This window comes from Gopherus flavomarginatus, chromosome 5, assembly GCF_025201925.1.
Source record: "Gopherus flavomarginatus isolate rGopFla2 chromosome 5, rGopFla2.mat.asm, whole genome shotgun sequence".
Lineage (NCBI taxonomy): Eukaryota > Metazoa > Chordata > Testudines > Testudinidae > Gopherus > Gopherus flavomarginatus.
This window is the reverse complement of record NC_066621.1, coordinates 5,411,181-5,965,144: the sequence shown is the minus strand read 5'-3', so window position 1 is coordinate 5,965,144 and position 553,964 is coordinate 5,411,181. Positions and strand designations below refer to the sequence as shown.

The 553,964-nt window shown below is 53.2% G+C and overlaps 24 protein-coding genes, 2 long non-coding RNA genes and 5 pseudogenes across 65 annotated transcripts; 13 read left to right on the top strand and 18 right to left on the bottom strand.

Moving 5' to 3' along the window:
• The first annotated feature begins 2,079 nt into the window (after nucleotides 1-2,079).
• Nucleotides 2,080-48,521, top strand: AGBL2 (AGBL carboxypeptidase 2). Of its 11 annotated transcripts, none has more exons than XM_050956719.1 (18): nucleotides 2,104-2,148; nucleotides 5,537-5,596; nucleotides 5,888-5,951; nucleotides 10,800-10,988; nucleotides 14,397-14,504; nucleotides 16,991-17,141; nucleotides 18,502-19,281; nucleotides 20,531-20,690; nucleotides 22,362-22,488; nucleotides 23,283-23,383; nucleotides 25,847-25,977; nucleotides 26,721-26,787; nucleotides 27,522-27,623; nucleotides 28,067-28,162; nucleotides 29,522-29,642; nucleotides 39,242-39,445; nucleotides 40,211-40,262; nucleotides 48,202-48,521. In XM_050956719.1, the coding sequence occupies exons 2-18, from the start codon at nucleotides 5,567-5,569 to the stop codon at nucleotides 48,428-48,430; spliced, it is 2,712 nt and encodes a 903-aa protein (XP_050812676.1). In that variant the 5' UTR covers nucleotides 2,104-2,148; nucleotides 5,537-5,566; the 3' UTR covers nucleotides 48,431-48,521. The 11 variants fall into 11 exon arrangements, with proteins under 11 accessions (XP_050812678.1, XP_050812676.1, XP_050812672.1 ...); XM_050956715.1 differs by lacking the exon at nucleotides 2,104-2,148 and adding an exon at nucleotides 4,967-5,154 and having other exon boundaries at nucleotides 29,522-29,597; XM_050956714.1 differs by lacking the exon at nucleotides 2,104-2,148 and adding an exon at nucleotides 4,967-5,154.
• A 4,622-nt stretch (nucleotides 48,522-53,143) lies between these two features.
• Nucleotides 53,144-57,446, bottom strand: LOC127051395 (collagen alpha-2(I) chain-like). The gene is made up of 2 exons (XM_050953658.1): nucleotides 56,935-57,446; nucleotides 53,144-55,070 (listed from the first exon to the last, which is right to left on the bottom strand). The coding sequence occupies exons 1-2, from the start codon at nucleotides 57,444-57,446 to the stop codon at nucleotides 54,464-54,466; spliced, it is 1,119 nt and encodes a 372-aa protein (XP_050809615.1). The 3' UTR covers nucleotides 53,144-54,463.
• Nucleotides 57,415-117,549, top strand: MTCH2 (mitochondrial carrier 2). 7 transcript variants are annotated; one of them, XM_050956938.1, is made up of 13 exons: nucleotides 57,415-57,531; nucleotides 59,663-59,747; nucleotides 60,586-60,692; nucleotides 61,145-61,171; nucleotides 61,556-61,612; nucleotides 66,202-66,259; nucleotides 66,576-66,627; nucleotides 66,830-66,889; nucleotides 67,521-67,614; nucleotides 67,970-68,021; nucleotides 68,560-68,627; nucleotides 69,658-69,733; nucleotides 117,451-117,549. In XM_050956938.1, exons 1-12 carry the CDS (start codon nucleotides 57,445-57,447, stop codon nucleotides 69,727-69,729), a joined length of 819 nt encoding a protein of 272 aa, XP_050812895.1. In that variant the 5' UTR covers nucleotides 57,415-57,444; the 3' UTR covers nucleotides 69,730-69,733; nucleotides 117,451-117,549. The 7 variants fall into 7 exon arrangements, with proteins under 7 accessions (XP_050812895.1, XP_050812896.1, XP_050812894.1 ...); XM_050956939.1 differs by lacking the exon at nucleotides 117,451-117,549 and adding an exon at nucleotides 86,068-86,146; XM_050956937.1 differs by lacking the exon at nucleotides 117,451-117,549 and adding an exon at nucleotides 70,266-70,472 and having other exon boundaries at nucleotides 67,970-68,017.
• On the bottom strand, nucleotides 58,076-59,656 carry LOC127052878 (phospholipase A2, minor isoenzyme-like). Its single transcript, XM_050957015.1, has one exon. The coding sequence runs from the start codon at nucleotides 58,640-58,642 to the stop codon at nucleotides 58,076-58,078; it is 567 nt and encodes a 188-aa protein (XP_050812972.1). The 5' UTR covers nucleotides 58,643-59,656.
• LOC127051394 (glycine N-acyltransferase-like protein 3) lies at nucleotides 71,902-73,255 on the bottom strand (annotated as a pseudogene).
• LOC127051393 (glycine N-acyltransferase-like protein 3) lies at nucleotides 87,530-94,336 on the bottom strand. Its single transcript, XM_050953656.1, has 5 exons — nucleotides 94,259-94,336; nucleotides 91,437-91,544; nucleotides 90,964-91,090; nucleotides 90,531-90,651; nucleotides 87,530-88,013 (listed from the first exon to the last, which is right to left on the bottom strand). The coding sequence occupies exons 1-5, from the start codon at nucleotides 94,334-94,336 to the stop codon at nucleotides 87,530-87,532; spliced, it is 918 nt and encodes a 305-aa protein (XP_050809613.1).
• On the bottom strand, nucleotides 108,073-114,981 carry LOC127051392 (glycine N-acyltransferase-like protein 3; annotated as a pseudogene).
• A 1,367-nt stretch (nucleotides 117,550-118,916) lies between the features above and the next one.
• LOC127051391 (glycine N-acyltransferase-like protein 3) lies at nucleotides 118,917-132,011 on the bottom strand. Its single transcript, XM_050953655.1, has 5 exons — nucleotides 131,940-132,011; nucleotides 130,823-130,930; nucleotides 130,350-130,476; nucleotides 129,917-130,037; nucleotides 118,917-119,400 (listed from the first exon to the last, which is right to left on the bottom strand). Exons 1-5 carry the CDS (start codon nucleotides 132,009-132,011, stop codon nucleotides 118,917-118,919), a joined length of 912 nt encoding a protein of 303 aa, XP_050809612.1.
• Nucleotides 132,012-139,611: 7,600 nt separating this feature from the next.
• On the bottom strand, nucleotides 139,612-146,473 carry LOC127051390 (glycine N-acyltransferase-like protein 3). The gene is made up of 5 exons (XM_050953654.1): nucleotides 146,396-146,473; nucleotides 142,446-142,553; nucleotides 141,980-142,106; nucleotides 141,488-141,608; nucleotides 139,612-140,095 (listed from the first exon to the last, which is right to left on the bottom strand). The coding sequence occupies exons 1-5, from the start codon at nucleotides 146,471-146,473 to the stop codon at nucleotides 139,612-139,614; spliced, it is 918 nt and encodes a 305-aa protein (XP_050809611.1).
• Nucleotides 146,474-157,625: 11,152 nt separating this feature from the next.
• Nucleotides 157,626-168,227, top strand: AIP (aryl hydrocarbon receptor interacting protein). 2 transcript variants are annotated; one of them, XM_050956927.1, is made up of 6 exons: nucleotides 157,626-158,374; nucleotides 160,100-160,279; nucleotides 161,493-161,681; nucleotides 162,281-162,457; nucleotides 163,225-163,358; nucleotides 164,520-168,227. In XM_050956927.1, the coding sequence occupies exons 1-6, from the start codon at nucleotides 158,120-158,122 to the stop codon at nucleotides 164,686-164,688; spliced, it is 1,104 nt and encodes a 367-aa protein (XP_050812884.1). In that variant the 5' UTR covers nucleotides 157,626-158,119; the 3' UTR covers nucleotides 164,689-168,227. The 2 variants fall into 2 exon arrangements, with proteins under 2 accessions (XP_050812884.1, XP_050812883.1); XM_050956926.1 differs by having other exon boundaries at nucleotides 157,768-158,374; nucleotides 163,225-163,366.
• Nucleotides 168,228-171,644: 3,417 nt separating this feature from the next.
• PITPNM1 (phosphatidylinositol transfer protein membrane associated 1) lies at nucleotides 171,645-196,588 on the bottom strand. 2 transcript variants are annotated; one of them, XM_050956672.1, is made up of 24 exons: nucleotides 196,492-196,588; nucleotides 194,493-194,585; nucleotides 194,125-194,339; nucleotides 193,148-193,269; nucleotides 192,297-192,521; nucleotides 191,198-191,509; nucleotides 190,487-190,582; nucleotides 190,056-190,163; nucleotides 188,782-188,843; nucleotides 188,101-188,345; nucleotides 185,878-186,067; nucleotides 185,455-185,562; nucleotides 184,870-185,030; nucleotides 184,270-184,457; nucleotides 181,518-181,688; nucleotides 181,005-181,154; nucleotides 178,739-178,887; nucleotides 178,433-178,543; nucleotides 177,915-178,031; nucleotides 174,546-174,694; nucleotides 174,119-174,268; nucleotides 173,769-173,952; nucleotides 173,222-173,350; nucleotides 171,645-172,903 (listed from the first exon to the last, which is right to left on the bottom strand). In XM_050956672.1, the coding sequence occupies exons 2-24, from the start codon at nucleotides 194,568-194,570 to the stop codon at nucleotides 172,649-172,651; spliced, it is 3,675 nt and encodes a 1,224-aa protein (XP_050812629.1). In that variant the 5' UTR covers nucleotides 194,571-194,585; nucleotides 196,492-196,588; the 3' UTR covers nucleotides 171,645-172,648. The 2 variants fall into 2 exon arrangements, with proteins under 2 accessions (XP_050812629.1, XP_050812630.1); XM_050956673.1 differs by lacking the exons at nucleotides 171,645-172,903; nucleotides 173,222-173,350; nucleotides 173,769-173,952; ... (10 more) ...; nucleotides 185,878-186,067; nucleotides 188,782-188,843 and having other exon boundaries at nucleotides 188,140-188,345.
• Nucleotides 196,589-199,616: 3,028 nt separating this feature from the next.
• Nucleotides 199,617-208,102, bottom strand: CDK2AP2 (cyclin dependent kinase 2 associated protein 2). 2 transcript variants are annotated; one of them, XM_050957028.1, is made up of 4 exons: nucleotides 207,648-208,102; nucleotides 201,189-201,289; nucleotides 200,971-201,103; nucleotides 199,617-199,994 (listed from the first exon to the last, which is right to left on the bottom strand). In XM_050957028.1, exons 1-4 carry the CDS (start codon nucleotides 207,739-207,741, stop codon nucleotides 199,927-199,929), a joined length of 396 nt encoding a protein of 131 aa, XP_050812985.1. In that variant the 5' UTR covers nucleotides 207,742-208,102; the 3' UTR covers nucleotides 199,617-199,926. The 2 variants fall into 2 exon arrangements, with proteins under 2 accessions (XP_050812985.1, XP_050812986.1); XM_050957029.1 differs by having other exon boundaries at nucleotides 207,899-208,088.
• Nucleotides 208,103-211,570: 3,468 nt separating this feature from the next.
• LOC127052880 (calcium-binding protein 2-like) lies at nucleotides 211,571-218,970 on the bottom strand. 3 transcript variants are annotated; one of them, XM_050957018.1, is made up of 7 exons: nucleotides 218,947-218,970; nucleotides 215,490-215,660; nucleotides 213,569-213,599; nucleotides 213,028-213,162; nucleotides 212,550-212,659; nucleotides 211,844-211,991; nucleotides 211,571-211,596 (listed from the first exon to the last, which is right to left on the bottom strand). In XM_050957018.1, the coding sequence occupies exons 1-7, from the start codon at nucleotides 218,968-218,970 to the stop codon at nucleotides 211,571-211,573; spliced, it is 645 nt and encodes a 214-aa protein (XP_050812975.1). The 3 variants fall into 3 exon arrangements, with proteins under 3 accessions (XP_050812975.1, XP_050812973.1, XP_050812976.1); XM_050957016.1 differs by lacking the exon at nucleotides 218,947-218,970 and adding an exon at nucleotides 217,036-217,077; XM_050957019.1 differs by lacking the exons at nucleotides 215,490-215,660; nucleotides 218,947-218,970 and adding an exon at nucleotides 217,036-217,077.
• Nucleotides 218,971-233,195: 14,225 nt separating this feature from the next.
• GSTP1 (glutathione S-transferase pi 1) lies at nucleotides 233,196-236,418 on the top strand. Its single transcript, XM_050957055.1, has 7 exons — nucleotides 233,196-233,372; nucleotides 233,466-233,504; nucleotides 234,523-234,629; nucleotides 235,146-235,233; nucleotides 235,435-235,538; nucleotides 235,880-235,987; nucleotides 236,171-236,418. Coding segments are annotated over exons 1-7 (636 nt in total). The 5' UTR covers nucleotides 233,196-233,371; the 3' UTR covers nucleotides 236,360-236,418.
• A 13,077-nt stretch (nucleotides 236,419-249,495) lies between these two features.
• Nucleotides 249,496-254,598, top strand: NDUFV1 (NADH:ubiquinone oxidoreductase core subunit V1). Its single transcript, XM_050956877.1, has 10 exons — nucleotides 249,496-249,664; nucleotides 250,362-250,444; nucleotides 251,162-251,332; nucleotides 251,735-251,918; nucleotides 252,132-252,321; nucleotides 252,536-252,748; nucleotides 253,096-253,262; nucleotides 253,375-253,456; nucleotides 253,828-253,973; nucleotides 254,215-254,598. The coding sequence occupies exons 1-10, from the start codon at nucleotides 249,599-249,601 to the stop codon at nucleotides 254,296-254,298; spliced, it is 1,386 nt and encodes a 461-aa protein (XP_050812834.1). The 5' UTR covers nucleotides 249,496-249,598; the 3' UTR covers nucleotides 254,299-254,598.
• An 846-nt stretch (nucleotides 254,599-255,444) lies between these two features.
• On the bottom strand, nucleotides 255,445-268,795 carry NUDT8 (nudix hydrolase 8). Its single transcript, XM_050953653.1, has 6 exons — nucleotides 268,766-268,795; nucleotides 266,638-266,787; nucleotides 262,356-262,624; nucleotides 261,176-261,308; nucleotides 260,057-260,134; nucleotides 255,445-255,995 (listed from the first exon to the last, which is right to left on the bottom strand). Exons 1-6 carry the CDS (start codon nucleotides 268,793-268,795, stop codon nucleotides 255,774-255,776), a joined length of 882 nt encoding a protein of 293 aa, XP_050809610.1. The 3' UTR covers nucleotides 255,445-255,773.
• Nucleotides 268,796-270,822: 2,027 nt separating this feature from the next.
• LOC127052745 (uncharacterized) lies at nucleotides 270,823-345,130 on the bottom strand. Of its 4 annotated transcripts, none has more exons than XM_050956688.1 (7): nucleotides 341,643-345,130; nucleotides 329,247-329,442; nucleotides 326,299-327,462; nucleotides 283,860-285,172; nucleotides 280,662-280,788; nucleotides 274,829-274,942; nucleotides 270,823-273,633 (listed from the first exon to the last, which is right to left on the bottom strand). In XM_050956688.1, exons 4-7 carry the CDS (start codon nucleotides 284,916-284,918, stop codon nucleotides 271,457-271,459), a joined length of 3,477 nt encoding a protein of 1,158 aa, XP_050812645.1. In that variant the 5' UTR covers nucleotides 284,919-285,172; nucleotides 326,299-327,462; nucleotides 329,247-329,442; nucleotides 341,643-345,130; the 3' UTR covers nucleotides 270,823-271,456. The 4 variants fall into 4 exon arrangements, with proteins under 4 accessions (XP_050812645.1, XP_050812648.1, XP_050812647.1 ...); XM_050956691.1 differs by lacking the exon at nucleotides 341,643-345,130 and adding an exon at nucleotides 340,613-341,231; XM_050956690.1 differs by lacking the exon at nucleotides 341,643-345,130 and having other exon boundaries at nucleotides 329,247-330,587.
• Nucleotides 305,760-324,797, top strand: LOC127052751 (paternally-expressed gene 3 protein-like). The gene is made up of 4 exons (XM_050956700.1): nucleotides 305,760-306,730; nucleotides 310,164-310,290; nucleotides 312,838-312,951; nucleotides 317,481-324,797. The coding sequence occupies exons 1-4, from the start codon at nucleotides 305,792-305,794 to the stop codon at nucleotides 319,286-319,288; spliced, it is 2,988 nt and encodes a 995-aa protein (XP_050812657.1). The 5' UTR covers nucleotides 305,760-305,791; the 3' UTR covers nucleotides 319,289-324,797.
• A 795-nt stretch (nucleotides 345,131-345,925) lies between the features above and the next one.
• Nucleotides 345,926-350,073, bottom strand: LOC127052922 (uncharacterized). The gene is made up of 2 exons (XR_007774892.1): nucleotides 348,634-350,073; nucleotides 345,926-347,957 (listed from the first exon to the last, which is right to left on the bottom strand). It is a non-coding gene; the product is annotated as an uncharacterized LOC127052922 (long non-coding RNA).
• Nucleotides 350,070-356,784, top strand: LOC127052913 (E3 ubiquitin-protein ligase TRIM58-like; annotated as a pseudogene).
• A 2,906-nt stretch (nucleotides 356,785-359,690) lies between these two features.
• LOC127052793 (zinc finger and SCAN domain-containing protein 2-like) lies at nucleotides 359,691-364,401 on the bottom strand. Its single transcript, XM_050956866.1, has 3 exons — nucleotides 363,398-364,401; nucleotides 362,844-362,933; nucleotides 359,691-361,644 (listed from the first exon to the last, which is right to left on the bottom strand). The coding sequence occupies exons 1-3, from the start codon at nucleotides 363,648-363,650 to the stop codon at nucleotides 360,503-360,505; spliced, it is 1,485 nt and encodes a 494-aa protein (XP_050812823.1). The 5' UTR covers nucleotides 363,651-364,401; the 3' UTR covers nucleotides 359,691-360,502.
• Nucleotides 364,402-373,001: 8,600 nt separating this feature from the next.
• LOC127052803 (uncharacterized) lies at nucleotides 373,002-381,668 on the bottom strand. Of its 2 annotated transcripts, XM_050956886.1 has the most exons (7): nucleotides 381,314-381,668; nucleotides 379,940-380,011; nucleotides 378,967-379,041; nucleotides 377,913-378,266; nucleotides 376,858-376,883; nucleotides 376,536-376,773; nucleotides 373,002-374,920 (listed from the first exon to the last, which is right to left on the bottom strand). In XM_050956886.1, the coding sequence occupies exons 1-7, from the start codon at nucleotides 381,567-381,569 to the stop codon at nucleotides 374,664-374,666; spliced, it is 1,278 nt and encodes a 425-aa protein (XP_050812843.1). In that variant the 5' UTR covers nucleotides 381,570-381,668; the 3' UTR covers nucleotides 373,002-374,663. The 2 variants fall into 2 exon arrangements, with proteins under 2 accessions (XP_050812843.1, XP_050812842.1); XM_050956885.1 differs by having other exon boundaries at nucleotides 376,536-376,883; nucleotides 381,314-381,667.
• Nucleotides 381,669-389,267: 7,599 nt separating this feature from the next.
• LOC127051388 (zinc finger protein 420-like) lies at nucleotides 389,268-426,107 on the top strand. Its single transcript, XM_050953652.1, has 9 exons — nucleotides 389,268-389,571; nucleotides 389,914-390,026; nucleotides 390,691-390,820; nucleotides 398,876-398,992; nucleotides 401,044-402,161; nucleotides 413,285-413,719; nucleotides 413,924-414,050; nucleotides 415,365-415,481; nucleotides 423,455-426,107. The coding sequence occupies exons 2-9, from the start codon at nucleotides 389,997-389,999 to the stop codon at nucleotides 425,086-425,088; spliced, it is 3,708 nt and encodes a 1,235-aa protein (XP_050809609.1). The 5' UTR covers nucleotides 389,268-389,571; nucleotides 389,914-389,996; the 3' UTR covers nucleotides 425,089-426,107.
• Nucleotides 413,362-443,692, top strand: LOC127052766 (zinc finger protein 883-like). 7 transcript variants are annotated; one of them, XM_050956750.1, is made up of 5 exons: nucleotides 413,362-413,376; nucleotides 437,334-437,371; nucleotides 437,905-438,034; nucleotides 438,822-438,959; nucleotides 440,285-443,692. In XM_050956750.1, the coding sequence occupies exons 2-5, from the start codon at nucleotides 437,348-437,350 to the stop codon at nucleotides 442,066-442,068; spliced, it is 2,076 nt and encodes a 691-aa protein (XP_050812707.1). In that variant the 5' UTR covers nucleotides 413,362-413,376; nucleotides 437,334-437,347; the 3' UTR covers nucleotides 442,069-443,692. The 7 variants fall into 7 exon arrangements, with proteins under 7 accessions (XP_050812707.1, XP_050812710.1, XP_050812705.1 ...); XM_050956753.1 differs by lacking the exon at nucleotides 413,362-413,376 and adding an exon at nucleotides 429,657-429,760 and having other exon boundaries at nucleotides 437,908-438,034; XM_050956748.1 differs by lacking the exon at nucleotides 413,362-413,376 and adding an exon at nucleotides 429,657-429,760.
• LOC127052854 (zinc finger protein 239-like) lies at nucleotides 414,078-436,241 on the top strand (annotated as a pseudogene).
• Nucleotides 443,693-451,102: 7,410 nt separating the features above from the next.
• LOC127051387 (zinc finger protein 93-like) lies at nucleotides 451,103-472,503 on the top strand. Its single transcript, XM_050953650.1, has 10 exons — nucleotides 451,103-451,316; nucleotides 452,158-452,287; nucleotides 452,962-453,078; nucleotides 455,958-457,153; nucleotides 460,814-460,963; nucleotides 465,168-465,452; nucleotides 465,912-466,041; nucleotides 467,162-467,278; nucleotides 468,863-470,836; nucleotides 471,708-472,503. The coding sequence occupies exons 1-9, from the start codon at nucleotides 451,107-451,109 to the stop codon at nucleotides 469,816-469,818; spliced, it is 3,291 nt and encodes a 1,096-aa protein (XP_050809607.1). The 5' UTR covers nucleotides 451,103-451,106; the 3' UTR covers nucleotides 469,819-470,836; nucleotides 471,708-472,503.
• Nucleotides 463,205-465,215, bottom strand: LOC127052926 (uncharacterized). Of its 2 annotated transcripts, none has more exons than XR_007774896.1 (3): nucleotides 464,978-465,215; nucleotides 464,481-464,620; nucleotides 463,205-463,946 (listed from the first exon to the last, which is right to left on the bottom strand). It is a non-coding gene; the product is annotated as an uncharacterized LOC127052926 (long non-coding RNA). The 2 variants fall into 2 exon arrangements; XR_007774897.1 differs by having other exon boundaries at nucleotides 464,994-465,215.
• Nucleotides 472,504-478,144: 5,641 nt separating the features above from the next.
• Nucleotides 478,145-492,813, bottom strand: LOC127052782 (zinc finger protein 135-like). 5 transcript variants are annotated; one of them, XM_050956825.1, is made up of 5 exons: nucleotides 492,742-492,813; nucleotides 491,550-491,679; nucleotides 483,330-483,446; nucleotides 482,790-482,825; nucleotides 478,145-480,317 (listed from the first exon to the last, which is right to left on the bottom strand). In XM_050956825.1, exons 1-5 carry the CDS (start codon nucleotides 492,763-492,765, stop codon nucleotides 478,954-478,956), a joined length of 1,671 nt encoding a protein of 556 aa, XP_050812782.1. In that variant the 5' UTR covers nucleotides 492,766-492,813; the 3' UTR covers nucleotides 478,145-478,953. The 5 variants fall into 5 exon arrangements, with proteins under 5 accessions (XP_050812782.1, XP_050812783.1, XP_050812787.1 ...); XM_050956826.1 differs by having other exon boundaries at nucleotides 491,550-491,676; XM_050956830.1 differs by lacking the exon at nucleotides 492,742-492,813 and adding an exon at nucleotides 492,562-492,636 and having other exon boundaries at nucleotides 491,550-491,676.
• A 3,634-nt stretch (nucleotides 492,814-496,447) lies between these two features.
• On the top strand, nucleotides 496,448-501,928 carry LOC127052776 (zinc finger protein 436-like). Of its 2 annotated transcripts, none has more exons than XM_050956818.1 (5): nucleotides 496,448-496,527; nucleotides 497,026-497,152; nucleotides 497,262-497,378; nucleotides 497,884-497,919; nucleotides 499,582-501,928. In XM_050956818.1, exons 1-5 carry the CDS (start codon nucleotides 496,504-496,506, stop codon nucleotides 501,114-501,116), a joined length of 1,839 nt encoding a protein of 612 aa, XP_050812775.1. In that variant the 5' UTR covers nucleotides 496,448-496,503; the 3' UTR covers nucleotides 501,117-501,928. The 2 variants fall into 2 exon arrangements, with proteins under 2 accessions (XP_050812775.1, XP_050812774.1); XM_050956817.1 differs by having other exon boundaries at nucleotides 496,450-496,527; nucleotides 497,023-497,152.
• Nucleotides 501,929-509,333: 7,405 nt separating this feature from the next.
• On the bottom strand, nucleotides 509,334-537,242 carry LOC127051386 (zinc finger protein 135-like; annotated as a pseudogene).
• A 120-nt stretch (nucleotides 537,243-537,362) lies between these two features.
• On the top strand, nucleotides 537,363-549,699 carry LOC127052829 (translational activator of cytochrome c oxidase 1). 3 transcript variants are annotated; one of them, XM_050956945.1, is made up of 6 exons: nucleotides 537,363-537,479; nucleotides 537,897-538,170; nucleotides 538,908-539,014; nucleotides 543,331-543,464; nucleotides 547,518-547,695; nucleotides 548,660-549,699. In XM_050956945.1, exons 2-6 carry the CDS (start codon nucleotides 537,909-537,911, stop codon nucleotides 548,858-548,860), a joined length of 882 nt encoding a protein of 293 aa, XP_050812902.1. In that variant the 5' UTR covers nucleotides 537,363-537,479; nucleotides 537,897-537,908; the 3' UTR covers nucleotides 548,861-549,699. The 3 variants fall into 3 exon arrangements, with proteins under 3 accessions (XP_050812902.1, XP_050812903.1, XP_050812901.1); XM_050956946.1 differs by lacking the exon at nucleotides 537,363-537,479 and adding an exon at nucleotides 537,486-537,617; XM_050956944.1 differs by lacking the exon at nucleotides 537,363-537,479 and having other exon boundaries at nucleotides 537,486-538,170.
• Nucleotides 549,700-553,964: the final 4,265 nt, after the last annotated feature.

Genomic DNA, 553,964 nt, shown 5'->3' with positions numbered 1-553,964 from the left:
GTCACGAGTGTTTGGGCAGCCCCTGAGCCAGCAGCAGTAGTTTAGGTGTGGGAGGGAGCTCAGGGCCAGGGCAGGGGGTTGGGGTGCAGGGTGGCGTTTACCTCAGGGGAGCTCCCTGGAAGCAGATAGTGTGTCCCTGCAGCTCCTAGGCAGAGGGGCCAGGGGGCTCTGAACACTCCCCCTGCTTGCAGGCACCACCCCCAGAGCTCCCATTGGCTGCCGTTTCCAGCCAACGGGAGCTGCAGAGCTGGAGTTCGTGGTGGGGGCAGTGTGCGGCACCCCCCTGGCCTAGGAGCTGCAGGGACATGCTGTCCACTGCTGGGGAGCTGCGCAGAGCTGGTTAGGGAGTCTGTCAGCCCCACAGAGACAGATGCACCAGCATGGGTCCTGGGCTATGCGCCGCTGCCTGCACCCTCCAGCACCTGTGGTGCCCCCAGACTGCCCCCCCCAGAGCACCTGTGGCCCCCCAGCCCACATTTTAGTTAGGGATATATAGTACAAGTCATGGACAGGTCATGGGCTGTGAATTATTTGCTGCCCATGACCTATGACTTTTACTAAAAATACCAGTGACTAAAATGTAACCTTACCCATAACACACTGGGTGCTGATTATGACAAAAATCCATGTCATGAGATTTTTTTCAGCCTCATCTTGCCTTTGTCCCCTGTTCTGCTAGCCACTTCCTGCTCGTAAGGCCACGTTCTTGTGTGCCCAAAGGTTCTTGTCAGGGCATAAAGATTGTAGGTTTTTACCAAGTCACACCTGTGTAATCCTAGTGCAGGCATTCTCGAGCAGGGGGTGCAGAGGAGTGCCCCCCCTTCCATGCTGATCAGTGGAGAAAAGAGCAGCACCACTGTTCTTTGAATTCTAAAGATGAAATTCTAGGTGGTGGGGATATGGCGTCTAACACCGATTGTATAACGTGGGCTGGGCTGAAGGGAGCTGGAAGTTAATGACCCCTAATTGGTATGTTGGATATTAAGCTTAATTGGTGGACAAAATAATGAAGGAATGGGCTAGTTTACCCATCACTGCATTGTTGGGTCCTTAAAGATTTTGTGGGAAATGAACCAAAAACCCCAATAGAGGCTGCTGGAGTGAGCTTCACCATCATAGCTCCCCCTCGTCCCCAGCAGGGACCTTTGTCATCCTGAGCCACAGAGGTGCCTTGACTAGACCCAGCCAGAGAGAGGAGCCCAGGCAATATCACCATCTGTACTGGCTCCAGCTGAATCTCAAACACCGCCTGGGATGACAGTTTTTACCATCTTTGTTTCCATCTAAGAGACTGTCAAGTGAGGGGGCTTTGCCTTCTGAGGCTGGGCTTTAACAGCAGCCGTGCTCAGGGCTCTAGTCCCTCAGCCAACTTCTTCTCTTTCCCCCAAAAGGACAGGTATGGCTGTCTTTAATACTGTCCAACAGGGCCTTTTCCTTCTGAAAACTCTCAGCAGCTCAAGGGGAAGGAAGGCTGGTGAAAATAAAAGTCTTATTTAACACTGCAGGTTGGAAAGGCTTTAAGTTATTCTCCTTTTTTTGTTTTTAATGAAGTTTAAAGGATTTTTAATACTGTGCATGATGGTGCTAAGCGGCCTGAAGTCTCCGTATCCCAAGCTTTGCATGTTGTTTAACGATGATGATGATGGACTCGATTATGTTAACACCTTTAGCCCTTATATTCCACGTACATTAATACCAGCAGGCCAGTTCCCGCAGAATCATATGTGCAGGTCCCTAGGGTGCCAGGGCAGTATGGACCGGTCTCTACGTGCACACAGATGCCGGGCTATGGGGCAGCAGGACTGAGCCCACACACAAATGTGCAGGTGCCGAGGGCAGTAGGGCCCAGTCTCTACACGCAGCAGGGCCGGTCCATACAGACGCAGACACGGCGCAGGCCCAGCCCAGCGGGTACATGGCGGGGGGGGGCGGGAGGTCTCCGCAGGCCGGGGGGCGGGGCCGGCGCTGAGCGAGCCCGGGAGCGCGGAGGGAGGCTTCGATTTCACCCGGCGCCGCCATTGGCTCTTACCGGGCCACACGGATGGACCAATGAGGAGAGAGCTTTTCCCTGGAGCCACGCCCACTGCCTGTTGCTGGGTTACCGCGTCCCGGCATGAGGAGCGGCCGGGAGCAGGGCGGGAGGCTGCGGTGAGGGGCGCGGCGGGGGGGTCTGGGCTCTAGAGCAGGGGGAGCTCGGGGGGGGTCTGGGCTCTAGAGCAGGGGGAGCTCGGGGGGGGTCTGGGCTCTAGAGCAGCGGGAGCTCGGGGGGGTCTGGGCTCTAGAGCAGCGGGAGCTCGGGGGGGGTCTGGGCTCTAGAGCAGGGGGAGCTCGGGGGGGGGGTCTGGGCTCTAGAGCAGCGGGAGCTCGGGGGGGTCTGGGCTGTAAAGCAGCGGGAGCTCGGGGGGGTCTCGGCTCTAGAGCAGGGGGAGCTCGGGGGGGGTCTGGGCTGTAAAGCAGCGGGAGCTCGGGGGGGTCTCGGCTCTAGAGCAGCGGGAGCTCGGGGGGGGTCTGGGCTCTAGAGCAGCGGGAGCTCGCGGGGGTCTGGGTTCTAGAGCAGCGGGAGCTCGGGGGGGGTCTGGGCTCTAGAGCAGAGGGAGCTCGGGGGGGTCTGGGTTCTAGAGCAGCGGGAGCTCGGGGGGGGTCTGGGCTCTAGAGCAGCGGGAGCTCGGGGAGGTCTGGGCTGTAGAGCAGCAGGAGCTGGGGGGGGTCTGGGCTGTAGAGCAGCGGGAGCTCGGGGGGGTCTGGGCTCTAGAGCAGGGGGAGCTCGGGGGGGTCTGGGCTCTAGAGCAGCAGGAGCTCGGGGGGGGTCTGGGTTCTAGAGCAGCGGGAGCTCGGGGGGGTCTGGGCTCTAGAGCAGCGGGAGCTCGGGGGGTCTGGGCTGTAAAGCAGCGGGAGCTCGGGGGGGGTCTCGACTCTAGAGCAGCGGGAGCTCGCGGGGGTCTGGGCTCTAGAGCAGCGGGAGCTCGGGGGGGTCTGGGCTCTAGAGCAGCGGGAGCTCGCGGGGGTCTGGGTTCTAGAGCAGCGGGAGCTCGGGGGGGTCTGGGCTCTAGAGCAGGGGGAGCTCGGGGGGGTCTGGGTTCTAGAGCAGCGGGAGCTCGGGGGGGGTCTGGGCTCTAGAGCAGCGGGAGCTCGGGGAGGTCTGGGCTGTAGAGCAGCAGGAGCTGGGGGGGGGTCTGGGCTGTAGAGCAGCGGGAGCTCGGGGGGGTCTGGGCTCTAGAGCAGGGGGAGCTCGGGGGGGTCTGGGCTCTAGAGCAGCAGGAGCTCGGGGGGGGTCTGGGTTCTAGAGCAGCGGGAGCTCGGGGGGGTCTGGGCTGTAGAGCAGCGGGAGCTCAGGGGGGGTCTGGGCTCCAGAGCAGCGGGAGCTCGCGGGGGTCTGGGTTCTAGAGCAGCGGGAGCTCGGGGGGGGTCTGGGCTCTAGAGCAGGGGGAGCTCGGGGGGGTCTGGGTTCTAGAGCAGCGGGAGCTCGGGGGGGGGTCTGGGCTCTAGAGCAGCGGGAGCTCGGGGGGTCTGGGCTCTAGAGCAGCGGGAGCTCGGGTGGGGTCTGGGCTGTAGAGCAGGGGGAGCTCGGGGGGGTCTGGGCTCTAGAGCAGGGGGAGCTCGGGGGGGGTCTGGGCTGTAGAGCAGCAGGAGCTCGGGGGGGTCTGGGCTCTAGAGCAGCGGGAGCTCGGGGGGGGTCTGGGCTGTAGAGCAGCAGGAGCTCGGGGGGGTCTGGGCTGTAGAGCAGCGGGAGCTCAGGGGGAGTCTGGGCTGTAGAGCAGCGGGAGCTCGGGGGGGTCTGGGCTCTAGAGCAGGGGGAGCTCGGGGGGGTCTGGGCTCTAGAGCAGCGGGAGCTCGGGGGAGTCTGGGCTCTAGAGCAGGGGGAGCTCGGGGGGGTCTGGGCTCTAGAGCAGGGGGAGCTCAGGGGAAGGTCTGGGCTCTAGAGCAGGGGGAGCTCGGGGGGGGTCTGGGCTGTAGAGCAGCGGGAGCTCGGGGGGGGTCTGGGCTGTAGAGCAGCGGGAGCTCGGGGGGGGTCTGGGCTCTAGAGCAGCAGGAGCTCGGGGGGAGTCTGGGCTGTAGAGCAGCGGGAGCTCGGGGGGGTCTGGGCTGTAGAGCAGCGGGAGCTCGCGGGGGTCTGGGCTCTAGAGCAGCGGGAGCTCGGGGGGGTCTGGGCTGTAGAGCAGCGGGAGCTCGGGGGGGTCTGGGCTCTAGAGCAGGGGGAGCTCGGGGGGGGTCTGGGCTGTAGAGCAGCGGGAGCTCCGGGGGGGTCTGGGCTGTAGAGCAGCGGGAGCTCGGGGGGGGTCTGGGCTGTAGAGCAGCGGGAGCTCGGGGGGGGTCTGGGCTCTAGAGCAGCAGGAGCTCGGGGGGGGTCTGGGCTCTAGAGCAGCGGGAGCTCGGGGGGGGTCTGGGCTCTAGAGCAGCGGGAGCTCGGGGGGGTCTGGGCTCTAGAGCAGCGGGAGCTCGGGGGGGGTCTGGGCTGTAGAGCAGCGGGAGCTCGGGGGCGGGAGGTCTGGGCTCTAGAGCAGCAGGAGCTCGAGGGGGTCTGGGCTCTAGAGCAGGGGGAGCTCAGGGGAAGGTCTGGGCTCTATAGCAGCAGGAGCTTGGGGGAGGTCTGGGCTGTAGAGCAGCGGGAGGTCGGGGGGGGTCTGGGCTGTAGAGCAGCAGGAGCTCGTGGGAGGTCTGGGCTGTAGAGCAGCGGGAGCTCGGGGGGGGGTCTGGGCTCTAGAGCAGCGGGAGCTCAGGGGAAGGTCTGGGCTGTAGAGCAGCGGGAGCTCGGGGGCGGGAGGTCTGGGCTGTAGAGCAGTGGGAGCTCGGGGGCGGGGGGTCTGGGCTGTAGAGCAGCGGGAGCTCGGAGGGGGTCTGGGCTCTAGAGCAGGGGGAGCTCGGGGGCAGTCTGGGGTCTAGAGCAGGGGGAGCTCAAGGGCAGTCTGGGCTCTAGAGCAAGAGGAGCTCGGGGCCAGTCTTGGTTCTAGAGCAGGGGGACCTCGGGGACAGTCTGGGCTGCAGGGCGTGAGGGGGGTGTCCCTACAGCCATTTGTGCTGTTTTCCATATGCCGTCTGACTGCCTCAGGACCCATGGCCTGTGATTCCAGTGCAGCCCTGGCTCCACACCGTCAGCTGCCTGCGGAGCAGCCCCGTACAGAGCGGGCACTGGGTTCACACAGCCCCATAGGGCAGGTGAGGGCTGTGATAAGTGGTGCTGGGGGTGCAGAGCGGAGGTGCTGGAGCCCCTGGAGCACAGAGCCTTGTGGGGCAGGTGTTGGCCGTGATGAGCGGCGTGGGGTGTGTACATCATTGATAACCTGGCAGATACGCCCCATCTCTGGGAACCAGCCCTCCACTCTGAGGATTCTGCCTTGGATCCTGGTTTGGGATGGTTTCTCAGGGTCTAGAGAGCTGGTGAGGGGTGAGGCAGGGGGGAGTGCAGAGCTGGGTTTCACCTCATGGAGTGAGGGAGAGAGGGGTAGAATGAGAGGCCTGCTGCGTGTCTGGTCAGGGACTGGGGGCTTTCTGGTCCCTTCCAGCCCCCTTGATGACTGGTTTCTGTGCTTCCCCTTAGTGTCCCTCAGAGCTGTCACCGCTGCTGGTCATGAGTCCAGCCCAGGAGCCAACCCCTGAGGTTAGTGCAGACCCTGCTGAACTGGGCCTAGGGGGGAGACTGGGATCCTTTCAGCCTATGGGGCCATGCCATTGGGGACTGCAACAAGGAGAGTGGAGCAGTGGGGGCCCCAGGCAAAAGGGGTGGCATCAGAGGTGGACAGGCATAGGTGAAGGGGCAGGCACTGGGGGACTGTGCCTAGAAGGGATTGGCCGAGTGCACTCTGACCTGTTTGTTCATTAAATTCCTGTGTGCTGGTATCTACAGGCCTGCGGGCCTGGCTCTCACTTACCCTTCCCTTTCCTTCCCCAGCTGCTCGCAGACCCCTACGAGAGCTTCATGCATCACCACCTCCAGTACTACGGCTACTTTCGAGGTAAGAGCAGCTGGGGCAGTTTGCTGTTCACTGGCCCAGGACGTTTCACTGGTCAGCAACCAGTGACTCAGAGCCGACTGGAGGCCTCTGGGTTTCACCCCCCTTCGCTCTAGACTGCCATCCTGCACTGGGCACAGCATGCTGGGACAGCTGTGGGAAGGGGACACTGTCAACTGAGGACCTAGGCAGTTTACAGAGGTGCCTTTACAGTGATATTTCCCTGTATTTTCCAATGTTTTCCCTCCCCCGTCGCTGTACGGAGACCCCCACAAAGGAGAACAGGCCACTGGCTGCGTGCCCAGGGCCACAGTGTGTGATACTGGCTGGGCAGAGTGCTGTTAGAAGAGGATCAGTGCAGCGTGGTCCTTTTTGCCTTTAACCTCTCTGGTAGGCTGGTGCTGGTGCTGGAGCAGGCATACCCGTGTGCTAGTGGAGTGGGCTGTGTCCCTACTGTCTCACTTAAAGGCTGGCAGCTCTGGAGCGAAGTCTGCACCCTGGCGGGAGCTGAATCCAGTCCTCTGCTCCTGCGACACGACTGAGTCTCTGATCACCTAGCTCCCTGTGTTGCCAGAATAAGCCTTGGCTAGTATTCAAGCATCCAGTAACTGCAGGCTCTTTCTGGGCCTATAGGGAACCATGGGATCAGGGGCTCGTTTTCAGTGGGGCAGAATGCCTTCTCCGGCTCCCAGCCACTGGCTAGCCTTTTCATGTTAAATGACTGAGATTCCCTGAGAGGATCCTACAGCCACCAGCCCTTCTCTCCCTAGTGTTCAGAAGCAGGGTAGCTGTAGGTTGGAAGACCTGCTGGGTGCAATCTGGCCCATGCCCCAGGAGCAGTGCTGGATCGTTACCTACAGCACGGTGGCCAGGCTAGCTTTAAATGTCCCAAGAAAAGGAGCTTCCCCAGCACTGACAGCAACATGCCTTCCTAGATGAGGAGAAAACTGCAGAAAGCAGCTCCCTCGTGCTTCGAGAGCACAGGCCAAAGAGCTCAGACTCTCTGCTGGAGCAGGAGAGCAGAGGATCCAACCGCGATTCCCTTCAGGATAACAAGAAGAAGCTGATCTGTGAGTGAGCTACTCAGCGTGAGGAGCTGGGTTTCCTTTAGCTATGACAGTCAGTGGCTCATTTCAGCCGCTCTCTGCAACTCAGGGGCTGTGTTAGGTTGGAAAGAGACAGCAGGGGCAGGGTGGAGGGGGACGGGGAGGATTGGGTCCACAGCAAATGGGTGAGCTGTAAACACCCATGTTAGTGGGCTAGCTGGGGAGCCATGGAGCAACCCTCACCCAGAGGTTATCAACATCACTTCATAGAACACACTGCTGGGGATTGCACCTTGGCTAAGTAAAGGAACAGATGACATCAGAGGCCAGGTCCACACTACAGCGTTAAATCGATTTAAACAGCATTAAATCGATTTAACACTGTACCCGTCCACACTACAAGGCACTTAAAATCGATTTTAAGGGGTCTTAAAATCGATTTCTGTACTCCAGCTAAACGAAAGGAGTAACCCTAAAATCGATATTACTAAATCGATTTAGGGTTAGTGTGGACGGAAATCAAAGTTATTGGTCCTATTCTTTTACTGAGCTACCCAGAGTGCACCACTCCGGAAATCGATGGTAGCCTGGGATCATGGACGCACACCACCGAAGTAATGTGCCCTAGTGTGGACGCATAAAATCGATTTTATAAAATCTGTTTTATAAAATCGATTTATTAATTTCGATTTTACTCTGTAGTGTGGACGTGGCCAGAGTGAGCTAGCACTGCTTGAAAGCTTTGCAAGACCATGCATCTGGGGAAGAGCAATTGGTGTCCCCTGAAGAGCTGGGAGAAACCTCCCCACATATGGGATTTATTGTCACACAGAGTCTATCCGAGCTGAGAGGGAATGGCCTGTTAGTGAGCTGCTGGGAGGTGGATGGTTGCCCTAGGAGAGTGGAGAATAAATTGTATAAAATCCAGAGTTGGGGAGGTCCAGATCTCACCCCAGTATTGCACTGTCCCCTTTTCTAGTGCTGGTTTCTTTATAAAGAGGATCTGCAAAGGTGGGGGCAGTGGCAGGGGCCCTTCCTTGGGCAGGTCATAAAGAAGACCCAGTGTTTTCTACCTGTCTTTTCCCTGTAGATTGATCAAGGCTGTGAAATCTTGTCTACCCTATTTAGGAGGTTTGGCAAAGAATGACTACCATATATCCCAGAGCACTTGTGTAGCAGTAATGGGGTTTAATTCAGGTGTAGGTTAGTGACTCTCAGATACCTTTATAGGTTGTTTGGGACTCCCAGCCATTCAGTGAGAGAAAACGAACCAGCTGTCCTTTGTATGAATTTTAGTGAGAACACAAAAAAGAAAACCTAAAGCTAACAAATGTGCTGTACTTCCCTGGAACGCTCACCAATGCAGCAATCGAATGGGGGTTCCAGTGGGGATCTGATGGCTTCATCAAGGAACTACCAATAGCATAAGTGGGAATGAATAACTGTGACATGAAACTAGACTGAGATCAACAATTGATCAAATCCTTGCATGATCACAGTCAGCCACATCATGCAACCAGACAAACACACCCTTATCCACAGACCCTTATCCACAAACTCTCGGACTCTCCCAGATAGAGCAGCCTCCTTCTTAGCCCTAGAAATTCTGCTGCTTCTCTTTGAAGCACTAAGAATGCAATGGTTTGCTCAGCTTTCTCCCCTCCAGTTAATCTCTCCACTTCCTGTCAGTGCAATGGGGCCAGCCCCCAGGTTCCCATCTCAGGCAGAGTGGTTTTCGCTAACACCTGCACAGAGCCAGGGCAACATATTGAGATCTGGGTCAGCTTGCTTAGGAGTTAAGTAAATCCAGGTGTGATGACTTTCTACTATGGACTTAGCTGCACGGTGCGATTACTTCACACACACAGGCACGCAGGAAGGTTAGGTAAAAACAGTTGCAGGCATCCCCACAGTTAGCCTAGAAAAGACTCCAAAAGTAAAAAGAAACCTCTTTGGAAAAAGGCTCTGTTCTGCAGCCAGCTTGGCCTGTGGAGCTTTGCAATCCATCAGGAGCTGCAGTCTGAGCTAGGGTGACCATACAGCAAGTGTGAAAAATCGGGACGGGGATGGGGGGTAATAGGAGTCTATATAAGAAAAAGACCCATAAATCGGGGCTGTCCCTGTAAAATCAGGACCTCTGGTCACCCTAGTCTGAGCAGACAGTCACTGTTTTCTGGTTCTGTAGCTCATGCTAGTGGGTGTCGTCCCCTGCTCAGCTGGCTGCTCTATGCTGTCTGTCTGCCCTTTCTGGGACTGGCCAAGGGAAATGGGGGACTCAGTGGTTTGGTTGTTGTCAGGATGACCCAACCAGGTGCCCACTTCTTCCTCACTCACCTGGCTTGTTCAGGTTGCTATTGGAGCCAGCAATGCCCCACTGTCCCTCCCAGAGACCTTTTTCAGGTAGAAGGATCCAGCTGGGATTTGTACCCCAGCTGCATGGTCCGGTCCTGGGTGAGTGTGACCAGGCTTAGCCTTGGGTTCACTTCTGGGAGCCTCTTTCCAGTGGGCAAGTTTATCACCATCTCTGTGTTAAACTGCAAGTTCATTTGCTCCCACAAAAGCAGCCTCCCTCCAGCCCCACCCTGGGGAAATGGCCAGTGGGTTGCAGCTGGCTCTCTGGCAGGTAAGGCCTCTCCACTTCCCCTGGCATGCCTTGAGCCCATTGCCTCTGGGCGGATAACAGTGTTAGTGTCCCCTGCTCATTCCCACATCTGGTGCTCGCACTCCCTCCCTGTCAGTGAGGGCCTCGCAACACACAGTGGGAACTGGCCGGGCTGTCACCTTGTGACTGGACTGGGGGCAGGGATGGCCCTCTGGCTTAACGCCCCAAAGGCAAAGCTGCTCTGGAGATCCTGTTAATAGAAAGTTTATTAAAAATACAATAGATTAAAGTTGATACTTGGTGGTGACAGTACTAATGTGCCCAGCGCTGGGCTTGGGAGTCGGCCACTGGCCTGCAGTGTGGTATTGTGCCTACACAGCTCTGTGGCACGGGACTGTTCTGCGTCTGCACAGCATCCAGCACACTGGGGTGCTGGGCTGTGCCTGGGCCTCTGGGAGCTACTGGCCCCCAAAGCATAGAGCACAATGGCTTTACGGGGGGCAAACCCTTTGTGAGCCAGTTGAAGAGAATACATTTCTCAATGGACACACACTGTCCAGTGGCAAAGTGCAGCCCTTCACAGCTAGGAGAGACAGAATTAAGGTTTCCTGAGCAAGCCAAACCCTGCCACCTTGAATGTACGCCGGGGCGCTGTGCTGGTGCAGACTCAGGCCAGCTGACTCCCCCAAGCCCTAGGAAGGGAGAAGGGTGTCCCCAGGGCCGGGCAGGCAGAGGGATGCTTCAGCGGGCTTAATCCTCCATTGGGATACACTCCCTGAGAGACCTTCCACGGGTAGCCAAGCTAGAGCTGCCCCCATGCAACTGTAGTGTGTGCTGTGGCCGGGTGGCCCTGAATCACAGAGCCACAGCCAGGCCCTCTCCACTATGTCCACTGAAGAGCAGCTGGTACCAGTTCTCCCAGCCCACTGGTGATGTTGCCCTAGGCAGCGCGTCCCCGGGAGTGCTGGGCGGTGCGTATTCCTATAGCCCGCTGGCCATGGCAGGTACTGTACCTCCACCTGATTGGCAGAGTCTGCTGCTGCTGCTGCTGAGACACCAGGTATGTTTGTGTCCTGCTGCACGAACCTTTTCCTAGCATTGCCAGAGCCGAGGCTCTGCTGTGTGTGTGCACCATGAAATGGGGGCGTCCGGCTATGCACCATTCTGCGGAGTCCCTAGTGCCTGTTCCTGTTCTCTTTGCAGGTTCTCTCATGCTGAAGGCCGCACTTCTCAAGAGCAAACAGCTTCTGTTCAATCACCTTGAGGGCCCTGGGGTTCCACGCCTGCGGGAGCCACGGGGTCTCTTTGCTGTGCCCACCTCGAGAGGCCCCCTGCAGGCCCCACGCTGGCCAGTGGAGTGTGAAGTCATCAAGGAGCAAATCCAGCACATCGGTAACCAGAGCCCTGTGTGTCACTGCCCCTGTCCTGTGTGGAGCTGTCAGGAGCTCCCCAGCCCGTCAGGGCATCAGTAACCGGAGCCCTGTGTGTGTCACTGCCCCTGTCCTGTGTGGAGCTGTCAGGAGCTCCCCAGCCCGTCAGGGCATCAGTAACCGGAGCTCTGTGTGTCACTGCCCCTGTCCCATGTGGGGCTCCTGGGAGCTTCCCAGTCTGTCAGGACATTGGTAACCAGAGCCCCGTGTGTGTCACTGCCCTTGTCCCATGTGGAGCTGCTGGGAGCTCCCCAGCCTGTCAGCACATCGGTAACCAGAGCCCTGTGTGTGTCACTGCCCCTGTCCTGTGTGGGGCTATTGGGAGCTCTCCAGCCCCTCAGGGCTTCAGTAACCAGAGCTCCGTGTGTGTCACTGCCCCTGTCCTGTGTGGGGCTGTCGGGAGCTCCCCAGCCCATCAGGGCATCGGTAACCGGAGTCCTATGTGTGTCACTGCCCCTGTCCTGTGTGGGGCTGCTGCGAGCTCCCCAGCCTGTCAGGGCATCGGTAACCGGAGCCCTGTGTGTGTCACTGCCCCTGTCCCGTGTGTGGCTGCTGGCAGCTCCCCAGCCCGTCAGGGTCTGGCACTAGCAATGTTGCCAGCTCCTGCAATGGATGGTGTCTTTCCTAAAGCTCCAGCTCTTGGAATCACATGCCTGCATGAGAAGCTCAGCATTCATTTTAATAAAGGATGCTCATAGCCCTCATGGTTGCAGAGAAAAGCTTTAGACTGTGACCCCAGACAGTGCTGACACCAGATGTTAGATAACAAGAGCCCCAAGTGGAGGAGGTTGTCAAATGTCATGATTTTTAAGCCAATCTCATGATTTTGAGGGTCTGACTTGGGATGGGCAAGCGAGATTGCAGCTGTCACATAAGCACGTGGATCAGGAGCTCTCAGGGAGGTCTGGGAGCTCCTGGGGCAATTACAGGGTCCCCCACAGGGTGGAGGCTGCAATGAGGCTTCACACTTGAGTGGTGAGCCCAAGGGAGTCTGGTCAATTGCGTTAACGGCAACATTAACATTAACCCATGAAACCCTGCCCAGCGAACTGCACAGACCTGCCAGGCTTCATTCCACAAGGCACCCACATGAGCCTTCACTTCCTTTGGGAAGAATAAAATTCCACTCCCTTGAAAGAGGCTTAGAGCCTCACTGAAGCCCTGTACCTCTTGAGGTGCATTTTGGTCAAGAGATCCATTCGTTTCTCTCTCATCGTTGTGTCTAGTTAGAGTCCCCAGCACCGAGACACCCCCCGTTCTCCTTACAGACTGTTCCATGGCCTAGTGCATCTCGCTGTCATTGCCCCGACATTCAGTCTAGCACGTCCCTTTCTGCCATTTGCCCCATTGCTCCTCACTCTTCCCTGTTCTCCGGAATCCCCCTCTTTCCGGGATGGATCCACCCAGCAGTGGCTTGTGGACAGATCACTCTACTGCCTTTGGATTTGCTTAGCTCCCCTTGCCAGCTGATCTTTTTCTTGCTTCTCTCCTCTGGCTCCACTTTGTTTTTCAGTCCCTGCCAGGGAATGTGGTGCCCAGAGGTCAGAGTGCCGTGTCTGCCTCCGCCAGCCAGCGAGGCCTAGCACAGTAATCGTGGCACTGGAACCCAGACTACTTCTCCCTCTGTGTGATGAATTGTTTCATGTTGGGTTAAGCTGGGCTCTGCGGCACGGGAAGGCTGGTCAGCGCTTGGGAGAGACGTGGCTAAGGCCCAGCATTACCCAGAATTCTCTGCCTCCGCCGCAGTCCAAGCTGTGCTCTCTGCACAGAACTTTCCAGCCAGTATTTGTTGGCCCTTCGGGTCTCTCATTCTTGTGGGGGATTGAAATGGGCGTTTCCTGCTTTTCTCACAGGTGAGTCTGGGAGATGAAACCCAGGAAAGGTGAGAGCAGACAGGGCATTAAAACTCTGTGGAGAACGATTGACTGTCACATCTTCAAAAGGGGACTGGCTGGGTCTGAAACCAGGCTGCTCTGTCACTGCCCAGGTGCTTCCCCTTCAGAGAAGATTTACTATACCAAGTCAGCCTCCTTCCCCACACAGACCCCACCCCCCCGGACTGTTAAAAATCACAGGTCCCCGGCGTGTTGGTGTGGAAGAGAGGACACTAGCTGGCAGGGGCAGCTCCAAACCCCAGCGCACCAAGCTCGTGCCTGGGAGGCGGCCTGCCAGTCGCTGTGAGGGTGGCAGTCAGGCTGCCTTTGGTGACATGCCTGCGGGAGGTCTGCCAGTCCTGCGGTTTCGGCAGCAATTCGGCAGTGGGTACGCTGAAGGCACGGGGCTGGCAGACCTCCTGCAGGCATGCCACTGAATCCGCGTTACCAGCAGACCTCCCGCAGGCATGCCGCTGAATCCGCGTTACCAGCGGACCTCCCGCCGGCATGCCACTGAATCCGCGTTACCAGCGGACCTCCCGCAGGCATGCCGCTGAATCCGCGTTACCAGCGGACCTCTCGCAGGCATGCCGCTGAATCCGCGTTACCAGCGGACCTCCCGCAGGCATGCCGCTGAATCCGCGTTACCAGCGGACCTCCCGTAGGCGTGCCGCTGAATCCGCGTTACCAGCAGACCTCCCGCAGGCGTGCCGCTGAATCCGCGTTACCAGCGGACCTCCCGCAGGCGTGCCGCTGAATCCGCGTTACCAGCGGACCTCCCGCAGGCGTGCCGCTGAATCCGCGTTACCAGCGGACCTCCCGCAGGCGTGCCGCTGAATCCGCGTTACCAGCGGATCTCCCGCAGGCGTGCCGCTGAATCTGCGTTTCCAGCGGACCTCCCGCAGGCGTGCCGCTGAATCTGCGTTACCAGCGGACCTCCCGCAGGCGTGCCGCTGAATCTGCGTTACCAGCGGACCTCCCGCAGGCATGCCGCTGAATCTGCGTTACCAGCGGACCTCCCGCCGGCATGCCGCTGAATCCGCGTTACCAGCGGACCTCCCGCCGGCATGCCGCTGAATCCGCGTTTCCAGCGGATCTCCCGCAGGCATACCACTGAATCTGCGTTACCAGCGGACCTCCCGCAGGCATGCCGCTGAATCTGCGTTACCAGCGGACCTCTCGCAGGCATGCCGCTGAATCTGCGTTACCAGCGGACCTCCTGCAGGCATGCCGCTGAATCTGCGTTACCAGCAGACCTCCCACAGGCTTGCCGCCGAAAGCCGCCTGCGTGCCGTGCTTGGAATGTCAAAATGCATAGAGCCGCCCCTGCTAGCTGGGAATGAGCATGTGGGGAGGGCCATGCCTTTTGCTCTATTACCACATGGCACAGGGACTTCAGAGCTTTTTTCAGGAGAGCACTTTTCTTTACCCTGTGGGGCAGGTTCCCATCTGAAACCCCTACAATAGTAACTGGAACCATTCCTCTGTCTCCTCAGAGTGGGTGCCACCTGAACCAGAGCCGTTCTATCAGCCCACAGGAAACGAGCCGGCCCCACTAATCGTTGGGGAGGAGAAAGGAACCGTGGTCTATCACATAAAGCCAGGTACGTGCTCATGCACTAACAACACTGATAATCTGGGCATGGAATCCAGGAGTCTGTAAAGCCCCTTTCAGGCCGGCTCAGGGGCAGGGCCGAGCCGCGCCTGGCTGGTCTCTGAGAACACTGGCTGCAAGGCGTCGTTTCCTCTCCAGTCCGGACACAGAGTGGGACGAGAGCTCCCTGTTTTCATGTGAAATGCTCGGGGGTTCTGGCCGCACACAGGAAGTCTTGCTCTACACAATTCTCATCTCCAGTGTGTGACGTGAAAATAACCCAGGGCCAGACCCAAAGCCCAATGAAGCCAACTGGGTGTTAACTGGGAAATCATTGGTCAAACCGTACAACTTCAGTGGGCTGGATCTCAGCGGCTGAGGTCTCTATAAATGACTGAACACCAGCTTTTCTAGAGCACACCTCATCCCCAGACCACCCTTAGGGTGGGAAAGACCCAGAGGTCCCAACACAGGAGTGTTCCCTGTGCTGTTTTCTAGCAGCAAATGTCCCTGGCAATGTGGCTCCCTACAGAAGCGATTGCACATCCTGATATGTCTCTGTTGAGGAGTTGAATTCTGCTCAGTTGTCCTGCAGCAGGAGGCAGATTCTGGAGATCTCAGCTCATAAGAATCTGGATCTGTGAGATAGGAAATGGCCACCAGTCACTGCCCAGGAGCCTCCAGTTAGCAGGGCCCAAGTCTCTTACTGGTTTTCTAACCGTCCCCTAGGAGAGAGGCTGAGATTGGGCAGCAGCCAGGTGTCCCCAAGGGCACTCACGATGGCTCCCGTGGCACGCAGGGTGTTCTTTACCGCCTCTGCGGCTCTTGGACACCCAGTCCCAGTGAACTCTCCCTAAGCCTTTTGTGCCTAGCTTAGAGCTGCCCTGTGTGACATGCCCGATCTAACAGTGGGAACTTGGGGTACATCTACACTGGAGCTGGAGGTGTGAGCCGCACTAGCGTGGGTACCGCTCTCCGGGGTGGAATTTACACCTCCAGCTCCACTATGGACATACCCTTTGGCTATGTCTACGCTAGAGCCTATGCCAGCGTAGCTATGCACATGTAGCCCCCTGGCAGAGGTGTAGCCTACCCCGACAGAAGGAGTTTTTCTGTTGGTACAGACAACATTAGCTATGTCAGCAGAAGCCGTCTTCCCTCGACGTTGCTGCTGTTGTCAGCACAGCTATGTCGGGCAGGGCTGTGGTTTTCTCCCGCCGCTGACGGCTGTAGCTACGCCCATGTGACTTTAAAGTGTGGACCAAGCCTAAGTGTGGCCATCATTGGGGGCTGGCCCTTAGGCCTGGCAGCTGCTCAGTGCTGAACCTAGTGCTCCAGTGAGTCGTGGCCACACACAATCCTTCATGGAGCAGTGCTGCCCCATGGGCTTGGGTTTCTTAGCGTACATCTACTCAGCGAGAAGCCGCCCCGCAGCAGTGAATCTCAGAACCTGGGTCTCCTGACTCGGGCTTGTGGGGCTCACGCTTCGGGACTGAAAACAGCGGTGTAGATGTTCACACTTGGGCTGGAGCTGGGCTGTGAAACCTGGCGAGGGGGGAGGGTCTTGGAGCTCGTCTCCAGCCCGAGCGGGAACATCTACACTGCTCCATGGCACAAACCTAAATCACTTGAGCCGGGCTCTGGGACTTGCCGCTGTGGGTATTTTTTGGCTGTGTAGATATATCCCTGGTGCAGACACATCATAACAGGGATGTTTCTAGGTCTGGTACGTAAGTCCCATTTCCTGCCGTCCATGGGGCAGATGCTCAGACCAGGATCGCAATCCTGCCCTGGCTGTGCGCAGGCCAAGCCGTGGAGGTGAGCGTGACAGCAGGCCCACGCTCTGTCTCCATCGCTCTGCGCTCTCTCCAGTCCTGACAGCGGGGGCCAGTGTGTTACTGGCATACCGCCATCCACTCTCATCCCAGCAGCGAGCATGAGCAGGAGAGGCAGTGTCTCCCAGCAGATAGAGCCCTGGGCTGGGACTCAGGAGACCTGGGTTCTGTTCCCTGGCCTGCTGGGTGACCTTGGGCAAGTCACGTCACCTCCCTGTGCCAGTTTCCCATTCCGTGAAATGGGGATAGTGATACTGACATGCTTCATGAGGAGCTCTGAGATCTATAGATGGAAAGCAAGGGGGTCATTATTATTGGCACTCCCTAATCATGGCGTGGGGATTCCAGGCTGCCCCCCACGGAGCCCAGCGACGGCAGTGAGGAGCCTGTCTCATGTAGGGGAAGGATCCCTGAGGGTGAGGGGGCATGAAGCAGGAGAGGTTCAGCTGCAGCGGGGTGTTTGCTCAGTAGTGGGCGGTGCTCTGGGCACTTGCAGCACGGAGGTTCCCTGCCTTGGACTGGGACAGAGCCTGAGTCGCTGTGAGAGCAAATTCCCTGCCCTGCGTCGGAGGGCAGTGGGATTCCAAATGAGCGCCATGCCGCAGGGAGCTGGGTCTAGCGCCGGCTGTAGGTGTGACATGGGCATCTCCTCTCCCGGCAGTGGCCAAAGGCTCCTATTTCACCTGCTCGCGTGTTGGAGGTGCACGGGGGCCCATCACGTCACCCGCCATCAGCTTGGAAGGTCCAGAGGACACCACCTTGCTCTTTGAATCCAGATTTGAGAGCGGGAACCTCCAGAAGGCCGTCCGAGTGTGAGTGAGAGGGCAGGGGGCAGAGGACATGGGACTGTCCACGGCAGGCAGGGGAGAGGGAGCTTTCCAGATAAGCCAGGGTGCCCGGTCCAGGCTCTCCGTGGAGGGCAGGTGAAGGGGGAGCTGGGATGGCCCTGGGGGGCAGCTGTGTTAAGTAGAACAGGGGCATTAGGAGAGGAACTGAAGATGTGCCTCAGTGGGATGATGTCCCTAAAGTGTTTGGATCAGCTCCATCCCAGGGAACAGGGAGTGGGCGTTGTCTGCCCCAGCTTTGGGAGTGCACTGAGCAATATCTGTCCCTTCTCTGCTGCAGCTCCCCCAGTGGTTGCCTGCTGCATCACAGGGGAGGAGATTTGGCTGCCCCATCACCAGCCCCTCTGCCAGCCTAGGGGAACAGGAACTGAGCTTGATGGGTCAGGCCTGAGCCTAGAGGCTCCCCTCCCCCACAGCTCCCATGAGAGGGGAAGGAGGATTCTCTGTCCTGGCCCAGGTTAGAGCAGCCTGAGAGTTGCTCTACTTTGTGCCCACCAGAACAGTCCCGGTACCTCTGCCACCATGTCCTGTGCATGAGGGGCTATGGGAAGGGAAGCTTAGGAGCCATCCTATGCACTGACTGAGATGGGTCATCCTGTGTGGAAAATAGCAGAAGCTCGTGTCTTTACGGGCTGTACCATAATGGGGCAGAGGTCAGATTGCTCTGGCATGTGTGAAGCTGGTATTTCCTAATGATCTAGTGCTGGAATTGCCATTTAAAGAATGTCCTTTTAACTAAGCGTTTTGCGTATCATTGCATGTAATGAATGCTAGGAACAAAGACCTGTTCCTTAGCACAGAGCAGCACGCTGTTGAGGGATGCGGGGAATCTCGGTCTTTGTTCATGGCCTACACAATGAGATGTTGGATAGAAACATCAATCCTCTTGTTGGGTGGTTGCAACGTAACATGACTTTATTACTTACAATCCAGAATGCAAAAGCAGTGAGAGACAAAGCCGGATGCTCCCTAAGGCAGCAAGGTTCCAACTCATCCTCCTTACTCTAGGCTGGATCTCTGCTGACTGACTGCTGAAAGACCAGATTGCACACTTCCATATAGCATCCCCTAGCTTGCAAGCAGGACCAGGAAACTCCCTGAAATTTAGAGTGGTAGCTTATAATTTTAACTCAGTTTTCACAACACCACAGGTGTAACTAGGGAATGCTTTTTGAATCAAAGTATCTAACACCCCTCCAGCAGAGCCCAGTAACCCGGCTGCTGATGTGCACAGAGCAGGTCTGTCTGTGGCCTTTCTTGTCCTTCACACAGGTGCGTGTGCAGGGAGAAGCTGCTCCGGGTGTTACTTTCTCTTTCCTCCTTGCAGAGGCCCATACGAGTACGAGCTGACACTGCGCATGGACCTGTACACCAGCAAGCACACCCAGTGGTTCTACTTCCGGGTCAGGAACACCAGGAAAGGCATCACCTACCGCTTCTCCATTGTCAACCTGATGAAGCCCAAAAGCCTGTACAGCATGGGGATGAAGCCGCTCCTGTACTCTCAGAGGGATGCACAGACCCGTGGCGTGGGCTGGCGGAGAGAGGGGGGCGACATCCGGTACTACCGGTGCAGCTCCGAGGAGGGCCAGGCAATGTATTGTCTCACGTGGACGGTGTGCTTCCCCCATGACCATGACACCTGCTACTTTGCCCACTTTTACCCCTATACCTTCTCGGACCTGCAGCGCTACCTGCTGGCAGTGGCCAGCGACCCGGTTCGCTCGCAGTACTGCAAGCTGCGGGTCCTGTGCAGCAGTCTGGCCGGCAACACCGTCTACCTTCTCACCATCACCAGCCCGTCTCAAAACCCCACTGCCACTGCTGCCAAGAAGGCTGTAGTGCTGAGTGCCAGGGTGCACCCTGGGGAGACCAACGGCTCGTGGGTCATGAGGGGTTTCCTAGACTTCATCCTGAGCGACTCCCCTGATGCCCAGCTTCTCCGTGAGCTCTTCATATTCAAGGTGGTGCCCATGCTCAATCCAGACGGGGTGATCGTGGGGAACTACCGCTGCTCGCTGGCCGGGAGAGATCTCAACCGCAACTATCAGACCGTCTTGAAGGAGTCCTTCCCTTGCATCTGGCACACCCGGCGCATGATCCAGAGGTGAGGAGCAGGGCTCGCTGAGCTCGGTGTAAAGCGCAGAGCCACTGGCCACCATAACATAGCACAGTAAAGAGAATGTCATTAATTAGACTAGGCAGTGTGGCCTAGTGGTAGAGCACTGGACCGGGACTTGAGAGCTGGGCTCTATTTCTGGTTCTGTCACTAGCCTGCTGAATATCCTTGGGCAAAATCATTTCCTCCCTCTGTGCCTCAGTTCCCTCCTCTGTAAAATGGGGAGAATGATCTTGACCTCCCCTTTGTAAAGTGCTTTGAGATTTACAGATGGAAAGTGCAAGGTAAGAATTGAGGGACCATTATAAATACATATACAGAGAGCGCACACAAATAACCCTCCAAGTTAAGAGACGATTAGCTTTTAGCATCTGTCATTTCTGATTTGAAATACATAATTTGGCTAGGATGAAATATACACAAAACTTAACCTGCACTAGAACAGGATTAATGTTTCTTATGCAGTATAAAGTATAGCAGGAGGCCACTACGCCAGATTCATACAATGAGGTAGCTGGGGCAAGTAGTTTGCAACTGTCAATCAATGTGAGTCTCTAATTCAGATTTGTTAGTATGGACTATATAATGTCTGCGCTGCAATTAAACAGCCCCTTAGCCCAAGCCCTGCAAGCCTGAGTGAGCTGGAACAGGCCAGTCACCAGGGCCAGCTCCAAGCACCAGTGTAGGAAGCTGGTGCTTGGGGCGGCCAATTCAAAGGGGTGGCACTCTGTCTGTTTTCGGGCAGCATGTCTGGGTCTTCAGCAGGAATTCAGCAGTGGGTCCCTCATTCCCTCTCTTCCTCTTTGAGCGAATTGCCGCTGAAGAGGAAGAGAGGGAGGACCTGCCGCCGAAGAAGTAGCGTGATGAAGCTGCCATCAAAGTGCTGCCACTCGTTTTTTTTTGCTGCTTGGAGCGGCAGAAAAGCTGGAGCCGGCCCTGCCAGTCACGGGAGTCTAAGTGCAGCCTAGACATACCCTGAATGACTTCTGAAGCAGAACTCTCCCTTCCACACATTTTTGCAGCTCAAAACTGGCTGTGTGCAAACTCTACCAGAATAAACTTTGGAGAGCCCAGGCCTGAGAAGTGTCATCCCAATGGGACAGATTTTATGTAGCTCTGTGCAGCGTTTCCTCCTGAATCAAGCAAGCGTCTGTGATACGGTCTGTGGCCCATGTCTGACTACATACATGCATCCGTACATGTGTGTAAGTGGCTCAGGATTTCTTCCTTTGTGCAGAGTCCTGGAGGAGCGGGAGGTTCTGCTGTATTGTGACTTCCATGGGCACAGCCGCAAGAACAATGTCTTCATGTACGGCTGCAACAACAAGAGCACTCCTGCCCAGCGGCTCCACGAGCGCATCTTCCCACTCATGCTCAGCAAGAATGCCCCTGACCAGGTGGGTGTGGGAGCAGCCCACGGGAGGGGAAGGGGCTCCCCACAGCCCCTCGCTACATAGAATATCAGAGTCAGAAGGGATCTCAGGAGATCATCTAGTCCAACCCCCTGCTCAAAGCAGGACAAATCCCCAGACAGTTTTTTTTTTTAAACTTCCATTCCCTAAATGGCCCCTTCAAGGATTGAACTCACAACTCTGGGTTTATGGGCTGGGTGGGGACCTGGCTGCAAGGCCTGGGCCTCTCCGCATATGAGTCCCAGTTTTGCCTGGAGTCTCTCGGGCCAGGAGAGCCAGCTGCTCATGTGCCAGCTGTTGGAGGGTAGGGGGGAAATCACATCATGGAGCCAGGAAGGCTTTGGTGCTCTGTTCTGGGGCACAGCAGAGCTGCACCTATAGTGCAAAGCGCAGGCTCCCCGAGAGCACAAGAGTGAGGGACCTAGGGCCAGGGCTGCCCAGAGGATCCTGGGGTCTTCGGCAGCGGGAATTGCCACTGAAGACCTGGCACTTCAGCGGTGGGTCCCGGGGTGGAAGGACCCCCCACCGTGGGTCTTCAGGGCACTTTGGTGGTGGGTCCCGGGGTGGAAGGACCCCCCACCGTGGGTCTTCAGGGCACTTTGGCGGTGGGTCCCGGGGTGGAAGGACCCTCCACCGTGGGTCTTCAGGGCACTTTGGCGGTGGGTCCTGGAGTGGAAGGACCACCCGCTGCCAAATTGCTGCCGAAGACCTGGAGCGGAAGAAGCTCCGGGGGCCCGGGCCCTGTGAGAGTTTTCTGGGGACCCCAGAGCGAGTGAAGGACCCCGCTCCAAGGGCCGCGAAAAACATTTGTGGGGGCCCCTGCGGGGCCCGGGGCAAATTGCCCCAGTTAACCCCCCTCTGGGCAGCCCTGCTTAGGGCCAGGGCTCCTGTGGAAAAAGCAGTCTGCAGTCTCCCAGTTACCACTGTGTGTACAGCCAGGGACTGAATCTGCACTGGGGGCGGGGTGAAGGGTGTACTGGCAACCTTCAGTCTGGCACTTCCTACCTTTAGAGTTTTCATCTTTGAGCATGGGATGTGCTGGCCCCATTGATATCGGTGGCAAAGCTCCCCCTGGCTTTGTAGAGCCAGGATCCCCTCCCTAGTGTAGGAAGCGTCTTTGCCTACATACACTAAGTTGAGGTTCCCAAACCCATCCCATTCCAACCCCTGGTTTTCAGCTGGGTATAATTTTTCCAAGTTTTAGCTGCTGGGGATGGAACTTGTCCTGGCAGCTCTCTGTCTTGGGTGGAATTTTTTTGATTGTTTCAGCAAGAATTGTTCAGCAGTTTCCAAGAATGACGCTAGGGATCAGGTTGTGCTAAGAGGCTAGTGCTGGAGGGGTAGTTACAGTAAATCTTAATGCCGGTGTCGCTACCCTAGCCTGCTAGGGTTGGGTGGCCAAAAGGCACAGAAATTAGGAGAAACAGGATGGTGCTATGCAAGGAATGAGTGGGCTGAATATCAGGAAAAGCTTCCTAATGCTGAGGGGGCTGTTGACTGTGGAATAATGTCTCCAAGGGAAATGAGGAAAGCCCTCTGGTTGGGCCGTGGGGAGCGCTGGAAAAGAGGTTGTCAGTCGGGAGCAGTCCTATCTTGGGGTACGGCCAGGATCTCTTTCTGCCCCGTCCCCGCGCTGAGCCACCCGGGGCGCTGTAGTTTTCTTTCCACAGCTGTAAGTTTAAGGTCCAGAAGAGTAAAGAGGGGACGGGCCGGATTGTGATGTGGAGGATGGGAATCCCCAACAGCTACACCATGGAGTCCACCTTCAGCGGCTCAACTCTGGGTAAGGCCAGCACTATGTCAGCATGTAGCTGGGCCAGGAGGGAGCTGGGGTGATGGAGACAAGAGTTTTGCTGGAACAAGGCTGTCCCCTGCCCTTCAGGAGATCCGCCTGATTCACCTCATCAAGCTGGGATGGAGCTCAGTTGGGCTGGCACCAACCACCAGAGCCTCTGAAGTGGTAGCAGCCTGCAGCCCCTCTTGCTCCCTTCACAGCTTGAGGAGATTTACATGGTAGACCCACCCTCTCTTTTTGCTGTTTGGTTTCTTTTTGCTGTCCGGCTGCTAGATTTTGTAGGTGACCGGCCCTACCCAGCAGATAATCTCCTAGGGCCCCTGCCACTGTGGCAGTAGATTTGATTCCACTGAGGCAAGCAGGAGCAGGACCCTCTCGCTGGGTTAGAAGGTTCTCTGTGGGCTCCCTTGTATGTCTGCTCCTGGGCCTTCTGTGCGCTGCATGAATTTTCCCTCGCTAGGGCCCCTTCTCTCTCCAGTTGCAAGACATTGTAGGAGGCCCTGCTACAGGGATGGTACCTGGTCCCCACTCTCCTGCATGAGGTCCAGAAATCCCCACGGCTGCTACAATAGTTCATACAAAACACAGAAAATCCCCACTTTTTCACATGGCTGCATTGAGATCTAAAGTGCCATGGCGCCAAAGGGCCGGATAGCAGGGAGAGCAGCCCGGGGAATGGGGGTTGTACTGCTGTGTATGCCCTCTGCTGGGCAAACCCCGATAATGTGACTGGTGTGCTGTGAATCCAGGGCTCTCAGCCTGTGTTTCTGTCCCTCTTTCAGGTAGGAAGAGCGACTCTCACTTCACTTCAGAGGACCTTAAATCTCTGGGCTATCACATCTGTGACACGCTGCTGGATTTCTGTGACCCTGACCGCTCCAAGGTGAGAGCTGGCTCCACGCAGCCCTGCTGCAGGGGCTGGGGGTGGGACGGGTGGGAGTGAACAGGGGCTGCTCAGTGCTTAATTTGTGTCAGGGCTGAGCCCCATCAACTCTGGGCCTGGCAGTTCACAGACCCAGCCCCTCTGGGCCTGGAAGTTCATAGCCCCACCACCACGGGCGTATGGACGCAGGCAGAGGAGCAGTGTTATACCAGCCGTGGAAACACCAGGGGCATTGGGACGCAGGCAGAGAAGCAGTGATATACCAGCCATGGGCACACCAGGGGCGTAGGGACGCAGGCAGAGGAGCAGTGTTATACCAGCCATGGGCACACCAGGGGCATAAGGACGCAGGCAGAGGAACAGTGTTATACCAGCCGTGGGCACACCAGGGGCGTAGGGACGCAGGCAGAGGAGCAGTGTTATACCAGCTGTGGGCACACAAGAGGCACTGGGACGCAAGCAGAGGAGTAGTGTTATACCAGCCGTGGAAACACCAGGGGCATTGGGACGCAGGCGGAGAAGCAGTGATATACCAGCCATGGGCACACCAGGGGCGTAGGGACGCAGGCAGAGGAGCAGTGTTATACCAGCCGTGGCCACACCAGGGGCATTGGGATGCAGGCAGCGGAGCAGTGTTATACCAGCCGTGGAAACACCAGGGGCGGAGGGACGCAGGCAGAGGAGCAGTGTTATACCAGCCATGGGCACATGAGGGGCATAGGGACGCAGGCAGAGGAGTAGTGTTATACCAGCCGTGGGCACACCAGGGGCATAGGGATGCAGGCAGAGGAGCAGTGTTATACCAGCCGTGGGCACACCAGGGGCATAGGGATGCAGGAAGAGGAGTAGTGTTATACTAGCCATGGGCACACCAGGGGCATTGGGACGCAGGCAGAGGAGTAGTGTTATACTAGCCATGGGCACACCAGGGGCATTGGGACGCAGGCAGAGGAGCAGTGTTATACCAGCCGTGGAAACACCAGGGGCGCTGGGACGCAGGCAGAGGAGCAGTGTTATACCAGCCGTGGGCACACCAGGGGCATAGGGATGCAGGCAGAGAAGCAGTGTTGTACCAGCCGTGGGCACACCAGGGGTGTAGGGACGCAGGCAAAGGAGCAGTGTTATACCAGCCATGGGCACTCCAGGGGCGTAGGGACGCAGGCGGAGGAGCAGTGTTATACCAGCCGCGGGCACACCAGGGGTGTAGGGATGCTGGCAGAGGAGCAGTGTTATACCAGCCGTGGGCACTCCAGGGGCATAGGGACGCAGGCAGAGAAGCAGTGTTATATCAGCCGTGGGCACACCAGGGGTGTAGGGATGCAGGCAGAGGAGCAGTGTTATGCCAGCCGTGGGCACACCAGGGGCGTAGGGACGCAGCGGAGATGGCACCTTAACATATGTGTTTGCAATCACTGTGTTCCTTCGTGCACTGTGGAATTACTGTGTATCCCGCTCGTCCTGCAGTGCCCTGGCCTCTGCCAAGGATCACTGTGTTGTTGACTGTCTGTACTGGACACCCCAGCCATGGGATCTTTGTCAGCTCATGCCAGTGTCTGAGCCCTTGCTGCCATGTTCCAGAGTCACTGTGCCTGGGAGCCAGGTTGCCCCTCTGGCCCAAGCAGTTTGTCAGTACTCAAGGTCTTGCTAGTTTGTTTGCATTAGGAAGAGAAATGGATACCTTGAATCGGGGATATTCTAGGTATAATCCTGTTCAGCTGCAAAGTATCCGAACAGAGTCATGTTCCACTGAGCACAGCCGGAACAAAGAGCAGCAGGCAGTGTTCTTGCTCAGAAATTCCCGAGGCCTGCCCTCCGGGGGAGTGCTCTGTGCCCAAAGAGCTGTGTCTCTGCTTCCTACCAGGGCCACACTCTCGACTGCTTGTCTTGCTGTCTGTAGCTTTTCCTTCTCTTACACACAGCTTGCAATGCCATCTCCTAGCCCATGTGTTTGCAGCCAGCCCCAGGGCCGCCCAGAGGGGCATGGGGAAAGTGGGGCAATTTGCCCCGGGTCCCGCAGGGGCCCCGTGGGCCCTGGCCTGGCGGCAGGCCGGGTCTTCAGCGGCATTTTGGCGGCGGGGGACCCTTCAGTTCTGTTGAAGACGCGGAGCAACTGAAACCCCGCCCGCTGCTGAAATGACGCTGAAGACCCAGACCACCGCCGGGTAAGTACAAGTGCCGCAGCTCCCCCACTTTGCCCCTGACTCCCTGAGTCCTCTGGGTGGCCTGGCCAGCCCTGGGTTGCTGTCAGACCACACAGTTTAACTCTGCCACGTGGCTGAGTGCCTTGGGCAGTGGCTTCTATTGTATTTGTCTCTCTCCATTAAGGGGCTTAATTGCTCCCTCTCTTTAGACTGCGTGCGCTAGAGGGGAGGCATTTGGCTAAGCAGAGACTCGTGGAGTGCTCCCCAAAGTGAAACTCCTTCCAGTGTAGGGGTGCGTGAGCTCTTGCCTCTCTACCCTCAGTTTCTGCAGTGTCTGTCTGAGCTCCAGGAGCTGCTTCAGCAGCAAATCCATCGAAAGCTCAAGGATCTGGGCCGTGGGCAGGACTCAGACGGTGCCTGGAGTGACATCTCCCTGTCAGACATTGAGTCCAGGTACCACCACCCTGTCACTCTCCAAGGAGCCCCCACCTGAGCTCTGCTGCCCCAGGGACACCTCGTCCATGGCTGGCCAGGCCCATCTCCGGAGGCTAGGAGGAAGGTGTGCTGAACCCTTTGCACTCCTGGAGGAGGGTGTGCTGTGCCTGACTGGGTGAAGCCTGGCTGGCCCAATGAAACCCTCTTGGCACCTGGCCCCCCTCCGCTCTGAGCCCCGAGACCTCAGAGCTGCGGGGCTGTGCTCCTGGCTTGCCTCAGGGAACCCCCAAGTGATAGCTGCCCCCAGCTCATTCTGTTCCTAAAGCCCCTGGGCCTCGGCTGCGCCTGGCACTCGGGACCTGCCAGGCAGCGTGAGTTCAGCAGGAGCCTCCTGACTCACGGCAGAGAGGAGATTTCTGCTAGCAGGGGGCTCTGAATGCCGCAGACACAAGCAAAGCGAGATTCAGTGGCTGGGAGCTGAAGTAACAAGTCCAGAGGAAAGAGAAGGGCCCCTGTTCGGCAGGGAGGGGAATGCCCATTGGAACAGCTGGCCTGGGCTGGGGCGAGTCTCCGCTACTTGGCGTCCGTAAATCCAGACTGGCTCGGGGTGGCTGGGGGCTCAGCTTGGGGCGCTGGGCTGGCTGCAGGGCTGGCTGGGGGATGGGGCTGTCTCTTCTGCAGGGTGGTCGGAATGGGCCCTTGTGGCCTCGGCAGCCAGGAATCTATGCAAACAGCTAAGGGGCTCTCTCTGCCTGGCACAGCACCAGCGGCTCCAACAGCTCCCAGTCCGACGGCCTCCCTGCTCATTTACTCAGCGTGGCAGAGAAGGTGAGAGCCACGCGGCTGAGGGAGGGATGTAACTATGGGCAGCGCTCAGGGGGAAATGTGAATGTCTGACCCCAAGTCTGAGGCTCATAGTCCCCTGGCTGATGCCCCATGCCCAGGCCTCGGATGTGAGACCGTTACACTCCACATGGGGTGGCCGTTCTCCTGCCAGCTCCCAGCTCCTCAGCTGCCCACCTGCCATTCCAGGAGGGGGCTGTTTAGGGGCTGGGTGGCAGCTGGAGGCAGATGGGGTGACACTCTCATGGGAGGGGGCCAGGAGCACGTGGGGTGTGAATAATGCTGGAAATGGCAGGGCAGCGCAGTCTGGCCGGGCTCCCTGATTCCCTGGCGACCTGGGCTGCCTGACTCACCCTTCACAGCAAGAGCTTTGGGAGTTAGGAAACCAGCTGCAGCGCCCAGGGCTGAGCTGGTCCCAGCTATTGCCTCCCTGGGAGCAGCACGGGGAGGCTGGGGTCTGCTGCTCTTGGTGAATGCCGGAGGGGGGGATGTTGCTGAAGCACCGTCGGCGAGCTGGGTGCCCCAGGGCCAGGCCTCCTGCAGACGAGGATAGCAGGATGGGCTGGATGGGGGCCAGCTTTGCAGGTGACATGTTACCATCCCTTGGCCTCGGCGTGGGTTTCTTTGGCTCAACTGAGGGCTGCGGGTGGTGGGGAACGGTGTGTTTCCTCGGGAGCAGGGCTGTCCCCTGAGTGCGAGGTCCTTGCTCACCTCACCAGTTCCATCAGAAGAAGAAGCGGCTGCGGACGAGGAAGGAGAGGAACGAGCTGCGTCAGAAGTACGCCTCGAGCCAGGGGGTGACATGCCAAGAGAAGACCCCGGTAAGGAACATGCCAGACGAGGCGCATCATGGAGCTGCCTCCTCCCTGGGACAGCGAGGCAGGGGCCTGCAAAGGGCTCCCAGTGGATGAGTCCTCCGTGGCAGCGGCTGGCACGACAAACTGGCCTTGGCTGGCTCTCTGGCTGGCTGAAAGGTGTTGTGGGAGCATTTCTGCATGTGCCCGTTCAGCTTCCTGCCTGTGGAGAGGGAGGAGCAGCCTGCAGGGAGACCGAGGCCTTGTCCACATACGCATATCGCAGAGCGACTCACGCCCTGGCCATGTTGGTGGGCTCCATGCCCTGGGGCCCTCCCAGAGCATGTGGTTCCTCCCTTGGGGGAGCGCCCTGGCTAGTGCTCGCTATGCCAGCGGCTGGCGGAGGGGCCGCGGGGGGGGAGGGTTGGCTTTGCTTGCTTTTGGAAATGCCCCTCTGGGTCTTCTTGCAGGTGGCAGGGGAGAGAAGGTTGGGGAGCCCCACCTGCCGGACCCACCAGCCTGTCAGTGCCGCGGCTCTGTGCATGGAGGACAGCTGTGGCAAACAGGTGCAATGCAGTTCCCCTTCCCCCAGCCACAGCTCCACTGCTAACAGCATCATCTGCTTGACCCCACTGCATAGCCAGGGCCAGAGGGTGCCACTGGCACTGGGCTCCCGGGGACTGCAATGGGGTCTGCTCCTGTGACACCAAGGAATGGGCACTGGAGAGCGTCTGTCTCCCTGACCCCGGCAGTGGCTGGAGTCTGAAAGGGCTCTGGGTTTGAGACACTGTACCAGTCACACAGAGCAAGGCTTACCCCAGCAGCAGGGACGGACACACACAAGTGGGGCTCTTCCCTGGCAGCAGGGACAGGGTCTCTCTCACACACACACACGCACCCCCCCCCCCCCCCCCGGGCTCATTCCGTCCAGCAGCAGGCAGCAGAAGGCTCATCCATGCCAGCAGGGGGAAGCAGACACAAACACACACACGCTGAAAAAACACTAACACTCTCTTAATTAGTCTCCGCTGCCCACTACCCCATGCACCCAGATCTGGTGCAGGGCAGTTCAATTTTCGCTCCTTACTTCTTTTAACGTCCCTTCGCCAACTGCCTCTGCCCAGCCTGGCTGAGAGCTGGGCATCTGCTGCCATAACCCCAACTCCTCCATGCAAACTGCTTGTTTCTCTCAATCCCCTGTTAGGTCTGCTCTGGGGCCCAAGCTGTCCCGGATCCCATGTTCGTACAGCTCCCAGCACGGTGAGGGCTGAGGCCTCCAGCCGCGGCTGAGGTAGCAAGGTTTGACCCCAATGCCAGAGGTCATGGTGAATGAGGGGGGCGTGGAGGAAGAGCAGCTCCTTCCCAGCTCCTGTTACTGCAGGGTCCCGATTTCCATTCTGACAGGGCGGGCGGAGGGAGGAGTATATGCCCCTCCCCAGCACGACAGGTATCCTGTGCGTAGCTAAAGGGCTGGAGCAGATCTGTGGCACTGCAGATCAGGGCGCTACTGCAGGAGAATCACTAGTATAGAATTGGTGTGTTCCAGCTCACACCGCACAGTAAAGTCCACGGGATCGGGCGGGAGGCCCAGGACAAGGGCCAGCTTACCTGCTAGATTCTCATGATAGATTTGGATTTTACACTTGCCAGAAAGCAGCTGTCAGAGCATCTTGTGCTTGCTAGAAAATGGGGTTGGACTTTCAGAAGAGTTGCACGCTCTGGTGTGTGCCGGCCCTGAGCTCTCTGGAAACCTGACCATCTGCGTCACGTGGGAGAGGCAGAGCCCTTCCAGGTGTGGCCCAAGCGGCTTCACTACAAGCAGTGACGCAGCTGCAATATGCACAGGCCTGTGCCTCGTCTCCCGAGCCGGCGCCATGACAAGAGGCATAGAGACAGGCTGACTGTCTCCATGTTTCCCCACACAGGGCAAGACTCCAGAAGCTGGCCTCATTTCAGATTTGCAGAGGAGAGAACCTAACGCCAGCCAGGAGGAGCAACCAGGTCTGGGTGCAAAGTGGTCTTGGCACACGTTGCATGGTAGAAAGGGTGTGTGTGTACGTGGGTGTGTGTAATTAGGGAGTAACAGGAGCCGGTCCATAATTAAAGCTGCTACCAAGTTTCCATTATAAACTCAGTTTTGTCATCCCACCGAAAACCCACAAACCAAAGGAATTGCAGGCTCAGAATTGGGAGGCTTCTTCTGGGGCAGAGATTGAATTTCTCTGCCACATTGGAAGTGAATTGCCCAACCTGCTCCTTAGCTATAAATGCTCCAAAATAGCATTCTCCACAGCCCCAAATGCTTCAAACACTGCTTTGTCCTCCATAGCAACCAAGCCCTGAGAGCAGGAGGAAGATAAAATGTAGCTCCCTTGCCCGGGCTGAGATGCAGTGCCCAGCCTCAGGGTCATTCCATCTAGTCCCTTGATCCAACTCCCATTGGCTTGGAGGGCACCAGATGCCTGCTGGAGATCTTAAGGGCCCAGGGTATGTCTACACTATGGAGACTATATCGGCATAGCCCCCTTGTGTAGATGCAGCCTACGCCAATGGAAGGGGTTTTCCAGTCGCTGTAGGAACTCCAGTTCTTCTTCGAGTGCTTGCTCATGTCAGTTCCAATCAGGTGTGTGCGCGCCACATGCAGTCATCGGAAAGTTTTCCCTTAGCAGCTCCCATTGGGTTGGCTGTGGGGTCCCCTGGAGTGGTACCTTCATGGCACTCAGTATACGACCCACAAATATATTTGTGGACAAATTGGAGAGAGTCCAGTGGACAGCAACGAAAATAATCAGGGGGCTGGGGCACATGACTTATGGGGAGAGGCTGAGGGAAGCGGGGTTATTTAGTCTGCAGAAGAGAAGAGTGAGGGTTTGATAGCAGCCTTCAACTACTGAAGGGGGGTTCCAAAGAGAATGGAGCTCGGCTGTTCTCAGTGGTGGCAGATGACAGAACAAGGAGCAATGGTCTCAAGTTGCAGTGGGGAAGGTCTAGGTTGGATATTAGGAAACACTATTTCACTAGGAAGGTGGTGAAGCACTGGAATGGGTTACCTAGGGAGGTGGGGGAATCTCCATCCTTAGAGATTTTTAAGGTCAGGCCTGACAAAGCCCTGGCTGGGAGGATTTAGTTGGGGTTGGGCCTGCTTTGAGCAGGGATTGGACTAGATGACCTCCTGAGGTCTCTTTCAACCCTAATCATCTATGATTCTATGACCCTGCCGACCTGGCCCCTCCTCAGTTCGTTCTTATTGCCAGTCATGGTTGTTGGAACAGTAGTTGCTTGGTTAGCAAGTAGGGTGACTAGATGTCCCGATTGTATAGGGACAGTCCCGATTTTTGGGTCTTTTTCTTATATAGGCTCCTATTACTTCCCACCCCCATCCCGATTTTTCACACTTGCTGTCTGGTTACCCTATAAGCAAGTGCTTCTCTTAGCATTCTTTCATATAGTTAGCTTAGCCTTGTTTAGTTGTAGTTAGTCTTAGTTGTTAGTGTATATATTGTATATAGTGAGGTTTGGAAGCGTGGTTTCCTCAGGTTCTGGGGCATACCATGAGCCCACAGCTTTAAACCCTGTGGAACCTGCAGCAAGCCTATGCCGATGGGCGACCCCCTCAACTCGTGTCTGGGGGAGACGGACCAGACAGAAAGGTGCAAGATCTGCGAGGCTTTCCGCCCCAGAACTAAAAAGGAGTGAGATTTCTGACTGAAGCAGTTGCTCATGGACTCCGCCCTTCATCCCCAGTCTGCTGCGGATCACCAGGACCCTGCACCGAGCACATCCATAGGTAGTGCCCCGGCATTGGTACATGACATGGTGCTGAGGAAGGACTCTAGTCTAAGAGACCCTTGGCACTGGCGCTCTCTGGCACCGCAGGATGCACAGACAACCCGGCTCTGAGAGAGGACTGGCACTGACCCTTGGCACTGGACTCTCGGCACTGGTCCCTGGTACCAGATCCATGACACCAGTCCCCGGCACCAGATCCATGACACTAAATTCCTGGTTTCGGTGCCCAGGCTGAGCGTCTCAACACCAGTCCCCTGCATCATCAACTCGGCACAGGTCCCCAGCGCAGTACCATGTGGTGCCACCGTGGTCATCTCAGTCGAGACCCATGTCTTCGGACTCGTACTATTCCCATTGCAGCAGGCACAGATCTGACAAGCGATGGAGGGAGGCATCAATGGCATGGCAACCCCAGTGGCAGCCTCCAGTGCAATGGCCTTTTTGGACCCCCTGGGCTCCTGTTCCGTGGCCTCGGTGCACCGACTACCCAGACAGCCAAGGACCAGTCTACGCCCCGGGAATCTGAGGCAACCTTGGCGCAAGCCCCACAGCCAGCCCAGGTTGCCACTGAGGCAACTCTGAGGCATGACTCATTGCAAGGCCAGGCTACTGTCACCTCAGCTATGACCACCATAGAGGTCCCAGACGCTGAACAGGAGGAGGTGAGGGAGACAGAGGGTCAGGAGGACCCAATCAACCTCTGGCCTCCTCATCTTTGTCCCTGGATGAAGCAGTGGCGGGAACTTCAACCTCGGGCCCTCCCCCAGTTGACCACAGGGCCCACCAGAACCTTCTATGAAGGATTGCCCATAACATGGGGTTACAGGTGGAGGAGGTGGTTGAATCTGAAGACCCCATGGTCAACATCCCTGCTCCAGAGGGACCATCCAGGGTAGCTCTGCCACTAGTAAAAACTATCCAGAGCAATACTAAGACTCTGTGGTAGACCCCTGCCTCAATCCCGCCCACCGCAAAGGGAATAGAGCATAAGTACTTTGTTCCCTCCAAGGGGGTACGAGTACCTGTTCTCTCACCTGCAGCCATGTTCCCTCATAGTATCGGCAGTGAATGAGAAAGAGAGATGAGAGCATCAAGGGCTGGCCCCTAAATCCAAGAAGTCTAAAAGGATGGACCTTTTTGGCAGGAAAATCTATGCAACTTGTGGGCCTCCATGTTGAAGTTTAAGTTACTGATTCCACCAGATTCCAAAGCCAAGTTCTCGACTATCATTGATGAAGGGAAACAGTGGCGTGAACCTCCCTCCAGGCTTCATTGGACTCGGCTGCCCACACCCATTCCTCAGGAGTAGCCACGAGGAGGAGCTCAAGGCTACAGGCATCTGGGTTGCCCCTGGAGCTGCAGCAAACCCTGCAGGACCTACCGTTCGAAGGCGCAGGGTTATTTTTGGAGCAAACAGACTCCAAGCTGCACAGTCTAAAAGACTTCTGGGCGACTGTGAAGTCATTAGGTATGCACACCCTGGCAACCCTGTTGTATGCCCTTCACCCGTCCCTCATGTGCACAAGACACTTCTCAGGATCCGCAGGGACAGAGTGGAGGTAATTCTGGTGGCCCAGGGTGGCCCTGACAACACTGGTACACCACGCTCCTGGAGTTGACAGTGGACACTCCAATCAAGTTACCGCTGCATTCCGATCTTACCACTCAGGACTACGGTTGTCTTCACCACCTAGATCTCCAGTCCCTCCATCTCATGGCCTGGAAGCTTCATGGTTTAACCCCATGGAGCTTCTGTGCTCAGAACCAGTAAGGGAGGTCCTACTTGGCAGTAGGAAACCATCTACTAGGGCCACACATCTAGCTAAGTGGAAAAGGTTCACTTGCTGGTGTGCCCAGCCGTGTACACCTCCACTACTGGCATCTATACACTCATTCTAGAGTACCTTCTGTGCCTGAAACAACAAGCACTGGCAGCATCATCCATCAAAGTACATCTCGCTGCTATCTCAGCCTTCAACCCAGGAGCATCCGGCTGATCCTTATTTGCTAACCCCATGGTAGGCTGTTTCCTCAAGGGTTTGGGACTCCTACATCCTCAGACCAGACAGCCTGTCCCAGTGTGGGACCTCAGTCTTGTCCTCTCCAAATTAATGGGTCCCCCTTTTGAGTCAATAGCGACTTGCTCCTTTCTCTATTGTGAAAGGTGGCCTTCTTGGTGGCCATCACATCAGCTTAGGAGGGTGTCAGAGCTAAAGGCCCTTACCTCCGCTCCACCCTACATGGTCTTCCACAAGGATAAGGTGCAACTCAGGCCTCACCCTGCCTTTCTTCCCAAGGTAATGTCACTCTTTCATACTAGCCAAGACATTTTTCTCCCTGTGTTCTATCCTAAGCCTCATGCCAGTAGTCGAGAGCAGAGGCTACACTCATTGGATGTTCGGCAGGTGCTAGCATTCTACATCGAGCGCACTAAGCCATTCAGGAAGTTAAACCAACGGTTCATGGCGGTAGCAGACCAGATGAAATGACTCCCGGTCTCATCTAAAAGAATATCTTCCTGGATCACGTCCTGCATCTGCATGTGCTACGAGCTGGCCAAGAGCCCAGCCTTGGCTGTTACGGCACACTCCACGAGGGCACAGGCCTCATCAGCGGCGTTCCTGGCCCAGGTCCCAATACAAGAAATGTGCAGGGCAGCAACGTGGTCCTTGGTGCACATGTTTACCTCTCACTATGCTATCACCCAACACACCAGACATGATGCAGCATTTGGCAGAGTGGCGCTCCAGTCAGCGATTCCTTAACTCCGACTCCACCTCTGGGATAGAGCTTGGGAGTCACCTGATTGGAATCAATGTGAACAAGCACTCGAAGAAGAAAAAACAGTTACTCATCTTCTCGTAAATGTTCTTTGAGATGTGTTGTTCACATTCATTCCAATATCCACCCTCCTTCCCCACTGTCTCAGTAGTCGGCAAGAAGGAACTGAGGAGGCACCAGGTCAGCAGGGTCATATATTGAGCGCCCCTCTCCATGGATCACCACCTTGTAGTGGGGGAGAGGCTTGCGTGTCTCAATGACCCCAAGAGCGATGCTGCCTGGAGTCGTACTCCCCTAGGGTCACCCATGGCAGAACGGTCAAGGGCTAGGTTCCAGACCAAGTGTGATCCAAGAAGTCGCTAACAGAAGAGCAGACGGAGGATAACTGCACAATGGAGGTGAAACTGTTGTGTAATGTTACAACGTCTGTGAAGGTGGATGAAGGCTGCAGCAGATAGAGGATCTCCAATTGTCATGGTGTTCATGCCATTGGTTTCAAGTAAAGAAGTCCCACACAGGCATCGTCCAGTTTTTGGGAAAATTACATTTGCACAAGTCTAAAGTCTGGTGGTGATCTGCGATGGGAACAGAACAGTGAAATCCAGAAGTTCCTAGTCACAGACTGACACATAGGTGGTGGGTGTGTGGTACAGTCGTCTTGCTCGAGGATTGAGGCGGGTCGAGCATCTCAGCAGCTGCACCCACAACTGAGCAGTCCTTTTTAGGATCCACTCTGCTCCCCCCACATGGGGAGAAGGTTAGAAAAGGTACCCTAAAAATAGTCTTGCCTCTGTTTTTCCTGGCTGGATAGCCACATCCAGCAGGATCACCACTTCAGCGGTCAAAAATGTAAGAAACTTTTCAACTTTGGAACTTGAAACATACATACCCTGATGGACAACTCAAACAACGACCAACCAGAGCGACGTACAGCCATTATTGCTCGTGAATTGAGTCAGTTTAACATCGATATTGCTGCTTTGTCCAAAACTAGAAGAGCTGATGAAGGATAGGTGAGGGAGGAGAAAGGAGGATACACACCTACTTCTGGAAGGGAAAGTCTATAGATGAACCCCGATTGCATGGAGTGGACTTTGCTATAAATAACAAGCTCGTAAGGTGCCTCTCTGAGGTACCAGTTGGCATCAATGAGCAGTTTATGACACTCCAATTGAGGCTCACCAAAAATCAACACGCAACTATTGTGAGCACCTATGCACCAACACTGGATGCCGATGAGAATGTAAAGGAAGATTTTTATTCTCAGTTGGAAACCATTTTATCGGAGACCCCTACAGAAAACAAGATCATCCTTCTAGGGGATTTCAATGCATGTGTTGGACGAGACTCAGACCTGTGGAAAGGAACAATCGGGAAAGAAGGAGTTGGCAAAAGCAATTCAAAAGGAATTCTGCTCCTGACCAAGTGTGCTGAACATGAAGTTATTATTATGAACACTCTTTTCCGACAAAAGGAAAAGTTCAAAATATCTTTGAGACATCTTTGGTCAAAGCCCTGGCATCTCCTCGACTACATCATAGTTCATGCCCAAGATAATAGTGATGCACTTCTCACAAGAGCAATGACAAGTGCTGATGACTGTTGGATGGATCATCACCTTATTCGATCCACAATGAAAATTAAGATCGCTCCCAAATGGAGGCTGCAAAAGAAGCAGGTCAGGCGCAAGCTGAAGGTTCAAGATTTGAAGGACCCTATTAAGTATGACCACTTCCAAGCAGTCTTAGAAGAAAAGCTTCCATCAAAGTTTCTGGGAGAAACTGAGGAACATTGGAGCCAGTTGAAAGCAGTAATCATCAGTGCCTGTGAGAAAACCATAGGCTACCAAACCAGAAAACATCAGGATTGGTTTGACGAGAATGATGCCGAAATTGAGGAACTCATCAATGAGAAGATAATGGCATTTCGTGCTTGGCAGAATGACATAAATTGTAATATAAAGAGGCCCATGCCAAGGCGAGAGCGGAAGTACAACGTAAAACCAGAGAACTTAAGAACAAATGATGGACTGAGAAAGCGCAAGAACTCCAACATCTCGCAGACATCCACACTACATGTGGTTTCTTTAGTCACCAAGGCTGTTTATGGGCCAATTTGTCATGGCATGAATCCTCTTCACTCTAAGGACGGAACCACACTTTTGAAGGACAACAAAGCCATCAATTTTCACTGGAAAGAACATTTTGAAGATCTCTTTAATCGTAATTCTGTGGTTGCAGATGAAGTCTTTGAGCAAATCCCTTAATGACCATTTAGGGATGAGCTCAGAGACCCCCTCAATTTGTATGAGGTACCACAGTGCCATCAAGCAGATGAAGAACAACAAGGCAGCAGGTCTAGATGGGCTCCCCATTGAAATCTTTAAAAATGGTGGACCAGAGTTAATTCGGCAGCTTTACCTGCTTATCCTTAAAATCTGGATAAAGGAGGATATAGGGGATAAAGTAGATTGTGGAAATTATTGTGGTATCTCCCTCCTAGCCATTGCAGGCAAAATTCTGGCATGGATCCTTACAACCTGCCTTCTGCCACTTTCAGAAAAAATTTTACCAGAGTCACAGAGTGTTTTCTGACCATGCCGTGGAACTGCGGATATGATCTTCACAGCATAGCAGCTGCAAGAAAAGTGTCGGGAGCAAAACCAACGACTGTACATGGCTTTTATTGATCTAACTAAAGCCGTTGATTCAGTGAGTCACTGTGCCCTCTGGACTGTACTTTCTAAGATTGGACATCCTGATAAATACATCAATGTCCTACAATTGCCTCATGATAACATGAAAGCGACTGTTCTGAGCAGCACTGGCTCCCTGTTTCAAAGTACAAACAGAAATCAAACAGGGCTGCATCATCGCTCCACCCACGTTTGTGGTTTTTATTGCTGTCATTCTTTACCCAATTGCTGGGAAGTTTACAGCTGGCATGAAAATCATTTACAGAATGGATGGAAAGCTGCTCAGGCTTAGCAGGCTGAAAGCCAAGAGTAAGATTTTTACATCATCTATTGTGGAACTTCAGTATACTGATGACAACGCAATCTTTGCCCACTCTGAGAAAGATCTTCAAACTATCCTGAATGTGTTTGCTGACACTTCCGCATGTCTTGGTTTCACTCTTAAAATCAATGAGACTAAAGTGCTCTATCAGCCCTCTCCAGATGAGGTATTATATGCCCCATCTATCAAAATCACTGGAGTGGCACCAGAGAATGTCGATCATTTCCTCTACCTTGGAAATCATCTTTAATCTAAGACAGATATTGATGCAGAAATTCAGCATCTCCTGATGTAGCTTTTTCTCATTTACAGCACAGGGTTTTTGAAGATCAGGACATTGGAACAGACCCAAGCTTCCTGTTTATCAAGCCATTATTCTCCCAACACCTTTGCATGGGTCCGAAACTTGGACAACCTATAGACACCACTTGAAAGTCCTTGAGAGGCACCATCAATGCTGCCTTCATAAGATCCTGAAGATCAAATGGGAAGACAGCCGTGCCAATATTAGTGTCCTGGAAGAGGCAAAGACCACTAGTATTGAGGCAATGATCATCCATCAGCAGTTCCACTGGACTGGTCATGTTGTCCAGCTGCCAGACCATCACCTCCCAAAACAGGTCCTGTTCTCTCAGCTGAACGAAGGGCACCATAACGTAGTTGGACAACGGAAGCATTATAAGGACTTGCTGAAGGACAACCTAAAAAAATCTAATATTGACATTGATACTTGGGAGACACTTGATACTTGGGAGTGAAGTCCTATGTGATGGTCCCCTGCATTTTGAACTTGCCGAAGAGGACAAGAGGTGCAGGATGAAGGAGAGACTGGCTCCCAGTCATGGTCAGCAGCCTCCTGCTGAGCCTGAAAACATCTGCCCTCATTGTAACAGAGCTTGTGGTTCAAGGATTGGCCTTATTAGCCACCTGAGGACCCATAACTCCCATGGAAAATGATCATACTTGGTAATGAGTGATTGCCCATCATCATCATCATCATCATATTGAGCACCCTGAAGGTGCCACTCCAGGGGGCTCCACAGCTGACTCGACGGGAGCTGCTAAGGGAAAACTTTCCGACAACTGTGCAGCTGGTGTGCGCACACCTGATTGGAATGGACGTGAACAACACATCTCAAAAAACAACAGTTATGAGAAGGTAACTGTTTTTCCTCCCGAATGACTGCGGCTACGTCCATGGAAGCTGCCTTGCAATAGCTGTGTCTGCGCTGGGGGTTTTGTCAGCAGAGCTACACTGGTCAGGGCTGTGGTTTCTTCACCCCCGTGACCTGTGTCGCTGCATTGATCCAGAGGGTGGGGGTGACGGCATGAATGAACCTGAGATGAAGAGAACACGTTTCCCTTTGACAAGGGTAAGAGCTATGCCTGTCTCCTTGCTAGCAGCCCTCCACACAGCTGCTGGCTGTGAGGCCCTCCCTGCATGAAGGAGCAGGGCCCACCCACGTTTGTCAGATGGCCCTGTCTCAAGAGAGAGCCTATGTACTAAGAGGGGATGTCTGCTAGTGTGGCTTGGCCAGGCCCTGGCTGGAGAACTGAGGAAGAGGGGGACATGCCTCTCTGCTCTGCTGCCTCGGAGTCTCTTGCTAGTTTCAGACCTCCCCTCCCCATTCCTGGGGGTTCTTAGGAGGGCAATGCAGAATGGGAGCCGGGAGGCAGCAGAGGGGGACACTGCGGGGGACGGGACAGGGCACTCTCAGAGACTCTGAGTCCCCTGCAGGACACCCAAGATGGCCCCCATCCTTAGGACACTTGCCCTGTCCCCATCCCACACTGGTGCAAGGCATGTGCCCCTCATTCCCTGACTGCATGGGGTCTACATTCCCTCACGAACCCACCCCTTGGAGCTCCCTGGGGTTGGGCAGATCCCCAGGAAGCTCTCTGTAGGCTAGCTCCCAGTTGTGGCTTGCTAAGGACATGGGTGGGGGGTGAAGGAATGGGTGGATACCCCAGTCAGAGCAGGCCTGCCACAGCTCCCAGGCACTGGGGGCTCTGTCCCTGGGCTCAAACCCTCTGCCCCTGCTGTTTGTCTGCTCCCAGAAGAGCGTCTGTGGGAGCGTAAGTGTCACCAGCACAGTCCTGGGCCTGAGCGCCTGTGGAAGGCCCAGCAGCCCCAGCCCCTGCTTATCACCATGCTGACCCCGCCGCAGCCCCAGAGACCCGCCGACGCCTTGCCCATCAGAGAGCACCTCCTGCCCTTCCATTTCCAGCTGGACGGAGAGCCCCACGGCAGTCAGCATGCAGGTGATTGTGGGGAATGGGCTGGTGCCACCGGGGGGAGTGCCCTTCTGCAGGAGGGCGGCGCACTCAGGGCAAAGGGATAGGCCAGGTACCTGCCATGGTCCACGGTTGCCTCCCTGTCCCCCATCTCAGATCCTGGCAGAACTGGGCTGTTCCTGGGAAATTCCCCCCTCCCCGAGCCCTCAGTGCCTGGCAGAGCTCGGCTGTTCCTGGGAAATTCCTTCCTCCCCTCAGTGCCTGGCAGAGCTGGGGTGTTCTATGGAAATCCCATACCCCCCTACCATGAGGATGGTGGTATATGGGCCCTATTCATAGATGCTGGAACAAGGGGTGCTGGGGGTGTGACCACACCCCTGGCTTGGAGTGGTTTCCATCATACACAGGGTTTACAGTTTGGTTAAATGTTTCTCAACACCCCCACTATACAGATTGTTCCAGCACCGCTGGCCCCATCCCTGCTGCAAGGTAAACATGGTGACCTCACCCCCATGGGATCCACCTGGTTCCCACTAGGGGTAGCCAGTGGGTGCAAAGTGTGCGTGAGGAGTCTCTGTGCCGTCAGGGAGGGAGCTGATGATCTGTGGTGGGGGAAGGGAGAGGAATCTCTCCAGTCATGAATCTCTCCAGGCATGGGGGTCACCTCCCCCCTCCCCTACATCATGGCCCTTCAGGCCCTGCTCCCGTGGAGCCGCACCAAGGGCCAGAGCAGGGGTTGCTGGAGCCTGTTGCTTCTTAGTGCTCTGACCTTTGCCTCTCTTCCGTCCCCAGGCAGCTCAACGTTGGCGCATTCTGCATCCACGGTTGGAACCAGCCCATGCAGGTACCGTGCTGGGGCCCGCGCCCCCTCACCCAGCCAGGGCTCCCTACTCTGGCGGGGTAGGTGTGCAGAATGGAAGGGAGGGGGTACTTGGGACGGAGCCCAGCTGCAGCCCTAAGGGGGTCTGACAGCTCAGCACATGCAGTGGCCCCACTACTACCCCCAGCTTCTGCAGCCCTAGGGAGCACCCCTGCCTGCTTTGCTCTGCAGGGACCCATCTCCAGTGGGGCTTCTTTGGCTCTGCAGCTGAGAAGGCAGGACCAGAGCAGTCAGTGACCAGGGAATGGGACACTCTGAGCCTTCGACTGGCATGGAGGCTCCATAAAGAAACAGCCCAAGGGTCTCTGTGGGCATACATGCCTCTGCGTGCAAAGGCGGGAGGGGGATGTAAATGGCATGGTCGAGGGGTCGGTCCAGCCACAGATCCTTCAGGAACTGGAAATCCAGGCCGAGCAAAGCCAGCGAACCTCAGTCAGTGACATCCAAAGTGGAACTTAGCTCATGGGGGGGAGGTGGGGCTGAGCAGCAGATAGCTCAGGGCAGAAAAGCTCCCAAGAGGCAGTTCTTCTTTGAGTGGTTACAGACATGTTTCCACTCAAGTGCATGAGTGCCCAGCACACCAAAGCCGTACCAGTACCTACTGGGGTGGCACATGCACCCTGTCCTTCCTCAGGGCCCCTCCTGAGGCTATATAAGGGCAGTGCCCACCTCCCACACTCAGTTCCTTCTTGCCACTCACAGCCTGATTCGCAGTTCCTCATGCTTATTGCACTACAGCGAGATCATTCTCTGTGCTTTGTAAATAGTTTTAGCCCTGTTAGCTAGCTAGTTAGGGTTAGTAGTTCCATGAGCGATTGGTTAGTTAGTAAGCCTGGCGCTATGCTTTCACCGAATTTTAAGCACTGTCCTTCACGTGGCTGTCCCACCTAGTGACCACCACATTCAGTGCTCGTTGTGCCTGGGAGAGGGGCATAGGAAAGAAAAGTGTTGGTTGCCGGAGACCTAAGCCTGAAGTAACACCTCAAGGAGCAACTCCAGGAGGATCTGGGAGCTTGCACAGCTCACCTGGCCCCACAAACTACGTCAGAGCTAGCGCCAATTTCTGATAGACAGCCAGACTCAGGTTCTTCTCCACGGGGAAGGGACCATTCTCCTTTCTGTGATCCCCAAGGAAGAGAGTTCACAAAACTAGTCAGAGCCATTCCGGGGCTCAGAGAGACTCTTCCTTCTCTTCTAGGAGGAGTGTGGGGCATTAGTGTCCAAAATAGAGCAGGACGAGGACCGTCTACCCACTCCCCAGTAGTGAGAAGTGAACTGACCAGTACCATACTGTCCATTCTGCAGGACGTCTGTTGAGTCCAGTGCCAGAACATTGGCACTGACAGTATTGATCACAGGTTTTTCAGGCAGCAGCTGATTTACTCTGCCTCTCTGTCCCAGATTCACCTCTGATACAGGAGTCCTCAGCTGAGGGGATGCCCCCTGCAGTCCTGGGCCAGTGTGGGTTGGTTGCTTTGGACTATGGACAGTTACTGGCTTCTCCCTTGTTACCAGTTAAGAAGCCCACCAAGGAAGTGGATCTGGTCCCAGCATCAGCACCAAGACATCTAGCTTGGGTACCGATATTGGTTTTGGCTCCGACGATAGCTCTAGTCCCAGTCTCCACACCTTCAGTAACGAGCCATTCTTTGGCTAGGGTACCGACCTCTGCATAGAACCGACAGCCTTTCTAGTACTGCATTTTAGTGCAGCCTCAACTTCCCAAGCAGTACACATGGCACTTACTACTGTATCATCCTTGGTACTGGTCCAGTCCCCTTACTGGACCTCAAACAGATCAGGGTACTTGGTGGGCTTCTCAGGTTTAGCTCATCTGTTGACTATTTGGGAGGTTCCTTGTAATCAGGCTCAGAATCCTTCTCTCTCTCTTCCATCCCCTTCCCCCAGAAGATCAGCAGCATTACCAAGAGAACATCGTTCCCTCAGCAGGGACACGAGTTCTTGGCCTGGTACATACTGGCTTCCTGTACCACATTAATTTCCTCTCTGGCCTTGGAGTGCCCACTGCTCTTCAAGATCTCAATCATCAGCTCACTCCAGAGCCAGGATGTGGAATCCTTCTGTTCTCTCATTTCCTGGCCCACCGAGACTGGAGACAAACTGATACGGCTCCCACTGAGTCTACTACAGCAGAGTGATCCTTTATCACAGGGACAAGCCTTACCATAGGGGAGTCCATCTGTTCCACTTCCTGTCATCCTCCTCACCAGACGATTCCACCAGAATACTTTAAGTCTCACCAAGACTCCTTAAGGAGGATGACTACAGCCTTGGGCATCCAAGAAAACACCAATAAATTGGTGGATATTCTCCAGCCCCTGCAAGCGCAGCCCTCCCTATAAGTGATGCTGTTTCGGAGCCCGCAAAGTCCTTGTGGCACATGCCAGTTTCCTTACCTCCCACAGCAAAGCACACAGACAAGTGGTATTATGCCCCCAAGCAAGGATTTGAGTGTTTCTACTCTCGTCCAGCCCCAAACTCCTGTGTGGTAACTGCTGCAAATGAGAGATTGTGACGGGGTGTGTGTGTGTATGTGCGTGCAAGTCTTTCATACAAAGAAAAGGGGACCAAGAGAGCTGGTTTAATGGGGAGAAGATTTATTCTACCTCCTCGCTACTCATGCACATTGCTAATGAGCGGATGCTTTTTTCTAAATACGATTTTGCAAACTGGGATGCACTGTCCCAATTTACTGATGAGTTGCTGGAGGATGCCAAGGAGGAGTTTAAGGCATGCCTGGCAGACGGTCGTCTAGTGGCTAAGATGTCACTACAAGCGGCGCTCGATGCAGCAGACGTTTCCTCCAGGATTATGGCTGCAGCTATAAGAATGAGAAGAGCTTCTTGGCTGGAGAACTCTGGGGTAGCTCCCGACATCCAACAGAATATAGAAAACCTCCCCTTGGCAGGGTGGTTCTCTCTTTTCTGAAAAAAACTGATGAAACTACATTCTTGTAAGGACTCTTGAGGTTCAGTGTGTTCACGGGGAGTCAGAGTCTATACCCCAGCCATTAAGAGACGGCATTAGAGGGAATAGCAACAATACCATCAGTACTCCCACTGGGATTCCAGGCAGCAAGACCTTTCCAAGAGGAGGCACAAATCACAGAGGAGAAGGTCCTCTGGTTTTACCTCTAAACAGGTGGCTCATCCCCATCAGCTTAGGGCAAACAGACCATTTGACTCACATCTCTAAGTCAGCATTCCAGCCGTCAGTGATCTTCCAATCATATCTCCCCCCCACCTCCCCTTGGTGACAGGCTGTACTACTTCCACTCTGCTTCGGACGCAATAGCCACAGATAGATGGGTTTTAAAGCACTGTGGGACTGGGATATGGTGTCCAATTCCTAACCATCCCGTCCTCCTGCCCCATCCCTTTTCAGGGACCCATTTCATAGGCACTGCCTCTTCAAGAGCTTTAGACTCTATGTGCTTCAAAGGCCATAGAAGATGTTCCCCTCCAACACTGGGGGAAAGGGGTTCTGCTTGTGTTACTTCCTGATCCCCAAGTCCAAGGGAGGGCTGACACCTATACTCGACCTCCAAGGTCTCAACAAGTGCATCAAATATATGAGATTTGCATAGTCACCCCAGCAACAGTTCTCCCCTCGTTGGATCGTGACAGGTTTGCTGCCCTCCATTTTCAGGACGCTTGTTTCCATGTAAAAGTGTCCCCAAGATAATGGAAGTGCCTCAGATTTGTAGTGGCAGATCAACATTATCAATACGCTATATAGTAGCACCTCTGAATTATGAACACCAGAGTTACAAACTGATCCGTCAACCACACCCCTCATTTGGAACTGGAAGTACACAATTAGGCAGCAGCAGAGACCAAAAAAGAAAAGAAAACCCAATACGGCACAGTACTTTGTTAAACGCAAACTACTAAAAAAAAAAAAAAAAGGAAAGCAGCATTTTTCTTCTGCATAGTAAAGTTTCGAAGCTGTATTAAGAATGTTTAGTTGTAAATTTTTGAAAGAACAACCAGAACGTTTTGTTCAGCATTACGAACAACCTCCATTCCTGAGATGTTAGTTACTCTGAGGTTCTACTGTATTCCTTTTTGGCCTGTCCTCAGTCCCGGCTGTATTCACCCAGTGCATGACTGCAGTGATGTCCCATCTCAGGAGAATGGGGATTTGGGGCTTCCCTTACTGGACAATTCGCTAGTGAGGGGCAAGTCTGAACACCAAGTCCTCCATCACGTCCAATTCAGACTGTGTCTCTTCGATCAACTGGGGCTCATCTTCAACAAAGGAAAGTCTACATTACTTCCAGTCCAAAAAATTGAGTTCATTGGGGCCCTACTAGACTCTACAAGTTCAAGGGCCTTTCTCCCTCATAAGTGGTTTCAAACAATTTGTCACCTATGTCTGTCCCTCAAATCTCACTACTCAACCACAGCTCATGTATGTTTGGGGTTGCTAGGCTACATGGCATCATGTACTTATGTAGTTCAACCTGTGAGAGTGTGCCTGTTGAAACCGGTTTCTCTCACACATTGTCAGTCTAGTCCAACAGCCTAGTCTGAGTGCCTCCAGTGGTCCTGCAGTCGTTAGAGCGGTGGACAGATCAGAACAATGTATGTGAGAGAGTTTTTCACTTGTCCTTTACTGACCAGGACCATAGTTACTGATGCCTCGACGATAGATTGGGGAGTGCATTTGGAGTCTTTGAGGACAGAACAGGAAGCATCATTATATATTAAGGTCCTTGAACTTTGAGTGATTTACAATGTGTGCCGGGTTTTCTCTCTCTCACATCAGGGGCACGTCTGTTTATATAAATCTTGACAATACCACTGCAACGTAGCGTGTGAACAAACCAGTTCAACAAACCACTTCAATCAGTTCTGTTGGGAAGTGATAAAGTTTTGGCACTTTTACATCAAGAAAGACATTACTGCAGCTGTCTACGTTCCAGGTGCACAGAATCAATTGGCCAATCAGCTCAGCAAGAATTTCTCCAAGAATCATGAGTGCTTTGTGAAGAGCAGCATCCTGAGGTCCATCTTCAGGGACTGGAGCTTTCCATCTGTCAACGTATTTGCAACAAAAGACAAGAAGTGCTGTCAGTTTTACTCTAGAGCAGGTCACAGTCCAGGTTCTCTGACCAATGCCCTCAACTGAATTGGGGGATCAGCCTTCCCCCAATTCTGCTTGTCCCTCAGGTCATTCTCAAAATGAAGCTGGATCAGGCCAAACAGATACTCATTGCACCAGCCTGGCCTAGACAATGTTGGTTCTCTGGCCTTCACAGGCAATTGGTCCACTGTCCTGTGCCTCTTCCACTCTTCCTGGACCTACTGTCTCCACACCAAGGCCAGTGTGGCATCCAAGTCTTGGTAGTTTGCATCTCATGGTATGGATGCTGCATGGTCAGATTAGGTGGAAAAGAACTGTTCAGAGGCAGTGCAACAGGTTCTGCTAATAGTACGAAGCTATCTACTAGATCAGCCTCTTTGGCCAAGTAGAAACGCTTTTTGGGTTTGTCACTGACTCGGGGAATTCGATTGGCAGCAGCGTGGATTCAGAACATTTTAGGTTACTGGTTACATCGTAAACCATGGGGCCTGCTCTCAAGCATTGAGGGTCAACTTGGCACAAATCTCAGTGTTTCATCCCCTGATCCACGGGCAGTCGGTATTTTCCAACCCCATGCTTGTTAGATGCCTGCAAAGTGTTGTTTGCCTCTTCCCACCTACAAAGAAACTTAACACTGTGCTTGCTGCCCTTACAGGGCCGCTATTTGACCCTCTAGCAACCCATACTCTGTCCCTCCTTTGCCAAAAGACATCTATCTTATTGCTATAACATCAGTGAGGAGGGCAAGTAAACTCAGGCCCTAATGGCAGGACCTCCAGACACTCAGCTAGTGAAAGATAGAGGAGCTTGAAGGCCACATCCAAAATGTTTGTCTAAAGTGGTTTCAACACATCACCTTAACCAAACTATTCAGTTGCCTGTATTTTTCCTTAACTGCACTCCAATGCAGATGACCATCGCCTTCATATGTTGGATGTAAGATGAACCTGGCTTTCTGTCTGGATGGGAATAAGCCAGTTTGATTATCACCCTGGCGTGCTGTCTCCTGTGCAGACCAGATGGCATTTCTCAGGGTTATTCCCATATTAGATATATGCAGGGCTGCGACTGAGTCTTCCGTGCCCAGCTTTACCAAACTACACGGTCAGGACTGCTTCTAGGGTGGAAGTGAGCTGTGGAAGAGCAGTTCTGCAGTCACTATTTAAATAGACGCCGAGCCAGTATGGCTTGCAAGTCACACTAGCAGACTCCACATCTGCAACCACTGGAAGAAGAAATGGTTACTTACGTTTACAGTAACCGTTGTTCTTTGAGAGGTGGGTGCAGTCGTGTACTCCACGACCTGCCCTTGGTCCCTCTGCATCGGAGTCTCCAGACAAACGAATGCCAGTGCGAAGGAACTGACGGCGGCTGGGGTGGGGTGGGGTGGGGTCCTGAGGGTGCCAGCAGTACCCCAAGGGGCATTGCTACACAGAGTTCTCTGGCTTCGGTGCACTGGGCATGCCCTCCTGAGTGGAATGCGTGTCTGGCCCCACTCCTTGGAGAACAGTGGCCACAGTGCAGATAAGGAACTGTTTTCCCTGTAAGCCAGCAGGAGCTGGGAAGGGGATCGAAGTGCCCTGGATACTGGGCTTCAGTTTTCCGTGGGCGTATGCAAAACCCTAAGAAAATCAGGTCATTTGCGGGAGCTGGATCCTGGGAGCCCCTTAGCCAAATGACCCCAAATTTGCAGCATAAACTCTACCCCGACTCCTAAGTGGGCATGGCAGCTTTCAAGACAATCTGAGCATGTGTGTGGATTGTAGAATAAACAGCCCAGGGCTTTTAACAGCCAGCTGTAACTGTAGGGATCCCAGTGACTCCTAGACCAGGCTGCCATGCCAGTGGGGGTGATCTTGCAGCACCGCCTACTGACCTGTGCTCTAATGGGTGAAATCTGGGGGAGCCCTGCCTGAGGCAGCCCTGGGTTAGGCTAGGGACCCTTCTCCCTGGGGAGCTTTCTGGGAAGGGGGGGCTGAGCCCTCCCACTGTGACTGATGGCTCCGATATGCCTCCTACCTCTGCAGCCCACAGTGGGAATGGGGACCCCCCCGATGCACCAGTGTAAGGGGGGAGTGGAGAGGCAGCGTTCAGTGGTATGAGCACAGAACAGCTCATTACACTTCCCCACGGAGCCACATTGCAGGGGAAGAGGGTCGGCCTAGACTGAGGCACTTCCCCTCTGAGCCTCAGCTTCCTGCTCCAGGGGGTGCTCACTCTCTGCCCCGCTATCTCCAGAGGGATGGGGCTCTCCCCACAGGAGCCCCTTCCCTCCGGCTCAGCAGCATTGCCAGGTAACAGCTGGACAGGGCTGGGAAGGGCCATTGCCCGGCCTGTGACAGTGACACGGACACCACAGGGTCTTCCTGGGAGCGGGGAAGTGTTGGGGAGACACTGGCCCTGGGGGCTGTGGGAAGAGCGAATCTGATGGAGAGATAGCGACCCAGGGTGGAAAGGGAATGGGGCAGGGATGGGCAGAGCCCTGGAGTTGTCTGGGAAATGAGGCAGGGGATGGGGTGGCAAGGGAGCTTGTGGGAGGCCGGAGGAAATGGGGACAGCAGTCCTTGGAGGGAAGGAAGTAGGGGCATGATGGAGCTGGCGAGAGGCTCGGGGTGAGCACCCAGATGGGAGGGGGCACAAGGGACTGGAGAGAGAGCAGCTTACAGGGAAAGGAGAAAGGTAAGAGGTTGATGGGGTGGGCCGGAGGTGGGGAATATGGCAGAGAGGATGGGCTCAGACCCAGCAGCCAGGTAGCCCCAAGGCCTGAGTGAGACCAGCGATGTCTGTCCCTTAGGTCTGTGTGGTGGGGCCCCGAGCAGCCCGCTGTGACTCTACTGCTGAGCAGAAACCTCTTCCCGAGACCCCAGCTCCCTGGCCGGAGAGCGCCCGTTGGACCCCACACGCTGAAGCGGAGTCAATTGCAGCACCTTCTGCCTCCCAGACAAGTGACGTGGAGCCTGCTGGAGTTCCAGCCCCCCTGCGCAGAGCCAGAGAGACGCAAGAGCCCCTCCTGGCCCCAGTAAGGGGCTGCAGGGCTGGGGCTCTCCCTGCCAGAGCCCCCTCCCTCCTGCTTGGCTGCATTGGCAGGCTCATTAAAGGGCTTTGGAACAGTCAGCCGGGCTCCCTCCCTGAAAGGGGCTGTGAAGAGCAGCGGGGGCAGGACCCCTCTGATGACTGGCTCCGAGAGCTGCCGGCGGTGGGCAGGGGAGCCCACAGGCTGCTCACGGCTCCAGTGGATGGGATGGCTGTTCAGAGTGCAGGCCGACTGCGCCACGAGCGTTGCACCCTGGCCTTTCCTTGTGCTGGCACAGAACCCAAGCCAGCTGGCCTGCGGCAAGTAACATGCACACGGCTGTTAACAGCCCACAGGCTGGGAGGGCAGCTGTCAGCCCACGGCCTCAGCACCGACTGGCTGCGTTTGTCACTCGCTGCCCTGGCCCTGTCTTCCGTGGGGTGTTGGCTCCATCTGGCCCAGCCCATCAGCACTATGGCCTTGGTCCCCCCATTCCCTGTTCTGCCACCTCCAGGGCCAGGCCTCTGACTCGCAGTTCTCCCTCTCCACTCCCACCCACCACACTGCACACAGCTACGGGTGACCAGGGGCACGTGGCATGGTGCCATCGGGCAGCCCTGATTACTAAAATATCTCCTGTGCTTTCTCAAAGCGCTGCTGCAGCGAGGCAGCCGGGGCAGCTCGAGTCAAAGCCAAAACGTCCCTGGAGAAACCGGGAGCAGGGTGTTATTTCAGCAGGGCCAGGGCAGGCCTGGTAGCCAGCAGTAACCCGGTCAGGTTCATTCATAAGAGAGGCCGGAGGTCACTGCAGGCTGGTCATTCTTGCAGACGGCCTCAAGCTGGGCTCTTCTCAGGGCTGTGTGGAGAAGGGGCAATTGGCCTTAGGGTGACCAGACGTCCTGATATTATAGGGACAGTCCCGATATTTGGGGCTTTGTCTTATATAGGTGCCTATTACCCCCCACCTCCTGTCCTGATTTTTCATAGCTGCTGTCTGGTCACCCTAACTGGCCTCCAAAGCGCCTCTGACGGTGCACAGATGGGGCCCCCCATCCCCCTGCTGGCTGTGTGGGAGGCATTGCAGGGCTCACAAGGAGCAGGACTGTGCCCCCCTCAGGTGGAGGAAAGGGAAGTGGCCGAGGAAGATGCCCCTTCCCACACACCTAAGGGCCATGAGGGGCTGCCCACCTGCAGCTGCGGTGAATGCCCAGGAACTGGCCTCTCCCCTCCCACAGACCTTGGGGAGCGAGAGCTTCCAAATTCGAGCTCTTGAGAAAGCAAGGAACTGCCTAGACAAAACGGCAGGAGCTGTGGGGGTAGGGATGGGGCGTCACCCGGCAGAGGCACCTCTGACACGGAGCCTCCAGGAACGTGGGTGCTACGAAAATAAACAGCACCTGCCTCACAGCAACCCAGGCCCCTGTGGCTGGGCCTGGCCAAGGCTGAGCTTGGCGGGGTCGCAGGGACCCCCACAGTTACAGCTGGCTGTTAAAAGCCAGGGGCTGTGCCCCCCAAGGAAGGAGAGGGCTTCCAGGCCCTGCCCTGCCCTCCCCTTGGGCAGCTGAGGACACATGGGAGCCAGGAGTCCCATTAGCCCAGGCACGAGGGGCTGGTGGGGGTGCAGCAGGCAACTGAGACACTGAAGTGGAAGCAGCCACCTCAGGGCAGAGCAGCTGGGGGATCCCACCGGGTGTGATGGATCCTCTGTGCCAAGGGAGAAGCTACATGAATCGCAGCAGGGGCTGATGTGCACAAAGCATCAGGGGCAGGGGGACTGGCTGCAGCAAAAGGCAGCCCCTCCCCCACCTATCCAGCCAGGGCTACAGGGGACCCAGGCCCCCACATCACTCTGCCTCCCCCCACACCTAGCCAGGGCTACAGGGGAACCAGCCCCCCCCATGTCATTCTGTCCTCTCCTCCCCAGCCAGGGCTACCGGGGAGCCACCCCCTCCCCCAGTGACTCTGATCCCCGTTAGGTTTGTCAACTTTTTAATTGCACAAAACCAAACACACTTGCCCCCCCCTTTCCCCGAGGTCCTGCCCCTGCTCCACCCTTCTCTGAGGCCCCACCCCCCTCGCTCAATCCCACCCTCACATTCACTGGACTGGGGCAGGCGGGTGGGGTGCAGGAGGGGGTGCGGGCTCCAGCTGGGGGTGCAGACTCTGGAGTGGGGCCAGAAATGAGGGATTCAGGGTGCGGGAGGGGGCTGTGATGGGTTGAGATCACAGAGACCCCTTGGGCACTGCCAACTGATGTGCTGAGACTATCTCTGCCTCTGCTTTCCCTGCCAGCCTGGGACTTCAGAATCCTGCCTGGTTGTGCCAGACACACTAGCCTGCTACAAAGACAGACCCAGGTCTGAACCACGTCCCACAAACTGCAGGCTTAACTGAAAACAGCTTAAGAAGTGCTCCTGTCTCCAACAGTCAGATGCCCAGCTCCCAATGGGGTCCAAATCCCAAATAAATCCATCTTACCCCCGTCTCAGATCCACCCCCCATGGGCACACGGCTTGGTCTCAGACCCCCTCCCCCCCCCATGGGCAGCACACTCCCTGGTCTCAGATCCTCCCCACATGGACATGCAGCCTGGTCTCAGATCTCCCCTGCGGACACCTGGGGCTACAGGAATTGGCCTTGACCATCCCTGCGCCAAACGGCCCATTTCCCACTGCTACTGAGGAATTATAGAGACACTCTCCTTTTCCCCCAGCGGTCCATGTGACTTCACCCTCCCCTCTGGGGCTCTCAGCACAAGATTCCTTCTTGCTGCTAACAAATCCTGGGAGAGCTTCTGCCACATCAAAAAATCATTCCCCAGTAGAAATGGTGCAAAATTGCGTGCCATTGCTGCAACTGTTAGTTTAGCCTGCAAATCACCAGTTAGCTAAAGGTGCAAGGACTTTGTAACCTCCCACTTTTTCTGGTAACAAATCCTTCTCATGGATCAGGTTCCTCCTGACCACAGAAATTTCTGCACCAGTATCCCTCCAACCTTGGAGCATTTTACCATTAAGCTTAATAGCATGCATATGCTCACTGCTTGGTTGTGTAGAAGCAACCTTTACAAATCCTTTGTGGTAAGAGGCAGTAGCCTGGGATACCCCTGTGCCCTGAGAAGCAGTGTGTTCCCACTCAGCCCAGGCCACTTATTCCTCAGATGCTCAGTGGATTTACAATGATAGCACCTTCTGGGCTCCTCTGCTTGTACAGGAGACTTGGGACGAGTAACGAGGGAATGGAGAAGTGAGTGTCCAACCTCCTTTTTCCCCAAAGGTTAAATGGTGATTCTGCTTTCCACCAACCCTGTACCCCTCTACCAGTGGTTTATGTTTAATTGCAGCTTGTGATTGCTCATAAGACTCTGCAAACTCAGCTAATTCACCCACTGCATCCACCTTTTTGTCCCACAAATACTGTTTTACACCATTACTGCCCATATTCAGGAACTGTTCCTGAGTAACCAAATCACACATTTCTTCAAAGCTTGTAATACCTTTTCCCCTCACTCACTTGTCTAACAAATCTCTCATTTCATTTACATAGGCCACATTACATAATCCAGATCCCCTCTTAAAACTCCTGAATTTTACCCTGTAGGATTCAGGTGTAATCTGGAACTGTTTCAAAACCAGTTCCTTAAATTTACCATAGTTTGAAGCATCAGCAATAAACATCTTATTGAATATGTCCAGAGCTCTCCCAGTGAATTCTGCAACCAAAGTAGTAATTTTTTAATCCTCAGGAATTGCATGGAGAGTGCACAGTCTCTCAAAGGTGATGAAATATTCGGCAATATCACTGGATTCATCATATGATGGACATAACCGCGCCCATTCGTGGATTTTTGGGGAAGTGGAGCCAGCTGCTGAAGGGTTTTGTCTCTTCCACTCCATTACAGCCAGTTCATGTTTCTGGATCACAATTTGGGCTTGTCTCTGGGCCTCAATTTCTTTGTCTTTTAACTCCAGGGCTTGCTGCCTCTCTCTTTCCTTCTCCTCCGGAGCAGCTTGCTGTGTTAACCTCTGGGCTTCCATAACCCTTCTGTGTGTGGCCTCCTCCCTGGGTGACTCTTCTTCTGTTTTCTCCAGTTCTTTCAGTTGCAATAATCTCTCCTTTTCTGCAACTTGAAGCCTAAAAAGCTCCAACTTTGCAATCGCTTCACTGCTTTCACTCATTTTCCTGTTCTTATGTTCCTACTTCCCTTTCCCAAAATAAGCAAAACAGAAAATAACCAACCAGTAACCACTTTGTCTGTTCTCCAGCCACCACACTTAAAATCACTGCCAGTGTCTCAAAGCATTGAGCTGTGCACAGAGCCTGCTCCATTATGCCACTGTGACAGGTTTGGTCACAGAGACCCCCCTTGGGACTGTCACCTGATGTGCTGAAATTACCTCTGAGCCGGTTTTCCCTGCCAGCTTGGGACTTCCAGCACCCTGCCTTGTTGAGCCAGACACACAACCCTGCCGCAACACAGACCCAGGGTCTGGGCCACACCCCCAAAGCTGCAGGCTGTAAGTGAAATCATCTCTGCAGGTTACCTAACTCCAGCACCCAGACACCCAGCTCCCAATGGGATCCAAACCCCAAATAAAACCATTTTACTCTGTATAAAGCTTATACAGGGTAAATTCATAAATTGTTCTCCCTCTATATCACTGAGAGAGAGAAATGCACAGCTGTTTGCTCCCCCAGGTATTAATCACTTACTCTGGGTTAATTAATAAACAAAAGTGATTTTATTAAGTATAAAAAGTAGGATTTAAGTGCTTTCAAGTAATAACAGACAGAACAAAGTAAGTCACAAAGCAAAATAAAACAAAAACACACAAGTCTAAGCCTAATACATTAAGAAACTGAATACAGGTAAATCTCACCCTCAGAGATGTTCCAATAAGCTGCTTTCACAGACTAGACTCCTTCCTAGCCTGGCCCAATCCTTTCCCCTGGTACAGCCCTTGTTAGTTCCAGCAGACATCTTAGGTGTTAACTAAGGGTTTTCACATGATTGGCTGCCCTCTCTGTCCTGCTCCATCCACTTTTCTAGCTTTGGCACAAGGCAGGAATCTTTTGTCTCTCTGGGTCCCCACCCCTCCTTCTAAATGGAAAAATACCAGATTTAAGATGGATTCCAGTATCATGTGACATGGTCATATGTCCCTGTGAGACCTCATTCTTCATTACCCATGGGCTGGCCCACACGTACACAGGAAGGCTTGCAGGTAAATAAACCCATTCACAACCAATTGTCCTAATCAATGGGAGCCATCAAGATTCTAAGCCACACTTTGCAAAATTACAATAGGATTCTGAGTTATGCTTCATATTTCTAGCTTCAGATCCAAGGACAATACATGCATACAAATAGGAGGAATATATTCAGTAGGTTATAACCTCTGTGACGATACCTTATAAGAGACCTTTTGCATAAAGCATATTCCAGTTACATCATATTCACACTCATTAGCATATTTCCATAAAACATATTGAGTGCAACATCACACACCCCCATGGACACAAGCCCTGGTCTCAGATATCCCTCATGGGCACATGACCTGGCCTCAGATCTCCCCCGACACAAGCCCTGGTGTCAGATTCCCTCTGTGGGCACACATCCCGGTCTCAGATCCGCTCCCCACCCCTCCGGACTCACGCCCTAGCTGTCTCCAATACTCAGCAGGGAAGAGGACGGTGAGAACAGATGCCATGATGGGGCAGCAAGGGGCCCCTCAGTGCTGCCACTAACACCCCAGTGCCCAGCTCCACCCAGCCCCGAATAAGACATTGAGCCAGGGTCTGCAACTACAGGAAGCCGACGGTACCTTATATCTTCCTGCGTCTCTCACACATTGTCTCTAATCTGCAGATCCCATTTAGCATGGCCAAAGTACGCAGAGGTCCCTGCAACATCCAGAAGACCCTGGGACCGTCAGCCTGGCCAAGTGTCATGCTGTGATGAAGTGGGTTTTTCCCCTTATTATGTTGTACGTGAGTCTATGTGAGTGTTATTGTTTTGCAGGAACACTGTGTGTACCTCAGTTCACCAATACCCAGGTGGTGGGAGTAAGTGTGTGTGACTTTTGCCGAGACGCTCGGGGGCAGGTGAGGCTGCTCCATCTGCCTGCACCTGCACCTGCACGTAAGTGATGGCTGATGCCCTTCCTAACCTGAGATTCAGGAGGGAGATGCAACCAGGTAACACTTTGCTTGGGAAGCAAGACAAACACTGGAGGAAGGAAAACAGACGTGTCGGAGATCCGGCTGCCCACCTCTGCTCAACCTCGCTGATCTCCTGTGGTTTGCACTTCAGTTCCTGGCTCAGCTCTTTGTGATCCGCCAGGCCAAAGGGGTTCCTGCAGATCCCGGTGTGGGGAAAAAGTCCTGCTGGCGGCCAGGAACTCCATAGCCCAGGCGCTGGAGAGGTGCATGACTTGGATATTATGGTCCTGCCGTTGACAGGTTGGCCGGAGGGGTGACGGCTGGCGGGGAGGCCAGAGGGATGGTGATGGCTGGCGGGGTGGCGATTGGCTTGTTCTGGGCTTGGTTGTTGGCAGAGGGCGGTGCCTCTGAAATGGAATTGGCTTGTTCTGGGCTTGGTTGTTGGTGGGGCTGTGCCTCTGAAATGGGATTGGCTTGTTCTGAGCTTGCTGTGAAAGGCAGAGCAGCTTTGTTACGTTTTGAGGCTTGGCAACACCAGGGCACCAGGCCCGGGACTCCCCCAAGATGGACTTGGCTGAAAGTCACTGATTTCCATGCTAACAAGTCCTGTTCTATACTGTGTTCCTGTCAACTAATAAACCTTCTGTTTTACACGTTGGCTGAGAGTCACTGTTGAGTGCAACATGGGGGTGCAGGGCCCTCTGGCTGCCTCAGGGGTCCCGACCAGGTGGACCCGTTGCAGGAAGTGCACGGACAGGGATGCTGAATGCTCCAGGGTCAGACCCAGGAAGGCCATAGCCGAGAAGGTTTCTTGCTCTGGACAGCGTGCCCTGAGGGGAGTCATACAGAGCAATTCCAGGGCATCAGGGTTGTGATTCTGTGCCAACTGGTTGCACCTCCCTCCTGGTTCTCAGGTTAGGAAGGGCATCAGCCATCGCTTTTATGCATGCAGCTGGAGCAGCCTCACCTGCCCCAAGGGTCTCACACCCTTATTCCCACCACCTGGGCATTGGTGACTCACATAGGCTCACATACAACATAACAAGGGGAAAAACCCACTTCATCACACATGCAGCTTGTCCATAGCTCTGTGGGGTGGGGACAGGTCACCGTCAATGTACCCTGCAGCCTTGGGGAAGGTGCACTGGGGTGGGAGCCAGGAGACCACTGGGTCTGCTCTTCAATCTTCAACTTACTGCAATTTCCATACAGATTCCCCCTGAGTTCAAACCCGGCTGGTGACTCATGTAGGTAAAATTAGGATGTGATCATGCAGTTAAAGGATGGTGTCGTAATGCACATGGTCAAGTGCGCAAAGTTAAGGTTGTTCAGGAAACCTTAACTGTGGCAATTGCTGATTCTGGAGGGTTTGACTCTGCAGCCTTCCCTCTCAGTCTGCAAACCTGCCCACGTGTTACACGAACCATGGCACCATGGGAGGAGCGGGACGGCCTTGCACTAAAATGCCTGGTTACAAGGATCTTTTCCTCAGTGTGTGAATTAAATAAGCCAGATTCAAAAGAAGATTGGCGCAAGAGAAATTCCATCCCGTGCCTCCAGTGGGTCACCAGTCAGGATGGAACCAGCGACCTTCTCATGCCCCCACAGGGACCCTGCCCCCAAGCTGAAGGAGACATTGTTAGTGGTTATGTGGCCTGGCCACTGGAGAGGGACATGACACAGGTTTTGTTTATACAACCGTTGGCTAGAGGGCAGTAGAAAGTTGGGGATCAGGAAGTTTTGGCTTTATCCCTAGCTCTGAGAGGGGAGTGGGAGTTAGTGGTTAGAGCAGGGGGCTGGAACCAGGACTCCTGGTGTCATTGGGTAGTGCCTGTCTGTTGCTCAAACGCAGTGAGTAGGATTGCCAACTTCCTACTTGCACAGAACCGAACACCCTTGCCCCACCCCTGGCCCTGCCCCAACCCTTCTCTGAGGGGGTGAGGCTGTAACTGGGGGGTGCTGACTCTGGGGTAGGGCTGGGGATGAGGGGTTTGGGGTGCAGGAGGGGGCTCTGGGCTGGAATGTGGAGGGGTAAGGGCTCCAGCTTGGGCTGCTGGCTCTGGTGTGGGGCTGAGAATGAGGGGGTTGGGGTACAGGAGCAGGATCCAGGCTGGGGCCGAGGGGTTTGGGGTGCAGGAGCAGGAGCAGGATCCAGGCTGGGGCCGAGGGGTTTGGGGTGCAGGAGCAGGATCCAGGCTGGGGCCGAGGGGTTTGGGGTGCAGGAGCAGGAACCAGGCTGGGGCCGAGGGGTTTGGGGTGCAGGAGCAGGAACCAGGCTGGGGCCGAGGGGTTCGGAGGGTGAGAGGGGGATCAGGGCTGGGGGTCGGGGTGCAGGCTCTGGGCAGCACTTACCTCGACCAGCTCCGGGAAGCAGAGGGCACGTCCCCGCCGTAACGTGGAGGTGCAGCCAGGGGGCTCTGGGCACTGCCCCGCCCGCAGGCACCGGCCCTGCAGCTCCCATTGGCCGCGGTCCCTGACCAATGAGAGCTGCGCGTGGCGCGGAGCCCCCTGGCCGCGCCTCTGCCCAGGAGCTGGGGGCGGGGACGTGCCTTGGCCCCGCTGCGCCTCCCACCGGACTTGCAGACCGGAGCCGCCACGCCCCTTTTCCGACCCCGGACACCCGGCAACCGCGCCCCGCCCCCAGGGGAGCCAACCCCCTGCCAGCCCGAGGGCTCCGCCCCGCCTCCCAAAGCCCCAATTGGACCATTTAAGAAAACAGGAAGTGACGATGGCCGACGGGGCGGGGCACCGGAAGTGGAAGGAAAGGTACCCGGAAGTTCCCGGGATGGCAGTCCCGCCCTGTGCCCTTTTCGGTGCCGGTCACGTGGGGGCGGCGCGGTGACGTACCCGGCCCGGCGCAGCATGGCGGACTCGGCCTCGCAGGTGCTGCTGGGCTCCGGCCTCACCGCGCTCTCGCAGCCGCTCATGTACGTCAAGGTGCTGGTGCAGGTGAGAGCGGCCCGGGACCCCGCGTGCCCCCCCCCGCGCTCCGAGCTGCCCCGCCCCGCGGCCCGTGGGTGGCCCCAGAGCGGCGCTGCGGCTCGGGGGGTTCAGAGTCCAAGCGGCGGGGGCGGGGCCTGGCTCTCCGCCCCTCCCCCAGCACAGGCAGGGCCCCGCCCTCTGCGCTCCCGGCCGGCCGGGGTGTCCGTGCAGCGGCCCGGGGCCTTGCGCTGCTGTGGGACCCAGGACTGAGCTCCCCGCAGCTGCCTCCTGTACGGAGCCTGGATCGTGCGAGAACCACCGATCCCCAAGTACCAGGCAGAGGCCATAAGTGCCCCCCCCCGGCACCTTGCCCCCTTTGAACCCACCCTGACTCTGTCCTGCCCCCCCCCCCCCATGTACCCCGGTTTGCTCAGACCACAGAGCGAGCACCCAGCGGTTACTGGAACAATTTACTGAGAGAGGCACAGAAATCCAGGGGCCGGGAGATCTTCGCACCTCCCCATGAAGCAGAATCCGCTCAGTCACAGGGAGGGGTTTCTGTGCCTGGCTCCTAGCGCAGAGCCCTTGCTCGGAGAAGTGGGGAAGGCGTCTTTCTCCGGTGCAGGATTTCGGCCTTGTTGGGGAACGTGACCGGGCAGGAGCCTTTGGGACCAGCACATAGCTCTCGCCTGTTGTAGAAGAAATGCCTCTTCCTGGGCTTTGCTGCCGTGAGACACTCTGCAAACTGCCTGTCGCACTCACAGGCCATCCTGCCGCAGACGCTCTGAGAGCGGCACTCTGTCCCCGACTGGCTACACGCAAACTCATAGGGCTGCCACTTCACTCTCCCCCGGCACTCTAAGGAGACCCTGGCGTGGCGGTAGCAGCAGTCATGGAGGAAGCAACACTGGTCCACTGCATCTAGGGGTGTCCCGGAGCCCCCAGTTCCACAGTAGCACCCGTACAGGTTGAGAGCGAACAGCGGGGTCTGCAGTCTCTGCCGGTAACACCACAGAGTGAGACCCAGCTCCAGAAGGCTGCGTCTCCCTCGCCTGCTGCATTGAGCCTCATGGGCAGACTGTGACAACAAGGTCACCAGCATGAGCCACATAGCAAATTTCATTGGGTCCGTGGGCATCTGCTTTGGGGGAGCCTAAACGATCTGACGCCCAGAGTGGCTGGCTGTCTTTCTGCGGCGCTCTCCTCCAATCCTGTGCTCCGTAGAACTGCCCAGCTCCCTTCTGCTTTACCTGGTGTTGCTGGCTGGCTGTCAGGTCTTAGCCCAGTGTAGGAGCCCACTTGTGGCCATCATTGGCTGGAAAGAGGCCATGTTCCAGGGGCGGGAGAGCATTTAACCCTTGAGCCCCCAGGGCGGTCCCTTGTACTCCCAGACAGTGGCATGATGGAGGCATCTCACTCTAGATCTGCAGGGCATGCAAGTGTCAGTGGTGAAACCCCTTGAAATTGTTGTAAAGCGAAACCCATTTGTAACCAGAAGGAGCAGCTGGGAGATCAGCAGAGCTGCTTGCAAACCAGATTGCTGGGAATGACCTATGCTTGTCAGGATCATGCTGACTGGCTCTGGATCTGTCTGGCAGGCGCCCCACGCTCAACAGCTTTATATCTAATCTGGTGTCTGGAGTGTGTGGATACCAAGGATGATAAGGGAGAGCTCCAGATGTGTGCAGGGCTCTTCACAGATACTGGGTCTTGCCACCTACTCTGGGAAGATGGAATGAACGAGGGTGATGTGCTGTGCACTGGAGGAAGCGGGCCAGGGAGGGGGAGTGTTGGGGAAAGGTATTGTCCAGAGATGGGAGATGATTTAATTCAGGCTTGGTCCTTAATTTTCTTTGGGGGAAAATAATTGAATGTATTTGGGACTCTTCTGTGAAATTCTAAAGAGCAGCCACCCGGGCTCACGCTCTCCCTGTGTCTTGCTGACAAAGGGTTAACCCGCAGGCTGAGCTGGATCCCTCCCACTGGCGAACTGTGGAGGCATTTGGGTCCACCACTAAATATAGCGTCTTTGGCTTCTGAACCCTTCAATTAGCAGCAGGGCACTGACAGTCCCGGGCCAGAAGGAGGCACCAGAAAATCACCAGGCTTTGTTATGGCCCATGGGCAGATTGCTGCAGACTGTTTGTTTGTTTTGAAGGTGGGATATGAGCCGCTTCCGCCGACCCTGGGCAGGAATTTGTTTGGGCGACAGGTTTACCAGCTGCCGGGGCTCTTTGCGTATGGTGAGTCCCTGTCTGTGGCATGCATGTGGATTTGGGGATAGGACAGGAAAGGAAGCCGCAAAGGGCGGGGGTTGTAGTGACTGGTGTGAAGATGGAGGAGCCCTCTGTGCCTGGGGGGTGAGGCCAGACCTCTCTGCTGTTCTGGATTTCCTGGGGGGATTCCACCCTTGGGCTGTGCCACCAAAGCTGGTGTGTTCTGAGAGAAGGAGTCTGACTTCACCTCCAGATACCTTGTCACCCTGGAGAGAGTGCACTGAGCTGGGAACCAGGGGACCAGGAGTTCAAATCTCACTTCTACTCACTGCTGTCTGTATTTCCATGCACTTCACAGCTCTCATCACTAACCACGATCCCGTACCCCATCCCTAGCAGGCGGACAAGCATTAGCCCTCTCTCTAACAAAGGCATTGATCGCAAAGCTGCACAAAGTCATTTCATGAAGAGCTGGGACTAGAGCCCTGGTCTCTCACATTGCAGACCCACTACCTAGCAGAATGAATGTGCCAAACATATGTACCTTGGTTAGCCTATCGCAAAGTCATATGCTGCCTCCTTGATTCCTGATCTCCAGAGTGCTGCTGCTGTGCGCCCAGCTGGCAAAGCGTGTGTCAAGTCCCCTTTGTGGCTGGCTCACAGAGGATGTGACCATGACTCTTGTAGCCCCAGTGCTGGAAGTCTGCCTCTCTGAGGGCTCACGGGGAGGGGAAGGGCCTGGCAGTTATGCGTGAAGGAACAACTCATGTTTCTTTAATCGCACAGCAAGGGAACGTCCTTTAAAACAGGCTTTATAGGCTGGGGTCGTGGGGTAGGCACCCCTCACGTTTGTGGTGTTTCGCAGCTAAGCACATTATGAAGATAGATGGAAGAGCCGGGCTCTTCAAAGGTTTGACTCCCAGACTCTGCTCAGGCGCCATCGGCACCATCGTACACAGTCAGGTGTTACAGGTACGCCGGGCGGGGCTGGAAGGTCGTAGCAAACCCCTCGCGAGCAGCTGTCTGCATGGCCGCAGCTGGCCCACCCTGGAGGGGTTGGGTAATTCACAGGGGGCGGTTGGACTTGTCCAGGTCCAAAGGGGGTCCCTTGTGCTCTTGCTCCACAGAGAGGCGACGTCCAGAGGGCTGAGTTCTGGCCCAACAGGGTGTCGGCTCCTCTCTCAGGGCTCGCTGTGATTTCTAACGGGCCCCGGGGCTGTCTGCCCTGTGGGAGTGTTGGAGGCCACTTGCTGTCAGTCCCCATAGCATTCTGTCCCATCCCGGCCTACCCAGGCAGCTGCAGCCTGAATGTGGGGGCAGCGAAGCCCTGATGCTTGCGTGCCCCTCCCTGGCTGCCTGGGCCCAACGAGGCCTCCATACCCCAGTGGCCTTTGTTGTGCTAACCCTGTCCCCTTGTTCCTTAGCGGTACCAGGAAGCTGACCAGGAGGAGGTATGTCGGAGCTGGTTTCTGGGTCCTTTCCCTTGTAGATACCCCTCCAAGGTCTGCCTTGCCCTAGGGAGAGGGGAGATGGTAGGAACGTGCCTTCTCAGGAGCACAGGGGGTTGGGGAGATGTCCACTCATGCAAAGCCTGGTGAGTTCAGGGAAGAAAGGGGGCGGGGCGGTGGCCTGGGTATATGGGCCCAGCGAGCTGCAGGGTGGGCCTGGCCTGGCTCGCTTTTAGGTGCTACTGCACTGGGAATATGGAATAACAAAGGGGACCAAGGCTGGCCCTGCTGATCTCCATCCTGGCTCTGTAGGAGGGGGCAGTGTCATTCGGGGAGTGGGTAGCGGGGAGCTCTCCTACCTGAACCTCTCTCACTCCCTCTCCCCAGGAGCCTGGGTCCAGCCTCAAGGAGCCCCTGTCCTCGCTGGAGCAGGTCATCAAGGAGGTGAGTGAAGGCCCACGCCCAAGGGAACTTAGTGGCCAGGGCAGCGTGTGGGGCTCGCAGATCCTCCATTGCTGGAGCTGGATCCCTCTGGGGTGAAGTGTGTCATGCTGTCTGGAGGGCTCACGCCTGTGAGTGCCTACCTCAAGGCAGACTGTCAGAAAGGGGGCAGCGACCCCAGGCTGGGAGCGTGTGCTGGAATTAGATTTCATCAATTGTGAGCTGCTGGATCCCTGCAACTGTCTGACCATGGAGTCACAGACAGTCCCTGTACACTCTTCAGCCTGTCTTGCCATGCAGACAAACTGGACTTAGTGATACATGGTCACTTACTCCAAAAATCACATCACATTCAGGTTGCTTTCAGTCCCAAGGGACCAGTCACTTACCCCAGATCACTCAGCACCCTGGGTCTTACACCAAAGACAGGTGTAGCCAGTCCTGTAATAATCTATCTAAAGGTTTATTAACTAGGAAAAAGGAATGAGAGTTTTGTACAGGTTAAAGCAAGCAAACAGACCCACCAATGAGTTACCGTCTGAATCCCAAGAGTAACAGAGTTGTAGTGAGAGACAATTCAAAGTGTCTTTCCAGGCAGACCCAGGAGGCAGCCCCTGGGGATCTCTGGCTTCAGTTTAGAGTCCCTGGCCCTTCAGAGTTCAAACAGCCAAAAAAGGGGGAAATTTGCCTGGGGCTTTCTTATTTCCTTCATTCAGCTCTCAAGCCCACACGACAAGCTTCCTTGCACCTAGCGTTTCCCAGGTGCAATAGGGCCATTAACCAGTCGTGTGTATGGTGGTGCTCTTTGATGGCCCATCTGATTTTGCTAGTCCTTGCGGTTGGGTGGGGGACAATTCCCGGGCCTGAGCTCACAAATTCAGGTCAAACATTTTCAGAGTTCTAAAGCAAAATATACCTATTTCCTTGCGGCCTGGAATACAGACACTGCAAGTGAGATGAACGCAGGCAGCCCAGCCAAGCATTCCATAGAGTCTAAACACTGCATTTGGGAGGACCATGGGCTGTTATAGCAGGGATAAGGGAGAGGCAAGACAGAACTGGGGTGCCGTGGGGTGTCAAATCAGTATCTTAGATGTCTGTATATTAATGCAAGAAGCATGGGGAATAATCAGGAAGAACTCAAAATGCTAGTAAATAAACACAGTTATGACATAGTTGGCATCACAGAGACTTGGTGGGATAATACGCATGATTGGAATATTGGTATAGAAGGGTACAGATTCCTCAGGAAGTACAGGCAGGGGAAAAAAGGGAGGAGGTGTTGCCTTATATATTAAAAATGTAGACACTTGGACTGAGGTTGAGATGGAAATAGGAGACAGACTTCCAGAAAGTTTCTGGGTAAGGATAAAAGGGGTAAAAAACAAGGGTGATGTCATGGTGGAGGGGTCTACTACAGACCACCTAACGAGGAAGAAGAGGTGGATGAGGCTTTTTTTAAACTAACAAAATCATCCAAAGCACAGGACTTGGTGGTGATGGGAAGACATCAACTACTCAGACATCTGTTGGGAAAATGACACATTATCCAACAAGTTCTTGGAATGTTTTGGAGACAATTTTTTATTTTAGAAGGTGGAGAACGCTGCTGGGGGATTTAGATTTGATTTTGACAAATAGGGAGAAAGTGGTTGAGAATTTGAACTTGAGTGAAAGTGATCATGAAATGATAGATCATGATTCTAAGGAATGGTAGGAGGGAGAACAGCACAATAAAGACAATGGATTTCAAGAAGGCGACTTCAGCAAACTCAGGGAGTTGGTAGGTAAGATCCCATGCGAAGCAAGTGTAAGGAGAAAAACCAATTGAAGATAGATGGCAGTTTTTTAAACAGACATTATTAAGGGCACAAGAGCAAACTATCCCACCGTGTAGGAAAGCTAGGAAGTGTGGCAAGAGACCACCCTGGCTTAACCAGGAGATCTTCAATAATCTGAAACTCAAAAAAGAGTCCTACAAAAAGTGGAGACTAGGTTAAATTACAAAGGATGAAAATAAACAAATAACACAAGTGTGTAGGGACAGAATTAGAAAGGCCAAGGCACAACGCGAGATCAAACTAGCTAGAGACATAAAGCGTAACAAGAAAACATTCTACAAATACATTAGAAGCAAGAGGAAGACCAAGGACAGAGTAGGCCCATTACGCAATGAAGGGGGAAAAACATAACAAAAAATGTGGAAATGGCAGAGGTGCTTAATGACTTCTTTGTTTCGGATTTCACGAAGAAGATTGGTGGCGATTGGACGTCTAACATAGTGAATGCCAGTGAAAATGAGGTAGGATCAGAAGCTAAAATAGGGAAAGAACAAGTTAAAAATCACTTAGACAAGGTAGATGTCTTCAAGTCACCAGGGCCTGATGAAATGCATCCTAGAATACTCAAGGAGCTGACTGAGGAGATATCTGAGCCATTAGCAATTATCTTTGGAAAGTCATGGAAGACTGGAAAAGGGCAAACACGGGGCCAATCTATAAAAAGAGAATAAGGAAAACCCAGGGAATTCCAGACCAGTCAGCTTAACTTCTGTACCTGGAAAGATAATGGAGCAAATAATTAAGCAATCAGTTTGCAAACATCTAGATGAAAATAAGGTGATAAGTAACTTCACTGATTTGTCAAGAACAAATCGTGTCAAACCAACCTGATAGGTTTCTTTGACAGGGTAACAAGCCTTGTGGATAGGGGGGAAGTGGCAGATGTGGTATATCTTGATTTTTAGTAAAGCTTCTGATACTGTTTCTCATGACCTTCTCATAAACAAACTAGGGAAATGCAACCTAGATGGAGCTACTTGCTATAAGGTGGGTGCATAACTGGTTGGAAAACTGATCCCAGAGAGTAGTTCACAGTGGTTCACAGTCATGCTGGAAGGGCATAACAAGTGGGGTCCTGCAGGGATCTGTTTTGGGTCTGGTTCTGTTCAGTATCTTCAGTGATTTAGATAATGGCATAGAGAATACACTTATGAAGTTTGCTGACGATACCAAGCTGGAAGGGGTTGAAAATGCTTTGGAGGATCGGATTATAATTCAAAATGATCTGGAGAAGTGGTCTGAAGTAAATAGGTTGAAATTCAATAAGGACAAATGCAAAATACTCCACTTAGAAAGGAACAATCAGTTGCACACATACGAAGTGGGAAATGACTGCCTAGGAAGGAGAACTGCGGAAAGGGATCTGGGGGTCATAGTGGATCACAAGCTAAATATGAGTCAACAGAGTAACACTGTTGCAAAAAAAGCAAACATCGTTCTGGGATGTATTAGCAGGAGTGTTGTTAGCAAGACGAGAGAAGTAATTCTGCTCTACTCCGCGCTGATTAGGCCTCAACTGGAGTATTGTGTCCAATTCTGGGTGCCACATTTCAGGAAAGATGTGGACAAATTGGAGAAAGTCCAGAGAAGAGCAACAAAAATGATGAAAGATCTAGAAAACATGAGCTATCAGGGAAGATTGAAAACATTGGGTTTGTTTAGCCTGGAAAAGAGAAGACGGGGGGACATAAGTTTTCAAGTACATAAAAAGTTGTTACCAGGAGGTTCTTAACCGCTGAGGCCAGAACAAGAAGCAATGGGCTTAAATTGCAGCAAGGGAGGCTTAGGTTGGACATTAGGAAAAACTTCCTAACTGGTTAAGCACTGGAATAAATTGCCTGGTCAGGTTGTGGCAGCTCCATCGTTGGAGATTTTTAAGAGCAGGTTGGCCAAACACCTGTCAGAGATGTTCTAGATAATACTTAGTCCGGCCATGAGTGCAGGGGACTGGACTAGGTGACTTCTCGAGGTCCCTTCCAGTCCTAGACTTCTGCTTAAGCCTTAAAAGGCGAATCCCTATCTTGAGCGCAACTGCCAGACAGGTGACCTGGTCTGGGCTCCAGCTAGGAGATTATCCGTTCTCAGCTAACACCTGCAGCCTGGGCTAGAGCTGGCGTCTGGCCTGCCAGGGTCACTGTGCATCCCCATCTCCCCCTGCTAGAGCCCTCCCTTCTCCTCCCGGCCCAGCGAGTCATCTCCTAGCACTTCCCCCTTGGCAGGGTCCTGGCTGCACCTGCTCCCTGGGGTGTCCATTGCTTTGTACCTCTCTCCACCCCCGCACCATGGCATCACTCCCCTTCCCTCCTTTCCTGCAGGCTCTTGGCACATGCACATGCCCCACACGCCACATTTCATCAGCAGGGCACGGTGTGGCAGCCTGATGTCCTTCAGGCACTGCCTCCTGCTGCACTCCAGGTGCATCTGGCTGTGTGGGACGGAGGCCTGGGCTTGCCCCCAGTGCTAGGCATCCAGTCGCCAGTGGCCCAAGCTGCAGGGCTGTGCTGATTTTGGCCAGCAGCATGGCCAGTGGCAGAGTGGCATGTGAGCTGTGAGGCGCTGGCTCCTGGCACCTTCCATCTCATGCAGCCTGGGAACGCTCAGACTCAGCTGCCCCCTGAGCGGCTCCTCCCAGCATTTCCACCTGCCCCCCACTGCCCCATCTTCTGCCACCTCTCTCCCACCGCCCCCATGCCACGCCTGTCAGCCGCACACGTGCCCAGGCTGAGCCCTAATGGACCGTGTCTGTTCCAGACCTCCCGAGAGATGGTTGCTCGTTCTGCCGCGACACTCGTCACCCATCCCTTCCACGGTAGGTACCCGGCGCTGTGGGGGTGGGGCTCACGCCCAGCCCTGCTCCATGTGATCCACCCACGGAAACCAGAGGTGAGGTAATGGGATGGGTACAATTCAAGGCCCAGCCATTCCTCAGCAGAGCTCTGCCCCGCGGCCAGGAGGCACCTGGCTGAATCAGCCTGTTAATCCTAGGCTGCTGGGGCCTGTGAGCCCATGCTGATGCCCTGAGTTCAGAGGGCAAAGGCTCCGTGTCTGACCCCACAGGAGTGGGGCGGTGGGGGTGCAGCCCGGCTCCCCCACGCTGACCCTGCTGTATCTGGCTCTGCCCACAGTGATCACGCTGAGATGCATGGTGCAGTTCATTGGCAGGGAAACCAAGTACAGGTAAGGGCACGGTGAGAGGGGCCGGGACCGGGTGTCCTGCAGGCGCTGCCGGGGCAGTGGGTATTTGGTGTGGTCTGGGGGGTGGAGGGGAGTTGGCACGTGGGTGGCTGGCAGGGGGCAGTTGAGGACTTGCTAACCCGCAGTCCCTTCCCTCGGGGAGCCACATGTGACAGCGTCCCTCTCCTCTCTTCCGTCGGCCCAGTGGCATCTTCAGCCCCTTCGTCACCATCTACCGGGAAGAGGGCATCCTGGGCTTCTTTGCGTGAGTCCTGTGGCCAGGAGGCAATGGGAGCCCCTGGGAGGCGGGTGTGTGCACCCTGCGGGGGTGGGAACGGGGAGTGGGAGCCCCTGGGAGGCGGGGGTGGGAACGGGGAGTGGGAGCCCCTGGGAGGCAGGGGTGGGAACGGGGAGTGGGAGCCCCTGGGAGGCAGGGGTGGCAATGGAGGTGGGTGCCCTTGAGACATGAGGGCCCATCCAGCTTGTCAGGGAGGGCAGCAGGGACTCTTCTGGCCCAGCTCCACCCTATGACTCGGGAAGGGGCTGTGAATTCTCATCCCAGCTCCACCACTGGCCACTGTGCTGTTTCTGGGCCCTGCATCACATCCCAGAGGTCTCCCAATCTCCCCTCTGCTGGCAAGGAAGTTAGGGTGCTAGCCTGCGACTCAGACACCTGGGTTCACTCTGCCACGGGCTCCCTGTGAGGGAGCAAGTCCCTGAATCTCGCTGTGCCGCAGCCCCCACGTGCTGCACGGGGGAGAGAGCTGCCTTGGATTGTGGGGCGGGGCCCAGCTCATCTCTGCAAGAGAGGGGCTGCCCCTTATGCTGGCGGGGGCTCCTGCCAGCCTGGGCGCGGGGGGCACCCCGTGCTCACTCACCTGCTGTGTTTCTTTCAGGGGGCTCGTTCCCCGGCTGCTGGGTGACGTGCTGTCGCTGTGGCTCTGTAACATGCTGGCCTACCTCATCAATACCTATGCACTGGAGAACGGGGTAGGCCTCTGCAGCATTGTGCTGGTGGCTTCCCAGGGTGTAGGACCTGCAGACAAATGGAGTTCGGGAGGGCTGGGGGGGTGACCTGCTCGGCTTGGGAAGGTCTCATCTCTGCTGGGCCCGACCTGCGCTCCGCTTTGTGTGCTAGTCGCCCAGCGCCTGGCCGGGGAGCCTATCCTAGCAACGGCCACGACCCGCGTAGGGGCAGTTTGGGTTTCAGGCCCTGGTGGAGCCCACTGTGCAGGCTCGGTGTGGGAAATTGGGGCAGAGGCAGCCCCCTGTGTCTGGGGATGGAGGGACCGGGCTGTGGCAGGGTTCGGGTTTCCTTGTTCAATGCGTTTCCCTCCCTCTCCAGGTCTCCACCATCAGCGAGATGAAGAGCTACTCACAGGCTGTCACTGGAGTGCGTGTGTAACCCCTACTCTCCTCTCAGGGGTGTGGGGAGGTAGCCCCACAGAGCTGCCCTGGGGTGGGAGGGGCCAGTTTGAGGGAACCATGAGGTGTTAGGCTGGTGCCCTTACGTGAGTCTAAATCACTAGCTGGTGCTGCATGGTGGGTGAGCGCTCCACCCTCTAGTGCACCTTGGCCTGGCCTCGCCCCAGGTGCTCTGCCCAGCCGGCCCCCTCCCACTGCCCTGCCCCTCCAGCCCATACCTGTCCTGAGCAGGCACTGCTGCCTGGCTCACACCATGTGCTCTCTGGTGACCTGGGCAGGGAAGGACAAAGACCTCCTCGCCCAGGAGTAAGTCAGTGAGTGCCAGGGTCCCAGCACATGGAGAAGACTGCAGCAGTGCCCTGCTGTGCCGGGAGCTGCACAGATGGTCTCTGCCCCACGGAGATGCCCTCCCTCTCCATTCCTTGTGCCCCTTGGAGCTGGGGGGCCTCCGGGCATGGCTGCGGAGCCAACGCCCTGCCCTGCTAACTGGCCCGTCTCTCATGCCTGCAGTTCTTCGCCAGTATGCTGACATACCCCTTTGTGCTCGTTTCCAACCTGATGGCCATCAACAACTGTGGGTGAGTGCCCCGCACGCCGGCCCGAGCCAGCTGCACCCTTTCCCTACGATGCAAGGCTGTCTGCCCCAGCTCTGAGGAGCAGGGGACGCAGTGGGTCCTGTACAGGAGGCAGCGAGAAGCAGCATCTCCTCGCCACATCCTATAGGGTTTGCTCTGGGATGACGATGTTCCGGCCCCTCGGGTGCTGGGGAGAAACCCTTCAGAGGGGGAGTGGAGCTGCTGTCATTGGCTGCTGATGTGGAATGCGAACAGCTGGCACTGGCAGGCAAGAGGGCTCTGCCCAACCTGACATGGAGCTCATCCCGGCTGTGCTTGTAGCTCGCCCCCTTCCCCTCGCGCAGGCTCCTGTGGCTCCCCTCTTCCCCAGACACTTGGCAGCCTCTTGGGCTCCCTGGCCATGGCCCTGCAACGCCTCCCCTCCCGTGTCACGCTTGGCAGGAGCGAAATCACGGGTTGAAGCCTCCCAGAATAGACCCGGGCGTGTTTGGGTGTGACAGCCTGTCCCTGCCGCCCTGCAGTACAGCTGGGACTTGGTAGGATGGTGGGGGGAGATCTGCCCTCCCGAATCAGCCTTGCCCCCGGCCCCCTGGGAATATTGCTGCGGCCCTTGGCCATCTCACTAGACAACACCAGCTCTGTCCCCAGGAGAAAGGCTGCTCTCCTGGTGCCCATCTGCCCTGCTGTAGTGCTGGGGGCAGGGGCAGGAAGCTCTGGCCATGGGGGAATGGACAGGGGGCAGCTGGGGATCCTAGGACCTGGCCTGAGCCAGGCAGCTCTGTCCAGTTAACACTGCATAGCCCAGAAGGGCTCAGACAGGAAGTGGTGCTCGGGAGGCCAGGGAGGGCTCTGGGAAGAGGCTGTGGTGGCCAGCAGGGGGTGACTGGCTGCTGGAGAGGCCTTGGTGGGGCACAGTTTGAGCTGCATTAACAGGCTTGGAGCAGGGCTTGTGGCCCACTCCCCATGCGAGGGAGTGGGGGGCACATGGGACACCGCTCAGTGCTACTTCCTCCCCCCCCCTCCTCTCTTGCAGGCTGGCTGGTGGCCTCCCCCCATATGCACCCAACTACTCCTCCTGGTTAGACTGTTGGAGCCAGCTGCTTAAGGAGGTATGTCCTGGCCTCGCCCCGGCCCCATAGTGCAGTGATGCCGTGTGTGGGGCAGCCGTGCCTGGCACTCATAGACTCTAGGACTGGAAGGGACCTCGAGAGGTCATCGAGTCCAGTCCCCTGCCGTCATGGCAGGACCAAATACTGTCTAGACCATCCCTGAGAGACATTTCTCTAACCTACTCTTAAATATCTCCAGAGATGGAGATTCCACAACCTCCCTAGGCAATTTATTCCAGTGTTTAACCACCCTGACAGTTAGGAACTTCTTCCTAATGTCCAACCTAAACCTCCCTTGCTGCAGTTTAAGCCCATTGCTTTTTGTTCTATCCTTAGAGGCTACAGTGAACAAGTTTTCTCCCTCCTCCTGATGACATCTCAGGGTGGAGGTTATAAAAGGGCTGGGAAGCTCTGGCCCTGCTGTGTGGGTAGAAGGGCTGGTGGGGGGACTTGGCAGACTTGGGCCTGGGTGACAGGCAGAGGGAAGCTGCCCAGGGCAGCCTGACAGCTGTCTCCTTTCCTCTCCGTGCAGGGGAACATGAGCCGAGGCAACAGCCTGTTTTTCCGGAAGGTACCTGCGGGGAAGCTGTACGTGCGGGAGGAGAAGCGGTTCCGCTGAGGCCGGAGCTGGGCGAGGGGCCCAGGGCCGGGCCAGAGGCTGGCCCAGACGCACTGAATGATGGGAGAGTGGTGATTTCTATACAGTTTTTTAAATAATGATTCAATCTTGGGAAATGGAGACTGTGTGCAGGTCTGAGAGTCAAAGTCCTGGGGCAACGCAGGCCGGCTGGGGGTCGGGGCACTGCTCTGGGGGGCCAGCTCCCTGGCTGGGAAGGGAGGGGACAGACGGGATGATGCACTGTGCCCTGGTGGGGCTGCTCCCTGGCTGGGGCCAGGGCTGCCTCTACCCCACGTCTGCCAGCAGATGTGCCTGCCCTTCTCTGCTGCCGGTTCTGGCTGTGACACCCCACACTGGCCTGGTGCCCCCGCCTGGGACCCACAGCGCTGCTCCCTGTTGTGGTTCCCCAGGATCAGTGCTACACCTCAGCTTTTAAACCAGTCCTTGGAGGAACCCTGTGACATGCCAGCCCCCCAAGGGGACTCTCTCTTCCTCCAGGACCAAGCACATGGCTCCGGCCCTCCTGCTTCACCCCACGAGCTCTGCCCGGCACGTCGCACTGAGCCAGACTCCTGGAGAGACCTGGCTGCTCTGTGGGGACCAGTGTCCCCCAGCCAGTGTTTGCAGTGACATCCCAAAGCCTTTTCCACATAGCACACGGTTTATTGTCCCTGGGAACTCGCCCTGGGGGGTCCCTGGGCCTGCAGAGAGAAGTGAAGGTGAAGACACAGGCCAGGGCCCCACCCAGCCGAGCTGCTGAAGAGCCAAAACTGGATCCTGTCTCCGTCTCTTTCAGTCCCAGCTGGGAGCTCCTGAGTCCCACCAAAACCCAACTCTGTTCCTTTGTGGAGCCTCCGTTGTCCTGGTTTTGATCCTGAATGCCCAGGTCCTGCCCCCAGCCATGGGACACCCTCTCCCCTGTCCCTGCTCTGCCCTAGGAGCAGCTTTTTAACCCTTTGGCACCCACTGGGAAGACATGCAACGTACAGAAGGAAACTGAGGCACACCGGCAGCAAAACTATTACAGAAAATTCTCCTTCAGTATGTCTACACTATTGGGGTTCGCTTTATCGCGTGTAGTGTAGATGTGATAAATTGATCCCAGATCGCTCTCATGTCCACTGCTGAACGAAGTAAGGAATTTTAATTCAATCTAAAATGCGTTAACTTCAGCTACGCTAGTCTCAAACTGCCTGGGGAAGGGAGCAGGAGAGACCCCCTGCTGAGCCCTCACCCTGGTCTCTTCAGGTTCGGCACTGACTGCCAGGGGAGAGCGCCCCCTACTGAGCCTCTGCCCTGTTCCAGGGGATAATGGAACATGAGTGTCTCCTTTACCAGGCCCCGGCTTCCCAAGGGCTGACAGCTGAGCTCCCGTGGTGGCTGGTCAATGTGTCCCGTTCTCGGGGATGGCAGGTCCCTGGTTAGGTCTGGTCCATGTCCCTGTCTCCTCCCCTCCCCCAGGGCTACGTGCTGGCAGAGTGTGGCTGTCCCCCAGAGCTGGGTGCAGGGCCCTAGGCTGTGTCCCCTTCACCTCTCCCCTCCCCGTGTGCTATTGGACGCGTGGCTGTTCCCCAGAGCTGGGTGCAGGGTCCTGGGTTGAGTCCAGGGCACTGGCTGGCTGGGACTGGGCGAACCCAGGCCTCACCACCAGCAGGTAGAACACCCCAGGCAGGATGCGGAAGCTGAGATGTTGCAGGTTGTGCAATGAAGCCTCATTGTGGAGCAGCACCCGGGTGTAAACAGGGAAGCCGCGGGCATGCAGTTGTGCTGCCAGTTTCCCCATTGTGCACCCCATGAGGCGCAGGCCCGATGCTGTGGGAGGGTGTAACTGTGTGTCAGGACAGCCAGGGGGTCAGAGAGGCACCAGGAGATGGGGTCCCCTCAGGGTCCAGCAGGCAGGCACTGGGGAAGTGGTGGATTAGGAAACTCAGGTAGTGCAGACTCCAGCTGTTCCCCCCAAATGTCCGGGTGTCATTGAGTAGCATGGCGTTGGCGGGCGACATGGGGGCCAGCCTGAGCCCCTTGTTAGGCCTGCAACACAAGGAAGGGGGGGATGAGATGCTGGGTGGGGTGGGGTAGCAGATAGGGGATTGGCCTGGCAAGGGGAGGGGAGGGGGTCCTCATGGCTGGGGTGGCGGGAATAGAACCAGCATGGGCAGGGGAAGGGGTAAATCTAGGGGAGGGGAGTGACACAACATGGGAGGTGTGAGCACAGGGGGAGATTGACTCAGCTTGAGGGATGGGGTGCAGTGAGCCAGGGGCTGGGGAGTTGGCCTGGTACAAGGGAGTGAGCCTGGGGAGCAGAGATTGAGCTAGTATGACATGGCATAGGAGGGGAGCAGGGTCTGGCAGCGCCATCCTCTTCATGGTTGTGGGGCTGAACTGGGCTGGACAGAAAATGGTGGGGGGCAGGGAGAGTGTCCTGTGGGGGAGGGGTGTGCCACCCAGCTCTGAAGGCAGCGCTGCCGCTAGCAGCAGCCCAGAGCTACGGGGGGCATGGTATGGCATTGCCACCCCTGCTGCTGTGTAACATTTGGCCTTTGCACTGGGAGGGGAGGCTATGGCAAATCCTGGGTGGCTCTAGCCCCCATATTGCTCCCCCCAGTGCCCCCCATGGAGGAGAGGGAAGCTGGAGGGGACTGACCTGGTACAGCGAGAAGGGGGGTGAGGTTGAGGGGCCATAGACCTGGGGTGGGGGAGAAAGGGGAGTCCTGTGGGGAGGGGATGAAGCCAGACCCCAGCACATGGGGAGAAGGGTGAGCCCTGTGGGGGGAGGGGATCGAGCCAGGAGGTGGCACATGGGGGGAAGGTGAACCCCGGGGGGGGAAAGGGGGTCGACACACTCCCACAGCCTCAGCACAGGGGCTGTCTGACAAGGCCCAGTCCAGCCCCAGCAGAGTCATCGCTGCCCATTTGCCTTGGCTAAGCTCAGTTCCCTGACATGAAAGCACCAGGGCTCGGGGCAGCGAACCCCCTGCCCGGGGAGCAGGGGGCTCTGTGCTTGGAGCCCCCTCCCCTCAGAGGGGACAGCTCTGGGGTCAAGGACCTCTGGCTGCCCGTCCCAGGATACCGAAGGGTCACAGGCTGCCCCTCCCCCTGCTCTCCCCATCCTGGGACCAAGGAGATTCCTTGGCCAGGCTGGGCTGCCCCTGCCCCCTGGCGAAGCTCTAGGGCTGACTCAGCCCTGCCCCGGAGCAGGATGGGAAATCCTTGGCAGCATGTGCCCAAGGCCTGGGGCTGTGTGGGGCCGTGGTGATGGCCTCACATCTGCCAGGGAGTGAGGAGGGTCATGACCCCCCACTTCCTTGGCTGAACCCTGGGGTGTCCTGACCCCTAGGCTGGGGTAAGGAGTGACTCCTTGAGCATTTTGGGGGATGGGTGTAGGTGTGTCCCCCGCAAGGCTGGTGTCATAATATCATTCCCAATTCTGGACCTTAGCATCCAAAATATGGGTATTAGCATGAATTCCCCTAAGCTTAATTACCAGCTTAGATCTGTAGCGCTGCCACCAATCAGGAATTCTATTAGGGCCTGATACCCTCTGGTCTCCCCAAAACCTTCCCAGGGGACCTCAAGACCCAGACTCCTTGAGTCTCACAACAAAGGGGAATAAACCATTTCCCTTCCCTCTCCTCCCCTCCAGGTATTTCCTCCCTGGGCTCCTGGAGAATTATACAGATTCAAGCTCTGTGAATCTAAACAAAGGGATTCCACCCTTCTCCCCCTCCTTCTCCTTCCCTGTTAAGTACAGACTCAATTCCCTCGAGCCTCAACAAGGGGGAAAAGAAAATTATACAGGTCTTAAAGTAAAGCTTTTAATAAAAAAAAAAATAAAAGTAAAAGGTTTATCTCTGCACTTTAGATAGTAAACAGTTACAGGGTTTTTCAACTTATAAACAATAGAAAGAAACTTTCTCCAGCAGAAACACAATTTAAGCTACTTCCAGCAAGTACACATATGCAAATGAAAAAGAAAACAAATTAAAAGGCTATGACCGCCTTTTCTACTTACAATTCTGAACAGATAAGAGACTATAGCAGGGAGATTGGCAGAAATCTGGTTACACCTCTTGCCCCATCCAGGACTCAGAGAGAACAAAGCCAAACCCAAAACCCACAAACAAAGGCTTCCCTCCACGAGAATTGAAAGTATCTTGTCTTCTGATTGGTCCTCTGGTCAGGTGTTTGCAGGTCACTGTTTGTTAACCCTTTATAGGTGAAAGAGACATTAACCCTTAACTATCTGTTTATGACACGCCCCCCAAATCGCAGACAGTGGGGAATTTCTTCCTAGAACTCAAAAATAACCAGATTAATACAACACATGCACCTTTACATATACTACTAAGTATATAACTAACAGACTTCTACATTTTAAGAACACTTTTAAACTACTGGATTCTGGGAAACTTTCATGAGAGAGTGCATCAGCTACTTTGTTAGAAGCTCCTGAAATGTGTTGAATTTCAAAATCAAAATCTTGGAGAGCTAAACTCCATCGAAGAAATTTTTTTTTGTTCCCCTTGGCAGTATGAAACCACTTTAGCGCAGCATGGTCGGTCTGTAGCTGGAACTGCCATCCCCAAACGTATGGGCGTAGCTTTTCCAGGGCGTACACAATGGCGTAGCATTCCTTTTCACTGACTGACCAGTGGCTTTCTCTGTCAGACAGTTTCTTGCTGAAAAACATGACAGGATGGAAGTTGTGATCCAGTCCTTCCTGCATGAGAACTGCTCAGATGCATCTGTGGTGACTAGGAATGGTTTGTCAAAGTCTGGGGCCCTTAGCACAGGATCAGACATGAGCGTTGCCTTAAATTGGGTAAAGCCTTTTTGACACTCATCAGTCCACTTAACTGCATTCGGCTGGGTCTTTTTGATCAGGTCGGTCAGTGGGGCAGCAATTTTTCTGTATTGTGGTACAAATCGCCTGTAGTATCCGGCCAAACCTAAGAAGGATTAGACCTGTTTCTTTGACTTTGGGACAGGCCACTTTTGGATAGCATCCACCTTGGCCTGTAGGGGGTTTATGGTTCCTCGACCTACCTGGTGTCCCAGGTAAGTCACTCTGTTTTGGCCTATTTGATACTTTTTGGCCTTAACAGTTAGCCCGGCCTGCCTGATGCGCTTAAAGACCTTTTCCAGGTGTTCAAGGTGTTCGGGCCAGGAGTTTGAAAAGATGGCCACATCATCGAGGTAGGCAACTGCATATTCGCCCAGTCCTGCTAGTAAACCATCTACCAGCCTCTGGAAGGTGGCAGGTGCATTTCGCAGCCCGAAAGGAAGCACATTAAATTCATACACCCCTGCATGGGTGATGAATGCTGACCTCTCTTTGGCAGGTTCATCTAGCGGTACTTGCCAGTACCCCTTGGTTAAGTCTATTGTAGAGATGAACTGGGCACGTCCCAACTTTTCCAATAGCTCATTGGTGCGTGGCATTGGATAGTTGTCTGGACGAGTTACCGCATTTAGCTTATGGTAGTCCACACAAAAGCATATTTCCCCATCTGGTTAGGGTACCAGAACCACTGGAGATGCCCATGCACTGGTAGATGAGCGGATTATACCCATCTGTAGCATGTTGTGGATCTCCTGTTCTGCAGCAGCTTGGGCATGAGGAGACACCCGGTAGGGTGGAGTTCTAATTGGGTGAGCATTACCTGTGTCAATGGAGTGGTATGCCCGTTCAGTCCGTCCTGGGGTGGCTGAGAACAATGGGGCAAAGCTAGTGCACAGCTCCTTGATTTGTTGCCGCTCCGGACGTTCCAGGGTGGTTGAGAGGTTCACCTCTTCCACACCACCGTCTTTTTTCCCTTCGTAGTAGACACTGTCAGGCCACTCAGCATCATCTCCTCCCTGGACTGTAAACTGACAAACCTGTAAGTCTCTGGAATAAAAGGGCTTGAGAGAATTAACATGGTACACTCTGGGCTTTAGGGAGGAATTTGGAAATGCTATGAGGTAGTTAACAGCTCCCAGGCGCTCTTGGACCGTGACTGGCCCTTCCCATGATGCTTCCATTTTATGGGCCTGTTGCGCCTTCAAGACCATACCTGGTCTCCTACCTTGAAGGAACGCTCTCTGGTATGTCTGTCATACCAGGCCTTTTGCTCTTTTTGAGCATCCTTTAGGTTTTCTTTAGCAAGGGCTAAAGAGTGTCGGAGGGTGTTTTTAGGTTGCTTACAAAGTCCAGAATGTTAGTCCCTGGAGAAGGCATAAACCCTTCCCATTGCTGCTTTACCAACTGTAATGGCCCCTTAATCTCGTGGCCATATACAAGTTCAAACGGTGAGAACCCTAAACTGGGATGTGGTGCAGCCCTGTAGGCAAAAAGCAACTGCTGCAACACTAGGTCCCAGTCATTGGAGTGTTCATTGACGAATTTACGTATCATGGCCCCAAAGTTCCATTAAACCTTTCCACCAGACCATTGGTTTGATGGTGGTACGGGGTGGCAACCAAGTGGTTCACCCCATGAGTTTCCCACAGTTGTTTCATGGTCCCTGCCAGGAAATTAGATCCTGAATCTGTAAGGATGTCGGAGGGCCAACCTACCCTGGCAAAAATGTCTGCTAGGGCCAGGCACACAGCTTTAGCCCTGGTGTTGCCTAGAGCTACTGCTTCCGGCCATCGGGTAGCAAAGTCCACGAAAGTCAGTATGTACTGCTTTCCTCTGGGTGTCTTTTTTGGGAAAGGACCCAGAATATCCACAGCTACTCACTGAAATGGGACCTCAATTATGGGGAGTGGCTGGAGAGGGGCCTTGACCTGGTCTTGGGGTTTTCCCACTCTTTGGCACACCTCACAAGACTGGACATACTTGGCAACGTCCTTGCCCATCCCCTCCCAGTGGAAGGACTTCCCCAACTGGTCCTTGGTTCTGTTCACCCCAGCATGGCCACTGGGATGATCATGGGCTAAGCTTAAGAGCTTCCCCCGGTACTTAGTTGGAACCACCAACTGTTTTTTGCGGATGCCAGTCTTCCTGGTGTCCACCAGAGAGAGTCTCCTTGTATAAAAGTCCTTGTTCTACAGCAAACCAGGATCGATTAGAAGAGCTGAGAGGCGTTGGGGTGCTCCGTGCCGCTGCCCAAGCTTTCTGAAGGCTGTCATCTGCTTCCTGCTCAGTCTGGAACTGTTCCCTTGAGGCTGGGGTCACCAGTTCTTCCTTAGACTGTGGACTTGGGCTTGGACCCTCTGGAAGTGATGTAGGTGATGGGGTGGTTTTTGTTGCTTGTGAGCCGCTCTCCACTGGTGCACCAGGGGGTGTTTCAGGCTGTGGCTGAGCCTCTTGGGTGTGGTTGTCTGCGGCTTCTGCCAGTTCAGGCTCGCTGGCGCCCTCTGGCGTTGGGGTTGAAGATGGATTTGCAAGCACCTTCGTCAGTGCTGGCACCGGTTCTGGTGCTGGCTGCTTTTCCAGTTCCTGGTCTGGGACTGGAAGCACTGTGGCTGTTTCCGTTGTTGGCATGGGATCCTGGTCCACTACCTCTGTCTGGGTCTCTTGTAACACAGACGGGGCCTATGTGGACGGCTCAGGAACAGGAATGGGTCTGGAAGCTTGCCTGGTTTGGCTACGTGTAACCATTCCCACTCTCTAGGCCTGCTTCACCTGGTTGGCCAAGTCTTCCCCCAGTAGCATGGGGATGGAATAATTGTCATAGACTGCAAAAGTCCACATTCCTGCCCAGCCTTTGTACTGGACAGGTAGTTCAGCTGTAGGTAAGTCTACAGCTTGTGACATGAAGGGGTAAATTGTCACTTGGGCCTTTGGGTTGATGAATTTGGGGTTGACGAAGGATTGGTGGATAGCTGACACTTGTGCCCCTGTGTCTCTCCACGCATTAACCTTCTTTCCGCCCACTCTCAAAATTTCCCTTCACTCCAAGGGTATTTGAGAGGCATCTCGGCCTGGGGATCTTTGATGTGATGGTGGTGTAATGAACTGCACTCGGTTGGGGTTCTTTGGGCAGTTGGCCTTTATATGTCCCAGTTCATTACACTTGAATCATCTTCCAGCTGACTGGTCACTGGGTCGAGGTAGGTTACTGGAGACTGGTGAGGTGGAAGAATAGGGCGTCTGTGGCTTTCCTTGGGTTGTAGGTGGGGTCTTTGGCTGCCCTCGGTTGTAGGGTTTATTGTCGGTGTGCCCTCTGGGGTATTCGCTCCCCTTGACAGTAGGTTTTTTCTTTTCTGCCACTTCCATCCATTTGGCTCCAATCTCCTCTGCCTCGATTACGGTTTTGGGTTTCCCATCTAGGATGTACCTCTCTATTTCCTCAGGAATACCATCTAAGAACTGCTCCATTTGAATCAGGAGGTGTAGCTCATCCAGATTGTTAACCTTTGTTCCTGATATCCAGGCTTCATCATTCTTTGCAATGTCGTAGGCGTGTCGGGGGAATCACACATCTGGTTTCCATTTTTGGTTTCTGAACCACTGACGGGCATGTTCAGGTGTTATCCCCATTCTGTATCTGGCCTTGGTTTGAAAAAGTTTATAGTCATTCATTTTCTCCTTAGGCATTTCAGCCGCCAGCTCTGCTAAGGGTCCACTGAGCAGTGGCCTCAATTCTACCATGTACTGGTCTTCAGAGATGCTGTACCAAAGGCAGGCTCTTTCAAAATTTTCTAAGAAGGCCTCAGTGTCATCACCTGCCTTGTAGGTGGGAAATTTCTTGTGATGTGGAACAATCATTGGCGAAAGGTTGTTAGGATTGGCTGTGTTCTGTTGCTTAGCCTTTTCTAATTCCAGGACCTGCCGGTGGGCTTCCCTCTGGAGTTCCAGCTGTTTTTGGTGGTCTGCATCTTTGGCTGCTTGCTCTCTTTTGTAGGCTGCCTCTCTTTCTCTTTCTCTCAGCTCCATCTCTTTTTGTTTTATTTCTAGTTCCTGTATTTTTTTTCCATATCTCATTTGTGCTCTGCGTCTTTGATTTGTGCCTCGTCCTCCATTTTTGCCTTAGAAGTCATGGTTCCTGTTTTCTTGTGTTGGGGTGCCCTCTGGTGTTTTGTCTTTTGTCTGAACTGCTGGCTCTCTGTTGTCTCCTGGGGTTGCTTAGCAACAGAGTCCTTTTAACTTAGTAGCCTGTCCCGAAAGAGTTAAAAAGCAAAAGAATCTGTCTTTCATTTACAAATGTGTTCTGGCTGGAGTGTGGCCACTTAAGGCTGCTTTGTTTAACAAACAACCGTCGTTAAACCTAATAGCCCTCCCTATGCACAGCTAGACAGAGCAAAGTAAAAAAAGATTCTCTGGCTGTAGGTTTAAAACAAAACCCTTTCTCTCTCTGTTTACAAGCAGCTAGCAGAGAAAAAAAATTTATAATCTTACTGGCTTTTGGATTCTTATCTTTTCCATTCGCTGCACACCATATCATAATATAATTCCCAATTCTGGACCTTAGCATCCAAAATATGGGTATTAGCATGAATTCCCCTAAGCTTAATTACCAGCTTAGATCTGTAACGCTGCCACCAATCAGGAATTCTTTTAGGGCCTGATACCCTCTGGTCCCCCCAAAACCTTCCCAGGGGACCCCAAGACCCAGACTCCTTGAGTCTCACAACAAAGGGGAATAAACCATTTCCCTTCTCTCTCCTCCCCTCCAGGTATTCCCTCCCTGGGCTCCTGGAGAATTATACAGATTCAAGCTCCATGAATCTAAACAAAGGGATTCCACCCTTCTCCTTCCCTGTTAAGTACAGACTCAATTCCCTCGAACCTCAACAAGGGGGAAAAGAAAATTAAATAGATCTTAAAGTAAAGCTTTTAATAAAAAAAAAGAAAGAAAAAAGTAAAAGGTTTATCTCTGCACTTTAGATGGTAAACCGTTACAGGGTTTTTCAACTTATAAACAATAGAAAGAAACTTTCTCCAGCAGAAACACAATTTAAGCTACTTCCAGCAAGTACACATATGCAAATAAAAAAGAAAACAAATTAAAAGGCTATGACCGCCTTTTCTACTTATAATTCTGAACAGATAAGAGACTATAGCAGGGAGATTGGCAGAAATTTGGTTACACCTCTTGCCCCGTCCAGGACTCAGAGAGAACAAAGCCAAACCCAAGACCCACAAACAAAGGCTTCCCTCCACGAGAATTGAAAGTATCTTGTCTTCTGATTGGTCCTCTGGTCAGGTGTTTGCAGGTCACTGTTAACCCTTTATAGGTGAAAGAGACATTAACCCTTAACTATCTGTTTATGACTGCTGGTCTTAACCCAGTCATGTCTCTGAGGCGCTGGTGTCCCAGGGTCTAGTGATGCAGGGGGCTCCCCTGCACTGGTTGTGTCCCAACCCCAGGGCTGTGTGTATGCCAGGAATCCATTTCCCCTCCTGAGGTTAATCTGTTGCCCTCACCCCAAGCCAGGACCCCCCTGCTGGCAGGCTGCGATTCCAGGTCTTAACCTTGGCCATGCCCTGCCCGTGTCTGCCCATGCTCAGCTGGGGTCTCAGCTCCCACCAGGTTCAGCTCTGACTCTGTTTCCCCGGGGAGAGCAGGCTGTGAGCTGGCTCCCTTGGCCACAGCCTCAGGGAAGTTCTGCAGAGCCCGTGTGACTCACATGTCCCGTGTGAGATTGTGGGGGATGTTCCTCGGCCCCACTCAAATACAGGGGTCTACTTCCAGACAGACTGGTGTCCTGAGCTAAACAGCCTTTCCTTAGTGTTACAGGCATGCGGGGAACCCTGATCCCTGCCAGCCGAGCTATTTGCCTTTTCACTGTCACGTCCAGTCTGAGCCTCTGACTCCTGGGGTTCAAACCCTTGGCTGGGGTAGGATCAGGGACTGGATTTTGTCTGAAAGTGATACAGAAAGTCTCAGGTCAGAGCCGAAGTCCAGGAGAACCATGACTACCGGCCCCGCCGACTCCTGTGTCTGCACTGGGATTGGAGACGGCGGGAGGGCTTCTCCCAGAAGGCACGTTGCTTCCATTTAGGTCAGAGCCTGGATCTCTTGCACACCCCAAAACCCTTTTATATAAGCCTCAGGTGTCAGGTTAAACGTAAGCAGTGGAGCCAATTTGAACAGTTCCTAGCCCCCAGTATTAACGCCGTCCATCTGGCTGTACGGCTCTATGGCTTTGGGTGACCGAGTATGGGAGTGAGACAGCAGATCCAGTCTGCAGAGTCAGCCAGGTTCAAATCACAACCCTTCTCAAAGGCAGTGAGGTTGGTGTCTACAGCCCCTCCTCCTCCTTAAACAGACAATTTGCTATCCAGCTCCCTGCGGAATCCAGCATCCCTGGGGCCTTTGCCCACTTACCCCTTGATGGGTTCTCTCGCCTCCACATCTCCAGATCAAGCTTTTGCTGCATTTCTTCAGGTTTTTTCTACTTCCCAGAGACAGCTGGTTCCCTCTTATGGTCTGCTAGTGCCTTTGCTTCCCACACTAACTCCTACCACTTCAAATCCATTGAAAGGAACCAGGTCGTGAGGACACCCTGCTGCTGCTTCTTGTCACTCTCGGACCCTCATGAAACCCTGCCTGGGTCTGGAACCTGATGTTGAGTCCCATCACCCTTCTCCATCCTGCAATCAGCTGTGTCCTTTTGAACTTTTCCCTTTCTCTTTGCACAGGTTTGTGATGTGCTTCTTAGGGTGCTGGTTATACACCATTTATTGCTGTTTCCTTTGATGGACTGTGCTTTGCTACTGGCACATTCAGTGTCCCACCGCCAGCACTAACTGAAAGCAAACTGCCTGTGTTGCTTACCACTGTGAACAAAATTAATCTGCTTCCACCACTGGTTAGCCAGGGGAAACTGAGGCACACATCGGGTTCATATAAATGCCCATTTTGTCAAGAGTTTAGCTGGGGGGGTGGGGTGGTTGGAGCCATCCCTGGTGAGGACCAGGAGGAAATTCAGAACCGGGGGGTGGGAGGTGGTGGTGGTCAGAGCCATGATTGGCTGGCATCCAGCTGTCCCACACTGTGAATGGCTGTCATGGAGCCGCCCACATGTTCATTATTTTTATGCAAAGCCGGCCCATACTGAGATTGGCTGGCACAGAGCCCGCTTGTGTTCTGATTGAATGGGCAGCTCCTGGCGGCTACGCTGGGTGAGCAGCAGGCATTGCTGCTGGGTTTGGACTTTGGTAGGCAGGGGGCGAATGAGGAGGAGGCCTAGGGGGAGGCCTCCCAGCTACCTCTAACCTGGGGGAGGGGCCTGCTCTCCTGCTACTACCCCTAACCCAGTGTGGGGGGCGTGTGTGAAGAAGTAGAAGCTTTCTGTAGTTTCTGAGTCCTGTGTGCCTCAGTTTCCCTCTGTGTCCTGTACTGCTCTGCGCAGCGTGTGAAGGGAAGGGACAGGTTGTGACTCAATTAACAGCCCAGCTGGAGACCAGCCTCATTAACCAAGGGAATAATGTCTACACACGTGCAAATAGGGTCTGGAGAGACCATGGAAACCCCAATGGCTGGGGTGGACGATCACACCGAGCGAGTGAGATTCCCCACTCACAGCTCTGCAGCTGAGAGGCCCCCAGCTGAAGATCCGTGGCTGCGAGGGGTCAGGATACGGGGATAAGAGCCGGCTTTTGAGGGGTCTCAGCAGCTCTCACCTTGGCCTAAGAACAACGGACAGAGCCAGAGCCAGCCATGGGGCCTGTGACTTCTTGGCTGGCTCATTGGCCAGGCTTGGCCAGGCTGGCTTAACCTTTGATTCCCTGTGGTAACCTGAGGAGTCTGTAGCCAGGGGACTAATGAACCGCTCCTGTGTTTTGCAAAGGCTGCCGGGGTCTCTGCCAACACACACCGCAGGGGCCCGGTCCATGCCTCCCATGGGCGTCTGGCTTGGCTGCATTCGCTGCAGGGAGCCACAGAGAGAGATGGGAGGGCTGGTGTCAGAGGCCCAGTGGTGGAGGTCACAGGCCTGCCCCTGTGAGCTGTGTGCAGCCTCGGGCCCCGGCCCACTACAGGGGTCGCTCCCAGGGGCCTGGTGACAAGCTGGGGTACAGCACATCCCCTGTGGAACTATGAGAGCCTGCCTGGCCCCTGAACTGCTGCCCCCCGACCTGCAGAAAGGGTCTTGCCCCCAAACTGCTACGCCCATCCAGATGGAGGGGCCAGCCCCCCACGTACTCCCAACCCAGGGGATTGCACCCCAGCCCAATATGTACCCCATCTCCCAGGGGACTCCAAGGGACATTCCCCTGCTCTCTGCCCAACCTGAGGGTGGGAGAGTTTGGCCCTGCGGGGACCAGAGAGTCCTGGTCACCGGCAGCATGTCAGGCAGGCCCCACCGTAGCATCCCCTCCAGCAGCTGCAGCTCAGGATGAGCATCGCTGGCTGGGATGGGCCTTCACAGCTTCCAGCAGGACAGTGCGAGGGACACCTGTGGGGCAGGAAACCCATCAGTTCCCTGTGACTGTGTCCTCCCAACCCCAGAGACCAGCTGCCAGCTCCCAGCCCTGCCCAAATAACAAACACTGTGTAGACCCCACAACAGCTCACCAGTCTGTGCGCAGCATCGGTGCTCCCCAGAGACCCTACAATAACTGACCAGTATGTGCACAGTCCCTATGCTCCCCGGAGACCCTACAATAACTCACCAATTTGTTTGCGGCCCCTGTGCTAACCAGAGACCCTACCAGAACTCACCCGTCTGTGTGCAGCCCCTGTGCTCCCCAGATACCCCACAATAAGAAGGCTGCTCTAAGGCCATGTGATGCCAGGGTTGCCTGTACAGGTCTATGGTCCCACTCACCTGTGGTGACTCCGTGCCAGGGTAAGGAGCAGTTCCTGGATGTTTGTGAAGCTGAGAGGTTCCTGCCTCTCCCTCTTTCAGGGGCTGCTCCAGCCTCTTATCCCCGAGTGAATGAACCATTAACAGTCTGCCAGTCCTGGAACCCAGAGGCGGTGACATCCCTGCAGCCACACGGCACAGTTGATTGGGATTTTGGTCTGGGCAGAGGTGATGGGGCCTCCAGAGAAGTGCAAATGCACCCAGAATGCACCAGGACCGGGGGCAGAGTGAGAGCAGGGGCTGCCTGACCCCCTTCTTCACCGGTGCCCCTCAATCCCGACCTGCAGCCCCCTGCTATTCTGGCCTGGTCTTAGTCACTGTGTGTCTGTGCCACACCCACCACAACGGGGTCCCAATGACCCTGACTGTGAGCGCCCCACAGCAGGAAATGCATTTCCTATAACTTACCAGGATTCAGCTTGGGCCTTCTCATCACATTTGAAAGCCCCACCCTTCAGGAAGACAGTGCCATGGTGAATGGAGCAACTTTGGGTCAGATCAGCCGGGGGGGGGGGGGGGAACCAACAAAACCAGGGGATTGGTCCCTGTGACAAAGTGTGAATTTTTGTAGTATTTTATGACCCCTGTATGTGCCTCCGTTTCCCCTATGTGAAAATAGGGGAAAAGCCCCCATGTGGCCACGGTCAGACTGGGGTATTGGCTCATTCACGGCTCTGGGAAGGGAAAGGAGCCGCACCAGGGAGAGACACTGTCCCCCAGGGTAGTTGCAGCCCTGCTGGGGCTGGTGCTGGGAACAAATCACCCCACACCCGCATTGACCACCGGTGGAACACCTCTGGGCCTAGCGAGTGGATGACAGAGTGGGATGGGGGACAGATCATCCCCTCCCTGCTGCAGCTGGCAGAGCCGCGATCCTGGGCTCTGGCCCCATTTGTCCCCACCTCCCAGCCTGACATGGAGCTAGTCCTGGCTCTGCTGACAGCTCGCCCCCTGCCCCTCGCACAGGCTCCTGGGGCTCCCCTCTTCCCCAGATGCTTGGCAGCCTCTTGGCCATCTCACTAGGCAGCATCAGCTCTGTCCCCAGGAGAAAGGCTGCTCTCCTGGTGCTCGTTTGCCCCTCTGTAGGGCTGGGGGCAGGAGCAGGAAGCTCTGGCCACGTGGGAATGGACAGGGGGCAGCTGGGGATCCTGGGACCTGACTGAGCTGTGTGGCTCAGGCCCCGTTAACACTACGTAGCCCAGAAGGGCTCAGACAGGAAGTGGCCCTGGGAAGGCCAAGGAGGGCGCTGGGAAGAGGCTGGCTTGCAGGCCCCCCCTGCAGGCTGGTGGCCTCCCCCCCTACGCACCCAACTACTCCCCCTAGTTAGGCTGCTGGAGCCAGCTGCTCGAGGAGGTATGTCAAGGAGGTACGTCCCGACCTCGCCCTGGCCCCATAGTGCAGCGATGCCCTGTGTGGGGCAGCCGTGCCTGGTACACATCTCAGGCTGGGTTATAAAAGGGCTGGGAAGTGCTCAGAGTAAACTGGTCCAGTACGCCATGCCAGACCGCACCGGCTTCCGGGCAGCCCAGGGCTGTTTGAATCCCAGCTGCGGCTGGGATTTAAGGGCTCAAAGCTTCCCGCAGCTGCGGGCAGCCCAGAGCCCTTTAAATCCCGGCCCCAGCGGCAAAACTTGGGGTCCCCCCCCCGGGGGGCTCCCAGCCACCTCTTCAGCTGGGAGCCCCCGGTTGCTTTAAAGGCCATGGGTCTCCCAGCCACAGCTGGTGCCCCAGGACCTTTAAACCTTAAGAGGCCACGCCTCTTCTGGATGAGGCCACGCCCCCCTCAGGAATCCTGCAGTACCGGTAAATCCCGAAAGTTACCTGCACCCCTGGAAGTGCTGGGCCTGCTGTGTGGGTAGGAGGACTGGTGTGGGGACGGGCTTGGCAGACTGGGGCCTGGGTGACAGGCAGAGGGAAGCTGCCCAGGGCAGGGCAGGGCAGCCTAACAGCCTTCTCCTCTCCCCTCCGTGCAGGGGAACATGAGCCGAGGCAACAGCCTGTTTTTCCGGAAGGTGCCTGCGGGGAAGCTGTACATGTGGGAGGAGAAGCGGTTCCGCTGAGGCCGGAGCTGGGCGAGGGGCCCAGGGCCGGGCCAGAGGCTGGCCCAGACGCACTGAATGATGGGAGAGTGGTGATTTCTATACAGTTTTTTAAATAATGATTCAATCTTGGGAAATGGAGACTGTGTGCAGGTCTGAGAGTCAAAGTCCTGGGGCAACGCAGGCCGGCTGGGGGTCGGGGCACTGCTCTGGGGGGCCAGCTCCCTGGCTGGGAAGGGAGGGGACAGACGGGATGATGCACTGTGCCCTGGTGGGGCTGCTCCCTGGCTGGGGCCAGGGCTGCCTCTACCCCACGTCTGCCAGCAGATGTGCCTACCCTTCTCTGCTGCCGGTTCTGGCTATGACACCCCACACTGGCCTGGTGCCCTAGCCTGGGACCCACAGCGCTGCTCCCTGTTGTGGATCCCCAGGATCAGTGCTACACCCCAGCTTTTAAACCAGCCCTTGGAGGAACCCTGTGATGTGCCAGCCCCCCAAGGGGACTCTCTCTTCCTCCAGGACCAAGCACATGGCTCCGGCCCTCCTGCTTCACCCCACGAGCTCTGCCCGGCACGTCGCACTGAGCCAGACTCCTGGAGAGACCTGGCTCCTCTGTGGGGACCAGTGTCCCCCAGCCAGTGTTTGTAATGACATCCCAAAGCCTTTTCCACACAGCACACGGTTTATTGTCCCTGGGAACTCGCCCTGGGGGGTCCCTGGGCCTGCAGAGAGAAGTGAAGGTGAAGACACAGGCCAGGGCCCCACCCAGCCGAGCTGCTGAAGAGCCAAAATTGGATCCTGTCTCCATCTCTTTCAGTCCCAGCTGGGAGCTCCTGAGACCCTCCAAAACCCAACTCTGCCTCTTTGTGGAGCCTCCGTTGATCTGGTTTTGATCCTGAACGCCCAGGTCCTGCCCCCAGCCATGGGACACTCCCCCACCCACCCCCCCGTCCCTGCTCTGCCCTAGGAGCAGCTTTTTATCCCTTTGGCACCCAGTGGGCAGACATGCAAGAGACCCCCTGCTGAGCCCGCAGCACAGGGCACGGGGGCAGCACTGTGAGCAGAGAGCGCCCCCTGCTGAGCCCTGACTGCCAGGGGAAAGCGCCCCCTACTGATCCTCTGCCCTGCTCCAGGGGATAATGGAGCATGAGAGAGTCTCCTCCACCAGGTCTCGGCTTCCCAAGGGCTGACAGCTGAGCTCCCCTGGTGCCTGGTCAGTGTGTCCCCTTCATGGGGTAGCAGAGCAGTAGGTCCCTGGGCATGGCTGGACTGTGTTCCCATCTCCTCCCCTCCTCCAGGGCTATGTGCTGGCAGAGCGTAGCTGTCCCCCAGAGCTGGGCGCAGGGCCCTAGGCCGTGTCCCCCTCTCTGCCTCTCCCCACCCGCCACGCTATGTGCTATTGGGCGCGTGGCATTTCCCCAGAGCTGGGTGCAGGGTCCTGGGCTGAGTCCAGGGCACTGGCTGGCTGGGACTGGGCGAACCCAGGCCTCACCAGCAGCGCGTAGAACACCCCAGGCAGGATGTGGAAGCCGAGGCGTTGCAGGGTGTGCAGTGAAGGCTCATTGTGGGGCAGCACCCGGGTGTAAACAGGGAAGCCGCGGGCATGCAGCTGTGCTGCCAGCGTCCCCACTATGGCCCTCATGTGGTGCTGGCCACGATGCTCTGGGAGGGTGTAACCGTGTGTCAGGGCACCTAGTTGGTCAATGAGGGACCAGGAAATGGGGTTTCCCTCAGGGTCCAGCAGGCAGGCACTGGGGAAGTGGCGGATCAGGAGGTTCAGGTAGCGCAGGCTCAAGCTGGTCCCATCAAATATCCAGGTGTCATTGAGTAGCGTAGCGTGGGCGGGGGACACGGGGGCCAGCCTGAACCCCTTTTCTGGCCTGCAACACAGGGCAGGGGGATGAGAGACACAGGATGGGGTGGGGTGAGCAGACAGAGGATTGACCTAGGAAGAGGAGGGGGTCAGCGTGGAGGGGGGGGTAGAATCAGCATGGGCAGGGGAAGGGGTAAGTCTAGGGGAGGGGAGCGGGGACTGACCAAACATAAGAACATAAGAACGGCTGTACCGGGTCAGACCAAAAGTCCATCTACCCAGTATCTGTCTACCTACAGTGGCCAATGCCAGGTGCCCCAGAGGGAGTGAACCTAACAGGCAATGATCAAATGATCTCTCTCCTGCCATCCATCTCCATCCTCTGACAAACAGTCTAGTGACACCATGGCTTATCCATCCTGACTAATAGCCATTTATGGACTTAACCTCCATGAATTTATCCAGTTCTCTTTTAAACACTGTTATAGTCCTAGCCTTCACAACATCCTCAGGCAAGGAGTTCCACAAGTTGACTGTGCGCTGTGTGAAGAACTTCCTTTTATTTGTTTTAAACCTGCTGCCCATTAATTTCATTTGGTGACCCCTAGTTCTTGTATTATGGGAATAAGTAAATAACTTTTCCTTATCCACTTTCTCCACATCTCTCATGATTTTATAGGCCTCTATCATATCCCCCCTTAGTCTCCTCTTTTCCAAGCTGAAGAGTCCTAGCCGCCTTAATCTTTCCTCATATGGGACCTGTTCCAAACCCCTTCTCTGAACCTTTTCTAGTGTCAGTATATCTTTTTTGAGGTGAGGAGACCACATCTGTACGCAGTATTCAAGATGTGAATGTACCATGGATTTATATAAGGGCAATAATATATTCTCAGTCTTATTCTCTACCCCCTTTTTAATGATTCCTAACATCCTGTTTGCTTTTTTGACCATCTCTGCACACTGTGTGGACATCTTCAGAGAACTGTCCACGATGATGCGAAGATCTTTTTCCTGACTCGTTGTAGCTAAATTAGCCCCCATCATATTGTATGTATAGTTGGGGTTATTTCTTCCAATGTGCATTACTTTACGTTTATCCACATTAAATTTCATTTGCCATTTCATTGCCCAATCACTTCGTTTTGGGAGATCTTTTTGAAATTCTTCACAGTCTGCTTTGGTCTTAACTATCTTGAGCAGTTTAGTATCAAACATGGGAGGTGTGAGCACAGGGGGAGATTGACCCAGCTTGGGGGGCGGGATGCAGTGCACCAGGGGCTCGAGTGTCAATCTGGTACAAGGGAGTGAGCCCGGAGAGCAAAAATTGAGTGATATGACATGGCATAGCAGAGGAGCAGGGTCCGGCGGCGCCATCCTTTTCCTGGTTGTGGGCTTAGATGGGCTGGACAGAAAATTGGGGGAGAATGGGGGGGTTGCTGAATCTCAAACTGGGGTGGGGGGCATGGAATGTATCCTGTGGGGGATGGGTGTGCCACCCAGCTCTGAAGGCAGTGCTGCCGTCAGCAGCAGCCGAAAGCTACCGAGGGGCATGGTATGGCATTGCCACCCCTGCTGCTGCCACCCCTGCTGCTAGCCTTTGCACTGGGAGGAGAGGCTATGGCAAATTCTGGGGTGGCTCTAGACCCTATAACGCTCCCCCCCAGTGCCCCCATAGAGGGGAAGGAGGCTGGAGGGGACTGATCAGGCACAGAGAGAAGGGGCGTGAGGCTGAGGGGCAATAGACCTGGGGTGGGGGAGAAGGTGGAGTCCTGGGGGGAGGGGATCGAGCCAGAAGGCAGCACATGGGGGGAAGGCGACCCCTGTGCGGGGGAGGGGATCAAGCCAGGCCTCGGCACATGGGAGGAAGGCGGAGCTCTGTGGGGAGGAGATCGAAGCAGGAGGCAGCTCATGGGGGGAAGGTGACCCCCGGGGAGGGGAATGGGATCAACACACTCTCGCGGCCTCAGCACAGGGGCTGTCTGACAAGGCCCAGTCCAGTCCCAGCAGAGTCATCGCTGCCCATGGGCATTGGCTAAGCTCAGCTCCCGGACATGAAGGCACCAGGGCTCAGTGGGCAGCGAACCCCCTGCCCGGGGACCTACCTGCTGACAGGGAAGGAGGGACCAGGGGGCTCTGTGCTTGGAGCCCCTCCCCTCAGAGGGGACGGGTCTGGGGTCAAGAACCTCTGGCTGCCCGTCCCAGGATACCGAAGGGTCACAGGCTGCCCCTCCCCGCTCTCCCCATCCTGGGACCAAGGAGATTCCTTGGCCAGGCTGGGCTGCCCCTGCCCCCGGAGAAGCTCTAGGGCTGACTCAGCCCTGCCCCGGAGCAGGATGGGAAATCCTTGGCAGCATATGCCCAAGCCATGGGGCTGTGTGGGGTCGTGGTGATGACCTCACTCTGCCAGCACCGTTAGCCTGGGGAACTCACCGACACCAGATCTAGGGCACAATGGAGGCCTCTGGCCTGGCACCCCTAGGTCCTTCCCTTCCCCCAGCCCCGCTCCCCCCTCCATCTAGCACAGGCTGGTTGTGTACATTGCCCCATTCGCTCTCACACACCCCATATCTGGGGGGGCACCTACCGGTACTGGGGCATGGCAGGCGGGTCTGGGTGCAGCAGTGGCCGGTACAAATACGTCTTCATCTCAAGCCCCCTGGCCCTGGTGATGTCTCTGATGGTCTCGTATACCCCATCCTGCATCCCTGCAGGGACAGCCATGCGCTGTCAGCGGGGGCCCCCGAAAGTTGCCCATGGACCTGAGGGGCCCAGCCCGGTGGGGGAAAGCAGCAGGGAGGGGCCAAAGGCCACTGTAAGCCGGCATGACCCAACTGGGGGTTCCCAAGCTTGGCTCATTCAGGATCCGGGTCTGGATGAAGAAGGGGCCCAGGTGAGCTCATTGGGTCTATTGGTCTGTGGGATCAAGGCAGGATCCTCGGGGCTATTGGTCCATGGGGTGGCAATGGTCCTCCCCCCGTGTGGCAGGTGCTGGGTAGAGCAGGGCTGGAGGGGCTCACCCTCTATGTGGAAGGCCTGGTCCCAGTTGATGATGTGGCTGTTCCTCAGCAGGGCCCGGCAGGCGCCCTCGTCCCGGTAAAAGGCTGTGTACGAGTTGGTGAAAAAATCACTTGGGTCCCACGCCACCTGAAGGGGGGACAATGCCTGGGGGTGAGCATAGCCTCTGCCCCTCACTCCTCCATGACCCTCAGGGATGGCATCAGGGGAGTGGGGCACAACAAGCCCCAAGTAAGAGATTGAGGAGGGGGGAAGGGGCCCTGTGAACAGAGCCAGGAGGCTTAGGGCAGAATGGGATGGGGGGGTCTGGGCAGCAGGAAGGGGAGACAGGCTGTGGGGAGGTGGGGCAGCCAGGAGGGGGAGAGGTATAAATAACACAAAGCAGGGAAAGGAAGTTGGGGAGGGGAGGGGCAATTATGGTGTCAGGTGGGGGAGGGGAGTGGGGTGGATGGGAGGGGCCCAACAAAGGCCGCACTTCTCTGCGTGGCCGGGTGAGGACCATTTTGAACTCTGGCCATGAATCCACCAGCACCTCCTGGCCAGCCGGGTTCCCACGGTTCACGTACATCACAGTGCCGTAGACCTGCCGAGACACAGGGGTCAGAGTCCAGGGATGTCCTGGTTCCCCTGGATCAGTGCTGGGCCCCAGCTTTTACACTGCCCCTTGGAGAAGCCCTCATAGAATCATAGACTATCAGGGTTGGAAGAGACCTCAGGAGATCATCTAGTCCAACTCCCTGCTCAAAGCAGGACCAATCCCCAACTAAATCTCCAAATGGCCCCCTTAAGAACTGAACTCACAACCCTGGATTTAGCAGGCCAATGCTTAAGCCACTGAGCTATCCCTCTCCCCTCAAAGTGCCAGCCCCCCAGGGGGCCCCACTCTTCCTGCGGGGCAGGCCAGGGCCTCTGAGATGGAGCTTCTGGGCTCCAGCCCTCCTGCTCCATCCTGCGAGGTCTGCCCGGTGCCTCCCACTGAGCCAGATCCATGGAGAGACCTGGCTGCTCTTCGCGGGCTCCCACACCCCAGCCTGGGTTTGCAAAGACACCCGGCAGCATTGTCAAGCCAGGCCAGTTTATGAGTCACGGAGCAGCCTTAGGTCAGCAGAGAGAACTGGGGGTAAAGCAGTGTCCATTGCCGTCAGCCAGGGCCCAGCCAAGCTGGAGTGAAAGCCCCTTTCCAGGCTGTCTCTGTCTCCGTCTGACCTCCTTGGTCAGTTCCAGGTGAAAGCCTCCATCTTTGTACAGCACCCCCCACCTCCCAGTCCTATGCTCTCGAGCTGGAGTCTCTGCTCAGCCTCCCGGCTGAGAGGCAGGGAAATCCAGGAGTCGGCAGCGTTTGCTTTGTCTCTCTCGCCACCTTGGGGGACACGGGTTGATTTCAACAAGTTCCTTAAGGACCCTTTATTCCACCCTTACAGGGAGGTGACACCCACCCCTGTGTCTCTTAGCCTGCCCTGAGAGTAAACTTAATCCTCTCCCTCACGCCTGCAACTGGGTAGCCAAGCAACACATAGGGGGAAACTGAGGCACACATAGTGTTGTAAAAATATTACAGAAAATCCTACTGTATTGAACCACTTCACTTTACCCAGTGACTTTCCCGGTGAAGTTTGAACCCACAAATGCTATCCATAGACGCCACAGCATCTTTCCCATCCCTGTCCTACTAGGCACTGTCAGCATGCTGACCGCTGGCTCTAGTCAACCTCACCCTTTCCACTACACAGCTCAGAGCAGTCTCACATCCATCCACCCTTAGGGTGGGTCTGTTCGCTGACATTAGCAGGGCGCAGTGGGGAATTTTCATGCAGCCTCAGCCCCCTTTTGCCACCCAAAAACCTTTGGGTTTGAAACTGGGATGGGATCCAGCCACTGCATTGCCCCCTCCCCATCTGCCATGGCGAGGACCAGGAGGAAATTCAGAACCGGGCGGTGTGGGGGTGGGAGGTGGTGGTGGTCAGAGCCATGACTGGCAGGCACCCAGCTGTCCTACACTGTGATTGGCTGCCATGGAGCTGCCCACATGTTCATTAGCTTTACGCAAAGCCTGCGCATATTGATATTGGCTGGCACAGAGCCCGCTTGTGTTCTGATTGGACGGGCAGCTCCTGGCGGCTACGCTGGGTGAGCAGCAGGCATTGCTGCTGGGTTTGGACTTTGGGAGGCAGGGGGCAAGTGAGGAGGAGGCCCAGGGGGAGGGCTCCCCCACTACCTCTACCCTGGGGGAGGGGCCTGCCCTCCTGCTACTACCCCTAACCCATGGCAGGGGACCTGTGTGACAAAGTAGAAGCTTTCTGGAGTAGCTTTCTGAGTCCTATGTGTGCCTCAGTTTCCCTCTGCATCCTGCACTGCTCTGCGCAGCATGAGGAGGGAAGGGATGGGTTGTGACTCATGTAACAGCCTTGCTGGAGACCAGCATCATTAACCAAGGGAATAAACTGTACACACATGCAAGGAGAGTCTGGAGAGACCATGGAAATCCCAGTGGCTGGGGTGGACATTCACACCGAGCAAGTGAGATTCCCCCCTCATGGCTCTGCAGTGGAGAGGCCCCCAGCTGAAGAACAGCGGCCGCGCGGGGTCAGGATATGGGGCTAAGAACCGGCTTTTGGGGGGCCTCAGCAGCTGTCACCTTGGCCTAAGAACAACCGGACAGAGCAGAGCCAGCCATGGGGCCAATGACGTCTTGGCTGGCTCATTGCCAGGCTTGGCCAGGCTGGGCTCTGGCTTAAGCTTTGATTCCCTGTGGTAACCTGAGGAGTCTGTAGCCAGGTGACTAATGAACCGCTCCTGTGCTTTGCAAAGGCTGCCAGGGTCTCTGCCAACACACTTCACAGGGGCCCGGTCCAAGCCTCCTGCGGACATCTGGCTTGGTTGCATTTGCTGCAGGGAGCCACGGAGAGAGATGGGAGGGCTGGTGTCAAAGGCCCAGTGGTGGAGGTCACGGGCCTGCCCCTGTGAGCTGTGTGCAGCCTCGGGCCCCGGCCCACTACAGGGGTCACTCCCAAGGGCCTGATTACAATCTGGGGTACAGCACATCCCCTGTGGATCTTTGAGAGCCTGCCTGGCCCCTGAACTGCTGCCTCACGACCTGGAGAAAGGGTCTGCCCCCCAAACTGCTACCCCCTAACAAGGTGGAGGGGCGAACCCTCCATGTATCCCCACCCAGGGGATTGCACCCCAGCCCATTATGTGCCCCATCACCCAGGGGACTCTGAAGGACTTTCCCCTGCTCTCTGCCCAGCCTGAGGGTGGGAGGGTTCGTCCCTGGGGCGACCAGAGAGTCCTGGTCACCGGCAGTGTGTCAGGCAGGCCCCGCTGTAGCATCCCCTCCAGCAGCCGCAGCTTGGAGGAACAGCTCAGGATCTGCATCGCTGGCTGGGATGGGCTTTCACAGCTTCCAGCAGGACAGTGCGAGGGACACCTGCAGGGCAGGAGACCCATTAGTTCCCTGTGACTGTGTCCTCCCAACCCCAGAGACCAGCTGCCAGCTCCCAGCCCTGCCAAAATAGCAAACACTGTGTAGACCCCACAACAGCTCACCAGTCTATGCGCAGCCCCCTGTGTGTTCATCAGAGACTTTATACTACCTAACCGGTTTGTGTACAGTGCCTGTGCTCACCAGACACCCTACAATAACTTATCAGTCTGTGCACGGCCCCAGTGCTCACCAGAGACACTACCATAACTCACCAGTCTGTGCTCAGCCCCTGTGCTCACCAGAGACCCTACAATAACTCACCAGTCTGGGTGCAGCCCCTGTGCTCACCAGATACCCCACAATAAGAAGGTTGCTCTAAGGCCATGTGATGCTAGGACTGCCTGTACAGGGCTACAATCCCACTCACCTGGGGTGACTCCGTGCCAGGAGAAGGAACAGTTCCTGGGTGTCTGTGGAGCTGCCAGATCCCTCCTCTCTCACCTTCAGGGGCTGCTCCAGCCTCTTATCCCCGAGCGAATGAACCATTAACAGAGTCTGCCAGTCCTGGAGCCCAGAGGCGGTGACATCCCTGCAGCCACATGGCACAGTTGATTGGGATTTTGCTCTGGGCGGAGGTGGAGGGGCCTCCGGGGAAAGGAGGCCAGAGCGACAATGCAAGTTCCCATGGTTTATGTATTTCAGGGAAGCTGAGAAAAGTCCCCACCTCATGAACAAATGACTGAAAGGAGGAAGGTAGGGGATTGTGACAGAATGTACCTTTGTGTTCACACCATACCCACTGTTGTAATAATCTTTGTACAACCTTGCAAACTATTATTTGTAAATGTATAATTTGCCAGTCAGTATTGCCCTGATAAAATATGTGTGTGACAACATTGTATGTGAAATGATAATATTCCCCTTTATGGTGTTAACATGTGTCTAACCTGAGGCTTGCAAACAGACCTGTCTGAACAAAGGAATGGGTGCTCTGTTTAATTTACATTTAAGCAACGGAGTCATCAAGCAGGAAGGGAAACAAAAGAAACTCCAACGGGGAGGAAAAAGTACCAGGGAGCATCCTTCCCTACAGACTCTCTCTCCTGAATCTCATCTGCCTATGTTTTCCAAGTGTTTCTGCCTTCTGTGGAGAAAGAAGTGCTTCGGGACTATTCAGAAAAGCTGGACAAGCACTGTGACGATGCGGTTCTGGTGGGACCCAACTGACAGTGCCAATTCAGGACAAATCACTTAAAACAAGACTGGAGTTTTTCCACCTCTAAGGCAAACCAAACCAAACAGAGACAAAGAGGACTTTGGTCTCACACCACTGGCTAACCACAAGTCACACAAGCAATTCCCTTAGATACTCCAGATTCCCAGTATCACCACCAGTGCCACTCGTCCTGGGGATGAATGGTTATGAAAACCAACACTCCAACAAAAGAAAAAGGTTCTCTCGATCCCAAAGAATCAAGCCCCAGACCCAGGTCAATATACACATCAGATCTTACCCACAAATCATGCTGTTGCCAGTCCTTTAGAATCTAAAATCTAAAGGTTTATTCATGAAAGGAAAAGGATATAGATGAGAGCTAGAATTGGTTAAATGGAATCAATTACACACAGCAATGGCAAAGTTCATAGTTCAGCCTTGTAGCAGTGATGGAGTAAACTGCCGGTTCAAATCAAGTCTCTGGAGTACATCCCCTGCTGGGATGGGTCATCAGTCCTTTGTGCAGAGCTTCAGTTTGTAGCAAAGTCCCTCCAGAGGTAAGAAGCAGGACTGAAGACCAGATGGAGATGAGGCATCAGTTTTTTCCAGGTGTAAGAACACGTCTTTGTTCTTACTGTGGAAAATTACAGCAAAATGGAGTCTGGAGTCACCTGAGCAACTTACTGCATACTTTGCTGAGTTACAAGGCGTATCTGCCTTCTCTCAATGGGTCAGTTGTGTAGCTGATGGTCCTTAATGAGCCATCAAGCAGGCTAGGCAGATTTAACATCAACTTGTCTGGGATATCACCCAGAAGCATTGCATAAAATTTGAAGTTCAGACAGTATAGAGCCAATATTTGTACCTTCAACTAAAAAATGATACATTCATACAGACAGCATAATCATAACCAGCAACCCATAACCTGGTCTTAGACACCTTATGTGACCCCCTTTACATAAGATTTGGTGCCACTACAGGACTTTGGTTGCAACCATGTTCTAAATGGTCCCAAATTATATCAATAACGTCACAAGCACAAGTCCATGAGGGTGGATGCACTGCAGATGAGGTTGCTAAATGAGTTGGGAGATGTGATTGCAGAGCCACTGGCCATTATCTTTGAAAACTCATGGCGATTGGGGGAGGTCTCGGACGACTGGAAAGAGGCTAATGTAGTGCCCATCTTTAAAAAAGGGAAGAAGGAGGATTCAGGGAATTACAGGCCATCAGCCTTACCTCAGTACCTGGAAAAAATCATGGAGCAGGTCCTTAAGGAATCAATTTTGAAGCACTTTGACTAACCTAATTACCTTCTATGACGAGATAACCAGCTCTGTGGGTGAGGAGAAAGCAGTGGACAGTCTCCCACAGTATTCTTGCCTTCAAGTTAAAGAAGTATAGGCTGGATGAATGGACTATAAGGTGGATAGAAATCTGATTAGATTATCACGCTCCATGGGTGGTGATCATAGGCTCCATGTCTAGTTAGCAGCCGTTATCAAGAGGAGTGCCCCCAAGGGTTGATCCTTTGGATGGTTTTGTTCAATATCTTCATTAATGATCTGGAGGATGGCGTGGATTGTACTCTCAGCAAGTTTGCAGATGACACTAAAAAGGAAGGAGTGATAGATACACTGCAGGATAGGGATAGGATACAGAGGGACCTAGACAAATTAGAGGATTGGACCAAAAGAAACCTGATGAGGTTCAAAAAGGACACGTGCAGAGTCCTGCACTTAGGATGGAAGAATCCCATGCGTTGCTAAAGACTAGGAACCGAGTGGCTAGGCAGCAGTTCTGCAGAAAAGGATCTAGGGGTTGCAGTGGATGAAAAGCTGGATATGAGTCAACAGTGTGCCCTTGTTGCCAAGAAGGCTAACAGCATTTTGGGCTGTATAAGTAGGAGCATGGCCAGTATATTGGGCAACATGATCATTGCTGTAGGAAGCAAGTGAAGCAGATTTGGTAAACATAGTGTGAAGGGGTTATTCAAGTAATTGGGAGCACTTAACTAACAATGGACTTTGAGAGACGCCAATCCCCATCTGACCTTTCCTGGGAATATTCAAACTAACATGCAAACAATGGCGTGGGCCTCCAAAAAGTGGAATCATTCATAGACAGGTGACTTGCCCAGGTGGCTAGAGACCCCATTCTGTGGCTCTGAGGTGGCACAAGACAAAAACTATGAGCTTGGCTACACTTGAAACTCCAAAGCGCTGCCACGGGAGTGCTGCCGCGGCAGCGCTTTGAAGTGTGAGAGTGGTCGTGGAGCCAGCGCTGGGAGAAAGCTCTCCCAGCACTGCAGGTACTCCACCTCCCCGTGGGGATTAGCTTGCTGCGCTAGGAGCACTGGCACTGTTTACACTGGCGATTTGCAGAGCTGTATCTTGCTGCACTCAAGAGTGTGTTTTTTCACACTCCTGAGCGAGAAAGTTGCAGCTCTGTAAAGCGCCAGTGTAGCCAAGGCCTATATAAGGCCCTGGAAGCCCCTCCATTTTGTCTTCAGCTGGCTGAAGAGGTAGTTTCTCCACCCCAAAGAGATGCCTGAAAGAAACTGGAAAAAACAACTGTAACTATGGGGGTGTGAGTGATTGTTGGACCGAGACTACGAAGGTGTCTAGTCTGTCAAAGTAGCTTATTGGAACATCTCTTAGGGTGAGATTTACCTGCATTTAGTTTCCTACTGCATTAGGCTTAGATCTGTGTGTTTTGTTTTATTTTGCTTGGTAACTTATTTCGTTCTGTCTGTTATTGCTTGGAACCACTTAAATCCCACGTTTTATTTGTAATAAAATCACTTTTTACTTATTAAGCAACCCAGAGCAAGTAATTAATTCCTGGGGGAGCAAACAGCAGTGCATATCTCTCTATCAGTGTTATAGAGGGCAAACAATTTATGAGTTTACGCTGTATAAGCTTTATACAGAGTAAAATGGATTCATTTGGGGTTTGGATCCCATTGGGAACTGGATGTCTGGGTGCTAGAGACAGGAACACTTCTTAAGCTGTTTTCAGTTAAGTCTGCAGCTTTGGGGCACATGGTTCACACCTGGGGGTTTGTGTTGAAGCAGAGTGGCATGTCTGGCTCAACAAGACAGGAGACACAAGCTGGCAGGGAAAACAGGCTCAGAGGTAGTCTCAGCACATCAGGTGGCAGTCCCAAGGGGATTTCTGTGACCGAACCTGTCACAGTTCATCTAGGATTGCCAACCCTGCAGGAATTAAAGATTAATCTGTTTTGTCATGTGATGAAACTTCCAGGAATATGTCCAACCAAACCTGGCAACCCCAGGCACAGCTCTGTAAGAATGTGCAAGTTTCTAGTCCAAGTTTAATGTTAAATGCTTGTTTCAGTGTTGTTTGCGCTCCCAATCTCCATTTTGAATTCCAGGTGGTGCTGTTGGGGACGCACTTGGTATAACCCAGGTAATTCGGGAGAATGGAAGGCCATGAGAGCCGATGAAGTTCTCTTGTTCTGAGCCATAGTGCACCAGCTCCTCCATTTTGAGTTTTACTCCTCCATGTTTGACCTCAGGTTGCCCTTGTTGGGAAGGGCTACTCCTACTCCCTCAGTTGCTGGGTAGATTTAACCTTTGGGCGGGAAACTGAACTGTTACCAGGCAGATTTAGCCTTGGGTGGGGACAGTGTGAGTGACAGATCATGTTATAATGTGTATCAGTTTTGGTTCCAGTATAAATAGTTAGGTAAGCTGTTTGTTTGGCGCTCTTGATCTGAGTCTTGTGTGGCTCCAGGCGTCTTATTTGAGCTCAAATAAAGTTTGGTTACTTCTCCACCCTGGTGTGTTTAATTGGTTGCGAAGCACACCGGGCAACGGACCCAACCGTTGCCACCCTCTGGCACTCTGTGCCGGCGACAGTTTTTGGCACCCAACGTGGGGCTCGAGGCAAAATTGTGCCTTGCCCGGACTCCTCCGACGGCTGATGGACGGCGGTCGCTGCCGATACGCAGCCGGCACCGGTGAGTTTACCGGGGGCCTCGGCAGAGACACGTCAGGCCGACCTCAGAGGACACAACGGTGCAACGCGATCGTACAGTGGAGAAGTAAGAGGGAGTTAGGGTAGATCGGTTCCCCTATGGAAGGTAGACGTCAGTAGATAACCGGTCCCTCCAGATTGCGGGGTGTACAGCGAGATAGAACCGGTCCCCCTTTCTTGGACAAGGTAATACCAGTCTGGTTTATTCCTGATTCTTTTACCTTTTGGTGTCCTAGGCTATCTGGAGTGGTTGCCCGAGGCTGGGGACGCCCAGTCGTTGTAATTCCCATTGGCTTCCCCGGGATTAGAGGCATACAATGGGTCAAGGGCATGGTGTGGGGCGGAAGGTACAGTGTTGTACCCCACTAGAATGCATTCTTAGGTGGTGGAAGATCTTTAAGTCAACTGTGATCATGAAAGAACAATTTAAAAGATTCTGTACAGTTGACTGGCCTCAGTATCAACTCAAGGAACAGGAGAGGTGGCCACCCGGAGGATCCCTTAATTACAACACTATCCTCCAATTGCTGTTGTTTTGTCAGCATGCTGGTAAATGGGAAGAGTGTATGTATGTATTGTTGTTTATGTTGTTAAGGAGTAGGTCTGATTTGTTGTCTACTTGTAATTTGGCTGTAACTGGAGCACTAGTCAGTGTTTCTGTAGTGACTGAAAATCCCCTAAGAGCTGTAATGTCAGAACCGGTGTCCCCTTCAGCCACCACCATGCAGCCATCTTGTTCAGCCACAGCTCCGCTACCTTGTGAGGTAACACATAGTCAGCCATCTTGTGAGCGGTTGCATAGTCAGGATAGGGCGGTCATCTTGGATAGTCAGAACGGGTCAGCCATCTTAGATATGGGCCTATCTCCCCTTGTTACTGAAGCCGCCATTGTTAGGCCAGAAACTGAAGCGCAGCAAGCTACCACCATGCAAGTGTCTACCCGAATACAGTCTGATTCTGTAAGCTTAGAAGGCCTAGCAAATCTTAAACACCTGACTCACAATTGTCAGGTCCTCTTAAAAACTTTAATCTCTGAGATTGAGCAGAATCAAGTTATTCCCAAGGCAAGAGAGGAGGCACAGCGGAGTTATGAAGGGAACCTAGCTAATGTTCCAGACCCCGTAGGAGCGGTCCCCTTAGCAAATCCCCACTGGAACCCCAAGGACCACTGGGATTATACTTATGCCATCAGGAAGGAAGAAAAGAAAAAGAGGCAGGCGGAAACGATGTTTGCTGCAGTGCAAGCGGGCAGAGGAAGCCTACCGCAGGGCTGTGGCCAAGGCCGGGGAATTGAAAACCGTGGGCGAAATCGTCCTGGCCCACGAGAAAGGTGTCTAGGCTGAGATCAGTGTGCCTTATGCCAAAAGGAGGGACACTGGAAAAATGAGTGTCCCAACGGGAGGCCCATCTCTATGATGAAAGTCGAGGATTGGGAAGAAGACTACTCCACCTCCAGAACCCCAAGTAAAAGTGCAGGTGGACAAATTCACAGATGGATTTTGTAGTAACTTCTAAAGCAAGGCAGCAAGTCAAATTGCTTGTGTATGTCCTAGGCTACTAAAATCAGAACTGTGTGAATAAGAGCTGAAGGTTTTAAGCATGTTGCAGAAGGCTTGAGTGAAGAGCAGAGAGTAGTGATAGAGAATGGAAAAGGAAAGTTGTTTGCTTTGTGTGAAAATAAGAAAGACAGTTTTGGAAGTAGGCATAAAGGTATATTGTATGTTGTAAGAAGGACAAAGAATGTGATGTTTAAGAAGGAAATGGAAAGTGCTCTGTAAATATACTGTACAGTGTAAAGTGCCACCCTGCATTTTACTCCTGGATAATAATGCTTCAAACAGTATCAGGGAAATGTCCGTCAGCTTGGAATACTCCCATCTTGTACCTATGGAAGGGTAACGAATGGGTTAAGACTCTGAACTCTCTTGTCCTAAACCCATATATACTGATGACTTCATGATTTCGGTCTGTACTCCATTCAAAAAAATTTTTTTTCTTTAAGAGGGAGGACAAAAGGAGGGTTAAGCTGCTGTGGACCTAACTTCTTGCCTTTAAGCCAAGCTCCTGGAGAACTCGAAGTTACTCTGCAGACCTGTCCTTCCCTTAGCCCAGCCACCCTTCTGCTAGAATACAGAGGGAAAAGAAGAAACTGGAAATATCAGTGAAGACACATTGAAATTCATGATCAGATCTCAAGCAATGCTTCAGGTTAGAAACAGAGATTCAACAAGCCTCAAAAGCATATAAAGACCTGGAAATCCTCCTCTAAGCGGGATGCCCTGAAAAAGGAAGCAGGAAGAAGCAAGGATCTGAGAAAATTTTTTTTTTAAAAACTTAAAGAATTAACCTCTTCTGAAGACAAACTGTGAGTGGTACATCGTTGGCAGCAGCACTGTTGTGAACGGCTAAAGGAGGGCTGCAGGCCTGAAATACTCCATTCTGCTAGCACAGAAGAACGGACAAAGGAGAGCAGGATATGCTGGGGTGATCCAAGTCAACCCCCCCGCAGCACCATTACCTGTGGTTTCTCAACAGCCAGTGAAAGCTCTTGGTAACCATGGACCTGGTTCTGCTGCTGCTGCTTCTCTAGAAGTTACACAGCTGGCACACAGCAGTTTCTCAACAGAACCTCTTGCAGTTTAGAATTCAGGCTCTCCAAACCCTGTCAGCAGTCTTTCTAAACCTTATAGTTCCTGTCTCAGAAGAGATGACCTTTGCTTTTAGCACATTGCTAACTATTTAGGACAATCATTTTTATAGTAGGTTTCCCTCAAAAGGAAGAAGCAACTAGTGGTAACCATTGGTTCTGATGTTGTCACGTCACAATGTTCACAGCCTGGAGTACAACTATATGTACTTCCCAGAAACACAGCAAGAAGATGCTCAAGCTGGGCCCAGAGCAGTGGCGATGGAGGCAGCAACGCAGAACAAGTATGCCTGTGTCCTCAAACCCACATCGCCTATTGAAGACTGTGAAGGCAGCCAGTAGCTCCACACTTGCTAAGCCTGCTCGAGAAGAAAGGCAGTCAAATGGACAACCAATCAGTCCTCAGAATTCTACCTTCAGCTCCTCTCCTTCTGTTAAGGTTAATAACTCCCCACCAGATTCGAGGAAGAAATCATTCCAGAGATCTGACAGACTCCATGCAAGGCAGCTAAAGAGGGCAAAATGCACTAAAATTGATGTGGAAACACCTGACTCCATCTTAGTGAACACAGATCTGCTGGTGCTGATCAACAAGCATGCGTTCTCTGTCCTACCCACAGACTATCAACAGCAGCTGCTACTGCTGCTCCCCGAGGTGGATAGGCAGGTCGGGGCAGACGGTTTGATGAGGATAAGTGACTCAGCACTCAACAATGAGTTCTTCACTTCAGCTGCCCAAGGCTGGAAAGAGAGGTTGTCAAAAGGTGAGTTCATTCCAGAAATGCAACTAAGAATACGGCAAAAGACTAAAAAGGAGAAGAAAGTGAAGCTATGGAAGAAACAATTCTTTAAAAGTAACTATGGTCAAAGTTCTGGAATGAGTCCTGAAAAGTCCAAGAAACTAACAACATACCCCAGCATTCGTGACACACAGGCCAGGAATCCACCAGCTGAACAGATGAAATGCATGCTACTCTCCAAGACATCAGCCAGTAAAGAAAAGAGAACTCCTCTGTCAAAGTCTAAAGTACAGGATGGCCCTAGGTATTGCCACTCTCCCTACTCTGTTTTTGTGCTCTTCTCCAGGATAGGTTAGGGTAGGTTAGGGTTCAAGCCTTTTGAAATTTTGTCGGGACTACCATGGCTTATGAATGGAACTCTGGTACTGGCAAGGGAATAGATATTGGGAATAATTTGTTGCCTCAGTATATGTGCTCGTTGTCTGCTGTTCTCTTTTCTCTTTTCTTTTCACAGGTACATTAAAGACTTGCAGTCTCTTCTGCTGGATTCCCCTGTCCACTCCTTGCAGCCAGGTGACTCGGTCCTCGTTCACACCTGGAAGGACAAATCCCTACAGGAACGGTGGAAGGGACCACCTGCAGTCTTGCCGGTATCCTACACAATAGCCAAGGTCAAGGGACATAAGAACTGGATACACCACTCCCAACTTAAGGCAGTAAGGAGACCTCCATTATCAGGTCAATGGACTGTCCAGTCTATTGGAAACCCAGATGACAAGAACTTTGGACTGAAGTTACTGTTTAAAAGACTTTAAGGTTTAAAAGAAAAACAGGTTACTTATCTTAAGTGTGCTGGGTTATATAAGTCTCTGTTTATTGTGATTTTGGACCTTGAATGTACAATGTTTTGTTCCTTACTCCTCACCTCAGGGAAACATTATAAGTCTCAGTACGCTTTGTTAGCATTTTCTTTTGGTAGAAAACTTTTCATGCTCTTAGTTATGGTTTCCCTAATTAAGGCCCAACTGTATGCTGGTTGAGGTTCCAATCCTCCCGATTTAATGATTAATACATATGAGGTCATGAGGTCCTAAAGATTGCTTTTGCCAGCAAATTTAATCTCCTCAACTGCTGGATATGCTCTCAAATCCCCTATCATACAGCAAAGCTGCCCTAAAGAGTAATTCTTTGAAACTGATCTAATCATTGCCAATGATGATTTGCTATTAAGGGAATATAAGTCTTGTTATGCTACAGGTAATACCTCCCGCTGTCTTTCTGGTTTTACCTACCTTCAACAAAAAGCAACAGCCAATTACATCTGATTTGCTAATGAGAACACCTGCTAGTTCTATGTATCCCCCACTGTCTTTAATACCTTAGGTTAGAACACAGAAAAGGGCTTATGTACTTCTCTGCTAACCATCCTCTCATGAGTTAGAAAGGAGGTAATGGGATGGTGACAATTGACAATTTCTTTTGTATCTGTGGTAAATTTGTTTATAAGTGGCTACCCCACAATTGGTATGGAAACTACTATCTAACATTCCTTGTACCTTCTCTTTGTGTCACAGCCCAATTCCCACCATGTCAAGCCCAGGCAGTGCAGGTATCTGCAAGCCATTTCAGAGCCCATTGGCAAGGAAAATAGACTGAGTATAATCCACCTCCCTTTCTATAGGGCAAAACAGATAACCTAACTCTACTGTAGGCTTTTGGTGTTCCTTACTGAATGTGCCAATAAAACCTTAGTCATTAAAAGAAGCCTCAGCTCTTAGCTCTACCAGCTTTGGCTCAGGGCTCTGCAAATTAAATATACCTTAAACTATATCCTAGCCTCTCAAGGTAAAGTCTGTGTTCTCAGTTGTAATAAATGTTGTACATATGTCTCTAAACAAGCCCTTAACCAGTGGAAAACTCAGGAACAGGTGCCTTCCCTTTTCGACGCTCTTTAGTTGGTTACCTAACCTTGGTGGGATAGGTCCAGAATTAATTTGCTTTTTGGTAGTAGGGGTAGTGTTATGTTTACTTGTTCTACTGTTACTTACCTGTTGTAAGATTATTATGGGGAAAGGTTTGTTCTACAACCTCTGTCACACTTATGCTGATGGCTGGCCACCTTCAGCATTCCCCAGACCCAGATTTAAACCAAGTGCTGTCATGATATTATGAGAAGACTCAAGCAGGAGCTTTTTGAGTATTCTCAAAGGAGGGATTGTTGGGGACGCACTTGGTATAACCCAGGTAATTCGGGAGAATGGAAGGCCATGAGAGCCGATGAAGTCCTCCTGTTCTGAGCCATAGTGCACCAGCTCCTCCATTTTGAGTTTTACTCCTCCATGTTTGACCTCAGGTTGCCCTTGTTGGGAAGGGCTACTCCTACTCCCTCAGTTGCTGGGTAGATTTAACCTTTGGGCGGGAAACTGAACTGTTACTAGGCAGACTTGGCCTTGGGTGGGGACTGTGTGAGTGACCGATCATGTTATAATGTGTATCAGTTTTGGTTCCAGTATAAATAGTTAGGTAAGCTGTTTGTTTGGCGCGCTTGATCTGAGTCTTGTGTGGCTCCAGGCTTCTTATTTGAGCTCAAATAAAGTTTGGTTACTTCTCCACCCTGGTGTGTTTAACTGGTTGCGAAGCACACCGGGCAACGGACCCAACCGTTGCCACCCTCGGGCACTCTGTGCCGGCAACAGTGCCACTTTGTATGTGGCCTCAGCAACTCTGAAACTGGGCCTTCAGCACCAGCGATCCCTGTCTCACCGCAGCGTATCCAGCCAAAGCCAGACTCCTGCAGGAGACTTGTCCTGGGCCCCTTCAGGATGTGATGCTCCCAGTGAGGATCTGCAACTACAGAGACCAGTCTTGCAAACCAAGTATGAGTCTCCTGGCTGCAGGAGGTGAGCATCCTTAGGTCAGTGCAGAGAGACAGGGACTCGGCCAGCATTCAGTGCACCCAGTGTGAGGGGTCTACCCAGCCCAGCTGCTGTCTCCATCTGTCAGCCCCAGGGCAGATCTGCTGTGTCTCTGTGAGCCAAGGTCTTATCACCCCTCCTGTCTCCTCTCGGTCCGCCCTAGCAAAGGATGCTGGGCTCACATGGTCAGCCTGCTGGGGCTTCCGGTACGTCTTGATTGATCAGTTCTTGGGGTTCCCATTGTCCTCTCGGCTCCTCCTTTGAGGTGGGTCGGTTTCCGCCAGTCCAGTAACGCCCATGTGCACCCGCAGGTCCGTGAAGGTGCAAACAATTCGATGTTTATTGGGATGAACTTTTAGCTAGAAATGATTTCAGTTGTTTTTCTCAGTGTCCCCCTTTCCAGCTCTGACACCACAGAGCCTTGCCTGTGTCCCTGTTCCCATTCCCTCCCTTTACTTCCTGATTGACTGCAGACTATATAGTAAAACGTGAGTTCTGCTGAGCCATATAGTAACCAATTATTTTACTGAAATTTAAATATTGAATGTTAACATATTGTAACATGATTATTTAACCAATTATATCCCACCACCTTAATTGGTTTACACCCAACAAAATGAATTACACACCAGACAGAAACAATCACAGAACCAGGCAGAGATTATACAGACAAACAATAGGGAAGTGGGGACTACAGTGACAGAGCAATACAGAAATGAGGATTTCACACTCCAGCTATTGGTGAGTTCTTGCCAGACAGGATGCTATCAAACTAAGTTTTCTTTAAATCTTCTAGGCTCTTCCCTTTCTCTGGAGGTGACAGCTCGGATCACCTTTTGAATAGTCCAAAGCTGCCTTATTTCAGGGTGACTGGTGAGGACATGACCGATTGCTTCCCAGTTTATGGCTGCCTTTGCTGCTTAGCCAAAGACCTTAGGCTAAGAAGAGGGCCTCAGACTAGCACAGCGAGAGAAGGTCTATAAACAGGTAGACTTTGATTTTGATTCTCGTTCTGTACCCCTATAACTAGCTAAGTGATAAGAATACACCTACATTCTTAAAGTCTAGGCCTTTGGCGACGGGCCTAAATCTCTGTATCCTAACTCTCCATCCCTTGTTTAATTGATGTTTCAGACTTCCCATTATAGTGGGCCCGAGAAGGTTGGGTTTGGGTTCTTTGTCCCAGCCGGGGCACCTGTCCTAGCAGTGGCCACGAGCCACTTGGAGGCAGTTTGGGTTTCAGGCCCTAGTGGAGCCCAGCGTGCAGGCTTGGTGTGGAAAATCGGGGCAGAGGCAGCCCCCTGTGTCTGGGGATGGAGGTCTGGGCTGTGGCAGGGCGCGCGGTCTCCTTGTTCAATGCATTTCCCTCTCTCTCTCATGGCACGGAGTCCCCGGGCGATGCTCTGGAACTGCTCCCCACAAAGCCAGTCAAGACTTTGGGGAGCCTCCTCTCCCTTTGAGCAGACTGTCTCCAGGGCAAGAAGCTCACATGGCTTCACCTTCCTGTTTCTGACCTAGGAGCATTCAGCATATGCCCCTCCGTGTGCTTTCCACAATGAGTCCACCCAGGCGGGGTCCTGGGGAAGCCACAGCGTCCTGCAGGCACCTGCACGTCTGATGTGTGGGGGGGGTCCCGTCCCCCCAATCCCACGGCTCACTGGGGCTGCAGCTGGGACCAGCTACATGGGGAGGAGAAGCCTGTGCACTGGGGCTAGCAGGAGGCAGGTCAGTCACACGTCGCCTGCCCAGGGCAAAGGACGTCCATTCTGGGGGAAGAGCGGATGCTCCTCCCTGTGTTCGGGCCCAGTAGGGCTGTACAGTGGGGAAGGGAGCGGGAGCAGGAGAGCGTCCCCTGCTGAGCCCACAGCACAGGGCACGGGGGCAGCACAGTGAGCGGAGAGCGCCTCCTGCTGAGCCCTGACTGCCAGGGGAGAGCGCTCCCTACTGAGCGTCTGCCCTGCTCCAGGGGATAATGGAGTATGAGAGAGTCTCCTCCACCAGGTCTCGGCTTCCCAAGGGCTGACAACTGAGCTCCCCCGGTCAATGTGTCCCCTTCTCGGGGGTGGCAGGTCCCTGGGCATGGCTGGTCCATGTCCCTGTCTCCTCCCCTCCTCCAGGGCTATGTGCTGGCAGAGCGTAGCTGTCCCCCAGAGCTGGGTGCATGGCTCTAGGCCGTGTCCCCTTCTCTGCCTCTCCCCTCCCCCCATGCTACGTGCTTTTGGGCGCGTGCCATTTCCCCAGAGCTGGGCGCAGGGTCCTGGGCTGAGTCCAGGGCATTGGCTGGCTGGGACTGGGCAAACCCAGGCCTCACCACCAACTGGTAGAACACCCCAAGCAGGATGTGGAAGCCAAGGCGTTGCAGGGTGTGCAGCGAAGGCTCGTTGTGGGGCAGCACCCCGGTGTAAACAGGGAAGCCGCGGGCATGCAACTGTGCTGCCAGCATCCCCACTACAGCCTTTGTGTGGTGCTGGCCACGATGCTCTGGGAGGGTGTAACCGTGTGTCAGGAAAGCCAGTGGGGCGGTGAGGGACCAGGAGATGGAGGTCCCCTCAGGGTCCAGCAGGCAGGCACTGGGGAAGGGCAGATCAAGAGGTTCAGGTAGCGCAGGCTCCAGCTGTTCTCCCCAAACTTCCAGGTGTCTCTGAGCAGCATGGCGTGGGTGGGGGACACGGGGGCCAGCCTGAGCCCCTTCTCAGGCCTGCAAGACAGGACAGGGGGGACAAGAGACATGTGGGAGGGGGTAGGAACAGTGGAGATTGACCTGGCAAGGGGGTGAGTGTGGAAGGATGTGGGGGGGAAATAGAAACAGCATGGGCAGGGGAAGGGGTATGTCTAGGGGAGGGGAGCGGGGAGCGACCCAACATGGGAGGTGAGAGCACAGCAGGAGATTGACCCAGCTTTGTGAGGCAGAGTGCAGTGAGCTGGGGGCTCGACCTGGCACAAGTGACTGAGCCCGGGGAGCAGAAATTGAGCTGATTTGACATGGCATAGGAGGGGAGCAGGGTCCAGGGGCACCATCCTATTCCTGGTTGTGGGGCTGAGATGAGCTGGATAGCAAATTTGGGGGGGAGGGTTTGCTGAATCCCAAACTGGGGTGCAGGGGGCATGGAGAGTATCCTGTGGGGGAGGGGTGTGCCACCCAGCTTTGAAGGCAGCACCGCCGCCAGCAGCAGCCGAGAGCTACGGAGGGCATGGTATGGCATTGCCACCCCTGCTGCTGCGTAACATTTGGCCTTTGCACTGGGAGGGGAGGCTATGGCAAATCCTGGGTGGCTCTAGCCCCCATAACATTCCCTCCAGTACCCTCATGGAGGGGAGGGAGGCTGGAGGGGGACTGACCTGGCACAGGGAGAAGGGGGGTGAGGCTGAGGGGCGAGAGATACGGCATGGGGGAGAAGGGGGATCCCTGGGGGGAGGGAATCGAGCCAGGAGGTGGCACATGGGGGGAAGGTGACCCCCTGGGGGGGAAGGGATCAACACACTCCCACAGCCTCAGCACAGGGGCTGTCTGACAGGACCTAGTTCAGCCCCAGCAGAGTCGTCGCTGCCCATGGGCCTTGGCTAAGCTCAGCTCCCTGACATGAAGGCACCAGGGCTCAGTGGGCAGCGAACCCCCTGCCCGGGGACCAAGGGGCTCTGTGCTTGGAGCCCCCTCCCCTCAGAGGGGACGGATCTGGGGTCAAGGACCCCTGGCTGCCCATACCAGGATACTGAAGGGATACAGGCTGCCCCTCCCCCTGCTCTCCCCATCCTGGGGCCAAGGAGGTTCTTTGATCAGGCTGGGCTGCTCCTGCCCCCAGCGAAGCTCTAGGGCTGACTCAGCCCTGCCCTGGAGCAGGAAAGGAAATTCTTGGCAGCATATGCCCAAGCCATGGGGCTGTGTGGGGCTGTGGTGATGGCCTCACTCTGTCAGCACCGTTAGCCTGGGGAACTCAGTGACACCAGATCTGGGGCACAATGGAGACCTCTGGCCTGGCACCCCGGGGTCCTTCCCTTCCCCCAGCCCCGTTCCCCCCTCCATCTAGCACAGGCTGGTTGTGTGCATTTCCCCATTCTCTCAACACATCCCATATCTGGGGGGCACCTACCGGTACTGGGGCATGGCAGGGGGGTCTGGGTGCAGCAGTGGCCGGTGCGGATACATCTCCATATCAAGCCCTCTGGCCCTGGCGGTTTCTCTGATGGTCTCATATACCCTGTCCTGCAGCCCTGTAGGGACAGCCGTGCGCTGTCAGCAGGAGCCCCCAAAAGGTGCCCATGGACATGGGGGGCCCAGCCCAGTGGGGGAGAGCAGCAGGGAGAGGCCAAGGGCCACTGTGAGCTGGCATGACTCAACTGGGGGTTCCCAAGCTTGACGCATTCAGGATCCGGGTCTGGAGGGAGAAGGGGCCCAGGAGAGCTTCTTGGGGCTATTGGCCTGTGGGGGATGGGCAGGGACTCAGGTGGACCCCTTAGGGCTGTGGCCCATGTGGGGAGAGGGGCCTGGGCCAGCTCCTCAGGGCTATTGGCCTGTGGGGTAGGGGAGCGGTCCTGCCCCCCATATGGCAGGTGCTGGACGGAACAGGGCTGGAGGGGCTCACCCAGTATCTGGAAGGCCTGGTCCCAGTTCACAGCGCGGCTGTTCCCCAGCAGGGCCCGGCAGGCACCCTCGTCCCGGTAGAAGGCCGTGTACAAGTTGGTGAAATAATCACTTGGGTCCTGCGCCACCTGCAGGGGGGACACTGCCTGGGGGTGAGCGCAGCCTCTGCCTCCAGCCCCAAGTAAGAGATTGAGGAGGGGGGAAGGGGCCCTCTGTGAACAGAGCCAGGGGGCACAGGACAGAATGGGACCGGGGGTCTGGGTAGCAGGAAGGGGAGACAGGCTGTGGGGAGGTGGGGCAGCCACGAGGGGGAGGGGTAGAGATAACACCAAGCAGGGAAAGGGGCAAGGAAGTCGGGGAGGGGAGTGAGACAGTGATGGTGTCAGGCGGGGGAGGGGAGCGGGTCAGTGATGGTGTCAGACCGGGGAGGGGAGCAAGGCGGATGGGAGGGCCCCAGCAAAGTCCGCACTTCTCTGCGTGGCCGGGTGAGGACCATTTTGAACTCTGGCCATGAATCCACCAGCACCTCCTGGCCAGCCGGGTTCCCGCGGTTCACATGCATCACAGTGCCGTAGACCTGCCAAGACACAGGAGTCAGAGTCCGGAGATGTCCTGGATCCCCAGGATCCGTGCTGGGCCCCAGCTTTTACGCTGCCCCTTGGAGGAGGCCTCAAAGTACCAACCCCCCAGGGGGCCCCACTCTTCCTGCAGGGCAGGCCAGGGCCTCTGAGATGGAGCCTCTGGGCTCCAGCCCTCCTGCTCCACCCTGCGAGGTCTGCCCGGTGCCTCCCACTGAGCCAGATCCATGGAGAGACCTGGCTGCTCTTCGCGGGCTCCCACACCCCAGCCTGGGTTTGCAGCAACACCCGGCAGCATTGTCAAGCCAGGCCAGTTTATGAGTCACGGAGCAGCCTTAGGTCAGCAGAGAGAACTGGGGGTAAAGCAGGGTCCATTGCCGTCAGCCAGGGCCCAGCCAAGCTGGAGTGAAAGCCCCTTTCCAGGCTGTCTCTATCTCTGTCTGACCTCCTTGGTCAGTTCCAGGTGAAAGCCTCCATCTTTGTCCAGCATCCCCCACCTCCCAGTCCTGTGCTCTCGAGATGGAGTCTCTGCTCAGCCTCCCGGCTGAGAGGCAGGAAAATCCAGGAGTCGGCAGCGCTTGCCTTGTCTCTCTGGCCCCCTCGGAGATCTGAGTTGATTTCAACAAGTTCCTTAAGGCCCCTTCATTCCTCCCTCAGAGGGAGGTGACACCCAGCCCTATAAAAACCTCGTTATCTCTAACCTGATTCTTGCTTGTATATTTATACCTGCCTCTGAAATTTCCCTGGGGTGTCCTGACCCCTCAGCTGGGGTAGGAAGTGACCCCTTGAGCATTTGGGGGATCAGTGTAGGTGTGTCCCCCACAAGGCTGGTCTTAGCCCAGTCATGTCTCTGGGGCAGTGGTGTCCCAGGGTCTGGTGATGCAGGGGGCTTCCTTACGCTGGTTGTGTCCCAACCCTAGGGCTGTGTGTATGCCAGGAATCCATTTCCCCTCCTGGGGTTAATCTGTTGCCCTCACCCCAGGCCAGGACCCCTCTGCTGGCAGGCTGCGATTCCAGGTCTTAACCTTGGCCATGCCCTGCCCGTGTCTGCCCATGCTCAGCTGGGATCTCAGCTCCACCAGGTTCAGCTCTGACTCTGTTTCCCCTGGGTTAGCAGGCTTTGAGCTGGCTCCCTTGGCCACAGTCTCAGGGAAGTTCTGCAGAGCCCGTGTGACTCACATGTCCCGTGCGGAGATTGTGGGGGATGTTCCTCAGCCCCACTCAAATACAGGGGTCTACTTCCAGACAGACAGGTGTCCTGAGCTTAACAGCCTTTCCTTAGTGTTACAGGCATGCGGGGAACCCTGCTCCCTGCCGGCCGAGCTATTTGCCTTTTCACTGTCACCTCCAGTCTGAGCCTCTGACTCTTGGGGTTCAAACCCTTGGCTGGGGCAGGATCGGGGACTGGATTTTGTCTGAAAGTGATACAGAAAGTCTCAGGTCAGAGCCGATGTCCAGGAGAACCATGACTACCGGCCCTGCCGACTCCTGTGTCTGCACTGGGATTGGAGATGGCGGGAGGGCTTCTCCCAGAAGGCAGGTGGCTTCCATTTAGGTCAGAGCCTGGATCTCTTGCACACCCCAAAACCCTTTTATATAAGCCTCAGGTGTCAGGTCAAACATAAGCAGTGGAGCCTTTTTGAACAGTTCCCAGCCCCAAATATTAACGCCGTCCCTCTGGCTGTACGGCTCTATGGCTTTGGGGGACCGAGTATGGGAGTGAGACAGCAGATCTGGTCTGCAGAGTCAGCCATGTTCAAATCACAACCCTTCTCAAAGGCAGTGAGGTTGGTGTCTACGGCCCCTCCTCCTCCTTAAACAGACAATTTGCTATCCAGCTCCCTGCGGAATCCAGCATCCCTGGGGCCTTTGCCCACTTACCCCTTGATGGGTTCTCTCGCCTCCATATCTCCAGATCAAGCTTTTGCTGCATTTCTTCAGGTTTTTGCTACTTCCCAGAGACAGCTGGTTCCCTCTTATGGTCTGCTAGTGCCTTTGCTTCCCACACTAACTCCTACCACTTCAAATCCATTGGAAGGGAACCAGGTCGTGAGGACACCCTGCTGCTGCTTCTTGTCACTCTCGGACCCTCATGAAACCCTGCCTGGGTCTGGAACCTGATGTTGAGTCCCATCACCCTTCTCCATCCTGCAATCAGCTGCGTCCTTTTGAACTTTTCCCTTTCTCTTTGCACAGGTTTGTGACGTGCTTCTTAGGGTGATGGTTATACACCATTTCTTGCTGTTTCCTTTGATGGACTGTGCTTTGCTACTGGCACATTCAGTGTCCCACCGCCAGCACTAACTGAAAGCAAACTGCCTGTGTTGCTTACCACTGTGAACAAACTTAATCTGCTTCCACCACTGGTTAGCCAGGGGAAACTGAGGCACACATCGGGTTCATATAAATGCCCATTTTGTCAAGAGTTTAGCTGGGGTGGGTGGGGTTGTTGGAGCCATCCCTGGTGAGGACCAGGAGGAAATTCAGAACTGGGAGGTGGGAGGTGGTGGTGGTCAGAGCCATGATTGGCTGGCATCCAGCTGTCCCACACTGTGAATGGCTGTCATGGAGCCGCCCACATGTTCATTATTTTTATGCAAAGCCTGCCCATACTGAGATTGGCTGGCACAGAGCCCACTTGTGTTCTGATTGGATGGGCAGCTCCTGGCGGCTACGCTGGGTGAGCAGCAGGCATTGCTGCTGGGTTTGGACTTTGGGAGGCAGGGGGCGAATGAGGAGGAGGCCTAGGGGGAGGCCTCCCAGCTACCTCTAACCTGGGGGAGGGGCCTGCTCTCCTGCTACTACCCCTAACCCAGTGTGGGGGGCGTGTGTGAAGAAGTAGAAGCTTTCTGTAGTTTCTTTCTGAGTCCTGTGTGCCTCAGTTTCCCTCTATGACCTGTACTGCTCTGCGCAGCATGTGAAGGGAAGGGACAGGTTGTGACTCAATTAACAGCCCAGCTGTTGACCAGCCTCATTGACCAAGGGAATAAAGTCTACACACGCGCAAATAGGGTCTGGAGAGACCATGGAAACACCAACGGCTGGGGTGGACGATCACACCGAGCGAGTGAGATTCCCCCCTCACAGCTCTGCAGCTGAGAGGCCCCCAGCTGAAGAACAGTGGCTGCGAGGGGTCAGAATACGGGGCTAAAAGCCGGCTTTTGAGGGGTCTCAGCAGCTCTCACCTTGGCCAAAGAACAACGGACAGAGCCAGAGCCAGCCATGGGGCCTGTGACTTCTTGGCTGGCTCATTGGCCAGGCTTGGCCAGGCTGGCTTAACCTTTGATTCCCTGTGGTAACCTGAGGAGTCTGTAGCCAGGTGACTAATGAACCGCTCCTGTGTTTTGCAAAGGCTGCCGGGGTCTCTGCCAACACACCCCGCAGGGGCCCGATCCAAGACTCCCATGGACGTCTGGCTTGGTTGCATTCGCTGCAGGGAGCCACAGAGAGAGATGGGAGGGCTGGCGTCAAAGGCCCAGTGGTGGAGGTCACAGGCCTGCCCCTGTGAGCTGTATGCAGCCTCGGGCCCCGGCCCACTACAGGGGTCGCTCCCAGGGGCCTGGTGACAAGCTGGGGTACAGCACATCCCCTGTGGAACTATGAGAGCCTACCTGGCCCCTGAACTGCTGCCCCCCGACCTGCAGAAAGGGTCTTGCCCCCAAACTGCTACGCCCATCCAGGTGGAGGGGCCAGCCCCCCATGTACTCCCAACCCAGGGGATTGCACCCCAGCCCAATATGTGCCCCATCTCCCAGGGGACTCCAAGGGACATTCCCCTGCTCTCTGCCCAGCCTGAGGGTGGGAGAGTTTGGCCCTGCGGAGACCAGAGAGTCCTGGTCACCGGCAGCATGTCAGGCAGGCCCCACCGTAGCATCCCCTCCAGCAGCCGCAGCTTGGAGGGACAGCTCAGGATCAGCATCGCTGGCTGGGATGGGCCTTCACAGCTTCCAGCAGGACAGTGCGAGGGACACCTGTGGGGCAGGAAACCCATCAGTTCCCTGTGACTGTGTCCTCCCAACCCCAGAGACCAGCTGCCAGCTCCCAGCCCTGCCCAAATAACAAACACTGTGTAGACCCCACAACAGCTCACCAGTCTGTGCACAGCCTCGGTGCTCCCCAGAGACCCTACAATAACTGACCAGTATGTGCGCAGTCCCTATGCTCCCCAGAAACCCTACAATAACTCACCAATTTGTGTGCGGCCCCTGTGCTCACCAGAGACCCTACCAGAACTCACCCGTCTGTGTGCAGCCCCTGTGCTCCCCAGATACCCCACAATAAGAAGGCTGCTCTAAGGCCATGTGATGCCAGGGTTGCCTTGTACAGGTCTATGGTCCCACTCACCTGTGGTGACTCCGTGCCAGGGTAAGGAGCAGTTCCTGGGTGTTTGTGAAGCTGAGAGGTTCCTGCCTCTCCCTCTTTCAGGGGCTGCTCCAGCCTCTTATCCCCGAGTGAATGAACCATTAACAGTCTGCCAGTTCTGGAACCCAGAGGCGGTGACATCCCTGCAGCCACACAGCACAGTTGATTGGGATTTTGGTCTGGGCAGAGGTGATGGGGCCTCCAGAGAAATGCAAATGCACCCAGAATGCACCAGGACCGGGGGCAGAGTGAGAGCAGGGGCTGCCTGACCCCCTTCTTCACCGGTGCCCCTCAATCCCGACCTGCAGCCCCCTGCTATGCTGGCCTGGTCTTAGTCACTGTGTGTCTGTGCCACACCCACCACAACGGGGTCCCAATGACCCTGACTGTGAGCGCCTCACAGCAGGAAATGCATTTCCTATAACTTACCAGGATTCAGCTTGGGCCTTCTCATCACATTTGAAAGCCCCACCCTTCAGGAAGACAGTGCCATGGTGAATGGAGCAACTTTGGGTCAGATCAGCCGGGGGGGGGGGGGGGGAACCAACAAAACCAGGGGATTGGTCCCTGTGACAAAGTGTGAATTTTTGTAGTATTTTATGACCCCTGTATGTGCCTCCGTTTCCCCTATGTGAAAATAGGGGAAAAGCCCCCATGTGGCCACGGTCAGACTGGGGTATTGGTGCATTCACGGGTCTGGGAAGGGAAAGGAGCCGCACCAGGGAGAGGCACTGTCCCCCAGGGTAGTTGCAGCCCTCCTGGGGCTGGTGCTGGGAACAAATCACCCCTCACCCGCATTGACCACCGGTGGAACACCTCTGGGCCTAGCGAGTGGATGACAGAGTGGGATGGGGGACAGATCATCCCCTCCCTGCTGCAGCTGGCAGAGCCGCGATCCTGGGCTCTGGCCCCATTTGTCCCCACCTCCCAGCCTGACATGGAGCTAGTCCTGGCTCTGCTCGCAGCTCGCCTCCTGCCCCTCGCACAGGCTCCTGGGGCTCCCCTCTTCCCCAGATGCTTGGCAGCCTCTTGGCCATCTCACTAGGCAGCATCAGCTCTGTCCCCAGGAGAAAGGCTGCTCTCCTGGTGCTCGTCTGCCCCGCTGTAGGGCTGGGGGCAGGAGCAGGAAGCTCTGGCCACGTGGGAATGGACAGGGGGCAGCTGGGGATCCTGGGACCTGACTGAGCTGTGTGGCTCAGGCCCCGTTAACACTACGTAGCCCAGAAGGGCTCAGACAGGAAGTGGCCCCGGGAAGGCCAGGGAGGGCGCTGTTAAGAGGCTGGCTTGCAGGCCCCCCCTGCAGACTGGTGGCCTCCCCCCCTACGCACCCAACTACTCCCCCCAGTTAGGCTGCTGGAGCCAGCTGCTCGAGGAGGTATGTCAAGGAGGTACGTCCCGACCTCGCCCTGGCACCATAGTGCTGCGACGCCCTGTGTGGGGCAGCCGTGCCTGGCACTCATCTCAGGGTGGCTTATAAAAGGGCTGGGAAGTGCTCAGAGGCGAAAGTAAGCTGATCTGGTCCAGTACGGCATACCGGCAAGAGCCAATACGCCATGCCAGACCGCACTGGCTTCCGGGCAGCCCAGGGCTGTTTGAATCCCAGCCACGGCTGGGATTCAAAGGGCTCAAAGCTTCCCGCGGCTGCGGGCAGCCCAGAGCCCTTTAAATCCCGGCCCTAGCAGCAAAACTCGGGGTCCCCCCCCCGGGGGGCTCCCAGCCACCTCTTCAGCTGAGAGCCCCCGGTTGCTTTAAAGGCCATGGGTCTCCCAGCCACAGCTGGTGCCCCAGGACCTTTAAACCTTAAGAGGCCACGCCTCTTCTGGATGAGGCCACGCCCCACTCAGGACTCCTGCAGTACTGGTAAATCCCGAAAGTTACTTGCACCCCTGGAAGCGCTGAGCCTGCTGTGTGGGTAGGAGGGCTGGTGGGGGGACTTGGCAGACTGGGGCCTGGGTGACAGGCAGAGGGAAGCTGCCCAGGGCAGGGCAGGGCAGCCTAACAGCCTTCTCCTCTCCCCTCCGTGCAGGGGAACATGAGCCGAGGCAACAGCCTGTTTTTCCGGAAGGTGCCTGCGGGGAAGCTGTACGTGTGGGAGGAGAAGCGGTTCTGCTGAGGCCGGAGCTGGGCGAGGGGCCCAGGGCCGGGCCAGAGGCTGGCCCAGACGCACTGAATGATGGGAGAGTGGTGATTTCTATACAGTTTTTTAAATAATGATTCAATCTTGGGAAATGGAGACTGTGTGCAGGTCTGAGAGTCAAAGTCCTGGGGCAACGCAGGCCGGCTGGGGTTCGGGGCACTGCTCTGGGGGGCCAGCTCCCTGGCTGGGAAGGGAGGGGACAGACGGGATGATGCACTGTGCCCTGGTGGGGCTGCTCCCTGGCTGGGGCCAGGGCTGCCTCTACCCCACGTCTGCCAGCAGATGTGCCTACCCTTCTCTGCTGCCGGTTCTGGCTGTGACACCCCACACTGGCCTGGTGCCCTAGCCTGGGACCCACAGCGCTGCTCCCTGTTGTGGATCCCAAGGATCAGTGCTACGCCCCAGCTTTTAAACCAGCCCTTGGAGGAACCCTGTGACGTGCCAGCCCCCCAAGGGGACTCTCTCTTCCTCCAGGACCAAGCACATGGCTCCGGCCCTCCTGCTTCACCCCACGAGCTCTGCCCGGCACGTCGCACTGAGCCAGACTCCTGGAGAGACCTGGCTGCTCTGTGGGGACCAGTGTCCCCCAGCCAGTGTTTGTAATGACATCCCAAAGCCTTTTCCACACAGCACACTGTTTATTGTCCCTGGGAACTCGCCCTGGGGGGTCCCTGGGGCTGCAGAGAGAAGTGAAGGTGAAGACACAGGCCAGGACCCCACCCAGCCGAGCTGCTGAAGAGCCAAAACTGGATCCTGTCTCCATCTCTTTCAGTCCCAGCTGGGAGCTCCTGAGTCCCTCCAAAACCCAACTCTGCCTCTTTGTGGAGCCTCCGTTGATCTGGTTTTGATCCTGAACGCCCAGGTCCTGCCCCCAGCCATGGGACACTCCCCCACCCACCCCCGCCCCCGTCCCTGCTCTGCCCTAGGAGCAGCTTTTTATCCCTTTGGCACCCAGTGGGCAGACATGCAAGAGACCCCCTGCTGAGCCCGCAGCACAGGGCACGGGGGCAGCACTGTGAGCAGAGAGCGCCCCCTGCTGAGCCCTGACTGCCAAGGGAGAGCGTCCCCTACTGATCCTCTGCCCTGCTCCAGGGGATAATGGAGCATGAGAGAGTCTCCTCCACCAGGTCTCGGCTTCCCAAGGACTGACAGCTGAGCTCCCCTGGTGCCTGGTCAGTGTGTCCCCTTCATGGGGTAGCAGAGCAGTAGGTCCCTGGGCATGGCTGGACTGTGTTCCCATCTCCTCCCCTCCTCCAGGGCTATGTGCTGGCAGAGCGTAGCTGTCCCCCAGAGCTGGGTGCAGGACTCTAGGCCGTGTCCCCCTCTCTGCCTCTCCCCACCCACCACGCTATGTGCTATTGGGCGCGTGGCATTTCCCCAGAGCTGGGTGCAGGGTCCTGGGCTGAGTCCAGGGCACTGGCTGGCTGGGACTGGGCGAACCCAGGCCTTACCATCAGCGCGTAGAACACCCCAGGCAGGATGTGGAAGCCGAGGCGTTGCAGGCTGTGCAGTGAAGGCTCATTGTGGGGCAGCACCCGGGTGTAAACAGGGAAGCCGCTGGCATGCAGCTGTGCTGCCAGCGTCCCCACTATGGCCCTCATGTGGTGCTGGCCACGATGCTCTGGGAGGGTGTAACCGTGTGTCAGGGCACCCAGTTGGTCAATGAGGGACCAGGAAATGGGGGTTCCCTCAGGGTCCAGCAGGCAGGCACTGGGGAAGTGGCGGATCAGGAGGTTCAGGTAGCGCAGGCTCAAGCTGGTCCCATCAAATATCCAGGTGTCATTGAGTAGCGTAGCGTGGGCGGGGGACACGGGGGCCAGCCTGAGCCCCTTTTCTGGCCTGCAACACAGGGCAGGGGGATGAGAGACACAGGATGGGGTGGGGTGAGCAGACAGAGGATAGACCTGGGAAGAGGAGGGGGTCAGCGTGGGGGGGGAATAGAATCAGCATGGGCAGGGGAAGGGGTAAGTCTAGGGGAGGGGAGCGGGGACTGACCAAACATAAGAACATAAGAATGGCTGTACCGGGTCAGACCAAAAGTCCATCTAGCCCAGTATCTGTCTACCGACAGTGGCCAATGTCAGGTGCCCCAGAGGGAGTGAACCTAACAGGCAATGATCAAGTGATCTCTCTCCTGCCATCCATCTCCATGCTCTGACAAACAGAGGCTAGGGACACCATTCCTTACCCATCCTGGCTAATAGCCATTTATGGACTTCACCACCATGAATTTATCCAGTTTTCTTTTAAACACTGTTATAGTCCCAGCCTTCACAACCTCCTTAGGCAAGGAGTTCCACAAGTTGACTGTGCGCTGTGTGAAGAAGAACTTCCTTTTATTTGTTTTAAACCTGCTGGCCGTTAATTTCATTTGGTGACCCCTAGTTCTTGTATTATGGGAACAAGTACATAACTTTTCCTTATCCACTTTCTCAACACCACTCATGATTTTATAGGCCTCTATCATATCCCCCCTTAGTCTCCTCTTTTCCAAGCTGAAGAGGCCTAGCCGCCTTAATCTTTCCTCATATGGGACCTGTTCCAAACCCCTAATCATTTTAGTTGCCCTTTTCTGAACCTTTTCTAGTGCCAGTATATCTTTTTTGAGGTGAAGAGACCACATCTGTACGCAGTATTCGAGACATGGCGTACCATGGATTTATATAAGGGCAATAATATAGTCTCAGTCTTATTCTCTATCCCCTTTTTAATGATTCCTAACATCCTGTTTGCTTTTTTGACCGCCTCTGCACACTGTGTGGACATCTTCAGAGAACTGTCCATGATGACGCCAAGATCTTTTTCCTGACTCATTGTAGCTAAATTAGCCCCCATCATATTGTATGTATAGTTGGGGTTATTTCTTCCAATGTGCATTACTTTAAGTTTATCCACATTAAATTTCATTTGCCATTTTGTTGCCCAATCACTTCGTTTTGTGAGATCTTTTTGAAGTTCTTCACAGTCTGCTTTGGTCTTAACTATCTCGAGCAGTTTAGTATCAAACATGGGAGGTGTGAGCACAGGGGGAGATTGACCCAGTTTAGGGGGGGTGGGATGCAGTGAGCCAGGGGCTCGGGTGTCAATCTCGTACAAGGGAATGAGCCCGGGGAGCAAAAATTGAGCAATATGACATGGCATAGGAGAGGAGCAGGGTCCGGCGGCACCATCCTCTTCCCAGTTGTGGGGCTGAGATGGGCTGGACAGAAAATTGGAGGAGAAGCGGGGGATTGCTGAATCTCAAACTGGGGTGGGGGGCATGGGATGTATCCTGTGGGAGAGGGGTGTGCCACCCAGCTCTGAAGGCAGTGCTGCCGTCAGCAGCAGCCGAAAGCTACCGAGGGGCATGGTATGGCATTGCCACCCCTGCTGCTGCCACCCCTGCTCCTAGCCTTTGCACTGGGAGGGGAGGCTATGGCAAATTCTGGGGTGGCTCTAGCCCCTATAACGCTCCCCCCCAGTGCCCCCCATAGAGGGGAGGGAGGCTGGAGGGGGACTGATCAGGCACAGAGAGAAGGGGCGTGAGGCTGAGGGGCGATATACCCGGGGTGGGGGAGAAGGGGGAGCCCTGGGGGGAGGGGATCGAGCCAGAAGGCAGCACATGGGGGGAAGGCGACCCCTCTTGAGGGGAGGGGATCAAGCCAGGCCTCGGCACATGGGGGAAGGCGGAACCCTGTGGGGAGGAGATCGAGCCAGAAGGCGGCACTTGGGGGGAAGGTGACCTCCGGGGGGGGGGAGGGGATCAACACACTCTCAACACACTCTCACGGCCTCAGCACAGGGGCTGTCTGACAAGGCCCAGTCCAGCCCCAGCAGAGTCATCGCTGCCCATGGGCCTTGGCTATGCTCAGCTCCCTGACATGAAAGCACCAGGGCTCAGTGTGTTGGGGATGCACTTGGTATAACCCAGGTAATTCGGGAGAATGGAAGGCCATGAGAGCAGATGAAGTTCTCTTGTTCTGAGCCATAGTGCACCAGCTCCTCCATTTTGAGTTTTACTCCTCCATGTTTGACCTCAGGTTGCCCTTGTTGGGAAGGGCTACTCCTACTCCTCTGTTGCTGGTAGATTTAACCTTTGGGCGAGAAACTGAACTGTTACTAGGCAGACTTGGCCTTGGGTGGGGACAGTGTGAGTGACAGATCATGTTATAATGTGTATCAGTTTTGGTTCCAGTATAAATAGTTAGGTAAGCTGTTTGTTTGGTGTGCTTGATCTGAGTCTTGTGTGGCTCCAGGCGTCTTGTTTGAGCTCAAATAAAGTTTGGTTACTTCTCCACCCTGGTGTGTTCTATTGGTTGCGAAGCACACCGAGCAACGGACCCAACCGTTGCCACCCTCGGGCACTCTGTGCCGGGAACAGTTTTTGGCGCCCAACGTGGGGCTCGAGGCAAAATTGTGCCTTGCCCGGACTCCTCTGGCGGACGGCGGACGGCGGTCGCAGCCGATGCCCAGCGCGCACCGGTGAGTTTACCGGGGGCCTCGACAGAGACGCGTCAGAACGACCTCGGAGGACACAACGGTGCAACGCGATCATACAGTGGAGAAGTAAGAGGGAGTTAGGGTAGATCGGTTCCCCTATGAAAGGTAGACGTCAGTAGAGAACCAGTCCCTCCAGATCGCGGGGTTCTACAACGGTCTTGGTCCGGTCCCCCTTGGACAAGGTAAGACCAGTCTGGTTTATTCCTGATTCTTTTATCTTTTGGTGTCTTAGGCTATCTGGAGTGGTTGCCCGAGGCTGGGGACGCCCAGGCGTTGTAATTCCCATTGGACGGTAGAGCGTCATACAATGGGTCAAGGGCATGGTATGGGGCGGCAGGTACAGTGTACGCCGCTAGAATGCATTCTAAAGTATTGGAAGGTTTTTGGGTCAAATCCACTGAGGAAACAGCAACTAAAAAGGTACTGTACAGTTGACTGGCCTCAATATCGGCTAGAGAATCAGGAAAGGTGGCCACCAGAAGGATCACTTAAGTATAACACGATCCTTCAGTTGCTTTTATTCTGTCAGAAAACTGGTAAATGGATGGAACATATGTATGTACAGCTGTTTATGTCACTGAGAAGCAGGTCGGATATATTGCGTGTTTGTAATTTGTTGCATGATTGTGATTTGGATCCAACTGGATCACTGGCTGAGGTTTCTGCGGTTACTGAAACCCCTCTCAAAACTGTAATGTCAGAACCGGTGTCCCCTTCGGCTACTGCACCCGCACCGTCTTATGAGTTGATGCGTGATAGGAATATGTCTGTTACTGAAGCTGCAGGCTTGTATCCCCTTATTACTGAGACTGTGATTGCCCGTCAGGGAGCTGAGGGGCGACGAGCCACTACCATGCAAGTCTACACCCATGTACCCTTTAACCCTGTGGATTTGGCTGCGTTTAAAGCGCAAGCTGGGGAGTTTTCTACAAACCCCAGTCGTTTTATTTCGGTCTTTGAAGGATGTTTGGCTAGCCATAAGCCGGATTGGGATGACTGTAATATCCTACTGAGAACTTTGTTATCGGAGGTTGAACGCAATCAGGTGGTGTCAAAGGCTAGGGAGGAGGCACAGCGTTGGCATGAGAGGGATCCACAACATGTCCCCAATCCTGAAGAAGCGGTCCCTAGGGGAGACCCTCATTGGAACCATAACAACCCCCCGGATTATACCCGTTTAACTGTCTATAAGGAATTACTCTTATATGGTCTCAGACATTCTGCAGTTAGGCATAACAATTGGGCCAAGCCTTCTGAGGTAATACAGGAACCAAAAGAGAGCCCGGTTGCCTTTCTACAGCGTATTCGGGATACCATCAGGCAAAATACTAGTGCAAATCCTGATGACCAGGCTACCGAGGCAATAATAAAAGGCATTTTCACCAGCCGTGCAGCCCCTGACATTAAAAAGAAGCTGCAGAAAAAGGAGGACCTAATGGGTATGTCTATGGCTCAAATCTTGGAAATTGCGAATAGAGCATATACTCTAAGGGATGAAGAGAAGGAGAAAAGGCAGGCCAAATTGATGGTTGCAGCAGTGCAGGCAAATACTGAGGAAAGGCCACAAGGAGGGAGAAGGGATCAAGGCATGAGGGGCCGTAGGCGAGGGTGTCCAGGCCTACAGGAGAGGCGCTTAGGCCAAAACCAGTGTGCTTTATGTCGCAAGGAGGGACACTGGAAGAGCGAGTGTCCCACCAGGGGACCCATCCCCTTGATGGGAATGGAGGATAAGGACTAGGGGTGTCAGGGGAGATGGACTATTCCACCCCCGGAACCCCGAGTAAAAATGCGGGTGGGAAAGCTGGAGATGGACTTCTTGGTAGATTCAGGAGCAGCAAGGACAGCTGTCAACCAACCCCTCAAGCTGCCTGTTGAAAATTCCTTAACTGTAATAGGCGCCACAGGGAAGGGAACCAAGTGCTCGGTGTATGCCCCTGCTGAATGTGCCTTGGGAGATAGAAATATTTCTCATCGATTGGTCTACCTCCCTGATTGTCCAACCCCTTTACTGGGACGAGATAGGCTTTGCTGGTTGGGAGCCACCATGCACTTCACCCCAGATGAAATAACTCTCACCCTGCCTCCTGAGAATGCCTGGATGATGGCCCTTAAGCTTGAACCTCCAGCTATGCAAGCCCCTGAGTGGAAGCAATGGATAGATCAAGTATACCCACGGGTATGGGCAGTGGGGATCCCGGGGAAGGCTACCAATGTGACTTCTATTACTGTCCAACTCCTACCTGGAAAAAGCCCCGTGCGAATTCGGCAGTACCTGATCAATAGGGAAGCAAAAAGGGGGCTACAGGATATTATAGATAAGTTCTTAAAGTATGGTATACTTAGAGAATGCCAGTCAACCTGGAACACTCCCATTCTGCCAGTAAAGAAGCCCAATGGTACATACCGGTTGGTACAAGATTTGAGAGCCGTCAATGAGCGTGTTAGGACACTGCACCCTCTTGTTCCGAACCCCTATACCTTGTTAGCTTCCATAGGGACACAATATATCCATTTCTCAGTGCTTGATTTAAAAGATGCCTTTTTCACCATTCCTGTTGACACATCTTCCCAAGAAATCTTTTCGTTTGAATGGGAGGGTAGTAACAGAGTAAGGAAGCAGCTTTGCTGGACAGTTTTGCCACAAGGGTTTAAAAATTCACCCACCCTTTTCGGCCAAGCCCTTGCTAATGATCTAAAGGAGTGGAGTAACAAAGAAGAAGTCCTCCTTCTGCAATATGTCGATGATCTGTTAGTTGCTGCCATAGGAGTAACCCAGTGTCTTAAAGCTACTGTGAGCCTTCTAAATTTAGTTGGACTCCGAGGATACCGGGTAGCTCAAAGTAAAGCTCAAATAGCACTTCCAGAGGTTCGATACTTAGGTTTCCATATAAGACAAGGGGAAAGGCAGCTCTCAAATGAAAGAAAAGAAGCCATCTGTCAGATTCCTCCACCGACTAACCGCAAGCAGCTTAGAGCATTCCTTGGTATGGCAGGTTTTTGTAGGATATGGATCCCAGAATTCGGACTGTGGACTAAGCCACTATATGAAGGTCTTAAGGGCACAGAGCAAGATCCATTTCACTGGTCTACAGAGAAGGACAAGGCATTCAAGGTCTTAAAGAGAAAATTAATGGAGGCTCCGGTCTTGGGTCTACCGGATCTCTTAAAGCCTTTTCAGCTTTATATACATGAAAGAAAGGGAGTGGCTTTAGGAGTATTAACTCAACTATTTGGCACCTGGAGGCGTCCTGTGGCTTATTTCTCTAAGCAGCTTGACCAGGTAGCAAAAGGATGGCCAGCATGTCTACGAGCAGTAGCAGCAACAGCCATAGTGCTTGAAGAGGCTGAGAAGTTAACCTTAGGGGGAATGGTGCAGGTATATACCCCTCATATGGTGCAGGCCATTTTAGATACCAAAGGAGGACTCTGGCTTACTCAGGCTAGGGTAGCTCGATACCAAGCCAAGCTCCTGGAAAATCCTGAAGTCACCATACAGACCTGCTCTTCTCTTAACCCAGCCACCCTCCTGCCTGGAACAGAAGAACAGGAACATGATTGTCTTGAAACTATAGATGCCCAGTATTCCAGCCATCCCGACCTTAAAGACCAGCCCATCCTGAATGCGGACTGTGAATGGTATACAGATGGAAGCAGCACAGTTGTTAATGGACAAAGGAGGGCAGGATATGCGGTTGCAACCCTTCATGATACCGTGGAGGCAAATTCATTGCCCACTGGAACATCAGCCCAACTTGCAGAGTTGATAGCTTTAACTCGTGCACTCGAGCTGTCACAAGGAAAACGAATTAACATCTTCACTGATTCCAAGTATGCTTTTGGAGTGTTGCATGCACATGCAGGATTGTGGAAACAGAGGGGGATGCTAACAGCTCAGGGCTCCCAAGTTAAATATGGCCCTCAAATTCTCCGACTTTTGGTTGCAGTACAACTTCCCTCAGAGGTGGCGGTAATGCATTGCAAGGCTCATCAAAAGAAAGACCAGGATGTGGCCAAAGGAAACGCTCGAGCAGATAGAGAAGCCAAACGAGCTGCCACCTTAGAGCCGCCGCAAACTATGGAAGTCTCCATGCAAGCCCTCATCCCAGCAGTAGAAGACCTCCCAACCCCTCAGTATACGCAGGAAGAACATAAACTAGCTAATAATCTGGACTTAAAGCAAAAGGATGGATGGTTTTACACCACTGATAACAAGGCGCTCCTTCCAAAGGCCCTCCCCTGGCAGATGTTAAAAACCTTGCACCAATCCACTCATGCAGGAAGAGAGGCTCTAGTCCAGTTAGCAGAAAAGTATTTCCTGGCCAATGGACTTCGACCTTTGGCATCCCAAATACAAGCAGATTGTCTGGTGTGCCAGAAAAACAACCCTAGATCTGGACGTCAAGAACAGCCAGCCACCTTGCCACCTACTCCAGGTCCAGGCTTGGTGTGGCAAATAGATTTTACTGAACTGCCCCGCACCCAAAGATTCCGGTCCCTGCTTGTCTTAGTGGACCGTTTTTCGGGATGGCCAGAGGCATTTCCATGCCGTAACTGTACTGCCAAGACGGTAGCCCTCAAGTTTGTTAAGGAAGTTATTCCTCGCTTTGGATTACCTCTGTGGATGGAATCAGACAATGGACCCCACTTTGTTTCACAAGTTGTTCAGCATGTGGCTACCACCCTCTGCATCTCCTGGAAACTTCACACCCCATGGCGACCCCAAGCCATTGGAGTTGTGGAACGAACAAACCAAACTCTCAAAAGACATCTTTCAAAAATCTGCCAGGAAGCTAACTTAAAGTGGACTGAGGCATTATCTCTCTCTTTGCTCCGTCTTTGTGCTCTTCCCCGGGGTAGGCTAGGATTAAGTCCCTTTGAGATTTTGTTTGGGAGACCATGGCCAATGAATGGAATACCGGTGCTGGCAGGAGAGTGGGTAATAGGGGATAAAATGTTATCTCAGTATATGTGCTCGTTGTCTGCTGTTATCTTCTCTCTTCACAGGTTCACTAAGGATTCACAACCTATCCTGCTAGACGTGCCTGTTCACTCCCTGCAGCCTGGCGATTCGGTCCTCGTTCGCACCTGGAAGGACGAACCCCTGCAGGAACAGTGGAAGGGACCACATACAGTCCTGCTGACATCCCATACGGCAGCTAAGGTTGAGGGACATAAGAATTGGATACACCATTCCCGGCTCAAGGTAGTGAAGAATTCCCCGTCGTTGGATCAGTGGACTGTCCAGCCTGCTGGTAACTTGGACAATACTGACTTTGGACTTAGATTATTGTTTAAACGACACAAAGGTCAGAAAAAGGACAGTGTACCTATCTGAAGGGTGGTAAATTGTACAAATTTTATTGATTGTAACTTTGAATTCTGAGTTCATAGTGTTTTGTTTCCTACCCTTTACCTCAGGGAAACGTTATGGGTTCAAGCCCTCAGTATGGTGTGGTACCATTTTCCCTTGGTAGGGCATTTTTCATGCTCCTAGTCATGGTCCCTCTAATTAGGGCCCAAATGCATGCGGGTTGGGGTACTAACATTCCTGATTTAGCAACCAACACCTATGAGGCTCTAAAGGTTTCCTTTTCCCGAGAGTTTAATCTATCCAACTGCTGGCTATGCTCTCAAATCCCTTACCATGCAGCAGGATTACCCTGGAGGGCAATCCCTAAGAATTGGTCTGATCATTGCCAATGGTGGTTTGCTTCTGGGGGAAACGAGTCTCGTTACACACATAATGTTCCTGGATTAGAACCCGGTTTGCCCAATCTGTTTAATAATTGCTCCCATGAACAACAGTATGCCTTAAGTAATGATTCTTGGCATCCTTTTGGCAATGCCTCACATTTTCCACAGCCTATCAGGTTGCGTATGGTTCCATCAGGGCTCCTCTGTTATCAGCAGTCTGTAACAGCAAATCATACTTGGTTTGCTGGTAATAATACTTGTCAGTATTATGTGTCCACTGTGGCCAATGTTCCTATCCCTCTCTTCAATGCTTCAGGTCAGGACACTGGAGAAGGGTTCCTATATTTCTCTGCTAATAGTTCTCTTATGATTCAGCAGGGATTTAATGGTATGGTGGCTAATGGCCAATCCTTTTATATCTGTGGTAAATTTGCTTATAAGTGGTTACCACATCATTGGCATGGAAGTTGCTATGAAGGATTCCTTGCTCCTCCCCTTCATGTTTTAGACCAACCTCCACCTGCTCGTCTCAGACAGCGCAAATCTCTGCGGGCTACCCCAGAGCCAATTAGAGAAGGAGATAGGTTAGGTATGATCCTCCTTCCATCCTATGGGGTAGGAGGAATGGCTCAACTCTACTGTAGGCTTTCAGTATTTTTAACCCGGTTTGCTAATGAAACCTTAGCTATAGAGAAAAGCCTCAGTTCTGAACTCTACCAACTTAGACTTTTGGCTCTGCAGAATCGACAGGCTCTAGACTATGTCTTGGCCTCTCAAGGTGGAGTTTGTGCCCTTATTGGGGATGAATGTTGTACCTATGTCCCAGATAACTCTGTGGACATTAATAGGCACATACTATCTGCTGAACAAGCTTTTAGTCAGTGGAAGGCTCAAGAACAAGCTTCTTCCCTTTTTGAATCCCTCTTTAATTGGTTACCTAACCTTGGTGGGGTAGGTTCAGAATTAATCTGCCTTGTAATAATAGGGGTAGTGTTATGTTTACTTGTTCTACTGTTACTTACCTGTTGTAAGGTTATCATGGGAAAGGTTTGTTCTACAACCTCTGTCACACCTATGCTGATGGCTGGCCACCTTCAGCATTCCCCAGACCCAGATTTAAACCAAGTGCTGTCATGATATTATGAGAAGACTCAAGCAGGAGCTTTTTGAGTATTCTCAAAGGAGGGATTGTTGGGGACGCACTTGGTATAACCCAGGTAATTCGGGAGAATGGAAGGCCATGAGAGCCGATGAAGTTCTCTTCTTCTGAGCCATAGTGCACCAGCTCCTCCATTTTGAGTTTTACTCCTCCATGTTTGACCTCAGGTTGCCCTTGTTGGGAGGGGCTACTCCTACTCCCTCAGTTGCTGGGTAGATTTAACCTTTGGGCGAGAAACTGAACTGTTACTAGGCAGACTTGGCCTTGGGTGGGGACAGTGTGAGTGACAGATCATGTTATAATGTGTATCAGTTTTGGTTCCAGTATAAATAGTTAGGTAAGCTGTTTGTTTGGCACGCTTGATCTGAGTCTTGTGTGGCTCCAGGCGTCTTATTTGAGCTCAAATAAAGTTTGGTTACTTCTCCACCCTGGTGTGTTTAATTGGTTGCGAAGCACACCGGGCAACGGACCCAACCGTTGCCACCCTCGGGCACTCTGTGCCGGCAACAAGTGGGCAGTGAACCCCCTGCCTGGGGACTTACCCGCTGACAGGGAAGGGGGGACCAGGGGGCTTTGTGCTTGGAGCCCCCTCCCCTCAGAGGGGACGGCTCAGGGGTCAAGGACCTCTGGCTGCCCATCCCAGAATACCGAAGGGTCACAGGCTGGCCATCCCTGCTCTCCCCATCCTGGGACCAAGGAGGTTCCTTGGCCAGGCTGGGCTGCTCCTGCCCGCGGTGAAGCTCTAGGGCTGACTCAGCTCTGCCCCAGAGCAGGATGGGAAATCCTTGGCAGCATATGCCCCAGCCATGGGGCTGTATGAGGCCATGGTGATGGCCTCACTCTGCCAGCACCGTTAGCCTGGGGAACTCACTGACACTAGATCTGGGGCACAATGGAGACCTCTGGCCTGGCACCCGGGGTCCTTCCCTTCCCTCAGCCCCGCTCCCCCCTACATCTAGCACAGGCTGGTTGTGTACATTGCCCCATTCGCTCTCACACACCCCATATCTGGGGGGCACCTACCAGTACTGGGGCATGGCAGGCGGGTCTGGGTGCATCAGTGGCCGGTACCAATACGTCTCCATCTCAAGCCCCCTGGCCCTGGTGATGTCCCTGATGGTCTCGTATACCCCGTCCTGCAGCCCTGCAGGGACAGCCGTGCGCTGTCAGCGGGGGCCCCCGAAAGGTGCCCATGGACGTGAGGGGCCCAGCCCGGTGGGGGAAAGCAGCAGGGAAGGGCCAAAGGCCACTGTGAGCCGGCATGACCCAACTGGGGGTTCCCAAGCTTGGCTCATTCAGGATCCGGGTCTGGATGAAGAAGGGGCCCAGCTGAGCTCATTGGGGCTATTGGTCTGTGGGATCAAGGCAGGATCCTTGGGGCTATTGGCCCATGGGGTGGCAGTGGTCCTCCCTCCGTGTGGCAGGTGCTGGATGGAGCAGGGCTGGAGGGGCTCACCCTGTATCTGGAAGGCCTGGTCCCAGTTGATGGTGCGGCTGTTCCCCAGCAGGGCCCGGCAGGCGCCCTCGTCCCGGTAAAAGGCTGTGTGCAAGTTGGTGAAAAAATCAGTTGGGTCCCACGCCACCTGCAGGGGAGACAATGCCTGGGGGTGAGCACAGCCTCTGCCCCTCACTCCCCCATGACCCTCAGGGATGGCATCAGGGGAGTGGGGCACAGCAAGCCCCAAGTAAGAGATTGAGGAGGGGGGAAGGGCCCCTGTGAACGGAGCCAGGGGGCTTAGGGCAGAATGGGATGGGGGGGTCTGGGCAGCAGGAAGGGGAGACAGGCTGTGGAGAGGTGGGGCAGCCAGGAGGGGGAGAGGTAGAGATAACACAAAGCAGGGAAAGGAAGTTGGGGAGGGGAGGGGCAATTATGGTGTCAGACGGGGGAGGGGAGTGGGGTGGATGAGAGGGGCACAACAAAGGCCGCACTTCTCTGCGTGGCCGGGTGAGGACCATTCTGAACTCTGGCCATGAATCCACCAGCACCTCCAGGCCAGCCGCGTTCCCGCGGTTCACATACATCACAGTGCCGTAGACCTGCCAAGACACAGGGGTCAGAGTCCAAGGATGTCCTGGTTCCCCTGGATCGGTGCTGGGCCCCAGCTTTTACACTGCCCCTTGGAGAAGCCCTCATAGAATCATAGACTATCAGGGTTGGAAGAGACCTCAGGAGATCATCTAGTCCAACTCCCTGCTCAAAGCAGGACCAATCCCCAACTAAATCTCCAAATGGCCCTCTTAAGAACTGAACTCACAACCCTGGATTTAGCAGGCCAATGCTTAAGCCACTGAGCTATCCCTCCCCCCTCAAAGTGCCAGCCCCCCAGGGGGCCCCACTCTTCCTGCGGGGCAGGCCAGGGCCTCTGAGATGGATCCTCTGGGCTCCAGCCCTCCTGCTCCATCCCGTGAGGTCTGTCCGGTGCCTCCCACTGAGCCAGATCCATGGAGAGACCTGGCTGCTCTTCGAGGGCTCCCACACCCCAGCCTGGGTTTGCAGCGACACCCGGCAGCATTGTCAAGCCAGGCCAGTTTATGAGTCACGGAGCAGCCTTAGGTCAGCAGACAGAACTGGGGGTAAAGCAGGGTCCATTGCCGTCAGCCAGGGCCCAGCCAAGCTGGAGTGAAAGCCCTTTTCCAGGCTGTCTCTGTCTCTGTCTGACCTCCTTGGTCAGTTCCAGGTGAAAGCCTCCATCTTTGTCCAGCACCCCCCACCATCCAGTCCTGTGCTCTCGAGCTGGAGTCTCTGCTCAGCCTCCCGGCTGAGAGGCAGAGAAATCCAGGAGTCGGCAGCGTTTGCTTTGTCTCTCTCGCCACCTTGGGGGACACGGATTGATTTCAACAAGTTCCTTAAAGACCCTTTATTCCACCCTTACAGGGAGGTGACACCCACCCCTGTGTCTCTTAGCCTGCCCTGAGAGTAAACTTAATCCTCTCCCTCACGCCTGCAACTGAGTAGCCAAGCAACACATAGGGGGAAACTGAGGCACACATAGTGTTGTAAAAATATTACAGAAAAATCCTACTGTATTGAACCACTTCACTTTACCCAGAGACTCTCCCGGTGAAGTTTGAACCCAAAAATGCTATCCATAGATGCCACAGCATCTTCCCCATCCATGTCCTACTAGGCACTGTCAGCATGCTGACCGCTGGCTCTAGTCAACCTTACCCTTTCCACTACACAGCTCAGAGCAGTCTCACATCCATCCACCCTTAGGGTGGGTCTGTTCGCTGACATTAGCAGGGCGCAGTGGGGAATTTTCATGCAGCCTCAGCCCCCTTTTGCCACCCCAAAATCTTTGGGTTTGAAACTGGGATGGGATCCAGCCACTGCATTGCCCCCTCCCCATCTGCCATGGCGAGGACCAGGAGGAAATTCAGAACCGGGGGAGTGGGAGGTGGTGGTGGTCAGAGCCATGACTGGCAGGCACCCAGCTGTCCTACACTGTGATTGGCTGCCATGGAGCTGCCCACATGTTCATTAGCTTTACGCAAAGCTTGCCCATACTGAGATTGGCTGGCACAGAGCCCGCTTGTGTTCTGATTGGATGGGCAGCTCCTGGCAGCTACGCTGGGTGAGCAGCAGGCATTGCTGCTGGTTTGGACTTTGGGAGGCAGGGGGCAAGTGAGGAGGAGGCCCAGGGGGAGGGCTCCCCACTACCTCTACCCTGAGGGAGGGGCCTGCCCTCCTGCTACTACCCCTAACCCATGGCAGGGGGCCTGTGTGACAAAGTAGAAGCTTTCTGGAGTAGCTTTCTGAGGTCTATGTGTGCCTCAGTTTCCCTCTGTGTCCTGTACTGCTCTGCGCAGCATGAGAAGGGAAGGGACAGGTTGTGACTCATGTAACAGCTTGACTGGAGACCAGCATCATTAACCAAGGGAATAAACTGTACACAGGAGAGTCTGGAGAGACCATGGAAATCCCAGTGGCTGGGGTGGACATTCACACCGAGCAAGTGAGATTCCCCCCTCACGGCTCTGCAGTGGAGAGGTCCCCAGCTGAAGAACAGAGGCCGCGAGGGGTCAGGATACGGGGCTAAGAGCTGGCTTTTGGGGGGTCTCAGCAAGAAGGCTGTTCTAAGGCCATGTGATGCTAGGACTGCCTGTACTAGGGCTACGATCCCACTCACCTGGGGTGACTCCGTGCCAGGAGAAGCAGTTCCTGGGTGTCTGTGTAGCTGCCAGATCTCTGCTCTCTCACCTTCAGGGGCTGCTCCAGCCTCTTATCCCCGAGCGAATGAACCATTAACAGAGTCTGCCAGTCCTGGAGCCCAGAGGCGGTGACATCCCTGCAGCAGTTGATTGGGATTTTGCTCTGGGCAGAGGTGGAGGGGCCTCCAGGGAAAGGAGGCCAGAGTGACAATGCAAGTTCCCATGGTTTATGTATTTCAGGGAAGCTGAGAAAAGTCCCCACCTCATGAACAAATGACTGAGAGGGGTAAGGTAGGGGATTGTGACAGAATGTACCCTTGTGTTCACACCGTACCCACTGTTGTAATAATCTTTGTACAACCTTGCAAGCTATTATTTGTAAATGTATAATTTGCCGGTCAGTATTGCCCTGATAAAATATGTGTGTGACAACATTGTACGTGAAATGATAATATTCCCCTTTATGGTGTTAACACGTGCTCTAACCTGAGGCTGGCAAACAGGCCTGTCTGAATAAAGGAATGGGTGCTCTGCTTAATTTACATTTAAGCAACAGAGTCATCAAGCAGGAAGGGAAACAAAAGAAACTCCAATAGGGGAGGAAAAAGTACCAGGGAGTATCCTTCAGTACAGACTCTTTCTCCTGAATCTCATCTGCAAATGTTTTCCAAGTGTTTCTGCCTTCTGTGGAGAAAGAAGTGGTTCAGAACTATTCAGAAAAGCTGGACGAGCACTGTGACGATGCAGTTCTGGTGGGACCCAACTGACAGTGCCAATTCAGGACAAATCACTTAAAACAAGGATGGGGTTTTTCCAACTCTAAGGAAAACCAAACCAGCCAGAGACAAAGAGGACTTTGGTCTCACCCCACTGGCTAACCACAAGTCACACAAGCAATTCCCTTAGACGCTCCTGTTTCCCAGTATCACCACCAGTGCCACTCGTCCTGGGGATGAATGGTTATGAAAACCAACACTCCAACAAAGGAAAAAGGTTCTCTCAATCCCAAAGAATCAAGCCCCAGACCCAGGTCAATATACAAATCAGATCTTACCCACAAATCACACTGTTGCCAGTCCTTTAGAATCTAAAAGTTTATTCATAAAAGGAAAAGGATATAGATGAGAGCTAGAATTGGTTAAATGGAATCAATTACACACAGCAATGGCAAAGTTCATAGTTCAGCCTTGTAGCAGTGATGGAGTAAACTGCCTGTTCAAATCAAGTCTCTGGAGTACATCCCCTGCTGGGATGGCTCATCAGTCCTTTGTGCAGAGCTTCAGTTTGTAGCAAAGTCCCTCCAGAGATAAGAAGCAGGACTGAAGACCAGATGGAGATGAGGCATCCGTTTTTTCCAGGTGTAAGAACACTTCTTTGTTCTTACTGTGGAAAATTACAGCAAAATGGAGTCTGGAGTCACCTGAGCAAGTTCCTGCATACTTTGCTGAGTTACAAGGTGTATCTGCCTTCTCTCAGTCGGTCAATTGTGTAGCTGATGGTCCTTAATGAGCCATCAAGCAGGCTAGGCAGAACTAACATCAGCTTGTCTGGGACATCACCCAGAAGCATAGCATAAATTTGAAGTACAGACAGTATAGATAGAGCCAATATTTGAAACTTCAACTAAAAGATGATACATTCATACAGACAGCATAATCATAACCAGCAACCCATAACCTGGTCTTAGACACCTTATGTGACCCCTTTACATAAGATTTGGTGCCACTACAGGACTTTGGTTGCAACCATGTTCTAAATGGTCCCACATTATATCAATAACGTCACAAGCACAAGTCCATGGGGGTGGATGCACTGCAGATGAGGTTGCTAAATGAGTTGGGAGATGTGATTGCAGAGCCACTGGCCATCATCTTTGAAAACTCATGGCGATCGGGGGAGGTCTCGGACGACTGGAAAGAGGCTAATGTAGTGCCCATCTTTAAAAAAGGGAAGAAGGAGGATTCAGGGAATTACAGGCCATCAGCCTTACCTCAGTCCCTGGAAAAAATCATGGAGCAGGTCCTTAAGGAATCAATTTTGAAGCACTTTGACTAACCTAATTACCTTCTATGACGAGATAACCAGCTCTGCGGATGAGGGGAAAGCAGTGGACAGTCTCCCACAGTATTCTTGCCTTCAAGTTAAAGAAGTATAGGCTGGATGAATGGACTATAAGGTGGATAGATATCTGATTAGGTCATCACGCTCAATGGGTAGTGATCATAGGCTCCATATCTAGTTGGCAGCCTTTATCAAGCGGAGTGCCCCAAGGGCTGGTCCTCGGGACAGTTTTGTTCAATATCTTCATTAATGATCTGGAGGATGGCGTGGATTGTACTCTCAGCAAGTTTGCAGATGACACTAAACTGGAAGGATTGGTAGATACACTGGAGGGTAGGGATAGGATACAGAGGGACCCAGACAAATTAGAGGATTGGACCAAAAGAAATCTGATGAGGTTCAACAAGGGCAAGTGCAGAGTCCTGCACTTAGGATGGAAGAATCCCATGCATTGCTACAGACTAGGGACCGAGTGGCTAGGCAGCAGTTCTGCAGAAAAGGACCTACGGGTTACAGTGGATGGGAAGTTGGATATGAGTCTGCAGTGTGTCCTTGTTGCCAAGAAGGCTAACGGCATTTTGGGCTGTATAAGTAGGAGCATTGCCAGTATATTGAGGGACATGATCATTGCTGTAGGAAGCAGGTGAGGCAGATAGTGTGAAGGGGCTATTCAAGTAATTGGGAGCACTTAACTAACAATGGACTTTGAGAGACGCCAATCCCCATCTGTCCTTTCCTGGGAATATTCAAACTAACATGTAAACAATGGCGTGGGCCTCCAAATAGCGGAATCATTCATAGACAGGTGACTTGCCCAGGTGGCTAGAGACCCCATTCTGTGGCTCTGATGTGGCACAAGAGAAAGACTATGGGCTTGGCTACACTCGAAACGCCAAAGCGCTGCCACGGGAGCGCTTTGAAGTGCAAGTGTGGTCGTGGCGCCAGCGCTGGGAGAGAGCTCTCTCTCTCCCAGCGCTGCAGGTACTCCACCTCCCTGTGGGGATTAGCTTGCAGCACTGGGAGCTGCACTCCCAGTGCTGGGGCACTGTTTACACTGGAGATTTGCAGCGCTGTAACTTGCTGTGCTCAGGGATGTGTTTTTTCACACCCCTGAGCGAGAAAGTTGCAGCTCTGTAAAGCCCCAGTGTAGCCAAGGCCAATATAAGGCCCTGGAAGCCCCTCCGTTTTGTCTTCAGCTGGCTGAAGAGGTAGCTTCTCCACCCCAAAGAGATGCCTGAAAGAAACTGGAAAAAACAACTGTAACTATGGGGGTGTGAGTGATTGTTGGACCCAGACTACGAAGGTGTCTGGTCTGTCAAAGTAGCTTATTGGAACATCTCTGAGGGTGAGATTTACCTGCATTTAGTTTCCTACTGCATTAGGCTTAGATCTGTGTGTTTTGTTTTATTTTGCTTGGTAACTTATTTCTTTCTGTCTGTTATTGCTTGGAACCACTTAAATCCCACGTTTTATTTGTACTAAAATCACTTTTTACTTATTAAGTAACCCAGAGCAAGTAATTAATTCCTGGGGGAGCAAACAGCAGTGCATATCTCTCTATCAGTGTTATAGAGGGCGAACAATTTATGAGTTTACGCTGTATAAGCTTTATACAGAGTAAAATGGATTCATTTGGGGTTTGGATCCCATTGGGAACTGGATGTCTGGGTGCTAGAGACAGGAACACTTCTTAAGCTGTTTTCAGTTAAGTCTGCAGCTTTGGGGCACGTGATTCAGACCTGGGGGTTTGTGTTGAAGCAGACTGGCATGTCTGGCTCAACAAGACAGGATACTGGAGACCCAAGCTGGCAGGGAAAACAGGCTCAGAGGTAGTCTCAGCACATCAGGTGGCAGTCCCAAGGGGGTTTCTGTGACCGAACCTGTCACAGTTCATCTAGGATTGCCAACCCTGCAGGAATTAAAGATTAATCTGTTTTGTCATGTGATGAAACTTCCAGGAATATGTCCAACCAAACCTGGCAACCCCAGGCACAGCTCTGTAAGAATGTGCAAGTTTCTAGTCCAAGTTTAATGTTAAATGCTTGTTTCAGCGTTGTTTGTGCTCCCAATCTCCATTTTGAATTCCAGGTGGTGCCACCTTGTATGTGGCCTCAGCAACTCTGAAACTGGGCCTTCGGCACCAGCGATCCCTGTCTCCCTGCAGCAAATCCAGCCAAAGCCAGACTCCTGCAGGAGACTTGTCCTGGGCCCCTTCAGGATGTGATGCTTCCAGTGAGGATCTGCAACTACAAAGACCAGCCTTGCAAACCAAGTATGAGTCACCTGGCTGCAGGAGGTGAGCATCCTTAGGTCAGTGCACCCAGTGTAAGGGATCTACCCAGCCCAGCTGCGGTCTCCATCTGTCAGCCCCAGGGCAGAGCTGCTGTGTCTCTGTGAGCCAAGGTCTTATCACCCCTCCTGTCTCCTCTTGGTCCGTCGTCCTCCCCTAGCAAAGCATGCTGGGCTCACATGGTCAGTCTGCTGGGGCTTCCGGTACATCTTGATTGGTCAGTCCTTGGGGTTCCCATTGTCCTCTCGGCTCCTCCATTGAGGTGGGTCAGTTTCTGCCAGTCCAGTAACGCCCATGTGCACCCACAGGTCCGTCAAGGTGCAAACAATTCGATGTTTATTGGGATGTACTTTTAGCTAGAAATGATTTCAGTTGTTTTTCTCAGTGTCCCCCTTCCCAGCTCTGACATCACAGAGCCTTGCCTGTGTCCCTGTTCCCATTCCCTCCCTTTACTTCCTGATTGACTGCAGACTATATAGTAAAACTTGAGTTCTGCTGAGCCATATAGTAACCAATTATTTTACTGAAATTTAAATATTGAATGTTAACATATTGTAACATGATTATTTAACCAATTATATCCCACCACCTTAATTGGTTTACGCCCAACAAAATGACTTACACACCAGACAGATACAATCACAGAACCAGGCAGAGATTATACAGACAAACAATAGGGAAGTGGGGACTACAGTGACAGAACAACAAAGAAATGAGGATTTCACACCCCAGCTATTGGTGAGTTCTTGCCAGACAGGATGCTATCAAACTAAGATCTCTTTAAATCTTCTAGGCTCTTCCCTTTCTCTGGAGGTGACAGCTCGGATCACCTTTTGAACAGTCCAAAGCTGCCTTATTTCAGGGTGACTGGTGAGGACATGACCTATTGCTTCCCAGCTTATGGCTGCCTTTGCTCCTTAGCCAAAGGCCTTAGGCTAAGAACAGGGCCTCAGACTAGCACAGCGAGAGAAGGTCTATAAACAGGCAGACTGTGATTTTGATTCTCGTTCTGTACCCCTATAACTAGCTAAGTGATAAGAATACACCTACATTCTTAAAGCCTAGGCTTTTGCCTACAGGAATGAAGCTCTGTACCCTAACTCTCCACCCCTTGTTTAATTGGTGTTCCAGACTTCCCATTATAGTGGGCCCGAGAAGGATGGGTTTGGGTTCTTTGTCCCGGCCGGGGTGCCTGTCCTAGCAGTGGCCACGAGCCACTTGGAGGCAGTTTGGGTTTCAGGCCCTGGTGGAGCCCAGTGTGCAGGCTCGGTGTGGAGAATCGGGGCAGAGAATCCCTGGGTCTGGGGATGGAGGTCTGGGCTCTGGCAGGGCGCGCGGTCTCCTTGTTCAATGCATTTCCCTCTCTCTCTCGTGGCACGGAGTCCCCAGGCGATGCTCTGGAACTGCTCCCCACAAAGCCAGTCAGGACTTTGGGGAGCCTCCTCTCCGTTTGAGCAGACTGTCTCCAGGGCAAGAAGCTCACATGGCTTCATCTTCCTGGGTCTGACCTAGGAGCATTCAGCATATGCCCCTCCATGCACTTTCCACAGCGAGTCCACCCAGGCGGGGTCCTGGGGAAGCCACAGCATCCTGCACGCACCTGCATGTCTAATGTGTGTGGGGAGTCCCCTCCCCCCAATCCCACGGTTCACTGGGGCTGCAGCTGGGACCAGCTACATGGGGAGGAGAAGCCTGTGCACTGGGGCTAGCAGGAGGCAGGTCAGTCACACGTCGCCTGCCCAGGGCGAAGGACGTCCATTCTGGGGGAAGGGTGAAGAGCGGATGCTCCTCCCTGTGTTCGGGCCCAGCAGGGCTGTACAGTGGGGAAGGGAGCGGGAGCAGGAGAGCGTCCCCTGCTGAGCCCACAGCACAGGGCACAGGGGCAGCACTGTGAGCGGAGAGCGCCCCCTGCTGAGCCCTGACTGCCGGGGAGAGCGCCCCCTACTGAGCGTCTGCCCTGCTCCAGGGGATAATGGAGTATGAGAGAGTCTCCTCCACCAGGTCTCGGCTTCCCAAGGGCTGACAACTGAGCTCCCCTAGTCAAAGTGTCCCCTTCTCGGGGATGGCAGGTCCCTGGGCATGGCTGGTCCATGTCCCTGTCTCCTCCCTCCCTCCAGGGCTATGTGCTGGCAGAGCGTAGCTGTCCCCCAGAGCTGGGTACATGGCTCTAGGCTGTGTCCCCTTCTCTGCCTCTCCCCTCCCCCCATGCTACGTGCTATTGGGCGCGTGGCATTTCCCCAGAGCTGGGTGCAGGGTTCTGGGCTGATTCCAGGGCACTGGCTGGCTGGGACTGGGCGAACCCAGGCCTCACCACCAACTGGTAGAACACCCCAGGCAGGACGCGGAAGCCGAGGCATCGCAGGGTGTGCAGTGAAGGCTCGTTGTGGGGCAGCACCCCGGTGTAAACAGGGAAGCCGCGGGCATGCAGCTGTGCTGCCAGCATCCCCACTACAGCCCTTGTGTGGTGCTGGCCACGATGCTCTGGGAGGGTGTAACCGTGTGTCAGGAAAGCCAGCGGGGCTGTGAGGGACCAGGAGATGGGGGTCCCCTCAGGGTCCAGCAGGCAGGCACTGGGGAAGTGGCAGATCAGGAGGTTCAGGTAGCGCAGGCTCCAGCTGTTCTCCCCAAACTTCCAGGTGTCTCTGAGCAGCGTGGCGTGGGCGAGGGACACGGGGGCCAGCCTGAGCCCCTTCTCAGGCCTGCAAGACAGGGCAGGGGGGACAAGAGATATGTGGGATGGGGTAGGAACAGTGGAGATTGACCTGGCGAGGGGGTGAGTGTGGAAGGGTGTGGGGGAGGAAGTAGAAACAGCATGGGCAGGGGAAGGGGTAAGTCTAGGGGAGGGGAGCGGGGAGCGACCCAACATGGGAGGTGTGAGCACAGCAGGAGATTGACCCAGCTTTGGGAGGCAGGGTGCAGTGAGCCGGGGGCTCGACCTGGCACAAGGGAGTGAGCCCGGGGAGCAGAAATTGAGCTGATTTGACATGGCATAGGTGGGGAGCAGAGTCCAGGGGCGCCATCCTCTTTCTGGTTGTGAGGCTGAGATGGGCTGGATAGCAAATTTGGTGGGGAGGGTTTGCTGAATCCCAAACTGGGGTGCAGGAGGCATGGAGAGTATTCTGTGGGGGAGGGATGTGCCACCCAGCTCTGAAGGCAGCACCGCTGCCAGCAGCAGCCGAGAGCTACAGGGGGGCGCGGTATGGCATTGCCACCCCTGCTGCTGCGTAACATTTGGCCTTTGCAATGGGAGGGGAGGCTATGGCAAATCCTGGGTGGCTCTAGCCCCCATAACGCTCCCCCCAGTGCCCCCCATGGAGGGGAGGGAGGCTGGAGGGGGACTGACCTGGCACAAGGAGAAAGGGCATGAGGCTGAGGTGCGATAGACCCAGCGTTGGGGAGAAGGGGGATCCCTGAGGGGAGGGGATCGAGCCAGGAGATGGCACATGGGGGGAAGGTGACCCTGGGGAGGGGAGGGGATCGACACACTCCCATAGCCTCAGCACAGGGGCTGTCTGACAGGGCCCAGTCCAGCCCCAGCAGAGTCATCGCTGCTCATTGGCCTTGGCTAAGCTCAGCTCCCTGACATGAAAGCACCAGGGCTCAGCGGGCAGCGAACCCCCTGCCCGGGGACCAGGGGGCTCTGTGCTTGGAACCCCCTCCCCTCAGAGGGGACGGCTCGGGGGTCAAGGACCTCTGGCTGCCCGTCCCAGGATACCGAAGGGTTACAGGCTGCCCCTCCCCCTGCTCTCCCCATCCTGGGACCAAGGAGATTCCTTGGCCAGGCTGGGCTGACCCTGCCCCCGGCGAAGCTCTAGGGCTGACTCAACCCTGCTCTGGAGCAGGATGGGAAATCCTTGGCAGCATATGCCCAAGGCCTGGGGCTGTGTGAGGCTGTGGTGATGGCCTCACTCTGTCAGCACCATAGCCTGGGGAACTCACTGACACCAGATCTGGGGCACAATGGAGGCCTCTGGCCTGGCACCCCGGGGTCCTTCCCTTCCCCCAGCCCCGTTCCCCCCTCCATCTAGCACAGGCTGGTTGTGTGCATTTCCCCATTCTCTCAACACACCCCATATCTGGGGGGCACCTACCGGTACTGGGGCATGGCAGGGGGGTCTGGGTGCAGCAGTGGCCGGTGCGGATACATCTCCATATCAAGCCCTCTGGCCCTGGCGGTTTCTCTGATGGTCTCATATACCCCGTCCTGCAGCCCTGTAGGGACAGCTGTGCGCTGTCAGCAGGAGCCCCCAAAAGGTGCCCATGGACATGGGGGGCCCAGCCCAGTGGGGGAGAGCAGCAGGGAGAGGCCAAGGGCCACTGTGAGCTGGCATGACCCAACTGGGGGTTCCCAAGCTTGACGCATTCAGGATCCAGGTCTGGAGGGAGAAGGGGCCCAGGCGAGCTTCTTGGGGCTATTGGCCTGTGGGGGATGGGCAGGGACTCAGGTGGACCCCTTAGGGCTGTGGCCCATGTGGGGAGAGGGGCCTGGGCCAGCTCCTCAGGGCTATTGGCCTGTGGGGTAGGGGAGCGGTCCTGCCCCCCATATGGCAGGTGCTGGACGGAACAGGGCTGGAGGGGCTCACCCAGTATCTGGAAGGCCTGGTCCCAGTTCACAGCGCGGCTGTTCCCCAGCAGGGCCCGGCAGGCACCCTCGTCCCGGTAGAAGGCCGTGTACAAGTTGGTGAAATAATCACTTGGGTCCTGCGCTACCTGCAGGGGGGACACTGCCTGGGGGTGAGCGCAGCCTCTGCCTCCGGCCCCAAGTAAGAGATTGAGGTGGGAGGAAGGGCCCCTGTGAACAGAGCCAGGGGGCTTAGGACAGAATGGGACCGGGGGTCTGGGTAGCAGGAAGGGGAGACAGGCTGTGGGGAGGTGGGGCAGCCACGAGGAGGAGGGGTAGAGATAACACCAAGCAGGGAAAGGGGCAAGGAAGTCGGGGAGGGGAGTGAGACAGTGATGGTGTCAGGCGGGGGAGGGGAGCGGGTCAGTGATGGTGTCAGACCGGGGAGGGGAGCAAGGCGGATGGGAGGGCCCCAGCAAAGGCCGCACTTCTCTGCGTGGCCGGGTGAGGACCATTTTGAACTCTGGCCATGAATCCACCAGCACCTCCTGGCCAGCCGGGTTCCCGCGGTTCACATGCATCACAGTGCCGTAGACCTGCCAAGACACAGGGTTCAGAGTCCGGGGATGTCCTGATTCCCCTGGATCGGTGCTGGGCCCCAGCTTTTACTCTGCCCCTTGGAGGAGGCCTGAAAATACCAGACCCCCAGGGAGCCCCATTCTTCCTGCAGGGCAGGCCAGAGCCTCTGAGATGGAGCCTCTGGGCTCCAGCCCTCCTGCTCCACTCCGCGATCTTTGCCCGGTGCCTCCCACTGAGCCAGACCCCTGGAGAGACCTGGTCGCTCTTTGGGGGGCTCCCACACCCCAGCCTGGGTTTGCAGCGACACCCGGCAGCATTGTCAAGCCAGGCCAGTTTATGAGTCACGGAGCAGCCTTAGGTCAGCAGAGAGAACTGGGGGTAAAGCAGTGTCCATTGCCGTCAGCCAGGGCCCAGCCAAGCTGGAGCGAAAGCCCCTTTCCAGGTTGTCTCTGTCTGTCTGACCTCCTTGGCCAGCTCCACGTGAAAGCCTCCATCTTTGTCCAGCAGCCCCCACCTCCCAGTCCTGTGCTCTCGAGATGGGGTCTCTGCTCAGCCTCCCGGCTGAGAGGCAGGGAAATCCAGGAGTCGGCAGCGCTTGCCTTGTCTCTCTGGCCTCCTTGGTGATCTGAGTTGATTTCAACAAGTTCCTTAAGGACCCATCATTCCTCCTTCAGAGGGAGGTGACACCCAGCCCTATAAAAACCTCGTTATCTCTAGCCTGATTCTTGCTTGTATATTTATACCTGCCTCTGAAATTTCCCTGGGGTGTCCTGACCCCTCAGCTGGGGTAGGGAGTGACCCCTTGAGCATTTGGGGGATCAGTGTAGGTGTGTCCCCCACAAGGCTGGTCTTAGCCCAGTCATGTCTCTGGGGCAGTGGTGTCCCAGGGTCTGGTGATGCAGGGGGCTTCCTTACGCTGGTTATGTCCCAACCCCAGGGCTGTGTGTACGCCAGGAATCCATTTCCCCCATGGGGTTAATCTGTTGCCCTCACCCCAGGCCAGGACCCCTCTGCTGGCAGGCTGCGATTCCAGGTCTTAACCTTGGCCATGCCCTGCCCGTGTCTGCCCATGCTCAGCTGGGGTCTCAGCTCCCACTAGGTTCAGCTCTGACTCTGTTTCCCCAGGGAGAGCAGGCTTTGAGCTGGCTCCCTTGGCCACAGCCTCAGGGAAGTTCTGCAGAGCCCGTGTGACTCACATGTCCCGTGTGGAGATTGTGGGGGATGTTTCTTGGCCCCACTCAAATACAGGGGTCTACTTCCAGACAGACAGGTGTCCTGAGCTTAACAGCCTTTCCTTAGTGTTACAGGCATGTGGGGAACCCTGCTCCCTGCCGGCCGAGCTATTTGCCTTTTCACTGTCACCTCCAGTCTGAGCCTCAGACTCCTGGGGTTCAAACCCTTGGCTGGGGCAGGATCGGGGACTGGATTTTGTCTGAAAGTGATACAGAAAGTCTCAGGTCAGAGCCCATGTCCAGGAGAACCATGACTACCAGCCCTGCCGAGTCCTGTGTCTGCACTGGGATTGGAGACGGCGGGAGGGCTTCTCCCAGAAGGCAGGTGGCTTCCATTTAGGTCACAGCCTGGATCTCTTGCACGCCCCAAAACCCTTTTATATAAGCCTCAGGTGTCAGGTCAAACATAAGCAGTGGAGCCTTTTTGAACAGCTCCTAGCCCCCAGTATTAACGTCGTCCATCTGGCTGTATGGCTCTATGGCTTTGGGGGACCGAGTATGGGAGTGAGACAGCAGATCTGGTCTGCTGACTCAGCCAGGTTCAAATCACAACCCTTCTCAAAGGCAGTGAGGTTGGTGTCTACAGCCCCTCCTCCTCCTTAAACAGACAATTTGCTATCCAGCTCCCTGCGGAATCCAGCATCCCTGGGGCCTTTGCCCACTTACCCCTTGATGGGTTCTCTAGCCCCTCCACGTCTCCAGATCAAGCTTTTGCTGCATTTCTTCAGGTTTTTGCTGCTTCTCACAGCCAGCTGGTTCCCTCTCACGGTCTGCTAGTTCCTTTGCTTTCCATGCTAACTCCTATCGCTTCAAATCCATTGCAGGGGAACCAGGTCGTGAGGACACCCTGCTGCTGCTTCTGTCACTCTCGGACCCTCATCAAACACCACCTGGGTCTGGAACCTGCTGTTGAGTCCTGTCACCCTTCTCCAGCCTGCAATCAGCTGCACCTTGTTGAACTTCTCAATGCTTCGCCCTTTCTCTTTGCACTGGTTTGTGATGTGCTTCTTAGGGTGGTGGTTATACACCATTTATTGCTGTTTCCTTTGACGGACTGTGCTTTGCTACTAGCACATTGAGTATCCCACCACCAGCACTAACCGAAAGCAAACTGCCTGCGTCAGTTAGCACTGCGAGCAAAATCAATCTCGTTGCCCCACTGGGTAGCCAGGGGAAACTGAGGCACACAAATATCACAAAAATGCCCATTTTATCAAGGGTGTAGCTGGGGGTGGGTGGGTCAGAGCCATGGCAAGGACCAGGAGGAAGTTCAGAACTGGGAGCTGGGAGGTGGTGGTGGGCAGTCATGATTGGCAGGCACCCAGCTGTCCTACACTATGATTGGCTGCCATGGAACCGCCCACATGTTCACTGGCTTATGCAAATCCTGCCCATACTGATATTGGCTGACACAGAGCCCGCTTGTGTTCTGATTGGATGGTCAGGTCCTGGCAGCTACGCAGGCATTGGTGCTGGGTATGGACTTTTGGAGGCAGAGGGCAAGTGAGGAGGAGGCCCAGGGAGAAGACCTTGGGGAGGCCTCATCCAACCATTACCTCTAACCTGAGGGAGGGGCCTGCCCTCCTGCTCTTACCCCTAACCCAGGGTGGGGGTAATTTGTGAAGAAGTAGAAGCTTTCTTTAGTATCTTTCTGAATCCCATGTGTGCCTCAGTTTCCCTCTGCATCCTGTACTGCTCTGCGCAGCGTGTGAAGGGAAGGGACGGGTTGTGACTCATGTAACTGCCTGGCTGGAGACCAGCATCATTAACCAAGGGAATAAACTACACACGGGTCGGGAAAGACCATGTAAACCCCAGTGGCCGGGGTAGACGTTCACACCGAGCGAGCGAGATTCCCCCCTCACGGCTCTGCAGTGGAAAGGCCCCCAGCTGAAGAACAGCGGCCGCGAGGGGTCAGGATACGGGGCTAAGAGCCGGCTTTTGGGGGGTCTCAGCAGCTCTCACCTTGGCCTAAGAACAACGGACAGAGCCAGAGCCAGCCATGGGGCCCGTGACTTCTTGGCTGGTTCATTGCCCAGGCTTGGCCAGGCTGGGCTGTGGCTTAACCTTTGATTCCTTGTGCTAACCTGAGGAGTCTGTAGCCAGGGGACTAATGAACCGCTCCTGTGTTTTGCAAAGGCTACCGGGGTCTCTGCCAACATACACCACAGGGGCCCGGTCCAAGCCTCCTGCTGGCATCTGGCTTGGTTGCATTCGCTGCAGGGAGCCACAGAGAGAGATGGGAGGGCTGGTGTCAAAGGCCCAGTGGTGGAGGTCACGGGCCTGCCCCGTGAGCTGTGTGCAGTCTCAGGCGCCAGCCCACTACAGGGGTCGCTCCCAGGGGCCTGGTTACAAGCTGGGGTACAGCACATCCCCTGTGGATCTATGAGAGCCTGCCTGGCCCCTGAACTGCTGCCCCCCGATCTGGAGAAAGGGTCTGCCCTCCAAACTGCTACCCCCTGACAAGGTGGAGGGGCCAACCCTCCATGTACCCCCACCCAGGGGATTGCACCCCAACCCAATATGTGCCCCATCACCCAGGGGACTCTGAGGGACTTTCCCCTGCTCTCTGCCCAGCCTGAGGGTGGGAGGGTTCAGCCCTGCAGGGGTGGGCGAGTCCAGGTCACCGGCAGCGTGTCAGGCAGGCCTCGCCGTAACATCCCCTCCAGCAGCCGCAGCTTGGAGGGACAGCTCAGGATCAGCATCGCTGGCTGGGATGGGCCTTCACAGCTTCCAGCAGAACAGTGCGAGGGACACCTGCGGGGCAGGAGACCCATTAGTTCCCTGTGACTGTGTCCTCCCAACCCCAGAGACCAGCTGCCAGCTCCCAGCCCTGCCAAAATAGCAAACACTGTGTAGACCCCACAACAGCTCACCAGTCTATGCGCAGCCCCCTGTGTGTTCATCAGAGACCTTATACTACCTAACTGGTCTGTGTACAGTGCCGGTGCTCACCAGACACCCTACAATAACTTACTAGTCTGTGCACGGCCCCCGTGCTCGCCATAGACACTACCATAACTCACCAGTCTGTGCTCAGCCCCTGTGCTCACCAGAGACCCTACAATAACTCACCAGTCTGGGTGAAGCCCCTGTGCTCACCAGATACCCCAAAATAAGAAGGCTGCTCTAAGGCCATGTGATGCTAGGACTGCCTGTACAGGGCTACAATCCCACTCACCTGGGGTGACTCCGTGCCAGGAGAAGGAGCAGTTCCTGGGTGTCTGTGGAGCTGCCAGGTCCCTGCCGCTCTCACCTTCAGGGGCTGTTCCAGCCTTTTATCCCCGAGCGAATGAACCATTAACAGAGTCTGCCAGTCCTGGAGCCCAGAGGCGGTGACATCCCTGCAGCCACACGGCACAGTTGATTGGGATTTTGCTCTGCGCAGCGGTAGAGGGGCCTCCGGGGAAAGGAGGCCAGAGTGACAATGCAAGTTCCCATGGTTTATGTATTTCAGGGAAGCTGAGAAAAGTCCCCCCTCATGAACAAATGACTGAGAGGGAGAAGGTAGGGGATTGTGACAGAATGTACCTTTGTGTTACCCACTGTTCTAATAAACTTTGTACAACCTTGCAAGCTATTATTTGTAAATGTATAATTTGCCGGTCAGTATTGCCCTGATAAAATGTGTGTGACAACATTGTATGTGAAATGATAATATTCCCCTTTATGGTGTTAACACGTGCTCTAACCTGAGGCTGGCAAACAGGCCTGCCTGAACAAAGGAATGGGTGCTCTGCTTAATTTACATTTAAGGAACAGAGTCATCAAGCAGGAAGGGAGACAAAAGAAACTCCAACAGGGGAGGAAAAAGTACCAGGGAGCATCCTTCCCTACAGACTCTCTCCTGAACCTCAGCTGCAAATGTTTTCCAAGTGTTTCTGCCTTCTGTGGAGAAAGAAGTGCTTCAGGACTATTCAGAAAAGCTGGACGAGCACTGTGACGATGCGGTTCTGGTGGGACCCAACTGACAGACCAATTCAGGACAAATCACTTAAAACAAGGCTGGGGTTTTTCCACCTCTAATGCAAACCAAACCAGCCAGAGACAAAGAGGACTTTGGTCTCATCCCACTGGCTAACCACAAGTCACACAAGCAATTCCCTTAGACACTCCAGATTCCCAGTATCACCACCAGCTCCACTCGTCCTGGGGATGAATGGTTATGAAAACCAACACTCCAACAAAGGAAAAAGGTTCTCTCGATCCCAAAGAATCAAGCCCCAGACCCAGGTCAATATACACATCAGATCTTACCCAAAAATCATGCTGTTGCCAGTCCTTTAGAATCTAAAATCTAAAGGTTTATTCATGAAAGGAAAAGGATATAGATTAGAGCTAGAATTGGTTAAATGGAATCAATTACACACAGCAATGGCAAAGTTCATAGTTCAGCCTTGTAGCAGTGATGGAGTAAACTGCCGGTTCAAATCAAGTCTCTGGAGTACATCCCCTGCTGGGATGGGTCATCAGTCCTTTGTGCAGAGCTTCAGTTTGTAGCAAAGTCCCTCCAGAGGTAAGAAGCAGGACTGAAGACCAGATGGAGATGAGGCATCAGTTTTTTCCAGGTGTAAGAACACTTCTTTGTTCTTACTGTGGAAAATTACAGCAAAATGGAGTCTGGAGTCACCTGAGCAACTTCCTGCATACTTTGCTCAGTTACAAGGCGTATCTGCCTTCTCTCAGTGGGTCAGTTGTGTAGCTAATGGTCCTTAATGAGCCATCAAGCAGGCTAGGCAGAGCTAACATCAACATGTCTGGGACATCACCCAGAAGCATAGCATAAATTTGAAGTACAGACAGTATAGAGCCGATATTTGTAACTTCAACTAAAGAATGATACATTCATACAGACAGCATAATCATAAACAGCAAACCATAACCTGGTCTTAAACACCTTATGTGACCCCCTTTACATAAGATTTGGTGCCACTACAGGACTTTGGTTGCAACCATGTTCTATATGGTCCCAGATTATATCAATAAAGTCACAAGCACAAGTCCATGGGGGTGGATGCACTGCAGATGAGGTTGCTAAATGAGTTGGGAGATGTGATTGCAGAGCCACTGGCCATTATCTTTGAAAACTCATGGCGACTGGGGGAGGTCTCAGACGACTGGAAAAAGGCTAATGTAGTGCCTATCTTTAAAAAAAGGGAAGAAGGAGGATTCAGGGAATTACAGGCCATCAGCCTTACCTCAGTCCCTGGAAGAAATCATGGAGCAGGTCCTTAAGGAATCAATTTTGAAGCACTTTGACTAACCTAATTACCTTCTATGACGAGATAACCAGCTCTGCGGATGAGGAGAAAGCAGTGGACAGTCTCCCACAGTATTCTTGCCTTCAAGTTAAAGAAATATAGGCTGGATGAATGGACTACAAGGTGGATAGAAATCTGATTAGGTCATCACGCTCTATGGGTAGTGATCATAGGCTCCATGTCTAGTTGGCAGCCGGTATCAAGCGGAGTGCCCCAAGGGTTGGTGCTCGGGACAGTTTTGTTCAATATCTTCATTAATGATCTGGAAGATGGCGTGGATTGTACTCTCAGCAAGTTTGCAGATGACACTAAAATGGAAGGAGTGATAGATACACTGCAGGATAGGGATAGGATACAGAGGGACCCAGACAAATTAGAGGATTGGACCAAAAGAAATCTGATGAGGTTCAACAAGGGCAAGTGCAGAGTCCTGCACTTAGGATGGAAGAATCCCATGCATTGCTACAGACTAGGGACCGAGTGGCTAGGCAGCAGTTCTGCAGAAAAGGACCTACGGGTTACAGTTGATGGGAAGTTGGATATGAGTCTGCAGTGTGCCCTTGTTGCCAAGAAGGCTAACGGCATTTTGGGCTGCATAAGTAGGAGCATGGCCAGTATATGGAGGGACATGATCATTGCTGTAGGAAGCAGGTGAGGCAGATAGTGTGAAGGGGCTATTCAAGTAATTGGGAGCACTTAACTAACAATGGACTTTGAGAGACGACAATCCCCATCTGACCTTTCCTGGGAATAATCAAACTAACATGTAAACAATGGCGTGGGCCTCCAAAAAGCGGAATCATTCATAGACAGGTGACTTGCCCAGGTGGCTAGAGACCCCATTCTGTGGCTCTGATGTGGCACAAGACAAAGACTATGAGCTTGGCTACACTCGAAATGCCAAAGCGCTGCCACGGGAGCGCTGCCACGGCAGCGCTTTGAAGTGTGAGTGTGGTTGCGGCGCCAGCGCTGGGAGAGAGCTCTCCCAGCGCTGCAGGTACTCCACCTCCCCGTGGGGATTAGCTTGCAGCGCTGGGAGCCGCACTCCCAGCGCTGGGGCACTGTTTACACTGGAGATTTGCAGAGCTGTAACTTGCTGTGCTCAGGGGGGTGTTTTTTCACACTCCTGAGCGAGAAAGTTGCAGCTCTGTAAAGCGCCAGTGTAGCCAAGGCCTATATAAGCCCTGGAAGCCCCTCCATTTTGTCTTCAGCTGGCTGAAGAGGTAGCTTCTCCACCCCAAAGAGATGCCTGAAAGAAACTGGAAAAAATAACTGTAACTATGGGGGTGTAAGTGATTGTTGGACCGAGACTACGAAGGTGTCTGGTCTGTCAAAGTAGCTTATTGGAACATCTCTGAGGGTGAGCTTTACCTGCATTTAATTTCCTACTGCATTAGGCTTAGATCTGTGTGTTTTGTTTTATTTTGCTTGGTAACTTATTTCGTTCTGTCTGTTATTGCTTGGAACCACTTAAATCCCACGTTTTATTTGTAATAAAATCACTTTTTACTTATTAAGTAACCCAGAGCAAGTAATTAATTCCTGGGAGAGCAAACAGCAGTGCATATCTCTCTATCAGTATTATAGAGGGCGAACAATTTATGAGTTTACGCTGTATAAGGTTAATACAGAGTAAAATGGTTTCATTTGGGGTTTGGATCCCATTGGGAACTGGATGTCTGGGTGCTAGAGACAGGAACACTTCTTAAGCTGTTTTCAGTTAAGTCTGCAGCTTTGGGGCACGTGATTCAGACCTGGGGGTTTGTGTTGAAGCAGACTGGCATGTCTGGCTCAACAAGACAGGGTACTGAGGTCCCAAGCTGGCAGGGAAAACAGGCTCAGAGGTAGTCTCAGCACATCAGGTGGAAGTCCCAAGGGGGTTTCTGTGACCGAACCTGTCGCAGTTCATCTAGGATTGCCAACCCTGCAGGAATTAAAGATTAATCTGTTTTGTCATGTGATGAAACTTCCAGGAATATGTCCAACCAAACCTGGCAACCCCAGGCACAGCTCTGTAAGAATGTGCACGTTTCTAGTCCAAGTTTAATGTTAAATGCTTGTTTCAGTGTTGTTTGTGCTCCCAATCTCCATTTTGAATTCCAGGTGGTGCCACCTTGTATGTGGCCTCAGCAACTCTGAAACTGGGCCTTCGGCACCAGCGATCCCTGTCTCCCTGCAGCAAATCCAGCCAAAGACAGACTCCTGCTGGAGACTTGTCCTGGACCCCTTCGGATGTGATGCTCCCAGTGAGGATTTGCAACTACAAAGACCAGCCTTGCAAACCAAGTATGAGGCCCGGTCCACACTACAGCGTTAAATCGATTTAAACAGCGTTAAATCGATTTAATGCTGTACCCGTCCACACTACAAGGCACTTTAAAACTATTTTAAGGGCTCTTAAAATTGATTTCTATACTCCTCCCCAACGAGAGGAGTAAGCCTAAAATCGACATTACTATATCGATTTAGGGTTAGTGTGGACGGAAATCGAAGTTATTGGTCTCATTCTTTTACTGAGCTACCCAGAGTGCACCGCTCCGGAAATCGATGGTAGCCTAGGACCATTAAAACCGGTTTTAATAATTTCAACTCTATGCTGTCGTGTAGACGTGGCCACAGTCACCTGGCTGCAGGAGGTGAGCATCCTTAGGTCAGTGCAGAGAGACAGGGACTCGGCCAGCATTCAGTGCACCCAGTGTGAGGGTCTACCCAGCCCAGCTGCTGTCTCCATCTGTCAGCCCCAGGGCAGAGCTGCTGTGTCTCTGTGAGCCAAGGTCTTACCACCCCTCCTGTCTCCTCTCAGTCCCCCCTAGCAAAGCATGCTGGGCTCACATGGTCAACCTGCTGGGGCTTCCGGTACGTCTTGATTGGTCAATCTTTGGGGTTCCCATTGTCCTCTCGGCTCCTCCATTGAGGTGGGTCAGTTTCTGCCAGTCCAGTAACGCCCATGTGCACCCACAGGTCCGTCAAGGTGCAAACAATTCGATGTTTATTGGGATGTACTTTTAGCTAGAAATGATTTCAATTGTTTTTCTCAGTGTCCCCCTTCCCAGCTCTGACACCACAGAACCTTGCCTGTGTCCTTGTTCCCATTCTCTCCCTTTACTTCCTGATTGACTGCAGACTATATAGTAAAACTTGAGTTCTGCTGAGCCATACCGTAACCAATTATTTTACTGAAATTTAAATATTGAATGTTAACATATTGTAACATCATTATTTAACCAATTATATCCCACCACCTTAATTGGTTTACACCCAACAAAATGAATTACACACCAGACAGAAACAATCACAGAACCAGGCAGAGATTATACAGACAAACAATAGGGAAGTGGGGACTACAGTGATAGAACAACAAAGAAATGAGGATTTCACACCCCAGCTATTGGTGAGTTCTTGCCAGACAGAATGCTACCAAACTAAGTTTTCTTTAAATCTTCTAGGCTCTTCCCTTTCTCTGGAGATGACAGCTCGGATCACCTTTTGAACAGTCCAAAGCTGCCTTATTTCAGGGTGACTGGTGAGGACGTGACTGTTTGCTTCCCAGCTTATGGCTGCCTTTGCTGCTTAGCCAAAGGCCTTAGGCTAAGAACAGGGCCTCAGACTAGCACAGCGAGAGAAGGTCTATAAACAGGCAGACTTTGATTTTGATTCTCGTTCTGTACCCCTATAACTAGCTAAGTGATAAGAATACACCTAAATTCTTAAAGTCTAGGCCTTTGCAAACAGGCCTGAATATCTATATCCTAACTCTCCACTCCTTTGTTTTTCTTTTTCTTTTGGGATCCTGCCCAGGTATCCCTGGAAAAGCATAGGACAACTGGGGACACATTTCCTGACAGGGCCAGTGGGTGAAAAGTGTTGATATTTTATTTGTTTTACTGCCCCCTTGTGTAGTATAGTGCCCTGCACCTTCTCTCATACAGGCGTACCATACCTGTTTGAATTAGGGCTTGTCTACATCACAAAGTTGCAGCGCTGGTGAGGGGGTTACAGCGCTGCAACTTAGGAGGTGTACACATCTGCAGGGCATCACCAGCGCTGCAACTCCCTGTTTGCAGCGCTGGCCGTACTCCCGTTTTGTCTCGGGTGTAGAGGATCCAGCGCCGGTGATCCAGCGCTGGTAATCAAGTGTAGACACTTACCAGCGCTTTTCTTGCCTCCGTGGAATAAGCAGGTATCCCAGCATACCTGAGGAAGCCTCTCTGGTAATCAAGCAGGTCTCCTTCCAAGCGGTTTGCTCCGGTGTTCTCCGAATCCCCCCCCAAGTGGGTCTCCTTCCCAGAGGTTTGCAGGGGGGTTCGGGGAACGCGAGAGCAAACCGCGGGGAAGCAGGTCTCCTTCCCCGGTTTGCTCTAGCGTTCCCCGAACCCCCGTGCAAGCAGGTCTCCTTCCCCGCACCCCCAACCAAGCAGGTCTCCTTCCCCGCCGTTTGCAGGGGGGTTCGGGGAACGCGAGAGCAAACCGCGGGGAAGGAGATCTGCTTGCTCGGGGGTTCGGGGAACGCGAGAGCAAACCGGGAAAGGAGACCAGCTTCCCTGCGGTTTGCTCTCGCGTTCCCCGAACCCCGTGCAAGCAGGTCTCCTTCCCCGCATCCCCGGGCAAGCAGGTCTCCTTCCCCGCCGTTTGCAGGGGGGTTCGGGGAACACTGGAGCAAACTGGGGAAGGAGACCTGCTTTTGCGCGGTTTGCTCTCGCGTTCCCCGAACCCCCCTTGAAGCCGCCCAACAGCACTGCAGTGTGGCCACATCTAACACCACTTGCAGTGCTGGTTGCTGTAAGTGTGGCCACTCTGCAGCGCTGGCCCTATACAGCTGTACTAATACAGCTGTAACAACCAGTGCTGCAAAATTGTAGATGTAGACATACCCTTAGTGTTTCAGGCTTCCCATTATAGTGGGCCCAAGAAGGTTGGGTTCAGGTTGTTTAGTACACTGGCGGGGGTGTGTGTGTGTGGCTACTACATTACTTATAGGTTATCATTAGTGGCTGTTCTCTAGGGGGTGGTGCCCCCCTCCTCGATTGTTTTTATATGCAACATAACACAAGTATACTTAACAATACCCCAGCCACTATGATAATTGACAGCAACACTGAGTGTTTTGCCCACTTCAGTAGGGTTTAACAGCCGAGCCACCACCAAAACAACTGCCTTGCCTCCTTTCACAGGGTTAAGATTTTAATGTGTTCAGTTGCTGGCAGTTGCAACACGCCACCCCTGCAGGTTTTGCATGCTTTTTGTATGTAAGCAGAGTCAGGATGAGCGCTACCCTGACATCTGGTGGTGAATTGTAGGGAATGGGGAAAGAATTCCAAGAATTTCAAAGAATGGGGAAAGATTTGCATTGGCATCCACCCCCCCACTTAGCATAAGCCCACAGCAGACTGGGACGGTTATTTTAACAGCTCTGGGATCCCCAATTTCTTTGTTATTGGGGCAGAAAAAAAAAGTTTGTCACCCTGATTGTGTGAATGGGGAGCTGTGGGACTGCTTTGTGACAGAGATGACTCAACCTCAGTTGGGTGGTACTTGCTAAACATGGGACATGGGTTCCAAAACCCCATGAAGGGAGAGAGGTTGGGGACTGGTGTGTGTACCTGATGGTATGGGCTGCCTTTTGAGGGCCTGGAACGCCAATTGTACATCCTCCTCTCTCCACTGTTAAAGAGTAGATCTAATTTTGATTCTATTAGGAGTCCATCTAAAGACTGCTGAGCTGAATTCACGTTGAGCCAATCGTGCACCAACACCAGGGCTCCCCTCCTAAGAGCTGAAATCACTGAATGAGCTGAGCTGAGATCACTGAGTGCTGTGTTAACCTGTGGGGGAGCCTGAAGATCTATTGTTAAGCAGCTGGCAGAGCGGAGCAGTTTTGCAGCGTGTTGGAGCAGCTGTGGTTGGAGCAGCCCATGGAGCAGCAAGCAGAGTGAAGCGGTTTGCAGGGACAGCTGGAGGAGCGGCACGGCTTGTGTGTGGAGCGGGTCGTGGTGAAGGCTGCAGCAGAACTCCACGGAGAGGTGGAGCAGTTGGCCCTGGCCCATGTAAGGTGCCCCTTAACACCCTGTGTGGACTCTCCCCCCCCCTTTCCACCCAGGCTGGGGGGGTAAAACTCGGCAGATAAACTCTTGAACTCTGGGGTGGCACAGACCAGAGACTTTTGGGTTGTTGGACTTTGGGGTGATTGGACTTAAGACCCTAAAGGGGAAAGGACATTGCCAAATGTACTTGGAGGTGGGTTTTTGCTTATGGTTTGTGTTATAACCCTGTTTGTGGTGTTTCTCCAGTGGGATGCCGCATTGTTTCCTTCCTTTATTAAAAGGATTTTGCTACACTCAGACTCCGTGCTTGCGAGAGGGGAAGTATTGCCTCCTAGAGGCGCCCGGGGGGTGGTATGTGAGTGTCCCAGGTCACTGGGTGGGGGCTCGAGCCGGTTATGCATGGTGTTATTAAAACGGAACCCTGGATACTGAACCTGGCTCTTGTTGCTGCCAACTCAGAGGGGCAGAATTGTTACATGTTTATATTATAAGTTTATTGAATGTCCACAGAAAAATGGGTCACTGTTTAAACCAACTTAATCACTTGGGATGGAACCTGGCCACATGCCCTGGTTTGATTATTTACTGCAATAAGATTTACAGAGCTATTTGTGCACCAAAGTTCAGACAGACGCGTGTAGATGTGTGGAGTTTGGTTAGGGGCTGGTGTGATTATGCCCCCTAGTAATATGTACATTCCCAGCAAAACAAGTTACGCAGTACACCCAATTGTCCACCCCTTGCCATGGGGCATTGGATGTGCTCCTCCCTGGCCATCGGGGGGGCACAGTCAAACACTTCCTCTGGCTTTACACCATTTTACACACCCCTCCATTGATTCCCAGCGAGCTCCTCCCCTTCTCATTATTCCCGTAGGGTTTGTGGGGCCCACCTTAGTTGCCGTTCCATTTCCAGTTGCTATCACACAGGTGCTGGGAACAAGCAGGTGCAGGAGCTACCACAGCCAAACTGCAGCTGCTGCTGGGGTTAAGAGACGGCCGGCTGACTCTTCCCACCAATGAGGCGTGTAGCCACTCAGGCAGCCTGGTCCCAGTCAGCTGTGCTTGTTAGGACACCCAGAAACTGGCTCTGCTGCAGGTCCTGCTTCTTGACAGGAGATCCTCAGATGCAGCCCCTGCCCCTCACATGACTTCTTGTTAAGATTTCAAAAGTCCTCTGTGACACAGGGCCAGAAAGCGTTACACAACTAGCAGGGTCAGTGACCCAGATTCAACCTTTAGAGGCATATTAGTACGGGGTAGGCCACCTATGGCACAGGTGCCGAAGGCGGCACGCAAGCTGATTTTCAGTGGCACTCACACTGCCCGGGTCCTTGCCACTGGTCCGGGGAGGTATGCATTTTAATTTTAAATGAAGCTTCTTAAACATTTAAAAAACTTTATTTACTTTACATACAACAATAGTATAGTTATATATTATAGACTTATAGAAAGAGACTTTCTAAAAAGGTTAAAATGTATTACTGGCCACGCGAAACCTTAAATTAGAGTGAATAAATGAAGACTCGGCGCAGCACTTCTGAAAGGTTGCCGACCCCTGTATTAGTAGATAATGATTGTGGGTTTTGTGTGTTTACATGTATATCGTTAGAGGTTGACAATGTAACCAAACGGCTCCTATCACTGTATTCCGTTAATTCAGAGATCAAAAGGAGATGTTAACATCAGATGAACTGTGAATGTAGTAATATCACTGCCTTCATTTCTCTTCAGGGTATGTAGTAAGCTACCTGAAAGTGGTGGGAAATGGACAGTTGCCTTATGTTAATCCATGTAGCTAATTATTGGTGGTACTAGGAAACAGGTTAGTTCAAAGATACTATTCTTCACCCAAGGAATGCATGCTGTCAGGAGGCTACCAGACAACTATAAAAAGAATGCCTAGAGCCCTGATCCTGTTATCTCAGATCTGCTTAAGGTTCATCAGTAGAATTTGGAGTCACAGGACTGAAGTCTCCAAGCCTATCTAGATCACCCTGATATTGGACATTGGACTGTAATCTATGGACTAATTCTAAAAGAACTTTTTACAACTCTAAAGCTCACCATCTCTACTATGAAACTGACATAAGAACTCTATTCATACCTGTATGTAAAATGAGTTTTTAACCCATTCTCTCGCTCATCTATTTTTTAATAAATCTTAGTTTAGTTAATAAGAATTGATTGTATATGTGTACTTGGGAAAGATCTGGAATATTCGTTGACCTGGTGGGTGATGTGTACAACGCTTTGGGATTGGTAGAATTTTTTATTTGATGAACAAGATTTTCAATAATCCTCATCATATTTGACTTGGGTGTTCAGGTGGGTGCTCAAGCCTGGGTTGCTTTAAGGGAACTGTGTTTTTGGCTTCTGGATAACCAGTAAGGTATTATAGCAGCTGTTTTCTTGCTGGATTGGTGAATCTAATTATTAGAATAACCACCAGTTTTTGGAGCTCATCTGCCACATTCTTTGCAGTTTGGCCTGATTAAGCAATCTCAGCCTGTCCCCCCCTTGAGATCTCAGTCACATCTTCCAATTGTGGTTTGCAGAGAGAGGACAAAGCAGCAGAGTCGCCTCAATGCCAGGGAGCCCGTGGACACCCAGTTTAGAGGTGGCTCTGCAGCGACGTCTGCCATCCTGTACAAAGCTGTCGGCACAAGCTCCCCTCCCACTATGCACACCCTCTCCCTGGGTATGGCTCCAACCCATGGCCCCGCTCCCCAACTACCAGCTCCTCTACCTGGGAGCAGTAGTAGCAAGCTCCCATCTTGCAAAATAGTCCACCTGGGACTCCAAAGCCCACAGACCCATGGTGGGGTGGGGGCAAGACAGTGGGCTTGGTAGGGTGAGACGGATGAGGAGGGCTAGCACAGGCCGCTGGCACAAGGCTGCGTCCCGCCGTCAGTAGGATTCAGAGTGAACAACCCTAAGCACCTCCGCTCTTCCATTCGCCGCAGCGCAGACCGCCCGCCGCCAGGCGCCCGGAGAGCCATTCCGGAAATAACCGAGCACCTGCCAACTGTAGGCGAGCGGTTCCGGAAATGGCCGATCGGGTCCGGCAACAGCCAATCGCTCCCCCCGTAGCCGAGCGGCTCCGAAAATGCCCGAGAGGTTCCGGAAGTAGCCGAGCCCTTCCGGAAAGCCCCGGAGCTGTCCGAGTCGGCGGCGTAGGTAGAAGCCGCTGTGCGGGAGCCATCATGGCGGATCAGGCAGCACAGCTGCTGGCCGACGGCATCGCGAAGCGGCTGGTGCAGGAGGGCCGGGGTCCGATGCCCGACTACTGCGACGGCACCAAGGTAACCAGCCGCCCCTCCCCCTCGGGGCAGAGCGGGGCCAGGCTCTGGCACGCATGCGCGGCGGAGACAGACCGTTAGGCGGGCCTAGTGGCGCCTGCCTGGTAGAGTCCGGCAGCGCTGACACGGGCGGGGCTGGTGACTGCGCATGCGGCAATGAGCCTGTACTATGGTAACGTGCCCCGCCTTCCAGCATCGCGCTTCTATTGGTGCTGTTGTCATTGACTTACAACCGCTCCTGCGTGCTGATAGGCCAGATACTCTAGAGTAGGCGGGGCACTCAGAGATCTTTTTTGCCCGCCCTTCCTCCTCAAGTGGCGGGGCGGGGCTCTTGGGGCAGTGACGCTCTGTCCCAGGGAGGGGGCGTGGCCTGAGCTGCCAGCAGTGACGGGCCCCGCCTTCTATGGTGGGGTGGGGCAGTGACGCGCTGGCCGGGGGGAGGGGTATATTTTGGTAGGGTCGCTTCGTCTTTACGTTCCTGGGGCCTGGCTCTGGGAGGGCGAATGGCAGCCAAAGCCCTGCAGGCAGCATGGGCCTGGTGGGGCCCAGTAGGGGCAGGGCTGGCACAGTGCCTGGGGGGAACAGTGTAGCCCAGGGGAGGGGAGCCCGTTAGAGCTGGCAGAGCTCAGGCTGATGCCCCCGTGTCCTGCCTGGGAGGTCAGGGCCGTGCAGTGCGCCCCAGTCCAGTGGGTGAGCAGGGCTGGGCACGGTGTGTAGCAGGAGCCTGCCAGGAGCACATGGCCCCAAGCTGGGCACACAGCAGCTCCCAGGAGAGGGGTGCTCTGGGTGACCCTGTTCCTGCCAGGGCCCATCTCCTATCTAATGGGCTAGTAGGGGCATGGCCCCATGTCATGGAGTCACCGGGGCGATGCTCTGGAACTACTCCATACAAAGCCAGTCAGGACTCTGGGGGAGCCTCCTCTCTCTGAGCATAGTGCCTCCAGGGCAAGAAGCTCGCACGGCTTCAGCCTTCCTGGGTCTGACCTCAGAGCATTCAGTATCTTCTTCCACACCATGCGCTTCCCGCAGTGAGTCCGCCCGGGTGAGACTCCTGGGGAGGCCAGCGGGCCCTGCACCCCAACTCCACAGTCAGACGTGACTCAGCCAGCCGGTAAAACAGAAGGTTTATTAGGCAACAGTAACACAGCGTAGGGCAGAAATCAGTGACTTTCAGCCAAGACCATCTTGGAGGGAGGGGAGCCCAGAGCCAGGACTCTCAGCCTCCCTCTGTGCCACAAGCCAGCCAAGACCTACTCAATTCCAGCTGCCTGGCCCCTGCCCTGCCTGTTGCTGCTCCTCTGGCCTTTTTTCTCACTTCCCCAGCCAAGAGTCACCTGGTCATATCCCCTCCTGGGTCTCAGGTTACGAAGGGGCGGCTATAGCATTGGTTCAGACAGCTGGAGCAGCCCCTGCAAAAGTCACACCCCCTTATTCCCACCACCTAGACATTAGTGCAATACACAGGGAAACTGAGGCACACACAGTATTTGTGCAAACCGGTATGACTCACATACAACATAATAAGGGAAAATCCCCACTTCATCACACCGTCACTGGGGGTTGTCAGCCAGAGCTGAGAATCCCAGCATTCATGCACACATCTTCTAACGTGAGCCTCCCTGCCTCATCACAGCCAGTGGGTCTTGGTGAGCAGTCACTGGCCCGTGGGGCCCTGTTATGCTGGGTGGGGAGTGGAACAGCCTCATCCACATTTGATCTCCCACGCAGGCCACTTTCCACTACCGCACCATGCTGTCCGACGGGGAGCACCGCGTGCTGGACGACAGCCGTGCCCGCGGGAAGCCCATGGAGCTCATTATTGGCAAGAAATTCAAGCTGCCAGTGTGGGAGACCATCCTGAGCACCATGCGGGACGGGGAGCAGGCTGAGTTCCTGTGTGACACCAAGGTATCCTCCTACTCCTACTCCTGCTGGCCCCACAGCTCCCTGCATTCCCTCTCCAAGCACCATTCCTGGGGGGTGGGATACAGGCCAAGTTCCTGTGTGACACCACGCCCCCCCCCCAGGCATTTCTGTTGTCTGTGCTGTAACCCCAGGCTTGAGGCAGTCTCTCTGGGGAGCAACCTTTGATTTCACCAGGCTCTGAGCAGAGCTGTCCACGAGGGCAGGCCATGCGGCCTCAAGGGTTCTGGGCCTTCAGACTCACCAGGAGCTAGTCCAGCCAAGATCTGTTGGAGGCTTTTAGCACTTGGGGGAGCTGAGCATGCAGCGATTATAGCTGGACCAGCCAGGGCTCTGTACCATAGAGCGCCAGTCTCACCGTGTTGGCAGAGCCGCTAGTCCAGATGAAAGGCAGCAGGAGATCTGCCACCACAGCGACCCGACCTTCCTAAACACCACATGCTCTGCTGGCAGCGGCTCTCTTGTCACAGCTGCGTCTGTGCCGGGGGTTCTGCCAGCGCAGCTCTGCTGGTTGATTTGCTCGCTCTCGTAGCTGGCGGAGCCTTGCAATGCAGCCAGGCCTGCCTCCCCGCAGCCAGGGGCGGCTCTATGGTTTTTGCCACCCCGAGCATGGCAGTCAGGCAGGCTTTGGCAGCTCACGCAGATTTGGCAGCGTTTCTGCGGGTGATCTGCCAGTCCCGCCCCTTGGTACCTGCTGCCAAATTGCCGCGGAAGCCATGGGACCGGCGGACCTCCCGCAGAAACCCCGCCGAAGGCAGCCTGACTGCCGCCCTCATGGCGACTGGCACACCACCCCCCGCGGCTTGCTGCCCCAGGCACTCGCTTGCTGTGCTGGTGCCTGGAGCTGCCCCTGCCCGTAGCCCCAGCTCCTCCTGTCTGTGCCCAGCCCTAGCCAGGTGCCTTCCTGGGCTGGTGGTTAGGAGTTACTGGGCTCCCATGTCTCTGCTGGGTCGCCTCCATTTGTGGGTGTTGAGTCCAGCCCATCATTATTAATGGGTCTGGTTCCAACCCAGCTGGCGCAGTGATGAATCCCTGGCCCTGAGCTCCCGGCCTCAGGGAAGGGAATGATCCCTCCCCCCAAGGAGGCCACGCAGAGTGGGCAGGTGCCCAGGGTCAGTACCACCAATTCCTGCATTTAGCCTGCGCCCCAGGTTCCTGTGTGACACCCCTTTCCCCCGCTGATGCCCTGTCCTTCCAGCACGTGGTGCTGTACCCGCTGGTGGCGAAGAGCCTGCGGAACATCGCGGCAGGGAAGGACCCCCTGGAGGGGCAGCGGCACTGCTGCGGCATCGCCCAGATGCATGAGCACCACTCTCTGGGCTACCCCGACCTGGATGACCTGCAGCAGAACCCCCAGCCCCTGATCTTCGCCATCGACCTGCTGAAGGTGACGAGGGCCTGGGGACCCGGACCTGGGGATGGAGGGGCTCTGAGGGGTGGGAGACCCCAGCTGGAAACGGGGTCCCTGAAGGGTGGGGGAGCTGTGGGGAGGGGGTAGTGGGATTGGGGAGTGATGCCAGGGGCTCAACTGGGCTGGGGCTCTTCCCTTGCCCGGTGTGGTGCCTGGGGATGGGTCCAAGGGATGGAGGTGAGGTGATGGACAAGGTGCCTGGGCTCTCTCTGGATGGATATGGTGCCCTGGGGCTGGGGCAGGGCTAGGCTCTCTCTGGATGAGCATGGTACCCTGGGGCCGGGGCAGGGCTGGGCTCTCTCTGGATGGGCATGGTACCCTGGGGCCGGGGCAGGGCCAGGCTCTCTCTGGATGAGCATGGTACCCTGGGGCAGGGCCAGGCTCTCTCTGGGTGGGCGTGGTGCCCTGGGGCCGGGGCAGGGCTGGGCTCTCTCTGGGTGGGCATGGTGCCCTGGGGCTGGGCTCTCTCTGAGTGGATGTGGTACCCTGGGGCAGGGACAGGCTGTCTCTGGATGGGCGTGGTACCCCGGGGCTGGGGCAGGGCTCGGCTCTACCCCACTAACACAATATTGCAGGTGGAGGCGCCCGGCTCGTACCGGCAGGACCCATGGGCCATGACGGATGAGGAGAAGATGCAGGCAGTTCCACTGATCCACGAGGAGGGCAACGAGCTCTATCGCCAGGGCAAGGTGACCGAGGCGGCTGCCAAGTACTACGATGCCATCGCCTGCCTGAAGAACCTGCAGATGAAGGTGAGCAATGCCCCGCCCGGGCACTACGTCCCCAGATGCTGACCCTGGCCACGGGGGTTGCGAGGAGCTGGCTCGGTGGCTGCTCCAGGCCACTCCCACCCACCTGCCCCTGAGGGACCTGGCGTGCCTCCTTCTACACTCTCTCCTGGGAAAGCCCCTGTTAGCACTGAGCCCTCTGCAGCTTAGGGATGGGGCTTTCTGCTCCAGTCCCGTTTCCCCGTGAGCTCCGGCAGTGAGTCCTGCTGAGATCAGCCTGCTCTGCCTCCAGGGAGTGACGCTCCAGGGCGCACATGCAACCAGGGCCGCGTGGTCACGCCTTGGGGCATCCAGGCCTACGTCACATCCAGATGGGCAGAAACTACAGTCCCTATGTCAAGGGCCCTCCTGGTGTCTGTCGGATGCTCTCTGCCCCATGTCTCTGAGCCTGGTTCCTGGCCCAGCCTCCTGCTGGGTCTGTCCCCTCTCTGGGCCGGCCCTTGGCTGTGCAGTTGGTAATGCAGGGGCTCTGGCTGAGGCCTACCACTGATCACGTTACTCCCAGCCACCCCTGTCCCGGAGGAGGAATTAACCCTTTCACCCCCATTGCAGAGTGGGTGGGGAAACTGAGTCATGCACCTGGTGACAATATTTCCACAATCCCCAACCACAGGCGCCTCTGCCTTAGTGGCAGCACCAAGCCCACTGATTTGCCAGGATCCACCTCCAGGTCTCCCCTGCCTTCCGCCCTGCCCCCTGTGCCTGCTCCTCATTTCCCTCCCCCCTTGCAGGAGCAGCCGGGCTCCCCAGACTGGATCCAGCTGGACTTGAAGATCACCCCCTTGCTGCTGAACTACTGCCAGTGCAAGCTGCTGTGCCATGAATACTACGAGGTGCTGGACCACTGCTCCTCCATCCTCAATAAGTATGAAGGTAAGGAGCTGTGCGGGGCACGGCTGGGACAGTGGGGGCTGCAGATTGGGACTGTGGGGCACCGGTAGGGCTGTGGGGGCAGGAGCCCAAGACTGGGATAGCAGGGGGTTGTGACTCGGGTCTGAGGGGCACCGGCAGGGTTGTGTGGGGGGGATTCCAGAGCTGGGATAGCAGGGGTTGAGAGTTGGGTCTGAGGGGCACCGGCAGGGCTGTGGGGGGTGGGGATTCCAGAGCTGGGACAGCAGAGGGTTGAGAGTCGGGTCTGAGGGGCACTGGCAGGGCTGTGTGGGGAGGAGCCCAGAGCTGGGATAGCAGGGGGTTGTGACTCGGGTCTGAAGGACAGTGGCAGGGCTGTATGTGGGGGGAGCCTAGAGCTGGGATAGCAGGGGGTTGTGAGTCAGGGCTGAGGGGCACGGGCAGGGCTGTGGGGCGGGGGGGCTCAGTGCTATGATAGCAGGGGGTTGTGAGTTGGGGCTGAAGGGCACCAGTGGGGGGCGGAGAGGGAGGAAGAGCCCAGGACTGGAATAGCAGGGGGTTGTGAGTCAGGGCTGAGTGGTACTGGTAGGGCTGTAGGGGGGGAACTCAGTGCTGGGATAGCAGGGGGTTGTGAGTCAGGGCTGAGGGGCAGCGGTAGGTCTGTGGCGGGGAGGAACTCAATGCTGGGCTAGCAGGGGGTTGTGAGTCAGGGCTGAGGGGCACCGGTAGGGCTGTGGGGTGGGGGGGACTCAGTGCTGGGATAGCAGGGGGTTGTGAGTCAGGGCTGAGGGGCACCGGTAGGTCTGTGGGGCGGGGAACTCAGTGCCGGGCTAGCAGGGGGTTGTGAGTCAGGGCTGAGGGGCACTGGCAGGGCTGCGTGGGGGGGAGCCCAGAGCTGGGCTAGCAGGGGGTTGTGAGTTGGGGCTGAGGGGCACCGGTGGGGGGCGGAGAGGGAGGAAGAGCCCAGGACTGGGATAGCAGGGGGTTGTGAGTCAGGTCTGAGGGGCACCGGCAGGGCTGCGTGGGGGGGGAGCCCAGAGCTGGGATAGCAGGGGGTTGTGAGTCGGGTCTGAGGGGCACCGGTGGGGGGCGGAGAGGGAGGAAGAGCCCAGGACTGGGATAGCAGGGGGTTGTGAGTCGGGTCTGAGGGGCACCGCTCTGGGCTCTCTCCCCACAGACAACGTCAAGGCCTATTTCAAGCGGGGGAAGGCGCATGCCGCCGTATGGAATACAGCCGAGGCCCAGGCCGACTTCGCCAAGGTGCTGGCGCTGGACCCGTCGCTGGGCCCCGTGGTGGCCAAGGAGCTGCGCAGCCTGGAGACGCGCCTGCGCCAGAAGGACAGTGAGGACAAGATCCGCTTCAAGGGCATCTTCTCCCAGTAGCGGCTGCGCCAGCCCCGTGGCCTGGGGAGCAGCAGGGTGCGCCAGAGGGGCCTCCGCTGGGTGAGGGGCTGTGCCGACTGCCCCCGGGCCTGGGCTGGGGTGAGCTGCCAGCACCCGTCTGGCCGTCTGTGCTTGGCACCCCCATGCTCCTCATCCTCGCTTCCCATTCTCTGTAGCCAATAAACTGATATTTATCCATGGGCTCTGCCCTTCCCGCCTGAGCCAGGCCAAGGAGCCTGGAGCCGCTGCCATGCCCCCCTCCACCACTTTCCCATTAGTGCTGCCCTGGGCACCCTGCAGCCTCTGTTACATGGGTGTGTGAGCTGGGTTTGGTGCCTTGTAGCTGATTTATCTGCAGGTCACTGCTGGTCCCCCTTGGGGTTACCCCCACTCTCCTAATGCCCAGCTAGCAGTTCTCAGCCTGGCACTGCCCCCAGACTTTGGCTGCAGCGCTGTCGCCCGCCTGGGCACTGGGCCTTGGGAACCCCACCCTCTAATTGTGCTGACTTAGGGGGAGGGGGGTGGCCGAAGCTCTGGCCCCAGGCCACCCTGGCTGGGGACAAGTGACAGGAGAGGTTCCTTCTGCTGCTACCTGTGTGAGGTGGGGGCAGTTCCCCCAGTTGGGCTGCAGAGAGGGAGGGGCAGGGGAAGCGGGGCTGCCTGTTAGCAGCTGATGTGTCCAAGTCTCTAAAAATCCACTTGCAACCTGTGAGCATCTGGAGTTGCTGTGTCGGTGGGGGCAGGAGGAGGCATGGGGAGGGGTGGGGGGAGGCCCTGGCACTGTTCCACCAGGCTGACCTCCCCCAAGGGCCAGTCTGAGCCGGTGGCTGGCATCTGCTGCCCTGCGGGGAGCCGTGCCCTCACCCTCAGCAAGGCTGCTTCACTCTGCTTGGGAGTGCTGGTGCTTCCTTCTGGGGGTGCCCAGCCTGGCCACAAGGGGGCTAGGGGAGCAGGCAAGAGGCCCTGAAGTCAACTGCCAAGGGCTGTGCATTCAAGTCAGTTTCAACTGTGTCAACTCCCAGCCACACCAGTGTCTGCCTTCCCAGCAAACTCCTCAAGACTCTGCCTGTCTTAACCTAGCCTTGCAGGTAACATTCAGTGAGAATTTAACATTTAGTCTGCAGAAGAGAAGAACGAGGGGGGATTTGATAGCTGCTTTCAACTACCTGAAGGGGGGTTCCCAAGAGGACGGATCTAGACTGTTCTCAGTGGTGGCAGATGACAGAACAAGGATAATGGTCTCAAGTTGCAGTGGGGGAGGTTTAGGTTGGATATTAGGGAAAACTTTTTCACTAGGAGGGTGGTGAGGCACTGGAATGGGTTACCTAGGGAGGTGGTGGAATCTCCTTCCTTAGAGGTATTTAAGGTCAGGTTTGACAAAGCCCTGGCTGGGATGATTTAGTTGGGGTTGGTCCTGCTTTGAGCAGGGGATTGGACTAGATACCTCCTGAGGTCCCTTCCAACCCTGATATTCTATGATTCTAAGTCCTCCCTGGGGCTAGTCAGGCCCAGTTTGTTCAGGGACAGGGAACTCAGCAAGGGCCGAAGCTCCCCCAGTGATGGCTAAATGGACCTTTCTGACTAAGGGCTGATTCTCCAAAGTGCCATCAAATCCCTTTGTGCAGCGAGCTGGGCTGCCAAAGTGCTGCCCCCCCCAGCAGGGACCAGGCAGATGCTGAGATGTGAATCCAGCCCTCCCCACTGAGCTGCTTTTATCCTGGTCCGATGACTCTGAGACTTTAAGGCCAGAAGGGACCATCGTGATCATCTTGTCTGACCTGTCGCAGGCCACAGAACCTCTCTTGCTTCTCCTGTAATAGGCCCAGGACCTCTGGCTGAGTTACCAAAGTCCTCCAATCATGTGACAGGGAATCCACCATTGACTGGCTAGTTCAAACCAGCAAGTGACCTGTGCCCCAGTGTGGCAGAGAAAGACAAAAAAAACCCAAGGTCTCAGCCAATTTGACCCGGGGGAGAATTCCTTCCCGACCCCAAATATGCCCATCAGTTAGATCCTGAGCATGTGAGTAAGGCCCACCTGCCAGCCACTTGGGAAAAGATTCTCTGTATTAGCTCAGAGCCCTCCCCATCTAGTGTCCCATCTCCGGCCATTGGAGATATTTGCTGCTGGCAGTCATTGATTGGCTACATGCCATTGCAGGCAGTCTCATACCATTCCCTCCATCAACCACTTAGGCTATTGCTACACTAGAGAGCTTACAGCCGTGCAGCTCTAGCCACTCGAAGCCAACCGGGGAGAGCTCCTGTCAGTTTGATTAATACACTCCCAATGAGCAGTGGTAACTGCATTGGCAGAAGAACCTCTCCTGCCAAGACGGCACTGTCCACACCAGTGTTTATGTCGGTGTAAATTATTTTGCTTAGGGAGGTGGCTTATTCACACCTGTGAGCAACATACGTTATACTGATAGAAGTAGTAGTGTAGACAGCTGTAGACGGGTTCGGCTTGGGCTCATTACTCCCCGGTGTGGCAGGGACCCACACTGCCCCACTATGTCCGTTCAGTTGGGTCGAGGAAGCAGTCTGGCCACGGGGTTTCACGCCACGGCAGCGATAGAGGCACAACAAACGGTTACATCCGGTTGGCGGGCAGTAGCAAGTCCCATGCTCCGGTCCTCAGACAGGAGCTGAGCAGCTTTATCTAATGAGCAGGCCTAGGCCCTGGGTCAGGGCCGGGCAGCAAAGAGTCAGTGTCTCAGACAGGAGCTGAGCAAACAGTTAAGCAATAGGCCCTGGCCCTGGTTCCAAAGGGCCTGGGAGAGGGAGGGACAGCCACCCACACATTGGGTGGCAGGGGGGAACGCAGGCCCACCCACTCCACTACGTCCCAGCCAGGGGCCCTAGCAGCAGCCGAAGACCCTCTGCTGCATCAGTGGGATCCTGGCCGCAACACACTGACATGGGCTCTGACAGTGCTGCAGCCAGACTAGGGTCGGCTGCCCCCGGGCTACTTCCTAACTCCCCCTCTAGAGGTACCTGCATCTGGACAGTGTCTTTCAAGGGGTCGAGCACTGTGGGTTCCTCAGGGTAACTGGCGAGCGATAGGCTTGGCAGCTCCTCTGGGTAACTTGTGCGGGGCAGGCTGGACTGCTTCTCCGGGCTCGGGTCGGCATCAGGCATTGGCTGGTCTGGCCAGTCTTCTGGTCAGACACCGATTGCTGGGGTCTCCCAACTGGGAGCTAGGCCACAAGCATCTGGCGTCTCCAGCGGCCATGTCTCTAGTGAGCTCTGGGGTTGGGCTTTTATACTTCCTGTTCTGTGCCTTGACCTCTGGGAGGGGCAGGTGCAGGGTTCACTTGTGCTGCCCACTTTGGTGTCTGGAGAGGCTCGTCCCTCCCAGGGCGGCAGGGAACCACACTGCCTCGCTACAACGACCATAGGTTTTTTGCTACTATTCTGCTGGGGAGGCTGCTCCAGAACTTCACTGCTCAGATAGTTCGAAACCGTCATCTAATTTCATGCTTAAATTTCTTGATGGCCAGTTGATATCCATTGGTTCTTGTGTCTACACTGAAGCTTAACTTAAATAACTCCTCTCCCTCCCTGGTGGTTACCTCTCTGATGTATTTCTAGAGAGCAGGCATATCTCCTCTCAGCATTGGTTTGGTGAGGCTGAATGAGCCAAGCTCCTTAAGTCTCCCCTTGTAAGGTAGAGTCTCCATTCCTCTGCCTGGTGGCCCTTCTCTGCACCTATTCCAGTTTGAATTCAGCTTTTTTAAACATGGAAGACCAGAATTGCACACTGTATTGGTGATGAGGTCTCACCAGTGCCTTATATAAGAGTACTAACACCTCCTTATCTCTACTGGAAATACCTCTCCTGATGCATCCTAGGACAGCATTAGCCTTTTTCACGGCTGCATCACATTGGTGGCTCACAGCCATCCTGTGATCAATCAAAACACCCAGGTCTCTCTCCTCCTCTGTTGCTTCCAACTGATAAGTTCCCGGCTTATAGCAACAATTCTTCTTGTTAGTCCCTAAGGCATAACCTTGCACTTTGCACTCTTAAATTTCATCCCATTTCTATAACTCCAGTTTTCAAGGTCCTCCAGATCTTCTTGTATGGGAAATGACTGCCTAGGAAGTACTCCGGAAGGGGATCCGGGGGTCATAGTGGACCACAAGCTAAATATGAGTCAACAGAGTAAGACTGTTGCAAAAAAAGTGAATATCATTCTGGGATGTATTAGCAGGAGTGTTGTTAGCAAGACATGAGAAGTAAGGGTATGGCTACGCTTGAAACTTCAAAGCGCTGCCGTAGGAGCGCTTTGAAGTGTGAATGTGGTCGCAGCACCAGCGCTGGGAGAGAGCGCTCCCAGCGCTGCACGTACTCCACCTCCTCATGGGGTTTAGCTTGCCGCGCTCCCAGCGCTATGGCACTGTTTACCCTGGTGCTTTACAGCGCTGTATCTTGCAGCACTCAGAGGGGTGTTTTTTTCACACCCGAGCGAGAAAGTTGCAGCGCTGTAAAACGCCAGTGTAGCCATGGCCTAATTCTGCTCTACTCCATGCTGATTAAGCCTCAGCTGGAGTATTGTGTCCAGTTCTGGGCACCACATTTCAGGAAAGATGTGGGCATACTGGAGAAAGTCCAGAGAAGAGCAACAAAAATGATGAAAGGTCTAGAAACCATGACCTACGAGGGAAAATTGAAAAAAAATGGTTTGCTTAGTTTGGAGAAGAGAAGACTGAGAGGGGACATGAAACCAGCTTTCAAGTACATAAAAGGTTGTTACAAGGAGGAGGGAGAAAAATTGTTCTTACCCTCTGAGGATAGGACAAGAAGCAATGTGCTTAACTTGCAGCAAGGGAGGTGTAGGTTGGAACTTAAGAAGAACTTCCTAACTGTCAAGGTAGTTAAGCACTGGAATAAATTGCCTCGTGAGATTGTGAGAAACGTGTCAGAGATGTTGTAGATAATACTTAGTCCGGCCATGAGGGCAGGGCACTGGACTAGATGACCTCTCGAGGTCCCTTCCAGTCCTATGATTCTATGATATTCTGGTCCTCCTCCATATTGCCAACACCTCTTAGCTTTGCGTCATCCACACATTTGATTAGCACACTCCCACTTTTTGTGGCAAGATCATGTTAAATAAGATTGAATCCAAGACCGATCTCTGAGGAGCTGTACTGGTAACCTCCCTCCAGCCTGACAGTTCACCTTTCACTGTGATCCGTTGTGGTCTCCCCTTTAACCTGTTCCTTGTCCACCTTTCAATTCTCATATTAATCACCATCTTTGCCAATTTAACTAATTGTCTATGTAGAGAAGAGAACTGATTTTTCAGACGAAGGAAATATCATAGATCTATTTTACCTGGATTTCAGTCAGGTAAATCCAGGTAAATTAGATCTACATTTCCTTCGTCTAAAAAGTCAGTTCTTTTCTCTATGGCAGGCGGCGAGGCCAGAAGGGGCTATTGTGATCATCTAGCCTAACCTCTGTACCGCAGGCCAGAGAACTTCTCTAAAATAATCCCTAGAGCAGAGCTTTTCATCCAGTCATGACTTAAAAAGTGTCAGCGATGGAGAACCCGCTAAAATCCTGGGTAAATTGGTCCAATGGCTAATTACTCTCACTGTTAAAACGTTTACACCTTACTTCCAGTCTGAATTTGTCTAGCTTCAACTTCCAGCTGTTGGATCCTCTTAGACCTGTCTCTCCTAGACTGAAGACCCCATTATTAACTATTTATGCCCCATGTAGGTATTTATAGGCTGTGACCAAGTCACCCCTTAACCTCTTTGTTAAACTATTCTTGTACCTTTTCTTTGGTGCCAGGTGTGGGACAGTCTGGGGCTCTGTCCCCAAGCCTGCCGTGAGCTTGGCTATTCAGTGGCACCAAGGGCCAGCTCGATTTACTTGTGGCTGGTTGGCGTCTCTGCCAGCGATTGCTCCTCAGCAGCTGTGTGTGAGCCGTGTGCTCCCGCTCTGGTTAATGGATCGAGTGTTGTACCAGCAGCCCATGGCCTGTGCGTTGCAGCCCTCTCCTGAATGCTGGGTGTGACAGGACACTGCCAGCCTTTGTGCCCAGCGTCTAGTCCACAGCCGGGCTCTTGGGGCGGGGGTGTGCTTTTGAGAAGTTCTGGCCCCCGACACATACTCTTCTGTCAGGGCCGTGACGCCTGGTGGGGCTGGGATGGGTTGTGGGTCCTGGCTGATGCATGGAGAATGGCACCAGTGATACCAGTGCAAGAGATGCAGCCAGGACCAGTCAGTCTCTGCTGAGCTCTCGCTGAGCACTGCTAGGAATGATGGGCCGAGTCTGAGCCTGGCACTGGGGATGGGCAGGCCCAGTGCATGGCCCAGGCACACAGGGCTGGGATCGGGGAAAGAAGGCTCAGTGCAGGGCCCAGGCACACAACACTGGAATGGGGGTAGGGTGAGCAGGTGTCTGTTTTTCAACCGGAACACCCGCTCGTAAAGGGATCCTGGTGGTTCTCTGCTACCCTCTGCGCCATGCAGCTCCCAGGAAGCAGCATCATATCTCCCCTCTGGCTCCTACACGTAGGGGCAGCCAGGGGGCTCTGCACACTGTCCCTGCCCTAAGCATCACCCTCGCAGCTCCCATTGGCCAGAAACCACAGTCAGTGGGAGCTGTGGGGGCGGTGCCTGCAGATGGGGCAGCGTGCCAAGCCGCCTGGTTGCGCCTCCGCGTAGGAGCCGGCGGGGAGATATGACACTGCTTCGTCTACAGGCGGGTGTTCCGGTTGATAGACAGACAGTAGCCATGAGCAGTCGAGATCATTTTCTTCTGAGTTATCAACTAATCCCAGCTTTGAAAAGGCCCTGCCCCCCTCTCGCTCTTGGCTACATAGGTTATCACCAGTGATTTTAACACTCCTGTCAAATAAATCCCCCCCCTCCCGCCGCCGCCTGGTATTCCCCTCTCTCGCCCCCAGGAACCGGCTCTTCTTGTTTGTACCATTCTGTTTATTTTTACATTTTTATTCCACATTTACACAATTTTAAAAAAAAACCCAAAGTCATGAATCCTTCCAGCCCCTCCCCCACCAGGCCCCACCTCCTCTGGGCCTGGCCCCTCCCTGCCTCACTCATTAACTCTGACACCAACAAAAATAAATAACGAGCCCCCCCCCCCCCCCCCCCGCCGCTAGGTGGGGGTGTAACAGGCCCAGCAGGGTGGGCGTGGGCTAAACTCGCGCCCAGGCCGTCTGGTCCTGCTTCTGGGATCCAGCATCACACAGGACACAGCCGGGGCTGGGTGCTTGGGTGGGGTCTCTGGGCAGGGGGACTGGGTCATGCAGGCCACGGGGTACAGGGGCTGCCCAGAGACAGGGGCAACTGGCACCGCCTCCCAGTCGCTGTGATGCGGACAGCAGGGCCCAGGGGCAAATGTGCCAGATCTAGGCCTTGCATGGGGGGGCAGGGTGGAGAGGCCCAACCCCCTAATTCCCAGCAGTGATTCACCCTTCCCCTGGGAAACCCAGCCACAGACTCCCAGACAGAGCCGGATGGGCAACAAGGGGGTCTCAGGGCTGGGCTGGCAGAGGTGTGTGGGTCAGGATTGAGGGGCACCAGCAGAGCTGGTGCGGGCGGGGGTTGGGCCCAGGGCTGGAGGAGCGGGGGGGGGGGGGGGGGGCTCTGGGTGGGGGAGGGGACCCCTGGGCTGGGGGAGCAGGGAGCTGGGGGTGGCAGGCAGGCCATTGCCAAGAGAGTAGTGGGCTGTGGGTGGGGGAGGGGAGCCCAGGGGGGTGCGGGGCAGGCCATGCCTGGTGCTGGGGGGCTCCTCAGGCCCCCACGCACAGTTCTCACCCCGCGCCGGGGCTGCAGTGCAGCGTGTGGTCCCGTCAGGAGCTCCCTCTCCGTGCCGGGTGCCCTCGTCTCCTCATGCGGGCTCGGCGCTCGCTCCAGGCCGGGAAGCCGCGGGGGGCTCACTCCTCGCTCTCCAGCTTGAGGCTGATGCTGCGGGCCTTGGCACGGGGCGCTGCCGGGGGCCCCCCCTCGCGCTCCGCCTGGCTCTGCCCCCGCGAGCGCAGCAGCTGGCTCTGCTTGCGCAGGAAGTCGACGGGGGCGGGGCAGCCGTAGGTGCCTTTGCCCAGCGTGGGCCGCGGTGCCCCCTTGGGCGAATGTGCCAGCGATGCTGTCTCCAGCTGGGCCAGGTGCGCCACGTAGCCCTCGGACAAGAACTGCAGACAGACGCACGGACTGAGCGTGGGGACAGATGGACGGGGGAGCGCTGGGGCCCAGCCCCCACTGTCCCCATGCCAGACCCCCCATGGCCATGGGCACCACTGCCTCCCACCCTTCTGGCCCAAGGGCACTGTGCCCTCTGGAAGGGAAGGCTCCCGTGTCCCGTTCCCCACCCCCCGGGCCAGCCAGGCTCCTGCCCTGGGGCCAGACCAGAGCCAGGGCCCGCTAGAGGGGAAAGGCCCCATGTCCCAGTCCCTGAGCCAGCCAGTCCCTTCTCCGGGGATTGCAGCTCATACCCCCTGGTGCCCGCGTACCTGGCACTGGTTCTGGAACTTCTTGACCGTGCGCCCGACAATGTAGATCTGGGTGGGCGAGAGCCCCAGGGAGCTGTAGACCGAGATGTCCTTCGTGGAGCCATAGCCAGCCACAATGGTGACCTCTGCCTGCAGCACATGGGTACTCAGCCTGGCACCCCGCCTCCTCATACCACCCGAGCCCCTCCCGCTCCTGCTGCCCGAGCCCCGCCCCCTAGCACCACCTGAACCATGCCCCCTACCACCTGAGCCCCACCTCATACTCCAAGCCCCACCTCCTTGTGCCAAGTCCTGCCCCCTCGCACCACCTGAGCCCCACCCCATACTCCAAGCCCCACCTCCTTGTGCCATCCCAAGTCCTGTCCCCTCGCACCACCTGAGCCCCACCCCCTCGCACCTCCCAAGCTCCACCCCTCACACCACCCAAACCCTGCCCCCTTGCACCACCCTGCTCCTGACACTGACTGAGCCCCAGCCTGGCCTGCTCCCTGCCACTCCCAAACCCTGGCTATGCCCTGTCCTATGCGGCGCTGGGTGCAGGCCCCACCTCAGTGCGCAGGTTTTGCAGGAAGGCAGCTTTCTGGCGCAGGGGGTCGTGGGTGAGGCCGTCGCAGAAGGAGACGACGCCGTGCGGGAAGTTGTGTTGTGACAGCCAGGCCACCACACGGTGCTTCTGCATGTCAGGCCGCCCCGTCACGTAGATGATCATGTACCCTGAGTCCTGCCAGTGCCTGGGGCGACATGACATGGGCATCACAGGGGGCCGTGGGGAGCTGGGGTGGGGCAGGAGCTGAGAGGACAGCAGCGGGAAGGGGGTTAGCAGGGTGGTAGAGGGTGGCTAGGCGTAGGCACAGGAGTGGGAGGAATACCCGAGGGGGGGTCACTGGGGGCACCTACCGCACAACGTCGACGGCGCCTGCCCGCACCTTGGGGTCGCTGCCCATGATGGAGACGCTGGCCGTGAAGGAGCCGTCGATGCTGAAGACAACCGCCTCGGTGCTGCGTGCCACCACCGTCAGGAAGGCCTCGGCGTAGCTGTGATCCCCTCTGCACGGGAGCAGGAGGCATCAGGGACTGAGCGGAACAGGGGAGCCCAAAGACACCCCCCCACCGCACACAGATCTCCCCCTCCTCCTCACACACACTGCGGGGGAGGAGGGTGTCCCACAAGCCTTGCCCAGAGGGGGCCCTGGCTCCAACAGCCTCCCCTCACCCATTCCCAAGGGCCCTCCCTGCCAGGCTCCTGGCACAGCCCCACTCCCAGTACATCCACTTCCCAGGATCACGTGCACCCGGGCAGGGCAGGGCAGGGCGGGGGTCTCACCTGACCACCATGCGCACGGGGTACATTCCGATGCCCAGCGCCTTGTCGGGTGGGATGAGGAAGGCCAGGCGCCCGCTGCTGCTGGTCACCTCGGTGCCGTAGTGCAGCCACTTCCCTGACAGTGGCTGCGTCATGATGTAGACGTCCACCTGCAGGGAGCCGCACAGACGGTAACGTTGGCTCTTAACAGCCACCACTCTCGCAGCTCCTCGGTCTGGCCAGGAGCCGAGATCACCCTGTGCAGGCGCAGCCCCCGAACGTCCAGCTTCCCCTTGGAGTGGCCGAGACCTCTCGTCTGGAGAGCCCGGCTGCATCTCGGAGTGTAGAATTAAGCTAAAGCTAAATGACACCATTCCCTGACAAGGCGAGTGATACCTGCGTAGGGATTGCCCCGCTGCTGTCAGACCCTCACCCCAAAGACTGCCCTACTTCACTCACTCCCAGGTGTGAGCCAAGGGCCAGGGGAGAAGAGGTAAGTTTAAAGCAGCTTGGAACGGCTTGCTGGGTGACCCAACAAAGTTCCTGAGAGCCCAAGAAGTCTCAACTGGCCAGCCCTTCCTGAGGCTGGTGTACAGCCGTCTGCCTTGGGAGACAGAGCCACCTCTCTCCTCACCAACCCTCCCTCGGGTTCCTCCCTGGGATGTCTCAGACCCTGGGAGAAGCCTGAAAGGTGCGGCAGCAAAGGTATCAGGGATCATCTGGGGCAGGGGGATTGGGGTCACCAGACTGCAAGGATCTGCCTGGGTTTGGTGTGTGCACTTTGGAAGTGACGGGAGCTCTCTAGAAGTGACAGGAATTCATAGAATCAGGGGCCTCAGGAGGTCATCTAGTCCAAACCCCCGCTCAAAGCAGGACCAACACCAACTAAATCCCCAAATCATCCCCTAGAGGATTGAGCTCACAATCCTGGGTTTAGCAGGCCAATGCTCAAACCAGAGCTATCCCTCCAGCACAGCACGGCATAGCACATGGAGGGTGGCTGAGAGGCCCCCTCACCAGGGCCGGACTCCAGAACATTAAGAGAAATTGCTCAAGAGGGGGGATCCCAGGCTGGGCTAATTATGAACCAGGCCTGGCCACGAATCAAAGCAACACACCTCTCTCTCTGCAATGTGTCAGACACCACCGCCAACTCCTGGACAGCAGAGGAACTGAGAGCTGGAAAGCTCAGAGAAATTTGGAAGGTGGCATATAAAACCGAGGTCACCCTGGGGGACCCCAGAGCTAGCTGAACCCTCATGGGCAGCCCCTCCCCTCGGCCACGGTCCCAGCACCAAGAGATGAACGACTCGCCCCCAGCCCAGGGTTCGCAGGAGAAGGAGAAGTGGTGAGATTTCATTTCCCCTCTGTTCTGCTCTTCTTTGTAGGCCCGAGGATCGAACTCTGACGTGAAGCAGGTCTGTTGCTGTCTAAGCTGCTTGCTCTGGGACCAATCCATTCCCATAGCAGGGAGCACAGCATAACGGGCTCTAAAGCCAAGTGCTTCCTTCCTCCTGGGCGAAATACTGGGCAGGGGTGTCCACACGTTCGAGGCGGCAGAACTGCTGAGTGATGATTATAAGGAAACCTGGGTGCTCTGAATTGCTCCTGGGTCTCAGCACTCGTCCTCAACCCTATGGTACCGCTCGCAAGGCTGTGCGGGCTAGACCTGAAACGCTGGTTGTAGCTACGCACAGGCAGTGCACTGCTTCTTGTATGCTAAGGCGGCTCTGCCCAGTTACTAAACGGGTTGGTTGGGAACAAGCGAGTGTCCTGCTGTGAGAACTGCTGTCCGAGGTGAGCGCTGACCTGAGAAGAGGCCAGTGTTCATCAGTAGCTAAGGCTCCCTGGGCTCAGTAAGACGGGTTTTCCTCTCAGCTTCCACTGGCATATCGGCTACAGCACCCACCAAAGAGGCAAACCCAGTTCGTTAGATGTCAGTTTTAAAATCAAACCAGCACCATGGCAAATTCACAACATTCACTGCTCCATTCATGCTTACATGGGGGCAGCTCCTGCTGGGGCACCCAGACCCCCCCACACCCTGCATCTGCTGGGGCACCCGGACAGACCCCCCCTCACACCCCTGCACCTGCTGGGGCACCCATACAGACCCCCCACACACACCCCGCACCTGATGGGGCTCCCAGACAGACCCCCCCACACCCCCTGCTCCTGCTGGGGCCCCCAGACAGACCCCTCACATACACACCCTGCACCTGCTGGGGCCCCCAGACAGACCCCTCACATACACACCCTGCACCTGCTGGGGCCCCCAGACAGACCCCCCACACACACACCCTGCACCTGCTGGGGCTCCCACACAGACCCCCCACACACAGTCTGCACCTGCTGCGGCTCCCAGACAGACCCCCCTACACACCCCTGCACCTGCTGGGGCACCCAGACAGACCCCCCTACACACCCCTGCACCTGCTGGGGCTCCCAGACAGACCCCTCCACACCCCCTGCACCTGCTGGGGCACCCAGACCTCACACACACACCTCGCACCTGCTGGGGCTCCCAGACAGACCCCCCCACACACACACACCTGCTGGGGCTCCCAGACAAACCCGCACACACACACCCCGCACCTGCTGGGGCACCCAGACAGACCCCCCACACACACAAACCCCGCACCTGCTGGGGCACCCAGACAGATCCCCCACACACACTCTGCACCTGCTGGGGCTCCGAAACAGACCCCACATACACACACCCCACATCTGCTGGGGCACCCGGACAGATGCCCCCCCCACACACACACCCTGCACCTGCTGGGACTCCCAGACAGACCCCGCAAACACACCCTGCTCCTGCTGGGGCTCCCAGACAGACCCCCCCCACACACACACCCTGCACCTGCCGGGGCTCCCAGACAGACTCCCCCACACACCTCGCACCTGCTGGGGCACCCAGACAGACCCCCCACACACACACCCTGCACGTGCTGGGGCTCCCAGATGGACACCTGATCCTCCTCCTCCCCCAGGACAAAGTGAGAGTTTTCTAATGTTTTTATGAATCTGAAGTGTTTCCTCCTGTACTTTGCATTGCTGGCCAATGGGAGCAAAAGGGTTAAATCTGCTGGGAGGCCGGAGCAGGAGACTGTTTGTGTCACACGTGGATGGGGGAGGGAGGAATGGGTCATTGGAGGCCTGGGCGAAACCGACCCAGACCAGCGGAGAATGCAAATAGCGAACCCCAATGGAGAGCGAACAGCAGGGAATGCCAGCTGGCGAGACCCGGGGCTCTGGCCTTGGACTGGCAGACAGAGAGAGGAAGCCAGGAACGGAGTCCACAGCTGCATGGCACCCCAGGGCACTAGTGCCAGGTTCACCCCCCCAGCCCCCCTGGGGGATCCCGCCTCTCCCCCACAGCGCCGGTACCTTCTCCCCGGTCAGCGTCACCACATCCAGGGGGCCGTACATGAAGCGCCCGCTCAGCACCTGGGGCCGCCCCTCGCACACGATGACATCGCTGGCTCGGTGGTTGGACGTCACGTTCTGTGGGGCAGGGCAGGGGGGTCAGTGGCGGTGGCTCCTCCCCCCACCCCCAAAGGGCTGCTGGGGTCTCTGCCCCCCATCCCGGGGGGCCTGCCTGAGCTTAGGCAGCACAGCTGGGGCTGAGTCCAGCCTCCCATCCAGAGCCCTGAGCCGCAGGAGCCTGGCCCAGCTGGGGGGCCAGTGGTGTACTGCTGACTCTGCATCACCCCAATGACATAACCCACCTCCCTGCTCACTCCCCCCAGACCCCTGCCCCCTCCATTCTGCCTGGGCCCCCACTATCCTCTGCCCACTCACCCCAGCAGCACCATCTCCTGCCCAGGCCCCCGCCACCCCCCAGCCAGCCCCCTGCTCGGGCACAGGCCAGCCGCCCCGGCCTCAGGCGGGTGGAGGCCGCGTACCCGGATCTTCACTTGTGTGCGCTTGCGCTGCCACTTCTCGCGGGGGATGGCGGGGCTGTAGACGGAGCTCTCCTCGCACTCCGCCAGCTGGGGGCGCTCCTTCTCGATCACCTGCAATAGCAGCATGGCCTCAGCGCCCCCAGCCACGGCCACTGCCCACGCCCCTGCCCGTCGCTAGGCACCAGCCCCCCGGCCACAGGGCACCGGCCACTGCTCGCTCCCCACCATGCTCATGACACCCTTGTGCCACAGACCCTGCCCCCAGGCCTTCTGGCCCCTCCCTTCCCAGACACCCCCCCAGCACACCTGGCGCAGGATGAAGGCTACCACGTCGGAGGACTCCCAGTAGCTGGCGTGGAAGAGGTGCGGCAGGGTGATGGTGGGGAAGGCGGTCAGCGCGTCGGGGCAGTACAGGGAGTAGTCAATGCGCTTCGGGCCCCACCACCGCTCCAGGACTGCGGGGACAGCGGTGTCAGGAGAACTCATACCCCGGCCCGGTCCTTCCAGCCGGTCCCCACACTCCAGACTAGACCAGTACCCTCTCCAGAGACTGGACTGGTACCCCACTTCCTCCACCCAGTACCCCCTCCCCAGACTGACATGTACCCTACTTCTTCCACCTGGTACCCCCTCCCCAGCTTCCTCTGCCCTGTACCCCCTCCCCAGACTGGACCGGTACCCCGCTTCCTCTGCCCAGTACCCCCTCCCCAGACTGGACCGGCACCCCGCTTCCTCTGTCCGGTACCCCCTCCCCAGACTGGACCGGCACCCCGCTTCCTCTGCCAGGTACCCCCTCCCCAGACTGGACCGGCACCCCGCTTCCTCTGCCCGGTACCCCCTCCCCAGACTGGACCGGTACCCCGCTTCCTCTGCCCGGTACCCCCTCCCCAGACTGGACTGGTACCCCGCTTCCTCTGTCCGGTACCCCCTCCCCAGACTGGACCGGTACCCCACTTCCTCTGCCCGGTACCCCCTCCCCAGACTGGACTGGTACCCCGCTTCCTCTGTCCGGTACCCTCTCCCCAGACTGACATGTACCCTACTTCTTCCACCTGGTACCCCCTCCCCAGCTTCCTCTGCCCTGTACCCCCGCCCCAGACTGGACCGGCACCCCGCTTCCTCTGTCCGGTACCCCCTCCCCAGACTGGACCGGCACCCCGCTTCCTCTGTCCGGTACCCCCTCCCCAGACTGGACCAGCACCCCGCTTCCTCTGCCAGGTACTCCCTCCCCAGACTGGACCGGCACCCCGCTTCCTCTGCCAGGTACCCCCTCCCCAGACTGGACCGGTACCCCCGCTTCCTCTGCCCGGTACCCCCTCCCCAGACTGGACCGGTACCCCGCTTCCTCTGTCCGGTACCCCCTCCCCAGACTGGACCGGTACCCCGCTTCCTCTGCCCGGTACCCCCTCCCCAGACTGGACTGGTACCCCGCTTCCTCTGTCCGGTACCCCCTCCCCAGACTGACATGTACCCTACTTCTTCCACCTGGTACCCCCTCCCCAGCTTCCTCTGCCCTGTACTCCCTCCCCAGACTGGACCGGTACCCCGCTTCCTCTGCCCGGTACCCCCTCCCCAGACTGGACCGGTATCCCGCTTCCTCTGCCAGGTATCCCCTCCCCAGACTGGACCGGTACCCCGCTCCTTCTGCCTGGTACCCCCTCCCCAGACCAGCCCTGCATCCTGCTTCCTCCGCTCCGTACCCGCACCGCAGACCAGCCTGTACCCCGCTCCTTCCACCTGGTACCCCCACCCCAGATCGGCCTGTACCCCACTTCCTCTGCCCAGTACCTCCTCCCCAGACCGGCCTGTACCCCACTTCCTCTGCCCAGTACCCCCACCCCAGACTGGCCTGTACCCCACTTCCTCTGCCCAGTACCCCCACCCCAGACCGGCCCTGTACCCCACTTCCTCTGCCCAGTACCCCCACCCCAGACCAGCCCTGTACCCCACTTCCTCTGCCCAGTACCTCCTCCCCAGATTGGCCCTGTACCCCGCTCCTTCTGTTGGGTACCCACTCCCCAGACCAGCCCTGTACCTCACTTCTTCCACCCAGTACCGCCACCCCAGAGCGGCCTTGTACCCCACTCCCTTCACCCGGTACTCCCACCCCAGGCCTGCCCTCTACCCCCTCACCTTCTACACCGCTCCCCGCTACCCAAGACCTGCCCCATACTCTGCCCCTTCCACCCTGTGCCCCTCACCTCATACCTGCCCCTACCCCTCATCCCCTGGCCTACACCACCCACCCTTGAGATGCCTCCTGCTCTGCAGCCCCCCTACGTTCCCATCTCTGCCCTGCAGCCCCCCACCCCAGACCTGCCCTGTACTCTGCCCCTTCCACCCTGCATCCCTCACCCAACCTGTCCCTACCCCTCACCCCCTGCCCTAATAAACTTCTCACCACGGAACTGCCCATACCCCTCACCCCAGCACCCCAGACCTACCCCATATCCCACAGCCTCCTGTATTGTATCCCCTTCAATGCTCCATCCCCCCGACTCCCCCACATCACTCTTGCTGGCGGGGGGGGGTAGGCAAGGAGCTAGGTGGATGGGGGAGGGGTCACACTCACTCTTGACGACCTCGCTGGTGCTGGAGGGAGCAGGGGGCTCTCCTGTCTCGTTGCCTCTCCAGAAGCCCCCAAAGCAGCTGGTAGGGGTGGTGGGCGCCGTCAGCTCCAAGTCGCCCAGGAAGAGGGTGGAATGAGTCTGCAAGGCCTCAGCTGAGCCAGGGAGAGAGAGCAGGGTGAGCACAGCAACCCCAGGGACCCTGCCCCCCACAGACCCCTGAGGGGCAACCCAGAGGGCATCCCCAAACCCCACTGGTCCAGCCCATTGTCCCCTATTTCCCCCCAAAGGGACATCCCAGAGGGTCCTCCTTAACCCTCACTGGCCCTGAGGGACTCCCTAACCTCCATTGTCACATCCCCCACTTGCCCACCTCAAGGGGACATCCCAGAGGGAACACCCAAACCCCTACTGTCCCCCATTACCCCACAAGATTACCCCCAGGCCCTGGGGACCCCATGCTCCCAATAAGACTGCCCCAAAGGGATCATGCCCTCCCCTCCCACTCCCAGCCCTACCCAGCAGTGCAGAGGTGCCATCGCCCAGTGGGTATTTCTGGTAGCGAGGCACGCCGAGGGGGGGCACGGCATGGAAGGCCTTGGCCAGCAGGGGCTCCAGGCGTGAGGCGCAGGGGTCGGCTGCGTGGAACAGGTTGTAGATCTGCTCGCAGGCCGGGTGCATCTGGGCCACTGCAGGGACAGGAGGGTTAAATGCCTGCACCGGAGGTGGTGGGGGATGTGGTTAGTGAGCTATGCAGGGGAGGGGTCAGCTCCTGCACCTTGGTTCGGGGGGAAGTGGGAGGTGAGCAAGCAATGCGGGAAGGGTTACCCACTGAGTGAGCAGTGCAGGGGATGGGAGCAGTGATTCAGGGGGGCAAGCAATGGGGAGCCACAGCCCCTGTGCCTAGGGGGGATGTGAGCAATCCAGGGGGAGTGAGCAAAACAGGGGAGAGAGGCCCCTGCACTGGGTGGGGGGGCGCAGTGGGGGAACAAATGTTTCAGGGGGTAGGATCAGCACCTAGGGGAATGAGGGGGCCCCCTCTCACCACGGGGAGAAGCTGGGGTACTAGAGACCCTGGAAATCTGTGCCAGCTTGGTGGCAGCAGTGGGTGTTGTACGCAGCAGTCATTTCCCACAACAAGTGGCCCTGGCAACAGAAACCAGCTTAGAACAATTTGCTGAGGGCTGCGGTGAGTTCTCCACTGTTTAAATCAAGATGGGACGTTTGTTGTTAAAGATCTGCTCTCGGAGCTATTTTGGGGCCAGTCTCCAGCCTGTACTAGACAGGTCAGACTAGCTGATCACAATGGGCTTTTCTGGCCTGGGAATTTAGGAGTCTTTGAAAAAAGAAACGGCAGAAGTGACATCTCAATGACTCCCCACGAGGTAGATGGCAAAGCAGTGCAGATGCTGGGGGGCCTGCTCCAGGACCATCTGGCAAAGAACCCTGGTTCCATCCCAAGCGAGGTTCTGAGTGGTCCAATCCACCAGCCGCCAGGAATGGAGACCCAGACGCCCCAGAGGAGGCGAGAACCCAAGGGTGACAGCCGCAGTGGCCCCAGCCTAGGAACTAGAGCAGGGCCGGCATCTGGGGCTGCAGTGGCAGGAGCTGGCTAAGCTAGGGTGACCAGACAGCAAGTGACAAAAATCGGGACAGGGGGTGGGGGGTAATAGGAGCCTATATAAGAAAAAGACCCAAAAATCGGGACTGTCTCTATAAAATCGGGACATCTGGTCACCCAGACTTAGCGGGCAAGCAGCTAAAGAGCAGCAGGGGAAGCAGGCCCTGGCAATGGAGGCCTGAGGAGCACGAGGCTGTGTGGCAGAAATCTACTGGGACAGAGATGCTGGATCGGTGACCCTGTTCAAGGTGCATCCTTTCCCTCCGAGGCAGCCTGTGAACTGGATCCCTCTGCAGGCGGGCTGCGTAGCCTCACTCTCTTCCTGGGCCACGTGGCCAACTGGGAGAGGCTGATGCGGGGGACTATGAACAGTCCCAAAAGGAACCTTTTCGGAAGGTGGCTGCCGGCATGGGGCCCACAGCACAGCCCCCCCGCCCAGGGAAGAAATAGATTCTGGTGGTGGCGTATGTCACCACTCACTACCCTGGGCAGTGGGTTAACCCAGCAAGGCAGTTACCAGCCAAGGGGCTAACTGCATGTCAACCTTTCTCTGGTGTTTGTGGGTCATGAGAACGACCACACTGGGTAAGACCAATCATCCATCTAGCCCAGTATCCCGTCTTCCAACAGTGACTGGTGTCAGATGCTTCAGAGGGAATGAACAGAACTGGGCAACTCTCAAGTGATCCATCCCCCGTCATCCAGTTCCAGATTCTGGTGGTCAGTTTAGTTGCGTCTGTGATTACCTTGGCTAATAGCCAGGGATGGACCTACTCTCCATGATCTTATCTCAGGGCAGCTCGGCTGGGGTGGAGGGGCGATGGCTGGGCCTGCTGGACAGTGTCTTCACCTGTCTTTCTATCTCTGGCCCTAAGGGCGGTGAGGCTGCATGGCTGGCCCTGGAGGAAGGGAGGGATCCCTGGAGGGCTGGTGCACTCAAGGGTTCCTCTGAGGGACGGCTGACAAGCTGGGGGGCAGCACAGACCCTGGGAAGCTGTGATAGCTTCCAAGAGAGGGTGCGGAAGCCCCGTCCCTGCAGGTGGGACAAGCCCCGGCTGTCAGGGATGGTATACGTTCACTTGGTCCTGTTTCAGTGTGAGGGGACAGACTTGACCTCTCGAGGCCCCTTCCAGCCCGACACTGCAATGATCAGAGCAGGGCCGCCCAGGGCACTGGCAGGGAATGGGACTGTGACTAAGTCTGGCTTCCTCCTGCGGCCCCAAGTGGCCTCCAGGGGCCTGCCAAATGCTGACTGTGGGAGAGGGCACGCGCTCTCCCTGCAGATCCATGTGGGGCCCATTGCTCTGCCAGGGGCCTGAGCTCACTGGGACCCGCTGGGGAGCCCCGAGGAGAAGCAGGGCCCAGTCTCAGGGGCTGAAGCCACAGGCCTCACCCTTGGAAAAGGCTGAGCCGAGGGCCTGGCGCACTAAGGGTACGTCGACACAGGCATGGGCGCGGGCTTAGTTACCCTCATGCTGGGTAACAGCTGGGGTATTGAACCCCCTGGAAATCTGTGCTGGGGGCAGTGCCTGTGCCGGGGCAGCATGGGGGGTCAGTGCTGGAGGAAGAGAGGAGGCCCGGTGTTGGCCCTGGGGGAGCTCTGTAGGGGTACAGGGGCCAGGGCAGGCTGGCGCAGGGGGGGCCCTCACCATCCAAGGCTGGCATGACCGTCTTGCGCAGCGCTAGCACCAGCCCCAGCGGTGAGCCGAACAGGAAGAAGCCGGACACCTTGAAGTCGAGGCGGGTGGCTGTGCCCTCGCCCCCGTCCAGCGCTGAGCCCGAGGAGTAGCTGCTGCGCCGCAGCTCCACCTCCCCCTGGGGGACGCTGGCCTGCAGGCTGGAGAGGACAGAAGAGCAGGCTCCAGTGGCCACCAGGATGGGACACGGGGCATTTCCCCTCCACGAGGCGCTGGCTCTGATCCAGCCCAAGGGCAGGGGGACTGGCAGGCTCGCGGAGTGGGGAATGGGACACAGGGTCTTTGCCCTCCATGGGACACCGGCTCCTATCCGGCCCCAGGGCAGGGGTCTGGTTCTGTGCATGTCCACATGGTGCTGCTCCCATGGGGTTGGGGTGCAGCTGTCAGTCTCCTGCCCCCAACTGGGGTGAGCCGTGCCATGGGGCCCAGAGTCATTGCTCCAATCCTGCCAGTGGCATCCTGTGGAGGGGTCACCCCTCCCCCTTCCCTCCCCCCCATGCCTTCCCCCTGCACCCACTGAGGGCAGCCCTCCCCCACCCTGGGTGCTCTCACCTGCACAGGAAATTGTGCTGCTGGTGCACAGAGTCCACGTCGCTCTGCTCCTGGGGGGGCGGGAGCAACCTGGGCTCAGGGCTGGTCCGTCCCGTCCCCCCTGCCCCCTCGGCCAGCGGGTCCTTTCTGCTGCCCAGCTCCGGGGAGATCGGCTCCATGGTCTGGGAAGTGAGTGAGCAGTGAGAGAGCAGCACCCTCATGGGGCCAGTGCCACCCACCCCATCACAGCCATCCCACCCCTCACTGGGCCAGTGCTACCCACCCCATTGCGGGAATCCCAACCCACCCATCACAGGAGCAGTGCCACCCCGTACCCATTGTGGGCACCATCCCCACCTCAGGGGGCCCTCCATGCCCTGGACCCGTCACCCCTCAGAGGCCCGTCCCCATCCCAGACCAGGTCTCCCTGAGCTGCTGGACCCTCCCCAGCATGTAAAGGGTCGGGGTCACGCACAGCCCAGCAAGCTCCAGTGCTCTGGGGGGTGGGTATGGGGCAGTGTAGAGTGATGTGAAAATGGGGGATCCTACAGAGGGGCTGCCAGAGCCCCCCGAGCTCCCTTGGCAAAGAGGGGCCCAGGCACTCACCAGGCTGCCCCGGCGGCTGCTGCTCCGGCTCCCCGCAGTGCCTGCCCGGCTCTGGCACAGGGCATCGAAACCCAGGATGCCCCCCACGCAGTCACCGATCAGCACCACCTACTGGAGGGAGGGACCGTCAGATCCGGGAGGGACCCCACACCCCATAGTCCATAGCCCACCCGGCCCTGCTCCACCCCCACAGCCGATGCCTCCTTCCCAACAGCCCCCCATCCCACAATGTCCCCCAGAGCCACCAACCTCCATTCCTTACAGTGCCCCCCCACAGCCAGTGCTCCCTTCTCCAGTCCCACAGCCAGAGACCCCCATCCTCACAACTCCCCCATCCCACTCCCCACAGCCAACCCCCACCCTGATCCCCACTCTCCTCCCAACTGTGCTCCCCCTCGCCTTCCCCAGCGCCGCCCCCCCGACCTGGCCACAGAAGCCGGAGCCCTCAGGGGAGTGCAGGAAGGTGCTGTGGGCCTGGTTGGCACGGGCAATGGTGGTGGCCACGGCGTGCTGGTAGCTCCCGGAGGACGTGGCCAGCAGAGGCAGGGCGGCCAGTGGGATGTGGTCCTGGCTGCTGGACAGGCTGTCCCTATCATGGCTGTAGGGGCTGAGGCTGGGGATGAGGGGTTAGTGGTGAGAGAGGTGGCTGCTGCCCGGAGACCCCCACAGCCCTGCACCATTACCGGAAGGCAGCCCGTCCCATGTCAGCTGAGGGATGGCCCAGGCAGCTGGGCAGGGCCCTGCACCCTGGACCACCACCCATGGTAGCCCATGGAGTCTTTGATTTAGCTCAGCAGTAACACAAGGAACCCACAGGCCTGTGTCCTGTAAGACAATGGCCTAAGCAAGTTAGCATGAGTAAAGTAGGCCTATGGCCCTCAGCATAGAGGAAATGGCCCGACCGTTACCCGATGTTTGGGGAGCTGGGAATAGCTTGCTCGAGAGAGAGCTGGGACACAACGGTACCAGGTGACCGCAGGAGCTGGGGTATTTTGGGACAGAATCGCTGGCAGATGTCTAAACACTAACTTGCCTGAGCAACAGGTAGGGCCCTACCAAATTCACAGCCATGAAAAATGTGTCACAGACCTTGAAATCTGGTCTTTCCCCGTGAAATCTGGATTTTGTGTGCTTTTACCCTGTCCTATACAGGTTTCATGGGGGAGACCAGCATTTCTCAAACGGGGGTTCCTGACCCAAAAGGGATTTGGGGGGGGGGTCACAAGGTTATTTTAGAGGGAGTCACAGTATTGCCACTCTCACTTCTGCGCTGCCCTCAGAGCTGGGTGGCCAGAGAGTGGCGGCTGTGGGCCGGGCGCCCAGCTCTGAAGGTGGCACCTCATGAGGAGCAGCGCAGAAGTAAGGGTGACAATACCATACCATGCCACTCCTATTTCTACGCTGCTCCCTTCAGAGCTGGGCAGCTGGAGGGCGGTGGTTGCTGACTGAGGGCCCAGCACTGCAGGCAGCAGTGCAGAAGTAGGCATGGCAATACCATCCCATGCCATCCTTCTGCGCTGCTGCTGGTGGCGGCTCTGCCTTCAGAGCTGGGTTCCCGGCCAGCAGCCGCCGCTCTCCTGCTGCCCAGCTCTGAAGGCAGCGCGGCTGCCAGCAGCAGTGCAGCAGCTAAGAGTAGCAATACCGCAACCCTCTCCACCCTTACAATAACCTTATGACCCCCCCCAAGACTCCTTTTTGGGTCAGGACCCCTACAATTACAGCACCGTGAAATTTCAGATTGAAATAGCTGAAATCATGAAATTTATTATTTTTAAAATCCTACGATTATAAAATTGACCAAAACAGACCGTGAATTTGGTAGGGCCCTAGGAATAGGTGACCTATATGACATGAGCTTAAGGGAACGGATGTGTTAACCAACAGGATAAGGGCACCCCAGTATTACAAGGGTGAGGAAGATAGATTTGGACACGGGAGGCTGGGCATCAGAACGAATGTTTGTGATATTGCCCAGGCTCTGTAACAGGCCACGCCACCACACAGCGGGGGCCTAGCTTTCCATCCGTGACCCTTCAGCTCTCCACTGCTATCTCCCACTGACCTTTGGGCATCCGAGGTCTGGACCATCGGACTCCCTGAGCAGCCCAGGGACATGATGGCTCCTTTCTGTCTCCCCACCAGCTCCCCAAGGAAGGGTGAGAGTAGATGAGCACACGCAGGGAATGGCACCAAATGTCCTGCTATCTGTGTGGGGTTTGGAGCTTTGCTGTCTGTGGATTGCATGACTAGAAATCGCCATGGCTTTGCTTTGCCCTCAGCAGGAGAGGCTTTGCCATTCACCCGCAGCTCCCTACGAGCTACTGAAATGTCAGTTTTAATTCTGTGGAGCCTGGTTCTGGGACGAGACGCCTAGTACCCCCCACTGATTACATTAGTACCGACTGGCAATCCATGCAATTATTATTCACCCTGACAAAGGACTGGGCAACACCACACCCAGCAGGCACCTCTTCTGCTGATATGGGAGTTCAGCACCCCTTAGCACCATGCTAAGCCAGCACTGAGGGAGAGCGCCCCAATGGAGTCCCCACCCTATTCCCTGCAGCAGAGCTCCCCTAGCACCCCACTGGGGCACAGGGCCAGCCCTGACTGCAGGCAGCACCTCCTGCAGGAGGGAGGACATACTTGGAGACCAGGGCATAGGCGGCGGCGCAGATGGGCGGGCAGGGCACCAGGCGCAGCGCCACGTGGCCCAGCGCCTCGGGGAAGTGCACGCGGGCGACGGCGTCAAAGGTGGCGGCCAACGTCTGCACGTCAGCCTGCTTGGAGCTCGGCTCGCCTGCACTCTGGTCCAGGATGTTCCCGCTGTGCAGGATCAGGAACAGCGCATGGATTCGGCAGGCCTGCACCATGCTCTCCGCAGAGCCACCCTGCGGGGAGACATGCTGTCAGTGGGGCAGGCAGGGACAGATGCCCATGGCAGGGGGAAGTGGGGGGGGAGGGGTGGGCTGGGGAGATAATGGTGCCCCTTGGTGGAGCTTGGGAAGTACCTCCCTGAACGCCAGGTTAGCCAAGTTATGCAGCTCTGGGCTGGGGACAGAGAGCCCCCACTTGGCCCCACGGAGCTGCCCTAGGCACACGGGACTGTGAGCAGCCAGCATTGCCACCTGCTGGGGTCGGGGGTGGCCATGGTTGGTGATTCCTAGTGGCATCTGGGTTGCAAGGAGAGGGCCAGACCAGATGGGGTGGGGCAGGGGCTGGGGCAGGTGAGACAAGACAGGTGGCAGAGCTGAAGCCAGCGCCAGGTGGGTCGCAGGTGGGGTGGGGTGGGGGGCAGGGCCGGGGCCAGGGCAGGGGGCCACACACCTCAGCAAAGCTGGCCCCGGTCAGTCCATTGCCACTGGGCTTGGCCACACCGGTCCTGTCCCCTGCACAGACAAAGCCCAGGTGAGCGTGCTGGCATGGGAGGTGCCCCAGGGCCAGGCCCAGCTGCTGGATCCCAACCCTGCTACCCTGGGGTGCTGAGGTGGACCATGGGGACCCCAGCATTCGCCCTGCTGTGCTCTGACCCACTTCCCTGCCTCCCACCCTCTCCCCATGCCACCTTCACGCCACCCTGTTCCTCAACACCAGGGGTCAGCAACCTATGGCATGTGAGCTGATTTAATGTGGCACACTGCTGCCAGCCTGGGGTCCCCGCCGCTGGCCCTGCTCAGCCCACTGCTAGCCTGGATGGACGGAACCCCGGGACGGCAGCGGGCTGAGCGGGGATGGCAGCCGAGACCCCGGCAGCCAAGGGCCGGCAGCCGGAACCCCAAACTGCCAGCAGGCTGAGCCACTCAGCCCGCAACCGGCCTGGGGTCCCAGCCGCCGGTCTGCTCAGCCTGCTGCCAGTCTGGGGTCCCAGCCGCCGGTCCGCTCAGCCTGCTGCCAGTCTGGGGTCCCAGTCGATGGCCCCTGTAAATGTAAAATGTATTACTGCCACGCAAAACCTTAAATTACCGTGAATAAATGAAAACTTGGCACACCACTTCTGACAGGTTGCCGACCCCTGCGCTACACTATCCCAACCCCCACCTTCCTGCCTCCCTGCCCACCTGAAGCCCTACTTCCCTCACCACCACTATCCTCCTGCTGTCCTGTCCCCCAACCCTATCCTGCCCCGCATCCTCCCACTTCCCTGTCCTTTAGGAAGTATTATTTACTCCTTCCTTTAACACTAGAACTAGGGGTCACCCAATGAAATTAACAGGCAGCAGGTTTAAAACAAATCTAAGGCAGTATTTCTTCACCCAACACACAGTCAACCTGTGGAACACCTTGCCAGAGGATGTTGTGAAGGACAACACTATAACAGGATTCCAATAAGAACTAGATAAGTTCATGAAAGATAGGTCCATCAATGGCTATTAGCCGGGATGGGCAGGGATGGTGTCCACAGCCTCTGATGCCAGAAGCTGGAAATGAGCGACAGGGGATGGATCACTTGATAATTCCCTGTCCTGTTCATTCCCTCTGGGGCATCTGACACTGGCCACTGTCAGCAGACAGGATACTGGGCGAGATGGACCTTTGGTATGACCCAGTATGGCCATTCTTGTGTTTACCCTGCCCTGCCCCTCCCCCTGCCCCATGCTTACCCAGCCCCTCGTCCAGCTCGCCTGGCCGGTCCAGCGTGTCCAGCAAGTCATTGGAGTTCCACTTGGTCATCTCCTTGGCAAAGACGTCGTCACTGTCAGACAGATCCTCTGCAGGGGAGGGTGTGTCATGAGATTGAGACACTCCTCAAAGAGACACCCCCCAAGAATGAGGGACCCTCGGGAGAGACACGCGTGGGAATTGGAGACTCTGCTTGCACCTGCCCCTGGGAATGGGGGACCCCCCTGCACGCACCCCTGGGAATGTGGGACCTCCCAGCAGAGATATCCCCCAGGAATGCAAGACTCCACTTGCACACCTGCCAGTAGGAACAGAGGACGCCCGCAGCAGATATACTTTCTGAGAAATGGGGGACCCCCTCTAGGTGCACCAACCGCCAGGAATGGGGACCACTCCCCTCCACCCTCTGTACCATGCGCATCGAAGAATTCCTCCTCTGAGCTGTTCTCCGAGTCCCGTGCGATGTTCTGCATACGCCACTCTGAGAGACTCTGGGGAGATACCCCCCCTGGGGGGATGGGACAAGGGTCAGATATCGGAGACTGGGGAGCCCTCCCCACAGCTCTCCCACCAGCATCCCACCCCAGCTCCCCTGCCAGCACCCCACCCCTCCCCCTGAATGCCCGATCCCCCAGCCAGCACCCCACCCCTCTGCCGGAGCACCACTGTCCCCCAGCACCCCTGTCAGCACCCCCATCCCTCCCCCTGAATGCCTCAGCCCCCAGCCCCCCTGCCAGCGCCCCACCCCTCCCCCTAAGCACTCTGTCCACCAGTGGGCTTGCCAGCAACCCCCCACACCCGAGTGCCACTGTCTGCCAGCGCCCCTGCCAGCACCCCCACTCTTCCCCCTGAGTACCTGTCCTCCAGCACTTCTGCCTGCACCACCCAGTCCCCCTGAACACCCCAGCACCTCTGCAGACCCCACCCCTCTGCCCCCAGTGCCTCTGCCAGCAGCCCCCCCCGTTCCTTGCAGCACGCCTTGCAACCCTCCAGCCAGTGCTCCCACCCCACTCCATGCCAACGCCTCCACCCCCACTTCCTGCCAGACCCCCATCCTGCTCCTGCCCCAGTCAGTTCACTCCCCACAAGCCCCCAGCACCCACCCCCGCCCTGGCCCCCTCACCTCCATGCTGGGAGGAATAGGAGGAGCGGGAGGACGTGGACCACTGCTTGGCGAAGGCGTCGTCAGGGGAGGCGTCGGGCGGCCCCTGCCCCTCAGCTCGATCCTGCCCATTGGTGCTCCCCAGCTCGGCCTGGCCCTCGGCGCTGGGGGCAGCCGCCGCCTCCTCGGCCTCGATGCACTTGGCCATCTTCTGAGCCAGCATGCGGGCCGTCTCCTCCTCCAGCTGCCGGATGTCCTCCATGGTCAGCTCCGTCCACTCATCCTGCCAGCACCAGGCCTGGCGGTGTGCCCGTAGCATCACCTTGCGCAGCCCTGTGGGGTGAGGGGCAGGGGAGTGCGGCGCAGCCAGAGCACTCCTCCCCCGGTGGCTCCCCCCAGCTGAAGCCAGAGCACCCCTCCCCCACCAGCCCCCCCACCAGAGCACCCCTCCCCCACGAACACGCCCAGCCAGAGCCAGAGCACCCTCCCGGCAGAGCACACCTCCCCCACCACCCCCCCGGCCAGAGCATCGCTCCTCTACCCCCACCTCAGCCTGAGCCAGAGCACCCCTCCCCTGCTGCCCCCACGCCAGAGCACCCCTCCCCCATGAACACCCCAAGTCCAAGCCAGAGCACCCCTCCGCGACCACCTCCCCCAGCCAGAGCACCCATCCCCCAGCCTGAGCCAGAGTGGCCTAATGTACATGCCAGGGCTCGTGCAGCCTCCATGGGGGGATCAAGGAATTGGGGTCCCCTGCCAGGGCTCTGCTACATCAGTGTGACCCGGCAGGCTGTGGGAACAGCTCCGCTTCCTCTGGTTGAGCCCCCAAGGAAGCTGGGGAGTCACTGGGAGCAGCATCAGGGGGTCATCCCAGGTAGGGCTGGATGGCAAAGCCAAGGGGTCAGGAGTGGTGCCCGAGGTGCAGTGGTAGGAGGGCCAATGCCAGGGGGCTGGGGGGGGCAGCACCAAGGAAAGGGCAGTGCTGGAAGGGGCAGCCACGATGCTAAGGGGCAGTGCTGGGTATGGGAGGCAGTGTCATTGGGCTGGAGGGGGCGGGGGCTGCACCAGGGCAGCGCTAAGAGGCACGGAAGCCATGGGGGGGACTGAGGCCAGCACTCACCTACGTCGTGGATGAACTGCTCGATCTTGGACTGCATGCCCCAGTAGCGGAACTCCACCTTGCATAGCTTGTAGGCACACATGAGGGGCCCGGCAGCCATGGCCCCCTCCAGCCAGTCATCGCCCAGCGGCCCCCGGCCTGTCTTCGCTGAGTGATACAGCTTGGGGTCCTCCTCCACCTTGTACTCGTTGGGCGAGATGGGGTCCCGCACAATGTCAATGGTGTCTGGGGGCAGCAGGGAGTCAGCACCCACACACGGCACCTGCCTGCCTCAGTGCCAGGGGTCACACCCGCAACACCCCCCAGGGACAGGGAAAATACCTGCCTCATTCCCGACAATGCTCTGGGGGCCCTTTCCCCACAATGCTCTGGGGCCCCATTTCTCAAGGTTTTTGTTGCAGAGCAATAGAACAGGGGGGTTGCAGCAGTGTGTGTGGGGGGGTGGGGTGCACAGAAGGGAGGGAGATTAGTGGGTGGAGGAGTGGGAAGAACTCCCGCCCTCCCAGCACTCTGCCCTCCCTGCCCCACGGCACTCTGGGACAGAGCACATGGGAGCAGCAGGGCTCAAGACAATGGGAGCTCTCCAGGCTCCAGCCCCTGGGCCCCACCCACCAGACCTGCCTCAGCACTGAGCTCCCCTACAACTAAGGCACTTATGTGGCAGGTCTGTGCCCCACGTCCCAGCACGGAGCACAGCCTGGGAAGGTCACGGGCTCCCTCCCCTGGGGGCCGGCTCTGCTCCTCACAGTCTTGGTGGAGCAGCACTGGGGCTGTGCCTAAGCCAGGTGTCCCGAGCACGAAGGCGCAGACTGGCACACTCAGTATCCGGTGTCCCCATGAGCAGTGCTTACCCAGAATCCGCTGCCTCTTCTCAGCCGCCGTGAGGTTGAAGACATTGGTCTGTTTGCCGGAGTCGGGCCGGTAATAGGTCTCGATCTCGATGGAGAACTTCTCCACAAAGGGGCAGGTGTATCTGGGAGATGGGAGAGACGGGATGAAAATGGGCAGCTTCTGCCCTGCCCCAGCTCTGACCAGCCCCTGCCCTACCTGCACCCATCTCCCCCTCTGCCTCACTCTCCTCACACTCCACTCCAGGCCTGCACCAGCCACACCCCACACAGCTTCTCCCCTGGTCTTGCCCCAGCCCACATCCCACCGCCTGGGACCATCAGTGCAGCATGAGGTGGGGTCCCATAGCGATGCAGGCTGTCCCCTGCTCTGCGCCAGTCCCCTGGCCCTGCAAGGGACTTTGGGATGGTCCCAGAACGAGTGCTCCCGACAGACCCATGCAGCAGGGGCAAGGGGGTAGGCCCCTGAACAGGGCCGGCTTTAGGAAGTACGGGGCCCAATTCGAACAGTTTCGACGGGGCCCCAACAGGGATGACTAAAAAAAAAAAAAAAACTAAACCAAAACAACAACAAAACACACCTGTAAAAAAACATGTGGGGCTTGTATTCACCGGGCGCTGCTCTGAGTCTTCGGCGGCACTTCGGTGGTGGGTCCTTCACTCGCTCCAGGTCTTTGGCGGCACTGAAGGACTCACCACCGAAGTGCCGCCGAAGACCCAGAGCAAGTGAAGGACTCGCTGCTGAAGTGCCGCTGGAGACCCGAAGCGCCGCCAGGTGAGTAAAAATTTAAAAGGCACCTCTAGCCAGGGAAGGGATTCTCCCTGGGTGCGGGGCCCGATTCGGGGGAATTGGTGGAACTGGCCTAAAGCCGGCCCTGCCCCTGAACACTACTACCCATGTTCCTCAGCTTCCTGCCCTCCACCCTGCATGCCCCTCAACTGGCCTGACATCCCCTGTCCCTCCCCCCGCCATGCTGCACCTGGTGCGCGTGTAGGGATAGGCGTTCCACGACTCCTCCTCCACTTGCAGAGCAGCCTTGGGCAGCAGGGCACGGAACCAGCTGGGGATGTGGGAGCCCACGTGGTAGATCTTGTGGGTGTACTGGCCGCTGCCTCCTGGGCCGTCGCTGTAGGGCCGGTTGGCCAAGATCTCGACCCCGCTGCCCTCCCCGCTGGATTCCTCCCGGCTCTTCTTCTGGAGGGGAGACGCTGACCCATTGGTTCCAACCTGGGCCCTGGCGCCAGTCCCACTCCAACCGCCCCCTGGTGCCGACCTGCCCAGACAGACAGACCCAGTCCCTGCTCTGCACCCAGAGCCCACCCTGCACCCACAGACCCCTCCCCTCACCTGGATCATATAGAGCTGGGCCACCTGGTACTCCTCGAGGCTCATGGGCAGCAGGATGTGATATTCCTTGATGAGCATGGTGACTGGTGGGGCCTGCGGACAGGAGCGAGGAGTTAGAGCCCCACTGCCCCTCCCCCCCGCAGACCCCCGCCCCGGGGGGCCATCCCTACTCCTCTCCTGCCCCAATCCTCCTCCTTCCCTTCTGGCTGCTTGGCCCACAGGATGGGGGATGGGGAATAAGAAGCAAATCCTCATGTGACCTGATTAAAACTCCATCCTGCCTGATGCGTTTCCATGGTGATGCTCAGGGAATGGGGGGGGGCAAGAGGATGGGGGGGCATTCCCCCCACTGCCCCTCCACACACACACACCCTGTCAGGTCCTCTTGCATTCACCCTGCCCTGCATCATCAAGGGACAGGACTTCTGGGTCGCTGTCCAGCTCCAACCCCAAAACTAGCTGGATGCTACCGGCAGCCCAACGCTGGTGGGGGCGCTGCTCCCGGATCCAAGGGAACATAGCAGTGTGGGCACCGCAGCCCCATGGCCTGGGCCACTAAACCTGCCCCACACAACTGCTGCCTGGGCCTGGGGCACCAAACCTCCCCCCACACAGCCCACTTCAGCCTGGGCCTAGGGCACTAAACCTCCCACACCAGATTCCCCCCACCTGGGCCTGGGGCACCAAACCTCCCCAACCAGCCCCATGGCCTTAGCCACCAAACTTGCCCTACACAATTCCTGCCTGGGCCACCAAACTTTCCCACGCAGACCCTGCTACAGCCTGAGGCACCAAACCTCCTCCCCACAGAGCCCACCTCCACCTGGGCCTGGGGCACCAAACCTCCCAACCCACATTCCCCCTACTCAGGCCTAGGGCACCAAACCTCCCCCCTCAACATCCCCCCCAACCTGGGCTGGGGGCACCAAACCTCCCCCCCATAGACCCTGCCTGGGCCCAGGGCACCAACCCTGTACAATCCCTGCCTGGGGCACCAACCCCACCCCCACCCCCCAAAAAAACCCCACCCCTGCCTGAGGTACCAAACCATCTCCCACCACACACACAACCCTCACCTGGGTCCCCAAACCTCCCCCACAACTCCTGTCTGGGGCACCAACCTCCTCCCCCCATCCCGGGTCAGGTTGCAGCCAGTGCCCCTAGAGGGGAAAGGTCCCTACCCCATCACCCGTCAGGTTGCAGCCAGTGCCCCCAGAGGGGAAAGGTCCCTACCCCATCGCCCGTCAGGTTGCAGCCAGTGCCCCTAGAGGGGAAAGGTCCCTGCCTCATCGCCCCACTGTGAGATTGCACCCAGTGCCCCCAGAGGGGAAAGGTCCCTGCCCCATCGCCCCCCTGTGAGATTGCACCCAGTGCCCCTAGAGGGGAAAGGTCCCTGCCTCATCGCCCCACTGTGAGATTGCACCCAGTGCCCCCTAGAGGGGAAAGGTCCCTACTCCATCACCCGTCACGTTGCAGGCAGTGCCCCCTAGAGGGGAAAGGTCCCTGCCCCATTCCCACACCCCTGGGTCAGGTTGCAGCTACTGCCCCCTAGAGGGGAAAGGTCTCTGCCCCATTGCCCCCTTGTGAGATTGCACCCAGTGCCCCCAGAGGGGAAAGGTCCCTGCCCCATCGCCCCCCTGTGAGATTGCAACCAGTGCCCCCTAGAGGGGAAAGGTCCCTGCCCCATCGCCCCCCTGTGAGATTGCACCCAGTGCCCCCACAGGGGAAAGGTCCCTACCCCATCACCCATCAGGCTGCAACCAGTGCCTCCTAGAGGGGAAAGGTCCCTGCCCCATCGCCCCCCTGTGAGATTGCAAACAGTGCCCCCTAGAGGGGAAAGGTCCCTGCCCCATCACCCCCACGTGAGATTGCACCCAGTGCCCCCAGAGGGGGAAAGGCCCCTCCCCCCATGCCACCCCTCTCCGACCATGTCGCAGTCGGCGCCCCCTAGAGGCCAAGGCCCCGCGCTCCGTTCCCGCCCGGGTCTCCCCGGTCCCACCTGCTGGCGGCGCGGGCTGCTCTCACTGCACCAGCCGGGCCCTCCCCGTCCCGCGGCCGCTGCAGCGCGGCCCCCTTCGCGCCGCACCGTGGAGCATCTCGCGGGGCTCGGCTGCTGCAGCCCGGCCGCTGCGCTCGGCTCGGCTCGGCTCGGCTCGCTGCCTGCCCGCGTCACCGCCGCGCCCCCCAACTCTCCGGCGGCCGGCTTGGTGCAGGGGGAGCGAGGGGAGCCCGAGGGGAAAGCGCGGCGGGGAGAACCGAGGGGAGGAAGCTGGGGGGGGGGCAGAAGAGGCCAGCTCAGGGCGGGAGCCGAGGGGGGCGGGGACCGAGGGGAGGGGGCTGGGGGGTGCAGGGGAAGGAAGCTACGGGGGGGAACCGAGGGACGGAAGCAGAAGGAACTGCGGGGGGACAGGGGCGGTCGGGGAGGAAGCTGCGGGGGGTAGGGCGGGAACCGTGGGGCGGAAGCGGAGGGCAAGGCTGGAGCGGGGCAGAGGACGGAGCCGCGGGGGGGGCTGTTCCGGGCTAAGATGCTGGTGATGGAGCTGTCGCTACTTCCCTCGCTGCCGGATTGGGCTGGATTCTGATTCTCCCTGTGAAGGGGAGACTCCCTCAGGGCAGGGACAGCGCCCAGGGCCCCAGAACTAGGGGGTGGACCCCCCCCTCCAAGCAACCGACACGTGGGGCCCTTTAAGAAATTAGCTCGCCATCCTCTCTGCCTGTGACATCACAGCTAGTTGCCATAGAAACAGCTGTGACATCAGAGGTAAATGACATCAAGCCCAGAAAGGGAAAAAACAGCTGGTGGGGTGGGGGAGAGAAGAGGGACGAGTGTGACTCACAAACTGTCAGCCGCCATCCTTCCCTCTGCAGCCAGGGACTGGCCCCCCTCTCTCAGCTCTGCCCCCTTCAGTACCCTTCAGTCCTGACCCACAGCCCCTGCCATCCCAACCCTGGGCTCGCCCGCCATAGCTCTGCTAGTGCCAGGGCCAGCTTTAGGAAGTGCAGGGCCCTGGCAGGGATGACTAAAGTAAAAAAAAAAAGGGGGGGGTGGGGGGCTGGCTGTGGGCAGGGCAGGTGGTGTGGGCAGGGAGTGTAGCAGGGGCTGACTGTAGGCAGGGGGTGTGGGTACAGTCCACCCTGTACAGTAAGTGCCCCCTCCTCCTCCCTCCCTCACCAGGGTAGCAGCAGCAGCCCCGGGGCTATTTAAAGGGCCCTGGGCTCCCCTGCTTCTACCACCCCAGCCCTTTAAATAGCCATGGGAGCCCTGGGGAAGCGGTGGGGCTCCCTTGGCTATTTAAAGGACTGGGGCAGCAGAGGCAGCTGGAGTCCCAGCCCCTTAAATAGCCCCCATAGCCCCCCACTATCTCAGGGCTCTGGGGGCTATTTAAAGGGCCCAGGGCTCCCCTGCTTCTACCACCCCTGCTGAGGAGAAATCGCTGGCAGAGACACCAACCAGCCACAAGTAAATCAACCTAAGCTCATGTAGCTCAGCAGTTTCTGAGCTGGCCCTTGGTGCCAATGAATAGCCAAGCTCACAGCAGGCTGGGGGACAGAGCCCCAGACTGTCCCACACCTAGCACCAAAGAATAATCTGTAAGACTCTGGAAACGACACAAGCAGCTATTTGGGGGAGGGCTGGATCTCAAGACCTCTTGACTGAAGGACCTCAGAAAGTCTACCCCAGTCCCTGCTATGTTGCAGCAGTTTTCAAGAATCTCCCTCTGTATAGGGATTTTAAGCACTTTGATTATTAAAGTCAGCTCCTTATTGGGGTAAGGAGTAAATAAAGTATTATAATTTACTCCTCATAGCACAAGAACTAGGGTCACCAAATGAAATTAATAGGGAGCAGGTTTAAAACAAACAAAAGGAAGTATTTCTTCACACAATGCACTGTCAACCTGTGGAACTCTGCCAGAGGCTATTGTGAAGGCCAACACTATAACAGGGTTAAAAAAATAACCAGATAAATTCATGGAGGACAGGTCCATCAATGACTATTAGCCAGGATAGGCAGGAACAGTGTCACTAGCCTGTTAGCCAGAAGGTGGGAACAGGTGACAGGAGATGTCACACTCTGGGGCACCTGGCATTGGAAGACAGGATACTGGGCTAGATGGACCTTTGGTCTGACCCAGTATGGTTGTTCTTATGAGGGGAGGCAATAGCTGAGAAACCCCTTTGAACAGATGATGGTAGCCGGCACCTCGAACTACCATTGACCTGAACATGGAAGCGGACGCTGTGTGCAAAACAGTTCATCTACCCATTTTTGCATCAAAACGGCACCCACTTTGGGAGGACCTTGTCAGAGTCTTAGAGGAAGGAACCACCAGGCAGATTATCTGGTCTAACATGGACATCACAGGTCACCAGCATCGCCCAGCCTTGCTCAAACCACCCCAAATTTGGACCAATACCCAACCCCACGCTTCCATGGGGCACAGCAAGATTCAAGCAAATCCAGGTAAGAACATGGATTTTAGAGCACTTACAAGTATGGGCTGTTAACCAGTGAGTGAGCCTAACCCTTAGCTACCCCACCCTAACCCCCTCTAGTAACAGCTGGGTATTCCCCCCTCTGCTCCACTGGAACGTGCCCTTGATCTGGGATTCTAACCCAGCAGGGCTCCAAGGCTGAGACCAGGCTTGAGTGCTGGACCCATTCACACTGCCAGCCGGCTGGTCATGCTGAGTCATCAGGATGTTTGGCTAAGACAGTGGGGAGGCAGTGACATGTCACTGTGCAGGCAGAACATACGCTCAGAATGCAGGAGGTCGAGCAGTGCAGGTGCGACTAGAGTAGGGCTAGCACAGCCCCTCCCAGGTGAAATCCCAGCACCACCATGCTGCTTTCCCATCAGCCTCAGACACACTCCCAAACACCAGCTGGGGAGTGTAGCAGGTGGCATAGCTCCGTGTGATGCAGTTCCAGGCTCCAGGTGCTGTGGGCTTTCTTCAGATAGCCCAGGGCATACAGCATCCTGCCCCCGGTGCAAGGCAGCCTCCCTCCTATGAGCTGCTGCTGCTTCCAAGGCCCTGGGAGGCCCCAGGAACGTGCCATGGGAGGGGCCAGCTCCTTCCTCGTCACCGGGAGCAGCACAAACCACAAGGGCCAGAGGGAGGTCAGAATCCCAATGCTTTCTTTTATTGAGTTATAAAAACAAACACGTTATAAAGATGCGAGAAAAGCCACTGGCTCCTCTCCCTGGAGATCCCTGCAGCATGGCCCAAGCACCAGCTTCCCCAGCGCTGACTGCCGGCGACAGCTGCACTCCAGCAGGACCCGCTCCAGAGCCTCAGCTGCCGAATGCTGAAAGGTCTGTGTGGGGGTATCGCAGAGCCGGGTCTCGGGTGGGAAGGTCCGTGGGAGGGCAGATCTCCAGGTTCTCAGATGCTCATTGGTGGGAAGGTCCATGGGGCAGGGCAGCAGCTGTTACGTACGGGCATTGCGCTCTGTTTCTGCCAGACACTCTCTCACCAGAGCCCGGGCGTGGATAATGCCTGCAAGGGGAAAACCCAAGGGAGCCTCAGACCTGCCGAATGGCCTCTGAACCCAACCCAGCAGGGCACAGTGCCAGCGCCACACCTAGGCCACCGCAGGCACCAGCTCCCAGCCAGGAGCAGAATGCCCACAGGCAGGGCTGAAAGGGTAGCATCAGCCTTGTGGGAGAGGCGCCAGCCAGCCCCCCGACCCCTGCGTCCCCAGCACAGGAAGGACAGAGTGGATCTCGACTCCTCAGGCTTTATCTCCACTCTCATGGCACTGAGCCATCAGCACTGCAGGCACTGGTGGGGAGCTACAGCTTTAAGTGGCTGCATGGGGGCATTCACGGCTTTAACCTGTGGGGGATGTCTCTCCTCTCTGCTTCCTTGTTGCGCAGGGATGGAGGGGACCTACACTGGGCAGAGGGGTGAACTCCTCCTTCCCACCGGGGAACTAGCTGCCCCACAGCCCCTCACCCCAGTATCTGACATTGCATCCAACAGCGATGGATACACTCTCACAGGCAGAAAACAACGCTGACAGCGCAACTGTCCTCATGGAGTTTGCCAAAGAAGTGCCACTGAGATGCTTGGGGCAGCCCATGCCCCCCTCCTCGTGATGGGCTCAGGCTCGCTGCAGATTCAGGCAGCGTCGGCCACACCCAGGGCAGTTCCCCACCCCCAGCACCAGCAATAGGCTCTGACTCAGGCAGCTTTGCTGTGCGAGTCATGCCCGAGGCAGCTTCCTCACCCTGCACGACCCAGCAATGGGCTCAGGCTCTCAGCAGCCTCAGTCAGCATCACTGCACTGATCACACCTGGGGCAGCTCCTCCCCTCTTCCCCAGCAATGGGCTCAGGCTCTCTGAAGACTCAGGCCGCATCAGTCACCCCCAGAGGTAGCTCAGGCTCTCAGCAGATGCCTCAGCCTCTGTGCACATTCAGGCTGGGTCACTGAGTCAGTCACACCCAGACCAACCCCCTAGTGCCTCATACCTCGTTTCAGCCGCTCCATGGCACTCTTGCTACCTGCATAGGTGGGTCGAATCTCTTTGCCCATCTCCTCAATGACTGAGAGTAGGTCAGTGTACGTGCTCTGGGAGCCCTGGGAACCTGGTGGCTTCATGGCCTGCAAGGGGCAGAGAGAGCTTGAGGGAGCCAGCCCTCCCCAGGCCATGCTGAGCCAGGCAGCAGAGGTGGGGGCAGCGGCTCACCTGCACGTAGCCCATGGACGGAGGGCCAAAGTCGTTGAAGAGGGGCCGGAAGGGGGCAGAGGCTCCAGGGACAGATCCGGATGGCGATGGGACACTCGTGGCTGAAAGAGTGGGAAAGGAAAGGGGAGGTCACCCGGGAAATAACGTCCCTGTACCCGACCCAGTGTCCTGTGGCCAGCACCATGCAGCACACAGGCCCCTCCCAACCCTGCTGTGGGCTGCAGTGATGCTAGAGAGGCCACAATATCCCGCTCATGGCACATAGTGTTCCTTCCCCCTGCTGTGTGGGGTGGGTGGGGGAGTGGATTGGATCTGCTGGGCTTCAGTTGGGGCAGGGCTCTAACCCTGGTGCCGTTCAGTGATATCTGGCCTGTGCCATTTGCTGTCACCACAAACCAGGAGAGAAGAATCCGCTGCTTCCTCCCTTTGCCCCAATGTCCCTTGTAATCCCCCCGATCTACCGACCCCCTGCCTATGTAATAGCACCCAGGCTGTGCCTCACTGCTAGATCTACAGCACACGCCCTGCCAACCCCTCCAAGCTTGTCTAGCTGGGCTCCTACACTGTCACGATCACTGTGGTATCAGGGCTTCTGCAGGGATTGCCTTGCCTCTGACAACATCCAGGGACCAGGACAGGTCCATGGCCTGAGGAGCACCACCTCCACGCAGCTTTCCCCCTTCCTTTGGGCTCAATGCAGCCTTTGACACTATGGCCCTTGCCTATAGTGTTCCCACTCCATGGAGGGCTCAGTTCCATTCTCAGCCCTTGCCACCTTCCTGGGGCGGAGAGGTTGGGCGCAGGGCTGGGAGGAGACCAGGGCTCTTGCCCTCTCCCTGTGCAACCCTACTTGCAGCTGTGCAATGGGCAGAGTGCCAGTGACCGAGTTCTGCCAGGTGCTGGGAGCATTATCTCCCAGCAGCACCACAGGCTCCTCTCCCCACACACCCTGCTGGCTGTGACCACAGGAGCTGAGGGGTTTAGCTCAGCTTCCTGCAGCCAAGTGTTGCAAAGGAACAAAAGCCTATTTTGGGCAAGAGCTGCCTCCGGCCCACAACCCCATCTCCACTGCCCCTCCTCCTACTCCCAGCCTGCACTTGCTCCACTGCTCATAACCTGTGCATCGTCCGTGACGCTTAATTCTCTCCTCCTCCTGCCTTGGGTCTGCAGATCGGCCCACCACCCCAACCCCCTGCTCTAGCATGCTGCAGCTGCCTTCCTCTGGGCACAAAGCAGCATGGGTACCTCCATACATGCAGCTCACTCACCTTCCCTCCAGATCCTAATAAGTCACCCTGCTCTCTAGCCTTCTCAACACTACTCCAGCCTCCCTCACTGGCCTACTGTCTCACTCAGACCATTCATGTCTGGCCTCCTGTATAGCACAGGCCAGGGAACCCACCCAGCCCGGTTATCTCCTGCCTCCCCTGCTTCCTCCACTTGTCTGGCACCTGCTCCTCACAAAAGGGTCAATATCAGAGCTTTCCCCACATCCTCCATTGTCTGCGTCACCACTTCTCTCTCACGTCAAGTCTCAGCTACAAGCATCTCTCCATTTGCCTCAAGCCAGCTGCAGTATCAATCCTGGCCTAGATAACTCCTTGTTGGATCAGAGAAGTGAGAGACCCCTGGGTCCCTCATGCAATGGTTTGACTGTTATGGCTTCACAAAATATCTTCTCTCCCAGCTGTATGCCAGGCATTGGCATGAGACAAAATCCTGATATTTATACCTGCTGACTAAGGCCTTGTCTACACAGGGTGGTATTCCAGAATTTTATTCCAGAACAAGGCACTCTTGTTCTGGAATAAAAGCATTCACACATGCAGTTAATCAGGAATAGTTAATCCACTTTTGATTCACATGCCAGCTTCTTCCAGGTTGACTTTCATGTGTAGACACGCTCTGAGCTTCCCTTCCAAGCCCCACAGCTGAGGATTCACTTTTTTGGTGAGGTCACAAGCCTTTGGACTGTCCCAGGGGCCACAGAGTCTTACAGGAGAAAAATGGAAGACGAGATCTGAATATCTAACATGAGTCACACAAGCAGATCAAACCACCACCACAGTACAGCTTTCTTTACACATCATACAGCAGCAAAAGCCAATACTCCTCCATCCCCACAACTGTGACTTTTCCTGATTTTTGCATGCTTAAAATATACAGCATCTACTTTAAAGGAAGGTGCAAGATACTCTGCAGCAGTAGTTATGGGAAAGCCTGGCCCATGGCAGATAGAATAGTAAATATTAAATAATAAGAACTGGTTCTGGCTGGATGAAAGGAATCTCCTGTTAGATATTTGATCTTTTTCTGTATCCAGCTAAGGTCTTGGCCTCAGTGATGTCCTAGGACAGTGATTTCCTCAAGCTAATTGTGTATTTCCCTTTACCAGAGATTCCTGGAGTTAAAAGCAGGAAGCCTGATGTGCCACATTCCAATGTCATTGAATGTCCTTGTTCCTTGCATTACTACAAGGGAAATACACAGTCCTGCTCCACAATCTCTAGAAGCCCATTCAATGTTTTGTGTCCTTTTGTCAAATCCCCTCTCTGCCAAGCTGAGCTATCGCAACCTCCTTCCAGGGCTGAGAGTTTCTTGTCACTCATCTCCGAAGCCCTCCAATTCTGCAGTGTCCCTTCTGTAATGGGTTGACTAGTATTGCACATCATCTCCAAGGGAGGGCACCCCACTGATTTACGGAAGGGCATGCCGAGGATTTCAGTAGTGTTCCCCGGCCCATTCCTCAGGCAAACACAGCAGTGCTGTTGTGGCGATGATACACAGTGGTACACAGCAGTGGTACACAGCAGTGCCGTGAGTGAGTGGTGATGGTTAATACACAGCCCAGTAAAGTGGACGGTGAGTTCAGATTAGTCCCTCCAATGTGCATTACTTAGCATCTGTGCCCCAGGAATCCTATCTACCATGGTTCTGCCTTTTTCCCCTACCGTGGTTAGGTCCCTCAGAAGTGCCCTATCAGCATGAGCTCCCACTCCAGGAACAGAATTGACACTTCCAATGGAAGCAACAAGGAGTCCGGTGGCACCTTAAAGACTAACAGATTTATCTGGGCATAAGCTTTCATGGGTAAACTTCTAATGGAGTCTATCACCAGCTACAAATGCAGCTTTTCTTCATTCAGCCTCCTAATTCCTTAGGAGGGAGTGTACAAGATTACAGTTAACTGCTCTGAAGTGAGAAATGCCCAAGACCCAGCTGCAAGCACTATCCTGTCACCTGTAGGCAGCATTACGATAACAAGTCTGACTTCACAATCCGAGGTTACTTCTCAAACAACAAGCTGCTCTTCCAGCTCAGAGGCTACAAAAGCGTGTCGCATCTGCTACAGACAAGCAGGCTCTCTAAGTCACTGAATGGAAGAAGACACAGCAAGCAGCTGAACGACCCACACAGCCAAGAAGAGTGAGTAGGGACAGGCCAGCTCATTTCACAGCCAAGGGATGGCCCCTTCCTCTGAGCGGCACTCCAGGAAGGCCATCTTGCAGTTTGAAAAGCTAATGCCTGGCCTGGTGCATAGCTCACATGAGAGGCTGGTCCAGGGGAAAAAAGCACTGAAGTGGGTGTCAGAAGACTTTAGTTCCGCTCCTTGCTATGCCACAGACCTTGGAGAAGCAAACTCCCCCTCCCCCCACCCCCAATTCCTCATCTGTAAGATAGGGGCACCTGTACTTTACTTTCTTAATAAAGTGCTCTGAGGCCTCAGAATTAGAAATGCTACCTAGGAGCTGAGCTGACACATCACAATGAGAGGAGAATACACAGTGTCAAAGTTCGAAGGCAGCAGAGACAGACCTGCCAGGGACCACATTAGACCACGCACAGTGCCCATGTGGCTACCCAAGGGGAAGCGGAAAAAGTCCCCAACCAGTGACAGGGAGGTATAGTTCAGTGGTCTGAGCATTGGCCTGCTAAACCCAGGGTTGTGAGTTCAATCCTTGAGGGGGCCATATAGGGAACTGGGGTAAAAATCTGTCTGGGGATTGGTCCTGCTCTGAGCAGGGGGCTGGACTAGATAACCTCCTGAGGTCCCTTCCAACCCTGATATTCTATGATTCTATACCCAAAGGGAAGTGGAAAAAGTCCCTAACCAGTGTAATACTGAAGAAACAGTGTGAGCCACAAGCAGCCTGTGCCAATGGTGCAGGGCAGGGGAAGGGAAGGCCTGCGGGCAACAAAGCTGTGGCACTGTCTGGCTGGGGGGATTCAGGATGTTGACATGAACCAGTTACTGTGAAGGGGTCCTGGCTGCGGGGGCTCCCCAGCAGGTGGTACCCTGGGCCCTTGTATGTTTGGTTCAGGGGCTTGGTAGGGCGGGTCAGTTGGGGAGCTGGGCTCCTGGGGGAAGGGGGACTATCTACAATAAAGTTACTCGGGGCTGGACCCAAGGAGGTTCCTTAGCAAGGGGAGGGCTGTTCCCTGCAGGGGTTGGTCTCTCACTGGTGAAGGGAAACAAGGCCAGACACAAGGAGAGTGGACTTCCAGGTTGGGGGGGGGGTCAGTGGGGTTGTTGGTTTTTCACTATGAGTGGGGAAAATCACTGGCTCCTGCGAGGGAGCAGGGAAGGTCCCCACCCCCAGAAGAGGTGCTGTTCTGGGGAGGTCACACCCAGGGGAGTGGCAGTTCTGGGGAGAAGTAACTTGGGGGGGGGGGGAGAAGATGGGATTGCTCCCACAGGAAGGGCTGTTCTGTGGAAGACTCACAAGGGGGAGGGGAAGCCATTCCCAGGGGAAGAACTGTTCCAGAGGAAAGGACTGGGGGGAGGGTCACTCCTAGGGCAGGAGCTCTTTGGGGGTGGGGATCTCTCCAGGAGGGGGAACTGCTCCTGGGGGAGCAGCTGTTCTGGGGGGTGTTACTCAGGGAGGGTGGGGGTTGCTCCCAGGTAGGGGCTGTTCTAGAGGGTGGTCATTCCCAGGGCAGGGGTTGTTCAGAGGGTGGGGGGTCCGCTTCTGGGGCAGGGGGTGTTCTGGGGGAGTCACTCACAGAAGGGTGTCCCTATCTTGCTCGCTGGCAGCCAGGGAACTGGGGGTCGCTACCAGGGGAGGGTCTGTTCTTAGGGGATTTACTCAGGCAGGGTGGGGTCGCTCCAGGGCAGGGACTGTTCCAGAGGGAGTCACCTGGAGCGGGGGGGGGGGGGGGGGGGGGGGGGAAATCGCTGCTGGGGGAGGTGCTTCCTTCCTCTCTCTGTCACCGGCGGGTGGGCACTGGGGGTAGGGGTCGGTGCTGGGGGAGGGGCTGTGCTGGGGGGAGGCGCTTGGGGTGGGGAGAGATCGCTCCCACGGGGAGGCGCTCAGGGTGGAGGAGTTGTTCTGTGGGAGGTCGCTCAGGAGGATCACTCCCAGGGGAGGCACTGTTCTGGGATGGGGGTCGCTGTTCCGGGGGAGGGGCTGTTCCGAGGGGAAGCCGCTCGGGGGGGGGCACACCTGGGGGCGAGTGGGGGGGGGTCGCTGTTCTAGGGCGGGCTGTTCCGAGGGGGAGTCGCTCCCGGAGGAGGGGCTGTTCCGGGGGGGAGTCGCTCGGGGCGGGGGGGTGTCGCTCCCGGGGAGAGGCTGTTCCGGGGGGGAGTCGCTCGGGGCGGGGGGGTGTCGCTCCCGGGGGAGGGACTGTTCCGAGGGGGAGGCGCTCGGGGCAGGTGGGGATGTCGCTGTTCCGGGGGGGGGGTGTTCCGAGCGGGAGTCACTCCCGGAGGAGGGGCTGTTCCGGAGGGGGGGAGTCGCTCGGGGGGGTCACTCCCGGGGAGAGGCTGTTCCGGGGGGGAGTCGCTCGGGGCGGGGGGGTGTCGCTCCCGGGGGAGGGGCTGTTCCGGGGGGGAGGCGCTCGGGGCGGGGGGGTGTCGCTACCGGAGGAGGGGCTGTTCCGAAGGGGAGGCGCTCGGGGCGGGGGGGGTATCGCTGTTCCGCGGGGGGGCTGTTCCGGGGGGAGTCGCTCGGGGCGGGGGGGTGTCGCTACTGGGGGAGGCGCTCCGGGCGGGGAGGGGGGTGTCGCTCCCGGGGGAGGGACTGTTCCGAGGGGGAGACGCTCGGGGCGGGGGGGTGTCGCTGTTCGGCGGGGGGCTGTTCCGGGGGGGAGACGCTCGGGGGGGTCACTCCCGGAGGAGGGGCTGTTCCGGGGGGGAGTCGCTCGGGGGGGTCACTCCCGGAGGAGGGGCTGTTCCGGGGGGGAGTCGCTCGGGGCGGGGGGGTCACTCCCGAAGGAGGGGCTGTTCCGGGGGGCAGTCGCTCGGGGCGGGGGGGTCACTCCCGGAGGAGGGGCTGTTCCGGGGGGCAGTCGCTCGGGGCGGGGGGGTCACTCCCGGAGGAGGGGCTGTTCCGGCTGGGAGTCGCTGTTCCGGGGGGGTCGCTCGGGGCGGGGAGGTCACTCCCGGAAGAGGGGCTGTTCCGGGGGGGGGTCGCTCGGGGGGGGGGGGTCGCTGTTACGGGGGGTCCCTCTCTTGCTCACCGGCGGGCGGGGCCCCGGGGGCGGGGCTGGCGCTGCTGCTGGCGGCGGCTGCTCCGGAGCTGGCGGGGGCGGGCGCGATGGGCTTGTAGGACATCCCCGAGTCCCCTCCCTGACGCGGCGCGCGACTCCTGGGCGCTGATTGGCTGCGGCGCCGGGCGCCTCGACTCCTGGGCTAGTAGGAGGATCCCGCACGCTGCCGCTGATTGGCCGGCGGGCGAGGTTCCTCGCGCCGATTGGCCGGCCCCGCTCACCCCTCGCAGTTGATTGGCCGCAGCCTCAAAGTCCCGCGGGGTCCCGACGCCGCTCTCGGCACTGTCCTCACGCTGGGTGGGCGCGCGGCCCCTTCCCGGCCCCTCAAGCGCGCGCGTTCCGGCGCTCACCCCTCCTGCTCGCGCCCCGTCCCCACAGGCCTGGGCCCGCCAGGCCCGGCGCGCGCCGCTGCCGCCCGGCTCGCTCCGCTCTGACCCCGCGGCGCCCGCTCGCGATGACGCTTTTCCCGCCCGCGCCTGCGTCCTCCGCCCCCCTCTGTGACGTATGCCTCGTACGTAATGGCGCCCGCGCGCTCCCTCCCGTCTCCATGGAGAGCAGCGAGACGCTCGGCTGCGGCCTAGGCGCCCTCGGCCCCTCCGGTGCCTGCCGCCGGGCCGCTGCGCCACGTGGCTGGGGCGGTTCCAGCCTGGGCCCCGGGCGGGGCGGGCTCCCAGACGGGGCTCGAGGGGGGACCCGCCCGCCGGGCTGGGGCCGACCCCCCCGCGCCGCTCGGCGGCTGGATCTGCCCGCGAGCCGCTGGGCACCCGCCTGATCCGAGTTTGCTCAGGCTGGGACCAGCCTCGCCCGGGGGGGGGGGGGCAGGAGAAAGGCGCCATCGCCGGGATCCGCGCAGCCCCGGGCCGCAGCTGGTGAGCAGGGAGCGGAGCGTTGCTGGCTGCACGGGGCGCTCAGGGCATCTCCTCTTTGCCTCCCTGTTGGGCAGGGATGGGGGGGGGGGCGTTTGCTGAGTGCAGGGCTGAATTCCTCCTTCCCGCCCTGGAACTAGCTGCCCCTCCCCCAGTAACTGGCTCTGCCAACTCCACTGGCAGGAAACGACCCTGCCAGCAATTCTCCTCATAGGATGTGGCAGGAGCTACCCGCTGAACCCTATGATGGTGATGCCTGAGGTGGTTTCCCCAGGCACAGCAATGGGCTCAGGCTCTCGGCAGACCCAGGCAGCATCCCTGGGCTGAGCAGACGATGGGTCAGGCTCTCTGGAGACAGGCAGCATTGCGGCGTAAGTCACACCCAAGGTACACGAGAACGGCTAGAACAGGGGTTCTCAAACTGGGGGTCGGGACCCTGCAGGAGGTCACAAGCTGGCAGCCTCCTCCCCAAACCCCGCTTTGCCTCCAGCATTTATAATGGTGTTCAATATATAAAAAAGTGTTTTGAATGTACCGGGGGGGGGGTCGCACTCAAAGGCTTGCTGTGTGAAAGGGGTCACCAGTACAAAAGTGAGAACCCCTGAGCTAGAAGGTGAATGTTATGAAGCCAAGGGCACCACCATGCAGCAACTACTGTCTGAGTGAAGCCCCCAGGCCCCAGAGGGCCCTTCAAGCACTAGCCTGGCCTTGAAATCTGATGTCCCAGTGATCCCAGTGTCGAACATTAGCACAGACTATCCATAGCTGCAACACAGCCGAACCCAGTGGTTGCTGGGAACCCACCAGAGCAAGCCCAAAGAGGGGGCAGCTGGGACATACAGCTCTCTCCCAGCACCCTGGAGGAGTGGCTGCAGCCTATAGCCCCCATAGACCCCTAACCAGCACTTCCAGCAGAACCCAGTCCTGTGACAAAGTGGGAATATTTGTAATAGTTTTGTGAATCCTGTGTGTGCCTCATTTCCCCTATATGTGGCATGGCTATCCAGTGTCGAGGAGGACAGATCAAGTTTACTCTCAGGGCAGACTCAGAGACATAGGAGTGGGTGTCACCGTCCTGTCTGGGTGGAACAAAGAGTCATTAACGCAACGGGGCCAGAGAGAAAGCGCAAGCTCCATCAGTTGCACATTGACACTCAACAGCAGGATGCTCTGGCCAGGAGGGCTGTGACCTCAGCGTGGCCCTGCCTGGAGAGCGAAGGACGGATGGGTCCAGCAGGGAACACATATGGGCTCTGGAAGAAGCTGGGGGCTCTCATCTGGGAACTGATGATGGAAGGAAATCAGAGAGATCCAGAGCCTGAACATGGAGTTTGGGTTAGGTGGGGGGCAGGTTCAGGAGGTGGAGGATGGCTTTATGGGCAAGGTCAGGCTTGGCTGGTAAATTGTGGCTCAACCAGAATGGTTGATTCTTGAACCCTCAGTTCTCTCCGCTGACCTACGGCCTCCCTGGGCTGTGTAAAAGGCAACTAATAAACCCGACCGTTTTGAAAATGCCGGCTGGGGTGTCAGAGCCCCGAAGAGTGGCCAGGTCTCTCCAGGGGTCTGGCTCAGTGGGACGTGCCGGGCAGAGCTCGCGGGGTGGAGCAGGAGGGCTGGAGCCCAGGGGCTCCATCTTGGAGGCAGTGAGGCCACAGGGCCAGCTTTGGAGGAAGAGTGGGACCCTTGCGGGGCTGGCACACTGAGGGACTCCTCCAGTGGACTGTTTAAAAGTTGGGGCCTAGAACTGATCCTGCCCCCGCAATCTCTAACCCTCCCAAAACCTAGTTCCCACCCCATGTCTGACCTTAACTGCTCCCCCCTCCAACACACATAGCCCAGACCCCACTCGCACCAGAGTTGGCAGCAGCACCTAGGGGGCTGGTGATGGTGAGAGCTTGGGAAGGGCTGCCCTCCTCCCTCCCCCCCTGCGTGCCTCCTCTGCACTCTCCCTACTCAGGTGTGAAGAAGAACAACACTTTATTAGATCATCTATTGGGCTCACAAGCAGAACACCTGGGGGGGGGGACAAGCAAGGGGCACACGCTGGGTGGGCTCAGGGAGACACACACTCTAAAACTACTTGGAACCTGTCTGGAGAATTGGACAGGTGCAGGGGGCAGCATTTGGGTTGGAGAGTGGAGCCAGGGTGTGGAAGGCAGCATTGGGGTTGGAGTGCAAGGGGCAGCATTAGGGGCAGGAGGCACGGTCAGCATGCGGGGGTCCACATTACTGGTAAGGGTCAAGGTGCAAGGGAGGGTGTTGGGTGCAGGGGTCAGCATTAGGGGCGGGGCAAGGTCAGGATGCAGAGGGCAGCGTTAGGATTGGAGTGCAGGGGTCTGTGTTGGAGTGCCAGGTCAAGGTTGGAGTGTGGGGGGCACTGTATGGGGCAAAATCGGGGCAGCATTGGGGTGCATGCAGTTTTCTGGGGTGACATGCCGGGGACAGCCCTAGGTCGGGGGCAGGTTTGGGGTGTTGGGAACAGTGTTAGGAGCTGGGCTGGGTTGCAGTGTTTGAGGGGATGGCTTGGTGTGGGAGGGGCAGCATCGGGCAAGGTCAGGATGGTGGGGCAGCGTAAAGGGTGGGATCAGGAGCAGGGATCAGGTGAGAGGGGCAGCACTTTGCTACAGGGTATATGTCTGGCTGAGTCTGTGTTCCAGGCAGTGGCCTGCTCCAGGGCTTGGAGGTGCAGGCCAATCTCAGCAGCAAGGGATGGCGTGGGCTGAGGTGCAGGCGGAGCCATCTGGGGGTGTGAGCAGAGTGGACCAGGGGCCAGTGTGGGGTTGGGGTGCAGGATGAGCAGGCTAGGATGCAGGCAGAACTCAGCAGTGGGGCCGCCGTGGGGGGTCGGGGGGCGCTGTGTCGGGGCCAGCACTGGAGAGTTGAGGTCCTTGCTCAGTGCTTGCGCGTTGTGCTGCTCTGGTGTCCAGACCCTCCAAGCTGCCACCGGAGCCAGCTCTCTGCAGCCCTCTCCTCTCCATAAGGCACAGCAGGGCTCTTGTCCCGCACCCTGCACTGGCACTTGTTGCCTCAGCGTGACATCATTCGCACAAACTCTGCCAGAGTAACCCAAGGACACCGTTAGGGTAGTGAAGGCAAAGAACCCAGAAGTCCCTCAACCCATTAGGCCCCCTTCCCTTCCCAGAGCTGGGGATGGAATCCAGGAGTCCTGGCTCCCAGCCTCCACTGCTCTAACCCACCAGACCTCATTCCCTTCCCAGAGCTAGGGATGGAACCCAGGAGTCCTGGTTCCCAGCCCCCTAGCTCTAACCATTAGATCCCACTGCCTTGCCCACACAGTACCTTCAAAATCCACCAGGCCGTCTCCGTTGAGATCTACGTCCTTGAGGATTTCGTCCACCTCGCGGTAGTTGAGTTGGTGGCCCAACAGCTTGCGCATGGCCTCGTGCAGCTCAGCTGTGCTGATCCGCCCGTCCCCATTGGTATCGAACTGTGGGGAGAGCGCTAGCCAGATAGCTGGGCTGGGTGCACAGTCCCCTTGTCCCTAGACTGCCCGAGGGCACCTCTGCCCACACCTGGGCCTGGCCCGCACCTAACCCCCAGGCCAAACCCCCACCACCTGCTGCACACTCAGGATAGCCCTGGCCACATCTGGCCCTGCTTGTCCCTGGCACTGCCCTGCCCACCCACCTCTAATACCTCCCCCACATCCATAGGCCTGTCCTGCCCTCTCACATGAGCCATCCCCCACACCGCCCTCCTGGGCCCACTGCCCCCCTACTCCCTGTCACACCCCTAGACCTGCCCCCTGCCCCAACCGCCTAACCCCATTACCTCAGCCACCTACCCCTTGCCCCGGCTCCCTTCCTCATGCCTGGCCCAATTGCCCAACTCCCTCCCTTTGCTGGAAGCCAGTTCAGCTGCCTTGTGTCTGTCCCCTGCTCTGCCCTATAGGCTGTGGCATCAATAGGGCGGTGCCATTGGGGTACACCACTGGGCTTTGCCACACAGAGTGCATGGGGTGCATTGGCCCATGCCGGGCTCTCACCTCCCGGAAGGCGTCCCGTAGCTCCTTCACCCCAATCATGTCGGCCGTCTCTGCCAGCATCTTGGGGCCCATCAGCTCCACAAAGTCATCGAAATCCACCTTCCCCCCAGCTGTGAGACAGGGACACTGTTACATGGGATGGGGAGGGATGGGAACTGGGCCTAGTGTGGGGTCCTGGCGGGGGACTCTACCCCACAGGAGGTGGGGGTGACGATGGACCACGTCCTGGAGGAGAAGTGCCTGATGGAATCTGTACCCCATGGGAGGGGAGGCCTGTGGGGTCTCTGTCCTGGGGCAACTGATGGGGTGTGTGTGAGGGTGCGACCTCACGAGGTCTGTGACCTACAGGAAGGGGGCCTGACGGGGTTTGTGCCAGGGGTGAGGGGTCTGCAGCTCTGCAGTGGCTGGGCCATGCCCAGCAGGGAGCTCCCTGGTGGGGGCGCTGTGCCTCCCCCTGTGGGTGGGCATGGGCACCTACTGATCTGCTGCGACAGCTCGATGAGCTCCATCTCGGTGGGCATGTAGCCCATGGTGCGCATGCACTCGCCCAGGTCCTTGTAGCTGATGTACCCATCACGGTCCTTGTCGAATTCCCGGAAGGCTTCCTTCAACTCTGGGCAGGGGAGACACCATGACAGTGTGTGGGGTGCTGGGCACCACAGGGCACCCCGACACCACAGCCTGCCCCTCAGTGAGGGCACACCATGCACCAACCATTGACAGGGACATGGGTCCACATGGGTTGAGACCCACCAAACTCGGTACATATCCCACAGTGCTCCATGGTTGCAGGATAGTTGAAGGAGACCCCTAGAGGGGAAAGGCCCCGTGCCCCAGTCCCCATCCCCCCTGAGCAAGCCAGTTGCCCCGCCCAGGGCTGGATCGGAGCCAGCACCGCCTAGACGGGCACAGCCCCTTGTCCCTGGGCATGGTGGTTGGGTGCAGCACTCACAGGTGGCTGGCGGTGGATCCCTAGCAGGGCAGGCTGGCCCTGTCCCATGGTCCCGCTCCCTCTTTACCTTCAATCTCCTCCGGCCGCAGCTCTCGGTCCTGGGGAGGAAGGAGAATTGGGAGCGGTCAGAGGGTAGCGGCTGCTGCGGATCCTTCCCCCAGCCAGGTCCTGGCCCAGCCTGCCCAAGGGCTACCCTGAGCTCAGCATCTGCTAGACCCTGGGTCTATGTCACAGGTGCTCTGGGTGGCCTCTCCGTGGCTGCATGACACAGGCACTGGCAGCTCTGTGGGGAGGGCTGGCAAGGGGCGCTGCACGGCAAGTGCTGGATGGAGAGTGGGGACATGGGTTGTAGCTGCCGGTGGAGGGGGGCATAGGAAGGAGGGCATGGGGGAGGAACCGGCGAGGGTGGGCGTACGTACCTTTGAGCTGGGCGACAGGGAGGAGGCATGGGAGCAGGGCACGGTGCAGAGGGGAGGCTGGGGCAGGTACAAGCTGTGAGGAACGTGGGATAAACTTCCGTAGGACTCTGTCCCTGCCCCTTGGCATCACTTGTTCACTCCCTGGCCTCGGGACCTCAGGCCAGGGATTTGCGACAGTCACTGGGACTGTCTGGGGGAACGGCAGACCCCGTAGAGACCAGGGGATTCCCTGTGGCAGGGAGAAGGGGCCAGGCTGGCTTCTCCAGCAGCATGGCTCAAGAACCCCCTGGCATTGGCCAGGCTGAACCCTGGCTTCACCTTTGGTTCCCTGTGCCAACCTAAGGCCTCTCAGCCAGGTGGCGAATACTTCATTCTGCCAAGGCTTCTGGGAGTTGCTGCACCCTGCAGGGCACTGCTTGGTTGCATTCCCTGCAGGTGCTATGGAGAGCGACAGAGTGGCTGGGACCTGCAGGCCCAGAGTCAGAGTTAAGCCATGGGAGATGGGCACAAGGCAGTGACTGTGGGGAGGTGGGCGCGGAGCAGTGGGCGTGGGGAGGAGGGTGTGTGGAGGTGGGTGCAAATGGTGGGTGTGGGGAGGAGGCCATGTGGAGGTGGGCACGGGGAGGTGGGCAGAGGGAGGTGGGTGCAGGGCAGTATCCACGTAGAAGTGGGTGAGGGGGTGTGGAAGGGGGCGCAGGGTGGTGGTGTGGGAGGGGGCACGGGGTACATACAAGCTGGGTGATGGTGATGCTGTGGCACAGAAAGATGGAGGTGTGGGAGGAGGGTGCTGTGGTGGGGTGGGCGTGGGAGGTGGGGGCAGGGTGACTGTGTGGAAGTGGGTGCCAGGCGGTGGCCATGTGGAGATGGGCATGGAGCGGTGGGCAGAAGGAATTGGGCATGGGGCAGTGTCCGTGTAGAAGCGGGCACCAGGTGGTGGCCATGTGGAGGTGGGCACAGGGAGGGAGCTGTGTGAAGGTGGGCTTGGGGCAGTGGGCGAGGTGCGGGTACATATGAGCTGGGTGATGGCGATGCTCTGGCGCAGGAAGATGGAGGTGTGGGAGGAGGATGCTGTGGTAGGGTGGGCGCGGGACAGTGTCTGCATAGAAGTGGGTGCCGGGCGGTGGCTGTGGGGAGGTGGCCATGTGGAGGTGGGTGCAGGTGGTGGGTGTGGGAGGTGGGCACAAGGAGGGAGCCATGTGGAGGTGGGCGTGGGGCAGTGGGCGGGGTGCGGGTACATACGAGCTGGGTGAGGGCGATGCTCTGGCGCAGGAAGATGGAGGTGTGGGAGGAGGATGCTGTGGTAGGGTGGGCGCGGGACAGTGTCTGCGTAGAAGTGGGTGCCGGGCGGTGGCTGTGGGGAGGTGGCCATGTGGAGGTGGGTGCAGGTGGTGGGTGTGGGAGGTGGGCACAAGGAGGGGGCCATGTGGAGGTGAGCGTGGGGCAGTGGGCGGGGTCCGGGTACATACGAGCTGGGTGATGGCGATGCTCTGGCACAGGAAGATGGAGGTGTGGGAGGAGGATGCTGTGGTAGGGTGAGCGTGGGGCAGTGGGCGGGGTCCGGGTACATACGAGCTGGGTGATGGCGATGCTCTGGCGCAGGAAGATGCAGGCCGGCCCCACCAGCCCTTGCAGCACCGAGTAGCTCTGCAGCGGCGGGGTCTGCTCGCCGGCATCCGGGTCGTCGGGGTCGTGCCTGCCGGAGGCCGGGGAGCCCGGGGCGCCTGAGTGCTGCTTGCCGTCCTACGGCAGAGTGGGCAGTTAGCAGCGAGCGGGGCCCGCGCCTCCCCAGCCCGGCAGGCGTTTGGGATCCAGATTGGGGGTGGGCTGTATTGACAAGTTACACACAGGGGAGAGACAGACGAACAGAGTAACATGAATGAGTCCAAGCGAGGCTCCCATATGCCTTAGCCACCAAGGCCCCGCTCACTGCACTGGCACACCCACATGGCACCAACACACCTGTCTGGCAGCCACACACCTGCATGGCACTGACTCATTCGCCTGGCAACCACACACTCGCATGGTATCCACATCCGTGAGCCCCGCTGACACCCCCATACGTCCCCTTACTCCCCATAGGCCAGCACTGACAGCACATACCCACAGCGCAGTCCCTGCTGCCCCCCACTGCCACTCTCACATCCCCTGCCCCCACATGCACGACACAAACCCACTGACACTGCAGCCCCCGATCATACAGGTGGTAACACAAACGCAGAGACCCACGATCCCATCCTCAGCTCCTGAGACCGCAGAGCTTTTGTGTGTGTGTGTGTATGTGTGTATGGGGTCCCGTGAAGAGTGGTGCTGGGGGGGAGGCAGCATGCACAGGCGGTCTTGGGGAGATGGGCCTGTGGGCGGGATGTCAGGGGCCTATCAGCAGGCAGGCATGAGGCAGGGCCTGGAGGTGGGAGTGAGGTGGGGCCTTGTGGGCACAAGTGGGGCAAGAGCCCATCGTAAAATGTGGGGGCATAGTGGGCACGGAACAGGGACCTGGCAGCAGGAGTGTGGGGTGTTTTAGGGACTGGGCCCCAGGGGCAGCTTTAAGAGGGCATGGGGAGACCATCGTCTTTGGGCAGGTGTGGGGCAGAGGCCCACAGGTTGGCATAGAGTCTGGCTTGTCCCTGCCCCATTCCTACTGGGATCGCTCACTGCCCCTAAGCAAATCACTCAGGGCAGCCCCAGGCTGTGCATCCCCCAGGGCCAGGCCCCCATTCCCATCACACCCAGCTGGCACCAACAGGCCCCACTGACGGGTCAATGGACATCAGGGACCCAGGACCCCCTCCCCCGCTCAGTCCCTGCAGCAAAGATCCAGTCAGGGCCCAACACACAGGAGGAGCTGACTGGCACAAGGGAGTGGGGCAGGACAGGAGCCCTTCGTAGATGCTGCCATCTGGTGCCCTTGGCCCTGGGGTGGAGGTGTCTCTGGCATCAGTAGGGTGGGCCATGTGGATGCCCACAAGGACGAGAAACCTGGGCGTGGGGGGGAGGGGGTGAACGGCAGGGCAGGCAGGGGTGAGCCACAGGCTTCGGGTGCCGACACAGACATGGGAACAGAGAGAGGGATCAGTGCCCGTGTGCCCCTGCCTGCCCCACTCCACCCTGGTCTTACCTTGGAGACCTTCCTCTCAGGGGTCTTGGTGCAGTTGCCCATGGCTTGCAGGCCCCCCCGTGCCAGAGAGCATGTCTGTGCGGGCCTGGCGCTGGCCCCGGCCCTGGCGCTGTGCCTGGCGCTCTGGCCGGGGTGGAGTTTTTTATAGTAACAGGGGCCGGTGGCTGCGTGGGGATTTGAGGTTTTTATTGAATATCTCTGGATATGCAGGGCGCGGGGGGGCTGTCTCCTGCACATACATAATCCCGGGATTACTCCCCTCTCAGTCACGCCGCTCTGGGCACAGGGACAGCCCCAGCTGGTCCCCACATGGCCCCGCTCCCCACCACCCTGCACCTGCGGGGCTCATGGCCCCTCTTGCTCCCCCAAGGCCAGCTGGCCGGCCTGCTGCCACTTGGGCACCTGCCAAAGGGGCACTGCTCCCACAGCTGGCATGCAGCCCTAATCTCCAATGACAATCACCAGGGATTTACAAATATCTCCCAGCGGCGGGTGGTGCTGCCCCGAGCCCTGTACACCATCCCTTGTGATTGCACGGGGGAGGGGGAGGGAGAGACAGCAGAGGCGACATGTGGGGGGGGGCACACGGAGTCACGCCCCCTCTTCCAATTTCTGCCTTCCATTTAGCAACAGCTAAATATTCTGAGGGGACTCATCCAGCGGGGACACTGCAGACTCTGCCCCACAGGGCACTAGGGGTGGGCAAGGCTTCCAGCTGCCTCTTGGGGATGCCCAGAGGGAAGAGGCAGCAGCTCCGCCTGGTGGCACTCACCATGTGTCCCTGCAACATGGGGAGGGAGGGAGCAGCAGGGCGCTGGGCTGCGGGCTGAGCACCCCTATACATGGGGCTGCTTCTCCTTCCCTGCTGCTGAAGTCCCAGCGCTTCCCGCTGCCTGCTTTGCAGGCTGCTCTGGGGCAAACGTCAAAGGCAGGGCAGGGGTCACTCTCCCGCTCCTGTAGCAGGGGCTCTGCCCAGGGGAAACTGCTCCCCTCGGGCTGCGGTGGGGCTGTCCCTGCCTTGCGTTTAGCAACAGCTTCTATCTGAGGCTGCCGGTGTCTCTGCAAATGCTCACTGGGGGCATCGCGCCAGCAGGGACCTGGTCCAAGCAAGCCTCTGGCAGGCATCTGGCTTGGCTGCATTCGCTGCAGGGAGCCACGGAGAGAGACGGGGTGGCTGGTACCTGCACAGGCCCAGTGGAGGCCATGGGCCTGCCCCTGTGGAGCTGTGTCACAGCCCAGAGCCCACTGATCCATGACAGTCCTGGTGGTTCTCACCATACTGCCCAGCTGCCAGCCTGCTGCTGCTCCAGCCTGTGGCGTGGCCCGGCTCCTGTGCAGCTGCTGCACTGAGGGGAAGTCAGGGCTAAGCCTGGGGCATTGCAAGGCACCTGTGCAGGTGCTGGGGCCCAGAGTCCCCCAAGATGGCACCATAGGGATTGGCGGAGAGACAATCTCCAACTCTGAGAGCCCAACCCCGCCCGTCCCGGCTCTCCCCACTGGCAGGGCCAGGGAGCATCGCCCAGCCTTGGCCTACCCAACTGCCCAGTCCAGCCCGCCTCTCCAGCAGGCTCTCAGACCTTCCCCCTGCAGCGCCGCAGCCTGACCATGCTGCCTGCAGGAAGCCCCACGGGGGAGCCTGACCCTACCTGGCTGGCTCAGGGTAACTCCACCAGGGCGGGGCCTGGCCTGGGCAACTGGCTGGGGGCATTTCTGGGATATCATGTCAGGGACCACCACCCCTGTCCCAGGCAGCCCCTCCCCTGGTGTCTCTCACCCTGATCCCGCCATCCCTCACCCATTGCCCCAGCTCCGTCCTCGCCACCCCATCTTTCCCACTGCCCCCCAATCCCACCCCATCCCCACTGCCACCCTGCTCCCCAATCTTGCCCCGCCCCCTCCCTGCCCAGTCACCTGCCCAAAGATGGAACTGAGCATGGGCACCAGGTCCTCGGCACCCTGAGGCCCCTCCGCAGGGGCCAAGCTGGCCTTGCCCGATGCCTCCTCCTCCTTCGGGCTGCAGGCTCTTTGCGGGTCCCAGGCGAGCATGGCCCCTCTCCCTCTGTGCCCTGCGGGAACAGGGGGCTCGTCCCTCTGCCGGCTGTGACTACCCCTCCTGCTCAAGCCCGGCCTGCTGGCTGGACGCTGGCGGGAGCTGCTCCGGGGGACTGGGCGGGGGATCTGGGGCTCAGGCATCCTGCCGCTTAGGCGCTGCGACTCACGGAGGAAAAGGAACATGCCAGGGATGCTGAGCTCCCTAATCCTGCTTTCTTCCTCCCGTCTCTTCCTCCTCTTCCCACTGTGCTCTCTCCTTTTCTCCTCTTTCTGCTCCCCCTTCCACTGCCACGCTCCCTCCTCTTCCTTCTCTTCCTACCACTGCCACACTCCCTCCTTCCCTCCTCTTCCTCCCACCACTGCCACGCTCCCTCCTTCCCTCTTCTTCCTCCCACCACTGCCACGCTTCCTCCTTCCCTCCTCTTCCTCCTTCCTTCTCCCACCACTGGGCTTCCTTCTCCTAACACAGGCCTTCCCACCCTCCCTCCTAGGCTTCCTCCCGTCTCCCCCTGCCACACTCCTTTGCTCCTTCCGTCCAACACACACTCTCCCACCCTGGCACCCTCCTTCTGGCTGTGCTGGGCAGCTCCTGGCTCCCTTCCCTCTGTGACTCCAGTGCAGACTCCCAGAAGGGCAGGCTCCAGCTGGCAGCTCTATCCACCCCCACCCCCTTGCCCTGGTCCCCTTCCTGCCGCCACTCCGAATCAGGTTCTCTCATTGCTGGGAGTAAGATTGCAGGGGGGTGGAGGGGGAAATCGGATCTGAGGGGTCAGACATGCGACCCGGCCCCTTCTCCGCCAGGTAAAACTACCCGTGCGGCCGAAACCGGAGAGTGCCTGGGGCTGCCAAGGAGATGGTGAGAGTGGGGCATCCTGGCTACAGCACCTGGCCTCTTCCAGCAGGGGGCGCTGTAAGGACAGGAGCAGGGATGCTGGCTGCTGGGGGAGCTCCCAGCTACTCCAGCCTCTCCCAGCAGGGGCTGTTGTGGGAGTGGGGCAGGAGTGCTGGCTGGGGGAAGAGCAGCAAAGAGGGTAGGGTGAGAGGCTGGCTGTGTGGGCTGGGGAGGTGGGAGGGCTGTTTATTGAGAGATGGTTGGGGTGGAGCCTTTCTTGTGGTAGTGGCTGTGAGGCTGCTGGCTGCAGGAAGGCGGGGACCCCAGCTTTGGATGAGGTTGTGATACCCGTGCAGTCCAGCCAGCTTCCTTGTGCATCCGTAACTGGATGCCACCTGCCCAACACTGTGAAATTGGAGACAGTGGGCACCGGCCCAGCTCCCCCCGCCAGCCCCCCAGCCACTCCCTGCCCACACCCCGCTCCCTTCACAGCCGCTCCCTGCCCACATTCCACTGTCCCCACAGCCACTTCCTGCCTACAACCCCCCACAGCCGCTCCCTGCCCACACTCTGCTCCCCCCACAGCAACTCCCTGCCCACACCTGCTCCCCCCACAGCCTCTCCCTGCCCACATTCCACTGCCCCCACAGCCACTTCCTGCCCACACCCTGCTCCCCCCCACAGCAACTCCCTGCCCACACCTGCTCCCCCCACAGCCACTCCCTGCCCACATTCCAGTGCCCCCGCAGCCACTCCCTGCCTACAACCCCCCACAGCCACTCCCTGCCCACACCCTGCTCCCCCCACAGCAACTCCCTGCCCACACCTGCTCCCCCCACAGCCACTCCCTGCCCACATTCCAGTGCCCCAGCAGCCACTCCCTGCCTACAACCCCCCACAGCCACTCCCTGCCCACACCCTGCTCCCCCCACAGCAACTCCCTGCCCACACCTGCTCCCCCCACAGCCTCTCCCTGCCCACATTCCAGTGCCCCCGCAGCCACTCCCTGCCTACAACCCCCCACAGCCACTCCCTGCCCACACTCTGCTCCCCCCACAGCAACTCCCTGACCACACCTGCTGCCCCCAGAGCCACTCCCTGCCTACAGCCCCCCGCAGCTGCTCCCTGTCCACAGCCCGCTCCCATGCTCCCCCATAGCTCTCCCAGACAGTTTAGCTCTGCCCCTAGCCTGCACCTCCCACACCTCTATTCCCAAATCCTCCTATAGCCCCCCCCACAACTCTCCTCCCACAGGTCTCCACAGCCTGCTCCTCCCTCAGCTCCTACCAGTGCCCCCCCAATACAGACCCCTTGAGCTCCCACCAGATCTTCCATCCCCCTAGTACAACCTTGTGTCCCCCCTAGTCCTTGGACCAGCTCCCCCACACAACTCCTCATCCCACCATCCCCACAGAGCCCCCCCACTCCCTTTCCTGTGGCCTGCATACCCTCCCTCGGCCCTCCTCCAACCCCCTGCCAGCCACCATGCTCTCACCCAAACCCCCCACAGCTTTCCCCAACTACTTCCAGCTCACCTCACCTGCCCCCCTACAGGCCTCATCCAACCCCTTCCATCCCCCCAGCCTTTACATAACCTTCACCCAGGCCCCCCACAGGCCTCCCAACCCATTCCATCTCACCCAACCACCTGCCCCCCAACCTCTACCTGCCCCCCCAGCCCTCCCCCTCCCCCATCAGATGCGCCCTGGCTGTGAAGCGTGGGGGGAGGCTCCTGGGGGAAAGTGGTCGCTGTCTGTGCAGCACAGAGCTCTCTCTAGCCCTGTGGGGCTGCGTGTGGGGGATAGGGTTTGTGTCAGACACGCCATCTGTTTGCTTTGGGAGCAGAAGGGGTGATTCAGACACCTACCCCCCCAGTAGCCCTGCCTGCATTAGCCGCAATGCATGTGGGGTGGCTGCCAGGGAGGGGCATGGACCCCTCCCTCCCCCTAGTATCTGCAGGAAACCAGGTCACCTCCCCGTGGTGTGGAAACGAATACCAGGGAGGCAGCCAGGGGAATGACCAAGGTAATTACAGGCAGGAAGGAGGGGGACCCCCCCTCACTGCCTGATGGGCTATGAAGACCCCCCCACACACACACACACATAAGCTGGGTGGGGGAGGGGAGCCCCTGGACTCAGTATGTGGGAACAAAAGGCTGCCCCAGGGGGCTGGGGGATCAGTTCTCCTCCTCCAGAGAAGCTGAGGTGAAGCCACAGGAGTCCCAGCCCCCTTTGTGCCCCCACCCCCGCCCCCAGAGGGGTCCTGCCCGTCTCCTCAGCCCCTGACACCTTTTCCCCTGTTGTTCCCCAGCTTGGTTCCCACCTCCCAGCGGGCCTTGGTATGGATTTCTCAGGCCTTGGGGCCTCTGGCTGGCTGGCCCCTCTGTGAATTTGGGTCAGGTTCAGCTGTTCTTTAATGGCCCAGACAGGGAGATGACATCTGTCCACCTGAGAGCACATCAACCCCCCTCTTCCACACACACACACACATACTGGGTAGCCATGCAGGGCATAGGAGGAAACTGAGGCACACATCGGCATCATAAGAATATTACAGAACCATTCCTCTTCGTGACCAATTGGCACTGGCAGAGGGCTGGTTCTGTGAATGGGTGAAGTATGAAATTATGCAAGATAATGGCAGAAATGCCATCCAAGGACTAAACCGGTCCAGGAAACAAATCAAATGTACCTTGCCCCTCCCCGCACCCAGAGAAGGGGGAGTGGCCAGGGGCACAGAGCCTAATGTGACGCAGAGAAGGGTGAGTGATGGGGCTGAGGTGGGGGGGGGCGGCAGAGAAACAAGACAGTGAGCGGGGCATCACCTGATGCGGGGAGGAGGCAGCGAGTCTAGCATCAATTGATGGGGGAGGGATGGGGCAGTGGCCACAGAGCCCAGCGTGACCCAGTTGTGGGGGCAAGGACGGGTGGGAGCCCTGAGCCCAGTCTGACCCAGTTGTGGGGCACTGAACCCAGCCTGAGCCAGTGGAGGCAGAAGGGCCGGGGGGTGCAGTGCAATCCATGTCGCGGGGTGAGGAAGATGCAGGTCACAGACCCAAGGATCAGACAGGCCACCGGGCAAGGTCCTGGCAGGGGCTGTAAAATAGAAACTGCTACCTGCACAATGCGCTACCAGCAGCTATGACTGACACCTAGCAGCTCTTAGAAAAGAACAGGAGAACTTGTTAGAGACTAACAAATTTATTGAGCATAAGCTTTTGTGGGCTACAGCTCTTTGAGATGCCCTCACCATCTGCTACCTCTCCCCTTTCCCCATTTCCTGGTCCAGGGGTGGCCTGTTGTGATGGTTGGGGGCACTGCTGCCTCCTTTGCTACTGTGGTGAAATCTCCCGTTTAAATGTGGACACTGACAGAGACCAGTATTTCTGTAAGCTGGAGAACCAGTGTGCACAGCTGCTCTATGTAAAACCCTGACTGAAGGGGTTTGTCCCCTAGTTGTCCCTCTCCACTGTAGATTAGTGTTTTGTTTCCTGCCGGCTGTGCAGTTTCTAACGTACGCCAGACACTGTCACTAGCGGGAAGTGTTGGAAACAGTATTTGAAATACTTATGAATAACTTTTCAACACAAGCAGTTAGGCAGGAAAACCCACTGTTGCTCTTTATGCCAACCCTGCCTTGCCCCATTGACACGGTTACAAACATTGATCCAGTTTTCAAAACCAAATTTACACTTATCTCCTTTGGCACACACACATATGGGTGTGTTTGTCCTCTCCCACGCCCAGCCCAGCCCAGCTCACCATCTTATTCCAGAGACAGTATCTCAGGTCTTTTCCTCACTGCTAAAACCAAAGTGCCTTGTCCTCATTGTGGTTTTAGCTCAGAACAGCTCCCCCGAGTTAAACAGAACAAAGATCACCTTTTGTAGCAGTGAGGAGGAGGCCTAAGGGACTTAGGCACTGAACGTTCAGCCTCACTAGCTTTTAGGCACCAAAATAGCCACAGTGCCACCCTGAAAAGCACAGATCCTGAGCGAGGTGCTGGGTGGGGAGCTGCCTAAACCAGCCAATAGCAGATGCTGACCAGAGGGACCCCTCCCCCAAGTTCAGAACCTAAGTCCCCACTGCAGGTTGGATCCTAGTTCTGCCTGGCAATCTGCAAATAGGAACCCATCTCTTGGAGTCAGGGGGTTTAGGTGCCGCTTAGCTGTTTTAAATAGGTGTGACAACATTGTATAGGAAATTATAAGATTTTCCTGTACAGTGGTTTTGAGAGATGTTCCAACACCCCGTCCCCCCAGCCCTACCCAAAGAAAAGTCAGCAAACAGGTCTGTCCTAAACAAAGGAATGTATGCTTGCCTTTGTTTGCATTTAAGCCATAACAGAGTCATGAAGCAGGAAGGGAAACAAAGGAAACTCAAACAGATGGAAAAAAAACCCCTCTTTGACTCCTGGTTCTTAGCTGGAAATGTTTTTCAACAGTGGGACTGGAACTATAACAAGACAGGGCAAACACTCCAAGACACCCTCCCTCTCTGCCCACCTCATTCGCTGCACCTAAGAAGACAATTGAAATAGCCATTGGACACTAGGGGTCAGGTCCTGACCTGAAAGTTTTATCAGTAATCTGCTGCAGAATGTGGTGAGAAAATTTGCTTTGCAACTGAGGTAGTTTCTTAAGCAGATGCTAGGTAAGTGTTTTATCTCTATTTTTCTTGTAACCATTTCTGACTTTTATGCCTCATTACCTTAGGCAGCGAGTTTCTAATCTGCTGGGGGGAGGGGTGCTCCCCTCTGGCTCCACCCAGGCCCTGCCCCCTCCCCTGAGCACATTATACCTTCCCTCCTTCCCCACCAGTGCCTCCTGATGCCACAAAACAGCTGATTTGTGGGAGGTGCTGATCAGTGCAGCCCCCCAGCAGGAAGGAGGCACTGGGGGGAAGGAGAGGTGTTGATGGGGGTGCTGTCGGTGGGTGCTCAGCACCCACCATTTTTTTTCCATGTGAGTGCTCCAGCCCCAGAGCACCCATGGACCCAGTGACTATGCTCATTACTTGTACTCACTTAAAATCTCTCTCTCTGTGTACTTATTAAATTTGTTTTACTGTTTTATCTAATCCAGTGTGTTTAAATTGAAGTCTCTGGGTAACTGTTTAAGGTAAGAGCAGCAAAGAGTCCTGTGGCACCTTATAGACTAACAGACGTATTGGAGCATGAGCTTTCGTGGGTGAATACCTACTTCGTCGTATGCAAAGTGGAGAGGAATATGTCACAGCTTTTGCCCCTTGAGCCAAGATTCTCATACACTTCACTCCAACTCACTGGTTTAGATAAAGCAAAAAACAAGTTTATTAACTACAGAAGATAGATTTTAAGTGATTATAAGGGACAGCAAACAGATCAAAGCAGATTACCTAGCAAATGAACACAAATAACACAAACTAAGCTTAGTTTACTAAATAGAGTGGATCTGAATAGCAGATTCTCACACTAACTGATGGCACAAGCAGGCTGCAGATTCTTAAGGCACAAGCTGCCCTTTCTTTACAGCTTGGAAGCCCCAGGTCTTTCATGCACAGGCTAGAAATCCCTCCCCCCAGTTCAGTCTTTGTTCCTCAGGTATTTCTTAGGTAAGGAAGGGAGAACTACAGATGATGTCACTCCCTTCCTTATATAGCTTTAGCATATGATGGGAACCCTGTGTCCCAAACTCAGTTTGTGGAAAAAGACTGACATCCCAAAGTGGAGTCTGGAATCATGAGACCTGGCCACAGGCCCTTGCATACCTTGCTGAGTCATAGCAGCCATTACTCATCAGTTGTCCTCAGAAAGGCTCAGGTGGTGGATAAACATCTCCTAAGACCAATTGTTCTCCCTAATGGCCCTTTACCAGGAATGGTCCTTTCCCATCCACCTATCTAGACTGAAAGCATCTTGTCTAGTGGCCCCTACCAGGTGTAACTACATCTGAAATACAGATACATAGTCACTATCCATAACTTCAGATACAAAGTTGATACATGCACACAAATGGGATAATCATATCTGGCAAATCATAACTTTTCCAATGACACCTCACATGACTTATCTTATACAAAATGCATCATAATTACGCCACAATCATATCATAATATCACTGTGAAGAATATGGGGCACAGTGCCACACCTTACCCTTTAGATCACTGCCAGAGGGTTAGTCACTGACTAATCTGGAGGCAGTATGCCTAATGCCCTCTTTAGGTTTTGGCTCTACAACTCCGAAGTGTTTTGGCTTTTTTTTGATGGGAGTGAGGTCAAAGGGTCAAACTGTCACCCAGTTTCTTTTCTGTGTTTCTTTTCCCAAGTTGCCTGAAAATGTTCTTGTGTGTAGCATTGTTAACACAATGCAGATATCAATATATTTTAGAGCGAAGGTGTCTTGGCATTTAGCCACCAATGCCCTGAGATAGTGTGCTTCAGTTTCCCCTTCCACACAGCAGACTGGGTTTTTTATGCTTTTTCTGCTGTGCCAAGCTCTAATCCTGTTTACAGGTATTAGTTGAGAAGCAGTATCTTATAGGACTTCCCTGGTACCACTCCGAGCATGTTCAAAAGTTCTTCCCAACAATGTTACACCTTTTCAAAGGATTTACCTTCAATATAACCTACAAACTGTTGTGAAAGTAGAATGAATTATATTGTAAAAATAAGAATGGATTAAAGAAATGTTGTATGTACCTTTAAGCAGAAATAAGAACTGTTGAAATACAGGTGCCAGGAAAAGAAACATTAGGCATAAATAAGGGTGCTAATGGTGAAACATTAACAGAAGATCGGTAATAGTTAGTAAGGAAATAAGATATGCATGCCTAGCCCAGGTAAACTTATCAGATTCTGCTTCCTTTGTTATCTTGTTAAGTGCTTTCCCTTTTATCTGTATAAATAAGGTAGTTTGTGTCTTGCATGATGCTCACATTATCTGGGTGTTATTAGCAGAGCGCTGTGCTAATAAAACAGAGTAGTCTGACAAACTGTGAGTCCTGAGTCTAACTTTGACATAATAATGAGACTTAACAGTACCAGCAAATTCATGACAGGGAGGTGTTTCCAAGTACCACACCTTCTGTTTAGACAGTCTGGTTTGTTTAATACCCATTGTTTTTTTCCCAGCTCCTCCCTGAACCATAGCAAGTGTTCAGATAGTGGTCTTTCTTTCTGGTTAGTGTTTTTTTTCCAGTGTCCCCTTCAGTAAGGGTGTGATGTGATCCTTGGGGTGCAGCCTGGGACTGTGAGACCACTGTGCCCCCTTAAACTCTCTCCAGCCTGGGCTGTCTCTTACAATGCCTTGCTAGTGACCAGCAGCAAACCCCTCCAGGTACTGTTATCACTCAGCACAACAGCAAGTAGAGCCCCACACCCAGCTAGATTGCATGAATGTTCCAAGAACCACTCATGAATCACACAGAGAAAGGCACTAGCTGAATCCTTCCAGCTCCCAGCACTGTATCTCAGGCATATACAGTCTTGCACTGCTCAAGATGGGCAGTGCAAATTCATTAATTGGTTCACCACTTCATCAATGGGAAGTGGACATACACCAGCCTTTGCAAAACCGGAGCAGATTTGCCACACGCTTCCTACAAACTCACTGGTAAAGACAAACAGTAAAAACAAATTTATTGATTACAAAAGAGAGATTTTAAGTGATAGGCAAAACCTCAGAGTTACCAAAAGAAATAAAATATAACCACACAGTCTGAACTCTCAACCCTATTAGACTGGGCAACAACTAGATTCAGCAGTTTTTCTCGCCCCACTGGATATTGCAGTTCATAGTACACAGATTTCATCCTTGAAATCTGGGCCAGTCCCCTCAGCTGGAGTCTTCAGAGTGTCTTTCTTGCTTGCAATGTAAGTGGGGGCGGGAGAAAGGCCAACCATGGGTCCCCTGAGTCCTATGCGTTTGGGGAGCACAAGTCCAGCAGCATCTGGGGGGCATTGCTGAGTCCCCAGGCAATGTTGAGCAATTCTCCTGATGGGGTTTCATGCAGGTGAGTTGTTGAATTGTAGCTCCCTTGCTGGACAATGGTTGTTGATGGGTTGTTTAACACCCCGCAAGGATGTTGGTTACTTTCCTTGCTGTTGCCTCTGGGAAGCTAATATCTGCCTGATTCCCCAACTTACAGCATGTTTTAGTGACCACCATACAAACAATTCTCATAACATCATACACATTAATGATATCATATATGGATAGAGAAATGACTTTCAGCAGGTCATAACCTTTCCCCTGGTACCTTACAAGGCATGTTTTATATGTAAGATCATGATTATATAAAAATGAGGAATATGGGGGTTCCAGGATGCTCCCCCAAGGTATAGAATGTCACAAAGGGTTCTCAGTTTATGTATGTCTTTGGGGTTTTGGTGAGGCAAGGATGTGAGGGGACCTTGCGTTGGGGTCTGGCTCTCTGTGGGGCGGCATTTAATCTCCAGGGTTATGCCCATACACAAAAAGCCACACCCCCACTCCTAGGATTTCCTTGTGATTTACCCTCCCAGCACTGGGACTTTCCCCGCCCTCTTTTTCTAGAGGGCTGTGCTCCTCCAGCAGCTTTTCCTTAACTGATTTCCTGGGTGGGTAAGATACAGCAATTTTCCTCCTCCCATTGCTCAGGTCAGCCATTAGCATTTTCACTGACACTCACGTCTTTAGTAGGATTCTCATCTGGTCTTAAAGAGACAGAGTTAGTTTCCACAAGTGCATCAGGAAGAGCATTTTGCAAAAGTGGGACCTGGACTGGGGTATCCCCAAGAGGTCAGTTGTGTGACTGAGAGATCAGTCTGAGAGATCAGTTACACAGTTCCCTCTTAAAACCTAAGCCACAGGCTGAGTGCCTGCCTGCTCAGAAACTGACCCAGCTTTTCTGTCCTGGGCAAAGCCCTTCCCCCGTGTGATCAGTGAGGAGACATCCCCGTACTCCCACTAATTCCTTTTCAGTTTCCGCCTCTGACCCTCCCTCCCCAAGACACACACCTCTGCGCTCTCTAGAGTGGGATCTATCCCCTTTCCAGCTGTGATGAGCTCGCAGTTAACAGCCTGAACTGTTCTTTCTCTGGCAGGGACTACACCCTCCTCCTCTCGGAGTTGGGTTTGCCTCCAGCTACAGAGTCAATGGAACCCTCACCCACCTCAGTGGTCTCTACAATTCCATCACCCTCCGCTGGGCTTCCCTCTAGGACACATCTCCCTATGCAGGTGAGGTCTGTCCCTTGCTTATCTGCAGCCAGCAACCTGGATAGTTTTCTCACTGGCAGGCAACACCACTACCCCTCCCCTCGACCTCCTTTCTAGGGGAAATGCTGCCTTCAGCTACCGTGCGAGAGCTGATCTCAAGCACACTCGCTCGCCCAGGGAGTATACAGTTTCCCATTGTTGCAGAGGACTTAAAGACACGCTCTCCTTTACTCCAGCAGTACCTGAGACTTTATCTTTTTCCTCTGGGGTTTCAGCTTAATACTCAACATGATTACTTTTTTTTTAAAGTACAATCCCTTTTTCAATAAATCTTTCATGTGGTTCTGCTTCTTTCACAAGTTTAGTTGGTGCTTTTTTTCTCTCTCTCTCCACTCTCCATGGCTAATTTCTGGACCTTAATATCTTTGTCTTCCTCTGTCTGTTTCAGTTCCAAAACACTCTGGTGTGCAGCTTCTTGCCTTGCATTCTCTGCTTTCCTGACTTGCTGCTGGGCTTCAATTACTTCTTTCTGTAATTCTTTTATTTCCAACAGTCTTTGGGGTTCTCCCTCTTTTTCTTCTGCCTGCACTCTGCACAGCTCCAAATTCACGATGGTTTCACTATTTTCACTCATCTTGCTGCTTTTCTGTCCCTAACTCCCTTTCCAGAAAATAACAACCAGTAACCTCTTTGAGTAACCTCAAGCCACTACACTTAAAATCACTCCCAGTGTATGAAGTGCAAATCTGACTCAGAGCAACAAGCTGTGCATATAACCTTGCTTGACCATGTCACTGTGACAGGTTTCCACAGGGGTGCACCTGGAACTGAAGTACCACTGAGCCCCCTGACCTACCAGCCTGGGCTCCCTCTCTCACTATGCTGCTGGGACAAGCTGCAAAGCCCTCCAGCCTGGACTTTCACTAGCATACGCACAGGTAGGGACACACCCAGATGCAGTACATGCAGGCTTTCTCTCTCGCCCCTGCAATCAACTTACAACAGAAAGGCTACAACAGGGGTCAGCAACCTTTCAAAAGTGCTGTGCTGAGTCTTCATTTATTTACTCTAATTTAAGGTTCCGCGTGCCAGTAATACATAATACTATAATATATAACTGAATTATTGTTGTATGGAAAGTAAATAAGGCTTTTAAAATGTTTCAGAAGCTTCATTTAAAATTAAATTAAAATACAGAGCTCCCCAGACCAGTGGCCAGGACCTGGGCAGCGTGAGTGCAGATGAAAATCAGCTCATGTGCCGCCTTCGGCACCCGTGCCATAGGTTGCCTACTCTTGGGATACAGCTAAGGCAACTCGCAGCTCCCCAGACACCCCCGCCCATGGTAGTATAAACCCAAAGTAATACCGTCACGTGCTGCACAGGGAACTATACAGTGTAAGCTCATAAAGTTTGCCCCTTCCCCAAAGTGGAGAGGAATATGTCACAGTCTTTGCCCCTTGAGCTAAGATTCTCATACACTTCACTCCAACTCGCTGGTTTAGACAAAGCAAAAACAAGTTTATTAACTACAAAAGATAGATTGTAAGTGATTGTAAGGGATAGCAAACAGATCAAAGCAGATTACCCAGCAAATAAAGGACAAATACAAACTAAGCTTAGTTTACTAAATAGATTGGATCTGAATAGCAGATTCTCACACTAACTGATGGTACAAGCAGGCTGCCCTTTCTTTACAGCTTGGAAGCCCCAGGTCTTTCTTGCACAAGCTACAAACCCTTTGAGCCTGGGTCCAGCACTTCCTCCAGTTCGGTCTTTGTTCCTCGGATATTTCCAGGAGTCTTCTTATGGTGGGGAAGGCAGAACCACAGATGATGCCACTCCCTGCCTAATATAGTTTTAGCATATGGTGGGAACCCTTTGTCCCAAACTCAGTTTGTGGAAAAACACTGATATCCCAAAGTGGAGTCTGGAATCACGTGACCTGGTCACAGGCTCTTGCATACCTTGCTGAGTTATAGCAGCCATTACTCACAGGTTGTCTGGAGCACCAGGTGGTGGATAAACATCTCCTAAGACCAATTGTTTTCCCTAATGGCCCATTACCAGAAACAGGCCCTTCTCATCCAGCTATCTGGACTGAAAACATCTTGTCTAGTGGCCGTTACCTAGGTGTAACTATATCTGAAATCCAGATGCATAGTCACTATTCACAACTTCAGATACAAAACTGATACATGCACACAAATAGGATAATCATATTTGGCAAATCATAACTTTTCCAATGACACCTCACATGACTTATCTTATACAAAATGCATCATAATTATGCCACAAACATATCATAATATCACTGTGAAGAATACGGGGGGCAGTGTCACAGTCAGCACTTATGCCCGCTGCCCAATCAATGCAAAGGAGGAACAGGATAATTAATTTTTTTTAATCCTTGATTTTGGCAGTACGAAACAGTGAACTTGTCAGAATGAAGAACATCATGTATCACGTTCAAATGTATCATAATAAAACATGTAGCATACAAAAAAAAAAGGCTATGAAAATATGCAATTAGAAGTAGGAACAATTCTGTAGAAAATCCACATCTAGGTATGCAACAAATGAAGTCACAGAAGAGTGAAGTCTGCACTTCAGCATCTGCAAGATGGGGATTACCTACACAAAGAGAATTTTTAATAAGTTTTCAATTACAAAGTGTGTGGGGAGGAGGAATCACATGTTACTGGAAGTCCAAAACATTACAGGATGTTACAGGAATCTGCAACTGTTTTAGGGATATGGATCCTTGGGGAGAGGTAACTGATAAAAGTACCAATCCAGTGCACCCTAAAGGCTCATAAAAAAATGAAAATGAAAAGAACCCAGAATGAATTTATTTAAATCTCATGTCTTTGGGGTGTATAATTGGTTATTTTTGAATGTTTGTGGCTGTCAGTCTATGTTGGAGTTGTATACCTAAAATTACAGTAGAAATTTGCCTTTGAAAAGGATTTCATACAAGATAGCACAGTGCTTAAATAAAGGCACCTAGTGGGATTTTCAAAGTATCGAAGTGCTTTCAACCTTTACACATCTGGCCTGTGTTGAATATTTGGGAACCAACTTCTACACACAAGCGGTGAGGTGAAAAAGCTGGAGGGTGCTGGATAGGGAGACAACCGCTGACAAATGCAATTCCCATTGGTGGATCAACGGAAACTGGAAAAGTTTGAAGAACGAGGAGTCCTTGTGGCACCTTAGAGAGTAACAAATTTATATGGGCATAAGCTTTCATGGGCTAAAACCCACTTCATTGGATGCATGCAGTGGAAAATACAGTAGGAAGATATATAAACAGAGGGCATGAAAAAATGGATGTTGCCATACCAACTACAACAGGACTAATCAATTAAGGTGGGTGATTATTACTACAAAAGTTTTTTTTTTCTCCTGCTGGTAATAGCACACCAACACCCATTTTTTCATGTTGTGTGGTGTGTGTGTGTGTGTGTGTATATATATATATCTATATATATCTTCCTTCTGTATTTTCCTCAGCATGCATCCCACAAAAGCTTATGCCCAAATAAGTATGTTTGTATCTAAGGTGCCACAAGTACTCCTGTTCTTTTTGCTGATACAGACTAACAGGGCTGCTACTCTGAAACCTGAAAAAGTCTGGCCACCAAGCCAGGAAATCACTCCGCCTGGATGTCATGTGATCCCAAAGAATAACCCTGGGTATTAAAAAAATAAAATACAGTAAAGGAAGAACAAAAATGTAGAACGAAAAACGCCTGTTGCAACACAAGCAGGAAGTGCGATCGCTGCCTGGAGCTGGGAGCAAAGTAGAAACATCTTCAGCCATTACTCGGTATCCCCAATATGCCCGGGGACCTCCAGCTGCACAAGGGGAACGGGGGTCCAGGACGATGTGCGAAGAGTCACATTCTCTAAAGTGAACAGTACCAAGGCGTGAAGCGGCGGGGACAGACCCGGAAACCGAGGGGGGAGTTTTAAATGTCCGACTAGTGTATTTTTCCTCCTGCAGCAGCTCCCTGCGGTGCGGGCTGGCGCCGGCCAGCCTGGGGCTTTAGGACCAGAGCCCTGGGAAGCGGATTAGGCGCTGCACGCTCCCAGCCCCGCAGCAAATTCCGCCCCGCTGGCTGCGGGGGGAAGGGGGTGGGAGGGGGCGGTGCCTGTGCCTTTGCCTTTGCTCTTAAGGCACCGGGAGGCAAGTGACTCAGCACTTTCCTGGCTCCCTTTGGTCCGGATCAGGCTCTGTCTGGCTCCGCAGCTGCAGAGAGAGACCAAGAGTGAGTCCGAGGAGCCCTGGGGCCCCCCATCGCACCCCCCGCGCCGCGTCCCAGACCCCACTAACTCCGCTCCCTTCTCTGTTCTCTCCGCAGTGCCTGGACCCTTCACCATCACCTATTTCCCCGTGCGCGGTGAGTGATGGGGGGGGGGGGGGGCACGGCCAGCGAGGGGACCTCGATACTGATCTGCAGCCCCTGCTCCACCCCCAGCCCTGCTGATGCCCCTCACTCCCGACCCGCAGCCCCTGCTATCCCAGCCCTGGGCCCCCCCCCCGCAGTTCCACCACTGTCCCTCACTCCCAACCCGCAGCCCCTGCCAGCCCAGCCCTGCCCCCCCCCGCCCCCAGCTCCACCACTGTCCCTCACTCCCAACCCGCAGCCCCTGCCAGCCCAGCCCTGGGCTCCCCCCGCCCCCAGCTCAACCACTGTCCCACACTCCCAACCCGCAGCCCCTGCCAGCCCAGCCCTGGGCTCCCCCCAAGCCCTGTCGGTGCCCCTCACTCCCGACCCGCAGCCTCTGCCAGCCCAGCCCTGGGCTCCCCCCGCCCCCAGCTCAACCACTGTCCCTCACTCCCAACCCGCAGCCCCTGCCAGCCCAGCCCTGGGCTCCCCCCCCCAGCCCTGTCTGTGCCCCTCACTCCCGACCCGCAGCCTCTGCCAGCCCAGCCCTGGGCCAGCCCAGCCCTGGGCTCCCCCCGCCCCCAGCTCCACCAGTGCCCCTCACTCCCAACCCGCAGCCTCTGCCAGCCCAGCCCTGGGCTCCCCCCGCCCCCAGCTCCACCAGTGCCTCTCACTCCCGACCCGCAGCCCCTGCCAGCACAACCCTGGGCTCCCCCAACAACCCCCGTCCCCTCTAGCTCTACTGGTGCCCTGGGTGCAGAGAGCAGCATTGGCCAGGGGTGTCTGTTCTGCCCGATCTGTGCCCTGTTGGGGCCGGGCAGCGAGGGGGGCGTGGGGCAGCGGTGTCAATGACTCCGGGGGCTGGGTGGTGAGAAGGATGGGGATGGGGATGCCTGTGCCCTGGGGAGCTGCAGGAGGGGGATGGGACTGGAGGGGGTCTGTCTGTGCCTGAGGGAGCGGCTGGGGGCACCGGAGGGGTCTATCTGTGCCCGGGGGTAGCCAGTGAGGATCTGTCCGTCCCATGGCGCAGGGCGCTGTGAGGCGGTGCGAATGCTGCTGGCCGACCAGGGGCAGGAGTGGCAGGAGGATGTAGTGACCGTGGATCGGTGGCAGAAGGGAGAGCTCAAGAAATCCTGTGTGAGTGAAACCCCTGGGGGTGGCCGACACTGAGTGTTGGGGGTGGGGTCCCTGAGCAGAGTGGGGGAGGTGGGGGGAGTGACCCTGTGGGGATGGGGGAATCCCAGGGGAGGTGGGGGGCATGACACCATGAGGGGTGGGGGCATCTCTGGGGAGATTGTGGATGTGACCCTGTGGGGGTGGGGAGGAGGTACTGGGGGAGGTGGCAAGTGTGGGGGAACCCCTTGGTGGGAGGCATGATCCCGTGGTGGGGTGGGGGGATCCTCAGGGGAGATGGAGGCATGACCCTCTGGAGGGGTGAGGAGGGGGATCCCAGCAGAGGTTGAAGCACTGGTTCAGAGTCCCCTCCCCCAATGGCTTTCTGGCCCATCTTGATTTTGGCCCACTGAGGTGGCTGCTCTGTGGTGTGCGTGCATCTGTCTGTCAGTCCGTCCGTCCGTCCGTCCATCCATCCCGTGGCCTCACCCTGTCAGCCCAATCTGGGGCTTATGACTCCTCACCTTGTGCTCCCTGCAGCTGTTTGGGCAGCTGCCCAAGTTTCAGGATGGAGACTTGACCCTGTACCAGTCCAACGCCTTCCTGCGGCACCTGGCCAGGACCTATGGTACGGCTGGGGGAGGGAGGGACTGGGCAGCCGAGGGGAGCTGGGTGTAGCGGGGCTCCCTGTGCTGGCCACAGCTCTCCTCTGGCAGTGCTGTATGGGAAGGAGCTTGAGGGGGGCAGGGCTGGGTGTAGGGAGCAGGTGTGGGCAGGGGAATGGGAGGGGGAGGTCTCCCCAGTCTGATAGCAGCTCTCGCTCTGGCAGGGCTGTACGGAAAGGACCAGCAGGAGGCGGCGTTGCTGGACATGGTGAATGATGGGGTGGAAGATCTGCGTCTCAAATACATCCAACTCATCTACCAGAACTACGTGAGCCAAGGCTAGAGTCTGTGTTGGGGGAGGGGTGGGGGCAGGAGGGCGCAGCTCCAGCACTGGGGCATAGGCCTGGCTGGGGTGTTGGGAGTGGGCCCCATTTCAGTAAGGGCAGGGTTGACTTTGGTACTGGGATGGGGAGTGAGGCTGTGGGTCCAGCACTGGGGACGGGTCCTGTTGTGGTGGGGGTGGTTCCAGCGCTAGGACAGGTCTGGGTGGGGGTAGGTCTGGGTGGGGGTGGGCCTGGTCGTTTTGGGGGTGGGTCCAGCACTAGGATGGGTTGCGTTGGGGGTGGGTTCCTGGGGGAGCAGCAGGGCCCTGACCCCTGTCTCCTGCAGGAGAACGGTAAAGCGGCCTATGTGGAGGCACTGCCAGCGCAGCTGTGCCCCTTTGAGACCCTGCTGTCCCAGAACCGTGCCGGCCAGGCCTTCATCATCGGAGATCAGGTGAGTGTGTTTGGGAGGGGGCTGTCTCCCCACTCCTGCCCCCTACAGTGGCTGGGGTATCTGTCCATCAGTCTCCTCCTCGCCAGGTGACCAGGCTCTCACTGTTCCTGGCCCCGAAACAGATGAGTCTCATCAGCGGCCTGGGGGCATGGCCATGGGTTGACTCTGCCCCCCTCTCCCCAGATCTCTTTTGCAGACTATAACCTGGTGGAGCTGGTGCGGAACCACCTGGTGCTGGCACCTGGCTGCCTGGCCTCCTGCCCTCTGCTGGCCGCTTACGTGGAGCGGGTGACTTCCCGGCCCCGCCTGCGCACCTACCTGGAGTCGGCCACCCACCGTGACCGGCCCATCAATGGCAATGGCAAGCAGTGACCCCCATGCATGGAGGGAGGGGGCACTCTCGTGGCACAATAAACAGCTACCAGACCAGGCCCCTGTGTGTTGTTGGGGGGGCATAGTGGCCAGGGGGGAGTTGGTGCTTAAAAACCCATTTCCACTCCTGGAAGCAGCCCCATACACGGTTCCAGCAGGTGCCTGCTGCCCAGAGCTCAAGGACCGTGCTGGGAGCTGGGTCCCGTGGGGTTGCTATTGTGTGCAGCTGGGGGGCAGCAGTGGGGCAGTGATACCCAGGCACATGGGCTACCTCCTCCCAGGGCCTCAGTGCTACTCTGCTTGGTGGCTGCACCCGAGATGGGGCATTGCCAAGTGGGATGATCAGGAGCCCCTGGGGGCAGTGCCCTGACCCAGAGCGGTACCCACACCGTGCCCTGCATTTATCCTGCCCTGTTCCACCAGGCCAGACTCTGCCGGGGGCAGGCTGTGTTGCCAGGTGCATGCCCACAAGCACAGAAACACCAGCCCTGAGGACTCAGGGTGGGGCATGGCAAACTCCCCTCCAAAGGGATCCTTGGTGGGGGGAGGCAGGGAGAAGCAGGTCACCCTGTGCAGGGGCTGGGGCTGCTCCAGCAGGTCCTCAGCCCATAAAATCCAATTCTCTTCCAGTCTAACTGAAAAGGCTGTTCATCTGCCTCTCCTCAGCCCCTGGTTCTAGCAGGGCTATCCACATTGTACTGGGGAGGGGTGGAAACCAGGTGTCCGGGGGCCTGGCCCCCTGCTGTTCCTACTAGGCCCCACCCACCCTTTGAGGGCTGAGGATAGAATCCAGGCATCCCCAGAGTGGGTGTGTGATTCCTCCATGGGACCCACCCTTGGCCTGGCCTGGCCCCTTGGGCAGTTGGCAGCCCCTGTGTCACAGATCCCCAAGATCGGGGCTAGGCTGCAGCGTTTACACTGTCCTGTGGAGGAGCCCTTCAGTGCCCCAGCCCCCCAGGGGCCTCACTCTTCCTCCAGGGCTGGTCACGTGGCCTCCGCACCAGAACCTCTGGGCTCTGCCGTCCTTCACCCCTTGAGCGCTGCCTAGCATGTCCCACTGAGCCAGACCCATGAAGAGACCTGGGTGCTCTTTGGGGGGCTCTGACACCCCAGCCCCTGTTTGCAGTGACACTCGGCAGCATTGTCAAACCTGCTCCATGGCCCAGCGAGGCCCTAGGTCAGCAGGAAGAACTGAGGGTTAAAGCATCATTCATTCTGGTCGAGCCACTATTCACCAGGCAAGCCCGACCCTGCCCCTAAAGCCATCCCCCACCTCCCAAACCTGCCCCTGACCTAGCCCAAACTCCATGTTCAGAATGTGTCTCTGACTTCCTTCTTTCCTCAGTTCCCAGACGGGAGCCCCCAGCTTCCTCCAGCAGCCACCCTTTCTCTCCCACCTCCCAGCGCCGTCCTCCCTTCCACCTCCCTGCTGAGAAGTGGCAAAATCCTCCTTCTGGGACACGGGTTGTTAGGTGTCCGTGTCCTGGTGACTGGATTTCCCATTGTCGCCTTGCGTTTTCTGCCGATAAGGCTCGGCCTCACTGGTCCTTCTTTAATGATCCCTACTCAGACAGCTAGGGGACCTTTCCCCCACGTCTCTTAGCCTGCCCTGAGAGCAAACTTCATCCTGTTTCCCCCAGTGGGTAGCCACATGCAAACTATGAGGGAAACTGAGGCACACTGAGGCTTCATCAGGGCCGGCTCCAGGCACCAGCCGGCCAAGCATGTGCTTGGGGCCGCACCTTGGGCCAGGGCGGCGCTCTGGGGTTTGTTTTTTTGGGTTTTTTTGGTTCATCAGCACAGCGCTGGAGGGTTTTTTTTGTTTTGGCGGCATGGGGCTTTGGGCGGGGTGGCACTTGAGCGGTGCAGCGCTCAGGGGACGGAGCTTCGGGTGGGGCGGCATTCGGGGGGTGGGGCTTTAGGCAGCAAGAGGGGCTCAAGGGGGCGGGGGCTTGGCACAGTGCTGGGGGGGCATAGAGCAGCACGGCGCTTGGGGGGATGGGGGCTGAGAGCAGCGCTGCACTCGGGCGGGGGCAGGGCTTCGGGAGATGCAGCCCTCTTCTTTCTTGCTTGGGGTGGCAAAAAAGTTAGAGCCGGCCCTGGGCTTCATAAAAAAACTATTACAAAGAATTCCACCTTTGTCACAGCTTGTCTCCCTGCTTTCACCCACTGCTGCCCCTGGACATGTCTGATCCAGCCTGGTTACCAAGGAGAGGGGGTGGGTGGGAGCCGGGATTGCTGGTGAAGCATAGACAGACCTTAGCACATCGGACCGGGCCTCCCGCTGGGACAGGCTCCCCTGGCACACGGTCAGTACTGCTGTGTGAGCAGGTCTGATTTGGAGGTGGGAGGGCAATTTCCATAGCAGGACTGGCACCTCCCAGACAGGGGTCCCATCAGCCCTGCTGCGCCCTGTCGCCCGGTGTGGTGAGAGAATTGTCATTGTGGGTGTGCCATGGGCCTGGGATCCCCCTCCCTGGGCATCTGTTCCCACTGCTCTGTCTCACTGCTCAGGGCACAGACCCCTCCCCTTCCCTGAGGGGGGTGGGTCCTTGGACACAGCCAGCCCAGAAGGATCTGAGAGGCATGGTGTCCTTCTCTCTCCAACAGCCACATGGAAGGGGGTTGCCATGGCCATGGAACAGCTGCAGGAGCCTGCCATGGGGGGAGGGGATGCAGCCACCCAGGAGACTCCCCAGGGCGACCCCAAGGCCAGGGGATCTTCACTCCAATAGGAAAAGGTGGAAGGAGGAGCTGCTGCAGGAGAGGCCCAGGGACCATGCCGGTCTCAGGAAGGATGCTAGGGGGCTGAGAAATGGGGAGGCCAGATGGGCCCATTGACTCACCCCGTCTGACCTCCCGTAGGGCACAGGACGGGGACTCTTACTCGCTTCCCCTGTACTGAGCCCTGTCCCTGGTGTTTGACCAAAGCAGTGTCCCGAAAGGCTCCAGTCTGGCTCTGAAGACAGCAGCGATGGAGCTTCCTCTCCAGCCCTCATGAGTTTGCTATGGGGGTTCCTCACCTGCACCATTAGACATTTGTTTCCCAGCCGCTGGGTCTTGCCCCATCTCGCTCTGCTAGATCAAAGAGACCTTTTGTACCTGTCCTTCTCCCTCCCTGAAGGTACTTCGACCCTGTTATCCAGTCACCTCTCAGGCACGGCTTTGAGAAGCTAGACAGATTGAGCTCTGTCAGTCTCTCCCTGTCAGGCACTTTTTCCAGCCCTCGAATCATTTTGGTGGCTCTTCTCTGCACCCTCTCCAATTTTTTTCAACATCCATTGTAAACCTGGCCCCCAGAACTGGACGCCAACATCCCAGTGTGGGTCTCCTCAAGGCGGGACGCAGAGGTAAATCCAACGTCCTGCTCCTGCTCACCACTCCCCTGTTTATATAGCCCAGGGTTGCACCAGCCCTTTTTGCCACAGCATCGCACCGGGAGCGGATGACAAGATATTTGGCCCTGTGATGATTTTGAGGCCTCATCTGGACAGGTGATGGTAGGAAGCTGTTGCTATGGAAAGCACAAATACCCTCCTGTCTGTGCCCCACTGGCTAGCAGAACTGCGTCCCAACCCAGGACAATGGAGAATGCTCAGATCATAACAGGAATGGCTAAGGGGGCTGCTGGACAAAGCACATCCCCCCTCCCTGGCTGTGCTGCCCTGGGAGCAGTGGGAAATTACCAAAAAGACTCAAGCATTGGTGGGGGAATACATTAAACAGACCCCCGGGGAGCTGGGGCAAGATGTAGGAAGCTTGGGCAGGATGGAGGGTGCAGAGCAGACAGCCACGTGAGGGGAGCTGAGCTGGGGTAGAATGTGCCAAATGGCAGCAGACAAACTCTGTTCTGCAGCACAAGGGCCTGGCTGGCCCAGAGGACTTTGATGCCAGCCCAGGAATGTGCACGAGTAGGGAGGATGCTGAGGCAGGGAAATGCTTGGCAAGGTTGTTGCTTTGCATGGGTCTGACTATTGTGCTGTTAAAGGGCAGCCATGGGGTAGACTCAAAAGGGCTGCGTGTGTCTCTGTTTCACATACCGCAGGGCTCTGGGAACCCAGCCAGCTCACCCCTTCAGTGGAGTGCTGGGAGAGTAGGGTTGCCAGGCCTCCGGTTTTTGACCCGAACGCCCAGTTGAAAAGGGACCCTGGCAGCTCCAGTCGGCACTGCTGATTGGGCTGTAAAAAGTCTGGTGAGTGGCGCAGCAGGGCTAAGGCAGGCTCCCTGCCTGCCCCGGCTCGAGCGCAGCTCCGGGAAGCTGACAGCACATCTGGTCCCTAGGCCCAAGGGTGATGAGGGAAGCTTCACGTGCTGCCCCCACCCTGAGAGCCACCCCCACAGCTCCCATTGGCCAATGGGAGCTGCAGGGGCGATGCCTGCAGACATGGGCAGTGCGCACCGTGCAGAGCCACCTGGCAGCACCTCCACAGAGGGGCCCGAGCTCGACAAGCCGGCCGCTTGTGGGAGCAGCACGGAGCCAGGGCAGGCAGGGTGGTGCTGCCGAACGAGAGCTGCCAGGCCAGAGCCCAAACCCCAAACTCCCTGCCCCAGATTGGAACCTCCTCCCACACCCTAACTCCCTCCCAGACCCTGTACCCCCACCCCAGCCCCCTGCCCCAAGTCGGAACTCCTTCACATGTCCAAACTTCCTCCTGGGGCCCACACCCCAAACCCCTCATCCCCAGCACCACCCCAGAGCAAACACCCCCAGCTGGAGCCTGCGCCCCTTCCTGCACCCCAACCCCCTGCCCCAGCCTTGAGCCCACTCCCACACGCCAAATCCTTTGGTCCCAGCCTGGAGCCCCCTCCCGCACATTGAACTCCTCACCTCCAATGGGAGTGTCACCCCCTCCTGCACCCCAACCCCCTGCCTCAGCCCAGTGAGGGTGGGGGACAGTGAGCAACAGAGGGAGGGGGGCTGGAGTGAGTGGGGGCAGGGCTTCAGAGAAGGGGTGAGGGAATGAACAGGTCCTTGGGAAAGGGGCAGGGCAGGGAGTGGGGCAAGGGTGTTCGGTTTTATGCCATTAGAAACTTGGCAACCCTATAGGAGAGAGGGATTTAAGCTACGGGGTGGCGGGGGAAGGTTCAGTTCTGAGCCCAGGGGCTGGGCGCCTGGACAGGAGGGGGTGCTAGCCAGAGGGTCTTCACCCTGAGAGTCGGCCTGGGGACCCTCAGACTGAGACAGAGGCTTAAAACACCTGGAAACCCAGCAACAGGATCCCACCCCACCCCCAGCAGTCTAGTGAGTGGTGGAGAGAGGGCGCTTGTCTGAGACTCATGCTACCCCTAAATCCTCTGCAGACTCCCTGCTCTCCAGGACCAGCTCCCCGGTCTGGAGGTGAGGGCTGCAGGCCTTACCTTTGCATGGGTGACTTTGCAGCTGGCTGTGTTAAAACGCATTTTGTTGGAATGTGCCCAGCGTACCAAGAGCTCCGGATGGCGTTGTCTGACTGCCCCAACCGCCTCACTCTTTCCCACACCCCAGTGGTGCCAGCTGCCCAGCTCCTCAGCTGAGGTTTAATATTTGCTGCCGGATCGATGGAAATGTTAAGTAGGGTGAGGCCTAGCGCTGATCCCGGCATAAGTGCCTGTTGGACGGTGATTCCCCATCGACCACTCCTTTGATCTCCCTCCATTAGCCACTTTTTAATCCATTTAACGGGGGTTAGCACAGCCAGATAGTTAGTTAATCTGGAGCCAAGGAAGCAAGGCTTTGGAGGAGAGCAGCAGAAGAGATGGGGAGGATTAGGGGGGACGGTAGAAGATTAACATGGCGGGCAGAGGGAGATGGAAGGGGATTAGCACAGCCTGGCCAGGAGGTGGGGAGGGATATCTCATCAGGATATGTTCCCAGAGCCCTGGATTGTTATCTGCCGCAGCACCAGGCTGACCCTGTACCTGCCAATGCCCACCCCAGTCTCCCTCACCATGCAGAGGCAGCCCATGAAACAGGAGCTGCAATCAGCACTCCCAGCCCCAGCCAATTCCACAGGTGCCGTCCCGCTCCATCGCCCAGCACTCTCCAGCTGTGGCCAAGCAGTGCCGGGTTAACACATAAACTAACTAAGCTACAGTTTGGGCCCCACAATATGAGGGCCCTCTACAAAAGAAAATACTGACTCCATTTCAGATTTTATCGAAATCGCTTGATAAATAAAGGAGAAATGGGAAAAAGAAGATTCTCTCTAAATATACATCCACCAATGTAATATACGCCATCATATGCCAGCAATGCCCCTCAGCTATGTACATTGGCCAAACTGGACAGTTGCTACAGAAAAGGATAAATGGACACAAATCAGATATTAGGAATGGCAATATACAAAAATCTGTAGGAGAACACTTCAACCTCCCTGGCCACACTATAGCAGACCTTAAGGTCGCCATCCTGCAGCAAAAAAACTTCAGGACCAGACTTCAAAGAGAAACTGCTGAGCTTCAGTTCATCTGCAAATTTGACACCATCAGCTCAGGATTAAACAAAGACTGTGAATGGCTTGCCAATTACAGAACCAGTTTCTCCTCCCTTGGTTTTCACACCTCAACTGCTAGAACAGGGCCTCATCCTCCCTGATTGAAGTACCTCATTATCTCTAGCTTGCCTGCATATATATACCTGCCCCTGGAGATTTCCACTACATGCATCTGACGAAGTGGGTATTCACCCACGAAAGCTCATGCTCCAAAACGTCTGTTAGTCTAGAAGGTGCCACAGGACTCTTTGCTGCTTTCTCTAAATATAGACATTTTCATTCAAATATGACAAAAATATACACATCTGGCTACACACCTACCCTCCCCCTTCGCTAATTGTTCATTATTGACAGGTGGGAGCCAGGGCTGAGAAAAGAACGATAATTGCACTTGTAAAATTACTATTTCTGTGGGTACATCTGCTAAGGCAGCTCTCTGCTGGTGATCTGCTATTGGTAAAATTCTGACCGTGCCTTCATCACTTATATAAATAAATAAATGCCTCTGTCCTGGAGGCAATGGCAACAGGTTAGACCCAAAAGGCAAAATGGGTTCCTGGCATACACACAGCTCTGGGATTGGGACACAGCGCTGTTGTAAATTGTCAAAGGCTGGAATGTTGTTGCCTTAGGATTGCTGTTCAGGCTGCCCTGTGCATCTTGCCTTGGAGCTCCCACGTTATAGTACGAGCAGCAGATCAGGCAGCCTGCTCGTTTAGCAGATCTCAGTGTTACTGTCAAGGTTCTTTCCTCACTCTGAACTTTAGGGTACAGAAGTGGGGACCTGCATGGACACTTCTAAGCTTAATTACTAGCTTAGATCTGGTACACAGCCACCATCCAGAATTCCAGTGTCTGGAGCACTCTCTGTCCCCCCAAAACTTTCTCCTCTCTGAGTTGCCTTAAGAGACTTCACCAATTCCCTGGTGAACACAGATCCAAATCCCTTGGATCTTAAAACAAGGAGAAATTAAACATCGCCCCTCCTTTCCCCCTACCAATCCCTGGTGAGTCCAGATCCAATCCCCTTGGATCTTAAAACGAGGAAAAATCAATCAGGTGCTTAAAAAGAAAGCTTTTAATTAAAGAAAGAAAGAAAAGTAAAAATCACCTCTGTAAAATCAAGATGGAAAATACTTTACAGGGTAATCAGATTCATATAGCCCAGAGGAACCCCCTCTAGCCTTAGGTTCAAAGTTACAGCGAACAGAGGTAAAATCCTCTCAGCAAAAAAGGAACATTTACAAGTTGAGAAAACAAAAATAAGACTAACACGCCTTGAATGGCTGTTACTTACAAGTTTGAAACATGAGAGACTGATTCAGAAAGATTTGGAGAGCCTGGATTAACGTCTGGTCCCTCTTAGTCCCAAGAGCGAACAACCCCCAAAATAAAGAGCACAAACAAAGACTTCTCTCCACCAAGATTTGAAAGTATCTTGTCCCCCTATTGGTCCTCTGGTCAGGTGTCAGCCAGGTTTACTGAGCTTCTTAACCCTTTACAGGTAAAAGAGACATTAACCCTTAACTATCTGTTTATGACAGTTACTCATGAAGAAAGACCACCAGCAGGGTTCAGTGACAAAGGCACCCAACAGGTTTATTGCCCTCAAGACACAGTTTTAGTGGCCTGGCTCCATGGTTACAGGTACATTAACACATGAGTGCCCAGTGGCAAGGAGTAGCTCAGTCATCAGCGGGAATCTCTGCTGTCTCCATGACAACACAAAAGGTTATGGTCAGGGACCCCAACAATTACAGACTGAGATAAACAACTGGGATAAACACCTTACGTACCACCTTACATGTTTGTTACCTCCCCTTGCTCCTCATATCTCGGACAGAACACCCTTATTCGTTATTTTGTCACACCATCTTATCTTGTACTAGATTGGGATGTATCTGTACTAGCTGGAATATATTTACCTAAATATCTAGTGCCTAGTACACCAGCAACAAGTTTGCCAAGTTCATGTACTGGACAGTGAACTTGTGAGCATCTGCGTTAATATGTGGCCTGACTTTGGCTCACAGCCTCTGGTTCAGGCCTCGGATTTGGCACCAGGCCCACTGCTCTAGGCTCTCTCTCTCCACTACAAACTCCAGAGGGGGGCTGCCAGCCTGGGGGAGCCCCCTGCCTCACCAGACACTGGGACACCAAAGCCCCAGAGCCATGGGTCAGCTAAGACCAGCTTTGCAAGGGAACAAACCTACACTGATCCCCCAAATGCCCAAGGGGTTGCTCCATATCCCAGCCTAGGGGTCAAGACACCCCAGGCTGCAGCCAAGATGACCAACATATGGAGGAACCTGGGGTCATGGCCCTCCTCACTCCTTGGCAGATGATGGGGTGAGGATGGAGTGGCAGGATCCTATCTCAGTTTCAAACCCAAAGTTTTTGGGGTGGCAGAAGAGCACAGAGCTGCATGAAAATTCCCCACTGCCCCCTGCCAGTGTCATCGAACAGACCTGCACTAAGGGAGGGGATGTAAGATTGCTCTGAGCTGTGTATTGGAAACTGTAAGTTTTCATTGATTAGAAACTGCTGGGAGAATCTAAAAAGAGCCTGGTAGGACAGCTGCGAGGGGGATGGGAAATGTGTAGTAGCAGCTATGGATAACAGATCACTGGTTAAAGTGACCCTGCTCACTTCAGTCTCAAAGGGGGAAGAGATGTGACAATGTGGAAATTTCCTGAAATATTTTTATAAATCCTACGCAAGCCTCAGTTTCCCTCCCTACTTTGCACAGCTACCCAGTGGAGGCAAAAGGGAGCAGGAGACACGAGGTATGTGTGTCGTGAGGTGTCTGGGCCCCAATCATAGAATATCAGGGTTGGAAGGGACCTCAGGAGGTCATCTAGTCCAATCCCCTGCTCAAAGCAGGACCAACCCCAACTAAATCATCCCAGCCAGGGCTTTGTCAAGCCTGACCTTAAAAACCTCTAAGGATGGAGATTCCACCACCTCCCTAGGTAACCCAGTCCAGTGCTTCACCACCCTCCTAGTGAAAATTTTTCTCCTAATATCCAGCCTAAACCTCCTCCACTGCAACTTGAGATCATTGCACCTTGTTCTGTCATCTGCTACCACTGAGAACAGTCTAGATCCATCCTCTTTGAAACCTCCCTTCAGATAGTTGAAAGCAGCTATCAAATCCCCCCTCATTCTTCTCTTCTGCAGACTAAACAATCCCAGTTCCCTCAGCCTCTCCTCATAAGTCACGTGCTCCAGCCCCCTAATCATTTTTGTTGCCCTCTGCTGGACTCTTTCCAATTTTTCCACATCTTTCTTGTAGTGTGGGGCCCAAAACTGGACACAGTACTCCAAATGAGGCCTCACCTATGTCGAATAGAGGGGAATGATCATGTCCCTTGATTTGCTGGCAATGCTCCTACTTATACAGCCCAAAATGCCATTAGCCTTCTTGGCAACAAGGGCACACTGGTGACTCATATCCAGCTTCTCGTACACGGTAACCGCTAGGTCCTTTTCTGCAGAACTGCTGCCTAGCCACTCGGTCCCTAGTCTGTAGCAGTGCATGGGATTCATCCATCCTAAGTGCAGGACTCTGCACTTGTCCTTGCTGAACCTCATCAGATTTCTTTTGAATAGGGTCATTAAGGAACTGGCTGAAGCCAACTCATATTAAAGAAGAATCTGAAGGAGACAATGGGAAGCCCCAGTGACCAGAACATTGACACACTGAGCAGAGACCAGCTGGAGAACAAAGGACAGAGGGCCAGTCTATACTAGAAGAGCAACATCGGCACAGCTGTACCAATGCAGCTCCCCTGGTGTAGTGCCTCTGGTGAAGATAATCTGTGCCAATGGGAGAGAGTTCTCCCATCGGCATAACAACTCCGGCTCCGTGAGGGTGGTAGTTCTGGCGGCGGGAGAAGCTCTCCCAGGACATAGCGCTGTGCACATGGGCACTTAGGTCAGTGTGCCTTACGTTGCTTGGGAGGGTGGCTTACTCACACCCCGAGAGACATAAGTTATACCGACATAAGTGGTAGTGTGTACAAGCCCTGAGAGGTGACAAGCATGGGCTTTGGGGAGAGGCTGGCCTGCTCCTAACTGGGACTAACAAAGGGGCAGAGACCATGACAGAGCTTGAGTTGGGGAGTCCATTTCAGCTTGGCTGGGTGAAGCCATGGCCTGGCCAGATGAGCTGTATCCACCTTCACTTCTCTCTGCTGCCATAAGGATTTCAAACACTGCCAGGAAACACTGCAAACATTGGCTGGGATGTCGGAGCCTCTGAAGAGTGGCCAGGTGTCTCTCTGGAGTATGGCTCAGTGGGAAACGCTGAGCAGAGCTCATGGGTTGAAGCAGGATGGCTGGAGTCCAAAGGCTCTATCTCGAAGGTGGGGAGGCCACGTGGCTGGCCCTGCAGTAATAGCGGGTAGGGGCACCACTTCAGATTTTGGTGTGCATGGGGTAACTTTAACCATGATTCCAGGGGCTACTTAGACACCTGAAAACTCTAGGTTTTTGGCAGATAATAGGGGGAACACAGCCACAAATTATAACTCAAAGGGGGACTTAGCTCAAAAAGTTTAAAAACCACTCAGGGTGCAGGGAAGGGGTAGCTAGGGGCTGTGTGGCAGGAGTGGGGTGACCCAGGGGGCAGGGAGGTGTGTGTCCAAGGGGGTGTGGCTACAGGGTGAGGTGCTCAGTCCATAGATGGCACAGTGGGAGCCACTCTGCTCCATGTCGTTATGTACACACCAGTCCGGGCCACGCCATCCTATGTGGTCACCTTGGCCACCAGTCCCAGTGGTTCATGGACACTGAGAACTACGCCTACCTGAGCCTGTAAAACACAGCGGCTGTTAACCAGCCCACGTGGGGAAACTGACTGGGGCAAACAGAGGCGCCTGGCATCACTGCACCCCTTGCACCCAACATTTCTCTGCGCCATCCCGAACCCTCTAGCAGGGCACAGGGCCGCCCTGCACGGCTTGGGGAGGGAGCAGGGCCAAATGGAAGGCAGAAATCTGGATGTCATCCTTCTACCCCCCATGCATCACCTCTGCAATGTATCCAGTTGGGGGGGACCCCAATCTCTGTCCATGCAGGGGGGGCAGGTGCCCTCCTTAAATGGCACTCCTGAGAGTGGGACCAGTTGAGGGGCTGGTACATTGAAGAGACTTCTCCAAGGGACCATTTAAAAGCTGGGGCGTAGCACCGACCCTGACACCAACCAATACTAGGGTAGCACAAGGATCATCTTTATCCTGGCTGCAGATGCTCTGTCTCAGAGGCAAAAATGCCCTTGCTAGCGGTGTTGCCAATTTAGCAAACTTGTCACTAGACTTAATGACTTTTTGGTTTCCTTAGCGAGAAAATAAGTGTCAAAGTGACCAGTGACAAATCTAGCAGCTTCCACTGCCAATTACAGTGATAGTCAGAGAAAGAAGTCTCCAATATCTATAGTGACAAAATCATTCACAAGCAGCTCAATAGTGTTAATAAAATCCATTCCACATTGACTTGGTGTGCAACAGAATGTCATTACATCTCAATTGAGGACATCCTCGGAAAGAATCACATTCCAGGGCTTCTTGGGCTGAGATCACTATAATCTGTAAGTGAGGAAAGCAAGTTTGTGGAGACTAATTAAATACTTTGCTAAAGCCAGGCGTACTTTGGAGTGAGCAGCACATTAGCCAGGGCTTGTTTTTACCCAAATGTGTTCTTTCTTGCTGCTCCATAGTAGGTAGCACACCCTGTGATTCAGGGAAAGATGGCTAATGAAGTGGGCAGGGTTGGCGAGGCAGTTTAGCCAGCAAGGAGAGCGGGACAGATGGAAGGTGGGGTGGGATGTGACAGGGCCATGTGCCTCAATGGGATGTGGGGTACCGTGCCTCCAGGAATGAAGCCCTTACTACAGGATGGATCAAAGGTTGAACTAGCTTGATTTCAGGTCCCCTTTACTCCTTCCCCTGGCTTGGCCAGTGGTTAGCTACCCAGCTGTTTTCAGAAATCAAACCCTGGAAGTGGGGGGTGGGGGGAAGGGGGTCTGGCTGACGGATTTTTCTTTTTAAATCTACTTTCTTCGCTCCCTGCAGTGCCGAGCTCAGGTCAGGTGAACATAGGGTGACCAGATGTCCTGATTTTATAGGGACAGTGCCGATTTTGGGGTCTTTTTCTTAGATGAGCTCCTATTACCCTCCCCCTCCTGATTTTTCACACTTGCTGTCTGGCCACCCTAGGTGAACACCCTCTTCCCCCGCAGGGCTCAGCATCGTGTCCGTGCACGGACACAAGTGTCAGTGGTGAAAAACTGTCAGGTCCGTGATGAGTTTTCACAAACTGGACGAGGGTCTAGCTGACATAAACCCCCCCCAGGGCGGTCAGTTTGTCAAGTGGCCCAGGCACCACGTGGCCGTGCGACCCTGGGCCCCGGGCGCTGGGCGGAAACTAAGCAACCCCAGCGCGCCTGGCTGCAAGAGGCAGAGCGCCCTGGCCAATGAGCGACCACAGGAGAGGCGAGAGCGCGCGGCCGCCGCGTGTCAATGTTCTGGGAGCGGCTTATTGGGCTCACCCAGCCCCGCCCCCGGACTACGTCTCCCAGCAGGCTCCACGCTGGGGCGCCTCTCTTCAGGGGACGTGACGTCAAGTCCGACGCGCCGGAAGTGGGTCCCGGCGACGTGACGTTATTTGCGCGCGACGCCACCTCCCCCCCGTCACCCCGGGCTGGGTGAAGGTGACGGGTCGGAGCGCGCGGCCCGGACAGACCCGATCCCGGGCGCTGCCCGCCATGGCCACGCGGCAGCTGCTGAGCCCCCGCTTCCTGCGCCGCTTCTCCGCCGCCGCCGCCGGCTCGGTGAGTTGGGGGGGGAGGGGCCTTCCTCTCCCCGCCCCCCCCGGGCGATGACTCTGGAGCCGAGTGACGCCGGCCCCGCCCCTGCACCCGCGGGCCCCATCCCGAGCCTGCCCCCCACCAGCAGTGGCAGAGTCTGGACTAGAACCCACGTCTCCCAAGTCCCAGCCAGTGCTCTAGCCACTAGGCCACACTGTCGCTCATTACAAAAATTATAGAACATCAGGGTGGGAAGGGACCTCAGGAGGTATCTAGTCCAACCCCCTGCTCAGAGCAGGGCCGGTCCCCAGATAGATTTTTGCCCCAGTTCCCTAAATGGCCCCTCAAGGATTTAACTCCCAGCCCTGGGTTTAGCAAGCCAATGCTCAAACCACTGAGCTATCCCCCACTACATTGTCCCTCCTGTGCCACCACTGGGTGCCAGGGCTGCTCTGGGTAGGATTGGGGTAGGGTGACCAGACAGCAAGTGTGAAAAATCGGGACAGGGATTGGGGGGGGGGTAATAGGAGCCTATATTAAAAAAAAAGACTCAAAAATTTGGGACTGGCCCTATAAAATCGGGGCATCTGGTCATCCTCGATTGGGGTAGTGCTGGGGAGTGTGTGTGGGGGGTATAGTCCCGGGTTAATGTCTGCACATGGAGCGGTGCTGTTTGCTGTGGGGCTGGTACCAACTCACCTTGGCAATGTGTCTTCTGCAGACAGCGCCTAAGAAAACCCAGTTTGGCTCTTTGAAGGACGAGGACCGGATCTTCACAAATCTCTACGGACGCCATGACTGGAGGTGAGATCCAAGCTGCACAGCCTATGTGACTCCTCACTCCTGGACCATTTGATACTGCCCTGTACTTCTACCCTGGTTGCATCTGAAGTGTGGACCAGTGGGTACTGGCATCCCGGGGATGGGTTCGGGAGATCCCATGTTCCAGTCCCACCCTCCCACCTCCGCAGCCCTGGGGCTGGATGGGTGCTGGCACCCTCTGGAGAGGAAAAGCCCCATGTCCAATTCCTTGCCTCCCCAAGGAAGGGAGCTGAATCAGAGGCAGTGCCCCCCAAAGATGAAAGGTCCCATTCCCCATCCCGCTGAACCTGCTGGGCCCCCTTCTCCTGCCTGGGGCTGGATTGGAGCTGGCACCTCCTAGAGGTGAAAAACCCTGCACATTCCCCACCCACTGAGCCAACCAGTTCCCCCACCCTAGAATCAGATTGGAGTCAGTGCCCCCTGGATGGGAAAGGTCCTGCATTCCATTCCCCAACCCTGAGTCTACCAGTCCCCCTTCCCTATCTTGGGGCTGGGCCGGAGCTGGTGCCCCGTGGAGGTAAAAGAGCCTGTATCTGACGAAGTGGGTATTCACCCACGACATTTATGCTCCAATACGTCTGTTAGTCTATAAGGTGCCACAGGACTCTTTGTTCCTTGTATCTGCTTGGTTTGTGCTCTAGGCTTGGTACCGCTGATGCCCATAATGTAACCAGCTGTTTTGCCTTCTCTCTTGTCCAGGCTGAAGGGGGCTCTGAGCCGGGGTGACTGGTACAAAACCAAGGAGATCCTGCTGAAGGGGGTCGACTGGATCTTGAACGAGATCAAGACCTCGGGCCTGCGAGGTCGGGGTGGGGCTGGCTTCCCCACAGGTCTCAAATGGAGCTTCATGAACAAGCCTTCAGATGGCAGGTGAGGGGGGCAGGGCTACTACTGTTGGGCCCTTTACAGCATGGGGTGGACAATGGCTCAGGGCGATACAGCTCCTTCTCTGAGTCTGACACATCCCTGTTGGGTAGGGCTTGGGGGTTGGGCAGTGCTGATGCCCGTCTAGAACCCAGACATCCTGGCTGCAAGCCCCCTCTGTACTAACAAGCATTCCCAGAATACCTCCACTCTGGGGGCAGTCCCATTGCAAGCCATAGGGCTGCTGAGCTGCAGTGTGTCTGGGCCCCACTGGCTCCCTGGGGTGGTGACTGCTGGCCAGACGGGGTTTCCTCGCTGGCAGCAAGGGGGTGGAGCTGGGTCTGCCATGGGCTGGTAGCTCACACGGGGAGGGCTGCTGTGGTCGGTCCAATGGGGTCTGTGTTCCAGGCCCAAGTACCTGGTGGTGAACGCGGATGAAGGGGAGCCAGGCACCTGTAAGGACCGTGAGATCATGCGCCATGACCCACACAAGCTGGTGGAGGGCTGCCTGGTGGCAGGGCGCTCCATGGGGGCCCGGGCTGCCTACATCTACATCCGTGGGGAATTCTACAATGAAGCCTCCAACCTTCAGGTAAGCAGGAGCTATAGGGGTTGAAGGTGCACTGACCCACAGAGCCTGGGGAGTGGGGGCAGCAGCTGCCATTTCCCCATGTGGCACAGAGGGCAGGGCAGCTGCTCTGACCGGTCTCTCTGCAGGGCACAGAGGGCAGGGCAGTGAGCCAGGCCAGGCAGGTGTGGAGCGGCAGGGCCAGGGGAGCAGCTGTGCTGACCTGTCTCCCTGCAGGTGGCGATCCGTGAGGCCTATGAGGCCGGTCTGCTGGGCAAAGACGCCTGCAGCTCAGGCTATGACTTCGACGTGTTTGTGGTGAGGGGCGCCGGGGCCTACATCTGTGGGGAGGAGACAGCGCTGATCGAATCCATCGAGGGCAAGCAGGGCAAGCCACGCCTCAAACCGCCCTTCCCGGCTGACGTTGGTATGACCCACTGGGGAACTGTGCTGTTGTGGGGCAGATGGGGGATGCCTTAGTGGGGGTTCGCTTGCCCTCTTTAGGGGACTGAGGGATTGTGGAGTGTTCTAGCTGGGTACCCCTGCCCTGCTGCTTGTGCGGCTGGGGGGTTCACACTATTTTGGGGGCACCATGACCCCCAGCCTGCTCTGTGTCCACATCACTGCCCTCTCCTTCCCAGGCGTGTTCGGCTGTCCCACTACCGTAGCCAATGTGGAGACGGTGGCTGTGGCGCCCACCATCTGCCGGCGCGGGGGAGCCTGGTTTGCCAGCTTCGGGCGTGAACGCAACTCGGGCACCAAGCTCTTCAACATCTCCGGGCACGTGAACACACCCTGCACCGTGGAGGAGGAGATGTCGGTGCCGCTCAAGGAGCTGATCGAGAAGCATGCGGGTGAGATGCTAAACCCTGTCCCTCCCCTGACTGCTGGGTGAGCAACAGGGCTGGATGCCCCCCTCCTCCCCCACTTCGTCTCAGGGCTGCCCCACAGGTCTAGGTCCAGCAGTTGCGGCTGGGGGTGGCTCACCCTACAAAAGTAAGGCTGAGGGGACAGGTGGTGGCCTGCTAACCCTGCTTGTGGCCTGTGCAGAGGGGCTGATCCATCGCTTCCACCCAGAGTCTGGAGTAGCAGGTCGCACTAGGGGGAGGCTTATGGGGATGGGGACAGCACTGGGCATCATGGATCTGGTTTGCCATGGGGAGGGGGAGTGCCTAGGCCTAACCCTGCGCCCTCCGTGCAGGAGGTGTGCGCGGGGGCTGGGACAACCTCTTGGCGGTGATCCCAGGAGGCTCTTCCACCCCCCTCATCCCCAAGTCAGTGTGTGAGACGGTGCCCATGGACTTCGATGGGCTGGTGCAGGCGCAGACCGGGCTCGGCACAGCTGCTGTCATCGTCATGGACAAATCGGTAAGGCCCCTGGCCTGCCCGGACCCTGTGGCACCCCCCCCCCGCACCCCCACCCCCCCGTCAGCCGGCCTAGCTCCTGCAGCATGGCACTCACCCTCTCCTCCTCCCTCAGACAGACATTGTCCGAGCCATCGCCCGCCTCATCGAGTTCTACAAGCACGAAAGCTGTGGGCAGTGCACCCCCTGCAGGGAGGGTGAGTGCTGGGAGCTGGGCTGCTGCTGATCTGGGTACGGCTGGGGGAGATATGCCAGACTGCCCATTGGTGGGGGAGGAGGATGCCGGGTGGGCAGGCTAGCTGGGGTCACTGGGGGTGGCGGGGAGGATGCTGGGCGGGCTGGGGTCGCTGGGGGTAGGGTGGAGGAGGGAGGACGTCCAACTAGCTGGGACCATGGGTGGAATTGGGGGTGAGGATGCTGGATTGGCAGGCTCCATGGTGTGGGGATGATGCCCAGCAGTCAGGGCCTGTGAGTGGGATCAGGGGAAGGTGGCTCTGTGGATGCAGCCTCTCTCCCCGGTGTGCGGGCTGTGATTGGCTGTGGCACCTGCCCTCCCTACCCCCCCCAGGTGTGGATTGGATGAACAAGGTGATGTGGCGGTTTGTGCAAGGCAACGCGCAGGCAGCCGAGATCGATGCGCTCTGGGAGATCAGCAAGCAGATTGAGGGTCATACCATCTGTGCCCTGGGCGATGGGGCCGCGTGGCCTGTGCAGGTAGCGGGTGGCTGGGCACCAAAGTGGGAGGTGTCCTGGCAGAGGGGAGGGATGTGTGGGTAGATGGTGGGTGTGCTCATAAACTAGCCTGGCAAAAGGGTAGTGTTGGGGGTGGGGGAGCTCCTACAGATGGCGGTACATCTCAGGGGCTGCTCTGTGTGTGATGAGGGGTGGGTGGCAGATGCAGGATGGGGGTGCGGCACTACCTTGCCAGCCTTGCGCACTCATTCTTTGCTTGCAGGGGTTGATCCGTCACTTCCGCCCAGAGCTGGAGGAGCGGATGCGGCGTCACGAGGAGACCCAGGCTCGGCAAGCGTCCGTGTGAGGGCTGGGTGATGGAAGGGGCCGGATCCCACCTCTCCATGTGTGGTCAGTGCCCCTCCCCCACGACGATGTGTGGGAGGGGCTGAGCACTTGACACAGTAGCTGGGATCTGATGAGGGCAGCCCTTGGTGACTCTGGGTGTTGATGGGTTTCTCAGGCTGCGGGGTGGGTGACTTACCTGTGTGTATATTGGGGTTTCCTCTTGCATGAGGGGGAGACCCCCCTGGCTGTGCTGTCTCCTCACCCTCCCCCGCTGGGTGAGCTCCCCAATAAATGTGCTGTGGTGGCAGCTGGTATCTCCTTCCTGGGTGAACACTCATTTGTGTAACGCCACGGAGCAGCTGGGTGCCGAGCCACAAGCTGCTGTCCCTTGCACGGCCGCCCCCTCCCTGCCAGGGGAACGGCGGGCTGGGTTCCCTTACAGCCGTAGCGCTCTGGCTGTTCTTGGGGGTGATCCAGTACCAGTTGAGCTCTGCTTGGGTCTCATTTGAAAGCCCAACCCGACACTTCCCCAAGCCTGAGCCAGCGCTGCTGCTGCCTCCTTGTCCTGGGGGCTTCCTGTCCCCAGACCCTCTGTATGTGATCTGTCAACGCTGCCTCCTTTCTAGGAGCTCGGGGTGGCAGCAGCCGTGTCCCGTTCCTGTCTGGGTGTGCAGCGGCGAGGTGCGGCTTCTGCTGTGCCAATCCCAAGGGCAGCAGGTGGTGGTCAGGCCCGACCGGAGCCCACGGGATTGGGCTGTTTTCTGACCTCACTTCATCCAAACCGAACCCTAGTGAACAGGTTGCAGTGTGGGGGGAGGGCAGGGTGTGTGGTTGGGGAGTGGCACTGAAAGCGTGTGTGTTGGGGGGGAGAGTGAGGGCAGTGGGTGTGGGGGCAGTGGGTGTGGGCGGGTCGTCCACAGTGTCTGGTGGGAGAAGTGAGGACTGGCCCCAGAGGGCCTGGCTGGGGCCCACATGTGGGTGGGAGGGGGCCAGGCTGGGGCACCAGGGGTTCCCCTACTCTTTGCTGGCTCCAGCCCCCATTGCTGGCAGGGGTGGGGTGAAGGGGATGTTCATGAGTTCCTGTTGGTGGCTCCTGAGGCCCAGCAGGGGGCAGCACCTGGCCCTGGGTGCCCCCCCGGCCCCAGCACTGAGATGCACACTGAACTCAGGGAGATTTGTTTATGCTTGGGCCCCACATGAAATACAGCAGGCGCCAGCATCACGGCTCACGCAGGTCTCAGCAGCATCCCCCCTCCCGCCACCATGGAACTCCCCCCAGTGTTATCACGGGTTGGGGATTCCCTCCTGGGGTCACCCCCTCAGTTCTGTCCCATGCCTCTGGGAGGGGCACGCCCAGCATGCCCCCCTTCTTCTTCCTGCCCGTGAGGAGGGGGGACACTCGCCCACGCTGTCCCACTGACTCTCTCTGCCTTCAGGGAGACCTTGGCCAGTTGGCAGGGCCAGGGCAGGCCATAGCGCAGGTGGGCTGGGGACTCAGCGGGGGCTGGGTGGGCGTGTTCTCCGGCGGTAGGCGCTGGGTGCCAGCAGCTCCAACGTGAGGTCCGTGATGATGGCTGTCAGCCCCCACACCCGGTAGCGGCCGTTGAGGAAGACGGGCAGCGTGTAGCTGTAGCGGCCCTGGTTGCAGAAGTGGGTGTAACCGTGGTTCTGGGCCTGCAGCAGGTGAGACAGGGGGATGGTGAAAACATCCTCCACCTGGGGGCGAAGAGAGAAAGAAACAGCATGTTGGTGTTGCCCTGCCCGGCAGGGTCCCCTTACCCCAGCACCTAGCCCTCGGCCCACTGCTGGGCTGGCCTGGGCTAGGAAAGCAGCACACCTGAGTGCCCTGCGCCCCCTGCACGCGGTACCCTCCTTGACAAGCCTCTCTAGCCCCATGTCCACCCCCTCTCCACTAGAGGAGGGTGTTCTCGAGCAGGACAGCATCTTGTCAACTGGTTTCTCCCCCCCCCCCCCCAAAGGAGCGGCTGGCTGGACTTGGCTCATCCTGTCCCCCTGGGAGCTCCCCACTGGGCCATTCCCCTCTGTTGTGCTGCTGCTGCAGCACCCTGAGCTGTGCTCCATGCTCCAGACAAGGGTGATGGCGGGAGCAGGGCACCACAGCACTCAGCAAAGGATTAAAGATCGGCCAGCTCAGCAGTGACTTGTCAAGGGGGAGCTGATGGAGGCCTCTACAGGGTGGCCCTCTGGGAGCGGAGCTGAGCTGAGCTGAGCTCAGCCCCCTGGTGTTCAGCAGCTTTATGAGGGATGGCTGCTGGCAAAAGGCAGCACAGAGGAGACCTCTACACTCTTAAAACCTCGTGGTAGTGAGCCTCAGAGCCTGGGTCCAGACTTGGGCTCGCCCTACAGTGCTAAGAGCCGTGTAGATGTTGTGGCTTGGGCTGGAGCTTCAGAGCCATCCCCCTGCCCCGGCTTCAGGCCTCGAACCTGCACGCTGACACAGCTGTTTTCAGAGCTACAGCACAAGCTCAGGGTTGCAGAGCTGGGCTCACTATCTGCTGCACGTTTTAAAACACAGTGTAGACATCCCCAAAGGTGGCAGGGACACATAAGACCAGGATCCTGGTCCCTTCCATCTTGCTCAGTGCCAGCTCCTGTGGCTGGGAATGGAGCCTGTAGGTCATGCTGAAGGGTAGGCTTGTCCTTGGCAAACTGGGACCCTGACTAGCCCCCAGGAGTCCTGGTGGCTGAGGGGTGAGTGCAGTCCTTGGTGTACAAGTGGAGATAGCGAGTAAGAGCAGCTGTGTTCATGTGGGTAGGGGAGAGACCACCACTGGTTACTGCATCGTGCTGGATTGGCCCAGCACAGCCAACACCATCTCATGGCTCTGTCCAGGAGAAGGTGTCAGATCCATGGGATGGGTGCTGCACCCTACCTTTGAGATTCCCTTATAGGAGCCCTTCAGTGTGCCTGCCCTCCACGGGGTCCCACTCTTCCTCCTAGGCAGGCCATGCAGCCTCACTGCCTCGGAGAGGGAGCCACTGGGCTCCATCCCCCCTGCTCTACTAGCACATCCCTCTGAGCCAGATCCCTGCTCAGAGACTTTCACACTCTTCAGGGACTAATGCACCCCGGCCCGTGTGTGCAGTGACACAAGGCAGCCTTTTTCCACATAGAGCAGGGTTTATTAATCACCTTGAACCAGTCTGGGGAGGTTCTTAGGGCAGCTGAGAGAAATAAAGGTTAAGACACTGTCCATCTGGCCAAGCCAGTGCCATCAACCAGCCAAGCTGGCCTCCATTTCAGGCTCTGTCTGTCCTGTTCCCAGTCTCAAGTGAGCACATGGTGTCTCTCAAAAACCCCCTCCTATCCCTTCCTGGCCTCTCTGTCCTTGGGTCTTGAGCTGGCCTTGGCTCTGCATCCCTGCCGTGAGGTGGGGGAAACCTCCTTCCACATGTCTGTTGGTGCTGCGTGTGCATGTTCTCCTCACTAGGGCTTCCTATTATCTTTTTGGGCTTAGGCATCGATGTGGCTCAGTTTCGGCAGGTTCTAGCCAGTGCCTTGCGCCCCACACAGCAAAATGCCACCCACACTTCACGTCTCCTGTGCTGCCCCACACACAAACTCAACTCTTCTTTCATAGATTCCAAGGCCAGAAAGGCCCATTGCCGTCATCTCATGTGACCTCCTGTCTAACCCAGGCCAGGGAACTGCCGCAAACCAATCCCTAGAGCAGAGCTTTTAGCAAAACATCCAGTCTTGACTTAAACTGTCAGTGACAGAGAATCCACCATGACCTTTGGTAAATTGTTCCATTGCTTAATTACACTCCCTGTTAAACATTTACACCTTATTTCCAGTCTGAATTTGTCTAACTTCAACTTCCAGCTTTTGGATCCTGTTAAGAGACCTTCTCTGCTAGACTGAAGAGTTCATTGTTAAATATTTGTTTCCCGTGTACATAGCTATGGACTCCGAGTGAGTTGCCCCTTAATCTTCTCTTTAAGATAGACTCAAGTTGCTTGATCTATTTATCACTATAGGGCAGGTAATCATTTTCATCAATCTTCCCTGAACCTTCTCCAACTTATCCAAATATTACTTGAACTGTGGGCTTCAGGACTGGACCCAGCAATGGTCACACCAGTGGCAACCAGAGAGATAAAATAACCTCCTTTGTCCTACTCAAGATTAGGCAGGATCACATTAGCTCTTTTGGCCACAGCATCACACAGAGAGCTCATGTTCAGCTCCAAAATATTTTTCAGAGTCACTGTTGAGGATACAGTCCCCCATCCTGTAAACACAACCTACTTTTTTTGTCCCCATGGCGCCCGCGGGGGCATCTAAATTGGGCCGCGTTTTGGCCAGTGGTCGAGCATCCACTGAAATGCCGCTGACAAGTGACATCGAGAGGCATTGCCACCGAATTTCGGCAGATGCTCGACCGCTGCCACGGTCCTTCATCTGGCGCCTACCAGATGACAAGGTTGGGGACTGCTGCCCTGGATGTATACATTTACCTGTAATTAAAACATATTGTTTGCTTGCACCCAGTTTCCCAAGGGTTCCAGCTCACTCGGTATCTGTGATCTTGTCCTCTTCATTATTTACCACTCCCTGATTTTTGTGTCATCTTCAAACTTTATCAGTGATGATTCTGTTTTTTCTTCCAGGTCATTGACAAAAATGTTAAATCGCATAGGGCCAAGGACCAATTCCCGTGGGACGTAGTGGAAACGCACCTTCTCAATATAATTTCCCATTTAACACCTTCCACCGCAGGGTAGCACTGCAAAGTACAGGGGCGAGGAACTGAGGCACGCATAGCATTCATAAACATATTACAAAAATTTCCCACAGTCACAGAAGATGAAGAGGCGACTTGCTCTGGTCTAGAAGGATCTCCAAGGGAGAGCATTTCTGATTCAGACACAGGCAAAGTGAGGCCCCAGAGCTGGGGTCAGACTGGAAATGAGGCACAAGTGGCTAACAGGGAGGGAAAATAATGCTTGGTACAAGGTGCCCAGGGCAGGGCGGATTCCCCACCATTCTTCAATGAACTTTCAGGCCATTTCTACGCTAAGGGTGCTAACAGCTAGGGTGGTGCAGGTACGCTGCTGCAGTGGAGACACTTCCTACAAGGATGGAAGGGATTTTTCCATCGCTGCAGGAACTGCACCTCTCTGAGCAGCAGCAGCTAGGTCCTCTGAAGCGTTCTTCTGTTGACCTAGCCCTGTCCACTCCAGGGGCTAGGCTGGTGCAGCTGTAGCACTCAGGCAGGAGGGGAATTCTTCACACCCCAGAGAGCTGTAGCTGGCTCACCCTAACATTTAAGTGCAGACCAGCAGGCCTCAGGGTCTCTTTACAGGAGATGGGCTCTCCCCCAGCCAGGACACCTCTGCCCGAGTGGGTTGCTAGGTAGGGGGCTCCAGTTGCTGCAGGACGGGAGCTGCTGGGCAGGGGTCCCCAAGCAAGGGGCACTGGGCTGGTCTCAGGTTGCTGGAGCGGGGCTCTCTGGGCTAGCCAGGGGAGGAACTCAGCCAGGGTGATTGGGAAGGTCCACTCTGGCCAGATAATGAGTCACTCCGCAATGGGGAAGCCTGATGCAGGCAGCCAGGTGCACGGTGACACTGGCCCCAGCTGCCCATGGGCCAGGGGCTCTGCTGATCCCCCTCCCTGCAGGAGGCCAGCATGCTAACCAGGCTGGGGCACCGCCCTCCGGCCAGGGACCTGAAGGATGGTGAGGGCCCTGCACGTGCTAAGGGCAGCCGCAAGCGGCACAGCCATGGCAGGGAGGGGTCTGCGTGGGGCTCACCTCCTGTGGGTTGGGGCTCAGACACACACACTCCAAGGGGCCCAGATGTGCCAGGACCGGAGCAACAGTCAGTCCCCTCTGGAAGGAAACCAGAGTGAGACCCCCACTGACACTGGCTTCCCTAGGAAACCCCCCCCCCCATCTGGGACCCACCTTTGCCCACGAGATCCACCTCCACCTTCCAGCACCACCCCCCGGAATCCTCCCTAAGAGACCCCTCAGCCTCACGACACTACCCCAACAGAACCCACTCCTACTTGGAGAGCCCCCCATGGACCCTCCGCCTCACAGCACTGCCCCCCCACCCCAGAATCTCCCCCTCCTCAGAAAGCCCCCCATGGACCCTCTGCCTCACAGCTCTCCCCCCTGCCTCCGAATCTCCCCTCCTCAGAGAGGCCTCCCCATGGACCTTCCTCCTGACAGCACTCCCCACACCCCCAAATCTCCCCTCCTCAGAGAGACCCCCTCATAGACCCTCCGCCTCACAGCACTGCCCCCCACAGAATCTCCCCTTCCTCAGAGAGGGCCCCCTCCGATAGCCTCCTTGCCTCACCATCCCCACACCACAGGACTCAGCCTGCCTCAGAGACATCCACCCCCGCCCCCCCAAGGCCTTCAACCTCAGCATCTCCCCCTTCTCAGAGACACCCCTTCATCTCACAGTAGCCTCTCTCCTCTGAGACCTGCCTATGGCCCTCTACCTCGCACCGTCCCCCCCCAGGAAACACCCCACCTCAGCAACACTGCCAATGGGACATTCCCACCTTACAGTGCACCCCCCCATAGGACCCTTCCCTGTCGTGCAAGACACCCCCCCCCCGCCCAACAGGACCCTCCTGCCTCATAGCACCTCCCCTCACATTGCCATGCCCAGTGGACCCCAGTCACAAAGGGACCCCAAATCACACGGCTGCCCCCCATGGGGCCCTGCTCCAGAGCAACACCCCACCCTTTATGCTGCTCCTCCCACATGATCCCACCCCAGAGAAACCCACCCTGCCCCAAAGTGATCCCCCCCTCCCCTCACAGGATCCTGCCCCAGAGACACCCCACCCCTTCCCTCACACTGCCCTGCCCCAGTGATTCCCTAACACTGCTAGGGGAGCAGAGTTGTGTTACCCCGGTGGGTAGGGGTCTCATGACCCCCCAAACGCTCTCAGCCCCCAGGTGCAGGCCCAGCTCTTCCTGCGTCTCCCTCAGCGCTGTGGCGATCACATCCTGGTCGGCGCTGTCGCGCTTGCCGCCTGGGAAACTGCAACAAGAAAGCCGGAGTCTCATTAGAGGAAGGGAGGATCCATTGCCCTAGGCGGGCAGGAGGGGCATCTTCCACCCTGGCACTGGATGCTCAGGGATGGCGAAAGGGGCTGCAGAAAAGAGCTTCCGTTAAACTACTGAAACAACGGGGGCACCGGGCTGGATTAGTAGGGGACAGTGAGGTGGGTTTGAGCGGCACCAGTAGGGCTGGGGGATGGGGAGCCCTGGGCTGAGATAATGGGGCTGTGGGTCAGGACTGAGGGGCACTGGCAGAGCTGGGAGGAGTATCTCTGGGCTGAGATAACGGGGATGTGGGTTGGGATTCAGGGGCACTGGTTGGGTTGCAGAGGGGGGTGGGAGGGAGCCCAAGACTGGGATAGCAGGGGCTGTGGGTTGGGATTGAGGGGTACCAGCAGAGCTCTGGGGGGAGCCCAGGGCTGGGACAGCAGCGGCTGTGGGTTGGGATTGAAGGGCACCGGCAGAGCTCTGGGCAGAGCCCAGAGCTGGGATAGCAGGGATGCAGGCTGGAATTGAGGGGCACTGGCAGAGCTGTGGGAGGGGTGGGGATAGCCCAGGGCTGGGCTAGCAGGGGCTGTGGGTCAGGATTGAGGGGCACCGGCAGAGCTCGAGTGGGGGGGCAGGGCTGGGATAGCTGGGGGGGCAGGCTGGAATTGAGGGGCACTGGCAAAGCTGTGGGAGGGGTGGAGATAGCCCAGGGCTGGGCTAGCAGGGGCTGTGGGTCAGGATTGAGGGGCACCGGCAGAGCTCGAGTGGGGAGGCAGGGCTGGGATAGCAGGGGGGGGCAGGCTGGAATTGAGGGGCACTGGCAGAGCTGTGGGAGAGGTGGGGATAGCCCAGGGCTGGGCTAGCAGGGGCTGTGGGTCAGGATTGAGGGGCACCGGCAGAGCTCGAGTGGGGGGGCAGGGCTGGGATAGCAGGGGGGGCAGGCTGGAATTGAGGGGCACTGGCAGAGCTGTGCATGCAGTGGAGGTAGGGCATGGGGAGCAGGGCTGCAGGGCACTCGGTGAGTCGAGGGCCGGGGTACCTGACATCTCCCTTGTGCTGGCCCGTCAGCGTGCTGGAGCGCAGTGTGTAGAGCAGCGCAGGATACCCGCCCACAGAACACAGTGTCACCAGCACAGCCGCTGCCAGCGCCTCCTGCCGGTAACGTCTGGTGGAGGCTTCCAGCAGCCCTCGGCACCGCTGCTCGTTCTCCTGGGACAGGTACCCCCGTGCAGAGCCAGCTGCCCTCGTGGCACCGGGTGTGGGGCAGGCGCCCAGGCGGAGATGGTACAGGGCAGGGAACATCACACCCTGCAGAGAGAGCGAGAGGACAGCACAACTGAGGCCCTCTGCCCTTCACCGAACCATGGGCATGTCAGCTCGCAGGGCAGAGCTCACTGGGTGGAGCAAGGGGGCTGGAGGCCAGAGGCTGCATCTCGGAGGCAATGAGGCCGGGTGGCCTGCCCTGAAGGAAGAGTGGGATCCCTTGGGGGTCGGGTGCACTGAAGGGTTCCAAGCACTGTTTAAAAACTGGGGCCTAGCCCCAATCCTGTGGATCTGTGGCAGATGAGTTCAAGTACTGGAGAGCCTAGAGGGGGTAGGTGGCTGGACAGTGGGTTCCAGCACTTACAGGGGGGTGCCAGATAGCAGGTCTGCTCTGAGTGTGCCTGGGGACCCTGAGACTGGGGCAGTAGCTAGACTCTGTTCAGGCTCCGGGTGTTTGAAATACCCCAGGGATCCCGAGCACAAAGGCTTGGTTTCCCCTCACAGCAGCCCTAGCAGAACCCATCTACTACCATGCCCGCTCACCCATCCCCTCTACCACCATGCACCTCCACCCACATCCCCCCATGCCTCTACTCACCCACTGCCATGCCACCCCCCACTGCTACAACCACAATCCCCACCCATCCCACCACACTATGCCACCCTCAAGAACAGCCACCCCTCCTATCCCTCCCCCCATTCAACCCCATGCACTCTCACTCACACAATCCCCACCCCTCCCACAGCTCTGCCAGTGCCCCTCAATTCCAGCCTGCACCCCTGCTATCCCATCTCTCCACCCCCTCCCCCCCATCATTGCTATGTACACTCACCCATCCCTTCCTCCACCCCCATGCACACCAGGGATAGCATGGTATTTATCAGAGGTGGGTTTTTTTACCAGGTAAAATCGTGGTTTTTATCTCCCTGAGAAAAACTAATTAGTCCCAATTTAAGGCATTTTAAACACCGTTTCAGTAATGCATACCACTTTATACTTGGTTTATTTACATATTCAAATTATGGTTCCATAAGGCAATAGATTCAGTGATTAATTTAGGGTTGTACAAATAAAAAGTAAAACTGCACAGGGCATAATACAAATGTATGTAATTAGGAATGTCAGAATGCCTGTGTCCGATTTGGTTTGGTGTTTTCTTCAAGGAAATCATACAGGTCATGACTCATTTCGGTTTTGAATATTATACAAATAATTAAAAACACTTGATGATATGAAAGCGACAGTAATGCAGAGGTGCTAGCTTGACACATTATGCAATCAGAAGCATGCAGAGTTACAGGCTGCCGGTCTGGGTCCATTTGGCCATGCAGCATTCTGCAGCAGGAGACCAACTTTGACGCAGCGGATAGACCGAGCCTATTCCTCAGTTATGAATGGATGTATCCAAAGTTTCAAATTCATTCTATGCTTCCTGCACTTTCTGGGCACTGATGCAATTGCACCACCAGTTCTATGAAGTTAGATGGACTATCAGCAGCCTTCAGATTTTTCCATCCTTTTTCTTCATAGCAGATGAAAAACGCAGATTTTTGAATCAAGAGATTCTTCTGCTTTAAAGGCAAGTAAATATGGCACAACATCTGAATTTTTGCCAAGCACTCACTGCCTTGCAATATATTCTTGTTCAGCTGACGATTTTTTTTCCTGCGTATGGTTGATCAACATGTGTACAGGAGTAATTGCCTCATGACCTCTCTTTTGTACTTTTGCTTTATGTGGTGCAAGATCTTCATTTATCTGCAGATCCAACCATACTTCATCTGTAACAGCAACTGTTGATGTGTGTCCTTTTGGAGCGAGTCAAGTGCCACAGCAACTGGTTTCAACTGAGTGATCAAGTTCTTTGCTTCTTGGAAAATTCCTTGAGTATTAATTATACTGATTGCTCTATCTTCAAATTCTGCCTCACAATTTCTCACAATCCTAGAATCATAGAATACCAGGGTTGGAAGGGACCTCAGGAGGTCATCTAGTCCAACCCCCTGCTCAAAGCAGGACCAATCCCCAACTAAATCATCCTGACATAATATGGCCGACTTTAACATACATTTCCAGGCATGTTATCTGATTGTTCCATCGTGTCACTGGGGATTTGGCATTCTTTTAGCCAAGTTCCAGGCTGCACACAATTGCCAAAAGTATTTTGGCAATCTACAACATTTCATCAAAGCACTTAGTTTACGTTCTTGTCCAAGTAGATTGAGTCAATATGATGCACATCCATACATTACCCAAGTGCCGTCATCTTTTTCCAAATCACTCGTCAGACTTTGCATCTTTCTCTTGTTTTCTGTCATGTAGCTCTTCACAATGCAACCGTACAGTTCATTTGCTAATGCCTTGGCTTCTCTTGCCAGGGTAGCATAGTACTGTCCTGTCCAGTCCTGTCTTCTCATTCCATCCAGTATCAACCACTGATGCACGAAGCACAGTCTTCCCTGTTTGCATACAGTTAGCAATCACTGGTTGTGCACATTACGCCAGCCATAACGTAAGTGCTTTTCCATGTAATGTGTTGCATGCTTCCACCCCTCAAGCCATCAGTAACTTCATTTCACTGTTTACCTGCTACCTGCTTTTGACTGGGTCTTGATTGCCTGGCCATAGGCCGCTGCTCATTGCTTGAAAAGTTGGATGTTCAATAACAGAAAAGGGAATATTACAGCTTTAAAAAAAATTAGCAATTTTCCAGTCTCTCTTTTGTTTAAGTTCTGGAGTTGTTTTTGTTACAAAACCATTTATGATTGAAAACAACATAATACTTCCTGCTCTTTGTCTTTGGCTGACCTGGATCCAGCTTCCTTCTGATGTACTTGGCAATGCAGCAATATCAGTACCTTCATCCTCAGAATCTGAGTCTAACACTCACAGATGTTTAGCCAAAGTCAGTCCGTTCTGGGCCTCTCCTTCTTCTTTCCACTGCACTCAGCAAAAAGGCTCCCCGCCTGAGATCTCGGTTGGCCCACTCGCTTGTTCTTTGCAATTTCTGCAGCTCTGTCTCAATTCGCCACATTCGCAAACTTTCTCACAATAGCCATGAATTGGGCCGAGTGGTTTTTCCACCTTTCGCTCGTGCTGAAATATTTGAACTTGGAGTCACCATGCGCACTGAGTCCAGGTGCAGCGGCCACGCTCCAGCCACCCAGCCAAGGAACAAAGGCCCAGGCTAGGCAGCTCCCCACCAACAGGCTTCTGTGGCTGGGAGTCCCGGGATGGGTTTGCAGAAGGCACATAGGGAATTTCCCACACCCTGCAGGGTAGGGGCAGGCCCAGGCTCTGACCTTTCCCCTTCTGTTGGAGGGAGCCAAGGAAACAGTGTATACAGCCCATGCATCCCCCCACCTGCATCCCCACCCCCTGCATCTGACCCCCTGCACCCTCCCAATCCATGCACCCCCTCCACCTGCATCCCACCCCCTGCACCCCCCGACATTTGTATCCCCCACCCCTGCACTCCCCATCCCCTGCACCCTCCCAATCCATGCACCCCCCCACCTGCATCCCCACCCGCTGCATCTGACCCCCTGCACCCTCCCAATCCATGCACCCCCTCCACCTGCATCCCACCCCCTTCACCCCCCGACATTTGTATCCCCCACCCCTGCACTCCCCATCCCCTGCACCCTCCCAATCCATGCACCCCCCCACCTGCATCCCCACCCGCTGCATCTGACCCCCTGCACCCTCCCAATCCATGCACCCCCTCCACCTGCATCCCACCTCCTTCACCCCCCATTTGTATCCCCCACCCCTACACTCCCCATCCCCTGCACCCTCCCAATCCATGCACCCCCTCCACCTGCATCCCACCCCCTGCACCCCCCGACATTTATGCACCCCCCTCCCCTGCACGCCCCCACCATATTTGTATCAGCCCCCGCACCCTCCAACCCTCTGCACCCCCCGTACCGCCACCCCGGCCCCCACTCGCAGGGGCTCGCGCGGCAGCGTCCGGCCCCACGTGCTCTGGGGCGCCCCTGGCCCCGCTCGGCCCGGCACCAGGCCCCCCCGCAGGTACCGCAGGGCCGAGTCTCACCGGGCAGCTCCTCGGACACAGCGGGGTCAAACCGCCCGCCTTGCCCTCAACAAAGATGGCCCCTGCGCCAGCCTCTCCGCCCATTAACGGACCGCCCCCGGCGCCTTCCGCCCCGGAACAACATGGCGGAATAAGCCCCGCCTCCCGACCCTAACAGCCAATGAGCTCACGGGAGGGCGAGGTGAGGTGCAGACGCGCCCCTTGCTGGACCCTCCCTCTCCGCTGTTGGGCTGGGCTTGGAGCCTGCTGCCTCCTGGTGGGCACGTGGGGAGGGAGCTTGGGCAGAGGGTCTGGGGCAGTGATCCAGGCCTGACACACCTGACCATTCAGAGCCCTCCCCTTTCCAGAGACCCCGCCCAGCCTTGCTGCCTGGCCTCTGGGAATCCTGCCCCCTCCCCACAACCCCCCCAGTGCCCCCTCACTTCCCCCCCAGCCCTGCTGCCTGGCCTCTGGGAATCACACCCCCTCCCCACAACCCCACCAGTGTCCCCTCACTTCCCCCAGCCTTGCTGCCTGGCCTCTGGGAATTCCACCCCCTCCCCACAACCCCCCCAGTGCCCCCTCACTTCCCCCAGCACTGCTGCCTGGCCTCTGGGAATCCTGCCCCCTCCCCACAACCCCCCCAGTGCCCCCTCACTCCCTCCCAGCCCTGCTGCCTGGCCTCTGGGAATCCCGCCCCCTCCCCACAACCCCCCCAGAGCCCCCTCACTTTCCCCAGTCCTGCTGCCTGGCCTCTGGGAATCCTGCCCCCTCCCCACAACCCCCTCAGAGCCCCCTCACTTCCCCCCCAGCCTTGCTGCCTGGCCTCTGGGAATCCCAGCCCCTCCTCACAGCCCCCCCAGTGCCCCCTCACTTCCCCCAGCACTGCTGCCTGGCCTCCGGGAATTCCACCCCCTCCCCACAACCCCCCCCCCAGTGCCCTCTCACTTCCTCCCCAGCCCTGCTGCTGGCCTCTGGGAATCCTGCCCCCTCCCCACAACCCCCCCAGTGCCCGCTCACTCCCTCCCAGCCTTGCTGCCTGGCCTCTGGGAATTCCACCCCCTCCCCACAACCCCACCAGTGCCCCCTCACTTTCCCCCTAGCCTTGCTGCCTGGCCTCTGGGAATCCCAGCCCCTCCTTACAGCCCCCCCCCAGTGCCCTCTCACTTCCCCCCAACCCTGCTGCTGGCCTCTGGGAATCCCACCGCCTACCCACAACACCCCCCCCCAGTGCCCTCTCACTTCCTCCCCAGCCCTGCTGCTGGCCTCTGGGAATCCCGCCCCCTCCCCACAACCCTCCCAGTGCCCTCACTTCCGCTCCAGCCCTGCTGCCTGGCCTCTGGGAATCCCACCCCCTCCCCACAACCCCACCAATGCCTCCTCACTTCCCCCTAGCCCTGCTGCTGGCATCTGGGAATCCCACCCCCTCCCCACAACCCCTCCAGTGCCCTCTCACTTCCCCCCAGCCCTGCTGCCTGGCCTCTGGGAATCCCACCCTCTACCCACAACCCCCCCACCCCAGTGCCCTCTCACTTTCCCCCCAGCCCTGCTGCTGGCCTTTGGGAATCCCACCCTCTCCCCACAACCCCCCAGTGCCCTCTCACTTCCCCCCAGCCCTGCTGCTGGCCTCTGGGAATCCCACCCTTTCCCCACAACCCACCAGTGCCCTCTCACTTCCCCCCAGCCCTGGTGCTGGCCTCTGGGAATCCTATCCCCCAGCCCACAAACCCCACCTCTGGGAGCCCCTTCACCTCTCCCCAGCCCTGCTGCCAGCCTCTGGGAATCTCACCCCTTTCCCCACAACCCAACCCCTGGGAACCGCCTCACCTCCCCACAGAACCCTGCTGCCTGGCCTCTGGGAATCACATCCTGGGAGTCCCCTGAGCCCCCCTCTCCCCGAGAACTGTTCTTGCAGAAACCCCACCCGTTCCTGCTCAGGCCCTGCAGCTCTCAAGCCCCTGCCACCCATGGCAAGGCTCAGCATGGAAACTGTGGCTGATCCCCCGCAGACAGGGCCTGCTCCCACTGATTCAGCAGATGCTGCTGACTAGCCATAGATCCTCTGGGCATATGGCATCCTGCTCCTGCCAAATTGCTCCTCTGAGCAGCTGCTGCTGGGCTGAGCAGAACCCTGAGATCAAGTTCCTGCCTTCTGGACTGGCTCCTGCTCGTTGTCCATGCTTCCTCACTCTAACTCCAGTTACTGACTGGCCGGGACCCTTGGTGTGATTCCTGACTGTGACTATGACTCTACTCTGGGCTCCAGCTCCTAGGTCAGACTGCTGACATTATGCACCCTGACACCCCCAGGAACTCTGTCCCTGGGAACCTACCTGCTTCCCCTGAGAAGTCCTCCTCCCCTCTGGGAATTGTGTCTCTGCCTCCCAGGAACCCTGCTGTGGCAGTTCTTGTGGAATCCAGGAGTCTGAGTCATCCTGTTACCCACACACACACACCCCTAGTGAGAGGGAGTCTTGCCTGTGGTGGGTGGGTGTCAGCCCCCTAACACCACCAGCCTTTCAGGCACCCAAACCCTCTCCTCTGGGCTATGCCAGCTGCCCTTTTGGTGGAGAAGCACATGGTGATCGCTGTGTGGAAGCTGGCAACTCCAGACTGCTGGACTCCAGACTCCCTGAAGTCAACCACTGGGGCTGCACTAACACAAGTGTGCAGGCCATTAATTGCATCCTGCTACGAAGGACTGTGACTCTTGGCAATGTGCTTGAAATATTAGATGGCTTTGCAGAAGGTCTAGATAATACTTAGTCCTGCCAGGGGTACAGGGGACTGGACTAGATCGCCTCTCGAGTTCCCTTCCAGTCCTATGATTCTATGATTTATGAAATGGGATTCCCTAACTATGGCAGGGTGAAAGATGGCACACATATTCAGTTTTGTCCCACAGACCATCTTGCGATGGAGTATATCAGTAGAAAGGGATACTTCTCTATGGTATTGCAGGCACTTGTAGTTCACTATGAGCATTTCACTGACATCAACACAGGGTGGTTCGGGAAGGTGCATGATGCACACATCTTCAGGAACACTGGCCTGTACAGATAGCTCCAAGCAGGGCCTTTCTTTCCAGATTAGAAGACTCCAGTGGGGAATATTGAAATGCCCATAGTGATCCTGGGAGACCCAGGGTACCCCTTGGTCCTGTGGCTCATGAAGCCTTACACAGGAAACCCGGACAGAAGCAAGTAGAGCTTCAACAATAAGTTGAACAGGTGCAGACTGACCATAGAATTGACAGATTAAAAGCGTGCTGGTGCTGCCTTTATGACTGGTTAGACCTAAATGAAGAAAATATTCTTGTGGTCATAGCTGCCTGCTGCACACTCCATAATATTTGCAAAGTGGACTGAGGGATATAAACAGCAGCTAAAAGAGCTAATCTGAACAGCTAGATTCATTGGTGTCAGTTCAGGGAAGTGTGGCTACTGGGCTACAGGGTCGGTCAGTTTATGCCTCATTGCATGTGGTGGCTCAGTGTATTATTGAAATCGCCTCTCCAGAATAATCACATGCTCCAAGGTAAACACAACCCAACATGGATTATTTTTTCAAGCTCATGGGGGGGGGGGTGTAGGACAGGCACAGGATTTTTGAATGTTGGTGTGCGTGTGTGAGATGCTGGCTGTGTATCCCTGATTTGGGGGGAAGTTGCCAAGCGCAGATCCCAGAGCAGTTTCAATTTCTCCCAAAAGGGCTCTGGAAAAGACATGCGGGACAAGCCACTGAAGAAACTCCCCAGAGGGCAGAGGAAGGGATGTTTCTGAGTTTCCCTGCAAATATTTCTCTGCGAGCCAGTTCGTGCCATTCCTGAAACACACCGTTACACTGTTCTGACCTAAAAACCTACAAAAGGGGCACTGTCCATTTAAAAATTAGGCGATTTTTAAAAAAACGTCTTCCAATGGATTGTGGCCACAACAAATTGTCAAGAAAAATCCCAACAGCGTTCTGCAGGTGTAAGACTTCACAATGCATTTACCCCTTGAGAATGGGGCTGCCACATCTCATCCATTTCTCCATTAGGGCTCACCTGGGATGCAGCATATGGGTTGCAATGGACCCTGGAGGATACATTCACAGGGCTTCTAAAATTGCCTCCTGTGGCTTTATCAGTCCCTCCTCCCCTAAAAGCCCCAAGCCTTCAAAGAAATGTGGTCTCAGACCCAAAATATCACAAACCAGTTTTAAAAAATCATGAGATTTAATAAAATAAAATAAATTAACATGGAGTGATTTGCCCTCTGGCATTGTAGCCAATAGGGTCTGAGTTTCCTTGATTTTTCTCCCCAGTCATTGGGCTATACACAGATTTTCTATTTATATATAAAAGCAGAGCTGGGGCTTTAAGAGACAGACCACAGATCACAAGAGTTGGTCACACCAGAACCTTTCTTCTCAGTTTAGTTCCACAAAGAGGGAGATTTCTAGGGCTTCTTTTACACTCCCTCAGCTCAGGGTCCAATTCGAGAGTTTAAAGTTCATCAAACTCTCCCTTCCTGTTGCCTGCCAAGATTTCAGCCTCCTCCTGCCCCTGCCCCTAGAGAGAGATGTCTGGGTTTGCATTTTACGTGCCAGCCACTTGCTCTGCCAGCTCCAGTCCCCCGGGGGGTGGAGGGCCCACTCTCTGCGGTGCCAGAAGTGCCTTTGTGCTGCCTTTCCTCTCTGAGCTGTTAGTGCATCCCATGCCAGGCCAGCTTCTCCACTGCTGCCTAAGTGTGAGCCTATGGCATTGGCATTACTGCCCACCTGCACATTGATGAGGTTTCACACCCAGTCAGTGAAAAATCAGCTGAATGCATGTCCAAAGGAGCCAGCCCGGACCCTACCGTGCAGTGACAGGGCTCCTCACAGCCTGTTCCCCCCGTGAGCTACCTCTGCCCCTATCACGCAGTGACATGAGAGGGTTCCCCTGCTGTCTGCGCTCCCGTGTGCCTGGTATGTGATTGGGGCCAGTTTGCCCCTTCCCCATGGCCAGTGCGTGTTCGTGGCCGGCCCTCCCCAGGGCATGTTTGGAGGCATTTCCCTCTTTCCCCATGGCAAGTGCGTATTTGCGGCCAGCTCTCCCCTTCCCCATGGCCAGTGTGTGTTTGGGGCCAGCTCTTCCCTTCCCTTTGGCAAGTGCATATTTAGGGCTGGCTTCCCCTTTCCCCATGGCCAGTGTGTTTTTGGGGCTGGCTCCCCACTTCCCCATGGTAAGTGCGTATTTGGGGCCAGTTCTCCCCGGCCCCATGGCCAGTGCATGTTCAGGGCCGGCTATCCCTTTCCCCGTGGCAAGTGCATGTTCAGGGACGGCTCTCCCTTTCCCCGTGGCCAGCGTGTGTTTGGGGCCAGCTACCCCCTTCTCCGTGGCCAGTGTGTGTTTGGGGCCAGCTCTTCCCTGCCTCATGGCCAGCACGAGTTTGGGGGCGGTTCTCCCCTTCTCCACAGCTGATGTGTGATTTATTGCTGCTTTGTCCTTCCCTGCCCTCAGTGCATCTTTCAGGGAGTCTCTCTCCTCATGCACAGCTGGTGCATCGGGAGTCGGTGCTCTCTTTCCCCCCATGGCTGGCACAGCTTTTGGAGTGGCTCTGTCCTCTCCTGTGCCCAGCCTGTTCATGGGGGCAGCTCTCAACTCACCCAGCCCAGGTGTGGGGGTCCCCCTTTCCTTCCCTGGGGCCAGCGTGTCCTTTGTTGCTGCCCTCTCCATCCCCATAGCCAGCGAGTGTTTGGGGGTGGCTATCTCCTTTGTGGCCAAAGCAACTTTCTGAGCTGCTTTGTCCTTCTCCCGCTCTGAACCTACTTCCTGGGTGGCTCTATCCTTCCCCACGGTGGGTGTATCTTTCAGGGCTGCTCCTTCCTCCCCTATAGCTGCTCCATTTTGGGGCGTGGCAATCCTCTCACTCAGCCCATGAGTGGGGGTAGCTCTCTCCTCCCCAGTGGCTGCCCCATTTATGGGGCTGTTTCTCTCTACTGCTGTGACTGGTGCTTTTCTGGGGGCAGCTCTATTCTTGGTGCAGGGGCTTGCGTGGGTGCGTCGATGTTTGATCAGGTGTGAGGCCTGGCTGAAGCACTTCCCACACTCAGAGCAGGTGTAGGGGCGCTCGCCTGTGTGGAGGCGCTGGTGCTGCACCAGGGTGGAGCGGTCGCTGAAGCGCTTGGCGCAGACGCTGCACTCGTAGGGCCGCTCGCCAGTGTGGGTGCGCTGGTGGATGATGAGGTTGGAGCTGTGGTGGAAGCTCTTGCCACACTCAAAGCAGGCATAGGGCTTCTGGCCCAGGTGGATCTTGCTGTGGGTCAGGAGGTTGGAGCTCTGCGAGAAGGCACGGCCACACTCCCCGCACTGGTAGGGCCGCTCCCCGGTGTGGGTGCGCTGGTGCACGACCAGGTTGGACTGCAGCCGGAAGCTCTTCTCGCACACCAGGCAGTGGAAAGGCTTCTCTCCCGTGTGGATGCGCCGGTGCCGCTGCAGGTCTGAGCTCTGCCTGAAGTTCTGACTACACAAGGGACACTGGTAGCACCTCTTAGACTGGGGCAGGCTACTGCTAGGAGGGGAATCTTGTTCTGCTGGCTTCTTGCTGCAGGACTTAGACAGGGATGGCAAGTGAGGCAGTTTGGTAGGGGGTGGCTGTTCTCTGCTCAGGGGAGGGGGCGGCTGTTCCCTGGTGAGGGGAGGAGGTGGCTGTTCCCTGCCAGGAGTGGAGGGCAGCTGTTCCCTGTGCACAACAGGCAGTGGCTGTTTCCTGCATACAGGAAGGAAAGGCTTTTGCATGCGCACAGAAGGAAGCGGCTGTTGCATGTACGTGGGACAGGTGGGGAGCTGCTGTTTCCCACCCTCAGAGGGGGCTGCTGGCTCTTCTCCATCCAGAGAGGGTTTCTTTCTCTTCCGGCCAGGGCTCTGGGGCGCTTTCCTCTTGGGCCGCCTTGGTGAGGCCTTTGGCATTGGAGCTGCTTTGACAGGTGCCTGTGCCTCCCCGTGGTGCTGCACAGCCAGCTCCTCAGCGCCCAGCCCCCTGCCGGTGCCTGTGGGGACCAAGAGAGAAGTGGTGCGTCAGCCGGGCCCCAGGCGCAGGGGGAAGCCAGCAGAGGGATCTAAACTAACACTGGCTGGAAAGTGGAATTCAAAGTTCACAAAAAATATTCGAGTTTTTGGAAAAAAATTTGTCCCAAATTGGGACAAAAAACCAAAAACTGGAAATGTTCCCCACAAGTTGAACCCCACAATACTTGGTTTGGGACACACCGAGCTGTAGGAATGTGGGTGTGAAATGAAATGTGCTCCCTGGGATCCCCGGCTGCCCATCTAGGCAGGTGCCGTGCAGTCAGGAGCGCCTAGGAGCCCTGGCTCCGGGGCAGCCACCCGTCCAGCTGCTGATGGCCCTGGGAGCTTGGGAGCCGGATATCCCAGTGCTTCCAGGCTCCTGGTGCCTCTGTAGTTCAGAAACCCCAGGCTAGGGGCAGCTGCTGAAGCACTGGGGAGGGACGAGCTGGCGAGACACCAGGCAGGTTTTTGTCAGTCCCCAGCCTGCTTTCTGCCCAAATTCTGTCAGAACTGAGATGTTTCCATGGAACGTTTCAAATTCGGCAAATCGTCATTTTGTGATGGAAAAAATCTACAGCTAGCTCCAAAGTAACCCTGTTATCGAAACCAGGGCAAACTGCCACCTGGAGGTGCCTACTTCAGTTTACCCTTAACCTGTTTCCACTTGCATGGATCTGAACCAAACCAAGCTTGGTTAAAACCAGAACAAGGCAGTCCACACGGCCCAGTGCAGCTCTAACAGACATGGGTTATATTATAGTGTCTGTCTATCTCTGGTATTGACGGGCCCCAGCACCATAGTATGCAGGCACCTCACAATCCTTAATGTGTTTATCCACATGCATGCCTGGGAGGCAGGGCAGGGCTGTTATCCCCAGTGTACAGATGGGAACTGACACACACAGGGACTAAGTGGCTTGCCCAAGGTCACACAGGGAGTCTGTGGCAGAACACAAATTGGACAGAGTGCAGCTTGCGGAACCAGGAATTTGTGGTTCTGACTCCGCCATGGCTCAGTGGATCTGACCCTGGGGAGGAGCTGTGGGAGCTCCTGGCTGTGTGGCTGAGCTCTGCCTACCCCATGGCTCTGCAGACTCAGCCCGGAGGCACTGCCATGGGAGCTCATGGCTGGGATCCCAGGATTTTACTTTTTAAGCTGGCTGATTCATCCCTCACCTGTTGGGACATCCCTCCGGGTCTCCTGGTCCTCAGGGGCTGGGGGATGTAGGATGCACGGCTCCTCCCCTCGCTCCAGCTGAGAGATCAGGATGGGTTTGCGAACCGGAAAACCTGCCGATGGGGAAGAGAAGAGAAGCCATCAAGGTGCAGTCAGTGAGCCCGAGGGCTTGGTACAAAGGCCCCTGTCTGCTGGAAAGAGGGCAGTGGGAAAGTCGTATGACTAGTGTGGGGAGGGGCAGGCACAACCCAGTGCTGACAACTCTGAACCCACAGAGACAGACCAGAGCACTCTCCGCTGGAGCAGGACCCCCAGCTCAAACACACAGGGAATACAAGCAGTGCATGCGCCTGTACTCGGACAAGGACTAGCCCCTTTTAGGTACCGTGGGGTGGAGTCACAGGTTCAAAGGCCAGCAGGGCCCACTCTGACCAGACAGTTTGGCCTCCTGCACCGAGTCGGTTGGGAAAAATTTTACAAAGAAAAGTTTCCTTTGGAAAATGCCCTTTCAACTTAAGTCATTTTCAAAATGAAAACCTTTTGGAAAATGTAGTTTAGGAAAATTCAAAACAGAAATTTATTTTATTTTCATTTTAAATTCTTTTCACATTATTTCATGACAGGTTACTTGGAGCAGCACCTCATAGGACATAGATCAGAGTCTCTTCAGTTGTGTTTCATGCATATAAACTATTAACTTTACAGCTAAAACAATTGTTAAAGAAAAAAATTTACAATTAAAAATAGGAATAACTTAAATAAAACAAACCAAGCATGGTCTGAAATTGTGGACGGTAGCAGCTCATATAAGATATTCATTGTATCAAGAGGGATAAAAGTTGGCTGGAAAAAATGGATTATTGTCCATCGTATTCCTACTCTGTGTACCACTGTATTAATCATTGCTGGATACTGTCATGTAATATGGATGTGACAGCCTGTCAAGGAGGGGAATGTAGCCAGTGATTTTAGTTTATTATCCGTTTATAGTGTGATGTTATGATTAATATGTTATATTACAGATATTCACTGTTGTTAATTAGAGTTAATTTGTAGGATTATAAAAGTATAAGACTGATCAGTATTTAGAGGAACCAAGTATTAGACGTAAGTACGACAAGCTGAAACGCAAGAACCTAGGTTGAGGCCTGCAAGACTTTAGCTTAGCGATTTTGGGCCTTGGAGACGAGAAATGATGACTCAAGCCAATGACCAAGAAATAACCTAATGCCCTAAGATTATGGGAAAAGAGATACCAAGTGGTATAATTGTGCAAAATTACCCAGAAGATTAATATTAGATCAGAAAAATACTGTAAAGGCGCATCAGTCTCAGACATGTGCCTTACCCATGAGATACAGGTTGTACCAATGCTAATGAGAACAAAGGGAACTTACCCAGCCTATAGAAAATTGGGGTCCCTTAAGTTTCCAGGGGACACAGATCAATAAGAGAAAAGAGGGTTGACACTTTTATGGACATGTGCAGAACGTAGGTATAGACAGAATCACATTATAAAAAGGGGATGCCGAGAATGGGAAAATTAAGCTCCCTGTAGTGATCCAGTGTGGCTCCCCTCCAGGCCAGAGGAGGAAGAGCCCAGCCGGAGGCCAGAGTGGGCGGAGCTACGGAGCTCTGAGCCCGCCCCTCAAAGGGTCAGGCGGCAACCCAGAACTATAAAAGCCGGCATTCCGAGCTCAGTCAGGGCCCAGCAGCCGGAGTGAGCAGACGTCCCTCAGGGGGCTCGAGACTGGGAACCCCCTGTGACCCAGGGCAGCCGCCCAGGCTGGCCTGAGCTCCACCGTCCCCGCTACCCGGAGAAGCCACCAGAACTCCCCCGCCCCCGCTACCCGGAGGAGCCGCCGGAGCTTCCCTGCGCTTGCTACCCGGAGGAACCACTGGAGATACCCTGGGCCGACTATCCGGAGGAGTTGCTGGACCTGCCACCCAACCCCCCCAGCAATGAGCCCATGCTCCTGGACCCTGCTGAGGCCGACGTCAGGACCCAGGTTAGGGCCTGGGGGGAGTACGGAAGTGGCCCGGGGGCAGCTGACCCCAGTCTGGCTGCAGCATTACCGGAGCCTATGTCAGTGTGTTGTGGCCAGGATCCCCACTGACTCCAGCGGATCTTCAGTCACTGCTAGGGCCCCGGGCTGGGAAGCAGTGGAGTGGGAGGGCCTGCGTCCCCCCTGCCACCCAACTCCTGGGTGGCAGACTCCCCCTCTTCCTGGCCTGAGGAGGCCAAAGCCTATCACTACTGCTCAGCCCTGCCCAGTGTTTGTTGCCCTGCCCTGACCAAGGGCCAGGGCCTTACCCGCTATGGTTGCTCAGCCCTGCCCCAGGGCCTGAGCGCCCTTGTCCCGCAGAGCAGGCAATTGCCACGAGGACCGCCGGACTATTTCCCTGGACCTGCCGGTGTGTAGTGAGCTGGTGTGGCTCCCCTCCTCGCCTGGGGAGGGTCGAGCCCTGGCGGCACTCATTTACACTCCCTCTAGGAGACTCCAGCAGGAACCATCCCTCTACTGATGACTAAGCCATGAGAGATCCATCAGACCCCAACGTTATTGTTAAGGATGCGAGTATAACTATATTTGTAACTTGTGCCTAGGTCTGTACAGAATTTCTATGCCCTTGAGTAATCATAACCTGAATTGTAACTTTAATAAAACCTGTAAAATAGACTAGACTGTGTACTGGTGAATGTATGTGTGGTCACCACCCTTGGTCTTTATTTGTTCCTAGAGACTAATTCTGAAGTAAGTAGCAGAGGCAACTTTCACTCTGTTAAGCTTGAAACTAGCCACCAGAATCGAACCTATGGTTGTGTAACACCACATTACAAAATTCACTTTAAATAAAATAAAAGGCTACATTGGGCTGCATTAGTAGGAGCATTGCCAGCAGATCGAGGGACGTGATCATTCCCCTCTAGTCAGCACTGGTGAAGCCACATCTGGAATATTGCATCCAGTTTGGGCCCCCCACTACAGAAAGGATGGTGACAAATTGGACAGAGTCCAGCGGAGGGCAACGAAAATGATCAGGGGACTGAGGCACATGACTTACGAGCAGAGGCTGAGGGAACTGGGCTTGTTTAGTCTGCAGAAGAGAAGAGTGAGGGGGGATTTGATAGTTGCTTTCAACTACCTGAAAGGGGGTTCCAAAGAGGATGGAGCTCGGCTGTTCTCAGTGGTGGCAGATGACAGAACAAGGAGTAATGGTCTCAAGTTGCAGTGGGGGAGGTTTAGGCTGGATATTAGGAAACACTGTTTCACTAGGAGGGTGGCGAAGCACTGGAATGGGTTCCCTAGGGAGGTGGTGGAATCTCCATCCTTAGAGATTTTTAAGGTCAGACTTGATAAAGCCCTGGCTGGGATGATTTAGTTGGTGTTGGTCCTGCTTTGAGCAGGGGGTTGGACTAGATGACCTCCTGAGGTCCCTTCCAACCCTAATCTTCTATGATTCACGTCATGTTAGTTCCATAGGTGTTAAATGTTTTCACAACAACATAAACAGGAGACACTTTGATCTAGAAAATAAGATGTTTCAATCTGTACTAAGCAGCCACTGTCCTTAATATTTTTAAAAATAAAATAAAAATATTTTGAATATGATGTCATAATATGCCATATTATGATATGACTTGACATGAGAGGACATGTTGTATGCAACTGTGCTGTAACCTTCAGACCTGAAGAAGAGCGCCGTGTAAGCTCAAAACTTGTCTCTCTCCAACAGGAGTTGTTCCAATAAAAGAAATTACCTCACCCACCTTGTGTCTCACAAGAGGACATGCCGTAGTGTGCACTACATGTCATGAAATAAGGTAAAAATAATGCAAATAGTATAACATTGACAAGAAAAAAGAAATAAAATAAATGCCTAAATATTTGTTTTCAAAATTTGTGTTTCATTTCAAGAACATTTGGTTTTGTAATGAAAACAAATTTTGAAGTGTCGAGTGAAACGGAAATTCAGCGTTTTGACTGGACCTGCTCCTGCTCCTGCATAACCCAGGCCAGAGAGTCTCACTCAATGATTCCTGCATCCAGCCCACCACAGACCTGCTCAGGACATAGGCACTGACTCTGTGGGAGCTCCCGTGCTGGGGTGGCACTCAGGGAACAGCTCAGTGCACTGAGGGGGAAGAGGGCCAGGCTATGGCCAAGGTAGCTGGATTCACTAGCTGGGGCTTGCTGACCCGATGCTGGTTCTTCCCAGCCTGGGCTGTGCCCCCATCCCCAGGCACAAAGCTCTCCACATGTCCAAACCCCACACGCTGGGCCTGGGGCAGTTTTGACTGGCAAAGTTCCTGGGTCAAGCTGGGATTTTGGTGGGTGTCCCAGCCACTAACTTCCAAACCACCCTGCTGGAGAACTGACCCTGACCCTCCGAGCTGCCACCAGCACCTGGCAGAAGGGTCACAATTTCCGAGGGGTGAATTACACCAGCACAGCAGCAATTGCAAGGGCTGCTCCCCCTGCAGCTGAAACCTCTGAGTTATTTGCTGGGAGAACCAAGAGGCCCTGGGTGGGGGAGGAGAAGGAGCGGGGGTGGGGTGCACTTGGGGGAGGGGGTGGAAGAGGTGGGGCCTTGGTGGAAGAAGTGGAGTTGGGGCAGGGCCTGGGGCAGAGTGGGGGGTCGAGTACCCCCAGGAAAATCAGAAAGTCAGCACCTGTGCCTCAGGAAAATTATTTTCTTTCCCCATTGAAATTTTTTTTAAGGGGGAGGATTTTTTTAGATCTTTTTCAGGTTTTTGTTGAAACACACACATCTGAGGGTTTTCAATGAATGAAATCCAAAAATATTTGGTGCAAAAGGCTTTGTGAAAATATCAGTTTTATTTAGAAAAAAAAATCCTATTTCCAGCCAGAAATGTTTATAAAATTCCATTTCAGTTCTTTCATAAAGAGAATTTTCCAAACATTTTGGTTCTATGGGAAATTTCTAATTTCTGACTTTTGTTCACATTTCAGTAACATGACATTTCTCACAGACAAAAAATTCTGGTTGATCACTAACCTTCCTGCAGCCTGCCAGATTTGGGGGTAGCAGAGACTTCACCATGAGAGTTGCTCAAAAATTATCCGTCCAGACTCCTTCAGTGACAGAAAATTTGGGGTTTGATTGAACAAAAATTTTAGCAGACAGCGTGTGCTTTCGTCAATTTTTTTTTTTTTAATTTTGAACATCAAAGTCCCCAAAATTTTAAATTTTCAGCCAAAACCCAGATTTTGGCTATTTTAATTCTATTGATTTTTAATTTTTTTTGGCAGTTTTTGAACCAAAAATGTTGGGGTTATATTGAAAAACATAAATTTTCCACTGAAAACTTCAACAAAAAGTAAAACAAATATTAGTTTCCACTGAAATTTTCTATTGAAAAAATTCTCCGTTTTCTGCCCAGCTCTGCTCAAAGCCAGCCAGAGGTGGTCAACATTTTTTGTTCTGCAACATCTTTGGATGAAAAACAGGCTTTACTCGCAAGTGAAAATTTTTCAACAAAAGAAGTTTCCAGTTTTTGTTTTTTATCTTCACTTTTTCCTTTTTTCCCCAGTAGCAAAATAGTAAATGGGGGAAAGAGGGAGCAGGAGGAGAGAGGAAAGGATGGGAAAAAGCAGAGCGAGGAGGAGGGAGAAGAGAAGACAAAGATTCAGATGTTCAGTGTGGGTTTTGTTGAACAATTAGGAATATTTTGGGGGGAATTTTTTTTTTTAATATTTTCAGTTTCTTTAAAAAATAAAATTCAGTGGAAAAGATTTATGATTTTCTGGACAGCTCTGCCCAGAGCTTCCACAGTGGGCAAGAAGTTTGGATAATAATGCAACTCACCCAGTGAGCTGATGCTCTGGTAATTCTCGTACATGATGTCCCTGTAGAGCTGCTGCTTCTCCTCATCCAACAACAACCACTCTGCCTCACTCAGAGTCACAGCCACGTCCTCAAACTGCACTGGCACCTGCAACCACAAACACATCCTCCTCAGCACAGGCCACTCCAAGGCTATCCCCTGCTCACCAATGCTTGTGCCAGGGATCTGCCCTTCCCTCCCAACCTCTGCCAGTCCTCCTCCATCCCACTTTGCACCAGCTTTTCCAGGGCCAACCCCTGAAATCAGGGGACCAGGCACAGAAGCAGATCAGGGCCAAGTGGCGAGCAAACAGGACCCACAGAATTTGGGCGTGCATGGTGGGAGTTAGAATCCTGACAAGGTACTGGTCCATTACTAGATGGAAATGGTAGAATTATCAATAATAATGTAGAAAAGAGAGAAGTGTTCAATGAACATTTCTGTGCTGTATTGGGAAAAGAAAAACAGATGATTTAGTCTCATCATATGATGACAAGTATCAGAGAGGTAGCCGTGTTAGTCTGGATCTGTAAAAGCAGCAAAGAGTCCTGTGGCACCTTACAGACTAACAGACGTTTTGGACCATGAACTTTCGTGGATGAATACCCACTTCGTCAGATGCATCTAACTACATGCATCTGACGAAGTGGGTATTCACCCACGGAAGCTCATGCTCCAAAACGTCTGTTAGTCTATAAGGTGCCACAGGACTCTTTGCTGATTATATGATGAGGATAACACTCTTTCCATTAGTATCTCTGGAGGATGTTAAACAGAAGCTATTTGTAAGACATCTGTAAATCAGCAGGCCCAGATAATTTGTGTCTAAGAGTTTTAAAAGAAGCGGCTGAGGAGCTTGCTGGATCGTTAGTGTTGATATTCCGTAAGTCTTGGAGCACTGGGGAGGTTCCAGAAGACTGGAAGACAGCTAATGTGCCAATTCATAGAACACATAAATAGGACGACCTAAATAATTACAGGTATGTCAGCCTGACATCAGTCCTGGGCAAGATAATAGAGGGGCTGATACAGGACTCAATTAATAAATAATTAAAACAGGGTAATGTAATGAATGCCAATCAACATGGGTTTATGGAAAATAGGTCCAGTCAAATTACCTTGTTTTTTGTTTTATGAGAGTTCAGGTTAGGTTGAAAAAGGTAATAGTGTTGACATAATATACTTAGACTTCTGTAAGGCATTTGACTTGGTACCACACAACATTTTGATTAAAGAACTAGAAAGATATAAAATTTACATTATATTAAATGAACTAAAAACTGGATAACTGTTAGGTCTCAAAATGTAACTGTAAATGGAGAATCATCATTGAGCGGGTGTGTTTTCAGTGGGGCCCACAAGGATCGGATCCTGGCACTACATTATTTAACATTTTTACCAATGACCTGGAAGAAAACAAAAAAAAATCATCACTAAGAAAGTTTGCAGATGACACAAAAATTGGGGGAGTGGTAAACAATGAAGAGACAGGTCACTGATACAGAGTGATCTAGATGACTTGGTAAAATACATATTGTTTGCCTGAACCCAGTTTAATACAGATAAATGTAAATATATACAACTAGGAACAAAAAATGGAGGCCATCCTTATAGGAGGGGAGACTCTTATCCTCAGAAACAGTGACTCTGAAAAAGATTATGGAGTCGTGATGGGTATTCAGCTGAACATGAGCTCCCAGTGTCACGCTGTGGCCAAAAGAGCTAATGCAATCCTGGGATGCATAAACAAGAATCTCAAGTAGGAATAGAGAGGTTATTGTACCTCTGTATTTGGCACTGGTGTGACCACTGCTGCACTACTCTGTTCAGTTCTGGTGCCCACAAAGTCAGGAAGGATGTAAATAATTAGAGAGGATTCAGAGAAGATCCATGAACATGACTGAAGGATAAGAAAACCCTCCTTATAGTGATAGATTGAGCTCCTTAAGTCTATTTCGCTTAACAAAGAGAAGGGGTGACTTGATCACCGTCTGTAAGTATTGACATAGGGAAGAAATATTTAATAATGGACTTGTCAGTCTAACAGAGAAAGGACTAACATGATCCAATGGCTGGAAGTTGAAGCTAGACAAATTCAGATTGGAAATACAGTGTAAATTTTTAACAGCAAGGGTATTTAACCATTGGAATAATTTACCAAGAGTGAGGAGTGGATTCTCCATCACTGACAATTTTTAAATCAAGACTGGATGTTTTCCTAAAAGTTCTGCTCTAAGAATTATTTCAGGGACGTTCTCTGGCCTCTGTTAGACAGAAAGTCAGACTAGATGATCACAATGGTCCCTTCTGGTCTTGTAATTTATGAATCTTAGTGTGGGGAGATGGTATTCGTAGCCACATCAAGCAATTACCGTGTTGTTTTCTGAGCCCTACAAAGTAACTCTGGTGAGGAGGTGACTTGCACATTAGCTTGAGGCCCTCCAATTTGGAGAGCACATCCTCTGGGAGACAGCCATCCTTAGATACTGCCTTTAAGGAGCAGGCTGGCTTGTTTCCAGGAGGTGCACAATTGTGTAGAACACATTTGCTACAAGATGGCCGCTCTTACAGAATGAATCACAAACTTTCATAGAAAATCATCACCGGGTGGGGTTTAACTCAAACCAGCCATGGCACTGCAGGAGAGAGCCCTGAGACGACATATTCTAAAGGAGACTTTAAATGAGAGCAGACTGTCTCCAGTGCTCCCTCGGGGCATCTTAGCACAGGTGTGTCTGGGATGCCATGTGTGGTGAATTCACTCCTTCAGAATCACCTGATTAGCAGCAAGGGCAGCTCTCGCTAGCCAAGGTGACCCCCCTTGATGCTTCTAAACTGTCGAGGCCACATGAGTCCCCAAGCACTCAGATGCCCATGAGTGCCCTCTAACTTGGGGCACTACAGTTTTTAGTTGTCCAGCTGGGAGACGGGTGGGGCCTGGTTTTCAGGGGGGGATGTGCTAAGGATAACACAGCTGTATCTGCGCAGCATTTGAACCATCAGGGAGGCCCTTGTTGACTCAGGTTGGGCACCCAAACTCTGAAGCACCCATACTCCATGGAGATTCTTGAGCAAAGTTTACAGGGACAAATACAGGAACCCTAGCTCCCCTGTGGCCACAGTCTGTCTCCCCTTCCCACCCCAGTCCCTCACCGAGATAACAAGAGTTGAACTCTCACCTGTAGCCCTGGCCATTCGGCATCTGGCTGCCCCAGCTGGAACCCCTCAGCCAGGGCCACTGCTTGGGCGCCGGTTTCAGGACCACGTTCCCAGACCCAGCTCTGCATTTCCTCTGGCAGGATGGTCAGGAACTGCTCCAGGATCAGCAGCTCCAGGATCTGCTCCTTGGTGCGGCTCTGTGGCTCCAGCCAGCGATGGCAGAGCTCCCGGAGGTGGCTGTAAGCCTCCCGGGGCCCCTCGGCCTCTTGGTAGCAGAATCCCCTGAAGCGCCTGCGGTGTGTCTCTGAGCTGATGCCATAGCGACCTAGGATGGTGGCCTTCACCTTCCCATAGTCACTTGTCTCTGTGATGTCTAGGCTGCCATAGGCCAGCTGGGCTTTCCCAGTGAGGTACAGCTCCAGTCGGGTTGTCCATTCCCCTCTCGGCCACTGGCAGGCGTCAGCCACCTGCTCAAAGGTGGCCAAATAGGCCTCGATATCGTCCTCTGGGGCCAGCTGTGGCAGCTCCAGGGTTCTCCATGCAGGTGCTGGAGTTGGCTTAATCTTGGCAGGGGTCTGCGTGGCTGACAGCTGCTCCTCTCGACATGGTGCCGTCTCCTCCTGCGGCTCGATTCCAGCCTGCTCCAGACCCCTGGGTGACTCTCTGGCCCCCTGGGAAGCGGGGTTTTCACACCCACGTGCACAAGTCGGTGCTGGCACAACTCCGGGAGGAGGCGGCAGTTCTGATTCTCCAGGCCTGAGGGCGCACGCCGGAGCCGGCCTCACCTCTGGGAGGATGCGCAGGGCCTGCAGCACCTCCTGCCAGACATCCTCCCAGTGCTGCAGCATCTCCTTCTGCGACGCATACCGGGCCTGCTGCGGTGCCACCCATCTCAGCAGCTCCCCAATGGTGCCAGACTGCACCACAATAGGCAGCCTGCCAGACCGCTCCAATCCCACATCTGGCTCAGGCCCAGCTGAGGCCTGCTGCTCCGTCAGCCCAGTGGGGCACACTGACTGCTCCACATGGATCTGAAACTGCAGGTCTAGGGCCCCGTCTGCCCCCTGCTCTGCAGCCATGGATGCTCCCCAGGGGTGTCCTTATCCCAGCAGGGGATGAGCCCAGACCCCAGGCCTTTCGGTCTCATTCATGCCCCTGGCAGGAAGCATCCAGCTTCTAGCTTCCTACCTCGGTGTCCCGTTTTTGACACCACGTGAGCCGGCTGGGGGATCAGGTCCGAGGGCCCAGAAGCACAAACTGTCTCACAAAACCAGAGCAACCTCCTGGAGCCGGCAATGTTGCTGTCTGGAAAGAGGGGCTTCTCCCACAGCTCCTGAGAGGGCAAGGGAAACACAGACAGTGAGGGGGCAATTCCGTGGTACTGAGGCATTTGAGTGCTTAGCTCACCCTGCTAACTCCTGGTAAAAACGACAACGGCCGAGTTGTCCCTGGGACTGTGCGTCATGTTCACTAACACTCCTGTCCTCCTAGTGTGGACACACCCTTCCCTGCCAGAAAAGTTGTGTGTTCTTACAGCCAGCTAGTGACCACCTGTCCTTGTTAGAGAATCATCCCAGCGGCGGGATGGGGCAATGAGGGGCATGAACCAGGGACCTGGGAAAGCTGAGTTCAGTTCCCTGCTGTCAGACTCTATGTGTGAGCCTGGGACAGTCACTCTAGCCTTGTCTACATGAGGTGGGGTTTGTGGTATGATTACATCAGCATAGCTGCACCGCCAGTACCCTGTAGTGGGGATGCTGTTATGCCGGTATAAAACATATAGCACTGATATAGATTATGCTGGTTTGGTGTCTGGTATGAGCTCTGTCACTGTAACTGCATCTAGGGCATTTACTGGTATAGCTATGTCAGTAACAGTATCACACTCTCCATCCCCCTCCCAAGCTGTGCCTGTAAAGCTTTGAAGGGTAGACCAGACCTTAGTCTCTCCGTGCCTCAGTTTCCCCACCTGTACTACAGGGACAGTAGCACTGCCTTGGCTAACAGTGGTGTGTGAGGATAAATGCATGAAGGCCTGTGGGATGCTCACATACTGTTAACAGGGAACGCTCCTCCTCACTTAGGGTACGCCTATACTACCCGCCGCATTGGCGGGTAGTAATTGATCTATCGGGGATCGATTTATTGCATCTCATCTAGACACGATAAATCGATCCGCAAATCAACACCTGTACTCCACCTCGGCAGGAGGAGTAAATTGCGTCGATATGGGAGCCGTGGCAGTCGACTCGCAGCTGTGAGGATGGCCAGGTAAGTCAAACTAAGATACTTTGACTTCAGCTACGAGAATAGCGTAGCTGAAGTTGCGTATCTTAGATCCATTCCTCCCCCTAGTGTAGACCCGCCCTTACCTTTGAACAAGGGAGTGGGTGAAAGTTCCCAGTGCCGACAGGATTTGCATGGTTCATACCACATATGCAGAGCTTCCAGAGAAAAAGTAATAACTGAAAGACTACTGCACATCTCCCCAACTCATACCCCCAGCTCTCTGCCCTCATCCGGCACAGACAGACACCCCCCAATCCCTCAGCTCCCTGCCCCACCCAACACAGACAGGTTCCTCCATGCCCGGTGCTGGGTGACATGGGGTTATGTCTAGGTTATTAGGGTCTGTTTACACGGGGAAATTGGCTGGTGGGAATGACAATCCCCCCTCCTTGTACAAGGACCCGGGGGAGGGATATGCACCGGCTCTGACAGCATTCAACTGATCTCAACCCACAGGCGAGGAGAATGGGATTGCACCATACGTGTCCCCCTGCCACACACACATTTCCCCACTGCACTCACACACACGTCCCCTCATGAGCCTTTGCCTCCTCACATATGAGCACGCCTCCCTCTGTATCCCTCTTGACACACACACACACACACACACACACACACACGTCCTCTCAGCCACGTGGCCACCCCCACCCAAACATGCTTCTCACATGCACTTTATTTTAGCGTCATCCCCATGTGTTCTTAGCCTTCACCTCTCTTGCATGTCCTCCACACATGCTCCTCCCTTTATAGACCTTCTCCCCACTAAAATATTGCCTTTGTAGTCACACGCTCTCTTCCCATTTCTCCCTCTCTCTCTCTTACATACACACTCTGCCTATCTCGCACTAGGGTAACCAGATAGCAAGTGTGAAAAATTGAGACAGAGGGTGGGGAGTAATAGGGGCCCATATAAGACAAAGCCCCAAATATTGGGACTGTCCCTATAAAATTGGGACATCTGGTCACCCTGTCTCTCTCTCTCTCTCTCTCTCTCTCTCTCACACACACACACACACACATATACACACACACAGTTGGAACAATTGGGGCCTAGCAATTATCGTGAGCCTATGAAAAGGTAAACAAAAGTTAACAAATGTATTACAATCACCTCTAACAATATATGATGGGAAAAGGTGAAAAAGGGAGACAGAAAGCCTGAATTAATCTAAAAAAGGCCTACTGATATAATTCAAAACTGTGTTACAGTCATGCCTGGGACCAGAAGTCAATTAACCAAAATCAGTGTGTCAGATATTGGGCCTATTAGTCGACAAAATAATGAGGGAATGGGCTATCCCACGCATCACTCCCCTTTTGGGAGCTGTGACAGGGTGTGCATACCCTGCACTAGGCAAGAAAGGGTTAACCCCACACTGTGGGCGGAGGAAGTCCCACCCCTCAGACCATTCTGGGCATACTCCCCAGCGCGTACTTCAGGAGGTGAAGGCCGCTTTACTGCCCGCTGCTCGGGCTTACCTCGACCGGGTCCTGCGAGAGGGCACGCCCCGCCCACCCTCCACCCCAGGCCCCGTGGACATTTTTATCGGGCCCCTGCCCCGTGGACCCAATCGGCCCCCTCACCCTTTCACTGCCAGCCGGCTGCATGATCTGCAGCCGGTTTTGTTCCAGACCGCGCCACGGAAACATCTGTACTCGCTCGTGCTCCATACCCTTCACTACCTCACCCTCGCGTCCCGCCCCGATACCAAATGGCGGGACCTCCTGCCGCCTCTCGAGGGTGAGGAGCCCCGGTGGGCCAGCTTGTACTCTGCCCTGGTCCCGAGGCCCGCCGGGGATATCAGTTGGCGGCTCCTTCACGGAGCCGTGAGCACGGGCGTGTACTTGGCGCGGTTCACATCTGTCCCTAGCACCTGCCCTTTCTGTGGTGAGAAGGAGACCTTGGCGCACGTTTATTTGGAGTGCGCCAGGTTGCAGCCCTGTTCCGGCTCCTCCTGAATATTTTCCTGCGTTTTTGGTTGCACTTTTCCCCTCACCTTTTTATCTACACGCTCCCCATCCGTGGCCCCACGAAGTCGCGGGATCTCCTTCTCAACCTCCTCTTGGCCCTGGCCAAACTGACCATCTACAACACCAGGGAGAGGAGGTTGGCCGACGGGATTTCCTGCGACTGTGGGGCCTATTTCCGTTCCTCCGTCTGCTCTCGCATCTGGGCAGAGTTCCTCTGGGCGGCGTCCACTGGCTCCCTTGACGCCTTCGAGGAGCAGTGGGCGCTGTCCGGGGTTCTCTGCTCGGTGTCCCCATCGGGTTCCCTTCGTTTAGCCCTATGACCTCACTCCCGATCCTGTTTTTTTTCATTAGTTGTCCCCCGTAATTATTTGGTGTCCCAGACCTGTGGGTCCTCCCCTTAGGCTGGGGGGAGGCCCTTTAGAAGTGGGCGGGCTTCGCCCACCCACCCCCGCTGGATGCCAATAGGACCATTCTGGGCATGCTCCAACTGCTGCTTTAGTATAAAAGGGAGCAGCCCAGCTCATTCTAGGCTGACCACTGAGTGGGAAGGATGCTTGGTGAAGGTTCCTGTCCAGAAGCTGCTTCAGCACCTGACTGTGGGATCCTGAGGACTAGACCAGAGACCTGTTGTTGATGGTGGGCTGACTGGAGTCAGAATCCCAGGGAGTGACCTGTGCCAGGAGCCTGGAGACCCTGATCATGTACATATCCCGGTTTCAGGAGACACAGTAGGAAGTGGCCCAGGGAGGCGCGGTGAATGGTATCTCCCACCTGAGGAAGGTCAGCATGTTGCAGTAGGATCCCTGCTGACTGGGTGATGACCACACTCAGAGCTGACAGGGACCTGGGCTGGGACCTGGTGGAGCAGGGAGGGACTGGTCCCCCTACCCCGGCTGTCAACCTCCCCTTCCCCGAGTGGCCCCTGACTCCGGCCATTGGGCTGTACAGCCTTGCACCCAAGGGCAGCCTTGTTGACTCTAACCTGTGTGCTGTGCTGTCTTAAGCACAAGGACAGTCTGGTGGACTGTAACCGCAGTGACCCCTCACCCAAGATCCACCCCAAAAGGGAGACGGAGTGTGCAGACACTGCAATGAGGTTCTTAAAAAAAAAAAAAAAAGACTTTAGGAGGAAAAGTGGCAAAGGGGGATGCAGGCAGACTGAAAGAGAGAAGATCAGGAAGGAACCAGCTTTATCAGCGTGACTGCCTGACCACATTGTCTCCTGGATGACCAGCATCCACCATGACACTGTTGGGTCTTTGTTGTCCTGATCCTAAGAGATTTTCTGACCAGACTCAGGCAAAAAAAGGGACCCAGATGACATCACCACCTCCCCTGGCTCTGACTGAATCCTAAACGCCCCCTGGGCTGTAAGACTTTGTCCTTCCACCCCATGTTGTGTTTTCCTTCCCCATTTTCTCTTTCCTATCCCTCTTCTTTGCCTTCTGTTTAATAAGAATCTGGCTTAGCCAGCCAAGGCTGTATAATCTGCAATGCAGCTAAAAGCAATGCCCTACACAGCCCAATACTGGCACAAGTTTGCCAACTCTTAGTGCGACTGATCAGATGGGCGTGATGGGCAACACGTGTTTTTCCAACAGTGAAACTGCAAGTAAAAGTCAACGATGACACAGACAGGAACTGCACGTTCTCCCTCTGCTGTTCTCTTCTGTCCCCTGAGGTGTGCACGTCTTGCTTTGCCTTTCAAATAACAAAAAATCAAACTTCACTAACAATAACAGCTCTGGCCCATTTCTCTTAACTCTTTGACAGTTATTACTATCTTTAATACCATCTAAATGTCTGTCAAATGATGGGGGGAGGGAGCATTCCTTTTAGAAACACACTGCAGCTTAACAACAACAAAAAAGTTGTTAAAAGACTTATTTGGTACTTTACACATCAAACATTAACGGTTGTCTCTTTCTTTTTTGTATCTTTATTAAAGGATTAAAAGACTCTTTAATGGGGTGTTTACCAGGGTACCAAGTACTATGACTACCAAACCCTGAACCTTGTTTAATAGTGGACACCTGTGACCCTTTAAGTCCATATATTTCAATAAATTAATGTAACACACAAACTCTCTGCTGTTTGTCTCTCTCTAACACACACATACACACTCTGCCTGGCACACACATATTCTCTCCTGTCATATGTGATGCACGCACACACATGTTCTCTCTGCCCATCACACAAACACACACAAGTTGCCTGGCATGCACACATGTGCTCTATCACATGTGCATACATATGCTCTCTGCACATCACACAACCACACACTGCCTGACACACACACATGCTCTCTGCCTGTCACACAAACACACATGCACACCAACACTCTCTGCCCATGACACACACACACGTTCACTCCCTGTTACATGTGTGCATACACACATACTTTCTGCCTGTCACACAAACACACATTTGGCCCCTCAGACCCACACACGCACACTCTCCCTGTCACATGAGCACATGCTCTCTGTGTGCATGTGTGTGTGACAGGAACTTTCTGCCCCCCCCCTCTCTCTCTCACACACACACACACACACACACACACACACACACACGCTCTCTCCTGGTCACATGAGCACATGCTCTCTGCCTGTTACGCACACACTTTCTGCCCCTCTCTCTCTCTTTCACACACATGCTCTCTCCCTGTCACAAGAGCACATGCTCTGTGCCTGTCACACACACATGCACACACTTTCTGCCCCCCTCTCTCTCTTTCACACACATGCTCTCTCCCTGTCACAAGAGCACATGCTCTGTCCTTTTAACACACACACACACACGCATACACTTTCTGCCCAACTCTCTCTCTCTCTCTCTGTCACAGGCGCCTGGTCTCTTTCACAGGTGGGGGCTCTACCATCTCTTCTACTGTCCCTGTGCCACCAGGAATATTTTGGGCCCCCATTTCCTCCTCCCCACGCCCTAAAAATCCGATTTGCTTTATTTCCACAGACAAAAACAAAACCCAAATCTCCCAACCGGCTCGCACGGAGCCCTTGGGAACGAGTCTGCTGCTGCCTGCAGCCAGCGCTGCTCACACCCTACGTGCGCCCCTATCCCGTCCGCATTCACCCAGCCCGGCCGGGCTCCCCCTGGCTCCCCGCTTCCCTCCCCGGAGCGCTGCCTCGGTGGGTCCCGGGCTGTGAACCCCCCCTGGGGCGGGGGCAGGAACCAGAGGTGGCTTTCAGCTCCCAGACAAAGGCAGAGCCAGACCCACTGGCTGAGAGAGGCTGGGAGACCCATCCAGGCTGGGAATAAGGGGATCGTGGTTACCTGGGCTGGGGATTCACGCTGGGAACCCGGGCGGCTGCTCCGTCGCGTGTGTGTGTGTGTGTGGGGGGGGGGGTCTGTCTGTCCGTCTCTTGCTCCAGCTCAGCCAGAAGTTATTAGACAGGATGCGGGGGGGGGGGGTGTCGAGACTTTTTCCCATCATGCAACTGCAGGGTGCTGCTGCTCCTCCCCTGCTCGCTCGCTCACCCCCAGCTTGCTCTCGGATCCTGCTGCCCAGAGACGTCCCTTGCTCAGCACCGAAATGAGGCCGCTTCTGAGGTGGGGTCAACATGGAGGCTGTTTATGCAGGGAGCCCTGGCCGGGTGCTGAGATGCAGCTGACTCCAGTGGCTCTTTATACCGGTTTTCAGTCCATCCTGAAATAAAGGTACCTCTGGGGTGTGGAGCAGGGGCTATTTATGCAGGGATCCCTTGCCCAGTTTTGTGATGCAGCTGATTCTGGGGTGCTGGGGGGGCCTTTATTCAGGGATCCCTTGCCAGGCATTGAGATGCAGCTGATTCTGGGGCAGGGCACCAGAGATGTTTATACAGGGTCCCTTGTCCCATAATGATATGCAGCTGCCTCCAGGGTGAGCTGCAGGGGCTGTTTATACAGAGATCCTTTGTCCTCTGTTCAGTTGCGGCCATCTCTGGGGTGGGGCATGCCAGCTGTTTATACCTTGCATGGTGCAGAGATGCAGCTGATTCTGGGGTGGGGGTGTGGAGGCTGTTTAAGCAGAGATTCTTCAGCCTGGGGTTAAGATGCAGCCACTCGGGGATGCTAGGGGCAACCCCAGGCACTGTTGCACTGACTCCAGCACTTGTGTTTGTATTGGCAGTATATGGCCAGAAGACATCTCCACTCCTCCCCCAGGTCTCCCTGGGGACTAAGGGCTGGAGTGGTGCCAACTGCTCCCAGCCACTGTGATTAGGAATAAAACCATCCCTACAATTAATAGCAGCTGGACAGTGCTGCGACTGAGCCATCCCAGCCTCAGGGACTGGCACAGACTAGGCTGGGGGGTCAGGGCATCATGAGTGCAGGGGCTGCCTCTGACGCCCTACCTCTCCCCCACTGGCTGATTGCAGACCCAGGGCAGCACCGGGTGCCCAGTTCAGATCCCTGGCTCCCCAGCACCATGGCTCAGTGGCTGTCGCTAGCTCTGGAGCTCTCCTCACATTGATGGGGTCTCTCCATTGTCGCAGAGGGGGGCTACTGGGAGGCTAAATGATCTGCCCTCATGCCCCCTCCTCTATGCAGACATTGATAGGGTTTCTGCCCCCACAGGCTGGCTCTGCCCTACAGCCAGCACATTAGTGGGGTCTCTCCCCAGCGCAGGGGGCTGTTACAAGATAGGATGCTCATATAGGGTAATGTTTAAGAATGCAGAGAACTGTACGGTCAGTAATTGCTTAATGAGAGAGGACTGTAGATGAGGTGGAAGGAATAAAACCAGACTGTCGTGCTACCTTAGCTCTTTCTCTTATGCTCTTATCTTGGTGTCAGGAGCTAGCTCCTGCAGGTACCTGAGATTCAAAACTAAGAATATTGCAGAAAAACAAAACTCAAAGAGGAAACAATAATTAGACTTGTCAGGACTGAATTTTCTTTTTTCTAATTTCACTGGATAATATCCGCTTATTTTAAAGCTTCTTTTTATATATGTATATATTTTTTTTTGTCGATTTATGTTTCCACATTTGCCCAAATGTGTGGGTTTTAAACATTTTTTTTCTATTTTTATCAGTGTACATTTCTGCAATTTCAGGAAATTGCATGTGTGTGTCAGATAATACTTAGTTAATGACAGATGTTGAAATTCAAAAAAATTAAAGTTTTGTAACTATTAAAACACAAATTGGCAATGTCACATGTCAAAATATACCATGTAAATATTCTTACATTGAATTCTAAGTATCAGAGGGTAGCCGTGTTAGTCTGGATCTGTAAAAGCAGCAAAGAATCCTGTGGCACCTTATAGACTAACAGACGTTTTGGAGCATGAGCTTTCGTGCATGCATCTGAGGAAGTGGGTATTCACCCACGAAAGCTCATGCTCCAAAACGTCTGTTAGTCTATAAGGTGCCACAGGATTCTTTGCTGCTTTTATTGAATTCTAAGTAATTCTCCAGCAGCATTTTTTCTTATTTTGCTTATCTGTAAATTTCAGTTATAACTGGTGGCAATCATTTTCCATCCCTTTGTGTGTGTTGGGAGAAATTGACGTTTACTGACATTTACCAATAAAACTCTCATCCTCCCAAGCCTAACAAAAATCCTGGTCACCTGCCAGATCCCTGTCCCTGAACAAGCAGACACACAAGGAGATGTGTTCAGCCACTGGACATTCTTTAGATCACAACGGGAAAACTACAAAATTACAACGGGGCTGGATAAAAAGGAAAACAAAATAAAAAGCAGCCACACTTTTAGCTATAATGATCAAGGGCTGCCACATGCTCCAACAGCATCCGGATTATGTCAGCAGCAGACCAGGTTGACCCATGTAAAATCCTACAAGCACTCCAAACGCACTTCTAACCTAGAAGAACAATGTCACACACCAAAGATATCTTTTCAACAAGAGTAATCAAGATTTCAATGGCAAAAGAACTACATTCAGGCTGAGTTAAGCCAGCTTGGTTGTATGCCCTTTCAGAATGCTGAGTTGAGCAAAATTCAGACTTCTGAAAACAAGTAAATGAAGAGTTAAGGTTGCCAGTATAACCTTAATTCTGCCCTTTTCCAGCTGGGCAACTTTATTTTTTCCTTTTTGTCCTTTAATAGTGTCATATAGAATCCTGTGAATGTGTGGTAAAAGGAGCTTTTACATTTCAGCAATTATGGGGTTGGCCAAGTAAAAAGGTATACCTGTAACATGGTATATTAGGGCATTGCTAAAAGAATGCAGAGCTGGTTAGACTGTCTGCTGACTATTCTACTGTGTTCACAGTAACCCTCCCCATAAAATAAAAATTCTAACAGAGACAACTTGAGTTGTTAAATCTTTATTGCACAGGTTTACAAAGGTTGGGACTACAATAATTAGTGCCAGGTGTTCACCAGAGGCATGACATCAGCACAAATTGCATTTCCTTGTTTTCAGAAGTTTGAGTTTTGCTCAATTCAGCATTCTGCAAGGGTCCGACATACCACCAAGCAAGCATGACTCTGCGTTAATGTTTTTTTCTGTCATTGAATTTCCTACTTTTTTGAACAGGAGAAGATATTGTTTCGGTAGGAGTTAGTAGTCATTTAGGCAGTTGTACATATTGTGTCCTGCAATTTGCATACCCAGCCAGCCAGCCAGCCCCTCAGTACACATCAGCTAGGCCCCTCTCTAGCACTTCTTTGGCACACCTCCCCAGCTATATCCCTGGCCCACGGTTTTCCCCACTCCAACCTAGCTTCCTCCACACTACTGTTTCCAGGCTCCCCTCCCTGCCCAGCCCACAGCAAGGAGGGAATGTATCTCCCTGGACTCCTCACTCCCTGATATACAATGTTTCTATTGCCATTACTTATCCCCTCTGATAACCCAACTGACATGCAGTGCCTGGAATGAAGGACAGCTCTGTTACAGTGCAGGGGTGTTCCTGGTTGTGCTTCAGAATGGTTGAAAGGTGGAGTTTGTAGCCGGGTCGGTGAGAGAAATCACAGACAGGGTTTCTGTTCCAAAATATTGACAGTTTTATGGTTGAGAGAGAGATTCTCTGTTCCCTGCCCAATAGATGGACTCCATCTCTGACAAACACTGTAGGGTCAGAGCTCATAACGTTTCTGTGACAAACCCTACAGCTTGTCCAGTCAGCCATGAACCCTCTCATTTCCCTGTTAATGTTCTTCCAACACTTAGTAATGGCTGCTATATTGTGACTGTCAGAATTATGCAGACAATCAGGGCTTGTCTACACTTGCAGTGCTGCAGTGGCCCAGCTGCATTGCCGCAACTGTAGCACTTACTGAGGATGCTACCTATGCCAACAGGAAAGCTTCTCCTATCAGTGTAGGTTCTCCGCGTTGCCGAGAAGCATTAGCTATATCAACAGGAGAAATGCTTTCTACACTGCGGGTTAGGTTTCCATACTGCTGAGTGATGTAGTAATACCAACATAAATTGGTAGTGTAGACGAAGCCTTAGCCAAACTATCAGAGGTCCTGGATGCAAATCTCCAAGGCAGACCAAATCTGCTTTCATCCATTGAATGAGGATAAGGCCCAGATCATTTCTACCTGAGTGAATCAGCACAATGTCTGGTAGATCACAATCTTTTAAGTCATTAATTAGACTTTGTCTACGCTACAAAGTTTTGTCAGCAAAAGCTGCTTTTTGCTGACAAAACAGGGAAGGTGCACATGCTGCAAAGCTACTTTTGGTGGCAAAACTCTGCTGTTTTGCCAACAAAATAAAACCACCTCAACGAGAGCATAAAACTTTATGTTTAAGTTAAAGTGACAAAGCCTCCGTGTAGACACTGCTGTTTGTTTTGTCAACAGAACTGGCTTCCGGAATTGGCCTGTATCCCACAATGCCTGCAGGCACCGCTCTGCTCTCTGTTTTGATCTCTGCTGCCTGGCAGGCATCATGTGCCCCTCCCCTTTCATAGCTCCTGGAAGTAGCTGACAGCTGAGTGTGCTGCTCCCTTTAGGGGACAAAGAGCAAATCATTCATGTGGAATGCCTGTTCTGCCTGCACTAGTTAGGAAGGGGCAGGCAGACTGTGGCTGCGAGGATTGGGGGAGGGAGACTGCTATGCTGCTTTGCCATGGAGAGCTCACAGAGCTGCCCAGGATGCCGCTCCCAGCAGCTGACGAGGCTGTGTGGGAGAACTCAGAGGGAATCACAGAACTGCAGGCAGAGTGGACTCAGCCGGGGGCTGATGTGGGGGGTTATCCCCCTCCCTCTGCCTCAGGATAGGTCAGTCAGCCTGCTGTCTCCCCTGCCCCAGACACACCACTCTCCTGTCTCCCCCCACTTTCATTGAAAAAGCGACTGACAGAATCATGCATCATGTACCTGCCCCATGAGGCATTGCGAGCAACAAACCCTTCCCAAAGTACCCTGCGCCAGTTGTGTAGTGGGATAGCTACCCACAGTACACTGCTCTCTGTGTCGATGCAAGAGCTGTTAGTGTGGATGCGCTCTGCCGACACAAGGAGCTAGTGTGGACACGCAATGGTGGTTTTAATGAAAACGCTTTAATTAAGGTGGCATAACTTTTACCGACAAAACTTTGTAGTGTAGTCAAGGCCTTAGATGCTGCAGAGTGGGCAAAAGAGGATGGGAACGCAGGCCACCTCTGTCCACCCAAATCTGCCTGTAGTCAGCAACCCTTGTGTCACAGTGCACTCCTTGCTCTCCCAAAAACTTCTGCAACTTCCTGGGCCAGGGATCGCCCAGTATTCACATGTTGGCAACCCTGGCAGCACACACATTTCTGTTCCACCCGATATAACAAAAAATTTGATTAGACCGCCTGCTAACTATTCTGCTGCGTTCACAGTAAACCTCCCCATAAAATAAAAGCATGTTATATTATAACAGAGACAACTTGAATTATTAGGTCTTTACCGCACAGTTGTATAAATCTTGGTTTATTGAAAACCTATGAAGGGACAGAACTCCCTCCTGGAGAGAGAGAGAGACGTAGCTGGAATTGAATCTTTGATAGGGGATGAACAAGAAGGAACATGATCAAAGTCTATAAAACATTGACTAGTCTAGAAAAGAGATCTGGGAGAAAGGTGGTTCTGTTCTCCCTGTCCTATAATGCAAGAGTGAAGGGAAACACTATGAAAATAAAAGTTGGGAAATTCAAAACAGATCAAAGTAAATACTTTTCCACACAGCACATAATTATCCTGTGGAATTCACTGCCACAGGATTCCACTGAGAGCAAGAACTTAGCAAGATTCAAAGAGTGACTGGGCATTTCTATGGATGACAAGAATATCCAGAGCTAGAGTAATTAATGCAAAAAATGCCTGGCAACCTCTCCTGCTTAAGTGCTCAGGGGAGCAGATTATCCCCCATCTGCTACTGCTGGGTTCTTATATCTTCCTCTGCAGCGTCTGGTATTGGAGATGGGATACTGGACTGGATGGAACTTGGCTCTGACCCAGTCTGACTATGCCTATATTACTGTGACTCTGCCTGTTGCTACCTGCACCAGGAAGTCAAAGTGCCATCCTAGGGGGGAAATACTGGGTGCTAAAAGGCTCTTTAATCTAGCGGAGAAAAGCAGAACAAGAACCGATGGCTGGGAGCTGAAGCCAGGCAAAGTTAAATGAGAGACTAGGCACATGTTTGTCACCGTGAGGGTCATTAACCACTGGAACAAACTCCCAAGGGAAGTGATGGATTCTTCATCTCCTGATGTTTTCAGATCCTGACTGGGGGCTTTCCTGGGTCACGCTTTAACTGAACACAAGTTACTGGGCTCGATACAGTGGGAACTGGATGGAATTTAGTGGTCTGTGCTATACAGAGGTGCGCTGCACACCATGTCATAATATAATTCCCAATTCTGGACCTTAGCGTCCAAAATATGGGTATTAGCATGAATTCCCCTAAGCTTAATTACCAGCTTAGATCTGATAGGCTGCCACCAATCAGGACTTAGAGTAGAGCGCCTAATCGACTCTAGTCTCCCCCAAAAACCTTCCCTGGGGGTCCCAAGACCCAAATTCCCTGAGTCTCACAACAAAGGGGAATAAACCATTTCCTTCCCCCTACCTCCTTCCTTCCCAGTTCCTTCCCGCCCTGGAAACACTAGGAGATCACCTGATTCAACTCCGTGAATCTAACACAAAGAGGAACTTTACCATTCCCTCCTTCAGGCAATACAGACTCAAGCTTCTTTGAGCCTTAACTAGGAGAAAACACTCAAATAGGTCTTAAAGCAAAGCTTTTAATAAAAAAAGAAAGAAAAAAGTAACAGGTTTATCTCTGCACTTTAGATGATAAAAAGTTACAGAGTCTTTCAACTTATAAACAATAGAAAGAAACTTTCTCCAGCAGAAACACAATTTAAGCTACTTCCAGCAAGTACACATACGCAAATGAAAAAGAAAACAAATTAAAAGACTATGACCGCCTTTTCTACTTACAATTCTGAACAGATAAGAGACTATAGCAGGGAGATTGGCAGAAATCTGGTTACACCTCTTGCCCCGTCCAGGACTCAGAGAGAACAAAGCCAAACCCAAAACCCACAAACAAAGGCTTCCCTCCCACGAGATTTTAAACTATCTTGTCTCCTGATTGGTCCTCTGGTCAGGTGTTTGGGGTCCCTGTTTGTTAACCCTTTACAGGTAAGACAGACATTAACCCTTAACTATCTGTTTATGACAAGAGGGTCAGACCAATGATCTAATGGTCCCTCCCGGCTTTAATTCTACAAGTCTATGAATACTCAGTCACCGGAGACAGCTGATTCAATTGTCCATGGGACAGGGTTATATTCAGGTCTCTGTGTGACCCTTGCTCCACAGCAGTCAGTGGGGAGTTCCCACTGAGACACTCTCACCAACCCAAAGTGATCACCAACCAGGAGTCTGACTAAAAAAAGAAAAGGAGAGTAAACTAAAAATACACTTTGGGTTCTTTGTATTAGTTTTCTGGTTACTGAGCCAGTGTCTCTGCATTGGTCCTACCCAGAACAACTCCCTCTCAGAGCAATTGTCTCAGGCTCCCTGCAGATGCAGGCAGGTGTTGCTGCATTAGTTACGCTAGGGGCTGTTTGCCCCAGAGATCAGCCCATAGCACACACCTAAGAGCCCCTCTCTCTCATGTGGAGCAGAGAACCCGTCAGTCCCTGGAGCATGGGGGCCATTTTTCTCTCAGCTCAATCCTTGGCTGCCACCCACTAGAGACCCTCTGCTCACGCTGGGAAGTGACCCTGCTCATGTGCTGGTTGTGGGACAGAGCCAGCCTGTGGGGGAAGAGACCCCATCAATGTCCCACTAGTGGGGCAGTTCATTCAGTCCCCAATAGCCCCCCTTTGTGGTGGTGGAGAGACCCCATCAATGTGGGAAGAGCTCCAGAGCCAGCAATGGCTGTTGAGTTTTGGCACCAGGGAGCCAAGAATCTGCACTGGGAACCTAGCATTATCCTGGCCCTGCAGGAAGTTGATGGGGAAGATGGGGTGTCAGGGGCAGCCCCTGCATCTATGAGGACCTGACCCTCTAGTCCCATCTAAGTCAGGCCCTGCATCTGAGATGGCTCAGTCCCAGCTTTGCCCAGCTGCTGTTGATTGTCGGGGTGGTTTTATTCCTAAACATAATGATTGGGGGAAGCCAGCAGCTCTCCAGAGTCCACTTCCCAGGGATCCCTGGTCCCCAACCACATCTCACCTGCTGGGGGCAGTTGGGTGCTGGCTATTCACCGTGGCAGGTGGGTGGAGATGCCTCCTAGTCAGACACGCCCAATGTGGACACAAGCTGTGGGTGCTGGACTCAATGCAACAGTGACGCCCAGCCTGGGGGATCCCAGCAGAGAGGGCGCGTGCCCCCAGGCCTGGCCCCAAAGTCAGCTGTAGATCATTGCCAGGTGAAGAACACCTGTATAAACAGGCTTCACGCCCCACTTCAGAGTCAGCTGCATCTCAGCCCCGGGAAAGGACCAGCGCTGGGCAGGGGAGCAGCGCCTTGTGCTGAATGATGGGAACAATTCTTCTCAAACACTGCCTGCCCTCTGTTCTGGATGGAGCCCCCACTTACCCCCCAGGGGAGTAAGTATGTACCATCGGCAGGCCCCAGTCATCAGCAGGCAGGATCAAACCTGAGACGGCTGGAGCTAAATATGTGAGTCTCTACCACATGAGCTAAAAGCCACATGGCTCTTAGCTAAGGCTGTAGCAGCCACTTTAATCCCTAAGTGGTCTCTGTGCCACTAACGGGGACAGAGCACTATACCTAGGTGGGGGGTTACAGGTGCACATGCAGCATAGTCGGGCCTTGATGGAGGGAGCAGGACCCAGTCTAGGAGCAGAGCAGGGGCCAGGCCCTATGGTGGGCGGTGAGTTGAGGGTGGCTTCTGGAGGTGAGAGGGAAACAGATAGGCATGTACCTCTCCACTCCCCCTAGCTCTGGGCCCTGTCACCACCAAAGTGAAGCAGGAGGGACCCCAACACTCTGACTGGGGCATGAGTGGGGAGTGATCCCCCAGCCCTAGAGCCAGACTTTTGTGGGGCTGGGGTGCACAGAGGGACTGCGAGCTTTTGCCACAGTGGGATCTGTGGTGCAGGAGGGATGCCCTGGCTCTGGATCAGATGGGGGTATCTAAGGGAGAGTCCATCTGTTTGAGACAGACATGGGGGCGTGGGAGTGACAAGTGCAGAGCTGTCAGGGGCAGGTGTCCTAGTGCCTCAGCTTTTTGAGGGTAAGTTCTGCTTTCCCTTCTATAATGTGGGTGGTGGGGTGAGCAGTGTTGTGAACAGCAGTGTGAGTCTGGGGGGCTCATGAGGGGCACTGCTGCTGCTGTTGTCTCTACGGAGCCTGCCTTGTGAGTGGGCGATATGGGTGATCAGTAGGGCCTTACCAAATTCGCGGCCAGGAAAAATGCATCAAGGTCCATGAAATCTGGTCTTTTGTGTACCTTTACCCTGTACTATACAGATTTCACAGAGGAAACCAGCTTTTCTCAAACTGGGGGTCCCAGCCTGGCCAGCAGCTGCCGCTGTCCAGCTGTCCAGCTCTGAAGGCAGTGCAGAAGGATGTGTGGCAATACCACAATCCCTTACAATAACCTTGCCTTCCCCCATCACTCCCCAGCCATAGGGGGAGGGGCCACTGTACATGGAGCTGCCCCCTTCCGTCCATTCCCCCCTGCCCACACACACACCATATCCAGATTCAAAGGAAAGGCACCAAAAGCTTCCTCAGGATGCTATTTTACCGAAGGCCAGCCCTGTGTCTCTAGCCAGCTCGGGAAAGCACCTGTCCACAAACATCAACCCCTCAGCCAGACTCCAGGAGCCTTAAATTGCGATTGGCAAACGTCCATCCAGATCTCAATGTGCTTCTGCCCATCGGCAACAGGATTTGGGCTCTGGGCAGTGGGAGAGCGATTTCTTCTCTCACAATCCAAATAGAGAAGGCATCCTTGGTTGTGTAGTCTCTGTACCAAGCAGCACCCAACGCTGAGGGTAGTCCTGCCCTTAGCACAAAGTACAAGACACAGATGAGTTGATGGATGGGGAAGCAAATTATTCCTCCCTCTTTTAAAATATATTCCATTTTTGTCTTAATATTTTGGTTTTCCTTGAAAAACTGAAAGTTCTTTACTTTTCTGAAACCCAAACGGTTTTGTTTTTAAAGCTGAAACTCTGTTGGGCTTTGATTACTGAAAACTGAACATTTATTGGGTTTCGGAATTTGGATTTTTTTCCAGTGAAAATCAAGGAATTTGACAAAAAAAATGTAATACATATTTGCAAAAATGTCCATTTTGATGAAAAACTGTTTCCTTTCAAAACCTCACCCACATTTTGATGAAAGATGAAAATTCACCAGCTCCGCCTCAATCTAAATATTTTCCAGTCTCACTACAGGCAGCACATGAAATTGTCTCATCTGAGTTCATTCCACTCCAGCATCAGTAATTCAGATCTACATCTCCTCTTCTGATCTAGTAAAAACTCTGTGCTGGGTGACAGATTCCTATATCATCAGCCCCTGCTGCCTCCAACCCCAGAGGTGGCTCAGATCAACAGAAGACATTAAAACAAGATGATGTCTGTCTATTTAATCAGAAAGGAAACTCCATCCCGCTCCACTGAAAAAAAACAACAAATGGTAAACAGGGACATTCAATAGCATATAGCTCGTCTGGTTATAAACTGAACTGGGAAACAAGCACTCTGGAAGAGTATCTACATGGAGCGTTTAATAATTATACTGCTATTATTATGCCTGTACATTTCCTGCATGACAATCCCTAGAGGTCTCTCTAGGGGCTTATCAGTCCCTTGCTCCATTGTGTGCGAGCCCTAGTGCAATGGGGCCCTGGTCTGTAAGATTCCAGGCCTCGTGATTGGGGGGAAAAAGCTGCTAAACGTGGCGCCTAATGGCCCACACACCAGCAGGCGAGTAAACAGGCTCCAAAATTGTTTTTTTAAATAGTGAAGTGACAAGGTATTTAAGCTAATCTCAAGATTTTGGGGACCTGGCTCCTGAGCATCAGGGTTTGGCAATATTTCAGAGATGAATGGATTTTATCCTGACATGGCTCTGTGAGGTAGGAGAGCGTTATCTCCATTTTATAGATAGGGAAAACTGAGGCTCCCAGCGATTCAGTCACTTGCCCAAGGTCATGCAGGGAATCCCTGGCAGAGCTGGGCCTTGAACCCATGTCTGCCTGTGCTGGTCTCTTTTGACAAGTTGGGAGTTCCTCAGGGAACAAAAGGTAACTAGGATGACTTTGAAGGAGGTCCATCACCGGTACTTAGCTATATGAATTAACATAAGGCAATTTGCTTGTTCCTCCACCATTCACAGTACATTACAATTAATTTAAATGATATCAGAATACAGCATAGAGTGTGTTGATTACATTGTGGACCTCACTCATACATATGTAAATACACAAAAACACAAACATTATCTCCCCACATGTCTTTTGAGGGTTATTTATTTTGCAGGATGTTTAACCCTTTCTAGCCAGGCATTACACTAACCCATCCAAGACAGCTGGTTATCCAGCCTCCTTTTGAAAACCTCCAGTGACCTCGACCTCCCTAGGCAGGTCTGTGCCATTGTCTTACTCTTCTTACAGTTAGGAAGTTTTTCCTGAGATTTAATCTTAGGCTTTGTCTACACTACACAGCTTTTAGCGACTTGGCCTCGTCAACACAGCTGTGTCGCTAAAAGTCGGGCAGTGTAGCCACTGTTTGTCGGCACTCTTGCCAGCAAAATACTTGCATCTCCCATGAACAGCGTTCACATTGTCGACAGGAGAGCGCTCCTGCTGACAACACACTGTTCACAATGACACTTGCCGCAGCAAAACTTTTGTTTTGGGAGAGAGTGGTTTGCCCCTCTGAACGACAAAAGTTTTGTCGCTCAATTGCCACTATAGACATAAATCTTCTGTGCTATAGTTTGAACCCATTGCCTCTTGCCTCTTTTCTCCATCTTTTTTATGGCAGCCTTTCAAGTATTTGAAGACCACTATCACGTCTCTCTTTAATCACCTCTTTTCCAAACTAAACCTATCCAGTTCCTTCAGCCTTTGCTCACATGACTTGCATTCCATTCCTGTGACCATCTTTGTCGTTCACTTCTGGGTCCTTTCCAGTTTCTCTCTACATCCTTTCTGTACATTGGTGACCAAAATTGGACACAACTCCAGCTGAGGCCTAACCAGCACCGAGTAGAGCGGTACTATCACCTCCCATGACTTGCCTGCTGTGCCTCTGTCAAAGCAACTGAAAACTGCATTTGCTTTTTTCCAACAGCATCGCATTGCTGGCTTATGTTGTGGTTGTGATCCACCACAACTCGCAGATCCTTCTCAGCAGTGCTGCTGCCAGGACAGTTTTCCCCCATTCTGTGTTTGTGCATTTGGTTTTTCTTCCCTAAGTGCAGCACTCTACATTTCTCTTTGCTGAATTTCATTTTATTGTCTGTAACCCAGTTCTTCAATTTATCAAGATCCCTCTGAATTTTAGCTCTATCCTCCAAAGTGTCGGTAATCCCCCACCCAGCTTTGTGTCATCTGCAAACTAGTCAGTGGGAAATTCTGCCTGTAAAACATTTCCCCCGTTTCCGAGAGGCTTCTGTCCAAGTGGCAGGAGGGTGGAGGAGTTCTCTGTCCAAATGCAGTGGAAGCGCTAAGCACAGTGGAAACGGAGCAGGCTAAGGAGGGGTTAAAATGCAGGGCACAAGTAGGGAGGAGTTACACACTACAAGGAAGCTCAGCCCAAAGGCAGAACTGGAGAGAACAACGGCGGGTTTAACCACGCTGCAGCTTTCTCCCTGCGCACAGACGGGGGGGGGGGGGGGGGGCTTGCCGGCCCGGCTGAACAAAACCCCAGCGGTTGCGGGTGGGGAGGATGCGCGTGGGGGCAAAGGGCAGGAGGAGTGTGATGCTAACAGAATGAGTTGGGGGGTGTTTGTGTGAGAGGAGGCGAAGGATTACGAAGTGTGTGAACTTGGGGGTGGGGGGAGGCAACAGACCCATCCAGCATCCCATGTGCTCCCAGAGGGGACAGATAGCTCAGTGGTTTGAGCATTGGCCTGCTAAACCCACAGTTGTGAGTTCAGTCCTTGAGGGGGCCATTTAGGGAACTGGGGCAAAAACCTGTCTGAGGATTGGCCCCGCTTTGAGCAGGGGGTTGGATGAGATGACCTCCTGAGGTCCCTTCCAACCCTGATATCCTATGCTTCCTCTGGGGATCAGGCCAGATGGACATTTGTGTGAGCCTCATGTTGGGTGGGGGGCAGATTCAGGCCAACTAACCTATGGTTATTGCACTGTTGCTATGCCAGCCAAATTCCCAATGTAGACAAACCTTAATGAACACAGCTGCAACCCCATATCACCTTCCACAGGGCAAGGAGGGGGCTGGCTGTGCTGACAAGGGGCAGGGCCCTAGGGGTACATGTGGAGGGATGGACAGGGAGGGTCATAAAGGGACCTGTTGGGGCAGGGAAGTGGGAGAGGTGGGCAGGGGCCTTTCTGTTACAGGTTTTTCTCTGGAAGCTCTGCATGCGTGCGTGACTGTCCCAGGCTCACATACAGAGTCTAGCAGGGAACTGAACTCGGCTTTCCCAGGTCCCTGGTTTGTGCCCCTCATTGCCCCATCCCCCCGCTGGGATGATTCTCTAACAAGGAGAGGTGGTCACTAGCTGGCTATAAGAACACACAACTTTTCTGGCAAGGAAGGGTGCATCCACACTGGGAGGACAGGAGTGTTAGTGAACATGACGCACAGTCCCAGGGATAACTCGGCCGTTGTCGTTTTTACCAGGAGTTAGCAGGGTGAGCTAAGCACTCAAATCCCTCAGTACCACAGAATTGCCCCCTCACTGTCTGTGTTTCTCTTGCCCTCTCAGGAGCTGTGGGAGAAGCCCCTCTTTCCAGACCGCAGCATTGCCGGCTCCAGGAGGTTGCTCTGGTTTTGCGAGACAGTTTGTGCTTCTGGGCCCTCGGACCTGATCCCCCAGCCGGCTCACGTGGTGTCAAAAACGGGACACTGAGGTTGGAAGCCAGAGGCTGGATGCTTCCTGCCAGGGGCATGAATGAGACCGAAAGGCCTGGGGTCTGGGCTCATCCCCTGCTGGGATAAGGACACCCCCGGGGAGCATCCATGGCTGCAGAGCAGGGGGCAGACGGGGCCCTAGACCTGCAGTTTCAGATCCATGTGGCGGAGCAGCAGGCCTCAGCTGGGCCCGAGCCAGATATGGGATTGGAGCGGTCGGGCAGGCTGCCTATTGTGGTGCAGTCCGGCACCATTGGGGAACTGCTGAGATGGGTGGCGCCGCAGCAGGCCCGGTATGCGTCGCAGAAGGAGATGCTGCAGCACTGGGAGGATGTCTGGCAGGAGGTGCTGCAGGCCCTGCGCATCCTCCCAGAGGTGAGGCCGGCTCCGGCGTGCGCCCTCAGGCCTGGAGAACCAGAAGTGCCGCCTCCTCCCGGAGTTGTGCCAGCACCGACTTGTGCACGTGGGTGTGAAAACCCCGCCTCCCAGGGGGCCAGAGAGTCACCCAGGGGTCTGGAGCAGGCTGGAATCGAGCCGCAGGAGGAGACGGCACCATGTCAAGAGGAGCAGCTGTCAGCCACGCAGACCCCTGCCGAGGTTAAGCCAACTCCAGCACCTGCGTGGAGAACCCTGGAGCCGCCACAGCTGGCCCCAGAGGACGATATCGAGGCCTATCTGGCCACCTTTGAGCAGGTGGCTGACGCCTGCCAGTGGCCGAGAGGGGAGTGGACAACCCGACTGGAGCCGTACCTCACTGGGAAAGCCCAGCTGGCCTATGGCAGCCTGGACATCACAGAGACAAGTGACTATGGGAAGGTGAAGGCCACCATCCTGCGTCGCTATGGCATCAGCCCAGAGACACAGCGCAGGCGCTTCAGGGGATTCCGCTACCAAGAGGCCGAGGGGCCCCAGGAGGCTTACAGCCACCTCCGGGAGCTCTGCCATCGCTGGCTGGAGCCGCAGAGCCACACCAAGGAGCAGATCCTGGAGCTGCTGATCCTGGAGCAGTTCCTGACCATCCTGCCAGAGGAAATTCAGGGCTGGGTCTGGGAACATGGTCCCGAGACCAGCACCCAAGCGGTGGCTCTGGCTGAGGGGTTCCAGCTGGGGCAGCCAGAGGCCCAGTGGCCGGGACTACAGGTGAGAGTGATCACATTCTCAATGAGGGACTGGGGTGGGAAGGGGAGACAGACTGTGGCCACAGGGGAGCCAGGGTTCCTGTATTTGTCCCTCAAAAGCCTTGCTCAAGAATCTCCATGGAGTGTGGGTGCTTCAGAGTTTGGGTGCCCAACATGAGTCAACTTGGGCCTGATGATTCAGATGCTGCGCAGATACAACTGTATTATCCTTAGCACATCCGCCCTGTAAACCAGACCGCACCCGTCTCCCAGCTGGACAACTAAAAACTGTAGTGCCCCAAGTTAGCAGCCACTAGTGGGCATCTGAGTACTTGGGGATTCATGTGGCCCCGACAACTTAGAAGGGTCAACAGGAGAGACCTCAGCTAGCGAGAGCTGCCCGTGCTACTAATCAGAGGATTTTGAGGGAGTGAATTTGCCACACATGGCATCTCAAACACACCTGTGCTAAGATGTTCCGAGAGGCCGGAAAATATACTACTGGAGAGAGCAGAAGACGGTCTGCTCTCATTTAAAATCTCCCTTATAACAGTGACATCTGAGTGCTCTCTCCTGCAATGTTGTGAGTTCCCAAGTACGCAGCCTAGCTTTGGATCTGAACAGGTTTGATTTGAGGTGAAAAGGCCCAGTGTTGGGTCTCCATGAGAGTCTGTGATTCACTCTATGAGGGCAGCCATTTTGAAGGGAACGTGTTTCCCAAAATGGAGGAGGTCCTCATGCTGTCGTGCCAGCCTGGTCATATTCGCTGTGTGAGGGTATCTGTCTTGCAGGGAATGTGCTCCCCAAATTGAAGCACTTCACGCTGACAGGCGGGCCACCTCCTCACCAGAGATACTGTCCAGGGCACGGTGTGGTTATTGTTTGATGTGGCTGAGAACACCATTCCCCACACTAATCCCCACAGTGCACACCCCATTTGTGTGTGTCCTGTTTCCTTCGACACTGGCTTGGTGTCATGGAGTCACCGGGGAGATGCTCTGGAACTACTTCATATGAAGCCAGTCAGGATTGTGGGGGAGCCTCCTCTCTCTGAGCATACTGTTGTCCGGGCAAGAAGCTCACACAGCTTCGACTTTCCTGGGTCTGAGAAGGTAACAGAGTTTTTAGACAAAGGAAACACAGTGGATCTCATTTACCTCGATTTCAGTAAGGCATTTGATGCAGTTCCACATGGGGAATTATTAGCTAAATTAGAAAAGATGGGGATCAATATGAAAACTGAAAGGTGGATAAGGAACTGGTTAAAGGGGAGACTACAATGAGTTGTACTAAAACGTGAATTGTCAGGCTGGAGGGAGTTATTTGTGGAGTTCCTCAGGGATCTGTTTTGGGACCAATCTTATTTAATCTTTTTATTAGTGACCTTGGCACAAAAAGTGTGCTAATGTGCTAATAAAGTTTGCAGACACAAAACTGGGAGGTATTGCCAATACAGAGAAGGACCAGGATATCATACAGGAAGATCTAGATGACCTCGTAAACCGGAGTAATAGTAATAGGATGAAATTTAATAGTGAAAAGCGCAAGGTCATGCATTTAGGGATTAATAACAAGAACTATTGTTATAAGCTGGGGAGGCATCAGTTGGAAGTAACAGAGGAGGAGAAGGACCTTGGAGTATTGGTTGATCACAGGATGACTATGAACCGCCAATGTGATATAGCCGTGAGAAAAGCTAATGCAGTCTAGGGATGCATCAGGCGAGGTATTTCCAGTAGAGATAAGGAGGTGTTAGTACCGTTATACAAGGCACTGGTGAGACCTCATCTGGAATACTGTGTGCAGTTCTGGTCTCCCATTTTTAAGAAGGATGAATTCAAACTGGAACAGGTACAGAGAAGGGCTACTAGGATGATCCGAGGAATGGAAAACCTGTCATATGAAAGGAGACTCAAAGAGCTTGGCTTGTTTAGCCTAACCAAAAGAAGGCTGAGGGGAGATATGATCGCTCTCTATAAATGTATCAGAGGAATAAATACCAAAGAGGGAGAGGAATTATTTAAGCTCAGTACCAATATGGACACAAGAATAAATGGTTATAAACTGGCTATCAGCAAGTCTAGATTTGAAATTAGGCAAAGGTTTCTAACCATTAGAGGAGTGAAGTTCTGGAACAGCCTTCTAAGGGGAGTAGTGGGGGCAAAAGACATATCTGGCTTCAAAACTAAGCTTGATAAATTTATGGAGGGGATGGTAGAATGAGATTATTAATTACCAAAATTAAGCTCATCTTTGACTACTAGCGGTAAATATGCCCAATGGTTTGTGATGGGATATTAGATTGGGTTAGGATCTGAGTTACTACAGAGAATTCTTTCCTGGATGTCTGGCTGGTGAGTCTTGCCCACATGCTCAGGGTTTAGCTGATCACCATATTTGGGGTCAGGAAGGAATTTTCCTTGAGGGCAGATTGGCAGAAGCCCTTGAGGTTTTTCACCTTCTTCTGCAGCATGGGGCACAGGTCACTTGCTGGAAGGTTCTCTGCACCTTGAAGTCTTCAAACCATGATTTGAAGACTTCAATGGCTCAGACACAGGTTTGATACAGGAGTGGGTGGGTGAGATTCTGTGGCCTGCATTGTGCAGGAGGTCAGACTAGATGATCATAGTGGTCCCTTCTGACCTTAAAGTTTCTGATTCTATGACCTTGGAGCATTCAGCATCCCCTTCCACACCGTGCACTTCCCGCAGCGAGTCTGCCTGGGCGGGGCTCCTGGGGAAGCTAGAGGGCCCTGCACTCCAACTCCTCAGTCAGACATGTATCAGAGGGGTAGCCTTGTTAGTCTGGATCTGTAAAAGCAGCAAAGAATCCTGTGGCACCTTATAGACTAACAGACATTTTGGAGCATGAGCTTTCGTGGGTGAATACCCACTTCGTCAGATGCATGCAGTCAGACATGACTCTCAGCCGGCCGATAAAACAGAAAGTTTATTAGTCGACAGGAACACAGCGTAAGGCAGAACTTGTTAGCACAGAAATCAGTGACTTTCAGCCAAGTCTATCTTGTGGGGAGGGGAGCCCAGAGTCAGGACTCGGGTCCTCCCCCCCTGTGCCCCAAGCCAGCCAAGGCTGACTTGCTTCCAGCTGGAGCAGTCCCCTCAAAAGTCACACACCCTTATTCCCACCACCTAGACATTGGTGCAATACACAGGGAAGCTGAGGCACACACAGCATTCATGCAAAACAGTAAGACTCACATAGGCTCACATACAACATAACAAGGGAAATTCCCCACTACGTCACACCCTGCCCTGCTTCTGTGCATGTTCTCCTAATTCCAGGGATAGGCCCCAGAGCAGCTGGCACTGAGCAGGGCAGGGAGGACTGGCACACAGCGTTGTGCGGGGGAGGATTTGTCCCTGGCACAGCTAGTGCTCAGCAGGGAATTATCCCAGGAGTGGTCAGTGCTAAGCAGGATGTCTTTGTGGTTGCAGATGCCGGTGCAGTTCAAGGATGTGGCTGTGACTCTGACTGAGGCAGAGTGGTTGCTGTTGGATGAGGAGCAGAGGCAGCTGTATGGGACTGTCATGCAGGAGAATTACCGGAGCATTAGCTCACTGGGTTAGTTGGGTGATTATCCAAACTTCCTGCCTCGTGGAAGCTCTGGGCAAAGCTGTCTGGAAAATCATAAATCTTTTCTGCCAAAAAATTGTTTTGAAAGTAACTAAAAATATTTTTTCACAAGTATTTCAAGTTTTTCAACAAGAACCAAATTGTCTGTCTCTGTTTTTTCCCCCATTCTTTCCTTTCTCTCCCCTGTGACTTTTACTGTTTTAGTACTGGGGGAATAAAGGAAAAACGAGAGAGAAAAAACAAAAACTGTAAACTCTTTTGTTGAAAAATAGAATTTTTTTACATGGAAATAAAGTCTGTTTTTCATCTGAAAATTTTGTTGAACAAAAAAATGTTGATCAGCACTGGCTGTGAGTAGAGCTGGACAGAAAATGGAGATTTTTTTTTCATGGAAAATTTCAGTGGAAACTAATTTTTGGTTTGGGTTTTTTATAAATTTTCAGTGAAAAAAAACAAAAAATGTTGAGCAAATCAGAACATTTCTGCTAATTTTTATGTTCAATGTCCCAATTTTAGTTGAAAATAAAGTTTGGATGGCTAGTCTTTGAGCAGTTCTCTCGGTGAGTTCTCTGCTATGCCCAGATCTGGCGGGCTCCTGGTAGCACAATGAGGAACCAGAAATTTTGGCTTGTGAGAAATTTCGCATTTCTAAAATTCAGAAAACAAAGTCAGAAATTAGAAATTTCCCACGGAAATGAAATATTTGAAAAATTCTGTGTCAGAAGAGCCAAAATGAAATTTCTAAACATCTCTCAGGGAGCCAGCTAATCTTGCAGCTTCATGGTTTCCACGGAAACTGTTGTGTTGGAAACTTTTTTTCCCATGTTTAGTTGCAGGCTATTCCCTGGTGTCTTGGGTTCCTGGTGGGAGGTGGCATTGGAATCCCAGACTAATCTTTGCACCCCTTGTTTTCAAGGAGCTTGAGAAACACAATACATGCACATGAAGCATACAACTGCTTCAAACTTTCCCATCAAAATTATTTTCTATGGAAATTGATTTTTCAACAGAACTGACATTTTCACAAAAACTTTCCAGCAAATATGTTGAGTGTCAGCTGCTGAAAAATCCCAAATGTGTGTGTTTTCATCAAAATCCCGAAAAGGTTAAAAAAAAGAACATCCCTTTCCCCACCGCTTTTAATCAACATTTTTTTGAAAAGTAATTTCCTAAGCACCTCTGCGATGGGCTGGAAGCAAGAATCTCCGGGTAAGACTCTCTGGCCTGGGTTATGCAGGAGCAAGTCTGGTCAAAACTCCAAATTTCTGTTTCGTTTCGACATTTCAAAATTTGTTTTCACCCCGAATCAGAACAAAACCAAATATCCTTGTAATTTCCCGTGAAGCAGACAGTCTGAAAACTATTGTTTTAAAATGTGTTTTATTTTCATTTTTATATTATTTTTACATTATTTCATTATATACAGTGCACACGAGAACATGTACTCTCATGTTATGGTTTGTAATCTTATGACATAATAGTCAAAATATTTATTTATTTATTAAATACACTAAGGGCCATGGCTGCTTAGTACAGATTGAAACATCTTGACTTATTTTCTAGATCAAAGTGTCTCCTGTTTATGTTGCAGTGAAACAGCTTGATACCTGTGGAACTAACGTGACGTAAATCTTGGAACTGTCATGACATTGTTCTCTCTCTTCTACCCCTTCCCCCACCCTATGTTTTGTCTATTTAGAAAATGGGAGTTCTTGTGGCACCTTAGAGACTAACAAATTTATTTGAGCATAAGCTTTCATGGCCTACAACCCATTTCTTCGGATGCCACAAGTACTACTGTTCTTTTTGCGGATACAGACTAACACGGCTGCTGCTCTGAAACCTGTTTAGATAATGTTACTGTTGTGTCTTTGTCGTGGTAACAGTTACATCGTTTTTTCCTTGTATTCCTCCATCTGTCTGTATAGATCTGTTGTCTCTTGTTATGTACTAGACTGTGAGCTTTTTTGGGTACAAACTGTCTATTTGTTGTGTGTTTGTACAGCACCTGGTGCAATAGGGTCCTGCTCCAGGACTGGGGCTCTATGGCTTGACCATAACACAAACAATAAATAAATAAGAAACTGCAGCACAAACAGGAGACACTTCGTACTATGTCCTGCGATGCCCTGCCCATAATGTAAACAATGTAATTTAGAAAATATTCAAAACAACATTTATTCTGCAGTATTTTCATTTTTATATTTTCCAAAGAATTTTCATTTTGAAAATTATTTGCTTGTGTGAAAAAATTTCCTTAAGTTGAAATGGCACTGTCCAAAGGAAACATATTTTTTTGTAGAATTTTATGTACCTGGCTCGATGCAGGAAGCCAAACTGTCTGGATAGAATGGGCCCTGCTGGCCTTTGAACCTGTGATGCTATCCTAGGGTTCCCTATCTGAGTACACGCATACACGCACGCCCCCACACACAAGCTGCCTGTATTCCCTGCCTGCCTGAGCTGACCTTTGTACCAAGCCCTGGGGCTCACTGACCACACCCTTATTGCGTCTTTTCTCTTCCCCATGGGCAGGTTTTCCGGTTCGCAAACCAGCCCTGATCTCTCAGCTGGAGCGACGGGAGGAGCCGTGCATCCTAGATCCCGCAGCCCCTGAGGAGCAGGAGACCCAGAGGGATGTCCCAGCAGGTGAGGGATGAATCAACCAGCTCAGAAAGTAAAATCCTGGGATCTCAGCCACAGGTTCCCGTGGCAGTGCCTCCTGACTGCGTCTGCTGAGCCATGGAGAAGGCAGAGCTTAGTCACACAGCCAGGAGCTCCTGCAGCCCTGCCCCACGGCTGGATCCACTGAGCCATGGGGGAGGCAGAATCAAGACATGTTCCGCCTTTTCTTTCCACCCTTACCGTGGTGAATCCAGATGTGAGACTCTCACGGTCACCACTTCCAAGCTCCTGTTACTCTGACATCCACCAGGCTTGGCGCTGCACAGCGATGCAGTAGTGCAGATAACTGCATGATCGGGAAGTGTGGCCTGGTGCTTACTCACTGGCCTTGGATGCTGAAGACCTGGCTTCTGTTTGACCTCTGACACAGACTCCCTGTGTGATCCTGGGCAAGTCATTTAGTCCCTGTGTGTGTCAGTTCCCATCCCAGGGGATAACAGCCCTGCCCTGCCTCCCAGGCGTGCATGTGGATAAACACATTAAGGATTGTGAGGTGCCTGCATACTATGGTGCTGAGGTCTGTCAATATGAGAGATAGACAGACACTTTAGAATCATAGACTCTCAGGGTTGGAAGGGATCTCAGGAGTCATCTAGTCCAACCCCCTGCTCAAAGCACAGGCTTTCCACCCACCGACAGTTCCCCGCCCTGCCCCCCTGCCGCAGCTCACCTCCGCCTCCTCCCCTGAGCGCGCCTTCCCTGCTTCTCCTCCCAGCACTTGCTGCCACGAAACAGCTGTTTTGTGACATAAACAAGCTGTGGGAGGGAGGGGGAGAAGCGGGACCATGGCACGCTCAGGGGAGGAGGCGGAGAAGAGGCGAGACCGGGGCGGGGATATGGGAAATGAGTTCAATAGGGGCAGGGAGGGAGCGGAGTTGAGGTGGGGACTTTGGGGAAGGGGTTGGAATGGGGGCGGGGCAGGGGTGAATTTGGGGCAGGGCCAGGGGTCGCGTGCACCTCCGGCACCAGGAGAAGTTGGCACCTATGGCTCAAAGCAGGACTAATCCCCAATTAAATCATCCCAGCCAGGGCTTTGTCAAGTCTGACCTTAAAAACCTCTAAGGAAGGAGATTCCACCACCTCCCTAGATAACCCATTCCAGTGCTTCACCACTCTCCTAGTGAAACAGTGTTTCCTAATATCCAACCTAAACCTCCCCCACTGCAACTTGAGACCATTACTCCTTGGTCTGTCATCTGCCACCACTGAGAACAGTCTAGATCCACCCTCTTTGGAACCCCCTTTCAGGTAGTTGAAAGCAGCTATAAAATCCCCCTCATTCTTCTCCTCTGCAGACTAAATAATCTCAGTCCCCTTAGCCTCCCCTCATAAGTCTTGTGCTCCAGCCCGCTAATCATTTTTGTTGCCCTCCGCTGGACTCTTTCCAATTTTTCCACATCCTTCTTGTAGTCTGGGGCCCAAAATTGGACACAGTACTCCAGATGAGGCCTCACCAATGTCAAATAGAAGGGAACGATAATGTCCCTCGATCTGCTGACAATTCCCCTACTTATACAGCCCAAAATGCCATTAGCCTTCTTGGCAACAAGGGCACACTGTTGACTCATATCCAGCTTCTCGTCTACAGTAACCCCTAGGTCCTTTTCTGCAGAACTGCTGCCTAGCCAATCGGTCCCTAGTCTGTAGCAGTGCATGGGATTCTTCCATTCTAAGTGCAGGACTCTGCACTTGTCCTTGTTGAACCTCATCAGATTTCTTTTGGCCCAATCCTCTAATTTGTCTAGGTCCCTCTGTATCCTATCCCTACCCTCCAGTGTATCTACCAATCCTCCCAGTTTAGTGTCATCTGCAAACTTGCTGAGAGTGCAGTCCACGCCATCCTCCAGATCATTAATGAAGATATTGAACAAAACCGGCCCCAGGACCAACTCTTGGGACACTCCACTTGATACCGGCTGCCAACTAGACATGGAGCCATTGATCACTACTTGTTGAACCCAATGATCTAGCCAGCTTCCTATCCACCTTATAGTCCATTCATCCAGTCCATACATCTCTAACTTGCTGGCAAGAATATCATGAGAGACCGTATCAAAAGCTTTGCTAAAGTCAAGGAATAAGATGTCCACTGCTTTTTCCTCATCCACAGACCCAGTTATCTCCTCATAGAAGGCAGTTAGGTTAGTCAGGCATGACTAGCCCTTAATGAATCCATGCTGACTGTTCCTGATCAATTTCTTCTTCTTTAAGTGCTTCAAAATTGATTTCTTGAGGACCTGCTTCCTGATTTTTCCAGGGACTGAGGTGAGGCTGACTGGCCTGTAGTTCCTCTGATCCTCCTCCTTCCCTTTTTTTAAAGATGGGCACTACAGTAGCCTTTTTCCAGTCATCCGGGACCTGCCCCGTTCGCCATGAGTTTTCAAAGATAATGGCCAATGGCTCTGCAATCACATCCGCCAACTCCTTTAGCAACCTCGGATGCAGGGCATCCGGCCCCATGGACTTGTGCTCGTCCAGCTTTTCTAAACAGTCCTGAACCACTTCTTTCTCCACCGAGGGCTGGTCACCTCCTCCCCATACTGTGCTGCCCAGTGCAGCAGTCTGGGAGCTGCCCTTGTTTGTGAAGTCAGAGGCAAAAAAAGTATTGAGTCCATCAGCTTTTTCCACATCCTCTGTCACTAGGTTGCCTCCCTCATTCAGTAAGGGGCCCACACTTTCATTGACCTTTTTCTTGTTGCTAACATACCTGTAGAAACCCTTCTTGTTACTTTAATATTCCTTGCTAGCTGCAACTCCAAGTGTGATTTGGCCTTCCTGATTTCACTCCTGCGTGCCTGAGTAATATTTTTATACTCCTCCCTGGTCATTTGTTCAATCTTCCACTTCTTGTAAGCTTCTTTTCGTGTTTAAGATCAGCAAGGATTTCACTGTTAAGCCAAGCTGGTCGCCTGCCATATTTACTATTCTTGCTACACATTGGAATGCTTAGTTCCTGCAACCTCAATAAGGATTCTTTAAAATACAGCCAGCTCTCCTGGACTCCTTTCTCCTTCATGTTATTCTCCCAGGTGATCCTGCCCACCAGTTCCCTTAGAGAGTCAAAGTCTGCTTTTCTGAAGTGCAGGGTCTGTATTCTGCTGGTCTCCTTTCTTCCTTGTGTCAGGATCCTGAACTCGACCATCTCAGGTTCCCATCCACTTTTGCTTCCCTTACTAATTCTTCCCTGTTTGTGAGCAGCAGGTCAAGAAGAGCTCTACCCCTAGTTGGTTCCTCCAGCACATGCACCAGGAAATTGTCCCCTACACTTACAAAAAACTTCCTAGATTGTCTGTGCACCGCTGTATTGCTCTCCCAGCAGATATCAGGGTGATTAAAGTCTCCCATGAGAACCAGGGCCTGTGATCTAGTAACTTCTGTTAGTTGCCTGAAGAAAGTCTAGTCCACCTCATCCCCCTGGTCTGGTGGTCTATAGTAGACTCCCATCACGACATCACCCTTGTTGCTCACACTTCTAAACTTAATCCAGAGACTCTCAGGTTTTTCTGAAGTTTCATACTGGAGCTCTGAGCAGTCATACTGCTCTCTTACATACAGTGCAACTCCCCCACCTTTTCTGCCTGCCTGTCTTTCCTGAACAGTTTATATCCATCCATGACAGTACTCCAGTCATGTGAGTTATCCCACCAGGTCTCTGTTATTCCAATCACATAATATTTCCTTGACTGTGCCAGGACTTCCAGTTCTCCCTGCTTGTTTCCCAGGCTTTTTGCATTTGTGTATACTATAATACACAATAAAACACAGTTAAAAAGCTGCACTGGGCCTTGTGGATGTCCTTGTTCTGGTTTTAACCAAGTTTGTTTTGATTCAGTTCCATGCAAGTGGAAACAGTTTGCCCTGGTTTAGATAATGGGGTTACTTTGGATATGGCTGGAGATTTTTTCCATCACAAAATGATGATTTGCCAAATTTGAAGCATTCCATGGAAACATCTCAGTTCTGAAAGAATTTGGGCAGAAAGCAGGCTGGGGACTGACAAAAACCTGCCTGGTGTCTCGCCAGCTCGTCCCTCCCCAACGCTTCAGCAGCTCACCAGGAGGGCTGCCCCCTAGCCTGGGGTTTCTGAACTACAGAGACGCCAGGAGCCTGGAAGCACTGGGATACCCGGCTCCCAGGGCCATCAGCAACTGGCCTGGTGGCTGCCCCGGAGCTGGGGCTCCCAGGCGCTCCTGACTGCACGGCACCTGCCTAGACGGGCAGCCGGGGATCCCAGGGAGCACATTTCATTTCACACCCACGTTCCTGCAGCTCGGTGTGTCCCAAACAAAGTATTGTGGGGTTCAACTTGTGGGGAACATTTCCAGTTTTTGGTTTTTTGTCCCAATTTGGAACAAACTTTTTTCCAAAAATTCGAATATTTTTTGTGAACTTTGAATTCCACTTTCCAGCCAGTGTTAGTTTAGATCCCTCTGCTGGCTTCCCCCTGCGCCTGGGGCCCGGCTCACGCCCCACTTCTCTCTTGGTCCCCACAGGCACCGGCAGGGGGCTGGGCGCTGAGGAGCTGGCTGTGCAGCACCACGGGGAGGCGCAGGCACCTGTCAAAGCAGCTCCAAGGCCAAAGGCCTCACCAAGGCGGCCCAAGAGGAAAGCGCCCCAGAGCCCTGGCCGGAAGAGAAAGAAACCCTCTCTGGGTGGAGAAGAGCCAGCAGCCCCCTCTGAGGGTGGGAAACAACAGCTCCCCACCTGTCCCACCTACATGCAACAGCCGCTTCCTTCTGTGTGCATGCAAAAGCCTTTCCTTCCTGTATGCAGGAAACAGCCACCGCCTGTTGTGCACAGGGAACAGCCTGTCCCTCCTGTGTGCCGGGAACAGCCGCCTCCTCCCCTAAGCAGGGAACAGCCGCCCCCTCCTGTGTGCCGGGAACAGCCGCCCCCTCCCCTGAGCAGGGAACAGCCGCCCCCTCCTGTGTGCCAGGAACAGCCACTCCCTGCTCCTGACAGGGAACAGCTGCCCCCTCCCCTGAGCAGGGAACAGCCGCCCCCTCCCCTGAGCAGGGAACAGCCACCCCCTCCTATGTGCCAGGAACAGCCACCCCCCACTCCTGACAGGGAACAGCCGCCCCCTCCCCTGAGCAGGGAACAGCCGCCCCCTCCTGTGTGCCAGGAACAACCAGCCCCCACTCCTGACAGGGAACAGCCGCCCCCTCCCCTGAGCAGGGAACAGCCGCCCCCTCCTGTGTGCCAGGAACAGCCACCCCCCGCTCCTGACAGGGAACAGCTGCCCCCTCCTGTGTGCTGGGAACAGCTGCCCCCGCCCCTGCGCAGGGAACAGCCGCCCTCCACTCCTGGCAGGGAACATACATCCCCCCCTATGCACAAGGAACAGCCACTCTCTCCTCGGTGCACTGAACAGCTGCTTCCTGCCCTGCACAGGACACAGCCACACCCCACTCTCAGCCAGGCACAGCAGCCCCCTCTGTCATCGCCTGTTAATTCCTGCTGCAAGAACGTGATCATGGGAGGATCCCCCACTAGCAATAGCCTGCCCCAATCTAAGAGGTGCTACCAGTGCCCTGAGTGTGGCCGGGCCTTCAGGCAGAGCTCAGACCTGCAGCGGCACCGCCGCATCCACACGGGAGAGAAGCCTTTCCACTGCCCGGCATGCGAGAAGAGCTTCCGGCTGCAGTCCAGCCTGATCGTGCACCACCGCACCCACACCGGGGAGCGGCCCTACCAGTGTGGGGAGTGCGGCCGTGCCTTCTCGCAGAGCTCCAGCCTCCGGACTCACAGTAAGATCCACTTGGACCAGAAACCCTATGTTTGCTCTGTGTGCGGCAAGAGCTTCCACCACAACTCAAATCTCGTCCTCCACCAGCGCACCCACACCGGTGAGCGGCCCTACGAGTGCAGCGTCTGCGCCAAGCGCTTCAGTGACCGCTCCAGCCTGGCTCAGCACCGACGTGTCCACACGGGGGAGCGCCCCTACCCCTGCTCCGAGTGCGGGAAGTGCTTCAGCCAGGCCTCACACCTGGTCAAACATCGACGCACCCACGCGGGCCCCTGCACCATGCTGGCTAGGGACACAGCTGTCTCCCAAAATAGGCCTGGCACAAGGGAGAAGAGAGACACTCCTAGACGCAGACCAGACTGTGGGGTAGAAAGAGCTGCCCCCAGAGACAGGCCAACCAAGGACAGAGCTCCTCCCAGCCATGGACCGGGAATGGGGGCTGAGAGAGCCACTCCCCAGAATGGCCCTGGTACAAGAGAAGAGAGAGACACCCCCAGACATGGGCTGGGCACAGGAGAGGAAAGACAGCATGGAAAGATGTGCTGTCTCTGAAAGATGTTTTGGCAGGGAGAAGGAGAGAGAGGCCTCAAAAGACACCAGCCACGAGGAAGGACGCAGCTACCACCAATCACATGCCGGGCATAGGTATGGAGAAAGTGGCAACAAAAACCACGTTGGCTGCAGGGAAGGAAAGGTTGACCCCAAAATCTGGGGCCGATGAGAGGAGAGCTGCCCCTCAAAGTGGGCTGGGCATGGGGGAGGACAGCGCCTCCCCAGACCATGCCTCAAAGAATGCCAAACAAAAGGTGCACCAGCTGTGGATGAGGAGAGGGCAGCCCTGAAAGATGCACTGAGGGCGGCGAAGGACAAAGCAGCAACAAAAGATGCATCAGTAGAGGGGAAGGGAGAGTCACCCAGAAACTTGCTTCAGATGGGGAGGAAAGAGAGGCCTCAAGAGACACTCTGACCATGGGGAAGGGGAGAGCTGCCAGTGGTTGAGCATTAGCCTGCTAAACCCAGGGTTGTGAGTTCAATCCTTGAGGGGTGCATTTGGGGATTGGTCCTGCTTTGAGCAGGGGGTTGGACTAGATGATCTTGTGAGGTCCCTTCCAACCCTAATAATCTGTGATTCTGTGAAACCCGCACTGGCCACGGGGAAGGGGAGAGCTGCCCCCAAACCCACACTGGCCATGGGGAAGGGGAGAGCTGCCCCCAAACCCGCAGTGGCTATGGGGAAGGGGAGAGCCGCCTTGAAACGTGCTCCAGGTACACAAGGCATACAGTTCAGGGGAGCCCTCTCATGTCATTGCATGGTACGGACAGGGATGACTCATGGGGGGTAGAGCCTGTGGGGAGCCCTGTCACTGAGCAGTAGGTTTGGGGATAGCTCATAAGAACATGCATTAAGCTGAGGGGTCACAGACCAGGTGTGAAACCCCATCAGTGTGCAGGCGGGCAGTAATGCCAGTTCCATAGGCTCACGCTTAGGCAGCAATGGAGAAGCTGGCCTGGCGGGGGATGCAGTTACAGCTCAGAGGGGACGGGCAGCACGAAGGCACTTCTGGCACCGCAAAGGCTCCGCTGGACCCGGAGCTGGTGAAGCGAATGGCTGGCACTTAACATGTAACCACAGACATCTCTGTAGGGGGACTAAAACCTGCTAAAAACAGAAATATGTTCAGGTTTTTGCCAGAAATGGTCTGTTATCCGGTGTTTGGTTTTCCAACAGAAAGTAGCTCTGTAGAGCATAATTGTAGAGGTGTCTGGGATAAGACTATATGGAGATATACCTATCTCACAGAGCTAGAGGGGACCCGGAAAGGTCATTGAGTCCAGCCCTCTGCCTTTACTAGCAGCACTAAGTACTGATTTTGCACCAGATCCCTAAATGGTCCCCTCAAGGACTGAGCTCACACCCCTAGGTTTAGCAGGCCAATGCTCAAACCACTGAGCTATCCCTCCTGAGGAGTAGGGGATGATGTTACAGAGGTGGCAAAAGGGACTGTCACGGGGGTTACTCACCGCACTGGCACAAACCTCCTGCTGGGCATTTTGGGAATTAGCTCAGTCCCAGCAGGTGCACCCGCAGGTGATGGTGGGACTCCCATCCTTGCCTCTGCTTGCAGGCCCGATGTGGCTCATTTCTGCTTGGCATCTACTTCATGGCACAGCCCCCTGGCTGTGTCACCGTTTGGTTCCCCCCCCTTCCAAGGAACTCCTCTAACAAGAGTCCAGCCACTCCTCGCAGTGGCTTGGCAGTCGACAGCCAGGCTGCTCTTTCAGCAGCTAGTGGGGGAGAGGGGCAGGCCAGCTCACTACTCCAGGCCCCAGCCCAGGGGGCAAACAATGGCTTCTTGCTGCTGCTTCCTTCCAGCCCACTGTCTCTATTCCCTGAGCCACTTTCCCACAGCCTCAGTTCCTTTTGCGCCTGCCTCTGGCTCCAGCTCCTTTGCCCTCTTCCCAGAGCCTTGAGCCTGTAAGTCCTGGCAGCCCGTCAGGAACTCTCCCTAGCTCCCCTGGTCCCTGCTAGCACCGGCCCTTCCCCAGGTGCTGGTCTCTCTGAAGCTAGTGTGCCCTGTCACAGTGACATACAGAGGATATACCATCCTTCTCCTGCTATTAAGCAGAGGGGACCACTGGGCCCTCTAAGATACCTCACAGGCATCCACATCGCCAGCATCAGCCAAGCTTCCCAGTTACAAGAGCAAGCCAACCATTTGCGTTCTAAATAAATTCATAGCCTAGGCTCCACAATAACCTTAACTCTGACCCCAACCCAACTCATGAGACTATGACACCACGTGTCATGACATACTAGTGGCTTATGAGGCTTCAGGGAGTAAGTAGGGTTGTTCTCATGCTGCTTCTACATTTGCCTGAATTGAGAGGTGAGTTGTTTGGGTTTGTTGCTGTCGCTGAGACTGAAGTGGATGCAGGGTCTATGCAAAAGCCGGTGGGTTGTTGCTTCGATCTACAACACAGTTGTTGATGGAATTTCCAGTGTGAGACGCCAAATCCTTCAGTTCAGAGCTAAGATTGTTTTGAGGATCCTTAATTATGTATTTCTTGACTTTGAAAACTTTGGGTTGCTGGATTTTTTTATGTTATCTTTGGATTTCCAGCATTTTATAGAAAAATATAGTTTGTTGTAATATGGTTGTCTCATCTTAATTGTTAACTATTTACAGTCAAGTGTGTATCTTAACACAGTTCTTTGGGAATTTCCTGTGTTTGGTTTTTTGTTGGGTTTTGAAAAAGAATTGTAAGACATGTGACAATTTACTGTAGATGATTATATCTCCCCAATAGTGAGATTATGGGATGGAGCCAGCTTCTGGAAACCCTGACTCTGATGACTAGATCCCACCCAGAGGGCTTGATCCAAAACCTTTTGAAGGTCAATGGAAAGACTTAACTGGGCTTTGGACAGGTCCATGTAGGACTGGAAGGGACCTTGAGAAGTCATCAAGTCCAGCCCTCTGCCCTGAGACAGGACTAAGTAAACCTAGGCCATCCTTGACAGGTGTTTGTCCAACCTGTTCTTAGAAACCTCCAGTGATGGGGACTCCACAACCTTCCTTGGAAGCCTGTTCCAAAGCTTAACTCTCCTTATAGTTAAAATTTTTTCCCTAATATCTCAATCTCCTTTGCTGCAGATTAAGCCCTTTACTTCTTGTCCCAGCCTGAGTGTACGTGTGCATGAGTTACATAAGATTTACTGATTTACCAAGATAAGCGCTGCCCTGACAGTTGAGAAGCGAGTGGCGATAGCCTCTTGGAAGCTTACAACACCTGACTGCTACCGGTCAGTCGGGAATCAATTTGGAGTGGGCAAATCTACTCTGGGGACTGCCGTGATCAAGTAGCCAATGTGGTCATTGACGTTCTGCTATCAAGGGTGGTGACTCTGGGAAATGTGCAGGTCATAGCGGATGGCTTTGCTGCAATGGATAAACAGATGGTTACGGGTTAATGTCTCTTTTACCTATAAAGGGTTAACTAGCAGTAAACCTGGAATACCTGACCAGAGGACCAATCAGGAGACAAGATTCTTTCAAATCTCGGTGGAGGGAAGCCTTTGTTTGTGTTTTTTGGGTTTTGCTCTGTTCTCTCTGGGTTCTGAGAGGGGCCAGACATGTAAGCAGATATCTTAAAATTTCTGAAACAGCCTCTTCTGTTCAATTTAATAAGTACCAATTAGGAAAGGTGGTTTAGTCTTTTTATTTGTTTTCTTTATTTGCAAATGTGTATTTTGCTGTAAGGATTGTATTTGTGCTGGGGGGAGGATTTTCTCTGGTGTCTATAAGCTGAAAGACCCTGTAACATTTGCCATCTTAAATTTTACAGAGACAACTTTTACTTTTTTCTTTCTTTTATCAAAAGCTTTTCTTTTTTAGAACCTGACTGATTTTTTTAGTTATCTTGTGTAAGACCCCAGGGGAGGGAGTCTGCACTCACCAGGGAATTGGTGGGAGGAAGGAGAGAAGGGGGGAGGAAAAGCCTGATTTCTCTCTATGTTAAGATTACTGTCTCTCTTTCAGGGAGAATCTGGGAGGGGAAGAGAAGAGGAGGGGAAGGTGAATTCCTCTTTGTTTTAAGATTCAAGGAGTTTGAATCACAGTGATCTTCCAGGGTAACCCAGGGAGGGGAAGCCTGGGAGAGGCAACGGTGGGGGAAAGGATTTACTTTCCTTGTGTTAAGATCCAGGGGCTCAGGGTCTTGGGGTCCCCGGGAAGGTTTGGTGGGGGACCAGAGTGTACCAGGCACTGCAAGTCCTGGTTGGTGGCAGCACTACAAGTTCTAAGCTGGTAATTAAGCTTAGGGGAAATTCATGCTGGTACCCCATCTCTTGGACGCTAAGGTTCAGAGTGGAGACTCATACTATGACAGAGGACTGCCGTGATCAAGTAGCCAATGCAATCACTGACGTTGTGCTATCAAGGGTAGTGACTCTGGGAAATGTGCGGGTCATAGCGGATGGCTTTGCTGCAATGGGATTCCCTAACAGTGGTGGGGCGATAGACAGAATGTATATCCCTAACTTGGCACCGGACCACCTTGCCAACCAGTACATAAACCACAAGGGATACTTCTCAATGGTGCTGCAAGCAGCAGTGGATCACAAGGATCTTTCACTGACATCAATGTGGGATGGCCGGGAAAGGTGCATGACGCTCGCCTCTTTAGGAACTCTTTGAGCAGCTGCAAGAAGGGACTTACTTCCTGGACCATAAAGTTACTGTTGGGGATGTTGAAATGCCAATAGTTATTCCTGGAGACCCAGCCTACCCCTTGCTCCCATGGCTCATGAAGCCATACACAGGCAGCCTGGAGTAGTAGTAAGGAGCAGTTCTACTATAGGCTGAGCAAGTGCAGAATGGTGGTAGAATGTGCCTTTGGACGTTTAAAAGCTCGCTGACGCTGTTTGCTGACTAGGTTAGATCTCAACACAACCAATATTCCCATTGTTATTACTGATTGCTGTGTGCTCCATAATATCTGTGAGAATAAAGGAGAGATGTTTATGGTGGGGTGGGAGATTGAGGCAAATCACCTGGCTGCCAATTTTCAACACCGAGATACTAGGGCGATTAGAAAAGCACAGGTAGGCGTGCTGTGCATCAGAGAGGCTTTGAAAACCAGTTTCATGACTGGCCAGGCTACGGTGTGACAGTTGTGTGTGTTTATCCTAGATGCAAACCTGCCCCCTTTGTTGTTTTTAATTCCCTGTAAGCCAACCACCAGGGCCAGCACTTCCACTTAGGCAGCCTAGGCAATCGCCTAGGGCACCAGGATTATTGGGAGGCGGCATTTTGCCAGGGGGGGGGGCGGCAGGCAGCTCTGGTGGACCTGCCACAGTCGTGCCTGCCGAGGTTTCCCTGGTCCCACGGCTCCAGTGGACCTCCCGCAGGCACAGCTGCGGCAGCTCCACCGGAGCTGCAGGACCAGCGCGCGGGGCGGCGAAATTGCTGTGCGCCTAGGGCGCTAAAAACACTAGCGCCCGTCCTGCCAACCACCCTCCCCCCTTCGATCACAGCTGGCAACGGAAATAAAGTCACTATTGTTTTGAAACCATGCATTCTTTCTTTATTAATTAAAAAAAAAGGGAGATAACTGACAAGGTATCCTGGGTGGGATAGGGGAGGAGGGAAGGACAAGGCCACATTGCTTATTGTAGCCACACTACAAATCAAAACTGTTTGAATGACAGCCTTCTGTTGCTTGGGTCATCCTCTGGAGTGGAGTGGCTGGGTGCCTGGAGCCTCCCCCCGCATTCTTGGGCATCTGGGTGAGGAGGATATGGAACTTGGGGAGGAGGGCAGGCGGTTGGACAGTGGATGCAGGGAGGGTCTGTGCTCTTGATGGCTTTTCTGCAGCTCCACCAGATGCCTGAGCCTGTCCGTTTGCTCCCTTATTTGCCTCAGCATTGCATCCTGCCTCTTCTCATCACGCTCACTTAATGCTTTCCTGTACTCTACCACTGAATGCCTCCATGCATTCAGCTGTGCCCTATCAGTGTGGGAGGACTGCATGAGCTCAGAAAACACGTCATCACGAGTGTGGTTTTTATCACCTAATCTGCGATAATCGCTGGGACAGAGAGTATGGGGGAGCATAGAGACATTTGCGCCTGCGGGGGGATAAAAAGGAAGAGTAAAGCTAAGGTGATACATTTCTGAGAACAAAAGGGAGACTCTTTCACAGTGAATCAAGCAATTCACAGCAGACAGCACATGTACCTTTAGGTACAAGGTTGCATTTTGCCCTTTATATTGAGTGCCTGCTGGTATGGTGACACATCACACATGGCTGGGCAACAGAATTCAGTTTCCAGACAGCCATGGTAAGCCAAAGAGTACGCAGGTTTGGCTTTTAACGCCTTCATAACATGTGGGAATGTTTTCAAACTGCAGGACCCTACTTTCCCATAGGAAGCAATGCCGAATGGGTTTGCCATTTAAAAGGAGGGGCTGTGGTTTTCGGGTGGATGTGCAGCACATACCTTCCTCCACCCCTCCGCATGGCTATTTGGGATGACCCCTTCACCACTCTCCCCACCGTATGACTATTCTCAGGGATTATCCTTTTTAGCCAAGTGCAAACAGCCCAGCATGAACGGGCTCCTTTTACTGTTCTCTTACAAAAATCCCCCTATTTCAACCAGGTGACCATGAATGATATCACTCTCCTGAGGCTTACACAGAAAGATAAAGACCAAATGTTGCTTGAATGCGACCAAAACCCAGGACCATTCGCTGCCATGCTTTGTGCTGCAATGATTTCAGACCACTTGCTACTGGCTTGGTGTGGTAAAGTGTCCTACCGTGGAGGACAAAATAAGGCAGCCCTCCCCAGAAATCTTCTGCAAAGACTTTCAGAGTACCTCCAGGACAGCTTCATGGAGATGTCCCTGGAGGATTCCCGCTCCATTCCCAGACACGTTAACAGACTTTTCCAGTAGCTGTACTGGCTGCAAATGCATCCCAAGTCTTCAGGGCAAATCAAACATTAAACACTATTGCTTTTAAACCCCTGTAGTGTAGTTACAAATGTGCACTCACCAGAGGTGCCTTCTCTGCCTTCAGGGTCGGGAATCCCACCTTGGGAGGGTATTGACTCCAGGGTGATGAAAAGGTCCTGGCTGCTGGGGAGAACGGATTCTCCACTTGCCTGCTGTGCATTCTCCTTCTCCTTCTCCATAAAATCCTCCTCCATGTTGTATGAGACTCCCCCCTTGCAAGTGTCCATGGACAGTGGTAGGATCCCCCCTAGAATCTCATGCAGCTGATCATAGAAGCGGCATGTATGGGGCTCTGACCCAGAGAGACCGTTTGCTTCCTTTGTCTTTTGGTAGGCTTGCCTGAGCTCCTTGACTTTTACACAGTACTGCTGTGTGCCCCTCTTGCAGCCTCTTTCCACCATATCCTGTGCGAGTTTGGCATAGATATCAGCATTTCTTCTTTTTGATCGGAGTTCGGCCTGCACAGATTCTTTTCCCCATACAGCAGTCAGATCCAGTGTCTCCCATTTGCTTCATGCTGGAACTCGTTTGCGATTCTGGGGGGACTGCATGGACACCTGTGCTGCTGAATGCTGCTGAGCTCGCCACGCTGGCCAGATAGGAAATGAAATTCAAAAGTTCCCAGGCCTTTTTTTGTGTACCTGGCTAGTGCATCGGAGTTGAAAGTGCTGTCCAGAGTGGTCACATTGGAGCACTCTGGGATAGCTCCCGGAGGCCAATAACATCAATTTGCATCTGCACTATCCCAAATTCAACGCAAGTCAATTTTATGCTACTCCCCTCGCCGGGGAGGAGTACAGCAGTCGATTTTAAGAGCACTTTATGTCGATGGAACGTAGTTGCTTGTGTAGACACATTCATTATAAAATCGACCTAACGTGGCTAAATTTGACCTAACCCTGTAGTGTAGACCAGGGCTAAGTGTGCAGTGTTGTTGGAAGCGCTGGGCGCACTGGTGGGGCCAGTCTCAGGGGCAGGCCCTGTGGGGGGCCATGTTGTCCTTCAGTTCCCCTGTTGCCGCGGCACCTGTGGCACCTTCACCCCGGCCTACTCCAGTGAGGAACTCTCCAGCCAGTGCTAGCATTCAAAGCTGTTTGTCCTGGTGGAAGTCTGCAATGAGCCCTCTCTGCAATTCCTTGAGAATGACCCATGCAGGCCCATGGATGCTGCCTCCTTGTTCTTATCCAGGAGACTTTGATACCTGCTAGGATAAAGAGGGGAGCTGTTCAAATAATCCACTCTAGCTCAGCCATAGGGCCAGATGCAGGAATTGCTGGGTGAGATTCTTTGACCAGGTTATGCCAGAGGCCAGACTGGATGATGAGAATGGGCCTTTGTGGCCTTCACATCTATGGGACATGAGATATTTGGGGCAGATACTGTATCTCACTGCATATCTATGCAGTGCCCAACACAACAGGGCCCTGATCTTGGTCACTGTGTGTCTGTGAAGTGCCTGGCCCACAGGGCCCGGAGTTAATTTGGGGCCTGTAGGCGCCACCATAACATAAACAATAGACTGAATAAGGCCAGGAAAATGTGTGCAGAATGCACTGTAGCAAGGTCACCTTTGGCTAAAAACCATATGGCAGAGCCCAACAAAAAATGACAAGTTAGTTTTGGAAAAAATGCTGGAGTTGTTTTCAGTTCACAGGTTTCCAAACAGACTCATTTATTGTTTTTCCTAAATTCTTGGTGGAACATTTTTATACGAAATATTATAAAATATGTTAGTGAGATTTTTCATTTACAAAACACTCAACTTTTGCTAAATAAAATTTTTCCATTTACCTTAAGCAGTTTAAATGACCCTTTTTATGACATTTACAATAATGTTTTGATTAAAAAAATGAAAATTTTGAGAAATAAAAAAAAGTTTTTCAATGGAAAAAAAACTTTTCTTTTGAAAAATTGTCATCAGCTCTCCTCCCTCAAGGACTTGGGGAGCAATGCAGAGAGATGTGGAGTCTTAGATGTGTTCGGAGCTGAGGCCCTGGCAAGTTGGTGGCCTCGGAAACCAGTTAAAAATTAGCCCAGTGACACATTTCCACAGGTTGAAGGACTCTGCACTAAGCTTTGACTCTCTGTTGCCATGACTAGGGCCTTGTTAACTTCCCCTCCATTCCAGATTGGGCCTAGTGTCACACCAATCCCAATTACAAGATGTCCAGCAACAATGGAAACCTAAGAGTTTGATTTACACTGACCATGGCTACTGTTGTGGCTACTTTTCCAACGTGTACATAATTTCTCTCATCTACCTGAGGCCCTCACTGAACCCAACCAACACTCAGAATGACCCCCTGTCATAGTATAATTCCCAAATCTGGACCTTAGCGTCCAGGATATGGGTACTAGCATAAAGTCCTCTAAGCTTAATTATTAGCTTAGATTCTGTAGCGCTGCCACCAATCAGGAATTTTTAGGGCCTGATACCCTCTGGTCCCCCCAAAACCTTCCCAGGGGACCCCAAGACCCAGATTCCTTGAGTCTCACAACAAAGGGAAATAAACCATTCCCTCCCACCTCTTTACCTCCTCCCAGATCTTTCCTGCCTGGGTACACTAGGAGATACCGTGAATCAATTTCTTGAAACACAACACAGAGAGATCAAGTTTCTTTCTCCCCCTCACCCAGAGGCAATACAGATTCAAGCTGCCTGAATCTAACACAAAGAGGAAATTTACCTTTCCCTCCTTGCTTCCCACCGATTCCCTGGTATATACAGACTCAATTTCTTTGAGCCTTAATTAGGAGAGAAAAATCAACAGGTCTTACAAGCAAAACTTTTAATTAAAAAAAAAAGAAAAAAAGTAAAAGGTTTATCTCTGCACTTTAGATGGTAAACAGTTACAGTGTCTTTCAACTTATAAACAATAAAAAGAAACTTTCTCCAGCAGAAACACAATTTAAGCTACTTCCAGCAAGTACACATATGCAAATGGAAAAAAACAAATTAAAAGACTATGACCGCCTTTTCTTACTTACAATTCTGAATAGAGAAGAGACTGTAGCAGGGAGATTGGCAGAAACCTGGTTGCACCTCTAGCCCCATCCAGGACCCAGAGAGAACAAAGCCAAACCCAAAACCCACAAACAAAGACTTCCTTCCACGAGATTTGAAAGTATCTTGTCTCCTGATTGGTCCTCTGGTCAGGTGTTTGCAGATCACTGTTTGTTAACCCTTTATAGGTGAAAGAGACATTAACCATTAGCTGTCTGTTTATGACACCCCCTACTCCGGAGCCCATTACAACCTCCTCCCAGCCCATTCATCTACCACCACAGCACACCCAGAGAGACGCACACCAAACCATACACACCTAGACACAGAGACATGCATCACACCGCTGAGAATAATTTCTGGATTCACACACTGCACCATCCGGAATGGCTCTTCCCCGCGGCCTCAGTGGGATGGACGCATTCGCTGCCCAGGCCTCCCATCCCCACCTCAGGCACAGCCTCTGAAGTGGTGCAAAGGCCATTTCCCAAAGACAATCTTATGTGCTCTGCAGGGTGGTTGGGCCACTCCACCCACCCTGTGGATCACATGATGTGCCCCCAGCTGGGACCCTCCCCACCCCTGGCACTACCATACAGTCAATCCCCACGTGGCTGAGGGAGTATGCTGTGGGAAGTTTTCCTGGCAGGGTCTCCTTATTACTCTGTGGTCTCAATTGCTGTCTCCCCTTTGGACTATCCTGAGAACCTCCTATGTGGTTCCCCATCCTGCTCCAGAGTCCCTCTCCCCCATCCACCCTTGCACGGGGCCCTTGTCCCCTGCTGACATGGAAAGAATCCAGATGTAGGCCAGTCCATGAGCTGTGGGGACTGGATTTACTTTTTTAAAAGATATGTTTTAATTCAAAAAGAATTATTCTGGGAGCGTTTTGTGGCCCATGTTATGTAGGCAGTCAGATTATATGATCACAATGGTCCCTTCTGGCCTTGGAATCTATGAAGCTATTAAAAAAATTGGAAATGGTGCAGAGAAGAACCAGAAAAATTATTTGAGAGTTGGAGAAACTGCCTTACAATGAGAGAATTAAAGAACTCAGTTTGTTAACTTGATTGCAGTATACCTTCACAGAAGACCATACTGGATAGTAAAGGACTGTTTAATCTAGTGGAGAAAGGCAGAACAAGAAGCCATGACTGGAAGCTGAAGCCAGACACATTTGAATTTGAAATAAGTCCCCACTTTAACAGTGAAAAGGATTAGCCATTGGGATAAACTCCCAAGGGAAAAGATGGATTCTGCATGGATTTTTCATGCCTTCAAATCCAGACTGGGTACCTTTCCGGCTGTGTTAGCCAAACACAGGTAACTGGCTCAACATAGGGGTAATTAAGTGGAATTCTATGGCCTGTGACATACAGGAGGTCAGACTGGATGATCTAATGGTCTCTTCTGGTATTAACGTCTATGATAATCCATTTCAAGAGAGGATGGATCCTAAATCAGAGCCTGCACAGAGACTTACTTCACAGCCAGGACATTGATGGAGTCTTTCCCTCTGTGGGGAAGCTCTGAAGGCTGATGGAGCCTGAGCTCTAACTAATGCTCACCCCTCAGCCAGGATGTTGATGGGGTCTTTCCCTCCCTGGGGGATTCTCTGCTTACTGATTTATCAATTTATCCAATTTATCAACATCCTTCTTGAATTGTGGGCACCAGAACCGGACACAGCATTTCAGCAGCAGTCGCACCAGGGCCAAGTCATTTTCCAAGTTTCAATGATTTCTATGTTTAGTGTTCACGGAAACCATTGCTGAAAACCCAGGCTCACAGAAATAAAGCAAATGAGTGCAACACTTTCACAGCTTTATCATTGGGTTCTTCATACTCTCCTTTAATTGAAATCCTGGTTTGGTAGCATGTGATCACTTGACAATTTAAGAGATTTTCTTGAGCTGAGACACGTAAAGTTGGAATGGAGTCAGCTGTTCCTGAGAACCAGTGTAGAATCCATTTGTTATCTGGAGATTCATGTTCAACTCCAGGAATATGTTAATCAAAATGGAAATACAATCCATACATATGAGTTAATATTTGGTCTTCAATAGCATTTTGATCACTTTCACTCTGTTTCTTTATAAAGCTGGACTGGAAACAATGGAACTGTTTAGGTAATTTCCTTTTCAATGTGGCGTCTCCATGGATAAAGCTTCTTCCTGAGTCCCCTGACTTGCTCTGTCATATCGAGTATATCTGTATTCCCATCCTGAAGTGTTAGGTTCAGTGCACTCAATTTGCCAAATACTTCCACCAGGTAAATGATCATAGTCAAGACATCCACAGTACACAGGCAATCTGCAAGATCTGTTTTCCCAAGGAGGAAAATTCTGATTTCATTACACAATGCAAAGCTGTGGCGGGGAGCCCAAAGGAGCCCTTTAAATCCCACCCGCAGCTTTGGCAGCTGAACTGGGGCCGGCATTTAAAGGGCCTGGAGCTCCACGGTGGCTGGAGCCTTGGGCCCTTTAGTTCGCCCCAGGGGCTACCAGCCACCTCTGCAGCTGGGAGCCCCCTGAGTGATTTAAAGGCCCTGGGACTCCCAGCCACAGCTGGTACCCCGGGGCCTATAAATCTTGAGGCCATGCCTCTTCTGGATGAGGCCCATCTCCCCGCCCCATGACTGTGGCCGTAACGGTAAGTCCTGTGAGTTACTTTCACCCCTGTTAATTCTACACATCTATTGCTTCTGGGAGTACAAGGGTCTCGCCAATGGTGTGTGCTTGTTTGTATTTTGCAATTCGCATGCCCACAACATAAGAATCTTCTAAGTCTCTTTGAAAGGTGGTTGCTTCTTTAGGCATCCCCACCACTACACCCTCTTCCCGCTTTAATTCTTCTTATTTCTGAAGGGGAAAATAAATCACAACTCTTGTTTACAAATTCTGGGTGTTTGGTTTCTAAATGTCTCTGTAGTAGACCTGGCCTCATACTTTCATTTGCTAACAATTGAAAACAAATGCCATATTATGGTATGGCCTTTCCACAGTAATATGGAGACACAAAAATCCAAACATAATGTAACTATTATCGTATTGTCTGCTTTCCTTCCTTGTCTGTTCATTATCATCTTCAGTCAAATGTTTGCTATGTGTAGGCTTAGCACTTGGTAAAAATCATTCCTTTGTAAAGAGTCACAGATTCCAAGGCCAGAAAGGATCATTATGATAATCTAGTCTGACCTCCTGTGTAACACAGGCCACGGAACTTCCCCAAAATAGTTTCTAGAGAATATCTTGTAGAAAACATCCAATCTTGATTTTAAAAATTGTCAGTGATGGGGAATCCACCACGACCCTTGGTAAATTGGTTAATTGTCCTCACTTAAAAAAAAATTACTCCTTACTTCCAGTCTGAATTTGTCTAGCTTCAGCATCTAGCCATTGGGTCATGTTAGACCTTTCTCTGCTAGATTGAAGAGCCCATTGTTAAATATTTGTTCTCCAGATAGATACTTATAGACTGTGTGATGGGATATGCATACCCCGCACTAGGCAAGAAAGGGTTAATCCCACACTATGGGCAGAGGAAGTCCCACCCCTCAGACCATGCTGGGCATGCTTCAACTGCTATGCTGGTATACAGGACAGCAGCCCAGCTCACTCTGGGCTGGTCACCAAGGAGGAAGGATGCTTGGTGGAGGCTCCAGCCCAAGAACCACTACAGCCCTTGCCTGCGGGAGCTGGAGCTCCTGAGACCCAGAACAGAGACCTGTTGCCTACAACTGACCATCTGGAGGCAGTGTCCCAGGGAGTTACCTGCGCCAAGGAGCCTGGAGACCCTGATGTCACATGGTGGGAGGTGGCCCAGGGAGGTGGAGTGAGTGGTATCTCTCACCCGTATAAGGTCAGCATGTTGCAGTAGGATCCCCACTGAATGGGTGTTGAATGCACTCACTGCTGACAGGGTCCTGTCAGTGGAGTCAGGCGGGCCCACTACCTCACTACCCTGGGACTCTCTACCCCAGCCGCCACCCCCATTGGGTGGTGGTCCCTGGATCTGGCCACTAGGCCACGCAGCCCTGTACTTGAGGGCTGCTAGATTGACTCCAGTCACTAGGCTACATAGCCCTGAACCCAAGGGCAGCCACTTTGACTCTGACCATTGAGCCGCACTGCCTTGAGTCCCAGGGCCCTAGTCTGGCAGACTGTAACCACGGTGCCACCACATCCACAGTCCACCCTAAAGGGGGACAGAGTATGCATACACTGCCACAGACTGTAATCAAGTCACCCCTTTACCTCCTCTTTGTTAGACTCAAGGAGCGCAATCTATTTAGCTTATCACTCTAAGGCCTGGTCAAAAGTAGAAAATTAGGTCAACATAACTATGTTTTTCAGGGGTGTGAAAAACACACATTCCGAGCTGCACAGTTGAGCTAACCTAAGTCCCTATGTAGACAGTGCTAGGTTGATGGCAGAGTTCTTCCATCAACCTGGCTACTGCCTTTCAGAGAAGTGGATGACCTACACCGATGAGAGAACCCCTTCCGTTGGTGTAGATAGTGTCTACACTGAAGTGCTACAGTGGCACAGCTGCAGCACTGCAGTTGTACGGATGTTGACTTTCAAGGGTATACAACCCCTAAGGTAGGTTTTCTAATCCCTTAAGCATTCTTGTGGCTCTTCGCTGAAACCTCTCCAATTTATCCACATCCTTGAACTGTGGACACCAGAACTGGACATGCTATTCCATCAGCACTCGCCAACATGCATGATTCTCTTCCCTCAGCCCCTTTCCCCCATCTGCTCGTGCTTCTGCTTCTGCTAATGATGACAGCACTGGAACCCTCTCTTTGCTCTCTGCTCCTGCAGGGGGCTTTCAGCCAAGGGACTTCCTGCTGAATGTTTCCACCCGCATGGAATCTCTCTGCTGAAAGCCCCCTGCAGGCACAGAGGACACAGAGAGGTTCCCACCCAGCCCTTGCACCAGCATAAGTTGCAAACGCAAAGACAGGGCCAGATTAACTTTTTGTGGGCCCCCATGTAGTCATTGTGGGCTCCGAGTGTGGGCCTGGTGTGGCAGTGCCATTGGTGCCATAGTATACCTGGTACTGAATCTCAGAGACATTTTTCATTTTGATCACACACCTCAACATGACTATATGCATTGCCATAAACAGCTCCCTCAGCCCCCAGTTTTTCCCATTGAGCTGTACACCCATGTGGGTTTACCAGTGTTGACAGTGAGCAGAATTTTCACAGTGGTCAGGGAAACCCCACCGATTTATCTCCTTCCTCATTCAGACCTTCTATAGCCATGTCTCCAGTACCCGCCTATGTCACCAGTCACTGTATGTGGTCCTAGTCTCAGCTCAAAATTCTAAAGCAGATACCTGATCAGTTCTGACAAATCCCTCCCTCAGCACCCGTCCTGCCATGTGAGCAAGCCACTAGCAAAAACCATTTCCCAAAAGTGAGGACTTAGCCCTTGGGAATCTGAAAACACCAGCCTTTCTCCCTCTGCTCCCATTTACATGCTAGTCTGCTACCTGCTCACCACTACCTCTCCTCATACTTATTTCCCTTCTACTTTGGACATGCTCCCCAGCCAGCTGGAAGCTTTCATTGCAAGCCTGACCTGCTTCCTCTTTCCCTGCTCCTCTTGACGTTCCTTTCCTACTGATGACCTCTGTTCCTTCAGGTTAACTCCACTTTCTTTATCTGCTCCTAGCTTCATGGCCCCCAGTAGTCACAGAGCCACCTGCAGCTTCTCTGGCTATAGCCATGGGGCCAATTGACAGAGGTCAGCCTCAGCTAGCTGCAGGGAGGAGGAATAGCTCAGTGGTTTGAGCATTGGCCTGCTAAACCCAGGGTTGTAAATTCAATCCTTGAGGGGGCCATTTGGGGAAAAAATCTGTCTGGGGATTGGTCCTGCTTTGAGCAGGGGGTTGAACTAGATGATCTCCTGAGGTCCCTTCTAACTCTGATATTCTATGATAGCTGCAGCTGCTAGCAAGGGAGCGGTGGCAATTCCAAAGCTGAGCATGCTCGAACCTTGCAACAGAAGCACTAGGGACTCTAAATCCTCAGCACTGCCCCTAGGCAGCTACAGACTCTGCAGTTAGGCACTTCCTTCCTCTAGGCCATGGCTTTAAGTACCTGAGATGCCCATCACCTGCAGCAGAGGCCACCAGTTCCCACACACTCCTCAGCCAGCACATAGTTGTGCAGCCTGAATCATTTTGGAGGCTGGGGTGCCAGGAGGTTCCCATCCCTGAGCGGCAGCTCTGCAACAAGCTCACATGCTCCCCTCCGCTGTGGAACCAGGACCCTGTGATGACAGAGGGTTACCCTGTGTATAACCAGTTCTGTTCAAAGCCTCTTGAAGTGAGTGAGAGTCTTTTCATTGTCTTTAATATGCTGCGTATAGAAGCAAAGGCCCCCATTCTAGACTCTAGGAGCAAAGTGCATTCTATACGGCACTGGTTTACTATTGTAACAGGACCGTCTCACATTACCTAGTGAATAAGGAACACCTCCTACATCACCTAACTTTTTCTGAGAGGTTTCCCACCCAATTACTTAATGTGAACCTGCTTCACTTACAAGGGCTGAATACATCAGGTAGGACGGTCACAAAAGCAAGGCACTTCTGAATGCAGTAAGAATTTTTGATGTGCACAGAACACAGACAGGACTGGTTCCTGCATGGTTACAGAACTGAAGTACAGTAGAACCATTTTCAGCTTGTGTGATTGGAGGATATTTGCATCCACATTATAAGACTTTCCTCCATAAATGAAGAAAAGCTGAGGTGCAAATTTGCCAGTGCAATATCACTGTCTTCCTTTTAAACAAACGAAACTAAAAAAAAAATGGCAATGGCTGTTGAAAATAGCAATTCCAGTCCTAGTTAGCACTGGGAAGACCCCAGCATTTGTTGCTCAATTTTATCCTACTACTTCTACAGCAAATTACAGTGGATCAGTATATTCGATTTGGGAGAAATGAATAACAGCTGCCCAAACTGAGTTTGAGCCCTCCTGAATTTTGAGGGTGTTCAAATCTGGAAGGCACGAGATAGATTTCCTTTCTGAATATTGGATAAATCTGGAAAGGAAAAGTCAATTTCTGCTTCCATGGCTCAGATGTGGAAATCCTCCTGCGTGCCTGGTACTGTACCTAAAGCTGCCCAGGTCCAGTAGACCCTCCCCTCCCTTACTTTTCATTTTAACTTCTCCTAATGGGGTCCACATACCTCCCTTGCTAGGCTTCAGACAGCGGGGTGCACTATCCATTCATTTCACCCAGTTCCTTCGTTGGGGGTGCCAGGCGAGGTCACACCAGCATCCCTAACCCAGTCTGGGGAAGTCTTCTGAGGGTGATATCTTCTACTCCTTGGGCACACTTGTTCCCCATTCTCACTGCCACCCCCTTCTAGCAGCCAGCTCTCCATTCACAATAAGCTGCAATGAATGGGGTCTCAGCTTCTCCCCTCCCTCCCCCTCCCTTTCCTGTTGATAGTGGCCAAGGGAATGCTGGGAAACGTAGTTCCTGCTCTGCTCCAGGGCAGGCTCTTTAGGCAGGGAGCTGGCCAAGGAACTACAGCTCCCATGCTGGATCCTGTTGCTTGGAGGCTTTGCTTGTGCAGTGCTGTGAGAGGGGAGGAAACGAGTGTTATGGGCTCCCTTCTGAGCTTGGACTCGATGCCGTTGTAAATCTGGTACTTCCCAAAGATAAGATGCAGGTAATTTTTAAGCCTTGTTTAATAATGTCATAATAATAATAATAGTAATTAATAATTAATAATAAAAAAGGCTATCAAAAATTTTCCTGCAAACATTTGTGGCTGGCTCTCCCATGAACTGGCTCCCCAAGGAAGCCCGTGGCTCACAGTTCGGGACACATTCAAGGATGGTGATTTCAATCTCTGCTTACATAACAACAACTACACATCCTTGTTGCATGCCCAACCCCCTGAGCATGATGGGAATAATAGGCCAAAATGTTATTCACTTGCCTCTTCCCTAGTCAACGTCACTTACAGGGTCTCCGTCATGCATGGATTTTCTGATGGCTAATGCAGGCTCAGAACTGACTGAAGCTTTCCCCCCCACTCAGGACATTTGTAGGGTCTTTCTCCAGTGCGCAAACCAACCAAAGATATTCCCACGCTCAGGACATTGGCAGGATCACTCTCCTGTGTGGATTCTTTGGTGTTCAGTAAGGGGTGCCCGCTGGTGGATGCTCTTCCCACATTCAGGGCACATAGAATATCAGGGTTGGAATGGACCTCAGGAGATCATCTAGTCCAACCCCCTTCTCAAAGCAGGACCAATCCCCAGACAGATTTTTTCCCCAGATCCCTAAGTGGCCCCCTCAAGGACTGAACTCATAACCCTGAGTTTAGCAGGCCAGTGCTCACACTCTGGGCAGTTATAGGGTCTCTCTCTTGTGTGGATTCTCTCATGTCTGAGAATGCATGAGCTGCCACAGATGCTTTTCCCACATTGGGGGAACTGGTGGGGTCTTTCTCTTTTACATGGCTTCACCAGTGCTCAATAAGGTGTGCATGGTGTAGCTTTTCCCACAGTCACTGCATGTGTTGGGTCTCCCTCCAGTGGGGATTCTCTGAGGAGTAGTTCCTTTCATTTTCTTGGCCACTCTGCTCCTGTGAGTGGATTTATTCCCTCTCTTTCCTGGCTGGTTTCCCTGTGTGCCTCTCTACCCTGTGCTGACTCTCCTGGGCTTCTCTCTGCTTAGGACGGTGGGAAATGTTCCCCTTTGCTCTTCCTGATATCATCCCATGCCATTCCACTTGCTCAGTGCCTTCCTACTGAGGAGACTTCTCCTTGTTTTCACTCACTGTCCAACCTGGTGCTGGGACAGAGAGAGAGAATCCAGACAAGGGAAAGGGAACCTCAGAAAAGGGAATGGGAAAGACAGGATCTGTGACACAGGGACGCACTGGTGCCAGCTGGCAAAAAAAAAAAAAAAGGTTTTGTCAGGGATCTTCTTGGTTGGATATGTGCATAATAGTTCACCGAAAGGTGGCATGTTGAGTTCTCTACCAAGAGCCAGTAGCCCACTGGTTTTCATAAACATTGCAAAATGTATATATGGATAATATTTAAGGAGTTATGTATCTATACTGAGAATTATGGTGTTAAGGTCTTGGAGTTCAGATAGGTCGCCAGGAGATGACATACTTCGGAGATGTTCCTTTCAGGCAGGAGGTGACCTGACACTTATCTCCCTGTTTGGCCATTTGTGTATTGTATATTGTATATGCATACTGAGCATGACTTACTAGGAGAGGCTGAGGGAACTAGGATCATTTAGTTTGCAGAAGAGAAGAATGAGGGGGGATTTGATAGCAACCTTCAACTACCTGAAGGGGGGTTCCAAAGAGGATGGAGCTCGGCTGTTCTCAGTGGTGGCAGATGACAGAACAATGAGTAATGGTCTCAAGTTGCAGTGGGGGAGGTTTAGGTTGGATACTAGAAAACACTATTTCACTAGGAGGGTGGTAAAGCACTGGAATGGGTTACCTACGGAGGTGGTGGAATCTCCTTCCTTAGAGGATTTAGTTGGTGTTGGTCCTGCTTTGAGCAGGGGATTGCACTAGATGACCTCCTGGGGTCCCTTCCAACCCCCTTCTAAGAGCCAGGTGAGAACTGAGTGACTGTGAAATCTACAAGAGAAGAAATCTACAGGAAGAAACAACTGTGAGGAGGGGAGGGGTGTCCTGTTCTTGAGTATAGAAAAAGGGTTGGTCTGGTATACCCTGGAGTTCCAAAAAGACACATTGAAACCATCACCTAGGGGGCAAACCGACAGTATGATTGTCTCACGAAAGGAGGGCCACAGATTGGACTAGATGACCTCCTGAGGTCCCTTCCAACCCTGATATTCTATGACTCTATGTAAGCACTGCAGGGATTTTGGGTGAACAATAAATTTATGAGACATGAGAATATCTTGTTAATTAGATTTAGGTTCTAGATTGTGAGTTACGATTTTATTTTATATGTACCCATTTGTTCCCAACACTTCTACTTGCTACTACTTGGATCTCTGTGCTTTGTTAAATAAACGTATGCTTGAGTTCACTATAAACAAATCTAAGTGCTATGATTTAAGCAGAGCAGTGACCTGAGGTGAAACTGGTAAGCTGGAGTATACTGCTCCTTTGGAAGCCGCAGATCAGTGACTACTGTGTGTGTCCAGTGGACTCTGGGAGGACATCGGTGAGGGGGTGCTGTCTGCCTATTGCTAACCTGCAGAGTGACGGGGGCCTGTGAAGCCAAGAGGGGAGTGCTTGTGTTACCTGTGGCTGATAGCACTGTGGAGCTGGCCCCCGGCAGGCACAGACAAAGCTTCCTCACACTAAGGGCGGGTGGTAGCGAGCTGCCTCACAACCCAGGGTGACCCAGGAAGTGTCAAAGCATCAGACCCAAATGACTGCTGGGGAAATTGAGCTATCAGGCACTGAACCCCAAAGTCCCTTTCCAATCAGAGATGGAGCCAGGGATCAATTCTGCTGCCATGTCCCACCTGAATATAGATGAAGGGAGGGGCTATAGCAGGGGCGGCCAAACTTACCGACCCTTCGAGCCACATACGACAATCTTCAGAAGTTCAAGAGCCGGGGCACAGCTGCTAGAGTTCAGCCCCGCTCCTGCTGAAGCCCCAAGCTCTAGCAGGTGTGTCCTGTGGGGATGGAGCCCTGAGACCCTCTTCCTTACTGGGCAGAAGCCCCTAGCCCTGCCACCTCGCTGCAAGGCAGAGGTCCTGACATCCCCCCCCGCCCCAGTCTGGTAGGTGGAGAATGGAAGCTGGCATGGGGGCTCCGCAAGCTGCACTTTACCTGTCAAAGAACTAGATGTGACTTGCAAGCCACGGTTTTGGCCACCCCTGGACCACTGCCAGTGAGTGAATCTTTCCCTGCTAGAGCCTCTCCTCACCATGCCCTCCCAGCCCTGGACGGGCAGTGCATGCCTCCGCCAGCATCCCCAAGCACAGGGCAGGCCACCCCAGCGCCTCCAGCCTTCCCCCGCCCCCCGAGCACCAGGCAGCTCGACCCCGGAACCCAGGGTTCCCCAGCCACCCCAAGTCCCGGCCACCCTAGCCCAAGCCCCAGCACACTGCTTATGTGAAGAGGAGCAGCCTGCCTGGGCTGGGACCAAGGGGAAGGGCAAGCAGGGCTTTGGGGAGGAGCATGGGCGGGGCCATGCCGGGCTGTTTAAGGAGGCACAGCCTTCCCCACCCTATGCAATGCACCACCCATGCCCTGGACTATAGGGTCAGAAAGGACAGGTGAAAACCCACGAGTGATGTTCACCATTAAGATACAAAAATTGGTTTCTGAGTCAGTTCAGCCAACACCTCACCTGTGTGGGTGTCCTTTGGGATCTCCCTTTCCTTGTAGCCCTGGAGAGTATGTCAGGTTTGAAAATCAGAAAGCCTGCCTGGGCAGCAAGGAAACAAGTGTGGATCATGTGGGTTAAGGACAGTGTTATTCCAGACCCAGCAGCTGAATGGCCCAACCAGAGAGGCTCCTTCTTTGCCCCCACCCTACAAGAACTGGGCTACAAGTGGTATAATACCCCATGATGCACTCATCTGGAGCAAGGCTACTGAATGTTTCCTCCCACAAGGAATCTCTCTGCTGAAGGAGTGGAGAGGCTTTCAGCAGCAGAAAAGTAAGACGCAGACTCATAGATAAAATGTAGATTATTTTTAAGCCTAGTTTGATAGCCTTTTAGGAGGTTAAAATTAGGGGCATACCTATTAAACAATTTTCCCAAATACGCGTGGCTGGCTCCCCCAGGAACCTTTCATGGCTGCCAGTTTGCCATGGCTCACACGGCTTTACATGGTCCAGGATGGTGATTTCATTCTCTGCTTACATAACTACTGCATGCCCTGTTATGTGGCTACTCCAACCTTGCCCAACCCTGTGAGCCGGGCCATCCCTAGGGGAGTGCGTGGCCCAATACATTAGAAACTCAATGCCTATCTTCCAGGGGGTGCTCCCCTCTGGCTCCATCCAGGCCCTGCCCCCACTCCACCTCTTCCCTCAAAGCCCTACCCCTGCCCTGCTTCTTTCTGCCACACCTCTTCCCCACCCCTTCCCTGCCCAGATATGCCCCTTCCCCAAGCGTGCTGCACCTTTGCTCCTTCCCCCTCCCTCCCAGCGCCTTCTGATGCTGCAAAACATCTGCGGTGGAAGGGGGAAGTGCTGATCAGCGGGGTCTCCCAGCAAGGAGAGGAGGTTCTGGTATGGAGGCTCCTCCTCAGCCCACCTGCCCACCTGCCGCTTGCCTCTTGTTCACCTCCTCACCTCGCTTGTCCGCCCGCTTCTTGCCTCATCTCCCCACCCACAGGGGCCCCACAAGGCACAGGGCCCAAGGCACTCACCCCGATTTGCCATACCCAAGGGATGGCTCTGCCTGTGAGTTTGGTGCAAATCACCCATGGTGCTGTTCACTTGGCCCGTTGCTAGTCTGGTCACTTGTGGGGTCTGTGCACTGGGTGGATTTTCTGATGCCTAATACAAACTAAGAAGTAACTGAGGCGTTTGCCATACTCCAGGAGATTTGTAGGGTCTCTCCCGTGTGTGGATTCTCTGGTGTTCAGTAAGGTGTGACTTCTTGTGGCCGCTTTCCCCAAGAACTGGACAATTATAGGGTCTCTTTCTCTTGTAGATTCTCTCATATCTGAGAATGTATGAGCAGCTGCCGCTTGCCTCACTTTCGAGGTACTTGTGGGGTCTCTCTTCCATGTGGATTCCCTGGTGCTCAGTACGGTGTGCATGGTCATTGTAGCTTTCCCTGCACTCACTGCATTTGTAGGAGTTCCCTCCCATGTGAATCCTCTGAAGTCTGAGCTGAGACTGAAGCTTCTCTCTCACTCATTGCATTTGTGAGGTCTCTTCGCCATGTGGATTCCCTGGTGTGACACGTGGCCAGAAAGAGTTAAGCAGCTCACAGGCTAAATGACCCAGATTCAACCTTTAGCGACATGTTAGAAAAGTATGTAAATGGTAATTAGGTCGTTCCATGTTAGCTAGGCTAGAGCGTTGAAATGCAAACCTGTAGTGTTAGAAAATTAGAGGAAATACTAATTGTACGTTTACATCTATATTGTTAGATGTTAGCCAGGTGAACAGACAATTCCTGTCTATTACTATAGCTATTGATTCAGAGATCAAAAGGGACGGTTAACAGTTAGATGAACTGAAAGTGTGATAATGTTATTCTCTATATGTCTCTTTAAAGTTTGTGATGAACTGCTTAATGGATAAATCACCTTATGTTAATCCATGTAGTTAATTACCGGTATTGTTCGGGAAACCAAAAGTTACATCAAAAGCTTATTGTTCATTCAAGAACTCTGTGCTGTTCAGGAACTGTATAAACAATTCTTGGGACCTGATTCTGTCATCTCAGATTTGCTTCTGCTTTATCTGGGGAAGTATTGAGCTGCAAGATTGAGATCCCCAGTCCCATCTGGAATACCCTGGTATGGAACATTGGACTAAAATGATGGACTATTTCTAAGAACTCCTTGCAACTCGAAAGCTCACCAGGTCTACTATACTACTGTTTCTCTCCCTCTCCGGGGCCACCTCTGGCTGCAACACTCTGTGTCTCCCCTGTGCCTTGTGTCCCCACTCACTGCCCACCCAGGGAGATCCCCCGGGGCTGCAGACAGGAACTCACCCTGCTCACACATGGGCCAGAGCCAGGCTTAGGACCCAGATGTCCTGGGCTGGAATTGGAAGACCCCTCCCTTAGCCCAGCCCTACAGGACTTGCAGGGTTTGGAGACTGGGAACATGCTGGGTCCATTTCCGATCCCCAGAGCCAGGTGTTCCACTCCTTGCCCAGGGCTGCACCACATGGGGATGGGGCACTTGGGATGAATGGGAGGGGGACCCCTATAGTGTCGCCACTTATCCCTCCACCCACTCTGCTCCTCATATCTCCCACAGCCTCCATCCTCTTCTGCTGCCAGTGCTCCCATAGTGCCCATAACCCCACACTGCATGGTGACTCCCTGTGCCATCTCTAACTCCCCTGCCCCTCACAATGTCCCATGGTGTTTCCCCAGATCCATATGGTGTCACCTGCTCCCCCTCTCTGCACACGGCCCCTTTGCTCACCAAACTCCTGCTCTCCCATACCCTCCTGTGTCTCCTCAACTGGCACAATGCCCCCGCCCCCCATGGTATCTCCCCAACCTCACACAGTGCTGCAGTGCCCCTTGCTGCTTCCACAGTGCTCCTGCCCCTCCATGCCACCTTGCTGCCCTCTGCCCCCCCAGTGCTCCCCAACCCTGCTCCTCTGGTGCCACCCAACCCCCTAGTGTCCCCCACTTTATCCTAGCCCCTATTCTCCCCCACACAGTGCCACTCCACTCCTCCCTGCCTCCCCCATTCTCGTCCTGCCCCCCATGGTGCCCCTCCACTTCAAATTCCCCATCTTCCTGCTCTGCACAATGTGCCCCTGCCCCACTGCCCAGCATAGTGTCCCTGGCACCCCCTTCCCCTGACTCTGCTTTGTGCTTCCTACCCCACATGGAGCCCCCTCCTCGCCCCACAGTGTCCCCAGTGGTGACCCTCCTACCCTGCACAATGCCCCCACTGCTTCCACAGTGCCCCTGTCCCCCACCCACTCTGCCAACCTTACCCCACATGGTGCCCTGCTACCCCTTATCCCCTGCTGCCTACTACTCCCACTATATCCCCCCTGCAGTGCCCCCTCCCCACACACTCATCCCTGTCTCCCATGGTATCTCCCCACTTCTGTCCACACTTGTGCTTCTGTTGGTGAAACTTAATGTCAGTCAGGGGTGTGTTTTTTCACACCCCTGACCAACAAAAGTTTTACTGACAAAAGTGCTAGTGTAGATATAGTCTTAGAATCACTAAATCTGGATAGGGTCCAGAGGGATCTAGACAAATTGGAGGACTGGGCCAAAAGAAATCTGATGGATAAGTGCAGAGTCCTGCACTGAGGAAGGAAGAATCCCATGCACTGCTACAGACTTCAGACTGACTAGCTAAGCAGCAGTTCTGCAGAAAAGGACCTGGAGATTACAGTGGATGAGAAGCTGGATATGAGCCAGCAGTGTGCCCTTGTTGCCGAGAAGGCCAACAGCATATTGAGCTGTATAAGTAGGAGCATTGCCAGCAGATCGAGGGAAGTGATTATTCCCCTCTATTCAGCACTGGTGAGGCCACATCTGGAGTATTGTGTCCAGTTTTGGTCCCCCCCACTACAATAAGGATGTGGACAAATTGGAGAAAGTCCAGCGGAGGGCAATGCAAATGATCAAGGGGCTGGGGCACATGACTTATGAGCAGAGGCTGAAGGAACTGGGGTTATTTAGTCTGCAGAAGATAAGAGTGAGGGGGGATTCAATACCTGCCTTCAACTACCTGAAGGGGGGTTCCAAAGAGGATGGATCTAGACTGTTCTCAGTGGTAGCAGATGACAGAACAAGGCGTAATGGTCTCAAGTTGCAGTGGGGGAGGTCTAGGTTAGATATTAGGAAACACTATTTCACTAGGAGGGTGGTGAAGCACTGGAATGGGTTACCTAGGGAGGTGGTGGAATCTCCATTCTTAGAGGTTTTTAAGGCCTGGCTTGACAAAGCCCTGGCTGCAGGGCCAGTGCAACCCATTAGGTGACCTAGGCAGTCGCCTAGGGTGCTAGCATTTGGGGGGTGGCATTCGGGTCCTTCGGCAGCAGCCATGGCGGCCAGATCTTTGGCCGTCCCGGTCGTTGTTGGCATTTAGGCGGAGGGACCTGGGGCAGGGAGGCGCGGGGAGAGCCGTCTGCAGCAAGTAAGGGGGGGCGCGGCACACAGGGGAACCGCTCCCTGCCCCAGCTCACCTCTGCTCCACCTCCTCCCCTGAGCACGCCACCTCGCTCTGCTTCTCTCCCGCCCAGGCTTGCGGCGCCAAACAGCTGATTGGTGCCGCAAGCCTGGGAGGCAGGAGGAGTGGAGCGGCAACAGCATGCTTGGGAAGGAGGCAGAACAGAGGTGAGCGGATGTGGGGAGCTGCCGCACGGCTCCCTGGGCCAGGGGGAGCAGCCACGGGGGAGGGTGGGCTCAGGGCAGGGGGGTGGAGAGCTGCCACAGGGCTCAGGGTGGGGCACAAGGTGGAAGTTTCACCTAGGGCACGAAATATCCTTGCACCATCCTGCCTGGCTGGGATGATTTAGTTGGTGTTGGTCCTATTCTGAGCAGGGTATTGGACTAGATGACCTCCTGAGGTCTCTTCCAACCCTAATATTCTATGATTCTATTATTCTAACTGAACATAGACCCTGGATTTATGGCTTATTACAACAATCAGTAACCCACTAGGTCCCTCTTTGTCCTATGACTGCAGACGCTGCAGTGCAGACGTGTTAATAGGCTACCCTACCTTGAATTGTCCCTTGGAATCTGTGCTAACTAGTAATGCTGAACAATCTGTTCTACCTTGCATTTAACTGTGATGCTCCGAGTACCTTTCCCAGACCTGAAGAAGTGGTTTATGTGGCTCAAAAATGCGTCTCTCTCACCAACAGAGATTGGTTGGTCCAGTAAAAGATATTACCTCACCTACCTTGTCTCTAAGTGGGTCAATCAGACCTGTTCTCTGCATCTCAGGCAGACTAATTTAAATCAACAAGCAGGAAACCTTAATTTAAATAATCAGTTTTAATCTTTTGTACTCTTTAGTTATTTCCCTCCCAAAAAAGGGTTGATTCTCCTTGCTTGGTAACCGTTATAACATGTTCATTTGCAATTAAATATAGCCTTTACAGTAATTTTTTTGCTAATCAGGATACACTATATATATGCACATTTATTTAAACAGTTATATAGCTTAACAATTCAAAATTTTAATTTTTAGATTTTGTTATGTGAAAATTTTGAATGATACTTTTCTTATTTACTAGATGGTTAGTTATTCACATATGATTTGTGTCAAGCTGCATTTGGATGGCAATTGGAATTCAAATAAAATGGACAAAAATAGCATTTTAAAATTGTTTTTCATTAGTTAAACAAAATCTTAAATGTGCTGGATACATAAAATAAAGGGAGGCTATTTTAACCTGCTTTGCATTGAAAATTAAGTGAATTATTTAACAAGTGCAGTATTGTCTGTAGTTAGTGAATTGAATTGTTTGTTTCTGGTAACCATGTGCTTCAAATTGTTAGAACTAATAGATCTCACCATCTCACACCTCATTTTTATTCATAGATTGGAAGAGGAAGACAAGTTTTCCTGCTTTTTCAACTCCCAATCAATTTCTTAACACTGAATGAAATTATCACGTAACTGAACTAACAGCTGTACCACACTAACCAACCCATCTAGTTAACATGATACAAGTTGCAGAGTCTTGTGCCATCTTATAGACTAACAGACGTATTGGAGCATGAGCTTTCGTGGGTGAATACCCACTTCGTCAGATGCATGGTATTCATCCACAAAAGCTCATGCTCCAATACGTCTGTTAGTCTATAAGGTGCCACAGGATTCTTTGCTGCTTTAACAGATCCAGACTAACACAGCTACCCCTCTGATACATGGTACAGGTTATGCATGTTGACAAGGCTTTAGGGGCTAAAGATAGATCCACAAAAGGACTTAGAAGACCCCTAACTGCCATTTTAAGGGCCCAAAGCCGACATGTAGGCGCCAATGAGATCCTCCACCCCCACCCGGTGCAGTAGCTGCCTGTAGGCACCCGAAGTCTCACTGTTAAAGTCCCTGAGGCATCTACATTTCTGCCACTGAGTACATGCCTATCTCATACCTAAGCTCCCTGGGACCCTCCAACCAGGTGTTCCCTCCCCTATCTTACCTGAGAGGCCTCGGCTGGTAGCTGTGCTCAGTACAAGCAAATTTCAATTTATTTATTTTTAAAAAGGGAGTTTTCTAGCCCTCATGGTTGGAAAGAAGGGTTGGAATCTGTGACTCCTAACATCTCAAAACTCAGAAAGCGAGTACAAAAGAAATCTAACAGGTCTGCACTAGCTCACTCACGAGATAAGGGCTGGATGCAGGAATCACAGCGGGACGTTCTCTTCCCTGAGTTACAGATTAATAGATGTTAAGGCCAAAAGGGCCATTAGGGCTGTCCAATCTGACCTGCATAATGTAGGCTGGAGAATCCCACCATGGACTATCACTTGGGATCAGGTCTTGGTGGTGTCTCTTCCCAGCAACAGAGCAGAACCACCCCACGTTGCTACACCTTAGCCCTTCCTCCCTCCCAGAACTGCAGCTACTCCCTGAGCTACTCAGCGTCTGATGTCTGTGAGCAGTGAGTGCCATCCCATGCCGGCCACCCTGCACCGCCTGGGCCATCAGGGCACGTGAACTTTCCTGTGCTGGGCAAAGCGAGAGTTCTCATGGTACATGAAGCACTCATGGTATGTGACAGGGCACTCGCCCGTGTTCATGCACTGATGCCAGATGAGCTTGGAGAGACGGATGAAGCTTTTCCCACACTGGGGGCACTTGTTGGGCCTCACTCCTCTGTGGCTGAGGCAGTGCACCAGCCGGTTGGACCTGGAGATGAAGCTCTTCCCATATTGGTGGCAAAGATGCAGCCGGTTGACTGCGCAGGCCCCATGCTCAAGAACACTGGAGCCTCCGGTGACGCTCTTGGCGGTTTCGATGTAAGGCGTGGGCCATGCAGTGGTGCATGATGGAGTTACTCTGGAAGAGAAACTGACTGCAGTCAGGGCACTGGTAGGGCCGCTCCCCCATGTGCAGGGCCTGGCGCTCGATCAGATTGTAACCCAGCTGAACTGCAGCGCACAGGCCCTGCACTGGAATGGCTTCTCCCCAGAATGGTTCCTCCGATGCATCTACAGGGCCGAGGTGGTGAGGAAGCTTTTACCGCATTTGGGACAGGGGTGGCACTGCTCCCACGTGCTCAGCGGCTGTGGGGAGGGGACATGGGGCAGCGCCACCCTCTTGGGAGCTTTCTGCTGTCGCCACCTCAGCTCCTTGCCACCTCTCGTGGCCCTGACGCTGGCTGGAACACAGGAAAGCCAGTCGTGAGGGGTTGTCTATCTCGGCCCCATCCTGGGAACCTTCCACTATTATACTGGCCATCTTTGTAGTCTTGCCTGTGGCAAGGCATTCTGGGAAGCTTCATCCACCACGGCAGCCATTTTACCAGTCCTACCTGTGACAAGGCATGCTGGGAAATACAATCCACCATGACGGCCATCTAAACAGCCTTGTCTGTGGAAAAGCATGCTGGGAGAGAGGGCTGGGGGAATATAGTATAAAAAGCAATCCCCTTTTGGCTGCCTATGAAGAAGTTGGAACTTAAGTGCCTAGAGTGGAAATCATAGTTTTTGGCGTGAAATCAGCCATTTCATACCCAGCTGTCGGAGCAGGGGCAGGACTCAGCAGGGAAGGGAAGCACAACTTGGACCTTCTCAGTAGGCCAGAGAAACCTGCTCCTGTTCCTTATTTGACCTTCCATTCTACTTGGGTCAATCACACATAAACCCCTGAGCCCTCTGGACTCAGCCAAACAGCCTGGACTGCCCTAAACCAATGGAAAAAAACACAGAATGAGGCAATCAGGAATTACAGCTGCTAGACCAATATATTTGATGCCATTCCAATCCCTCCCCATTTCTGTAGCAGTATTTGTAGACTGCAGTTCTTAGGGCAGTGCTTTGCCTTCTGGTCCAGTATCTGTGCAATGTCTGGAGCGACAGGCCCTGCAATGACACTGCATGCAAAATATAACAATAATAAGCAAATTAGCTCCAGCACAAGTTACTTTCTTTTAATGCACTGAGTGAGCCAGGGCAGTAACTCTCTCTCTGAGGCTCAGTTCCCCACCTACAAAAGAACAAAAATAATCCTTCCTTCTGTATTGTCTATTTAGAGGGTAAACTCTCTGTGGCAGGGACTGTCTCTCACTTTCTGTCTGATCTCAGGCACTGTATGTCTGTGCAGCAGCTGGGCACAATGGGGCCCTGATCTCAGTTAACCATAGTATAATAACTTGAAGGGGACGTGGCACGCCATTCTCAGACAGCCTCAGAGCACTAATACGTCCTGTCTCTAGCTGTGAACAATCCCTGATGCTTCAGAGAAAGGGGGACATAGAGGAAATGAAGAATACATCTGGCCAAACTGTGCATGGAGACAAATATTCCTTCCTGGCCTCCTCAGTGGCCGTAACCCTGAAGCATGATATTTGATTATAGCCATTGTCTTAGTGCACAGCTGCATGTGTTGTGAGCATGTTGAAGGCAGTGCAGGCAATCCTGTTCTCCCCATGGCCTATGAAGGAAGGGGATTAATACAGGGACTCATAAAGATTGTGAGGCAGCTGACACTGTGGTGATGAGGTCCATAGAGCTAAAGTGGCTGGGCTGTAATAGACTCATGTCTTGCTCTGACTGGTCGGTTACACATGCAGGATAACTCACCTTCAGAGGAAGTTTCCTCTCCCTAGGTAGAATTTGGGTATCCATAAAGCAAGGGTGGTTGGATCCCTAAAAATGCTCTTGGGTTTGTGTGGTGTATTGAGGACTGTGTTTGCATTGCAAGCTATCACTTTAAGAATGTTTTTTTCCTGATCCTGTTTGCAGACTAAGGGGCTCTAGAGGGGAGTGTGTGATCAGTCAGCCTAGAGCAAGGTGGGTATATTGGGCCTCACTGCCTTAGGGAGCATCCTGCTTTGTCTCTCTCTGTTTTTGGATTCTTGAGGAGTGTTATTCTGAATTCTAGAAATTAAAGTAGCATCACGTTGCAACCTTCCAGCAAGAGAGTTTTATGTTTTTATCTCATTTCTGTGCATGTGCCATGAACGCAGCACTCTGTTTTACAGGGCATTGCCATATAGTGGCATGATGGCCTCAGTAAACCCTGTGGAGAGACTGCAGGATGAGGCCATGTGCAACATCTGCCTGGAGTTTTTCACTGATCCGGTGAGCATTGACTGTGGGCATAACTTCTGCCGTGTCTGCATCGGTCAGTACTGTGAGACGTGTGAGGTGGAAAGCCCTGTTCACCCTGCCCAGTGCCCCGTCTGCAAAAGGAAATTCAAGAAGGACAACTTCCGGCCCAACTGGCCGCTAGCCAACATGGTAGAGAACATCCTGAAACTGACGGCTGTGAGGGGAGAGGACCGAGCGGGGCCATTCTGCCAGCATCACCAAGAGCAGCTCAAGTTGTTCTGCGAGGAGGACAGGAAGGCCATCTGCGTGGTGTGCCGGGAGTCCCAAGAGCACCGGGACACAGGGTGGCACTCGTGGAGGAGGCTGCCCAAAAATACAGGATGAGAGTCTGCTGGGTGCAGGGGCTCCTGGGTGCTACTCTGCTGGGGAGCTGGGTGCTAATCACAAGCACTGCTGGGGTCTCCTCTCCACTGCTGAAACTTTGTTTGAAAGGGGCTATAAGTCTTTTCTTGTGTTTGAGAAAACGCTTTTCTCTCAGCAAGCTGGGCTGCTTATCCGTGCCAGGGGCAGGCCCTCAGGCTACCTGGTTCAGTTCCCAGCTGTGACACAAATAGACCAAACAATGGCTTTAGGGTTTCTCCATTGCAACCAAGGGAACTTCCATGTTGAAAAAAAAAAAACATTTTTTCTTTGGGGGGAGAGGAACTTCTAAGCAAATCTTTGGACAGGCTTTATTTACAGGGTAGCCTGTGTGTGGCTAATGGCTCACTTTTACTGGCACACAAGGACACCTCAGCAACTGATCCCAGGCAGGAGCAGTGGAAGTGCCCTAAAAGTGAGAGGCCCCACAGGCTCCTGAACTGTGGCCCCACCCCCCATGCCACCCATTCCCCAAAGCCCCACCCCTACGCCGCCCATTCCCCTGTGGCCCCATCCTCACCCCACCTCTTCCTCCAAGGCTCTGCTCCTGCACCACCTCTTCCCTCAAGACTCCACCCACCGCACACTCCTCTCTGCCCCTTCCCCATCACTCGTTATTATGGCCGATAAAAATTGGTGGCGCCATGACTCCCTGACCCCGCCCCCCGTTCCAGCACCCCTGATCCCAGGCCTCTGGATCTTCAACCACACGCCACTCCTGTTTGAGCTTACAAGCCAGGGGGCATTAGCTGAGATGCAGTAGCAGCCTTACAATGCCCTCTATGTGGTCAGGTCACAGGTCTGGTGGAAGCCAGAAGTGGTCAGCACCTCAGTGGCAGATGCATGGCCCTCCAGGATGCCCTCCTGACCAGTGCTGCTCTTCCCCCTCAGACCAAAGTCCAGCAAACCCTGACTCAGCTCAGGAAGGAGATGGAAGCTGCCAAGCGGTTGGAGACCAAGGAGAACAGGAAGATTAAGGAATGGCAGGTGCGTGTCTCCCTGGTGGAAAGGTAGATCCACTCCAGTTCAACCACAACCTATTGAGGCCTCGCTCTTGGTCACCTTATGTCAGTGCAGCACCCAGTGTGACAGGGCCCTAGCTCCTGGATACTAAACTGACGACTTCTTTTGTATTTAGTGATGAGCCTGGCTCAGGGATCTGTGGGGACTGAACCCAGGACACCAAAGCATCCACCTCTAAAAGATGAAGTTTATTAGTGCAATGACTGTAGATGTCCAAGCCAAGACAGACTCCCAGGGATGGAGCAGACACATACATGTGCTGTAGCTGCTGTGGGGGTCTGGGAGCACGTTAGCACAGAAGTAGGGGAGCACGGCTCAGGGATGCTGCTCCTCTGTCGCCCTGTGCTCTCTGAGGGCATCCTGCTCTGGCTTGAGTGTCCATCTCTCTGGGGTGGAATCCTGAGATTCTGCCACTTTCAGACCGGGTCCTGCCCTGCAGCCCCCTGTGTATCATGCACATGTGGGCTGTCCCTCGGGGACCCCCAACCCAGGGTCCATTCGGTAGTCAGACTTCTTATAGCAATAGCAGTGTGTCTGTAACAAAGTACTTCAGAGAGAAGGACCTTGACTCATCAAAAGGTCTCCACGCACATCCGTCTTACCTGGAATCCTGCCAACTCCCAGGGGGTCTAACTTTCCTCAGTCTAGTTCTCCTTAGCTCTCAAAAACCTTTCCCTCTGCCTTGAGGGTGTGAGCCTCTTTGAGCCCCTCACCCCAAAGAGACCCAGCCTCCCCGGGCAAATTTCTCTGGCAAGGGCCGAGCCAGGGCATCAAAGCAAATGCACTTTCATTGTACAGTAAGTGTTTCTGAGAAGCATATACCTGGATCCATCTGGCCCTTCTTGCGTGCCACTCCTGCCACCCCTGCTATCAAGCTGGATAGATCTATTAAGACAGTGAAATTCCCAGTAACTTGGTCAAGATATAGTCTGTCTAGACCATTATGGACTGTGCCAAATCTGTAACATCCATTCTAGCAATTTTAACGTCCTCTACTCCAGACTGTAAGTTAGGCCTGTATATACATAATTTTCCCCATGACAGAGCTTCATTCCTGATTTTTTACGGGAAAGTTCAGAATGAAATGAAGATTTTCTTTACTTTCTGAGCCAATGTGAAATTTCCCCTTTGGTTCAAATTATTCAATGGGAGACTCAAAGAGCTCAATTTCTTTAGCTTCTCAAGAAAAAGAGTGAGATGTGACTTGATGGCAGTGTAGAAGTTGTGACAAGGTGGGGTCTTATTCATCTTGTTATGCTGCATGTGAGTCTTACTGTCCTATACTAATATTGTGGGTACCTCGGTTTCCTAGTGTATTGCATTAATATTTCGATGGTGGGAATTGGGTGTGTGATTTTTGCTAAGGCCCTCGGGGCAGGTCAGGCTGCCCAGCTGTCTGAACCTATGTAACCTGAGACCCAGGAGGGCAGGGTGCGGCCAGGTAATACCTTTGGCCCAGATAAGTGAGGCAAAGAGAGGGACGAGGAGCAACAGGGGTGTCTGATGTTGGGTTGCTGGAAGCTGGCAGTCTGCTTGGGGGTACTAGAAGAGGGGGAGGCCAGGGCTTCTGGCCCAGGACTCCCAAGATGGACTTGGCTGAAAGTCACTGATTTCTGTGATAGCAAGCTCTCTTCTACGCTGTGTTCCTGTCGACCAATAACCCTTCCATTTTACGCTGGCTGAATGTCATGTCTGAGGAGTTGGGGTGCAGGGCCCTCCGGTTTCCCCAGGAGCCCCACCCGGGCAGACTCGCTGCGGGAAGCGCATGGTGTGGAAGGGGATGCTGAATGCTCCGAGGTCAAACCCAGGAAGGTCAAAGCTGTGTAAGCTTCTTGCCTTGGAGGCATTACGCTCAGGGAGAGGAGGCTCCCCCAGAGTCCTGACTGGCTTCGTATGGAGTAGTTCCAGAGCATCGCCCCGGTGACACCCTGAGAAGTACCTCCACAGGAGAAAATACTGGTTACTAAAAGACTCTTTGATCTAGCAGAGAATGGCAGAAAAAGAGCCAATGGCTGAGAGCGGCGGCCAGACAAATTCAAAGTAGATATAAGGCACAGATTATTAACACAAAGGGTCATTAACCACTGGAGCAAACTCCTAAGGGAAGTGGTGGATGCTCCATCTCTTGGTGGCTTTGAATCTAGATGGGACGTCTTTCTGGAAAATGCTTTTGTCAATCACAAGTTATTGGGCTCAGAACAGGGGTAACTGGGTGAAATTCAATGACTGGGCTATGCAGGAGGTGAGACTAGAATCTAACAGTCCATTATGGCCTTGGAATCTATATATTTATTAAATAAAAAATGTTGGTTTTGTTTCACTTTTCAAAACCTGGATAGTGGGGGGACATCAAACAATTTGGAGGAAATGGGGGGGAAGCTACCCCCTTCTCCCCACTTTCTCTGTTATTAAAACCATGTTCGATGAGAAAAGTGTAGGGGAAGGTTGGTGGGCTGGCTGGTGTGTAAGTAGCACATAGTTTATCCTCAGTCCTGTTGGTGTTATTTACTTCTCCCGGCAGGAGAAAGTGCAGGTTCAGCGTGAGATCATCATGTCAGAGTTCGAGAAGATCTGCCAGTTCCTGACTGAGGAGGAGAAGCTGCTGCCAGAGAAGCTGGCGACGGAAGAGAAGGACTTCGTGCAGAGAGTACGGACTAACCTAGATGACCTCTCGGAGCAGAGCTCTGCCCTGGGTAAACTCATTGTAGAGCTGGAGGAGAAGTGCTGGAAATCATCTGTGGAGCTGCTGGAGGTGAGAGTGTGTGGGGTGTTTCAGAAGGTGACTGGGTGGCCAAGAGGGTAAGGTACAGGGCAGTGATGTGGGAGGCCTGAGATTTAATCCCAGCCTGTCTCTGTGTGACTTTTCCTTCTGTGGACATCAGTTTCCCCAGCTGTTAAATGGGGCTAACTGGTAGAATTGGTTGGGAAATGACTTGGGATTTTTCCCTCTGCTGAAAAAGATTTTGTTTTCCTCAAATATTTAGGCTGCGGGGGAGGGAGGTTGGAAAAAAACCCAACTGGAAAATGTTAGGATTCACCAAACAAGCCTTTTTCACAGCAGACACTGATTCTCCTCCGTTTCTTCTCTGCAGGGTGTGAAATGTTCACTGAGCAGGTAGGTGACCATGGTCCATCTCTGTTCCATTTCTGCTACGGATGGGTGCCCTGGGAACTGAGATAATGACGCATTTCTCCCTGTAGTGCTGAAACTATCGAACTGCGGGAGCCAGAAGCCACACCCATTGAAGTGAAGAATAGATACAAATTCCCTGAGCGTTGCCTGGATATGAAGAAAATGCTACAGAGATTCAAGAGTGAGTAACACCACACGGAATGGAATTTGCTGGGGATCCCAGGGAGAACAGAAGAATATACACCCCGTGTGTGTTTAGGTAGGGGGTGCGAGGAGTAATTTGATACCTGGATGCATACACAGGGGACTCTCCAGTAGGAGTAGAGAGGTTAGTCACCTCTGTGTTTATCACTGGTGCAACTGCTGCTGAAATCCTGTGTCCACAATTCCAGAAGGATGTTGATAATTTGCAACGGGTTCAGGGAAGAGCCATGAGAATTGTTGAAGGATTAGAAAACCTGCCTTCTAGTGAGAGACTCAAGGACATCAGTCTATTTAGCTTAACAAAGAGAAAGTTCAGGGGTGACTTGATCACAGTCTATAAGTACTTCCATAGGGAACAAATATTTAATAATAGAGGCCTCTTCAAGCTAGCAGATGAAGGTCTAACAAGATCCAGTGGCTGCTAGTTGAAGTTAGACAAACTCAGACTGTAAATACAGCATGACTTCTTAACAGCGAGGTTGAGTAGCTACTGGAACAACTTACCAACGACTGTGGTGGAATCTCCATCACTGGCCATTTTTAATTCAAGTTTGGATGTTGTTGTTTTTTCCCCCTAAAAGATCTGCTCTAGTTCAAACAGAAATTAATTCGGAGACGTCTTGTGCTGCTGTGTTACACAGGCGGTCAGGCTAGAGTCTCACAGTTATCCCTTCTGGCCTGTGAATCTCTGTGCAGGTAGAGAGGGTGTGGTTTGTACATGAGGGGAGGTAGGCCCACAGTGCTGAAGTGGGGAGCCAGACGCGTGGGCACAGGGCCACAGTGAGGGGTAGAAGTCACAACATGGGATGAGGCTACATTCTGGGAGCCATGTTGCAGGGGTAACACTGACAGGCTCCGTTTGTTGGCAGGATTGAACCTACAACCTCTGGAGCTAAATACATGAGTCTCTACTGCCGAGCTAAAAGCCACATCGCTCTTAGCTAAGGCTGTAGCAGACTCATTAATCTCCAAATGTTCTGGGTGCCACTAGCTGGGGCAGAGCACCACACCCAGGAGGTGTGTGGGTTACAAAGGGACGTGACCTTGATACAGAGGATGGAGCTCTGTTTTGGGGGTGGGACCATGGTGTGGTGTGGGGCTATATTCTGGGGGCATGGCCACAGGGCAGAGGTGCAGCCAGGGCCTGTGGGTGGGGTCATGTGGTCCCTGGACCTTGGAGTGCTGGTCTGACTTTCCCATCTCTCCATATAGTGGACGTGACGCTGGACCCCGAGACAGCCCACGTGTGCCTGGAGCTGTCCAAGGACTGTCATGGCATGCAGCTGGGGGAGCCGCAGCTGGCCATCCCATCCCATGCCAAGCGTTTCGACAAGTACCGCTGTGTGCTGGGCGCGGAGGGGCTGCGTACAGGACGGCACTACTGGGAGGTGGAGGTGGAGACAGGCAACAAGGCCTACTGGACGCTGGGCATAGTGCGGGCTTGCTGCTCAGGAAGGGCTGGTTCAGCATGGAGCAGGAAGAGGGCATCGGGGCTGTGCGCCTCATCAGGGGCCAATACCATGCCCACACCTGCCCTGAGACCAGACTGTCCCCGAGCCGCAGCCCCCAGCTCCTGGGCATCTTCCTGGACTATGACGGTGGGAGCATCACCTTCTATGAGGCCGAGGGCATGGAGCCCATCTTCTCCTTTGCCAGCGGCGCCCCCTTCCCCAAGCCGCTTTACCCCTTCTTCTGGCTCATGTGCCCTGGCACCAGCCTCAGGGTTCACCCCATGGTGTGAGTGGGGGGAAGCAGGCCTGATGGACTGGGGAATAGCACGAGAGTGGGCAGTGTCCCTGACAGGGCCTCTGGGTGGGACAGCGGCTCCTGCCGCATCACACCAACACCCCACCCAATCGTCCAGTAGCTGGGGACCGCTCAGGGCTGTTGGAGTTGGGGGGCTCCCTCACCCTAGCAGCAGCGGTGGCAGGGGGCAGGGAGACGAGGTATGCCAGCCAGCTCCCCTTCCGCAGCTCTCAGGGCCAAGGGGGGCTGCCTCGGTAAGTGTGTGTATACACACTCCCATAGAACGCCTGTCCAGCCCTGTGCACCACCCTCGCCTACCACACACCCCGGCGCTGAGACGAAGCAGGGCAGACATGGCAGGGCCAGGCCTGGTTGTGCAGTGGGATGGGCTCACCCACACTGGTTGGGCCTCAGTCTCTGCCCCCTGGTGGGATGTCCTTGCACCCCCTCCCCCAGAGAACCCTCGCTCTGCTGGGTTGGTTTGGTGAGGACCATTTTTTTTTAGAATAAACTGAATGTAAAGATGTGGCAGGTTGTGAGTTACTGACCTCTCCGCCCCACCCCCGCCAGGTGTGTACCTCATGCCTACAGCAGCCCCGTGGGGCAGCACCATCTTGTGCTTCAAACCCTTGGGAGCTAAAACGGGAGTTATTCAGAACCCAGAGCTCATCGTCCTCCTAACTAAGGACAGTCTGGGGAGAAACCCAACCTAAAGCGTCTGCACTGCTGGGTGCTGCACTCCGGGCCTGGACTCCAAAACTAGACTGGGAGGCCATCCAGGCAGGGACAATGGCTGCGATCACAGGAGGGATCCATCAAGAGCCCATTATTCTTACTGTGAATTCAACCAGAATGGGGGTCCTGTTGTGCAGGGCACTGCACAGACGCTGGCCCTGCCTGAGTCTGGCGAGAGCCTGAGACAGTTGCTCTGAGGTGATGGGTTTCATGCACTGTGCCCAGGAGGCTGAATCCTGCTGCTCAAAGGCTCTGATAAACAGGGGTCAAATCTACGTGGCTCAGAGTCCTCTGGGAATGAGAGACCCCTAGAAAATTGATTTTTGATGACAATTTTTCAGTTTTTAAAAACCAAGCCCCTAGATTTTACATTTGGAGTCTTGGGGTTTACTTTGTTCCAGGTTTCCCTCTTAAGGTTTGTTTGCACTTACAGTGCTTGACCCTCATTGCATGTTTGCCTTGTGGGGAGCTAGCATGGGCCACCTTTGCACCCCTCTGCCTCCTCCACCCTTTAGCTTCCCCCCCCCCCCACAGCTCCACTGGCCTCCACCCCACATCCCTCTGCTCCACGCTCCTGTGCCCCATCCCCCTTCATCCTCCTGCACCCTCCTCTGCCTCCTGATTCTTCTTGCCTCTACCTCCCTCCCAGCACCCCAACTCTGTCCTATAGCCCCTTTCTACCTGCACCCTATGTCCCTCTGCCCATCCCCACACAGCAATTACTGGGGAATAAGCCCCCCCACCCCCTGGCAGGATTCCCAGAACAGAGTTGCTCCTGGGTGCATTAGGCACTGTGGGAAAACCTGCCACATCCTCCTGGGGCATGATGGGAGGCAAGGGCTGAACTCCCACAATTCACTCCTGCCATGAGTATGGCTTACAGCAGGGGTCCCCAATGCGGTTCCCGTGGGAGCCATGGTGCCTGCAGGGGCATCTAAATGCGCCTGCGTACTGGCCGGTGGTGGAGCATCCGCCGAAATGCCGCCAAATTTTGGCGGCATTTCAGCGGCGACGCCTCTCGATGACGCCGCTTGCTGCTGATAAGCAGCGTCATCGAGAGGCGTCGCCCCCAAATTTCTGCGGCATTTCGGCGGCGATGCCTCTCGATGATGCCGCTTGCCACCAACAAGTGACGTCATCGAGAGGCGTCGCTGCTGAAATGCCGCAGAAATTCGGCAGTATTTCGGCGGGTGCTCCACCACCGCCATGGTCCTTCATCTGGTGCCCACCAGACGAAAAAGTTGGGGACCACTGGCATAGGGGTTTAGTGTGCGGGTGGGTTTGCAGCACCCCCTGTTGGGCCCTTGTTCCTAGCAGCACTGGGTGTGTGTGTGCATGTGCTCGCGCGCAATTGGCCATAGGGTTTTAGGCAAGACAGAAGCACAAGTCTGACTGCGCAGACAGACAGTGTGAGGGCTGTATGTTTGGGGCAGCCACTGTGTCTGAATAAACTGGATTCTGCAGCCACAAAAACTGGTCTCAGTCCAGTGAGTGGAGGAAGCACCAGGGGAAAGGCCCCATATCACATTCCCTGCCCCCAAGACAGACAGACAGCTCCTCCCAAACTCTACCATCCCCAATAGCTGCAGCGCTTCATTCAGTGCCCCCGCCCCCCCTCACCACTGCTGGCTGAGTTGTTATTGTTTATTTGAGTTGTGGTGGGGCCTATAGGCCAGGCGCCCATTGTGCTGGGCGCCAGATGAACACAGACCAAAGAGAAAGGGCCTGCTTCCAAGAGCTCATGATCTGTGGGGGCAACATGAACCCTGGCTCAGCTCAGGGGCCCCTCTAGCCAGTATTCCAGCTCTGACAGTGCCCAGAAGCAGTCCGTTCAGAGGGAGGGGCGTGAGGCCTGCAGGGGGCAGTTGTAGGAGGTGCTGGTTTGCTCCCAGTCTGAGTGAGGCGGGGCCAGGAGTGATTAGTGACTGTGAATGTTCTCGCCTCCCACCTGGATGCCGAAGCGCAGCTCCTCTGCAGGTGTGACGCGTTCTCTTTCCATCTGCCCCCAGTCCCTTCACTGAGACATGTTCGGTTCTTGGACTTGGAAAGATCATGTGGCAATGAGTTCCACAGGGCATGGCAAAAGGCATTTCCTTTCACTGGAAATGGGTTGTCTTTGGAAGTGTGGCCCCCAGGATTGGACACAGGATCCAGGAATCGTCTCCCCAGTGCTGCATACAGCGGTAACACGCCTTCTCCACTCTGACTCGGTATTTCCCTGCTCACACAGCCCAGAAGAAAGTTACCCTCTTAACCACAGCGCTGCAGAGTGGAATTGCCTACATCCTTCTCAGGGCCTCTGCCTTCTAGGGTACAGTCCGCATTCTGCTGGTCTGACCTGCATTCCTTTGTCCTAGAACGACGACCTTGCATTTGGCTGTATTAAAAAGCACCTTGTTTGAATTATCTCAACTGACCCCGATTCCTCATAGACTTTAAGGCCACAAGGGACCATCACGATCATCTAGTCTGACCTCCTCCATGTTGCAGGCCACAGAATGTCCCCCATCCACACCTATAACAGGCCCGTAACCGCTGGCTGAGTTACTGAAGTTCTCAAATTATGATTTAAAGACTTCACGAGACAGAGAATCCACCGTTTACTCTAGTTCAAACCTACAAGTGACCCGTGACCCATGCTGTAGAGGAAGGAGAAAAACACCCAGGATCTCTGCCAATCTGACCCAAGGGGGAATTCCCTCCTGAACCCAAATATGGCGAAAAGTTAGACCCAGAGCATAGGGGTGAGATCCATGAGCCAGCTCTGCCCCCATTGTTATTCCCCACCCAGGAACTTTTGTGCCACTAGCAAGCTTTGCCCTGACGTGTGTGATACTCTCCAAGGATAACAAGCAGACTCCACACTTTATTTCACTTAACGCTCCTGCCCCCGCACCCAGCTCCTTACCGTCCCAGTCCCCAACCCCAAACTCTCCATCTAGATGCTAGGTCCCTCCCCTAGAGCTCATCCCCAGCTTCCCAGCGGCCACCCCAATCTGACCCCTGTCCTCTGCTCCTCTTGATCTCCAAGCCGGCTCCGGCCCCCCAAGGGTTAGCTGTGGCCGGCCCTAGCCCGTGTGAGTCCTCTGATGTCTGATCAGGGCCGAACTCTGGCGGAAGTCCTTCCCGCACTGGGTGCATTTGAAAGGCTTCTCCCCAGTGTGGGTTCTCAGGTGGGCGCTGAGGGACGAACTGTGCAGGAAGTTTTTCCCACACTGGCAGCAGCTGTGCGATCTCTGCTGGCTGTGAGTCCTCTGGTGCCTGCCAAGGGCAGCGCGGCACCGGAAGGCTTTCCCGCAAGCTGCGCACCGGTGTGGCATCTTCTCCCCATGGGCGCTACTCTGGTGGTTCAGGAGTTCGGCGCTGGCACCGAAGCCAGCTCCGCAGTCAGGGCACTTGTGGGCCGCAACCCCAGCGTCATGGCCCCTCTGGTGGGCGAGGAGATCGGAGCTGACGCTGAAGGCCTTGCCGCACTGTCCGCACTTGTAGGGCTTGTCTCCAGCGTGCAGCCACTGGTGGATGAGGAAGCCCGCGTTCTGGGTGAAGCCTTTGCCGCACTGGTGGCAGCGGTAGGGTTTCTCACCAGTGTGGGTGCGCCAGTGCACCGTCAGGGTGGAGCTCATGCCAAAGCGCTTGCCGCACACAGTGCACTGGTAGGGGCGCTCCCCGGTGTGGGTGCGGCGGTGGGCCACCAGGTCGGAGCGCTGGGCGAAGGCCTTGCCACAGTCGGGACAGGGGAAGGGGCGCTCGCCGGTGTGGGTGCGCCTGTGCGTGGCAATGTGGGAGCGCCGGGCGAAGCCTTTCCCGCACTGGGGGCAGCGGTGGGGCTTGTGGCCGGCATGGCCACGTAGGTGAGCGGCCAGGTTGGAGGAGTCGGTGAAACCGCGGCCGCAGTCTGGGCAGCGGTAGGGGCGTTCGCCGGTGTGGGTGCCCTGGTGCTTCACTAGGTTGGAGCTGCGGCTGAAGCTCTTGCCGCACTCACCACACTGGAACGGCCGCTCCCCGGTGTGCATGCGCCGGTGCTGCACAAGGTGCGAGCTCCAGACAAACCTCTTCCCGCACTCAGGGCACGTCTTCCGCTCCGCGGTCCCTGCATCCTGTGCTTCATCCAGCTGAACCTCGGCCCCGGGCTGGCCCTCAGACGCCTCGCCCGACAATGCTTCATCCTGCCACGGACTCCCCTCCTTGTCCCTGTGCAGCATCTCAGCACCTATGGGAAGGAAACGGGAGACAATGAACAGCTGGGAGAGGAAAATGCTGGGAGAGAGAGAGAGATCAGTGACTGAGATCAGGACCCTGTCACTCTGGGTGTTGCACAGACAAACAGCGATTGAGATCAGGGGCCCCGTCGCGCAGGGCACTGCACAGACACACAACGACTGAGATGAGGGACCTGTCGCGTCAGGCGCTGCACAACTGTAAGAGGTTGGGATCTTTAAAATACAAAGGCAGAGCACGATCCACTGGCTGGGAGCAGAAGGGAGACAAATTGAGACTGGGAATTAGGGGCTAGTGTTTATCTGGGAGGGAATGAACCATTGGGAGAGCTCCCCTAGGGAGGAGGTGGATTGTCCGTGGAGATGAGGCATCTCTAGCTCAGCCAGGAGTTACTAGACTGGAGGCACAGTGATTCCTGGCCTGGGTTAGGCAGGAGGCTGGGTTGGATGGGCATGATGGGCTCTGCTGTCTCTGACATCTATGAAATTCTAAGACATTATGACATAGAAGGGGCCAGATTCTGTCCTCATTACCAACTTCCTGCCACCAGAGCTGCAAGTGAGATTAAACAGAGCAGGAGTGAAATCTCTCCTCCTGTGTAATCTTTGCTCTCTGCTCTTTGCAGAAGGATGGGAGGCAAAGGGTCAGAGCTGCTGTCAGAAATGAGTCAAGGTCAGTGCAATCCATGCATGCCATGGCCAGGAGGGCGTAATGTGGCTATTACAATGAAAAACTAGTTCCACTACAAAAATGTTCCTTTCGCGGCTTCCAGCCTGAAGCATTTTTCATCGCTTCAAAATTCTTGGACCCAGATTTCCATCACAGTCAGTAGCTACTTCTTTCATCCACTGAAAACCTGGGTGTTTCAAACACACAAAATTCTCTGGGGCCTGACAACCCGCTTCCCAGACAATTTTGCCTGTGGGCAGTGGACTTTTTGAAAGAGGACATTGCCTGATACTTCGTAAAAACCAATGCATTTCAAGAGCCTTGCTGATCCCCACCCCCACCCCCGCCCCACACACAAACCATTAAGAAGCTAGGAGAAAACCTGTCATCTGGAAACCAAGATCTATGGCACAATATTGAATTAACCACGATGGGACAGAACGGGGGCTGTGGCAGGGGGAGCTCACCCCAGCCCCACTGGGATATTTACATGGCTCAGAGAAGCTCTCTGAGTTCTCTCACCTCTATGGACGCCTTGTGACCCATCCGTGTCCTCAGAGCCCTGGAGATCCGGGACACTGGGTGCTTCCATGGGAATCAGGAATCCTGCCCCTGTGCAGAAGAGCAGGGCAAGCGGGAGATTTTCTCCAGGAGCTGAAATTGGTCAACTACTTAAAGTTCTGAGAAAAAAACTCATCTTGAATTATTTTGCCAACAGGGAAGGAGGGGGGAGACACACACAAAAACGATTTCTTTTCTTTCCAAAATTTCCATGAAAAACAGCCCCCTAAATTGCAGCCAGCTCTAGTGACTAGGCTGCAAACAGAAAAGGCTCCTCCCAGCTTCAGGGATGACCTGTTGTTTAGGGCTCCAGGTCACACGTACAGCAAGGAGTGGGGTCTGCACAGGCTCCTGGGAACTAGTCCACACACCAGATGAGCATCTTTCTCACAGTCACTGAGCACCCCAGAGGGTGACTAGATAAACCTCAGTAGAGCAGAGAGAGGCACAACCACTATGAGGTGCTGCCCAAGGCAAGCACTGACCCCCAGCTGCTACCCCCAACTCTAACCTACCAGACCCCGCTCCTCTGCCAGAGCCAGAACCCAGGAGTCCTGCTTCTCTGCAGGCTGATGCGCTCTCCCCAGCACCAGGGGATGCTAGACCGGGCTCCCGGGCCCCCATAGCCCCTTGGTGCAGTGCCGTGTGGAGGGAGAAGGGGAGGCACAATGGGGACTGGGGACTAGGACAGGAGCTGCACAACCAGGAAATGCTGAACAGATTGAGAGAGAGAGAAACACGAGCTTTGCCTCCCAGAGCCAGAGCCATCTAGTGGCTCCGGCTCCAGAACAGACAGGGGCGCGCAGCCCCAGACAGACACAGGCTGAATAAGATGGAGACAGTCAGAGACCTAGCTACTGCTCTGGGATCTCGGGATCAATGCAGGCCCTGGACTTTGGGGCTAAGAAGATTAGCAGCAAAATTTTACCCACAGTGTTTAAATTGGCACCATTAGATTTCACAGTCAACAGACCCCCGCCCCCCCTGAGATGAACAGACACTTTTCAGCCCTCGCGCAGTGATGGTCTCAGACTCTCTGCAGACGCAGGCAGCTGTCACTGCCGTGGCTACGCCACAGTTTATATTCCAAGTGTTTCATTCAGAACCCTAACTGCTAGGGACTGAGTTTCCTCGTTAAAGGAAGCTGAGCTGCTGGATCAAAGAAGGGGGCCTTCTGCTGCAAATACTGAGCCAGGCCATCACAGAATACAATGAGATGTGCTGCAGAATAGAAGCCAGGAGTCCAGACTCCCAGCCCCTCCCTCTGTGCTAACCCACTACCCTCCACCCCCTTCCCAGCTTGCAGAGCTCAGGAGCCCCTTTGCTGCTCTAACCTTCCCTTGTGTGTGAGGTTGCGTGTGTGTGTGTGCACATCTCACCTGGCTTTCCCAGCTTTTGCTGGATATCTCCTCAGGGGATCCGGAGCTGTGGATTGGGTCCCATCCTCCTCCATGTGAGCTGGAATTGGATGGGTCAGACAGAGTGGGGCTGAGCTAAGGAGAGAGCAGGGGCCCGAGCTGAGCAGGGGAGCAGATCCGTGCCAGATCCAGAGGGGCCAGAGGAGCAGCCCAGGAAGCAGGTCAGTGCTGGGAGCAGAGTCGCAGAAGCAGCCCACAGAGCCAAAGACATGGCTCAGGGAGGGCAGATCCTGTGCTGGGAGCAGGGCTGCAGCCACAGAGCCAGAGAAGCAGCCCAGGGGGCTGGAGGCAGAGCATCAGCATCAGTGCTGAGGCCGAGGGGAGCTGGAGCTGGGGCTGGAGCAGTCTGGAGCCCAGTGCAGTGAGCACCTGGGGCCAGCCAAGGGGGTGACCCTGGGCAAAGGGCCCAGCGCAAAAAGACACCCCCAGCCAAGGGTCCTTGCAGGCCAGACTGGGAGGGGGCTCTTAACGCGACGGGTGGCTGATGCTGGGAAGAAGGGTCCCACCATCCAAAGCCCGGAGGTGTATGGCCACCACCAGAGCAAGTGTCCAACCCACAGCTTCCCTGCAGCACAGCCAGGGCCTGAGACGGAGGCCTGGGACCAACAAGGAACAGACTGAAAAGTGCCTTGCTGTCCAGAGACACTGTTTGTAATGTTCCCTGCCACGGAGCAGGGTTATGTGTTTTCCTGTAACCTTTCCCATTTTTCCTTATTCTTTTTTAAATTAATTGTTGATTAAATAAATTGTATTTGCTTTAAACTGTATGTAATGATCAGTGGTCAGGGAGGTGCCCAGTGCAGAGAGAGCACCCTGGAGTGGGGACACCCTAACCCCTGTCCTAGGTGACCACAGCAGGGTTGGGGGTTGAGCCCCCCAGGAATCCTGGGCCCAGCCTTGTTGGGGTTACAAGGACTCTGCCACACAAGAGAATGGAAGGGGATCCCTCAAGGGCAGGGAGGCGTCTGGATAAAGGAAGTGGGAGCAAGGACTCAGATCCTTTCGCTAGCCCATTTCATCCGGGTAGTGCAGAAGCCAGAAAGTTCCCCACAATAGCAGGACCATTCCCCCGCTTACACACATATACCAAGTCAGTCTGTGTGGGTGCAAGGGGAAAAACAAAACCGCTTGCAAGAGGCCACTTCAGACTAACATTTGCGAGTGAGTGTGCGAACTATCACCCTAAATGTGAGCGTGCTTCCCGCTCAGTGAGGATGAATGTGACATTAAGGCACTGAACAAACTCTAAATGCACAATCAGCCTTTATAGAACAGGACCCTGACTGCATCAGTAACTACACTGTGGGGCAGGGTGGCCTATGGTGCGAAGTGCAGAGTGCACCAAAGTGTTGTGCTGTAACTGCCCTGTGTGGACACTGCTGGAGCAAGCTAGAACTACATTCAAACAGGACTAGTTACATTTAGTTTGCACCAGCAGTGTCCACATGGAGTGGGCGCGGGGAGGCAATTGGAGCACAAATCTTTGGTGCACTCTGCAATTCACTCCCCTTAGTCCAGCATAGACAAGCCCTTAGTTAACAACATGTGAGCAGCACAAAGTCACTCAATTATAATTCCAGTGTCATCATGTCTATTTCACGGCATATTAACTTTGGTGGTTGGTTTTGGTTCCACTTTTTCGTGCTGAATCGCAGCTTCCTTCCTTGTCAGTGGAGTTGAGAGCAAACCATCACATCGGCCTTAGACCATCCTGAGGGCACAGCCAGCCTCTGTACTGTTGCGCACAGCAAGGCCCCACTGCGCTGGATACCGTACTAACAGTGAACAATGGGCACTGCCCCAAGAGCTCAAGCTAATGGAGAAGATAAAGTGTTAGCTAGTAAGTGACTAATTAGCAAATGAGAAGACGCAAGCCACCAGCAATTGTACTGGTTACACTGAAGGGAGGAACTCTACCTGAGAGTGTGTTATAAGTAAGGCTACGTTTTAGACATGGGTATTTTTAGTAAAAGTCATGGACAGGTCATAGGCAGTAAACAAAAATTCACTGCCCGAGACCTGTCCATGACTTTTACTATATATCCCTAACTAAAACTTGGGCCATGGGGCCACAGGTGCTCCGATAGGGGGAGCAGTCCAGGGCTGCTGTGGGTGTTTGGGGGGTGGCCCAGGACCCCCATTGGTGCTGGGGGGAGGCTTGAAGGCTCCCTACCTGGCTCCATGTCCCTTCAGCTCCTAGGGAGAGGGGCAGCTGGGGGGGATTCACGCTTTGCTCCCACCACCGGGAATGGGGAAATGCAGCCAATGGGAACTTTGGGGGAGGTATCCACAGGGAAGGGCAACGCGCGGAGCCCTCTGCCCCCTATCCCTCAGGGGCCACAGGGACATGGTGCCAGCCACTTCCTGGAGTGGCGCAGGGCCAGGGCAGGCAGGCAGGGAACCTGCCCTGGCCCTGCTGCACGCTGCTGGCACCCAGAAGCCACTCCAGGTAAGCAGCGTCAGGCCAGAGCCCACACCTTCAACCCCTCCTGCACCCCAACCCCCTGCCCTGAGCTCCATGCTGCACCCCAATCCCCTGCCACACCCCACACTCCTTCCTGCACCCCAACCCCCACCCTGAGCCCCCTGCCACACCCTGCACCCCAACCCCCTGCCCTGAGCCCTTTCCTGCACACCACACCCCCTTCCACACCCTGCACTCCCTCCCACACCCCAACCCCCTGTCCCAGCCCTACATTCATGGCCCTGCATGCAATTTCCTTACCCTGATGTGGCCTTCAGGCCAAAAAGTTTGCCCTCCCCTGATGTACAGTATTAAAAATGGACCACCAAAGGGAAGTGTTATCAGCCCAACCTCCTTTAATACTATGATACTGTAAACAATCTCCCAAAATAAATAAGTGCTGGGGCACGTGTCATTCTATTCACAGTTGATTGTGCTCTGTGCGTTAGGAACACAAATACTGAGGTGGCAGAAGAGAGAATCAATGTGTTAGGAGAGACCTCTGACTGGGGAAATACGTGGGGCTTCATGTTCTCCATTGCTAACACCAAAGAACTGGTCTTTCCAGAAAGAAACGTTGCAAAGGAATGTAAACGGTATCTGTATGTAGAACAAACAGATATAGTTACAAGGTTCAAATTCTTAGTGTTAATATTTATACTAAATTACTTTAGAAAGGTCATAAAATCTATGTTAAAGATCAATGTGCAGGGAGGATTAACCTGCTTTAAAGTCTTGCTGGAGAGCAGATAAGAAAACACTGCTTGTGGCCTACAGGGCTTTAATCAGACCAGTTACTGACTTGGCTGCCAAACTTTTGGGTTAGCATCAAAATCAGAACTTAAAGAATTGTATTTAATACAAGCCCAGGCACTACAAATCGTGAGCAGTGCATTTATTACACCACCTGTGTGCACTACAGATAGCTTCTAGTGAAATGCCAGCTACGCTACAAACTACTGGCCCTAACTTTCTGGGCCAAAGTTAATAGGAACTGCAACGATGAAAGTGCCAAGCGAAATATGAGGCTTGTTGGGAATCTGATAGGTGAACTATATAGCACTCTGGTGGGGTGGTTGCCCCACACAGGGAGAAGAAGGGGTTAAAAGCAGCACCAGGGAGGCTGTGCAGAAACCACTAACCAGGAAAAGGCTTATTGAGCCCACCAATAGGGGGAAGGTTTGCCAGAGCAGCCAATCAGGGCTGGTGAGGGCCATATATAAAGGACTGTTCAGCAGAACAGAGGGCAAACTCTCTCTGGAAGGCAAGTGTGGAGGACTGGGTGCCTGAAGAAGTGCCATAGATAGAGAAGTGCTGGGCAGGGGCAGCAGAGTGTGAGGGTGAGCTGCTGGCTAAACTGCCAGGCTGGGGCCTTGCTACCAGGGCTGAGAGGGTGCTAGGGCTATGGGGGAAGAGACCCAGGGAAAATAGGCAGTAGGTTGGAGAGGGCAATAGGTGGCTGCTGGCTATAGGGTCCCAGGGTTGGGACCCAGAGTAGTGGGCAGGCCTGGATGGTCCCCCACACTTGCACCCCACTTGCCAATGAGGAGAATGGCCTGTATCCAGACTGCAGTTTGCACCTGAGGTGAGGGGCTGAACCTTGGACTGCAGCTGGCCATTGAGGCAAGTGGTGGGACTAAGGACTGCTGGTCCCACAGAAGAAGGGAGATACTGGGGTGGGGGCACAGCTGGAGGACCATACCTAGAAGAGAATGGTGCTGTTTGGGGAGCAATGTGGGTCTAAAGAGTGGAGACAGCAGTGATGACAGGTGTGACACCACTAGCTGAAGGTGGACTGGAAGGGCTGAGAGCTAATTCCCAGGATGGCCAGCAGGAGGCACCATGGTGGTGAATCGTGCCCCATTACAAACACACGATGTTAGAACTCCACATGCAGGAGTTGAAAGACAAGGAAAACCTGAATGAAGTCAAAACTTTTAGTCATGGGAAAATTAGTTAGGGATGGAAAGCTGCATGCCCAAATGTGGATTTAGATTTATTTTATAAATTTGAGGGTAAAAAAGAGAGAGCAGGTATTGAAAATGAAGTGTACCGGTCTATAGATGAGGAGTGGAGTCAGTTTTGTCAAATGTATTGTAACCATTCTGCCAGGTGGAGCCAGCAACAACCAGGGCCAGGTTCAACATCTAGGGGTTCTTTTCTGTTGATACAACTTAGAACTGGCTTGAGCTCCCACCCAGTAACCTAGGAAAATTATACACCACCCCTGGGTGCCTCTGAGAGGCAATACTTCCCCCCTCACAAGCACAGAGTCTAAGTGTAGAAAATAAACTTTTAATAAAAAGAGAGGAGTGACTTGGTGTTAATTTGGGAAGACACTGCAAACAGGGTTCATAAACTTAAACCGTGAGTAAAAGACCCATCCCCAAATAAGCTGGACAGTGCCCTTTCCCCCTCAGGTTCTTAAGTCCAGCAACCCAAAAGTCCCTTTAATGTGCCCGTGCCTTCTCTGCACCCCACTCACAGTTGCTGCCCTTGTCAGCACAGATCTAGAGTTCAGAAGTGCATCTGTAGAGTTCACCTCCTGCCCTGGGTGGAGGGGGGGATAAGGAGGCACCTTACTTGCTCTGCTGCTTGGACACTAGCTTGCTGCCCCTCTCTCTAGGGCCCTGCTGGCTGCATCTCTCTGTGCCCTGCTGGCCACTCACTGTGCCACCTGGCTGCCCTGCCAGCTGCTGCTCCTTGCACTTGACTGCCCTGCCAGGTCTGGTTCCTCTCCAGTGCCCATCCCACCAGCCACGGTTCCTTGCTGCATCACCAGCTGATTTGTCAGTCACCTTCTGCTGCTACCAGCCTCTCTGCTGTGACCTCTGCGCATGAGTCTCTTAGTAATTTTTAGCTCTTAAGAGGCTGGGCAGAAACACAATCCTACCACAACTGATTTCAGCTCTGATTGAGCATTTAAAATAACAGAGAGGCTCCTAATAAACCCTATTTAGCTCTTTCTTTGAAGAGTGGAGGGAAACAAGTTAAACCAGTCCAGGACGTTTGGAGGAAGTTCCACATCTCCTAGCTAGGACACCTATCCCCACCACTCTTACGTCTATGAGGCTCTGGTATTTGAGCCCCTGGCTTGATGAGGTCCTTTCAGCTGAGGGTGATGCCCCTCATTTGGGACACGTTAAGTACAGTTCTGCTCCCCTTTATTCACAATAATGCCAACATTGGTAACAACATTTCACTACCCCTCTATTACTACTGAGATGAGTTGTAACCCAACACCAGCCAAAGTTGATCACTTTGAGCAACACACTGCTCTGTCTGCTGGCTGTCTAAGCAGAGTAGGTGTGCTCATGTAAATACAGTTTGCTCTTGCAGTCTCTCCCTCTCCCAGGTAGCTGCCAGGGAAGAATTCAGCAGACCCTGCTTACATATATACAGGTGGGTCCAAAAAAGAAAAAAACAGGAAGATTAGGGATGACGTATTGTACACCAACATTGGGAATTAGTGCATCCAAAAGAATATCTGATTATGTAGCTGTCGTGACAGCTGAACCAGTAGCAATAATGCTAGCATTCAGCTGGATCTGGGATGGACGCCCAGCAGCAGCATCATTTTTTGATTCAATCTCAGGCGTTATGGGGATAAAAAAGGGTGTCTCAATATGTAGAAGTGATTTAAGCAACAAAATTATATTTCTAACAACAGAGTAACTACAAATGGGGATACAGGCAGCATTAGCTTGGATCCCAGTGCTTATTGGGATAACAGGGAACAAAATGGCTAACAAAGCAGCTAAAAACGCTGTGAGAAATGGAAGGATTAACACAGAAATGCCCTTGAGTAAGTAGGAATTCAAAAGCCTAGTACAGAAAAATGTAAAGGGAAAACGGCAAAAAAAAAATTGCACTAATGGAAAAAAAGGAAGCTGATTATCTGAACTGAGCCCCAGAGCGGAGGATTACGACATACTTCAGGACTGGACAGGATGCACGCAGGAAGTGCTTTTGTTTAGAGTATTAACATTGTGGCTCAAACTAAAATCTTTTTCAGATGAAGAGACACAAAGACGGACTCTGTGTGCCCTGTAAGGCAGAAGAAACATGCAATCACCTTTTATGGGTATGTCAGAGCTCTGAGAAAGGGAAAAGCTTTGTGAGGTGCCTCTGCCCCACCCCATTCTTACTCCTATAATCCTTGCCCCCTTCCCACTGTGCTACTATCCTCCCCCACATCGGTGCCTATACACCCTCCAGAACCTAACCCTCCCCCAGCTCATCTTCCCTTCCCCCCTCTGCTGACCCCCCAGCAGTTCCTATGTCGTCCCCCACCCACTCTCTGGCTCCTGCAACTCTGTCTCCCAGGTGTTCCCCCCATTCCTCCAGCCTCTGCATCCCAAGTCAGGTTGCTTCATGCTACTCATGCCTGTCTTATATAGCACTTTTCATCAGGAGATCTCAAAGCACTGCCCACCCAATATTTAGTGTATTTATCCTCACAGCCCAGTGCCGTTATCCTCATTGTGCCAATGGGAACTGAGGCAGAGACAGGTTAAGTGATTTGGCCAAGTTATACAGGAAGTGCATAGCAGAGCAGGCATGTGAACCTGGGTTTCCTATGGCCTAAGCCAGTGCCCGAGGCCCTGTGGTGGGGCACCAGCAGCAGGGGTATGTCCCTTCGGTGTTCCCCAATCACTCTGCTCTCAGTTCTGGGGCCCAAGGAGGCAACAGCCCAGAGCAGTAATTGCAGAGGAAGTCTGGCTCAGCCCCTGCAGCCCTAGCCTGGAGCACAGAATCATAGAAATGTAGGGCTGGAAGGGACCTTGATAGATCAAAGTCCATCCCCTGCACTCAGGCAGGGTTAAGACCTAGACCATCTCTGTCTAACATGTCCTTAAAAACCTCCATTTACAGGGATTCCACAACCTCCCGAGGGAACCTGTTCCAGTGCCTAATTATCCATAGAATTAGGAAGTTTTTCCTGAATCCCCCTTGCTGCAAACCAAGCCGATCCCTTCCTGTCCTACTCTGAGTGGGCATGGAGAACGGTTGACCCCTGTCCTCGTTATCATAACCTTTGATATATTTGAAGGCTGTTATCTTATCCACTCTCAGCTTTCTATACTCTAGACCAAACAAGTCCTGTTCTTTCAACCTCCCCTCACAGGCCAGGTTTTCTAAACCTCTGATCATTTTTGTTGCTCTCCTCTGGACTCTCAACAATGTGGTCCACATATTTCCTAATGTGTGGTGCCAAGAACCGGACACAGTGCTCCAGCTGAGGCCTCACCAGTGCTGAGAAGAGAAGAACAATTACCTCCCATCTTACATACAACACTGCTGTTAATACGCCCCAAAATGACATGCCTTTTCCGCAATAGCATCGCACTGTTGACCTGTAGTCAACTCGTGATCCGCTGTAACCTCTAGATCAGAGGTCGGCAACCTTTCAGAAGTGGTGTGCCAAGTCTTAATTCATTCTAATTTAAGGTTTCGCGTTCCATGCATCTAGGAGCGAGACTCCCCACCCAGCTCCACAGACTTGCGCTAGAGTGGTCACGGTAGCTATCGTGCTACAAAATACCGTGTAGACACATTGCTTGGATGTTGCTGCTCAGGCTGGAGCTCAGGCTCCCAAGCCGATACCCCTCCTCCCATCTCCCCCCACACCCCCCTGAATGCCAGCACAAGCTGCAGTGGCTACACAGGCAGGTTTAGCAGACTAGCACGAGCCCTCCTAACAGGGCTGCTGGAACGGGGGAGATCTATTTTACCAGATCATGGCCCACCCACTTTTACTGGCCAAGCGACGGGTGGGAGGGGATGGAGAGGAGCAAGTGGGGGGCAGGGTCTTAGGGGAAGGGGCAGAGCAGGGGCATGGCCTCAAGGGAAGGGGCAGGGCAGATCCTCTAGGAGTAGGGGTGCTACAGGGGGCGGGGTGCTACAGGGAGTTCAGGTGCCCGTGGTCCCCCCGCTTTGAGTTTCTGCTGCTCCTGCCTGCTAGCACAAGGCCATGGACCCAGGCACACTCCCAGCTGCACTAATCACACCCCCAAGGGTTTACACAGGGAATACCTAGTCCTGACTCTGCCCCACCCACGTCCCCTTCCCACTCAGCTGGGGCTGGGAAAGTTTGGCTCAGGTTCCGCTCCTACTTATCACAGTCCAAGCATCCTCTCCTTCCCTCCCACCCAGCAGCTGCTGCTTCCTCCCTTGCATCCGCCTCCACCTCCCACCACAAAATCCTCCTTGCCACCAACAGCACGACTGCCCCACTCTCAGCCAGGTACCACCTTCTTTTTAATTTAAATACAAAAGGTACAAAAGTTGCTTTATATTAAACTAATCACAAGAACCAGCCCCTATTGGTTAATGTGAGAATTACAGTGATTTCCCCTTTCAGCTGGCTGGGAGATAGGCAGCCCCCTCTCCCGACAGGGCCCTGAGAGGTTGGTGCTGGTGGACTTAGATGGACAGCAAAGACCCAGAGCAGCTGCAGGGTTCTGGCTTGGGGAATGTCTGAGAAGCAGAGCAGAGCCTTGTCCTGGCAGCGGTGGAATCGCCTTGCCCGAAGCCCTGATACAAAGGACGAATGGGTCTGTAATGGAAGTGAGGGCGTGGGGGAAGGGCACAGTATACTGCCGTGTTCGAGGCTCTGCAATCTGCTGGCGAAAAACAGAACGAGAACCTGGAGCTGGAGAGCTGAAGCCAGACAAATTCACATCAGAAATCAGGCCCCGATTTTTCTCACTCAGCGTGGAACAAACGCCCAAAGGAAGTGGTGAATCCTCCATTTCTTGGTGTCTTCAAAACCTGACCGGCTGCCATTGTGGAAGAGGCTTTAGTCAAACGCAGGTCACTGGGCTCAGTGCAGGGGTAACTGTGTGAAATGTAAGGGCCTGGGCTAAAAAGATCAGACTGAAGGATCTAATGGTCCCTTCTGGCTTTAAACTCTAGGAGGGCATCGCTGGACTTTTTGTATCCAAAGGGAGGGATGCGGTGGCCAAGTGTTGGCCCTGCAGGGGACGGAATGTAGCTGTGGAGATTCAGGGCTCACGGCCTTTATCTTCCCAGAGACTAGGATAAAATGGTGATGCCCCCCCTAGATTTGCGGTCCTCACCAGCGCAGTCCAGCAGCTGTTCAGTTCAGCCTCCAGCCCTTCACGCTCAGTTGCCAACAGCATGTAGCAGTCAGGGGCTGAGGTGGCTGGGAGAGCCAGGTGAGGAGAAGGAGCTGCAGTTTGGATTGGGGCTCTGCCGTTGGCAAATGAAGCATTTTTCCACTGATGTTTTAAACAAAACCCCCAAACAAAAACAGATAAATAGATTTCATTCTTGTCCAGATTTTTCACTGAAAAGTTCAACATTTCAGCAAAAAAACAAAAAAACCCAAACACTAAACTAAACCAAAATATTTTGATTTGGAAATGCTGTCGCAGTTCCAAATGGGTGTTGAAATTTTGGTGCCTCGTGATCGCATTCTCCACTGTAGTCTGGGCTCCAGCATGCACCATGGTCTCTCCTTTTGGTGAGGAGGCAGTTGCATCATGGGAATCCCTGGCCATGGTGTATCATGGGAAATGTAGTTCAGCTGAGGGCCCTGGTCCATAGATGAGAATGGGGATGAGGCAAGTGAACTACAACTCCCATAAGTTATACCCACATTGAAATATTTTCTGGTTTTGGCTGAAATAGATTTGGTTTTTCAACAATAATTTTTTTTCCTCAGAAAGTAGATATTTTATCTTGTTAAAAACCTGATTTTCCATTGAAAAATAATTTCAAGGGGAAGTTTTCATGAAGCCCTCGTCTTAACCAGTTGTGACATCTTTGGAAACATGGGGAAGAGCCAGAAATGGGTTTTCTTCCCTGCAACAGACACTGGAAGTAAAGGGAGAGAGAGAGAGGGAGACAGAGAGTGAGTGAGAGTGTGTGTGTTCATTCCCCTTCCAGATCTGCAACAAGGAACTTGCACTTGTCCTTCAGCGCCTCGTAGAGCTGGTCCTTGCAATACTTGTTCCAGCTCACCATGAACTCGTATAGCTTCCGCATTTTCATTGGGTTGGTTCTCTCGGCTGTAATGGTCAGATATTGCTCAGTGTCCAACACGTCACCCAGCAGCTTATCTAGGACGCCCTCGACCAGAGTTACTCGCTGGATGAGCTGTTCTCGGTGCCGGTCCACAAAGTGTGTCTCTGAGGGGAAAAAGAGGAGCACAAGAGAGTAAAGAAATGGTCTGCATCATGCTCTCTGCTGCACTTTGATTAGCAACACTGTCTATTAGCGACTCTGTTATCGATGCATTCTATTTGATTATGTGCATGATCTATCAGCTACTCCAGATATAAGAATCCATATAGTCTATTAGCTACTTCATTATCCACATAGTCTGCTCACTATTCTGTTATCCACAGGATCTATTTAATTATCCACACAATCACCTGCCCATCTTGATTAACTGCTCAAATGCCTGTATTGCTATTTCCCCTTTTACTGGCTCAGTCCCTAGCTATTGACCTCCACGGGGCCCTCTGTACTCAAGCAGATTTTCTCTGCTCTGTAACCTCCCTCCCATGCATAATTAATCTGCTTTGCCCTGTCATTCAAAACCAATCCCCAACCCCTCCTGCTAAGCCCTGTCTCCCCTTCACCTCCAACTCCATTCAATGCACCACCAACAACCACACCTCCAGCTCCACCTCCGTTCCCCCACTCTGATCCAGCTTCCACCATCACCAAATCCTTCTTCTGGGCCCAGTGTCAGCATTTGAACCCCATCCTCATCCTTGATTTCTCCACTGCTTCAGACACCATCCATCATACCCCTCCTGCTTGGTACTTTGTCCTACCTTAGGCTCCAAGACTCCCTCCTCTGCCGACTGTCCTCCTACCTCTCTGGTTGCTCCAGTGACGCATCCAGCGGATCTCCTCCCTGTTGCTCCCACTTCTCTCTGAGAGGATCCCTCCTTTTCTCCCTGTTCTGAACTGTTCCCATGGCTCTAGCTGCTATCTTCATGCCTGTGACTCTCAAATCTCTGCTCTTGTTCCCACTCCAACCCAATCGCTCCTCTCAGTCCTGTCTCTCTGAAGCCTCCTCCTGGATATCTTGCTGTCAGCTCATATTGGCCAACCAGATCTCCCCTGCGAGGCCCTCCGTTCTCTGCCTCTTGACAGCACTACCATCCTCCTTGCCACTCCAGCCCATGACCTGGCTGCATCTTTGACCTGGTCCTTCTCTCGACACCCCCATATCCAGGCAGTGCCCAAATCTTGCCGCGACTTCCTCCTCAGTGTCTCTGAGATCTGTCCCTTCGTCTGTCCACAAAAGCTTTCTCCAGGTCTTTATCCCCTTCAGCCTCCTTCACATCCACATCAATCCCTCTCCGCTCCATTCCAAACCAAGGTGATATGGGATTTGAGAGGCCACTATCTTGGTGCCCAAGGGTTCAGTTTTGGCTCACAACAATGGTGTTTCTAAAAGTTGGGTCCAAAGGGAAACTTAAACCCTCAGCTCCTTTGAGTTCAAATCCACAGCCAAGATTTGAGTCAGATCCAAAACTGAGAGGAGCCTGTTTTCATCACTGGGTTTAGATCTGGCCCAAGATGCGGGTAGGAAATCAAAGGAGAGCCACTGGCAAAACTCTGGCACTGTGAAACCTGACTTCACCCTGATTTGGCCTTTGACCCTGAGCTGCAGCCTAACCCTGAGCTGGACACGCACTTCTGGGCCCATCTACCTCTTGCCCCACTCTCCATTCAGCTCTCTTCAATGTCATATAAAGACTGTGCCCATCAAAGCTTGCCTCTCACCTTTTCTACCAGCTGTGCTTCCTCTGTCTTCCCTGGAAATGGGCTTAAATTCTCTGGAGTCAGGCGTAACTTCTTTGGAAACAGCAGTAACTTCCCTGGAGTAGCGGGAAACTTCTTCAAAAACAGGAGTAACTTCCCTGGAGTTGGGGGCAACTTTTTTGAAAATAGGAGTAACTTTCCTGGAGTTGGGGGCAACCTCCTTGGAAACAGAAGTCACTTCCCTGGCGTCGGGGGCAACCTCCTTGGAAACAGAAGTCACTTCCCTGGCGTCGGGGGCAACCTCCTTGGAAACAGAAGTCACTTCCCTGGCGTCGGGGGCAACCTCCTTGGCGTCGGGGGTAGCTACACCTGTTCAGAGACCCCAGGAAATAGAGTTAGAGACCAGAAGAAGACATTACACAAGCTATTTCACCAGGGAAGGTGAGAGTAACTGTCCTTTCTGCTTGTATTGGATTCCGAGTCAGGTATAGAGGTGAAAGGCTCAGCAAAATCATGTGTGTGGTGTTTCTTGCCCTGACACCCTGGCTAAACTGGCCATCACATTTCTTTGGGAAAAAGATCATCCTTCCTGTATTCTTAACATTAAAAATGTCAGGTTCTTGCTTCCCAATATGTTTTTCTGGAAGGACTTTTCTGGTCTGGACTTTTGTACTCACCTCAGCTAAGCAGCACTTTAGAAGGTCCCAGGAAGTCAGGACCTGAGATTATTGTTAATTACTTTGCTCAGGAACACCACTCCTGGACCAAGACTCTTTGCCCCAGGCATTGTACACTCACGGAACAAGAAGATGACTCCTGCCCCAAAGAGCATGGACCCATAGGTCTGATCCAGGACAGCAGGGAGAAGTGGGATACTGGGCTAGATGGACCCATGGGTCTGATTCAGGGCAGCATGGGGAAGGCGAGATACCAAGCTAGATGGGCCTATTGGCTGGATCTGGAGCAGCAGTTCCTCTGTCCCATCACTTTGTTCCAGGAGAGCTTGAGGGCTCTCTAGACCCCATTATGGATGTATCCCAGTTCAAGCTAGAGTGGGTGGAAACCACAGATATGGGGCCTCATCCTGTGAAACCTCACTGGGGTATCACCCAGCGCAGCACTTGCTGTTGGGAGAAGCCTCAGTAAAGGGACTGGGATTGCTCACAGATGCCAGCAATAGGAGCTCAGCAGTGAGTGACTTATTTCCAGGGTCAGGTACTAAAACTACCAAGTGCTGCAGTGACTGACACCTGAAATATAATCCAGACCAGCAAACTGAGGTCCAGGAGACAGACTGGCTGGCTGGGGCAACAAACCAGAGTATTAGGATCTAGGGCTCGAGACAGATACACAAACAACCCACGGGCAATAGCACTCCACCTTTAAACTCAGACTGACCTTTGACCTCCAGCATCCCGGTGCTCCTCTCAATGAGGGTCTGCAGGGCCACATGTCCCACCTGGCAGATGAACTCTGCCCCGTGGTCTCTCTGTGCCAACGGGGTGAAGGACAGCATCACCATCTGCTGGTAGGTCTCTTTGTCTTTGGCACGGGTCTCCTTGTGGATGATGGCATAATCAGCAGAGTCCTTGATGGGCATGGCCACACTGGCTCCACTCTCCCTCCTGAGCCAGGTCACAGTTAGCTCCTGGGGGAAGTATCCTGCGATGAAGCAGCTGAAGGCCACGTGGCTGCCCTCCACCAGTGGCTGAGACTGGAATATTTCTGATACCTCTGGGCTCCGCAGGACAACTGAAAAGTAAAATGGATAGAGAGAGAGGAAAAGAGAAGTCAAATGGATAGTGTGAGAGGGAAGGAGAAGTGAGGCTTCCATCTGTAGCGTCTGCTAATGGCCACTATTGGAGTTGGACTATTGGACTAGATGGGTCCATTGATCTGATTTGAGATTGTAGGGAGGGGGCAGGATACAGTCCAGACTGGCCCAATGATTTGATCCAGAGTGGCATGGAGGGGGCAGGATACCAGGCTAGATGGGCTCATCGGGGCAGTTCCTATGTCCCATCATTACATTCCAGGAGGGCTTGATGTCTCTGGACTCCAGCATGGATATCTGTTGGGACAGAGAAGGGGACCAAGCCCTCTGTTCTCAGCCCCACGTGGTACCAGCTGAATCCACAAAGGCAGGGCTTAAATTCAGCTGTTCGGAGCAGAGCTCCAGTAAATATTTCCCCTTGACTCCAGCCTGATGCTGTTGGCGCTCAACCTGGGATCCTAGTCCTCTGGGGGGCCATGAGCTGGTTTCAAGGGGTCCATGGTGCCCCGCAGCTGAAGCCCAGAGCCACAAGCCCAGGCACCTCTTGCGGAACTGAAACCCCAAGCCCGACCCCAGGGGGCTCGTCTGGGGCTGAAGCCCTGAGCCCCGAATGGGAAGGGGGGATGGGCCTGGAGGACTCCAGGAGAATGTAAGCACTGCAACAAGGGAACTACTGACCTGTGTGTCCCTCTGCATTGTCCAAAGGGAGAATTTCCAGCTGCTCAGAGTCAGGAATCACTGTGGGGGAGGACTCTGGAGCAAACGAGACAGAGAGGAAGCGTCAGTGCTATAGAGCGAGTCGCAGCTCAGAGCTGGAAGGGGCAGAGACCACTCATGGGAAGCCTTATCCCCCCAACACTCGCCATGGTGCTACCAGGCACAGAGCTCCCTGCCTGAAGGCACTTACAGTACATCTCAGTAACAGAACATTCACTAGACAGGGAAAAGAATCTTCATCTGGCCTCTTTCTACAGGAGCCAGAGAAGGGCATAAATGGGGAGGTAGGAGGAGGGCACTCTGCCGTTTGCCACTAGTCCATGACAGGAGGAAATGGGGCTGATGATCCCCTCGGAAATCTAGGGGGCTGGGGAAGAGCCCTGAGCCAAAGCTGTCCCAGGCATAGGTGCCATCTCCATGGGTGCTCCAGGGCTGGAGCACCCACGGGGAAAAAATTGGTGGGTGCTCTACATCGACCAGCAGCTCCCCACCCCCCCGCCCCAACTCACCTCCACCTCCGCTCTGCCTCTGCCGCCTCCACCTCCTCCCTTGGGCGCACCGCTGCGTCCTGCTTCTCCCCCTACCCCAGGGTTTGCGCCGCGAAACAGCTGATTCGCACAGCAAGCGCTGGAGGGGGGAGGGTGAACACAGCACGCTCGGGGAAGAGGTGGGGCTGGGGCAGGAATTTGGGGAAGGGGTCCAATAGGGGCAGGGAGGGGGCAGAGTTGGGTCAGAGACTTTGGGGCAGGGGTTGGAATGAGGGAGAGGCCTGAGGGTGAGCATGAGCACCCACCGGCGCTGGGGAAAGTTGGCTCCCATGGCCCCAGGTGTCTCCAAGCCTGGGATTTGGAAGGGAATGATCTGTCCCGGGCTGGGGGAAAGGAATCCTCCTTTCAGAGCCTTTCACGTGCCTCTTGATCTTCACCCCACTCACCTGCTGCTACGGCTGTAGCACCCACAGGAAGGGGCTCACTCTGCACAGTAGTGGCTGCAGATTCAGGGGGCACTGAAGAAAAAAGGGAGAAAATCAGTCTCGGACCCGTGGTCAGCTCACAGCACAGCCCACCCTCTCCCCACACATACACACAGAGGACAAACTTAGTTCTCAGAGGCCAGAACAGGAGTGCGAGTGAGATAGCAGAGCAGGGGAGAGTCAGGGGCAAAGGGAGAAGGATCCATAATTGCAGAGAAACAGGGGTTCAGAGAGCTAAAGCAGATGCTTCTGCCCCTCAGCTAGATTTGTTCATTGACCCTGTTCTAACTATCACATTTTCTTTCAAGTGAATGCTGCACAGACCTACTACAAATGGGGCTGGGGGGATCTGGTCCAGGGAATGGGATGGAAGGAGGACAGATATGGCAGTGTAAAGGAGTCCACTGGGAAGGAATAGGGTTCATTCTTGTGCAGTCTGCAAGGCCTGTGTTGGACACCTGTCATGGGGAAGATGGAGCGATTCATAATTAATAATAAAAAAAAAAAGCTAAAGAAATTCCCCATTTAAAAACAAACAATTTTGTTAACCTGCAGTTTGGGTGGAGAGATTCTCTCACTTACTTTACCTAAAACACCCCACAGAGCACTCTCAGCCCCACGAAGAAGGGCTCTCCAGGAGTCCCCCCCGGGAGCTGAAAGCAGGAGCCCTGCCACTTGAGCTGAAAACAGAATTCTATAGCGAGATCATGAGCGAGGCTCAATTTTACCTAGAAATCACATCTCTCGAGATGCATTCGTGAGCGTTGGCATGTCTGCACTGGGGCGGCCCAGCCACGGACTGGGCCCCCATTGCGACAGGTACTGTACAAAACCCAGAACAAAACGAGCGTCCCTGCCTCCAGTGAGTGAACAATCCACGTAAGCTGGTGAGTGTTCAGCTGGTTTGGGGGGTGCTGCTGGTCCAAGGGCCTGAGTTAGGGTGTGTGTGTGTGTTGGGGGGGGCAGCAGGAATTTTTGCCAATGGATCAACAACCCTCTCTTACTTTTTACACATGAGGTGGGGGGTGGGGAGCAGATTCTCCCTAGGTGTAAATGGTCCCTAATGCCACACCAGCTCAGGATGTGGCCGGAAAGGAGCAGGGGAGCTGCCAGGCAGAGAGGGGAGGGGGCTGGTATGAGAAGAGAATGAAAGTGAAAGCGGGGGGGGGGGGGGGGAGAAATCCCAGCCTGGAAAAGAGGGGAAAGAAAGGCAGATTGGGGATTGTTTCCAGCTCCCAGAATCCCTCGCGAGGGGGGGATTATAGTCGTGCCCAGAAACAAGGGGGCCGGCTGGGGGTGAGGAGGGGCAGTGGGGGTTCCCCCATCTCTCTGTACCGTCTGTGCCGAGTGCCTCTGCCAGGTTTCTGATGCGGTCCAGATCTGTCAGCAGCTCCAGCCCGCAGTGCTCGGCGCTGTCCCTGAGGCCGTTAATATCCGGGGCCGGCTCCGCCCCTCCCTCCGGCGTGTCCGCGGCGAAGAGCTTCTCCCCCTCCCTCCTCAGACACTTCTCCAGCCTCTTGCCGAAGCGCTGCAGCTCCCGCTCGCCTTTCTTCTCCAGGGGGCCCAGCAGCTGCTTCACCAGCTGCTCCATGGCGGCCCTGCCCGAAGCGAGCTCGGCGCTGCTGCCCGCCCCTTCTGGGAAGCGAGTTCCCCATCGGCCTCCCGGGATCCCTTCGCCCCACCCCCGTGGGCATTTCTCGCGCTCGTCACTCTCCGACAGCGACCGAGGGCGGGGAAGTGCTGGGCTGGCGGGAGTGGGGGCAGGGCTTCAAATCCAGGCTCAGCACCGGGGGGGCTAGATAGGGTGATGATATTTCTCAAAGGGAAAATGGGACACCCCGGGTGGGACTAGCCCGAGCCCTCCCTCCCCCCCGCCCCATACTTGAGCGGCCAGAGCCGATCGCCCAAGCCCCCCCTAGGGTGACTAAACAGCAAATGTGAAAAATTGGGACAGTGGGTGGGGAGTAATAGGAGCCTATATAAGAAAAAGACCCCCCCCAAAAAAGGACTGTCCGTATAAAATCGGGACAGCTGGTCACTAGCCCCCACTCCCACCTGGGGCTGACCCGAGACCCCCCTGCTCGCCCGAGCCCACCCCACTCCCCACATGGGGCTGGCCTCGCTGCTTGCCTGAGCCCTGCCTGCCCCCCCTGTGTCCAGCTACTCCCCCCCCCGTGTGGGGCTGGCATCACCACTCCCCCACACACTCATTCCTCTGCGCCCCACCTTTTTGACAAAAGTGGGCATTTGTCCCATTTGCTCTTGCCAATTGATCAACTTTTGCCAAAAAAGCTGGGTCGGCCAGGACAGGGCTTAAAAACCGGACTGTCCCAGCCAAAATAGGACGTATAGCCACCTGTGGCGGGGTGAACTCACCCAGCACTGGACAGGGAAGGGTTAACTCCTCAATGTGGGCAGAGGAAGCCACGCCCCCACATTCCTACTGCTCAACCCCCCCGTCCTGCCCCTTCCCCCAAGTCCCCGCCCCTGCCCCGCCTCTTTACCGCCTCCTCCCTGGAGCGCACTGCATCCCCACTCCTCCTTCCCTGCCCGAAAGTCCTATGTGCCACCAAACTGCTGTTAGGTGGCAGGCGGGAATCGCTGTGAGGGGGAGGAGCAGGAATGCGGCACGCTTGGGGGAGGAGGAGGTGAAGAGGAGGTGGGGGCGCGGGGAGTTTGACTGATGGTGGGTGCAGAGCACCCACTAATTTTTCCCCGTGGGTGCTCCAGCCTCGCAGCACCGATGGACCTGGAGCCTGTGAGCACCAGTTTAAGAGGAATCAGCTCACCACTGGAGAGGAAGGATGTTCCTTGCTGGCTCCAGCCCAGGAACCACAGGAACCCTGGACTGCAGAAGTCAGAGGCGCGGAGAGCCTAGCAGATGCCCAGTTACCTGTGTATGCCCCAGGGAGGTCTGAGCTACAGGGAGTTGCACCAGCTGAGGAACCTGGAGACCCTGAAGACATGCAGACCGCCACTAGGAGTAACATGGCAGGAAATAGCCTGGGGTGTGGGGGACTAGCCATTGTCCAGATGATGGTCAGCATGTTGCAGATGGATCCCTGCTGACCAAGGGGCGGACACACTCAACACTAAGGGCAGGTCTACACTACAGGGTTAAGTCAACCTAAGTTACGCAACTCCAGCTACATGAATAATGTAGCTGGAATCGACTTACCTTACACTTCTCATTCTGGTGGAGTACCAAAGTTGACAGGAGAGCAGTCTGCAGTCGATTTAGCAGGTAGACCATCTAAATCGACCCCTGGTGGCTCGATCGCCACAGCGTCCATCCACAGTAAGTGTAGACATACCCTGACAGGGCCCTAGGCTGGGACCTGATGGAGCAGGGAGGGCCCAGGTCCCCCTACCTGGCTGCCACCACCCCCTAGGTGACGGCCCACGCACTCCAACTGGCCACTACGCCCAGAGCCAGCTCCAGCATTTTTGCCACCCCAAGTGGAGGGAAAAAAAAAAGCTGCAATCGGCGGCACTTCGGTAGCAGCTTTACTGCCGTCGCTTCATTCTTAGGCGGCAGTTCGGCAGCAGGTCATTCCCTCCAAGAGGGACTGAGGGACCTGCTGCCGAATTGCCACCAAAGAGCTTGACGTGCCGCCCCTTCCCCTTGGCCGCCCCAGGCACCTGCTTGCTGCACGGGTGCCTGGAGTCAGCCTTGACTAGGCCATACAGCCCTACCCTGGAGGGCAACTCTATTGACTCCAGCTGCTAGACCTTACTGTCTTGCAAACCCAGGGTATCTCTATGGACTCTAGCTGCTAGGCCTCACTTCTCTGCAGAGAAAGGCTCCCCCCACTCCCTGACATAGGTCATGTGACTCTACTGCCTTGTGGATCAGGGTGATTACATAGACTCCAGCCATTGGGCCTTAGAACCCCGTGGATCATGGCAACTCTATGGACTTCATCCCTTAGGTCTCACAGCCTAGAGACAGAAGGGAGCTTGAAGGATGAGGTCCCCCCATCCCATCACACTAGCTTATAACTAGATGAGATTGTCTGACTTGTATTATGCAGGTTAGACTATGGCCTAATGGTCCCTTCTGGACTTAAAATCTATGAAAGTAGAAACCCAGTGCTTAATTTGTGCTGGGGATTGCCAGGGCTGAGGCCTGGCACTTCCAGGCTTGGCAGTTCATAGCCCCGGCACCTCCAGCCTCTCCTCATAAAGTAAAAAAAAAATTGCTCAAGCCCCGGCCTCTCTTTCATCACAAATTAAACACTGTAGAAACCCCAAAGTCACAGTGTCAAATGTACTGTATTGCCAAATTCACTGTGCCACCAATTCCAAATTCACAGCCACCAAATGCCACACAGTGTCACCACTCCCAAAATTCAATATCTCCAAATTCACGCTGCCACCAAATTCTTGTATTGTCAGCCCCAAATTCAACAAACAAAAATCATGTGTCAAGCCCCCAAGAGAACATGAGATTGGCTTAAAAAGACCATGAGATTTAAAGAAATACAATACATCAAATACAATTTGAAACTCTCTTCACTTAAGTCCCTGGTTTGAGCCTTTGCAGAGGATTACATTTTCTGACTCTTCTTCCCAACCCTGAGGGCTAGGGATGGACTTTGTTTTTTAAATGACAGCTAAAATTCTCACATAATCCCCTGACTCTGGGAGCTGGGGCTTTAAGGAAAAAAAACACCAAACTTCATGAAACTCACAAACAAATTGTGAGAGTCTGTGACACTGCCAATCTAAGCCCAGCTGGATGCTCAGAAAGCGGGAGACTGTGCACAAGTGACTTAATGCTTCAATTTGCATATTTGAATATACACAGCTTTATTTGCATGGAGGAGAGGTCAGTAGAGCTTAAGCCTGATGAGGATGCAGCATATGCAAACGCTGGGGGAGCCAGGAGAACCGCCTAGATGATCATAACAGTCCCTTCTGGCCTTAGAGTCAGCTCTGGATCTTGGCGCTGCTCCCAGCTGGCTCTGACCTCCCCTGAGGCTGATGTCTGGGGATGTTTCGTGGGTTCTTGAGGCTCTGCCCCTGTGTTCCTTGTCCTGGGCTGGGTGGAGGAGAGCTGTGGCCGGGTTGTTGGGCCCAGTCCTGGCTGTTGCTTGCTAAAGGCTAGGAGGGGGTTAATGGCTGCTTCTTGCCATCAGCTGGGGGGATGCTCTGGCTGGGCTGCTGCCAGCTCTGGCTGCTCCTGGGGGGTGGGTCAGGCTGGCTGTGGCTAGGAGCAGGGGTTGAGCTCTCAGGCCCAGTGTCGCTCTTGCCACTTAGGGGCATTTCAGCTCCTAGGAGCTATTCAGGCAAGAGCTAAAACTGCCAGTGACTGAAACAGGTTCCCTCCATCTCCCTCTAACCCACCACCACCATCACGCTGCCAAGGAGTAGGAACCAGAGCCCTCGGGCCTGTGACAGGAAGGTACAATATAGGGCTGCACATTTGGGGTTTGATCCCTGCAGGGGTCCATGTGTCATAGCCCCCACTCTGCTCTTCCACGGTGGGTGGGGAGAAGTCTGCCCAGGTCTAGTGTGGAGGATGGGGGGACAGCTCCTCAGGCAGCCATGTATCTCCTCCACACATCAGCCCGGAGGTGTTACTGCTGGCCAGCTGTAAACAAGAGGGACACATCCTAGGTAGAATGGTGCCTAGTTAAAGTTGCCTGGTGCATTCACTTTAAGACCCTGGCTTCAGTTACTTATGGCTTTTTCAGACTTGAGCCATTCGGGCTGAAATGCTTCATGCCGGATGCCTGCCTCAGGCTGAATGTTCTGGAAAGTTTCAGCGGAAATCATAGAAATGCAGGGCTTGAAGGGACTATGTACTTCCAGCCCAGACAGGCTGTTTCATTGTTGATAAACTCACAGGAAGGAACCTTATACACTGGGGCAAAACAGGTACTCCTGGAGCTGGTCTGTGTCTCTCAGGAGGGTGGTGTTGGGCAGGTTTGATCTCTGTCCGAACTTCCCCCACAGCCAGTTCAGAAACAATTCTGCAATTTGCCTTTTAGCCAGGTTCACCTTGACAAGATGTCTGTGTAAATCTACACCTTCCCTCTCAGAGAAACTGGGGCATCATGCAATCTGCACTGTAGTCTGCCATAGCCCTGACCTAGTCTTCAGTTTTAAAGTGTTAATGAGGAATGAGGAAAATACGCTTTGTCCCAGGCCGAGCCCAGGGCCTGCATTAGCTGGCTGAGCTTCATAGGTAAGAGTAGGAAGAATCAATAAAACAAATGTCCAAGGCCTTCACCTTCACAACCAGGACTTTGCCTTATTGCGCGACCTGATTTACATCCATCTTCTCCTTCAAGAGCTGTCTCAGGATAATGTGCCTGTCATCCCCTTTGCAGCAGGGAGCTAGGAAGATGCGGTTCCAAAAGAGCTTAGCCAGAAAGGTCCTGGCAAAGGCTGCAACGCATTCCACACCCGTAAACTGCCAGCAGATCTTGCTTTGCAAAAATGTAACTAGGGATCTGGTCAGGGGTCCCTTGCACACAACATACACAATTTACTTTTCTGATGCCTTGGTTGCACTGATGTTGAGTTGTTGACCATGAAACATAGATGTCTGTCTAGATCAGTGGTACTGTTTATCATTGTGGGCCACAGGTTGAGAACCACAATGCCCCCCCAGCCTAAAACCACTCACAGTCCCTTATGCCCAGCACCCCTGCTCAGAGTGGGGCCAGGAGGGGAGCTGCACAGCAGCGGGAACCCAGACCCTGCCACACGGGGCCGGGCAGCAGCTGGGACTCCTGCGCCAGCCAGGAGCATAGCACCTGGTGGGGCTGGCAGCCAGGACCCAAGAAGGGGGTCAGGAGTGAAGGCCCACCTAAAACCTGGGGCAAACGCCTAATTGCCAGAGCCCTCCCCCCAAAAAACTTACCCACGGACCCACTCTCCTGCCCTCTACCCCACTGCAGCACTCACCAGTCCCCTGCTGGCAGAAGTGCTGGTGCAGGCTGCAAGACACTGTCTCCCCCTCAGCCAGCCCTGCCCCCTGCCAGACCAGAGCAGCAAATTTTGAATTTTTTTTAGCACACACTTGGGCCACAGCTGTGTGCTAATTGGACCACATGCGGCCCACGTGTTGAGAACCACTGGTTTAGATCATCACAGTCTTCAACATCACCAGGGATCCTAGTTTTCCGTGAAAAAAGAACCACAATATTTCTCATAAAAAACATAAAAATCCACATTTTTCGGTGATTAAAATGAAACCCTGAACTTTAGTTTCCCTAGCCATAATATATAGAGAGTATCACTTGAACACAATGTTTTATTGATATATTTACAGTTTTAAGCAAGTTTGAAGCCTCTTGTTTTAAAAATGGGTGTTGCCATCAGCGGTGGCTCTAGCTTTTTAGCTGCCCCAAGCATGGCAGGCAGGCTGCCTTCAGTGGCACGCCTGCCAGAGGTCTCCGGTCCTTCGGCTTTGGCATACCTGCCGCTGAATTGCCGCCGAATCCGCGGGACTGGCAGACCTCCCGTAGGCATGCCGCTAAAGGCTGCCTGACTGCCGCCCTGGCAGGGATCGGCAGGGCGCCCGCGCGGCTTGCCACCCCAGGCAGGCACTTGGAGCGCTGGTGCCTGGAGCCGCCGCTGGTTGCCATGCCCACTATAACAAGAGTGATCAGTTAAGGTGAGCTATTATCAGCAGGAGAAAAAAAAACCTTTTGTAGTGATAATCAGGATGGCCTATTTCCAACAGTTGACAAGGTGTGAGTAACAGTAGGGGGAGGAAATAAACATGGGAAAATAGTTTTACTTTGTGAATGACAGTCTCTACGTAAAAGAGTAAATGGACACAAATCAGATATCAAGAATTATAACATTCAAAAACCAGTTGGAGAACACTTCAGTCTCCCTGGTCGCTCGATTATAGACCTAAAAGTCACAATATTACAACAAAAAAAACTTCAAAAACAGACTCCAACAAGAAACTGCTGAATTGGAATTAATTTGCAAACTTGACGCCATTAAATTAGGCTTGAATAAAGACTGGGAGTGGATGGGTCATAACACAAAGTAAAACTATTTCCCCATGTTTATTTTTCCCTCTACTGTTACACACACCTTCTTGTCAACTGTTGGAAATGGGCCATCCTGATTATCACCACAAAAGGTTTTGTTTTTGTTTTTCTCCTGCTGATAATGGCTCACCTTAACTGATCATTCTCCTTATAGTGGGTATGGCAACACCCATTTTTTCATGTTCTCTGTGTATACATATATCTTCCTACTGTATTTTCCACTGCATGAACCTAATCCTGAGTTGCCAGCAGGAAAAGTTCGTCTGCCTTATTGGGAGTGGTGAGCATTGTATGCTGAGCGTGAGCATTTTGGTTTTGGTGATTATTAATAAATAGAGGATAAGGATATTACTGTGTAAGTCTCTTCACTGGTAAAAGATCCCGCAAACCCGTAGAGTGTAAGGTTACGTCTGAGCCCTAGGAACAGGTAAGGGTGGGTGCCCCCAGAGTGTGTGAGTAACAGAGAATTTGGGGCGGGTAACATACTGCAGCTCTGGTGGCAAACCTGGCTATTGTTAGGGTTATAGGTCATGTAGCAACGGTCACAGAAATATCTTACCCCATACATATTCTTCACATTCCAAGACCCCAAAGTAATGATCATCACACAAGAGGATAAATGCTGTTTTAGAGTATACTGGACCCTGGATTTTAAACTGCCCCAACCCCCCTTCTCCTTGTACATCACCATGCTAACGATGACCCCTGCACCCCACATCACTGAGCATGAGCTTTTTCTGATGGGAAAAGCCTGATTTCTCATGGACCTTTCTCACCCCTATCTAACATCTCTGCATTGGTGAGCTTCTTATCAGATAGCACTGCCACCAGGCTGCCTGGCCTCTAGGGTGACCAGCCAGCAAATGTGAAAAATCGGGACGGGGGTAGGGGGGTAATAGGAGCCTATATAAGAAAAAGACCCAAAATCAGGACTGTCCCTATAAAATCAAGACATCTGGTCACCCTACTGGCGTGGCTGCTTACCTGGGTGCAGAGTCCCATTTTCAGTTTAGGGAAATACGGTCACGCTACATAATACTGGTTAAATTCCAGAGAAATTAGAAGAGCTTTCTGAATATTATATTTTGGGTTTAATGTGGAATAGAGAAAGAGAAGTAATTCGTATCACTGTAATTCTGCTTAGAATTGTTTTGGCCAAGGCCCTGGCCCTGCACAAGTGGGAGAGGGTGGCTGCCCGGACCCCCTCCAGCCTCCGCTCGCTTCCGGCCTGGCTCGGGGCGGGGATTGTACCTGACCCACGTGTCCCAGCGCCCGGACGCCTGGGTTCCCAGGCCCACTGTTGCCCCGCATGGCCCCGTTTCCAGCCCCAGGGAGCCCCCGCCCGGCCCCTGCCTCTTGGAGAAGGGGGCGGGGCAGCTCCCGCCTCCAGCCCAGCCGGGACTCTCCGGCCCGCACAGGTCTGCGCGGCGCGGGAAGGGTTAAAGGCCGGGGCGCTAAGTCCGCCCTGGAGCAGGCGGGGCCCAGGAGCCTTCCCGTGCCAGGCCGGACACCCGGGGCCCCAGCCCGGCCCGTGCACAGGGCAGGTCCCGGCTGCAGCCCGGGGATCGGTCGGTGAGCGGGGCGCAGGAGAGGGAGGGATACAGCCGCGGAGGCAGGAAATCGCTGCCCGGAGAAAGCGGCCGCTGGGGGGGTCGGAGTCGAGCGGGGCTGGAGAGACCCTCTCCCCGCAGCCAGCGCCAATGCAGCAGCGGCTCTGCGGCTGAGCTAACCCGGGGCTTTATTTCCACCCCCGTAGTAGGGCAGTGACAGCGGGCGGGGGGGGGTGTAATCCCAGCCCCCTCCTCGGGATGTTACTGGGAATGTCACACCTGCCCCAGGCCCAGAATAACGGGGTCCCGCTCTCCTCGGGGGATTCCCTGGGCATTGACTAGGCCCCTTCTCTCCTCTCTCCAGGTTGTGTGAAGGGACACGCCCGGTCTGTCCTGTCCCTGCTGCCGAGGACCCCGCCTTGCCCCAGACCCCAATAGCCCCAGACCATGGTGATGGCTGCAGCGGGGCCGGCACAGGTAGGATGCTGGCCGGGAGCTTGCTGGGGGCAGTGACTCCCCTGGGCACTGGCTGATCCTGGCTGGGGGCCGAGGGGGGCCGGGACCTGGATCCTTCCTGCTCTAGTGACCCCAGGGCCGGGGGTTGCAGCAGTTCCTGGGGATAGCGCTGCCCTTGGGCAGGGAGCTGCGCGGCCAGGCAGGACCCGGGGTCCCACTTTGCACCAGCGCAGCCGGGGAAAGCCAGGAGCATCCCTGGGGACTAGGAAGGGGAGAGCCCTGGCCAGGCAGACATGCTGAGCCGGGCGCGACCTCTTTACCCTGAGGGTCCTGGCCTGACAAAGGAGCCTGAGGCGCCTGAATAGGGGCGGGAGCAGGGCTGAGCACAGGCCTGGGGCGGAGGTGGGTACTCTGGCCGGGGATGGGGGAGGAGCCTGTTCCCTGCCCTGGGATTCGGGCCCTTCCCAGAGCCCCGCGGGGAGCCGAGGGCGACTCCTGTCCCCGGCCAGCAGGGCCCCGGGTCCCTGGGGGAGCTGTGCGGCGGGGGGGGGGGGAGTCTCCCTGGGTCACAGGTGCTGGGCGGGGGGTTCCCTGGGAGTCGCTCCCCTAGAAACTGCGCCCCCTGCTGAGACTCCGGGCTGGGGGCTGGAGCGGAAGGTGCTGAGTGTGTAACGCTTGTTGCCAGCAGCTCCAGGTGGCGTTTGAGGACGTCGCTCTGTATTTCACCCGGGAGGAGTGGGAGCTCCTATCCCAGCCAGAGAAGCAGCTGTACCAGGACCAGATGCTGAGGAATTACCAGGCGCTCGTTTCCCTGGGTAAGGACCAATTTCCCCTCTTTTATTCGCAGCTATGCATGTCTAGGTTCCCTTGAAGCCTTGGCTGCCATGTGCCACCGAGTGGCCAAGTGGTGGCAAATGTCAGGACTAGGGCTGTCAAGCGATTAAAAAAATTTATCACAGTCACACTTTTAATAATAGAATTACCATTTAAATATTTGTGGATGTTTTCTACATTTTCAAATATATTGATTTCAATTACAACAGAGAATACAAAATGGACAGTGCTACTTTATATTTATTTTTTATTACAAATATTTGCCGAGTAGAAAAACAAAAGAAATAGTATTTTTCAATTCACCCCATACAAGTCTTGTAGTGCAATCTTTATTGTGAAAGTGCAACTTACAAATGTAGATTGTTGTTGTTGTTGTTACATAACTGCACTCAAAAACAAAATAATGTTAGAGCGTAAAAGTCCACTCAGTCCTACTTCTTGTTCAACCAACCGCTAAGACAAGCAAATTTGTTTACATTTACGGGAGATAATGCTGCCCGCTTCTTATTTACAATGTCATCTGAAAGTGAGAACAGATGTTCACATGGCACTTTTGTAGCTGGCATTGCAAGGTATTTATGTGCCAGATATGCTACATTTGTAAGTTGCGCTTTCACAATAAAGATTGTACTACAGTACTTGTATGAATTGAATTGAATTGAATTGAAAAATACTATTTCTTTTATCATTTTTACACTGCAAATATTTGTAATAAAAATAACAATTTGCTTTCTGTGTTGTAATCGAAGTCAATATATTTTTAAATGTAGAAAAACATCCAAAAATATTTAATAAATTTCAATTGGGATTCTATTGTTTAACAGTGCATTTAATTGCAATTTTTTAATTTAAATTAATTTTTTGAGTTAATTGTATAAGTTAACTGAGATTAATGGACAACCCTCATCAGCGCCTTTCAGGTCGGCTTCCTGTTGGAGAACTCAGGTCTATGGAGCCTGTGGGTAATTTTAGTTTAACTTGTTTATTTTCATTATGTTCCTCAGTCCTGGCACAGCAGTGGTAGCAAACACCGATGGCAACAACTCTGCCTCAAGGCATGGAGAAAATGTTATCCACACACTCTAGGGCACCTATCCTTACCCAGTTCCTAGAGCTCAGGGTGTAACTTTACACTCTGCATGTTTGTGGTTGGGTTTTGGGTTTTTTTGGGTTTTTTTTAAACTAGTGAAAGAACCTTACACAGTAATATCCTTAACCTCTATTTATTAACAATCACCAAAATGGAATGCTCACACTCAGCATACAAACCTCACCACTCCCAATAAGGCAGACAAACTTTTCCTGCTGGCCACTCAGGATCAGGTTGTCCGGGGACTCCAGCTTCTGGGGGTGTTGAGGTCTGGCAGCTCTGATCTTGGGACTGTGTTCTGGATTTGGTTCCAAGGAACTTTCTTTTGGACCCTAGTTTATATAGTGAAACGTGAGTCCTGCTTAGCTGTACCTTTTTACAAATCATTTTAAAGTAAAATACTACAAAATAAGTCTTTGGCCAATCTTATCATATTGGGAAACAATTCTATACCCAATCATACCTGAGTTGATTTAAATGTAAAATTAATTATGCAACAGACAGAAACAATCAAAGAACCAGACAGAAATCATACAGATAAACAATAGCGAAGCAGGGACCGTAAAGGTAAAACAAAGATGAGATTTCACACCACAACTGTTGATAAGTGATTCCTTACCAGACAGAATGCTATCAAACAAAGTTTTCTTTAACCATCGTAAGATCTGTTTCTTTAGCTGGTGATGGTGAGTGCTAGTCAGACAGGAGTCTTCTTAACAGCCTGATATTACATTGTTTTAACGTAATTTAGATGGAATGTGCAGATGTGACTTCCTGCTTCTTGGCTCATGGCTGCTGCTCTCCTAATATGGCTGCAGAAAAAGCCCTCACACCTTACAAAAACTCTCCTGCTGCTTGCACAGCCTCTCCCTTCCACCCGCCCCCCAGCCCACTCCTCTGAAAAAGAAGGTACACCATAAATTTAACAATCGTGCAGTTGAACAGTGCTTGCCCCCTAAGCAAAAAAACATGCAGGTCTACGTAGTAGTGTCATCTAACAATACCTGCATAACACACTATGGCCAGTCTCTTAATGACATGCTGCAAAGAGCTGTTGAAAACAATAATAAGATGGCAAAGAAGCAAACGCTTCCAAAAACTTTTTTCCTGAAATTTTTTTCAGGAGACAATTGGGTTCATGGAAATAATGGCCAGGAGAGAGAAGGTAGTGAGGGACTTTCTGTTCACTCTGTCTCCTAATCTGAGGAAAAAGGGATGTTCAATGATATTTCAATGGATAAAAGGAAATCTGTGTCACACAGGTGTCCTGTGGAACACACTGGCGCTAGATAGCACTGAGACAAAGACGGAATATTTCTCTGGAACATTCAGAGTTACCCTAATGAAGATCTTAAAAATAAGCAACTCTTGCAAGTTGAGAAGGATTATAGACCTTGCTGCTTCAGAGTATGAACTAAACTCAGCAGGAGGGGTATGGGATGAAATCTCCCCTAAGGAAGATTTGTTCCATTATTGTCCTGCTTGGGATCTTTTTCACTTTCTTCTAAAGCAGTGACCGAGATTAGGGCCCCGTCATGCCACTCGCTGCACACACAGTGCCAGAGATCAGGTCCCTGTTGTGCCAGGTGCTTCACAGACATATTATAAATGTAGCTTTCTGCCCCCAAAAGCTTAGGCCTTGTCTAGACTACAGTATTATAACAACAAAAGTTATGTCGACGACCAAAAAGTGCTATAACGGGTCGGCAACCTTTCAGAAGTGGTGTGCCGAGTCTTCATTTATTCGCTCTAATTTAAGGTCTCATATGCCAGTAATACAATTTAATGTTTTTCAAAGTTCTCTTTCTTTAAGTCTATAATGTATAACTAAACTATTGTTGTATGTAAAGTAAATAAGGTTTCAAAATGTTTAAGAAGCTTCATTTAAATTAAATTAAAATGCAGAGCCTCCCAGACCGGTGGCCAGGACCCTGGCCGTGTGAGTGCCACTGAAAATCAGCTCGTGTACCGCCTTCGGCACCCGTGCCATAGGTTGCCTACCCCTGTGCTATAATATCACTATTGCATATTCACACTGCACTCCCTCTGTCAGCAGAACGCATCCACACTTGGTGCTCTAGCATTCACAGTAAGAGCAGTGCACTGTGGGTAGCTATCCCACAGTGCTACTCACCACCTTATGCTCTTACGACTTGTGGGTTGGCCAAGTTGAGTCCACACCCATGATGCGCTGAAATCTATGTCCCATGATGCATTGTTTTCTGTCCCAGCATTCTGTGCTCTTCTGAGTGTGTTTCGTTGTATTTTATAACAGCGCTTGTTTACTGTGCGCCCGCCATCTCTGTGTGAAAGGATGGATCCCACACAGCTCTGTTACCTGTCATTAGCCCATCGCAGATTGCATTGCACTTCATCATGAGGTTCCTATCTGAACATGAGTCAGAGCTGCCTGACCTGCTGTGGGCCATGGATAGAAACAATGCCAGATACTTTTGGCATTCATGGTGCAGCTACACATGGTGAACCATCTCTTTTGGGCTAAAGAAACAAGCACTGAGTGATGCAATTGCATCGTTATGCCGGTCTGGGATGAAGAGCAGCAGCTGCAGAACTTTCAGATGCGGAAAGCCACCTTCCTGGAACTTTGTGCAGCGCTCGCCCCAGCACTGCAACGCAAGGACATCAAAATGAGAGCTTCACTCTTGGTAGAGAAGCACGTGGCGATTGCATTTAGGAAGCTGGCGACTCCTGACTGCTACCAGTTGGTCATGAATCAGTTTGGAGTCAGGCAGTTGACCACTGGGGCTGTGTTAGCACAAGTGTGCAGGGCCATTAATCGCATCCTGCTACGAAGGACCATGACTCTTGGCAATGTGCGTGAAATAGTGGGTGGCTTTGTGGAAATGGGTTTCCCTAAATGTAAAGGGACGATAGATAGCACGCATACCCAATTTTGGCACTGGACCACATTGCTGCAGAGTATGTCAATAGAAAGGGCTAATTCTTCATGGTTTTGTGGGCGTTTCATTGACATTAGCGAGGGGTGGTCCAGGAAAGTGAATGATGCATGCATCTTCAGGAACACTGGCCTGTACAGAAAGCTGCAAGCAGGGACTTTCTTTCCAGACCAGAAGAGTCCACTGGGGGATGTTGAAATGCCCATAGTGATCCTGGAAGACCCAGCATACCCGTTACTCCCATGTCTCATAAATCCTTACACAGAAAACCTGGACAGCAGCCAGAAGTGCCTCAACAATAGGCTGAGCGTGTGCAGACTGATCATGGTGTGTGTGTTTGGCAGATTAAAGGTGCATTGGTGTTGCCTTTATGGGAGGTTAGACCTCACTCAGGAAAATATTCCCGTGGTCATAGCCGCCTGCTGTACATTGCATAATAGCTGTGAACCTAAGAGTGAAAGGTTTGCTCAGGGCTGGAGCACAGAGGCAGATTGCCTGGCTGCTGATTTTTGGGCAGCTTGATGCCAGGGCTATTAGAGAGGCACAATTTGAGAGAACACAATCTGAATCAGGGAGGCTTTGAGGCAACATTTTGAGAATGAGAACCAGTGGTGTATATTTCTATGTAGCAATCTGCTGTGCTTAATTAAGTCAAGTTTAGTTACGAAACACTTGCAATGGTTCGTAGACTGGGTTTTCAGGAAGAAAATGACTAAACTGCCTGTATACGTTTTACTGCTAGCTGCTATCACAATTTGTAGTACACAAATAAAGATTAGTTATCTTTCAGATATTTTGTTTTTATTAAACACCAATTAACACACACACACAAAGGCTTGGTGGGAAGGGAGGTACAGTGAAAGGCAGACTGTCATAGCGGTGCATAAATCCAGTATCATTTTGGAAGCTGTCCAAAGGGCTGGAGTGAACCGAGAAGTCCCAGAAAGTTGAAAGGAATGAGTGGGAAGAGTTTGGGGAGGGTACGGAAAACCATTCTGAAGTGGCTGCAGGGGGAGGCGAGCATGCATCTGTTCAGAATGGAGCATGTTTAGGGACTTCAGCATCTCTCTTTGCTCCTCCATTACTTTTATCATCCACTCAGTGGCCTTTTGAACAATCTCCTGATTTTCTTTTCTGTCCCACCTTTCCATTTCTATCTACTCCCTGCACTCCCTTTTTTCTGTGTCAGAGAACTATAGCATCTCCTGGAACATGTCCTCTGTGCTCCGCCTTGGATGCTTTTGTAACGTTTCACTCCATAGTCTTTATGAAAATATACTTCTGATATGAATATGACATAACTGAGCTGTACTTTATGCAATATGGGTCTTGTAAGATATCAGTGGAAAGGCTATAATTTACTGAATGCAATTATCCAATTAGTATGCCTGTATCATTTCTGTATCTGAAGGTGGGAATATTGACTATGTATCTGTATTTCAACTATGCTATTTTGGGTGACGCCCACTGCGAACACTTCAGGTACAACAGTGGAAAAGCCAGGCAAGGCTGATGACCCCTCAGCCAAGACAATGGACTGTGAAAAGGCTTCCTGCGGATGCTCCATACTGCCACTGACTCATGGACGCCGTGATACTACGGAGTCAGGTGGTCTTGTCACCTGATACTAAATGTTGCCTGTAACTTTCCACTGGAAGGGAAGGGTGAGGGGTCAAGTTTGGGAAACAAAGGATTCTCACCTTATGTAAATCCTATTTAAGGGTGGGGAGGAAGGCAAATAGGAGGACTCCTCTCCATGGCCTGTCTTGCCAAGAAGAAAGACTGCAAAAGCCACCTGAAGGGAAAGCAAGGGGGAAGTCCAGATTGAGACACAGGTTCAGTCTGAAAAGGAATAGAACTGGAACTCTGAACCGCAGAAACTTTGCAACCTGCCTAAAATAATATTTAGGGTGAGAATTTACATTTTGTAACCTGTTTCTTAAGTATATTGAGCTTAGCTTGCGTATTTTGCTTTATTTGGTCAGTAAGCTGCTTTGTACTGTCTTTAATCTCTTATACTTACTTGAAAGTGACCTTTTGTAGCTGTTAAACTTATTTCTTGTTTATAATATAAGCTAGTTTATTTAATTTCTAACGGGGGGGGGGGCGCAAGAGGTTGTGCATCTCTCCCTCCACATTGAGGGAGAGGGCAAATTTCATAAAACCTTTTGAGTCTGCACCCCCTTAAAGGGAGTGGGCACCACAGCGTTGGGGCAAGCCCTGACGGCTGAATCTTTCCAGAGCGGATCTGTGTCTCTCTCTGTGCAGCTGGGTGTGGCCCTGCCTGTGTGCTTGGCTGGACGAGGCTTGTGAGCCTTACCCAGCAAGTCCAGGTAAAGGGGACCCAGGCTGACTCAGTCGCATCCCAGCACATTAAGTGACACCCCAAAGGGCCCAAACCCGTCACAGCTTTCTTATGTGGGAGAGGCGCCTGCTGGTGTGCAAGGGTTCCCCTGAAGGCCACATCTGCAGAAGCACAAGAAACAATACACAGAATCATGATTGTTAGTTCACAAACCCCATTGAATCATTAAAGTAAAATGCACCGCTTGTAACATCACAAGCAGTTTCTCACAGACCCTCGGCAGGCAGACATCTTTGCGAACACTCTGAGCATGATGAGTTCGGCCCAATGTGTGTGTGTGTGTGTGTTAGGGGCGGGGGTGTTCCAGCTTGGAAAAAGAGCAGTGGTGGTGATTCAAGGGTTGCGGTGCAGGTGACTAGGGACAATATTGTAAACTCTCCCACCCTTTTCCACCAGCGAGGGTCATTAAAACTGATATCTGATTCCTGAGTGTAAGAAAGGATGCAAGGATGCATCTCCTGCATGCTTGTGGGTTCAGACCTGGTCCCTATGCTGCTCATATCTCTGCCACTTTGGTCCCTGAACAAGGGATGGCTGAGTAGCACAGGAAAGTTTCCTACAAAGTCTCCTAGAGATCTCTCTGGAAGATTCCCATGAAATCTCAGTATGTATCAACACACTGTTCTGCTGCAGTGCTTAGCTGCACAGGGAAATGTGCAGTGCGCAGAAACACAGCTACTAGATTTCTAACCCTTCACCCACTTCCGCACTACGCAAAGCGAAGGGAAGCTGGACATCATATAAATGAACAGCGTCAACTCAAGAAAGTCACTTACCAGGGGTCTCCTCTCCTGCTTCCTGCTCAGCAGAGAGGGACTGGGTAGACTCCTTCAGAGTGGAGAAGAGGTCCTGACTCACCACCCCACCTGGAGACTGCAATCGCCACCTCCTCGTCCATTATCTCATCCTCTGGGTTAGGTTCACTTTCCACTGCCTCCAGCCCTGCTGAAGTATCCACGGGGCAGTGGAAGTGAGGTCACCAGCAAGGATGGCATCCCGCTCCTTATAGAAGCGGCAGGGTTTTGGTACAGCACCAGAGTGACGGTTGGCATCCCTTGCCTTCTGGTACGCCTGCCTCAGCTGCTGTATCTTCGCTCTGCACTGCAGCATGTCTCTATCATAGCCCTGTTCACAGATGCCATGAGAAATGTGCCTGTAGGTATCGAACTTCCTACAGCTGGGACTGCACAGCCTCCTCTCCTCATATACCGAGCAGATCCAACAGATCCACAGTGGTCCAAGCAGGAGCGCATTTGCCATGAGGAGCCACCATGATCAGCTGGGAAGATGCAATGTGAGCTCTCCTGGCCGACCAAACAGGAAGTGGAATTTCAAAAATTTACAGGGCTTTAATGGGGAGGGGTGGATGCCTGTGTACCTGGCCGCAGGGCAGCGAAGTTCAAACTGTTGACCAGAGCGGTCAGGATGGGCATTGTGGGGCACCTCCTGGAGGACACTTACAGCGACATAATCAAGCACAGTGTCTACACTGACACTTTGTCTCTAAAACTTTGCCTCAAAAAGCTCTATGCCTCTCATTGAGGTGGTTTTATTTGTCACCAAAAGTTTCATTGTAGTGTGTACACCTCCACTGTTTTGTCAACAAAACTGTGTTGTGTAGACAAGACATTAGTAATAAAACTGATTCTTTCCCCCCAAACAGGCTATTCAGGTTCCACACCGGACTTAATCCACCGGATTGAGGCAGGGGAGGCAGAGCTCTGGATCCAGGATGCTGAGAACTCCAGGGAAAGCTCAGGGCCTGAGAGCCCCTCCCGAGGTAAGTCATCATAACCCAACCCCTTACCGGGGGGAGTGAGGGGAAGAGAGAATTCACCACTGGAACAGCTCCCCTAGGGACGGGATGGATTCTCCGTCACTGGGAGTCTGTCCGTGGAGATGGGGCGTCTCTCTCTCAAAGCCCTGCTCTAGTTCAGCCAGGAGTTATTGGGCCAGAGGCAGGAATCGCTGGGGAGATTCTCTAGCTCAGTTAGGCAGGAGGCTGGGCTGGATGGCCTCAGTGGGTTTCTCTGGGCTTGATATCTATGACCCAGGATGGGACCTAAGAGAGATGGGGCCTCAAAGCAGTGAAAGAGACATGAACTGGAGATGGGGAGGTGATGAGATGGGATGTGGGGGGTAGTGGTATGGGACAGTGTAGTGGGGGATTTGAGGGGTGCTGAGGGAAAGAGAGAGCGCTCATGAGGGAAGGACATGGGGGGCTATGTTTACACAGAGGTAGAACATTGGAGTGGATTCGTAAGTTCTGGATTCAGTTCCTAAACCGCATCACTACAGCACTCCCTGTGCATCAGTTCACCCTCTGTGTAATGGGGAGGGCTGTGAGGCCGTGAGGATAACTTCCATCTGTGTGTCAAGTGATCAGACTCTGCAGAGCTGGGGGGTGAGACAGGCCTGCTGGTCCACAGTCCACAAAGCTCTCTTCTAGGCTGCCTTGCGGATAGGATTCTTGCCCTAGAATGAGTTCTGAGCCATTTCCCCCTGTCATTTAACCAGGACTCCTGGCAATATGGGAAGGGCACTGAGGCATTGGATCTACATGAGGGAGCGCAGTGGGACAGCCTCTCTCTCATCCCCGTCTCTTCCCGCTCCCTCAGTAGCACAAACCCTTTGTCACTTCAAACTAACATTGCTTCAGTGCTATTGCTTAGCTCGCCCATCAGCCTAAATGAGGTCCGTGCTTGTCTGTAGATCACAGGCCCGCTGTGTAGGAGCCATGAACACCTTCCCGCTTAACAATATCCATTGATTGGCTTGTAAAACAATACAAAAGTGGTTTCAGGCTACATCACTTAAATCCTGAGTAATTTGTCCCTTCCCCCTACACCTGCGAGAAAAAAACAAACGTCCAGTTTAAGTTTTGCACAAGGAATGAAACATCAGGCCCAGGGGGAATGACATCTCGAAAAGGACTCACTCCCCCATTGGAATAAGCCGTGTTGTTCTAAGCACCTTTATACTGGTCTAACTGTGTCCACATTAGAAGGCTGTAGCCCTTTAACTAAACTGGTTTCAAAGTGGCATAGTTAAAACAGTACCAAAACGGGGGAGCAGGCTTCATGCGACAAAATGGGGAGAAAGTGAAGAACCAGCAACATAAAATCCTCTGATTGAAATAAAAACTAAATCAGTTTGAAAAGAAAAACCGGACCCTGTTTGTACTGCATTCGCATGGAGGGGTCCTGGTCCTGGACAGGGCCGTGTTGTACCAGTTGCTGCCCGTTTCCTAGGCACTCTACAATTTAAGCATAAAATGAGACACGAGGTGCATGCTCGTGTGGGAGCAGGCGCTAGGTGCTGCACAAACAAGTTAGGTAGAACCACCATAAGTTAGGCTGCAGATTTGTCACAGCATGTTTTATCAAATGGGCACCAAGCATTCACAGCAGCACCCTCCACCCAGCACCATGTCCTGGTGTGGAGAGGCTGGGGGATATGGGGGGAGACTCGAGTGAGCCTGCCCCATGCTCACTCCACAGTGTTCGTCCCTGGAGCTCCTGGCTATAGGGCTTGTCCTGGTTCACTGCCCTCACCCCTCAGCAAGAGCTCCTGTCCCGTGGGGCTCAGGTTTGACCTGTCATGGGTGGGACAGAGGGGCAAATGTGAGTGGCACTTTGGCCCTGGATGCCAGGTTACACTGCCTGGTGCAGGGCTTTGGGCCCAGCCCCGTGGGTCAGAAGTCACTATTGCGGGATGAGTCATGGACAAGTCACGGACAAATGGGACAGTCGAGCTATCAATGAGATTTTTCTCACTTTGACAAACCTAACCGTGAGCCAACACTAGGATTCCCTCTGCTCTCTCCAACAGGGCACGGGATCCGGGGAGGAACGAGGAGACGGTCTGAATGTGGGGAGAGTGTGGGAGGAAAGCAGGATCTCACGGCCCCTGGGGAGAACCATGGACAGGATGAAGTCAATCCCCATGCCAAGTGTGGGGATGGACTCAGCCAGAGACCAGACCTGGCTTCACACCAGAGCCTTGCTGTGGGGCAGCAATCCCACGGCTGCGTTGACTGCGGCAAGAGGTTCAGCAACGCCTCCGCACTGACCCAGCACCGGCGAACGCACAGCGGCGAGCGGCCGTACCGCTGCGCCGACTGCGGCAAGGGCTTCATCAGAGCCTCTGCACTGAACCAGCACTGGCGCACACACACCGGGGAGCGGCCCTACCGCTGCGCCGACTGCGGCAAGGACTTTGCTCAGCTCTCACACCTGTCAGCACATCAGCGCACACACACTGGGGAGCAGCTGTACCGCTGTGATGACTGCGGCCAGAGCTTCTGCTGGGCCAAGTCACTGCACCGGCATCGGCGCACGCACACCCAGGCGTGGCCGTACCACTGTGCCGACTGCTGCAAGGACTTCTGTGATGCCGCCTCGCTGAGCCGGCACCGGCGCACGCACACCGGGGAGCGGCCCTACCTCTGTGCCGACTGCGGCAAGAGCTTCGGCAACGCCTGGACACTGACTCAGCACCGGCGCACGCACACCGGGGAGCGGCCACACCGCTGCACTGACTGCGGCAAGGGCTTCAGCAACGCCAGCACGCTGACTCAGCACCGGCGCATGCACACCGGGGAGCGGCCCTTCCGATGCACTGACTGCGGCAAGTGCTTCGGCAACGCCAGCACCCTGACCCAGCATTGGCGCACACACACCGGGGAGCGTCCGTACCGCTGCGTCGACTGTGGCAAGGGCTTCAGCAACGCCAGCACGCTGACCAAGCACCAGCGCACGCACACTGGGGCACAGCCGTACTGCTGCACCACATGTGGCAAGGGCTTCAGCCAACAGGCAAACCTTACCAGGCACCTAGCCACACATGCTAATGCCTCTCTACCACCACCAGGACCTGAGGGGCTTCTGGGGGCTGGTGGGCTTGGCACAGCTCCAGCAGATGGAGACCAGGCTGTGGTCCTGTCTCCTTGATGCCCAGCAGAGAGTCCATATGGGGGCAAGGAAGGTAATTTGGCTGAGCACTGTGGGGAAAGGGCGGGCAGATGGATTGTGGAGATGCCCATAAGCTTATTGTGCCTTCAGAGCAATTGGTCACGGCCTACTCCATTAGTGTGACTCACGTAGCTGGGATCCAACCAGGACACTCCCTGCCCTGCCGTCTAGCCAGGATCCATCTCTCTCTCTCTCACACACACACACACCCCTCTCTCTAGCTGGGACCCAGCCAGGAACTTCCCCCCACAACCATCAGTTCCAGACAGGACACTCCAGAGGTGGGATTAGCAGTCCCACCTCAGCATGGATTGGTCTGAGGGATGGGATGGGACAGCCTGTCTGTGTGATTGAAAGAAGACTCAGGAATTGCTCATGCTGTCTATTTTAAATAGAAACGTGATCAATAAGAAATATATAATGAATCTTTAACAAAGGTCTAACTATATTTGATATTAAAGAAGCTGATCCATTCTGTTGGCATGAGGAGAAATGTTCTCTAAGGCCTAATTGATTATGAGGCCTGATGAACTTTGACTGGCAGGTGCCCAGAGAGAGGGTCACACGTGAAGTGATCCTACTGACCTTGTCACTGAGGTGTAGAAACAAGTCCTGGTATGAAGGTGCATAGAGCTGTCTTGTGTTATTTCACTAACTGTTCTCTGCTGTTGCTGGTGGACCAAGCAGTGAATCAAATGACTGTATATGGCTGCGTTATGAACTACTACCCAAGGACAGAGCCATCCAGGAGGGGGAAGAGACTTTCCATAGAGACTTTATTCTAACTTCCAGAACATTGCTGGACATTGCTGCAGACAGCTAAAATGGAAAGAGCATGGAGTCAGACACAGTGGACCAAAGGAGCATACCACAGGGGGCCCACGGAAAGTAACTTGCAGAAATAGTTGCTGACTGGAGCTGAGCCAGCAGACGTTCAGTGCATGGCCCAGTGTGTCTGACCTAAGTGGTGATGGCACAAAGTGTTTTACATAAAGACACTGGAGTTTTCTGAATTTGCAAGAGGCCTTGTTTTCTCATTGGATGATAAGAAAGGACATAACTCATATCCTGGCTGGACTTTCCAAATTTTTGCTGTAAGTCTGGATCACTTCCTGATTGGGCCACATTAGCTTTGCCCATCAGAAAAGGTATAAAATGTCACGCTTCCTGAAATAGAAACATCTGCATGACAGTGCTTGTGAGTGGGAGCATACTTGCCTGGCCAGGTTGAGCGCCTCGTACAGGGTAACAACTGAAATCTGGTTGCCAACAAGCACCACTGAGAAATTCTCACAGAGGACAGGAATACGGCTGTCACAGCACCTTGAATGAATCACCTGATTGAACTCCCTCACTGAATCTAGAGCCAGCCATCGCAGTGGTGAAGCTGAGCTGGAGAAATCACCTCCATGCCACCTCCAACTGATATATGTAGCAAAATGACATTTATCATAGAAACATAGACTATCAGGGTTGGAAGGGACCTCAGGAGGTCATCTAGTCCAATCTCCTGCTCAAAGCAGGACCAATCCCCAACTAAATCATCCCAGCCAGGGCTTTGTCAAGGCTGACCTTAAAAACCTCTAAGGAAGGAGATTCCACCACCTCCCTAGGTAACCCATTCCAGTGCTTCACCACCCTCCTAGTGAAATATCCGTGTATTGTTTACCCAATTGATGGCGTGGTTGTGTTTAAAATGCTTCATACCAGGGTTAAAACCCTCTTGTCGACTAAAATCTGTTATGTGTATTTGTATTTCACTGGTTATGAGTTGTCTAGAAGTTACACTGAATCACTAACAGGCTAGTTTACACTCTGGAGCCTATGTTGATGGGGCTATAATAGCATAGTTAGCTAGTATAGATGGAGTGTATGCTGACAGAAGATGTTTTTCTGCCGGGGTAGGAACACCAACTCCTCAAATTTTGAGCGTATGCAGGCTGAAGCAGCACATCTGTGGCTATGCAGTTATAGCACCATAGTGTAGATTTTTGCTAAATAGATGAAAGGGCTTATTCGATCAGTTTGAGCTTTAATAGGGCTGTCAAGTGATTAAAAAAATTAATCACAATTAATCATGCGGTTAAAAAAATTAATCGTGATTAATTGTGCAGTTAATCTTGTTGTTAAACAATAATTGAACACCATTTCTTTAAATATTTTTGGATGTTTTCTACATTTTCACATATATTGATTTTCGTTACAACCCAGAATACAGAATGTACTTCGGATTTATTTTTGATTACAAATATTTGCACTGTAAAAAAAACCAAAAGAAATAGGATTTTTCAATTCCCCCATTACAAGCACTGTAATGCAATCTCTTTATCATGAAAGTTGAACTTACAAATGTAGAATTATGTATAAAAAACCCTGCATTCAAAAATAAAACAATGTAAAATTGTAGATCCTGCAAGTCCACTCAGTCCTACTTCTTGTTCAGCCAATTGCTCAGAGAAGCAAGTTTGTTTACATTTGTAAGCGATAATGCTGCTCGCTTCTTGTTTACAATATCACCTCAAAGTGAGAACAAGGCATTCGCATGGCCCTGTTGTAGCTGGCATAGCAAGATATTTACATGCCAGATGTCCCTTTATGCTTCAACCACCATTCCAGAGGACATGCATCCATGCTGATGATGGGTTCTGCTCGATAACGATCCAAAGGAGTGCGGACCGACATATTTTCATTTTCATCATCTGAGTCAAATGCCCCAGAAGAAGGTTGATTTTCCTTTTTGATGGTTCAGGTTCTGTAGTTTCCGCATTGGAGTGTTGCTCTTGTAAGACTTCTGAAAGCATGCTCCACACCCTGTCCCTCTGCGATTTTGGAAGGCATTTCAGATTCTTAAACCTTGGGTCGAGTGCTGTAGCTATCTTTCGAAATCTCAGATTGGTACCTTTTTTGTGTTTTAACAAATCTGCAGTGAAACTGTTCTTAAAACGAACAACATCCTGGGTCATCATCTGAGACTTCTATAACATGAAATACATGGCAGAATGTGGGTAAAACAGCAGGAAGCATACAATTCTCCCCCCAAGGAGTTCAGTCACACATTAAATTAATGCATTATGTTTTTTAATGAGCATCATCAGCATGGAAGCATGTCCTCTGGAATGGTAGCCGAAGCATGAAGGGGCATACGAATGTTTAGCATATCTGGCACATAAATACCTTGCAATGCCAGCTACAAAAGTGCCATGTGAACGTCTGTTCTCACTTTCAGGTGACATTGTAAATAAGAAGCGGGCAGCATTATCTCCTGTAAATGTAAACAAACTTGCTTGTCTTAGCGGTTAGTTGAACAAGAAGTAGGACTGATTGGACTTTTACGCTCTAACATTTTGTTTTTGAGTGCAGTTATGTAACAATAAAAATCTACATTTGTAGTTGCACTTTCACAATAAAGATTGCACTACAATACTTGTATGAGGTGAAATTGAAAAATACTGTTTCTTTTGTTTATCATTTTTACAGTGCAAGTATTTGTAATAAAAATAATATAAAGTGAGCACTGTACACTTTGTATTCTGTGTTGTAATTGAAGTCAATATATTTTAAAAATGTAGAAAAACATCCAAAAATATTTAATAAATTTCAGTTGGGATTCTATTGTTTAACAGTGCAATTAATTGTGATCTTTTTTAATCGTGATTAATTTTTTTGAGTTAATCGTGTGAGTTAACTGCGATTAATCGACAGCCCTAATTTTTAAGTGTAGACTTCTCTGATGTTAGCTATGCTGACAAAAATACTCTTCCATGGAGGTAGCTGTGTCTATACTGGGATTTTGTCGGAATAGCTGTGTTGGTCAGGGATGTGTTTGGTTTTTTTTCCATACTCCTGACCGATGTAGCTATGCCAACGTAACTTTCAAATGGTAACCAAGCCTCAGTTGAGATCCCTGAGGCTGGAGAAAACCATTACACTAACTAGAGTGCTTCTGTCAATGTAGCTAATGTCATTGAGGGAGGTACCTTTCCTTCTGTCTTTGTCTGCTATGCTGACAGAGGCTATGTTCTATTTAGAACAGGAAACAGCTTCCCTGTAGCAAAAGTTACTGCAAGAAACCCTGAGGGCATGTCTATGCTACAAGTGCTACTGTAGCACAGAAAGCATTGTACTCACCGCAATGAGGGAAGGGGTTTTCCTGTCTCTGTAGTAACTCCACCCCCTTGAGAGGCGGTAGCAGGGTAGATGGAAGAATTCTTCCCTTGACTTAGCTGCATTTACAGTGGGAGTAAGAGAGAGATAAAAACTGTGCAACTTAGTTAGGTCAAAGTTTTAGGTGTTGACCATGCCTGACTGTTTCAAAGAGTTCATCTTAGAAAGCCTACAGATTTTTGTGGTCAAGAAAATTGACAGCTTTGTAGACAGAGGGGAAGGAGCTTTGAATTAACTTGTGAGGTAAAGATTTTTATCACTATTTAAATGTATGGTTATAGTAGCATAAGAACTGGTTAAATTCTAGAGAAAGTAGAATAGCTTCAAAATCATTCCCTGGATGTTAGGTTTTGGTTTTAACATGGAGTAGTCTTGTGCCTGTACAAGCTGGGCTCTGAGTATCCCCGGGCATTGTTCTCCTGAAATGAATTGACATTTCTTGATAATGAAGTAATTTGACTAAATGTCTAAATTCTACTGAGAATTGGTGTCAGGTCAACTAAACAAGCAGTCCTGTGACTCCATTAGCAGATAAGCTTGAGTGGAAGAAGAATCTATATTGAAGGATCCATAGTCTCTTTCTGGTAACAAAATCACCCACCCAGACTAGGATAGAACTAAAGTTTGTCTTTGTAAGAAGAGTGTGATAAAAAACCTTGCATAATGGAGTGGCACATTGCAGGCATTGAACCTCACCCACCCACTCCTGCATTAGCCCATAACCTTTGGACTGGCCACAATGGGCTTTCCTGGCAGGATCATTTTTACCTTGTCAGAGCCTCTTTTCACACTACTTCACTTGGTTTTGGTGTTTTGCGCTAGCCTGCGCTAGCAGCCATAATCTCACTGAAACCACTTACACATCTGCAGTAGTAATTAGCCAAGCCTATAAAAAACGGACTTGCTTTTTAGGTTGAAGTATAGGCCAGTTCACAGGGGATTCCACCTTCAAGGGATGTGGATAGATGTGGCCTCCTCCTGCCCAGTGTCCCAGATAAGAGAGTCTGGCTGCTCCTATTTTGTACTAGGACACTGTGACACTAAGCATAAGCACCCTTCTGTTCACACCCTACACACCAGTGTAATAGTCTTTGCACAAAATAGGCCTTGTGAGGTATCATTTGATAATGAATAACTACCTGATCATTAGTGTTCTCGCATGAGGTATGGACGCAGTGGGTATTCAGAGTTTTGGAATTATGACTGAAGTGTGAGTAAGCCAGGGGAGTTGTTTCCCAGGTCTGTCCTAAAGCAAGGAATGCGTGTTTACCTCAGTTTACATCTAAACTGTAAACAGGGCCATCAAGGCAGCAGGGGGAAGAGATGGCAGGAAACATAACAGTTTGCATTTCATTAAGTACAAGTGAGGGAAGAAAGAGCATGGAGCTTCCTTCCCCACCAAACTCCACGTTGCTTTCCTCGTAGCTTGAATAAACTTTACTTTGAGGGGTGACCCTCAGCAGAACCCATTTAAAAGATTTACAGGAGTATAAAGATGTGGGCTCAACCTCAAGTGATGAGTAATTGAATCAACTGAAATCCTACTGTATTATAAAAGTGTACAGAGTGAGGTCTTTTTTGAAAGCTAATGACACCCTGGTGATTAACATCATTATGAAATGCCTGTATTAACACTGTATGAGGAAATATGGGTACATAACAATACCGTGTTCTCAAATCTGTGGCCAAACAGGGAGAAACCGGTTCCCTCCCAGATAGTGTCTCCTGTGTAAATTAAACATGGTGGAAAGAAAACAATGGAAGCTCTATTTGCATACAGAGGGATGGGATGCTCACAGGAACAAAAGAACAGCATGAGGTCATCCTGCTTCTTGAAACAAGTTCATTGAGCTTTGAAAGATATAAGCAAGGACAGAAGCCACCTTTTGGCATTCGTTACTAGACGAACTCAAGAGGGCAGAGCTTTTGCAAGCTGAGAAGGATGGGTCCTTCAACAAAAGGAGGGTTGAAGTCTCTGGAACTGAACATAGGTGAGAAGTCTGCTTAGGCAAAGAACTTTCACTTTTGTGGAAGCTCCTAATGTGACGGGCTGGATCACAGAAACCCCCTTGGGGCTGCCAGCTGATGTGCCAAGATTACTTCTGCCTCTGCTTTCCCTTCCAGCTTGGGTCTCCAGCACCCTGTCTTGTTGAGCCAGACCTGCCAGTCTGTTCCAACGCAGACCCAGGGTCTGAACCACATGCCCCAAAGTGGCAGACTTAACTGAAAGCAGTTTAAGAAGTGTTCCTGTATTTTAACACTCAGATGCCCAACTCCCAATGGGATCCAAACCCCAAATAAATCCGTTTTACCCTGTATAAAGCATATACAGGGTAAACTCATACATTGTTTGTCCTCTATAACACTGATAGAGAGAGATGCACAGCTGTTTGGGCACCCCCCCATATTAATACATACCCTGGGTTAATTAATAAGTAAAAAGTGATTTTATTAAAAACAGAAAGTTGGATTTAAGTGGTTCCAAGTAGTAACAGACAGAACAAAGTGAATTACCAAGCAAAATAAAATAGAACACACAAATCTATGTCTAATAGAGTAAGAAAACTGAATACAGATAAAAACCTCACCCTTAGAGGAATTCCAGTAAGCTTCCTTTTACAGACTAGTCTCCTTCTAGTCTGGGTCCAGCAATCATTCATAACCCCTGTAGTTACTGTTCTTTGTTCCAGTTTCTTTCCGGTATCCTTGAGGGTGGAGAGGCTCTCTCTTGAGCCAACTGAAGACGAAATAGAGGGGTCTCCCACGGGCTTAAATAAACTTTCTCTTGTGGGTGGAGACCCCCTCCTCTCTCCTAGCAAAGTCCAGCTCTAAGATGGAGTTTTGGAGTCACATGGGCAAGTCACATATCCATGCATGACTCAGTTTTTACAGGCAGCAGCCATTACTTACCTGCTACCTTGAACGTCCTCATGTAGATTTCTTATGTGGATTGGAGCCTTCCAAGATCCATTGTCCTTTAAGTGCATCTTGATTGGGCACTTAATTTGCACATTCTTTTCTCAAAAAACTGACCAAATGCTTTAAAAAGGCTCCTTAAAAATCAAGCCAGTACACAGCCAATATTCATAACTTCAAATATAAAAATGATACATGCATATAAATAGGATTAATAGGTTCAGTAGATCATAATCTTTACAGAGATCTGTTACATGGCATATGTAACATAAAACATATGCTAATTATGTCATATATACATTCATAAGCATATTTCCATAAAGCCTTATGGCGGGCACTGTCACCTGACTAAAGGAAAATCAGCCATGGCTGGGAAGAAGGATGACTGGTGAGAGAAACCATCTTGAACAAAGCCGGCTAGATCAAGTTTTAGACTGTTCAAAGCATGTTCTGTTTGGTTTTACTTGTAACTCTTTCTGTCTTCATTCCTTATCCTTGAGCTCATTTAACCTTGTATATTTTGTTAATAAATTTGTTTAAAGTTCACTATAAATGAAGTCAGTGCTGTGTTTTAAAGGGAGGGGTGCATTTCCCCAGCTAAGTTATGATGTGCTTTTGGGGCTTTAGAGGAACAAGCAAACATTATTAGTTCTCAGAACTGTCCAAGGGAGAGCTGGACATTACAGAGCGCACAGTATAGGGAAAATTCAGGGCTAGGAGGGTGTTGGGGGCATTTCAGTGTTTGTAAACAAGGCTGGGGAAAGCCAGCATGGGGCTGTAAACAAGTGGTTGGTGTAAGGGAAGATTTTAACAGCCCAGCAAAGTGCTTAGGCCACTGCCACTAACTGGAATATTGATTATTATGCGTATTGCCAAAAGCAGCTGCAAAGGCCTTTGCAGGAGCCTTAGCATAACTAGGCAGGAGGGGAGGGGGAGTGACCATGAGACTTTAGCATGATCCAGCACCATCCTGTCTTCTGAAGCATAGGGTTTTGAAAGACAGGGTGTCTATCTATATCTGACATCTGGTGTTTGTCTGGATCTACAGTACTACAGTCTTTGCAACAACACATCTGTATAAATAACGGCTTGAAACTTGTTTAACAAACTGCTTGCTTGGCGGTTATTGGTGATTGACAAGCTATGTGATACTTACAAGCATAAAAAGGCTAAAAGGTCTCAGTTGGGTGGACTCTGTGGGGAACCCATCTTAAAGTCAGTATAGTGGGGCAGCTGCCCCACTCGGGGGAGAGAAGGGTTAAAGCAAGCCAGAGAGGCTGCGCAGATGGGCAGCCAATCAGGGCCAGGCTGGGCCCTATAAAAGGGCTGATGATCAGACAAGAGATCAGTCTCCCCTTGACCAGCAAGGGAGGAGGACTGGCTCTTGGTAGAAGGTGCAGTACCCTGGACACAGCGGAGTAGCAGGGTGGTGGTAGCAGTAGCTCTGGCTGACCCCAGCCAGATTGCAGGTCTAGATACAAGGGCTGAGTGGGTGTAAGGGTGCTGGGGAAGTGGCCCAGGGAATGAAGGCAGGGAGTGGCTGCTGCTTGAGGGTCCCTAGGCCAGGGCCCAGAGTAGTGGGTGGGCCTGGTCCTCCTCCTTTTCCCCCCCCCACCACTCTTTGCCCCACTGGTTGCTAGAAGAAGTGGCCAACTAGAAGGATGGCAGCTTGCCCCTGTGAGATGGGCTAGACTAAATGGCCACAGTTCATCATGGTGGCATGGGGTGGAACTGAGGATGGCCGATTTTCCCCCAGAAGGGGGAAGAACTGAATTGGGACACGGCCGGAGGGCTGTGCTCTGAAGAGGGTGCTGCAAGCTGGGGAGCAACACAGGTCCCTGATGGTGGAGAAGGCAACAGCAGGCGAGTCACCACCCACAAAGGGTGCTCCAGGGCTGGAGTTGAGCTAATTCCCAGGAGCAACTAGCAGGAGGTGCCATGCCAGTGAGTCTTGACTTGCTACAGGCAGCAGCAGCAGATGGTAGGCAGGCCACTGGAAGGCTGTTGTTAACCACTCCAGATGTTTGAGGTGCTCTATAATCTTGTGTTTCTATGTGTTTGAAACTAAATAAAGTAGAAGTTTGAAGTGAAAGCATGCTTGTGTCATATGGCTTGTGCCAACCATCTCTACCCAGCAATGCTCCATCTCTTATCTCGTGCTAAAAGCCCCATCTGGTTGTGGGCATACAACACACAGTGTCTTCGTCCTTACATATTAGTAAGGATACATGAGTATCAAAAATCAAACTGAAACTTCTATCTCAGGCTAACAAACAAGCCTATAGACAAACACTGGGCACTTTAGAAAACTTGCCCTGGAACAACTACTGGTAGCCAGGAGCTGGGAGTCCTGATGCCCTGGGTGAAGGACATGGAGCACACACTCATTACTCCAACAGCCAGAACCATGCTGGAGAGGACTCTGATGGATGCTATCCGCTGCCGGTATTGTATATATGAGCATACACTGGAAGGATACTTGGCTTCTCTCTCAAGGAGGGTTGAGTGTGTTTGGGGAAGGTATCAGAAATACTGAAAAGCCTGTCCCTCATTGCCTACCTTTCCCACAGGGTATAAAAGAGGTGGTACCAAAGCCCCTAGGCCCAAGACCCTCCAAAATGGAACATGACCATAAATTGAAAGGGGTGGAACCAGAGGCGTGCACTGCAGGTATATTTGGGCCTGCTAAGGAGGAGGAGTGGGAACAGGAACCCTGGGGAAACGGCCCTGTGTTGTCAGAGCTATGGATATGCTTGCCTAATTAACCCCAATAAACATTACATTGCTTGCACTTTGGACTTCTGGTCTTCTGCTTTCTGTCTGTGTGACAAGAACCAGGTGAAGGGAAAGCCCTTAACACTAATTCCCATTTTCAAAAGTGACAAATTCCTGAGGTGCCTAAGTCTCCTTGAAAGCCAGTGGGATTTAGGACCCTATATAATTTTTGAAAATTTCACTACTGCTCTGGCAGTTTCTGTAATCTGACAATGAGCTCAGCTGTAGAACCACCACAAGATACTGGGCCCTAGGCAGGAATTGCTGGGAATTATCTGACCTGGGTTACAAAGGAAGCCAGAGGGGATGGGCAAAATAGCCCCTTCCAGCCTCAAAATCTTTGAAAATATTGTATTTGCCTTTAAAAATCAACCTGTAAACTAAAACAAAAGCAAAGTAAATGAGTCCTTCCATAAACAGGAACTAGCACAGCATTGCCCACTGCACGACCAAAAATAGTGAGCCAAGCCTCAAAAAATCAAGTCAGTTTAAAAACCATGAGCCCTTACAAAATAGGTTTTGTTTATTTGCCTTTTTTTCATAGCCATTAGGGGCTGCATTTCCAAGATTTTTTCTCAAGCCTCAGGGCTTATCCTTTTTTAAAAAGACAGTGAAGATTTTGGCATAAACACAATTCCAGGAACTGGGGATTTCAGGAATATCACCCAAATATCACAAGACTCATGCCACCTCCCCTGCCTTCCACTTTAGGGATGGCTCTGGAGTGAGGACACGGGCTGTCTGTGGCTGTCACAGTGACTGACCAAGCATGTCTTGGGTCACCACAGGCTGTTCGCCTGTTCTCTAGCACCTGGCCACGCCACTTCTTGCCCCAGCTTTATTCTTGTGCAATACCTCCCAGCAGCTCCAAGCCTGGGCAAGCTAAGCAGCTGCTTAGGGCAGTAGATTCGAGCACTGCGATGTGATCCACCCTCAACTAGCTTGCTGGGCGCAGGCTGTCGAGCCGCAACCTGATGCACATTCACTGTTCCTTGAAGCATGTTGATCGTGTCCCCTTTGAAATGGAACTAGACCAAGGCGCGTTTATAAACGGTTTATGTGCATCTGCAGGGTCCACCCGGCGTGCACATTAACACAACGACCCCTATCCGAACCGCAGGGCGGATAGCGCCTCCTCGGGGTGAAATGGGAAAGGCCCCGGGCCCAACTGCTGGAGCCGGCGGCGCAGGCGCGGGGCGGAGCGGGGCCAGCCCGGCCCGTGCGCAGGCGGGTCCCGGCTGCAGCCCCAGGGCGGGGAGCGGGCGAGAGGCGGCCCCGGGGAGGCAGCAGCAGCCGCGGGGTGGGAAGTCGCTGCCCGGGCGGAGGAAGCGGCCGGGGCCGGAGCCGAGCCCGGCGATGGCTGCAGCGGGGCCGGCGCAGGTAGGACGCGGGGCGGGGACTCCCCGGCCGGGCACTGGCTGGTCCCGGCTGGGGGCCGAGCCGAGGGGGCCGGGATCCGGGTCCCTCCCGCGCTAGTGACCGCGGGGCCGGGGCTGCAGCAGCCGGAGCGCGGGGGCCGGGGAGCGGCGCGGGGGGGCCCTGGCCGGGCGGACACGCGGAGCCGGGCGCGGCCCCTTCCACCCAGCGCGGCCCCGGCCGGGCAGAGGAGCCTGAGCTGGGGCGGGAGCGGGGGCGGAGCCTGTTCCCTGCCCTGGGATTCGGGCCCCGCCCAGAGCCCCGTGGGGAGCCGAGGGCGACTCCTGTCCCGGCCAGCAGGGCCCCGGGTCCCCGGGGGACCGGGGGGGGAGGGAGTCTCCCTGGATCACAGGTGCTGGGCGGGGGGTTCCCTGGGAGTCGCTCCCCTAGAAGCCGCGTCCCCTGCTGAGACTCCGGGCTGGGGGCTGGAGCGGAAGGTGCTGAGTGTGTAACGCTTGTGCCAGCAGCTCCAGGTGGCGTTTGAGGACGTCGCTCTGTATTTCACCCGGGAGGAGTGGGAGCTCCTATCCCAGCCAGAGCAGCAGCTGTATCGGGAGCAGATGCTGAGGAATTACTGGACCCTCCTTTCCCTGGGTCAGGACTGATTTCCCTTCATTTATTCACATGTATAAAATATTTGGGTTCTCTCGAGGCTTTGGCTGCCATGTGGCACCCTATTAGTGAGTGGTGGCAAATGCCAGCTCCTTTCAGGTCAGCTCCCTGTTGGAGGCGAACTCAGGGCTACAGAGCCTGAGGTTAATCTTAGGGCTGGTCTACAGTGGCAACGCTAAAGCACGCAGCTCTAAAAAAACAGTCTGAAAAATCCCTCTCCACTAGGCGTAGCTACCAGTGCTGGTGCACTGTTTACACTGGTGGTTTACAGCGCTGAAATTTGCTGCGCTCAGCGTGGTATTTTTTCACACCCTCGAGCGGGAAGGATGCAGTTCTTTAAATTGCCAGTGTAGACCAGCCCTTAGTGTAACTTGTTTATTTGCGTTTCCTACGTCAGTCATGGCACATTAGTAGTGTTAGCAAACAGTCTGGGAGCAACAGTCTCTTCCAGGAATCCCAGCAGGAGGTTGAGGGCAGCAACTCTGCCTCAGGAAATGACTCTAGTTAGACAAATAAGGCAGGGAAAAAATGCTGCTGCAATAGCTCCCCACCTCCCCGCAAAGATTGAACATAGTAAATTTAACAACTGTACAGTTGAACAACACAAATGAACTGGAATGTCTGTGTACCGGCGCCACCTGGTGACATCTGCCATGACACGTTGTGGCCAATGTGCCTTAATGACATGCCCAAAACTTTTCAACAGCTGTAAGATGGCAAGGGAGCAATGTTCCCTTCTTCCGAAGTCTTCCCTGTGATAAATGTTTCAGGAGACATTTGGGTAAGTGAAATAATGACCAGAAAGGTGGTGGTTGTGGATTTTCTATTCACCCTGTCTCTTAATCTGAGACTAATGGGTGTTCACTGGTGTTTCTGTGGGTTAAAGGAAATTCATGTCACACACTTATCCTATGGAACGTGGTGCCACAAGTTAGCATAGAGGCCAAGGTGTTAGCAGAATGGGATATTTTTATGGAACATCTAGGGCAAGGCTTTAAACTCTGCCCCCACTGCAAAGTGAGAAGGGGTGTAGATGTTGCCGGTTCAGAGTACAAACTGTACTTGCCTGATGAGAGATGGGAAGAAATCTCGTCTAAGGAAGGTTTATTTCTTTATTCTCCTGCTTGAGATCTCTTGCGCTTTCCTCTGAAACAGTGACTGACAGCAGTGTCCCGTCATGCTAGGTGCATGCAAAAACATGACCGAGGTCAGGGCCCTGTTGTGCTGGGCTGCACCAACATATAAATGAGTCCCTGCCCCCCAAACTTTAGTAATAAAACATTCCCCTCCAAACAGGCTCTTCAGGTTCCAAACCGGACTTAATCCATCAGATCGAGATAGGGGAGGCAGAGCTCTGGATCCGGGATGCCGAGGGCCCCAGGGTGAACTCTGGATCTGAGAGCCCCCTCTCAGGTGAGTCATCATAATCTGATCCCTTCTGATTTACACACTTGCTAGCGGAGCGCTCCTTGATGTGGAAGGCAAAGGCAGAGTGAGTTCCATTGGCTAGGAGCTGAAGAGAGACAAATTGAAGCTGGGATTTAGGGGCCAGTGTTTATCTGGGAGGGGAATGAACCACTAGGAGAGCTCCCCTCAGGATGCAATGGATTCTCCCTCAGTGGGAGTCTGTCGGTGGAGATGGGACGACTCTCTCTCAAGGCCCCACTCTAACTGAGCCAGGAGTTCTTGGGCCAGAGGAAGGAATCGCTGGGGAGTTTCTCTGGCTGGGATAGGCAGGAAGCCAGACTCAATGGGCACAATGAGCCTGTCTGGCCTTGATATCTTTGAATCCTAGAAATCATAGGCACTTGGGACTAGAAGAGACCAAGGTAGGTCATCTAGTCTAGTCCCCTGCACTGAGACAGGACTAAGTATTACCAAGTCCATCCTTGACAGGTGTCTGTTTAACCTGTTCTTAGAAACCTCCAATGGTGGAGATTCCACACTCTCCCAGGAAATTTTGTTCCAGTGCTTAACTACCCTCGGAGTTTGGAAGTTTTTCCTAATCTGTAACCTAAATCTCCCTTGCTGCAATTGAATCCCATTAAATTTTCTGCTGTTCTCAGTGGATAAGGAGAACAATTTATCACCCTCCACTTTGTAACAATCTTTTATGTGTGGGAGGACTGTTGTCAAGGGTTCTTCCCTCCCCTCCTTCTCTAGATTAAACAAACCCCGTGTTTTCACTTTCTTCATAGGTCTTGTTTTCTAGACATTTAATCAGTATTGTTGCTCTCCTCTGAGTCTCCCCTTGGTCTACATCCTTCCTGAAGTGTGGGGCCCAGAACTGGACACAGTACTCCAGCTGAGGCCTTATGAGCGCTGAATAGTGTGGGAAGAATTACCGTATATACTCGTTCATAAGCTGAATATTTTTGGTAAAAAAGTGACGCATCAAAGGGCAGAGGTCGGCTTATAAATGGGTCTACACCAAAATTTGATGATTCTAAACTTTATGGAATTATTGAACTGAATATATAATACATTGCATTTTGTTCACCTGGAGCATCTGCAGGCATGGAGCCCCTCAGCTGCCTCTGACCACAGTTCACCGTTCCCAGCCCATGGGAGTTGTGCCACTTCCTGCATCTCCCCTTGGCTGGGAACGGCAAACCGTGGCCACAGGGAGCTGAGGGGCTCCATGCCTGCAGACGCTCCCAAGTAAACAAAACGTCCCGCCAGTGGCTTACCCTGACAGGCCGGGAGCCCAAGTTTGCCAACCCATTTAGTGATGTCAATACTGCAGCCTTTTAAAGTTGCAAAGGCTTTGTTCAGTGGACTAGATTGGCTTGAAAGGAATACTAAAAGAGCAGTGCTGCAGATCTGCATGACATTTGACCCAGTATTTCACAAAATGCAACACCTTACAAGCCAATCAGAAAAATACAGTGAATAATAGTACTAGAGCACTGGTATCAGTCCACTACTGTGTAATTTGATCTCTTCATGCATTTCTACCAATGGACCTCATAATTCTCAAGCCAATATGAAAATATAACGTGCAGAATTGCTGGAATCTCTAATAAAATTGAAATTTCCATGTCTGTGGCGATAACAGGCTATCTACAGGGCTCCTTTGAAATAGACAAAGAATAATAATAATTTGATAAAGCAGGTGATATTCCTATATAAAGTTCTACAAAATCTATAACTATAATAATAATAATCTATTTTCATACTAGTATTTAAAATGAACAACGGTGAAATCAAAAGAAAAAGGTCTGCTTATCACGCAGCGTTCAAACTTAAAGTTGTTGAATATGCAGAAGCAAACAACAATTGCGCCGCTGCTCGTGAATTCTGTATCAATGAGAAGCAAGTAAGAGAATGGCGAAAAAATAAAACAACACTAAAAGACATGCCAAGAAGCAAGAAAAAATGTCCAACAAGGTGTGCTTCATTTCCTGAGCTAGAGAAAGATCTCAATAACTGGATTGTTGAATGCCAACAAAATGGGTACGTTGTCACTAGAACTGGAATTCGTCTGCGTGCTTTGCAAATGTCGAAAGACGACAAATACAAGTCAGTAAAGCCATCAATGTTTGTCGCATCAGCGGGTTGGTGTACTCGCTTCATGAACCGTCATGGTCTCTGTCTTTGTCAGCGAACTAAGATAGCGCAAAAGCTGCCGAGAGATCTGGAAGATAAAATCGAATCTTTCCAAAGGTTTATTATAAAATATCGAAAGGAATGTGCATTTGAACTATCACAAATAGGAAATATGGATGAAACACCAATGACATTCGATCTCCCGAGCAACAGAACGGTAACCGGTGTTGGTGAAAAAACAGTTTTAATTAAAACCACTGGCCATGAAAAAATCTATTTTACGGTGGTTTTATCATGTTTGGCAAATGGATCAAAGCTCCCTCCTGTTGTTATTTTTAAAAGAAAAACTTTGCCTAAAAACATGAAATTTCCTGCTGGTGTCATTGTACGTGCACACAAAAAGGGATGGATGGATGAAAGTGGGACTATTGAATGGCTGGAAAAAGTGTGGAATAAGAGACCAGGAGCACTTTGCAAGAAACCTGCTATGCTCGTCTGGGACATGTTCAGGGCACACAAGACGGATGAGGTGAAAAATGTGGCCAAAAATATGAAAACTACTTTGGCTATAATACCGGGAGGCTTAACGTCAGTTCTACAACCGCTTGATGTCTGCCTGAACAAACCCTTTAAAAACAGGCTACGTAAAATGTGGTCTGAATGGATGTGCTCAGGCATGGCGAAGTTGACAAAAGGCGGCAATCTTATGAAGCCCGAAATCAATCTGGTTGCCCAGTGGATCAAGGACGCGTGGGTGTCCATTCCCTCGGAGATGGTAGAAAAATCATTTAGGAAATGCTGTATCAGCAATGCACTCGACGAGTCAGAAGATGATGCCATATTTGATGACGACACAAGAGAGGCTGCTGATGAGAAGGAATCTGAGTCTGAAGACGACACTGCCAACATCTATGATGACAACAATGCAGGTGCAGCTGTGACTGAAGCTGAGTTTAATGAACTGCTTGGTGAATCAGAGACTAATTCAGACTTCGAAGGATTTTAAGACTTTTTAAAGTCTCATATTGTTTGAAGTTACTTGTTTTAAATATCCATTTACTGATTTTTAATAGTGACTGTAATTTTGAAGGTGAATACGTATTAGTTCAGTTATAACAACAGGGTTTTCATTAGATTACATTAAAATAATTCTAGCAAAACTTTTGAGTGTTTCTTGTGATGACAGCTTTTAAAATACAGCAGGGGTCAGCAAACTTTGGCTCCCGGCCGGTCAGGGCACCGCTTCCCACAGCTCCCATTGGCTGGGAACGGCAAACTGCAGACATCGGGAGCTGAGGGGCTCTGTGCCTGCAGACGCTCCAAGTAAACAAAACGTCCCGACCCGCTAGCGGCTTACCTTGACGGACTGGGAGCCAAAGTTTGCCAATCCCTGAAATATAGGGTCGGCTTATGAAAGGGTCATACAGTTTTTGCTATTTTTACCTAACCATCTTGAGGGGTCGGCTTATAAACGAACGGGCTTATGAACAAGTATATACGGTACTTCTCGCATCTTGCTTAAAACATTCCTGCTAATACATCCCAGAACGATATTTGCTTTTTCCCCCAACTATATTCCACTGTTCAACTCATAGTTAATTTGTGATCCACTATAAGTGCTTGATCCTTTTCTGCAGCACTCCTTCCTAGGCAGTCACTTCTCATTCTGTATTTGTGTGATTGATTATTCCTACCTAAATGTAGTACTTTGAATAGGATCTTCTAGAGTTTCTTCCTTTTCTATTCATGCTATTTCTCCAGTTTGTCAAGATCCTTTTGAATTTTAATCCTGTTTTTAAAGCACTTGCAACCAGGCCTCTCTTAGAATCATTTGTAAACACTGAGTGTATTCTCTGTGCTGCTGTCCAAATCATTTATGAAGATACTGACTAGAACCAGACCCAGGACAGATCCCTGCACGATCCCTCGATGCGCCCTTTCATCTTGTTTGTGAACCATAATACTCTGAGTTGTGCAACCACCTTTAGTCGCCTTGCCTAGCCTATATTGCTCTACTTTGTTAGTGAGATGGTCATGTAAGACAGTATCAAAAACTTTAATAAAGTCAAGATATGTGACATCAACTGCTTCTCCCCTATCCACTAGGCTTGTTACCTGTCAAAGAAGGATATTAGGTTGGTTTCACAAAATTTGTTCTTGACAAATCCATATTGACTCTTACTTATTACTTTATTTCATTCTAGGTGCTTACAAATAGAGCATTAGATTACTTCCTCTATTATCTTTCCAGGCACTGAAGTTAAGCTGACTGGGCTGTAATTCCCTTGGTCCTCCTTTTTCCCCTGTCTATAGCTGCGTACTATACTTACCCTTTTCCCGTCCATGGGTCCCTCTACTATCCAGGGCCGGTGCAAGGATGTTTCGTGCCCTCGGCGAAACTTCCGCCTTGCGCCCTCCCCCGTCCCTGAGCCTCCGCCCTGAGCTGCCCCCCCCCACCGCAGCAGCTCCCTGCCTCCGCCCTGAAGCGCACCGCCCCCCCGCGGCAGCTCCCCACCTCCGCTCTTAGGTGCCCCCACCCTCCGCTTAGGCACCAATCAGCTTAGGCGCTGCAAGCCTGGGAGATGGGAGAAGTGAAGCAGCCATGGCATGCTCTGGGAGGAGGTGGGGCAGGGGTGTGCTGGGGCGAGGAGTTCCCCTGTGTGCTTGCCCCCCCCCTTACTTGATGCAGGCAGCCTTCCCCCTGCTCCCCTGCCCCAGCTCCCTCCACCTAAATGCTGGCAGCGACCAGGGTGGCCGAAGATCCAGCCGCGCAGTCGCTGCCAAAGAAAATGTCGCCCCCCAAATCCTGGCAACCGCCTAGGCTGCCTAAATGGTTGCACCGGCCCTGCTACTATCCTCCACGACTTCTGAGATAATCACTAATGGCTCAGAGATTTCTTCATCCAGTTACTTAACTATTCTAAGATGTATTTCATCAGGCCCTGCCAACTTGAAAACATCTATTTTGTCTAAGTAATTCATAACTATTTCTTTTTCTATTTCAGCCTGAGATCCTACCCCATTGACACCGATGTTCACTTTGTTAGTTGACCAATCACTGCTAACTTTTTGGCAGAAACTGAAACAAAAGACGCATTTATCAGTTCAGCCATTGCTGTATTTCCTCTTATTGTCTTTTTCTCCTCATTTAGTAATAGACCTACCCTGTGCTTGTTTTCCTCTGTCTTCCCATGTATTTGAAAAATGCTTTGTTTGTTTTTTCCCTTTATATCCCTAATTTAGTTCTGTTTTTCGTCTTGGCCTTTCTATTTCTTGTATGACTCTTTTTTGAATTTCAGGTCATTGAAAATCTTCTAGGTAAACCAGAGGGGCTCTTACAATACTTCCTATTTCTTCTGTACATTGGTAATCTCTGACCTAGAATGAGACCTACATATGATGGGGCCTCCAAACCACGACAAAGAAATGGATCGGAAATGGGGCTGTGATGAAATGGGCAGGGGGGTGGAATGTGATATGGGACAGTGGTGGGAGATTTGAGGGTTGCTGAGGGAATGAGAGAGATCTCCATGGTGGGGGAAAAAATTTTTGGGCCGTATTTATCTAGTGGGTAGGACAGTGCAGTAGGATTCAGAAGATCTCACTTCAGTTCTAGAAGTGAGTCACTACATGCCTCAGCTTCCCCAGCTGTTTAATAGAAAGGGCACTGGGGCTTTGAGCAATGTTCCCTCTCATTTTTTCCATCCACCTGCAGAATAAATTTTGTTATGTGCGAGGTATGTCCCTAGATAATATATATATATTAAAAGTTACCATAGGGATAATTACTCCAGCCAGGAGAGGTTAGGTATTTTAGCACTCACTAATTAAATTTCAGTGCAAGAGAAATAAAAATCATGAAATGCATAAACCAGTCAAAACCCTAAAGTAACACACTTCGGAAGAGTAAAATTGCAGAGAATATATGTGCATTATAGGAAGTACCAAGAAGTAACAATAATACAAGTGTGTGTTCGGAGGTGAGTGTGAAAGAGCCAGGACACTGTGTGTGGGTGGGTGGGTGGGTGGGTGTGTGAGAGAGAGAGAGAAACACACACACACACACACACACAGAGAGAGAGAGAGTCTGTGTTCTAGCTGCTGGGGAAGTTTCAGAGACGCTGTGTGCTGTCTCTAAGACGTTCACTGAGAGCTCTCCTGAGCCCCATATCCCCATCCCTCACTCTGAGGAGACAGATTACCTGGACTGCTGGTGAGGAGGAGCAGAGAGAGAGAGAGACTGTGTGAGCTGGCTGCTGGGGGGCAAACAAGTACCTAGGTAGAAAGACAAGCCTGTCCGGCCATAGACCACAACACCTGCTAGGTTTCCCACACCTCAGAAAATCATACCAAGGTAAGGGGCGCCCTAGAGACTTTTCAGATGGCTTTTCATGCCTCTGCCCCCTGCAAGAGCATCCCCGAGTCACTGGCCCTTGGCAGAGAAGGCGCTGTCCTCTCCAGGTTCCCACCTCACCCCCTCTCTGCCACTTCCCTTCACACATGGCCTCTCAGACTTGAGAAGCCTGTCCCCAGTGAGCAAGGAAAAAGCTGGAAATGACCCAGGGCAGGACAGTCACATACGACTAGTGTAAGGTGATGCCATACAGAGTACGCCACTGGGTAGAGCAGATCTCTAGCACTTGCAGAGTTTCACTGTAATGCTCTAAAACTGCCCCGCGTGCCAGGCAGCTGCTGTGGGGAGAGTGGATGCATTTGGGGGCCAGATTAAATCGTCCTGCGGGCCATGACTTCGAGTACCCTGGTGTTAGGGGCTGGGTGTGATAGGGTGGTGGGATGGCCTTTGTCACATTCCTTCTCCTCCTGCTCTTTGTGGCATGAAACCTTTGTCACTTACATTGCTTCAGTGTCAATGCTTAGCACACCGCTCAGCCCTAACATGTCTGTGACTGTCTGTAGACTAAAGGCTGGGTGGCACCATTCACCCCTTCCAGCTCAGCAGTACCAAGGATCGGGTTATGACACAATACAGATGTGTTTTCCAGGTTACATCACACAAACCCTGAGTGACTGGTCATCCCCCCAAATCCTTCACACTAACTCCAAAACCCTCACCTTCTTGAGGATTTTAGTTTAGTTTTACACAAAGACTGAAACCTCAGGCCGAGAGTAAATGATTTCTTCAAAAGGAATTCCTAGAAAAGGATTCACTCCTCCACAGGAATAAGCTACATTGTTCTAAGCAGCTTTAAACTGGTCTCACTGCATCCACATGAAGGGATTGTAGCCCCTTAACTGAACTAGTTTCAAATCATTATAATTATAACAGGAAAAAAAAATGGGGAACAGACCTCATGCTGTAAAACAGGAGAAAGTGAAGAACCAGCACCATGTAAATAAACCCTTCTGATTGAAATAAACACAAAATCAGTTTGAAAACAAAACCAGATAAAGCAAAGAGAACAGCTGCTAAGGATTTTTATAGCTAGCTGAGTGTACTTCCCCCTTTACAGCACCTGCCCTCCTCCTCGCCCTGCCCAGGGGGAACTTGCTACCCAAAGAAGCACCCTTCTCCCAGCACTGCAGCCCTAACCCCGGCCTGGTGCAGAGGGATTGGAGTAGAGGTGATCTGGGGGGCAAAGCCATTCATGGAAATTTGACCTGCCGCCCCCACCATCATGACTTGGGGTGGGGGCAAATCTAAGTGGTACTGTAACCCCGCAGGCCAGGTCTCAGTGCCCAGAGCGAGGCATTGGATCCCGCCCTGTGGGACAGGAGCTGCCACTGCAGGGTAGGCACCCATCCAAAAAACAATCATCCATGACAAACTTGCAGCCCTAACCGTGAGCTAACACTAGGATTGCCTCTGCTCTCTCCAGCAGGGCTCAGGATCCTGGGGGGAATGAGGACACAGTCTGAATGTGGGGAGAGCGCAGCAGGAACGCAGGATCCCATGGCCAACAGAGGGATCCATGTAGTCGCAGTCCATCCCTGGGGTAAACTCAACCAGAGACTCCCCATGGACCTGTGTCCCCACCACTGCATTGACTGCAGCAAGAATTTCAGCAACCCCTCCGCGCTGACCCAGCACCGGCGCACGCACACCGGGGAGCGGCTGTACTGCTGCACTGACTGTGGCAAGGGCTTTGCAAAGAGCTCAGCTCTGAGAACACACCAGCGCACGCACACCGGGGAGCGGCCGTATCGCTGCACTGACTGCGGAAAGGGCTTTGCAGAGAGGTCAACCCTGAGAACACACCAGCGCGCGCACACCGGGGAGCGGCCGCACCGCTGTGCTTACTGTGGCAAGGGCTTTGCACAGTTTGCACACCTGAAAAGACACCAGCGCACGCACACTGGGGAACTGCCATACTGCTGCACCGACTGCGGCAAGGGCTTTGCGCAGAGCTCAAGCCTGAGAATACATCAGCGCACGCACACCGGGGAGCGGCCGCACTGCTGCACTGACTGCGGCAAGAGCTTTGCAGAGAGCTCAGCGCTTAGAATACACCAGCGCACCCACACCGGGGAGCGGCCATATCTCTGCACCGACTGTGGCAAGAGCTTTTCAACGAGCTCAATACTGAGAAGACACTGGCGCACACACACCGGGGAGCAGCCGTACCACTGCAATTACTGTGGCAAGAGCTTTGCACAGAGCTCAATACTGAGAATACACCAACGCACACACACTGGGGAGCGGCCGTACCTCTGTGCTCACTGTGGAAAGGGCTTTGCACGGCGCACTTACCTGAGAATGCACCAGCTCTCACACACTGGGAAGCGGCTGCACCATTGCACTGATTGCGAAGAGTGTTTTGCACAGAGCTCATCCCTGAGAAAACACCAGCGCGCGCACAGCGAGGAGCAGCCATACCGCTGCAATGAATGTGGCAAGAGCTTTGCAGGGAGCTCAAAGCTGAGAATACACCAGCGCACGCACACCGGGGAGCGGCCGCACCGCTGCACCGACTGTGGCAAGAGCTTTGCAGAGAGCTCAAAGCTGAGAATACACCAGTGCGCACACACCGGGGAGCGGCCGCACCACTGCACCGACTGTGGCAAGAGCTTTGCAGTGAGCTCAAGCCTGAGAGCACATCAGCGTACGCACACCAGGGAGCGGCCGCACCGCTGCACCGACTGTGGCAAGAGCTTTGCAGAGAGATCAAAGCTGAGAATACACCAGCGCACGCACACCGGGGAGCGACCGTATCACTGCAACGACTGTGGCAAGGGCTTTGCCCAGAGCTCCACCCTGAGACTGCACCAGCGCACACACACCGGAGAGCGGCCGCACTGCTGCACCGACTGTGGCAAGGCCTTTGCCCAGAGCTCAACCCTGAGGATACACCAGCGCACGCACACCGGGGAGCGGCCGTACCACTGTGATGATTGCAAGAAAAGCTTCAGCAATGCCAGTACGCTGACCAGACATCAGCGCACACACACACCGGGGAGCAGCTGTACAGCTATGACAACTGTGGTAACAGGTTCAGCAATGCCAACAAGCTGACCCAGCTCCAGCACATGCCCACTGGGGAGTGGCCAGACTCCTCGCTGACTGCGGCAAGGGCTTTGCACACAGCTCAAACCTCTGAATACATCAGCATGCACACACCAGGGAACGGCCATTCCAATGCACTGTCTACAGAAAAAGCTTTGCACAGAGCTAATACCTGAGAACACCAGCGCATTCACAGCAGGGAGCGGCTGTGCTGACTGTGGCAAATGCTTTGCTCACTTGGGCAACCTCACTTGGCACCAGTTGACTCACTAACACCCCTGTGCCAGGGCCTGAGGGGCTTCTGGCAGCGGGTGGGCCTGGCACAGTGCCAGCGATGCAGATAAGGGAGCGGTCCTGTCCCCATGATGCCCGGCAGAGACTGTGTGGGGCAGGGAATGGGACTTGGCTGAGCAGTGTGGGGGGATTTTAGAGTAGATGGTCACAGCCTACTCCATTAGGGTCCCCCTGCATCAAGCTGGGATCCAGCCAGTTCTCTCTGTCAAACTCTCCCCAACACATATAGCTGTGAGGCAGCTGGGACAATCCCTCTCCACCCCCCATCCAGATGGGACTGAGGCAGGAACGTCCCTCCACACCTTCCTCGGTTTCAGCCAGGGGGTGACTCTTAGGTGACATTGAGATAGGATTTGCAGTCCTCTCAGCATGGATTGGGTTGAGGGGTGGGGCAGGACAGCCCAGTATGTTTGATTGAAAGACGACTCAGGAACTGCTCATATCGTCTATTTTAAATAGAAATGTGATGAAGAAAAATTATGTACCTAATGTGTAACAAAGGTCTGTCTAACCAGGTGTTTCTTTGCTGTTAAAGAAGCTGATGCATTTGGATGGTGTGTGGAGAAGCCAATATGAAGTGTCAATCTTTTAAAATAAATCAGCCCAAATGTACTAAGGCCTAACTGACCATGAGGCCTGATGAACTGTGTGACTGGCAGGTGCTCACAGAGAGTTTTGCATTACTCCTTGGGGAAGTCTATGCCCCCCAAAAATTAAAAATTCTACACACCATATTTTAAAATTCTGCATATTTAATTTGTCAATATAATCACACTCGTTTCAATTATTTTGATGGTTTATTTCAAACTACCGATCAGCAACTATGTTTGTAAGAATACAAACAAAAAAAAATTCCGGAAATGATTTTTCACAAATAGATTCCTTACGAGACATTTTAACACAGAACTTTGAGTAATAATTCATTTAAACTACAATATCGAAATGTATTTCCCGCACCCCTCAGAAGCAGTGCAGAGGCTTAGGGGAGCCAGGGGGCAATGGAGGAGCTGAGGAAGAGGGGAGTTATTGCTGGGAGGGAGCCTGGAGTGAACATTGAGAGTTGTTGGGTGTGGGTGGGAGAAGTATGGAACAGGCGGTTTTCGAGGGAGAGGGGAAGAGGGATTGTTAGTGATTTGGAGAGCCTCCCCTATTGAACCCTGGCTCACCCTTGGCCTCTCCAATTGAGTCAGGCACATCTGCCCTCTGTCCCCATGTGTCCCTGCCCCCCCCTCCACCCGTATGTGTCCCTGCATCCCCACTTGCATTCTGCCTCGGATCATTGTTACCTCATTAGCTCCTATGAGCCCCCAAGATCCCTGTGTGCCCCATTCTGTCCATCTCCCCCATATTCCTTACCTCCACACCTGACCCACTAGGTCACCCCAGCACACTCAGATTTTCCCTCAGATATGTATGTTCTGTCATGTCCAACCCTCTCCCAGGCAGTCGAGAAATGCTAAATTCGTTATTCCTTTAAAGGGAATAATATACACCAATTCATTTCCATAAACAAAGTTACTCCGACACTTTACTTAAACACACTGGGTTAGATGAAACTATGAATCAAGTTTATTAATTGCAAAGAGAGATTTTTAAGTGGGTACAAGCAATGAGGCATAACAGTCAGAAATGGTTACAAGAATAATGAAAATAAAACGCTGTCTAGTGCCTAGTTGAAGTATATTAGATTAGATCACTGACCAAACAAATTAAGCCTCCGCTCTGATCCAGTCTGGCTATTCCCTATGACTTAAGTCAGTGGCTCTCAACCTACTGTACCCCTTTCAGCAGTCTGATTTCTCTTGCGTATGCCCAAGTTTCACCTCACTTAAAAACCACTTGCTTAAAAAATCAGACAAAAAAATACAAAAGTGCCCCAGCCCACTAGTACTGAAAAAATGCTGATTTCCTCATTTTTACATTATAAAATAAATAAATTGCAATAAAAATATGGTACTTATATTTCAGTGTATAGTATATAGAGTGGGATAAACAAGTCATTTTCAGTATGAAAGTTTAGTTTGTACTGACTTTGAGAGTGCTTTTTATATAGCCTGTTGTAAAACTAGGCCACTCTCCAGATGAGATGGTGCACTCCCTGGAAGACCTCGGCATACCCCCCAGGGTATGTGTACCCCTGGTTGAGAACCACTGACCTGCTTTTGCCCAAAGTCAGAGAGGGACCAAGTGGCAGAACTAGGAATAGAAACCACGAGTCCTGTAGTCCAGCCCAGCACCATAACTTCAAGCCCAGCCTCGCTCCTTCATTCAACTGCGCTGACTCCCAGTCCCCCGTTTTAACCCACCACGATCCACTCCCCTCCCAGAGCCAGGGATAGAATCAAGGTGTCCTCACTCTGAGTCCCCCTGCTATAACCCACTATCCCCCTTGCACAGCTGGCAATGGGACCCAGGAGTCCTGAGGCCCCTGGTGACCCACTTCCTGCCCCAAACTACCTGTTCCAGGGCCCTTCCCCTCTTCAGCCACCATGAGCTGTTACCTTAGGCTGCTTGAACCACAGAGACTGGGCTGCCTCCCTTATGCGAAACAGCTGTGAGAGATGGGCAGAGACTTTGGGGAGGTGCTGTGAAGCAGAGGAAAGGTCCAGTGGAGAAACGATGAGAAGGGGAAATGCTACCCCACAGAGCAGCATCCTCTGCTCCAGCAGCCAGGGAGGATTCTGGCCTTGGGTTAACAGAGGTTAGGGGGTGCTGGGGTTAGGGGCAACAGGGTCAGTGCTAGTGGTCAAGGCTGGGCTGGCAGGGCTCTGTAGACACAACCTCTGCCTGGGCCCCATCAGGTACCGGGGAGGTGGGGGGCTAGGAAAACTCTCTAGTGCCCCCTCACTGTGGCAGAGCTTGTGGGGCACCGGGAAGCTGGCAGGGCTCTGTAGCGCTCCCTCTGGCTGGGGCTGTGTCACACACAGGATCCACACCTTCCTCCCCTGCCCCCCATACCTTTCCCAGCGAAGCGCAGCAGCATGGTGAGATTCTGGAAGAGCTGGCTGCGCTTAGCGTCCCACAGGCTCCTGATATGCTTGACTTTGGACCATTTGTTGTGGCCAGAGGGGGTGGCACCTGAGGTGTGCAGGGCCCAGCATGATGAGTGGGGGGCAGGGACAGCTGCTTCAGTGCCAGCACCGAGGCCAGAACACGGCATCTGTATGGGGCGCCTGTCCTCCTCATGGCGCTGGGCAGGGATATGGGTGTGAGCTCCTGAAACACCCACACACACACACTAACTACAGCCATGTGTGAGCTTCTGTCAGAGACTCGAACCCAGACGGCAAAGTTCGTTGTCTGACCGCGAGAGAGACAGGCAACACCAGCAATGTCCGATCAAAAGCTCTTTATTGAAGAGAGCACACGACAACAGAGAGCAGCCCGTCTCCAGAGAGAACCAGTTTACTCTTTACAACTAACATAAGTTTATATAGACAGTTCCGTCGCATCATTGATTATTCATTTATGCAATTTCCCACCCTTTTCTAACAACTAAACCCTAGAATTATTTTGTATACCTACGTGTGTACCTATAGCAACATTAGGTGATTAATAACATGATGACATTTACACAATTTCTTATTAGCACATTGACGAGTACCAGAAGTTAGGAACAGGGAGTGAAGAACAGATACAGAACAGAATCTAAAATGAGATAGGGAGAGGGGAATGCGAGTCTCCTTATCTGTTCTCTAAACAAACTAGCCATTCTCGAGGCAGCACATTGCACACAAGAATGCAGCCCTGTCTTATCTCACTTTTCCCAGCTCCTTGTGAGACACACTGCTTCTCAGCATTTTTCCACTCAAAGATTACCCAGAAACCTTTGTTAGCCTAGCTTCAGTCAAGTTGGCATACCTGTATTGTCTGCTATGTCTTTATTTGGGCCTAACACTTCTGAAACACACACACAGCCCTCCTCTAACACACAGACAGTTCTCCTGTAACACACATATTACAGGGGATCACACCCCACGCTGTGATCCCTTGTAACAAACGCACCAACATCACACAGCCCGAGCCGTCTCTTACTGTGACACACACGCTGCACAGCCTTGCCGGGGTCCTCTTATACCCACTAGTCCCCGCTCCCCTCCCACAGCCGGGAGAGAACCCAGGAGTCCGGGCTCCTGGCCCGCCCCCACGACACAGCGGGGCCCCAGGTGCCCAGAGCAGGCGCTGGGCCGGAAGGTCCCTGCGTTGGGGCCTCCCGCGGCTGCTGGAGCCGGCGGCGCAGGCGCGGGGCGGAGCGGGGCCAGCCCAGCCCCCGCGCAGGCGGGTCCCGGCTGCAGCCCCAGGGCGCGGAGCGGGCGAGAGGCGGCCCCGGGGAGGCAGCAGCAGCCGCGGGGCGGGAAGTCGCTGCCCGGGCGGAGGAAGCGGCCGGGGCCGGAGCCGAGCCCGGCGATGGCTGCAGCGGGGCCGGCGCAGGTAGGACGCGGGGCGGGGACTCCCCGGCCGGGCACTGGCTGGTCCCGGCTGGGGGCCGAGCCGAGGGGGCCGGGACCCGGGTCCCTCCCGCGCTAGTGACCCCGGGGCCGGGGGCTGCAGCAGCCGGAGCGCTGGGGTCGGGGAGCGGCGCTGGGGCCCCGGGACACCACCCGCAAACCCGGGAGCGTCCCTGGGGCCAGGGAGGGGAGGACGTTGGCTGGGCGGAGATGGGCGCGATCCCCTTCCCTCGGGTCCCTGCGGGAGCAGGGGGGGAGTCTCCCTGGGTCACAGGTGCTGGACGGGGGGTTCCCTGGGAGTCGCTCCCCTAGAAGCCGCGTCCCCTGCTGAGACTCCGGGCTGGGGGCTGGAGCGGAAGGTGCTGAGTGTGTAACGCTTGTTGCCAGCAGCTCCAGGTGGTGTTTGAGGACGTCGCTCTGTATTTCACCCGGGAGGAGTGGGAGCTCCTATCCCAGCCAGAGCAGCAGCTGTACCGGGACCAGATGCTGAGGAATTACTGGACCCTCCTTTCCCTGGGTCAGGACTGATTTCCCTTCATTTACTCACATCTGTAAAACATTTGGGTTCCCTCCAGGCTTTGACTGCCATGTGCCACACTATCATTGAGTGGTGGCAAATGCCAGCTCCTTTCAGGTCAGCTCCCTGTTGGAGGAGAACTCAGGGCTACAGAGCCTGGAGATAATCTTAGTGTGACTTGTTGATTTGCATGACCTACCTCAGTCAAGGCGCAGAGGTGGTGGTCGCAAACAGCCCATGAGCAACAATCTCTTCCAGGAATCCCAGCCAGACATTGAGGGCAGCAATTCTGCCTCAGAAACTGACTCTAGTTAGACAAATAAGGCAGGAAAAAAAAACACATGCAACAGCTCCTTACTTCCCCAGAAAGAATGAACATAGTAAATTTAACAACTGTACAGTTGAACAATGCAAAAGAACTAGAATGTCTTTGTATTGGCACCACCTGGTGACACCTGCTATGACAGGTTGTGGCCGATATGCCTTAATGACATGCCCAAAATGTTTCAACAGCTGTAAGATGGCAAAGGAGCAATGTTCCCTTCTTCCAAAGTCTTCCCTGTGATAAATGTTTCAGGAGACATTTGGGTAAGTGAAATAATGACCAGAAAGAAGATGGTTGCGGATTTTCTGTTCACCCTGTCTCTTAATCTGAGACTAATGGGTGTTCACTGGTGTTTCTGTGGGTTAAAGGAAATCCATATCACACACTTATCCTATGGAATGTAGCACCACAAGATAGCATAGAGGCCAAGGTGTTAGCAGAATGGGATATTTCTATGGAACATCTAGAGTTACCCCAGCAAGGTTTTAAACTCAGTCCCCACTGCAAAATGAGAAGGGTTGTAGACATTGCTGATTCAGAGTACGAGTGAGAGATGGGAAGAAATCTTCTCTAAGGAAGGTTTATTTCATTACTCTCCTACTTGGGCTCTCTTGTGCTTTCCTCTAAAGCAGCCTGCGAGATTGGTGTCTTGTCATGCCAGGTGCTGCACAAACATATAAACTTTCATAATAAAACTTTCCCTCCAAACAGGCTCTTCAGGTTCCAAACCGGACTTAATCCACCGGATCGAGCTAGGGAACGCAGAGCTCTGGATCCAGGATGCCAAGGGCTCCAGGGTAAACTCTGGGCCAGAGAGCCCCTCCTCAGGTGAGTGATAATAATCCTGTCCCTTCTGATTTACACACCTGCTAGCGGAGAACTCCTTTATGTAGACAGTAAAGGCGGAGCGAGATTTACTGGCTGGGAGCTCAAGAGAGACAGATTGAAGCTGGGAATTAGGGGCCAGTGTTTAGTGGGAGGGGGAATATACCACTGGGAGAGCTCCCCTAAGGACATGATGGATTCTCCCTCACTGGGAGTCTGTCAGTGGAGATGGGGTGTCTCTCTCTCAAAGCTTCGCTCTTCTGGGCTGGAGTCAGGAATGACTGGGGGAGATACTCTGGCTCAGATAGGCAGGAAGCCAGGCTGGATGGGCACAATGAATCTTAGAAATCATCTCTGCACTGAGACAGGACCAAGTATGAATTAGTCCATCCTTGACAGGTGTCTGTCTAACCTGTTCTTAAAAACCTCCAATGATGGAGATTCCACAACCTGCGTAGATAATTTTGTTCCCGTGCTTAAGTACCCCCAGAGGTTGGAAGTTTTTCCTAATCTCTAACCTCCATTTCCCTTGCTGCAATTGAAGCCCATAAAATCTTGTCCTGTTCTGAGTGAATAAGGTGAACAATTTACATTGTAACAACCTTTTATGTTCATGAGGAGTATTATCAGGAGTTCTCGCCCCACCTTCTCTTCTCCAGACTAAACAAACCCAGTTTTTTCACTTACTTCATAAGTCATGTTTTCTAGACATTTAATCAGTATTGTTGCTCTCCTCTGACCCTCCCCAATTTGTCCACATACTTCCTGAAATGTGGGGCCCAGAACTGGACATACTAATGGGCGTTGTCTATCTTTGTTTTCCTCTGCTTTCCCATGGATTTGCAAAATGCTTTGTTTTTTCCCTTTATATGGATAGTTACAGTTTGTTTTTTGCCTTGGCCTTTCTAATTTTCTCTGTACATGCTTGTGTAAGGTGATGCCATGCAGAGGATGCCATTGTATAGAGCAGATCTCTAGCACTTGCAGCGTTTCAGTGTAATGATCTAAAACTGCCCCACGTGCCAGGCAGCTGCTGTGGGGAGAGTGGACACATTTGGCGGCCAGATTAAATCGTCCTGTGGGCCATGACTTCGAGTACCCTGGTGTAGGGGCTGGGTGTGAGAGAGAGGGTGGTGGGATGGCCTTTGTCACATCCCTTTTCCTGCTGCTCTTTCTGGCATAAAACCTGTGTCACTTACATTGTTTCAGTGTCAATGCTTAGCACAGCCCTCAGCCCTAACATGTCTGTGACTGTCTGTAGACTAAAGGCTGGGTGGCACCATTCACCCCTTCCAGCTCAGCAGTACCAGGGATCGGGTTGTGACACAATACAGATGTGTTTTCCAGGTTACACCACACAAACCCCGAGTGACTGCTCATCCCCCCAAATCCTTCACACACACACACCTCCCCCCAAACCCTCACCTTCTTGAGGATTTTAGTTTAGATTTAGTTTTACACAAAGACTGAAAGCTCAGGCTGAGAGTGAACGATTTCTTCAAAAGGAATTCCTAGAAAAAGATTCACACCCCCACAGGAATAAGCCACAAAGAAGCAAATTTTATGGAAGAAAAAAAGCAAGAAAAAACATCTGGAAACTTAGGCTGCTGTTAGGTATTTAAAAAAAAAAAAACACTGCAAGGATTAAACACCAGGAGTGGCTTTCTGGGGTCTAGCCTAAAAGTTACAAAAAGAAAACAATAGCACATGTTAGCACAGAGGCATCCACAAGCCCCCCAAAAAGAGATAAACCTGATCGCGTTTAACTAAACATTCCTCTTCCACTTACATAGCTGTAGTTCCAAATGAGAAGGTCTAAGTATGGATATTGATGATTTTCATACCTTGCTCCAAGCTTCTTACAGCACAGCTGCTGTCCTGTCTCTCCAACCAAGAGAACAACAACAGAGAGACAAAAGGGACGTTTTTACTCAAGTGTAAAAATTTCTAGCCTTCCCATTGGCTCTTTTGGTCAGGTGCCCACTCACTTCCTCTTACCTAAGCATAGCAGTGAGACTTCTTAACCCTTTACAGGTGAAGCAAAGGGAACAGCTACTAAGGATTTTTATAGCTGACTGACTGACTGGCTGGGTGTACTACCCGCCCCCCCCCCCCCCCACACACACCTTACAACACCTGCCCTTCTCCTCGCCCTGCCCAGGAGGAACTTGCTGCCCAAAGAAGTACGCTTCTCATAGCACTGCAACCCTAACCCCAGCCTGCTGCAGAGGGGTTGGTGTGAGGTAGAGCAGTGGTTCTCAACCAGGGGTTTGGGGGCCTTGAGCAGGTTTCAGGGGAGCCTCCAAGCAGGGCAGGCATTAGACTTGCTGGGGCCCAGGGCAGAAAGCTGAAGCCCCACCGCATAGGGCTGAAGCCCAGTCCCCGAGCCCTCCCACTCAGGGCTGAAGCTGAAGCCTGAGCAGTGTAGCTTCATGGGGGTCCCTGTAGCATGGGGGCCCAGGCAATTGCCCTGCTTGCTGCCCCCTAACACCGTCCGCAGCTTTTATATGCAGAAAACCAATTATTGTGGCACAGGTGGGCCATGGCGTTTTTATAGCATGTTGAGAGGGTCCTCGGAAAGAAAAAGGTGGAGAACCCCTGGGGTAGAGGTGATCTGGGAGGCACAGCCATGCACTAAAATTTGACCCGCCTCCCCCACCATCATGACCATGGGCGGGGGCAAATCTGAGTGGCACTGTAACCCCGCAGGCCAGGTCTCAGTGCCCGGAGGGAGGGGTTGGGTCCTGCCCTGTCGGACAGTAGCCGCCATTGCAGGGTGAGGCACCAATCCAAAAACCAGTCATAGACAACTGGGGAATCGCTCCATCTGTGACATTTTCCATCCTTGAGAGCTCACGGTTAGGGCTGCTGGTTTAACACTGGGATTGCCTCTGCTCTCTCCAGCAGGGCATGGGATCCCGAGAGGAACGAGGGCACAGTCTGAATGTGGAGAGAGCACGGCAGGAACACAGAATCCCACATCCCACAGAGGGAGCCATGCACAGAGCACAGTCCATCCCCGGGGTAAACTCAGCCAGAGACCAAACCTGACTCCACACCAGAGGCTCCCCATGGGCCAGCGTCCTCATCTCTGCATCGACTGCGACAGGAGGTTCAGGAACCCCTTCGCACTGACCCAGCACCGGCGCATGCACACCGGGGAGCGGCCATTCTGCTGCACTGACTGTGGCAAGAGCTTTGCAAACAACTCGGCCCTGAGAACACATCAGCGCACGCACACCGGGGAGCGGCCGTATCGCTGCGCTGACTGCGGGAAGGGCTTTGCAGAGAGATCAAATCTGAGAACACACCAGCGCACGCACACTGGGGAGCGGCCGCACCACTGTGCTTACTGTGGCAAGGGCTTTGTACAGTTTTCACACCTGAAAAGACAACAGCGCACGCACACCGGGGAACAGCCATACTGTTGCACCGACTGTGGCAAGAGCTTTGCAGAGAACTCAACGCTGAGAACACACCAGCGCACGCACACCGGGGAGCGGCCGTATCTCTGCACTGACTGTGGCAAGGGCTTTGCCCAGAGCTCGGGCCTGAGAATACATCAGCGCACACACACCGGGGAGCGGCCGCACCGCTGCAGTGACTGTGGGAAGAGCTTTGCCCAGAGCTCGCAGCTGAGTAGACATCAGCGCACACACACACAGGGGAGCAGCTGTACTGCTGTGCCAACTGTGGTAACAGCAATGCCAACAAGCTGACCCAGCTCCAGCACATGCACACCGGGGAACGACCATTCCAATGAACTGTCTGCAGAAAAAGCTTTGCACAGAGCTAATACCTGAGAACACACCAGCGCATTCACAGCAGGGAGCGGCTGTACAGCTGTGCTGACAGTGGCAAATGCTTTGCTCACTTGGGCAACATCACCTGGCACCAGTTGACTCACCAGTTTACTCACTCTTCTGCCACCACCAGGGCCTGAGGGGCTTCTGGCAGCGGGTGGGCCTGGCAGTGCCAGCAATGCAGATAAGGGAGTGGTCCTGTCCCCATGATGACCAGCAGAGACTGTGAGGGGCAGGGAATGGGACTTGGCTGAGCAGTGTGGGGAAGAGCAGACAGCTGGGGGGATTTTAGAGTAGATGGTCACAGCCTACTGCATTAGGGACCCCCTGCATCAAGCTGGAATCCAGCCAGGTCTCTCTGTCAACCTCTCCCCCCTCCCCCCCCGGAAACACAAATAGCTGTGAGGCAGCCGGGACAATCCCTCTCCACCTCCCCACCCAGATGGGACTGAGTTAAGAACTTCCCTCCACACCTACCTTGGTTTCAGCCAGGGGGTGACTCTTAGGTGACAGCGGAGATGGGATTTGCAGTCCTGTCTCAGTGTGGATTGGTCTGAGGGGCTGGGTGGGACAGCCCAGTGCGTGTGATTGAAAGAAGACTCAGGAACTGCTCATATCGTCTATTTTAAATAGAAATGTGATGAAGAACAAATGTGTAACAAAGGTCTGTCTAACCAGGTGTTTCTTTGCTGTTAAAGAAGCTGATGCATTCGGATGGTGTGTGGAGAAGCCAATGTGGAGTGTCAATCTTTAAAATAAATCAGCCCAAATGTACTAAGGCCTAACTGACCATGAGGCCTGATGAACTGTGTGACTGGCAGGTGCTCAAACAGAGTTTTGCATTACTCCTTGGGAAAGTCTATGCCCCCCAAAAAAATTAAAATTCTGCACATGGTATTTTAAAATTCTGCATATTTTATTTGTCAAAATAACACACTATAGTCACACTAGTTTCAATTATTTTGGTAGTTTATTTAAAGTTACCTATCAGCAACTATGTTTGTAGCAATACAGACAACAACAAAATAGATTCCTTACTAGATCTATTAACACAGAACTTTGAGTAATAATTCATATAAACTACAACATCAAAACATATTTCCCACACCTCTCAGAAGCAGTGCAAAGGCTTGGGGGAGCTAGGGGGTAATGGAGAAGCTGAGGGAGAGGGAAATAATTGCTGGGAAGGATCCTGGAGTGAACTTTGAGTTGTTGGGTGTGGGTGGGAGAAGTATGAAAGAGGGTTTTTTTTTTGAGGGGGAGGGAAGTGATTATTCGGCTTGGGGAGCCTCCCATATGACACCCTGGTTCGCCCTTGGCCTCTCCCATTGAGTCAGGCACTTCTGCCCCTGTGTCCCTGCATCACCCCCCCAGCCCTGTGTGTCCCTGCCCCTGCCCCCCTTTCACCACCACGTGTCCCTGCATCCCCACTTGCATTCTGCACCTGGCTCAATATTAACTCACTAGCTCCTGTGACACCCCAGGCTCCCCTGCCCCCCCATTCTGTCCCTCTCCCCCATGTTCCTTGCCGCCACACCTGACCCCATGGAAGGAGCACTGTGAAGTATCCTCTGACCCCCTCCCCCTCTGGCTGCCGGCGCCTGCCTAACCCAGCTGCCCTGTCTTCTGGTGCCACAGCAGCCCCTAGAGGGCGAAAAGTGTAATTGCAGCGCGTCGCCATCAAAACCTCCTGTACCCACGTGTCCCCGCTCCTCTCCCACAGTCGGGAGCGAACCCAGGAGTCCGGGCTCCAGCGCCCCCCCCCCCGGCACAGCGCGGACCGGGCTGCTCCGTTACAGGCGGCAGGTGCCGTGAGCGAACCCTGGCCCGGAAGGTCCCCGCCCTGGGGCCTCCCCCGGCCGCTGGAGCCGGCAGCGCAGGCGCGGGGCGGAGCGGGCCCGTGCGCAGGCGGGTCCCGGCTGCAGCCCCAGGCCGTGGAGCGGGTGAGAGGCGGCCCCGGGGAGGCAGCAGCAGCAGCAGCAGCAGCCGCCGCCGCCGGGGGGGGGAGTCGCTGCTCGGGCGGAGGAAGCGGCCGGGGCCGGAGCCGAGCCCGGCGATGGCTGCAGCGGGGCCGGCGCAGGTAGGACGCGGGGCGGGGACTCCCCGGCCGGGCACTGCCTGGTCCCGGCTGGGGGCCGAGCCGAGGGGGCCGGGACCCGGGACCCTCCCGCGCTAGTGACCCCGGGGCCGGGGGCTGCAGCAGCCGGGGAGCGGCGCGGGGGGGGGCCCTGGCCGGGTGGAAACGCGGAGCCGAGCGCGGCCCCCTCCCCCGCAGCGCGGCCCCCGCCGGGCAGAGGAGCCTGAGCCGGGGCGGGTTCGGGGCTGAGCACAGGCCTGGGGCGGAGGCGGGGGGCGGAGCCTGTTCCCTGCCCTGGGATTCGGGCCCTTCCCAGCGCCCCGCCCAGAGCCCCGTGGGGAGCCGAGGGCGACTCCTGTCCCGGCCAGCAAGGCCCCGGGTCCCTGGGGGACCAGGGGGGTGGGGAGTCTCCCTGGGTCACAGGTGCTGGGCGGGGGGTTCCCTGGGAGTCGCTCCCCTAGAAACCGTGTCCCCTGCTGAGACTCCGGGCTGGGGGCTGGAGCGGAAGGTGCTGAGTGTGTAACGCTTGTTGCCAGCAGCTCCAGGTGGCGTTTGAGGACGTCGCTCTGTATTTCACCCGGGAGGAGTGGGAGCTCCTATCCCAGCCAGAGAAGCAGCTGTATCAGGACCAGATGCTGAGGAATTACCAGGCCCTTGTTTACTTGGGTAAGGACCAATTTCCCTTCTTTTACTCACAGCTGTGAATTCTGGCACGTTTCCTTGATGCCTCAGCTGCCATATGGTGGCAAATATCAGCCTTTTTCAGGCAGGTTTCCTGTTAAAGGAGAAATCAGGGCTAGAGAGCCTGGATCTAATCTTAGTCTAACATTATGTATCTCAGTCCTGCAACAGAGGTGGTTGCAAACAGCACATGAGCAACAACCGCTTCCAGGAATCCTAGCCCAGACATGGAGAGCAGCAGCTCTGCCTCAAGAACTGACTCTAGACAAATAAGGCAGGAAGAAAACTCTCCTGCTGCTTGTAACAGCTTCACACCTCCCCCAAAAGAACGAACATCATAAATTTAACAACCGTAGAGTTGAGCAATGCTGCATCCTAAGCAAAAGAACTGATAGGTCTGTGTAATGGAGCCACCTTGTGCCACATGACTCAGCCCCCAAAGCAAATTGAGAAGGTTCCATAGCTTCAGAGTATGAACCAAACTTGCCTGGTGGGAGATGGGAAGAAATCTCCTGTAAGGAAGGTTTATATCATTATTCTTCTACTTTGGATCTCTTGGGCTTTCCTCTGAAGCAGTGACTGAGAACAGTGTCCCACTGTGCCAGGTGCTGTGTGAACAGACCTGGCCGAGGTCAGGGCCTCGTCGCATCCAGTGCTGCACAGACACACCTTGACTGAGATCCAGGCCCTGTTGTGCTGGGCTGCACCAACATGTAAATGAATCTCTGCTCCCAAAACTTTAGTGAAAAACTGATTCTTTCCCCCAAAACAGGCTGTTCAGATTCCACACCAGACTTAATCCACCGGATCGAGCTAGGGGAGGCAGAGCTCTGGATCTGGGATGCCGAGGACTCCAGGGAAAGCTCAGGGCCTGAGAGCCCCTGCTCAAGGCCTGAGAGCCCCTCCTCAGGTAAATCATAATAATCCAATCCCTTCTGATTTACACAGCTGCTAGAAGAGGGCTCCTTAACGTAGAAGTGTAACAAGGGGTGCTCTTGGGTGGCACAGCTGAGAGTATCAATTCAAGATGACCTGCTTAGAGCAGGGCAGTCACAGCCCAAGGCTGGGGGTCCTTCACTACTAAGGCACATCAAACCAGCCAAACAGAGAGGATTTCGGTTTCACTCCCCCAGGTAACCAGAAGTCATACAAGCAATTCCCTCAGATAGCCCAATTCCTTTGTATTACCACCAGTATCACTCCTTGTAGGAACAAATGGTTATGAAAACCAGTGTCCCTAGTTAAAGAAAAAGGTTGTCCCGATCCCATAGGACCAAGCCCCAGACCCAGGTCAACATACAATTCGGATGTCACCCACAAATCAGACTCTTTCCAATCCTTTAAAATCTAAAGGTTTATTCATAACAAAAAGAAATATAAATGAGAATTAAAACTGGTTAAATGGAATCAAATACATACAACAATTGCAAAGTTCTTGCTTCAGGCTTGTTTCAGGCTTGGTGGAATTACATCCAGTGCATGGCTGGGTCGTTCAGTCCTTTGTTCTAAACTTCACTTGTAGAGAGGTTACTCCAGAGATACGAATTGGAAGCAGCAATGAAGACAACATGGAGGGGTTTCCAGGGCCTTTTATACCCTCTGCCATGTGGAAGGGCCCCTTTGTCCTTACTGTGGACAATCACAGCAGCAAGATGGAGTTTGGAGTCGCAATGAGCTTGTCTGGCCTTGATATCTATGAATCATAAAATTGTAGGCCTAGAAAGAACCTTGGTAGATCATCTAGCCCAGTCCCTTGAAGTGAGGCAGGGCTAAGTATTATCTTTCTAGATATTCTTTAACAGGTGTCCATCTCACCCAGAGGTGGGCAAACTTTTTGGCCCAAGGGCCACATCTGGGTGGGGAAATTGCATGCAGGACCATGAATGTAGGACTGGAGCAGAGGGTTGGGGTGTGGGAGGGAGTGTGGGGTGTACGAGGGGGCTCAGGGCAGGGGGTTGGGGTGCAGGAGGGGTGTAGAGTGTGGCCAGGGACACGGCAGGGGGTTTGGGTATGGGAGGGGTGTGGGGTGCAGCATGGGACTCAGGGCAAGGGGTTGGGGGGTGGGGTGCAGAGGAGGTTTGGGGTGCGGGTTCCGGCTCAGCACTGCTTACCTGAAGTGGCTCCGGGGTGGCAGCAGCGTACACTGGGGCCAGAGCGGGCTCCCACTTGCCCTGTCCCAAGCCTGGCGCTGCTCTAGAAAGTGGCTAACACCAGGATTGCCACTGATCTCTCCAGCCAGGCTCGGGATCCTGGGAGGAACGCAGGCACAGTCTGAGTGTGGGGAGAGCGCGGCAGGAAAGCAGGATCCCACGGCCCGCAGGGGGATCCATGCACAGGACGCAGTCCATCTCCAGGATAAACTCAGCCAGAGACCAGATGTGGCTACACAACAGAGACTCCCCAGGGGCCGGCGCCTCCACCATTGCATCAACTGCAGCAAGAGGTTCAGCAACCCCTCCGCACTGAACCAGCATCGGTGCATGCACCCCAGGGAGCAACGGTATCGCTGTGCTGACTGCGGCAAGGGCTTTGCACACAGCTCAAGCCTGATAATACACCGGCGCACACACACTGGGGAGCGGCCGCACCACTGTGCTGAGTGTGGCAAGGGCTTTGCACAGTTTGCACACCTGAAAACACACCAGCGCACACACACTAAGGAGCGGCCATACTGCTGTGCTGACTGTGGCAAAGGCTTTGCACACAGCACAAGCCTGAGAGTACATCAACGCACACACACCGGGGAGCGGCCATACTGCTGCACCGACTGCGGCAAGAGCTTTGTACAGTTCGCACACCTGACAGCACACCAGCGCACACACACTGGGGAGCGACCGCACTGCTGTGCTGACTGTGGCAAGGGCTTTGCACAGATCTCAGTGCTGAGAATGCATGAGCGCACTCACTCAGGGGAGCGACCGCACCACTGTGCTGACTGCGGCAAGGGCTTCGCACAGATCTCAGTGCTGAGAATGCATGAGCGCACTCACTCAGGGGAGCGACCGCACCGCTGTGCTGACTGCGGCAAGGGCTTTGCACAGATCTCACAGCTGAGAAGTCACCAGCGCACGCACACCGGGGAGCGGCCACACCACTGCACCATCTGTGGCAAGAGCTTTGCAGACAGCTCAAAACTGAGAATACATCAGCGCACCCACACCGGGGAGCGGCCGCACCGCTGTGCTGAGTGTGGCAAGGGCTTTGCACAGATTGCGCACCTGAGAACACACCAGCGCACACACACTAAGGAGCGGCCATACTGCTGTGCTGACTGTGGCAAAGGCTTTGCACACAGCACAAGCCTGAGAAGTCACCAGCGCACACACACCGGGGAGCGGCCGTACCGCTGCACCGACTGCGGCAAAAGCTTCGTACAGTTCCCACACCTGACAGCACACCAGCGCACACACACTGGGGAGCGGCCGTACAGCTGTGATGTGTGTGGCAAGAGTTTCATCCGTGCCAGCGTGCTGACCAAACACCAGCGCACACACACAGGGGAGCGGCCGCACTGCTGTGGCAGCTGTGGTAAGAAGTTCAGCAGTACCGACAGGCTGTCTCAGCACCTGCGCACCCACACCGGGGAGCGGCCGCATCGCTGTGCTGACTGCGGGAAGGGCTTTGACTATATCTCAAACCTGAGAGCACACCAGCGCACGCACACCGGGGAGCGGCCGTACAGCTGTCCCAATTGTGGCAAGAGCTTCAGCAGTTCCCAAGCAGTGACCAAACATCAGACTGTGCACACCGGGAAGCGGCCATTTGAATGCACTGCCTGTGGCAAAAGCTTTGCACAACGCTCATGCCTAAAAATACACCAGCGCATTCATACCGGGGAGCAGCCTTACAGCTGTGCTTATTGTGACAAATGCTTTTCTCATTTGGGCAACCTCACCCGGCACCAGGCCACTCACACCAACACCCTTGTGTCACTGCCAGGGCCTGAGGGGCTTCTGGCAGCCGATGGGCATGGCACAGTGCCGGCAGATGCAGACCAGAAAGTGGTCCTCTCCCCATGATACCCAGCAGAGAGACTGTGTGGAGCAGGGAAGAGGACTTGGCTGAGTAGTGTGGGGAAGAGCAGACAGGTGGGTAGCTATCCCATGGAGCATCTCTTCCTCTTCTGCCGCTAAGCGTTTTGAGAAGTGAAGAGGAGCTCGACATTGATCTCACCACCCATAGTGGCTACGACACAAGATTGCTTGTGGCATTCACAGAGGTGCTTACCACAGTGGAACACTGCTTTTGGGCTTGGGAAACAAGCACTGAATGGTGGGATCACATCGTCATGCATGTATGGGATAAGCAGTGGCTGCGGAACTTTCAGATGAGGAAAGCCACTTTCGTGGGTCTGTGTGATGAGCTCGCCCCAGCCCTGCAGTGCAAGGACACGAGAATGAGAGCTGCCCTGCCCATAGAGAAACACATAGCGATTGCACTGTGGAATCTGGCTACTCCAGACAGCTACCGATCAGTCGCTAACCAGTTCGGATGGTAAAGTTGACCGTTAGACTTGTGTTGATGGAAGTGTGCACGGCCGTTAATCGCATCCTGCTCAGAAGAACCATGGCTCTGGGCAACATGTGTGACATTGTGGATGGCTTTGCACAAATGGGTTTCCCTAACAGTGGAGGGGTGATAGATGGCACACACATTCCAATTCTGGCACGAGACCATCTAGCCTCCGAGTACATTAATCGCAAAGAATATTTCTCAATGATTCTCCAGGTGCTTGTGAATCACCGTGGGCATTTCACAGACATTAATGCAGGCTGATCTAGAAAGGTTCATGACATGCATCTTTCAGAACACTGGACTGTTCAGGAAGCTGGGACTTTCTTCTTGGACTAGAAGATCACTGAAGGGGAAGTCGAAATATCCATTGGGATCCTAGGAGACCCTGCCTGCACCTTAATGCCATGGCTTATGAAGCCATACGCAGGGAGCCTTGACAGCAGCAAGGAGTGGTTCAGCAACAGGCTGAGCAAATGCAGAATGATGGTTGAGTGTGATTTTGGTAATTTAAAGGCCTGCTAGTGCTGTCTGTATGGGAAGCTGGACCTGGCCGATGACAACATTCCTGTGCTTATAGCCGCTTGTTGTAACCTCCATAATATTTGTGACGGTGTTAGGCCTGAATAAAGATATAGCAGACAAAACCAGGTATGCCAGCCTGACCAAAGTCAGACTGACAGAGGTTTCTGGGAAATCCTTGAGTAGAAAAAATACTGAGAAGCAGCATGTCTCTCAGAGAGCTGGGAAAAAGTGAGATAAGGGAGGGGCTGCATTCCTGGCATAGTACCAGCTGTGCTGTGTTAGGAACAGTTCCTTTGAAGAACTGATAAGAAACCCCAGCTTTCACTTCCTGCTTCTGTTCTCTGTCTGTTTTTAACTCCCCTACATTTCTAACCTTTGGTGCTTGTTAAGATATTAATCACCTAATGCTGTAAAACATGTATACTAAAGATGTCTAGTTTCTAGTTGTTAGAAGAAGGAGGTGGGTTGCTCAAATGAATAATCTATGACGCGATGGAACTGTCTATATAGGCTTATACTAAGATGTAAAGAGCTGGCTGGTTCTCTCTGGAGACAGGCTGCTATTTATTGTCGTGTGCACTCTTCAATAAAGAGCTTTTGATCGGACCTTGCTGGTGTTGCCTGTCTCTCTCACGGTCAGACAACGAACCTCACTGTCTGGGTTCGAGTCCCTGACAACGGGAAGGGTGAAAGGTTCACTCAGGGATGGACCATTGAGGCTCAGCGCCTGGAAGCTGAATTTGAATAGCCAGAGACCAGGGCTATTAGAGGGGCGCAGCACTGAGCCATAAAGAGCAGCTGAAAGCCAGTAATATTTGTTGCTATGCTGTGTAGTGCAGCGCTTGTAATGCGAGTAGGTGACTGCGATTCTTCCATACTATACACTGAGATACACTGCTTTGCATGGCTGTGTTTGCTTTCATTTAATGCAATAACGATTGCTTTCAAACCAAACAAATTCATTTATTAACAACATGCAGAGGAGAGAGACAAATGGTAAAACACATCTTCACTGTGTGGGGTGGGGGAAGGGAGATGTAATGGGTTGGGTCACAGAGATCCGCTTGGGACTGTCACCTGATGTGCTGAAATTACCTCTGAGCCAGTTTTCCCTGCCAGCTTGGGATTTCCAGAACCCTGCCTTGTTGAGCCAGACATGCTAGCCTGCCGCAACACAGATCCAGGGTCTGGGCTATGCCCCCAAAGCTGCAGACTTACTAAAAACAGCTCAGCAAGTTACCTATGTCATGCATGCCAAAGGCGGTACACGAGCTGATTTTCAGTGGGACTCACACTGCCTGGGTCCTGGGAGGCTCTGCATTTTAATTTAATTTTAAAGGAAGCTTCTTAAACATTTTAAAAAGCTTATTTACTTTACATACAACAATAGTTTAGTTATATATTATAGACTTATAGAAAGAGACCTAAAAAGGTTAAAATGTATTAGTGGCACACGAAACCTTAAATTAGAGTGAATAAATGAAGACTCAGCACCCTGCTTCTGAAAGGTTGCTGACCCCTGCTCTAGCCCTAGACACCCAGTTCCCAAAGGGATCCAAACCCCCTTCCCCCCCCCACCAATAAATCTGTTTTACTCTGTATAAAGCTTATACAGGGTAAATTCGTAAATTGTCTGCCCTCTGTAACAGTGATACATATGCACAGCTGTTTGCTTCCCCAGGTATTAATCACTTACTCTGAGTTTATTAATAAATGTGATTTTATTAAGTATAAAAAGTAGGATTTAAGTGGTTTCAATTAATAACAGAACAAAGTAGGACACAAAGCAAAATAAAACAAACTCGCAAATCTAAGCCTAATACATTAAGAAACTGATTACAGGTATCAAGTATCAGAGGGGTAGCCGTGTTAGTCTGGATCTGTTAAAGCAGCAAAGAGTCCTGTGGCACCTTATAGACTAACAGACGTATTGGAACATGAGCTTTCGTGGGTGAATACCCACTTTGTCAGATGCATGGAGTGGAAATTTCCAGGGGCAGGTATATTTATGCAAGCAAGAAGTGGGCTAGAGATAACGAGGTTAGTTTAATCAGGGAAGATGAGGCCCTCTTCTAGCAGTTGAGATGTGAAAGCCAAGGGAGGAAAAACCGCTTTTGTAGTTGGCAAGCCGTTCACAGTCTTTTTGTTTAATCCTGAGCTGATGGTGTCAAATTTGCAGATGAACTGAAGCTCAGCAGTTTCTCTTTGAAGTCTGGTCCTGAAGTTTTTTTTGCTGCAGGATGGCTACATTTAAATCTGCTATTGTGTGCCCAGGGAAATTGAAGTGTTCTCCTACAGGTTTTTGTATATTGCCATTCCTAGTATCTAATTTGTGTCCATTTATCCTTTTCCGTAGGGACTGTCCAGTTTGGCTGATGTACTTAGCAGCAATGCCCCTCTGCTTACAGTAGATGAGAGGCTGGATATGAGTCACCAGTGTGCCCTTGTTGCCAAGAAGGCTAATGGCATTTTGGGCTGTATAAGTAGGAGCATTGCCAGCAGATTGAGGGATGTGATCATTCCCCTCTATTCTGCATAGGTGAGGCCTCATCTGGAGTACTGTGTCCAGTTTTGGGCCCCACACTACAAGAAGGATGTGGAAAAATTGGAAAGAGTCCAGCGGAGGGCAAAAAAAAATGATTAGGGGGCTGGAGCACAAGATTTACGAGAGGAGGCTGAGTGGACTGGGATTATTTAGTCTGCAGAAGAGAAGAATGAGGTGGGATTTGATAGCTGCTTTCAACTACCTGAAAGGGGGTTCCAAAGAGGGTGGATCTAGACTGTTCTCAGTGGTAGCAGATGACAGACCAAGGAGTAATTGTCTCAAGTTACAGTGGGGGAGGTTTAGGTTGGATATTAGGAAAAACTTTCGCTAGGAGGGTAGTGAAGCACTGGAATGAGTTACCTAGGGAAACAACCACAAAAGTTCATGCTCCAATATGTCTGTTAGTCTATAAGGTGCCACAGGACTCTTTGCTGCTTTTACAGATCCAGACTAATATGGCTTGTTTCTGATACTTATTTCCTTCCTTAGAGGTTTTTAAGATCATGCTTGACAAAGCCCTGGCTGAGATGATTTAGTTGGGGTTGGTCCTGCTTTGAGCAGGGGGTTGGACTAGATACCTCCTGAGGTCCCTTCCAACCCTGATATTATATGATTCCACGAAACTTGTCCTGCTGCTGGTAGGACTTGGCCATCTAGAGAGAACAGGAGGATTCAGTCAGCAGGGACTGCCGACCTGCCCCATTCACCAGGGCTGCCATCCTGTGGCTTCAGCATTAGTCCCTGGGGTGACTTGGGGAACAGTCTCAACCTCTCCCCACCCCACTTCACTGCTGGCAGACTCCCTCCTGCCCCTCTAATGGAGCCCCCTCCCTGCATGGGGATGGAGCAGAGGGCTCTGAGAACTTGAGCTGTGTGCCCTCAACATCTGGCTGGGATTCCTGGACGAGATTGTTGCTCACGGGCTGTTTGCAAACGCCACTAATGTGCCAGGACTGAGGTAGGTCATGCAAATAAACAAGTTACACTAAGATTAGCCCCAGACTCTAGCCCTGAGTTCGCCTCCAACAGGGAGCTGACCTGAAAGGGGCTGGCATTTGCCACCACTCAGTGATAGGGTGGCACATGGGTAACCCAACTGTTTCACAGCTGTGAATAAATGAAGGGAAATCAGTCCTTACCCAGGGAAACAAGGACCTGGTAATTCCTCAGCATCTGGTCCTGGCACAGCCTGGACTCCTGCGTTCCCTCCCAGCTCTGGGAGGGGAGTGGGGACTTGTGGGTACAAGAGGGTCCCGGCCAGTTTGTGCTACCTGTGAGGGTCATGGTAAGACATGGGTAGGGCTGTGTAGTGTGTGTCTGTTGTTAGGCTGTGTGATGTTATGTTACAGGAAATCATCCCCCCACCCCGCGGCTGTGTGTGGTGTGTGTGTGTCAGAGCAGCGCTCGCTCTGTGTCTATGCGCATTACAAGCAAGGTGTAGGTCTAGAGCCCTTTGTATAGTGGGGGTGCTGAAAGCCACTGAACCAAACCGTAACCCCTGTATATATTGGAAGCCACTTCAACTGAGGGGGTGTTGTAGCACCCCTGATTCTAGCCCCTGTGGTTCCAGGAGCTCTCACATGGGCAGGATGTTTTTTTTTGTTTGTTTGTTTTTTGTTTTTTTTTACAGGAGCTCTCACCCAGCTGTGTAACATGTGTTTCAGGAGCTCACACACGTCCCTGCCCATCGCCAGGGGGAGGATTGCTGCCCCATACAGATGCTCACGCCCCAGCTGGCTACCCCTGGCCCCTGCCCATTGGGCCAGGCACTGCACACCACAGATGCCACCTACACCAGCCTCAACAAATGGTCCAAGGTTAAACACATCAAGGGCCTGCGGGATGCCCACCGCAGCCGGCTCTTCCAGAAGTTTGCCCTGCTGTGCTTTGCTGTGAAAGCTACGGTGGAGAAAGGGATGGACTCTGGGTGTGACACAGCCCCAGCCAGAGGGGGTGCTAAAGAGCCCAGCTTTGACCACTACCACTGACCCTGTTGCCCCGAACCCCAGTACCCCCTAACCTCTGTTAGCCCAAGGCCAGCACCCTCCCTGGCTGCGGGAGCAGACGATGCTGGTCTGTGGGGTAGTGTCTCTCCTACTCTTATCCTTCCTCCACTGGACCTTTCCTCTGTCCCACAGCACCTCCCCTAAGGTGGCTGGGTCTCTGTCCCCCTCTAGGAACTGCTTCACATAAGAGGGGGGAAGTGCAGTCCCTGTGGTTCATGTGGTCAGAGGTAACAGCTAAGGATAGCTGGAGAGGGGCAGGTGGTTTAGGGCAGGGAGGGTCGCCAGGGGCCTCAGGATGCCTGGGTTCTATCCCTCTCTCTGGGAGGGGAGGGGCAGCTGGTGGGTTATAGTAATGGGGGCTGGGAACTGGGACTGCCCTGGAATAGGAACCCAGCTGTGTCTCCCCCCTCTCTGCTATTTCAAAGGAGGGACCCAACCCTAATCTGAACACCAACCAGGCCAGCATCATCAAGCAGTGCCAAAGCAAGAGCGTGTCCAAAGCATCCACTGTGGTGGCCATCAAGGGAGGGGTACATATCTGAGTCGTGCCAGCCCAGCTCATGGGGCACATGGAGGAATTCTGTGCTATTGCGCACGTGCAGAATTCATGTGCCCCATGTTTTTTTTTTCCATTGCAGAATAATTTATTTTGATGGGGAAGATGAAAACACTGGTCTTCACTCACCCCTTCATACAGCATGAAAGAGTAACAGCCCCTTCCCCACCACAACTTCCCGCATGTCACCGCCAAACTGGGCAAGGGGAGATCTGACCACCTAGGATCGCCCCAGCTTTTAATGAGCTGAAAGGAGGGGCCTGTTCCACAGTATGTACTATTGTATGACTAGTAGGGTTGCCACCTGTCCAGGTTTTGGCTTTTGTGTCCAGGTGCCATTTAGGGTTTCTGGGTGTCTGGTTTTTGGGTTCTGGCAACTCTAAATGGTGCCCAAATCAAAAGTCTGTTTACAAGGCAGGAGGAGGCAGCAGAGCTGAGCAAAGATAAAGGAGCTCAGGCAGGCGTACCAGCAGGCAAGGGAGGCAAACCCTCACTCTGGTCCTGCGCTGAGGACCTACGATTTCTGTAAGGAGCTGGATGCCACCCTTGGTGGCGACTTCACATCCACTGCCAAGAGCCCTGTGGATACTTTGGTGGGGCTGCAGGCGGTGGACAGGTGCACCTGACACGGGAGAGGAGAACCATAGTAAATGTTCATTTTGGTGTTCATGCTGCTCAGTTATATCACGTAGAACTGTTCTTTCCTATGTATACTGTGGAAGTGGGTGAAGGGTTAGAGAAATTAAAAAAGAAAAAGAAAAAAAAGAAAACCCCAAAGCACGTACACACAGCCCCAGTCCCAAACCCCTCCCAGCCCTACGTCCCAAAACAAATAAGCATTCATTCGAGCCAACTTATAAACCACCATAAACATACATTTTGGGGAAGCCGCAGAAGGCCGTCCTGGACTGGAATACCGAGCAAAGGTCTCTGCAAGGGATGCCCCCAAGAGACCCCAGGACATAAAAACCCTCCCAAGAGCAGAAGTAAGTTGGAGATTTGGCAGCAGACCTCTGGGCACCCTTTGCACAGGATAACCTCCTGTCCATCCCCCCGTCCTCTTCTGATGGTACCCCCAGACCTGGCCAGCCTGGGATTGCTTGGCTGTATGAAAGTGGGTCAGGGTTTGAGCACTAACGCTTTTTCCTTACTTTGAGTGACGTGGAAGCAGTTCCTGCACTCACTGCTGATTTTTTAATTATTTTATTAATAAAGCTTTAAAAATTCGTCACATGGTGTGTTCCTGCATCTCATATCTGAACGGTCTTGTGGTCACACACTGATCACCTGAGATCCTAGGGAGATTGGTAACAGAAATCTGTCACAATGCCAAGCAGCTGTTGGGGGGGGGGGGGGGAAGATACCCAGCCACCTTACAGGAGGTGCTGTGGGACAGAGGAAAGGTCCAGCGGAGGAAGGATGAGAATGGGAGACACTACCCCAGGGGCCGTCAACCTATGGCCCGTGGGCCACATCTGGCTCATGGGACCGTCTTTTCTGAGCTCCCAGCTAGGGAGGCGAGCCTGGGCCCCTCCCCTGCTCCCTCTTCCCTGACCACCCTCCCCCCGAGTCTCCGCCCCTCCAACGTACCCTGATCCCTGACTGCCCCCCACGACCCCTGCCCCTTATCCAATCCCACCCCTGCTGCTCACCAGAGCCAGTCACGGCGCTGTAACGCTCCCTGGCAGGAGCAGTGGACTGGAGCGCTAGCAGCATGGCTGCAGGGAAGGGGAGACAGTAGGGGAGGGGCCAGGGCTCGACTCCCTGGCCTGGAGCTCAGGCAAGCCGGACAGGACATGGACAAACTACAGCCCACAGGCCACATCCAGCCTGCGGGACCGTCCTGTCCAATCCCCTGCCCCCTCCCCATTCCCTCCCCTCCCCCACAGCCATGCTGCTAGCGCTCCAGTGTTACAGCAATGTGACTGGCTGTGGCGGGGGTGGGATTGGATAAAGGGTAGGGGGTCACGGGGGCAGTCAGGGAGCAGGGGGCACTGGATGGGGCGGAGACTTGGGGGAGTGTGGTCAGTGGAGGGGAAGCAAGGGAGTGGGGTTCTAGGGGTTGTTGAGGTGGGAATGTGGATTCTGGTCTGGGGGGTTGGGTAGGGAGTGGGGTCCCAGAGGCAATTAGGGTGGGGGGCTCACTAGAGGGGGCAGTCAAGGGACAAGGAGCAGGGGGGCTTAGATGGGGGGGTGGGGTCCCAGGGGGTGATTACAGGTGGGAGGTCTCTGGAGGGGGGCAGTTAGGGGATAAGGAGCTAGGGGAGTTGGATGTGTCGGGGATTCTGAGGGGGACAGTCGGGGCGGGAAGTGGAATGAGGTGGATGGGGTGGGGTCCATGCTATTTGGGGAGCATAGTCTCTACCAGGCCCTATGTACCCTTTTACAACCCCATGGGGCCCTCAGGCCAAAATGTTTGCCTACCCTGCACTACCCCACAGACCAGCATCCTCAGCAACCAGAGGGGGTGCTGGCCTTGGGCTAACAGAGGTTAGGGGGTGCTGCGATTAGGGGCAACAGGGTCCTGTAACACATGCACACTACACCATACCCAGCCTGGGGTGTGATCTCCAGTAACACACGCACCAACACCACACAGCGAGCAACAAACACAGCCCGACCCATCCCTCACTGTGACACACACGCTGCACAGCCTGGCCTGGGTCCTCCTATACCCACTAGTCCCCGCCCCCCTCCCAGAGCCGGGAGAGAACCCAGGAGTCCGGGCTCCCAGCCAGCTCCCCAAGGCGTAGCGGTGACCCACTCCCAGCCCAGGACGCGACGTGCAGCGAGCGCCCCCCGGCGGCCGGAGTCGGGACCCAGGCGTCCGGGTGGGGCTGGGCCGGAAGGTCCCTTAACTGGGGCTGGCGGCGCAGGCGCGGGGCCGTTGAGTAGCAGGGCTGGAGCCGGCGCATGTCGCAGCCCGCAGCGAGCGGAGCCTTCCTGGGTCCCAGCCCGGCCCGTGCGCAGGCGGGTCCCGGCTGCAGCCCCAGGGCGGGGAGCGGGCGAGAGGCGGCCCCGGGGAGGCAGCAGCAGCCGCGGGGCGGGAAGTCGCTGCCCGGGCGGAGGAAGCGGCCGGGGCCGGAGCCGAGCCCGGCGATGGCTGCAGCGGGGCCGGCGCAGGTAGGACGCGGGGCGGGGACTCCCCGGCCGGGCACTGGCTGGTCCCGGCTGGGGGCCGAGCCGAGGGGGCGGGACCCGGGTCCCTCCCGCGCTAGTGACCCCGGGGCCGGGGGCTGCAGCAGCCGGAGCGCGGGGGCCGGGGAGCGGCGCGGGGGGGGGCCCTGGCCGGGCGGAAACGCGGAGCCGGGCGCGGCCCCTTCCCCCCAGCGCGGCCCGGCCTGGCCTGGCCGGGCAGAGGAGCCTGGGGCGCGGGAGCGGGGCTGAGCACAGGCCTGGGGCGGAGGCGGGGGGAGGAGCCTGTTCCCCCCCCTGGGATTCATAGAATCACTGAATATCAGGGTTGGAAGGGACCTCAGCAGGTATCTAGTCCAACCCCCTGCTCAGAGCAGGGCCAACCCCACCTAAATCATCCCAGCCAGGCCTTTGTCAAGCCTGAGCTGAAAAACCTGTAAGAGATTCCACCACCTCCCTAGGTAACCCAGTCCAGTGCTTCACCCTCCTAGTGAAATAGTGTTTCCTAATATCCAACCTAAACCTCCCCCACTGCAACTTGAGACCATTGTTCCTTGTTCTGTCATCTGCCACCACTGAGAACAGTCTAGATTCAGACCCTTCCTAGCGCCCCGCCCAGAGCCCCATGAAGAGTCAAGGGCGACTCCTGTCCCTGGTCAACAGGACCCCGGGTCCCTGCGGGAGCTGTGCGGGGGGGGAGTCTCCCTGGGTCACAGGTGCTGGGCGGGGGGTTCCCTGGGAGTCGCTCCCCTAGAAACCGCGTCCCCTGCTGAGACTCCGGGCTGGGGGCTGGAGCGGAAGGTGCTGAGTGTGTAACGCTTGTTGCCAGCAGCTCCAGGTGGCGTTTGAGGACGTTGCTCTGTATTTCACTCGGGAGGAGTGGGAACTCCTATCCCAGCCAGAGCAGCAGCTGTACCGGGACCAGATGCTGAGGAATTACTGGACCCTTGTTTCCTTGGGTAAGGACCTATTTATCTTAACTCACAGAACCGTGAAATATCTGGGTTCCCTCGTTGCCTCACCTGCCATGTGCCACCATGTGCCTGAGTAGTTGCAAATGTCAGCCTCGTTCAGTTCGGCTTCCTGTTAAAGATGAAATCAGGGCTACAGAGCCTGGGGCTAATCTTAGTGTAACTTGTTTACCTACCTCAGTCCTGGCACAGGGCTGGTTGCAAACAGTACATGAGCACATAAGACTAATAATGCAGGAAGAAAACAGCTCCCCACTGCCCCCCCCCCCCCATGAACATCATAGTCTTAACTGTGCATTTGAACAATTCTTGCACCCTAAACAAAAAATGATAGGTCTGTATAACAGTGATACCTGCCACGACACAACCCCAAAGTAAATTGAGAAGAGTCATAGACGTTGCTGTTTCAGAGTACAAACTGAACTTGCCTGGCAGGAGATGGGACGAAATCTCCTCTAAGGACGATTTATTTCATTATTCTCCTGCTTGGGATCTCCTACGCTTTCATCTCTAGTGTCCGAGATTGGGGCCTCATTGCACCCAGTGCTGCGCAGACAAACACTGACCGAGATTGGGGCCTATTGTGCTGGGTTCCACCAATATATAAATGAGTCCCAACCCCCAAAACTTTAGTAATAAAACTGATTAATTCCCCCAAACAGGCTATTCAGGTTCCACACCGGACTTAATCCACCGGCTCGAGGCAGGGGAGGCAGAGCTCTGGATCCAAGATGCTGAGGACTCCAGGGAAACCTCAGGGCCTGAGAGCCCCTCCTCAGGTGAGTCATAATAATCCAATCCCTTCTGATTTACGCACCTGCTAGTGGAGGGCTCCTTAATGTAGAAGGCAAAGGCACAGCGCGATCCACTGGCTGGGAACCGAAGGGGACAAATGGAGGCTGGGAATTAGAGGCTAGTATTTATTTTGGAGGGGAAGGAGTTAGTGGGCTGGAGGCAGGAATCATTGGGGAGTGTCTTTGGCTGGGATAGGCAGAAAGCCAGGCTGGATGGGCACGATGAGCCTGTCTGGCCTTGATATCTATGAATCCTAGAAATCATAGACATGTAGGACTGGAAGGGACCTCAGTAGGTCCTCTAGTCCAGTCCCCTGCACTGAGACAGGACTAAGTATTACCTAGTTCATTCCTGACAGGTGTTTGTCTAACCAGTTTTTAGAAACCTCCCATGATGGAGATTCCACAACCATCACAGGTAATTTGTTCCAGGGCTTAACTACACTTCAGAGTTTTCCCTAATCTCTAACCTAAATCTCCTTTGCTGCAATTTAAGCCCATTACTACTTGTCCTGGCCTCAGTGGATAAGGAGAACAATTTATCACCCTTTACTTTGTAACAACCTTTTACGTACTTGAAGACTGTTATCAAGCCCACCGTAGCCTTTCCTTCGCCAGACTAAAGATCGAGAGAACATGACCTACGAGGAATGATTGGATTTGTTTAATCATTCTCGTTGCTCCCCTCTGACCGTGTTCAGTTTGTCTACATCCTTTCTGGAGTGTGGGTGGGATCCCAAAACTGTGAAAGAGAAATGGATTGGAGGTGGGGAGGTGATGAAATTGGAAGAAGGGTGGGATAGTGATATGGGACAATGTGGGGAGGCGGAAGATTTGAGAGATGCTGAGGGAAAGAGAGAGGTCTCTGTGGGGGGGGGGGGGAGAATATGCGGGCTGCATTTTCCTAGGGGGTGAGACATTGCAGTAGGATTCAAAAGATCTTGGCTCAGTTCTAGAAGCGAGTCACTACAGCTCCACCATGCCTCAGTTACCCCACCCATGTAATGGAGAGGGCACTGAGGCTGTGAGGATAAAATCTGTGTGTTTGGCACTGGGGAGTGACAAGCACCTGGCTAGAAAGACACGCCTGCTAGTACATAGACCACAACACCACCTAGGCTTCCCACATCTCAGAAAATCATACCAAGGCAGGGGTGCCCTAGAGATTTTTTTCAAATGGGCTTCGTGCCGCTGACCCTCTTGACTCAAGCTGTCTGTGCTGGTGCCCTGTGGCCCTTGGCACCCAGATCCAGAAATAGTTCACATAGGGACAAAAACCTGTTTGCAGCGTGGGAGACTATCCCCGAGTCACTGGCCCTTGGCAGAGAAAGCGCTGTCCTCTCCAGGTTCCCACCCAGCCTGCTCTCTGCCACTTCACTTTGCATGTGACATCTCAGACAGGAGAAACCTGCTCCAGCGAACAAGGAGAAAGCTGGGGATGACTCAGGGCAGGGCAGGGTCAGTCACGTATGATAAGTATAAGTGATGAGTGCGAGGTTACACCACGTGGAGGACACTATTTTGTAGAGCAAGTCTCTGGCACTTCCAGCGCGCCACTTTGGGAGCGGACATGTTTGGGAGCCAGACAAAATCGTCCTTCGGGCCACATCTTGGAGTACCCTGGTGTACGGGCTGGGTGTGAGGGAGAGGGAGTGGAATGGCCTTTGTCACATCCCCCCTCTCCTCCTCTCTCAGTGGCACAAAATTATTGTCACTTACATTGCTTCAGTGTCAATGCTTAGCACAGCCCTCAGCCTTAACACGGTCTGTGACTGTCTGCAGATCAAAGGCCTGCCGGGTAGCAGCCATTCACCCCTTCCAGCTCCGCAGTATCACTGATTGGGTTGTAAAACAAAAGACATGGTTTTCAGATTACATCTCACAAACCCTGAGTGACTTGTCATCCCCTCTATCCCCTTCACCCACCCCCAAAAAAACCCTACCCTCTTGTGGATTTTAGTTTAGTTTTATTGAAAAGGACTCACTCCCCCACAGGAATAAACTGCGTAGTTCTAAGCAGCTTGATACCGGTCTCACTGCATCTACGTGAGCTAGTTTCGAACCAATATGGTTAAAATAGCGCAGACACTGTGGAACAGGCCTCATGGTATAAAACAGGAGAATGTGAAGAACCAGCCACATGTAAATAAAAACCTCTGATTGAAATGAAGCCAAAATCAATTTGAAACAAACCACGGTCCCTATTTGTTAGCACTTTGAGGCCCTAGTTCTGGATGAGGGCCCTATTGTGCCAGGCGCTGCCTGTGTCCTGGGCAAGCTACAGTTTAATCATCAAAGAAAACCCAAGAGGTGCATGGTGCACTTGGGAGCAGGCCCTATGCGCTGCACAAACAACATAGGGTAGAAGCACCAAGTCAGGCTGCAGATTTGTTATGGTATTTGGTATCATAAATTACAGAAAATGTAGTAAAAGGCACAGGTCACTAAACTTCCTGTGACTGCTCCCTCATTTTTAACAAAACCTGCCCTCCTCCTTGCCATGCCTATGGGGCACCAACTGCCCAGCACTTCCCCCAGTGCTGCAATCCTGACCGCAGCCTGGTGCAGAGGGGTTGGTGCGAGCTAGAGAGGAACTGGGTGGCAAGGCCATTCACTGAAGTTTGGCTTCCTTCCCCCACCATTATCACTGGGGGTGGTGGCAAATCCGAGTGGCGCTGTAACCCCGCAGACCAGGTCTCAGTACCCAGAGAGAAGTGTTGGGTCCAACCCTGTGAGACAGGACCCGCCATTGCAAAGCGAGGCTTCCGTCCAAAGAACAGTCACAGACGATTGGTGAAATTGCTTCATCTGTGACATTTTCCATCCTTGACAAACCTGTAGCCTTAACCATGAGCTCTCTCCAGCAGGGCTCGGGATCCTGGGGGGAATGCGGACACAGAGTGAATGTGGGGAAAGTGCGGCGGGGAAGCAGGATTCTACGTTCCACATAGGGATTCATGCACAGGACGCAGTCCATCCCCAGGCTAAACTCAGCCAGAGACTAGACCTTGCTACACACCAGAGACTCCCCATGGGCCAGCGTCCCCACCGCTGCATCGACTGCGGCAAGAGCTTCATGAGTCCCTCCGCGCTGAGCCAGCACAAGTACACGCACGCTCGGGCGTGGCTGCACCGCTGCTCTGACTGTGGCAAGGCCTTTGCACGGAGCGCACACCTGAGAAGACACCAGAGCGTGCACACCGGGGAGCGGCCACATCGCTGTCCTGAGTGCGGCAAGGGCTTTGCAGAGAGCTCAGGCCTGAGAGTACACCTGCGCATGCACACCGGGGAGCGGCCGTACCAGTGTGCTCACTGTGGTAAGGGATTCTGCAGTTCGTCCTCACTGACCCAGCACCAGCTCACGCACACCGGGGAGCGGCCGCATCACTGTGCTGACTGCGGCAAGGGCTTTGCATGGCGCTCACACCTGAAAAGACACCAGCTTATGCACACTGGGGAGCGGCCGCATCACTGTGCTGACTGTGGCAAGAGCTTTACAGAGAGCTCAACGCTGAGAATACATCAGCGCACACACACTGGGGAGCGGCCGCACCACTGTGCCCACTGCAATAAGGGTTTTGCAGAGAGCTCAAGCCTAAGGAAACACCAGTGCACGCACACTGGGGAGTGGCCACACCGTTGTGCCCACTGTGGTAAGGGATTCCGCTGTGCCTCCACACTGACACTGCACCAGCGTGCACACACTGGGGAGCAGCCACACCGTTGTGCCCACTGTGGTAAGGGATTCCGCTGTGCCTCCACACTGACACGGCACCAGCGCGCACACACTGGGGAGCAACCGTACTGCTGTGCTGACTGCGGGAAAGGCTTTGCAGGGCGCTCACGGCTGAGAATTCACCAGCGCATGCACACTGGGGAGCGGCCATATCGCTGTGCTTACTGTGGCAAGGGCTTTGTAGAGAGATCAAACCTGAGATCACACCAACGCACGCACACTGGGGAGCGACCGTATCACTGTACTGACTGCGGCAAGGGCTTTGCACAGTCCTCAACCCTGAAAAAACACCAGCGCACGCACCGGGGAGCAGCCGCAGCACTGTGATGATTCTGGTAAGAATGTCAAAAAAACCAGTCCACCCACCAAGCACCAATGCACGCACACTAGGGGAGGACATTCCGATGTGCTGGCTGCAACAAGAGCTTTGCACAGGCCTCCTCCTTGATACCACATTGGTTCATTCACAGCTGAGAGCAGCAGTACAGCTGTGCTGACTGGGGCAAGCTCTTTGCTAGATTGGCCAACCTCATCCAGCATCTGGTCACGCGCACGAATGCCCCTCTGCCACCGCCAGGGCCTGAGGGGCTTCTGGGAGCTAGTGCAGACCAGGGAGTGGTCCTGTCCCAGTGATGCCCAGCAGAGAGACACTGGGGGACATGGAAGGGGACTTGGCTGACCAAGTGTGGGAAAGATCAGACAGGTGGAGGGAATTTAGAGCAGATGGTCACAGCCTACTGCATTAGGGAGCTTTCCCCCTCATATAGGTGTTTCCAACCAGGTCTCTTTCTGTCCCCAGGTCAGTCACTCACTCATCTCACTGGGATGCAGCCAGGATAACCCCCCTTCCACCCCTCGTCTTGATGGGACCTAGCCAGGAACTTCCCCCCACACCTTGCTCTGTTCCAGCCAGCAGGTGACTCTTGGGTGACATCTGGAGGTGGGATTTGCAGTCCCCTCAGCATGGATTGGGTTGAGGGGTGGGGCATGACAGCCCAGTGTGTGTGATTGAAAGACAACTGAGGAATTGCTCATGCAGTCTACTTTAAATAGAAATGTGATGAAGAACTAAGTACCTAATGTGGAACAAAGATCTATCTAAACACTTGTTTCTTTGCTATTGAAAAAGCTGATGCATTCACACAGCAGGTGGAGAAGACGATGTGAAGTGCAACCAATGAAAGTGTTCTAAGGCCTAGCTGACCATGAGGTCTGATGAACTGTATGACAGACAGGCACATAGGGAGAGTTTCCCATTACTCTTGGGGGAATTCTGAACCTAAAAATTCTATGAACAATATTTTAAAATTCTGCACATTTTATTTGTCAGAATAACACAATATAATCATGCTAGTTTGTTGTTTTGGTAATTTTTCAAAATACTTGTCGGCAAGTATGCCTGTAACAATGCAGACAACAAAAAAGATTCAGAAAGTGTATTTTGACAAATAGATTCTTTACTAGGCTATTAATATGGAAATTTGAGTAAGAATCTATGTAAACTACAATACAGAAACGTATTTCCTGCACCCCTCAGCAGAAGTACAAAGGCTTGGGGGAATCAGGAGTAACAGAGGAGCTGAGGGAGTGGGAAGTAATTGCTGGAAGTAGCCTGGGAGTGAAGCAGGAGGGTTGTTGGGTGTGGGTGGGAAAAGTATGTAACAGATTTGGGGGGGTGGGGGGCGGGGGATTGTTAGAGTTGGGGAGTCTCCCTCATGCGTCCCTGGCTGATCTGCTAGCCTCTGCCATTCGGTTAGGCACATCTGCCCTGTCTTGTGTCCCCCTGCACTCTCCTCGCCCCATCCCTGTGTGGTCCTGCACACCCACTCCCACTTAGACCCCATCTGTAACGTTCATGGGAGGCTACGGGCCTACCCTGAGTGCTCTGCAAGAATGAGGCCCACACGCACCGTGAGTTATTGGCTTTAATGAAGGTAAAGTGACACAGCCGCAACGGGGACTCCAGGCGTTGCTGTCACGGAGGCGGGGAACCCAGCACCGAAGCTCATCTCGGCCTGGGTCAGAGTCCAAAGGCGGGACCGGAAGCATACAGCTATATATACACAATACAAAACAACTCATACATATGCAAGAAGGGACTTCCCACAGGCTATGTCTGCCCTTTGGCCTAAGGCCATACAAACTGGTTTCAACCAGTTAAAAGCAAGTTATAACTGGCATGCTATGTCCTACAATGACCGGCCACTTAGCAAGTAGGGGCTTTTCACAAGGCCACCGAGAAAGCAGAGATACCCTAGCTAGGCCGTGACACAGTCTTTCGCAGTCCCCTACACCATCCCAGTCTTCCTCTCCTCCAGCACTTCTGAATCCCAGCCTATGTGATCCACGCAGGAGCCCTATGTGCCCTGCTCTGTCTGTCCCCGCCCTCATATTGTGTGTTTCCTCACCTGGGCCCATGGGCAGGTTGCTGTGAGGAATGCCACTTCTGCTATGGCTCTGAGCTGGCTGCCCTCTGTTCTGGTGCCACAACAGCTGCTGGTGGGAAGAAGGTGTAACTGCAGTGCCTCACTGGCAAAACATATTTTCTGCTAGGAGGGGGAAAAAAAAGTCTGTGGGGGACATGGATTCTGCGCCTGTGCAGTGGTGCACAATTTCATCAGACCTATGCAGGAGAGCACATTCAGCCTGAGCTCCTGTACAACACAGGTCAAAGAATTTCCCTGAGTAAATGCCTGTTTGAACTAGAGCAGAGCTTTTGTGTTTTTTTTTTAATCCAATCTTGATTCTTGATTTTAAAATTGCTAGAGATGAAGAATCCACCAAGATGCTTTGGAAGTTCTAATTTGTACATGCATGGTTAGAAGTAGGGAAGGACGTTTGTTTTTATTTTACCATGTGCCTGTGAAGAAGAGCTTTAAGTTGCCATCTTCCCCTCCCCTTCCCCCCCTCCCCCGACAGCTCACTGCAATGAAGCGATGAATTCTCTGTTGCAAAAACAGCTTATTAACACAGGGAAATGGTTATGAACGTTCTCAGGGGAGAGTCAAACAGCACAATGCCTCTTGCAGGGGAACAGCCATTGCACCAGATGTTTTCTGTGCAAAGATAGGCTGAAGGCAGCAGTAGCCGGCTACGCAGCGTGGGCTTCATCCCCCTAGGGCAGTGGCTGCTTTTTCCCCTTCCATGAAAGTCTGTCTGATGCTTTGATTGCCCCACCCCTTACACAACAGCTCCTTGACTGGACTGATACAGCCCATCCTGATCTGTGTTTTGGGGTTGGAGAAGGAAAAAATGCCTCAACACTTGGGGTAGGCGAGTTGTTTGATTTGGTTGTACTTGAAATGTATTATTCTACTGAAATACTTAAAGATGGGGGCCAGCTGTACATCTCAAAGTGCTTTACAAACCCACTTAGTGCCTCAATTCCCATTTTACAGATGGGGAAACTAAGGCACAGAGAGCCTCACCCAAGGTCAGTCAACAGGCCAGTGGCAGAGCTGGGAATGGAACTCTGGTCTTCTAGATCCCAGCCCATAGCTCAGCCCACTGAACCACACTGCCTTTTAAAACAGCTCTTAAGTGTGTAGTGTCTTGCCGTGCCTTTAAATAAAAACACTGGGTTTCACACACCTCTTCGTACAGCGTGAAAGAGTAACGTCCCCTACAACCCTCCAAATGTCACCACCAAAGTGGGCAAGGGGAGATTTGACTACCCAGGAATGCCCCAGCTTTTAATGAGCTGAATGGAGGGGCCTGTTCCACAGTATGTACTATTGTATGACTGGTAGGGTTGCCACCTGTCCAGGTTTTGGCTTTTGTGTCCAGGTGCCATTTAGGGTTTCTGGGTGTCTGGTTTTTGGGATCTGGCAACTCTAAATGGTGCCCAAATCAAAAGTCTGTTTACAAGGCAGGAGGAGGCAGCAGAGCTGAGCAAAGATAAAGGAGCTCAGGCAGGCATACCAGCAGGCAAGGGAGGCAAACCCTCACTCTGGTCCTGCGCTGAGGACCTACGATTTCTGTAAGGAGCTGGATGCCACCCTTGGTGGCGACTTCACATCCACTGCCAAGAGCCCTGTGGATACTTTGGTGGGGCTGCAGGCGGTGGACAGGGGGCTCAAGCCCGAGAACGAAGTCGTGGGCAAAGAGGTCAAGTTGGAGAACGTGCAGTCCGCAGTAGGGTCATCTGGTGGCACGGCGAGTCAGGAGTTCTCCTCTCCAGAGGGGTCTAGTCGGTCTCAGCAGTCTGTTTGTGGCCCACATGACACGGGAGAGGAGAACCATAATAAATGTTCATTTTGGCGTTCATGCTGCTCAGTTATATCAGGTAGAACTGTTCTTTCCTATGTATACTGTGGAAGTGGGTGAAGGGATAGAGAAATTAAAAAAGAAAGAAAACCCCAAAACATGCACACACAGCCCCAGTCCCAAACCCCTCCCAGCCCTACTTCCCAAAACAAATAAGCATTCATTCGAGCCAACTTATAAACCACCATAAGCATACATTCAGACTAGCTTTATAGACGTCACCCACTCACATACACATTCATACTTGTTTTTCAGCATTATTTCATACAGAATACGCACGCAGCCTATCTTAAAAGAAATCTAACAGTGTTCAATTGTTCAGCACACCCCATGTAAACAAAATGTAGGGATAGTTTAAACTATTTTGTGTTAGAGTTGATTGCACTTTTTACCAGAGCTATAAATGTTGTTTATTTATACGTACATACAGACACATAACACTTTAACATCCACCCTTCCCTCCTCTTTCTCAAAACAGTTAAGCATACACTCAAGCCAAACTGCATATTATTGTATAGATAAGCTACTTTAAGCATACATTCAAGTTAGTTTTATTGACAGTTAAGTCTCACAGAACATCATACTTGTTTTCAGCAGTATTTTATATAAAACACACACACACAGTCTAATATCAGGTAAATCTAACAATGTAAAGTTGGACAATACGCCCATGTATGAGACAAAATGCAGACTTGGTTATTGACTTATTTGGCACATTTAGCAAAATACTAAAAAAGAAATAAGAAATCATGATACACTTAGGCCTGGCAGAAGCTATAAAAAGCCCTAGAAGCATCTGCATTTTGCCTCTTTCCTGCACTGATCTCTGGACTGTGGACTTATAATAAAAGGAGCTTTCTAATCAATGGACTCAGGACCTTCCATTCTTTTGGATGCCATCGGAGACTTAACAAGCCAGCAGTTTATTCCATCACTGCTTCAAACCAGCCACAAGAACTTTGCAATGTGTGTATGTGTTTGATTCCTTTAACTGTTTTAACCCTCACTTCCTTCTTTTCGCTTATACCTAAACCTTTAGATACTAGATACCAAAGGATTGGCAACCACAATTATTGGGCAAGATCTGAGCTATATATTAACCTGGGAAGGGGGTGGGTCTCTTGGGATCAGAAGAACTCTTTGATGAAATTGGTTGTAAACAACCACTCATCATTAAATCTAGTGTCTGGGTGGTGAAACAAGGACTGGGATACCTAAGGAGGCTCCAGTTCTGACTGTTAGCCACTGTGGTGAGACAAATGTTTACTGGTTTGGTATATCTTGTGGAGGAATAACCACCAGGTTTGGCATGTCTGCACCTACCTATTTCTCAGCAGTTTGTCCTGAATGTAGTATTCTTGGTGTGACCCTCTGAAGCACAGTGACACTAGCGCAGGGTGATTATCCCCACATCCACGACTGTGGGATTCTTACACGTGCCTCTGCTGCTGGAAACAGGACACTGGAGTGGACACACCTCTGCTCTGATTCCCTGTGACCTAAGTGATTTGCCCAATGTCACAGAGGCAGCAAGTGCCAGAGCTAAGAATAGACACCAGGACTCCTGTAGCCCAGCCCAGCCCAGCCCCATAGCCACAAGCCCAGCCTCGCTCCCTCATTCAAGGCTCCCAGTGCCCCTCAGCATGGCCCAGAGAATGCAGCAAGGCTGCAGCTCATGAGTCCCTCTGGCCCGTGAGCTGGGGCTGCTGGGACCGGGCTCTGTACCCCTCCCTTGATGGCCGCCTCAATGGATGCTTTGGGCATGCTCCTGCTCCCTCGCCAGGTTGGTGTTGAGATTAGGGTTGGGTCTGCAGGAAGAGTCACAAGGAAGACATGGCTGGGATCCCATTCCAAGGCAGGCTCCCAGCCCCCACTCCTTTACCCCACCAGCCTCCACTCCTCTCCAGGAGCCAGGGATAGAACCCAGGTGTCCTGAATCTGACTATCCCTCCCTGCCCCACACCACCTGTCCCAACACCCTTCCCCTTTTCAGCCAGGGTTAGCTCTTAACTTAGGCCGTCTAAACCACAGGCACTGGGCTTCCCCCCTCTTATGCAAAGCAGCTGCTAGAGGCGGGCAGAGACCCAGGCACCTTATGGGAGGTGCTGTGATAGAGGAAAGGTCCAGTGGAGAAAGGATGAGGAGGGGAGACTCTAACCCACTGTCATAAACAGATAGCTAAGGGTTAATGTTATTTTACCTGTAAAGGGGTAACACCAGTAGCCTGAAACATCTAACCAGAGGACCAATCAGGAAACAAGACTTTTTCAAATCTGGGTGGAGGGAAGTTTGTGTGTGAGCTTTTTGTTCTTTGTCTTGTGTCTGACCCTCTCGGCTATGAGAGTGATTTTTCTATCTCCAGCTTTCTAATCTTCTGTTTCCAAGTTGTAAGTACAAAGATAGGAAGACCATAGGTTTATATTGTTTTCTTTTGTATTTACATGTGTATAGTTGCTGGAATGTGTTAAATTGTATTCTTTGTGGATAAGGCTGTTTATTCATATTTCTTTTAAGCAATTGACCCTGTATTTGTCACCTTAATACAGAGAGACCATTTTTATGTATTTTTTCTTTCTTTTTATATAAAGCTTTCTTTTTAAGACCTGTTGGAGTTTTCTTTAGTGGGGGCTCCAGGGAATTGGTGGGAGGAAGAAGTCAGGGGGAAAAATCTCTGTGTTAGATTTACGAGCCTGACTTTGCATTCCCTCTGGGTGAAGGAGGGGGTGGAAGAGAGATTAGCTATCTCGGTGCTTGTGTTTCCAGGACTGGAAACAGGGAGGGTGGCGTCCCTCTGTTTAGATTCACGGAGCTTGCTTCTGTGTATCTCTCCAGGAACCCAGGGAGGGAACACCTGGAAGGGAGAAGGAGGGGGAAGGGAAATGGTTTATTCCACTTTGTGTGAGACTCAAGGAATTTGGGTCTTGGGGTCCCCAGGGAAGGTTTTTGGGGGAACCAGAGTGCCCCAAAACACTCTATTTTTTTGGGTGGTGGCAGCTTTACCAAGTCCAAGCTGGTAACTAAGCTTGGAGGTTTTCATGCTAACACCCATATTTTGGACACTAAGGTCCAGATCTGGGAAAAATGTTATGACACCCACAGACCAGCATCCTCTCCTCCAGCAGCCAGAGGGGATGCTGGCCTTGGGCTAAGAGAGGTTAGGGGGTGCTGGGCTTAGGGACACCAGAGTCAGTGCTACTGGTCAATGCTGGGCTGGCAGGGCTCTGTAGCCACAACCTTGGCTGAAGCTGGGTCACATGCAGGATCCGTCCCTTCCTTCCCCCCCCCCCCCATGCCTTTCATGGCAAGCGCAGGGCATGGCGAGCTTCTGGTCGACGTCCCATGGGCCCTTGATGAGTTTGACTTTGACCATTTGTTGTGTCTGTACGTGTGGTGTGCAGGGCGGTGGGTGGGGGCAGCCAGCCTGGGCGCCTGCTCCTTCAGCGCCAGCACTGAGGCCAGAACACAGCATCCGTATGAGGCAGCTGTTCTCCCCATGATGCTGGGAAGGGACATGGGTGTAAGCTTCTGAAACACACACAAGTTACACAGATGAGTGAGAGATCCTGTAAGGTACACATAACACATACGTTGTGCAGCCTTCCTGAAACACACATGTAGCACACACTATAGCCAGGTGTGACTGAGCTCCTGTAACACACACACACACACAACCTCCTGAAACACATGCACATTCCAGCCAGGGGTTAACTCCTGTAACACACGCACACTACACAGCCAGGGTGTGATCTGTAAAGCACTCACATCACACAGCCTTCCTGCAACACTCTTACCTGCACACCATACACAGCCTGGGGTGTGATCCCTAGCAACACACACACGCCAACATCACAGCCTAGCAACAAACACACCACACAGTCTTACTGTGACAGTGACATACACCACAGGCTGGCCCGAGCCCTCTTGTACCCACGCGTCCCCGCTCCCCTCCCAGAGCCGGGAGAGAACCCAGGAGTCCGGGCTCCCAGCTCCTCACGGTACAGCAGGGACCGGGCTGCCCCCTTACGGGCTCCTGCCGCCGCGAGAGCCCTTGGCGGCCGGACTCGGGCCCCAGGGGTCCGGGGGGGGGGCTGAGCCGGAAGGTCCCTGCGCTGGGGCCTCCCCCGGCTGCTGGAGCCGGCGGCGCAGGCGCGGGGCGGAGCGGGGCCAGCCCGGCCCCCTGGGTCCCAGCTCGGCCCGTGCGCAGGCGGGTCCCGGTTGCAGCCCCAGGGCGGGGAGCGGGCGAGAGGCGGCCCCGGGGAGGCAGCAGCAGCCGCGGGGCGGGAAGTCGCTGCCCGGGCGGAGGAAGCGGCCGGGGCCGGAGCCGAGCCCGGCGATGGCTGCAGCGGGGCCGGCGCAGGTAGGACGCGGGGCGGGGACTCCCCGGCCGGGCACTGGCTGGTCCCTGCTGGGGGCCGGGCCCCGGGTCCCTCCCGCGCTAGTGACCGCGGGGCCGGGGGCTGCAGCAGCCGGAGCGCGGGGGCCGGGGAGCGGCGCGGGGGGGCCCTGGCCGGGCGGAAACGCGGAGCCGGGCGCAGCCCCCGCCGGGCAGAGGAGCCTGAGCTGGGGCGGGGGAGGAGCCTGTTCCCTGCCCTGGGATTCGGGCCCCGCCCAGAGCCCCGTGGGGAGCCGAGGGCGACTCCTGTCCCGGCCAGCAGGGCCCCGGGTCCCTGGGGGACCCGGAGGGGGGTGTCCCTGGATCACTGGTGCTAGGCGGGGGGTTCCCTGGGAGTCGCTCCCCTAGAAGCCGCGTCCCCTGCTGAGACTCCGGGCTGGGGGCTGGAGCGGAAGGTGCTGAGTGTGTAACGCTTGTTGCCAGCAGCTCCAGGTGGCGTTTGAGGACGTCGCTCTGTATTTCACCCGGGAGGAGTGGGAGCTCCTATCCCAGCCAGAGCAGCAGCTGTACCGGGACCAGATGCTGAGGAATTACTGGTCCCTAATTTCCCTGGGTAAGGACTGATTTCCCTTCATTTATTCACTGCAGTGGGCTTGATGTCTCAGCTGCCATGTGCCACCGAGTGATGGCAAATGTCAGGTCAGCTTCCTGTTAAAGGAGAAATCAGGGCTACAGCGCCTTAGGGTCACGTTAATGTAACTGGTTTACTAGCATTATACCTCAGTCCTGGCACAGATTTGGTTGTAACCATCTCTTACAGGAATCCCAGCCCAGACACCAGGGCAAGAACTCCTTCTCAAGAACTGACTCTAGTTAGACAAATAAGGCAGAGAGAAAAGTCTCCAGCTGCTTGGAACAGCTCCCCACCAATGTTCCCTCTGTTTTTACATGCATGTGCAGAATAAATTGTGCTCTGTGCACCAATATGGAGGTGATGTGTGGCAGTGGTGAGGCTTAGAGGTTTGGAGTGTGGGAGGTGGCTCAGGGCTGGGGCCAAGAGTTGGGGTCAGCGGAATTAGGGCTCTGGCTGCGGGTGAGGGCTCTACGGTAGGGCTGGGGATGAGGGTTTGGGGTGCAGGCTGCCCCAGGGCTGTGGCGGAGAGAGAGGACTCCCCCAGCCCTCTTGCTGCAGTGGGCTGGGGAAGAGGCGCCTCTCCCTGGCCGCAGCAGCTCCAGGGCTGGGTCAGGTGGAGAAGCGTCTTTCCCCAGGAGCGGCGCCTCCCCAGTCCAGACCCCATGGCTATGGCCCTGTGCAGACCCACTAGTTTCCCACCTCCCCAAAAAGAATCATACATCATAAATTTAACAATTGCATAGTTGAACAATGCTGCAGCCTAAGCAAAAGAATTGGTAGGTGTGTGTAATGGTGCCACCTGCCATGACTCAGCCCTCAAAGCAAATTGAGAGTGGTCATAGACATAGCTGCTTCAGAGTATGAACTGAACTTGCCTGGTGGGAGATGGGAAGAAATCTTCTCTAAGGACGGTTTATTTAATTATTCTCCTGTTGGGATCTCTTGCACTTTCCTCTCAAACAGCGTCTGAGATTGGGGCCTCGTCGTGCCAGTTGCTGCACAGACAAAAACTGATGGAGATCAGGGTCCTGTTGCACTGGGCTGCACAAACATATAAATGAGTCCCTGCCCCCAGAACTGATTCTTTCTCCCCAAACAGGCTATTCAGATTCAACACCGGACTTAATTCAACGGATCGAGTTAGGGGAGGCAGAGCTATGGATCAGGGAGGCTGAGGACTCCAGGGAAAACTCAGGACCTGAGAGCCCCTCCTCAGGTGAGTCATCATAATCCGATCCCTTCTGATTTACACACCTGCTAGCGGAGTGCTCCTTAATGTAGAAGGCAAAGACAGAGCGAGATCCATTGGCTGGGAGCTGAAGAGAGACAAATTTGGGGCCAGTGTTTATCTGGGAGGGGAATGAACCACTGGGAGAGCTCCCCTCAGGATGCAATGGATTCTTCCTCAGTGAGAGTCTGTTGGTGGAGGTAGAGCAGCTCTCCCTCAAAGCCAAGGCTCTAACTCAGCCAGCAGTTACTGGGCTGGAGGCAGGAATTGCTGGGGAGATTCTCTGGTTCGGATAGGCAGGAAGGCAGGCTGGATGGGTACAATGAGTCTGTCTGGCCTTGATATCTATGAATCATAGAAATCATAGACATGTGGGACTAGACGGGACCTCCATAGGTCATCTCGTCTGGTCTCCTGCACTAAGACAGAGCTAAGTATTGTCTAGACCAGTGCTTCTCAAAGCCAGTATGCCGCTTGTTCAGGGAAAGCCCCTGGCAGGCTGGGCCGGTTTGCTTACCTGCCGCGTCTTGAGGATTTTAGTTTAGTTTTAGTTTTGCACAAAGAATGAAACATGAGACTGAGGGTGAATGACGTCTTTCGAAGGAATTTGTTGAAAGGGACAGACTCCTCCTTAGGAATGAGCTACATTGTGCTAAACAGCTTTAAACCAGTCTAACTCTGTACACATGAGGGGATTGTAGCACCTCAACTAGTTTCAAACCAATATTGTTTAAACGGCACAAACACTGGGGAACAGGCGTTGTGCTGTAAATCAGAGGACAGTGCAGAACCAGAAACATGTAAGTAAATAACCTCTGATTGAAATAAAACCAAAATCAGTGGATCAGGGCCTCGTTGTGCCAGGCACTGGGTGTATCCTGGGCAAGCTACCATTTAAGCATCAAACAAGACCCAAGGGGACATGGCGCAGGCGCTAGGTGCTGCATAAACAACATAGGATAGAACCACCCTGAGTCAGACTGCAGATTTCTCACGGCATTTCATATAAAAATTACGGAGCAGTTACAGTAAATTTATGCATCCAACGAAGTGGGTATTCACCCATGAAAGCTCATGCTCCAATATGTGTGTTAGTCTATAAAGTGCCACAGGACTCTTTGCTGCTTTTAGTAAATTTACTAAAAGTCACAGGTCACTAAACTTACTGTGGTGGCTCCGTGATGTTTCACAAAAGGGGCACCAACTGCCCAAAGCAGCACTTCCCCTCAGCACTGCAATCCTAACCCCAGCCTGATGCAGAGGGGCTGGTGCAGGCTAGAGAGGATATGGGTGGCAATGCCATTCACTGAAGTTTGGCCCACCTCCCCCACCATCATGACTGGGTGGCGGCAAATCTGAGGGGTGCTGTAACCCTGCAGGCCAGGTCTCAATGCCCAGAGCAATGGTGTTCGGTCCAGCCCTGTCAGATAAGAGCTGCCATTGCAGGATGAGGCGCGCATCCAAAAAACACAGAGAAATTGGGAAATCGTCCCAAGTTGACATTTTCCCATCCTTGACAAACTTATATCCTTAACCATGAGCTAACACCGGCATTGCCTCTGCTCTCTCCAGCAGGGCTTGGGATCCTGGGAGGAACGAGCACATGGTCTGGCTGTGGCAGGAGCTTCCGCCAGTCCTCAGTCCTGAAAATACACCCACGTACACACAATGGAGAGCAGCTATACTGCTGTGCTGACTACAGGAAGGGCTTTGCATGGAGCTCAAATGTGAGAACACACCAGCGCGCACACACTGGTGAGCGTCCGCACCGCTGTGCTGACTGCACCAAGGGCTTTGCAGAGAGGTCACACCTGAGAATACACCAACGCACACACACGGGAGAGCGCCCGTACCACTGTGCTGACTGCGACAAAGGCTTTGCAGAGAGCTCAAGCCTAAAAAGACACCAGCGCACACACACCGGTGAGCGGCCGTACCACTGTGCTGACTGCGGAAAGTGCTTTGCACAGAGCTCAATCCTGAGAAGACACCGGCGCACACATACCGGGGAGCGGCCGTACCACTGTGCTGACTGTGGCAAGGGCTTTGCACAGAGTTCAAGCCTGAGAAGACACCAGCGCACACACACCGGGGAGCGGCCGTACAGCTGTGCTGACTGTGGCAAGAGTTTTGCAGAGAGCTCAAACTTGAGAACACACCAACACACACACAGCGGGCAGCCGCCGCACCGCTGTGATGTTTGTAGCAAGAACTTCAGCAGCACCAATGCACTAGCCAAACACCAGCGCACACACAGCGGGGAGAGGCCTTTCCAATGCACTGACTGCAGCAAGAGCTTTGCAGAGAGCTCAAGCCTGAGACGACACCAGCGCGCACACACCGGGGAGCGGCCATACAGCTGTGCTGAGTGTGGCAAGCGGTTTGGTAGATTGGCCAACCTCATCCGGCACCAGGTCACTCACACCAACGCCCCTCTGCCATCGCCAGGGCTTGGGGGGCTTCTGGCAGCCAGTGGGCCTGACATAGCACCAGCAGATGTAGACCAGCGAGTGGTCTTGTCCCCCTGATGACCAGCAGAGACTGTGTGGGGCGGGGAAGGGAACTTGGTTGAGCACTGTGGGGAAGAGCAGACCGGTCCAGGTAGTAATTTAGAGATTGTCACAGCCTACTTCATTAGGGAGCTCCCCCCTTGCCCCCCATGTAGGTGGGATCCAACTATGTCTGTCCCACACACACTCATGCATCTAGCAGGGATGCAGCCAAAACAACCCCCTCCATCTAGATGGGACCCAGCCAGGAACTTCTCCCCATGCCTACCTTGTTTCCAGCCAGCAGGTGACTCTTGGGTGACATCTAGAGGTGGGACTTGCAGTCCTGTTGGGCTGGGCAGGACAGGACTGCCTGGTCCATGTAATTGAAAGAAGACTCAGGAACTGCTCATACCGTCTATTTTAAATAGAAATGTGATGAAGAAGAACTACATACCTAATGTGTAACACAGGTCTGTCTAGCCAGGTGTTTCTTTGCTATTAAAGAAGCAGATGGTTCACATGGCATGTGGAGAAGCCTGTGTGAAGTGTAAATCTTTAAGGTGAACCAGTGAAAATGTTCTAAGCCCTAACTGTCTGTAAGGCGGTCGCGGCTTCCTCCCTGTCCATCAGGAGGCTGTGCAGTCCCAGCTGTGCTTGAGCCTTAGGAACTGGGATACCTACAGGCAGATTTCTCGAGGCCTGTGATCGGGACATGCTGCAGTGCAGAGCGGAGATAGAGGAGATAAGGCAGGCGCACCATAACGCGAGGGAGGTGAACTCCCATTCAGGTGCTTCACCTAAGACTTGCTGGTTCTATAAGGAGCAACCCCTCCTCCATTAGCAAGAGTCCCATGGACACTTCAGAGGGCCTGGGGTGGCAGAAAGAGGACCTAAGCCAGAGGATGAAGTTATTGATGAAGAGTGGAGTTAGATGAGGATGTGCAGCTCCTGGCAGGGTCGCCCAGTGGGGCAGGAAACCCCTCCACTCCAGAGGTGTCTAGCTAGACTCAGCAGTGGCTCTCTCAGAAGCAAGAAGCAGGAGATGAGATGCCTGGTAAGTGGCTGTGGCTTGTGTAGTGTGGAGGTGGTGCTCAGGGTATAGAAATGTGGGAGGCTGGTTGTGTTTCTGTGAGCTGGACAATTCCCTGTGTAGCTAATCCAGAGGGGACGGGGGATAGCTTAGTGGTTTGAGTATTGGCCTGCTAAACCCAGGGTTGTAAATTCAATCCTTGAGGGGGGCATTTAGGGATCTGGGGCAAAAATCTGTCTGGGGATTGGTCCTGCTTTGAGCAGGAGTTGGACTAGATGACCTCCTGAGGTCCTTTCCCACCCTGATATTCTATGAACTCTATGATAATCAGTACAATGCAACAGGGTGTTGATGCGTATCGAGATCTCACAGGAATCCTCCAGGGAGATCTCCAGGAAAGTTTCCTGGAGGTACTTGCCAATTCTCTGCTAAAGGTTCTGTGGTAGAGCAGCTTTGTTCCTTCCGCCAGTGTAGGAAACTTTTCCATGCCACTCAGTAATCACTTGTGCAAGGACCAAAGCGGCACACAGGCGAGCAGCATAGGGAGCAGGGCAGAAACCACAAGCATAGAGTAGATGTACCCTCATTTCCCTGCTTACCCTTAGCAGTGAGATGTCTGCTAGAATGACCCTTACCTGTGGAAAAGTGTGGTTGAATTTTAGAATTTGTCCCCTAGAATGCTGCACCGTGGCCCTTGCAAAGTGTGTGTGCTCTTTTCCCAGCATGGAGTCTCCCTCACTCTCCCCTACCACCACCACCACCACCACTTACAATGCTTTGAGTGTTCGCAGAGATTTGTGCCTGATTGTAAAAGGTGTATTTAACTGAAATGTTTCAATGAGGAGTGTGAATTTAACAATCCCGCTTCTGTGCCTTGTCCCTTGTGCTTCACCAGATGTGGCCTTCAGGGACACCCCACGCATGCTGGCCGAGCGTCTCTGCCAGATAAGAAAGCACCCAAGACACAGCAAAAAAGACGTGTTCCGGGAGGTCTGGCAGCGCTCCAATGCAGAAAAAAGGGAACACAAGGAGTGCTGGGAAGCCAAATGGCAGGACAGAAAAGAGAATCACACCTTTATTAAGGACGCAATTGAGCAACTGATTAAAGTAATGGAGGAGCAAATACAGATGCTGAAGTCCTTAATAATGCTGCAGACTGAGGCCTTGCGTACACTCAGGGGAAATTCGATCTAAGCTACGCAATTTGAGTTAGGTGAATAGTGTAACTCAAATCGACATAGCTTAGATCTACTTACCAAGGGGTCTACACTACGTGATTTCGACGGGAGACATTCTCCTGTCGACTCCCCATATTCCTCTCGATCCAGTGGAGTACAGGAGTTGATGGGAGAGCGATCTGCGGTCAGTTTAGTGGGTCTTTACTAGAGCCACTAAATTGACCAATGATGCATCCCTGTAAGTGTAGACAAGCCCTGAGCAAATCAGTGTTGGACCTCCACTGCAGCACATTCAGAACCCTTTCTCATGCCCCCCACAAATTTCTTTCTGCTTTCCAGCACTTCTGTGTGTCCCATTCACTCCACCCCCTCAGACAACTTTCACAAGGCTAGCTGGACCTACACACAGTTGTGAAAGTCTGCCCTTCCCTGGTTCCTCCTTTCCTGCCAAGCATCTGTGTGTTTGTGTGTGCTGTTTCTTATGCAATAAAAGCAGAGTTTTATAATGGTAAATCATCTTTTTTTTTTTTCTACAAGGTGAGATTGCAGGCACTACCAATACATGCACAGGCATTTTAATCACTTTCTTACTGGACTATAAGGCCCCAAATGTCACCATTACCTTCTAGGAAAACCACATGTAATGTAACATAGAAGCACCTCTGACAGAGATATGTTACTGATGCTTATTGTCCAAGTGCTGTCTCAAAGCCTCCCTGATTAAAATAGCCCCCTCTGGGCTCCTCTAACAGCCCTAGTATCTGGCTGCTCAAAATCAGCCGCCAACCAGTCTGCCTCAGCACTCCACCCCTGAGCAAACCTTTCACCCTTAGTTTCACAGAGATTATGCAATGTACAGCATGTGGCTATGACCATGAGAATATTATCCTCAGTGAGGTCTAACCTGCTATAAAGGCATCGCCAATGCACCTTTATTTTGCCAAAGGCACATTCAACCGTCATCTGGCACCTACGGAACCTGTTGTTGAACTGCCCTTACTGCTGTCCAGGTGTCCCATGTAAGGTTTCATAAACCAAGGCTGTAAGGGGTATGCAGGGTCCCCCAGGATCACTATGGGCATTTTAACATCCTCCACTGTGATCTGGTTAGGAAAAAAAAAGTCTTTGCCTGCAGCTTTCTGTATAGGCAGGTGTTCCTGAAGATGCTTGTGTCATACACCTCCCTGGACCACCCCGTGTTGATGTCAGTGATCCACAAGAGTCTGCAACACCATGGGGAAGTACCCCTTCCTAGTGATGTGGTCTGGTGCCAAAATGAATGTGTGCAGAGCTGTCCACTATTTCATGCACATTTCCCAGAGTCAGGGTCCTTCGTAGCAGGATGCGAGTTATTGCCCTGCACCCTTGCATTAATGCCGCCCCAACAGTTGACTTCCCCACTCCAAATTGATTCACGACTGACTGGGTAGCAGTCTGGAGTCATTAGCTTCCACACACAGATTGCCACATGCTTCTCTATTGAGAGGGCAGTTCTCATTCTGGTGTCCTTGTGCTGCAGGGCTGGGGTGAGCTCCGCGCACAGTTCCAGGGAGGTGGCTTTCTGCATCCGAAAGTTCTGTACCCACTGGTTGTCGTCCCACACCTGCATGACGATACGGTCTCACCAGTGCTTGTTTCCTGAGCCCAAAAGTGACGGTCTACCCTATGTACCTGCTCTATGAATGCCAAAAGCAATCTAAAGTTGCTCCTATCCCTGTCACGCAGAATGTTGGATGCCTGCAAGTCTTCCTCAGTTAGGAACTTCACTGCTGTCCGCAATGTCTTCATGACAGATAACGGAGCAAGTGTGAACATGCAGTTGCGACTTTTATGATGTCAATTTTTGGGTGTTGACATCACTTTTGTCAGCACAAATTGGTAGTGTGGACAGAGCCTTAATGACAGGCCAGCTTTCAGACCTAGCAGCAGAGGCTTATAGGCCCAGTGCCCTCAATCAAGGCAGGACAGAAAACAGTTCATGGCCCTGGTCTGCGCTAAGGCAGAGCAACACAACAGTGTAGGGGGAATCAGCTTCCTGGCAGAACAGTCAGCAAAACCATCTGTTGTCCTAGTTCAAGCAGGCGATAGACCAGTGCAGGCTTTTGGCCTGAAGGTGGGGAGGCTGCCAGGGATGGAGTGGCAGGGGGACGCAGACCCACCCACTCCACTGTGTCCCAGCCCAGGGCCCTAGCAGTGGCGGAGTGGTCCTATTCGGCTTTCCAGGGCTCCTTTCTACTCTCCCAGTCAGGGGGCAGTGAGGTTCTGGGGTTGTCATTCATCTCGCTGGGGTAAACGGCAAGTGGCAGCCCCAACAGCTCCTCAATGTCCCCAGCGTCTGGCAGCTCCGGCAGTCCCTCCAGGCTCTGGCACTGTAGCAGCCTTCATCAGGTCCAGGCTCCAGCAGTGCGGGGCAGACGTCCTGCTCCTCTAGCAGATCTCCCCCAACTGAGCTGGAGGCCTGCCATTTCCGGTCACTGTCCCGGCCCCCTGCTTCCAACGGGGCGCCCGCGCATGTCCCAGCTCTGCCCATCGGGGGCGGTCGTGGTCTCTCCCTGTCCATCAGGGTTGGAGACCACACACCCTCTCACTACAACCCTCCCTCAAGTCCAGCCCCCACCCACTCTCCAGGGTTGGTATGGTCCCCCTTCCCCAGCCGGGAGAGACCATCAGCATTTGCATTCTCCTTACCTGCCCTATGTTGCAAGGTAAATGCCAACTGTCAAAGGGGGAGGTACCACCTTATTAGCCTCCCGTTAGTGCCTTTCATGGTCTGGAGCCACTTCGTTGTTGTCACGGATCATACCCCTCCACACAGAGTCCCCCAGGAGGTAATATGAAAGGGCCTCCCCAGCCCATTTAACTGCCAGGGCCGCCTCCTCGATGATCGAATAGTTGCATTCCCAGGAGAAGAGCTTTCAGCCAATGTACAAGACGGGATGGTCTTCTCTGTCGAGGGTCTGAGAGAGGATGGCCCCAAGTCCCACTGCCACGGCATCTGTCTGGACTGTCAACCTATGAGGAAAAGCGGGGCTACAAAGCATTGGTTCATGGCAGAGATGGTCCTTTAGCGTCTGGAATGCTTTGGCACACTTGGGGGACCAGTGGCTGCACTGCAGCTGGTTCTTTGCTAGGAGTTTCTAATTCTATAGTATGGGACAATATATTCTTTTAATGTTTAAGAAAAGTTTTGTAAATGAGTTCCAATAGTTCATGGATTAGGGACCCAATCTTATGGAGTTCCAGGCAGTGGTGAGCTGGAGCTGGTTCATAGCGGTTCCCACGAACCGGCTGTTAAATTTAGAAGCCAGTTGAGAAGCAGTTGTTAAAGGGGTGGGCAAACTCCAGCCTGCAGAATTATCCTGTCTGGCCTGCCTAAGCTCCTGGCTGGGGAAGTCCCCCTGGCCTTCCCCCCTCTCACAGAGCCCAGCGGCATGGTAAGGGGATGGGGCTGCGAGCTCCAGTGGGCCACATGGCATCCATACACGGTGCCCCGAGCAGCATGGTAAGGGGGCTGGGCTGGGGCTGGGAGGAGGGATTGGATAAGGGTCAGGGAGTGGTGGGAGGGAGCAGAGGTTCTGGGAGGGCGGTCAGGGGATGCAGAATGGGGGGTCTGTTGGGGTGGTGGTGGATGGGGTCAGAGCAGTCAGGGACATGGAACAGAGTGAATTGGGTAGGGGATGGGGTCCTGGGGGGCAGTTAGGGCTGGGGGGGGTTCAGGAGGGGGTGGTCAGGGGTCAAGGAGAAGGGAAGGTTGATGGATTGTGAGGGGGCAGTACGTGCGTGGGGGTCAGGGACAAGTTGTTTTGGGAGGCACATGGAGCTTGTACTCACCAGGCGGTTCCCCACCCAGTCTTCGGCAGCACTTCAGCAGCGGGTCCTTCACTCGCTCCAGGTCTTCGGCAGCACTAAAGGACCCAAAAAACCTGAGCGAGTGAAGACCCCTCCGCTACTGAAGTACCGAGGACCTGGTAGGGAACTGGTTCTTAGGATTTTCGCAGCTCATCTCTGGTTCCAAGGGCTTCTGTATAGATTATTTAGGTTAATCTTTGTATCTAAACAATGGGGCTCAGTCTAGAAGATACCAGTTCTCAAAACTGTGGATTTGTGTCTCCAGGGATAACATGCTTGTTAATAGCAAAAATGTTTTTAAACAAACAATATATAGATGTGAGAAATAACAGACCTCAACCCTAATGTCCCTCTGCAAATTTGTGTACAGAGTCAATCCTGTACCTCTCTCTAAAGGTACAAAGTTTCAAAAAGTTCAATGAATAGAAGATTGTTGGAGATGAGACTAGATCTGGACAAGGAGAAGTCATCCAGAGATAAATGTGAGAAGGGAGGCATGATGTTGCACTCCATATGTTTATGAATGTGAATATGATGTAACTGGAATGTTTTACGCAAAAGGTCTCTCGTAAGGTATCATTACAAAGCTTATAATCTACTGAGTGTTTTCATACTATTTATATCTATGTATCATTCTTATATCTAAAATTAGAAATATGGAGTTAACGCTGAGGTCCTATTGTAATTATGCAAAGTGTGGGCTAGTAATGATGGTTTAGATGGCTCCCATTGACTAAGACAATTGGCTGTAAGTGGCTCTATTTACCTGCAAGCCTTCCATTACATGACATGGGTAATGAAGAAGGTGGTGTCACAGGACATGTGACCTGGTCACAATACTGGAATCTATCTTAAACCTGGTGCTTTTCCATTTAGAAGGAGAGGCAGGAACCCAGAGAGACAAAAGGATTCCCATCTTGTGCCAAAGATATAAAAAGACGTGGAACAGAACAAAAGGGGTCCCACTCATGGAATCCCCGCTTTCCACCTAAGATGTCTGCTGGAACTAACAAGGTCTGTACCAGGGGAAAGGATTGGGCCCAGACTAGGAAGGAGTCTAGTCTGTGAAAGAAGCTTATTGGAACATCTCTGAGGGTGAGATTTACCTGTATTCAGTTCCTTAATATATTAGGCTTAGACTTGCGTGTTTTGTTTTACTTTGCTTGGTAACATACTTTGTTCTGTCTGTTATTACTTGGAATCACTTAAATCCTACTGTTTATACTTAATAAAAATCACTTATTTATTAATTAACCCAGAGTAAGTGATTAATACCTTGGGGAACAAACAGCTATGCATCTCTCTCTATCAGTGTTATAGAGGGTAGACAATTTATGAGTTTACCCTGTATAAGCTTTATACACAGTAAAACAGATTTATTTGGGGTTTGGATCCCACTGGGAGCTGGGTGTCTGGATGCTGGAAATTGGTTACCTGCTGAGTGGTTTTCAGTTAAGGCCTGCAGTTTTGGAGGTGTGGTTCAGATCCTGGGTCTGTGTTGCAGCAGGCTTGTGTGTCTGGCTCAACAAGACAGGGTTCTGGAGTCCCAAGCCATCAGGGAAAACAGGCTCAGAGGTAGTTTCTGCACATCAGGTGACAGTTCCAAGGGGGTCTGTGACCAAGCCCATCACAGGAGGGACAGACAGCAGAAACAAAAGTGAAACTGTTTGAGCAGCATATTCCAGAAGTCTTGAGGTCCTTCTGAGTGTAGCCTTCATTGATTTAAGATCTACTATACCATTCTCTCATTAGAAGGGAAAACCTATAATGGCAGCAGGTCATAAGAGACCCAGTTTGGGAATAAGAACCATACAAGAAATATATGTTTGCTGATGATGTTTTAAAGAAAGTCACATTGGTGGAACTGGCAGAAGTCACTTAAGCACTTGGATTCAGAGACTGCTGAAGTGATAATCTCACTTTTAAGAGGAGTAGCTTCTTCTGCCAGAGTAGAAAGAATATTTTCTTCTTTTGGAATAATTCGTTCGAAACTGAGAAATCGTTTGGGACCTGAAAAAGCAGGAAAGCTCGTTTTTCTTTTCCAGATTATGAACAAACAGGAAAACAAAAGGTGAAGATGACTGAGTTAGCTGCAGAAGCCAATATTTTAAGTTTCTCATGTTGACCTGGCTGATACAGTCGATTTAAATTTTTTTTTTAAATATTTCATTTAACTGTTTTAGTTAAACAATTTTAACAAAAAAAAACCTGATTTTAAAAAACTTGAATGTTTCAATTAAAAAAATTCATGCTTGTTTTGTAAAAATATTATATGTTTGCTGTTAAAGAAAAAAAATCCAGAATACATGACGTCGTTGCTTTAGTTAAATAAAACAATTTAAATGTCTGTCTGGTGATGTTCTCCTCCTAATACAGCATGGCAAGAAAATCCTCCAAATATTAATGATTAACCTGTTGAATTGGAGATAGTTCACCTCCCAGTGATTTCATAAATATCTGCTTCAATTACCTTTGGTAAATGAAATAAACAATCATTCATTTTCTGATATAGCTGTAAAACTAATCTGAAAAGTTTTCAAAATAAATTACTTAAAAATGTGTAGTGTGTAACCTTCTAAAAATGAAATCTACATCTATCCGACTAGTGATTTAATCATGATTTAAATCAAATTGATTTAAATCAAATCCACCCTGGTTAGACAGACCTTTGTAACACATTAAGTACATAATTCTTCTTAAATCACATTTGTATTTAAAAATATGGCAGAAGCGGTTCCTGCATCATCTTTCAATCACATGCACCAGGCTGTCCTGCTCTCAGCCCAATCCATGCTGAGACAGGACTGCAAATCCCACCTCTAGATGTTACCAAGGAGTCACCCACTGGCTGGAACTGAGGTAGGTATGTGGGGAAGTTCCTGGTTGGGTCCCACCTAGAGCGGGGTGGGGGGTGTCCTGGCTGCATCCCAGCCAGATGCGTGAGTGTGCGACAGAAAGAGAAAGGCCTGGCTGGATCTCACCTACAAGGAGTGGGGGTGCTCCCAAATGGAGTAGGCTGTGACCATCTGCTCTAAATTCCCACAGCTGTTTGCTCTTCCCCACATTACTCAGCCAAGTCCCCTTCCCTGCCCCACACAGTCTCTCTGTCAGGCATCATGGGAACAGGAACACTCCCTGGTCCACATGTGCTGGCGCTGTGCCAGGCCCACTGGCTGCCAGAAGCCCCTTTGGCCCTGGCGTTGGCAGAGGGGCACTGGTGTGCGTGATTTGGTGCTGGATGAGGTTGGCCAACCTAGTAAAGCACTTGCCACAGTCAGCACAACGGTGTGGCCCCTCCACGGTGTGCGTACGCTGATGGACTCTCAGGTGTGAAAGCTGTATAAAGCACTTGCCGCAGTCAGCACAGCGATGTGGCCGCTCCCCGGTGTGTGTGCGCTGATGGACTCTCAGGTGTGCGATCTGTCCAAAGCTCTTGCCGCAGTCAGCACAGAGGTGTGGCCGCTCCCCGGTGTGCGTGCGCTGGTGTCTTCTCAGGATTGAGCTCTGTATAAAGCACTTGCCACAATCAGCACAGTGGTACGGCCGCTCCCCGGTGTGTGTGAGCTGGTGTCTTCTCAGGATCGAGCTGTGTGCAAAGCTCTTGCCGCAGTCAGCACAGTGATGCGGCTGCTCCCCGGTGTGTGTGCGCTGGTGTTTTCTCAGGCTTGAGCTCTGTGCAAAGCTCTTGCCACAGTCAGCACAGCGGTGCGGACGCTCCCCGGTGTGTGTGAGCTGGTGTCTTCTCAGGACTGAGCTCTGTCCAAAGCTCTTGCCACAGTTAGGACAGCGGTGTGGCCTCTCCCCGGTGTGTGTGCGCTGATGGACACTCAGGTGTGCGAGCTGTGCAAAGCTCTTGCCACAGTCAGCACAGCAGTGCGGCCGCTCCCCGGTGTGTGCGCGCTGGTGACTTCTCAGGCTTGAGCTGTGTGCAAAGCGCTTGCCACAGTCAGGACAGCGATGCGGCCGCTCCCCGGTGTGTGTGCGCTGGTGGATTTTCATGTGTGAAATCTGTGTAAAGCCCTTGCCACAGTCAGCACAGCAGTGCGGCCGCTCCCCGGTGTGCGTGCGCTGGTGTCTGCTGAGGCTTGAGCTCTGTGCAAAGCTCTTGCCACAGTCAGAGCAGTGGTGTGGCCGCTCCCTGGTGTGCATAAGCTGGTGTATTCTCAGGACTGAGGACTGTCTGAAGCTCCTGCCACAGGCAGCACAGCGGTATGGCCTCTCCCCAATATGCATGTGTCGGTGTTGGATCAGCGCAGAGGGGTTGCTGAACCTCTTGCCGCAGTCGATGCAGCTGTGGAGACGCCGGCCCACAGGGAGTCTCTGGTGTGTGGCCAGATCCGGTCTCTGGCTGAGTTTACCCTGGGGATGGACTGAGTCCTGTGCATGGATCCCTCTGTGGGATGTGGGAAACGGCTTTCCTGCCACGCTCTCCCCACATTCAGCCCGTGCCCTTGTTCCTCCCAGGTTCCTGTGCCCTGCTGGAGAGAATCCTGGTGTTAGCGCACAGTGAAGGCTACAGGTTTGTCAAGGATGGGAAAATGTCACGGATGGAGCAATTTCCCCATTTCTCAGTGACTGTTTTTTGGATGGGTGCCTCACCCTGCAATGGCAGCTCCTGTCCCACAGGGCTGGACCCAACGCTTCGCTCCAGGCACTGAGACTTGGGCTGCCGGGTTCCAGCGCCACTCAGAATTGCCCCAACCCACAGTCATAATGGTGGGGGAAGCAGGCCAAACTTCAGTGAATGGCCTTGCTCCCCAGATCTTCTCTAGCCGGCCCCAACCCCTCTGCACCAGGCTGGGGTTAGGGTTGCAGCACTGGGGGAAGGTGCTTCTTTGGGTGGGTAGTGTCCTCTGGGCATGGCGAGGAGGAGGGCAGGTTTTGTTAAAAATTATGGGAGCAGTCACAGGAAGTTCAGTGACCTGTGACTTTAATAAATTCACTGTAACTGCTCTGTAATTTCTGATACAAAATGCCATGACAAATCTGCAGCCTGACTCAGGGTGGTTCTAACTTACGGTGTTTGTGCAACGGCCACCGCCTGCTCCCATGTGCGCCATGCACCTTGGGTCTCGTTTTATGCTTAAATTGTAGCTTGCCCAGGATACAGGCAGCGCCTGCACAACAGGGCCCTCATCCAGAACTAGGACCTCAAAGTGTTAAACAGGATCTGGGTTTTGTTTTCACACTAATTTTGGTTTTATTTCAATCGGAGGTTTTTATTTACAATTGGGGTTCTGCACTGTCTCCTGTTTTATAGTACAAGGCCTTTCCCCAGTGTTTGTGCTGTTTAAACTATATTGGTTTGAAACCAGCTGAGGGGCTACAATCCCCAGTGAGACCGGTATAAAGCTGCTTAGAACAACGTAGCTCATTCCTGCGGGGGAGTGAGTCCTTTTCAAGGAATCCCTTCTAAAGAGGTCATTTACCCTTGGCCTGATGTTTCTCTCTTTGTGCAAAGCTAAAACTAAATTAAAATCCTGAAGAGGGTGGGGGTTTGAGGGGTGGATGGGAAGGGGGTTGAGGGGATGACAAGTCACTCAGGGTTTGTGTGATGTAACCTGAAAAACATATTTTGTTTTACAACCTAATCAGTGACACTGCTAAACTGGAAGGGGTGAATGGCTGCTACTTTGATCTACAGACAGTCACAGACCGTGTTAAGGCTGAGAGCTGTGCTAAGCATTGACACTGAAGCAATGTAAGTGGCAACGATTTTGTGCCACTGAGAGAGCAGGAGAAGGGGATGTGACAAAGGCCATTCCCCCCCCCCTCCCTCACACCCAGCTCATACACCAGGGCACTCCAAGTCGTGCCCTGCGGGTTCTCTCCCCCAGCCACAACTGCCTGGAACGCGGGGTAGTTTTAGAGGATTACAGTGAAACGCTGCAAGTGCCAGAGACCTGCTCTACAAAATGGCGTTCTCCGCATGGCGTGACCTGCACTCTTCATACATGACTGATCCTGCCCTGCCCTGAGTCATTCCCAGCTTTCTCCTTGTTCGCCGGGGACAGGTTTCTCCAGTCTGAGAGGTCAGGTGCAAAGTGAAGGGGCAGAAAGCGGGTGGGAACCTTGAGAGGACAGCGCCAGGGGTCAGTGGCTCAGGGATGCTCTCCCAGGCTGTGAGCAGGTTTTTGCCCCTGTCTGAGCTACGTCTGGATCCAGATGCCCAGGGCCACAGGACACCAGCACACACAACTTGAGTCAGGACGGGCAGAGGCATGAAACCCATCTGAAACATTTCAAGGGCACCCCTGGCTTGGTATAATTTTCTGAGGTGTGGGAAGCCTAGAAGAGGTGATGTGGTCTATAGAATAACAGGCGTGTCTTTCCAGCCAGGTGCTCATCTGCCCCCCAGTGCCAGACCCACTGACACACACAAAGATGGATTTTATTCTCACAGTCCCAATGCCCTCTCCATTACACAGCTGGGGTAACTGAGGCATGGGTTATAGTGGATCACAAACTAAATATGAGTCAACAGTGGAATACTGTTGAAAAAAAATATTCTAGGATGTACTAGCAGGAGTGCTGAAACAAGCAAGATGCGAGAAGTAATTCTACTTTACTCAGCACTGGTAAGGCCTCAACTGGAGTAGGGTGTCCAGTTCTGGGCCCCACACTTCAGAAAGGATGTGGACAAATTGGAGAGGGTCAGACGAGAGCAACAAGAATGATTAAAGGTCTAGAAAACATGACCTGTGAGGAAAGAGTGAAAAAATTGCATTTGTTTAGTCTGGAGAAGAAAAGACTAGGGGCAGAGGAACACCAGATAACAGTCTTCAAGTACCTAAAAGGTTGTTAGAAAGAGGAGGGTGACAATTTTTTCTCCTTATCCACTGAGGCCAGGACAAGAAGTAATGGGATTAAATTGCAGCAAGGGAGATTTAGGTTAGAGATTAGGAAAAACTTCCAAACTGTTAGGGTAATTAAGAACCAGAAAAAATTACCTGGGAAGGTTGTGGAATCTCCATCATTGGAGGTTTCTAAGAACAGGTTAGACAAACACCTGTCAGGGATGTTCTAGATAATACTTAGTCCTGCTCAGTGCAGGGGACTGAACTAGATGATCTACCAAGACCCCATCTAGTCCCACATTACTATGATATCTATGATTCATTGATATCGAGGCCAGACAGGCTCATTGTGCCCATCCAGCATGACTTCCTGCCTATCCCAGCCAGAGAATCTCCCCAAGTCACTCCTGACTCCATCCCAGTAACTCTTGGCTGAGTTAGAGCAGGGCTTGGAGAAAGAGATGCCCCATCTCCACTGACAGACTCACAGTAGTGGAGAATCCACCTTGTCCATAGGGGAGCTCTCCCAACGGATCATTCCTCTCCCAGATAAACACTGGCCCCTAATTCCCAGCATCAATGTCTTGCTTCTGCTCCCAGCCACTGGATCTCTTTCTGCCTTTGCCTTTTACATTAAGGAGCCCTCCATTAGCAGGTGGGTAAATCAGAAGGGATAGGATTATTATGACTCACCTGAAGGGGTGCTCTCAGGCCCAGAGTTTACCCTGGAGGCCTCGGCATCCTGGATCCAGAGCTCTGCCTCCCCTAGCTCGATCCGGTGGATTAAGTCCGGTGTGGAACCTGAATAGCCTGTTTGGGGAGAAAGAATCAGTTCTGGGGGCAGGGACTAATTTATATGTTTGTGCAGCCCAGCACAACTGGGCCCCGACCTCGGTCAGTGTTTGCACAGCACCTGGAATGACAAGGCCCCAAAATTGGATGCAAGAGATCCCAAGCAGGAGAATAATGAAATTAACCTTCCTTAGACAAGATTTCTTCCCATCTCCCACCAGGCAAGTTCAGTTCACACTCTGAAGCAGCAACGTCTATGACCCTTGTTAGGATAGAGATATTCAGGCCTATCTGCAAAGGCCTATGCTTACTTAGCTAGTTATAGATGTATAAAAGAAAGAATAAAAATCATTGTCTGTCTGCGTAAGGGCCTTCTCTTACTGTGACAGTCTGGGGCCCTGTTCTTAATGTAAGCCTTTGGCTAAGCAGCAGAGGCAGCCATAAGCTGGGAAGTGCATGGTCACATCCTTACATTCCAAACTAGTCACACTGAAATAAAATGCTATTGGGCTATTAGGAATACAATCCTGTCCTGATATTCCTATCACCTCCAGAGAAAGGGAAGAGCCTTGAAGATGTAAAAGAAAACTTAGTTTGATGGCATCCTGTCTGGCAAGAACTCACTTATCAATAGCTGGGGTGTGAAATCCTCATTTCTCTGTTGTTCTATCACTGTACTCTCCCCTTCCCTATTGTTTGTCTGTATAATTTCTGCCTGGTTCTGTGATTGTTTCTGTCTGCTGTGTAATTCATTTTGTTGGGTGTAAACCAATTAAGGTGATGGGATATAATTGGTTAAATAATCATGTTACAATGTGTTAGGACTGGTTAGTTAAATTTCAGTAAAATGATTGGTTAACGTATGGCTAAGCAGAACTCAAGTTTTACTATATAGTCGCAGTCAATCAGGCAGTAAAGCGGGGGATGGGAACAGGGAATGGGGGTGGGGGAATTGGAATCATGTTTTGCTAAGGCGGGGGCAATGGGAACAGGGACATAGGCAAGGCTCTGTGGCATCAGAGTTGGGAAGGGGGACACTGAGGAGGGAAACTGGAATCATTGCATGCTGGAAGTTCACCCCAATAAACATCAAATTGTTTGCACCTTCACGCTTCGGGGATTGTTGCTCTCTGTTCATGAGAGAAGGGCCAGGTGTGAAAGTAGAAAGAATTATATTGTAAAAATAAGACTGGATTAAAGAAGTGCTGTATGTACCTTTAAGCAGAAATAAATGTTGAAATACAGGTGTCAGGAAAAGAAACATTAAGGCATAAACAATGAGCCCACTTAAGCTACTGGTGAAACATTAACCGGAGATTGGTAAAAGTTAGTAAGGAAATTAACTATGCATGTCTAAACCTGGTAAACTTATCAGATTCTGCTTCCTTTGTTATCTTGTTAAGTTCACGCCCTTTTATCTGTATAAATAAGATAGTTTGTGTTTTGCATGGTGCTCACATTATCTGGGTGTTATTAGCAGAGCGCTGTGCTAATAAAACAGAGTGGTCTGACAAAATGCGAGTCCTGAGTCTGATTTTGACAATTTGGAGGTCCCACCGAGATGGCAACTGTCTTCACTGGGGCCGAGTGATTCCTGACCGTTTTTTGTAGGATGACCGTGGCAGCTGACACCTGGGCATTTGGCCCAAGAGGTCATCCACCAGAATGGCAGGGTGCACTACCACAGTGAAGTCTATGCCATCAAACCTGTTGGTTCCCACTCTGTTCTGGTAGGGATCCCGGGATCTGACATCAGGAATCTGGTCAGGTAATTATTTCTGTGTTTTGTCCGGACTGAGGACTGTCCTGTCTCTGTGTCTATCTGTCCTCCCTGTGGAGTGTTTGAGTCTGGATGCCGTCTCCTTCCGGGGATCAGCCGACCAAGGGGTTCCTGTCCCCACGGTCTGAGTGGAATCTGCACAATCGTAGCCGCACCGCACCTTGGGTAAAACCCTTAGTGTGAAAGCAAGGGCGATTGAGGCAGTAGCCTGTGGGCTCCTTTTGTGTGTTGCACAGGGCATCGCTCTGATGAACCTGAATTTCCTTCTTGTGCGATTGGTGTGTGAAGCCATCCTGTACGGGTAACCAGACGTCTAAGTCGGGACAGTTCCCTAAAGAAACGCCAGCTCATTTTATGTATTCTAGAAGGGTCTGGACTCCTGTAAATTTCTGGAAAAATGGTCTAGGCTAACTCAGTGGCCACTGTTAAAATCTTGGAACAAAGACCGAGTGGACGTCTTAAAAGACAAACTCGGCCAACCTAAAACTAAATTGGCTAAAGGAGAGGTTAATTGTTTCATGCAGTGGTGGGAAAAGGCAAACTGTAGGTGAATAAAATCAAAACTCGCCTCTCTTAATAAGTTAAAAGCTTTATTAAAAGCCTCCTCTCCCACCACCAGACCGAGCGCTCCCCTTTACCCTGTTCTCAAAAAAAAAACAAACCTGGATCGATCCCAACCCCCTTCATACTCCGATCTAATTAAAAACAAGAAAAAAACCACAAACAAAAGAAAAAAAACCCTTGTTCTGTTCCCCTTTGTTGTCTGCCTCAGAAACTGATTCTTTAGTGTTCCACTACCAATTCAGCAAGGAGGGTGGGCTCCTCAACTAGCCCCCACCCTGCCTGGTCCCTTTGCTTAAACATTTCTTTCAAAATTGTGAAATGACCACAGTATCACTCACAAAAATGGTTCATTGGAAAAAGCAGGATCGGGGCCCAGACAAGCAGGCAAGCAACAGATAAAGAAACTGAAAAACAGGTTGGAAGCCCTAAGGGCATGGTGTCAGGAAGAAGAAAAGCCATAAGTGCAGGCATGAACCCCGGAACAATACTTACAATGGTGAAATCTGAGTTGATAAAGGTGTCATTCTGGGAGATAAACAAGTGATTTAAGGAAAGAGTGTGAAAAGTTAACTCTACAGAGGCTGAAAAGAATTCTTGGTTTCTTTGCAGCCATTCTGAAGGGAAAATGGGCCCTTTTCCAAAAGAATGTCTGTAAATAATCCAAATAAAAAGACTATCTGATTGAAATAATTTGACTACGGTCAATTTAGTCAAATTTGCTAAGAACATGGGGGGGGGGGGGGCGGGGTTCTACTGGAACTTAACTGACCCAAATGTATAAAGGGAATACAATCTATATAAAACTATGTAAAAACAGAGCAGTGTAGAAGGAATGTTAAGGAAAAGAAAATGTGTATGTATCTGTCTGTGGAAATATGTGAGGGTCTAAGAACCTACACCAACACACCTGGTTTGTAAAACTCCTGTTTTGTAGGTTTAAGATAAATTAGTTTTGTTTTTAATAATGCCACTAAAAATCCATTTGACTCTTTAACTCAAAGTTGCAAAACTGACAAGACCTTTTTGCCAGACACAGGTAATCAGTGTTGTTTGGCTTTGGGATTTGGCATTTAACCCTTAAGGGGTAACTTGATTCTTTTACAAAATTTAAAATGTTTTTAAATAAAGACCAAGTCATGGCTCCAGCAGGGCAGTCAAAATCAGAAGAATAGGGAGAGATTCTGGATTCTTGTTTGTTTTTGTAACAAAATAGCAGATGAGAGCTGTAGTAAAAGAATTAAAAAGACAGTGCCCCTCTGAAGCAACAGCAGGGGTGAGGTGCACAAAACAAAAAGAAGCAATGTTAGAAACACTGAGCCTTGGGATGTCTCTGTGTAATCAGACTGTCACTTTGATAAGGGTACATGATTGATATGTATAGAAGTTAAACTATAGAAGGAATGTGCATTTTCCCCAGGGCATGTGCAGTGTATGTTATAGAAGGGGTGAAAGAAATGCAAGCGAAACATGCTACTTAATTAAAATCCTATCAGGGCTCCAATGGAGCCACAATAGATTGTGTTTTCTTTTTCAGATCTCTGTATGTTTTGGAAGCAAGAGTTAAAAGTAATCAAAACTCTGGTAAAAGTTAATTGTGTCTGCTGATGGCTTTGAATCCAAAAGCCAAGACTGTGTTGATGCAAATTACCTAACTGATTGATGAAGGAAAAAAAACCTGGTCAGCAAACAAATTGTCTAAATAAAAGGCATAGTATAGCAAGATACCTTTAATTAAAATAAATTTAATGTTAATAAGTATCCCTGTAACAATGTACAGTGTGTATATGTGAATATAGTGTGGTAATAATACTTCTCAGCTATTACTTGTAAATAAACTTTAAGCTTAACACAGCAGAAAAAAAAATTACAAACTTGGTCTGCTATATAAAAAGAAAAACTGAGGTACACATGGATTTAATGACTGAACGGTGAAATAATTTCCCCATAACCCTTAAAAGATAGAAGCCATTGAAACCTGGCCTGCCTATATAACAAAAACACAGGAAAATATAGAGGTAATTCCCCTGGTTTTGCCTGCAATCAGCAAGGGTATTTGTAAAAGAAAGGAGTATTTTAACCAATAATAAATGCCACCCCAACAGGGGTAGAAAAATGTTATTTTTTTCTTTCAGAAAAAGCTGATACCAGCTACAGGACAACCTAATACAGAAACAAATACAAGTGGAAAAAAAAAAAGTCTCAGCTTACTGTAAGCACTGATTTAGCTGAGTTCTCTATCAATCTTGGCATTGAATGGCAAACAGTTACCAATCATCTGTTTAAAGGTAAAAAGTAACATAGTTCCTAGAAAAAAAAACAAAAAGGCAATGTGGGAAACGGAACAATTCGTATCACACTCGCAAATGGGGACAAGTTAAGAATTGCCACTGCAGAAAGACATAACAGCTTACCACTGGTGGAACATATTTTCTGGATGGTCTCCCACAACTCCTGGCATACTAATGTTACTACCCCTAATTGTTTCTGGTTTTAAATTCTATGTGTTTAATTAAAATGTTTGAAATGTGCTGTTGAATAAAACAAATGTGTGCAAAGCTAGAGCCATAGGCCCAAATCACCTCCCAGTATTTTCTATTACGTGGACTAAATAAGAAGTGACACCGGTGATTAATAATCTTAGTGTCCAAAGGGGGATATGTAGGAGCAGGATTTTATAATGTCCCATAAGAATTAATGTATGATCTGATTTCATCCTGCTAGCCACCCTTTTTGAATAGCAGAAAGAAATGACCCTCTGGGACTATGAGATTCTGTTTTCCCATATGCATTACAAATTGGGCCCTCTCTTAACTCTTTGTTTTAAGATTTAGCTAGTAAGAGACAGGAGTCTCTATTGTGTCTATGTTAAGTAGATTAGAGAAACATTGAAGGCCTGGGTCTCAATGTAATTGTCTTGGTTATAGATTGTAAAACTTGGCAAGGTTTAATTTGCAATGCCTTTTTGCTTGATATAAAATACTGCTGTCTGTATTCTTAATCTGTTTGTGTAAATGAAAAATGTATGTATCAGGAAAAGATAAGGTGCGAAGGCCATTGTTATAGCCAGAGTCAAGGAAAGAAGCAAAGAGATGTAAAGAACATCAAAGAATCACCAGGCACTGCTTACTAGCCAGACAGCTGTTAAACTGTCTAGCATGGCAGAGTGGATACATGCTTTGCAGTGTAAGAAGGCACCACCCCCAGCGAACCAACCACCACCTCAGGATCGCGCAGAGTCAGAAGATGACGTAGAGGAACAGCCTGCAATACCTTACAATCTACGCTTTCGTAAGAGTTGCCAGAAGCACACGACGACCTAAAGCAAGGCCCAAAAAAGAAGCAGTAGCGAGCCTAGCTCCTGCTGTCTGGTGGACGTAAAACCATGACTGCAGCTCCCTCCGTTGAGGCTGTCAGAACCAGAAGTGCCCTGCCTCCAACATGCACCTCTGGTGTGCCTGTTCCTCTGCTGCTGGTGTCTTAAGGTCTGGGGAGCCCACAATGGCAATTCTTTTATCCAGCAGCAAGTGTGGATAGCTCAGACCCTTAATATTTCTAAATGCTGGGTCTGCAGCCACATCCCAGCCCACTCTCAAGCTGGTGTTCCTGTCCTGGCTATCCCACTCAATTCCCCAGACCTCACTGGAGGACCTCGTCCATTTAACAAAACATGGAACAGCAATGACACTTGGGAAGCAGTGGGAATAAATGTATCTAAATGGATGAGTGTGCTGGAGGGAAAAGGTCACTGGTGCTAGGTGTGTAACAGGACAGGGCTGGACCTGGGGAAAAGCAGTTGCCTTCAGCACATTGTGGCCAATGGTGTATGGGATTATTCGAATAAAAGTAAAAAGCGGCAGGACGGGTATGAGGATATGAAATTTTTCTCGACCTGGGATCAAACAGAAAAATCACTCTCATGTGCCCCCTACAGTAACCTTAGTAAAAACAATACAATCTTTCAGTGCCATGCAAATAACACCACTCCTCATAAGGAGGTTTACCCTGTGCCCTTTGGGGAATATTACTCCTACTTTGCAGACATCTATATGACAAATGGGTGCAACTGACCTTTCCCAGCCTTAATAGGCCATCATTGGGTTTGTGGGACCAAAGCTTATACCGTGTTACCAGCTAACTGGTCAGGTATCTGTTATCCCGCCTGACACTTCCCACAATTCCAAGTGCTAGGATCCTTCCCACGAAAACGCCTCCGTAATGTCAGGTGGAAAAGAAGGGACTTACCAGATGCCCAATGGTATGTAAATAACATAAGCCCCTTAACCTGGGAAGAGGCTATGGCAGTTCCTTTATCCCACTTGGGGGAGTAATACACCAGGCAAAAAGGCTCCTGAAGTTACAAGCAGTAGTTAAAATACTGGCAAATAAAACTGGAGAAAGTTTAAGAGCCCTGACTAAAGAAACAGGGGCGATCCAACAGATGGCCCTCCAAAACTGTCAGGCATTGGACATAGTGCTGGCAGCCAAAGGAGGAACCTGTGCTCTCACTGGAAAAAAAATAAAATAAAAATGTTGTGTGTACACACCTGACACCACCAATGAGGTAATAGATCGCGCTAGCCACTTAGAACAAATCGCATATCTTCCCCATAAAGAGCCAAGTTCTTTATGGAAGTGGCTAAGTAACTTGTTCAATTTCTCTGGCATAGGAAAATGGTTGTTTCAGGAAACCCTGACTATCCAGTTTGGAATCAATGATTTGTGTATGTCTTCAGTTAATCTCCTGTTGCACCCAAAATGGTTTAAGACATGCCACACAGATAGCTGCCCCAAACCAGACTGCTAATATGATGATTTTAAATATCACTGATGAACAAAGAAACAAAGAACAATTGATTTATGGAACCCAGTAATTGTCGGTCATTGCGCAAGCTTGACCAAAAGGAGGGATTGTGAAAGTAGAATGAATTATATTGTAAAAATAAGACTGGATTAAAGAAGTGCTGTATGTACCTTTAAGCAGAAATAAATGTTGAAGTACAGGGGTCAGGAAAAGAAACATTAAGGAATAAACAATGAGCCCACTTAAGCTACTGGTGAAACATTAACCTGAGATTGGTAAAAGTTAGTAAGGAAATTAACTATGCATGTCTAAACCTGGTAAACTTATCAGATTCTGCTTCCTTTGTTACCTTGTTAAGTTCGTGCCCTTTTATCTGTATAAATAAGATAGTTTGTGTCTTGCATGGTGCTCACATTATCTGGGTGTTATTAGCAGAGCGCTGTGCTAATAAAACAGAGTGGTCTGACAAAATGCGAGTCCTGAGTCTGACTTTGACACAAGGAAGTGAGCGGGTGAAGGAATAAGCAAGCCCTCTAACAACCCTTCTCAATTTGCTGTAGGGGCTGAGTCATGGCAGGTGTCACATTTACACAGACCTACCAGTTATTTTGCATAGGGTGCAAGATTTGTTCAGCTGTGCAGTTGTTAAACTTATGATGTTAATTCTTTTTTGGAGAGGGGAGAGCTGCTGCAGGAGGATTTTCTCCCTGCCTTATTTGTCTAATTAGAGTCAGTTCTTGAGGCAGAGCTGCTGCCATTGGTGTCTGGGCTGGGATTCCTGGAAGAGGTTGTTGCTCATGGGCTGTTTCCAACCACCTTTGTGCCAGGAATGAGGTACATAACACAAGTCAACAGGTTACATTAACATTAGCCTGAGGCTCTGAAAGTTGCTGACATTTGCCACCACTTGGCTGCTGGGTGCATCAAGGGCACCCAGACATTTCACAGCTGTGAGTAAAGATAAATTGGTCCTTACCCAGGGAAACAAGGGCCTGGTAATTCCTCAGCATCTGGTCCCGGTACAGCTGCTGCTCTGGCTGGGATAGTAGCTCCCACTCCTCCCGGGTGAAATACAGAGCGACGTCCTCAAACGCCACCTGGAGCTGCTGGCAACAAGCGTTACACACTCAGCACCTTCCGTTCCAGCCCCCAGCCCGGAGTCTCAGCAGGGGACGCGGTTTCTAGGGGAGCTCCCAGGGATAACACCCAGCCCAGCAGCTGTGACCCAGGGAGACTCTCCCCAACCCCCCAGTTCCCCCAGGAAGGGGACAGAGAGCAGGTGACACCTTTGCCCAGGAAGCTGAACAAAGGCGGGGGGGAGGAGACGCTGAGGAGTGACAAAGTTTCAGGAGCTGGCTGGTGAATGGAAGAGAACCCAGACGGAGCTCTGACCCCCCAATGGGGCTGTGGTGCCCCTGAGGCCCCAAGATGGACCTAACTGGGGAAGATCCTGTTGTCCGTGCCTGCAAGACCAGTCTTGGACTGTGTTCCTGTTGTCTAAATAAACCTTCTGCTTTAGTGGCTGGCTGAGAATCATAGTGAATGGCAGGAAGCCAGGGGTGTGGGGCCTTGTGTCCCCCCACACTCTGTGACACTTGGTTTGCCAGACTGATCAGCTAAGCCAATACTGACAACCTATATGAAAAGGCTGCAAAACACCATTATGCATCAACATGCAGAACACTTTATAAACCCCTCACTCTCAAAGCCAACTTTAGAAGAACCGAATGAGGCTGTTAAGGATGCTGGAGACAAGTCAGCTCATGTGAACCAGCCCGGCTGTGGCATCGTACTTGCCATTTAAACAAGAGACACCACACACTACAAACTGGAGGCCAACGTTAAGTGCATTGTCACTTGTTAATCCCGAAGTTGGACACTGGTTTGGAACACGACTAGCAAACACTCACTAGCTTTCTGAAAAGAACTCGGCTGACTCTCTAGAAGCATGTGGTGCAACAGTGAAAGAATCAGGAGAATTATCTCACCTAGCGCCCGGGCTGCGCTGGTGCAAAGCGGGATCCCCGGGCCCTGCCTGGCCGAGCCGAGCCGCTGCCGGCCCCGTGGTCACTAGCGCGGGAGGGACCCGGGTCCCAGCCCCCCCCCGGCTCGGCCCCCAGCCGGGACCAGCCAGTGCCCGGCCGAGGAGTCCCCGCCCCGCGTCCTACCTGCGCCGGCCCCGCTGCAGCCATCGCCGGGCTCGGCTCCCGCCCCGGCCGCTTCCTCCGCCCGGGCAGCGACTTCCCGCCCCGCGGCTGCTGCTGCTGCTGCTGCCTCCCTGGGGTCGCCTCTCGCCCGCTCCCCGCCCTGGGGCTGCAGCCGGGACCCGCCTGCGCACGGGCCGGGCTGGCCCCGCTCCGCCCCGCGCCTGCTGCCTCCCTGGGGTCGCTTCCAGCCGGCCTGGCCCGAGAAGGCCCCGCCCCGCTCGCTGGACGCTGCCGAACCGGCTCAAGCCCCGCCCCGCCCTCCAAGGGCCCAGCGGCTGCGCCGCCGGCTCCAGCAGCTGGGGGAGGCCTCAGCGCAGGGCCCTTCCGGCCCAGCCCCCTGAGGCCCGGCTGGGAGCATCTGCCGCAGGCGGGGGAACGGGGGCAGGGACTGGCCGGAGGCTGCGCCAGACAATCCGCTGCCCGTGCCCAGCGCACGGGACAGGCTCCTCGGCGGGGGATTATTTACAAAACTGGATACAAAGTAACGGGCAGCAATTTCTCTCGCCTCCATCGAGCTGTTCGCTCCCGAGCGCCTCTGTGACGGCTGCTCGGAGGAGGTGAGGGCTGCAGCAGGGGAGAAATCCCCAGTAGCCCCAGCTGCCGAAGCAGTTCACTGGTACCTCCCGGTGCCCCCCTTCCTGGAGTGCGGGGCCCCCAGGGAAGGGCAGGAGCCTGGAGTCAAAGGGGATCCTCGGTTTGTTCCTGGGAAGAAGGAGGGGGCGGAGGGGACTGGCCCCCCCAGAAGTGTTACTTATGTGACAAAGCGATGCCCATTGTCTGGGGGGATCCAGATACCCTCCCCGAGCTGGCCAGGTTAAAGCAGCTCCTCTCCAGTCAGACACTTCAGTGGGGGCAGCTGCCGCATGCTCAGAACCTCCGCCTGTTCACATACCTCCGCACTCTCGAGAGAAGCGCTGCTACCGCATTCAGCCATCAATCAGTGAGAGAGGCAGCGTGAGGCTCCTCCTCTGCACAGCATGGCATGTGTACAATGGCTTCTCCATTGTCATCGGCTTTTAACCTGCTTAACAGCAGCGCGGAGCAACCTTGATGCGGGACCTTCGTGCCTGCTAACACCAGTAACCCTTTCCACAACCTATCCGCCTGGGTTCTGCATTTTGTACCTTTCTACACGGAGCAGGGCCAGCTCCAGGCACCTTGCAGCAAGCAGGTGTCTGGGGCGGCCAGTGAAGACGGGCGGCACGTTCAGCTATTCAGCATCAAGTCCCTCTCGGAAGGAGGGACCTGCCGCCGAAGAATGAAGCTGCACGGTGGAGCTGTCACCAAAGTGCTGCCGACCATGATTGCGGCTTTTTTTTTTTTTCCCCACTGCTTGGGGTGGCAAAAACTCTGGAGCCGGCCTTGACAGGGAGTAACACCAGCTCGAAGCCCCCTGCGTCAAGTGATCGTTCACACACATTGCGATCACAGCGGGCTATCTGAGCAGCTTGGCTCTTTGTGAGGATTTCCTGAACTATTCCCATCATAGTCTTTAAAGCTTCCCCAAACCAGGGCCGGCTTTAGGAAGTGCAGAGCCGGATTCAAATAGTTTAGATGGGGCCTCCGTAGGGATGACTCACCCAGTGGCGCTCCGGGTCTTTGGCGTCAGGTCCTTCACTCACTGCAGGTCTTCGGTGGCACTGAAGGACCCACCGCCAAAGTGCCACCGAAGACTCTGAGTGAGTGAAGGACCTGCCGCCGGAGCGCCACCGGGTGAGTAAAAATGAAAAAGGTGCCTAAGTTAGGCGCTCTTCTTTAGGGTGCGGAGCCCGATTCAGGGGAATTGGCCTAAAGCTGGCCCTGCCCCAAACTTTTGCACAAGTTCAGTCATAAGCTCCTCCTCTGCCTCAGAGCCACCCTACAGGGACTCTCCAGTGAGATCCAGGGGCCCTCTGACTTTTCTTCCACTCAGGAGATGAAATGGGGCACTCCAGGGTAAGCAAATAGACAAGGGAACATTACATCCCAGTCACTCAGCCTCTTGACTGCATAAGTTCCTGTTGAACTTAGATTTTAGAGTCCTGCTGAACCTTTCAATGAAACTGATCTCTGGATGGTATGGGGCAAATTTCAATTTACCCTGCACATAGAATCAGAAGATTAGGGTTGGAAAAGACCTCAGGAGGTCATCTAGTCCAGTGGTCTCCAACATGGGCTGCGCACACCCTAGGGGATGCGCAAGAGGATTGTTGGAGGTGCACAGTAGGAGGACCACTTTTTCTTCTTTTTTTTTTTTTTTGGTTCAGCAGTTTGGGTGGGAGTCAGAGCGTTTTTTCGGGGGGGTTTTTTTGCTTCGGCGCGGCAGAGGGTGTGTGCTCAAAATTTTTTTATTGATGGGTGTGCGATCAAAAAAGTTTGGAGACCACTGATCTAGTCCAACTCTAGGTAACCCATTTCAGTGCTCCACCACCCTACTAGTGAAATAGTGCTTCCTAATATCCAACCTAGATCTCTCCCACTGCAACCTGAGACCATTGCTTCTTGTTCCATTGTCTGCCACCACTGAGAACAGCCGAGCTCCATCCTCTTTGGAACCCCCTTTCAGGTAGTTGGAATCCCCAGTTATTAAATCCCTCCTCACTCTTCTCTTCTGCCCAGTACCCTCAGCTTCTCCTCCTAAGTCATGTGCCCTAGCCGCCAAATAATTTTTGTTACCTTCTGCTGGACTCTCACAAAATAGCTGCCCCTCTTCTCAGAGTTTGCCGCTGGGAATTCAAAGACATATTCCCTTTTGATACAGGTCACAATATTAATAGGGTTGGATGATGATGTTATCTTATTTCCCACCAACACATGAGCGGAGAAATTCTTAAGAAATCCCACATTGAAAATACCCCTTAAACCTTCCCACTCTCATTCAATGTCACCTAAAGGCTCCACGGTTTTCAACTTCCCCAAGACCAGGAGTTTTACATCCGCCCCTAGAATATCACCCTCTTTAATCCCATCTTTCCTGACTAGAGACATCTGTGCTCCAGTGTCTCCCTAGCCCTGGCACACGCTACCATTTACCCTGGCCTTTGTAACAAACTCTTGGTCTGGCTCCAGGTCAGAGCTGCCAAAATTAACTAGAACTCTGGCTGCCCCCACTGAAGTCTCTGACGAGAGGAGCTGCTTTAACCTGGCCAGCTCGGGGAGGGTATTTGGATCCCCCCAGACAATGGGCATCACTTTGTCACATAAGTAACACTTCTGGGGGGCCAGTCCCCTCCGCCCCCTCCTTCTTCCCAGGAACAAACCGAGGATCCCCTTTGACTCCAGGCTCCTGCCCTTCCCTGGGGGCCCCGCACTCCAGGAAGGGGGGCACCGGGAGGTACCAGTGAACTGCTTCGGCAGCTGCTGCTACTGGGGATTTCTCCCCTGCTGCAGCCCTCACCTCCTCCGAGCAGCCGTCACAGAAGCGCTCGGGAGCGAACAGCTCGATGGAGGCGAGAGAAATTGCTGCCCGTTACTTTGTATCCAGTTTTGTAAATAATCCCCCGCCGAGGAGCCTATCCGGTGCGCTGGGCACGGGCAGCGGATTGTCTGGCGCAGCCTCCGGCCAGTCCCTGCCCCCGTTCCCCCGCCTGCGGCAGATGCTCCCAGCCGGGCCTCGGGGGGGCTGGGCCGGAAGGTCCCTGCGCTTGGGGCCTCCCCCAGCTGCTGGAGCCGGCGGCGCAGGCGCGGGGCGGGAAGTCGCTGCCCGGGCGGAGGAAGCGGCCGGGGCCGGAGCCGAGCCCGGCGATGGCTGCAGCGGGGCCGGCGCAGGTAGGACGCGGGGCGGGGACTCCCCGGCCGGGCACTGGCTGGTCCCGGCTGGGGGCCGGGAACCGGGTCCCTCCCGCGCTAGTGACCGCGGGGCCGGGGGCTGCAGCAGCCGGAGCGCGGGGGCCGGGGAGCGGCGCGGGGGAGCCCTGGCCGGGTGGACACGCGGAGCCGGGCGCAGCCCCCGCCGGGCAGAGGAGCCTGAGCTGGGGCGGAGCGGGGCTGAGCACAGGCCTGGGGCGGAGCCTGTTCCCTGACCTGGGATTCGGGCCCTTCCCAGCGCCCCGCCCAGAGCCCCGTGGGGAGCCGAGGGCGACTCCTGTCCCGGCCAGCAGGGCCCCGGGTCCCTGGGGGAGCTGAGGGGGGGGGTCTCCCTGGATCACAGGTGCTGGGCGGGGGGTTCCCTGGGAGTCGCTCCCCTAGAAGCCGCGTCCCCTGCTGAGACTCCGGGCTGGGGGCTGGAGCGGAAGGTGCTGAGTGTGTAACGCTTGTTGCCAGCAGCTCCAGGTGGCGTTTGAGGACGTCGCTCTGTATTTCACCCGGGAGGAGTGGGAGCTCCTATCCCAGCCAGAGCAGCAGCTGTACCGGGACCAGATGCTGAGGAATTACCAGGTCCTTGTTTCCCTGGGTAAGGATGAGATCGGCGCCCTATTGTGCTGGGTTGCACCAACATTTAAAAAAATGAGTCCCTGCTCCCAAAACTTTAGTAATAAAACTGATTAATTCCCCCCAAACAGGCTATTCAGGTTCCACTCCGGACTTAATCCACCGGATCGAATTAGGGGAGGCAGAGGTCTGGATCTGGGATGCCGAGAAATCCAGGCAAAGCTCTGGGCCTGAGAGCCCCTCCTCAGGTGAGTCATAATAATCCAGCCCCTTCTGATTTACTCACCTGATAGTGGAGGGCTCCTTAATGTAGAAGGCAAAGGCAGAGTGAGATCCATTGGCTAGGAACTGAAGGGGACGAAGGGAGGCTGGGAATTAGGGGCCAGGGTTTACCTGGGAGGGGAATGAACCATTGGGAGAGCTCCCCTAGGGACAGGTTGGATTCTCCATCACTGTCAGTCTGTCAGTGGAGACACGGCATCTGTTTCTAAAGCCCTGCTCTAACTCAGCCAGCAGTTACCGGGCCTGAGGCAGGAATGACTGGGGGAGATTCTCTGGCTGGGATAGGCAGGAAGCCAGGCTAGATGGGCACAATGAGCCTGTCTGGCCTTTATATCTATGAATCCTAGAAATCATAGACATGTAGAACTGGAAGGGACCTTGGTAGATCATCTAGTCCAGTCCCCTGCACCGAGGCAGGGCTAAGTATTATCTAGTCCATCCCTGACAGGTGTCTGTCTAAACTGTTCTTAGAAACCTCTGATGATGGAGATTCCACAACCTCCCCAGGTAATTTTTTTCCACTTCTTAACTACCCTCAGAGTTTGGAAGTTTTTCTTAAATCTCCCTTGCTGCAATATAATCCCATTACTTCTTGTCCTGGCCTCAGTGGATAAGGAGAACAATTTATCACCTTCCTGTTGTTAACAGTATTTTACGGTCTCGAAAACTGTTATCAGGTCACCACCCCATTCTTCTCTTCTCCAAACTAAACAAACTCAATTTTTTCAATCTTTCCTCATGGGTCATGTTTTTTAGATCTTTAATCATTCTTGTTGCTCTCCACTGATCCTCTCCAGTTTGTCCATATCCTTTCTGAAGTGTGGGGTCCAGAACTGGACACAGTAATCCAGCTGAGGCTTTACCAGTTCCGACTAGAGTGGAAGAATTACTTCTCTCATCTTGCTTGCAACACTCCTCCTAATACCATCCCAGAATAATATTTGCCTTTTTTCCTTCAAAAAACTATTCCACTGTTGACTCATATTTAGTTTGTGATCCACTATAACCCCAGATGGTTCTCTGCTGTATTCCTTTCTAGGCAGTCATTTCCCATTTTGTCTTTATGTAATTGATTATTCCTACCCAAGTGTAGTACTTGGCATATGGGCTTATAGAATTTCATCCTATTTAATTCCAACCATTTCCCCATTTTGTCAAGATCATTTTGAATTCTAATCCTCTGCTCTAATGTGCTTGCAATTCCTCTGAGCTTTAAATTGTCCGTAAACTTTGAATGTGTTCTCTATGCCATTACCAAATCATATATGAAGCTGTTGAATAGAACTGGACCCAGGACCGATCTCTGCGGGCTCTCTCTCGATATACCCTTGCAGCTCATTTGTGAACCATAACAAGTACTCGGAGTGTGGGTTTTCCAACCAGTTGTGCACCAACCTTATAATAGGCTTGCCTAAGCTATGTTTCTCTAGTTTGTTTATGACAAGGTCATGTAAGACAGTTTCAAAAGGCTTACTAAAGTCAAGATGTGACATCTGCTGCTTCTGTCTTATCTACAAGGCTTGTTCCCTGTCAAAAAAGGATGTTAAGTTCGTTTGACATAATTTGTTCCTGACAAATCCATGCTGTTACTTATAATACTTTTACTCCTGGGGAGATTCTGCGTGACTTTTGCCCGCAGAAAACGGCTCCCCCGCAGGATTCCTCTGCCTCCCTGCAGAAAACACCAGGGAAGCAACGGTGTGGGGGTGAGGAACATGACCAAGTTGCAGTTTTTTAGGGGGGATTGCTCCCTCCAATAGAGGTGAGGCATGAGGGTTTGGGGGGGTGGATTGGAGGGGGTTGAAGGGATGACAAGTCACTCAGGGGTTGTGTGATGTAAGCTGAAAAACATGTTTGTAATTTTTTGCAACCCAATCACTGACACTGCTAAGCTGGAAGGGGTGAATGGCCTGCTTTCCTCACCATCATGACAGGGAGTGGGGGCAAATCTGAGTGGCCCTGGAACCCCTCAGGCCAGGTCTCAATACCCGGAGTGAGGTGTTGGGTCCAGCCCTGTCGGACAGGCGCCACCATTGCAGGGTGAGGCACCAATCCAAGAAATAGTCACGGACAAATGGGGAAATCGCTCATCCATGACATTTTTCCATGCCTGACAAGCCTGTAGCCTTAACCATGAGCTAACACTAGGATTGCCTCTGCTCTCTCCAGCAGGGCACGAGATCCTGGGAGGAACAAGGACATGGTCTGAATGTGGGGAGAGTGCAGCAGGAATTCAGAATCCCACATCCCACAGAGGGATCCATGCACAGGACGCAGTCCATCCCCGGGATAGACTCCACCAGAAACTGGACCTATCTACACACCAGACACTCCCCATGGGCCAGCGCCCCCACCGCTGCGTCAATTGCGGCAAGAGATTCAGCAATCCCTCTGCACTGACCCAGCACCAGTGCATGCATACCGGGGAGATGCTGCATCGCTGTGCTGACTGTGGCAGGAGCTTCAGACAGTCCTCAATCCTGAGAATACACCGGCGTACACACATCAGGGAGAGGCCGTACTGCTGCACTGACTGTGGCAAGGGCTTTGCACGGAGCTCAAATCTAAGAATACACCAGCGCACACACACCGGGGAGCGGCCGCATCACTGTGCTGACTGCGGCAAGAGCTTTGCAGACAGTTCAACCTTGAGAAGACACCAGCGCATGCACACCGGGGAGCGGCCGCATCGCTGTGCTGACTGCGGCAAGACCTTTGCACGGAACTCAAGCCTGAGAACACACCAGCGCCTGCACACCAGGGAACAGCCGTACTGCTGCGCTGACTGTGGCAAGGGCTTTGCACGGCACTCAAGCCTGAGAACACATCAGCGCACACACACTGGGGAGCGGTCGTACCACTGTGCTGACTGTGGTAAGGTGTTCAGCAGTGGCAAGACGCTGACCCGTCACCAGCCCACGGACGCTGGGGAGCGGCCTCATCGCTGTGCTGACTGCGGCAAGGGCTTTGCACGGAGCACACACCTGAGAACACACCAGCGCACACACACAGGAGAGCGGCCGCATCGCTGTGCTGACTGTGGCAAGGGCTTTGCACAGATTGCACACCTGAGAGTCCATCAGCGCACACACACCGGGGAGCGGCCACATCTCTGTGCTGACTGCGGCAAGGGCTTTGCACAGATTGCACACCTGAGAGCACACCACCGCATGCACACCGGGGAGCGGCTGCAGCACTGTGCTGACTGCAGCAAGGGCTTTGCAGAGAGCTCAAAGGCGAGAAGACAACAGCGCGCACACATTGGGGAGCGGCCATACCACTGCGCTGACTGTGGCAAGGGCTTTGCAGAGAGCTCACATCTGAGAAGACACCAGCGCACACACACTGGGGAGCGGCCACACCACTGTGCTGACTGTGGCAAGGGCTTTGCACAGATTGCACACCTGAGAGCACACCAGCGCACACACACTGGAGAGCGGCCGCACCGCTGTGCTAACTGCGGAAAGGGCTTTGTACAGATTTCACACCTGAGAGTACATCAACGCACACACACCGGGGAGCGGCCTCACTGTTGTGCTGACTGTGGCAAGGGCTTTGTCCAGATTTCACACCTGAGAGTACATCGGTTCACGCACACTGGGGAGCGGCCCCATCACTGTGCTGACTGTGGCAAGGGCTTTGCACAGATTTCACACCTGAGAAGACACCAGTGCACACACCAGGTAGTGGCTGCACCACTGTGACAGTTCTGGGAAGAACTTCAGCAGAACCAGTGCACTGACCAAGCAGAGGTGCACGCACACTGGGGAGAGGCCATTCTGATGCCCTGACTACAGCAAGAGCTTTGCATGGGCCTCTTTGATATCACGTTGGTGCATTCACAGCTGAGAGTGGCAGTGCAGCTGTGCTGACTGGAGCAAGTACTTTGCTAGATTGGCCAACGTCACCTAGCACCAAGTCACTCACACCAATGCCCTTCTGCCAATGCCAGGGCCTGAGGGGCTTCTGGCAGCCAGGTGGACCTGGCACAGCACCAGCAGATGGAGATCAGGGAGTGGTCCTGTCCCTGTAGTGCCCAGCAGAGACTGTGTGGGGCAAGGAAGGAGACTTGGTTCAGCACTATGGGAAAGAGCAGATAGGTGGAGGGAATTTGGAGCAGATGGTCACAGCCTACTGCATTAGGGAGCTCTACCCTGCCATGTAGGTGGGATCCAGCTAGGGCGTTCGCTTTCTCTCTGTCCAAACTCACTCATGCATCACACACAACCCCTCCCATCTAGATGGGATTGAGTCGGGAACTTCCCCCCACACCTTCCTCGGTTCCAAGCAGCGGGTGACTCTTGGGTAACATCTAGAGGTAGGATTTGCAGTCCTGTCTCAGCATGGATTGGGAGTGGGGCAGGACAGCCCAGTGTGTGTGATTGAAAGGAGACTCAGGAACTGCTCATGCCGTCTACTTTAAATAGAAATATGATGAAGAAGAACTACGTACCTAATGTGTAACACAGGTCTGTCTAGCCAGGTGTTTCTTTGCTATTAAAGAAGCTGATGCGTTCACACAGCATTTGGAGAAGCCAGTGTAAAGTGTAAATTTTTAAGGTGAACCAATTAAAGTGTTCCAAGGCCTAACTGACCATGAGGCTGGATGAACGGTGTGACTGTCAGGTGCTCAGAGAGAGTTTTCCATTACTCCTGGGGGAATTCTGCACGTAAAAATACTGTGAACAATGTTTTAAAATTCTGCATAATTTATTTGTCAAAATAACACTATAATCACACTAGTTTCAATTATTTTGCTAATTTATTTCAAAAAATCCCTGTCAGCAAGTATGTCTGTAACAATACAGACGGCAAAAAAGATTCACGAGGTGTTTTTGACAAATGGATTCCTTACTAGGCATGTTAATACAAAACTTTGAGTAACAATTCATGTAAAATACAATATAGAGATGTATTTCCCACACCCCTCAGAAGCAGTGCAAAGGCTTGCGGGAGTCAGGTAACAGAGGAGTGAGGGAGAGGGAAATAATTGCTGGGAGGATCCTGGGAGTGAACCAGGAGAGTTCTTGGGTGTGGGTGGCAGAAGTATAGAGAAGATTTGAGGGGGTGGGAGATTCCTAGAGCAGATCATTTAACAAAACATCCCATCTTGAGAATCCACCAAGACCTTTGTAAATTGTTCCAAAATGGTTAATTACGTTCAGTGCCAGAAATGGGTGCCCTAGTTCCAATCTGAATGTGTCCTGCTTCAACTTCCAGCCACTGGATCATGTTATACCTTTGTCAGCAAGATTGATGAGCCCATTATGAAATATTTGTTTCCTATGTGATACTTACAGACTGTAAGCAAGTCACCCCGTGGCTTTTCTTTGTTAAAGGAAACGGGGAGTTCTGAGAGTTCATGGGATCCCACAGAACATGGCCGTGCCCTGGGCCTCGTGCGTAACTTTCCCAGGGCAGACCCCAAGAATTCTGGTTCTAGGGCTTCTGGGAGGCACCCCGGAAAGTAGGGAACTCACAGGGGTCAGGTCAGCTAGGAGCAGTCACTAGGCTGCTCCCCGACTAGCTTTGCTGCCTGGCAACTAGTAGGCCCAGCTGCCTGATTGATTGCAGGGTCTGACTGGCCGCCGGGCCAGCAGCCTGGTTGATAAGTCCAGCAACAACAGCAGAGCACCAACTGCTCAACGTGTTCCTTGTCTACAGCTGCGCTGGGTCCTGTCCCTGCTGTGCTGTGTCTAGCTCTGCTCCTGCTCCAGCCCCAGCCTGCACCTATGCCTGCCCCAGGCCCAGTCCCAGCTCCATGCTGGCTTTGGACTCCCAACTCCGACCCTTGGCTGTGCCTCCTGACTGTGACTCGTTACCCTTCGGCTTAGACTTTGGCTTCTATCTCCCAGCTCCGACCCTTGGCTCTGCCTCAGGACCCATCTCTTCTGAGTTCAGACTCTTGCTCCGCCCATTAGGCCAGAGCACCCACGACTTGGCCAGTGACAGAAAGGACAGGGGATTGGGACCGTTGGGTGGAGGGCCGGGGGGACAGGGCACAGCGAGATTGGAAAGGGTGAGACAGGGACTGGCTGGACAAGGAAACGGGCTAGGAACCAGTAGTGGGAGAGGGAGATACAGATCAGATGAGGAGCTGTGGGGAACTGGGACTGGCTGGGCAAGGAGAACCTGGGACTGGCTGGAAAGATGAGTGGGACTGGACTGAGGAGCCACAGGTGGGGAAGAGGCAGGACTGGGAGAGGTTGGAGGGAACAGGGCAGAAGGGGACAAGCTTCGGGGAATTGAGCTGCTGATTCCTGATGGCAAGAGCTGGATTTATCCCTGGCTGGGCTGTGTATGGAAATAAGAGGGCAGGTCAGGGTGTGTAATATGGGTTCCCCATGAGGGGCTCTGATCTCTCCTGAGCTCATTCTGTACTGTCTCTGTGGTCGATGTCTGTTAGCACCTTCACGGCCACTTCCACTCCACAGCGCTCGGCACAGAACCTGATCAGCACATTGTTAATAGCTGTGGCAGACCCTATGTCCAGCTTCTCACAGGGAATGTGCCTCACTCCTCTGTCCAGCAGGGCCACTTGCAGCCTGCCCTCATATCTCCTCAGCTCTTGGTCCCCCTGCTCTTCCAGGGTCTGCCACAGCAGCTTTTCCCATGTCTTCTGTATACCAGCTCTGCCCAAAGGGAGTCAGGACGCTGCTGTCAGTCTGTGCCGGAAGAGAAGTGGAAGTGATTTCAGAATCTGTCTCCTGTCCTGTCTGAGGTCCCTTCGCCCCACCCCTTGGGCATTTCCTGCTCTGGTCAATTTCTGCTCTCAGATTTCGTTCTGATCTCAGTGTCACCAAGGGAAGTGAGTTCTCCATCTCCTGGTGTCTTCAAATCAAGACTGGACACCTTTCTGGACCATGCTTCAGACAAATACATTATTGGGCTCAGTACAGGGGTAACTGGGTGAGATTCTCTGGCCTGTATTACACAGGAGGGCAAAGTAGATGATGTAATGGTCCCTTCTGGACTTAAAATCTATGAATGTAGCGTCACCGCACCTAAAGTGGGTCACAACTGAGAATACCATATTCAGGATGAACTATGAAACGGCAGATAGAATAACCACCAGTTTGCAGTGTATCATTAGAGTTTACCAAGCCAGTAACAAAATGAGCTTCTGTCTCACCACACTGGTTCACTAGTAGCCAAAAAATACAGTCTCCTTAGGAAATCCAGCCCTTGGTTCACCACCCAGACATCTGGTCTTTAAGGTGAGAGCTCACTGAAAGACAGATTCATCATGTAGTTCTCTGTCCATTTTGGGAAGTTTCACGGTCATCACATTTTAAAAATCTTGATTTTCACAGTTACAGATCTTTTAATCTTAAATTTCATGGTGGTGTCAAATCATGAATATGTATTTAAAAATATAAACATGTAAAGCCTTCAAGTCAACATTTTTCAAACAGGGGATCCCAACCCAAAAGGGGGTTGCAAAGCTATTGTGGGGCAGATGGGGGTGCTGTGGTATTACCACTCTTACTTCTGCTCTGCCTTCAGAGCCAGGCGATGAGAGAGCAGTGGCTGCTGGCCAGGAGCCCAATCTTGAAGGCAGAGCCACCACCACCAGCAGCAGCGCAGAAGTAAGTGTGGCATGGTATAGTATTGCCACCCTTCTCCACTGCTGCTGGAGGCAGTGCAGAAGGGCAGCAATAACATACCGTGCCACCCTCACATCTGCGCTGCTGATGGCAGCAGCTCTGCCTTCAGAGCTGGGCTCTCAGCCAGCAGCCACTGCTCTCCCGCTGCCCAGCTCTGAAGGCAGTGCAAAAGTAGCGGTGGCAATACCGCAAACCCCTTACAATAGCCAGATTTAATGGGAGAGACCAGGTTTCATGTCTGTGAATTTGGTCGGGGGCCTTAGTCATCATAAAGTCCTTCCAATCGCAAGGGACCAGCCTCTTAACCAGGTCAATATGTAACTCAGATCTTACCCAAAAACCAGGCTGGTAGCCAATCCTCTAGTATCTAATAACTAAAGATTCTTCGAGTGATGTCCGTGTGGGGGCTCCACTTCAGGTGATCGTGCGCCCCTGCACCTCTAGTCTAGCTGTGCTGGTGTGGTCGCATGTGTGCTCTCCCTGTCTCACGCCAGCAGGGGCCATTCACAAGCACTGTCCGACCAACCCTCCCCTCAGTCTTTCTCAACCACCCTTAGTCTGAGTCAGAGCTCCAGCAATGCCTCTGCACGACTTACCTTTTGCTATAGGATTAGCAGCGTAGTTTGGGAAATACATTCGTTAGATAGGAAAATCTCTCTTTGCCTTTCCAATTACAAAATGATTCTTACAAGGTGTCTGGAATCTCTGTCCTGAACTCAGAGTCCTAACACCACCATAGGATCTTAACCAAGTACTTTGTTCTCTTACCAGACCTCTGTTTGAACCCTTGGCTACATGTCTGCTCCTACATCTGTCAGTGAAAGTGGTCCTCCTTGTTGCCATCACATCTGCAAAATGCGTAGGAGAACTTAGCTAGTTATAGAGGTATAAAAGGAAGAATCAAAAATCACTGTCTGTCTGTGTAATGACCTTCTTTTACTGTGACAGTCTGAGGCCTGGTTCTTTGGCTAAGCAGCAAAGGCAGCCATAAACTGGGAAGTGTATGGTCACATTGTCACATTCCAAACTAGTCACATTGAAATAAGGTGCTATTGGGCTATTAGGAATATAATCCTGTCCTATCACCTCCAGAGAAAGGGAAGAGCCTAGAAAATGTAAAAGGAAACTTAGTTTGATAGCATCCTGTCTGGCAAGAACTCATTTATCAATAGACACAGCTGGAAAACCCTTATGTCTGTATAGATGTAGTTGTGAAATCCTCACTTCTGTATTGTTTTGTATGTTTATTTGCATGGTCTCTGTCTGGTTCTATAATTGTTTCTGTCTGCTGTATAATTAATTTTGTTGGGTGTAAACCAATGAAGGTGGTGGAATATAATTGGTTAAATAACCGTGTTACAATATGTTAGGATTGGTTAGTTAAATTTCAGTATAATGATTGGTTAAGGCAGTGGTCCCCAACGTGGTGCCCATGGGTGCATCTTAATGCGCCCGCGTCCTGGCCCCCGGGAGAGCACCCGCCAGCATTTCAGCGGGGACGTCTCTCGCTGATGCTGCTTGCCGTCGACAAGTGACATCATCGAGAGGCGTCGCTCCCGAATTTCGGCGGGGATCTCTCTCAATGATGTCTCTTGTTGATGGCAAGCGGCGTCATTGAGAGGCGTCGCTGCCAAAATGCTGCCGAAATTCGGTGGCATTTTGGCAGGTGCTCCACCACCACAGTGGTGGTTCTTCGGCTGGCGCCCGCCAGCCAAAAAAGTTGGAGACCACTGGGTTAAGGTCTAGCTAAGCAAAACTCAGGTTTTACTATATAGTCTGCAGTCAATCAGGAAGTAAAGGAGGGAGGGAAATGGGAACAGGGACTGGGGATGGGGGAATTAAAATCATGTTTTGCTAAAGGGGAAAATGGGAACAGGGACACAGACAAGGCTCTGACACTACAGAGCCTTGCCTGAGGCTATGTCTACATGTGCAATTGAACAACAAAACTTTTGTAGTTCAGAGGTGTTAACTTCCCCCTCCCCTCAAAAGAGAAAAGTTTTGTCGCAGCAAGTGCCATTGTGAGTGGCGTATTGTTGGCAGAAGCACTCTCCTGCCGATAATGTGAACTCTGCTCTTTGGGAGTGGAAGTATTCTGTCAGCAAAGGAGCTGACAAACAGTGACTATCCTGCCCAACTTTTAGCGACATGGCAGTGTCGCCAAAACCTGTGTAGTGTACACGTGGCCTTAGACGTTTTAGTGTTTTGTTTGATTTTGCTTGGTAATCTGCTTTGTTCTGTTTGCTATCCCTTATGATCACTTAAAGCTTGCCTTTCATAGTTAATAAACTTTTTTTCCACACTAAATCCAGTCTGCAATTCATAATGAGGGGGGGAAAGGGAGGGAAATTGTGCACATCTTCCTCCACATTGAGGGAGGGGGCAAATTTATGAGCTTATGTTGTACAGATTTCTCTACAGCGCAATACAATATTATTTAGGGTGTATTTTCCAGAGGGGAGCTGCACTTGAGGGCCGGGTGATTTCCTAGCTGAGTCTTCTCATAGCTGTTTGCAGACTGTATGATTCTACAGTTGTGTGCTGCCAGAGGCTGCAGAGCCTAATTCAGCAAAACAGGGAGAGGGAACCTAGGCTAGTGGAGTAGGCAGGCTCAGTGAAATCCCAGTACACCAGGTGGCATCCCAGAAGGGGGGGGGGTACAACCTGTCACATCTGCTGGCTCATATCCGGTCAGTAATCTACCTTCACGTTACTTTCCATGGGCTCTCTGCCATGCGCTCGTTTGTCCAACTTTGCATGACTCCACGGTTTTTCTATCAGCACCCATAGCTGTCTGCAGAAATGTCCATCTGGATGTTAGAACAGCTTCTCTATAGAAAGTCTCTTCCCACACCTGGACTGCTCGGTCCTTGGATAGTAATTCATCAGTCATATACAGTGATTTGAAACAATTGCGTGGTCCTTGGCTAGGATTGCCAAGTGTCCTTTTTTTTTTTTTTTTTTTTTAACCAGAAAGTCCAGTCAAAGGGGATCTGCAGCTTCTTTTCAGATCTACTGACTGCACACCAAAAGTCTGGTTACCAGGGGTTGGGGCAGGTGGGAGAGTGTCATCAACCCCTCCAGCCTTTGCACACTCAGGGACACCTCCTATCTGTATCTTGTGGGCAGATAGTCTCCATGTCGGGGCTGCAGCTCCCATCCCATCCCATCCCTGGCATAGAGAGAGCTCTGATGGGGAAGAGTGAAGATTGAGTGACGAGAAATGCGGTGGGACGGGAGAGGGGAAAGTGGGGGGAAGGGTCAGGGCATCAATGAAAGAGGCAGAACAGGGGCTAGAGCCTTTGGGGGACAAGGTGGGGCAGGAGAAACTTCCAGCACTCTTGCTGTAGGGTCCTGTTTTCAGAAATGAAAGTTGGCAACCACATGGCCAACAGGAGAGTATAGTTAATGAAAGAACCCTAACAGCTCTAGTCACCTCTGTACCAGGGCTTGATTTTTCCCTACATCTCACTGATAACACCAGTAGTGTCACTGCAGAATTGATTTTGATGGGGAAGCACTGTAATTACAGCTTTTGCCTACTAGAGGCTGCTGTGGCACCAAAAGAGAGGGCAGCTGGCTCACGGCTGGAGAAAAGGGAGGGGGTTAGAGGTTCTTTTTTCACAGCACTCTGTCCATGGGACCAGGTGTGGAGGCAAGCGATATAGGGGGGATGGATACAATGGGGCACATGGGGCTGCTGGGTGGTGGTGGTCACAGGAGTCAGTGGGGTGACATTGAGCAAGGGGCTGAATGCAAGTGGGGATGCAGAGACCTATGGGGAGAGGATCAGAGGTGTCTGATTGAATGGGTGAGATAAGGGGAGGATGGATAGCTCAGTGGTTTGAGCATTGGCCTACTAAACCCAGGGTTATGAGCTCAGTCCTTGAGGGGGTCATTTAGGGAACTGGGATAAAAATCTATCTGGGGATTAGTCCTGCTTTGAGTAGGGGATTGGACTAAATGACCTGAGGTCCCTTCCAACCCTCATATTCTGAGGTTCTCCAACTCTCTATCACCCTCCCCTCCAAACAAAACAAAACCCCACCATTCCATACTTCTCCCAACAATTCTCAAAGTTCACTCCAGGCTACTTCCCTCTCCCTGGCTCCCCCAAGCCTTTGCACTGTGTCTGAGGGCACAGGAAATACATTTCTACATTGTAGTTGATATGACTTATTGCTCAAAGTTCTGTGTTAATAGGTCTAGTAAGGAATCTATTTGTGAAAAATCACTCCCTGAATCTTTTTTAGTTGTTTGTACTGTTATAGACATAGTTGCCAACAGATATTTTGAAATAAATTACCAAACTAATTGAAATTAGCATAATTATATTGTATTATTTTGACAAATAAAATATGCAGAATTTTAAAATATGGTGTGCAAAATTTTTAGTTTTTTTGGCATAAAATGGGAAACTCTCTTTTTGCACCTGCCAGTCACATGGTTCACAAGCCCTCGTGTTCAGTTAGGCCTTAGAACATTTCAGCTGGCTCATCTTAAAGCTTGACACTTCACACAGGCTTTTCCCCATGACATCTGAAAGCATCAGATTGTTTAATAAAAAAGAAACACCTGGTTCGACAGACCTGTGTTACACATTAGGTACATAGTTCTTCATCGCATTTCTGTTTAAAATAGATTGCTGTTCCTGAGTCTTCTTTCAATCACATGCACTGGGCTGTCCTGTCCCGCCCCTCAACCCAATCCATGCTGAGAGAGGACTGCAAATCCCACCTCTAGATGTCACCTAAGAGTCACCCCCAGCTGGAACCAGGGTAGGTGTGGTGGAAAGATCCTTGCTGGGTCCTATCTAGATGAGGAGGTGGGTATGTGTCTTGGCTGCATCCTACATAGATTGGGGGGGAGGGGTTGGGGGGGCAGAAAGAGAGAGAGTTGGCTGGATCCCAGCTAGATGAGGGGAGGGGATATCCTAGGTGGATCCCAGCTTGATGCAGGGGGTCCCTAATGGAGGAGGCAGTGACCATCTGCTCTAAAATCCCCCCACCTGTCTGCTCTTCCCCACACTGCTCAGCAAAGTCCTCTTCCCTGCCCCACAGTCTCTCTCTGCTGGGCATCATGGGAGAGGACCATTCCCTGGTCTGCATCTGCCGGCACTGTGCCAGGCCCTGGCAGTGACACAAGGGTGTTGGTGAGAGTGACCTGGTGCCAGGTGAGGTTGCCCAAATAAGAAAAGCATTTGCCATAATCAGCACAGCTGTAAGGCTGCTCCCCGGTATGAATGTGCTGGTGTATTTTTAGGTGCGAGTTGTGTGCAAAGCTTTTGCCGCAGACAGTGCATTGGAATGGCCGCTCCCCAGTGTGCATGCTCTGATTTGGTCACTGCATGGGCGCTGCCAAAGTTCTTGCTGCAATTGTGACAGCTGTTTGGCTGCTCCCTGGTGTGTGTGCGCTGGTGTCTTCTCAGGTTTGAGCTCTCTGCAAAGCTCTTGCCCCACTCAGTACAGCAGTGTGGTCATTCTCCAGTGTGCGTGCCCTGGTGTATTCTCAGGTGTCCGATCTGTGAAAAGCCCTTGCCGCAGTCAGTGCAGCGGTGTGGCCGCTCCCCGGTGTGTGCGTGCTGGTGACTTCTCAGGCTTGAATTGTGTGCAAAGCTCTTGCCACAGTTGGTACACTAATGCGGCCGCTCTCCAGTGTGTGTGCGCTCGTGTATTCTCAGATGTCTGATCTGTGAAAAGCCCTTGCCGCAGTCGGTGCAGCGGTGTGGCCTCTCCCCGGTGTGTGCGCGCTGGTGTACTCTCAGGCTTGACTTGTGTGCAAAGCTCTTGCCACAGTTGGTGCACTGATACGGCCGCTCCCCGGTGTGCGTGCGCTGGTGTCTACTCAGCTTTGAGCTCTCTGCAAAGCTCTTGCCACAGTCAGCACAGCAGTGCGGACGCTCCCTGGTGTGCGTGCGCTGGTGTTTTCTCAGTGCTGAGATCTGTGCAAAGCCCTTGCCACAGTCAATGCAATGGTGCGGCCGCTCCCCTGTATGTGTGTGCTTGTGTTTGGTCAGCGCAGTGGCACTGATGAAACTCTTGCCACACTCATCACAGCTGTACGGCCGCTCCCCGGTGTGCGTGTGGTGGTGTATTCTCAGGTGTCCGATCTGTGAAAAGCCCTTGCCGCAGTCGGTGCAGGTGTGTGGCCGCTCCCCGGTGTGTGCGCGCTGGTGTACTCTCAGGCTTGAATTGTGTGCAAAGCTCTTGCCACAGTTGGTGCACTGATGCAGCTGCTCCCCAGTGTGCGTGCACTCGTGTATTCTCAGATGTCCGATCTGTGAAAAGCCCTTGCCGCAGTTGATGCAGTGGTGTGGCTGCTCCCCGGTGTGTGTGCGCTGATGTATTGTCAGGCTTGACTTGTGTGCAAAGCTCTTGCCACAGTTGGTGCACTGATATGGCCGCTCCCTGGTGTGCGTGCGCTGATGTCTACTCAGCTTTGAGCTCTCTACAAAGCTCTTGCCACAGTCAGCGCAGCAGTGCGGCTGCTCCACGGTGTGCATGCGCTGGTGCTGGGTCAGCGCAGACGGGTTGCTGAACCTCTTGTCCCCATCACTGCATTGACCGTGGCCCCAGCCTATGGGGAATCTCTGGTGTGTAGCCAGGTCTGGTCTCTGGCTGAGTTTACCCCAGGGATGGACTGCGTCCTGTGCATGGATCCCTCTGTGGGCGGTTGGCTCCTGCGTTCCTGCTGTGCTCTCCCCACACTCAGACTGTGTCCGTGTTCCCGCCAGGATCCCGTGCCCTGCTGAGGAGAGCAGAGATATCTACTGTAAATTTAATACATCACACACACAGAACAGTAAAAATAAATAATAAAGTGACACAAACAGCAAAACAAAAGCACAAACAAGTGACAACACTGAAAATACACCTCTACCCCAATATAGTATGACCTGATATAACACAAATTTGTATATACAGCAGTGCTCCGGGGAAGGTGGGACTGCGCACTCCAGCAGATCAAAGCAAATTTGATATAATGCGGTTTCACCTACAACATGGTAAGATTTTTTGGCTCCCGAGGACTGTGTTCTATCGGGGTAGAGGTGTACAAAAGGAAGTAAAATATTAAGGGGCTGGTTATGGGTATTTTAAATAAGCGTTTAGGACCCACGCTGTCAGGGGCAGCTCTAGCCATTTCGCCACCCCAGGCACGGCGGCACGCCACGGAGGGCACTCTGCTCGCCAGTCCCACGGCTCCGGTGGACCTCCCGCAGACGTGCCTGCGGAGGGTCTGCTTGTCCCGCGGCTCCGGTGGACCTCCCACAGATGTGCCTGCGGATGCTCCACCGAAGCCGTGGAACCAGCGGAACCTCTGCAGCCATGCCTGCGGGAGGTCCACCGGAGCTGCCTGCTGCTCCCCGTGGCATGCCGCCCCAAGCACACGCTTGGCATGCTGGGGCCTGGAGCTGCCCCTGCACGCTGTGCAAATGCACCAGAGCCCTGTAGAAACAGGCACCGTTCTCCTGGTTCCACGCTGTGTTGTGTGTATGACCAACTCAAAACTCACAGAGCACTCACTGAGTTTTTATAGGCTCTGGGGCACATTAACACATGGCTTGGAGTTTGCACACAGATTTCTGCCTCAAGAACTTGCAAATAAGGTCTTTATCATACAAAACACCAAGCAGTAACCCCACCAAACCTAGTGCTGCTTGCTACTTAGAAGTCAATGAGACTACTGTCAGGCTTAAAGGGAACTATCCACAGACCACCTGAATGGAGCCTGCAGACCAATGGGAGCTTTGGGGGAGGTACCCACAGGCCAGAGCAGCACATGGAGCCCTCTGCCCCTCCCTCCCTCAGGGGCCATAGGGACGTGGTGCCATACACTTCCTGGAGTGGCGCGGGGCCAGGGACAGGGCAGTCAGGGAGCAAAGGACTGAATGACCCAGCCATGCATTGGATGTAATTCCATCAAGCCTGAAACAAGCCTGAAGCAAGAACTTTGCAATTGTTGTATGTATTTGATTCCATTTAACCAGTTTTAATTCTCATTTATATTTCTTTCTTTTTATGAATAAACCTTTAGATTTTAAAGGATTGGAAACAGTCTGATTTGTGGGTGAAATCTGAATTGTATATTGACCTGGGTCTGGGGCTTGGTCCTTTGGGATCGAGACAACCTTTTTCTTTAACTGGGGACACTGGTTTTCATAACCATTTGTTCCTATAAGGAGTGCTGCTGCTGGTGATACAAGGGAACTGAGCTATCTGAGGGAACTGCTTGTATGACTTCTGGTTAGCCAGGGGGGTGAAACCAAAATCCTCTCTGTTTGGCTGGTTTGATGTGCCTTAGTAGTGAAGGACACCCAGCCTTGGGCTGTGACTGCCCTGCTCTAAGCAGGTCATCCTGAATTGATACTCTCAGTTGTCTTACCCAAGAGCACCCCTTGTTACACTTCTATGTTAAGGAGCCCTCTGCTAGCAGCTGTATAAATCAGAAGGGACTGGATTGTTATGATTTACCTGAGGAGGGGCTCTCAGGCCCTGAGCTTTCCTTGGAGTCCTCAGCATCCCAGATCCAGAGCTCTGCCTCCCCTAGCTCGATCCGGTGGATTAAGTCTGGTGTAGAATCTGAACAGCCTGTTTTGGGCGAAAGAATCAGTTTTTCACTAAAGTTTTGGGGGCAGGGATTCATTTATATGTTGGTGCAGCCCAGCACAACAGGGCCCGGATCTCAGTCAAGGTGTTTCTGTGCAGCACTGGATGCGATGAGGCCCTGACCTCAGCCAGGTGTGTTCACACAGCACCTGGCACAGCGGGACACTGTTCTCAGTCGCTGCTTCAGAGGAAAGCCCAAGAGATTCCAAGTAGAAGAATAATGATATAAACCTTCCTTACAGGAGATTTCTTCCCATCTCCCACCAGGCAAGTTTGGTTCATACTCTGAAGCTATGGAACCTTCTCAATTTGCTTTGGGGGCTGAGTCATGTGGCACAAGCTGGCTCCATTACACAGACCTATCAGTTCTTTTGCTTAGGATGCAGCATTGCTCAACTCTACGGTTGTTAAATTTATGATGTTTCTTCTTTTGGGGGAGGTGTGAAGCTGTTACAAGCAGCAGGAGAGTTTTCTTCCTGTCTTATTTGTCTAGAGTCAGTTCTTGAGGCAGAGCTGCTGCTCTCCATGTCTGGGCTAGGATTCCTGGAAGCGGTTGTTGCTCATGTGCTGTTTGCAACCACTTCTGTTGCAGGACTGAGATACATAATGTTAGACTAAGATTAGATCCAGGCTCTCTAGCCCTGATTTCTCCTTTAACAGGAAATCTGCCTAAAAAGGGCTGACAAGGAATCAAGGAAACGTGCCAGAACTCACAGCTGTGAGTAAAAGAAGGGCAATTGGTCCTCACCCAGGGAAAGGAGGGTCCAGTAATTCCTCAGCATCTGGTCCCGGTACAGCTGCTGCTCTGGCTGGGATAGGAGCTCCCACTCCTCCCGGGTGAAATACAGAGCGACGTCCTCAAACGCCACCTGGAGCTGCTGGCAACAAGCGTTACACACTCAGCACCTTCCGCTCCAGCCCCCAGCCCGGAGTCTCAGCAGGGGACGCGGCTTCTAGGGGAGCGACTCCCAGGGAACCCCCCGCCCAGCACCTGTGACCCAGGGAGACTCCCCCCCCCGCACAGCTCCCCCAGGGACCCGGGGCCCTGCTGGCCCCGCTGCAGCCATCGCCGGGCTCGGCTCCGGCCCCGGCCGCTTCCTCCGCCCGGGCAGCGACTTCCCGCCCCGCGGCTGCTGCCTCCCCGGGGCCGCCTCTCGCCCGCTCCCCGCCCTGGGGCTGCAACCGGGACCTGCCCCGCTCCAGCCCTGCTGCGCTCCCGCCGGCCCCGGCTCCAAGAGTCCCGCGCCTGCCCCGTCAGCCGGGGGAGGCGCCAGCGCAGGGACCTTCTGGCCCAGCCCCCCGGGCCCCTGGGTCCCGAGTCCGGCCGCCGGAGGCGCTCGCGGCACCTGGAGCCCGTAAGGGAGCAGCCCGGTCCCCGCCTCTGGGCTGTGAGTGACGCTCAGTGGGTACAAGAGGGCTCAGGCCAGGCGGTGCAGCGTGTCAGTGTCTCAGGGATGGTGTGTCTGTTTTGTCTTTCACAGGTACTTAAAAAGCCCGCAAAGAAAGACAAAAGTTTTCCCGACACAAGTGGCCGTGTGGATGTAGCTTTGTCAGCAGGAGCACTCTCCTGCCGACAAAGCTGATGCTTCTTGCTGGGCTGGAAGGATTTTGTCAGCGAAAGCTTGTTGACCCCCTCAAAGAAGGGGAAAGGATAGCTCAGTGGTTTGAGCATTGGCCTGCTAAACCCAGGGTTGTGAGGCCAATCCTTGTAGGGGCCATTTAGGGATCTGGGGCAAAATCAGTACTTGATCCTGCCTAGTGAAGGCAGGGGACTGGACTGGACTCAATGACCTTTCAAGGTCCTAGGAGATGGGTATATCTCCAATTATAGTATATAGTTAGTAGATTTCTACTATCTAGGAGTACAGATAGTAGGTGAGGCATGTTTTCCCTTAATAAAACCATGTTGATTCTTCCTCAACACATTATGTTCATCTATATGCCTGACAATATTGTTCTTTATTATAGTTTCAACCAGTTTGCCCGGTACTGAACTCCGGCTTACAGGCCTGTAATTGCTGGGATCACTTCTGGAACACTTTTTAAAAATTGGTGTCACATTTGCTATCCTCCAGTCTTTTGGTACAGAAGCTGATTTAAATGATAGGTTACAGACTACAGTCAGTAGTTCTGCAATTTCACATTTGAGTTTCTTCAGAACTCTGGTAAATGCCATCTGGTCCTAATGACTTATTGCTGTTTAATTTTATCAATGTGTTCCCAAACCTCCTCTAATGATACCACAATTTGGGACAGTTTCTCAGATCTGTCACCTAAAAAGAATGGCTCAGGTTTGGGAATCTCCCTCACATCCTCAGCCGTGAAGACTGATGCCAAGAATTCATTTAGTTTCTCCTCAGTGGCCCTTATCATCCTTGAGTGCAGCTTTAGCATCTCAATCATCCAGGGGCCCCACTGGTGGTTTAGCTGGCTTCCCGCTTCTGATGTACTTGAAAAAAAATTGCCATTACTTTTTGCGTCTTTGGCTAGCTGTTCCTCACATTCTTTTTTGGCTTTCCTTTCCTGTGTGTCTTTCAGGAGGGCTGCACCATGTGTGTTACAGGAGCTCAGACCCGAGTCCCTGCCCAGCGCCATGGGGAGGGCAGCTGCCCCATACAGATGCCCTTTTTTGGCCTTGGTGCTGGTGCCCTGGCTGTGTGCCCCTGTCCTCCTGCCCATTGCATGCAGCAGGCGTGCACGCGCACCCACCCACCCACCCACCCACACACACACACACACACACACGCACACACTCTCTCTCTCTCTCTCTAACATTTGCTGAAGCCACTGCCCTTATTAGCCATAAGATTCTGCGGACTGCTCTTTATGGGGGTTAAAAAGGGGCAAAGGGGCAAATTGGAGGAGGGGAGAGGCCAGGGTCTGAGTAGGGGGTGAACATTAAAATAAAAAAGCCCCTCTGCTCCCCCCATCCTATTTTTTGCCAAACACTGGTGTCTCAGTCCACGAGGGTAACTGTTACCCCCCCTGCCCCTGCCTGTGCCAGGGTTTTGTCCTCTGTCACCACCTCACTCCTGGGCTTAACTTGTCTCCTCCCCCCACATGCCCGATTTTGCCTTCAGCCCCCTACCCTAACCCTGCCTCCAGTTGCTTGACCCCCCTGTACCTTGTGTCCGGGCAGCAGGAGCCCATTAGAGGGCAGCCAGCTCCCCGCCCCTGGGCTGTGGGGCCCCGCTGCGTCTTGAGGAGCTGGCTAGGGCGGCAGGGGGGCTGGGAGCCTGGACTCTTGGGTTCTTTCCCAGCTCTGGGAGGGGAGCGGGGACTAGTGGGTACAAGAGGGCCACGGCCAGGCTGTGCAGCGTGTGTGTCACAGTGAGACGGGTCGGGCTGTGTGGTGTGTTTGTTGCTCAGCTGTGTGACGTTGGGGTGTGCGTTATAGGAGATCACACCCCAGCTGTGTAATGTGTGTGTGTTAGAGGAGCTCCCAGCCACCTGGGTACCGTGTGTGTGTGTGTGTGTATATATGTGTTTGTTTCAGGAGCTCAAACCCAGTGCCCATGGCAGTGCCCAGATCCTTGCAGAGGGCGGGTGCCCCATACAGATGCCATGTTCTGTCCTCGGTGCTGGTGCCCTAGCTTGTTGCCCTGCCCCATATCCAACTGCCCCTTTCCCCAGCCACTGGGCCAGGCCCTGCACACCACGGGAGCCACCCTCTTGGGCCACAACAAACAGTCAAGGTCAAAGACATGTTGTACAGACAAAACTACACAGGATCTTTTAAGGGGGCAAGACAAAGATACCACATTTATTATGATAATTTGATTTATGACTAATAACTAATATCTTAATTCTTATACACACACATTATACCTAATACCTATACACACACACACATTCACACGCACACACACACACACATCCATCAGATGTTCTGCAGCTGCTGCATAGTTACCAGTCCTGAAGATAGCTTAAGTTCATAGCTTGATTTTGTAGCTTGGGTTCGTAGCTTGTGGCGGCTAACTGGCCAGGAAAGCCGGGCACAAGGACAAGCTGGATCTCTGTTGGGCAGGCACTGATGTCCTTCCATGTTGGCAGGAGAGTGTTACCCCGAGTCTCTCATCTCACCCTTCTTTTTTATATGATCTTCAAATTGATATAATACATCAATGCTATCCAGAGCTGCTTCATGTGTAGCTCTCTTTTAGAAGTCCCTATCTGTTATGACAGTGACACTACGCCCCATAATCTTCATAGAAATATTATTACATAATTATAGCATAACCGAGATGTATTTTATGCCAGAGGGGTTATGTGAGGTATCATTGGAAAGGTTATGATTTATGGATATGATTTTCCTATTTGTACATATGTCTCGTTTTGGTATCTGAAGTTAGGAATATTGACTGAGGGTATGTCTACATCTACAATTTTGCAGCGCTGGTTGTTACAGCTGTACTAATACAGCTGTATAGGGCCAGCGCTGCAGAGTGGCCACACTTACAGCAACCAGCGCTGCAAGTGGTGTTAGATGTGGCCACACTGCAGCGCTGTTGGGCGGCTTCAAGGAGGGTTCGGGGAACGCGAGAGCAAACCGGGGAAGGAGACCAGCTTCGCCGCGGTTTGCTCTCGCGTTCCCCGAACCACCCAGCAAACTGCAGGGAAGGAGACCTGCTTGCTCGGGGTTCGGGGAACGCGAGAGCAAACTGGGGAAGGAGACCAGCTTCGCCGCGGTTTGCTCTCGTGTTCCCCGAACCACCCAGCAAACCGCAAGGAAGGAGACCTGCTTGCTCGGGGTTCGGGGAACGTGAGAGCAAACCGGGGAAGGAGACCAGCTTCGCCGCAGTTTGCTATCGCGTTCCCGGAACCACCCAGCAAACCGCAGGGAAGGAGACCTGCTTGCTCGGGGTTCGGGGAACGCGAGAGCAAACCGGGGAAGGAGACCAGCTTGATTATCAGAGGCTTCCTCAGGTATGCTGGGATACCTGCTTATTCCACGGAGGTAAAGAAAAGCGCTGGTAAGTGTCTACACTTGATTACCAGCGCTGGATCACCAGCGCTGGATCCTCTACACCCAAGACAAAACGGGAGTACGGCCAGCGCTGCAAACAGGGAGTTGCAGCGCTGGTGATGCCCTGCAGATGTGTACACCTCCTAAGTTGCAGCGCTGTAACCCCCTCACCAGCGCTGCAACTTTGTGATGTAGACAAGCCCTATGTATCAATTACAAGTGGGTTTTCACCTCGAGAACGCCCACCAGAGGAATGCAATCGGTCTGGATGGGCCATTAGGAAAAACACTATGTCTTTGAAGATGCTAATGTCCCACCTTCCTGGAAAACCTTCCTGTGGACCCAGCAAACAGACTCTGAGTTGTGGCTGCGGAGTCATGTGATCATGTCACTTGATATGGGACTCCATGATAAAATTGGTACTTTTCCACTGACCGGAGGTGGGTGTGGGGCTCACACTGGAAAACAAAGGATTCTGGCCATATGTAAAACCTATTTAAGGCAGGAGAGTGATATAATCAGTGTTTGTTCTTCACTGAATCCCCACCCAAGATGACTGCTGTGTGAAATAAAGACTGGTGGGAGGGGAGGGAGAAGAGCTGAAGCCATGCTGGAAAGCGGTCCAGCCTGTGAAAGAAACATCTGAAGTTTTAAGCTGCAAGCAAGAGCAGTTTGCCTTCAAGAACCTCTGCAATCTGCCCAAAAGAACATTTAGGGTGAGAAATAGATGCTTATAACCAGTTTCTTTAGCATATTGAGCTTAGCTTGCGTGTTTGTTTTATTTGTCAGGTAATCTGCTTTGATCTCTGCGCTATCCCTTATAACAACTCAAAATTGAGCTTTTGTAGTTAATAAACTCTGTTTTCTCTAAAACCAGTTTGTGAAATTCATAACGGGGGGGGCAAAAGCCATGCATATCTCCCTCCACAACGAGGGAGAAGGTGAATTTCATGAGCTTTGTGCCATATAGTGCTCTCTGCCAAGATGATGTAATTTTGGGTTTACACTCCAGAGGGGTTGTGCACTTGAATGCTGGGCAATTCCTTAATTGAAGCCTTCGGAGGCAGAGGTGATTTCACTGTCTGTGTCTTTCTGCAGCTGGCTGTGGCCTTACCTGTCTGTGGGCAGAAGGAATGGGTAAGGGAGCCCAGACGAGTGTAACAGGTGGACTCAGTGGTACCCCAGTACATCAAGTGGCACCCTTAAGGGGGGGGCAACCCAACACAATGACATCAAAAGTAGGTCTAGAAATCAAAACTCCTTTGTCTCGAATACCAGCCCTGAACCCTGCAGCACACCACCAGAACCTTTACATTGTGCCCTCCCCCCGTATCAGCTGTTACCAGTCACCTCTGCGCATCATCTGTTTTAGTCACCCAGAAGGTGTTAACTCAGATATGAAGCAGTTAGCTTACACCACCACGTTGTCAATTCACTATGTAAATATGGTTCATTAACCAATCTGTAAATATGCAAAATGACTTTTTTCTACATATCCATTAGCGCTGGCATGGAGGTGACTTCTCTAGCTCAGCTTCTCTGTTGCAGTGACTGGTTCTAGAGACAGAGAGGGAGTTCATTCAGGTGATTCACTTAAGGTGCTGTGATCACCCAGAGAACGGGCAGATGGCTGATTTCTCAGCTGTTGCCCAACACCTGACTTTAAAAGATGGAGGTAGTAGGGTGTTTTTCAGCAACCAGAGTTCAGTTGTTACCTAGCAGGGGGTGCTCTCCCTGGCCAGGCCATGATGGTCCCACTCACAACCTTTTTCATGCAGATGTATTGACTTCAGGAAATTACACATTGAACAACGTGGGACATTTTAAACTATTTTTGCTGGATGGTGCAGTCTGGTCACTGCTGGGCAAAACTGGCCTGGGCCAATCAGTAAATGACCTGTACTCAGTGGTGAGCTGGAGCCGGTTCCCAAGAACCGGTTGCTAAAATTAGACCTTCGTGGAGAACCGGTTGTTAAAGGGCCAGGGAGTGGGCAAAGAACTCCGGTCTGCGGGCTGGACCATCCTATTGCTCCCAGGATTCTCAGCTGGGGAGGCTCTCCCGGCCCTTCCCCCGCTTCCCCCCAGCTGCAGCATGGCCAGCCGCCGGCATCAGCTGGGCAGCTCAGCTGAGCTCTGGGGTCATCCTGCTGCCACTTTTTGAGAGTCCCGGCAAGGTGTGCGTGGGGGGTCCTGCTGCAAGCTCCAGGGCTGGCCGGAGGGGAGGGGAGGGGAGAGGGCAAGTGGGGCAATTGGCCTGGGCCCTGCAGGGGCCCCTGGCCCCATGAGGATGTCTCCCCCTAGCCACCTCCCACAGAGCTGCAGCATGGCCAGCAGCTGGGCAGCTCAGCTGAGCTCCTGAGTCATCCTGCTGCTTTGAGCTGCCAGCAAGGTAAGGGGGGTGCAAATTCTAGGGTTGTCGGGGGGCAAGTGGGGCAATTTGCCCCAGGCCCTGCAGGGGTCCCCAGCCTCACAGGTATGTCTTTCCTGGCCCCTCCCCCACTCCCCCCCCTTAAATCAGAACGTTTTATAGGGAACCAGTTATTCAGTTTTTGGCAGCTCATCACTGCCTGTACTCATGGCAAAAGCTTGGAACATCCAACCAGGATATGAGTTGTGTCCATTCTCATTGTCTAAGGATCCAGGATGTAATCCAGACATGGGGTAGGGGGGGGAAGAGGGTAGTGTCACTGCCTGCCCTGTAACCTGGCGTGCCCAGTAATGCTTTGCTGCTGTAGCTCCCCACGTGGCTCACTCACAAATAGCTTCCAGCATTCCAGATGTGATGAAGTGGGGCTGTTCTTAATGTTTCCTCTGAATACTGTGTGTGTGCCTCAGTTTCTGGCTGACACACTATCTCCGTGGCAACTAATGGCCCAGGCCCTTCCCCCTTGCAAGGGGATAGCTAAAGGTGTGTGAGAACAAAGAGATCAGGTGACCTCCTGGCCCAGGAAAGAGACAAAGGCCAGAAAGGAGGGGCTGGAGGGGGTTTCAGTTTGGAGCTGGCTGGGGAGCGGGAAGTGAGGGCAGACGGGGTTGTCTGGCTCACTGGGCCCCAGAATGAATCTGGCTGAGGGATCCAGTTCTCTGAACTACAAGCTCTGTTTTAGACCACGTTCCTGTCATCTAATACACTTCTGTTTTACTGGCTGGCTAAAAGTCATGTCTGACTGTGAAGTGGGGGTGCAGGACCCTCTGGCTTCCCCAAGACCCCGCCTGGGCGGACTCGCTGTGGGTAGTGCACAGAGGGGCAGAGGATGCTCAATGCTCCAAGGAGAGACCCAGGAAGGTGAAGCCATGTGAGCTTCTTGCCCTGAAGACAGTCTGCTCCGAGGGAGAGGAGGCTCCCCAAAGTCCTGACTGGTTTTGTGGGGAGCAGTTCCAAAGCATCGCCCAGGGACTCCGTGACACCGGTGTAGGGGTGTGCTGTTGGAGTCGCCCCTGTCTGGGGTGGCTGGGAGCCAGGCCACCTCACTACACAAGTCCGGTGAGTTGACAAGGTTGCCTGGTGGGGCAGAAAACAGTCAATGGCTCAGGCCCCCTCTCCCCGCCCGGCAGGGGCTAAGCAAAAATAGTTCAGTGCTTGGCCCGGCCCTGGGTCAGGGCAGGGCAGGACAGGACAGCAAACAAGCAGTTCAGGGGTCAGACCCTCAGGCAGGGGTGGAGCAGAGAGTTTTGTAATAAGCCCAGGCCCTAGGTCAGGGTGGGGCAGCGAACAAACAGTTCAAGGGCAAAGCCCAGGCTCCTGGTCCTGAGTGTCGGGCGAGGGGGAGACTGCCACCCGTGAGTGGGGTGGCAGGGGGGACGCAGACCCGCCCACTCCTCTGCATCCCAGCCCGGGGCCCTGACAGCCTGCTACTGTGTCAATGGGATCCTGGCCGCAACACACTGACATCAGCTCTGGGTGTGTTGCAGCCAGACTAGGGTCGGCTGCCCCCAGGCTACTTCTGACCTCCCGCTCTATCAGTACCTGCATCTGGTCGGCGTCCTCTATGGCATCGAGCACCATGGGCTCCTCGGGGTACTCTGCGAGCGGTAAGCTGGGGAGCAACTCTGGGTCCCTTCTTTCTGGTAGGCTTACTGGCTTCCCCATCGTCTGGCCTCAATGGGTATGGCCAGTCCTCGGGGCGGTCACAGGCACCAGGAGTCTCCCCAGCGGGAGCTAGGGCACCAGAGTCCGGCCTCTCCGGTGGCCAGGCAGCTTCTGAGTCCTGGGGTTGGGCTTTTATACTTCCGGTCCTGCGCCTTGACCTCTGGGGTGTGAGCACAGGCTCCAGTGACTCCGCCCACTTTGGTATCCGGAGGGGCTCATCTATCTCCGGGGTGGCTGGGAGGCAGGCTGCCTCACTACAACCGGTCTTACCCTGAGTGTCTGTGTATAGCAGCTGCCTGCCAGCCATACTCAGCTCACACTCTGGCTTTCACAGCCTTGGTTATTACAACAGGGTGACCCCAACAGACACACCGTCCCAGATTTCCCCCCAAAAATCTGCAGCCTGTGTTGTCCAGCCTTTTCCTGGACAATCCTGATATAATAGGTCCATTGCCCCTCCAAGGGGATCAAGATATAACAGTTTCCCACCCCAAACAGAGATACCCACACAGGTCACAATACTGGATTCATTTCAATTAAAGAAGAAAACGAATTTATTTAATCACAAAGGTAGATTTCAAGTGAGTACAAGTGATGAGTCATCAAAGTCAGAAATGGTTGCAAAAAAAAAAAAAGATAAAAACACTTCATAGTACTAAACTGAACAAACTAGACTTGAGGCGAAGTGAAGTCCCTTAGCACAGGTTTCCAGTAGCATTGCTGACCAAGTTTTCAGGTCAGGCTCAGTTCCTGAGGTCCAAGAGCTGCTTTTCTTTTCTTCTTTTTGTCCAAGAGATGAACAGGGAGAAATAATGAGGTGTTTTTGCCCCTCTCTTTTATAGTTCAATCTCCCTTTGAAATGCTTTTTTTTAAGTGACCCCTAGACAAAGTTCTCAGCTGAGTGAGGAGACGTGAACTTTGGTGGCAAAGAGGTTTCATGCTGTTGTTTTCTAAATGCAGGTCTGTTTGTTCCTGATTGCCTCCCTTTCCAAAGAATGGCTACCTGATAGGTGATGGCCCCTCAGCTTTGAGGACACCTGGGCCGGAAGTGTTAACTTCTTTGTTTTTGAGAAACACTTTTATCCACTCCCCAGACGTGTCTGGTAAACAGTTGTGATTTCAGCTTAGACATAGTAGCTGACAGGTATTTTGAAATAACCAAAACAATGGAAGCTAGCGTGATTATAGTGTGTTATATTGACAAATAAAATATGCAGAATTTTTAAATAGGGTTTGCAGAATGTTTAATTTTTTAGCACGGCTTTCCCCAAGGAGTAATGCAAAAGTCTCTGTGTGCACTTGCCAGTCACAGTTCATCAGGCCTCATGGTCAGTTAGACGTTAGAACATTTTGGTTGGTTGGTTTATCTGAGAGATTTACACTTCACGTTGGCTTTTCCCTATGCCACCTGAATGTATCAGCTCCTTTAATAGCAAAGAAACACCTGCTTAGACAGACTTTTGTTACAGATTAAGTACGTAGTAGTTCTTCATCACATTCGAATTTAAAGTAGACAGCATGAGCAGTTCCTGAGCTGTCTTTAGATCTCACACACCAGGCTGTCCTACCCCGCCCCTCAGACCAATCCATGCTGAGACAGGAATGCAAATCCCAGCTCCAGATGGCCCCTGAGAGTCAGCCCCTGCTTGGAACCAAGGTAGCAGTGGGGCGAAGTTCCTGACATGGTCCCATCTAGATGGGGGGGTTGTCCTGGCTGCCTCATAGCTAGATGTGTGTGTGAGAGGGAGAAGAAGGGAATAGACACCTGCGTGGATGGCAGCTAGGGGTCCCTAATGCAGTAGGCTGTGACCATCTGCTCTAAAATCCCCCCACCTGTCTGCTCTTCCCCACACTGCTCAGCAAAGTCTCATTCCCTGCCCCACACACTCTCTGCTGGGCATCACGGGCACAGGACCACTCCCTGGTCTCCTCCTGCTGGCACTGTGCCAGGCCCGCCAGCTGCCAGAAGCCTGTCAAGCCCTAGCAGTGGCAGAGGGGCATTGGTGAGTCAACTGGTGCCAGGTGAGGTTGCCCAATTAAGCAAAGCGTTTGCCAATCAGCATAGCTGTATGGCTGCTCCCTGCTGTGAACACGCTAGTGTGTTCTCAGGTATGAGCTCTGTGCAGGCTCTTGCCGCAGTCAGTGCACTGGAATGGCTGGCTGTGATGTGCGTGTACTGATGCCTCATTGATGCATTGGTGCCGCTGAAGCTCTTGCCGCAATCCTGACAGCTGTATGGCCGCTCCCTGGTGTGTGCGCGCTGGTGTGCGCTCAGGTAGGAGATTATGCACTGGTGCTGGGTCAGCTTGGCGGCATTGCTGAACCTCTTACCATAGTATACACAGCGGTGCGGCCGCTCCCTGGTGCGCTTATGTGTTGGTGGTTTGTCAGCGTATTGGCTTTGCTGAAGCTCTTGCTGCAATCGTCACAGTGATGATGCCGCTCCTATGTGCATGCGCTGGTGTTTTCTCAGGTGTCCAATCTGTGAAAAGTCCTTTCCACAGTCAGCACAGTGGTACGGCCGCTCCCCGGTGTGCGTGCGCTGGTGTATTCTCAGGCTTGAGCTCTCTGCAAAGCCCTTGCCACAGTCGGTGCAGCAATACGGCCGCTCCCCAGTGTGCGTGCGCTGGTGTATTCTCAGCTTTGAGTTCTCTGCAAAGCTCTTCCCACACCTGATGCAGCAGTATGGCCGCTCCCCACTGTGTGTGCGTTGATGTATTCTCAGGTGTGCGATCTGTGCAAAGCCCTTGTTGCAGTCGGCACAGCAATATGGCCGCTCCCCAGTGTGGGTGCGCTGGTGTATTCTCAGATATGCAATCTCCGCAAAATCCTTGCCGCAGTCAGCACAGTGGTGTGGCAGCTCTCCCGTGTGTGTGCGTTGATGTCTTCTCAGGTGTGCGATCTGTGCAAAGCTCTTGTCACAGTCAGCACAGCGGTGCGGCCGCTCCCCATTGTGCGTGCGCTGGTGTATTCTCAGGTGTGCAATCTCTGCAAAGTCCTTGCCGCAGTCAGCGCAGTGGTATGGCCGCTCCCTTGTGTGCGTGCGCTGGTGTGTTCTCAGGCTTGAGCTGTGTGCAAATCTCTTGCCACAGTTGGGGCAGCAGCGCGGCCGCTCTCCGGTGTGCATGCGCTGGTGTATTCTCAGGTATGCAATCTGTGCAAAACCCTTGTCGCAGTCAGAGCAACGGTACGGCCGCTCCCCGGTGTGTGTGCGTTGATGTATTCTCAGCTTTGAGCTCTCTGCAAAACCCTTGTTGCAGTCAGAGCAACGATACGGCTGCTCCCTGGCGTGCGTGTGCTGGTGCTGGGTCAGCGCGGAGGCGTTGCTGAACCTCTTGCCGCAGTCAATGCAGTGATGATGACCCTGGCCCATGGGGAGTCTCTGGTGTGTAGCCACATCTGGTCTCTGGCTGAGTTTACCCTGGGGATGGACTGCGTCCTGTGCATGGCTCCCTCTGTGAGCCGTGGGATCCTGCTTTCCTGCCACGGTTTCCCCACATTCAGCCTGTGCCCTCTTTCCTCCCGGGATCCTGTGCCCTGCTGGAGAGAGCAGAGGCAATCCCGATGTTAGCTCAGGGTTAAAACTACTCCTTCAACAGAGATGGAAAAATGTCACAGATGGGGCGATTTCCCCATCTCTTTGTGATTGTTTTTTGGATGGGTGCCTCACCCTGCAATGGCAGCTCCTATCCCACAGGGCTGGACCCAACACCTTGCTCTGGACATTGGCACTGGAACCCGGCCGGCCAGGTCTCACTCAGATATGCCCCCGCAACCAGTCATGATGGTGGGGGAGGTGGGCCAAACTTCAGTGGATGGCATTGCCATCCAGATCCACTGAGGCCCACCCCGACCCTTCTGCACCAGGCTGGGGTTAGGGTTGCAGCGCTGGGGGAAGGTGCTTCTTTGGGCGGCTAGTGCCTCTTGGGGAGGGCGAGGAAGGCAGATTTTATTAAAAATCATGGAGCTATCACAGTAAATTAAAGGACCTGTGACCTTTACTAAACTTATATAACTGCTCTGTAATTTCTGATACAAAATGCCGCAACAAATCTGCAGCTTGACTAAGGGTGGTTCTACCCAATGTTGTTTGTGCAGCGCCTAGCACCTGCTCCCATGGGTATCGTTTTATGCGTAAATTGTAGCCTGCCCAGGATACAGGCAGTGCCTGCACAACTGGGCCCTGGTTTTGTTTTCAAACAGATTTTGTTTTTATTTCAATCAGTGGGGTTTATTTACAGTTTTCACCAAAAAGGTAGCAGTGATCGGTTGACTAACATAGTGAAGATCAGTGTCAATGGGGTAGGATCCGAGCCTAAAATAGGAAAAGAAATAGTTATGAATTACTTAGACAAGTTAGATGTCTTCAAGTCAGCAGGGCCTGATGAAATACACCCTAGAATACTTAAGGAACTGGATGAAGAGATCTCTGACCATTAGTGATGATCTCTGAGAACTTGTGGAGGATGGTAGAGAGACCCAAAGGATTGGAAATATAGTACCTAGCTATAGGCAAGAGAATAAGGACAACTCAGGGAATTATAGACCAGATAGCTTAACTTCAGTACCTGGAAAGATAATAGACCAAGTAATCAAACATTCTATTTGTGAGCACCTAGAAGGAAATAAAGTAAGAGCTAACAGTCAGCATGGATTTGCCGATAACAAATTATGTCAAACCAACCTAACATCCTTCTTTGGCAGGTAACAAGCCTTGTGGATAGGGGAGACGCAATAAATGTCACATATCTTGACTTTAGTAAAGCTTTTGATACTGTCTTACATGACCTTCTCATAAACAAACTAGAGAAATATAGGCTAGGCAAAGCTACTATTGTTGGGAGCAGAGTGTGTGTGTGTTGGGAGCAGACTGTGTGTGTGTGTCTCTCTCTCTCTCTATAAAAAATACATACACACACACCCATCCATGTAATATGTTACAGGCTTGACACGAAGTGGGGATTTCCCCTTGTTATGTTGTATGTGAGTCTTACTGTTGAGCCTATGGGAGTTTTACCATTTTGCATGAACAATGTGTGCCTTGGTTTCCCTGTGTGCTGCACCAATATCTCAGTGGTGGGAACAGGGGTGTGTGACTTTGGCTAAGACCTCTGGGGCAGGTGAGGCTGCTCCAGCTGTCTGCATGTATGCTATAACCGGTGCCCTTTGTAACCTGAGACCTAGGAGGGGGATGCAACCAGGTGATGATCAAGTGACACTGCCCAGGAAGTGAGACAAAGACAAGGAGAAGACGCAAGGTGGGGGGTCGGAGGTCCCGTTGCTAGGAGTCTGCTTTGGGGGACTGGAAGAGGGGGAGTCCAGGGCTTCTGGCCCAGGACTCCCCAAGATGGATGTGGCTGAAAGTCACTGATTTCTGTGCTAACAAGTTATGTCCTACGCTATGTTCCTGTCGACTAATAAACCTTTTGTTTTACTGGCTGGCTGAGAGTCACATCTGACTGCAGACCTGGGGTGCAGGGCCCTCTGGCTTCCCCAGGAACCCTGCCCAGGCGGACTCGCTGTGGGAAGCACACAGTGTGGAAGGGGATTGCTGAATGCTCCGAGGTCAGACCAGGAAGGTTGAAGCTGTGTAAGCACTGGCCCGGTGACTCCGTGACAACTAGTGGTAGCAGTGGGATAAACTGCACCCCGTGGACAGAGTATCCTGTAGTGAATGACTGGGGAGCAGTAGAATGAAGAGGGATTAGCGAGAGACGGGCATGCTGAAGGCTCTGAGAGGTGCGGTTCTAGGAGGCGGAGGAGCCTATGGCTTAACCCCGGGAGAGAGTGGACCTCTGAGAAGGTCTGTCGCACTGAAGGGGTTCCTCCCTGGGATCGTGAGGAGCTGAGAGAGCACAGGCCTGTGAATCCGTGACCAAAGAAGGGTGCAGTGGAGCCCAGTGTAATGACTGATATCTTAGAAAACATGTTTGAGAAATATGTACAGCTGTACAAGCATAATGCCAGTAAAAAGCAAACGGCCGTAGTGTGGCTGTTGTGGGAAGCTGTAAAAAAGTCAATAGCATGTAAGGGGGAAATCTGTGCGGAGTTACAAATATTACAAGATTATTCTAAAACCTGCCAGGGAAATTTGGAGTGGGAAGTGAGGCAAGCACAGATTATGCAAACTCAGTTAGAACAAATGAGGAAACAAAACAGGGAATTGGAAAAGAGAATGGTGGATTGGGAAAAGATTAAGGCAGACAAAGATAAATTAGACCATCAAGTGGTAGGGATGAAAGAGTTAATTCGAGCCCCAGAAAGGAGTAGATATGATTCGGAATATTGCTTGGAGGTATTTGAAACTGAGGGGGGAAGATATGGCTAAGTGGAATGGGAGATGCACAGATGAATTGATCAAAGAAATGAAAAGGATGGAAGAAGAAATATCTAAGGAGCAGAGAAGAGTTGCAGCTGTTCAAGCTGAGGGTTCAGAGAAACCGCTCTATAGTGAGGCCCTGACGACAAGTAGCTTCCATTGGAAATGGGTCCCCAGAAGTGGGAGATGGTAACTAGATTAAGACGGGAGGCCTAGGATAATGGTCTAATGTAAATAGAAGTTGTGATTTGACTCGATGCGTGTCAGAGATTCCAGCAGCCTCCTTTACTGGGGAACGAGTGACAGGAAAAATGTATCATACAGTAGAAAGCTATACCCAGACAGAGGGGGATATTTGTTGTAAAGAACAAATGCTTCAGATAGATCGGGCAGCTAAGCCAGTAATACTGGGGACTCCTTTTCTGAAGAGGAATCGGTTCGTTTTGGATTTAACCAATGCAGTTCTGTGGCATGTGCCCGGCTGGACAGAAAGCGTCCTGACAGCAGGGTACATTCCAAGAATCTGTGCTGCAGAAGCAGTGGAGGAGATTATACTGGATCAACAGGATGTGGGTAAAGGAGTTTCCTGATGTATGGATTAGGAATAAAGCCAAATATTGTAAAAATCAAAGCATGTGTTAAAATCCTGGGGGACAACGTGCCACCGCAGAGACAATATAAATATCCTGTGCAAGCAGAGGCAGGAATTCAGAAAATAATTGAATCATTAGAACAACAGGGAGTGATTGAAAAGGGAGAATTCTGCATACAATGGCCCAATTTGGCCCGTATTAAAAGCCTCAAGAGACTGGAGATTGACAGTGGATTTTAATAAAGCTACACCCCCCATGGCACCAATAGTAACAGATCTACTTCAAGTGATGGAAAGAATACAAGGATTCTCTGTCATAGACTTGGCAAATTGTTTTCTCACCATTGCATCCCGATTCTTGGGCCTGCTTTGCATTGACTGTTAAGGGATAACAGGACTTATTTAAAAATTCCCCAGGGCTGACACTGCGCTCTGGCTATTGCGCACCAATGCTGGATCAATTATCCAAAGAGGATCGGGAGAACGTCACCTCGTAGATGACATATTTGGTGGGGGAGAGGGGGAAGGGGAGGACACTGGAGAGGAGGTGACTGAGTGGACCAAAATAGTGTTGAAACTCATCCAGGAAACGGGTTTCAAGGCTAATAAAGAGAAAGCCCAACTAGTGCAGAGGAGAGTGAATTATTTGTGGGTGACCCTAGGGGAACAAGGAATTCAGGTAGATCAATAAAAGGTGAAATCATTAATGAATTTACCAAGGCCAGAGGAGTCTCATGCCTTGAGGGTGATGTTAGGAGGATTTAATTATTTAAGGAAACACATCTGGAATTTTGCCGCTATCACGGGACCCTTGTGGCATTTACTAAAAAAGAAAGGAGCATGGGAGCAGGGCCCTGAACAAAAAGACACTTTTTGTCATTAACACAAGCTTGATGCAAGCTTCAGCATTGAAATTCCCAGAGATAAACAAGCTGTTTGTGATTAAGTTGGCAGCAACCCAACAAAGTCTAGCATGGGTACTAATGCAAGAAATTTACGAGAAGTTAATACCGGTAGCGTACGCGTCTAGGAGATTAACCCTTATGGGGCAGCAGTTTGGGATCTGTGAAAGAGACTGTTTAGCTGCTGTATGGGCCAGTGAAGCTTTTGCTTTGACTACTGGCACAGCCCCTGTTATAATACAAACAGCTCACCTCTCCCCTGAAATATATTTGATCAGGGAAACTGCAGGAAAAAGGAGTATTGAATGCCAGGATGGGCCAGTGACCCTTGATGTTAACTAACAGAGATGTTACTTGTGAGAACAACAAGCAAGCCGTGATGTTACCCTATGCCCTCCTGACGGAAGGAGAGGAGCATGAATGCCCATTTCCAGAAACCGAACCAAAGTTAGCTGAAGAAGCACCCCCTGGTAGATGAAGTGTTAAGCCTCAGAGAAAAAGAGTTTTGTTTACAGAAGGTAGTTCATACCATGAGAACTCCAAGAAATATATGGGATATGCGGCTGTACAAATTGATGGGGAAACTATTTCTGGTTCTAGAAGTCTGACTTCTGCTCAGAGCTTTGAGTGATCTGCTTAAACAGAAAAATAATGTTGCAGAGTGTCCTTATGTCTATATGGATTCAGACTTTGTGATATAAGGACTGATATAATGGATTGGGATTTGGACAAAGAATCATTGGGAAACAGCTGAGGGGGAAAATTTGGTCCAAAAGAAGGATTGGAAATCTATGATTGGTTGAAAAAAATACCCAGGAAAATTAAAAGTAAGACATATTATAGGTCACGAAAAGCGAGAAGGAAATGAAATTTAAAAAAAAAAAAATTAGCAGTAAAGGAACCTTTGAGAGTTATGGTAGTTACTAGAGCTCAAGTCATAAAACAGGAGGTTAAATCTGAGGAAAAATGGGGAAACTGAAATATACAAGGTGGCCATGCGGTGAATAAAAAAAACGGGAGAGGAAAAGTGGGTACCTGACAAACTTCAAAGAGAAGAGATTATTAGCCTGTGTCACTCTATAGTGCATCAAGGAATAGAGAATACTCTCTTTAAGGTAAAACAAATTGGAATACGGCCTCAGGTGCAAAAGGACATAGAAAATTTTGTTAAAAACTGCATAAGCTGTGCAGCAGACAGGAATACACCACTGAATTCAAGACCCGTATTGCACCAAAGAATTGTGGGGCCATGGAGTAGAATACAGGCTGATTATATTGATAAAGTGCTTAAGATCTAAAGAGGGAAATCAGTATTTATTAGTGATAGTAGATTCCTTTTCTGGGTGGGTGGAGGCGATTCACACCAGAAATCATACTGCAGAGACTACTGCCAAAAAGTTGTGGGAAGTAGTGTTTAGTAGATATGGAAAATTATGTGGGGGAGGTCTAGGTTGGATATTAGGAAACACTATTTCACTAGGAGGGTGGTGAAGAAGTGGAATGTATTACCTAGGGAGGTGGTGGAGTCTCCATCCTTGGAGGTTTTTAAGGCCCAGCTTGACAAAGCTCTGGCTGGAATAATTTAGTTGGTGGTGGTCCTGCTTTGAGCAGGGGATTGAACTAAATAACCTCCTGAGGTCTCTTCCAATCCTGATATTCTATGATTCTATTAACTCCAAAAGTAATTGATTCAGATAATGGGCCCTACATTTTGTAGGAGGAGTAATTAAAAGTTTATTAAAAGCTTTAGGAATAAACCAACAACTACATATCCCCTATCATCCTCAATCGTCAGGGACAGTAGAAACGATGAATCAAACTATTAAACAAGCTCTATGCAAAGTAGTGCAAGAAACTGGCAAAGATTGGAATGATAAATTGTGAATGGTGTTGGCAGCCATCCGAAGTAGTGATCTATTGGGTACTGACTACCACGCTTAACAAATGCTCTTTGGAAAGTCTATGAGATTGTGAAGCTCTTTATTGTACCCAGAAGAAGAAGAGGCGATATCAGTTACCCAGTGGGTAAGGGCGTTACCAACAGAACTTAAGAAAACGGAATTTAAACTGACGCTATTGAAAAAGCAAGAGACTATGTGGATTCTCGTGTGGCTCAGGACAGTAAATTATGGAAAATGTATTTGAAATTAGCATAGAAAAATCATGTCCTGGAGTCTAGATGGGTTGGACCATTTTCCATCATGAACAAAATGTCATCTACTATAGTGCAGATTAACAAAGGGGAAAAGGGAAAGTGAGTCCACACATCACAATTAAATTTATGGCCTAAAGATTAAATAATGTTCCTTTCTTTTAGTTTATCTTACAGAGGGAAAGGAATGCCCAATTGCATGGAGATTATCCTGTAAGGACCTTGGATTTGGAGCGTGGATACAGTCCTACAATTTGTATATCTGGTTTATTGCTTATGCTCGCTCAGCATTTTGTGCTTAGTAGAAGAATTGTGTTGTGTGTGTTATATTTTAGGGAGGAAAAAAATAATACCAGAGCTCGACTGAAGATAGAAGAGGTCAGCGTAAGTATTTAGAATAATACAGCCAGAAGCACTGGATATTATTCCTATGGAATAATGGCCATGACTTCAATATTGAGGATCCTCATAATTCAAAAAGGGTGAAAATAAGGTTTTTGGCTTTTAAGTTTTTTGAGTATTTGGAGAAATTGAGGGGTACATGGATATACACATGGGAGCACCTCTAGGATGGAGGTATGGATCAAAGGGAAAAATACATTATTCGTGGGACAGAATGGGAAAAACAGGACCAAACAAAACCAGATGTAAAGAAAAACCCTTTTCAGGTAAAATTTGAAATATGGTGGGAAGATGGCAAAAATGGGACATAAGAATATCTAAGGCCAAAAGATTTGATATTTGATATTGAGATGTTGCAAGGGAAAATGTCAGCTTTGGGTAAGATTTTGGGGGCTATACAGACACACGTGACACAAAATTTTGGCAAATTATCGGAACAAGGAATAAGAAGTGTGGAGCTCCAATTGAAAGAAGCACAACCCTTGAAAACATCTTTAAATGTAAATCTATTTGGTGTGTCTGAGTATGACAATAAAACGATGTGTCCAGATGCAAACTTATGGGATACAATACACAGAGAGAATGGTTAGTCTGTTAAGTAATGGACCACGGCCTTTTGAATGGCCCAAAGATCCTCATATATGGAATCAACGAATTGCAGGATGGAAGAAATATATGGAGTTTAATTGGGATCAAGCCACTCGGAGAGTGGAGTGGAAAGGCAGAATGCTGTTACACAACACAGGGAAGCAAAAAAAGCAGCAATGGCCTGGGTGTTGCCAAAAATTATTAATGAAGAGTTATAGCAAATAGAAATAAGTGGGACACACTTAATTCAAGAAGAGGAGGATTATAAATTAGTAGAATTAATGAAACATTGTGAAGAGTGAGGATGACGTAAATGGGTGTGCCCACAACTAACTTGGTCCCTAGAGCAATGTCATTTGAACCGTTCAAGCAGACAACATACCATGCAATATTTAGCCTCTCATGGCACAAGAGTGTTTGTTTTAGGCAATGGGTGTGTTTGTGTGGTAGCCACTGAAAAACATGTATTTTGGGGAAGTATGACAGAAAAAGGCCCAACTGAGTCATGAAAAGGTAATGTAACAGAGGTCATTATTAATTGAATTATTTACCGAGGTCCTCTATTTTTAAAAAAGGAAATTGTTTGGGAACCAAAAGATGTGGACTGGTTCTTTGATCTGGGGATACATTGGGAACAATGGGAAAAAAATATTGATGAAAGTGAAAAAAACAGGCAATATGCAAAAGATAATATCTAAGTCTGCTCAACTGGGAAAAATAAACATTTTGATCTACAATGGTCAAATATTAAAATTGAGGAAAGAAGGAGAAGAATTGGCAATTTCTCATTGGTATGATATTTTCAAAGGATGGTCTCCCAGTGTCACAACTCTTCTAAATTAAACGCTACATCCTATTGTGATTTTATTTGCATTAATTATTATGTTAACCTTTATTAGGCTATGTTTATACTGCCGAATAAGAAAGCAACAAGAAGGTTTGGAGCAAGTGATATATAAAATTGCATTGCTTGCGACATTATGAATTGATACAATAATTAATGGCATTAATCATGTATCAAGAGAGGGGGATGTCGGGATATATATACACACACATACATACATATACACACACACACATTGTAATTCATCTATAACATATTACATGGATATGTCATTGAGGCCTGGTATGAATGACGCACGCTTGACATGAATACGTGCGTTGCAACTTGGCAACCGAAGCAAGAACATACAGTCAAGGACTATTAGAACTATCTGTGCAAAAACAATCTTGTTTTGTTCAGAGAAAAACACGGAAAATGAACAGAAAAGGAAACACCACCAGCTGGACTGATATAAAATTGTACAAGAATTGAAGGAAATGGCCCGCCTTGGATCATGGCAGCTCGCCCAGGATTGTCTCTTTGGAATTGTGTGGGTAGAAGGCCTAGTAAACAAAGGCAAAGAACTGAGGACGTGACAGAATGGACTATAAATAGTTGCATATAACTTCTGCAGATTGGAGTTGTTTATTGATCCAGATCCCCATGTGGATACAGATGTGGTTTCCCCAGCTCCCCGCATCTTATGATCGGAAGGAATCTCAACTGGCCATCAGGACCATTCCGACCTCTGGACTCTGGGATAGTATGTTTGGGGTCTGAACGTGGAGTGAGTAAAGTTTGTTTTGTAATCACTAAAGAGCATTTAGAGTATTATATACCAACGCCGTGTCCGGTAGCTGTCTGCTCCCATCCTGTAGGGAGACCTCGACTGAGGGTCTAACACTCCTAGTGATGGAGAATCCACTGTGTCCTGAGGGGAGCTCTCCCAGTGGTTCATTCCCACCAAGATAAACATTGGCCTCTAATTCCCAGCCTCAATTAATCTCCCTTCTCATAGACTCTAAGGTCAGAAGGGACCATTATGATCATCCAGTCCGACCTCCTGCAAAACTCAGGCCACAGAATGTCACTCATCCACTCCTGTAACAAACCCCTAACCTATGTCTGAGTTATTGAAGTCCTCAAATTGTGGTTTAAAGACCTCAAGGTGCAGAGAATCCTTCTGCTCCCAGCCAGTGGATCTCGCTCTGCCATTGCCTTCTACATCTAGGAGCCCTTCACTAGCAGGTGTGTAAATCAGAAGGGACTTGATTATTATGACTCACCCAAGGAGGGGCTCTCAGGCCCAGAGCTTTCCCTGCAGTCCTCGGCATCCTGGATCCAGAGCTCTGCCTCCCCTACCTCGATCCGGTGGATTAAGTCCGGTTTGGAATCTGAATAGCCTGTTTGGGGGCAAAGTTGTATTACTAAAGTTTTGGCTGCAGGGGCTCAATTATATGTTGGTGCAGCCCAGCACAATAGGCCCCCGACCTCGGTCAGGGTGTGTCTGTACAGCACCTGGCACGACAGGACACTGATCTTCATTGTTGCTTCAGAAGAAAGTGCAAGAGATCCCAAGCAGGAGAATAATGAAATAAACCTTCCTTAGAGGAGATTTCTTCTTGTCTCCCACCAGGCAGGTTCAGTTCATACTCTGAAGCAGCAGTGTCTATGACCCGTCTCAATTTGCAGTGGGGGTTGAGTTTTAAATCCTTACTAGGGGAACTCTAGAATGGATGTTCCATAGAAATATCCCATTCTGCTAACATCTTGGCCTCTATGCTACCTTGTGGTGCTACATTTCATAAGACAACTGTGAGACACCGATTTTCTTTAACGAGTTGAAACACCACTGAACACCCATTACTCTCAGACTAAGAGATAGGGTGAGTAGAAAGTCCTCAACCACCTTCTCTCTCGTCATTCACTTACCCAACTCTTCCCTGAAAAATGTACCATGGGGGAAGATTTTGGAAGAAGGGAACTTTGCTCCTTTGCCATCTTACAGCTGTTGAAAACAGTTTCCAGTATGTCATTAAGGCATCGGTCACATGTCATGGCAGGTATCACCAGGTGGCGTCATTCAGAGTTACCAGTTCTTTCACAGAGGGTGCAAGCGTTGTTCAGCTGTACACTTGCTAAATGTGCTGTGTTCATTCTTTTGGGGGAGGGAGGGATCTGTTGCAGCAGCAGCACCATTATTTCCCTGCCAGATGCTGAGGTATGGAGGGAACCCAGACATTTCACAGCTGTTAAAAAGAAGCGCAATTGGTCCTTACCCAAGGAAACAAGGGCCCAGTAATTCCTCAGCATCTGGTCCCGGTACAGCTGCTGCTCTGGCTGGGATAGGAGCTCCCACTCCTCCCGGGTGAAATACAGAGCGACGTCCTCAAACGCCACCTGGAGCTGCTGGCAACAAGCGTTACACACTCAGCACCTTCCGCTCCAGCCCCCAGCCCGGAGTCTCAGCAGGGGACGCGGCTTCTAGGGGAGCGACTCCCAGGGAACCCCCCGCCCAGCACCTGTGACCCAGGGAGACTCCCCCCCCCCGGGGCCCCGGGGCCCGGCCCCCGCGCTCCAGCTGCTGCAGCCCCCGGCCCCGGGGTCACTAGCGCGGGAGGGACCCGGGTCCCGGCCCCCAGCCGGGACCAGCCAGTGCCCGGCCGGGGAGTCCCCGCCCCGCGTCCTACCTGCGCCGGCCCCGCTGCAGCCATCGCCGGGCTCGGCTCCGGCCCCGGCCGCTTCCTCCGCCCGGGCAGCGACTTCCCGCCCCGCGGCTGCTGCCCCCCTGGGCCGCCTCTCGCCCGCTCCCCGCCCTGGGGCTGCAGCCGGGACCCGTCTGCGCACGGGCGGGGCTGGGACCCAGGGGGCCGGGCTGGCCCCGCTCCGCCCCGCGCCTGCGCCGCCGGCTCCAGCCGCCGTGGGAGGCCCCAGCACAGGGAGCTTGCGGCCCAGCTGACCCGGACGCCTGGGTCCCGAGTCCGGCCGCTAGAGCGCTCGTGGCACCTGCGGCCTGGGCGGTAGGAGCCCGTAAGGGGGCAGCCCGGTCCCCACTGTGCCGTGGGGTGCCGGGATCCCGGACGCCTGGGTTCTCTCCCGGCTCTGGGAGGGGAGCGGGGACTAGTGGGTACAAGAAGGCCCCGGCCAGGCTGTGCAGCGTGTGTGTCACACTAAGAGATGGCTCGGGCTGTATTTGTTGCTTGGCTGTGTGTGTGTGTGTGTGTGTGTGTGTGTGTGTGTGTGTGTTAGTGTTACAGGGGATCACACCCCGGCTGCTCTGTAATGTGTGTGTTAGAGGAGAACTGTGTGTGTATGAGGGGTACTGGAGCTCACACTTGGCTGTAGTGTGTATGTGTGTTGGGGGGGCTGAGCAGTATGTGTGTTATGTGTGTGTTACAGGCGCTCCCTCCCAGCTGTGTAACCTGTGTGTGTTTCAGGAGCTCACCCCCATGTCCCTGCCCAGTGCCATGGGGAGGGCAGCTGCCCCATACAGGTGCCGTGTTCTGACCTCGGTACTGGCGCTGAAGGAGCTGGTGCCCAGGCTGGCTGCCCCTTCCTCCTCCTCATCATGCCGGGCCCTGCACACCTCAGGTGCCACCCCCGCCGGCCACAACAAATGGTCCAAGGTCAAGCACATCAAGGGCCCTCGGGATGCCGAGCGCAGCCGGCTCTTCCAGAAGCTCACCATGCTGCTGCGCTTTGCTGTGAAAGGTACCGGATGGGAGAGGTGGCTCCTGTGTGTGACACAGCCCCAGCCAGAGGGAGCGCTGCAGAGCCCTGCCAGCTTCCCGGTGCCTCACCGGCCCTGCCACAGCCAGAGGGAGCGCTACAGAGCCCTGTCAGCCTCCCAGTACCAGATGGGGCCCATCCTTAGCCAGAAGCTGTGGCTACAGAGCCCTGCCAGCCCAGCCTTGACCACTAACACTGATCCTGCTGCCCCTAACCCCAGCACCCCCTAACCTCTGTTATCCTCCCTAGTTGCTGGAGCAGAGGATACTGGTCTGTGGGGTAGTGTCTCTTTCCTTCTCATCTTCCTCCACTGGACCTTTCCTTTGTCCCACAGCACCTCCTGTAAGGTGGCTGGGTCTGTGCTTCACTCTAGCAGCTGTTTCGCATAAGAGGGGGGCAGCCCAGTTCCTGGGGTTCAGGCAGCCTGAGGTAACAGCTTATGGTGGCTGAAGGGAGGAATGGCCCTGAGACAGGTGGTTTGGAGCAGGGAGGGTCACCAGGGACATCAGGACTCCTGGGTTCTATCCCTGGCTCTTGGAGGGGGATAGTTGGTTAGAGCAGGGGGTTCTCAGAGTCAGGACACCTGGGTTCTATCCCCAGTTTTGAGAGGGGAAGGGAGGCTGGTGGGTTATAGCAATGGGGGCTGGGAGTCAGGATTGCTCTGGAATGGGATCCCAGCCATGTCTCCCTTGTGACACCCCCTTTCTGTCCTATTGCAGAGGGGGGACCCAACCCTGATGTCAACGCCAGCCTGGCCAACATCATCGAGCAGTGCCGGAGCAAGAGCATGCCCAAAGCATCCATTGAGGCTGCCATCAAGGGAGGGGTATGTAGCCAGATGGTGCCAGCGCAGCTTGGGGGGGCAGAGGGGCTCATGGTCTGCAGCCTTGCTGCTGGGCTGGGCCAGGCTATGCAGAGGGGTGTTGGGAGTCTTGAACGAGGCTGGACTTGTGGCTTCGGTGCTGGGCTGGGCTACAGGACTTATGGTTTCTATTCCTAGCTCTGCCACTTGCTCTCTCTGTGACCTTGGGCAAATCACTTAGGTCATAGGGAATTGCCAGACTGGACACACCTCTGCTCTGATCCACTCCAGTGTCCTGTTTCCTGTACCAGAGGCTGCAGAGGCTGGTGTAAGAATCCCTCAGTAGCAGATGTGGGGATAATCATCCTGCGTTAGGTCTCAGCTTGGTTGTAATAGTTACAGTCAGTTCAAGCCCTGAAGCAGGAGGTTTAATATCCCTGCCAGAAGTTGTTTGCATTAATTATTCCAGCTCTGGATGTTCTTGTGGTCTGTAGAAATATCCAGTCCCTCTTTGAATCTTGCTAAATTCTTGCCCCCTCATCTCCACCCCAGAGCCCATACCGCCAGCTGGAGTCCTCACCCCCTGTACCCAACCCCCTGCCCCACCCCGGAGCCCCTCATCCTCATCCCCAGCCCCACCCCGGAGCCCACACTGCCAGTGAGAGCCCTCACACCCCCGCACACTAACACTCTGCCCCAGCTCTGAGCCCCCTTCCACAAGAACCCCTTGGCCCCATGCACGCCACATGAATTTTGTTATGTGCACCAATGTGAAGATGATGTGTCTCACATCACCTCCATATTGGTGCATGTAACAAAATTCATTCCGCACGTGGGTGGGAAAAATTAGAGGGAACACTGCCATAGGTATGTCTACACAGCAATTAAATATCTGTGGCTGCCCTGGGTCACCTGGCTTGACCAGATGAGAGGGAGGAAATATCGGGACACGTGGGGTGGGGGGTCCTCTGGCAGAGCAAAAAAAAAAAGGACGAGTGCTGCCAGTGGAGCAGCGGGGTGGGGGTAGGGGAGTGGGAAGGCAAATGCTGCTGGTGGGACAAACACCTAAATATTGGGACGGTCCCGATTTTATCAGGACGTCTGGTCACCCTGGGCTCGAGCTCATGGGGCTTGGGCTGCAAGGCTATGAAATTGCCACGTAGATGTTTGAGCTTGGACTGAAGTTTAGGCTCTGGGTGCTGTCAGTGATAGGAGACTGGACTAGATGGACCTCGATCGTCGGGTCCAAGGGGTAGTGATCAATGACTCGATGTCTAGCCGGCAGCCGGTTTCAAACGGAGTGCCTCAGGAGGTCTGTCCTGGGGCCAGTTTTGTACCACATCTTCATTAATGATCTGGATGATGGGATGGATTGCACCTTCAGCAAGTTCACGGATGACACTAAACTAGGGGGAGAGGTAGATATGCTGGAGGATAGGGAGGGGTCCAGAGTGACCTAGACAAATTGGAGGATTGGGCTAAAAGAAATATGATGATGATCAACAAGGACAAGTGCAGAGGAAGGAAGAATCCCATGCACCACTACAGGCTGGGGACCAACTAACTAAGCAGCAGTTTGGCAGAAAAGGACATAGGGGTTACAGTGGATGAGAAGCTGGATATGAGTCAGCAGTGTGCCCTTGTTGCCAAGAAGGCTAATGGCATATTGGGCTCCATTAGTAGGGCATTACCAGCAAATCAAGGGAAGTAATTATTCCCCTCTGTTTGGCACTGGTGAGGCCACATCTGGAGTATTGTGTCCAGTTTTGGGCCCTCCACTACAGAAAGGATGTGGACAAATTGGAGGGAGTCCAGCATAGGGCAATGAAAATGATGAGGGGGCTGGGGCACATGATTTATGGGGAGAGACAGGGAACTGGGCTTGTCTAGTCTGCAGAAGAGAAGAGTGAGGGGGGATTTGATAGCAGCCTTCAACTACCCGAAGGAGGCTTCCAAAGAGGATGGATCTAGACTGTTTTCAGTGGTGGCAGATGACAGAACAGAGAGGAATGGTCTTAAGTTGCAGTGGGGGTGGTCTAGGTTGGATATTAGGAACCACTATTTCACTAGGAGGGTGGTGAAGCACTGGACTGGGTACCTGGGGAGGTGGTGGAATCTCCATCCTTAGAGGTTTTTAAGGCCTGGTTTGACAAAGCCCTGGCTGGGATGATTTAGTTAATGTTGGTCCTGCTTTGAGCTGGGGGTTGACTAGATGACCTCCTGAGGTCTCTTCCAACCCTAATCTTCTAGGGCTTTGGTGTTGATCCCGTATGGCAAAGCCTACAATCTTTTGCTCCAGAGGCCCCGCTCCTTTGCCCCAGTTTCCAGGTCTAACCGGTGCTCCACTCCATACCATACAAATTCAGAGTGTTTCTATGGCTCCAGGTTGCTGTTGGGGCCCTTCACAGAATCACAGATTATTAGGGTTGGAAGGGACCTCAGGAGATCATCTAGCCCAACCCTCTGCTCAAAGCAGGACCAATCCCCACTTCCCTAAATGGCCCCCTCAAGGATTGAACTCACAACCCTGGATTTAGCAGGCCAATGCTCACCCCACTGAGCTATCCGTCCCCCCCCCTTGTGCCTGTGTATCCAGAGAGGAAGCAGGAGCCATTCCTGGGTAGTACAGGAGCCACCAGTAATGTATATCTGAGGCCTGGTGATGGATGGAGACTTGGCCTTTACTGTTACCCTCAGGCCCTTCTGTCGTATATTGGCCTGTTTGTTAGCCTGGGGCAGAATTTTGGGCTGGACTTCTGATGCTCTTCTCCTTACTAACTCTTTCGATCCTTACTAATATCTGTGAGCAAAGACACTGTGTGTTACTTCTACCCAGCCAGATGGGCTTGTTAGTACAATGAGAAGAGAGAGAAAGTTAAGTGTTACTGGGTATGGTGGGGAGTATAATATCTGAGCATACGCTGGAAGGCTGCCTGGCACTTCTCTCAAGTCAATGTCAAGCAACCAGTTAGGAGGGGTAAGAGGGGATGTTGGGGAGGCATAAGAAACACTAAAGGCCAAAGAAAGGCCTGGCCTTGGCCAGAACACAACCTCACTCCTTACCCCTCCCATGGGATACAGAAGAGGTGGTACCACGACCCCAGGCTCACGACCCTCCAAAAGGGACATGACCGTAAATTGTAATGGGTGAGACCAGGGGCGTGCACTGCAGATATAGTTGGGCCTGCTAAGGAAGTGGGAATAGGGAACAGGGATATCCAAGCATCAGAGCCATGGATATGCTTGCTTGAAACTAACCCCAATAAACATCGCATTGCCTGCAATGTTCCCTCTAATTTTTTTCCATCCATGTGCAGAATAAATTGTATGTGCACCGAGGTATGTGTGAATGTGCGCCACCAGTAGAAACAAAAAACCCTATATATAAATTTTTTTATTTTTATAGTTATCATAAGGATAATTAGTCGAGCCACGACAGGTTAGGCATTTTAGAACTCACTGCTCAAAGAATTAAATTTAAGTGTAAGAGAGAAATAAAAATTATTAAATGAATAGACCAGTCAAAACACTAAAATAACACACTTTGAAAGAATAAAATTACACAGACTATAAGTGCATTGAAGGAAGTACCAAGAAGTAACGGCAATAATACAACTATGTGTTCGGACGTGTGTGTGTGTGTGTGTGTCACAGAGACTCTGGGTGTGTGCTGGCTGCTGGAGAAAGCCATGCACTGTCTCTTTAAGACACTCCCTGAAAGCTCTCCTGTTCTGTCCTGAGCCCTGTTTCGCTGCCCCTGCTCTACGGAGATGGGCTACAGGGGGAGGGGGAAGAGTGTGTGTGTGTGTGTGTGTGGGAGACAGACTGAGCGCTGGCTGCTGGCGAAATCTCAAGAACCGTGCACTGTCTCTTTAAGAGAGGCACCCAGCCTCTCACCATTCAGACCTCACGCTGCAGCCGCTCCTAGTCCTGAGCCAGGCTGTCGCCTCTGCCCTGCTCTGTGGAGATGGGGTATAAGGGCGGGAGGAGCAGGACAACCTGACATCAGCATTCTCCTCTCCCCACCCCTGCTTGGCATAGCCAGCAGGAGCGTCTCGGGAGAAGTTGCAGTACAGAGCAACGGGAGGGAAGGGGCACCTGAACACACATTGCTAGCTGTGCAGGCTCTCTAATCAGCTGAGCAGCAGTTGAATCTCTCCTGCGTGGCCGCCCAAGTGCGCAGCTCACAGGGAACACAGATTGCCAGCACTTTGGATTTTCAGTCTTCTGTTTTCTGACTGCATGACAAGAACTAGGGGAGGGGGTGAAGGGAAAGCCCCCTAACACCTCCCAAGACATAAGCCCAGCTGCAGAACTGAATCTGCCCCTTCTCGCTGCAGGACAAAGGGAAGAGCTCCTCGTACCTGCTCTACGAAGCCAGAGGCCCTGGGGGATCTGCGCTGCTCATTGAGGTGCTGACGGACAATGCAAAACGAGCCTACCAGGATATCCGGCTCATCCTGAGCCGAAATGGGTCAGTCCTTCCCTGCTGGGCCTGACAATCCTGCATTTCATTGCACAAAGGCCCTTCCTGTGCTCCATAAACACAATGCATTAGTTCAAGGGAAGTAGCTGGCTAACGCTCTCTACAGCCTGGCCACAAGTGGGCAACATAGAACATACAGTCTACATAGAGGTCAGGGCTGGTCTGTACATGAGGTTCTAATAAGCAGGGCCTTGGGTTGAATTATCAAAAGCACCTAAGTGGTTTAGGAGCCATAGTCCCATTTTCAAAAGTGACATTTGAATCCCAGGTCTTAGAAAATCAATGGGATTCAGGTTCCTAAGTCATTTAGATTCTTTGGGAAATGTTACCCCTGGTTAACTGGAACAGGTGCACTGGATTAACTTAAACGGGTTTAATTAAACTGATGCACACCTGTGGCATTAATTTAGATGGAATAAATGGGCCAAAGGTGTTAACCTAACAATGTCACTGTCCAACATTAAAAAGTGTGAAACAAGGTTCAGGGTTTGATATACAGAGACCTCAAATACCTCACTAAAAATCCTTTTGTTAAAGATTCAGAAAAGAAGGCAAAACAGTTAAAGCCTGTGAGTTGTACAGTATTGACTAAGGCTTTCATTTTAACAACTTCCCTTCTAGCTGGAGAGAGTCTTTAGATGTCAAATAAGGGTTTCTCCAGTCTCTTAGAGGGTCGCAAAGATGGTGATTATTGGTCGTTGCACTGAAAGATAAGTTAGTTGAGATGAGCTGAAACTGTTGCAGAAAGCAATGAAAATGATGAGGGGGCTTGGGCACATGACTTATGAGGTGAGTCTGAGGGAACTGGGCTTGTTTCTTCTGCAGAAGAGAAGAGTGAGGGAATATTTGATAGCAGCCTTCAACTACCCGAAGGGGGCTTCCAAAGAGGATGGATCTAGACTGTTCTCAGTGGTGGCAGATGACAGAACAGAGAGGAATGGTCTTAAGTTGCAGTGGGGGTGGTCTAGGTTGGATATTAGGAACCACTATTTCACTAGGAGGGTGGTGAAGCACTGGAATGGGTTACCTAGGGAGGTGGTGGAATCTCCTTCCTTAGAGGTTTTTAAGGCCTGGTTTGACAAAGCCCTGGCTGGGATGATTTAGTTAGTGTTGGTCCTGCTTTGAGCTGGGGGTTGACTAGATGACCTCCTGAGGCCTCTTCAAGTGCGACATAATGAGCTCTCACTATGCTGCTATTCTTAATCGAGACGGCTTTGCGTTAACCCTGACCGTAGCTATATCAGAACCAGCTTGGGTACACACTAGCCATTTGACAAAGTCTGGGCTGGGATGGTTTAGTGGGTGATGGTCCTGCTTTCAGCAGGGGGTTGGATATCCAACCCTAATCTTCTAGGATTCTATGACTGCTGCAAAAAAAGAGATCATCAGGCTTGAAATAAACCACTGGCCTGTTAAGTCTCCAGTTGTTTCCAAATGATTAGAAGGTCCTCAGTCCTTTGGATGCTCCTGTTAGTATAAGTCCATAGTCCAACGATCACAGCAGGAAAGAGGCAAACTTGAGATGTTTCCAGGGCCTTTTATAGCTTCTTGCCCTATGGAGGGAAACCCATCTTTCCAAGCAAAGCCCTCAGCACAATTTGTTTAAAAGTACAGGTGCAAGATGGAGTTCAGCACCACATGATCTAGTCCGGGGGTTCTCAAACTGGGGGTCAGGACCCCTCAGGAGGTCATAAGATTATTACATGAGGGGCCATGAGCTGTCAGCCTTCACCCATAACCCCGCTTTGCCTCCAGCATTTATAATAGTGTTAAATATATAAAAAAGTGTTGTTAATTTATAAAGGAGGTCGCACTCAGAGGCTTGCTGTGTGAAAGGGGGCACCAGTACAATAGTTTGAGAACCACTGATCTAGTCATATGCCCTTGCATGCTTCAATGAGTCATAGCAGGGGCCATTAGCAATATTCTGGCTGGAAAGTTCATCAGGTGGGGATAGCTTTTGCCATGGCCCATTGTATTTGTTGATGGGTCATCAACCTGAATACTCCATTCACAGCGTGCTAGCTAGATTGGATGTAAATACCTTGTGGGTGTTACTACAGGAGCAAACATATTTGAAATACAGATGCATAGACAATATTCATAACTTCAGATATTAACATGATACATGCATACAAATAGGGTAATCATAGTCAGCAAATCATAACCTTTCCATTGACCTTACATGACATACTTGTATAAGATTTATTGCAATTGAATAACTGTGGTAGCAACAATAATATACCTGATCATATTTTAATCAGATAATGTCACAAGGACAAGAAACAATGGGCTTCAATTGCAGCAAGGGCAGTTTAGGTTGGACATTAGGAAAAACTTCATAACCACTGGAATAAATTACCTGGGAAGGTTGTGGAATCTGGATCATTGGAGATTTTTAAGAGCAGGTTAGACAAACACCTGTCAGGTATGGTCTAAATTAGCATTTCTCAAACTGGGGTGTGTCGACCCCCGAGGATACCCCAGGGGGTCCACAGGCCACGCTGATCAACTTCTCCCCATCCTTCCCTCAACTCCTCCCGCTCCCTTCCACCACCTCGCATACGCTAAAGGCTCAGGGATGCACGTGGAGCTAAGGCAGGCTTCCTACATGCCCTGGTTCCACACTACTCGTGGAAGCGGCCGGCAAGTCCCTGCTGCTGCCCTGAGCGCCAACTCTGCAGCTCCCATTGGCCGGGAACTGCAGCCAATGGGAGCTGCTGGCAGGGGAGCATGTGGAGACCCCCCCTGGATCCCCCACCTAGGAGCCACCCAAGGTAAGCGCTGCCTGGACAGAGCCCGTACCCTGTGCCCCAGCCCAAACCCCACACCTTGCACCAAAAATCCCTCCCAGACCCTGCATCCTGAACCCCCTCCTGGACCCCAACACCCTTCCCCAGGCCAGAGCCCACAACCTACAGCCAAACTCCCTCCCAGAGCCTGCACCCCCTCCTGCACCCAAACTCCCTCCCATGGCCTGCATCCCAAACCCAAACTACTTCCTAGAGCCTGCACCCCACCCCCTGCACCCAACTCCCTGAAAAAAATTAAATCAAAATGGGGGTCCTTGGGTTGCTAAAGTTTGAGAACTGCTGGTCTAGATAATACATAGTCTTGCATTGAGTGCAGGGCACTGGACTAGCTGAGCTCTCAAGGTCCCTTCCTGTCCTATGATTATATAGGGCATTGTGATGTCTTACGAATTTTTACATACTTTTTACAGTTGAGCTCACAATTAGGGTAAATTTGCCAGGCAAGTTATCACAACACATCCCTGGGTAGACTCTCTTATATCCGTGCAAGAAGGGCTTAATTGGAGGTAGCTTAAACCTCTTCCCAAACCATTTGCATTGTTATGGGTTCAGAGAAGAGCTACAAGAGCAATCTGGGGGCTGGAAAACCTGCCTCATAGCGAAGGACCGAAGGAGCTCGATCAATGTAGTTTATCTCAGAGAAGGTTAAGAGGTGACATGATCCTGGTCTATAAGCACCAACATGGGGAGGGGATTTCTGAGAGCAGAGGGGTCTTCGACAGCCAGACAAAGGGAGAGGGAGATCCACTGGCTGGGAGCTGAAGGGAGATGAATTCAGGCTGGGAACAAGGAGCCCATGGTTACCAGGGAGGGGAATGAACCACTGGAACAGCTCCCCAAGGGATGAGGTGGATTCTCAATCACTGGGAGTCCGTCAGTGGAGACGGGAGTGTCTTTTTCCCAAAGGTCTGCTCTGTCTCAGCCAGGAGTTACTGGGCTGGTGGTGGGAATCACTGCCGGAGATTCCTGGCCTGGGTTAGGCGGGAGGCTGGGCTGGATGGGCACAATGGGCCTTTGACGTCTCTGGGATAAATTCATTACACCGAGAGCCCTCAAGCTCTCTCTATGAGGCAGGTGAATCATTCTTGTGGCTCTTCTCTGAGCCCTTCCTCGCTCGTCTCCATCCTGTGCAAAGCACAAACCCCCTGCACCAGCATCCAGGACAGATCTCTCTCATGCAGTATAGAAGTGACTCCCTGTCCCCTGATGTCTCCCTTTTCCCATGCAGGGCGCAGATGTCCGATGGGGCCCGGCACAGCTTTGACAAGAAGGGGGTGATCACGGTCAGCGGGCAGGACTGTCAGCAGAGGCCAGTGGCCCTGGAGCAGGCCCTGGAGCTGGCAATCGAGGCCGGGGCCCAGGATGTGTGGGAAGAAGATGAGGAGGAGGAGCGAGCCGTTCTGAAGGTGGGTGTGTGACGGGGACTCCCTGGCTAACATAGTGGCAAGTCCATTGTGGCCCTTGCCACAGGGCTCTCCCACCGCTGCAGTGAGGACTGCTGGGAGAACGTGGGACTGCGGAGCGGGAGATACCATCAGCCAATGCGGGGAAGCAGCTGGTTGATGTAATTGCTCAGGCACCAGTCGGGGCCCACCTGGTGCTAATCTGGTTTGGGGGACTGGTATGGAGATATGGGGGGGTCTGGCTGGTTCTGATCCAGCCCAGGTGATGGGGGACATACATGAGGGTCTGACTGGTGCTGATCTGGCCGGGGGAGGGGAGGAATCGTGGGGATCTGGCCCTGCTCCAGCCCAGGGGAGGGGAGAGATGTGGGGGTCTGGCTGGTGCAGCTCTGGCTCAGGGGGATTATATACAGGATGCGCAGGAGGCCTGTTGCACCACCAAACATGATGCTGGAAAAGGAGAATATTCTGTGGCTTTGCATTTACCCTCAAGAATGCTATGGGAGCATAAGGAGGTTGTAAACAGCCCCCCTCAGGGTCTTCCCTGGCTGGCATGGGCATCACTCGCTGTCCTCTCTCCCATTCCCTGCTTCCTCAAGGGGACTGTGTATAAATGAGAACTGCCCCGAGGCTGCTGTAGCATACATCCTGCCCTCTCTGTCCCACCAGAGTGACTACTTGGGCCCCCCTGTGCTGCCGTTATTCTGGGGGTGGGGGATTAAATCCCCTGGAGCCACAGTGCAGGGACAGAGTGAATGGGGGTCAGACGGCGAGTTAGATGGTGGCCAGCACTGGGCATGGATTAGTGATGGCCTGATCTGAAGGGGCAGGCTCTACAAATCGGGTCCGGTGTGGGCGGCGTGGCCCCTACTGTCCAGTGGGCACCCATGCTGCTCTACTGCGACTCTGGGGGCCAGCAGGCCGGTCTGCAGCCCCTCACAGACCCTGTCCTGTCCTCTCCCCTCAGTTTGTGTGTGAGGTGCCATCACTGCACCAGGTGCGGGAGAAGCTGGACTCGCTGGGGCTACAGTCACTCTCCACTGCCCTGGAGTTCATCCCCAATACCAGGGTGCGGCTGTCAGAGGAGGAGATGGAGCGGGCATCCCAGCTGCTGGCCACGCTGGGCGACTGCCAGGAGGTGATCCGGGTCTACGACAACATCGAGTAGGGGCCAGCGCAGTGGGGTAGCAGATGGAGATCCGCCCAGATAGACGGTGACAAGTAATATCGTTCCCGGCTTGGCCTAGTCGTGGCCTAAGATCAGCCCATATGGAGGGCAGTGGGTGCATGGTTGACAGCTCAGCTTGAGATCCTCCCGTATGGACGGCAACCGGTGTGTGGTTCGCAGCTTGGCCTAGTCCCTTGGATCAGGAGCCCATGGGGCAATCAGTTCAGGACTCTGCCTCATCCTGCCCTGGGATTGGACTCCTGAGCTACACGTGGTTTAGGGCTCAGCCCAAGATCGGGCTTAATTTGAGATTTCTTCCCAGGGTGAACCATCCCTATCGCTTTCGGGCCATTAGTAATAGGTGCAGCTCTCCAGGTTTCAGCACTGGGTGCAATCTAGCGGCACTGTCAGTGCAGAAGCCCTCGCTCCTGAGGATGGGGTGTGTTCTCTGAGGCACCTTATGGCTCCTAACTTCGTCCCCTGGGATTCGTGACCTGAACGCCTCAGCTCCCCTCTTGAATCTGATCCCGCAGGCCTTCTGCAGTAAGGCTTCCCTGCGTGATGCTCTGGCACGTCCCCCTCCCCCTGCCTCTCTCCCACTGTGATAGGTGGAGGGAGCTTCCTCCGCACCCGTACAGCACCGAATGCTCCGTGGATAAAGAGTAACACTGTGCCAAGGCTATGACAACCTATGGACTTAACACCTCCCTGTTGTGTGACCCCATATTCAGCACCCCCAGCAGGAGAACAATAGGGAGTGCACCCCACCCTCCATATGTACTGTCTGAGGAGGGCGGCCGTTCCCTTACACTGCTTAATAAATGGTTTGTTTGTCAGTGCTGGGGAGACTATCCATAACTTGGCTCTCACCACAATGTTGCTACATCCATCCAAATGCAAACACGCCAGGAAGGGCAGAGGATGCAGCATTAGGAGAGGGGACCTTTGCAGGGTCACAGAGTGTGGGTGTTGAATGAGCAGTTGACTGGCAGGTAAACGGGATGATGACAAACTGTTAATGGTTCAAAAGAATTATTTCAAAAGAATGATTTGAGGTCTGGAAAATCTGCTGTATAGTGAGAGAGTGGAGGAGCATGATCTGTTTAGTGACGAGAAGGTTAAGAGGTGACGTGATCCTGGTAAGCGCCTAAATGAGGAGGAGATTGCTGAGAGCAGAGGGATGTTTAATTCCCAGACAAAGGCAGAGCAAAATCCACAGGATGAGAGCTAAAGGGAGAAAAGTTCAGGCTGGCAATAAGGGTCCAGTGTTTACCAGAGAGGGGAATTCATCATTAGAACAGCTTCCCTATAAGAGGGTGGATTTTCCATCCCTGGGAGTCTGTCCGTGGAGATGGGGTGTCTCTTTCTCAAAGCCCGACTCTAGCTCAGCCAGGGGTTAATGGGTAAGAGGTGATGCCACAAAGATTCCCGGGACTTCATTTTGTGTCCCTGGCTTCCATTTTGGATAGGCAAAAGTCACTCCACCATTAGAAGCTGAAGTTCACCTGGTACTTCACTGCTGAAAGTAGGCCAAAAGGTTGAAAGTTCAGCGGGGGGAGAGGGAGGAATAGAATTGGTAGAAAGCCAAAAAGGTGCAGAATAACTCAGTGATAAACAACTAGTGATAAACATGCACGGTAAAGATCCGATAGCTGACAGGACAGTATAAAAGGCAGATAGTTAAGACTATTAAAACAGTTAGGAGCAGAGTGAATGAAGAGATCGAGTGGAGAGCTGACCTGAAAGAGCAGAGCCAAACGCAGTGAAGCAATCTGAAGAACCAGCAGCAGAGTCAACACAGCAAAATCAGCAGATAAGGTGAGTCTCTCAGTTACAATGATAGTATAGCACAGTATAGTGTAGTATTAATATGTGTGTGAGAGGATGTATGAGTGTTAATTGTGCTTTATAGATGTAAAACTCAAAGTACATTTTAAGATTGCTGTCAGCACACAAAACACAAAAAACAAGCTTACAGGAAGTGGAAGATTGGAGAAATGGGTTGACCAAGGAGGAGTATAAAAATATTGCTCAGGCATGCAGGAGTGAAATCAGGAAGGCCAAATCACACCTGGAGTTGCAGCTAGCAAGAGATGTTAAGAGTAACAAGAAGGGTTTCTTCAGGTATGTTAGCAACAAGAAGAAAGTCAAGGAAAGTGTGGGCCCCTTACTGTGTGAGGGGACAACCTAGTGACAGTGGATGTGGAAAAAGCTAATGGACTCAATGCTTTTTTTGCCTCTGTCTTCACGAACAAGGTCAGTTCCCGACTACTGCACTGGGCATCACAGTATGGGGAGGAGGTGACCAGCCCTCTGTGGAGAAAGAAGTGGTTCAGGACTATTTAGAAAAGCTGGATGAGCCCAAGTCCATGGCGCCGGATGCCCTGCATCTGAGGGTGCTAAAGGAGTTGGCGGATGTGATTGCAGAGCCATTGGCCATTATCTTTGAAAACTCACAGGGATCCGGGGAGGTCCCGGATGACTGGAAAAAGGCTACTGTAGTGCCCATCTTTAAAAAAAAGGGAAGAAGGAGGATCTGGGGAACTACAGGCCAGTCAGCCTCACCTCAGTCCCTGGAAAAATCCTGGAGCAGGTCCTCAAGGAATCCATTCTGAAGCACTTAGAGGAGAGGAAAGTGATCAGGAACAGTCAGCATGGATTCACCAAGGGCAAGTCATCCCTGACTAACCTAACTGCTTTCTATGATGAAATAACTGGCTGTGTGGATGAGGGGAGAGCAGTGGATGTGTTATTCTTGACTTTAGCAAAGCTTTTGATAACGGTCTTCCACAGTATTCTTGCCAGCAAGTTAAAGAAGTATGGGCTGGATGAATGGACTATAGGGTGGATAGAAAGGTGGCTAGATCGTCGGGATCAATGGGTAGTGATCAGTGGCTCCATGTCTAGCTGGCAGTTGGTATCAAGCGGAGTGCCCCAAGAGTCGGTCCTGGGAATGGTTTTGTTCCATATCTTCCTTAATGATCTGGAGGATGACGTGGACTGCACCCTCAGCAAGTTTGCAGATGACATTAAACTGGGAGGATTGGTAGATGTGCTGGAGGGTAGGGATAGGATACAGAGGGACCTAGACACATTAGAGGACTGGGCCAAAAGAAACCTGATGAAGTTCAACAAGGACAAGTGCAGAGTCCTGCACTTAGGATGGATGAATCCCATGCACTGCTACAGACTAGGGACCGATTGGCTAGGCAGCTGTTCTGCAGAAAAGGACCTAGGGGTTACAGTGGATGAAAAGCTGGATATGAGTCGACAGTGTGCCCTTGTTGCCAAGAAGGCTAATGGCTTTTTAGGCTGTATAAGTAAGGGCAGTGCCAGAAGATTGAGGGCCGTGATTATTCCCCTCTATTTGACATTGGTGAGGCCTCATTTGGAGTACTGTATCCAGTTTTGGGCCCCACACTACAAGAAGGATCTAGAAAAATTGGAAAGAGTCCTGCGGAGGGCAACAAAAATGATTAGGAGGCTGGAGCACATGACTTATGAGGAGAGGCTGAGGGAACTGGGATTGTTTAGTCTGCAGAAGAGAAGAATGAGGGGGGATTTGATAGCTGCTTTCAACTACCTGAAAGGGGGTTCCAAAGAGGATGGATCTAGACTGTTCTCAGTGGTGGCAGATGACAGAACAAGGAGCAATGGTTTCAAGTTGCAGAGGGGGAGGTTTAAGTTGGATATTAGGAAAAACTTTTTCACTAGGAGTGTGGTGACGCATTGGAATGGGTTACCTAGGGAGGTGGTGGAATCTCTTTCCTTAGAGGTTAAAAAAGGTCAGGCTTGACAAAGCCTTGGCTGGGATGATTTGGTTGGGGATTGGTCCTGCTTTGAGCAGGGGGTTGGACTAGATACCTTCTGAGGTCCTTTCCAACCCTGATATTCTAGCGAAGTGGGTATTCACCCACGAAAGCTCATGCTCCAAAACGTCTGTTAGTCTATAAGGTGCCACAGGATTCTTTGCTGCTTTTCGGATTCTATGATTCACTGGAAAATACACTAATAGATTTTTTTAAAGTAGCTATTTTTACAGATTCTGAGTGGGTACTAAGAGCCCACTGTAGTGGACTGGGTGTCCCAGTGGCAGAAAAGTGAAATGAGATTAGCAGATAACAAGCCTGTTGCACGTGCTAAGAAAGTGTGTTACCTTTGGAATTTAGCACAGCAGAGAGAACAGCCAGTACAAATGGGAAAGGTAAGGGGCTCATAAGAAAGAGACTGCGGAGGCTCAGTGGAATAACACTGCAGATGAGGCTAAGGAAGGAACTAACGAGGGGACATTGTGGCATCTGCAATTCCAGGTAGCTCCAATCGCAGTAGTAGAAGGGGATAAAACAGACCAAATAGGTTTAATATCCCTGCAGAAAAAAAGATCCAGCGATAAAAAGGCTTGTAGCTAAACGGGAATATCAAGGGTGGAAAATTTGGCTGCATAATACAGGATTAATTTTAGCTACCAAAATGGGGAAAATGTTGCCAGTGTGAACTGAACTAATCTGAAATGATAACCCTCGTCCATAATAATGGACATCTAGACAAGGAGAATACTCTCAGCAGGCTGCAAGCTGCAGCTGGTGGCCAAATACAAGAACCGATATAGAGCAGTATGTAAATAATTGCTTGCCTTGTGCTGCCAATAATGCAGCTGGTATAATGGACTGGTAGAGGGACCCCTCTGAGTCATCAAAGGATAGAGGGTCCCCGGGCCAGAATACAAATTGATTGTATTGGTCCATTACCTAAAACTGCAGAAGGAAACCAATACTGTCTGCTAATAATTCAGTGTGAGACAAAAGGAAAAGTGAAGTGAAAAATGGTGTTTCTCTCCTGTCACTTGCCCTTGGGGGTGTCACAGCCAGATGGAGCTTTGGGATGGGCACTGAAGATGAATCCTGCATCCAGATAGGACTGCTGAGGGGCCATAGGAATCAGAGAATTCCCAGAATGGAGAAAGGGTGAGAGGACCCTGCCCTGCTCCCTGTAGCATGATGCCCACTACAGAGCCCCCCCTACCTGCTCCCTGCAGCACAGCACCCCCTACTGAGCCCCCACCCCACTCCTGGCAGCACAGTGCCCCCTACTGAGCACCCATCCC

Bases quoted from the DNA above. Each gene is read 5' to 3' on its own strand.
- AIP (XM_050956926.1), top strand. From the start codon at position 158,120: ATGGCCGATCGGGTCCGGCAACAGCCAATCGCTCCCCCCGTAGCCGAG. The intron at 161,682-162,280 runs GTGACGAGGGCC...ACAATATTGCAG, and splicing joins TCGCCATCGACCTGCTGAAG to GTGGAGGCGCCCGGCTCGTA. The intron at 162,458-163,224 runs GTGAGCAATGCC...CCCCCCTTGCAG, and splicing joins TGAAGAACCTGCAGATGAAG to GAGCAGCCGGGCTCCCCAGA.
- LOC127051391 (XM_050953655.1), bottom strand. From the start codon at position 132,011: ATGGATGGGGAAGATGCTGTGGCATCTATGGATAGCATTTTTGGGTTC. The intron at 130,477-130,822 runs GTGCGGCCTTTG...TCTCCCCTGCAG, and splicing joins TCACCCGGCCACGCAGAGAA to GTGGCGTGGGACCCAACTGA. The intron at 119,401-129,916 runs GTAGGTGCCCCC...CCTGTGTTGCAG, and splicing joins CCTGCCATGCCCCAGTACTG to GCCAGAAAAGGGGCTCAGGC.
- LOC127052793 (XM_050956866.1), bottom strand. From the start codon at position 363,650: ATGGCTCTGGCTCTGGGAGGCAAAGCTCGTGTTTCTCTCTCTCTCAAT. The intron at 362,934-363,397 runs GTAGGTTAGAGT...TCTTCTGCACAG, and splicing joins TGGCAGAGGAGCGGGGTCTG to GGGCAGGATTCCTGATTCCC. The intron at 361,645-362,843 runs GTGAGAGAACTC...TCCTTCCCATAG, and splicing joins GTCACAAGGCGTCCATAGAG to GTGCTGAGATGCTGCACAGG.
- LOC127052803 (XM_050956885.1), bottom strand. From the start codon at position 381,569: ATGGAGCAGCTGGTGAAGCAGCTGCTGGGCCCCCTGGAGAAGAAAGGC. The intron at 378,267-378,966 runs GTCAGTAGTTCC...TTTACTTTTCAG, and splicing joins CAATGCAGAGGGACACACAG to TTGTCCTGCGGAGCCCAGAG. The intron at 374,921-376,535 runs GTGAGAGGCAAG...TTTTCCCCTCAG, and splicing joins AAGCACAGCTGGTAGAAAAG to AGACACACTTTGTGGACCGG.
- LOC127052766 (XM_050956750.1), top strand. From the start codon at position 437,348: ATGGCTGCAGCGGGGCCGGCGCAG. The intron at 437,372-437,904 runs GTAGGACGCGGG...GCTTGTTGCCAG, and splicing joins CTGCAGCGGGGCCGGCGCAG to CAGCTCCAGGTGGCGTTTGA. The intron at 438,960-440,284 runs GTAAATCATAAT...TGATCTCTCCAG, and splicing joins GCCTGAGAGCCCCTCCTCAG to CCAGGCTCGGGATCCTGGGA.
- LOC127051387 (XM_050953650.1), top strand. From the start codon at position 451,107: ATGTCGCAGCCCGCAGCGAGCGGAGCCTTCCTGGGTCCCAGCCCGGCC. The intron at 451,317-452,157 runs GTAGGACGCGGG...GCTTGTTGCCAG, and splicing joins CTGCAGCGGGGCCGGCGCAG to CAGCTCCAGGTGGCGTTTGA. The intron at 465,453-465,911 runs GTAGGACGCGGG...GCTTGTTGCCAG, and splicing joins CTGCAGCGGGGCCGGCGCAG to CAGCTCCAGGTGGCGTTTGA.
- LOC127052782 (XM_050956825.1), bottom strand. From the start codon at position 492,765: ATGGCTGCAGCGGGGCCGGCGCAG. The intron at 491,680-492,741 runs GTAGGACGCGGG...GCTTGTTGCCAG, and splicing joins CTGCAGCGGGGCCGGCGCAG to CAGCTCCAGGTGGCGTTTGA. The intron at 482,826-483,329 runs GTGAGTCATAAT...ACCTGTTCTTAG, and splicing joins GCCTGAGAGCACCCCTTCAG to AAACCTCCAATGATGGAGAT.
- CDK2AP2 (XM_050957028.1), bottom strand. From the start codon at position 207,741: ATGTCCTACAAGCCCATCGCGCCCGCCCCCGCCAGCTCCGGAGCAGCC. The intron at 201,290-207,647 runs GTGAGCAAGAGA...CCACTCTTTCAG, and splicing joins CCCCGGGGCCCCGCCCGCCG to CCACGAGTGTCCCATCGCCA. The intron at 199,995-200,970 runs GTATGAGGCACT...TTCCCCTTGCAG, and splicing joins CATGGAGCGGCTGAAACGAG to GCATTATCCACGCCCGGGCT.
- MTCH2 (XM_050956937.1), top strand. From the start codon at position 57,445: ATGGCGGACTCGGCCTCGCAGGTGCTGCTGGGCTCCGGCCTCACCGCG. The intron at 59,748-60,585 runs GTGAGTCCCTGT...GGTGTTTCGCAG, and splicing joins GCCGGGGCTCTTTGCGTATG to CTAAGCACATTATGAAGATA. The intron at 66,628-66,829 runs GTAAGGGCACGG...CCGTCGGCCCAG, and splicing joins GGCAGGGAAACCAAGTACAG to TGGCATCTTCAGCCCCTTCG.
- PITPNM1 (XM_050956672.1), bottom strand. From the start codon at position 194,570: ATGCTCATCAAGGAATATCACATCCTGCTGCCCATGAGCCTCGAGGAG. The intron at 190,164-190,486 runs GTACAGAGGGTG...CCTCCCCTGCAG, and splicing joins GGAATTCTTCGATGCGCATG to AGGATCTGTCTGACAGTGAC. The intron at 185,031-185,454 runs GTGAGTGCCTGG...CTCACTTCCCAG, and splicing joins GCAGCCGCCGGGGCAGCCTG to ACCATGGAGCCGATCTCCCC.
- LOC127051388 (XM_050953652.1), top strand. From the start codon at position 389,997: ATGGTGATGGCTGCAGCGGGGCCGGCACAG. The intron at 402,162-413,284 runs TGATGCCCAGCA...TCCCGGCTGCAG, and splicing joins AGGCTGTGGTCCTGTCTCCT to CCCCAGGGCGGGGAGCGGGC. The intron at 415,482-423,454 runs GTGAGTCATCAT...TGCTCTCTCCAG, and splicing joins ATCTGAGAGCCCCCTCTCAG to CAGGGCTCAGGATCCTGGGG.
- LOC127051395 (XM_050953658.1), bottom strand. From the start codon at position 57,446: ATGCTGCGCCGGGCCGGGTACGTCACCGCGCCGCCCCCACGTGACCGG. The intron at 55,071-56,934 runs GTAAGTGCTGCC...TGCCTTTCACAG, and splicing joins GCTTCCCGGAGCTGGTCGAG to CAAGCTCAGAACAAGCCAAT.
- LOC127051390 (XM_050953654.1), bottom strand. From the start codon at position 146,473: ATGCTGATCCTGAGCTGTCCCTCCAAGCTGCGGCTGCTGGAGGGGATG. The intron at 141,609-141,979 runs GTGAGCCCCTCC...CTGTCCCTACAG, and splicing joins CCAGGCCTTCCAGATACTGG to GGCTGCAGGACGGGGTATAT. The intron at 140,096-141,487 runs GTAGGTGCCCCC...CCTGTCTTGCAG, and splicing joins CCTGCCATGCCCCAGTACCG to GCCTGAGAAGGGGCTCAGGC.
- LOC127052878 (XM_050957015.1), bottom strand. From the start codon at position 58,642: ATGCCCACGGACCCAATGAAATTTGCTATGTGGCTCATGCTGGTGACC.
- LOC127052776 (XM_050956817.1), top strand. From the start codon at position 496,504: ATGGCTGCAGCGGGGCCGGCGCAG. The intron at 497,153-497,261 runs GTAAGGATGAGA...CCCCCCAAACAG, and splicing joins CCAGGTCCTTGTTTCCCTGG to GCTATTCAGGTTCCACTCCG. The intron at 497,920-499,581 runs GTAATTTTTTTC...TGCTCTCTCCAG, and splicing joins AGATTCCACAACCTCCCCAG to CAGGGCACGAGATCCTGGGA.
- GSTP1 (XM_050957055.1), top strand. The intron at 235,539-235,879 runs GTGAGCCAAGGC...TGTCTCCTGCAG, and splicing joins AACTCATCTACCAGAACTAC to GAGAACGGTAAAGCGGCCTA. The intron at 235,988-236,170 runs GTGAGTGTGTTT...CCCTCTCCCCAG, and splicing joins CCTTCATCATCGGAGATCAG to ATCTCTTTTGCAGACTATAA.
- NDUFV1 (XM_050956877.1), top strand. From the start codon at position 249,599: ATGGCCACGCGGCAGCTGCTGAGCCCCCGCTTCCTGCGCCGCTTCTCC. The intron at 251,919-252,131 runs GTAAGCAGGAGC...GTCTCCCTGCAG, and splicing joins ATGAAGCCTCCAACCTTCAG to GTGGCGATCCGTGAGGCCTA. The intron at 253,263-253,374 runs GTAAGGCCCCTG...CTCCTCCCTCAG, and splicing joins TCATCGTCATGGACAAATCG to ACAGACATTGTCCGAGCCAT.
- AGBL2 (XM_050956714.1), top strand. From the start codon at position 5,053: ATGGCCTGTGATTCCAGTGCAGCCCTGGCTCCACACCGTCAGCTGCCT. The intron at 26,788-27,521 runs GTGAGAGCCACG...TCACCTCACCAG, and splicing joins TACTCAGCGTGGCAGAGAAG to TTCCATCAGAAGAAGAAGCG. The intron at 28,163-29,521 runs GTGCAATGCAGT...TTCCCCACACAG, and splicing joins AGGACAGCTGTGGCAAACAG to GGCAAGACTCCAGAAGCTGG.
- LOC127051393 (XM_050953656.1), bottom strand. From the start codon at position 94,336: ATGCAGATCCTGAGCTGTTCCTCCAAGCTGCGGCTGCTGGAGGGGATG. The intron at 91,545-94,258 runs GTGACCAGGACT...GTGTCTCGGCAG, and splicing joins GCCTGCCTGACACACTGCCG to GTCTACGGCACTGTGATGTA. The intron at 91,091-91,436 runs GTGCGGCCTTTG...TCCCCCCTTCAG, and splicing joins TCACCCGGCCACGCAGAGAA to GTGGCGTGGGACCCAAGTGA.
- NUDT8 (XM_050953653.1), bottom strand. From the start codon at position 268,795: ATGGACAACGAGCAGGAGCCAGTCCAGAAG. The intron at 266,788-268,765 runs GCAGGAACTTGA...ATTGGCTGTTAG, and splicing joins AGCAGGAGCCAGTCCAGAAG to GGTCGGGAGGCGGGGCTTAT. The intron at 262,625-266,637 runs GTGAGACTCGGC...CTCTCTCTGCAG, and splicing joins TGTGTCCGAGGAGCTGCCCG to GGTGTGATGTTCCCTGCCCT.
- LOC127052880 (XM_050957016.1), bottom strand. From the start codon at position 217,077: ATGGGCAACTGCACCAAGACCCCTGAGAGGAAGGTCTCCAAG. The intron at 213,600-215,489 runs GTATGTACCCGG...CTTCCTCCCCAG, and splicing joins GCATCGCCATCACCCAGCTC to GACCGAGAGCTGCGGCCGGA. The intron at 211,597-211,843 runs GTACTGTGTGGG...TTACTCTGGCAG, and splicing joins CGGCCTGGTGGATTTTGAAG to AGTTTGTGCGAATGATGTCA.
- LOC127052829 (XM_050956944.1), top strand. From the start codon at position 537,810: ATGTGTGTTGGGGGGGCTGAGCAGTATGTGTGTTATGTGTGTGTTACA. The intron at 538,171-538,907 runs GTACCGGATGGG...GTCCTATTGCAG, and splicing joins GCTGCGCTTTGCTGTGAAAG to AGGGGGGACCCAACCCTGAT. The intron at 539,015-543,330 runs GTATGTAGCCAG...TTCTCGCTGCAG, and splicing joins AGGCTGCCATCAAGGGAGGG to GACAAAGGGAAGAGCTCCTC.
- LOC127052751 (XM_050956700.1), top strand. From the start codon at position 305,792: ATGGGATTGGAGCGGTCGGGCAGGCTGCCTATTGTGGTGCAGTCCGGC. The intron at 306,731-310,163 runs GTGAGAGTGATC...TTGTGGTTGCAG, and splicing joins CCCAGTGGCCGGGACTACAG to ATGCCGGTGCAGTTCAAGGA. The intron at 310,291-312,837 runs GTTAGTTGGGTG...CCCCATGGGCAG, and splicing joins CCGGAGCATTAGCTCACTGG to GTTTTCCGGTTCGCAAACCA.
- LOC127052745 (XM_050956688.1), bottom strand. From the start codon at position 284,918: ATGGCTGCAGAGCAGGGGGCAGACGGGGCCCTAGACCTGCAGTTTCAG. The intron at 280,789-283,859 runs GTGAGAGTTCAA...TTGTGGTTGCAG, and splicing joins CCGAATGGCCAGGGCTACAG to GTGCCAGTGCAGTTTGAGGA. The intron at 274,943-280,661 runs GTGAGTTGCATT...CCCCATCGGCAG, and splicing joins CCAGAGCATCAGCTCACTGG to GTTTTCCGGTTCGCAAACCC.